This window comes from Camelus ferus, chromosome 20 (genome assembly GCF_009834535.1).
Source record: "Camelus ferus isolate YT-003-E chromosome 20, BCGSAC_Cfer_1.0, whole genome shotgun sequence".
NCBI lineage: Eukaryota > Metazoa > Chordata > Mammalia > Artiodactyla > Camelidae > Camelus > Camelus ferus.
In genome coordinates this window covers 27,860,374-28,339,225 of record NC_045715.1, presented here as the reverse complement: position 1 = coordinate 28,339,225, position 478,852 = coordinate 27,860,374, and the positions used below count along the sequence as shown (strand labels likewise).

Genomic DNA, 478,852 nt, shown 5'->3' with positions numbered 1-478,852 from the left:
CCTAACAGCCACCTAGTCCAGGTGTTCCACTGCATCCTGCTGCCTTCTCGCCCTCAATTAATCCGCAGGGATTTGCGGGGCGAGCTGGGAGGCGCCGGCGGCAGGAGGCTGTCCCTAGCCCTCCTCACTCCCAGGACGTTGCGTCCACGCAGTGTCTGTGGTGTTCTGTAGTTCAGTCGCGGGTCATCTCCTGTGGATGGGCGTCCTTCGCGCACCGCGCCTCATTTGTCTCCGTTTGTGGGTGCTTGGTAGAACGCAGAGGCTAGATTCGAATCCCAGCAGTCTCGCCACCTGTGGGACTTGGGGCACATCACCTGACCTCACTGTACCTCAGTTTCCTCTTGTGAAACTGGGGTGGGATTGATAGCGGGGGGGGTGGGGTGGGGGGAGATGAGCTAATACACGCAAAGGGTTTGTTACTGTGCAGACGTAGAGTAAGAGATCAAGAAACAGCGCCTAATGTTATTTCCTGCGTGGCGAGTGGATGAGTGGAAAACGTTCACAAGCAGTGTCTGGAAACTTGCGCGGCGCCTGTCACGCCGCTCCCATCTGAGTCTGCGGGGCATCCCCACCCCCCAACCTGGGGCACATGGGGCGGGGTCTTCAGACCTCGGTCGCTGCGCCTGGTGAACTGCCAGGAGGAGTCGGGCCCAAACCTTAGCTGAGCGCAGCACCCAGCCCCTTTGTCTCCCCCGCCCCCTCTTCCCCACTTCCTGCCCAGCTTTAAACTCGGGATTGGCGGCGCGGCGCAGACTTTGTAAACACGTCGTGCCTGTGGCTGTGGAGACTGGTTCTGTTTGGACGCCTGGGGGAGGGGCGCGTGCCCCTCCGCGAGGCTGGAGGTGGCGACCCCCCTCCTCTCCAGGACAGAGGCCAGAAGAGGCGAGAGAGAGTGTCTCCGGCTACAGTCGGTGCTCCGGGGGCTCACCTGCCAAGGAGGTAGGCTTGAGGGCTGGAGAAGCTGAGATACATGGTGTCAGCATCTCTTCGTGTGGCTGGACACCCGGACTTGGGGTCAGAGGTGGGTGGGTTAAGGAGGTCACCGCCCCCTCATCATCTCCCTGTTGTCCTTCCAAGATTGGCTCACTTTCTCTCTGAGTTGCACGTGGCTGAAGGGCAGAGAAGCCCCCCAAAGCCTTAAGATTTCTGTATGTCTACACAGTCCCCCTCCAAGCTGACCTGGAAGCCCAGTGACTTCACTAGGCTGTCTGCCATGGTTCTTCTCGTATCTCAGAGATCAGGGTGGGAGGCAGTAGGAGGGCAGAACCAGTGTGGGCAGGGAGCCTTGGGGTCCTCCTGTCAGCCAGGGCCGAGGAGGGAGTCCAAAAGACTGGACTGGAGGAGGGACTTCTCAGTGGTGGTCCCTCTGGTGCTGATGGGTGTACAAATGATGGCCTTAGCCTTTTCTGTGTCTTTTAATGTGTCAACAAGAGGACTAACTGAAGAAATTGGTTGCTGTTACTAAGGGAGCATTAATGTATGCGTTTGCAAACATTGATTGAGAACCTGCTTTATGTCTAGGATTGTATGGGATGCTGAGGGTGCAATGATGTTATTCCTCCACAGAGTTCTGATGTGGGTGATAGAATAACAGAGATAAGGTGCCAAGTTGGGGTGTCTGGAAAGGCTTCAGAGAGAAGAGGACGTTTGAGTTGGGTTCTGGATGATGAATAGTCACCAGGCAGAGAAGTGGTGGGAAGTCTTTGTGGGCACTTACTCATAATACAGAGCTGGAGTGAACCCTGCCTGTGGTGTTGCGCATTGGAATACAATGGGGACCCAGAAGCAGTTCTGCTCTCTTTAACTCATTGTCTAGACAGAAGAAATGGGAATGAACAGGGTGGGTTCAGGGAAAGGCACATTTCTGGGCTGATACCTCAAAACCCAGAAATTCCCAGCTAGGTGCGGCTGGGAGAGTCTACCTGGGGGTGACGTGACAGTTCACACAGTCTTAGGGCACTCACTCCCCATCCCTGGTTGCTAGGACTGTTTTCTCTAACAAATCCTTGCTCTGTGCCCCATACCTCAATTCTCTTTTGGACCTGACATGAGTGAAAAGAACTGGACCTCCCATTGCTTTCCTGCAGCTTCTTTTGCTCTTTCAGTTCCCAGGCTCACTTGAGAGATGGCTGACACAAGAGTTTGTGAATTCACTCAGCACCTGTCTGCTGTGACCGCCCTGTCTGCACAGACTAAAAAACATTGGGGACATAACAGTAAATTAATCAGTAATAAACTCCCCTGGACTTTAGAATTGAAAGCATCTCTGAGAATCCCAGCAAGATCCTAGTCTCTGTCCAGTCCTTGAGACCATGACCTCCGTGGTCCCAAATGCCTTCTCTCCATTTCCTTCCTTCAAGGGTTCAGAATACTGGCTGAGGCTTATCTAGTACTGTCAGTACTCGTCTAAATGTTTTAAGTATAGGGTCTCATTTAATCCTCCTAACAGTCCTGTGAGGTAAGCATTAGGATTATCTCCATTTTGTAGATGAGGAAACTCAGGCACAGAGCTGATACTTTTCCTAAAGAGGACACCAGAAATAAATGGCAGCATTGGGATTTAAACCCAGGTCACTTGACTTGGGAGGCCCTGTTCCTAACCATTAGGCTAGCCTGCCTCCTTGACTGACCACATGGAGTGCACACTTGAGTCAGACTTAGGGGTTTCTGAAAGGGAGTCCGTGGTCTTGTATCTTGGGTGATACAGAGGAGCGCATCTGTTAGCTGAGCACGGGCGCTGGTGCTGTTTACAGGGAGCCCCAGAAGGCCTGCAGCAAGGTTGTGGGGACCACACGGAGCTGGTACCCTTTCCTAATGGCCCTGTGTGTGTATGTGTGTGCGTGTTTTTTCCTGAGTAAGCCTCCCTCACCAGGAGGAACAAACCAAGGTTTGACACAAGAAAGATGCATGGAGGTGGTGTGCCAGAATCTGGGGAGATGGGAAGTCAGGATCCACCTTTTGTTGGGAGTCTTTAAGAAGAGCAGAGACCATCATATTCTAGGTTCTGAGGGGAACAATCCAGCCTGGTAGCTGAGTAAGGAAGATGGTTAGGGGGTGGAAGCAATCTTAAGATGCTCGCTCCTCTTCCCCATAGCTGCTGTATCCCAAAACTGCATCCCAAAGCTGCATCTGCGTATCCAACCCCATCCCTCCAGGCAGCCTGGGACCTTCCCTATGACGCCAGCCAGGCCATAGGGCGGAGGTTCTGTGGATTCCAGCCATTTCCTGAAACTCTAAGTTTCTTACCTGAGCCCTCCAAACAGATCTGGGGAGGCCCTGAGGCTGTCCCTCTCTGCCTGCAGTCAAACTGCCTCTAGTGACTGTCTTTGAGGGAGGGGTTTGTGTTGGGTGGAATGGGTGTTGATGCTGGGAGTTGAGGCTGAGGGTAAGCAGGACGTGAAGGCCAGAACTGTTCAGATCTCCAGGCTACTCCTCCCCGACACACACCCCTCAAAGGGTGGGGTGCGATGGAGGCCTTGGCAGCCCCAGCCCCCTGCCCCAGGCGCCCCACTCTTCGAGAACAGGTTGTTCTCTTGAGAAACCACAAGAGGAAGTTTAGGGAGGGTTGGGGGTGGGGAAAGTTCTGGGGCTCCTGCCAAGTTTCCCTTTCTCTGCTGAGTGGTAGGTGTGTTTATTTTGGTGTGTTTTTCTTGCCCTCAAAGACATTTAAATTTTAAACCCTCTGAGTTTCAAAGAGCTGTCAAGACCTGCCCCATTCCAGTGTGTGCAGTGTGTGGGTGTGTTGGGGGAGTCAGAGACACCCCTGGAAGTGGGACCACAACATGGTACTCATTTGTTGGATTTCGTGTGGGATTCGTGCTGGTTGAGGAAAGGCTGGCTGACTCCATAAAGTCTCTTTTTCTCTGTCTCTCTGCCCTTTCACCTTTCTCTTCCCCAAAGCACTTCCACAGCCCCAAACTCAAGAAAATGTGGTTATAACGGCCACTTAGGAGCTGAATGATGTGGCCAGGAGCTGCCCTAAGTGTTCTACCTGCCTTATCTCATTTAATATTCACCGTAACTCCTGGTAGTAAATGACTCTGCCCCAGTTTACAGATTAAGAAACTGAAGCCCAGAAAGGCTAAGAAACTTGCCTGAGGTTACACAGCTAGTAAGTGGCAGAGCCCAGATTTGAACACTTGTCTGTCTGACTTCAGGGCCTGTGCTCCTGAGGTCTGTTTAACCCCCAAAGCAGGACATCGACTTCCCCAGCATACTAGACCCTGCACAATAGGAGGCTGAGCTCCAGAGAGATTTTAATAATGGTGCTGCTAGTGTGGGGCGGCGGGGCGCTTGGGTATAGACTTGGAAGGGATTCCTTGGAAGTTAATATATTTAAAAAGGATAAGTGAGGGAAGGGAAGATGCAGTGGGTGAAAAGTTGAGGTCAAACTCTGGAAGTTTGAAGCAAAGGGGGAGACGATTTAAGAGGAATATTTTAGATGTGTTCAAACATTTGAAAGGTTGCATTTGGAAGACCTCAGATAGGGGACTGGTCGAGGCAGATTTTCAAAAAGCATAAAGACTATCTAGAAAATTTAATTGCCTAATCCGCTTCTGCAGAAGTGAGTTCCTCGTCTAGAGGAGTCTAGAGTATGTGCTTAGGAGGGGCTCCTGCAACTCTAAGCCCTCAAAGCCCCTTCCACCTCTAAGCCTCCCACCCGATTACATCCACTTCCCCCTTCCGCTGGGTCTCTGTTCCCTGGCTCCCTGACCCGTGGTGTTACCCATCTGTCCACCAGGTGGGGCTGTTGCCCAGCATGTCACTCCAGGGGCAGCTTGATGCGGTAAGGAGCGCCCCCTGGTCCTTCAGCCACCAGCTGGTTTCCTGGGGCCTTTCCCCAACGCCATCTCCAGCTATCTACACACCAGGGCCCAGAGAGCCACATTTGATCCAGCACAGCCCCCATAAAATGCGCTCTCTGGTCTCCTTCAGGCTTAGGCCAGAACATGCAGGCCTCAACTCCTGGGCAGGCTCTCTTCTCCAAGTCAGGGATCCCCTCTCTCCCCTCCTCTTTCCCCTGGCCGACGTTCCTTTGCCCTGGAGGTAGAAGGACCCACGTTCAGGACAGAGGGCAAGACCAGCAGCCCTCACGGGCATGGCCTTTCGTAGCCTTCAAAGGCATGGCACCCATGTCATATCCTCTCCGTTAAGGTCCTCAAAAGCTGCACCTCTGGGAAACTTTTTGCCCTCAGCAGCTTGACCAGTTCTCCCACCCTCCTTCAGTCTCCCCCTGGGAGAGCCACTCCTAAGGAGAGAGAGCCTGGGCCCAGGCGATGTCCCTAGGAAGGCGGGGCAGGAGAGGGTTGCTTGGTGCCTTGTTTGTTGGCCCAGATCTGTTTCCTTAGACCTTTAGAAAGGCCCAGAACCACTGGGGCCCCAGGGACACAGCAGGTGGGGCTGCGCATGTGCTGGGACAGAGAGTGCAGTTATAATCACAAAAGCCCTGTGGCCAGAGAGCGCCATGGAGGCCAGGCCCAGTGAAAGAGGCCACAGCCAGCAGTGTTCCAAGCACTTAGGAACTCCGGTACCCCCACCCGGCCTACAACTGTGTGAGTTAGAACACGCCCGTTTTATAGAAGTGCAAACCAAGGCAGCGAGAGTTAAGCAGCTGGCTTCCATTCACACAGCTGGACAGTGGCTGAGCTGCAAGTCTGACGAGGCCATTTGGCTGTAAAGTTGGCACACGTGACCACTAGCCCACGCTCCCTCCCGTGGAGTGGCTGAGAGAGCCTGGGCTCCGTGCAGAAACCACCCTGTTTGAGTCCTAGCTCGGCTCCTTTCTGGCTGAGTGAAACTCAGTTTCCTGGCCTGTCAAGGAGGCATAACCCTGCCTCCCTGGGTCCTTGTGAGGGTTGATCGTGCTGAAACTCGTTGAATGCTTACAGTCTGCCAAGTGTGGCTTGTGTTCTCACAGCAGCTCTGTGAGGGAGGCACTGTCTTATGCCTTTATGGGCCAGGAAACTGAGGCACAGAGTGATTACACAGAGTAAGGGGCTGAGGCTTCAGGGCCCACCGTCTGCACTAGGCTTGGGAGATAATAAATGCCAAGTGCCAAGCACGTCATGCACCCTTATACGTGGTGCCTCTGTCACTGTATTGTTGTCATAGTCATCTCCAGACCGAGCTCCCTTGGCTGGCATGGGGGCTGTCCCCAAACAAGGCGGCAGCCCTGGTTTCTTTCCTCACCATCCCACCTACGACTTCATCTCATCATTTCTTCTAGAATAAAAATCGGCCCCCAAGTTCTGACCTGTGGTCAGACAGTTGGACAGAACACTTGAAATTGGGACTGGCCCAGAAATTCCCAGTTCTGGCCCCAGCTTCGCCTGCTCCAACTCTCCCTCCCTCCTGTTCTCTCTCTTCCCTCCGGGCTGCGCCTCCTGCCCCCTCCCCCGGCCCCCCCCCCCCCCCCCCCCGAGTTCTGGGAAAGGAAGCGGGAGCAGGGCCTCCGACAGATGCAGACCCTGGGCTCCAACTTGGGCTCTAGCTGGAGGTGTTAGAGGCTGTGGGAGGAGGAGAGGGCTGGTGGAGGAGGGTGGAGGGTGGAGGGTGGGAGGAGGGGGCACAGCTGGCCCCCCAGGCTGCCTGTCCCCAGGGAGGCATCTGTCTGTTCTTCACAGACTCTCTGTCCTAAGCTCCGGTTTATTAAGCTGACTCTGCTGCGTGCTGAGGAATCAGCTCTAATAAGACCCCGGGGAGGATTTCCTCCTCTCTGGCAAGTGGATCTTACAAGCTGTCTTTGAATCATGGAAGGAAGAATGCTTGTCCTCTCAGCGCCGAGCGGGCCCTCTGCAGTCACGGCTGCTTTTTCCTTTCCTTACAGCCCTGTTCCCTTTTCTCTAAGCGGGATCTACTGCAGAACCACAGATTGGAGACTCTTCAGAGGTGGAATCTATTTTCATCACAGTGAGAGGATCTTGGGGTTGTAAACTCTTTAGATGTACCAGGTGGCTGTGCATAGACCAGGGCATAGAACATTCTAGTTTCACCCCAGTCCTCTCTGTTTTTTCTTTCCAGTCAGCTGGTACCTGCTGGTCTTAGGGACAGCCACCATCTTTTCTTAGAATTCTGCCTTTAGGACCAGGCAGAGCTTTTCCTCTCGGGTCCCTTGATCTCCAAGGAAACTGAGTCTTTTTCTGCCCAGGCCCAGCCCCTTGGGTTCTAGTTCAAAACTCTTTACAGCCACTGAACGTGAGCTTGGTGCCTCCTGGGTGGTCCTCAAAAGTCCTGCTTCTCCCCTGCTTCTCCTACCGCAGCTTCTGGGAGTCATTCTGGGTATTCCTTATAGGAATCTATCGTGTGGATTTTTTCCAAACCCTCTTCGCTTCCTGGGCATGTGGCTGTGAAGACATTGGGGGTACTAAGAACATATCTTTGCACAATGTTTCTGTGTGCCAGGGGCTGTTGGAAGTCCGAACAGTATTACATGTACCGTGTGTAAATAAGTGAGGTCATAATCAATATGCATGTTTCTCTACTCATGTCTCATTTATTCCTCACAAGAATCCCCTGAGGTTGCCTTATTTTGCAGATGAGGAAACTGAGGCACAGAGGTTATGTAACTTGCCCAAGGTCATACAGCCAGTCTGTTGAGAGCCTGGCAGGTGAGAATACTCTGTCCAGAGTCAGACTTTTCTTTTTTCCTTTTTTAAAACATTTTTGTATTGAGTTATAGTCATTCTACAATGTTGTGTCAAACTCCAGTGTAGAGCACAATTTTTCAGTTATACATGAACATACGTATATTCATTGTCACATTTCTTTTCGCTGCAGTCAGACTTTTCATGCACACTGTGTGTGCGCGCGTGCGTGCGTATGTACGTGTGCCCCCCCAGCAGGGGGAGTGTGAGGTGACATCAGGTTCCCTGTTGAGATGTCCTGAACACAGCATCAGGACGGGTAGAGCAGGCTGGTAGGCCCCTGAGCTGCCTCTGTGGGTGACGGTGTATCTGTGTGTGATGTGTGTGTCTCTGTGGAGGTGTGGTGGTGTGGATACATGTCCCCCAGGCAAGCCCAGGGCCTCCTCTATCCCTTAGTGCTCTTGGCTAGAGCTGCAGGGTTGTCCCCCAAGCCAAGCAAGGTGGAAGGGAGGGAGCAAGGAGGGCCCCGCCCTGCCCCAGCAGGCAAGTCAGGTGCTGCACCCTCCCCAGGAAGCAGGAGTGGGTGGTGGCAATGTGAGCTCTGCTAGGTGGGGCTGGGGCCCTGACCTTTCTGGGGAGCCTTGATGAATCAACGCAACCACAGCCGCCCTAACTGCGGCAGTGCTGCAAACAAGCTTTTCCTTCGTCCTCCCCCCTCCCCGCCCCATGCTCATTTTCCTCTCCGTTTCTCTCCCCGAGTCTCAGGCTTTGGCAAGGGTGTGGCACCAGAGCAGCGGCTGCGGGCACACCTCTGGCGTTGGTGGTTAATATGGGTCCTAGTGCTGGACCTGCAACCTTCACCTTCAAGATACTCCATCCCAAAATGGGCAGCAACCCCACCTGGGGTGGAGGCCTGGTACCCTGCCCAGAGGACAGGACAGCACGGTGTAGGGCTCATGGGCTCACCCACCTGGTGTATGCCTCCAACAACATCGATAAGTCTCAGAGGTCTTGTCCATTCCTCATTTACAGTAGAGCTACATTTTATACCATGTTGGGTTTAAAGTCAGTGTGAAAACAAAACACACATCAACATTACTTTTAAAGTCCCCTTAAACAGCTCATAAAGCACAGTATGTGTAGTTTGGGCATTGTCTCCCATCTCTAAGAATCTCTAGCATAGCCAGTTTTCACTGGAACAGATGGCCGGGTCTTTGGTTGAACATCGTGCTGAGTTTGGGATAGGAGCCCACATTGTATGAACAATAGGTAGGTTTCTGCAGCTGGCTGGCATCTCCTGCAGTAGATATGACTGAATTTGTGACACTTTAATGTGCACATTTAAGAATTCAGTATGCATGTGCTCGTGGGCTCTTATGGTCTTCCTGGGCTGCGAGAAAGGTTTGAGTGGCAGTGCTGCCGGAATCTGGAGGAAGGAGCAGTTGCTCGTGGATGGATTAACCAGGAATTTCTCCTCAGAGGTGCCATTTGAGAAAATGAAAGAGGAGTGCACTTGATGCAAAAATATTCAGGAGCAATCTTAAATGGTGGTTGCCCTCGTGTCTTGTTACTTTTCTGACTTTCTGAGTTTTTTACTGAAAGCCGTATTATAGAAATAATCATTTTTCAATTCTTATTTCAATGGTGATTCTTAGGCTTATTTATTCTTTATATTATTATTATTTTAAATTTTTTATAATGCAAACTGCATTTATTTATTTATATTTTTATTGCGTTATAGTCAGTATACAATGTTGTGTCCATTTCTGGTATACAGCACAATTTTTCAGTCATTTTATATTATTATTGATGCTAAAATGATTCATGGCTGTTTCTATAATCAGTTATTTCTCTAACAATGATTATTCTTCATATGACCACTTCTTGTTTTTTAAATGGTTTTAAAAACTCCAGCAACACACTGGGGCAGGGAAGTAAAACCTGAGTGCGGGGAGAGGGCTGGGGCATTCCGAAGACCCTGTGTCTGCTTAAACTGACATGTCGGATCTAAGGCAGCAGCTCTCAAACTTTCTGGCCTCAGGACCACATTACACCTTGAAAAATTATTGAGGATCCCAGAGAGCTTTTGTTTTTGAAAATTGTAGCTACTGACGTTTACTTTCTAATAAGAACTATGAAATGAGAAATTTTAAAAAGACTTATTAATTCCTTTAAAGTAACAATAAAAATGTATTGCACGTTAATAGCATCATAATTTTTATAAAATGATAACTGCGTTTTCCAAAACAAAAAATATTAGCAGTGTGGCCTTGTTTTACATTTTTTGCAAATCTCTTTAATGCCTGGCTTCATAGAAGACAGCTGGATTCTCATATCTGCTTCTGCTTCAGTCTGTTGCAATATGTTGTTTTGGTTGATGTGTATAAAGAAAATCAGGCCCCACACTGATATGTGGTTGGGAAGGCAGGACCTTGCAGACTGGTCTAGGGGATGGCTGGCTTAGTGGGACATAGAGCTAGAAACTTTGGGGCAGTGGTGGAGAAGCCAAGCCAACAGTGTTGGGTTGGAGTGTTTGAACTTACATGGCAGGTCATGAGGAGCCATTGAGGGCTTTTGAGCAAAGAAGTGACATGATCAGAACTGATTTCTAGGATGGTAGACAAGAAAGAGTCTACACAGAAGAAAAAGGATGGAAACTAGGGTGATGAAGTAGAAATGGAAACGAGGGGGTGATTTGGCAAAATGTTTTCAAGGTAGCAGCAATAAAACTTGGTAGTTATTTGGGAGGAAGGTGTGAAGAGTCATCTACCTTGTGAAACTGCTCAGCCCTTCCCCTGTTAGGCGCCATGCCTACTTCTAAGATGAAGGATGTTGCCATATGTTGGAGTTTGCTGCTTGTTCGCCTTCTTTCCTACTAGGCTACAGTAGGTGGTTGGTAAATGAATGGAGGAGAACGCAAGGACTACCCCACGATATTTCAGCCTGGGTGAGTTGGTGCCATTAACAGAAATTTGAAGACCAGGAGGAAAAGATGTCCATTATCATTAAGTATCATCAAATAAAGGGTAGGAGGAGATGTCAAGCTATTAATAGAAAATAGTGGGTGGACCTTAAAATATACTTCTTGGCAAGGAAGTACTTTTTCCTAGGTACTAAAGATTTGGGGAGGAATATAAAAAACATCTAGGAGAGATTGCTCTTTATTGTACTTTGTTCTCAGGAACTCAAGTTCAGTTAGGGCAATGTTTTCATTTTAACTCATTTCATACACACGCCTACAAATACACATATACGTGTGTATACATACAACAAACAAGTTTCACTCACTAGATAGTGTTTACCCTTATTCCAGGTGATGTGCTTTTGATATTTTCTTTTTCATCCTGTTGTTTCATATTTTAAAATTGCTGGTCAAGATTAGCTTCATGATTTCATGACCCAGTAAAGCATCCTGACTTGCAAATTGAAAAAATACTAAGTTGATGAGGTATCAGTTAGTTTTTTTAAGGTTCTGTTAGCAACAGAAACAGATTGCCTGATATAAGGCAAAAGGAACTTATCGGAAGAAAGTTAGTAACCCATGGACTTACCAGAAAGGCTGGAAATTTTGGAAATGGGCAGTAACTGACAAAGTGCCTGAGGGCTGGGCAGAAGGACAGACCAGTCACCTCTGTCTGGCCAGGTCTGGTGGCAATGGACCGACCCACCCCTCCAGTTTCCATGGTGCAGATCAGGCAGGCTGGCTCCTGGATTTGCAGCAGCGGAGAGGTAACTTCCCAACAGTGCTGTTGGGAAGGGGGCTGTATGTTCAGTAGCCAAAAAGAATAGTCTACGGAAGGTAACACAATGTAGGCACATGAAAGGACATCTAATGGTGAGCGGTGCCCCAAACGATAGTGGATCTGAGTGGGCGTGTTCTTGCCTGCTGGTGGCCTTGCCATGTGGTAAATTCTCCCTTCAGAAAGCAGTTTGGCTAAAGGTATCAAAATCAAATGCTTCCCAAAAATTCTGACCCTCTGCCTTCATAAGCCCACTTCCCAGGCTCTACCCTAACTTGATTCTAAATGTGCAAAAAATTTTGTCCATGATGATTTTCATCAGAGTGTTATTATGTACAGTGACCACAATTTGGAGCAATTGAAGTGCCTCCCAGTAGAGCATGGTTAAGCAACGTATACTATATCTATTAAATGGAATATAAGGTAGCCATTAGAAATGTCAATTGCAAAAAATTGATATCACCGAAGTTACCTATATATTAGGGAAAAAAAATCAGGATACAAAATTGTACTTGAAGTGTATTTACAACTACACATTTTATACACACACACAGACAAAAGACTGGAAGAAAATACATCAAGATGTTAGCAGCAGTTTTTTTTTTGTGCAGTAGAACTATGGGTGATTTTTTCTTTACTTTTTCCCCCTTTTCTAAATGTTCCAGTTCTGTAATAATGAGAGAAATGCAAAACAAGTCATGAGTTGTGTTTTCATAAGTATATAGAAAAACAGTCTTTTTGTTTTCATAGCATCTCATTGGAGACAGTAGGTGCCAAGTAAAAAGTTGGCGTGAGGAGTACAGTGTGACAGCCCAGAGGAGGGCCTGGTGTGACCTAGGAGGTGACAGCTGCCACTGCGTCAAGCTACCAGCTAAGCCAGGACTATCTGTCTACCCTTCAAGTCCTGCAGCACCAATAAAGCTGAAATATCCCGGCAACTCTGGGGGACAAGTCAGGTTGTCATGGCTGTTGGGGGTGGGTCTGACATGTGATGACTCATTTTCAAGACCCAGCTACCCAGGGATGGGCACAGAGGGGGTCTGAAGTAGTGAGCAGGCATTTCTTTGGAGGGCCTGCTTCCTCCTTGTCCCTTTTAGCCCCTTGGAGCATCAGGAAACGAAGGTGGGGAGAGCAGAGAGCAGGACTGCATCCCACAGTATCTGCCTTCTGCAGCTCAGCAACAGGGAAGGAGGTGGAGTCTGGATTGAGCCCCAAGATAAGGAATATGCAGCAGCTGACAGAGAAGATCAAAATAAACAGCTGTGCCCCCAGGAGGATGAACTCCGCATTCCATTCTCTGACCCCACCCCCAATTCCCACTTCTCCCGAGTGCCTCCCCCCACCCCCACACATGCACACTCAGCATCCCCATCAGAGAGAAGGGCCTCCCCTCAGCCTTGGCTCAGGTCCCTTAGAACCTTCCCACACCCGCCTGCTGCCTTCACTGGAGGCTCCGGGGCCGCTCTCCAGCTGTCTGGAAGGGAGTGAGTGCTCTGGACAGGTGGCCGGAGGCGGATGGAGAGGAGCCTCATCCAGGGCCAGGCTCCACCTGCCAGACCAGGCCACCCTCAGACTCACACGTGGGCTACTCCAGGAAGGCCAGGGACAGAAGAGGGACGGTGGTGGTGGTGGTGGCGAGTCTGGGGAAGCTGAGGCAGGACCTGGGGCAGTGTGGAGCAGATGTGAGGAGGATGTGGAGTGGTCCTGGTGGCCGGGTCTGCAAACATCTGGTTCTCACCGTGGGTGGGCCCAGCCCTCCGGGAGCTCACAGTCCAATAGGGGCGACAGACAGCAGGTACCAGATGTGCCTCCTGAGGTGGTCACTGCTCACCACAGTGCCTAGGGGTGCTCCCCAGCTCCGCAGAACCCCCTGTAAGGCTCCCTGTCTCCTGAGGGTTCAAGTCACTGCCTCAGATGCCCCACGCTACTTTCTAGACGTGCTAACCTGGGATTTAAAATCGAGCAGATAGAAGGGGCAGGTATCTCTCTCCTAGAGCTGGGCTGACCCCTCAGGCCCCTGGGAGTGGTCATTAATACCCTTTTTCTTTTTCTTTTTCATTCTTTTAATTGAAGTGTAGTCAGTTCACAATGTTGCATCAATTTCTGGCTTACAGCATGTTTCAGTCATACATGTACATACATATATTCCTTCTCGCATTCTTTTTCATTATAGGTTGCTATAAGATATTGAATATAGTTCCCTGTGCTCTGCAGTAGAACCTTGTTTATCTATTTTATATGTAGTAGTTAGTATCTGCAAATCTCGAACTCCCAATTTGTCCCTTCCCACTCCCTTTCCCCGTGGTAACCATAAGTTTGTTTTCTGTCTGTGAATCTGTTTCTGTTTTGTAAATAAGTTCATTTGTGTCTTTTTTTTAGATTCCACATATAAGTGATATCATATGAATACCTATCTTCTGTGTCACCCCCATTCCAGTTCCAACCTGAACAGCAAGACTCAGCTAGACGTGGGCACTGAGGGGCTTCAGGGCAGCTCTGGGTCCTACCATGTAGTACTTCCGTGTCCCAAAGATGTAGGACAAAACTCTGGACGTAACTCCTACACTCCTGAATGTGTACGTGGCTTCTGTCCTCACCTACGGAGGATCAAAACCAGGGGGCAGATGGGTCAGGGTTTGCCTTGATGTTCGTCGGGCGCCTTTGCGCTTGGTGGGAGGATTGTTGAAAGAGGAAAGTGGTGGTAAGCTCCCAAGCCCAGGTAGTGGACGGCACCCCCACCCACCCCAGTGCCCACGGAGGGTGTGTGTGGGGGGAGTGTCTCACGACCCTCTCAGTCCCTAATTGCAGGCAACCTGGCAGGGTCCCACATCACTGTACTTAAATGACTCCCCAGGAGTCCCAAGGCCCTCTGACATCTCCACATGTCCAGTGGAATGCTGGGCACCTCCTCCCTTGCAGAGCCACCCCCAGCCAGGAGACTCAGTGAATGCTTGCTCATAGTAGCCAGCACCGACTACGGAATTTGTAGAGCCCCTTGTTGGAAAAGTATTAAGGATTTCAAGATGGTGGCAACAGAGCATTAAACCAAGGGTGGAACCCTTCTGAGCACGGGGCTCCGTGTCCCTGCACAGGTCACATGCCCAGAATGCCAGCCCTGAGGGTCGCTAACATTCATAGAACCCTTGCTGTAATGCCAGACCCTCAGCTCAACCGCACGTGATCTCATCCCTGCCTCTGGGCCACCTCATTATCCCTATTGTGCAGACGAGGAAGTTGAAGGCTTAGACAGCCACATGGCTTGCTGAGGTCACCAGCTCTTAAGGGCTAAGAGTGGGGGACAGAACCCAGTCTGTCGGTCTACAGAGGCCGGGCTCTTAAGCACCCCGGGGCGCTCCAGCCCATGGGGGAGGGTGGTTGCTGGGCAAGGCAGCTGCGTCCTGTCCCCTTCTTCTGTCCTATCAGGGGCAGGAAGGAAGATGAGGCAAGAAACAGCAGCTGACGGTGCAGCAACAATGGCAGTGGTGGTGAGGGTGGCCGACCCTGACAGAAGTGCTGGGTGGAGACGGGGTGAGATGGGCCCCAGGCCGGGGTGAGCTGGAGGCAGCTGATAGACACCACAGCTGGGCCCTCCACCCTCTTGCCCAACGTGGGCATTGCTGAGCCCTTTCCTCTCCTCTCCCCTCATCACCTCCAGCTCTGCCTTTCTCTTCCTCTTTATGGCCAAGGTCTCTTCTCCCCCGCTCTCTCCTTCACCCCCTTTCCAGCCCCCCTCCCCTGGGGAGGTGACTCGGGGCTCTCCTCCAGCTGTATTCTCGATATTCCCACGTTACTCACCGTAGTAGTAACAGCCATGGTTTTGTGAGCACCTACTGTGTGCCAGGCATGCTGCTGGGACCTGACAGATCTAGAAACTTGACTTCCTCCACAAACCCGTAAACAATTATCATGAGCCACAGTTTATAAAGGAAGAAACCAAGGCTCAGAGAGGCCAAGAGATTTGTCCAGGGTTACCCAGCTGCTAAGTGGTCAAGAGGAGATAGGTGCTCAGATCTGAAGCCTACACCTTTTCTGCCTGCCGCCTCCCCCCCGCCCCCATCACTGCTTTCCCCATAGGACGGGGTTGGCCTGAGGAGGTGAGCATGGAAGAGCCTTTTCTCCCAAAGGAGGTGAAGAGTTTGAGAAATAGTCAACTTGAGGGAAGAATACATTGCGTACTGTGAGGGAGGGGGACACTCGTCTCCTTTGCATTCGCTGGGGTGGGTTCCAGAAGGTCTTACCTACCCGCAAGGCCCTCTCTAACACTTGGGAAGGCAGATCTGGTGGGGTGAGGTGACAGGGAACCGAAGGGCCGAGGACACGGATGAGGAGGACATGGATTTCTTTCTGGCACCAAAGAATGGGTTGTGATGGGTGTTGGGAGAGGTTAGACTGCTGTCACAGAGACCCAAAACTCAGACGCCTAAACAAATGGAACTTTCTCACATATGAGTCTGGGTAGGCAGTTGGACCCCTGAACAGGGTTGAGGACCCACATGCCTCCCAAGCTGTTGCTTGTCCGTGCCCCCCAACACTGAAGACAGCACACCACGACATTCCCTGGGTCCATGACCCTGCCAGTGGGAAGGGAGACAAGGGAAGGAGGGGGCACTACCCTTCCTTTGCAGGACTTGACCCCAAAATTACCAGATCACTTATCCCTTTGGCCGAAAGTTGGTCACCTGCCACATTTTGCTGCAAGGGAGTTTGGGGATCATATCTAAGGAGCTTCTAGTACGAAAGGTATGAGGAGGGGAAATGGATGCTGGGGAGCAGTTAGGAACCTTTGCCCCAGAATCTTGATGGGCGAGGCCCCAGAGATCCTGTGTCACATCCATGAGGACGGCCTTTCTCTGTGGAGCCTCTGAGAGAAGGGTTCTCAGCTGGACTTCTCTCTGGGGGAGGCCTGAGGCAGGGGATGCTGGCTCTGCCCTGGACTGCCTCATCTCTGGTCAAAGTAGAGGGTTCGATTCTCCCTGGCCCTGGCCAGAAGCCCCTTGGAGTTCCTCATAGAGTCCTTGTCCAGGAGCCCTGTAGGACCTGCCCCTTTGGGAGGCCTTGCTCTTCTCAGGTGGGGTGAAGAAGGGGCATGTTCCCACCCCTCAGTGATCAGATGTAATCATCTCAAGCATTAGGAGAAGGAGAGTTCCAGGGCCCTCAGGGCCAAGTCTCAGTCTCAGAGACAGAAAGTGCAGAGTTGAGGCAGGAGGTTGAGTTTGTCCAACATGCAGGGAACGGTTTCCCTCTCTGGAGATAGGAGTCTCTAGGTGGCTGGATGCCAACAGGCAGTCTTCTGGGCCCATTGTTCATTCCTTCTTTCATTCATTTGCTCATTCATTCATCCATTCAGTGTCTGTGTGAGCAGGGACCATGGATGCCCCAGGCACTGTGTTCAGTGTGGATGAAAGAGACAAGAACAAGGCAGACCCAACCCCTTACCTTATGGAGCTTATGAGCCCTCAGTTTCCCCTGTCCCCTTTCTGCCTCCTGGTAGAGAACAGACCAGGCCATCGCAGCCATGCTTGTGGCTCAGAGCTCAAAAGGCCCGAATGGAGCCCCTGAGAGCACGTGGCAGGCCCTCACCTGAGTGCTGGGGGCCCGCTGTCCTGGGGCGGCTGGGGCGGGGTGGGTGTGGGTGCCAGTGGGGAGGGGGCGGAACAGGCATTGGAGATAAGGTTTCACTTCCCTCTCACATACCAGGCGTGGAATCTGCTTTTTTCTCAGTTGGCAAGGTTTGTGACTTTTCTTTTGAGCTTAGAGGACATGTCCTCTCACAGCCCCTCATCCACCCTGGCTGTCCCTCCTGGGCTCCGACCCCCGACCCCTCCCTCCTATTACCTGTGGCCCCAGGTCACCAGCTGCATCTCTGGGCTCCAGGAAAGAGAGCGGTGTGGGAGGTGGAAATCTGTGTGGGGACACTTCCTCTGTGGGGCCTCTGGTCTCTGAGGCTCCTCTCTGGGCCCCCGTAGGCCCTGTAGTCCTCAGCGCCAGTCTGGGAAGAGGCAGCTGGCCTATGCCTTCTCCGAGAGCCATGCTGGCTCCCTGCTTCCTCTCACTGCACATCCCAGACCCTCTGTCTCCCTGCTCAGCTTGGCTTCCCTCACCTTATTCCCTGAGGCGTGCCCGGACCCCTCAGTGGCCTCCCAGTGTCACTTCATGCTCTCTTGCTACGGAGTGGGGCCACTGGCATGGAAGAGGGAGGGCTGAGAGCCGCATGAGAAAGTCTGCCTTGCCTTTCATGTCACAGCAAGTGGCCTGAACCCCTCGTCTCTCCCATCCCGTGGCTCTGTGCCCTGGGTGAGTTCTTAACCTCTCTGTGCCTCAGTGTCCTTATCTTTAAGTCGAGAATAATAATAGCACCTGCCTTACAGCGTCATTGGGAAGCTCCGTGTATGTGTGGTGCTCGGAACAGTGCCTGGCACAGAGCACGTGTCCAGCTGCTATTAAATACAGGTGTTTACTGTTATCATGAAAACACTGACAAAAGTTGGAGGCCCCAACACTGGTGTGTAAACCCAGGGATCTAGGCCAAATAAATAAATAAAACCTCAGAGTCACATGCCCCCACCTCTGTGATGGTCAGTAAGAGGGCAGGGGTCCTGTCTCCAGTCCATACTTTTGGCTTTTAGTGTCGGATTTGTACTTAGCAGGTGTTCAGCAGCGGGTGGTGGTGGGGGGGGGAGACCAGCATTCACAGGAACCCAAAGATATGGCTGCCCAATTATTATAACATTGAAATACAGTCTGTTTTTGTTATTCGCAATAGTTATGTTCTTTGAAGTCATTGAAAAGACTGAATTAGTGACTTGTGAGCCACTGTTCCCAACATTTTCATCAACCGATCAATACACTTGTTCTGTGTGTTTCTGTTTAAAGACAGCTTATTTAATATCTCTTGTTGATGCATTCATGTTGAACCCACGGCCAAGGGCACTGGAACTCGTGCCCGAACGAAGCTCAGCTGGCCCCCGTCACAGCCTTCTCGCATTTAGAGTCGTTGGCACGTCGGCACTACACGTAATGGGGGGGTGTTTTCAACAGAAAGGCTGAAAGTGCTGGAAAGGTGGCACTGAACAGACTGAAAAGGACACTTGTTCACAGCACAAGAGCTGTAACAAGAGGGCGGAGCCTCACAGGGTTCCATCTCAGCTGAGAACGTGCCTGTCAGGTGGCTCAAATTTTTCCCAGCTCTATGCATGTCCTCGAATGACCACCAGAGAGGCAGGAGTATTGACTGGGGAGTTACAGACAAATGTTAGCGAGTAGGCAAACTCACAGAGAATCCATGAATAATGAGGATGACTGTACCTCCACGCGGGATGATATAGACGTGATGCCCCCGCCCCAACCTACCCTCCCTTCGACATTCAGCATCTCAGGATGGGCAGCCGGGCCCTCCAGCACCCTGGACCGACTCTTGGGCTGGCGCCCACGCCGCACCACTGCTGACTCTTTTGGGTGGGTGGGTGAGTTTTGCTGCCCTGGCCAGCACTGGAGGAGGGGTGAGGAAGCCTTGCCCCACTGCCCCCCTCTCCCTTTGTCCTACTTCCCGGCTGCACAAGAGGCCTCCCCAGTGAACCAGACCCACACGTGCAACAAGGGAGCGGGGGGTGACATGAGCAGGCAGCCACCTGTGACTCCTCTAAGCCAAGTGCTGCATCAACACCTGGGGAAGACCCCCCGGCGCTTTGGGGGAGCCTGTTTTGACCTGGTCTTTATTTACTTCCCACCCCCCACAAAGGAAGTAAATAAATAGCTCTTTGTGTGTCTGTGTGGATGTGCGCGTGCCAGACTGTGTGCCTGCCGCACACCGTTAGAAACTGTGACCCAGCCCGAGAGGAAGTGGTAACAAAACGATTGTTTGTTTTATTTTCCACTAACCCTCCCATCCCTTCCCCACCTCCACCCTTTTAATATGTGCCCAAAGATGTTCCTTGCCAGCCTGGGATCCAATCATTTCTTCATCCATTTCTTCATTCACTCCTTCTAGTGTGTCCCGGGATACGCTGCTAGATGCTGGCGAGCGTAGAAGAAGTTATAGAGGAAAGTGAGGTGGGGAAGGGGCACTTTGGCCTGTGGGTGTGACTTTCTTCCTTGAAGGGAACAGCGGTTGTGATGTCCGCTCTGCGCTTCTTCCCTGCTCCTGTGGCTGCCTGCCTCCCCCAGGCCTCTGGAAGCGCTCGCCTGGATTAGTGTGTGTTTCTGCAGCATCACTGCTCAAAGACCATCAGAGGCTTCCTTCCCAGGGCCTGTGAAATCAAATCTGAGTTATCATGGTGCTCTGGTTCTCCTGGCATCTGGGCTCAACCCACCTTTCCAGCCCTTTTACCTGCCATCAACCTTTATCACCCTACTCCTGCCAACAAGAGTGCCTGGTTCATCCTGGGGTGTCCTTGCTTTCATCGCTTGGCTCATACTGTCCCCCTTCTCTGAATGCACTCTGTCCTCCTCCCATCCACCCTTGTCTGTCCAGATTTGGCCATTCTTCGAGGCTGGGCTTAAATTCACTTGGCTACTCCCCACATATCCCGCCTCTTGGGGAGCATGTCCTAGTGTCCCAGTGTGGGTGCAGCTTCTCATCTCACTAGACTGAGAGCTCCTTGAGGACCGGGTCTGTGACTTAGCGTCCACTCTTCCATCATTCATTCATTCATTCAACCCATATGAAGGGTGACCGTCTGTGCCTGATGACTTTGGGCTCCACTCCCGGTTTCTCCAACGTATACCCCTCACTGCATGCAGTACCCCCTTAATAAATGCTGGTCCAACAAATGAGGCTGCAAGTATGCAGTCTTGGGGTACAAGCTCTCTGTGCTGTGGGCATTCCGTGGTGACGGAGGGCAGGGAAGGCTGGGTGTGAGGGGAGGGCTTCCAGGAGAGCTGAGCAGTCTCTGGAGTGAACAGGTAGAGTTTAGAGAGCTGGGAGATAGAGGGGAGGGCATGGCAGGAGGCATGATCATCTTGACCAGAGCCAGGGATTCTTGCTCTAGGCCCTCACCCCTCAGGTGTCCAGATCTGGGGAGGGCATTGTGGATGGAGGCTTGAACCATAGCACAGCCATGGACAGGGTCCTTCTGAGGACCTGATCCACATAGTGAAGCAAGAGAGGACAGAGAGACAGCCAAGAATCTCCTGCATGTTGAGTCAGATGCAGACCCAGAGTGGGGCTTGGGAAAGTTGTGCGTTCATTCATTCATTCATTCATTTATTCACTCAGTCTTAATTTTTAAGGTTTTAAAAAATTATAAAATGAATGTTTGCTCAGTGTAGGAAATTTGGACAATATAGAAAAATAGGAAAAGGCCAGAAAAATTGCTCAGAGTTCTTACCACCCAAAGACAGCCCTAGTTTATTTGTGTTTCCTTCCAGCCTTCTATCTTTATTATTTAAATACTTGTCATGCAATAACTTAAACAGCTACTTAAATAATTGACTTTTATATTTACTATTAAGTTAAATTCATTAAATTGAACAGTAAAAGAATGTAATTATGAAAGTAAAACAAACTTTATCACTGTAAAAACACATTATAGACAGGAAGAAAATACAGGTGCAAATTTCGCCCCACCCACCTAGTCCTATGCTGCAGGGAAAACCAGGGCTTAGGGCTGGTATGTGGCCTTCTGAATCTTTTTTTCTGTGCATCTACACTCATAGTTTTATTCTTTTAAAATAAGAGCATAGAATGCTGTTCATAAACAATCTTTTTTATTTTTACAAAGGTAGGGTCACTTTGCATACCCAATGTTGCATGTCCCTTTTTGGACATTTTTTATGCTATGTAAATGTACATAAGTATCTAAAATTATACAAAATGAATCCATACCATTAATGCATTACATATGATACAGCTGTAGACTGCAGTTTACAACGGTTTGAAAAAATGGAGTAGTTTGCCTGAAAACACAGAAAGATCTAATTTGTACATTTTAGAACATGACTGAAATATCCCAGTGACTAATCAAAATGATTTAAAAACCTTAACACTTAATATCTAGTTGAAGTATTTTTAAAAAGGAGGGGGAGATACCTTGTTTTGTTTTGGGAATATGAAAGTGAAGGAAAAGGGCATTATTCTTAAATCTCTCAAGTGAAATGAAAATGGCCTCTCAAGTGCACATTTTAGGCTAAAATATAAAGTGCTAATTATTATTTTCAAAAAATAAAAAATTCCCAGACCTTGACTTCTATCTACATACCATTGCAACAGTTTTTTCTATGTCACTACATAGATTTTTGAATACCTGGGTTAACAGTCCACCCATATTTTACTCAATTGTTGCAGGATTCCCACCGACATTTCTTAAGCTCTGCTAGGCCATGAGACAAACCCTCTGCCCTCTAGAGCTCCCAGGCTGGTTGGGACCCCAACACTTGAGCAGTTTCCACTTAATGTAATAAATGGCAGGAGTGGATTCTGTGCTGCTCGCAGTGGCAGCTTGCAAGGGCTGGGGGCTGGGGGTGCAGTCAAGGAAGGCTTTGTGGAGAGGAGACATTGCTACACTGGGTCTTGAAGGACGAGTGGGAGGACCCAGATGTAGAGGCTTGACAGAGTGGAGGGGCCCCAGTAGTGATGTGACATATTATTGGCCGTCCCCGCCCACCCCCCAAGCTCTGGTGGTTTGTTTCTACTTTCCCTTTGGATGTGACAGATTCTGCAAACAAGGGCTCCAGCTGTTTATCAGGGGCCATCCCAGACCCAGGGGCTCCCACTCCCTGCTGCAGAGGCTGCAGGGCCCTGATTAAGGAAACAGCTGAGGCAAGAGACCCAGGGTGGAGGGCGGGAGAACCGGAAGGAAGGGCGCAGAGCAGAGAGGGTGCAGGGCAGGGGAGAGCCAGGGCGAGGGACAGGAACAAACCGTGCCTCTTTGTGCCTCCAGGGCGGGTCCCTGCCCTCCTCCACCTGGCCAGACGCTGCCCCATCAAGGCCTCCCTTCAGGGGGCACCTCCCTTGTGATTCCATTCATTCATCAAACATTTCCTGATGGCAGTGCTCAGAATTAATTCCTCTCCTTTGCTCGCTTAGCGAGGCAGCCTGTGGTAGTTGAAAGAGTCTGAACTTTGGAATCAGGAATCATAGCAGCAGGAGCTTTTATGATGCTTTTAACTTATGCTGGGCACTGCGATGAGCGTTGGAATCTATTTTCTCACCTCGTACTTCCCAACAGTCAGTGAGGTGGGAATTCTTATCCCCATGTAGTAGAGGAGGAACTGAAGGCCAAAGGGGTTAGTGTCACAGCAGAGCTTCACACCCTTGTCTGAGTCTCAGTTTCCTCATTTATAACAGGAGATGAAAATAGTATCTTTTCCCCAGGGTAGTTGCAAGAACTAAATGAGGTACTGCATATCAAGTACCTGGTACATCCAGTAAATGTTATCTCGTTATCTCCCACCCTCCCCCTTATAGCTTCCACTACTATCATTCCGTATCATCATTCCTTGGGAGGTGCCAGTTTGAGTTTATGTAACAGGGTAGAGTGGTTAAGAACATCCATTCTGGAGCTGGACTACCTGGGTTCAAAATGTAGGCTCAGATCCATGACCTTCCTTGAACAAGTTATTTTAACCTCTTTGAACCTCAGTTTCTTCATCTATAATATGGAAATGATAATGGCACCTTGTGTGTGTATTTGCTACTGATACTAACTAGACTGAAAACTTTCTGAGGGCTAGGTCAATTTCAGGAAGGTATCACCTGAGTTCTCACTGCCTTGATGAGGACGCATGTGGCTGAGAAATCCAGATAATGGTATAACAACAAGGAAGAGTACCCATACATTGGTTAGCACTCTTCTCCCTGGAAGAGAAATACTGGCTTATTGCAGAAACTTTGAAAAATATAAAGAAGAAAATGAAAATGAACCATCATCTCACTACTCAGAAATAATCACTGTTAGTATTTTGGTACATTTCTTTCCAATCTTGTAGACAGCTATTTTCCTATAATTGGGATCATGGGCTGTATTACTGACCACAGGCTCTATTGTATCCCCCACTGACCCAGTTGTATATAAGATGGGCATTTTCAAATGCCATTAAAATTTTTTTTGAAATAAAGTTATTAATGACATTCTGTTTCATTTTGTTTTCCCTCCTTACACTGAGGCAGTTGGTTAATACATTGATACCATTCTGGAGGAAGGCAGCTCTGTCCCATCGCATATTTTCACCAGGGACTTAGGAGGTAACATGGGTGGCATGTGATCAGCTGGCACCTTTGTGTCTTATTCGTCTTGATGTCATGTACATTCCTGGGTCCAGAGCAGTTGTCCATTCATTCATTCCACAAATATTTATTGCGTATCCATTATGTGCCAGGCATTGTTCTGTGTACTTGGGATACATCAGTGAACAAAAAGGCAAAAATTCCTTCCCTTGTATAGTAAGGGGCAAGACTAGTAGGGCAGACAGCAAGCAGTATACACAATAAATAAGCAAAATGGTAAAGCTCATTAAAAGGTGGTAAGCATTATGGACAAAATGAAAATATGGACCTGGGTAAGGAGGATAGTCCTGGAGAGGGGGACATTTTTCCATTTTAAATTGGATGACACTTTAAAAATATCCTCTAAAAAAAGGTGGGGTGTGTGGGTATAGCTCAGTAGTAGAGTGCATCCCTAGGTTCCATCCCCAGTACCTCCATTAAAAATAAATGCTCTAAACCAGATGACCAATGTCAGCCTCACTGAGAAGGAAGCATTTGAACAGTGACTTGAAGGTGAGGAACTGGATTATAATGGGGTTGGGGGGGGGATGTGGTTCCAGCAGAGGGAACAAACAAAGCAAAGATCTTGGAACTACAGCCCCTTCGAGTGTTTGAGGAACAGCAAGACCAGTGTGGCTGCAGTGGAGACTCATTCTCGAATAAATGGCTGGACACTGGGAAGGATAGCCTATAGGCTGGTTGAGAGAGCCAGGAATTAGATCTCAACCGGCTGTAACTAATGGTACAAATGTAATAAAACATAAATTCCAACAAGAACAAAGTTTGCTCTGAAGTTAAAAAGTCCTTTGCAAAGTTACCTCCAGCCCCTCTTGTTTGTAGACTGGGCATGAACTGTAAATAAATTAATACAAGTATAAGGTAAGTGAGAGATGGCTTACATATTATAGGTACGCTGAATTGATTTATTCAGCAGGTATTTAGTGAATGTGTGATATGGGCCCGGACTTGTTCTAGGTGTTGGAGAAGAAGACAAAGCCCCTGCCTTCATGAAGCTTACATTCTAGTGGGTAGGGACTGATGTTCAGCAAACTCAGAGATATAATGTGATGTTGGGTGGTGGTAACTGCTGAAACCAATAGCAGTGAACTGTGGTTCACAAGAGAAAACTGTGGTTTAAGTTGAGTCTAAATTTATTGAGTGATTTGTGTAATGCAGTTACCAGCAAGCATCATTCCATCTGAGGCTGGCTGAACAGAATATTCAGCACTGCGGAGGTTGTGTTCCCTCTGCCTCCGATTGTCAAGCTGGACCTGGAGTGGTGCGTTTACCTTCTAGAAGGACATTGACAAACTCAAACTTGTTCAGGGTAGAATGACTAAGATCATGGGGTTCAAGTTTGGGGGTGCTGTAACACCATCCAGAAAACAGCACCAGGTTCAGTGGGTAGAGGTCCCAGGAAGGTAGATTTCAACTCAGTAGGCTGAGGAATTTTCTGATGGTCAAAATTGACCAGCAATGGGATGGGCTGTGACAGAGGGAGAAAGTCCATTCTCCAAAAGTGTTTAAAAGGAATGTGGGTTCACCTGTCTCAGGAGATAAATGAGGATATGATAAATCTGGTAGAAGCTTGGATTCGATCTGTATGGCTCCTTCTAGCTCCAGGTCATAATGTGCATAAGAAGAAGGAAGGATTTTCTGCGTATAACTTGTAACATAGATAATTCCACACCGGCCGCATCTTATTTCCACAATAGCCAACAACCGCCAGGGGCACAAGTAGAATCCCAACATGCAGAAATCAGGAGTGCTGAGAACTCTTTCACTCATTACTTTGGTGTCCAGATCTGGGCTCCAGAAACTTCAGAGGACTAGAGAAAGTTCAGCAGGAGGGCCATGGGCTGGTCAGCAGACTTTCTCCCTTCTCGCCTAGTTATTTTGATAATTTCAGATAAAGGGAAGTTGCAAGAATTGTACAGAAAATCCTCATATAGTCCACCCAGATTCCCCAAATGTTAACATTTTATCACACTTGCTTTATCATTCTATCTAATATATATATATTTACACACACACACACACACACACACACACACACACACACACTGAAGACATAATGTCCCTTTATTCCTAAATATTTTAGTGTGTATACTTAAAACAAGGTCTTCTCTTACATAACCCCAATGGAATGATAAAAACCAGGAAAGTAGCATTGATACAGGGCTAGTATCTAATCTGCAGGCCTTATTCAAATGTCACAGTAGTCCCAATGATAAGCTTTATAGCCAAAGAAGAAAAAAGTTCCAGTTACAGGTTGTATTCGGTTGTCATGTCTCTGTAAGTTTCATTTAACCTGAAATGGTTCCTTAATTTTTCTTTGTCTTCATGACATCACTGATTTTGATGGACATAGGACTTTTAAACAAAGTCTTTTTGAAAAATGAGCTAAGACCAGGAGAAGGTTTTGACGTGAATCCCCAAGCTTCTTTGGTTTATTCATTGAGAATTATTTCCCTGTTCAAGATGCAACAGTGGTTCCATGTTGCTCACCCCTAAGAATCCACATGCCCGCAGTATTCATTTCCTAGGTCTGACATAACAAAGGACTTCAAACTGAGTGGCTTGAAACAACAGAAATATATTTTCTCACAGTTCTGGAAGCCAGAAGTCCAAAATCAAGGTGTTGGCAGGGCCACACTCTGTAGGAGAGGCTCCTTCCTTATCTCTTCCATCTTCGGGAAACCCCAGCTGTTGCTTGGCTTGGTGATGGACCACTCCAGTCTGCTTCTGTCTCCACATGGGCGTCGTACTTCTCTTCTTATAAGGACACCAATCATATCGGATTTAAGGGCCACCCTGCTGTGATGTGACCTCATCTCAATTACATCTGCAGCAACCCTATTTCCAAATAAGGTCACATTCTGAGGTACCAGGGGTTAGAAACTTCAACATACTGTTTAGAGGGGACACAATTCAACCCATCACCCTCCCCCACCTCATCTTTCCAGCCTAATCCTGCATTTCCTCCTGTGCGGTCCCTCTGCTTCAACCACACTCATCATCCCCAGGGACACTTGCTTTCTCCCAGACTCAGGGCTTCCTTCTGGCCCTCTCTACTCCCCTCTGCCACTGGGGGCTCCTCTTTTTCCTGATGATGACAACTTTCATTTGCCTAGTGCCTATTCTGTGCCATGCAGTGTTCTGAACTCTTTACACATAGCGTTCTTTTAACCCTATCTGGTAGGGACCACCACAAGTCCATTTTACAGATGAGGATATGGAGGTATGGGAAGGTTGACTTGTTCAAGGCTTCACAAGATGATTCTTTGACATTTTCCTGGCTTATTTCCCCCACATTCTTGAGTCTTTGCTGGTTGCTGTACAAGAGGTCTCAGTGCTGGTGAGCGTTCTAGTCAGTGGTCTCCCTCTCTGAGACCCTCCAGGCCTGGGAGTGCTCATCTTCCCCCACTGCCTCAGTTTACACTGATCCTACTGTGTGTCCTCAGTTCTCGGGTGGCAGTGGGGGATGGGATTTTATGTTTACTGTTTCCTCCTTCTCACTGGAGCCTCTGTACCTTAAACCAAGTGTGAGTGTCTCAGAGTGGGGCCCAGTGTATCAAATTGTGCCAAATTGACACTCCTGCAGAGTGTGTCAAAAATGCACAATCCAGGACCCCACGCCAGACCACCTGAATCAGAACCTTTGGTCGGGACACCCAGAGCCTGCCTCTTGAATAAACTTCCCAGTGATTCTTACGAGTTTGAGAATTGCTGTTGAAAGCCCTCATTGGATGCTTATAAAATGATGGATGGACTGGTGGACCCATTGACTGCTTGGATGACCTGCCACTGTGTGTTTCTATGGGGGACAGACCAAGAAGAAAGTTTTAAAGTTTCCCGCCAATTTTAACAGCTCAATTTTTCAGTGCACCTACAACTGCTTTAAAAAGGGACTTTTTTTTTTTTTTTTTTTTTTAATGAAGGTAGTTACTGCCCATAGAGTACCTAAAGAATGCTGTGGAATGTTGTAGAACTGAGAAGGTTCGGGGGTGCTGTATTGCTGCAGGGCTATTTCTACACAAGCTGGCCTCTCTGCAGCGTGTCCCCCTCAGAATCAGATGGGAATCAGCAGGTCCCTGACCCGGTCCCAACCCCCTGAACCCCCCCCACCCCTCGTCCAGAACTCTGAGAGCCTGGGGGTGACAGGAGACAGTTGCTCCACCCCCCAGAGGAGCCCAGCTGTTTCCTAGCTCCTCATTTCAGCCACCTGAACCCATTCACAGTTTTCCTGTCGGTTAACCCGGCCGCGGGGCAGTGTGGGAAGGGGCCCCTCTAGACAGGGTGGGGCTGCGTTTCATTTACTGGTGTCTTTCCTCGGGCCTCAGCTGAACAGGTGCAGGCAGAAGCAGCTGGGTGAAATGAGGACAGCCTTCCTCTCCTTCCCTTTCTCCTCTCCTCCAGCTCCCTCCTCCAACCCAGCAACAGTGAAGCCACATCCCATTTCCTCCCCAACATTCAAAAGCTTTTCTTCCCCACCGCCCCCTCCTCCTCTGCCCTTCATCCACCAAAGGGCAGCACACACCCCCTCTCCTCGGGAAGGACTGCTTTAAACTGGCGGGGGACATGGTTAAGGGAAAGTGGAAAGCCATGTTCGCAAGGCCATTCTCCCTTTCTGTTCTGGTGCTTTCTTTCTTTTCTTTTTCTTTTTTAAATTAAAGAAGGGAAGGTGGAAAGAGGGAAGTGGTGTCTTAGGAAAGGAGGGGAGTGCTGTTTCAGGGACTGGGTCCTCAACTTTACCTGCAGCCTCTAAGGCATTGAAGAAGACCGATTTTGAACTTGGCTAACCTATCCCCTTCAGGGCAGATTGCTGCTCCCTGTCTCCTAAAAGAAGGAGGCTTGTAGTGATGGGGAGTCAGACTCCTATCCACATTCTGGAACAAAGGTACTCAAAGTTGAATGTACGTCCACATCCCCTGGAGGGCTTGTTAAACTGGGATTCTGACTCAGTAGGACTGAGGTGGGGCTGGAGAATTTGCGTTTCTGATTTGTTTCCCGTTAGGTGCTGCTCCTGCTGGGTCAGGGACCACACTTTACAGAACCACTGTCCTAGAGCTCCCCTTAAGATTTCTGACAAGTGGGCTCTGCCTGGCCACTGTTGGGAGAACAGGTCACCCAAGGAAGTTGGGCCCCAGCAGTGGCCTTATCAGTCAGGCTCAAGTCACAACCTTGCCCCCTTGCAGTTCTGCTCGGTTTGGATGGAACTGTGGCTTAAGAGAAGAGAACAGAAGGAAGACCCTCTCTGTCTGCTTGCTCCTCACTCCCATGGTCAGTCCCCTTCCAAGCAATGCGTCCTGCCATCTTGAATCTGTCGTTTCTATAGCTTCTTCTCTGCCAACAGTAGGGAAAGAGATGCCCGTGTTCTCTGAAGCTTACCCCTTCAACTACCTGCTATGGAAAATTAGGCAGCTGTTCAAATCATGAAGTCAACCTCTGTGTGGTGACTTGGGAGTGATCTACCAAGACACACTGTAGAGTGAAACTGCTCAACTATAGGTAGAAAATACTCTTGTTTTTGTAAAAACAACCAACCGTAAAGCTATAAATGAATATATACATAAATATTTACATGCACACAGACCAAAAAAAGTCTGGGAGGACCCTTTCCAGATGGCCAACAGAAGTTAGCTCAAGAAGATGGTAGATTTCACCTTTTATATTCTCTAATCCTGTATTTTAACAAGCCTATCTCACTCTAATTAAAAGCCAGTGAGCCAGTGGTAGAGTGCATGCTTAGCATGCACGAGGTCCTGGGTTCAATCCTCAGTAGCACCATTAAAAGTAAATAAATAAATAAAATAAAATAAAATAAAATAAAATAAAATAAAATAAAATAAAATAAATAAACAAACCTAATTACCTCTCCTCCCACCAAAAGGGGGAAAAAAAAAAGTCAATGAGCTGCAAATAATAGAAAATGTTACAGCCCTGGAAGGCTGTACTGTGAACTGTAGGGAGCAGGAGGTGGGGCTGAGGGGTCTATCACTGCACACGCAGACACACACTGGATGGTGTGAATTTGTTAAAAGGAGGGTTATTATTTCTTTAACTAAAAGGAAATATAGGGCATTAAAGGAAATAGATGCCCCCTCCTTTCCCTGGCAGCCCCTGCTAGCCCCCACCAGCTGCTGCCCGGAGCCCTCTGCTCTCCTCCAGCTGCTTGGCCATCTCATTCCTTCCTGTCACCATCAGATTTCTCCATGGAGTAGCCTTCACTTGCTGCCTCCATTTCTTCAACAGCCATTCTTTTGGTTGTAAAGAAACATTGCATGTTTTTGTTTGCCGATTGCCAGCATTCCAAAAAAGAAAAAAAATTCTGTAGCCTTAAAACAGCATCCACAAACAAGACCCGATCCGGTCCAGTCCTTTCTGCTCCTCACTGCACCGCACTGTCCTTTCATCATTGTAATCTGCACAAATGCTATTTTGTGTCCTGAAATTTTTTTACGTCATCTAATTTTGTAAGCCTGTCTGTGTATGGACATAGCATCATTTCTTCTCTGAATGGTACTGTGGTTGTTTAACCAGGCCCTGATTGTTAGGCCTTTGGGTGGTTTCCAGTTTTTTGCTATTTATTCATTCATGATTTAATCCCCTTCTTTTGGGCCCCACCTCCTGCCTTCTATAAAAACTGCCCTCTTAAAGGTCACTGCTATGGGTCTTCCCTCCAGATCTACTAGCCTCTTCTCAGTCCTTGACTAAGCCCTTGTCCTTACTTTAACTGGACTTGGCCTTGTAAACCACCCTCACCACCACCCACCAGCCCACCCATCAAACTCTTCATGAAATTCCAGCCTTCCTTTACTGGCTTTTGCTTTTTCTTTCTTTCTTTCTTTCTTTAATCTTTGTTTTTTCTTTCAAATACAGCCATTTTTACATTTTCATTGTAAAAATATAAAGCCACTAATAAATGGGCAATATAGAAAATAAATATAGATTTTTATTTTCAATTTCTTAATTGAATTATGAATTAAATGATTTGAAAGAATATGGATGTATATATATGAATATATATGTGTGTCTGTATGTAAATTATAAAGCAGAGGAGTAAAACTAGACCCATAGAATACCTACCCCGCAAGTTAAGAAGTACAGCACCACCAATTCCATGCACGCTTCCTGTGTTCCCCTTTCTGGGTCATCCCTCTAATAAATCCCACTGAGATACCCTGAATTTTGTTTGTTTTATCATTCTCCTAATTAATTTTAATAATTTGTATATTTGAAGGGGTTCTAGCTAGACGAACATATTATCTATTCGGGGGGAGCATATAGCTCAGTGGTAGAGTGTATGCCTAGCATGTACAAGGTCCTGGGTTCAATCCCCAATACCTCCATTAAAGATAAATAAATTTAAAAAAAACCTAATTACCTCCCCACAAGGAAAAAAAACTTTTTTTTAAATTATCTATTTATAATTACATTGTTGTTTCTTTTGAACGCTATACTTTTGTTTTCCTTTGCTTTCTGCTTTATCTGGGAAATCCAATTTAATGTCAACTAGAAGCAGGAACAGCAGGCATCCTTGACTTGTTCCTGAATTTAAAGGAAATGCTTTTAGTGCATTTTCCCACTAATAATAATGCTTGCTGTAGGGTTTTGGTAGATGCTCTTTAACAGTTAAGGAAATTTCTTTTTATTTCTAGTTTGTTGTTAAATTTTATCAAATGTTTTTTCTACATCTATTGAAATGATGTATGGGTGTTTTTCATCTGTAGATGCTATAAATTACATTAAAATTTTTATGTTAAATATTGATGTGCAATTTTTGACTGTTGATTTTCTCTACTGTTTTTCTATTTCATTTTGCTTTTATTTTATTGTTTTTGTTTTTCTGTTTTCTTAGGATTTATTCTGCTACTCTTTGTTTAACTTACTACTATCCTTGGTTTATCAATTTTGAATCCTTTTTTCTTTTCTGACATATGCACTTATGGCTATATATTTCCCCATAAGTGTTGTTTAAGCTCTATCCTGTAAGGTTTTTTTTTTCCCTTATTAGACATACCTATCCTAAAATGCACAGATTTTAAGTCTACCATTTTATGAGTTTTGGCAAATGTAAACACACATTACCATCATCCAAATCAACATATAAGATATTTTCCTAGAAAGCTCTGCCAGGCCCATTTTGGATCAAAATCCCCCTTCACCACCGGAATTAATCAGTGTTAGAATTATACTTGGCTAGAGAGTCATCAAATGGAGGTACACAATATGTTCTCTTTTGTGTCCAGCTTCTTTCACTCAGCATATGTTGTGTATATTACTTAATTTGTTCCTTTGTATTGCTGAGTTTATTCCATTATATGGGAGGCTGTACGCTATTGTTTACCCATTCTCTGTTGATGGACGTTTGGATTGCTTCCAGTTTTTGGCTATTATGAATAAAGCACTGAGGAACATTCTTGTACAAGTTCTTTGTGGACATAAGCCTTCTCTTCTCTTGGGTAGGTACCTACTAGTAGGAAAGCTGGGGCATCCCATAAGTTTGACTATGTAGTATTTTCATTATGATTTAGCTCTAGTTCTTAAAAAATTTCCATTAAGGTATTTTTCTTTGACCTGTAAGTTAACTGAAAGTGTGTGTTTCAGTCTCCACGCATGTGGGACTTCTTGTTGTTGTCGATGATGGTTTCTGACTTAGTTGCATTTTGGTTAGCTAATATGGGCTTTATAACACTCATTTTTTGAAATATTTTGAGACTTGCTTTATGACTTAATATGTAGTAAATTTCTGTGCTTAAAAAGAATATGTATTCGCCAATTCACACACACAGTATGCACATATAAACATTTAACAAGCTTGATACATATATTCACATATATACACATATATAGATAGATACATGCATATAGATATGGATCTCATGCTTGTTAATGGCACTGTTCAAATTTCCCAAATCCTTTCTGATATTTGTCTGTTCAATCTATCAATTACTAAAAAAGATGTATTAAAATCTCCTACCCTGATTGATAAATGGTAGGTTTATTAGTTTTCCTTATAGTTTTGTCAAATTTGGCTTTATATATTTTGAACCTTTGTTATCGGAGATGTACAGATTTATAATTACTGTATATCATTTTGGCAAATGATAAATTGTTATTGTAGCAAATTTTCAAATCATCATGTAATAACTATCTCTTATAATGCTTTTTGCCTTAGCACCTGTTTTATCTCATGTTACTATTTGGCGTCAGCTTCCTTTCAGTTAGTATTTATTTAGTATTTTTTTCCCATCATTTAACGTGCAGCCTCTCCATGTACTATTTTTTTTCTACGAATGCTTGTAATAAGGCTTAGGTTGGAAGTCAGAAGACCTCCTTCAAAAGGGTATAAGAATACTTGCTTTGCACACCCCCCTTTACCAGTATTGTGAGATTCAGATGAGATAAGGTATGTGAAATCACTCTACAAACTGTAAAATATTTTCCAAATTATTGTCATCTAACAAATGAGTGTCCTCAAAAGCTTGCTTAAAGCCATAGTGGTTAAGAGCTTAGTTGGTAACAGAGTCATGCTTTTGCATTTGCAGACACTATTTTATAGGGTGGCTGGATATTGTATGTTTTAAAAGTACAAAATTATCCAGGGCATCGTAAGTGTTCAGTAAATTTTAACTCAATATTTTTATGATTATGATTTTTATGTTACTGTTGCTTTACCTGAATGCTGTCTCCTCAACTTACCACTATATGACTATAGGTAAATTCCTTAACCACTCTAAGCCTCAGCTTCCTCATCTTTGAAGCTCGAATAATGATAACTACTTCATAGTGTTGTTCTGAGAATGATGTAAAATGATGATGAAAAGAGCTTGGTACACTGCCTGGGTACCATGATCTTGATCTTGAGGATCTCTTCTGGTATTAGAATTCTTTTCAATGTTGACATTTTCCTGACATCCTGGATCATCTCTAACCTCTTACCTGAGCTTGAAGCCCTTATTTAAAATGCTAGCGGAGTGGAGGGAGGGTATAGCTCAGTGGTAGAATGTGTGCTTAGTATGCATGAGATCTTGGGTTCAATCCCCTGTACCTCTGTTAATTAATAAAAAAAAAAACCTAATTACTTCCCCCCCAAATAAAATGCTAGCAGAGTATTACCACTTGGATATCTTACTATCAGTTTAAGTCTAAAGCTGAATTCTTCATCCTTTCTCTAAATCATTTCAGCTTCTTGTGCATCAAAATGATGGGCTTTTGTCAAGCCCTACCCTTAAGGAGCTCACCACCTAGTTGGAGACTGACCCTAAAACATCTGCTAAAAGTGCCGTTTTAGTAATTCATACAAAGTGCTTCAGGAGGCTCCACAGAAGATGCGCTCTGTGGGGAGGAGGGCGACCAAGTCAGGGATTGCTTCCCAGACCAGGGGAAGCCCCTTTCCCCATTTCCACCAAATGTACCCCAACCATCATCCGTCATTCTCCCAACACAGCAGACTGTCTTCACTTTCTCACTTCCAAGCAGTGACCCAGAGATCCAGCCTCCTTACTTCTCTTGGTGATACAATGTGCATGTTCTAGAGGTACTCCAGTAGCTTCTTCTGCATCTTACTCTGATTAACTGAGAGAGTGAGGACTATGCTAGGTGTTTTATGGCCAGGTCTGAAGAGGCAACATCATTGTTGCCCACATTCATTGGTCAGACCCAGTAGCTGGCCCCAGCCTAACTGCAAGGGAAGCTGGGAATCGCCGAGGTGATTCCCCTTTTCCCGTGTGCCCAGGAAGAGGAAAAGGGATTGGTGGGCTTCTAACCAGTCTTAGCTATAGCTGCCTCAGACATCTTTGACATAAGCCACTCCTGACTTGTTCTTTTTGCTGTTCTTCTTGTGAAGGCCTGGGCCACGGAGTAAAGGGGAATCACCTCGGTAGTCCCAGGTGTTCAATCCCTGCTTGCTAAGACCCACAATTTTTCCCTGCCATCTTGTTCACTTTAATAATCCTTCCAGCCAAGAAGAAATTATTTTGCCACCTGGACCAATGTTTGGCACATAGTAGGTATACAAGAAGTATTTTTTAATATTTAGCCCAATATTATTATTGGGTTTATATAACCCAGAACACTATCATTTCAACATGTAATCAACATAAAATTCTTTTTTGTTTTTGTTTTTAAAAAAAATTTTAATCGAAGTGTAGTTGATTTGACAATGTTAGTTTCAGGTGTACAGCAAAGTGATTCAGTCATACACATACGTACATTTTTTTTTTCTTTTCAGATTCTTTTCCATTAAAGAAGTATTTTTTAAATACATGGATTCTCTCAGCTCCAGGAGTTGCTTAGAGGTTATTTACAAGGGTGAATTATGCTGAGCACTTGAGTGGGCTGAGAGAGGAACTTCTGAACGCTACTTAATCAGGGATGGGAGGAGCTCCTTTTTGTTTGAGAACTTGTTTATTGGTCACATCTGAACTGCCCCTGAAAGCAAGTGAAAATCACCTTAGTGCTAGAAGCTTTCCAGCACTTCTGCTTCCTCCTATTGAATCAGAAAGGGAAAGTGACAAGGCTGAGCAGAGGCCCCAGGGGACTGGAGCTGGAAGGCAAGAATTTATTGTGGCCTCTTAGTCCTTAGAGAGCCCGCAGAGCATTAACCAAGCTCCGATTCTGATGGGTTCACACTCCAGCTTGGCCATCTCTGTAGCTATGGGACCTTGGGACAAGTTACTTAATCTTTTTGTGCCAGTTCCCTCATCTGTAAAGATAATAATACCAACCTCCTCTGCAGGTTAATATAATAAAAAGTACAGACCTGGGGCTGACCCAGTGTCAGTGCTATGTAATTACGGATGTTGTCAGCATTAGGGTCAGAAAAGAACTGATCACAAGAAATCCTAAAATGATAGGCTGGAAGGGCCCTTAGAGGGGACTGTGTCTAATCCCTGTAGCGTCACGGGGCTGTTCTTGGTGTCCAGTCAGATTCTCATGCTACTTCTGGTTTTCAGCAAACATTGTGGTTCTAAGCTATTTGGTAAAGTAGGTGAAATTTATCTTAGTGGCTTCCCAAGTCTAGGCTGCCCCAGCTCAATCCCTGTCCCCCTTGCCTGTTTTGCCCCCAATCTGCCTTTTCTACCCCAGAACACTCACACTGTTCCCCACCACCCAGATCTTCAGTCTGCCACCCCCTCACCACCCCACCTTAGTTCTGCTGGATCTCTGTCCCAGGATCACATTCAGCTAGTTAATCTGATACAGGATTGCTCTGAAAGTACTAACTGGAGATGGTGCAAAGGTTGCTGCTTCTTAAAACGGTGCGTTATGACCTGGGGCGCTTCTGGAGAAATGCCCCACCCTTTGTGTTCTGGTCTGTGAGAGGGAGAGATGGAGCAGCACTTCCAGCTGGGAAGTTGGAGAGATTTAAGGCTTTCTACCTCTCTTAAAAGAAGACAGGTCCTCTCTAAGCATCCATCGTGTTGGCTGGGGTTGGTGGCAGAGACATGGCAGGGAAACATGGCAGGGACATTTAATCAGTATATTTCTAGAGAGCTAGTCGCTGGAGGTGGTGGGGCAGGATATAAAAATGGGTAAGCTTTGTCCCTGCCTTCAAATAGTGAGGGAAACGCAAGTACTCATTTAATAAGCATACGAAGTAAACTGTCATGTGCTAAAACAGTTACAAATCAGACAAGGATGAGAGATCCATCCAAATTGGAAATTTCAGATTCCGTGGAAAGCCTGATGGCAACCTTAGAACTGGCTCCCAAAGAGGATTTTTAAAAGTATATTTACCAGTACTAGAAAATCTACAAATACTAGAGCACAGAAAGAAAAGAAAATCACCCACAGTCTCACAATTCAAAGCGACCTCTGTTATTTGCAAATACTGGGGTTATAGGTGATTTTTGTTTACTCTACATTTTAAAAAGTTTTCTGTAATTGGTTTTGCAATAAAAAGTATGTATTTATAAAAACAAAATGTGTGAGGGGAGGGTATAGCTCAGTGATAGAGCACATGCTTAGCATGCACAAGTTCCTAGGTTCAATCCCCAGTACCTCCATTAATAAACAAACCTAATTCTGCTCCCCCGCCCTGCAAAAAAAGAAAAAGAAAAAGAAATGTAAAACTCAAAGACAACTCAGTGCTAACATTTCAGTGTTACCCTCCTAGTCATTTTGTAATACATCATTTAAGCATTCCATTCGCAAAGTTATGTATACCTGCTCTTTTCAGCTTCTCAGCGTTTGCCTTGCTGTTTTAAATGGTACATAAATATGACTGGTTGTGGGATGTGATGTATGTAGTCATGTCCTTCCATTGGGCTGTAAGGTTGTTTACAAATTTTTGCTATTTTAACTAACCCTTTGTATGTTCCTGGGCATAAGTACTTTTTAAAATTAATAAACTTAATTTTTTTAGGTTCACAGCAAAACTGAATGGAAAGTACAGAGAGTTCTCATGTAATTCCTTGTGCCCACACATGTCCAACCTCCTCCACTACCAACCCCACCGTTGACATCCCCCACCAGAGGATACATTTGTTTCAGTCAATGAACCTACACTGGCACCTCTTTATTATCCATAGTTTACCATTAGGATTCACTCTTAGTGTTGCATATTCTGTGGGTTTTGATGTGTGTCCACCATTGTAGTATCATACAGAATAGTTTCACTGCTCTAGAAGTCCTCTGTACTCCGTCTGTTCACCTCTTTCTCCCTCCTAAACCCTGGCGACCACTGATCTTTTTACTGTCTCTAGTTTTGCGTTTTCCAAAATGTCATATAGTTTGAATTATACAGTATGTAGCCTTTTGACTTCATAATACGCATCTAAGATCCCTCTGTGTTTTTCTATGGCTTGATAATTCCGTGTGTGTGTGTGTGTGTGTGCGTGTGCTGAATAATATTCCACGTCTGGATGTACTACAGTTTTATTTATCCATCCACCTACTGAAGGACATCTTGATTGCTTCTAAGTTTGGGTGGTTATGAGTAAAGCTGGTGTAAACACCAGTATGTAGACTTTTATGTGGATATAAGTTTTCAGTTCATTTAGGTAAATACTGAACTGTATTGTATGGTAAGAATATGTTTAGTTTTGTAAGAAACCACCAAACTGTCTTCAGTGTGGCTGTACCATTTTGCATTTCCAACATCAATGAATGAGAGTTCCAGTTGCTTCATATCCTCACCAGCATTTGGTGTTGTCAGTGTTCTTGATATCTAATAGGTGTATCGTGGTGTGAAATAATAGGAAAATATATTGGTCCCTGCCCCCAGTTCCTGGCGCAGAGAAAACCCTTGTAATTTCCTAAGTGATAAGAGCACTAGGAGCATCTTTTGTTCTAATATTTGGTCTTTGACCCTGGTTCCCAATGCAGGGCTTCTAAATCTCTTGGAATTTCCTAGGTGATAGGAGAGTCTTTTGTTCTAATAAAACAACTCTGGGTGGGCTCCTGGATGGCCTTGGGATAGGAGTTGGCCACCAGAAAGACCAAGCCATGATTAGAAGCTTGGAATTTTTAGCCCCAGACCCCCATTCTTTAGAAAGGGGAGAGGGGCTGGAAATGGAGTTAATAATTGAGCATGCCTACACGAGGAAGCCTCCAGAAAAATCCCAATAGCATGGGGTTCGGGGGCTTCCAGGAGGGTGAACACATTCACGTACCAGAAGGGTGACACACACCAACTCGCTTGGGATCCTCCCAGACCTCACCCTATGTATCTCTTCATCTGGCTATTCATTTGTATCCTTTATCATATCCTTTAATAAACTGGTAAACTTAAGTAAATGTTTCCCTGAGTTCTGTGAGCTACTCTAGCAAATGAATTGCATTCAAAGGGGGAGGCCTTTGCACAGAAGTTGGAGAGAAGTTGTGGGTAACCTGGAGACCTACTGCTTGCAATTGGCATCTAGGTGTGGAGCAGTCTCATGAGACTGAGCCCTTAATCTGTGGGATCTGATGCTGTCTCCAGATAGATAGTGCCAGAATTGAGTTAAATTGTAGGACACCCAACTAGTGTAGCAGAATTGCTTGGTGTGGGGGAAAAACACACACATCTGGTGTCAGAAATGTTGTGAGTGTGGTAATAGTGTGAGAATAAAGGAGAAAGACATACTCCAGGAGGACTATGAGGTTTTTCCTATACAAGTGGTATCCCATTTTTGTTTTAATTTGCAATTCCCTAATGACATATGACATTGAGCATCTTTTCATACATTTATGTGCCATCTGTATATCTTCTTTGTTGAGATAACTGTTCAGGACTTTTGCCCACTTTTTAATTGAATTGTTAATTTTCATATTGTTGAGTCTTAAGAGTTCTTTGTATACTTTGGATAACAGTCCTTTATCAGATGTATCTTTTGCAAATATTTTATCTCAATCTGTAGCTTGTCTTCTCATTCTGTTGATATTGTCTTTCACAGAGCAGAGGTTTTAATTTTAATGGAGTCCAGCTTATCAACTATTTTTTTCATGGATTATGCCTTTGGTGTTGTATCTACAAAGCCATCACAATACTCAAGGTTATTTAGGTTTTCTCCTATGTTATCTTCTAGGAATTTTATAGTTTTGTGTTTCACATTTAGCTCTGTGATACATTTTGAGTTAATTTTTGTGAAGAGTTTAGGTCCAAGTATAACTTTATTTTTTTGTACATGGATGTCCAATTATACCAGCACCATTTATTGAAAAGAGTATCTTTGCTCCATGGCTTTGCCTTTCCTTCTTTGCCACAGATCAGTTGACTATATTTATGTGAGTCTATTTCTGGGTTCTCTGTTCTGTTCCACTGACCTATTTGTCTATTTTTTTCATTAATACCACACTGTCTTGAAGTTGGGTAGTGTCACTTTTCAGACTTTGTTCTTCTTCAATACTGAGTTGCTATTTGGGGTCTTTTGTCTCACCATAGAAACTTTAGAACTAGTTTGTCAACAGCCATAAAATAAGCTGCTGAGATTTTTATTGGAATTGTGTTGAATATATAGATCAAGTTGGGAAGAACTGACATCTTGATAATATTGAATCTTCATATCCATGAATATGGAATATCTCACTGGCTATTTAGTTCTTTTTTGGTATCTTTCATCAGAGCTCAGATCTCTCATTCAGATCTTGTACTTAAGTATATACCTAATGAAATAAATAAATATTTTATTTTGGGGGGGTGCTAATATAAATGGTAATTTCAAATTCCATTTGTTCATTGCTGGTGTGTAGGAAAGTGATTAACATTGATATATTTACCTTGTACTCTCGCAACCTGGCTATAATCACTTATTAGTTCCAAGGCTTTTTTTATTGTTGTTGTTGATTCAGATTTTCTACGTAGACAACTATATTATCTGTGAACAAATATAGTTTTGTTTCTTCCTTCTCAATATATATACCTTTTCTTTTCTGTTCTTGCTTTATTGAATTAGCTAGGACTTCCGGTACAATGTTTAAAACATTGCCTTGTTCCTGATCTTAGTGGGAAAACTGCAAGTTTCTCACTATTAAATATAATATTAGCTGAGGATTTTTAGTAGATATTCTTTATCAAATTTCCCTCTATTCCTAGTTTCCTGAGAGTTTTTTTTTTAAATCATGAATGAGTTTTGGATTTTATCAAAAAAATTTTTTTACATCTATTGATATCATTGTGATTTTTTCTTCTTTAGCTTGTTGTTATGATGGATGATTTTGATTTTTGAATGTTGAACCAGCCTTACATACCTGGGATAAATCTCACTTGGTAGTGATGTGTAATTTTTTTTTATGTATTTTTAGATTCAATTTGATAATATTTTGTTGAGGATTTCTGCCTCTACATTCATGAGATATTTGGTCTGTGTGTTTTTGTTTTCATTTTTTTTCTTATGTTTTTGTCTGGTTTTGATATTAGGGTAATGCTGGCCTTAAAGAATCCATTAGAACATATTCCTTCTGCATCTGTACTCTGAAAGAGATTGTAGAGAACTGGTATAATTTCTTCATTAAATGTTTGGTAGAATTTGCCAGTGAACCCATCTAGGTGCTGAATGTACTGCAGGGAGAAGGCAAACTTCATGCCTTTGGAGAGCTTACATTCTCACGGGGCAGTCAGACCATAAGCATCTAAACAAATGAAGATACAATATAATGTCTGACAGTGAAAGAATTAAGAAAAATAAAGCAGGGTCTGGGCATAGAGAGTGACTATGCTGGGGCATGTTGGTACCATTTTAATTGGGTTGGTCATGGAGGGTGGTGACATTAAAGCTGAGACTGAATGAGGAGCTGTAGGAAAATCTAGAGCTGTGGTGATTCTCAGTCCTGTCTGGTTGTAAGAATCACCTGGGGGAGTTTAAAAAAAAAATCCCAATGACCAGACCACACTTCAGTCCATTTGAACATGAGCCTCTGGAGATGGAACCCAGGCACCAGGATTTTTTCTTTTGTTTTTTTTCTTTGTTTGTTTTTGGGGGCACCAGCATTTTTTCCCATTCTTTTTGTTACTTTGCGGGTAATCAGGTTTATTTATTTGTTTATTTACTGGAGGTACTGGGGATTAAACCGCTGACCTCATGTATGCCCAGCATGCGCTCTACCACTGAGCTACACCCTCACACCCCTTGGGCACTAGTATTTTTTAAGTTCCCTGGGTGATTCTGATGTGTAGCCGGGGCGGAACCAGTGGTCTAGGGCAACTCTGTCCAACAGAAATGCAATTTAAACCACATAGGGAATTTTAAATATTCTAGTAGCCTCATTTAAGAAGTAAAGAAGAAACAGGTGACCCTAATTTTAATAGCAGTTTAATTTACCTAATATATCTAAAACATTTCATCATGTGACCTATATAAAAATTATTAGTGTGATGTTTTGCATCTTTTGTACTAAGTCTTTGAGATTGGGTGTGTTTTTACATTCAGAAGCACATCTCAGTTCAGACCAACCACATTTCAAGTGCTTGGTAGAAACTTGTGGCCATCGTCTCGGACAGAACAGAGAAAGAGCTTTCTGAGCAAAAGAACTGAGCAAATTCTTGAGTTTGAAGTACAACTAGGAGACATGGGTGGCTGAAGGGGCGTAAAGGAGGGTAGGAGTGGTAATAAATGAGACAAAGAGATAGGCAGGGCCTAGCATTTTGGGTTTTATTCTAAATGTGATGGGAAGCTATTGGACACTTTTAAGGCAAGAAATAGTTTGCTCTAATTTGCTTTTAAAAGAGCCTTTGGCTGCTCTGTTGGAAACAGTCTGCACCGAGGTCAGAGTACAGCAGAGAGGTCCAGATATAAGCTATTACATTAGCAGGAGTGAGAAGTACAGGCAGCTGGGATTCGAGAGGCCATGGGGCAGATGCTGAAAAGCGTTTGGGTTCACAGTAGGTATTCCAAGGCTGAACCCAGCGGAGTTGCTGACGGACTGTATGTGGGACAGGAGAGGAAAAGAACAGTCAAAGATGACTCCAAGAGTTTTGTCCTGAGCAAATGATGGTGGAGCTGGGTTTGGGGTGGGGGTAGAAATAGGTTTGGGTGGGAAATAAAAGTTGAATTTGAGCATAGACTAATCAACATTGAATGTGTCTTCTAAAATCTAGAATGTGTGTGTCGGCAAAGGCCCATGGGGTGTAGAAAAAGTGCAGGACATGTTCAAGCAATGGAGATTCCATAAGGTAAGAATATATGTTGGGGCAGGGACCAGGGTATGGAAAAACAGGAGATAAAACACACTGCAGTAGATTATAGGGGGCCTTGAATGCCAAACTAAGGAATTTGACATTTATTTGATAGGCATGGCCAGTAGCTATTGGAAAAGTTTGAGCCCTAACTAATATGATTGGAACCTAACTTTCTGCTAAGAATTCTATGTTTAATAACATGAAAAATACCCATGAGATAATTTTCACTAAAATTTTAGATATAGGATTAGAACCAAGTTTTTTTGAATCTCACGTATGAAAATAAAAGTCCCATGTATTAAAAAGAAACTGGAAGGAACACTATCAAAATGTTTAATAGAGATGGTTTCAGCAGTTGGTAAGACTATAGATAGGTTGGATTTTTTTTTCTTTTCTTTCTGCTCCTCTTTATTTCCCAATTTTCTTTCATGGAGCATAACCAATTTTATAGCGAGAATAAGTTTAAACTAACAACATAAATGTTTACAGGATTGGAGGAGTATTTTGGACAGAGAATGGAGGCTGGAATCTGGGTTAGGTTCATGGTTGCATCTTCCAGTAGAATGGGAAGAAAAGGATGAACTGGGGCAGGGGCCAGGGGAGGAGGAGACGAATGGAAAATGTACTTTTGGCCCTTGAATCTGATACATAAGGAAGCTTTACCGCAAACAAGCGTGGTGGTTAAGAGGATGCGCTCTGGAACCAGGCTGCTGAACGTGGCCACTTACTTGGGCAAATTACTCCCAGTGCTTTTTTACACTCTGTAAGTGGGAATAATAATTGTACCTATTGCGTAAGGTTGTTCTAGGAAGTAATTGAGCAAATACACATTACCCACTTAGAGCAGTGTTCAGCTCATAGTAGACACTCAGTCTACCAGCTACCATTCTTGTTACTTCCAGGGACCTGGCCTCACATAGTAGACACTCAGTCTACCAGCTACCATTCTTGTTACTTCCAGGGACCTGGCCTCAGTGGAATCGATGCTCAAGAGAGATACAGACTATGTATTGGAGTGGAGCGAATAGACAAAGTCTACTGAAGCATTGTTTCTAACAGCTTAATTTTTTATAAGAATATATTTGTGGGGTATAGTTCAGTGGGCAAGCGTGTGCTTAGCATTCACAAGGTCCTCGGTTCAATCCCCAGTACTGCCATTAAAAAAATAAAAGTAAATTTTAAAAAAGAATATATTTGTGTAGTATACATTTTAAAAAGTTTTTGGTAGTTAAAGTTTTTTTGAAAATAGATTGGGCTGTCTTAGAAATTGTGAGCTCCCATCATTGAAGGAGTTCCCACAAGTGCTGCTTGGACCACTGTGGGGGCTGGTACAGGACTGTGACTAGTTTTCATCAGAAGATGTACTGGGGTTTTTATATAACAAAGTCATTCCATTAGAGGTGCTGTCCTTTATTCAGAGCCCTCTCTCAGGGTTTGGTGTTCAGGTATTCTTTATTTTATGAAATACGATATATATAGACTAGGTTTTTTCCCTGATAACTTTAGTTGGCAACAGTCATACTTTTTGGTCTCCAAAATTCTGGGGGAAATTTTATTGGTCTTTGAAATGTAAATTTCTGGGAACTCAAGTTGTGGGGAAAATGAATAATTTGTTTAGGCTCAATTAGGTTGCCCCTGGGTCCCCTTCTGACCCTGAGAGTCTCTCATTTTAGAGCCCAGGCCGGACCCCTGATCCCAGTGAGTCATTCTGCAAATGTGAGCTTTGAGATGGAGGACTGGGGAGAGACTTGACTGGGTCCACAGAGCACTGCCACTTCAGCTGTCGAGAGTGGAAGTCTTCTGATGGGGAGGCTCTGGGCTGTGCTGTGGGGCCAGGAAGTGTGGTCCAGGTCAGTCCAACAGGATCTCCACCCCAAGGAGCTGATAGTCTGACATCATTCATGTACCAAAGACAGTTTTGTTTTCACAACTTCTTAGAGCCTCAATTTCCTCATATATAAAATGAGAATAAGATTGATAATTAGACTGTCTGACAGCTCCAGAGATGCCTCTCTCCTTCCTTCCTTCACCTCCACCCAGATCTGGAAAGAAAAATGAGACTCTGAGAGGTACACATAGGGTCAAAACAGAATGGATGCCAGTGAGGGGAAGGGTATAGCTCAGTGGTAGAGCGCATGCTTAGCATGCATGAGGTCATGGGTTCGATCCCCAGTACCTCCATTAAATTAAAGAATAATAAATAAATAAGTAAATGAAAACAGACTGGATGGAGCAGAGATGTGCAGTTACCTGAAAGAGACAGAATGGCTTCCAGACCAACGAGGCCTAATTGTCACTGGACCAGAAAATTAACGTATCTACTGAGAAAGGTCCTTCAGCCCTGGATATTTGTAAGAAAAGGCAAGAGGTCGCTGAGGGGAGAGACAGCCTGGCCTCGCCTGATGATTCTCCCTGTTGTGGAAAGAGTCACTACCCTGGGCTGGGCCCCCAACACTGGAACCCTGTTGGCCCCTCCCTTAGCTCACCCCCTTACCCACCAAGCCCCCTCTGATTCCCCTCTGGCTGCCCCTGGGGAAGGGCCTCTGGGGAGAGAGGGTGCTGCTCAGAGAGCCCGGTTCCCTTGTCCTGTCCAGCCAGCAGCTGTGTTTCCCGCCGTCGGTTACTACTTGGTTGTGTGGGGTGTGTCGCTGTCTTGGGGCTCTGGTTACCTGGAGTCGCCCCTCTGGACATGCTGACAGGTCACATTTTGGAGGCTGAGGTGTTAGGCCCAGGCATGGGGTGCCCTCGCTGAGGTTGTGTCACCTGGGTGGCCTTGAAGCTGCCTCCCCAGGCAACACCCCGTACCTTCCCCTCCCTCGTTTCACCAGTTCGGCTCCCAGTGGTCTTGTGATGATGAAATCAGTTAGTGGAGGAGAAAGCACTTTCTAAAGTGGCTAAGCATTATACACATGTAAATGACGACCATCATTTTTATCCTTGTTTTTTTTGGGGGGGGGTGGGTAATTAGGTTTATTTATTATTATTTTTTTTAACGGAGGTACTGGGAATTGAACCCAGGACCTCGTGCATGCTGAGCAAGCACTCTACCACTGAGCTACACCCTCCCCACAACCATCATCTTAAAATGGGATCCTGTGTGTTTAAACTCTGAAAAAGTATAATGTGCCACATGAATTACCCTAATTACTGTTGGGAGCTAAGACCGGTGGGGATTGACAGTTAGGCTCAAGATAAATTGCAGATTGGCACCCCCACCCCCCTGCCCCCTTTTCAGGGTTACATTGATAACAGTGGCAGAGTTCACCCAGAGGAAGAACTAAGGTGGGAACTGAACCGTGCTGTGGTTCAACAGGTGGCTGCCCCTCTGTGACCCCGGCCGGGTCGGGCTGTGTGGAGTGTGACGAGGGCGCTGGGGACCCTCCATCAGGAGCCCTCTGCAGGCAGCCGCTGCGCTTCCAGTTACGGGCAGTGCACCCCTTCACGTGGCTCACCAAACCCTGAGCTCTGGCTGCTGTTTTTCTGGACTAAAGTGAGCCCCAGCACCCCCCAGCCGCTCCCATTAGAGGGGAAGGGACAGGGTTGGCACCGCTCGACCATCTCTTCGGATGATGGACACCCCTGCCAAGGGGCTCATCCGAGTTGGGTGCAGGTAGGCATTGCTCAGCTGGAGTGGCTCAGGTGTACCTTTTCAAGGTGGTGACTTGGATGTGCACTTAAATTTAGAAATCACTTGGTTGAGGAAGGTATTAGAGGCAGGGTGGGGATGGGGAAAGACAGTATCAGATTAGCTGTGCTGAATACTGTTCTCAGGGTTTTACATGCAAAATCTCATTTAATTCTCACTCCCCAAATCCCTGTGGTGGACTTCATTTACAGTTGAGGAAACTGAGGCACAGAAGTCTTAGTCCACTTGTCCCAAGATTGTACAGCTATTAGAATGTGACAGAACCAGGATTTAAACCAGGCAGGAAGTCTAACTGCAGAGTCAGAGCTCTTTTTATTATTAGTCTTTTTTCCGACGCACACCTGAGGCAGAGAGAGACTTGTCAAGGTCATACAGCCGGTACGTGGCGGACTTGGGAGTCACACCCAGGTCAGTCCACCTCCAGAGCTCACACTGGTAACCACTGCTCTATTTTACATCCATGGCTGATATTATGATATTCAATCACAATAAATAATACAGTAACCTATATAATACAGTACAGTATTCTATTATAGTATATTATTCTATTGTAGTGTAATATTTTATTTATAATTTATTTAATGAATCCTCTATTGTTGGACAGTTAGGTGGTTTCCATTTTTTAGAATTTTAAATAAATGCCAAGATTTTTTTTTTTAAGAGAGAGAAATGGTAGGAATGTTGTTTGGTTTACCAGTTTATTTGTTTGTTTGAAAGGATTTAGAGCAGATGGGCTGAGCTATCAGAGGCTGGAAGAGTTGGAGGCTTTGAGTTGACTACTTGAATGGAGAATGAAATTCTGATTAGGAATGGTGCCAGTGTGGAGAGAAGGAAAGAATAGACTCTATGCTTTAGCCCAGGGATTTGGCATTGCCTGCTGAGATAGAACATTTGGAATGCATTTCAGAAATATCTGTCATTCCCACTTTGGATATTTTCATGTTCTCCAGCATTTTCCAGCCCAGCATCTCAGTGACATTGCCCAGACACACGTGGATAGGGCTGGGCAGAGGGTGAGGCCCTTCTCTTCCCCAGATCAGCCAGGTGCAGCCATCCGAAGTCACACCATCTGTCCATCCCATGTCCCTTGCTCCTTCTGCCCCTCTCCAACTCAGCCTCCCTTCCAAGGTACCCCTTTCGGTTTCTGTATCCCAGGTCAGAAGCAGAAGAGGAAGCTTGAGGACGTCATATGTGGCCATGACCATAATGGCCTTCATTTATTGAGTCCTCATCGTGGTACTGAGCACTTTCCCGGCCACAGCTCTCTTATCTTCACAACAGGACCACTGTGAAACCACCATTTGTAGAGGAGGAAAAGGTGGCTTCAAGAGCTTAAGGACTTGCCCAAGGCCATGTAGCCAGGGCTCATCTATGCTCCACAGCCACATCACCACCATAGCTACTTTTCAGCCTTCAAGAAGCACTATAAACAGAGGGCACTCTAGCTCTGGGTGGGGGGAATCTTCAGAATATTGGCAAGAACACATTCAGTAACCTGCATATGTGTACACCAGATGGGCTCACTTGTAGAGTGTTGGAACTGCAAAGGGTCCTGGGAGTCTCTGAAAAGGAAACTACCTTATTTTAAAATTCTGGCAAATGAGGTCCAGAGAGACCCACTCACTTGCCTAAGAGCGAGATGGTGGCCCAACCAGATTAGAACCAGACTCTTCTGATGCCCCCCCTGGAGCTTCTCCAGAGGCGAACAGCTCTCAGCTTTACTCTGCAGGGAGGATTCGGAGCAAAAGCATGAGTCAGAAGGGCAGGTTGAGGGGAAGCAGGAGTAGTTTGGTCCCATTGGGCAACGCTGAGGTGCAGGGGAGCTTTGGAACCACAAGGACCCTCCAACTGTCCACTCTCAAGTCCAGCACACACCCAAATTCCAATTCCACCGTAATGAAAAATACAAGAGGGGGTAATTGCCAGGACGACAATGTGGCCTGGTGATTAAGAGCCTGGGCTCTGACATTAGACAGACCAGGATTCATATCCAGGCAAGGGGCTTCACCTCTCTGAGCCTCAGTTTCTTTCTCCACACAATGGGGGTAATAACTGCATATCCTATGGGGCCACTGTAAGAAAGAAATGAGGTAATGCTTGTAAAGAAACTGGCAAAAGTTTGTGGAAAGAAGAGAAGACTCGAGGTTGCTTGAGTTGGTGGAAAAAAGAACATAAAACTGGTAACCAAATATATGATTTCAACAAAAGGCCAAGTATTTCTTAATTTCATCTGATTCATTATTTCTCACAGGCACTGTCGGGGTTGGGGGGTGCTCATTTCACATTCCCCACGTGGAGGCGGGCTGTGTCAGCGGTGGGAAACGGCTCTGTGACCGCTCTCCGCAGAGGGATGGGTTAGAGTTACTTTGGTTCAGGAATAACACAGGACTGCTTTTACTTCCTGTCTAGAAAGGGATGGGGGAGATAGAGAGGAAGGAGGATTGTTAATATAAACTTGAAATCCAGATTTTTTTCTAAAGTGCATGTCCTCAGCTGTGTGACCTCAAATGAACCTCTCACTGTCTCAATTGTCTCTTAACCACAAGGTCATTGAGATGGCCACATAATAGCCACTTTACATGCAGCATCTTATTTAATCCTTGATACAAGCCTGCGAGATAGATATTACCATCCCATTTTAGATGGAGCAGAAAACTGTGGTTCAGGGGAAGTGAAGTAACTTGTCTAAGGCCACACAGCACACCGCCAGCAAGGGGTAGATCTGTGATTTAAGTCCAGGTCTGACACTAAAGCCCGTGTGCTTTCCAGTCTGTCCAGGGTAGATTCAGATTTTGCTGGATCTAAAGTTTATGCAATTTGGGGAGCCCTCTTTAAGAAAACCAATACAAAATCACAAACCTAAAACGTACAGAAGTGAACTTTTATTTTGATTTTGAAATGAAATCATGACATATTACAAAAAAATTTTAAAGCTGAAAAATATCACAAACATCACAAAATCCAGAAAAATAACAGAATAGTTGTGTTAACCACAGTGATACCCCTCTACCTTCTTCCTAAATCTTTTGGCTGAATCCTCTTTGTATCTTCTTTTAACAATTTCCATAGAGAAAATAAAAAAGATAACCCAGTATTATCTAGCATGGTTGATTTGAAATTTTTTAAATTATTGATCGTTTAGAAAAGTTTATTTTAGCTTCGTAAGTCACTGGTAATGTCCTATAAAATTGGGATAGTTGTCAAATTTGGGAAAACCTCCATCAAAGTTCCTGCCATAGGTAAGCCATAGATTTTAGGGCAATTTATGTTTTCTGGGGTAGGGATTTCTCTAAAATAATCTTTGTATCGATGACCCTTCTTACCTTGTCAGCTCAATGTTGTCTTCATTGATAATTACTATTTTATGTCAAATCAGCAAAAAATTCGAATCTTTTCCAATAGCTTCCCCACTCTTACCGCTTGAGATGGAATGAAGATGGTTTACGTTAATAAAAGACTCATAATTAAAACTCCTTTTCTCATAAATCTATGACCTTTTAAAGGGAATTCATTACAAAATACCGGATGTGAAAACATTTGAAGCATTTGGATGATTTGGCCTAGAAAGGGGAAGGCTGTAGGAAGCAAATAAATAACCACCTTCAAGGATGTGAACCTTAGTGGGTAACAGTCACCAGGGTGCAGCTGAGCCTTTGATCCTGGAGTCTGGGGAGGGGCTCAGGTGGCTGCCCAGTTACCAGGTTCTGCAAGTCACTTTGAGCAGGTGTCCTAAAATGGATACAAAGAGTAATAGAGAAATCTGTGTGAGGATAGCTGAAAAATGCCTTACCATGGACTCCAAGTGTGAACCGTGGTCCAGCAATTGCTGGCAGGGCTGCTGGTTAGAAATGCAGAATCTTAGGCCCCACCTAGAACTGTTGAATCGTAGTCTGGGTAATTCTGTCCTGGGTAGTTCTGTGCAAGTGATTTTCTGAGAAGCCCTGGACCAGAGACTTCAGCAGAAACTGCCAGATGTGCCCCGTCCCAACTTGGCAGCTGGTCTTTCTTTTCCCTTTCTGTGTCCTTCACCTTGGGAAACGGCCTCTCTTCCAGCAGTCATCTACTGTGTTGATTCATTATATCTCTACTTCCCCTCCCACCAGACTGTGAACTAGAGGGCTGAGATGTGTTCCTCTTTAATTTCCAGCCCCTCTTGGTGCCTGGCACACAGGAGCTACCATGTATGGAAGCCTGCCGTGTGCCAAGAGCTCTGCCTCTCTCTCTCTCTTTTTAATTTAACGGAGGTACTGGGCATTGAACCCGGGACCTAGTGCATGCTAAGCATGCGCTCTACCACTGAGCGATTTCCCTCCTCCCAAGAGCTTTGCCCCTCTTACCTCACCCGGCCCTCCCCTCAAGCTCGTAGACTGAAACAAATACCCCCATTTTATACATGAAGAAACTGAGGCTCTGTCGCTTGCCTGGGGTCATGTGGCAGAGCTGGAACTCCAGAGGCGTCCGATTCCGAAGCCCTCAGGAGGGGATCAGGAAATGTCTGTCATGTCCCTTGTTTACTTGATTATTCATTCAAACATTCATTCATGTTCTTCTTTATTCATTGAAGAGACTCAGGGGAAGATGGGGAAGAAAAGCAGTAGAATCTACTTCCTCCTGGTGAACTATTTTGAGAACAGGTGCTGGGTGGCCACCGCCTTCCAGGGCGAGGAGCCCTGCTGCTGAGGTGACCCCCGTGAGTCCGGCCTTGGTGGCTCTGCTGTCCTGGGAGTGGGGACAAGACACTGTTCCACTGCCCTACCCTTTTCAAAATGTCCTCCATGACTCAGCAAAGAAACCATGGGTCTGAAATCAGAGATGAGGCCAAAAAACCCTCAAAAATGTTGTCTTTTCTTGGAGGAATTTCCCTTTCATGTCGCTCATTCCTCAGCCAGGGAATCCAGGAAGCCTTTGGCCTGTGGTCAGCTGTGACCCCCATTCTGGTTTCCTGGGACTCTGCCCTCCCCCCACCCCCGACTCCTCCCCAGGCCTGGGGACAGCGTCAGTTCTTCGGTGATCTCTCGTTGCACAGGGCTTGCTCAGCCCAAGTCTCCTTAGCTTGTCCTTAAATCATTAAATCCAGATCCTGGACCCAGATGATCTGGGCCCCAGTTCTGCCTCTGCCTCCTCCTAGCTGTGTGACTTTGGGCAAGTCACTTCACCTCTTGGTGCTTCAGTTTCCCTCCTCTGAAAAGTGGAGACAACAATGAATTTGAGGATTTACAAAACCAATTCATGTAGAGCATTTAGAACTACGCTTGGCACCCAGTAACTGCTGTATAACTGTTGTTGTTCTTGTTATTAATTATGACGCAGAGATTAATACCTGGAGGAGAGTAGGGTGGAGTCATGCTAACTTCCTCTCTTTTCATGTGTTCTAATCTCACCCCAGAATGTGTGTGAATTCTCAACTATTCATGTTGTAGAGAGCTGAAGGGGTAACTGTGAATGAGGGAAATACATTAATAAATTAAAAAGCCCCGGGCTGCCCTTTGAAAATGAGATTCTTGTAAATGGATAAGAGGCATGACTCAATAGATTGTTGATTTGGGAATAAGCGCATTTCATCCTAGGAGGGGGTTGCTCTCTGAGAATGTCCAACCCTGGGATAGAGAGGTGTGCCTTCTGAGAGGGAGTTTACAGATAGACTGAGAAATTCAGTGTCAAGATACATAGACAACAGGGAAAGGAGAGTCATTTCTGGCTAGACGGGGGCTTCTGGCTCTCAGCCCTAGATGTGTTTCATAATCACCTAGGGATAAACATACAGAACCTAGGCCTTATGCCTAGAGAGTCTGATACCCAGGTCTAGGGGTGGAACAGGGGCATCAGAATCCCTCCCAAGCTCACCAGGTGATCAGGAATGGGGCCAAGTGGTAAATGGAGACAACGCAGTCATTACAGCACATACCATAAACTGGACATGGTATTGCATTTCTCCCCCTCAGAACCACCCCTCCAGGCAGCTAATATGATCCTCATTTTATATGTAAGAACACTGAGAGTCAAGGTCACACAGCAAAGCCCATGTTTTAATCCCCATCTGAGTCTAAAGGCCTAACATATTTTTGCTACATCTCACACTGCAGGAGGCCAGCCTGGAAGACACTTACCAGAAATGGAAATGAAGATCATCTGCTCTGATGTAAACTATAAAATCAATACATAATGGGTCAGAGCAAAGATATGCAAACTGATTTAAAGATACACAGAGGCTTCCAGAGCCAAGGAAGGCTCGACCTTAACCCGTGGCCTCTATTAACATATCTAAAGAAAGAATGCGTCAGTGGGGCTGGGGGGTGCTTGGGCCCATAAGTCTGACACTGTGTGGGATGAGGGAGGGGTCCCGGCCTTGCTGACCTCTGGCAGCATTGAAATCTGGCATCAACCCTTTCCCTTGACTTTCTTCCTTCTCTCCCGACCTCTCTGGATGTTGTTTCCTTCCAAGGCTCCTCTTTCTCCACCTGCCCCTTAAATGTGGGTGGTCTCTGCACTGCGCTCCCCCACATTCAGGTGGCAGCCTCCAGTCCGGGGCTTGGTTGCCTGTGCTGAGGACTTCAGAGATGTGTACACCTGACGTTCGGACTCAAGGCATCAAGGTTAAGGTCGGGGAGAGGGGCGGATGTCTGCAGCCAGGACCAGAATTCACATCCTAGCTGGGCCCTTGGCTGCTGTGGACCTTAGAAGTTACATTATAGTTTTTTTTTTTGTCTCAGTTTCTTTATCTGTGAAATGGGATAGTAATGCCTACCTCAAATGATTGTTGTGAGATTGAAAATAGACTAGGCTTATTTGTGGCAACATGGATGGACCTGGATGGAGATTGTCATATTAAGTGAAGTAAGCCAAAAAGAGAAAGAAAAATACCATATAACGCTTATATGTGGAATCTAAAAAAAAAAAAAAAGGTCACAAATTAACCTATTTACAAAACAGAGACAGACTCACAGACATAGAAAACAAACTTACAGTTACCAGGGGGCAAAGGAGGTGGGGAGAGAGAAATTAGGAGTTCAGGATTTGCAGATACTAACTACTATATATAAAATAAACAACAAGCACCTACTGTATAGCACAGGGAACTATATTCAATATCTTGTAATGGTCTATAATGAAAAAGAATATGAAAAGGAATATATATATGTATAAATGAATCACTATGCTGTACACCAGAAATTAACACGTTGTAAGTTGACTATACTTCAATAATAACATAAAATTATAAAAGAGACTAGCCCCCCCAAGCACACAGTAAGAACCCTATAAATGGCTCTATGTATTATGTTGAGTTGCTGTGGGACCTCACTTGAATGTGGATACTTCAAAAGTAACCTGTGAAATAGAGAATTTTTTCCCCTAAATCTGTTCTCCCACTTAGATTCCTAATGCAAGGAAATAGAAACACCTTCCCTCAAATTGCCAAAGCCAGGATCCCAAGGGTCATCCTGGACTAGCCCCCCCACCCCCCCACCATGGCCACCGAGTTCCAGTGATTCTGTCTCCTGCATTTCTTTTGTTGTCATAAGCTGCCCTTGGAATTTCTCACCCAGTTATTACAAGACCCTCTTAACTGCTCACTCAGCTTCCTCCTCCCCAAGCTCCCAGTGCTTCTGTCCTCAGGTTCTGGTCCAGATTCAACCCTTTAATAGCGCTTCATTGCCTTTGGGGCACAACTCCGATTCTGCTGCTACCAAGAGCCCTCCCAGATCTGCCCTGCCTCCTGTCCAGCCTCTGTTCCAGCCGCTGTCCTGTCTTGCACCCTACCTGCTGGCAGTGCTGAGACACACAGCAGATATTTCAGGTTCTCACACCTCACTAAGCATCACTGTCTTCGCTAGGTGACACACACACACACACATACACAGGCTGGAATGGGTGGTCTCCTCCCAAGGTTTCTGTTTTTCCAATGAGACTCTGAGCCCTCAACTCCTAGTGGGCATCTCTGGGTGCCTGGTATGGGACAGGCTCTCAGTTGGAGGCTCTCCTAATAAAGTATAATATTGCTTGGTGTGGGTCGAGCACAGTTCTGTACACTTTACATCCTCACACCTCCATGGGTCAGCTACGTGTCATTCATCAGTTCTACTGTATTTATTGAACACTTCCCTCTGGCCAAGCCCTGATCCAGGCACTGGGGATGTGGCAGGGAAAGGAGGATGGGAATGCTGGAGGTGGGGGAAGGGATTCCCAATTTATCTAGGAAGGTTGGGAAAGCCTCTCAGAAAAGGTGAAGATTGAGCAGAGGCATGAGAGCAGGGGAAGGGAGCTGTGTGGGAATCTAGGGCAAGAGTGGTCCAGGCAGATGGAAGAGCCAGGACAAAGGGGGATCACTAGCCCCATGTGACAGATGAGGAGACCAAGAGTCTAGGTTAGGTCATCCAAAGTCACAGAGTAAGTGGCAGCGCTGGGTTTCAAGCCCAGTTCTCCTAACTCTTGACACGTGCTGTCAGCTGTTCTTCTACACTGTATTTTGTGGGTCACATTCGATGCCGTGGCTGAGGGCAGGCTGGCTCTGTTCATCATGCGAGACTCTGGATGGAGTTTGGTTTCTCATGTCAGGGGTCAGGGATGGCACGGGCTGATCAGCTGGCTCTGTAGTCAGGTTCACCTGTGGCTGTTTTTCTGTTTTGTCTCTCCGTTTCTTTCTGTGGCCTCTATTGAAGACAATTAGGTTGTGTCTACTCTCCAGGCAGCCTCCAAAAAACATGCTTTTTCCTGCAAAGCTCAGGACCAGACCCCGAATTACGGTGACTTGACCAAAGCAAATTCCCCCTGGCTGGTCCATAGTCAGAGTGGCCTCTGTGGGTTCTGTCTCACCCCGCAGCTTCCTGTAGACTTCAGCAGGAGGAACTGGGGTGAGCATCTTTGCAGAGGTGGTATATGAGCTGAACTTGAAGGACCTGGAGAATTTCAAGAGAGGTGGGGATGGGGTTTTTAGGCAGAAAGAAGTGTGTGAGCTGAGCAGAAGCATCGTGTTGGACTATGCAGTGGCTCTGGAGTATAGGCAGGAGGAGGGGGTGTGTTTTTCGGGAGAGGAGATAAGGTTAGAGGGCAAATTTAGGGTAGATCATGGCAGCCTTTTTGTTTTTAATGGCTGACTTTGCATGTCCATTTCAGATAAGTGGTCTGGATTTTTCCCTGTAGACATAGAGATTTTTAGGTTTTAAGAAGCAAAGGAAGCACGTGTGCATTCCTGAAGTTTTTGAAAGAGTGTTTGGGCAATAGTGGGGAACAGGCTGGAGAGGGTGAATGCAGGTAGAGAGACCAGTGGGAAGAGACTGTTGCAGCAGCACTAGGGTTTGGTGGGAGCGCCTGAGTCTTGAGTGGAGGAGCCAGATTCCAGAGACACTTTGCAAGTGGAGGTCACAGGATGTGGTTATAGGTTCATGTGGAAACTCAGAGCAAGAGGAGCTAAGAAAGAATAATGCCAGCATTTTCAGCTTGGGTGATCCCGTGGATCAGGGCTCACTGACACAGAATGCAAAAAGAGGGAAGGATAGGTTTTGAGTAGCTTGCATTTCGAGGCATCTGTGTGACATCCAGGTAGGGGTGTGGGCTGGGAGTTTGGGATGGAGGTTAGAGCTGGAGAAACATGACAGCTAAGGCTGAAGGAATAGGGGGAGGTCTCAGAGGTGTACGTTCGAGGAGAAAACCCAGGGCCTTAAGCCCTAGGAGATGTTTGTAGTTCTAGAGGCAGGTGGAGGAAGGAGGAGCCGGGGGATGAGTATTTTGATTAAGGCGTCACTGGGACCATTTGACACACCTCAGCACCCGCTGGCAGGCGACCGAGAGCACTTCTCAGGGAGGGTGCTCGGTTGACCTAGTCTGGGTTATCTGCTCAGAGGCACTCAGACCAGGGGTGCTTCCGGTCAGCCTGGGCTTGTTTACATGGCCTTTGTGCGGGCTGCTTTCTTCCTCTGCAAACGACCAGCCTCCCACTGCTGAGCAGAAGCTCGTGAAAGTGGGGATCCTGACTTCTCCCCCATTGCCCTCCAAGGAGCTCAGCTGAGGGCGTTGCACGCTGTAGGGACCAAACACCATCGAAGGGGGCTGATGACCAAGCAGAATGGGTGGCAGCGGTGCCCTTGGTCTGCTGCTTCTCCTTGAGTTCTTTTTTAAGGGGAACATCTCGTTTTATGGAGTGGGTAAAACTTGCTCCCTGAATCTTGAGTTGCTTTGGGCTTGCTTGACCCATCCATTCTGGATCGGATTTTTCCCAGTGAAATACCTACTAAAAGTTGCACTTTGAACATGAGATTGGCGGGGGGCTGGGGGAGGGGAGACTCCTCGCACTTTTCATGCATAACCTTCCTTACATTACTGTAAGCCTCAGAGGCAGACATGACTCCCCTATTTTGCAGATGAGGAATCAGATCATTTCACCCCTGTCACACAAGGAAGTGGTGGAGGTAGGATTCAGGCCCAGGTCTAACTCAGAAGCCCCTATGCGCTCAATCACTCATGCTCAGGCCTCCCTAGGTAAAAGGTGACCATATAATTTATTATCCAAACTTTTAAATGCTTTTTTAAAAGTCTTACTGAGATTATAATTTTCATTTCATAGAATTCAACTATATAAAGTATACACCTCAGTGGTTTTGAGTATATATAGAGAGACTTGTACAATCATCACCATAATCCAATTTTAGAACATTTTCATCACCCCAAAGAAAAAGAAACTCAGCACCCATTAGCATCGCCACCCCAGCTCTAGGCAACCACGAGTCTATTTTCTGCCTGTATAGATTTGCGTATTCTTAACAATTCATATAAATGGAATCATATGATGTGTGGTCTTTGGGTTGGCTTCTTTCACTTACCATAAGGCTTTCAGGGTTCATTCTTCTTGTGGCATGCACCAGTACATCATTCCTTTTATGAATGACTGAATGATATTCCATTGTATGGACAGACCACGTTATAGGAATTATATTTGTTCATATGTTGATAGACATTTGGGTTGCTTCCACTTTTTGGCTATCATTAATAATAATGCTCTGATATTTGTATATAAGTTTTTGTGAAGATACATGTTTTCATTTTTTCTTGGGTATATCCTTAGGAGTAGAATTGCTAAGTTATATGGTAACTGTGTGTTTAACATTTTGAGGAACTGCTGAAGTGTTTTCCAGAGTGGCGGCACCATTTTACATTCCCATCAGCAGCGTACAAGGGCTCCAATTTCTCATCCTCACCAACGTTTGTTATTCCAAACTGAGATACTTTTGAGAGTGAAGGGTGCACCATTAAGAATCATACCAGGACAACCAGTACTAACTGGAACATATTCTACTTAGTTACAAAAGAAATTAAAAGATTCAATTCCTGATTTCAGAGAACTTTCTGGCCACATTATGAGTCAAAGCCCCAAACCCACATACTTGAGTCAATTAAAGAATCAAGTAAAGGTAAATTATTAAGAAGGAAAGCAAAGCAAAGCACATTTTATTTTCCCCCAGGAGATTATATTCTCTTCAAGAGAAAAGAACTATCTTATTTGTCCTTGAATTGTTCCTGGCCCCAGGAGAATTCTGGCATTTGATATGGTGTCAATAAAGATCTGTGGAATAAATGAATGAATGAAAGAATGAATGATACAAACTCTCCTGGAGGGAATGTAAAAAAAAAAAAAAATAGAATGGTCATCTGGCTTGGATTTGTGAGTTTGGAGGAAGCATGGATCTTTTCTAAAAAAAAGTTTTTTTTTGCTCAGTGTTATAACAACACTAATGACTACTTTATTTTATTTTTAATTTATTTAACGGAGGTACAGGGAACTGAACCCAGGACCTCATGCATGCTGAGCATGCGCTATACCACTTGAGCTATGCCCTCCCCCCTCTAATGACAATTTTAAAAGGAAAAAGTAAGTAACCTACAATTTGAAAATCTTAAGCTGGATTTTGCAAGTGTGCAGGGCTGAGGAAAGAAAGGTGGAAGGGAAAAAGGCCTTCCAAGCAGGGGGGTTTTGCCTAGCAGCAAGTCTGGAACCCAGAGTACGTGTCTTTATCCTACAGGAAGTGAATGAAATTTGGTAATAAAAAGATGTGGTACCCCAGGAGTTCCCAATCTTTGGGAGAAAATCCAAGTACAATTTATCACAATCTTTAACTGGCTGTGTGCTCTTGGGCAAGTCGGTTCTCCTCTCTGTGCCCTGTCAATCCTTCTGGCTCTAAATTGCCCTGTATCTTTCAATCCTGCAACCCTGGAAGCTTCCTGGAATTGGTGGGCCAGGAGCTAGGCCTTGAAGGAAGACGCTAGATTTGAAGAAAGGGGCATGATGCCAGGGGTGGGTGATAAGGCCCGTAGTGGGCTGAATGCTCCAGCCGAGATAAAATGGGATTGGGTGCCTTGGCCCTGATGAAGGGGAACTTTAAAAGCCAGGCTAGTTGACTTTTAAATTTGACCTGATAAGCAGGTCCTTGGACTGGAGATGAAAGGAGTGTCTGTGAGAGATTAATCTGATGGCTGGGGGCCACTGATCCTGGATCGATCTGGAAGCAGGGTAAAGACCGAGAGGCTGTCAGAGAAGCTTTTGCAATAGTAACGTAGGCCTAGCCTTTCAAAAGAGGGTGGGAAACTCCTTCAGTCAGTCTTCTGATACACAGTGGCTTCCACGGAGTTTCATTGCCTTTAACCATAAGTAATTTAAAGCATTATTTTTATATTATAACAATTATGACTGTATTATGGACAAGATTCCAAATATATATACATTTCTAAGGCAGAATATTAGATGTGAAATACATTTCAGGCTTGCAGAAGGCAATTTTAGATTATGTGGCCAGATTCCTCAAGAGAGATGAATTGTCTCTGCTGTCAAGGGGGTTTACTTTGGTGGCAAAGTTCTCAAAATTTGCTAAAAGCCTGCTGGAGGAATGGGAAGGGTGGGGTCTAAGTGAGCTTCAGGGAATGGTTTTGTTGGGCCAGTTAACTAATTGGATACAGGGAGCCCAAGAAAGGAAGAAATCCAAGATGGCACCAGGGCTTAAAATCTGAGGACTCTTAAGAAAGGTTGTGCTACTCATGAAAAATGTACAAATTAAGAGAAGGGTGGGAAGATGATGGTCTACCTTGAGAACATTGGGAACGGGTGGCCTTGAGAACAAAGAACTGGCTAGGTTAGTCATGGAGGAACGTGTACCCCTTGGTCTTTCCCAGCCTTTCCTAAGGCCTTCAAAATTCTGTCCCCTGGCTTGGCATGTTTGGTACTTGGCCTAGTTTACTTTCGATATATCACTGCTAAGTAAGATATTCACTGTAGGGTTTTATTAGATGCCCTATATTAGACTAAGGGAGTTTTCCTCTATCCCTAATTTGCCAAGAGATTTTTCTTATTGTAAATGGATATTGAATTTTATCAAAAAGTTTTTTGGCATCTGTTCATGCGATCGTGTTTTTTTTTCCCTTTAATCTTTTAGTGTGATGGATTATATTGACTTTTTCAAAATAATAAAATACCATGCATTTTTGGTATAAAGTCAATAACATATTGCCCTTTTATATATTGCTGCAGTCAGTTTGCTAATATCTTGCTTAGGATTTTGCATTCATGTTCCTAAATGTAATTTTCTTTTTTCATATTGTTCTTGTTTGGTTTTGGAATCAAAGTTACACTAAAAATGAATTGAGAAGTGAATCTTCTTTTTATATTCTCTGAAAGAGTTTGAGATTGAAATTACTTTCTTCTTGAATGTTTGCTAGAACTCTTTGCTTGTTTGCTATTGAAGTCTGTCCCATCATGTGAATGAAAATAGAGAAAGAAACTTTTGTGGGAGGTAAAGTAGCTTAAGCAATAAGAAAAATACACTATCTCACACATCACAAAAAGTCCAGAGGTAGGTGATTCCAAGATTGGTTAATTCAGCAGCTCAACAACATCGGGAAGAGAAATTTGCTCTGCTCTTTCAGCTATCATTCTCAGGTGTTAGTTAGCTCCTTCTCTCAGCATTGCAAGATGGCTGCAGCTGCTCCAGGCATCACAGCAATATGGTTAAGAGTGTGGATTCTATAGCCAAACCTGGTTTCAGATCCCAAAGCTATATGATGTTGGGTCAACTGCTTAACTTCTCTGTCAAAAGGGATAATAATAGTGCTTTACCTCAGAAGTTTAATATTATATGGATTAAATCAATTAGGTTTTTGAAAAAACTCAGACTGGTGCTTGGCGCATAGTGAGCATATTAACATATCTTACTCCATTCTCACATGAGGCAGAAATGAATCTGTTTTCCTCTTGTACTTCATTTATTGAAGCCACTTGGTAGACTTACTTCACAACTTACTGGCCAGAATATGGAACTGCCCTTTCCTAAACCACCTATGGAAGTATCATGATTTGGTTTGGAGTAATTTAGATTTAACCTCTGAGAGCAAGGGAATGTGTGTTGGGGGGTCCATTGAAACAACCATCTGATACTGCAACCAAATCTCGGTTCTGTTTGCAAGGCCGAAGTTGGGGTGGCGATAGTGGAGGCTTTTGAGAGTCACACAAAGGGGGCAAGATAGGAGTTTCCTTCCTTCCTGGTTCTCTGTGGTGTTCCTGGGAATCACCCATTAGATCTGTCCAGCACAGCACAGCACAGTTTGCTTGGTGCTTGTTAACTCGAGCATTGCCTCATCTGGGCTCAGAACCACCCTCTAAGCAGTCTGGGCTCTTGTTAGCCCCTTGAATAGATGGGGAAACAGGCTCCCAGAGTTGAGGTTCTTGCCTGGTCTGTTTTTTCCTCTTCCACGAATTCCCAATTGTCTGTCATTTACCTGCAACCCTCGTAACTGCCACATTCATGTGCCTTCTCTGCTACTGTTTATGCAATAGTTTCAGAATTAACAGTTTTTCATTAAATAAGTATATCTTAAAAGGAAGGTTGATAAAATCCCAGGTTTGAGGTTCTGGTACACAGACACACACAACTTTAAAGTGAGCTCAAAACTGTTAAAAATATTTATTCAGGCTTATCTGGCACCTGACTGTGTCCGAACCCCAGCTCTGATGAGGCAGCACACGCGGCCGGTCTCCACCCAGATGTCCACGGACCTCACATTCCAGAGCGCAGCAGCCCCCTTCCAAGCGCCAGCCTTGTCACTTTGTTGGATAGCTGTTCCAGCTGTCAGGGCCCACTGTGCCCACCCTGTGCAGGAAGGCTGGACGTGCTCGTGACTGATTCCAGACCCCTCCCTCCGTCCCCTGCAGTCTTCAACCGCAGGCCAGGCCGCTGGAGTTGGTGGACAGGTGTCCCCGCTCCCTCACCCCTACCTCAGAAGCTGGCACTCCGGGCACGCACTTTCCATGTGTGGCCCATCACCTCCCAGAGCTCCCTAGCGGGACCGAGCTCCCTTTGCCCACAGTGGTAGCTCACTCAGTGACGCCCTCTTTACTGGCCTCCTTCCTTTCCCGTCTCATTTCCCTACTCTCGAGGGCTTCCTGGAATCCCCCCACCCCCCAGCTATATTACTTCACTTGATTCCTTGTCTCAGAGTCTGCTTCTGGGGAACCCAAACTAAGCCACTGGCCAGCTGTCCGGCGTTGGGCATTACCTAACTTTCCTGTGTCTCCCTGTGCCCGGCTGTCATAGGAGGGGAGTAGCAGCACCTGGACTCACAGGGTGCACTGGTGAAGGCCTCAGTGCCTGGCTAAGAGAAGGTGCTCAGCAAGTGAATCTATTATTATTATTACTACTGCGAATTCTCCGGTGTGCTACCATGGGTGGGTGGCCCATGGCTGGGGCCTACACTTTCTCTGGGTGCCCCCTTCCTGCGTCGGCCTTCTGCTGCCCCGTGTACTCCTGAGCTCCCTCAGTGCCCCTTCTTGTGCCATAGGCTCTCATGGAATTCAGGTGACCTGAAACACCGGCCCGCACCCTCCCCCTGCAGCCAGCCATCCCATCACACACAAACCACCCTGCCGACCTCTGGTGGCTGTTGCAGATGTCCAGGTAGAGAAGTCTTCTGTCTTAATCTCAGGATTCTCTATGATACAGGATTACCATCATCATCTCCTCCAGGCTGGAAGCTCTCAAAATGGAGGCTTCTCATCTCTGACCCAGGATTTGGTGCCAAGAGGTGCCAGTCAGTGTGGACGGTTAATGATCACAGCTCCCTTTATTGAGCACTTACTAGGAGCCTGGCACCGCTGTAGGCGCCTTCCACGTATTAATCCTTGTAGCCACCCTCTGAGGCACGTGCTGTTACTCTCCCCATTTTGTAGATGAGAAGCCAAAGACAGAGAAGTTAAGTAAAACCTGCCCAAGATCGCACAGCTGGCAAATGGCAGAGCCGGGCATCAGCCTGACGCCAGAGCCTTCTGACTTCTCACGATGCTTATCTCGTGCCTAGAATGAAGAAGGCTGGCTTCCTTGCTTCCCAGCTGAGAGCCCAAAGACCAGGTGTCTTTGCCAGGTGTTTTGCTGTAGCACGTTACACATCCACATCTGAGGCTCAGATCTCACCTCACCCTTAGCTGTGGAGCAGGAGCCTCAAAGAATGATTGGGCGGGAAAGCCTCATTTCATTTCTTCAGAATCAGACAGGCCAGCATGAGGGAGCAGAAGCACAGGTGTGACTGTAGAGGCTGTGCTCTAATTTTGTGATAAGGAGAGACCTGACAGGCTCAGGCCAGTACCTGAACTTTCTTTTCACAAACAATATATGTACCAGAGATTGCAAACTGCTCCCCACCCGTCAGATCCAGTCTGTAGAGCACGTGTGTGCCTTGGAGACAAAGGAAATGTATGTGACACTCATTACCACAGTGTAGCAAAAGACTGGGGCTACTGCAGCACCCCCTGGCTTTGTGGGGGGACACATGCTGTGCACTGCACCCAGCCCCACCCCTCCCCACTGGCCCCCTGACTACGAATGAGTTGCCATTTTTCACATGGTTTGTGCTGGTGTTTTTCTTACATCCAGTTTGTCTCATTCATGTGTTCACTGATTCATTCAAAAAAAGATTTTTTGAACACCAACTATGAACCAGGCACCGTTTTGTTTTGGTGGGGTAGCAAGGGAGTGGACAAACTATAAACAGAACATGTAGGTAAAGCATAAAGAGGTAAGTTAGGGGTTAGTGGTAAGCAGAGAAATAAAGCAATGAAAGGGCCCAGAAAGAGTAAGGGTTGGGGTAGGATGGCCGGGAGAGGCCATATGAGGAATATGACTTGAGATAAAGCCAAAGGAAGTGAGGGAGAGGCCATGCGGATATTGAGGGCAAAACATTCCAGGCAGATGGAACAACAAATACAAAGGGAACATATGTGGAGGAGACCCCTGTGGCCAGAGCAGAATGAGTGAGACAATCACAGGAGTGAGTGGAGAGCCACTTAGGGCTGCTGTGTTGAGACTGGACTGCAAGGGGCAAGGGCAGACCAGGGATGCCCATCTGGAGGCTGCTACCCCAACCCAGGCGAGAGGTGATGCCACTTAGACCAGGATGGTAGCAGTGGAGACAGAGAAAAGGCAACGACTGGAGATTTATTTTGGACATAGCATCAACCAGAAATGAGTGATGGGAGACCAGTAAGGACAAGGGAGGATTGAATTTGGACCAGGGAGGTTTCAGAGGACCAGAAGAAAAAAGGGTGGATTCTGGACATATTCTCAAAATAGACCCTCCCTGCTCTGCTGGTGGATGGATGTGGGATTTGAAAGAGTGGGGTCAAGGATGACACCGAGTGTTTCGGCCTGAGCAGTTGGAAGCATGGAGTTGCCATGCGCTGATATGGGGAAGCTGGTAGGAGGAGCAGACTTCTCGGGGGAAAGCTTAGGATCTCCGTTTGGGAGAAGTTGAGTCTAAAGGTGCTTGTTGGACCCCAGTGGGGAGTTGCCGAGAAGGCAGCCTCCCAGGTAAAACAGAACAGAAAACAGGTCAACTCACATGCCAGCTCTAATTTGGTAGCACTGCCCAGAGTGCTCTGTTGACGTTTTTAAGGCCCATCCAGGCTCAGACGGAGTTTCTTGATCAATAAAGAAGCTTGTCTTGGGAGCCGTATAGACAAATAATGGCAAATTCTGGACAGAAGGCATTCCATTGTAGAGAGGGAAGAAAATGTGAAAAAATGTTATTCTATGTATTTTTACCTTATCCTTTAAAATTTCTTAGTATGTTCTATAATGTACATATACTATCTTAAGAGTGGCAGGTTTGAACATAGTTTATAAATTAAGTATTCTATATCTATTGGAAGAGTATGCTCAGTTTTTAATGAGGAATAGATGAACAAAGAGTTTTGAAGATTACTGATCTGAAATATTGTAGTACAGATGCTCAGAATAGTCATTTTGACTGGATTTCTGTCAGCCCAGAAGTGTCTCCTGAATCCTCAAAGAAAAAACAAAATTATGTTCACTTTTTTTTTTTTAATTGAAGTATAGTCAGTTACCATGTGTCAGATTCTGGTGTACAGCAGAAATGTCCCAGTCATGCATATATATACATATATTCGTTTTCATATTCTTTCTCATTAAAGGTTATTATAAGATATTGAATGTAGTTCCCTGTGCTCTACAGAAGAAATTTGTTTTTTATCTATTTTTATATACACCTTGGTTTAATGCTTGATTTGTCCACTATAAAATATGCATTTAGCCACAACATCACTACGTAATAGCTCTTCATCTGATCGGGAGAAAACAATCAGAAAAATCCAAATTGAAGCACACTGTGTATAAACAATTGCCTTTCAAAAATACCAGAGTTAGCAAAAACTTTTTTTTTTTTTTAAAGGGTCAGGAACTGTTCTAGAGTGAAGGAGGTTAAAGAGGTAACAATGCGAACATGATCTTGATTGGATCTTGGGCTGAGAAAGAAAAAAAGCTATGAAAGGATATTACTGGAACAGCCTGGGGAACTTTGTATATAGATTGTGGTATTGTATGAGCGTAAAGTTTCTAATTGGGATTGTTGCATTCTTAGGAGACACAGGCTGAAATATGTAGGGATAAGGAGTCATGATGTCTGTAAGTAGGTCTCAAATAGTTCAACAAAACACACATAGGAATTTAGGTGAAGGGTGTGTTCGTGTTCACTGTTCTCCTGCAGCTTTCCTGAAGGTTTGAAATATTTCAAAGTAAAAAGCTGGGGGGAAATAATATTCGTAGAAGTTTCTCCACTTCCCGGAAAACTAGGCAATCCGGTAACGGCATATCGGACCACTTTTAGTATACTGGATTGTTTCAATGACCAGAACCCTCTCTTCTCCATCCTTTTTGAAGCAAAGAATTTGCCACATCTTCACCACCACCGTAGTAATCCCTGGCAGTTTTTATTTTCCTTGTGCCTCCACATCCACTGTGTTACATTTATTATCATAAATAGTCCACACACATAAAGAAGCTCGTGCCTTTAAGTGCCGCAATCACAACTGAACTTTTTGAAAAATAGCTCACCATATGCCTGCTACTGTCCTGTGTGTTTTAGACTAATGAGTGCATTTCATCCTCACAGTCACTCTTCGGGGAGGTATTACTATCATCCCCATTTTCAGAAAAGGAAGCTAAGACACAGAGAGGTGGTATAGTTTGCCCAAAGTCACACAGCCAGGGAGGGCAGAGTGGCAGAGCGGCATGGCCCCTGGCCCTGCAGGATTCACCTACCTCCACCAACTAAGTTTGCTAGGGCTGCCTTTCCAGGCGGGCTTCTGCTGCTCAAACTTTTGCTTTTCTCTGAGGGGTTCCAGGTGTATGTTTATAGGAGAAAGTGTATTCCTTGGGGGAGGGAGTAACAGTAATAATAACAACAAACTTACTGTCTTTGAATGCAGTGCGCCAAGCACGGGCAAGATGCGTTCTGCTCATTCAGTCCTCAGAACTCCTCTGTGGGGTGAAGGTATTACCATCCTCATTGGACAAAACAGGAACCGACTGAGAGGCTCCAGTGGAGCCACGCTTTGGATGCAAGCAGCCTGACCTCTCAGTCTTTCCCCAGCCCCTACCCAGGCTGCCTTGCCTCTACCAGTCAGCTCAGTGAGTCTGAAGGTAACTGAGCCATAGAATGTAGCCCGTGGGGTGAGGGGTCTCGCCTCTCCTGTTCACCCCCTTAGTTCTCAGATGGGGACCTTTCAGGGATGAAGAGGAAGAGGAGTGGGAGAAGGAAGAAGAGGAGGAAGAAAGCATTGTATCCTTCCTCCCTGGGGCTTTTCATCTGACCGGTGACATTCCATTCCCACCCCTCCTCTAATTTGCCATTTCATTGAGCAACTTTTTCTAAGTGAATGCACCTGGGCAGAGACTCCTCCTCCATATTGGCTCTGGTCAGTGCTTTGTCTTTTTTTTTTTTTTTTTTTCCTTTTCTTTTATGAAAATACAGGGAGAGCCCCTGTTCCTTTGAAGTGGAGGTGACTGAAGTTCCCAAGCAGATCAGCCAACCTTCCCGGAACTCTGCCCTGGCCCTGTGTTGAGTTCACCTGCCTCTTTAGAGGACAGATGGCTTGTAGCTGATCTTGGCCTGGAGGTCCAGGATGACTCTGCTCCAGGCCTGGCAGTCCCAGCCCAGAGTGAGGCAGAGGTATCCCTCAAAACACCCTGCTCGCCAGGAGCCCCCTTCCCTGGGGTGCAGGCTCACCCCCTAGCTTCCAGGACTTGGGCAGTCTCTGTGGGCCCCTTCCTCAGTAACTCAGCAGGCACTCCTGGACCAGCACAAGAGGCAGCAGAATAAAATAGTTAAGAGCATGGACTCTGCAGCCAGACTGCCTGGATTGAATCCGACCTACCACTTACTAGCTTCGTGACCATGGACACATTATTTAGCCACTTGGAGTCACGGTTTCCTTTTTTGTAAAATGGGGGGAAATAATAGTATACTTCTAAGGTTGATGTGAAAGTGAGATGATTTATTACCTATCAGGTACATACAGTGCCTGGAACACAGTGACCCCTGCAGAAAGGGCTGATAATATTGTTGGTGATTGCAGCAGAGTGCTGGGTCCTGCAGGGGAGACAGGCATACAGGACACAGTCCTAAAGGAGACGCAGGACAGCATGAAAAAGGGTATCTTTTCGGAGGAGCTAAATAGACCTTAAGTAAGTTATTTAATTCCCTTGTACTTCAATTTTCCCATATGAAAATAATTCTCAGAGGGTGAGATGGTGGCTTGTAAACACCGTGCCCAGTGCCTGGCACATAGTTGGATCTCAGTACTTGTGGACTGTCTTCCCCTTTCCAGGAACTTATACTCCGGCTAGGGGGAGAGAGCAGGTCCACAACCAGCAGTGGGATCTGCAGGAGCCTGGAGGCTAGTGTTGGTTCCTGTGGCTGGATTAGTCTAGGAAGGCTTACTGGAGGAGGTTGGATCTAAGCTGGACCTGGAAGGGTGAAAAAATAAACTGAGCAGAGAGGATAAATGGGCTGACAAGTGATGGTCGGGGGAATTGAGGAGATGCGGAGGGCAATGAGAGGCCCTGTCACATTTTTAGAGGTCTGCAGAGAAGAGTCTGTTACTCTTTCCTCTTTCCTGTATCATCGTTTAACTGGGGTTTTCTCTGCTATCTAACTTAAATCCCTCTTGCTGTAATTGAAGGCCAGGTCTCTCTAGAAGTGGAAGACTGTGGTTACTTTAGATTAAAGAGCTTTTAGTGTCTTTCTTAAGCACGTTTGTGCCTGACATTGGGATAAAGATCAGGTAAGTTTCTTCAGACAAAAGTGGCAGGAATTCTGAGGGTCAGTTCCCAGTGAAAAGTCTTTGGCCATTAAATGAATGAAACAGGACAGCATCTAATTTGCAAGAACTAGGCCCAGGGTTGCTTACAGCAGGGAAGTGAGTGAAATAAAGAACAAACTGTTAAATCAGTACCATGGGACATACTGGGTGATAATTTGGGAAAAATAAGCCTAGAGCCCCACTTAATATGATACGCTAAATAAATGTAATGATTTACACATTTAAAAAACCCAAACTTTTATAGTATATACTCTTGAAAGTGCAGTTTTTTTTTTCAGATTTTTGGGGCCTCATTACAGAATGAAATGCCCTGAGGCAGGGCCCAGAAATCTGCATTTTCAACAAGCTCCCTTGGTGATAAAAAAAATCGTCTATAAATATTTCCTACATTTTCTTCTAGTATTTCTATAATTTTAGAGTGAGGAAGACATGATTCAAAGACGAAAATCATTAAAGAAACGATTAGAGATAAGGCTACATAAAAATAAAAACCTTCTATTTGTTGGAAAAGAAATCCACCAGGAGCCAAAAATGAAAGGCAAACAATGAGCTAAAATTTTTTTTGCAAAATATATGACAAAAAATATGAAAAAAGGTTCACATCCTTCAAATGTAAGAGCACTCATAAATCAATAGGAAAAAACAAGCATCCCTACAAAAGACTGGGCAAAGGGCGTGAATAGATAATTAATTTACATAAGAAATGTAAGTATGGAATAATAATATGTCAAAATATTGTTACTAATAAATCACTTTTCATCTCACCAGTTTTCTTTCCTTATTAAGAAAGTGTGGCATATATATACACAATGAAGTATTATTTAGCCATAAGAAAGAAGAAAATCTTGCCATTTGCAACAGCATGGATAAACTTTGAGGGCATTATGCTGTGTGAAATAAGTCAGAGAAAGACAAGTATTGTATGATGTCACTTATATGTGGAATCTATAATATAAGAAAACCAAACTTATAAAATGCATAGAGCAGGTTGGTGGTTGTCAAAGGCAGAGGGTGCACAATATGGGAAATGGTGAAGGCGGTCAAAAGGTACAAACTTAGTTATAAGATAGATAAATTTGGGGGTGTGTGATATCCAGCATGGTTACCATAGTTAATGATACTGTGTTGTTTACTTGAAAGCGGCTAAGACTTAAAAGTTTTAAAAACTTCTTAAAAGTTTTCATCACAAGAAAGAAAACTAACTAGATGAGGTGATAAATATTAACTAAACTTATTTTGCAGCAAATACATATATCAAATCATTATGTTGTATACCTTAATATAATTGATATATATCAATTACATCCCAATAAAACTGAAAAAAATTTCTGGTAATTTACTCTCTCATCAAAGATGCACAATCTTCTGACCTGAATAGTCCTACTCAATAATTCTGAAAGTTAAGAAACATCTTGTTTCAGGACAGGTCTGGTTTCTGGTTATGTACTTAACTTCAAAAGCCACTTTTTTTTTAGTCCTTCTGCACCCTAAAAGCCTCTAAATACTTCAGCATCTTTGCCTCTCCATACCTTCATATCTAATCTTTGTAATTTTAAATTCATTGTTCTCTTTAATGAAAGAGTGCAATGCAATGATTAATTAGCTAAAGAAACTTGTTTGTATTTTAGAAGACAAGAGTAAAGGACTTACAAATCAGACAAGGTAAACAGCACACATTCATGCTGACACAGAGCTCTTGAATTTAAAAATTTATACACATTACTAATAAAGCACTTTTCATCTCACTAGTTGGTAGCTTTTGTTTTTAAAATAGGTATCTAATGTTTGTTCATTAGATTGGTTCAGCCTTTCAGCAGGGAAATTTGGTAATAAGAACTGTATCAAAAGCCTTAGAATGTTTCACAACCTCAGATTGAGAAATTCCACTTCTAGAAATTAATTCACTTCTAGAAATAATCATGAGTGTGCACAAAGATACTACCACAAAAATATTTTACAGTATTGTTTCTAATAGGGAAGAACTAGAAAAAACCTCAATTTCCAACAATAGAGATTTGGTAAAATACATTATGGTACACGTACTCAGTGGTATACTATGTAGCCATTAAAAATAATGTAGAATATTTAATGACATGGAAAAAGTGTTAACATTATACTTTTTAGTGAAAAAGCTTACAAAATAGTTTGCACCAATCTCATTTAAAAATGTTTATTCATAGAATAATTTTAGAAAAATAAACACATTTTAAAGGTATATCTGCATGCTGAAATTTCAAGTACTTATTTCCTTTTGTATGGCTTATCTGTATTTTCTAAGTTTTCTACAATGCAGATGAATATTTCCATGATACGAAAATAACAAAAAAAGTATTAAATAAAAAAGTACAATTAATTGAGAAAATGCTTAGTATAGAACTTGCCTCTTCAATAGGATATCTTTTTTTTTTTTTTTTAGTAACTGACTTCATGTCTCCTCTCCTTGGAAGACCCCCAGGAGAGGCAGGGATCCCCCATGGCCTCTTGCCATTTGGAGCATTACTGGAGGCTTGTGTTTGCCTCCTGGTCATGTGGAATCCAGCTTTGGGAAAACTGCAAACTCCCAAAGTTTGAGCGGTAGAAGAAATGGAAATTGGAAGATTTTATAGAGTCTGAGCAAGAAACTCCTCCAGAAAGGATCTAGTTTCTCTGCCCATGTTTTCCTCAAACAGAAACTAAGGCCGACTTCAGGGTTTGTCCAAGGCCACACAGCCAACTTAATGACAAGGTGAGGCCTTGAATCCATGGCCTTTCTGCCCTGTTGTATTTCTGAAATGTGCTGATTTTGACTAGTTCTTCTCACTTTAATATGCACAGGAATCACCGGGGATCTTGTTGAGATGCAGATTTTCATCCAGCTGGTCCGGGATGGGCCTGAAAGTCTGCATTTCTATCCAGCTCTCAGGAGATGCGAACGTTGCTGTTCTGGGGATCAGTTAAAGTAGCAGTGGTGTAGAGCAAAGATTCTGGAGCCGACTGCCAGCTTCCCAATCCTAGCTCTGCCGCAGACTAGGTATTGTTAGTTACTGTGCTTTAGTTTCCTCAACTGCAAAATCGGCGTAAGACCTCATAGCCTTTTCGTGAAGATTTAATAAGTGCTTAGAACAGTCCACTAAGAACTAGCTTTTTTTGTTTTTTAAGAATTAGCTATTTTATTATTATATTTCCTAGAGCAAGGAGAGGGTGAAGCAGAGTTTGACAAATGAATGAATAACCTTTGGAGAAAAGTTCTTCCTGGGCGACTAGTCAGAGAAGCAAAATGGGAGGGCTCGAAGGTGGGGAAGAGGCCCACCTCTAAAGAACTCTCCACTGGGTGGTCAGAAGGACCCGGAGCGCCCGGAAGCCGGCCGGCCCGCGCCCCGCCGACCAATGCGGCCGCCCGGGGGGAGGGGGAGCGCCCGCCAGCCCTTTCCGTCCGGGCGTCGGAGGCCCCGCCCCTTGGAACGTCGCGACGTCCAAGCATTCCACGGTTGCTACTTGGTCGCGAGGGGCGGGGCGCCTGTCAGGGAAGCGGCGCGCTCGGCGGCGGGGGCGGGCTGAGGCTCGGCCGCGCAGTGCCAGCGCCAGCGCCAGCGCCAGCACCAGACCCGCGCCCCGCGCTCTCTGGCCCGCTGTCTGCGTTCTGGCTCGCGAGCCCGCACTCTCGGCCTGCCCGTGCGCTGCCCGAGTATGGAGCTGCTGTGCTGCGAGGGCACCCGACACGCGCCCCGGGCCGGGCCGGACCCGCGGCTGCTGGGGGACCAGCGTGTCCTGCAGAGCTTGCTCCGCTTGGAGGAGCGCTACGTGCCCCGCGCCTCCTACTTCCAATGTGTGCAAAGGGAGATCAAGCCGCACATGCGGAAGATGCTGGCGTACTGGATGCTGGAGGTACCGCCGAGACGGGTCTCCCCTCCCCCGCTACCTCTGTCCCCGGCTCCGGACATCCCGGGGCCGCCCTGTTGGGATATCCTGGTCCCAACAACGATCAGCAAGATGTTTCTGTGGCGCAGATCCCCGGGGCCTGGCCTTTCACTCAGGGACCCTAGCCGGCTGCCTCCGTGGTGTCCCTTTCTTTCACTTCAACAACCCAAACTCTGACTGCCAGTCGTTTGGCACTCTAACTAATCCTCTGTTCGGGTCGGGAAGCTGGACAAGGGCCACCTTCTCCCCTCCGGCTTCTCTCAGCGTCTCCTGCCTCGCTCCCCGGCCCGGTCCTCTCTGGAGAGCGCGCCTGGAAAACCCTGGGCGCTGCTGCCCCCGCCGCAGAGCCGGTTTCTGTGTCTGTCGCGGGGTTCTGGCGGGGAAGGCGGTGGGGGTGGTGCGCGCTGTTCCGGCAGTCAGGGAAATGAAAAGTGCGGGAGGCAGCGGCTGGAGTCTCCTCCCTTCCCTTTGGGTGTGTGCACTGGGTGGCGGTAATGGGGGTAAGGTCCCAGTTCTCTGGCTACCGTGGGTGACTTTTGTGCCCCCCTCACCCTGGGTATGGGGGAGGGCAGTCTCAGTTTGGAATCCTTAAGTAAGAGAGCCTCTGGCATACCCCCAGCCCCCTCGAGGGGGAAGGAGGCAACGCAGAGGAAGTGGAGGGGGGGCTCACCTTGGGGAAGGCGCATCCTGCGTATTAGTCGTTGTCACTGTAAGTAAACCTACCCACCTCCCATTCTTGCTCCCAATTCCACTTCCTTTCAGCGCGCCCCCCTCCCCCTTTAGTGCTGCTGCGTTTCCTATGCCCCTGCCCCAGAAGTGACTGTGCGCCCTCCCCCAGGTGTGTGAGGAGCAGCGCTGTGAGGAGGAAGTCTTCCCCCTGGCCATGAACTACCTGGATCGCTACCTGTCCTGCGTCCCCACCCGAAAGGCGCAGTTGCAGCTCCTGGGTGCGGTCTGCATGCTGCTGGCCTCCAAGCTGCGCGAGACCACGCCCCTGACCATCGAAAAACTGTGCATCTACACCGACCACTCTGTCTCTCCCCGCCAGCTGCGGGTGCGTGCATAGCTCTCCCCACCCCCAACACACACAGCCTCCTCACCTACCAGGAAAAGGAAAGCTAAGACCTCAAGGGCCTTTCTGCTCCTGGGGAGGGTAGCAGAGACCTTTTTTGGGGGTGGGAGGGGCGACAAAATATGGGACAGTGTGGTGTGATGGTCAGGGTAGCCCCCGCCCAGGCTTGGGCTGCCAGCATGAACTAACTCCCCTTCTCCTGACCTCCAGGGGGTGCCACTCCTTCCTGGTCTTTCCCCCAGATAGCAACAAGTCAAACTGCATGTCTGCTCTCACTAGCACTTTGCCTCTGGGTTTACACAGCCACCATGAGTTATTTATTGGCAGCAGCAGGACATGCCTACGCACCCCCACTGGAGTGGGGGAGTGGAATGTGCTTCATGTGGGGGAGGGGGCTGCCTTGGTTGAGTCTTTATCCCAGTGTGGACTTTGTGATCGAAAAGCCTCCCAGATCAGATTAAAGGCAGGCCCTGGTTGCTCTAAGGAAGGGCCAAGAAGTTTCATCCCACCTTCTTTGCTTCCTTTTATATCCCAGAGGAGACAGCTCCTTCCTAACCCTCTGTTCCCTAGCCTCAGTCTGAGGAACTTGAGCAGCTGCTTCAGGCAGGCCTGGTGGAATCATCTCTCCTTTCCCCTTTAGCCAAAGGCCAGGGCTGAGGGACAGACAGGGGGCTGAGCTACAGCTGCTTCCGATGTGATAATGATGCCCTCTCCCCCAGCCCACCCACTCTGACCAAGGTCTTTCATAACCCTGTGGGGAGCTGCTGTCACTCCTGTGGTTTGGGAAGTGGCTCCCTGGGCCTCTTGCTGGGAACTTGGGCTGGGCGCTTCCCCAGGGCAGGGCAGGGGAGTCACCGGCTCTCTTCCCCAACTGAGCCTGGAGAGAAGGTGGGGGAGCTGCCTGGATCTGGAAGAGGTTATTTAGGGTATGCAGATCCTCTCCCTGGGGGGCGTGGAGGGGAGGCCCCAGGGAGAAGGGTGAGCTGGCACCTTCCTCCACCTTGCTCTACAGCAGCCAAGTCTTCTCCTGACCCGGAGAGGAGTCTCTGGGCCCCATCTCCCGGGGAGGAGGGCAGCGTGCAGGCTACTGTGATTGGCTGGCCGGGAAGCCAGGGTACTGGGGCCCCCGAGTGCTGCTTGTCGAGGAACAGGATTCCTCTTCCTGCCAAGTAGCTCTCAGAGATGGGAGTAGGAGGCCAGAGTTGGGAATCTGGGAGGCCCCACAGCTCTTTGTGATGAATCTGGTAGTTTTTGGCAAGTCTGAATGTGGAGCTGGTTTCCAGGGCTAGTGAGCAAGATGTTTTTGGAGGGGTTTGGGCTAGAGGGTAGAAGGGGACTTCCTTTCGGTGAGAAGATTGGGATGGTGTGTGTGTACCTTTATGTGAGGGGAATTTTTCAGAACAGGCAAAAAGTCCTCGTCCCCCACTCCCTGGGTCTGAGCTTGGGGGTGGAGCTCCTAGACTTCCTAGAAGGTCAGAGCTGGACAGGACTTCAGAGAGCTCCAGTCAGTCCAAATCCCTGAGCCACAGAGAAGGTTGGGGCCCAGAGAAGGAGAGGGTCCTGCCTCCGCATCGCACTGAGGCTGATGAGGAGAGCTTGGGTGTTCTAGCTAGCTCAGGTGGCCTCTTAGGTTAGGGATGTGAGGGAAGCTGCTAAAGGTATGTTCTCCACTGAGATTCTCAAGAGTTGGCTGGATAGAGTAAGGTGGCTGCCATCCCTCATGTAGCACCCTTCCTCCCCACAGGGAGAGCCCCACTGCAAGTTGCCTTCCAGGTGTTTCCTTGGAGGCTAGGTGCTTTTCTGCTCACTTTGGAGTTAGGAGTTACACCACTGGGACAAGCACTGGGAATAGAACACTAGCTTCTCTGCCCAACTTCTGGCTCCAGACCAGGGTGTTTTCTGTGGGGCTCTGTGAGAGATTTAAGAGGATGACACCTAGGCGGGGGCCTGGAGCAGGACAGCTGGGACTGGGGGCCTAAAAGAGGTTGGGTCGGGTTGCCATTGTGACCTCAGTAAGGGGTCAAACCCATGAGTTCCTTCCTGAGATAAAACAATGAAGAAATCCTCATGTGTGCAACTCAGAAATGGGGCCCCGGCTGGGAAACCCAGACCAGTGGATTGGGGTGGGGCTCCCAGCCTCCCTCCAGGATCTAGCAGTGGTAGGCTAGGGCAGGTGGTGAGATGGTTTGGTCCATCAGGGATCATTTGGACCCATCCTGTCTTGCTTGGCTTACACTTCTCTTCCTGAGACTGAAACGGTGCTGGGCACTCTGGGTTCCAGCCAGATGGGTGGAGTAGGGTGCTCTATCTCAGGACCCACCCCTGATGTCCCACCAAGGGGATGTGGGTTGGGTTGGGCAACCTCCACTTTGAGGAACCTCAGGGTTGGCTCAGTGGCTGTGTCACAGGAGGCGTGGCCTCATGCTCACCCCAATTTCTTCAAAAGGTGTGGACTTGGCTAGGATGCTGAGTTAGGGGAGAGGCTGGTGGTGATCCCCCTCTGACAAATTCTTGGGATTATGGAGTCTTTCTGCTTAACACCAGAGGAGCCTCAAGTGCATGGTGGTGCTGGTGGTGTCTGCTGCTGCAGTCTTGTCTTTCAGCCCTGGCTGGAGAGGTGCTCAGAGGACATCAGGAGGTGGCCTGGATTATTGGCCTCCAAAAGATAAACCAGCAGGATTAAGAGAGGAATCCACATGAAGCATGTGGTTTTGGTACACAGGAAATAATCAGTAGATGCTCAAAGCAAGTGCCCCCACTGCTTCCTTGCCCTGGACTCCCCATTCCACAGTGCCAGTCCCTCAACTCAAGCAGTATTCCAGTCCTGATCTTCAAGTATGATGGGCTTCCTTCACCGTGAGACTTCGTTTTACTCTCTCCCCTTCCCTTTAGCCACTGACCCCACCCTCTTCCTCAACCTCCAGGACTGGGAGGTGCTGGTCCTGGGGAAGCTCAAGTGGGACCTGGCCGCGGTGATTGCCCATGATTTCCTGGCCCTGATTCTGCACCGGCTCTCTCTGCCCCGTGACCGACAGGCCTTGGTCAAAAAGCATGCCCAGACTTTTCTGGCCCTCTGTGCTACAGGTAAGAATCCTACACACATTTTTGCCAAGCTGGGGAAACCAGACTTGGAAGGGTGAGGGGTAACTAGGAGATTGTGGTTTATACTCTTCTCAAATTTCATTTGTAAAAATTATACCGTCAGCCCCCAGCCTCAATACAGAAAAGCAGCAGAACATAGAGTTGTATGGGATCTCAGAGATACCCCCGCCCCGGTATGCAGGTGTGGACACCAAGTACTTAGAGAGGAATGACTAGCCCAGGGTCTCACAGTGACTAAGTTGGGAGCAGACTCTGTTCTCTTAACCCTAATTTTGTGTCCACACCAGGGTGAGACTCACTCCCTGGTCACTGGCCAAGACCACTTATGGACACCATGACCCCAACCCTGTCTAGGAGAGCCCTCCTTTCCTGCCTCTTGCCCCTGCTGCTGTCTTGCACCACTCACTGCCGGCATTTTCCAGTACATCGCTGCTCTGTTCATACTCCTGGGCACTTTCTGGGGAATAGAAAGTACACGCTGGTTGTTATCCTTGAAATCTTCCTTGCCTCATGGTTCCCTCTTCCTCTTTCCAAGATTACACCTTTGCCATGTACCCGCCATCCATGATCGCTACAGGCAGCATTGGGGCTGCAGTGCAAGGCCTGGGTGCCTGCTCCACATCTGGGGACGAGCTCACGGAGCTGCTGGCAGGGATCACGGGCACTGAAGTGGTGAGTGCTGGGCAGTGGCCTCAGTTCACGAGACAAAGCTATTCCCTGAGCCTCCAGCAGAGGGAGCGGTCCATCCCTAATCCGGTCCCCACTCCTGATTTCAAGTTCCCCGCCCTTAGGGCTTCTGTGGCCTTTTATCTCCTGCCTTGGTCTGGAGAAGAGCATCTTGGGTGGGCTGAAGGTCACCGTCCCTGGGTACCCTTTTCTTACCAAATGGTGTGCAGAAGTGGGGGTGGTAGGGCATTTGGTGTCAGATGCCTGGCTGCTCTCACACCCTCTTGCCACATCCTCTTGCCAGTTTCTGAGAATTGAAGGCTGATTCCTGGGGTTGGGCTGTGGCCTAAACTCCCCAGACTTCCCTGTGTGCTGGGAGGCGTCCTCCTGTACCTGTTGCCAGATGCTATGGGGGGAGGGAAGTGCACCTTCCTCACTGTTCCCCCCCTGTTCCTAGGACTGCCTGCGGGCCTGTCAGGAGCAGATTGAAGCTGCCCTCAGGGAGAGCCTCAGGGAAGCCGCCCAGACCTCCCCCAGCCCCGCGCCCAAAGCCCCCAGGGGCTCCAGCAGCCAGGGGCCCAGCCAGACCAGCACTCCCACAGATGTCACAGCCATCCACCTGTAGCACCAGAGAGGCCCCCTCGAGTGGCCTCCAACAGCAGAGGAGGGGACACTGCCACCCCCCTCCCTGCCAGCAGGAAGGAACCACGCCACATCTGAAGCCCGAGGGGGCTCCTCCTTACTCACCCCTTGTGAGCCGAAGGGGTCAGGTCCTACCTATCCCTCAGTGTGCACTAAGGGGCCCATCCAGCTGCATCTGGTGGCCAGACGACTCCTTCTCCCTGCATCTAACCAGGTCAGCTCCTTCCCATTCTAGCTGGGGATGGGCCAGGCTGAGGCTGACCAGAGATGAAATTGAAGTTGGTAAAGTACCCGTACCAGCAATCGTTTTGGGAGCTCCCTTATCCCTGGGGCTCTCAACTGCCAAAATGCCCTGGTGCCTTGTAAAGGTGTTGCACCTTCTACTTACTACATTTAGATTGGGGTCTTTCTGAAGAACCCTCAGATGTTCCAGATGTGTGTGAGGAGAATCTGGACATCTCTTCTCAAGGCACTTGGAGGCCCCTGCATAATCCGTGCTCACAGCTGCTCCTAGAGGGAGGGGCCCGGCCTCTGTCTGAGGGGCAGGAACCAACCTCCTTGCTTTGCTTTCTGCTCAGCTTCTCCTGTGTGATTGAGGGGAAGGGGGGGAGGGGCACTGCCGAAGGAAGAGGTTGTTTTAATTTATTAATTGCTTTGAGTATAAGAGGGTGTGGTGGGGCCCATTTACCCCAAAAGTGGTGGTGACCCTGGTGGTTGCTGCATCCCTCCCCTCTGCTACTGGCTGGAGGACCTGTGTGGCCGAGGAGCTGCTACAGCCTGCGGTGGGGCCGTGCCCTCCTCTCCCTTTGGTCCTCTGCCTGGTCCTCCAGGGTGGGGGATGAAGCAGGGATGACCTGGAGGTGACTGAGCTCCCTGTCTGGAGAGGGGGGCAGAAGCCCTGTTGACACAGGTCTTTCCTGAGGCCACAGGTCCAGGCTGGTGGCTCAGGACCATCATGCTACCTTAATAAAGATTCTGGAATAAAACTGGCTTTGGCTTCTTGGATTGGGATGGGCAAAAACCTATTTCTAGACTGCATGGAGTAAAGAAGGCAGAAATCAATGGTCTTAAGCAGGGGTTGTCAAGCCTTGTCTATAAAGGGCCAGTAAATACTTTATGCCTTATGGGCCCTTTGGTCTCTGCCCCAGATATAGTCAGTTCTGCATTATAATGTGACGTGCACGTTCCTAAAAATCACTGCACCATGCAAAGTTGCACAATAAAAACCACAGGGCTCATGGGGAAAATGGGGCTTGAGGAACAATACTCAAAATCTTAATGAGTGACACATTTTTTTTAAAAGAAAGAGGATAGCCATTTGTATATATTAAATGGTTAAGAAACACATACTACAATAAATATGGCCCTTCATCTTGAAAAACAAACACCTGAAGTTTGCTTGTGGAAACAAGAGGTCGGAAGGATGTGGAAGGCGGGTTGTAACGCCAGATGTGGGTGTGGCTCCCAACCCACAAGGTGAACGGGTAGCTGGTACTTGTTGGAGGTACCTGCATTTTATATGTTCTCTGGCTTGGCTCAGCTGGGTACAGTCTCCTGCTCTCATCTAGTGTTTCTCAAAGACAAAACTGCATATAAATGTGAAATTTGGGTGGAGGGTATATAGTTCAGTGGTAAAGTGCATGAAGTCCTGGTACCTCCACCAAAAGTAAATAAATAGATAAACCTAATTACCCCCCCAAAATATCCTTTAAATGTGAAATTTGCCTTATGATCAAATTCTTCCCAAACAACAAAGGTTCTAGCCAGATTGTACTCACCTCTGCTGCTGTAGCATCAGAGTGGACACAGAAAACATGTAAACAGTATTTTGTGGGGGTGGGGGCGTGGCTGTGTCCTAATAAAACTTTATGGACACTAAAATCTGAATTTCATGTAATTTTCACCTATCACAAAATACTGTTCAATTTCCCCCCCAACCATTTAAAAATATAAAAATCATTCTTAGCTCACAGGCCATAAGGAAAGGGACATTTGACCCTCATCTGCCAACCCCCGGGCTAAAACTTTCATTAGCTAAGAAACTTAGAAAGGGAACTGGTCTGGTGGTGACCCTGGATCCAGTCATTCCTGGGCCTAACCCTTCAGGCCTCTATCTCCACTTTCCTCTGGGGGCCTTCTCCTAGCTCTTCCATCCACAGCTGAGACTACCTTGAACAACCTCTTGACTGCCGGCATTCTCGCAAAGTAGCCTGTGTCGGGGGAATGCAGAGGAAAGGTCCCGCCTAGAGAAACAAACTTGCAGAATAAGAAGGGCAGGGATCCCATGTAAACCGCTCAAGGATATACTCCTACACAGAACAAGGCAGTAGTGCCCACCTCCAGCTATAGAGGGCAAGCAGAAAGATCTCCATCCATCACATCAAAACACTGAAGTTCAATAAATACCCACCTTTTGTTTTTATCCACATTCCAGTGACCGAGTGACAAAAGCCTGAGAAAAAGTGCCTATTCCAACCCCCAGCTGGGAAGTGGGAGTGCTAGGGTGTGGCATCTCAAGTCAGATCCCAGAACTGAGTAGGGATGCAGGCCCAGAATGGAAGAAGGAGCCAGCCAGACTTGGGCCTCCCTGACAGGTGCTGGGGAGTCAGATGACCGTGACCTCTCACAGCCCTCAACTGGGTCTTCAGCTGGAAAGGCTCAGTGTTACTTTTAGTCACCAACAGGAATCCTGGTGTCCTCCCACACCCACTCCTCAGACAAGGACAAGTGTCACTTCCTCACTCCATGGTGGCAGGAACATCTTCTACATCTCGGGGGACGGCACTCTGAAGCTCACGCCTGATCTCCGGAGACAGCTGGGGATGGGGCTGTAGCCGGAGCAGTTCCAGGAGGGCCTCTTTCTGCTCCGTGGCCAGGTCTGCCTTGTAGCGCTGGACCAAAGTCAGGAGGCACTGGTGCCAAAGCACGGGCAGCTCACGCTTCTCCGTTCGGAAGCCCAGGAAGTGGAAGACCAGGGCGTCCAGCACCCGGTAGGGCAGCGCGTACTTCTTATCCAGCAGCAGCCGCAGGAAGATGCTGTTGGCACCGCTGTACTCCATCTCTGCGATCTTCAGCATGGCTGCGCTGGGGGTGGGGGGGAGACGCTGGAGGAAAATTCTCTGCCTCCTCTTCCAGCCCTCGCACTCTGCTATTCCTAAAGGGGGAGTCTCCTCCATTCTTCTCACCCACTCAGTCTTACACCTGCCGGACTCCAGTTACCAGCCCTATGCTGAGTCACGCCAAATCCCTACCTCTGGTGCAGACTGCTGGTCTCAGTATGTCCAAATGCCCTGAGATCGCCACTCCTGACATACTTTCTTCCCATGTTCCCCATTCATTCACACAACTATTTACTGAGCATCTACCATGTGCCAGGCCCTGGGAGCCTGTTCCCGGAGGACTGACATTGTGGAGTAATGATACACCCACTGGCTTAAATGAGCCACAAATTCAGGCTATGCTTAGGTCCTTCCCTATTCTGTTCCCCCACCACTCCCTCCACCCTCACCAACACTACCTGGAATGCAGCACCGGGATGGAGCATTTGGTGATGATGCTACCTACGATGATGGCTTCCCGGAGGGTACAGGTGCCCGACTCGCACAGCGGGATCAGGATCCCTGAGGAGGGGCAGAGGGACAGTCACTCTGAGCCCAGGGTGAGATAAAGGAGGTACTGTAGGGGCTCCAGCCTCTCTCTTAACCGCCTCCTGGGCTCCCACCTTTAAACCAGGCTCCAGGCTTGAACAGAGCCTTCTTGAGCGCCATGTAGAGGTGGAAGTTGAGTCGTTTGTACTCAGCGATGTCGTCTCGCACCCGGGGGAGCAGCACCAGGTTGTAGAAGCGCTGGGCCATACGTTCCTTTAGGTTAGAGGCGAAAATCCTAGTGTTTTTGCAGGGAAGTGGGGGGAGATCATAGGTTACTTGGTAGTCACCCTTTAAATATCGCTGTGGACAGTACATGCTGGAGACGAAGGGCATGTGGGAATGAGCTGCATGCAACAGCCAGGTCAGATTAGAGAGGAAACAGGAGGGGCTGTGAGACATACCCAAACAGGGTGAAAACACTGTCGTCTCTGGGTGAGCCGGAACTCTCCCAAACAAGACAGGAACACAGCTGTTCACCTTCCTGTCTCCATCAGGGGTCCTCTTTACCCTGCTGTCACCCGTGCACACTAAGGGAGCCACCAACCTCTGAGGCCACCCTGACACCCCAGGGTGGTATCCCCATAGTTGGGAGCCTCTCCCCTAGAAACTCATCAAAGGAGATTTTTAACAGGGTCTTGGCCCCAAAACAGCAAACAAGAAAATGGTGACATGGAGAAGCACAGAACAGAGCTCTGAGGGCAGAGCTGGGATGTAACGGCAAAAGGAAGGAGAGCCCGTACTTCTCACACCCAGCCCTTCCCTGCAGAGCCAAGGCCGCCCTGATCCCCCATCTTCTCTACCTCGTGGCTTGGTACATGGCAGCTGCGGTCCAGGCCTCGGGCTCTGTGACGTAGAGGATTTGCTCCCAGTTGGACAGGGCAGGGATGATCTTAAACGCCTTGGGCAGTTTCCCACTGCGGTACTTGGACAACACCTGGGGATGAGAACAAAACTCATCGTCATTAACACATGCTGCTTGCCAGGTGCCATGTGCCAGTTATTTGTCTGGGTGCCTCTCATACATTAACTCACTCAATCCTCACAACAAGCCTGGAAGGAGATGCTGCCATCAGCCTCATTCTCCAGGGACCAGAGAGACCAGAGTCAGCAGGCAGCACAGCAGGAACCTGAAGCCGTGCACTCTGACCCTGAGCCCACTCTCAGCCACCAGGCCTTGTTTCTACAAGACGTGGGCCCCTACAGCCCCTGTGAGGGTGTCCCATCATGACTCTTACCTCCCGGACCCCTCGGTAGACCTCCAGGACCCGGGGGTCCAGCTGGGGCAGAGGGAAGCCTGACACCTCAGACATGACCGTCTCGACCTCCGTCTGCTTTTCAGTCAGCTTCTCCATGATGATGTCAGCCAGGGTGCGCCTGGGATGAGAGGAGGGAAGACCGCTTAAGTGCCGCACTCACAGTCCAGGACTTTCAGCGCCCCCATGGTCCCCCGTGAGCACCGATAAACCTGCGATCTGGCTGGGATGCCTCAGTCCCCTTCTGGGCCCAACCGCCTACCACAGAGTCTCTGCAGAGCACAGAGGACAGGGGAGTCATTCAGCTCAGGATGAAGCTGACAGCTGTGTGGAGGCTAGGAACCTGGACTCTGAAGTCAGTCCGCCTGGGTTCAAATCCTGGCTTCTCCGCTCCCTGTGTGACCCTGGGCATGCTACTCTGTCTCGCTATGCCTCACTTTCCTCACATGTAAGACAGGAATAACAAACTACCTGCCCTCGTAAAGTTAACATGAGGATTAAATGAGTTAATGTCTGTACGTGACTGCTGGTACAGAGCAACTGTGTAATCACTGCTGCCAACCGCGAACACACCCACCACTGATATGCTGAGGTCTCTCCAATTACAAAGTCCTGCGCTGACCTCTCCAGAGGGCCAGACACAGTTCAGTCATATACCAAGATCACCAGCAGCTGGGAAGGTAAGGGAGAGACTATGGCACCAACTTTCCCCCATTTTAATTCATTAAAATTAATGGAAATAGGAAATCAATGACCTATTTTTCTCAGCCTCCTTAAACAGTATATCAAACACAATCTGATTGTGATGATTCAGAATTATTGTTACATTGGGCCTTGGCGTAATAATGGCATCTTCAGGGGCTACCAAAGTCTATGGAAAGCGGCTCCCGTTTTCAGAGGGCAGGACTTTCCAGATGTTCTCTCACATTGTCTGTGCGACACCTGTGCGAGGTGTGGTTATTCCCCTTGTTCAGACCCGGGAACTGACACTCAGAGAGGTCGGGAACTCACCCAAGGTCCCACAGCTCTCAAGTGGGGGAAAGAGTCAAAGCCTGCTCTTTCAGGGGCTGAAGTTCAGGTACTTCACAGTACGTACGTGCCCCCAGACTAAGTGGCCTCTGACTGCTAATTCAGGTGGGTCTAGTCTGCTCTCTGAGGATGCCAGCTGCCACTCCTCAAGACTGTCAGGAGTCCCTGTTCCTAGGAGCTTTACTCCTTTATTGACAATAAGCTGGAAAACCATTCTGCCAGGTTGTCACAATGAGCAGTCAGAGAGGAGTCACAAACCTGAGTGAGAACCTGAAGGCTCTCTGGTGGGACAAGCACACACTCTATGACATCTACTCCAGCTGCTGGGCATCAGTCTGGGAAAGGGGCTCAATTCTTCATTTTGCCTCTCAAGTTTGCTGCCACAGAACTTAACACTGTCTTTTCACAGTATTATTAGCAATGGCCAATGCACTAACCCCAAACAGCCTGAAGAACCAAAAGCAATGTCATGCTAATATCGCAGGGTCAAGGTGAACTGACTGAGGTACTTTATCCCAGATTCCCTTTCCCTGGGCCAAAACCCATGGGCTCAGGAGTTTGACCACAGGAACTTAAAAGCCTGCATGTTTTGGACCTAGCACTTAACTATAGATGAGAATAAATCAGCGGTTCTAACTCGGGGTGATTTTTGCCTCCCAGGGGACATTTGGCAATGTCTAGAGACACTTTTGGGTGTCACAACTGGGGAGAAGGTCACTGCTGGTATCTAGTGGGTACATGTCAGGGAAGCTGCTAAATACCCTACATTGCACAGGACAGCCTCCACCAGAAAGAATTATTTGGTCCCAAATGCCAGCAGTGCTGAGGCTGGAAAACCCTGCATAAAATGAAGCTCAGAGTATGAAAGGGATCTGGCCAAGGAAATTGAGCTTACCACTAAGAAAACTGAGCATAGCAAGAACAAACGCAACAGGACGGGTCTCCCAGAGACAGAACAAGGACCCGAAGCTGTCTCCCCAGGTAATCCAGGCAGCTCTAAGTCAGGTGGCCAGAGGGGGAGGAGGTATTTTGAGTCTGGGTCATTCTCACTTAGAATGGTCCTTTGAGGATGGGCCACTTTTCTCAAGGCAGACCCCAACGAGAGCCCCACAAATGGCAATGCTCAGGCCCTTCTCAAAGGTAGGGAATCAAAACTCTGCCAGGACATACGCTTCTCTGTGTATGAGGTTGTTCCCTATAAAGTTGCTGCTGGGACCCGCTCTCCCAAATCCCAGGCTGTGCCAGCCTTACCTGGCAGGAGGGTTCTTGTTCATGAATATCTCAATGGCACGCTCATCCTCAGGGTCCACAGCCACCTCTGCATGGTAGTCTGGCCCTGTCATTGTGGCAGCTTTCTCCAGGGTGGGCCACTCCTCATCATCTGATCTATCCTGTGGCACTCCTGGACCTGGAAGAGGGATGATGAAACAGGTGAGCATGGCAAGCAGTGGGTGAGGAATCCAGAGGTTAATTTAACTTTAACCACCACGTATATGGTCCTGGCCTTATACATACTTGTAACAGACAGCAGACGTGTGTGGTGAGACACATGATGCACACGCTATCTGCTGGTCCCCATGAGTGTACAATCTTGCTTGAGAAACAGAATTTATACATATGAACCAATGAGACAGTGATAGTAATAAATAATAATTAACAATTATACTCAGTTATGTGGCACGAACTGTTCTAAACACTGTCTATTATCATCACACCCCCAGGAAGTAGGTACTGCTATACCCAGTTTCAGATGTGGATGCTGAAGAACAGAAAAGTGGTTGCCTAAGGCAGGCTGCCTGGGTCTAGATGTGCATTCTTCTCTCTTCTGCACACGTGGCGGGGCTTGGCTATATGCCAAAATGGTGGAGACAGTTTATACCACAGAAGGGACTCAGAAGGTGATGAGTGCTGCAGATGGTTAGGCTCTGGACAGGCAGTATGGGAACTGGAGGGGTGTGTTCCAGACCCAGGTAACAACACTGGCAAGAGGGCTTGTCTGTTAGGCAGTGGCAAGAAATAAGACTAGATGGGTAGAGGCCAGGGAGTGGAGTTGAGATTTCAATGGACGAACCCATCTGAGTAACTGATTACTGGAAGGCTACAGCTGGCTGAGCACCTGGGAAGGGATGTAATAATCTCAGTGGGGAAATAAAATGTTACCACATGAGCAGGTCATTAGGAAGAGAGGCAGTGTGTCAAAAGCTACATAAGGTTGGGAGGGGTACACAAGCCAGGCATTTTGTCTCTACATGCTAATAACTCCCAAGGATGCGCCTGTAGGTGGATCTCCCTTGGCTCCAGACCCTAACTCCAGCTGCTCCTCTACAAAGGCACTTCAGCCATCACGTGTCATCAACCAAACTCACTCCCTTTCCCTCGCAGGTCTACACTACTCACTGTGTTCCACATCCAAGTAAATGGCACCAACATCCAGCCAACTTTAAGCCAGACCCTGGGCAGCAGGCCTGCCTTGTTCCCTGCCCCTACTCCCAGCACCCAATCAATTACTAAGCCCTAGTTGACTGTACTTCACAGAATTTCTCAAAGCCTTCACAGCCCTGTCGAAGCCCAGGTCAGTATCATCTCTTGCCTGGATTAATTCGACAATCCCCTAACTGTTCTCCGTATTCTCCAACAGTCTCCCACTGTCTTTAGGGCAGCTTTGAATCCTGGGCATGGCCTCCACATCTTTTGTAGATCTGGCTCCTACCTACCTCACCATCATTCATTCAGCAAACACTGAGTGCCTGCTCTACGTGAGGCACTGTTCTAGGCACTGGAGCTATATTAGCTAACAAGAGAAACAAAAACATTTTGCCCTTATAGAGCTTACATTCTAATGGAGGAGACAGACAATAAAGTAATATAATACACATTAGGTTAAAAAAAAAGTGCTATGGAAAAACATATACGGCAGAGTAGAGAAGTTGGGAGTGCGGAGACAGGGTAGGGGTGTTGCATTTAACAGAGTGGTCAGGGTAGGCCTCTCTGAGAAGGGAAGAATGGAGGGAGGAAACCTACAGGCGTATGAGGACAGAAGGTACCACCAGGGCAAAGGCCTTAACTTGCCACGTTTAAGCAACAATGAGGCCTGTATAGCTGGAGTGAAGAGGGCAAAGGGAAAGTGGGAGAAGAGGTCAGACTGGCAACAGGGGCACGGCATATAGGCCTTCGTAGACCACTGTAATCCTCAAGCTGTTGAGTTGAGTGGACTGTAGTGGGTATGGGTTACAAATTAGGGGGCTATTGTAATCATTCAGGTGGGAGAGCACCATGGCCTGAACAGGATGGTGTTCTAAGGTGGTGAGAAGTAGTCTGACTCCAAACATATTTTTAAGATCAAATCAACAGGATTTCCTAATAGATCAGAAGTAGAATGAAGAGGAGGGGAGCCTGAAGTTTCTGTCTTGAGCAAATGGAAGGATATCATGGCAGTAATTGAGAATGAGGCAGAGAGTTGAGGGGAGCAGATCTGGAGCAGGATTTCTGTTCCAGACATATTAAATTTGAGATGTCTATTAGACTTCAAATTGGAGATGCCAAATAGGCAGCTGAAATGTAAGAATTTGGGTTTCATAAAAAAGGTCAGGGCTAGAATATGAACTTAGAAGCAGTTACCACTCATGGTATTTAAACCTTGAAACTGATGACAGCATCAGAGCAGTAAACAGAAAGGAACAGAAGAGGTCAGAGGACTGAACCCTATGGCACTGCACCGTTAAGAGGTTGGGGACAAAAGGAGCCAGCAAAGAATACTAAGGTGAGGAAGTAGTAAAACAGTTAGAAGCCAAGTAAAGATACAGGAGGCTAATGTTCAGCTGTGAACACTGCTCACAGGACAAATGAAAGATGAGCTCTGAGAAATGGATTAAGCAACTTGGAGGCCAAAACTCCCAGCGTGTTAAGAAAAAATTGACCATCTTTTAATTAACCCCTCTCCCTCTTTAGCCCCTAAACACTACTGTTCTTTCTGCTCAGGGCACCCCCCACTTTTCAGGTCTCAGCACAAAGGTCGTGTAATTTGGGAAGCCTGACCCCCAACACTAATGCTATTGTTATCAGAGAAACTGCACTTTCTCACGGAGTGTATTATTCTAATTGTCTATTTGTCTCTCTCTTGGTGTGGATTGAAAGATCCTGAAATCAGGTACCTGTTATCTTGCTTACTTCTTTACCTAAAACATCTGAATTCCTAGCACAGTGGTATGTACGTGGCAGACATACCATCAAGTAATTATAGAACAAAAGGATAAGTGCTAGAACTTATTGACGTTAGCAATCACTTCCTGTTGGCCTAACCTCGGGGCTGCCAGAAAGCGAGTGCCTAAAAGTAGGAGTGGGCGTGGAGGGCTCTGACCACCATAAATCCGCCCCAGGGCTGGGTCTCTCATTCATACCTCTGCAAGGGTGTAATACGTAATGCCCCCTTCTTTTAAAATATTATTTCAAGCTATTCCCCTACCGGACACCTTTCAGCCGTCCACCCCGACTACCCACCCTCTTCCTCGCACCCACCCCCACCACTCACCCAGCCGCGTAGTGCGCTCCCGCTGCGCCGCAGGCCTGTCCCCAGTCCCATGCTCGGCCTCGAGCTCTTCCTGCTGCTGCCGCGCTTGCTGCAAAATCCGTCGGGTCAGCCGCGGCCCAACGTACTCTTCCTCCTCTTCTCCGGTTCCGCGACCGCGCCGCTTTTCCCGGGCCCCTGCCCGAACCGCGTCCCCAGCCAAGATTTGCTCGGCCAAGGGCGCATGCTTTTCCTGGCTCCCGGCCCCGCGGGCCGCCTTGAATTTGGGCATTTTACTTGAAAACGTTGCCGGGAAGTTACACACGTGGGGACGAAAGAAGAGCCCTGAGTGCGCTTGCTCAGTTAACTCCAAGTTCCCAACAGGCCACACGGGGAGCACAACGCCCTCTCGCGTTCGGAGGCCGAAAGTACCACCAGCACCGCCCCACCTCCTAAAAGAGCTCACGGTTCCTGGAGCTGGATTTCAGAATAAACTCATTGCATTTAACTCATGGCTTCTCTAAGTGGTGGCAGTCCGAGCTACGCTTCCCTAGCTTCCTGGATCCAGGCCCAGGGTGCCCACCCAAGTGGGAATTCCCCGAGAAGCGAGTCGGGCAGTGACGTCACTGGAGGCGCCCAGACACGCCCCCTTCCCTCGTGGGCGTGTCGACTGGGCGCTCTGGTTTTACGTTATTTCCGGAGCGCCTCCCTCCACCGAAGCTTGCCTTAAGTAGGTGGCTTCACCTCGTGTGGGCTGCGGGAGAGTACTGCGTTTCAGCACTGCGTTTCAGCTGTTTGCTCTTGCCATCCTCCACCATGGGAGTGACTTGGTAGGACTGCAAGGGATTTGGCGGGACGGGGCATGGGGTCGTGAAGGGTCCTCCGAAGGAAGATCGGGAACAGGGCCCGCCTTCCCCCGGGAGCTGAGCAAGATGTCCTCGGAATGTGTGGGTTGAGAGGGCCACCGTGAGGGCTGCAGAATCTGCGGGACTTTTCCCGCGGAGACATGCCTCCTTCCTGCTGGAAGGCGGCAGGTTAAACGGTTTTATCTTAAGAATCCATCAATGGTCGTGTACTTCCTTCCTTTTTTTCTTGGTACATTTTCCTGCTCGTGAGGCCGTAATATCCCCGGGGTGGAACTTTAGGATCGGAAATAGGATGTCAGAACTGCAGGCAGGGCTGGATAGGTGGGGGATAGGCAACAAAGAGACATTCAGTATCTTTTTTAGGTTTTCACTTGCCCCTCCCTACAGCCGCCAAATGCATTTAGATCAGCTTGTATGTGGTTCTGGTTTGGGTGTTTAAGATCTTGGGTATAGAGGGGGTAAAAATCTATTGGGAATTAGGAGATTGGGATTCCAAGCATATCTCCTCTTCAGGACCTGCTTCCTACTATGTTTAATTACACAGTTGGTTTAGTTTATACGGAGTTATTCCCTCTAATATGTTGTAAGTCAGGGTGGCAGGGAAAGGTATGGGCCAAATGCTCTTGGAAGCATTAGTTCCAAAATGCTAGATTTCAGGGCTTTAAAAAAAACATCGTGAGCATCTTTCCAGTCAGAGAGGGCTAGATGCCAGGATATCTGAAGTCAGTGGCTGCAGGCTTCTCATATAAGAGCCTGTGGGAACCCCTCCTGGTAGCCCAGGTCTCGCACGTTTGTCAGTGACTGCACAGTTGCTCCCTACACTTGACATCATGAGCCTCCTTCAAAGTCCTCTAGTGTAAAGGGGATATGAGGGATGAGAATGAAAAGTTTGCTACGCAGAGGTGTGGAATCCTGGAAGCCCCTGTTCTTTCAATAACAGAAGGCAGACAGAGGGAAAAGGCTCTCTGTTGGGACCTTTCTCAACTTTTCTAGACTCCTAGGGCTTCTGACCGCAGTAGCATCACCTTAGGGATCCTTTTATATTTCAAAATAAGGCATATCAGCATCATCATTGCTCGTTAGTGCTTTTTCTGATGGAGAGTAGTGACAATTTTTAGCAACAGTAGGACTCTTTATATCTTCATTTAGTTGATTATGATTGATCATAAAGTAATGTAGTGTCTCCCAAAATTCACTTACATATGACTGTCTTTATGGTTTTTATGTAGCGACATACCACTTGAATTATTACTTATTAATGTTTTCTTTTAATTCTATTTCTTTTTCTTAAAAAGCATTTTAACAGACAACTATATCCCTTGGGACATAGTCTGGTAGAGTGGTTAAGAGCACAGACATGGAGCCAGCTCATATGGCTTTGAATCTTGACTAAACAACACCAAGCTGTGTGACCTTGTGCGACTTATTCAACCCCCTCTGTACTTCAGTTTTCTCATTTGTAATGAGATAATAATAGTATATCTTATAGGCCTGATGTGAGGATTCAAAGAGTTAATTCACCTAAAAGCCTTTGGACACTGCCCGGCACATGGTTGGTGCTTGGTGATTGTTATCTCCTATTGTAAAGGAGAAGCCAGTTTCACTTACCATAGAAGGAAATCTTGGAAATAACCTTTTGTTTCATTGTTTTGATTAAATTCTGAAACATACTGTTGCCTCTCACTCCCAAAGATTATAAACTTGAGCTTGCCTTATCCTTCATCCTAGGACTGTGCCTTAGGACTTTCTGCATTGATGGAAATGTGCTGTGTTACCACGTCTAGTACCCCAGCCCCCAGGCACATGGGGCTGTCGAGCCCTTGAAATGTGGGTAGTGCAGCTGAGGCGTTGAAATTTTAATATAATTTGTTTTATTCATTTAAGTTTAAATAGCCACACGTAGCTTGTGGCTACTGTGCTGGACAGCTCACGTTCAAATGTTAGGGATCTGGTAAAAACATAACGACCCCAAACTGAAGCTTCCTCCTTGATGTAGTCAGAACTGAAAGGAACACAAAGGAAAGCCCTCTCTCGTTATACGACTTAGTGTTATTGAGTGCTTAGTCTGTGCCACCTAAAATCTCTTGAATGCTGGCACACATGCCACACTCAGGAAATGCTGCGCTGGTGTGAGTGTCCCTGAGTCCGTGTTCCAGTTCTTAGCGGCGCTCTCCGGGACTGTGGGCCTCTATTTCCTCATCTTTAAAATGAAGGGCTCAGGCTAGGTGGTGTCTAAGGTAACTCATGGCTCAGTGAGTGCACTGGTGTCTCTGGATACTGACAGTTTGGTCCTTTCCCTTCCAGTGTGTCCCAGATGCCCGTGGCCGAGGGCAAGAGTGTCCAGCAGACCGTGGAACTCCTCACCCGGAAACTGGAAATGCTTGGAGCAGAGAAGCAAGGAACATTTTGTGTGGACTGTGAGACCTACCACACAGCTGCCTCTACCCTTGGCAGCCAAGGTCAGTGAGAGATGGGTATGTGGGGTGGCTGGAATCTGGTTTGGGGTTGATAGATGTTCCTGTTCATTGAAATCTTTCTGCTCTTGCTGAGGGTGGTATTCTTGGACGTGTGGCAGTTGTGTTTCTGAATTCATTAACTCTTGACTTCATCTCTTAGACTGGGCTTGTGTTGTAGTATTTTTGCACTTTGCACTTTAAAAGCAGTGTTTCTTAGTGTGATGGTGACTGACTAATTAATTGCTTCAGAATCATGTGGGTTACTTGTTAAAGGTGCAGGTTCCTGGCTCTGCTTACCGACTGACTGGTAACCATTTAGCCCCACAGGTGATCTTTATGCACTCTAAGGTTTGAGAAAGACTCCTTTTAGGCTCAGCAGTCTTTGTATATGATTCTTTTGGAGCTTTAGAGGTTTTGGAGCTTTCTGTAGAAAGGCTTCCTGTTTCTCCCACCCAGCCAGTGGCCTTGGCTTCCTCATTAGCATAACCTTGATCAGTGATCAGCTTTTGTTATAAATGTCTTTTGAGGTAAGATGGGCCGTGAGGGGTGGTGGTAGGAAGGTAAAGAGGATCTTTGGATAGGAGTTAGGGAATCTGGGTTCTTTTAGTCTTGGCTCTGCTGTAGCTTGACTGTGGACAGTTCCATGGCACAGTGACCAAAAGCCTAGATCATGGAATCAGATAACTGAGTCCTGGCTCTGCCACAGCTAACTGCAACTTCAGGTGATTCCTGCAACCTATGACTGCTGGTCACTTGCCTGTTTCCCCAGAGAAGCATTCCCTGCACTTCTCTTGCAAACCACATTTGCCAGTTCCCCTTTTAGTTATCTTTCGCCAGTGACAGGCACTGGGAAAGACTGAGGATGGAAGAGAGACCACAGTCTCTCTCCCTCTCCCCCTGCTTTGGGGAGTGTCTCTGGCTGTGGCTTTGTCTCTTCCTTGGTTTGAGCTCCTGTTAAGCAGCCCTTGTTCCTGGCTCTAATAATAGCACATCTTCTCTTTTTCCTTCCAGCCTCAGGGATGGTAGTGGCTCCCCGGGTTGCTAATCTTTTGGTGGTTTTACCATTCCCTTCATTTTTTCAGTTCTTCCACCTCCTGTACTTCCTTCCCTGTATTAAACCCCCTCTACTGAAACTGTGGGCTGTGTTTTGGCACCCTTCCCAATACAGTTCTCTTATCTGCAAAATGAAGATAATCACAGTACTTACCTCCTGGGGTGGTTGTGCTAATTAAATAAGTTAGTACATGCAAAGCACTTAGAACTGAGGTTGTCATAGAACAAATATCAAATAAATGGTAGCTAAGAGCTTTACTGAATTTCATCATCAGTAAAACTACAGTATTTTTCTTTTGCCTTCAATAGGAAGAACACAGGAATCAAAAGAGATAATGGTTATGAAAGCATTTGGAAAACAAAACACCTGTGTGTAGATAAAAGCTGGCATGCTGCTTCTGCGAAATTCCTTGGCCTGGGCTGTTTTCCCAATGGGCCCTTTACTTTCAACAAGTTACAATCTAGTTGGGGAAACAACACCTTTGAGGCAGACAGTGGGGCAGAATGGAAGGAGGTCAGGAGGTCTGGAATGGAATTCCAGTTCTGCTGCTTACCAGCTCTGTGCCTTTAGATCAGAAGTTCTCACACTGACTGGCATTAGCATCACCTGGAGGAAGGAAGGGAGGGTTTGTTAACACACAGATAGGTGGGCCACACCCCTATAGTTTCTGAAGCTGTTGGTGTGGGGTGGATAATTTGCGTTTCTAACAGGTTCCCAGGTGGTGGTGGTGCTGCTGCTGGTCTCAGAGCAAAAACCTTAGTTGACTTTCAAAATATTTTCGTGACAGTAAGAACACCCGCAGACTCACATAGTATGAGTTAAGTCTGTAATCACAGTGAGTCTGCACCAGGACAGAGTGGCAGATCAGCTCTGGGTGTCTTTTTACTGGAGGGTCAAAATGTTTTGAGCTGGATCTAGCAGGTGAAAGGTGTGAATTTGCCGCAGGCGGTCAGGAGAGTGTGGGGAAGGCTGGCACGGAGCCTGCTGTGTTCAGGAAGTGGCAGCACAGATAGAGGCCCTCTCACCCCTCAGTCTTCAGCAGGAGGAGGAACCCACAGAGCCTTGTGATTGTGTGTGCTGGGGGAGGGGCAGCTATCCCGGAGGGAGCAGCTGGGGTGAGGCTCCAGAGAGAAGGTTTACCCCATCCCAAGCGGGCCGGGCCCCCTCACTTGGGCTGCAGCCAGCCAGGGTCATAGCGCTGACACTGCCTGGTGTCTGGCTGACAGGCCTCCCCAGGCTGGCAGTGGGGGCACTGCTGCCTGCAGCTCTTGCCAAAGGTGCCAGGAGGGCCGGGGTGGTGGCACTGGGTCTCATTCCGGGCCAGCTTGCAGGACTTATAGCTGCCTGTGTCTGCAGAGTTTGCAGGGGCCACAGCTGAGAAGAGAAGGTGGTCACGGGAGCACTGGGAGGCTGGGAGGCAGACAGGTGAGGTGTCCACCCAGGCCCTCAGGGGCACTGGAGAGCATCCAGTCTCCTCACTCTCATTGCTCCCCTCTCATCCCTGTCTGAATCCTACCCTCTTCAGATTAGAATCTGAAGTCCAGGACCTATTTTTTCCCATGAAAGTGTTTCCCACTGACTCTTGTCCACTTGGATCCCTTCCTTCCCTGAAGTCTTCCCTTCCTTCCAAAAAACTCCGATCTATCCCAGGCAAGCACTTTTGTTTTATTATCTTTTTAAAACAGTTTTTGCTTATTTTTAGTGAGATTGTCAGTTTCTTGAGTTCAGGGGCTACATCCTCCACTTGTATGCCTCTTAGACGCTAGCGCAGTGCTGGGGATAGTTTAAGTACTTAACAAATATTTGGAATTGCAGCAGTCCGTTAACTCTTGTAGTGAAAGAACTTGCTTTCCTTTTTTTTTTTTTAACCTTCTATTTTCTACTAACCTGAATATATATGGCTTTCCTTCCTTCTTGTAGGAAACCTACAGTAATCAGTGAGAAAACACTCACTTCTCAGAGGCTGGAAGGGGTAAACTGGGATTTGAAACTGGATTTTCTGATTCTAGATCCGAAGTTCTTTCTGCTGTGGCTGTGCTGCTTGCTTTCCAAGTCGGCTAGATGTCATAAAATTCTCCCAGGGCTCCCCACTGCCTTCAGGATGAAGTCTAAGCTTGGGTGTGGAAGACATCACAGCCTGGCTCTGGCCTACCTTTCCACCTCATGCTCACACACTCCCCTTTGCCCCTTCCGTGGGGCTGCATCCTATGTTTTAAAGAGGGCGGAGGCTAAGGAAGGCAGGGATGGACAGAAAGAGAGCAGCTGCTTCATTTGGTACACTCACAAGCCGCTACTTTCATTGTTCTTGTTATGTAATATATGACTGTGCAAAAGACCATATGTAAAGTCTGTGTGAGTTATTAATCAATCATCCATCTGTGAGCCCATCACTCAACTTGATTAAACCATTATCAACACTGTTCAAGTTCCCTGTGTACCCCTCACCTTCTTCTGTCGGGCTGAGTGTGTTTTATTTACCACATGCCGCCTCGCCTGCTCTAAGTCTCCCTCCCTCTCTAGAAAAGGCTGTTGGTGCGGGGGTCCCCCCACCTCCCCCCAGGACTGCTGAGGTAATGCTGGATTGCCGCTTGGCCTCATTTGGTGCATTGGACCCTCTTCCGGGGTTTGCTGACGGAGGTCTTGATGCTGAGAAGGATCTCCGTCCCTTGCAGGTCAGGCCGGGAAGCTGATGTACGTGATGCACAATTCCGAGTACCCTCTGAGCTGCTTCGCCCTCTTTGAGAACGGCCCTTGCCTTATTGCCGACACCAACTTTGATGTGCTCATGGTGAAGCTCAAGGGCTTTTTCCAGAGTGCCAAGGCCAGCAAGATTGAGACCCGGGGCACCCGTTACCAGTATTGTGACTTCCTGGTGAAGGTGGGCACAGTCACAATGGGGCCCAGTGCCCGGGGCATCTCCGTGGAGGTAAGGCCTCGGTGAAATAGGGGCAGATGTGCTGAAGGGTGGCTCTAAAAGATCCCCACCGCCTCTGAGTGCGAACAAATGTTTCTAGCTACCTGGGTCCTGTCTGCAGAGCAGCTGCCCGTCCTCTCCCTGTGTCGCCCTTTACACTTTCTTTAATCAGGTAGGGACTCTCTAGCCCAGGATGGGAACGAGAAGCAAGGTTCACAGCAGGCATAAAGCTTAGGAAGGCTGGCTCAGTAGAGATGAGGAGGGCAGGTAAATTATGATGTGCGGGGACCAGTCACCCATCACAGGACGGACTGGAGCAGACCAGGGCGACTTTTCAGTGCAGTTCACTTTGGGGAGGTGGCGCCTAAATCCTGTGTCCACACCCCTCTCCTTAGTATGCTCTAAGGTAGTCTCAAGTTGTGAAGCAAAGATGTGCCTTTCCTTTCGACATGCTGTCCACTTTCTCTCGTGGTGGAAAGGGGTGTGAGTGATGACTTCATCTTTGAGGTATATATTGAAAATGGCAGAGGGAGTATGGCAATAGCCGGCTCTGGGAGCAGTGAGAGTCTGCAGTCAACCGTGGTCCCAGCACGGTGTGAGATAAAAAAAATAAGTAAGCTACAAGGCCTGCCTTTTGAAAACTTACGATTTAGTAAGAGAGCAGGGCCCCAAAACACAAACTGTGTTTGAACTTTGTCTGTAAGAGATGCCATAAAAGAGGCACGGATTGCTCTGGGAATTCAGGCCAAAGAGCACTGCTGAGTTTGGGAACAATTGTGATGCCTCCTGCAGGAGTAGCATTTAAGGAGGGATTTAAAATGTAGAGACGTGGGGATAGTTAAATTCTGAAAAGCGTCCCAGGTGGAGAAAAGGGCATTAGTGGTAATTACTGCAGTGAAACTCCAGGGACCTCTAGGGCCAAGATTCCCTGACCCTGCTCATTTGTGATACACCTGGCATTTGCCGAGACCACAGGGAACCCCGTTTGTTTATCCTCCACATTTCCAACTTTCTAGTACAAACACACCCTAGCTGTTTCTTTACTTGTTTCTCCTGATTACCAGTAATTTCCCTCACCATCTCTTCAGTGAAAAATCAGGAGAGAAGAATGAGAAAGCCTAGGATGTGTATGCTTTGGCCCCTGTCATGTGGGTTGGGAAATGATCCCTTAGAGTCAGACCTGAGGCTGGATCTACCTTGGAAGTAATGTTTGGTCTTGAGGTGACTGAATGAGCATATGTCTACTTTGCCCTCTACTGACCCTCCCCCAACGCACACACACACCCCCACACTTTCTCCTGCTCTTCATTTTCTCTCTCAGAATTTTCCTGAGCTCTCCATGAATCTTCACCCAGCATAGCTAGAACTATATAGTTCTGACATAATCAAAAGGGGTCTTGATCTGCCTCTGGGTCTTGTGGGTTGCGCTGTGGGTTGGTAAACCCCAAGATGAGAATGTCACCGCCTATAGGGAATGATGCTGGGTGCGTCCAGTCGCTGGTGTTGAGTGGATATTTCCTGTGGAGCGGCACTATGCTGGAAGGTGTGTGTCTTTGGCTCAGGGCTGGGGAAGATGGGAACGGGGGCAAGAGGTGCAAGAGACTCTGATGACCCGTCCTTGCCCTCACTCGCCTTCTCTGTTCTTTCGGTCCCCAGGTGGAGTATGGCCCCTGTGTGGTAGCTAGTGACTGCTGGAACCTCCTGCTCGAGTTCCTGCAGAGTTTTCTCGGCAGCCACACTCCAGGGGCTCCGGCAGTGTTTGGGAATAGGCACGATGCGGTCTACAGTCCAGCAGACACCATGGTCCAGTACATGGAACTCTTCAACAAGATCCGCAAGCAGCAGCAGGTGCCAGTGGCGGGGATTCGTTAGTGACTGGCAGCTGCCCGGCTGAGCTCTGTCGCCAGAGGGACTGCACAGGAGGAGCAGGTGCTGCACCCTCAGGCCCCTGGACCCCAGAGGCCCAGGGCAGCCAGGAAGGATTCCCTCCCTCTCCAGTTAACAGCTTTGGCTCTTGTTCTGGGGCTCCGGACTGTCTCCCCTGACCCTCCCACACAGCCCCCCAACAGCTGTTTTCACCCTTCACCTTGCTGGACTTGGCCTGTCCTCAAGAATGGTAATTATGAAGAGAGAAGTTTGGAACTTTCCTGCTTTAGGGGAAAAGGTAGGCTGGGGGTGTCCCTCCTAACGTCAGCGGGGAAAGCAGGCTGTATCACCGACTGCTGAGAATGTGGCCTAGGCCCACAGTGGGCGGGCTGCGTGTTGTGTTTGGGTTGTGCTGTAATAAAGGCCTTTCCCTCTGCTCAAAGGATGTGGAGAAGGAGGAGGCACAGCTAATGTGACGGCTATGATTTTCTGACTGGTTGGGCTGAAGTGGCTTGTGGGTTGACTTTTCTCGGGTGTTGCCTGAGTCCTTTGAAGTCATCCTCTGGACATCTTTCCATTCTGTTGTGACTTGTACTAAGCCACAGGCTAAGCTTCTGTAACAAGGAACACCTGAAGTACTGAGGCTCTTAGAAGTTTACTTTTCTGTTTTCTAAAAGTATAAAGGTAATCAGATGGTCCAAGGCAGATTTAACTCTACAAGGTCGTCAGGAAGTCGGTTTCCTTCTGTCTCGTTCAGCCACCTCTGGGGTGTTGTCCTTGGGTGAGTCAAAGCCGACTCATCAGTTCCACGTCCACATTCCACCAGGGAAAGAGAGAAAGCAGTTTCTTTTTTTAAGGATATGACCTGGAGTTGCTTGAATCATTCTGGCCACACTTTACTGAAGTGGACTGTGGGACGTAGAGCCTCTTTTTTGGGTGATTGCGTGCCCGGTTACAACCCTGAGGGTTCTGTAACTAAAAGATGAAGGCGACAATGGGTGTGAGGGCACGAGAGCCCAGTCAGTAGCCTCTGCTATACGGAGCTGAATGGATGTGCCTAAGAATGTTCTTGGCTATTATTTTGCAGAGAATAACCTTGAAATTAAGCCATTTGGTCATGAGTTGGATTGGGAAAGGGCTGATGCCAGAGCCACTTTAGCTGGGTTAGTCACACTGGGAAGTCAGTTCCGCACCCCGGGCCTAAGCCTTGGCCTCACATCCTCTCCCGTTCTCCTGCACCAGAGTTTAGGGTTAGACAGTTGACTGTGCGTCATGGTTTCCTGAGCTCTTTCTCCTTGTCTCATCTGAGCCTCCAAGCTGCTCATTGGACCTGCATCGCCTGCCCACCCCACTCCTGCTGCAGAAATGTTCAGTCAGGCTAATGCTGAGGTACAGTCAGAGGTGGTCTTAGGAAACATGTTAATGTACATACTGCAGTGTTGTCCTCAAGGATACTGTCCCCCAGTGAAGGCACCTAAAGAGAAATTGTTTTCTGATCTAATGGCTCAGATCTAAATCTATAACAAGAAGCAGGTAGTTGTCAGGTTTCCCTTTTTAGCTCTGGCTGGCAGTTCAACTTTGTAACTGTGGAACTTGTCATCTGCATTTTTTGTTCTCACTCCTCAACCTCCGCCTACTTTATTTCTTTGTTTTGTTTTTACTTTTTTAATTTGAGGTATGTCATCAATATTATTTATACCCAGTAAAATGCAAAGATTTTTTATGTTTTTGGCCTTCTGACTTATGTTTGCTCTTGTCCAGATTTATCTATTTATTATTTTTCTGTAGGCTGCCTCAAATCTTTTATGAGATGAGACAGCATTTTGAATATAAAGTATTCTGGAAAATATACAGTAAATGTGACTCCAGACTTATGCATTACAAGGAGGGATTCCTAAAAACTAAAAAATAGTAGCCATTGGTAGTTCCTGCTCCTTCCTTCTGTGCTGTGCCTTCCCTCTGTGTCTCCTGTGCTGTCCTGGTTTTCTGTACCCCATTCCCATGCTGCCTCCTACTTGCTTTTCTCAGATCTTGAGTACCAAGTAGCCCCATTTCCCCCATTATGTATTCATGTCTCTGCTCCACTGAGGGACCACCTCCAGACTGACCACTCCTCCCCACCCCCAGGTCTGCCCCATGGTATTCCATAAATTGCTAATTCGGCCCAAAATTCAGGAAAATTGCACAAGTGCTCTTCCTCGAGAAAAACATTGTGTTTAGGTAAGGAACAGAAGTGCTTTATGCCTACATCCACTTACTGACATAGAATAGTATTATTGAAAAAAAATATGTTCTTACATAAAACAAATAGTTTTTATTTTAATAAAAACTTCACCCAGGACTTCCTTAAAGTGAAACAGGTATTACTTTTTCCTATGAATAGGTGGCAGTGAAGAATACCTTGACTGCTAGTACAATTCAGTGCCATTGCCTCAATTTGTCTTAAGGCAGCAACAATTTTACCTTTAGTTACTTTTGTATCATTAGTGCAAATGTCATCACAGTGACAAAGGCAAATAATGTCTTATTACTATGAAACTAGTTTTGATTTCAGGGGGACACCCTCCTCCGCCCATCAAAAAAAAAGTCTGCAGGGACATCAGGGCTCCACAGGACACACTTTGAGAACTACTGGTCTAACACATGCTCACAGCACTGAGAGTCTTTCCCCCCTGGATTGCTGTTTTGGGAGCACCCCTTCAGAAGTCTCAAGTGTCTCCAAAAATCCTTCACTCAAAAAAGCACCAATTATGTGTTAGGCATTTTGTTAGGGAAATAACATCGAGTAAGATACAATCTTTTTTCCAAGAATTTTCTTGAAGGGTTGGGGAGTAATTAAGGAGTTATAGTGTAAGATAAGAATGCCTTAAAGAAAATTCTGTTAAGGTGTTAGACAACAAAGGGGATGCTAAATTTTAGGTTTAACTCTGAGCTCTTGAGCCACATAGCAATTTCTCATCAAACCAATCCATCTCAGGCCTCTCCTTCAATCAAACGTCTTTATAATGTTTAAGTTAGTTACCTTTGGAAATGTTTTTACAGGCTTGGCTCCAGGCATAGTAGTTTCATGCTAGTGGTACACATGCACATGCTCTTCCCCGCTTCCTATTTTATTTGTTGTTCTTTGACTTTTCTTGCTTCTGTATTTCATATTTACAAGTGTGTAGCCTTGAGCCAGTGTAGCTGGTAATGCTTGTTTATTTCTTTTCCTTGCCCTTGTTTTCCAATTTAAGCCTTTTACCTTTTTCGGTCTTGGATTGGGGTTGGGTGATCTAACAGTGTTGGTCTTCTTTGGGGGAACGTCACCCCGCCCCACTGCCTGCCCTGCAAGTTATGTCAGGATAATGCACCCCGAAAGGCTGCTTGGGAAGGAAGCCTTTTCTGAGGCAGAGAAGACTTGTGGAAATAGCCCGCAGTTCGTTGCCTGGGGTCTCCATCCCCACCATCTGTTGAACTTGTTCAGTTTACTGCTGCGAACCAGTTCCTCGGGGGAATTTCCATAAAACAGCAAAATCCCGCCTGGGCCATCAGTGGCAAAAGACATGTGCTCACCCGCCTGGGAGCCAAAAGTAACTTTTGCAAACGTTGCCTCAGGAAACCCCACAGTTCGGAGGCTGCTTCTTTCGGACAGTCAAAAATAAGTCTTTTAACAGAACAAAAAAACAGACTGGATAGTGAGGAAGGTTTTACCCCCTCGGGAGTGGGAAGAGATGTTAAAGGAGCTCCAAAAGGAGTGCGGGGAGCCGTTGTAAAATTCCTTTACTGTTCCGCGGGCTGATGGGCTGGGGAAAAGGGGGCGGAGATGGGCTCGGGTGAGTCTCTGGCCCTTTAAGGAGGAGGGACAGCCGTAAGACTCTGTACCTTTAAGGGTCTCTTTGTCTGGAAACCTCCTTATTTACCATCCTGTGCTTCAACCAAACTTCGACCGGCGATTCACAACGGCCCTCTACGCCGCCGCCCCTTACGCCAGGCTCAAACCGGCCGCGCGTCGGTGGCTGACCCTAAATTTGGCGGCCGCCGGGTGAACCCTCGGAGAGGATGTCTGTGCGGGGTCGCGGCCCAGCGCTGCGCTGTTGGCGCAATGCGGGGCCCGGGGGCGGGGCTCCGGCGGGCGGGCCAATGGGCGGACGGGGGCGGGGCCGTGTTCGGTTGTCTCGCGCCCTGGTGACAGCTCGCGCGTGCTGATGATGGCGGTAAATAGAGGGGGGTCGGAGGAGGGGGTGTAGGAGGTGGGGAGGCAGCAAAGGGGGTAGCTCTAGGGGGTGGGGGGAACGGGGACCGGGGAGGACGCGACGGCCAGGGAGCCCATTCTGAGACTCGGAGGCGGGGACAGGAGTCTCCGGCACACTGGCCCTCCCCTTTAAAGAAGCAAAAGCCTGACACACCGGGTGAGGGGCGACAAAGGCGGCGCGCGCCTCGCGGGCGGGAGGAGCGGCGGCAGGGGGCGGGACCGCGGCGCCGGCGGGCTGGGGGCGCCCGGGGCGGGGGCCGGCGGGAGGCGAGAGCCCGCAGTCCCGGCGCATCGGCCCTTTATTTTGGCGGGGTGGGCGACCACTGGGTTTGGGGTAAAAGCCTTGAGGGGAGAAGGGAAGGAAGGCTTGGGGGCGATTGAGGGGAACGGGTCTGAGAATGAGATGAGGAGGATTAAGGGAAGAAAGGGTTAGAAAGCAGGGAGAGGAGGAGTGAGAAAAAGACAGCCTAGGAGATAGGAAGGAGGCAGAACCCAGGGTGGATGAGAAGGAAGCCGGACAGGGCATGAGGATAGGAAGAGCGAGCCTAGGAGGAGGGCTTCTCAGGTTAGGTGTAAGAGGAGGGGTTTGGAGGGGAAAGCTTGGTAGGGGATGGTAGGAGGGTGAGGGTTGCTGGGGTGAGAGTTGGAAGTGGAAGGCAAGGAGGGGCAGAGCTGGGATAATAGTTGCGAGGAGAGGAGAGAGAGTGATTAAGAGCTAGACGTGACAAGGGTGTGAACTAGTGCAGAGCGAGATGAGCTGCAGGAGCTAGGACCCCCGGTGGGGGGTGGGAACTGCGAGGTTCTGAGAAAGGTATGGGTTAGTGGAGGAGCGATGGGTGTAAATTCTTGAAAGTGAGTGAGCGAGGGTGAGCCAGGTGGAATTAGGTAGAAGTGTGGTGGAAATGGAAGGGTGAAAGAAAATAGAGATGAGAGATGCGTTTGTAGGACAATTCGGGGATCAGAAAAGCTGAAACGAGAAGAAACTGAGGATGTGAGAAGTGATGGAGGTCTGGGACAGGGTAACTGGGGAATTGTGTTAATTGACGAGGTTCGGCAAGATCCAAGGTACAAAACAGCGCGGTGAAGACACAGGGCTAAAAGCGGATGGTGAGGGGAGCAAGGGAGAGATGGGCCCCAGGATTTAAACGATGAGATGAGGAGAGAGCTCGAGGAGACCAGGGTTGAGGGAATGCTGGGGAACCCTGATGGATGTAGAACTGGAGTGGACTGCACTGGGGAGGGAATCAGGTGTACATGTTGTGGAGAGATGCTCCAGAAGGTCTGCATGGGTCAGGGCACAGACCCTGTAGAGAAGGATCAAGTGTAGGGAGCCTTTGGTGCAGAAGAGGAGGAACCATGGTGAGTGAAAAGACACTTAGAGATAGGGGGAAAAACCAGAAAGTAACAGTGAAGGTTGGGGGGTGGAGTGGTACGCAGGAAAGGGATTCTTTGTTAAGAAGAGAAGAGTGTGTTGAAACTGTGAGTCCTTTTGTCCGTAAAAGTAGGAAATTCCAGAAACCTCTTTCTCTCTTCAAAGAATCTTGAATCTGTTTTCACCTTTCATGGCTTTTACATTGACTTTCATGTCCACTTTGAAAAGATGAGACCTCAAGACCCATGTTGATTTGATTTTGTTCTTGTATGAATAATAAAGCATCAGCTGGATGCTGAAATGCTCTGCATTTAACTAGTGTTGTGATAATGGGGAAATGGGTTGTATTTCCAGTGTGGCTGTGTCTGTGGTATGACAGTGTTGTGTTGTAGCAGTGTGGTGCCCCACAAGCTCTGGGCAGAGTACTTCATCAACAGCATTTTCATTTTCAATGGAGAGTGCACTGTTGTTGAGAAAGAAAGATGTAAATCTTTTTGTTTTGTGTAACCAACCAGATTTCTGCCTAATTATTTTTGGTGGCTGGAGAATATAGAGAAGTCATTTCAAAGAAAGGCAAATAGCCAACCAGGGAAGTTTGCGGAGATTTAAATCAGGGTGGTAAGGGCCTTGAGTTCCTGAGCTGCCTTTAGCTTTGTGTGGGACATTTTGTACTGTAGTAGGCAACTCATGCATTTAACAAAATGGAATAAAGAAAGGGAGATTTGTAGAACAGTAGAGGATTTTAGAAGGGGATTTATCTTTTAGGTTAAATATTGAGTTTATGGGTAATTTTTATCATGAAAAACCTCAAAGATGATGCAAGCTAGAGTCTTGGACAGCTCCACTGCTGCTCCTGTTTTGTAGTTGTGAATAAAAAAGATGATATTAATATTTTCTAGAAGAAGCTTTTGATTTTTAAGACATCTTGGGCAATTAAAAGGAAGATATGAAGTTTGGGACAAAATTTATGTTATTCTTACCAAGTGTTTTGTTTTGATGGTTTTTATTGTGAAACTTTCACATTTAGCTAAGAATATGAACAATTATTACTTTGTATTTGATGGTGCCAAAGGACAGCATATAATTTACCTAAGAAAATGCAAACTGTTCTTGAGACTCTTATTTGAGGTTATTTCATTAATATACATTCAGATACACAAAGATGCTTTTTTTCCAAAGTTACATAAATTTTGGATTGCCAGTGTTTTGTGGGTGTTTGTATAAATGGCTAAGATTAGGTTAATGGCATTTGTGATAGTTAGCAAAGATTAGATTTTGATTAGTGGATATCAGAAACATCGGTTATTAATGTATATGAACAATTACAATCTTAAATCTTTCTGGTTTTAGCTGCTGTGTTCATGGATTCTGAATTCTGTTGAGCAGGTGTTCAGAGTGACTAGATTGATTTAGCAGTTTAACGGGATCTTTAAAAATTACTATTTTTGCTGCTAAGTTACAAGAGAATTAGTCCAAAATGTTAACTTTCAAGCTGAAGAGTAACTTTGGTGTGAGGCACCTGTTTCTGTGAGGAATGTGTGCGTATTCCTCTCCTTTCTAGATGTGTTTGGCATTGCTGGTTGGTTGTACTCTGCATGTGGTATTGCATTTTCACAATGTAATTGTTTTATACTTGATATCTATATAAATTATTTTAGACTTATTTGATACTGGTGAGGAAGAAAATATAAACTATAAGATCAACCAAGGGAAAAGGTTTGTTTGGATCTTGTCTTTTGTTTCTGTTTGCTGCCGTAGTGTGATACATTTAAGCTTCATTCTCATTTGTTCATCGAGTGGAATTCTACTCAGTTTATTTTGGTTACAATCTTATTTGCTAAGCAGAAAACTTTGAAGTTTATATATTCAGATTTGAATGACTAGGTGGTACATAATTAAATGTTTTTCTGGTTAATTGTAAATTCTTTGGATGGGAAGAGACCTTGAAAGGACCTCTAGTTTATCCTGCAACTTCAGTCAATATCCCACTTAAATCATTCCAGGTAGATAAAAATTTACCCTATTTTTTTAAATCTTCAGAGGTAATGTGACAACCTTTGTAATATTTTGCCGCATTTAATTATTTTCTTTATAAGAACAGCCTGTCTTGTCTAACCAGCACACACTTAATGCAGTATTTGTATTTGTTTTCTCTTGCCCCATTCTCAATTTTTGAGAAGAAAATAGATTCTTACTGTAGTATTAAAAAGACCCTATTTCTTCATAAACTCAGGAATAGTATTACCCACATATAGTGCTTTTGTGCCAGACACTGTGGTAAGCTCTTTGCAGATCGTAACTCATTTATTCCTCACTGCAGTCATGTGAGGTAGGCACTATTACTGTTCCCATTTTACATGTGATGAAATAGAGGCTCCTTGAGATTAAATGACTCGCCCAAGATTATACTACGACATTCTGCAACTACTTGTTTGATCATTAACAATCTTGTAGTATAGATAAGTGGTTTTGTTTTTTTTTTTCAAGTAGTAACTAAATTATACATTTATTCTTTCTTTTAGTTTACAAGGTAGAATTCTACCAAATGGTGGGGATGGGATTTGAACCTTGGCATTCTGTGGGCAGTCTACTCTGGTATTACCTCTGCTTGACTGTTGTGAAGTGATCCCTCACCATGCTCTTCTCCAGATTATTTTATCCCTTAACTAGTCTTGTTTTCAAATCCTTAAATTAGTCCTTTGGTTCCATTTTTAACCATTTTTCAGTTCCTTTCTAGATGAGGAACCTGGGACAAATACCACAAGGGCTATGTATGTTTCATGCAAAGATTACATCAAGGTTCTTACATGCTTGTATTTTTTTTTGTTACAAAATTGTTTATGAAATAAAACAACCCCAAATCAATAAAATGCCTAATTGCGTTGCAGGTTAATGGTTACTTGTCTCCCCTTTTAGCTAGAAAAAGGCCCTGTACTTTTCCTCAATGGGCAATAATCTCTCACCTCTATGGACTTGTTATATACCATACAAGTTTGCCGTTGTGAGATTGTTGCCCACTGAGGAAAAATGGAACTCGAATTTCAGTGTGGATATCCGTAAGCAAAATCTGTTCAGATTCTTGCTGGTTTTTTCTGTCTTCTCTTTATGCCTACATAAGCAGCATACTAAATACGTTTATAAGTGCTTTAACATGTTAAATAATTGATCCATTCTTCTTTTTTAAGACTATTTTTTTTAGAGCAGTTTTTGGTTTGCAGTAAAATTGAGGGGAGGGTACAGAGATTCCCCGGTCCCCACATATACATAGCTTTCTCCCCTATTATCCACATCCCTCACCAGAGTGGGTCATTTATTACAATTGACCCACTCGTTTCTGTTTTTTGTTTTTTGTTTTTAATGAAGGTAAAAACAAAAGGTCCTGGTGAGGTCCTGGGTTCAATCCTTAGGACTGAACCCAGGACCTCATGCACTCTAAGCACACATTCTACCACTGAGCTCTACCTGCCCTCGTTTTTTAAAAACAACTGATAATTCGCGTTTACTGAGTGCACAGCATGAGCTAAGTATGTGAATTGTTTGAAACTCACAACCCAAGGAGAAAGCTCCTTTGTTATTACTCTATTTTTTGTGATTTTGGATTTTTTTTTTTTTACATTACAATGTTTCAAACTTCATAGAACAGTTGTAAAAATAGTACAAAGAACTTCTATATACCCCGTCTTCAAATTCACGAATATTTTTTATTTTGTCCCATTTGCTTTATCATTTTCTCTCACTTGAGTACTTTTAAACAAGTAAACTTGGAGGGGGAGGGAAGGACATAAGGCCTTAATTAAAAAAAAAAAAGAGGGGAAGAATGTTTTGATTGTATCAGCAAGTGTTTGATTTAAGTCAAGGATGTGAAGCAAAGGAATCTAAAATTAGACCTGGGGTGAATTTTGTGGTTTTATGGTTTGTTGTCTTCAGTGTATTCTGAAAAACATTTTTTTACTTGTGAACCATGAGTTTGTAGGCCCCTCCCTCATCAGCAAAAACTGTCATGGTCTTGCCCCTCTGTTGGGGCCTCCTTAGCACCTGGCATGAGGGGTGATTATTATGTGCAAACGGGAGCCACTGGGCTGTTCAACTCCATGACTGAGACATATTTAGGTGAAATACATATTTTGCCTAAAAATCCTTATGTTGCTTCAAGGAGCTGGAAAAGATCTAAATGTCAAATGTACTGTCTGAGAAGCGTGGCTTGCAATTAATATAAGTAGGTTTGCCTTATAGTAAGGGGATGAATATAAATATCTTTAACATTCTGTTACCTCCTCCCAAAATAAACCTAAATTTGGGCAGTCTTTTTAGTTGTCATGATGTAAGGAGATTTCATTGACCCTGTCCCCACTGCCACCTTCCAGCTCATCCTTGATCTTTGTTCAAATGGTAGCCTGTCCATTTGATTAAAGTGTGACCTGCAGAATGAGGCCTGTCCGATTTCAGTGAAAGGACTATTAGCTGGATTCCAACAAATGTAAAATATAGCACTTGTGAGCTTCTCCCCACTCCCCACCCCCGCATAAGTGATCATCAAAGCTATGAAATATAGCTCCTTATTAAAGCTGATTGTAATAATTAAAAACACTTTGCTTTCATAAGGATGAGAAAATTACAAATTATTTGGAAAGCATTCTTTCTAGCCATGTGTTATTGTTTCTGACACATGAGCAGTTTTTAAAGACTATAATACTATTCCTTGGCCATTTACATGTTAATAGAAGTCTGAAAAGTAAGGCCGTCTTCTGGAATTTTCAGGGTTGTTTTTATTCTATGTCAAGTTGCAAACAGCATTCTGTGACAGGTATTTTCTCTCTTTGTCTTCTATTGAGCTAATTAGTAATTTACACTCTAGTAGCATCCCTTCCAGCCTCGCTGTGTGAAAATGCCTGCTACTCTGTGCCTTCCGTGCAGCCCCGGCTGGCAAATGATCAGGGGCAGATGTTGGTTAGCAAATCAGAAGGATCAGGGATAAAGTGTATTTTTGTGTTGTGTTTTAATAAATGTACAGGCTTTTATATCAGCCTTTCCTCTGCCATGCCGCCTCCCCCCACTCCATTCAAATAGAAATGTTATGACCTCCTGTAATCCAGAGCTACTGCCCTTGATTCAATTTGGGATTGTTTTCTATTCTGTCTCCCACCCCCACCCTCACCCCTACCCCCACCCCCACCCCAAAACTGTGGGATTTAAGGAGGATTAGCAGGGCAGTCTGGCATAGTTGAGAGCCAGGAAGCTGGTCTTCACGGCTCCGGCTCCCTCCCATCCACAGATACAGAGCTTCTTGTCCTTGTCTTTAGAAGCCAGCGGTGCTTCTTGTGCTGGGCAAGTTATGTGAGGGCAGCACTGTGCTAGTGAGTTAGGAGGATACTTTTATATGACACTTGATTCTCACCAAAGGAAAGAGAAGCCCTACCTTTCTGTCAGCTTTTTCAAAATGCAGCCGTGAGTGACCAAAAGACAATTTATAGCTTGGCTTTAGCACTTTGTCACGTTGGTGTTCTGCTCTTTCCGTCTCTGATGTGGGGAAGGTGATATGTAGTGTCTGCCCTGTGTTCACTTGGCAAAGCCGTGTGGGCCTGTTAGTGTTGCAAGAGATTTTGACTTTGAAATAAAGTCTAAGGATCAATTTGTTGTGTGAGGAATATAAATTTAAATTGAGAATTAAAGGAAGGGTAGAGGGGGTTACTGATTTATCCGTTTTGAGGCAAAACCTTTCCAGAATGCTAGATAATTTGTGGTACTTATTTTTACATTTATGGATACTACTTTATCAGGTCAGAATCTCTGTTAGAGTTATTAGAATCTCCCTGACAAAAAGTGTTACCTGGAGTTAGCCACAAAGAAGATCAGTTAAGAAAATGTGTGAATCGCTTAGTTCAACCGTCATAGCTAATAGAATTATAATCATAGACATCTAGCCTTTGACAGTGAATCAGTACTTGTGAACATTTATGTTAGCATTCACTGAGTATGTGGGCTATACTAGTGTTTTGTTTTCATAATCCAGCATGTCTAGACTGTCCCTGTGGTCAGCCCCTGCTAACAGTTACTAATTTTTACCCTCCTTTTTCTGTGTTGTGATACAACCACCTTTATCAGTTGTCTTAATTGTGTTGGAAGTTCAGGGCTAGATACTAATTGCAGTCTTGTGCTTTAACACCTAAAAGAGGTCAAAGGTCAGATTAATAAGCAACATATGAAAAAGTGAACTATCAAAATGGCCTCATCACACAGAGGAGTGTTATGAGTAAGTAAAAATAAGAAAGTGAATGTATGACTATGGAGCTGAATATACTCTTTTAAAAGGAACATTTCTCAATTGTATGCATAGTGTGAAGACCTGATAACAATGCATTTCAAGTAAGAGGTAACTAAGTGTGCTTTAGTGAAGAGACCCAGCTCCTTTGTGGTGGCATCATTGTCCGCTCCATGCTAAAATCCTAAATTGGTTAAACATTATCCGTCTCTCTAGTTATACTGTTAATGTGCTTGTTGAATTTTTTTCTGCATAGGCAGTTCAGCTCAGCCTACAACTAATAATACATACAAACCCTATTTAAGCTATGGATTCAGTAATTCCAGTCATTTAAGTAAATATTACCATTTTTTACCTATTAGATTAAGAGATTAAACAAGTTGATAACCAGTAGTGGATAAGGATGTAGGGAAACTAATTCTCACACACTACTGATGGGAATATGTTTCCTTGGAGGTACATTTGGTAGTGGCTTGTTGGAGTTTAAAATGTGTGTACCCTGTGACCCAGAAATTCTACTTCTAGAAATTTATCCTATAGATATATTTATACACTTGCATGAAAAATATGAGTACAAAGTTTTTCTTTATAGCTTCGTTTACTCTGGCAAAAAAAGAAAATGATGTCTATCAGTTAGGGGCTGGTTAAATAATATATGGTAGGTTCATACAAAGAAATACTATTAAGCTATTAAGGAATGCAATGAATCTATTTGCTGATGTAGAAAGATGTCCATTAAGTTAATTTTTTTAAGTCATGTTATAGGATAATATGTATAAAATATTCTATTTTTGTAAAATGTTAAGGAGTGCTATTTAGGTGAATCTGGAATACTGACGAGTTACAATTTTAGAGCTTTCAACGTATGATGTCCTATGAGTTGCTACTGGATTTGTTTCCCAATATTATCGTGTATATTGGTTAACATTCGGGGTTTGTAAAAAGAGGGGAACAGGTAATTTGGGGGGAAGACATCATTTTCTGTGCCCATGGGATGTGGAAGAGGTATGTCACTGTGTACCGAATGGGTTAATCAGTTTTTGTTAGCAGTGCAGTGTAATGAATGAGCATATTAGGTACAACACCTTCATTGGCAGCCAGCAATCTGCTTGTGAAATATTTCAGAAAACAAAAATCTGGTGAGAAGTGTTCCTAAGCAGTTGAAATATCTTGGGGGTAAAATTACAAAGAACAAATAAAGTAGAAAAAAATCTCTACCAAAAAGAAATTGTTTCACCGCTGAAAGCCATGAGAAAAGATGTATTACCTGTGGGCTAAGATGTGACAATGTAATTTTTTTAGGGCGTTAAAGTGAGTTCTTTTTGTATTTTGAATTTTCCTTTAAGTTCACCATTTAAAGAACTTCAAGATATATTTTATATTTGATGAAAAAATTATAGAATTTTTTAAGAATGGTGAATTTCTTGTTTTATAGTGTATATTCTAATGTAAATTATTTTTCCCTTCCACTTTCAATTAAAATGTATCTTAAAACATGTATCTTTTTGAGGTTTAAAAAAAATAAGCAGAAATAACAAGAAAAGTTTATATTTAAGCATGGCTCTTGGCACTTAAGAGATGTTCAATACATTTTTATTGAATAAATTAATATATGCATGAATGAAAAATATTACTCTGAATTTGGACTTTATACCCTGAATTAGGCAGAGCCTAGCATTGGTGTATAAAGGCCTTTTGTTCAGCCCCACTTCCCATGCCCATTTTCCCCTTCCACCCCACAAGCACCCTCTCTAATGTGTTTGATATATGTCCTTGAATCTGTATGCATCTTTATAAAATATTTAGTAATGTTTTTTATGTATGTATCTTTAATTCTGAAATTGCTCATTATACTGCAGTGGTATAGAATTTGGTTGTAGAATTATCCTTGTAAAAATGCTGTAAATCTTACTCTAGTTTTTACTTTATTGGTCAGCAGTGTTTTAAAAAGATCTATGTGTGTTTTGGGGTGTGCATTTAACTAATTGCTCCTAACTGCAGCCTAGTGTGCATCCATTTCCATAGTGATGGATGCCAAGGCTACCATAAACAGGGCTACCGATTAACAGTCTTGTACATGTCCATTATGGACGCATCTGAGAATTTCTTTGGGATACAGAGTCCAGAGTGGCACTGTGGTATACGTATTGTCAAGGGCTGAGTAGTTGTATCAGTTTACACAACACAGGCATTGCATTCCCAACCTCCCCAACATGTGGTATTGTACACATTTCTAATTTTTGCCATTTAATAATGTCCTAACTGAGATGCCACTTCTTCGGATCTTAGAGAAAGTTGGGCAGCCGTTATTTCGGATTTGCACATGTATCTCACTCCTGTTTGTTTCAAGTCTCAGGAAAGGATGAGTGACTCTGGCTCAGAACGCTCTTTCCTTGTTTCAACAGGTTTGCAGTATTTGTGCTTTCCTTTCCTGAGGAAGCAATACAATTTTTTAAGTGTTTTCATTTCTGACCAAAATATGATGCAATCAGATTGTTCTGTTGACTTTGGTTTAATATCTGCCTGACTTGAGTGGAAAAGGAATTTTAGTTTGTTGACGTGATTGACATAGCCATAAACCATGAACTTTTCCCAGTAATGCCGTAGTATGTTAAAATTTTTTTCCTTTCCTTTTTCTCTTTTTGCTGGTTTTGTGGTTATGTCTTTTGAGTCAGTTTCTATAAGCAAAACATTATTTCCTGCTGTTAATTTTTTTCAAACCAAGCCATGCTCTATGCTAAGATGTAGAGTTTTCCATGTACTTTGTTTTTCCTCTGCCTTGAAAATTACTGTTTTTCTTTGGGTTTTTTTTTCCCTCAGAAATCTTGCTTGGGAAATCACAGTTTTAGATGTGATTTTAAAACATTCTTTTTAACCTTTTCAAGAATCTTTTAAAATTTAATATCTATCAAGTCTAAGTCTGAATATAGCATAAAAAATATAACTACCTGCTTTTCTCCTCCTCAACGTTCTGCCTCTCCAGAGACTTCCATTGTCTACTCTTCCAGCTGTTCATTGGGTATTTAATGCCATTTTTCTGAACAGTAGGCTTAGGCTGCTGTTTTTAAAAATCTGTGTAGGCTTTTCTCTAGACCCAAACAGCTCATCCCGGAATCCACCTTCCTGCGTATTCTAGATATTTTCTTCACCTCTCTGTGAACCTCGTATCTTCTCCCTTCATTGTTTATATATCAATTAAGCAATTCCTCCAGAAGGTTCCTAAGGAAAAGGTGCATAGGATGTAAATATGCATGTATGAAAATGTCTCCATTTTCTCTCAGACTTAATTTATAGTTTGATGCTCTCATACTTGATTTATATCTGGCTCTAAAATTCTAGATTGGAGAATACTTTCTCTAAGTTTAACAGGCATTACTCTATTGATTTCTAGCTTCTATTATTGCTAATGAAAATTCTGGTGGTGTTCCCCCCACCCCCCACCTTGGTTGTTTTAGGACCTTATCTTTGTCCCTGGTGTTCTAAAATTATATGATAATCTGTCTCATTGTGAGCCTTGTTTTATCTGTTGTCCTGGCACACTGAGGGCCTTTTCAGTCTGGAAACATAGATAGCCACCCCACCTCCCCGTCCCCCAGTTCTGGGAGATTCTCTTGAATTCCTAAATTCTAACCAACTGCCTCCTTCTGCCCCCGCCCCTTGTTTTCCTATTTTTTCTCTTGGAATTCTTATTTGTGTTTGGAACTTGCGGACTAATGAGTCCTTTAATTTTACCATCTCTTCTATTTCTTATTTTTTTGTCTCTATTCTGTTTTCTGGGAGGTGTCTTGAACTTCAGACTCTTTTAATTAGTTTTATATTTTCTCTATCATATTTTTAATTTTCAAGAGATTTTTCTCTGTTGCTTTTTAAGTTTTCTATTTTTGTTTCATGGGTGCAGTAACTCTTCTCTGATTATATTAACTACAGTTTAAAAAAAATTTTATGCAATCTCCAGTATCATCTCTGCACCTTAAAGTACCTTTACTTGATCATTTGTTTTGGACTTTCTTTTAGGGAATTTCCTTAAATGTATATTATAGCCTTGGCTGTCTTACTCATATTCCAGAATGAGCCATTGAAAAGCTGAAAGCTGACTTTGCCTGAGTGGGGGGCTTCTAAAAGTTAACTGGTGGTCTTCATTATAAGGTGATTAACCAGGGACCTAACTTTTTGGGTGGAAGGCAGCGCTAGTAGTCAGTACTTGTAGGTGTTTTTCTCCCATCCAGGTTCTTCCCTGGAGAGAATGCTCCAATCACTGGCTTATACAGCTGGCTACAACATTTGGGGAGCTGAGTGGGAAAAGAGCTGGGGTATCTACCTATCAGGACCTCAGCCTTTCCTTAATCCCCATCTTTTTAGACTGGTGGGTCTGCCTCTAGTTGTGCCTGAGTCCAGAGTCTCTTTAGTTTCCAGAGAATAAATTCCCTTCCTTTGACCAGTGACTGTTTGGAGTCAGAGTGGGAATCTTGGATAGACCTCACTGTGTTCTTTATGCAGCTCTGCCTCCTGTCCCCACTTTCGCAACTGTTCTGAGCTTTTCTGATGAGTCCCGGCACAATTCAGTTTGCTCTGGGATTCCCCAGAACACCCTCTTAGTTTTTGCTTTCTTTGCCCTGCTACATCAAATAACTTATCCATCTGCTTTTCAGCTTCCAAAAACTTTGTTGTAGTTGTTTCCTTTCCTAGTCTTTGTCCTTGTGAATCTTAGGTCTTTAATGCCATTTTAGTGGAGTTAGGGAGAGAGCAGAGGCAAATGCAGGTGCTCAATACATCACGTTTCACTGAAGATCCAAGTTTATTTCTCTCATGCCATTTCAACACAAGACTTAATAGGTAGATGACTTACAGCTATTTCAGATTTTTGCTATAGTAACAGAATTGTACAAGACATATATTCATTTGGTATTTGCTACCCTCATGGATTAATGCCTAAGCTATAGCTTGCTATCAGAGAATGACACCTAAATGGCTTTGGGAAGTTTGCAAGTAGAAATTTAGGTCATTAAGTAACTTAAATGTTCTTTTACAGACATGGAAGCTGAGACCCAGAGAGCAGACATGGCTTACCTATGTTCACTCAATCCGTCTAGAACGTCTAGAACTAGAACTGAGTCTCTTCTCCGGTGTCCTTTCATTACCAGTATGGTTCTGTCTTCTCTCATAAAAGTAGCTGGAAATAGGAGCCCTTTACCATGGCTTATGTAACCCACGTGTCCTGTTAATTTAGTGTTGGCCTTAGATTGCAGTCGTGGAATTTTTTTTTAATCGCTTTTCTTCTTATTAAAGATTGGGGTCTAGTTTTATTTGCGTGAGCTTTCAAACTCAAGAAAATTTGTGTCTTCCTCTTTTAAAGATGTCTCTGTTTTAAAGAATTTATATCAAGCATTTGAAAAGTTTCTTTTTTTCTTCCTACTGTTGCCTTCTCAGTGGCCTCCAAAAGTTCTTTGTGGGGGAAGACAGAAACTCTTTCCTGAATATAGTTATAGCAGATAAAATTTATTTAGAACCAATTAGTATTCCTGTTAAAATGTTTAAATAATATGGGAAAGGGAAACAGATGTTGTAAAAATGTCAACAAGTTTCTTTGGAGAAATCCTAGAATGCTTTTTTTACTAATTTTTCAAAACTCAGTTCTCAGTTCTCTTTTTCCAAGACCCCTTCCTGCATTTTACCCTATGACATAAATCTTTTATGTTATTTCCCCTCCCCTCCTATATTTTGTACTTTGTACAGTTCGCCCTAGAACACCACTGAATTCATTATATGTTGACATAGTCACCATTCTTTGGTGATTTTCATTTATATGTAAAATCCTTGGGGACAGAGCCCTGCTTTATGCTTTTGAATACATTCACTTCTACATATTTATGGGGTGCCTTCTTTGAGGCATTGGACTCCTCTGTGGGTGCCAGAAACTTTGGGGTGCACAACAGGTCTCTGACAGATGCCTGATGGTTGATATCTACTCACCATCTCTCCAGTCACCATTACAAGACAATGGAAAGAATGAGCTCTGCTCTTCCTTTGTGTCACATTGCTGACGGTGGGAGCAGCTGGGAGCAGAGTACGGAAAGCCTGTTCTTCGGAAGCTAAGGAGTTGAATGTTCCCCTGTCTGGAAAGTGAACACGTTGAAACAGAAGCCCTCTGAGCTTCCTTACAACCTCCAGATTTCATGGTCATCAGGAGGTGCTCCTAGACACTCTTTAAAACAACTGACCTACAAAGGAAAATGTCTTGTAGGACTGAGTGGAATCCAGTGGAAAGCTTTCCATGACTGAGCTAAGCTGCTGCATACATAATGTGAAGTAACCTAGAACACTTAGAAGGATAGAGCATTGTTTTTGGTTTTTTTTAATTTGTTTTTTCCTCTCCCATTCTCTGAAGGTTAAACAATGCTTTATCATTATTATACTTTGGAAATGTATTAACTTTCACTTTTTCCAATTTTTATTTTTATTGCGAAATATGATATATGTGAAATACATTTTAAAGCATATGCACATTTTAAAGACTAGTAAAACGAATGCTGGGGTGGCCATCTGTAAATGTAGTTCTCTGGGTGATCCTCCCTATGACCCACCCCAGATTCACCACTATCCTGACTGTCATCAAGAAAGTCAGGATTTGCTTCTGTTTATTATATTTTAAATTCTAAACTTGAAAGCAAAAATAGCTCAGTTGAAAGGCCTTCAGTCTTTTTATATGTATATTTTATTTTTTACACAAGGTAATACTAGAAAAACAATAGATACAACGTTATTGATCACTTACCTCATGCCAGTGCCTTTTCTGAACACTTTACACCTTGTAAGTCCCCAGCAATTGTATGAGATAGGTGAGAAAACCGAGGCATGGAACTGGGAACGTGGTCCCACTGGAGTTCTAATCCAGCCAATCTGATTCCTAAACCTGCTCTCTTAACCACTGCCTAATTAGGGTGTTGTCTTATAATTTGAAGCAATTTTATATTTTTAAGACCTGCATCTGTTTCGTATCTTTGAATACTGTAACGAGTGGCCGTTAAGCTCTGCACTGTTTCTGCTGGAGCCGTGCAGCTGGGAAGCTCTGCAGGCTTTAGAGTTTGTTCAGATACGCTGGCTTCTCAGTGCTCGACACAGATACACGGTCTCTCAGTTTCTCTAAACCTAATTATATCTTTAGTATCATCCATTTCAGAGCACTTCTAAAATGTTATTTTATAAATATTAGTTTTTTTATGGGAATTTTCAGGGAAAACCAACAATAGCCCTTATATTTGTAGTGTAATGAATAGTGATATTTAGGTTAGAGTTAACTTACTTTAGTTTTTAAAGGAAGAGTAATAATTATAGGAAGTATTTTTCTAATATAATATTTCAAAATTCTTTTAAAAATATTTCCACATTTGTAAGACAAGTAATTTTTGATACTTGTTTGGATATGATCGCCAAGAGATAGCTTCTTTATACAATAGTTACTGACTCTAGTGAATTAATGTTTTCTTTGCATTGTTTGCTCTGAAAGCAACTAGCTAAAGTAACAAGCCTTTATGTTTAATTTTTTTTTTTTGCTTGTTTTGTTTTGTTTTGTTTTATGAGCGGGTGGCAATTAGGTTTACTTATTTACTTATATTTGGAAGAGGTACTGGGGCTTGAACTTGGGACCTTGTGCATGCTAAGCATGTGCTCTACCACTTGACCTACACCCGGGCCTCCCTAAATTTTAAAATTAGATACTGTTTCTGTAGAAGGAGTGCAGATTTACAGCTCAGTAATTCCTGGAACAAGGCATGTAAAGTGCCTTAGGATATTGCTAACTGCCAGCGAAGTTTTACCATGGCACAGAACTTCACTTATATAAACCTCATGTTCTTTGTCACTGTTAAGCAGTTACTGGCATTGTGCTAATTTAAAGCAATTATCTTGGGCCCCGGTGCTGCTGTTTTCCTGCTGTATAATATTGGACTAGTCATTTAATCACCAATTTGAGTATTCTTCATCTATAAGATGCCGCTGACACCTACCTCTTTGTGAGAATTAACTGAGCAAATATATATGAAAACTCGTCACACAGCATGGTATCCAGTAGAAGTAGAATAAATGTTTATGAATGTTCTCCTTCCATTATAATTGCTTTTCTGTGCTGACAAAATTTTTATGTGGTATTTATAAAATATGCTTGGTAATGACAAAATTAATGTTTTAAAAATGGTTTGAATGAATGCCAGCAGACTGAACTCTACCAATTAGTAATATTTATCATATGTGGGGGTTATAAAAAGCAGGATTATATTTAAGCACAGGGATGAAATAACAACTCCAGTGTATGCTACATGGAAGGACCTTTTGTGGCTGGCATTGCTGCTCTGCAAACTACAACTGATTTGGCATTGCTTTTGTTTGCATATGTCTTTCTTGGATGATTGGGGGAATGCAAGCATATTGTGCTATTGCTTTTAGGTCATTTTATTTTTGGTGAGAAGAAATTCACAATATGGCTAAGGTTGTGTGTCCTTTATTCCTTATTAAGCAGTTAATTAAGACCAGGATGTCATTTAACTAAAATAAAGACCCAGACACCAAACACATTTTAGGATTCTTGAACTCCACCTGATCAGGCTCTTTTATCCTAGCACATCCCCAAACCTCTGGAACAGTCGAATATCAACGTCTCTTCTCACTGGAGGGATGATCTAAAGTCTTTGCTTTCTTTGGTAGCAGGGGAAGAGTAGCTAACCCATGTGCAGCTCTTGTCAGTTTACACTGCACTTACACATTTTCTTGTTTGATCTTCACAGCACCCTTGGGAAGGAGTAGAGCTGATGTTATATCCATTTTCAAATGAGAACATAGGGGTCCCAAGACATTAGTGAGTCGTCCCAGGTCACACTGCTAATAAGTGGTTAACCTCGGGCTTAAACCCAAGCCTTCTGACTGTAAATCTAAGGCTTTTCACTCTTCCATGTTTTCTCATATGCCCCTTACAAATAAAAGACCCAGCTAGTATCTTATTAGATATGAAAGTTAATCAACAAGGCAAGTGGATTCCTAAAACCTTTCTGATTCTGACTGCCACACAGTCCTTTAGGGACTTAACTTCTCTAAGCCTGTTTTCTCATCTCCTTCAGAGCACTGGTTTAAGGATTAAGTGAGAATGCAGGTAAAATGGTAGTATGCTGCCTGGCACATAGCTGATAACTAACAAAGGTTTAGTTCCCTTCCTTTAGCTTTCTAATTTTAGAGCAATTTTCAGGACTTGAGAAGGAGAAAATCCATTCTTGAAAACTTTACTCAACTTTTACTCTACCCAATAGTAATGATACCAATGATGATGATGATGAGAGCCGCTGATGACACTTATAAGCCTTTAATGTGCACCAGACACGCATCTAAGCACCCTTACATATATTGACTCATTCAGTCTTCACAGTAACTATGAAGTAGGTATAATCTTTATTCTCATTTCACAAACACTGAAACTGAGGTACAAACAAGTTCCACAGTTAATAAGTGGCAGAGCTAGGATTCAAACCCAGGTTTCTGCTCTGAAGAAATACTGCACCAAGGACTAACATCAAGGTGACAGCAGCAATGCCCTTTCTTCAAGAGCTCTCTAATATTAATGCTGTCAGGTAAGGAATGTTCAGATGGCTGACCACATAGAATAGGTCCATATTTTAGGTAATCTAAGTTATCTAAAAAAAAAAAAATATATATATATATATATATATATGTTTATATAGTTAAATATAATTTTATATATCTCAAAATATTTTAATATATTACTGTATATTTCATAGTTTTAAAAGTTTAAAAAAACTGCTAAAGAGAATATTAATAAATATAAACCAGATAAAAATTTAACCAAGATCATACCTTTTTCAGCAAGGTCAGTCATGTTGCCCATTCCAAAATACGAACATTTATTATCCTATGTTGTACCTCGTCTGTAACTTCCAGTCCTGGAGGGCAGCAATAGCACTGGGATCTTGACAGCATTCTGCAAGGAACCATCCACCCTAGGGGACTAGACATGAGGGGTGGGGGACCCTATAGAGGGAACATATTTTCACAAAGAAAGTTCCTTCTAAGAGGAATTCTTATGTTAATTATTAGGATGACAAAATAGAGAGTTTTTCATATTGTTCTATGGTGGCATACTGTACTAATCTCAAGCTTATTGAGTCCTGCCTCCTGAATAAAGTGTCAGAAACCTAAAAGATTATTATGCATGTAATTTGTCCAAGTCCTACCTTTGACCAGTGCAATGTTCTTGTGTATAGAATGTGTGCCGTTTACCTAAGTCATGAACCCACCTAACACAAAGAGGTCACTTCCTGGCATCTTTCATTATTATGTATTTCACTTAGGCGAAAAGAATTTTAGCTTTTGAATCTCGATTATTTTTTATTACCATAAATTTGTTTCTGCTTTTCTGACAATTTGGGATTATATGCAAAGACAATGTATAATCTTTAAAATCTAAAACTAATGCAGAAGTGCAATTTTCAGGAAGTAGGTCTTTCATACTTCCATCTATGGGTCAGTCTATTCATAAGTGATAATCTTTGGTTGCTCTTAGCTGAAAAAAATTACATCCTTTTTTCACTCCTTTACCTCAATTTTGAGGGCATGTGGGGGAGTTCACTAAACTGCACTGTAATATACTGAGCCTGTTTTTTAATTTATAAAGTTCATGAAGTTGCCTTTCTCTTGCTGTATATCAGCCCGACCTTACAGATTTATTCTAACCCTGTAGGTAAGAGAGAAGAGGAAACCTAACCAATGGCTGTGGAGTAATATGGAGGAAGATGGGAAAAACTTGTTTAATGGGTAAGAAACAAAACTATAATAAAAAGTTCTTCATGAAAACTCCTCATAATAGTATTACGTATGACCAGTCTATAACAGGTGGCCGAGGTCGGTATACTGTTAGGGAGAGTGATCAGTCACTAGCTTTGTCTTATTGCCATTCTGAGCTTTCACCACTCTCTTCCTTCCTACCCGTGAGAACTTTTCAGTACAGTTAATTAACTAAAGCTAAGAGGGGACACAGCCATATTTGAAGATAAAGATGGGGTGTGGAGACCAGCACCCATACTGAAACTAGTCGAGGGTAGGTCTTGAAGCTTGCTGTGTGTGGAACAGAGTCTGTGTCTGTCATGACCTGTCAAGGGTACTAACCACCCCTTCTTGCTACCAGATACTGCCAGCTGCTGTGCGTTAGGCTCACCCCAGGATCCAGTTCATTTAGGCAAGTGCAGATTGTGTGACAGCTGTTAATCAAATAGAATTCCACAATAAAAGGGGTGACTAAACTTGTGAGATATAAAATTTTTAAATTCCACAAGTCCATACATTCTTATTGTCAGTAATTCAAACATTATAGATAACCAAAACCCCCTACCTGAATCTTAGCCCCCTCCCAGGTACTTAAGTGCATGATATGTCTTTGTGCAATCTTCATCTCTGCCTACTGGTTAAAAACTTGGGCTTAGGAACCAGATTGTTTTTGACTAGCATTGTTAACTTGACATTTGGGCACGTTAATTTCTCTGTGCCCCAATTCTTTGGGTAAAAGTGGGGACAATAAAATGCTGATCTCATAGCAATGTTGAAGATTAATTAGTTAATCCATATAAAAAACTTGGAATAATGCCCAGAATGTGGTGAGTGTTTGGTAAATGTTAGCTATAATTTTCATAGGTATCCCAGTTAGCATTTTTTGTACCAAACTTCCACAGATGAATCTTTTTCTGATACACTGTGGGAGTTAAACCACCTTGGATAAGGTTAACCATGGTGGCAAGGATTTTTAAATTTTTTCATAAACGTTTTCTTTTTGGCTTCCAGCTTCATTTTTCTCAGAGTATGCTCTAGACTATGTGTGAGAATACGGTTATACACTTCCAACTCTTGCTACGTATCTTACGGTGTAAAGGATGCTCACAGGTATATACTAATGAACAACTGTTTTTGGGGCTGTGATGGTTTGTTTCACCTTGCCCACAGAAGAACCTTTGTCAAAACAGGATGCACAATTCTTTTGTTTCTAGATAGCTATGTGACATTTGCTGTTAAGATTCCTTTAATCTATTCTGAAGGACAATTTTTGAGTTTCTTTTTTTCTTGTTTCACAGAATCATAATAGTTTGGAAAATGTCTTTGATACCTTTAACATGACTTTGCACTTTCTTAGGTGCCACCAATTACTTATTTTAAGAAGGAAGGACACTAAAACAGCTGTCTCTTTTTAATATTTCCCTCCTGTATTGTTCTGGGGCTTTATTAGATTCTGATGGGCTATTCTGTCTGCTGTTGACTATTTTAGAAGACAAATATACAAAAACAGAAGTTAACATGTACTGAGTATTATGTGTCAGGCACTGTTTTAAGTGCTTTACTCATTTACTCATCATCACATTTAATCCTGTCATCCGCTTACAAGGCAGATGCTGTTACTGTCTTCATTTTAAAAGCTGAGAAAAGTGAGGCACAGCTTAAATAACTTGCCCAAAGTCACATGGCAAGGGGCAGCTTCAGGATTCAAAACCAGGTCCTCTGCTCCAGAGCCTGTGCTGTTGACCTGTAGGGTGCTGGCCTGGTAATAAACAGAACATTTGCCAAGGTGGATGTGGATTTAAATAAGATAATAAAGCCAGATATCTCTTGAAAAAGTCACCGTAACTCATCTATTTCCACTTGCTTGTGGAAAAGAAAATTTGAAATCATGTATCTTCTTAAGTTTGGGGAAAATAATGATGTAAGATGACGTGAGATTCATAAATAATTATGTTCTTGACCATGCTTAACCATTTTGCTTCATTACAAGCTGTAGTAGATAGAAATCACCTGAATCTAGCTAAGGACCAGTACATGTTTAGAGGTGAATTGATTTGTAGATTACCATTTCGTTGCTATTTGTAGAAATGTGCAGACACAAAGATTGAACTGTGCAGCAGTTTGGAACTGATTGGTAATTGGAAATTGCTCTTTTGTCCTATTAAATAATATTTGAATGACAGTCAGCAGGAAGTTGTACAAGAGAAGTGACAGGAGGAAGGTGACTTATGGGTCTTATAATTAGAATGTCACTTATAAGTGATGGTCTGAAAAGTAAATGTAAATTAACAATCGACATTTATGTAGGAACTGGAAGGAGTTATAGTATGTGGTTTTTGTTCTGAGGTTTGTCTTGTCAGAGAGACACTGGCTTTTCTTCATATAGCAATTCATTTCCTGTTGAAATACTGTGAAGTACAAAGAGTAAACAACATTTAAAGTAACAACAAGTACTGATAAAATGTCTTGGCTTTCCTGTAAAGTCAGACTCTCTCCTCTCTCCATCTTTTTTTGAGCATCCCTTCTGAATGTTCATCAAAGTTGTGGCTCTTAGTGTACATATCTTCTACAACAGTATCTTAAAGGCTTGAGATTCTTTCAGAAGTCAAAACTATTTTCATAACAATACTAAAACATGGTTGATGTGCAACCAACTGAGTACAGAAACAGATAGCAGAATCGAACTGTCTTCCTTATTCCAGACATTAAAAAGATTTGCAAAAATGTAAAATAAGGCCACTCTTTTCACTAGATTTAAAGTGAGAATTACTGCGGTTTGTTTCTACATCAGAACATTACAGTGACCCCAGTGTGGGCCAGAAAGCCACGGTGCTCTTAAAGGAGAAAGGAGGGTTTGGTTTTAAGAAGGAACACCATCCAACCTTGCCAGTGACTCCACTGATATGTCCAAAATTCAGAATGTTCTTTGTGTTGGTTACTCCCAACTTTGGGAGGACCAAAAGGATCTTTCAGTACAGCCTTTTATTTTTCAGTATTAACTGAGCATCTCTCCCCTCACAGAGCTTCCATCCCAGCCTGGGAGTCCTTTGCAGTGGTCACAGCTCCCTCTTCAGGGGAGTCTCAGAGTTCATGGTCGCTACTGTGGATGTTGAGCTCTGTCTGCTGTTTCTCAATGACAAGTACTGAGGATAGAATGGGAATTGCTTGACATTTTGTGATTTATTGATTTTTTAAAAGGGGGGCACCAAATGGTTTGGGATTTTTTCAAATTTTAAATTTTACCTGGAACCCCAATAAAGCAATAAAGGTGGGCCTGTCCGGTTACCCTTACTGTGGTTGTTTTAATCTTGTTTTGTTTTCAAAGTTAGTGCCGCTTTTGTCAAGAAATTTAACTTAAAAAAAATTCATTACCAACTGTTAGATTTATTCTAATTGTTTTTTATTATTTGAAGAAAAATGTCCATATATGTGTGAGATTTTCATTGCCTGGTGAGTTGCTCCCAAGACCCTGTAACTTGTTTAATAGACTTTTACACAGAAAGAGATTACTTGGCTCATTAGATCGAGTCACTTAAAGATGACTGGAAGGTTAACTAATGTGACCATCAGACTCCTACTCAGCGGCTAGATGTCTTTCATATCACTCACCAACTTCAGCCATTTCCAGATGCAGATGATTGGGAACACCATTAGAATATTAATGGAAAAAGAAACTGACATGCAAAATGTAAATGACCGAAAATTGTCTCTAAAGATTATTTTAATCTTTTTAATGTCCAAGAGTTCTGCATCAAACTTGGCCTTCCAACTTAAGGAATTCTCAGTTGTAACAGGAGTGCCTTGAAATAATTGCTTTCCTGCTCCTTCTACTGCTTCTTTTGTTTCTTTTCATCTTCTCTTACAGTTTTTATTTGATCTGCCATTTCACTTAATTTTTCTTTCACAGCTGTCACTGAAGTAAAGATCATCACCATATCAAGGTTTTCTTCTGCCTATAATGCTAATAATTTTTTTTTTTAATGCCTGAAACATTATTATCTTTTAGATTTTCCTGGGAGCATGTTTCCTAGAGGGGAGCTTCATCTCAGTAGTTTTCAATGTATGTAAACCTGAGGGTAGTCTGGACAGTTTTACCACTTTCTCCAGCTTCAGATGTCACAGAATGGTGAAGCTGGGTGGGTTTTCTGATAACACTTAGCAGGACTTTGTCCAGTGACGCACTCTGAAGGAGAATGTGGTATCAGAAGGGTCCATTCATATTTTGGGAGACCAGTTCTTAGGAGGGTTGGACTAATTTACAATCAAGCTGTGAAGGAGTTGGGGTAGATTGTTGGGATTGTGTTGTTCCTTGCCGGAATCTCCCATTGTGGCCCTCGCTGCTACCCATGGATGGCCCAGACATCCTGGTAGTGAGTGGCATTGGCCAGGCAGGCACAGCTGCAGGGTTCCCAGCTGGGAGGTCTGGGGCCCAAAGCCAGGCCAGGAGCAACAGCCTCTCATCAGCCTCCATCCACTCCCTTGGCAAATTTCTGAAAGAACATAACTTCTGAGTCCATGCCTTCTTTACTTTCTGCCTAATTCGTGTGTAACACTCCCTTCTACCTTCTGGCCTTTTGGAGCCCCTCAGACCCGTCTTCCCTAGGAAAGCTTTGTTTACAGGTCCTGAATGACCTTCCTGTTCCTTCCCAGTGTTCTGTAGACTAGTAGCCAGAAGCACACAACTACAAGTGAGTTAGTAAAGCAAATAATATAAGCAGGTTCACATGTAGTTTATGTTAATTTATAATGAAAAATACTGATGCTATTATAACAATAGAGCTATATAGAAATAGCATTAAAAATAAAGTGGCTTCTATTCTGTAGAACAGTATTTCTCAAACTTCTGACATTTGTATACCACTGCATGGTTTTTACCACATTCCGGTAACATCTGTAGAGTTACTTAATATTTTTTCTATAAACCAAGTTACTTTTTTTTTTAACCTAAAACTCTACTTGAACCTCATCCTAAAAAAAAAATACCTATGGATTGATGAATTTTCAGTTTTTTTAGTAAAACATGCTGTAATCATACATGACTACTACATTTAAAGATAGCCTCTGGAGAGTTCCATGTTTGGATGAGACAGAGTAAGCACCCTCTGCCCAGTCTCTCACACTGAATGCAGCTAAAAATCTGGAGGGAACAGCAATTTGAGGACTCTGAAAAGTCAGTAGTAGCCAGCGGATTACGGAAGACCAGGATTTGAAGTGCCACCACGTGTCCCCTGGCCTGCACTGAATGCGGCCCAAACCTGGAAGTGGGCGGCAGCCAGGGAAAGAGAGAGCTGCAGGATAAACCCTCTAGCTTTGTCTTGAGTGGGAAAGGAGACTTCTGACACTCAGAGAAAGAGGGGTTGAAACCCCTTCCTTTAAAAAATGTCCCCCCATTTTCTCAGGCCCCAGGCCCCAGGCCATCCACCTTACGCTGCTGGTGCTGACAGTGATGGCGGCAGCGGTCCCAGATGCCAAAGACTCCTCAGGGAGGGGACCTTCTTCTCTGGTTGGAGAAGCTGCAGTCCTAAAAGGGACTCATCATTGTTTTCTTTCTCTTCTTTGTCTTCCTGCTGTCTAGCCCTCAAAATATGGGATAGAATGCAATAACAAAAGCCCCATCTTTCTGGCTGGAAGACAGAAAAGGGAAGCTCTAAGGAACTGGAAAGTACCTGGTAGGGGAGCTCAGGAAAACAACCCCGAAGAGCTGTTTGCGAACTCATGGTTCACCCCCAGCAGCACGTGCATGGATCTGATCCTCAACAGCATACCAAAAACTGTTAAAATTGAACTATGAGATAAATCACTGTTTGGGTCCTAGACTGGCCACTGGGTAGTACTCATGCCAGGCAGATCCAAATACCTCTACAAAGGCTCTGAGTGTGGAACTGATAGTTAAATCATACCTCACAGAAGGGTTGGTTGGGATTTTTGACCTGAATCCAACCCGGTTGATTGCTCACTAAAACAAGAATCAATAGCAACATTTTCCTTAGAATTTAAATGAGATGCAGGATCTCATAATATTCAAAATGTCCAGGATACAATATAAAATTATTCAACTTAGGAAAAGCCAGCAAAATTCAAGTAGTGTGAAAAAGACAGCTGACAGATGGCAGCACTAAGAGCATACCTCCCCCCTACACATTGATTATGTCCTTCCCTTCGATTTGATTGGCAAGCCTAGGCCACGTGCCCACTGCTGGACTTGTGACCATTGCCAGGGAGTGCCATGCACAAACTAGGTGAGACCTCACTGGCCCCACCCCTGGAGCTAGTGCTGGGGTTCAGCTTCTCCTGAAGCACGTGGCCCTGTGGAGGAAGAGTGGCTACTCAGAGTAAAAGCAAGCAAACAAACAAAAAAAAAACACCTACGTTCAGACTTGATGAAAACATATTTAACTTTGCTCTCAGATTTTATAGGAGTTTTCTATAGGAAGGTACAGAGAGGATTGAAAGGAGATAATCTATCATAGGACTCTATAAATTTCATTAAGCCTTTTGTGTGTTTTCCCTTTGTGTATGATTCTATTTTTATTTTTGAGGCAGATGGGTAAACATGCCTCGAGGCTAACTGTCATTTTAGCACCGAGATAAATAACCAGTTGAAGAATACAGATGTAATGAGCTATACCTTAGCCTTTGTAGCTGAAGATGACACTCACTGGCCAGTAATGCTATCTAGCCAGTGGGTCCCCACCAGCTGCCTTAGCTGGTCCATGATTTGCAGCTGCAGACTGTGTGCCGAGTTTGGCATGGTGTGCACCTGCCATCCTCTCTCCGGAAAGAAATACTCCAGGTGCTCATGGATGGCTCCCTAGGTTTATCTGCTGCTGTGATTTCTCTGAGTCCGCAGTGATTCTGTGTCATTTGAAGTTTTGCTTTAGTGTGTCTTCAAAGTGTTTTTTTTTTTCCTTTTCTGCTTGAGTTATCTCTGTTCAACTCATCACACAGCAGTTACTTAGGAATTTCAGAAAGCATGCTTGAGAGAGAAGCTGCAGGAAATGGTGGAGCTTATTAACATTACAAGTTCTTAAAGCCTTAAGTGTGTCAACTTTTGAGTTGTGCAAACATTTTTCATATGAAAACTGAAAGAAGGTAGTTTTAAATTGTAAACAAACCTGCAGCATTAAAATGGCAGGATTGGATTGTGAGAAACTCAACAGTTGGATTCTACTTGAAGAGTGCAATATTGTGATTTATATTGTCATTCTGATGACCAGGATGTATTTCTCATATATTTTTGCCTTTGTCCACAGTTCCTGGCCCACAGTTCCCCAAACCCTTGGGATTTCTTTGGTGTTGAATGATCAAGGTGTCTTTTGTTATGTTAATGTGGTGACTTTTGGAAAGCACCTAAGGAGGGGGCTGATTGCCAGTGGAGCAGACCTGTGAGTAGAGGGTAGAAACCTTCAGTCTCACCCCCTGACCTGAGGGGTGGGGAGAGGGGCCTGAAGTTGAATCCATTCCCAATGGCCAATGATTTAATCAATCATGCCAATGTGATGAGGCCTTCATAAAAACCCAAAGGGATAGGATTCCGCGAGCTTTCACTTTGGGGGAACCAGAATGCTTCTAGGTGACACTGTGCAGGGCCCCAGGTTCCACAGGTACAGAAGTCCCTTTGTTTGGGACCTCGCCCTGTGTATCTCTTCCCCTGGTTGTTGATTCATATCCTTTAAAATCCTTTGTGATAAATTGGTAATCTAGTGAGTAAACAGGTCTTTCTGAGTTCTTTGAGCCATTCTGGCAAATTAATCGAACCCAAAGAGGGAGTCATTGGGAACCTCTGATTTATAACCAGTTGGTCAGAAGCACAGGCAACAACCTGGCTTGCGATTGCTGTGTGAAGTGGAGGTGGTTTTGTAGGACTGAGCCCTTTACCTGTGGAGTATAATTTTATCTCTGAGTAGATAGTGTTAGAATTGAATTGAATTCTCAGACACTCTGTTACTACCCGAGAATTGTTTATTGGTGTGGGGAAGCCTCCACATGTACACACGTTGAACTGGGTCCAGGAACCTAACTTAAGGTGACTGAGAAGAGACAAGAGTAATATCTATACTTTATCTTTGGAACATTTGACCTACGTGGGTCAAGTAGAAGAAGAATCTCCACAGAGAGCAAGGTAGTCATAGTCTTAAATTTGTTGGCACTGCCAGTTTATGATCTAGAGCAAGTCACAGGGTCACTTTATATACTGACTGTCATTTCTTGAGCTCTGACTATGTGCCAGGCATTGCTGTAAACATTTTACATATGCTAACTCATTTAATTCTCACAGCAGCCCTATGAGATAGAATCTGTTATTGTTCCCATGTTACAAATAAGGAAACTTGGGCCCAGAGAGATTATTTTCCCAAGGCTATGTATAACTAATAAGGACTGAGCTAGAATTCTAACCCAAGCAGCTTGGCTTGGACTTTCAATCACCATGCTATACTGCCTCCCAGTTTATTTGTAAATGACACATTAAAAATATGGACCATTACTATTTTACAGAGATGTAGGAAGCAGAAAATGAAATAATAAAAGTGCTTTTAGTAAGGAAATAGTGCTATGCAAAAGGAAACTATAGCCAAGAGCCCAACACTGGTGTTGGCAATTAATTACCTTCTCTAGGATTATAGTCCTTCGCTAGAGGACTATGACATTTAGAATTATAGATTCATAAGGTTAAAAGTCCCTCCAAGGCTTTGGTCTAAGAGGACTTTATCTAAAACAGTGGTTCCTAGATTTTTTTGTTGTTGTTAATTTCATATATCTATAAAATGCGCATACATACTCCAACCCAAACTGCCATCTGTTATCATCACCGTAGGAGAAAGGACATTTCACACCAAGAACATTGGAGAGATGTAACGAACAACATTTCCCAAGAACAAAACAGATAGGAGTCTTACCCGGCCAGTGAAATTATTGGTCTAAAGAGTAGTTGGGGAATGTATTAACCTGGACTGGTGGGTTTGGATCCTGTTTGGGTTAGAAGAAATTACCTTGGAGTAGAATGAACTCCCAAATGATTGCATCAGTCATATCAGTTGGAAGCATGTTGAGGAATATACCAGTTGAACTGTAGTTTACCTTGCTTCTTAGTAAAGCTTTGAGTGTTTGCTTTGGCAGCCTAACAAGGTGCCCTTACCTCTCCAGGTTCTCTGTGTTTAGTTCTCATTTTCCCTATGAGACTACAAACTCTGAGGTCACAGGTCTCATTTGTGTTGAACAAATGTCTAAATGCTTTTCCTTAAAAAAAAAAAAAGTTTGGGAAAAACCACATAAAATTACCATCTTATCCAGTTATGGTAAAAATGTGGTAAAAAGCAAAATTACCATTTTAACCATTTGTAAGTGTACAATTCAATAGTGTTAAGTATATTCACAATGTTATGAAACAGATCTCCAGAACTTCTTAATCTTGCAGATCTAATACTCTATACCCTTTTCCCCCTCTGTCCAGCCCCTGGTAACTACCATTATACTTTCTGTTTCTGTGAATTTGACTATTTTAGGTACCTCATATAAGTGGAATCACACAGTATTTTTCTTTTTTTGTGACTGCCATATTTCATTTAGCATAGTGTCCTTAAGAGTCATCCATGTTGTAGCATGTGTCAGAATTCTTTCCTTTTTAAGGCTGAATAATATTCCATTGTATGTATACACCAGTTTGTTTATCTGTTCATTCATTGATGGGGATCTCTCTGACGATAAGTGACACTGAGCATCTTTTCATTGCTTGGTAGCCATTTGTATATCATCTCTGGAGAAATGTCTATTCATGTCCTTTGCACACTAGATTTTAAATTAAATTAGGTTACTTGGTTTTTTAAATTAGGTTATTTGATTTTTTTCTTGTTGAGCTATAGGAGTTCTTTATATATTCTGGATATTAACCCCCTTATGAGATGCATGATTTGAAGATATTTTTTCCGATTCTGTAGGTTGCTTTTTCACTCTGTTGATTGTGTCCTTTGATGCACAAAAGTTTTTAGTTTGATGTAGTCTTACTTCTCTATTTTTGCTTTTGTTGCCTGTGTTTTTGGTATAATATCCAAGAAATCATTGCCAAGTCCAGTGACATGAAGATTTTCCTCTATGTTTTCTTCTAGGAATTGTATAGTTACAGGTCTTACAGTTAGGTCTTTAATCCATTTTGAGTTAATTTTTGTATACAGTGTAAGATAAGATTAATTCCTTTGCATGTGGATATCAGTGTGGATATTGGCATTAAGTGTAAAACTTTAGAACTTTTTTTTTAGGAGAAACTACAAGAGAAAATCTTTCTTATCTTGAGATAAGAAAGGATTTCATAAATATAAAATTATAAATGGTATATCACATGATTGCATTAACTATAAATCTTGTCCATAAGAAAAGATACCTTACACAAAAGACAAGCCACAGGCTAAGAGGATTTTTACGACACATCTAACAGCAGAGGCCTTGTGTCCAAAATATATAAAGAACTCCAATCATTTAATAAGGAAAAGACGAACAACCCAATCAAAAAACAGTCAAAGGTTAGTTGAGCTCTTGGAATAGGTGATACCTATTATTTCGTTGCTGCCAGTGTTAGATTTCTCCTGATAGTGCAGTCAAAGCAGTTTAGTTCTTATTGGTTCTGGTAAGTTCTTATGTGAGTGGTAGGTGTAGTGGTAAGTCTATGTTTTGTCAGTTCACAGAGAAAAAAACAAAATGGCCAACAGATATATGAAAAGATGTTCAACCTGAGTCTAGTAATCAGGAAAATGCAAACTAAAACAGTGAGATGCCATTTCATCAGACTGTATAAATCTAAAACTTGAACAGTGATCACTGACACTGGGTGAAGAGCAAGGTTTGGAATCTATAGTGCGGCTCAGCCAGGTGCTAGCAGTGTCACCTTGAGAGGTTTCTTTGTCTTTCTGAGCCTCTTTATTTGTTTAAAGATACTTAAAATGGGGTTAAAAATCATCTCATCAAGTTGTCATGAAGAATAAACAATATGTATTGTTTTAGAGCAGTGCTTGCATGAAGTATGTGTTTAATAATTGTAATTGATTTAATTATTTATGATGCCAGTTAATTATAAAAATAACAAAAAGTATCAAGTCCCACCCAAATTTTGTCCAGATGTGTTCTGCTTGGAGAGATCCTAAATAGAGAGCCACCCTGAGCATGCCAGCCAGCTGGCTTTGCACTCCATGCCCCCCAGTGGCATTGCCTTAGAGAAGTCGTAACTAGGGTCTAGACTTTAAATGTTCAGTTTCTCAGTTGTGAGAACAAGATATATTGAGCAGCTTCTTTGGAACTGGCTTACGCGGTCAAAATAATCAGAGCAAAGATTCACTTACAGTGAGAAATCTAACTGGTAAGCACACCAATACTTGAATTTGCTGGTTACTGTATTCTCTTCCTGAAGGCGAGCTACATGGAAAATCCATTTTGGTTCTCTGTGCAAGGAATCAGTGCCAAGCGAGTCTGCTGAATGGTTATAGTGACGAATGGTATCAGGCCTATATGTGAGATCACCAGGCTCATTTTTTGTATTTACGAATTGGGGGACCTCCCCTCCTCGGCTGTGTGGAAGGAGCACTGCCTAATTATTGCCCTGAGGACGCCCCCTCACATTGCTGGCCTCCGGTCTGTGGTCACGCACAGGCTGACAGTCATTGACAGATGTATTCTTCCTGGCTCTCTGAGGTTATACCTGGCTCACACTGATTGGGCTTGGGGGTCACCAGAACTCCATAGTCACTCAGACCTCAAGATTTTGGTGTTTTTAACAGATGGATTATTGTGTCCACTCAGTTTTCTTCTTCTGAATTTCAATCTCAGAATATAAAACATTATCTGCAGTTTTGGAGACATTTTATATCATTGCCATGTATGATCACAGAGTGAAGATACCTTATTACTTATACCTATTCCATGGCATCGGCACCTTAATGGATCCTGCCCCCCTTTCCATTAAAGTCCAGGTCATATGGGGATCAGTTCTGTGAGACATTTTCTTTACTGGCAGACTCATAAGCTGGCCTCTTAGAATTAGTAATACATAAAATGGTCCCTTAGAGGTCTGTTGATTGGTCTCTTGGAATTTGTAAATCTACTATTTTGCTTCTGCCAATATTAGATGTCTTTTTTTTTCTGATAGTTCCTTTAAAGCAGTTTAGTTCTTATTAATTCTGGTACGTTCTTGTGTGAGTGATAGGTATAGTGATAATATACATGTTTTGATAAATTGACTGTAGCCGAGTTGGGTGGTTTGATGGGGACTTGACCTTTGGCTATTGGCTATTAGTGACCATGACTTAAAAATAACAAGCTGAAGTTTACTGAGATGTCAGACTCAGCACATGTTCAGAAAGGAAAAGTTTAACTTTAGAGTAGTTACTTTTCTAGTTATTCGTATGTGTTCAAAGCTACGCTTAATGAATCACATACATGCCTTGTTTCATTATATCTGAGTGGTAATATGACTTGATGGGTATGGACAACATTCAGCGTAGTTACTACAGGCAGCATGGGAAGGACGCAGGAAAAATGAATTCAATGTTCTCATGTTTCTTAGGGATCTCCCTCCCTGATATCCAATACCCCTAAAGGCTCAAGTTTTCTGCAGGGTCTCAGGCCCTGATTCATACTTTTCTTTCACTCTTTAGTTTCTTCCTTACTGCATTTAGCTATGCAGTGTCCTGTCCCTCAGCATCCTGCTTTCAGCTTCCTGCTATGGTAAACTAATCTGCACTTAATCATTAGCAATTGAATGGCTTTATGTGTTTCCCTTACAAAATTCTATATTTACCTTTAATGAGGATGTCAGTGCCTTGATCCAAATGGTGGGACTCACCGGCAGACCAGAAGGCTGATGGCTTTAAAATAGGGGAAGAGGCAGCCGGGACTTAGGGATTTAAACTACATGAATTTCGTTGCCTGGGTGTGCACAGGCCTTCTGTTCGCTCATGCCAGCTCACTACAGTTGAGTTCCCAGAAGTACTTCTGCTTTATTCTTATACGAGAGATGAGGGTTCATGCACAGTTCACGTCTTTGAAATGCCTTCTATGCCTTATTTGAAAGAAGGCCCCTTTTATATTTTTGCCATGCAGCACACTCTGTTGGACCTGTAAGTATTCAGTGGGCATACCCCCGCTGGAGAGTGTGAGCCAGTTTCAGTTATATGGCCAGCATTTTATGGTGCTCTGGGTTTGTTTTTTTAACATCTTAATAGGACTTTTACTATCCTTGTGCTGTGATGCTATTAAACATGTTTTAAAGACCTAAGAGAAATAGATAATAAATAATAAAACTCTTTAATTTGTTTGGAAGGGTAGTGATTTTTCTCATTTTTAATATAAAAATATCCTCCAATTTCTTGTTTAAGAAATTTCAGAATGAATGCCTTAAAAGATGAAACTGTCTGGGTAAAGTCAAGACCAGACAGTCGGTTACTGTAAGCTGCTCAATTAGCCAGCCCGACCCTAGGCCCGGGGAAAGCAGAAGTAGCTTTTGGGGGATGAGTGACAAGGTGGGCAAGTCAGCCAGTACTTTGTTTAGAGTCAGTCACTGTCACAGTACAGTTCCACGGCCATCTCATTTGAGTCTCCCTCAGAACAACTCTTTTACTGCTCCCTAATTTTACAGACTTGAGAAACCGAGGCTTCTAGTGTACCTCTGATACTTGGAGTGGTATGGAGGGAGGGGTCCTCCATCATCCAGCTTCACATCCCAAAACATACCCACACTCTTACTCTCACATTCCTTCATAGGCACTGGTGAGTACTAAGAAAGAGATTTTGCTGACTAGTAAGCTGGAAGAACATTAGAAACTGTCCATAAAGGAAAGGAAGATCCTGTTGAGAGTTGAAGGAATCTGCCCACAGATTTCCCTTCTATTGACAATTTTCGGTAGTGCCCCCCCCCCCCCCGGGGAAGCAAAGTAGAAATTACCTTGGTACCTTGGCTGATGTGAAATTTCCAGTGATTGACCCTTACCAACTGAGGCTCTGCTCTATAGCCCCTTGCAACAAGCCGAAGAGGTCTGCACTCTGGTGGTAAGCTTGTGGAGAAGGGAGCGGGTTCCTTTTGCACTGATTGGTGCTTCTAGAATATAATCCCTTAGGTTCTCCGTATGCCATAAATACCATTAGACTGCCTGTCCCTAAATCCTTTTTTCTAATAAAGACGTAATAAACCATATATGCTCTGTGCTTATGGTCAGTCATCTTGCTGATGCCTGAATTTTTAAGATTATTGAAATAGTCTCCTCAGTGCTGTATCCTTTTTGAAAATAGATAACACGTGATTTTTTTTCTCCCAAAAGTATAAATGTTGATGACTGAGTTTTTTTCCCATCTTCACGCCCAGTTTGCTACCGCAGGGCATGTGGTGTTACCAGTTTCTTGTTTATCCTCTTAATTGCATGTGAGACAGAAAGAGAGAGAGAGAGAGATTGTGCCTGTGTAGTTTTTTCAGTTTTAATGGCGTATTACATACACCATTCTATGCCTTTTCTTTTTTCATATACGTATTTTGAATTGTACACATAGGCCTGCCTCTTTAAAAAACAAAACAAAAAACTACTGGTGGTTTCAGTTATATGACCAGTTTATAATTTATTTGGCCTGTTCTCAATTAAAGTGCCTGAGTGTTTTCTTTGTAGCCTCCAGTTTTCTCCTTTTGTGTGTATGTAACAAATACCTCTTTGTATTTAGCTTCTTCTTTTTGGAGATTTGTCTTCTTTGCTCTTGAAATAAAGTGCTCATAAGTTGTGTCTCCATTCATGCAAAGTATGATGGACCTCCGTCCCGACAGATGTGCTTTGGTGTATTGTTGGAGAAGGCACAGGAGTAAATATACTGCTGTCATTTTAAGAAACAGGACATCAGAATGATGGGGTTTCCTTTCCTTAGAACAGCTGCTGAAATCACGAATGCTGGCATCTAATCCTGACGATCCATTTGTAAATTCTAGTCAGATTTATTTTCTATTCACAGAAATTGTTCCTTTTTTTCCTTCTGCAGGCAGTTCCTAACGTATATGTGTGTCTTCCATACAAATGGCCATGTGTGGAAAGCCCTCTTCAGCCATGTGGGGAAAGTGGGAGGAGGGAGATTCCCAGTCTCACTGCCTGGGTTGCAGCTGGGAAAGTAGTTCTTGGCATTTCACGTTGAAACTTTGAATTAATTTTCTCAGAATAGTGCATTTGATGGTTAGCTTCCGTTGTGATAGCACTAGTATTCTGGGACGATGGCAAGGCTACGTGACGGGCCAAGTAGGCCCTTTAACTGGGCCGAGTGCTATTCGCAGCATTGCTTCTATGAGAATATGTATTCCAGATTCTCAGCTGGAATACAACCTGTCGGTCAATGTTTGTGAATATTGTACTGGATCTGTGTGGCCCAATTTTGCTTTGCCAGACATCACATGGCCTGGGAGTAACCTTTATCTGACTGGAGTCAGACAGAAATATTTGGATTTTTTAAAACATAATTTTTTACTACTGTTGGCTGTGACTACAGTGAACCTCAGAAAGGTATAGGATGTGCTCCTTGCCACCTGGATGATCAGAGTTAGTGAGGAAGAAGCAGAATTGCAAAAAAAAAAAAAAAAAAAAATTAAGAGACTTTCTTTCCTAATGAAGAAGGTAGTTTCAGAAAGAGAGCATTAGACTAAGCAAGTACATTTCAACAGATGACTAAAGTGACTTTGTGCCCCCAAAAGACAAAGATACTCAGGAAATTTCTGTGGGCCAAATTCTGGTGAAGTTTTTGAAAGAAATTTTGTGGGGCTGCAAAGCTGTCGCCACCTGAGTCTAAAGGGTGTACTTGAGGCCCAGACCCAAGGACTATGCAAGCGATCTGTGACTGACACTGCTTTGACTGGGTGTGTCGTGGCTGGTGGGGAGGTAAAATGACAGATGTCTCACAACTTGTCTAGTTGGTGAATGGTTCATATCTTAAGGTTTTCTTTTGCTATCAGAGAATATATATTGTTTGCTTTCTTTGTCTTTAAAATGTTTTTATGGAACTTTTCAAGCATATACAAAAATAAAGAGAATAGTTCATTAACTCCATGTGCCCATCAATCAGCTTCAACTATTATGAATGTTTTGACAATCTTGTTTCATCTCTCTTCCTGCTACATTTTCCCCCTAGAGTATTTTACAGCAAATTCCATACATCATAATATTTCACCTGTAAATATTTCAGAGATGTCTCTAACATAGAAAGACTGAAAAGATACAGCCACAGTACCACCATCACATCAAGCTGATAATTACTTAGAGTTCCCTAATACTTAGTCTATGTTTAAATTTCTCTAGTTTTGGACCAGAGGTGGTGGAGAGGGAGGCTGGAGGAAGGATTACAAAGGGACAGGAAACTTTGGGGGCTGAGGGACATGTTCTTTATTTTGGTCGTGGTGATTTCACAAGTATATTCCATACGTCAAAAGGTATCTAGTTGTACACCTTAAATATATGTAGTTCATTGTATGTCAATTCTACCTCAGTGAAACTGCTAAAAAATAGAGTGGCATAGGGTAGAGGCAAACAGTATTTTAAAGCATTTTCCCCAGTTACCTCAAAAATATCTTTTATACTTTTTTGTTCAGATCAGGATCTTGGGGGGGTGGAGGGTATAGTTGAGTGGTAGAGTACATGTTAGCATGCACAAGGTCCGGGGTTCCATCCCCAGTACCTCCTTTAAAAAGTGAATGAATGAATGAGTGAATAAATAAATAAACCTAATTACTTCCCCTCCCAAAAAACAAACAAAAGAAAAGAAAAGAAAAGAAAAGAAAAATCAATATCTAAATAAGAACCACACATTGCATTTGGTTGATATGTTTCTAGATTTCTTATAATTGATAGCAGATCCACCCACCCCCACATTTTTCCTTCATGTCATTTGTTTATTAAAGACTCTAGGTCATTGATCCTGTAGCATTTGCCACACTCTGATTTGGTGATTTGGCTAATTGCAGCCTTATGGTAGCATGTTCCTATCTCCTACATTACTTATAACCTGGTGTTAGATCCAAAGACTTTGCTGGACGCGGGTTCAGTTCTCTTAGCAAGCATACTTTATGGATACTGCTGCTGTGAGCCTCTTGTTGCGCTGTATCAGGGAAGCGTGTGATATCTGGTTGTCCTACTTTCAATGTAAAATTGATTAGCAGAGTCCAGTGCTATCAGCCTTAACCATCCATTGTAAAGTTTCCTGTCAGCTTTCACCTAGTAGTTTAAGGAGCTACTGCCTAGATCCATTATTTCATTAGGGATAAATTACTCACTTGTGTGTGTAGGTGTTTCTGTGTAATTTTTAATATATTGAGGTGTAATTTACATACAATAAACTGCACATATTTAAAGGGCACAATTCAAGAAATTTTGACATATATATACACTTTGACATGTATACATTTTTGATGACTGTCTGGCTGCTGTAGAGAACATAACTGTTTGGAGGCATACTGCAGGGACAAACCATGATTTTGGTGGTCAGATATTTGAAGGGTAACCCTGATTCTCTCAGAGGTAGAGAGAGAATTTTTCAATGTGGCAGTGGAGTAGAAGAGGGAACCTTTAGTTTAGACCTTGCTTAACAGTAGCTTGTCAGGGAGATCATACTTAAACAGCACAAGGTTGTAGCAGGTTGGCCCCTTTGATCTGGAAGCAGCACAAATTACTTAGCTCTGAAGCAGACCTGTTGAATCCTTACACAGCCAGCCTGGTTATCCTCCACTCTTGTCTGCCGCTTCTCTGCAGAGTCACAGGTAACATTTCTAAGTGTGAGTGTGTGTGTGAGTGTGTGTGTGTGTGTGTGCGCACAAGCGCACACACTCCCAGTATATTCAGTATTTCTCTGAATTTAATATGCTCAGTCTTCTTTGGCCACTTTGCCCCCAGCCTACTATCCTTCTGGAAAAAGAGATTAGGTTTTAGGCACAAACCTCTTTGGCAAGAGTATTAGATTAATGAATCAAAAAGTCTGATCCCTTGTAGGCCAGCTAGCTTAGCTTTGTTCCACAGATGGCATCTCCTTAACTCCCTGTCCGTCATCTTACAAGTCTTGATCACCAGGAGACTTGGATGAAACCGTGTGTATAGCTCAGTACATGATCATCACTGATACCAAACAGACAAACAAGTGCAAAACACGTTCAGAAGCTTCATCCTGCAAATAGCATTACTAGTAGCATACCGTGATGCAGGTATCAGAATGTGAAAATGGCCTGAGACAGCCTCTGCAATGAAATGGAAAGATTTTATATTCAAAACTATTTGTGGGACTCTGTGAATGTACCAAAAAGTATTGAGTTGTGTGCTTTAAATGAGTGAATTTTTTGGTGTGTCAACTATATCTCAATAAAGTTGTTTTAAAAAAATGTTTGTGGAAATGAAAATACATTAGTGAATAGAAATGCTACTTGACGTTCTAGGGACAGGTGAAATCACTGAGAAGAAAGTTGTGGACAGAACCTTAAGGAGAGTCTGCATTTCAAGGAAGAGACACACACGTGTGAAAACAGAGAAGGTATATTTACAGACGTAGGAAGAAAACCAGAAGAGAACAGTAGCCTAAAATGCAGCCGAGGGTGCATGTTCAATGACAGAGGCAGAACAGATGTGGATGGGGACTGAGAAAAGGCTGATGAACTCAGCTCTAAAGAATTTGCAAAGGCCTTTGAGCAAATAGTTTCTGTGAAATGAAGGTGTTAAGGAGCGAGTTGTGAGGAAGATGGAGCTGCACATTACTCTTGCCAGAAATAAAGTAGGTAGAAGGAGAAAGAGCCTAAAAATAGTGTCAAGGATAGTCTAGAGACAGGGCAAACTTGGGTCTGTTTTTTAGACAGGAGAGACTTGGGTATATTTGCAGCTGGAGGGGAAGGAGGTAAACAAAATGAGCAGAGACCGAAGGTACAGAGGGCTTACACTGGCTCATACTCCAGTTAGACAAGTTGGGATTTGGCGCAGAGCACAGCATTCGTACTGCGATGGTAGTCTTTGTCATCACCCTGCTCGGTAGCAAATCAGGGTTGTGTGCAGGCTGGCTGCCTAGATGAACTCTACTCCTTGTTCACTGAAGAAAGCAGATCCTAACGCCAGTGAGAGAAACTTTATCATGCGGACATAACCTTAAATCTGCTGTAACACGTGATTAGACAGACTCATTCTTGAACATCAGCGCTTGATTTCTGACACCAAATGAGTGATGTCACACATCAAGAGGCTCGGGCACACCCAGCACCTCGGCACATCATCGCCTGTGGCCAAGAGCTGCTGCTTAAGTGGCCTTCTCCCTCTCCAGAAACACATTTTGTTAGAGCTTCTAAACCTGTCTCAGAGAATTCAGCCTCTGCGGGAGTCTCTAACCTACAGGTTGTCCTCACCCACCCATCCCCCTACCCCCACCCACCCCACATTCATGGTAGGGAAGGGGAGAAGGGGAAAGGGCGGCAGCTGTGAGGACCCTGCACCCCTTTAGCCATCTCCCCCTCTACACAGACACCGCCCTTAGCCAAGGATTAACCTCACCCTTAAAAATTCATTTTTAACACGTGTTATTTGTAAAAATGTGTTCGCTGTGTCTTCAAGCACTCTGCAGGTTTTGTGGGCCATGTGACGTAGGGTACATGTAGTAGGTTGGAGGGTTAACATACCCTGCACTGTCGCATATGGCAGTGAGCAGAATCGCAGATGTTGACGATACCACGTAATTAGTATTCTTTTATGTAAATGAAGGCTGTCAGCATGTTACCATAGTGTCTGCTCTCTCTGAAGCTGGAATTTATGCCACTTGGTCTCACCAAGACCAGACAGGATTATTTCACTATCCTTAGTTAAGAACTGAGAAGAAATCAATACAATAAGAGGGAAGAAGTGGAAATCTCCCCCAAGTAGATTTTTCTAAATTTTGCTTATTTTTGTTTTTTTATTTTCCCCCCAGAAATTTTATTTCTGGTGATGCCATTACACATTTAAGATAGGCTAAGAAATTTGCTATTTGAGAATTATTGGAATAGTCCAATTAAAAGGTCATATTTTCAAGTTATAGAGTTTTGAAAGGTTTTGTAGTATTCAGTTGTCTCTCTCATACAGAGACTTTTAAAGTATGGTGTGATAAATCTAGAAGTTTCTCATCAGAACAAAAGGCAAACATTGAAAAGATTTCATTACTTTCTTTTACTATTTGATGATATTAACTATAGTAGAATGCTTTTAAATATTGATTATGGTTTTTAGCTCCAGTTGATTCAGATTTTTAAAATAAAACTATGATACTTAAAGAAGCAAAAGCTAATATTTTGTCAGGTTTGCTTTCCCTGTGTGCAGATTGATCCAGGGTGTGCAGGACATTGACTTACAGTTACTTATCTCCTTAATGATGGAGAACTGTTAGGGCACATCATGTTTGTTCCCAGTTACACTGCAAGTCTGTCTCTTTTGGATACTGAGTGCCTGTCACACTGGATGATATATGTTTTAAGTGGAAATGTTAGGACTTCTGTGACCTGTGGAGATTATGAAGGAAAAGATGTCCATGTCAGAAAAATGTAAAATAGATTTCCTCTGTATGCGTGTGGATGTTAGGCCTTGTTGTTAAATAAAGTGGTCAGAGGGTGTATGAGAGGTGGGTGAAACATGCGGTCTTTCTTGAACTGAGTATACCCAAGATTCTGTTCTCTTTATTCTCTATTTTCTGTGTTGGCTTTTCTGTCACTTTTGAGTGATTTCCATTTCACAATCAGATGTGGTTTTCCCCTAGAGAAGCTAGCCTGCCTAGGTTAAATCAGTGTGGTGAGGTGCAGAGTAGCCCTGTGTTTTCCTGAATGGATTTAGTCTGCCATATGGCAGGTTAGTGAGTTGCTGCGACAGATTTGTAATGGGTAAAGGGCTTGCAGGAAAGGATGTGCGTGATCAGCAGATTTATAGATCAGAAAATGAAATCAGAAGAAAGAATTTCCAGAGTGCCCTTTCCATTTGACAGCTCTCCATGGAGAGGGTATGGAATGGTTTTTTTAGTGTTTTTCTATTTTGGCTTTTGGTTGTTCCAGCATATTTTTTCTGACACACGAGTTGATTTCATAAGGCATCAGTGTTCTGGGTGTTGTGGTGTTGTCCTCCTGTTCACAGAAATACTCTCTCTTTGTAGGATTTGAAGCTGTGCTGTGTTTCATGTGATAAGATCTCAGTAGCAATTAAATTCCTGAAGACACATCAAGGCTCCTGTGGGGCTAAAATGGGGATTTGTCAGGTTTTGAGTTATAAGAGGCTATTCAGACATGATTCAGCAAGTACTGAATCTTTCAAAAGAAAGAAAACAAAAAGAAAGGCTGTAGTGAGCTAAAGACCAGTATGCCCTGATGTATTTAAAAGTCTGTGCTATCTAATACTGCAGCCACTAGTCACATGTGGCTATTTAAATTAAAATTAAATAAAATTAAAAGTTCAGCCCCTCAGTCTCACTAGCCACATTTCAAGTAATCAGTAGGCACATGTGGTAGTTTGTGCAGTATTCAACAATGCAGATAAAAGAATGTTTCCATCATTGCAGGAAGTTCTACTGGACAATGTTGGTCTAAGTGAAAGATCTTGAGAAATAAACTTCTTCTTTTGATTTCTATGAGGAGTTCTTCATCCCTATATAACTTACTGGATTAATACAGCAGTTCTAAGGTTTTAATATACAAATGAATCATCTGTAAAGCTTGTTTAAAATGGAGATTTTAGACCCCTCCCCAGAGTCAGTTTCATCAGGTTTGGGGTCATAACTAGAAACCTGTACATATGACAGGTATCCTGTGGAATTCTGATGCTGGTAGGTGGTTCAGAAACTACATTTTGAAAAATATTAAATTATTGAGAAACTTGAGACTTGCCAATGTCTTGATTTCTTTCCCTTTTCATTCTTTGTGTGTTCTAATTTGGCTGTGCCCTACAAAAATAAACAGAAATGGTTATTTTAGTACCATTCCAGGCTGTGTGGGAAGGTAATTCTGACAGAACACCTTTGACCACTAAGAGTTTAACACCCACAAGTTTTGAAATTATAAAGGTATAAAAAAAAAAAAAAAGAAATACAGCACATGATCTCCTCTGAAGGAAACTATAATCTAGTTAGGAAATGGATAAATGAGTTAAAGGGCACTTGGCAACTAGTCAACAATTAGAAAAATAATATAGTAGAAAGTAAATCCTCAAAATGCTCAAAGGAAAAGCATGATCTGACTTGATTGAAGGTAATCTAGGTTACTTTCCTTTGTATGATTTAAGGGTTTTTTATATGAGGACATGACCTCTGCCATTTGGAATGGGCAGTTTAAAAATGGGAAAGATCTCTAATTTGGTCCTGTGACATATTTGTGAGTAGGTCCAAGCCAAAAAAGGTATCTGGAAAATCAACTAAAGGGACCTCTCAGAGTGCGCTGGATTTAGAACTTCTCTGGGTGATCCCATAGTCATAGAACTGCATTTGCTCACAGAAATGAAAGTGGACAAGAAATGGAGGTGAAGGAAGTTCACTTTATAAGAGGAAATACCTTTAGGTAATTTTAAGTATTGGTATTAGGAAAAAAAAAAAAAAAAACAAGACTCTCAAGGTTCCAAAGAATAAAGTTTTCTTTAAAATAGTTGTATAGCCTCTTCCTTGGAGAAATTGCCTATTAGTCTTCTCCGATGAACAATATTGAAGAAGCAATATGAGAAAGGAAAAAAAATTAAAAAGCTCAGTAGTTCAGTATGTTATCACTGCTTTAAAAAAAATCTTCACATATATCATCTGAAAAGTTTGCTTTTTCCTTTTGTCTCAGTAGTTTAGTTAAATACTGTAATACCAGTAGCCACTTCACCTCTAATCCGTCCTGAGTCAAATCTGTCTAATTCTGTACGTATCTGTTCTTTTAGTAGAGAAGGTGAAAGTTTTCCCATCCTTTCTACAAGGTGTAAATGTTCTTTTCAAAAAGACACATTTTCTTAGTTCCTCAGGGTTGCTATAACAAAAATACCATAGACTGGGTGGCTTATAAAAAACAAACATTAATTTCTCACAGTTCTGGAGGTTAGGGGGTCCAAGACGATTTTACCATATTTCATATCTGATAAGGAATGAACTTCCTAGTTCATAGCCATATGGCTGGCTCTTCACTGTGTCCTCACAAGGTGGAAGGGGTGAGGGAGCTCTTTTATAAGGGCACTAATCCCATTCATGAGGGATCATCCCCTGAGGGTCAAGCCATTCAAGACCTAAGCACCTCCCAAAGACCCCACCTCCTAATACCAACACCTTGGAGGTTAAGATATTAGCATTTGACTGGAGGCACAAACCTTCAGACCTTAGCAGACATATAAACCTGACATCCTTAGCCAGGTTCTTTGGACTCAAGAAAATAAAATACTTTGTACTGAGGAGGACTTTCTCTTTCTTACCTTAACCATATCCTGTTATCTCTGGTTTGAAATACATTGAAACCGACCCGAGCTTGTCTTTTTACTTGAGGGTCTTCATCTCTCCTGCTGGTATGTGAAACACTATCTATGCCTTCTTTCCTTTCCTCTCTCCTGTCCCTTTCTGCATGTAGCCAGGATCTTGTCAGAAGACAGAGAGGCTTTCACTTCCAGAACATCAACAGTTTAGAGATGGTTCAGAATATATAGATTTCTTTCCCCTCGTGGCCAGTTGGGTGCAATGTGAAATAGGGTAATGAGGTTTCTTAAGGAACACAAATCAGCCTTACATAAAAATTAGCTGATATTCAATAATTAAAACAGGCTTAGAAAATGTAAAATTTCACATTGGTGTTAAAGCCTCTCATTTAGTGTTTTATGAGTCTTACTGTTTAAGGAATTTAACTGTGCTTCTGTAATTCCCAGTCTGTGCCAAACATTTTTTTAAACTTCCTTCCAAAAGAGCTAATTTTGAATTAAAAACTAATGAATACTGACTGGTAAATGCCGGATGCAAGCCTTTCTAGGAAACTATTTTGCTGAAAGGTTTCTCTCTCTCTTTTGGGGGGCCCTGTCTTGCCAGGTTGAAAGAGTGGAGACTTCTATAAGACATGGATAGATGCAAACATGTAGGGCGGTTGCGGCTCGCCCAGGACCACTCCATCCTGAACCCTCAGAAGTGGTGCTGCCGGGAGTGCGCCACCACCGAGTCGGTGTGGGCTTGTCTGAAGTGCTCGCACGTGGCCTGCGGCCGCTACATTGAAGATCACGCCCTCAAACACTTCGAAGAGACTGGACACCCGCTAGCCATGGAGGTCCGGGACCTCTACGTGTTCTGCTACCTGTGCAAGGACTACGTGCTCAACGACAACCCGGAGGGGGACCTGAAGCTGCTGAGAAGCTCCCTCTTGGCGGTCAGGGGCCAGAAGCAGGACCCGCCGCTGAGGCGCGGGCGCACGCTGCGGTCCACGGCCTCGGGCGAGGACACGGTCCCGCCGCAGCGCGCCCCTCAGGGACAGCCGCAGATGCTCACGGCTCTGTGGTACCGGCGCCAGCGCCTGCTGGCCAGGACGCTGCGGCTCTGGTTCGAGAAGACCTCGCGAGGCCAGGCCCGGCTGGAGCAGCGGCGGCGGGAGGAGGCGCTGGAGCGCAAGAAGGAGGCGGCGCGGCAGCGGCGGCGCGAGGTGAAGCGGCGGCTGCTGGAGGAGCTGGCCAGCGCCCCTCCGCGCAAGAGCGCGCGCCTGCTGCTGCACGCGCCCCGCGCCGCCGCCCCGCGCGCCACCACCGCGCGCGCGCCCGCCGGGCCCCGCCCCGCGCCGCGCCGCGCGCCCGTCATGGCACCAGGCGTTACGGGCCTGCGCAACCTGGGCAACACCTGCTACATGAACTCCATCCTCCAGGTGCTCAGCCACCTGCGCAAGTTCCGCGAGTGCTTCCTGAACCTCGACCCGTCCAAGACGGAGCAGCTGTTTCCCAGGGCCACCAACGGCAAGGCCCCGCTTGCGGGCAGGCCGGCCAGCAGCTCGGCCACCGAGCTGTCGCCGAGGAGCAATGAGGCCGAGGCCTGCGAGCGCGAGGGCTTCTGCTTGAACGGCGGAGCCTCCCTCAGCAGGAGCTTAGAACTCATCCAGAACAAGGAGCCCAGCTCAAAGCACATCTCGCTCTGCCACGAACTGCACACCCTCTTCCGCGTCATGTGGTCCGGGAAGTGGGCCCTGGTGTCACCCTTCGCCATGCTTCACTCCGTGTGGAGCCTGATCCCCGCCTTCCGCGGCTACGACCAGCAGGATGCGCAGGAGTTTCTCTGCGAGCTGTTGCACAAAGTGCAGCAAGAACTCGAGTCCGAGGGCACTACGCGCCGTATCCTCATCCCCTTCTCCCAGAGGAAACTCACCAAACAGGTCTTAAAGGTGGTGAACACCATATTTCACGGGCAGCTACTCAGCCAGGTGGGTGTGTGCCAGGCCCAACCCCGGCTGCCCACCACACTGGAGCAGGGCTGGTATGGTAGGTAGGGTTCTCGTGAGAGCCTCCCCCAGGTTGTTATCCTGACTCGGGTAGCCAGCATTTGCCGTAACTATGCATAGTTGAGGGCGGCCACTGTACCTTTCATGGTACTGTGCGATGGCCTTGGTGAGCTTGCCTCCTATCTCTTCCCAGGATTTTTTTTTTTCAGGCAGATTTTTAACTTGCCATTATCTCTTCATTTTCAGTGAATGTCTTTAACCTTTAATGGTGATATGGGTAATATAATCTTCCCATTGTTATAATTAAATACCCACTGTTGGCATGCCATTCTTTGATCAGTTTTTAGAAATTGAAGTTTGCCTCTAACCTTGGTTCCATAGTTGTTTGAAAGAGCATTCTTCCTTCCAAGGCATTCTTTACATACAAGGAAGGGAGGTGGCTAGGAGGATGCCAAAGGCCTAAGCAAGCCTTCCTCCTGTTCCCCATTACCTTTCATTTCCTGGATCTTTAGCCATGTAAGGACATGAGTGAAGACTCTGAGATAAGGCTTCGTGAGAATATGTAGAAAGAATTTTTAGAGTTAAAAAGGTGAGCAAATTAAGAGATCCAGGTAGAACCTCTACACAGTGCTACTGAGGTTCTGTATCTTGGTATTTAGGGTTTTCAAAGAATGATGATTAGAACAGGAAGAGAAAGTGTATTTAGGGTTTTGTTTTTCAGCATGTGAAAGGAGTATTTATTGGTAGTTCCTCTACCTTCTTAGGGTCTGTAGAAAGAAGGTGCATCTGGGTAGGTTAGAGAGAAGGAGGAGGGCTAATCACAAGGTATTTTGAAGCTCTTAGGACACAGGGATCAGTGTAGGGATGCTGCAGGAAACAAAGGCAAGAAGAGAGGCAAGTTGGACTGGATGGAAGGAGCAAAGTCTAGAGGAGAAAGGAGTGTGAGGATGAGAGAAGCAGACAGGAATTTGCAAATTGTCCACCTCAGACTGGTGCCTCGAACGACTGCACAGTAACTTCCATCTGTACTACTGCAGCACTGAATGGTAGAGCATGCTTTGGGAAAGGAGAAATGAGAAAGGGGTCGGTAATAATCTTTGTGCTCTGTGGCTTTCCAGTTCCAGCTTGTGTCATAGTTAGAAATACAAACCAGAAATAATACCCTCTAATTCTCTTAAAGTTAATGTTTATTATTTTAAGATTACACTTAAAATTTTTTTTGAAAACTATACACTTACTTTTGGCTGTTATGTGTCTTTTATAAAGCTAGCAAAAATGTATGTGGGAAGCATGGAAGTTATATAACCTATAAACCAATCTTTTCATTCTAGGTCACATGTGTATCATGCAATTACAAATCCAATACCATCGAGCCCTTTTGGGATCTGTCCCTGGAATTCCCTGAACGCTATCACTGCATAGAAAAGGGGTTTGTCCCTTTGAATCAGACAGAGTGCTTGCTCACTGAGATGTTGGCCAAGTTCACAGAGACAGAGGCTCTGGAAGGGAGAATCTACGCTTGTGACCGGTGTAACAGTGAGTGTGGGGGGCGAGGGTGTGTGTGTGTGTGTGTCTAACTGGAGTATCAGTTTAAGCTGTTTCTTTTGTCCCTTTAGTCAAAAGTAACACTAATAATATTGAGCAGTTCTAGAGCATCTTCTAAAGATTTTTTCCTCCCATGTTCCTGAAAACAAGTATATGGACATTATATTTAAAAAACAAAACAAAACCTAGGAGTTGGGCCTCCTTTGATGCTGTGACTGACATAAGTTGTTATCTTGGGAGGCATTTGAAAGTATGGATCCTGAAATGAGGACTCCAAGAATGTGCGTGAGTCCTTAGCTTTGTAGTGTAGAGGGGTCCTGCTTAAATTCATGAATACAGAGTCTGACAGTTTTTATTTAATCTAAATTTAGGTGGTAGAGCCTGTTTGAGAGCTATGGTATCAGAAAAGTGTGCTATTGTTCTGAATTTGTAGATTTAAAGTCTGTCAGAAGTGATGCTAAGGATGGGTACAGTGAGACCAAGAAAGCAAGTCATGTGGTACATTGCTCTGGCAGATTCATAGTTCTTGTCTATGTTTATTTGTTTCTTCACATGCCTGAAAGGTTCACATCTTGGAAGGGGTCATAAGGAAGAATTTCTCTATCATGGCTTTAATTGTAAAGTGGAATTTTTTCCATATGGTTCTATGGGCATCTTATGCAGCCTCCCCTAGCCCTCATCTTGCCACGCTAACACTTAATGCTTTTGCTAACCCAGTGTGTACAGAGGAAATGAGAGCAAATACTTGGAAGCTGATGGGTTTTGGCATATAGAGATTTGGAAACTAAAATTCATGGATTGTGCAGAGATCTGAATTCAGTTTGCAGCAGTATGATAATTTGGACTACAAGTTTTGGGAAAAGCAGTCTTGCAGCCTTTTTAGTATGTTTGCATAAGATTTTTTATAGTAAATTATCAGAAACCTGTTCTCTCTGAAGAATCAATACAAAAATCAAGTCACACCTGATATCATTTTGCCATTTTAAAACAAAAATTGAAATGCTGTACTTCGTTAACTATAGATTCACCTGTCCTGTTCCATACTGAGATATAAAGGCAGTGACTTAAAGTATTTTATTACAGCAGTATCTGTGTGATTCACATAAAGCTTCTCACTTTTAAGGAGCAGAAGGATCTTAACAGCTTTAACTCCATTGTTTTCAGACCTGATAGATTAGTCAAGAAATACTTTTATTTACTTTTGCAAGAAAGGATTGTGTTTTTCTGGTTGCCAGATGTGCCAATTTATCAGTATTTCTCTAGGCAGGTTCAGAAAATAGCAGGGAAACAAAGCTTTGGTGAAGGGACATGATGCATTGATCTGCTGCTTATGAACTTTCCGAACTATCAATCTTCCACCTTTCTGTGTGGCCAGCTTAATCAAATGGAGGCAGAACTGACCAATCTCAATTGAATCAGTAATTTCTTTTTCTTTGTGAATTTCATTTTAGGGAAACAAAGCCAGATTCTACATTGTCTTCATCTTAGCTCACATACTCCCTCTGCTGAGAGTGAAAGTCACTGCCAGGATTCCCAGGCATAGCTGTGATAATTTTCAAAAACCCTGTTGGTGAATAGGAATGCAAAATAAGGCCAGGGCCCTCTTTAAATTCTCTTTCTGCTCATGTTCTCACATAACACGACTGCCAGCCCTAGTAAAAGCTGCAATCTAGCTGCTGCAATCTATTATGAGAAGCACCAGCTCCACATCCTGTTGTCACAGAAAGCTCCGTGATACCTCATCTGGCTGTGATTCACTACCTTTCACAGGTGGTACAGACAGACCTAGAATCAGATGCCAGGCTCTTCAGACACTGAGACCATGGTATCAACAGCTCAAAGACAATTAGCAGGCACCAATGTGGACCATGAACTAATTTTATATTCCCATCCATTCACTGATTTAATTAATATGATAACTGAGCAGTCAGTAAATGGTTCTAGAGAAGGCTTCTGGAAATTAAGGGAACTTTATTTCCATTGTTTATTTGCTATAATTTAGAAATGCATTTCACCCACAATTCAGTAGCTTTAGAAACAAAATTGGAGTCTCGAACACTGGTTCTGCTTTGGACTGGGTGAATTTGGCCGGCCTGTCAGCCTAGTCCTGCATGCCTGGCAGTGTGCTGTTACCAATAAACATGTTTCAGAAAATAGGTATGCCATAAAAATGTAAAGCCAGCAAAGTTTCTTTTCTATATATTTGTACAGGCCACAAGCAAATCATGCAGTGGGGGAAAATCTATTTAAATACTCGATCCTTTAGTAATCCTGTGTCCTCTAACCTTTTTCCTAAGCCTGAAATGTATGCATTAGTCCCAGTTTCACAGGAAAGGAAACTGAGGTTCAGAGTTTTGAATAACCTGTTTAATAGCGTACAACTAGCTGTGAGCAGGAAATAGAGTTAAACAAAAAGCTTTTTAAGTGATATATATGGCGCATTGTGATTTAAATTATAAGCCCAGATGTAAAGGCGTAGAACCCTAACGTATGCATCTACTCTGTGTGCATGTTGTCGCAGTGACTTTCTGTTCTAGTCTGTTAATAAAGGCAGGAGATCAGGTGTGTACCGTCCTAAACCCCTATCAATTTTGGAAGATGCTGATGCAAAAATTGGAAAGTGGATGTATCAGGATTAGGTTTGGTTGTTTGTAAGTCAACTTAAATAACCATGACTTAAAATGAGATGTAATTTTTTTCCCTCTTATATAAAAGAATTCTGAAGGACATTCTGAGTCTGGCTTGGTGGCTGCATGGTCACTGGGGACCCAAGCTCTTTGCATCTTTCAGCTTTACTGTCCTAGTTCAAGGCTTCCATCCTTAAGGTTGCCTCATGGTCCAAGGGGAATTCCAGCAGTTGCAAACAGTGGAAAGGACAAAGGATGCATCTTACAACTGAGTCAGCCTTTAAGCAGCCATCCTAACACTACCAATCAATCATTCCTTTCATTCAGCTGGGGCTTCCAGAGCCACACCATGCAGGCACATGGGGCTGGGAAATGCAGTCTTAAAGAGGGTCACATTGCTGCCCCAAGTAAAATTGAGGTTTAAATACTGAGAAATAAGGAGAATGCATATTGAATGCCAAGTCATTATCTCTGCCATAGCTGGAAAAGAATGAGTCTCCTCACAATCTATGTCTTATACTTTCCCAAACCATATAGGCAAACGACGAAAATCCAATCCAAAACCCCTTGTTCTGAGTGAAGCTAGAAAGCAGTTAATGATCTACAGACTACCTCAGGTTCTCCGGCTGCACCTTAAAAGATTCAGGTGAGCTTGCTCTGGGGCATCCCAGGTGGCTGTGCCCTGTGGGAGTAGCTGTTTCAAAGGCTTTGGCGAGGGCAGATGTCTTCTTTGGTGTTGGGAAAAGAAGCCTGTTCCTAGAGACCTTACGCTTTCCATGGAGCATATGGTTCACACCCAGGGAGGCGAGTTGATGTCAGCCAGGACTGGGCTTCTGCTCTGGTGGCCCTGTTTAATCGGCTAGCCTGCACTGGGTATGTGCGCTTGAAGATTTTCTACTCTCGCGTGGGCTTACATAGAGTCATCTTCTGAATAAAGTCTGAGATAACCTGTGAAAAGAAGGGCAGGAGGTAAATTAAAAAAAAGAGTATTGCCTGAATTGCTTGTTTAGGGATTTCTAGTTTCAGAGAACATCATGGAACATTCACAGGAAATATACATGAACATTGATTACCACTGTCTTACTGATGTGAAAACCAAATCCAGAAGGTTACATTTTCTCAGTTCCCCATTTTACCTACCTCAATCTATGATCACACATGCCGTTTCTTACTAGTAAAAAGTTTATATCCATGTTCTAGGTGGTCTGGCCGTAATCACCGAGAGAAGATTGGGGTCCATGTCGTCTTTGACCAGGTATTAACCATGGAACCTTACTGCTGCAGGGACATGCTCTCCTCTCTTGACAAAGAGACCTTTGCCTATGATCTCTCCGCAGTGGTCATGCATCACGGGAAAGGGTTTGGCTCAGGACACTACACAGCCTATTGCTACAACACAGAGGGAGGTGCGTGCGCTTTACTCTGTGGGGTGGGGGACACGGAAAAGGGTTGGTTTGTCCACATTTCATTCCTTTCCTTTTATTTCATCTATAGGAGGATATTACATTCATTAAAATCCAATGGAAAGAACTATGAAAGATGGATTCCAATTTTGGATATATCACTAAGTAACAACATGAGATTGTTCTAACAGTTGACAGGAAATAACGTAAATTGCCGAGCGTGGTGCCTAGCGCATAATGGTCAATTAATGTTAGAGGTTGTTGTTATTAACACTTCTGCTGCAGAGCTCAGTTGCCTTCTGGGTTTTGCAGAAACAGTATGACCTATCTAACTTCATGGAGTAAAGCCGAGGACACTTACTGAGCACTGACTGTGTTCTTACGACCTCCCTTACCATGGGAGGTGTAGCGATACAAGGGCCCTTCCCAAGGAACTTGCAGTCCTTGTCCCTCAGAGCAGAGCCTCCCAGCTACTGCACTGAGGCAGGTGGGCTGCGGACATGTTTTCAGTTTGTACCCATCTTGAACCCCTCAGACCTTGGTGCAGCCAGAGTAAGCCTGTGAACAAGTAACCTTTTATTCCTTCTAAGTTTCCTTTAGCTCTCCTCTCTATTTAATTTTCCCCTCTCCTCCTCCTTGTCCCATCTCTTAGCCCCCAGTCTTCCATCTTTGTAGAAGGCCCTAATGGGCAGTGAAAAAGCCTGAATGAAATGAGGACAAAAATTTTAGTCACTTGATACTTTAAGCAGTATTGTGTTGGGGTTTGTGCGGTTAAAACCAGTGGTTTCAGGGAAGTCTCCTGGTTTCATCTACTTTTCTCTTCCTTCACCACCACCTATCAAGGGTTGGCTCTATTCAGAACTCCTCAGTTCCTTTCTTCATCTCCTTGTTTGCCTGCTGATTGGAAATATAAGTTGGGTAGTCATTTTCTCTCTTTCATTTGGTTTCCTAGGTTTTTGGGTCCACTGCAATGACTCAAAGCTGAATGTATGCAGTGTCGAGGAAGTGTGCAAAACTCAAGCCTACATCCTTTTTTACACTCAAAGAACAGTTCAGGGCAATGCAAGAATCTCAGAAACCCAACTCCAAGCTCAGGTGCAGTCCAGCAACAACGATGAGGGCAGACCACGGACCTTCCCCTGATGGGAGGCACGTATCAAGGACTGGCTTGCTTTTAAACTACTGGTGTCTGTACGTCTTTCCTCTTACAGGAAATAAGGTTTACTGCAGGAACAGATTACTAGATTTGCCTCATTGGGTCTAGAGCAGAAGGTGCCAGGTGACTATGTCCTATTGTAAAATTTGTAGTCACTTTCTTTTAAATGGGTTTAGAAATTCCCTCCTTTGATAAAAGAAGTCAAAAGGAGTAACTTCTATGAAGACTCATCAGTTGTTTCTGAATATAGAGGGATCTGGGTGGAGGAAAGAGGGAGTAAATTGGTCATATCCAGCCGTGTTTTCTTTCTATTACGTGATTCCCCTGCTAATCAGGACTCCTTGCAGCACCAGAAGAACCCTCCTGATGTGAGCAGCCTTCGACAGAGCACATGAGGCGGGGCCCTGGGCTGGCAGCTTGCTGGATGGGATTGATTCCAAGGCTAGAGGTGAAGTCTAAGGATTTGTTCCTACAAAGGAAGTAGCCCTCAAGGTTGAAAACTCGCAGACTTCCTTTTTTAGGGGAAAGCAGTTGAAGAGTGGAATGAGATGCATGGAGCAAATTTCCCCATGCAGAATGGGAGCTTTTTCATGTGTCATACTCTCCCTGGCTGCTGCCATCAATCATTTCGAATCTTCTGAGACTGGCATGAATATCCCTTCGTCTAAAGGAGTTCATATGGGGAAGCAATAAACTAGTACCTGACGTGTTCTCTGTGGCATGCTGAGCCTCAGGGCACTCCTGGCTACCCAGTTCTGTAGCAAATCCCTGGTTCAGGTCTAGGGCAAGCACATAATTTGATTTAAATTGGTCTTTATGTCAGTTGTCTAAGGCTTTCCCAGAACTCAGCTGGGGGGCAGGGCTGCCGGTAGTCCAGGGCCTATCTAAATGCCTGTCACCCATTCTCGCCCTGGTACAGCATACAGCTTGTCTTAGCCTGCAGCTTATTTCTTGCACCAGGAAGGCTAGAACATCCTTGTTCACAAGGTGTGGGAGCTTTTGCTTTCCTAAGGCTTAGGAATCTGCCTCCCATATGTCTGAACAGTTTATTGCCTATGGCCTTGGCCTGTTTCCTCCCAAATATGCTAACCTCTACTGTTCCTTTACCCATCCACACTCAATCCATTAGAGAAAAAAGCGAGAGTGCCCTGTCCTTAATTGCAGTGCTAGTAAAATATATTTTTTTTTAAATGGGTCAGTTTCTAAGTGGCACGAATTTGCCCAGATGGAAACCTTCTGCCCCATCAGGCACCACTGAATTTTTCCTTCTCAGTCCTTTGCTTAGACTCACCAGTAAAAGTGAATGCAAGCCGTAACTCTGATTGTGGGGGTGCACAGCCCGCCTCAGCCTGTCACTCGGAACGCTCATCTTTTGACTGAGTATATCATACTAATATTTCAATTCAGGTAGAAGTACAGTTGCCACTTGAAGGGAGTAGATGTGAAGGGAGTTTGGGGAGGGGTGGGAAGTTGGGGGAAAGAGAGGCTAAAGAATGAGGGTTGTAGCTTTAGCTGTGTTAAGGAACCACATTTCCCAAGCAAATCTGTAGCATTTGCTGTTGACCTCTTTTGAGATGAACGCTCCCATGGGACCTGCCTGACAGCACTGAGACTTGGAGGAAATCAGACAGAAAATGGCTCACCCTGATAAGGGGAGTGACTATATTTTAAATTAAACTTGCTTTTTCCAACACTGTGAGGTTTCTGTAATGTTTAGCTTTTATTTGGAAGCGATAGCGTATGGCATTTTTTATGCTGTTTGGTTTATATGGTCTACTGCAGGCTTCTTTCTACAAGCTTGGCCCGGGCTCACCCTCACCTGGACACTGTTTTAAAGTGTCACAGCTGCCCGCACGCCAGAGACTCTGATGTGAAGCTATATTCTCTAGATCTGCATTTCTAAGTTGGCATGATTGGTGATGACTTTTTGTGGCAATAGAAAAGTCCATTAATTCAAAAAAATTTTTTTTACAATTTTATACAAAAAAACCCAAGGAGAGTAAAAAAGGAAAGGAAAATATAAATTGTGCCTCATCTTGCATTGAATGCTATATTTGTTATTCTAGAAAAAGAGAACTTACAAATGGAGAAGTACTAATAGAGCATCTACTTCGTCCCTCAGGGTATCCAGGGGGAAATACTTAAGAAAAATAAACATTTAATGGAAAATTAAAAGATCTTCAATTTAATTTTTAAAAATAGTTTTATACCAAGTATTAAGGATTATTAAGCAGACCAAGAGCTTTGTAAAGTAAGTGCTTAACTTAGATGAGCACCCATGTGTCAAATTAATAAAATTGTTTAAAATGAGTTGGAGTAGAAACCAGCATCAGAGTCCTCAATGAGCTGCACACACTTGAAGGTGTCCCTGCAGTCAGACACCTCAGGTACCCAGAGGCAGCAGCACTAGACGCTGTTGAGAAGTTAGTATTTATGGAGATTTTTATTAAAGAAAAGAGTTCCCTGCTGCATAAGCCAATGGCTGTTGTGAGGGAAATGTCCCTTTGCCTTTAATTTATTTACGTATTGGAAGTAGATGAATTTCTTCGTTGCAGCTTACTTTAAGTCAGAACATTCTAAAGAGAAGAGAGAACCAGGTAGAAGTTGACTAGATGCTGCCAAATCAAACCCAAGATCTCCTAACTGAACCTTATGGGCCTGCTTCTCTCCCAGACAAGTAGTTCTAGGAAATCTTTGTAGTTGGCTGGTGTGTTTACTTCCTGCTGTAGCCAGCCAAGACGAATGCACCCTGGCCCTCAAAAAGGATTTTACCTCAATCTAGCTTGACCCTCATGCTTGTGGTTGCCTCTGAGATGAGCATCCATGCTAGTGTTTAAAAAAAAAAAAAAAAAAAAAAAGGAAAAGAAAAAATTAAGGCATGCCCCTCAACAGCCAGGAACTGAAGCTCTTATTAAATGGTAGGCAGACTTCTTGCCTGCTTTGATCCAGTCCCTCTCAGGCTGAGGGGGGCAGTGCCACAATGAAAAAAATTTCCAGATGTCTCTTAAAAGTGTCATGAATAAAATTGGAAACTGTAGAAGTGTTAATGCGTCCTATGGACTCAATAGCAGAGTTTATTTTTGTTTTTAATGGCAAGGCTTCTAGAGCCAGTGATTGTATGAGTTCCCCACTCTTGGCTATGCTTACAGTTCCATCCAAGTGCAAGAACTAATGAGGTGGGTTGGCTGGCCATGGGGCATGGCCCTAGCCAGACCAGCATAAACCTGAGAGAGGTCGACAGTAGTGCAGAATGAAAACTTGGTTGGGTGTGGGGGGTGGGATGTGGGTGGGTAGGGAGGGAAAAATGGAATTTGTTTTACTTACTGATAAAGCTTTGTGAACTAATTTTATACAATTCATAAAATTTGGTGCCTTGTACCCAATTATGGTTTGCATGGGATTTAAAAGATTAAGGGAAAGGATTCTTTCTTGTCATTTCAAGTGGCAAATGGGTCTGTATAGTGTAAAGGACATATATCAGACTTTGTAAAAGCACTTCATATCTCATGTGTGAAAGCAAATTATTCTTACCAGCAAGTTCTGAAATTTTACTGTAATGTCCAAAATCTTTGTATTTGATTATTCAGCAGATGTCTCCTTTTCAAGGCAGACTATATACCCCATTCTTTTTCACCACCCCTTTTATGTTCCAAACATTAACTCAGGCCTTTTTAAATCAGGCTGGGAGGGCTACCCCTTCCTAAACGTATATGTATTCTTGTCTGGGGTTATAGCTTATGAATGGAAGGATTGCTTTTTCTAGCTGGTTGGGAGAGCACAAATGTTGAGAAAAAGGTCTTTTAGTTTTTCTAATACTGAACAACTTATGGTAGAAGTCAAACAAAAATGGTTCCTCCTGAAGTGGTACCTTCCTTAGTTCTGAAGTTCTTTTGCACAAAATTTTAGGAAGCAGTGTAGAACACAATCCCCCATATGTGAACCTTTAGATTGTAAAGCAAACCAGTACACTGTGTAATATGCAGGAGAGAAGGCTCGAAGACTGTGTGCCAGCCCCCCGGCCCTGCTCCCTGGCAGGTGCTGATGGGTACGGTGCTGAGTGGCTGTGGAAGATCAGACCCAGCCTGCTCACCTGCAGAGCTGTAAACACAGCATGTTCCTTTCACTCCCAATGTAAGATTTCCACTGAGCTCGAGACTTCAAAGGATGTTTAAAAAGCTCACCACTTGAAGCACATTTGATAATTGGGTTCCTCAGCCTAATTACTGACCTAATTAGGCGAGGCAGTTATATCTTTGGAATAAAACCTCCCTTGGCCTCTTAGATTTTTACTGGGTAAGCGTGCATCTCAGATTCAGATTCTTTTTTGGAGTTAGCACTAAAGCTGAAAATGACTAAATATGACTGTGAGTTTAGTATCTTCCATGTTTAAATTAACCTTTTTCTTGGTCTACGGCTTTGACTTTTAACCACTGTGTACTCATTCAACCCACATAGTGCTCTAAATACACCATGGTTACTAGAGCACTGAGGCCAATGGTCATTTTTGTGGACTCTTTCCATATTTACTTCTGCTGGCATGTTTCTATTTCAGATCTAACTAGGTAAGAGATGTCATAGTACTGTGTTAACTAGCCTGGGCTAAACCCGAATGAAACAATGTAAAACTGACTTCCTTTGAAGAGAAATGTCATGTGTTGAAACAGTAAAAGCCAGCACTTTAATTTACAGAATCAGTGATTATTCATCAGAATTTTTGAAAACTGTTGATTTGGTAGCTTTATCTGCTAAATTCTTATCACTTTCAGGAATTAAGCCAATGTAAATGAAACTTTACCTTGCCAGTTTTATGGCTTTATATACCAACCAACAGTAACACTATTACTTGAAGCTAAAACATTTGAGTGAAATTTGAATGCTTTTGGAAGCTGCCATGTCTTAATCTTGGCCAGATTTTGATTTTTAGCTTTGAAATTTTTTTTATCAAATAGAACTGTTCACAGTTTTGAGAGCAGGTAGCAGACTTCAAGGATGTAAGTTTCATTCTTATAAAGAATAAGAAGTGCTGGCATTTTGTCTTAGCAGTGGTGTCATGCAGGCTGAAGGGGCTTTTGGGTCTGTCAGGGCTTAAAAGTTTCCTTCTTGGTCCCATTTCAAACCTAAGCCTTGCTTCATATGTGTTACCCTTCCTCATCTTAACAACCCAGTAAGATATAAACCTGTCAGAGCATCTGTTACCCCCATGTAGACCCTTAAAGGATCTTGCCTTCATGTTAAGCCAGACACAGGCCTGAATTCACACAAGCTCAAACTCCCTCCTAACAAATGCTGATAAATGCTCATAGACAATGGTGCTTTTCTTTAACATATAAAAAAGATCTAATTCTCTTAACAGCTTTCTTAATCAGATTTATGCCAGCAGGGTCAAGAAGGACCATTTTATCCTATTTACCTTTGGCAAACAGATAGCTAGACAGTATCTGTCAAATGTTAACAATAGGCTACTGTGGTGCATTTTTACTGATCCTCCTTTCCGTTTCATGTCCTTTAATCCCACACCAGTTCCACGGGAGACTCAGCACACAAAGGCAGTATGTAGTTTTTTAAATGCCTCAAAGCACAAATCAACTAGAAAAAATTGCCAAGGGGAGCCTGTTTCTATGTCCATACCTTTCTAAGCCTACATGATTCTTTCTAGGTCAGTTCCTTACATAATCCATTCCCAAAGAACCCAATTCCTGGACAGTGGCATCACCACAAAAAAATTTAGGGTCAGAAAACATCTATTTCCTTGTGAAGGAAGCAGCTTCCTCAAGCGGTGTTACTTTAATGCCCACTGCCCAGGCTTACCTTGCCTCCACCTGCACATCACTACCCTCAAAGCCCACCGTATTACAGGGACAATGCCTCCCTGGTGCCTGGAAAACCCACCTGGTGCACTAAAATGCTATGCAACACCAAATGGCTTCTTCCCTTAGTACTACTCAAAAATGGAAATTCCTCCAGAATAAGCTTCATCCTATGTTAACATCAACATATGGTGGCTACAGTTTGTTTCTGTTTTTTATTTTTTTTTTAAATGTGAAGCAAACCATTCTGTTACAATCCATATTTGGGGCTTGTTCCTGTATCTTTTTTGAGTCTGAAATATAAATCATCTTTTTATGATTTTTGTAAATCTTGACTTTTTACACCTTGTTTTTGTAAGCCGAAGTTTCTTATTAAAAGAATAAAATGGCTATCTTGGTGTACAGTCTTTATTTCAGATATTTGTTAAAATACCATTAGATTATTCCTCAGGGCAAGAGCAAAGATCATCCCCTGCAAAAACTTAGGAACTATGTACAGAATTTTACAGAACAGAGGACACTTTAGCTGAAGCCTGCCTACTGACCAGTGAAGGGTGTTCTGAGTGGACTCAGCAAAGAAAAGGAAATCAGGCAGGGAAGGAAATCAAACTTCAGCTGTCATCAGGGCAAGTCTTGTGATGGTCACAATTGGAGGCTGTTTTTGGAAGGTTCGAGTACAGCACAGGGGTTCCGTGTGTCTGCAATCAAACAAGTGGCATTAGAAATGTAAAATCACTGGAGGGAAATTGTTAAGAGACTCAAATACCTTGCAACATCTGGAAACACATTTAACTAGAAATAGCCAAGGGTTTTACATCAAGTCTCCTTCCTATTATTTTGTGAATAGTTGATATAAATTATTTCTTCTCGCAGCTTCTAGGACTCCTAACACAGGCAGACAGTGGTTAGTACTTACCTTTATGGCTACACCCCTGGCTGAGGTGCCATTAGGTCAATGTCACTCAAATTCCTGGCCAGCCAGACTCCCGCAGCAAAGAGCCCCAAATTGAGGATTAAGTTCCTGAAAAAAAAGAATGTATTCCATTAACCCTGAGTCACATGTCTTTGGTTAACAACTATACTGGGGGAAAAACCTTCCCAAGGCAAAAAAACTCTGTTTAGAATTTCAGGAGCGTCGATCGTGCAGAGCAGGTTGCTCAAGACCCACATGACTATTCAGCGTTCATTTCTATGTCTAATAAGAGCAGGATCAAATGCAAAGGCCAATTAAGCATTCGTCCAGGGCCTGTTTACCGTTGGCGTCCCCTCTCCGCCCCGGGTTCCGGCGGTCTGGGTAAGATTCTCTAGACAGAACCTGGGGACATAAAAGAGAGCTTTGGCCGCAGGGGAACTCTCCCGGTCAAGGACCTCGGCAAAGCACAACCAGAGCCACTAGGTGGCAAGATGTTGGCGGTATAAAAAATCCTGAGGGGCCAGCCTCGGCGAAGAAGGGAATTTGAGAGGTTGTGTATGTGGGCGCGAAGGACCAAAGAGGGACCGAACTCCAGGGCTTTGGTTACCTCCGGAAGTCATTCCTATCCGTAGCGAAGCGGTAGACGCCCCGAAGCCAATCTCCCACGTTGTCTGGAATTTCTGGAGCTTCATTTGCCGAGGCCGCAGTGTTCACGCTGACACCGCTGGAAGCCATAGCAGAAACTCCGCGCTCCGCGAGGCCTCTCACCACGCACTGTGTCCGCGCCGGCGGATCACGCAACTTCCGGTCTCGCACTTCCGCCGGCTACCAGCCTGCAGAGGGCGCGGTGGCTCGAACCAGGTCCCACCACCAGGAGGGACGGAGCGCCGCCCTGCTCCACCGTCCCCTGGTCGGGTTCCACCTCCGGCTCCCTCCAGGCCTTCGGCTTGCTCACCCGATCACCGTCACACGTGGTCTCTGAGTGATCGCTTCATTGGCTCAGGAGGAGGATGCTGGGGATGTGGCTGCCCAGCCTATGGGGTTGGGTAAGGGCTCATTCAGCAGAGGATGCATAGCTTTGGGGAATGGGGTTCCCCAATAGAGTCTCCATGAAAAGTCAAGAGTCATAGCGCGGGCTGAAAGGAAGCACTCCAACTTTGTCATCCCTCCGCCTCCCCCAGCCATGACCTTGATGGTGTTCAGTCTAGGAATTTTACAGAGGGAGGAGAGCTCTCGCCTTACAGATCACACCCCCTGCCCCCAGCTCCCCCGACCCTCTTTTCTCCGGGCTGCGCCACTAGCAAATGGCGCAATGCTTCCTGGAGGTGTCGCTGTCCCCAGTTTGGAGACTTCTGGAGGTCTCCCAGGGCCCAGGAAGGCGCTGGCCTAAGAAAAACCCTTCGGGTTCCGATTCAGAGGAAGAGGAGCAGGTGGGGCAGGGGGCGTCCTCCTTGGGATTAAGGGGCGTCTCCAGTAAGCCCTGCTCTTGTCCTTTGGGTGCCTCCGCCTGGTCCCCAGCTCGACACTCCTGTCCCGGGCTGAATCCAAGCATTCCCCTCCGGGTTTCCAAACCGGAGCTGGCGGCCGTGGCGAAAAGGGCTGCCCGGGAGATGGTCGCGGCGTTCCGCGAGTCACGTTCCCCGTCTTCAGCTCTGCCGAGCCCCGCCTCCCCTGTTCCAGGCCAGGTCAGAAACGCTCATCTAAGACCTGAGTTTCCTCCTCCCAGACCCCGGTGGGACCGCCGCGAGAAGCCAGTCCCAGTCGGGGACCAGCCTCCTGCCCCGCCCCCGGGCCGTGCGCGCCGCCGCCGCCGCCGCGGCGAGTCCTCTTCCCCCTCCCCTCCTCCGCCCACCAGAGGGCGGCCGCGGCCCCAGCGAGTCCGCGCCGCAGCCCCAACTGCGGCGTAGGGTGGGTTCGGGAGGCCCTTGGAGCGCTCCGGCCAGGGACGCGCGGTGAGAGCTGCGGGCCCCAAGGCTCGGGTCTGGGGGTGCGGTGGGGGGACGGGGCCGCTGCTGGAGGGGCGGGACGGCGTGGGACCGGGGCGAGGGTCCCAGCCCGGGAGAACCCCCTCCGCAGCCCAGCCCAAGCCGCTGCCCTCCTCCCCTTTGCACCTTTTCCTCCCTTACCCGGGGACGCCCTGCCTTCCAGCATCGGGGCCGGGCTCGAGCCGGCATTCGAATAGCGACTCTCAAAGCAGCTGGGGCAGCAGGGGCCGCCCCCCGGCAGGGCATAGCGTCCCCCGCCCAAGGGCCCGGCGCAGTCCTGGCAGCAGAAGTGGTTCTCGTGCCAGCGCCGTCCCTCCGCCTGGGTGCAGCGCCGGGAGAAGATCAGCTGGGAAAGGGAGAGGGGAACGGCTCATTCATTCATTCACTCATTCATTCATCCAGTAACTACGCCTTATACCCAGTTAACGCTGAAGCACGTCTACAGACATTCCCATCTGATCTACTCAACCACTCTCAGAGACAGGGAGGGCTGATTGGCTTAGCAGGATCCCCCAGCTAGCAGGTGGCACAGCCTGAAGAAGTGCGACCCGGGTCTCCTGGATGCCCAGGGTTGTGTGCTGCCTCTTGTGTGGACATTAAGAGAGCTCCTCGCAGGAGCAGGCACAGCACTGTGCAGCCGGCATACTGAGATGAACATCTGTCCAAGAGTCCCTGCTCTGGGGAAATTCTCTCAGTCCAAGAAAATTTGGGAGACTCTGGCTTGCAGTGGGGGAGGGCACAAAGGCAACGGGTCCCACGTCCCCAGAGCTCAAGTCAGAGCAAGGGGAATATGAAGGTCCCAGGCTAGTTCCTAGATCTCTGTACCCCACTGCGTGGTACTGGAAGAGGCGTCCCTTTACATCCCCCCGCGTGGGACCTTGGGCAGACCTCCTCCAACCCCTCCCAGGCCATACCTGGTCACAAGCTGGGCAGCGGGGCCGCAGCAGCTCTGCGTGATGACGGCCACAGTAGAGACGCCCATCGTGGTAGAAGTAGATGAGGTTTATCAGGGTCTGGCCACAGGCCTGGCAGGCAAAGCAAGCCCGGTGCCAGCAGCGCTGCTCTCCTGCCCGTGCTGCGAACACTCCGTACTCCCCTGGCCTCAGCTGCTCCCTGCACTGCTGGGCGAGGGTGTTGGGCTGGTCAGAGGCCGCACCGCACCGCACCGCACCACCCTCCTACCTTCCCTCCTGGCTCTTTCATCACAACCCCAACCTAACTCTTCTCCCCATACCTCTGGCAAGCCCAACTCCACTGCAGGCTCCACCAAGAACCCCTAAACTTGATTTCCATTTTTCCTAAAGTTTGCCAAACTGTCAATCCCCAAACCCTTTTCCCCCTCCAGAGTCCCAGAAGCCAGCCCTTTCTGCAGAAGAGGGCAAAGAGAGGAGGAAAGGAAATACGGGGGGGGGGGGGGCACTACATACCTTTTCACAAATGCATTCTTCAAGCTTGGGAGGTACCAGGCGGGCCACCCCCTGTCCCAGGGCCTCCCGCCTCCGCTGGGCACAGAAGAGCCGCAGCTCAGCCAGCTCCTCCTCCCCAAGGGCCAGGCAGTAGCGCTCCTGCAGAAATAGGTGTCCACTGTGACTGGGAGAGCCCCAACAGGCAAGACTGAAGTTTGACTGGAGAGAGGAGGTTTAGCTGCTGGGTCAACGGAAGGTTGTAAAAACTTGGAGAGGTGCAGGAGATAAGAGCCCAGAAGGACACTGAGAAGGAGAGGGAAAGACTTACTGGACTAAAGTCCACCTCAGTCTCACTCCCACCCACAGGAATGGTCATCATTTAGGTCCTGACAGCCCTACCACACTTAGATCCTGGCTCCCAATGAGCTGTAGCTCAATATCACCTCCCACTGTATTTTTCTTCTTTCTTCCATATTCTCCGGCCTGTCCCCCAATTCAACTGTAAGCCTTTAGGCTGGGCATACATAGGGCCTCAATAAATACTTAACAACCATTCTTTCTACATTTGTACATTCCATTATCGGTTTCAAAAGCTGTTCATGTCCATTTTCTCATTTGCTCTTCACCTATGCATTGTGGTGGGCAGAACCGATGTTGCTGCATCCATTACATAGATCTGACAACTCGGGCTGCGGGTGGGGATGAATTCCCCCAGTTAGGCCTTAAATCCATATCCCCTGACTTCTGGACCAAACTTCTTTCCATAGTAAGTAAACAGAGGGAGGCAAGAGAGAAAAGCTGGGGGTAGAGAGACCCACATCGCTGTCCTGCGGAGGGAGCTGCTGCAGGAGGGTCCGGAGCCCAGGCCAGCTAGGGGCTTGTTTGGTGTCCAGGCCTGGGGACCCCAAACTCAGATTTTCAGGACACTGAGAAAACAAAAGGAGACAAGTGGAGCTAGATTTTTCCTTCCTTACATTTCATTCCTCACCTCTTCATTGCCACCTCTTTTTGAAACTAGAACAACACTTCTAAGCACCCCCCTCCATTTGGAGAAACCCCCTTCAGAATCACAAGGGGATCTTGTGATCCACTCCAGTATTTCTGGTTTGATTGAGGCAGGTTGGGGGGCACCCCCAAAACTGCTTCCCTTTCTATGCTTGAAATTACTCCCCTTCATTCCTTAGGGCAAAGCCTCTAGGTTCTGCTTTGACAACACAGACCCCTAGGAGAGTATTCATGTATTCTTATGAGTAAGTCCAAAGAAGTTGAACACTTATGTCCTAAGGGGGCTGTTGAGGGATTCCTGCAAAGAGAATGGGCTGCAAGAAGCTGGGCACAAAGGCTAATAACTAACTCCCACTTGTTGCAAATGGGAGGAGATCCAAGGATGGAGGGGATGTTGGTTTCAGAGGGAAGGGCAGGACTCCTACCACCAGAGCAGAGGTCTCCTCAGGGTCCTCCGCTGGCATGTGGCCTGGGTGGCTGTCTGAGTTGACTGGCGGTGGATTTGGCTCCAGAAGGGTAAGCCTTTCTCCTTGGTGGGGACAGCCAGAGTTCAGCAGCGACATTGGTGGCAAAGTCTGCACAGAAAACAACAAGATGCCTCCCATTTATCTGGCCACTGCAATGTGCTTAGCAGGCAAAGTGCTTTACAGGCATTATCTCCTTCAGTCTTCCCAACAACCATGTGAATTCGGTGGTATTCTTGTCCTCATTTTACAGATGGCCGAACTGAGGCTTGCTGAGCATAAAGGGTCTGCCCAAGGTCACACAGCTAGTAAATGGCAGAGCCAGATCTTGAGGCCAAGTCTTTCAGCTCCAGGGTTTCTGAAGCTCAAACTCTGGGGTCTCCCAAGATTGGGATGGCAGAGACAGGAGGCCCACGGGGAAGGAGAGGGCATTCGGCCTTTCTGGTGAGCCTTTGGGCAGCCCTTGTTTCCCACCTCCCTGGCCGTAACTCCCACCGTTCCTCACTGTGTTCTCAGCACCCAGTGAGCCTGCTTCCTCACCTCTCCCCGCTCAGGCCCACTTTTCTTGTCGGTTGGGCCAGGTGAAAGGACCACTGCACCAGGAAATCCTTCTTAGCCTCTCCAGCCCATACCAGCTCTCTTTTCCCTGAGCTCCAGAAGTAAGTAGAATGGATGTGCCAAGATTTAGCACCTAATGTTTCTCTTTGCTCCCTGTGTCTCTCCCAGCTTCTCACCTGGTCTATAAGCTCCTCAAGGACAGAGGAAACTCTTGTGCTTCTACCTTCTATCTGTAGTGGCAACTTCATTAGATAATTCTAAGTGCATCTCTTCAGCCCTTCTCTGGGAAAGCTCTACTACGGCCACAGTATCTCGGGGTTGGGAGGTGACTACTGAAGTAGAAATGGGGTGGGCTCTGCCCTCAAGAAGCTAATAGACTACTGGGTAAGACAGAGATAAAACCAGGTAGGATGGGGCCAGGGCTCTGGGCAGAAATACACAGTACCCTAGGAAGAAGAATAACCAGAGCAAAATTTTCTAGAATGTTTACTCTGTGCCAGGGATCATTCCAACATGTTACATAATATAATCCATCCTCACAATAATCCTATGAGGTAGTTTCTATTATCCCATTCTATGGTTGAAACAAACGAAGGTTAATTAACTTCCCCAAGGTCGCATTAGAAAGCTAAGGGAAGCTTTAGATGAGGAGGTTCCTTTTGAGAGCTGGGATGGATTCTGACAGCAGCTGGGCACAGGAGGGCATCATCAAATCTGTGGCCTTTGTAAGACTCAGTTTTGGGGCTGGGAACAGAGTTTGGATAATAACAATTATATTGCTTCCCAGCCCCTAGTCCCCTTCCTGTGCCACCCATTCCTGCTTCCTGGCTCTACACCCATCTGCTTCCTTCCTGTTCTGTCCCTCAGGTCAGGTCAGGTTTCCTGTGGAAGGTAGCCAGGATGGGCTGTTCACACTCAGGGCCAGGAGTAGCCACTTCCCCTAGCAGCACTGCCCCTGGGGCTCCAGGCAGCAAGAGGTGCTTGGGGGAGGGGGCGGGCACAGGAAGGGGAGCATCTGGGGCCCTAGAGGGGACTTGCGACCTCTCTTCCATGTTAGTTCTAGTTTGCATGAAATCGTTCCACAAAGAAGCAAACCTCTGAAATTAGCCCTCACCCCTCACCCTTCATCCCGCCTGGGCAGCATAACTCCACCTCCACTTAGAACCAGAGCCCACCTTACTAACTGGCTAGATTCCTTCCAGAAGTCCCCTCCCCCCCTTAGAAAGGGGACAAGGCTGAAAACCCTCTAGCGCCCGCGTGCAGGTGAAACTGGGCTCAGGAATTCTACGTTCCCAACCCACCCTTTCCCTGAAGGGCAGGGTCTAGGGATTGGGGAGGGGGTGGTGGGGAGTGGTGTAAAGGGATGGGAAAGTTTCCCGGGACAGTGAGAGGAAAAAAGGGTAAAGTGTCTGGTCTGGCCTGGCCAAGCCCCCTCTCGACAGAGCCCGTTTTTTCTTGGGCTTCGCGGGGCCCACCTCCGAGGCGGGTTGCGGTGTGATTCCGTCTGGCCGCTGGGAGTTTAGGGGAGGGGATGGGACTCCGCTGGGATCTCACCCTTGCTGCGCGCCGGTGTCCGGGCTGTTCTGTACAGACCCCGCCGTCGGGCCCCTCACCCAGTCTCCACCCCGAGGCCTCGGCGCCAGCCTCTGCCCGCCCAGCCCTCCCTCTCCCACGCCCCCAGTGGGCCCTGCCCACCTCTCCCGGGCTGGGCTAGTAGAGCCGGACGGCTCGGGGAGGGGCCTTGAGCTGCAGACTGAAGGAAAGCATTTGTAGGATCTCGGGCAGGAAGTGTTCAGGCTCCACTGTCCCCACACCCATAGGCTTAGCGCCGAGACCGCGTCCTTGCGGGCGCGGAGCACACGACCGGAAGCCACCGTTAAGCCGGGTCCTCAAGCACTAGCTGAACAGAACGCCTTTCGGAGCCCGCAGGTCCCTGCAGACCCTCCTTCTGGTCTCCTGGCCGCTCCTCTCTCTGTGTGTCCCCACCTCCATCTAGTTCCCTCCCCCTTGTCCCTCCCCTCTTTCTGGGGTCCCTCGTCCTGCCCTTCTCCCTTGCGTCTCTTCAGGCTTCCCTCCCCACCCATCTTTCGTGTGTCTGCCCACTGCCCCTGGCTCCGGTCTTTTTCTGATCCTGAAAGTAGAAATCTTTGGTCCCACCTCTGGTCCCCTTGGCCCTGCCCGAGTCCCGCCCTCGCCCCAGGCCCCGCCCCGCCCCCGCCAGGCTTGCTCAGCCGCTGGCGCGGAGCGCCCTCTGGCGTCTGCGCATGCTCCCCGCTCCCTACTGCAAAGTCCTCCAAAGGGACTTTCTAGGCTGCGCGCCGGTCGCCCCCGATCGGGTCCGCCCGCCCGCAGCGTCTCGTTGGTGCTGCCGGTGACCTCCGACCCCGCGGCTCCGGGGAGGTGGAGGCCTTAGCTCCGGGCGGGCGGCGGTTGCTACAGCGGGACCCGGGAGCGGGGCCCGGCGCCGCCCGGGCCGCGGGGCGATGTGAGTCGGGGCGCGGCGGGGCGGGGGCGAGGCGGCTCCACCGAGGCCGCACCGCGCCGCGCCGCAGTCTCCGCTCCCTCCCAAGGAAGCCCCGGGCGGACGGGCGGTGGAGCCCCGGGGCTGGGGGCGGGGATCCAGGGACGACGCATGGCCCCAACCTCCTCCATTCCTCCCCGGTATCGAAATTCCCCTGTCAACCCTGCTACCTAAATTTGCCTTTGACCCCCTAGAACCACCCCACCCCCACGTCTCGGACACACCTTCGCGTGTCCTGGAGCCCTCAGAACCCCCTCACTCCTGCGAATTCCCCTGATAGGTCCACAGAACTACCATTCTCTCCTGGATGCCCCCAAATTCTTCCACCGCCCTGAAATTCCTGAGTCTTCATACCCCCTATTCTTGCACCATGCTCAAATCCAAAAAATTTGCCCGGGTCTCTCTCATACATTTTTAGCCCCCAAAACCTCAAACTTCCACCCCCAGTCCACACCTATCTCAGACCAGAGCCCCCTCCTCTGTCCCACCCGATGTAACCTCCCTCACTGGGCTGTCATGGTATATCCTGGTATCTTAGAGAGAAGTGAAGGGGACAGGAAAAGGTGGAATACCCTCCCCCATCTTGCACCCTTTAGTTCTTGGTTTCACCCCCAGACTCCCTGTTGGTGGCTCAAGCCTCAGTATTTACCTAGCTGCCTGTCTTTAGGCTCTGCACACCTTCCTTAGCTTGGTGCCCCCTTCCAGAGAGTAAACCAGATCAAGAGGGTGGAGGTCCTTTTACCTGGGAAGTTGTCCAAGGATGCAGAGCACAAAGGGCCCTGGGAGATGACATTGTTTTACCAGAGCCAGGAGCATGGGATTTCAAGAATCTGCAGGGTCCTAGGTTATCAACTTCTCCATCTAGGACTCACATTACTGAAATTTTGGTTGATTGTTAGCATTTATGTTAAATTTTAGGCCTTTCAGAGCTTGGAGAACAGAGTATCTATCAAGCTTCCAAATGTGAGATTGAAGGAGGTTGTCCTCGAAGAGGAAAATGTTGGTTTTAGTGATGTTCTACATATTTACTTCTAGAGATTATTTCCCTTCAAAACTAAGGCCTTGGGATGAGAGTTGGAGGTGGTGGTATGAGACTCTCCCATACTTAGTAGCAACAAAAAAGACTAGAATAATGGTTTCCTGAATTTTAAGCTAGCACCCTTTCCAATACATCACAATGTCTTTTTGAGAAAGCTCTCTGTAGAATTCAAGTTCTCTGCAAAGGTAAGGTGGCGATCTTAGTATTAGTTGTAACAGGATTCAGATGGGGGCTAGAGGTGACCTAAAATGTCGTGGGCTGCCTCAGACTTCAAACTTACTGATGCTAGGGGAGTCTCTCCTCAGTCTGTGGTCGTGGAATTTGTGTTCTCTTTGCCCTTGATCTGACTTTCTTCATTGGTGTTTCTATATTACTAGGACCTGGAACAGATATCCAGGTGGGATGGACTGACAGCAAGTCAATTTCATTAGCAGTCAGGGGTGAGGATGGAAGGTTTCCACTAACCTGTGGTCTCTGTCTTCTATGCTAGGTGAGCCCCAGGTGTGTCCCAGGGAGATCCAGGTGACTTCTCTGCAGACTGCTTGCCATGATGCCCCACCAAGAACGGCGGGAATAAAGTGGGGGTCGTTCCCCATGCCCCTCCCATGGTCAGCTCCCCGATGGCCTGGGTGAGGTAAGAGCTGTGTATAGGAGCTACTTTTCTGAAGTTTCCCAGTTTAGGAGGAATGGAAGGTACAGGTCAGGATTGTTCAAGCTTTACACATTCAGTGGAAGTTTGAGAAGGACATCTAATCATACCGATTCATTTCTTGCAGCAAATTGCAACTCTGTCACTTCTGGTCTGGATTGGTCCATGCGCTTGCTTGCTCCCTTAGGTCACTGTAGCCTAGTGGTATGCTCTCTGTCCTAGGCACAGGCCCGACTCTTCTGACATCTAACCCAGGTGCCATAATCTAAGAAGGAAAAGCCAGATATTAAAGCTTCTGGTCTCCCCTTTAGACAAAAGGGAGAAAACTCAGTGGGGTTATCTGTTTGTTTCTTTTTTTTTTAATTTTTTTGTTTCTTTTTTTTTAAATTTGTTTTTTTAATGGGGGAGGGTAATTTTAGGTTTGTTTATTTTTTAAAACAGAGTTACTGGGAATTGAACCCAGGACCTTATGCATGTTAGGCTTGCACTCTACCACTGAGCTATACCCTCCCCCAGCATTTTTTTTTTAATGGAAGAAATACCTTCTCAAGATGATAAAAATAGTGCTATGTTTAAACGTTCAATCTTCTGAATGTATCTTTTGACCATAATGTAACATCTCATTTGAAGAGAACATCAAAAAGATAAATTTGAGGTGGATGTTGGAATGGTGGTGAGGAAGGAAAAGAGAGGATTTAGATGATGTGGGAAGAGTGAGGTGGAAAAGGAGGAGCGAGGAGAGAGGTCCAGGCCAAAGTGTCTGGGACGCCCAACTTCCAGTTTCTTTGCTGAATCTGGATGAGGGCCCCCAGCTGGCACCCAACTTCTGATGCAAATCACTTCTGCATCCCTACTTTTATCCTGGCTTTTCCTGCTGCTCAGGCTGCCCTTCCCTATCATTACCTCAGGCTGGATCCTACATACTTCAAGGTCCAGATAAAATGCCTCTGAAAAGCTCTCTCCATTTCCCTCCCATTCATCCCCCCCACTCCGGGTCAGCATTAATCCTTAACATGTCCTAACTTGAATTAATGTTTATCCCGTGTGTGTCTGGCCCTGGATTGAGAGCGTGAATTCCTTAAAGGAGGGACTGTGAGTCTTAGACAGAGTAGGTGATCACAGTGAGGTGGTTCTGCCCGAGTTCCCCAGAGCAGGGCTTTTTAGGCCTGACCTCGATGACCTTCCGTCTCATGTGTTTTTCTCTAGGGTGGGCCGGCTGCTCTGACACCATGGGGAGCTGCTGCAGCTGCCTGAACAGAGACAGTGTCCCAGACAACCACCCCACCAAGTTCAAGGTACCCATAGTCACCTCCTCTTCTTTGTTCCCAGCATGGCCTCCTGGGCTCGGCCAGAGCTGCTGAGTTGTCTCCACCTCCCTAGAGAAGGTGAAGTGACGGGCTGAGGTTGTGGGCTCACTAAGACTTCTCAAGCTCAGGACCTCAGAGGAGGCCTGAGGAAAAGAGGCCCAGGCCACTGCCATTTTTGTGGATCCCGATGTTAACCAAGACTGAAGACATGCTGTACTAGTGTAGCAAAAACTGCTTTTAGGATGTTCACTCCTGTCAGTGTGTCTTTGTAACTTTATAGCCTTTTTGGAGAAAACAAAAGTCTGTGTTTGTGAATTAATATATGTCAAGTATTTAAAACAGTGCTTAACACATGGCAAGCACTATATTAGTGTTTGCTGTTTGCTTTGGGAAGCTAAGGCCAAGCAGGATGGACCTGCGCACCCTCTCCCCCGGCCCTTCCACCTCCCTGTAGGGGGCGCCCCCTCCTCAGTCGGCATCTTGAGGCCCAGGTTTCTCCTGCTCACCAGAAGAGGGAGCCCACAGCGAGGGCCTGCAATTGGTGGAGGCCTAGATATTTGTTCTGCCTTGGGCTAGACTTTCCCAGGTTTGGCCCAGAGAACTTGTTGTGGGTCAGCGGCACTGCTTCATCCGTGTCCCAGTAACCTTGTGGCATTCCCAGGGGCTCACAGACCCAGACACGCACTTGTTGGACTCACTCATTGACCCTTCTGTCCCCTGCCCCACCCCCCCAGGTGACGAATGTGGATGACGAGGGGGTGGAGCTGGGCTCCGGAGTGATGGAGCTGACACAGAGCGAGCTGGTGCTGCACTTGCACCGGCGCGAGGCTGTCCGCTGGCCTTACCTCTGCCTGCGGCGCTACGGCTACGACTCCAACCTCTTCTCTTTCGAGAGCGGCCGCCGGTGTCAGACAGGCCAGGGTGCGTACCAGCTCCTGCCCCGTGCTGTGATGGGGACTTGTGCACCCGGGACAGGTACTGGGATTGGAAGTCTGTTGACGTGGCTGGTGTTGCCCAGAGAAGGGAAGGGTCATGGCCAAGAGCACACGGAACTAAGTGGACTACTAGGACTGTGCTGTTTCTCTTCAGTCACTGCAGCCCCAGCCTGAGTCAGCTTTGTCAAGATGCTAGTTGCACAGCCTGTGGGAAGGAGCCAGTGCTCCCAGGCCAGAGTCTGCCTGGGAAGACTAGAGATTCCTCCTTCCTCCCTCTGTTATTCTACTTTCAAGGGCCCTGGTTGCCCCCTAAGTAGGCACAAACTTTCTTCTGAGCCCCTAAGCCATGTACCCTGGACTCTGTGTGTAGTGAAAGGCCAGGCAGGGCTCTGGCTGCCTTTGGGATGTGTGGCATGGGAATGATAGATTTGGGAAGACCAGGTTCTGGGGTCCTGGTGCACACAGTAACCCTCATGAGGTTAATCTTCATCTCCTATCACCTGTGGGCAGTGGACTGTGATGTGCTCTGCCTTTCCCCCCCTTTCTCCCTGCAGCCAGAGGTCAGGGAGGGGTGGGTTGTTCCATAAAGTCAAGGCTGGAGCCAGCCATGGCTCTTTGAGGGGGCGGCATGGTCTGGGCTTATCTTTGAGGTCCCAGACCTAAGCTCTGTGGAAGAAGTCCCGCACGGGATTGTGTTCACTGCAGTGTGGGCTTGTGACTGCAGTGATGTAATGAGAGCACTTCTCTGATGAGGCCGTGGACACAACAGTGCATCTCTGGGGTTGTGTTGGCTGGGGGAGCCTTCCCCGCTGTGCATCTAACCCTTGGAACTCATGAGGGAGCGGCAGTTAACACTGGCTGAGCAGAGAGAGGGGAGGAAGGGCCTTCCGTGCTCCCAGTGGTGTTTAATCCACACTGGGGATCCCAGGGAGCTCCCTAGGCCCCAGTACAGAGTTCTCCTAAAACTCCAGGCTTTCCCAGCCTTTTCTAAGCTCTTGGCATGTCTTGGTATGAGTTAGAATAGAATGAGGAAAGAACAGTCCTTTCTCTTCCCCTCCCTTTTATCCTTCCCATCCCATTCTGAAGACCTTATAGCTCAGCCTAGTTTATTTGTCTTGTTTAGATACATACACACATATATATCCCAAGTAGTCTCCCCCGAGTCCTGGGCCCCACTGTTACAGAGGGGTGCAGCATTCCAGGCCGGACCCAAAGGGCATCTTTGGATCCCCTGAGTCCTGAGTGCTCAGCCCAGTCCTGCTGTCCCGGGACTATGAGTTGCTGCCTTGGAGTTTGAGAAGCTGTGAGGCTGGCTGCGTGGAGGAGCCGCATTTGTCCTCTAGCAAGTCGGCCCACACTTTCTTCCTTTCTGCACCAGAGTTCAAGCTCCTTGAGGTCAGGAGCCTATACACAGTAGATGGTTGCTCTCTGGCCAGGTGCTGGGCTAAGTATCTAGTGAACAGCAGTGAGCAAGCTTAGAGGCTGATGGGCGTAGAGCTGAGGGCTGGTGCCCTGGAGGAGCTCAGTTTTCTGGGGAGCAAGGGGTGGCAGTGAGAGGAGGAGGGGGACAGCATGTGAGGTGGAGTCATCACCCATCTGACTGGACCTTAAGACGATAGTGATGAATAGTGTGTATTGGAGGCAGGGGCAGAGGCCTGGACCAGCTCCTCCCTTAGCTCTTGGATTTTGGAGGCTGCTGGGGAGAGTGCTCAGGATGAGGGCCTCTGTCGCCCCCTGCAGGCCTGGGACTGGAGTTCAGGGACATTTCCTGAGCTTCGTGTTCCTGTTCAGCCTCTCTGGTCCTTCTCTATAGGACACAGGATCATGGGAGCCTCATTTCTTCCTCTCCTTCAGGGATATTTGCATTCAAGTGCTCCCGGGCCGAGGAGATCTTCAACCTCCTCCAGGATCTGATGCAATGCAACAGCATCAATGTGATGGAAGAGCCGGTCATCATCACCCGCAACAGCCACCCTGCTGAGCTCGACCTCCCTCGGGCCCCCCAGCCTCCCAACGGTGAGGAGACTCCCCTCCTCGGCACCCTTATACTCATGCACACACATGCACAAGCACAGGCCCAGGAAGCACCAGTCTTGGGGCATGAGTCAGGCAGGCAGGTCGGGGGATGGCTGGGTGAGCCAGGCTTCCAGGACCGTCGTCCATCATCAGACAACTCCTGGGGTTGGATAAGTCCTGGCCTTGGCCAATCAGGTAACTCAAGCTGAGGCTGGAGAGTCCAGGGCCTTGTATTGACGGATGGTCGGGGAGCAGACAGGAAGACATTGGGTTTCCATGGAAACAGCAGTCTGGAGCTGTTTCGCTTTCTTCCTTCTGTCTACTGGGTCATACCCAGATACCTTTCCTGATGGCTGGTGCAGGCATCTCTGCCTGTGACCGTGTTCTGGAGAGGTTCCCACAATTTCTGCTCGTTTGTTCACTGAACCCACACTGAACCCTTGCTCTGTGTCCTGCACGCCGTTGGCTGGCTTGTGGGCAGAAGAAATAGAAACAAGGTCCTTGACTTGGAGGAGCTTCCCTGGAGCTCACTGGCAGAGCTGGAGTGAGGTGAAGGGATGGTGCAGTGCCAACACGGTGTGCCTGACGTGCTTCAGATAAGGTTATGATGGGGAAGTGGGGTTCATGCTGAGCTTTGAGGGAAAGGGCAGGGTTTGAAGAACAGATACAAGGTGAAGATAATGGGGGATGGTCAGTTCAGCTGGGCTGACCCCCATGGGGGCCTTGGGAGTGTCTCTCCCCAACTTGGCAGAGTCCCAGGATGCCACACACACGGTAGCAGGTGGTTGCCAGGTGGTTTAAGGCCCCCTCATCGCCTGTGTGCCCAGCTCTAGGCTACACCGTCTCCAGCTTCTCCAATGGCTTCCCTGGCTGCCCGGGGGAGGGCCCACGATTCTCAGCGCCCCGGCGCCCCTCGACAAGCAGCCTGCGACACCCCTCGCTTGGGGAAGAGTCCACCCATGCCCTCATTGCCCCAGACGAGCAAGTGAGTGAGTGGCTACCCCGCATCTTCCCGTGGTCTGGGTGGGGAGCGGGGATCAGGAAATACTGCATCTCCTCCCAGCGAGGATCATGGGAGGGAAGAAGATGATAGAGTCCCTTCATGTCCCAGGAAAGGGGGGCAGCTTCCCTGGAAGGTTTGGGGGACAAAGAAGGGGGGGAAACGCCAGCTCTTTTTCCTGTACTTCTCTTCTCTCATCGTGTCCCCTCCATTCCTCCCTGCCCTCGGACCCTTCTGCCCTCGGACTCTTCCCCGCAGTCCCACACCTATGTCAACACACCGGCCAGCGAGGATGAGCACCGCAGGAGCCGGCAGTGCCTGCAGCACCTGCCTGAGGGCCAGGCGCCCCTCGCCCCGCAGGCCCGGGGTCCCGACCAACGGGACCCACAGGTGTTCCTGCAGCCGGGCCAGGTGAAGTTCGTGTTGGGCCCCACCCCAGCTCGGCGGCACACAGTGAAGTGCCAAGGCCTCTGCCCCAGCCTGCATGACGCCCCCCAGCACAACAATAACAACGAGGGCCCGTCCGAGTGCCCGGCCCAGCCCAAGTGCACCTACGAGAACGTCAGTGGGGGGCTGCGGCCCGGGGCTGGCTGGAGACTGAGCCCAGAGGACCCGGGCTGGAATGGCCTCGCTCACCGCCGGGCCGCCCTGCTGCACTACGAGAACCTGCCCTCGCTGCCGCCCGTGTGGGAGAACCAGGCCCAGCCGCTGGGGGAGGAGGCCGGGGATGATGGAGACTCACGGGACGGGCTCACCCCCTCGTCCAATGGCTTCCCCGAAGGCGAGGAGGACGAGACCCCACTGCAGAAGCCCACCAGCACCCGGGCTGCCCTCCACAGCCACGGCAGCTTCCCTGTGCCGCTGACCCGCCGCCGAGGCTCCCCGAGGGTCTTCAACTTTGATTTCCGCCGGCCTGGCCCTGAGCCCCCGAGGCAGCTCAACTACATCCAGGTGGAGCTGAAGGGCTGGGGTGGAGACCGCCCCAAGGGGTCCCAGAACCCCTCAGTCCCCCGAGCCCCTGTGCCCACCACCCACCCTGCCCGCAGCTCAGACTCCTACGCCGTGATTGACCTCAAAAAGACCGTGGCCATGTCCAACCTGCAGAGGGCTCTGCCCCGGGATGACGGCACCGCCAGGAAAACCCGGCACAACAGCACCGACCTGCCTCTGTAGGGACTTCCTTCCGCCTCGCCCTGCCCAGCCTCTGCCTCCGCTCCTGCCGAAACCAACATGCCCAGGGCTCAGGGTTGCTTCGCAGAAGGGCCTGGAGGTGGGACCAGATGCTTCCCCGCTCTGGCCAGAGTCCCCAAAGATATATATATCAACCACTGAGTCTCCTGGTGTCCGAGCTGGGGACAGATAAAGAGGCGAGAAGGGAGCCACGATGTAAACTGTGAAGGGTCCCGTGATTGCATTTCGCCCCCTCCCGTCACGCCCATTTGTCTCGTCTGTTGTCTGTGTGGTTTTTTTGGTTGAAATTTGGAAACATTTTGTACCTGTTGATTTTATTTATCAGTTTATTTTTCTATTTATTGTTTTAAATGTAATTTAACATATTTATTATTAATATAATTATTTTTAAATTCCAGCTTGGTGGATGATGTCACATTCTTAGGGAGTCTTTTCTGGCATGGTGCTGAGCTGGGAGTAGGGGAGGTCTGACAGAGGTGGGGCTTTGTTCTGGGAAGTGTGGTGTGATTGTAGTGTTTGTGACAAGTCACTACCATTTCTTTTTCCCCTCCAAGAAGCCCTGGCCCAGAACTGAACGTTGCCAGGGATAGTTGCTTGTCAAAGTAAAGTGACAGGACAGCTAGAGTCCTAGATGCAGAAAGGAGATCTGTAAGGAAAATGGCCCTCTTGAGATAAAACCCTGACCCTCTGAGGTTGGCCATGGGTGGGGGGATTTTGGGGGGTGGAGGTTACACCAGATTCACCTTCTCTGGAACCCCTCACTGATCCTCCCTTCTGCCACCAGGTGGGTCCCACGAGTACCACTCTCTTTAAACCCCTTGGCCCAAAGGTGGACCCTGGATCCTCCTTCAGCTCAGCCAGCATGGCTAGCTCAAAACTAAATGTTCAGAAACAGCAAAAAAAAAAAAAAAAAAAAAGGGGGAAATGGTGTAATATGTGACTAAATAATCTGGCTTACAAACTGACTTTTCCAGAGAAGTGCTCCCTGGGAGTAGACTCTTTGGGGCGTCTCTGCCTTATCGCAGGGCTGGGGTCCTACCAGAGCCACCACATCTGCACCTGCTGAAAGCCAGGGGTCTGCTCTGCACAGAGTCGAGTGCCATCCACCCAGGGCTGTGTTTGTAGAAGCTCCCTTTCCCAGTTCTGAGGCTGCTTTGTTCCTCTTTTCTCTTACCAGCCTTCCTGCCTCCAAGACTCCATGTCTATCTCAAACCGCTGAATAGTTCATCTCAAGGAACTCCAGTCTGTGATGAGACACTCAGGGTGCTGGTGAGGAGTGGGACCAGTGCTTGTTTGAGACTTAGGGACAAGCCTTCTTGGCTCTGGTCGTTGTTTGTGCCCCATCTCCCTGCCCTGTGGAATAAGCAGAACTGTCTTCACCAAGGAATATTACACCTGACTCCCTGCCCTCCTGGTGTCCAGAACACCGCTGTCTGGGCCTGAGTTCCGTGTATACCCTCTACCCTGGGTGGGGATTGGACCAACCAGCTTCCAGACCCCTCAACCTTAGGTGTCACTCTCAGGGAAACGGACAAGGAGGACTGGCCACATAGGATGTGAGAGGCCCTTCAACCTGGGGCTCAGCATGCAGCTGGCACCAAACCCTTCTCTCCTTTACCTCCTTTTGATCCCTGGAACTGAGCGATCACCCGCAGCAGGCTAGATTTATGCATGTCTCCCCACGCTGCGGGGAAGTGCTGTCCTCTCTCTGCTGCTCACCCAGGCAGCCTGCTTCTGCTTTCTCCGTGTCCTCCCAAACTCCCCCTATTCTTCCGTTTGGCCTCCACAGTTAGGAGCAGTGGGTTCTCCAAACAGGATCACCAAGATAGGCAGGCATGGCCATGCCAGGACCAGGCCCAGGGACCCTGGCCGTGCTAGTGACTTCCCGCTTACTCGTGGACCCTGATGTGGGGAAGCCAGGAACTTGGCTTGAGTCAGGAGACCAATAGCTTACTCGGCTATTATCTGGGCTCTCTTGAGCATTTGGTTACCCCAAATGGGCCTCATTCAGCCTTTGCACTTGGAAAACGCAGAGCTAGTTGTGAGAAGTAGCCAAGGATATGATGAGACCACTTTGGAAGTAGGCAGACCTGGGCAAGTTGTCTTAATCCAATTGTTCTCCAGGAAAAAACAAAAAACAAACAGGTAGTCACAACTCTTCCGCCCCCAACACTAACCTCAGGCTTATTGCTGCTCCTCTGCTGAACAACTCGAAGGAGCAGTTCATGTATTCAGTATCTTACAATAACCTATAATGGAAAAAAACAACCAAAAAAAGAATATATGTATGTACATAACCAAGTCATTTGGCTGTACACTTGAAGCTAACACAATATTGTAAATTAACTATATTTCAATTTAAAAAAAAAAAGGAGCAGTTCAGCCTTACTCTCAGGGGTCGCCAGAGCCTGGTCAGACCTGGGGGGTTCCCCCAGAGCAAGTTGTAATCCTTCAGGCTGCATATTTGTGGGGCACTGGGTGGGGGTCCAGGATATGTCCCAGGAATTGGCTCCCAACCCAGTGTGGCCGCCAACCTTCCCTGTCCCCTCCCCAGGTCATTGCCTGTAACCCATGAGGTCAACTGCAGGAATTTTCCTCCGTTGGGGAGGGTGGGGTGTGAGTGGATGGCTTTCCTGGCGGGAAGGGGTGGGCAAGAGTGATGCCCAAGGGGGTGACCATGGCTCCTGTGTTTGAGCCTGCCCTGCCAATGTCGGGGTGTGGTGTGCAGATGGAATCCGTTTCCAGCGCCATCATCATCCAACAATCATCACCTATGGGGTGAATGTTTGCTGAGTGCTCAGTTCTCTTCTTTAGAAACAGGCCCTTCCCACCCCCTGGGCTGCCCTCAGGAAAGGACAGGAGCCAGCATCCTGTCCAGGAGTGACATTTCAGGTCAGACTAGGAGGGGCCCTCCCAAGCCCACCCCTGGGTAATAATAATAATAGCACTTTGCAAGGGTATAAACACAGGCGGCTTTCCACAGGGCCTGATGGACCATTTATCTCTCTCGGCTCACTGGGTGGGATTGTTATCACCACAGTGCAGAGGAGGAAGCAGGCCAAGAGGTGAAGGGACTTGCCTCAGGCCATGAAGTTAATTAGTGGCTTGAGCTGGGGCTGCCTGCCAGTCGTGTGTCTTTCTGAGTCACAGCTCCCAACCTGGCCCCAAGGGGCTTTGTTCCCTCGGGTGGGCCTCGGGGATAACATGTTGGGTGCTGCTCCATGTAGAAGTGGGCCGGGTGTCAGCAGGGGCTGCATTCCAGTGTTCCCCCTCAGGAATCCTTCTGAATTCCAAGCCGGGGCCTTGCCTGGTTAATGACAAGGTGAACCTGCTTTCCCCTGGGGTCTGCCCGACGCCCACCCACCAACCCTGTCCCTCTGCTCTTTGGGTGCCTTGGAATGGCTCCCCTCCCATGGGTGGGTGTGCAGGGGGAGGCCTGACCTCGCCTGCCCCCGCCGCCCTCTCCTCCAGGCACCTCTGCCTCCCAGGAGGTGTCAGGTTGGGCCAGAACCTCCCTTCAAGGGGAGTCATACACACAGGTAGAGGGGGTTTTATAATTAGGGTCCCCCCTGGAACTCCAGAAGGCTATGAAAGGCTGAGGTAAGGGTGAAAGGGGCTGTGTGGGCCCCCCAGGGCTCTGTGTTTACGGAATCACAGAGTCCAGGATGGAATCTCATAGATCAACTGAGCTGGGGCCCACCTAGGGATCCTTTTGACAGGATTCCTGGAGAAGCTTCTCAGGTTTCTGCTCACACATGTCCTGGATGGGGAGCTCACTGTCTCACAAGTGCTCCCTCCACTCGAGTCTTTTATGATGTCCCTAATACTGTCCCTTGTTAGGTCCTCATTCTGCTCACGGACCCACACATGACTAAGTCTAGCCTCTCTGCCAAGGGAGCTGAACTTCGAAACTTGGCATCATCACTTACTAACAACCTGACCTCTTCATGCTTCAGTTTCCTCCTCTGTGACACAGGGTTAAGAACAGTCCCTCCACCATGAAATTGTTGTGAGGAGCAAATAAGAGGATGTCTTCCCAGCAGGAGCCGTGGCAGTGAGCCCGTATAAGTGCACAGTAAACAGCAGGTATTTTCACCTGAACATGGTCCTTCCTGCATAACGAGAAAGGTATCCTCCCCTCTGTCCAGCCCTCTGTGCTCTGTGCTCTGTGTTTGACACAGAACTGACCAGGCCTGACCCTCACCTTCCTTCAGCCCAATGCCATCCTTGTTCGAGACATTACACTTCTGCCTGAGTTAGCGTTCACGTGATTGGCCCTTCTTGCTCTTGGGGCCTTAGAGCTGGCCGACACCAGCCAGTAACTTCCACAGTGTTCCTCACCCCTTAGTGGCCACCTGATATTAGAGTTCTTGGTTTGTTAAATCAAATTCCAAGCTGTCCATTCATTTAGCTGACATTTCTTATTGTTTATCTGGGTCTGTCCTGGAGTTTAGAGGCCCCAGCTCTCGCTGTGAACCTGGAGGTGATGGGAGAGCAGAGATGGCGGCGGGGAAGGGGTTTCCCATGGGTCACAAGAGTTTGCTGTGGCATGTGGGGTTCTCAGCCTAGCTCTCCTTTTGCCCGCTCTGCCTGCCCATGTTTGGTAGGAAGCCTTCCGACCACCTGCCTCACTCACCAGCTGAACCCCCCTTTTGGCCTCTCTGGGCTGTTTCTCTGGGAATGCACATTCCTGTCCCAGGGCCCGGTGGATGCCTGTGGAGAGGGGCTGGGGGGAGGTCAGGTGAAGGAGAGCATCACTCGTGCTCCAGGTGTACGCTGTCATTATGCTTATTCTCAAGGGATTATTAATATAATGACTGAGCTAATGAGCAGTGGAGGGGGGGTTGGGGGTCACCTTAACCCCACCCAGTGCCTGCTGATTGACAGGGGTGTTTCCTCAGCTGTCTCTCCTCCTTCCTGTCAGCCCCTTTAGTTGCGGGGGCCTGGTCCCTTGGGGGTCCCATGGCCTCCCTCCATCTTCCCCTCCTGTAGCCTGGCCTGGTTCCCCTCTGGGTGAGAAGATTCTAGAAAGAGTTGGCTGGGACAAAATGTGGGGGTGACGAGATGGGGAACTGAGGACTCTGACTCTGGGAAGAGGAATGTAAAAGCAATGAAACCTCTAATCCTGACTGCGTGTTGCCTGGGCTGGGGAGAGCCGGGCAGTCTGCGGAGGACTTGAGAGGAGATTTGAACAGAGCTGGAAGGAGTGGCTGGAGGGCATCGGGCATTGGGCTGGGTGGGGGTAGGGATGTTTCTAGGTGTTCTTTGAGTTGCCTTGCCTCTCTGGCCCAGACAGGCTTGTGGTGGCCTCTTTCCTTACTAGCTCCTTTCCGCCTGGGATGAAAGGGCCTAAGGAATCTATCAATGTATTGCTATATCAGGGTTGGGGTTGGGTGGGACCATGCACATTCATACAAATATGGTGGCCTTGATTTCCCAAGCCTTCACTGGACACAACGGCGGGTCCAGGCTTCAAAATCTGGGTCATGGGGGCTAAGTCCTGACAAAGTCCCATCTCCCCAAAGCTCACTCTCTAGTTGGAGAAGTGAGGTTCACACAAGACAGGATGATAGAACACATATCTCTGTCATTTGAAAGCTGTGTGACCTCAGGCAGATCACTCAACCTCTCTGAACCTGTTTCCTTATTTATTAAGGGAAACAAATAACATTTACCCGACAATGCCATTGTGTGTTAAATAAGAAAATGCACAGGAAGTGCTCAGTGGGTGCTTGACACAGGCCCAAGCTTCATTCTACTATGGTTGTCATAGCAACAGCCAGATGATGTGGGGAGGCCGGCTGAAAGTGGACCATGGTGGGGAGGAAGGGCAAGTGTGAACCCTAGAAATTAAACTGCGGGCTTGGGGTTTAGGGGAGAGGAGTGGGTGGGGCAGGAACGGGATGGTCAGGGAAGGGGGAGGCAGAGGCGACTACACTTAGTAGGTTGTGGAACAGCCAGCCGCGGGCCTGCATGTGATGGGAGGGGGCTGCTGTGGGGCTCGGATCAGACCAGGTGTGGGCATTCACCTGGCCACTCACTCACTCAACAAATATTTGAGTGCCTGTTATGTGCCAGGCACGGCGATGGGTGGGGACACAGCAGTCATCAGGATGAATAGGATCTGCCCTCATGAACTTACATTCTCCGGAGGGTGAGATGATTAACCAGCTAATTAATTAAATGAACAAGTTAGTTCCGTTTTGAAGCTTGGAAGAAACTGCAGAAGGCGCAATGTGATTGAGTGGCAGGAATGGGCCACAGGCCAGGGAAGACTTTATTGGGGAGGTGACAGTGGAGCAGAGGTTTGAGCGGCACGAAGACTAAGTGAACAGCTAAGGAAAGGAAGGCACAGACAAAGGGAACAGCAAGGGGGAAGGCCCTGTAAGGTTCAGGAAAAGTGACAAGGCCCAAGGAGGCTGGTGCAGCTGGAGGCGGGGAAGGGGAGGGGGCTGGGGAAGAGGACACAGGGGGAGGATCCGGGACACACAGATCCTGTGTGCTGGGGAGGCCACTGGATTAGCTGTTGGAGGCTTGGGAGCAGAGGAGACCTGATCTGAGTTCTAATGGGATGGCTCTGGCTGCTGTGTGGAGATAGGGGGCCAGGAGGTGGGTGGAAAGGGTAGAAGTGGGGAGACTTACAAGGGGGCTGTTGAGGTAATCTAGGGGAGAAATGACAGTGGCTTGGAGCCCATTGGTGGCAGGAGAAAAGGAGAGAGGAAAACAGATGTGGGATATATTCTTGGAGGTAGACCCAAGGGCACTGGCCAGGGAAATGGTGGGGTGGCGAGGGGTAGGAAAGGGACAGGAGGGATTAAGGAGGGCTCTGAGGTTTGGGGCCTGCTCCTTATCCAGGCCCTGCAGGGAGGGATGCCTTTTACTGAATGAGAAAGGAATGTGGGGGGAGGAGGGACAAATTTCAGCAGAGGCCTGAGAGAATGCCCCTTGACACAGTGACCCATCCCTGGAGCCGGAGGTTAAAGAGCAGGGTCCTCTGGGCACTGTGACTCAGAGCTGAGGCTCCACCAGCGCACGGCTGGGCCAGGCCTCGCAGAGGCCCACCTTGCTCCTCCTGTGCCTGCTGGACCTGCGACCGGGGTGACCTGGATGCTGAGCCCCCGTCCCACCCCGGGGACTTCGGGAGGTGAGACGGCAGCGATGCAACTGGGAAGGGGTGCTCCTGTCCAGAGCGGGCTTGGGGGAGCTCAGCACAGAGAGTGTGACCCATATAGGCAGAGAGTGACTGGAGGACAAGCCACTGGCGGCTTGGGCCAGCGCTGAGCAGTGGTGACACCTTCTCCTATAAGGGGACAAAGGTAAGTCCCTCAGAAATCCTCTTGGAGCCTCAAGATCATGGTCTCAGCTTTCTAGAATCTGAGTGGGGTGTGCCCGGACTTGGCAGGAAGCTGGACCAAGTTCAGCCAGATCCCTTCCAGACCCCTGCAGAATCTGGGAAAGGGGATGTTTAGCCAGGAGAGGAATAGGGGTGGCTTTGGTGAGTATCCAGGCCTCTGAGTCCTTTCTCCCCTCCATCACTGCTGGTGCACGAGGACCCCTTGAGGTTTGGGGCCTCCTTTCCTGCTCCAGGCCTTGGTTTGCCTGAACAGGAGCCAAGCCCTCCAGATGCCAGGATGTGGGGGAGAGTTGGGGTGTCTGTCAGTACCTGCCAAGAGGGGTCCCTCCCAAGGCCACCTGTCCCTAGCTCCCTGGCCTGGATCCCTGGCCCCCACCTTGCCCCTAGGTGTCCCACTGGAGGATCCCTGAGCAGAGGGAAAGTCCTGGCAGGCTCTGCACTGGCCCTCACAGGCCCACCTTTCCAGAACCCAAACTAGGTGGGCCGGGATCTGGGCTGGGGCCAGCCCTGGCTCCACGGCCCTGGGACCAAAATCACCTGTCTATCTGAGGCCTGATTAGGGGCCATGGGGTGCGAGAGGTTACAGAGCTTCCTGAACCCATTATCAGTGTTTGGTTTGGGACTTTTGGAGCAGGCCCTGTTCCTGCTCCTTATCTAGCCCCAATGATTAGATCCTCTGGCCTTTGATATGCCTCAGTCTGGGACACAGGACTCCCCTCCCTGCCACCCAATCCCCAAACCCCAGCACTCCCCACCCAAGGAGACCTGGTCTGTGGCCAAGTCCAGCTCCATCCAATTAACACCTCCCTACAGCCTGTCTGCCCTCCCCCGGCCGTGCAGGGTCTCAGGAGGACACAGGGCACAGGAGCACAGGTTCCTGGCCCCTCTGGACCGGCCTGGGGACTTAAAGGATAGACAGGTCAAGAACATTAGGGAGTATCTGGAAGTTTCCAGCCCCTACTGCCAGGTAGGCCATTCTCTGGGGGAGGGGGGGACTGAGGGAGGCGGTGCAGATGCACAAGGTGACCCCATGAACAGGGCAGTTGGGACTGGCCTGAGGTTGATTGTCTTGTGCTAAAGTCAAACCACTAGTCCTCATTTCCACCTTGGGAAATGCAGTCACACAGAGGGGCTTTCCCTGGTTCAGACACTGTGCTGAGAGGGGTCCTGGGCAGCTTACCTCTTGGCAAAGGCTTAGAGGGGACAGAACCAGTGATGAGGGGAAGCCAGGAGGAGGGCAGGGAGGAGGAGGAGGGAGGAAGAGGAGAGCAGAGAACCATGTGGAGGAAGAGGGAGGAGGGGAAAAGGAAGGGGAGGAGAAGGGACGGGATGGAGGCGGAGCGTGGGAGGTCTTCCTGTCGCCCAGCTTGGAAGAAAGCGTGTCGGGACAGGTGGAGACAAACGGCTGTGTCTGTCAGGGAGCAGAAGCTGGTGTGCAGCCCAGGGACATGCAAGCGCATCCCCGCATGTGTATGTGTGTTTTTGAGTATACATCCTGGACAGTGTGAGCGAGGGGCCCTTTCAGCATTTTGCATCACACATGCGCGCACACACACACACACACACACACACAAAGCCCTGCATAGCCATGTTGTCTAAACTCTGCACTCTGATTTATTCTATTCTAGTTAGTAGCATTTTAAAAAGAACCCTCTTCAGGACCTATCAGATTGACTTCACCATCAACTGCTGGGATGAGACCCCTGGTTTGAAAGGCACTTTGCATGAGGGGGTCTGCATGTGGAGAGACCGGGCACAGGGCATCATGTAGGGAGTGGGGGAACTAAAATCACGGTGGGAGGCTCTGAAGTTATCCTCATCTCCTGGCAGCCCCTTGCCCTTTCGTAGGCATCCCACACAAGGACATTTGGGAGACTCTGTGTCTTCTTGTACAAGTGTAGTCACGCACTGGGCTCCCAAACCCCACCCGGCTCGCTTGTACTAAGGGTCTCACACTTTGCCGCCTTGTAGCCTTTCCCCTGAAAGCTCTCCCAGCCTCCCTGGCCCAAGCAATTCAATTCAGACCCTGTCCCAGCCCACACGCCCCAGTATCCTGCCCAAGTCAGAGACCGGGATCAACCTTTGTCCTCAGGGAGCCCCAGTCTAAGGGGAGGCACAGCTCTGTCCCCAGGGAATCCCAGTCTGAGGGAGGAGATATAACACTGCCCTCAGCTGTAGTCAGAGGGGAGGTACCTTAAAGATTCAAGACAATTGGGAAGTCATGTATAAGAGTCCAAGCCAGGCCCTGAGGGAGCTGTTGGAGGTTGGATCCAAGAGCCTATGTGTCCCTGGGGGCCTGAGGCCCAGCATTCTCAAAGACATAGTCTCCCTTGCGGATGTATTTCTATGGAGACATCAGCATGAGGACCCCTCCTCAGAATTTCATGATCTTCTTTGACATGGGTTCCACCAACCTGTGGGTGCCCTTATTTCCGGTGAAAGTCCAGACTGTCCTGAGTGTCACAGGGCAGTCACAGGGGTTCCCTGCAGGGACTAGAGAGGGTGATGTGGAAGTGAGAAGAGAGGGAGGGAGCAGGAGCCCTGATCTCCAGTCCTTGCTCCCGACGGTCAAGCACACGCTCTTCCAGCCTGAGCAGCCCTCTACAGACTAACTCTTTGCTGAGGCCACTGCTTCTGTTGCTGTACAGGACCTGCATTGTCACCAGGGTCCTGGGCTTCCACACGGTGACATCAAATAACTGGCGGTGGCCAGGGCAGGGGTGAGCTGGGAGTCTAGCCTCCTTCCTGCTGAGGGAAGCTGCAGGGCTAAGGCCTCTGGAGAGCCATCCCCAGGGACATTCTCCTCCTGTATCCAGGCAGATCCAGGGCTTGGCCATCACGAACCACGGGTTTGGCCTGAGCCAAATGTGGCAGGAAACCACTTCTAAAGCATCCAGTTTGATGGGATAAAGGGCCTGGCCTCCTCTTCCATCTCTGCAGTGGGGCTGCCACAGGCATGAATGGCTTTTTAAAATGGAGCCTGATTCCAGAACCCACGATTAGTTTCTGTCTCACCAGGCGAGACACCCCTGCTACTTGGAAGCTGCCTCCTCTGCTCTTCAAATGATCGACCATTATGGACAGGAGCTTGTGGCCATCTGGCTAGAAGCCTCACCCTGAGCCAGGGGCTGTGGGGGAACAAGAGGAACAGGAGGCTGGCAAAGAGGAACAGGCCTGAGGGGTCAGCTCAGAAATTGGGGTCTAGTCACCCTGCAGCTGCCTCCTCCAGAGTCTGATGGTGTCTCTGGTCTGCACCAGACAAGATGACACTACCACGGGAGAAGTCACCTTTGGGGGCGAGAACAGCCAACTGTCCACAGGCGAGGTCTCCTGGAGCCCTGTGGTTGCCCGGGTTACTGGAGATCACCTTCCAAGGGTAGGGAGATTCAAATCCCATTTCCCCCACCAAGGGAGGGGGCCTGGGGGGCTTTCTTTTGGAAAAATACAGGGCTTTTCCCAGCCCAGGGCAGACCCGGGGACTGACCTGGGCTTAGAGGGCTAAGAGGGAGAGTCTGCATGAAGGCTGAGGGGGGAGGGATGGCATGACCTCTGACCTCTAATGGCTCCTCCTGCAGGTTGTCTGTAGGGAACCAGGTCACTGACTGGTGCTCCCTGGGCTGCGTGGCTGTCATGGACATAGGCATCTCCCTCATCATTGTCCCTGAGAAGATTCTAGGTCAGCTGACATAGCTTATCAGGGTCTTAGGTAACAGCTGAGGAGAGGGAGGCAACCCCCGGCCCCGGCCCCCCAATCCACTGTCACTGGGAAGTCAAAGGACACTGACCTGAGGGGCTTCTTCCAAGTCCCCTGAGGGTTTGTATGTCATTTACCTGCCAGCTGCTTAATCTCCCTGCCCTGCCCCCTCACCCTCAAAAGCTCCCCCAGCAACAGCCCTTTCCTCATATTTCTGCCCTACTTGCTTGGACTCCGTCTTGGTGCCTTCACTGGGGCATTTATCAGGGCTGGGGAAATACCTGCCGGGCGGGGAAGAGGAGGGTTGGAAGGTTGGAAGACAAGGCGGGGAAGGATTTGAATGCAGGGTGGATTTCTGGATTGTGGGACCAGCTACCTCTGCCCCCGGAGCCCTGGGGGAGCAGATTCTGACCACCCGTCTCCGCCTCCCTCATGATTTCTTCAGTTTGTCACCAACCGCAGCAGTGGCCAGAGCCTGCCCACTGTTACCTGCATCATCAAAGGCAACCACTTCCCCCCTCGGCCCTTAGTACCTCATCCCTGTGATTCTCCCCATCTCCCTCCCCCTTCTCCGTACCTGGCCTTGGGGGAAAGCCCCAGGGGGCCAGGTGGGAAGGGAGCACATTTGTAGCCCATAGAGTTCTGGGACATCAGATTTGCATAAGATCTTAGCTGTAATACCAGGAACCTCTTCCACAAGGGTAATACCAGGTACCACCATTTATCCAGAGCTTTCTGAGATGCAAAATGTGTAGTGGTTGAGGTCCCATCCATCTGCATTGGGATCTTTGTTCTATCACTTCTGAGCTTTGTGACCTTGGGCAAGTCATTTAGCTTCTCTGAGCCTCTATTTCCTTATCTGTAAAATAAAGACAATACAGTGTTTATCTCATAAGCTCCTGGTGAGATTAAATATACTGGTGGATATAAAGCCATTAGAGCAGGGCTAGGCTCAGGTTGAGCACCCTGTAAGTGCTGGTGACTGTTTCTGGTTCAGGTGCAGAGCCAAGGGTCTGTGTATATTCGTTCTTCAAGCTCTCATGATAGTCCTAGAAATGAGTGCCACCATCATTCCCACAAGTGGTCACTCAGCCCCTTCTTAAACCCGAGACTTGGCACTTAAAACGTGTGGGCTGTCCCCATTCCACTGGCCCAAGATGTAGGGCGGACAGTGGGTCCTCTTTAGATTACTCAAACCTCCAAATGTTGTGGGCTGGGCCCCCCTTCTCTCCCAGCCTTCGAACTTGCTCCTAATTAATAAATATACATTTAGTATCTTCTGTTCTCCACTGAGGGGGGCACAAAGATGGGAGGAGACACCACCCTTCTTTCTGAACACCCGTGATTAATTGCTTATGTATGAAATGACAGCTAAAAGTGCAAGATGTGCTCAATGCCATAGAGATCAGTGTTTTTCAAATTACAGCTCATAACTCATTAGAAATCAATTTAGTTGATTGAAACTAGCACTTTAGAAATCAATAGAGTAGAAAAATTAGTGTTCATTACATGTACTATGGATTAGAATTTTCATGGGGGTGAAGCTTTTGTTTTAGTTATATATTGTATGTATGTGTACATAAGGCTATAGTGTAACTTGTATTTTTAGCTGTGGGTTGTGGTAAAAAAAAGTCTCAAGGGCTCAGCTCTGGTGATTAGGCCTCTGTTTCCTTTAGTGGGCCCCTCTACTATACTCCAGCCTCACTGGCCCTATCACTGCATCTTTCCTACCTGAGGTCCTTTACACATGCTATTTTGCCTACCAGAAATATTCTTTTCTCACTCTCTTCACTTGCCTAACTTGTATTCATTGCGCAGAACACAATAATGGATCACATTATCCTGTTCCCTCAACAGATGGGGAAACTGAAGCTCAGAGAGGTTAAGTGATTTGCCCAATGTCACACAGCCAGCTAGAGGTGGGCTGGGGTTTGAACCTAGTCTTCTCTGATTTCAGAGCTCAGATTTTTCCTTAACCCATGAGACTTACTTGCTAACAGCTTCACTCCTTTCCTCCAGGTCAGTGCAGTAATGGTCTCGGGGGGTTCCAGCCCACATACCTGCTCTCAGAGAGCAGCCAGCCCCTATGGCTCCCTGACGACATCTTCCTGAGGGTCTGCTACTCCATCTGTGTTGTGGGCAACAACAAGGTGGGCCTGGCCGCTGCTAGATAGACTGGCTCTGCCTAAGTCCCTGGTCAGAGGCACGCCTTCTGGGAAGCTAGGGAGCCCCCATATTTTCACTCATTCCAGCCAAACTCTGTTTCTCAGGACTGAGCACTGAGAGACCCCAAATGAAGCAGCTATAGGCTCTGCCTTTGGGTTAAATGGAGGGGGGTCAGATCACTTTGACTTTCATGCCCACTCAGTATAGGTCATTGGGTCCCAAATATGTCATTCAAATACCACCCTGATGATTTTTGTATTATCTGCATGTGGCCACTGGTTAGAATCTGCTGATGTGGGGATGCGGGAGAGGCCACGCCAAGTCTCCCTGCCAGCTCTCCGGCTTGGGCAAGGTGCCATTTCTGGAGATGTGGGACAGTAGTTCAAGAGGAGGTTGAGCCGGCAGTGTGGACAGAGCCAGACAGGGAGCCCCCACTAGGCAGGATGACTGACCCTGTGCTCACAGTGTTCCCACCTGTCAAATGGAAATGGCCACCTCTGGGCAGTGCTTTGGTAGGAAGAACAGGCTGGGAGTTTCTGACTAGATTTCACATCTAGGAGACTGCCCCTCCCTGTGGGGCCCAGGGCTGGAGAGGAGGAGGGGAGGGAGAAATCTGACACCTAGTCTCCAGGGTGGCCCCCCCCCCCCCCCCCCGGGCCCTCAGGTAACTGCAGACTCTGACCCTCTGCACAGTGGCCTGCCTGGGAAACTCACTCTTCGGTGACAAGGATTTCAGGCTGCAATCTGCCGCTTCCTGACATTTGTCGGTTAGGAGGGTGTCACGGACACCTATGAAATCATGGCTGTGATGAATCTGATACACATCTGAGCTGAAATCTATTATAATCAGTACACAGCTATGCAGAAAAGACATGTTCATCCTCATTGCCCCTAATGTCATCTCTGCTTCTCTGCTGAGGTCGACAGTGCTATCACGGATGGATGTGCAGTGTCTGCATTGGCCTGGGACTCCCTGAGCAAGGACTGCCTCCCCACTTCACCTTTGGGGGAATCTCTGAGGACAGATGTTCTGTCTCCTTGCTTCTCTTCCTTCTAAAAGACTTTAGAAAACTTTCACTTGAGGCTTAATACACATACATACAGAAAGGTGCATGTATCATGAGTACAGAGCTCACTGACTTCTCACAGACCCACGTGACCGGAACACCATCAGACCTCCCCAAAGGTCCATTTTCTTCTTCAGTCCCTTCCCCCAGCCCTCTGCCCGATTTAAAGAAAAAGATTCTAACTCAGCTGGTATTTATGGAGGGCATGCTATGTGCTAGCACTTTTATAACCATGGTTTTATTGGATTATTACAGCAACCCTGAGGGGCAGACGACTAACCTTGTCTTACAGTCAGGGAAACTCAGGCTCACAAAGGGTAACTTAAGTGTCGGGGTCAAAGGGTCAGCCAGTGGTGGAGATTGATCTTCTAAAGTCAATTCCATATCACATGTCACCATCACATTCTTTAATGCGTGCAGAGAGAGGGGAATGAAGAGTTAGAAGGAAGGCCCAGAGTTCATCAGAAATAAATCTGCATGGACATCTCTGAGGTTATTTGCCCCAAAACATCCCTTACTTCTTCTGGGAGCTTATCCTGTTTACATTCTTCAAGATGCTTCCTGAGATTGCTGCCACGTTCCTACAGGGCTCTGCCAGCTGGCCACACGTGGTTGGTTCAGGGGTGGGTACCTAACCGAAGAGGGGCCAGAGAGCTTTCTTGGGAATTTTGGTTTCATTCTTTCTCTGGAAATGTAAAACTCAGCTGCAGTGGCCAGTTAGGAGAAATCCAGCCTACAGTGAGAGAGAGAGAGAGGAAGTAAGAATGAGAAGCAAAGGTCCTGATGGTGTTTGGATCCCAGACTCCAGTTGATCCCGAGGCTCTGCCCCATCCTTCCCCTTCCTGCAGCTGGGCTGCAGTATGACACACCTTGCCATCCATCCAAAGCATCCCCTTTCAACCTAAGCCAGATAAGAAGCTGTTGTCTGCTAGCAAAGGTACATTAATCAATAGACCAGAGAAAACAACAATCTGGCTATTTATCCATTTATACACAGAGAGATCAGTTTCCAGCTATTTGAGGTATAGATGCATAAAATGGACTTTTCTGGGGAATGGGGATAGGGTAACCTACCTTGTGGGGTTTTGGGGAGGTTGTCTGATTAAACAAATATAAAGTACCCTGCCTGGCACAACTTCAATGATGGGGTATTTTGGTAGGGGAGGAAAAGCCTATTTTAAAACCTTGAACCTAACTCTCCCTTACAGTAGAGTTCTAATTAATAAATGTAGAAGGAATGATGGGAATAGAAAACACCGTTAGGCAAGCATCACAATAATGACTATTGCAGGTAAGAACCAATAACAGATATTCAAATTGGTGGGCAGAAGAATGATGAGACCCGGGATACTTGTGTGGTCTCAAAGTGTCTCCTCAGAAGACACTTATTCATTATCAAGGGAAAGATAGTTGCTGTAGAGTAGAGAAACCTGGTAGACCTCACTGTAACCAAGTTACTAAGGTTGACTCACCAGTAATAAGACCCACCCACATCATGCACCTCCCGAGATCATGCACTGAAAAGGGTATATCACCTCGGTGGCTTCTGCTCCAAAATGCACGCCCTCAATCTCATCATGAGGAAACATCAGAATAACCTAAACTGAGGGACATTCTACAAAAATAACAGATGAGTGCTTTTTTAGAAGTAGCAAGGTCATAAAAGACAAAGAAAAACCAAGGAACTGTCACAGATTAGATTAAGGCATGAAAACGAAATGTAATATGGGAACCCAGATTGGATCCTGAATCAGAAAAAGGACATTAGTGGGGAAACTGGTGAAATTGAAATAAGGTCTATAAATTGGTTAATAGTATTAGATCAGGGTTAATTTCCTGGGTCTGATCAGTGTACTATGGCTATGATGTAAGATGTTAGCATTAGGGGATTCTGGATGAGAGGTATACAGGAACTCTCTGTACTGTGTAACTTTTCTGTAAGTCAAAAATTATATCAAAAGGAAAAAAAAGCATAAATCCTTGAACTTGGAAAAAAAACCCTCAGATCCAGTTTGTCCCCAGTAGGTTTGATTGAATTAATGATGTAAATATAAAACAAAATGTAAGGAAAAAACTATGAAACCAAGTTGATAGCGGACTCTGTACCTAAAATTTATATAGACAGCTGCCAAAGATGTAAGGTTTATAAAATGCCTGTCCCTAGAGATGAGGCGAGGGCTCTTAGCTCTGTGAACTTACCGCAGGGATCAGAATAGACAGAGGAACTCAGACCCCTGGCCCCATCTCACCCACTGCAAGAGATCCCTCTTCTAGTGTTCCTCGAAAAGTGCTCCTTTAGCCTCTGCTTGAATGACTCGGGTGATGAGAACTTCACTACTCTCTTCCTTTGGTTGATGTTCAGTTTGTGCCCAAGCGCTCTGATGGAAATGAGAAATTAGAATCAACCCACATGAATAGGGCTAGGTAATGCTAGCTACCGAGATATTAGAGCACTGTGCAGCCACTGAACGTGGTAAGAACATGGCTTATCTCAATTCTCGGAAGTGTGTACGTAGTAATCTGAAGTAACAAGAGCAGAAGTAGCATTTACAAACTGATTACAGCAATGTCAAAATCTAAGTGTGTACATTAAGAGCCAGAAGATAATTTAGTCCTTTAGAATGGTGCAGAGAGTTGTAGTTTCAAGTTGCCTTGAATTTTTTTCAAGTGGTATATGTATAGAATTCAAAATGAAATTTTGTATCCAGAATTTAAAAAACAGAAACACCTCTATTAACGGACTTGGGAATTGTCATTTCAAGACTGAGAATGGTGGTGTGGAGCACTAGTTTGGGAAGAATCCTAAGGCCATGTCTCAACACCATGGGCAAGAGTGATCTGTTTGATTAGTGATGCCTGCCATGGATGAAGAATTAGCAGTTGCAGTGAGCATGCTAGTAGCTGTCATCTCATTGAGACACGCCCAGCAACCAGTGTCACTTTTATAGTCACTCTGAAAGGTGAATGAGCTGTTTAAGGAGCCATGTGAGGGAAAAAACCTCTTCTTCTGGTGACAAGTGGTGGGATTTAAGGCAAGTCACTGGGATAGAAGATGGTATAAAATAAATACCATAAGGGGAGGAAAAGCAAAGTCCTCCATGAAGGGACCAGTTTGAGAGTGGGTGGGAACAGGAGGGAAGGCTTTGTGGCATTCGTACTGGGTCTTGAAGGATGAGGGGATTTTGCAGGTGGAGATGCTCGGGAAAGGTGTTGCAGGTGGAGGGCCAGCATGGATAAAGGCATGGGGGTTCAAAAACAACAGGCCTCCTTGGGAGCAAGTGAGGAGGTCGTGATGACTGGAGCACAGAGCGTGTATAGGCTAGAAGTAGAAGATGAGCATGGACATGCAGGGAGGGGCCCGACTGAGTGTGTCCTGAAGGCCAGGGTGATGGGTTTGGATTTTATTTATTTGGTCCCAGGGAGGCTTTGATGTGTTTTGAGAGAGGTGGTGCTTAGAAGGAGAGGAGACCAGAGGTGATGAGAAAATGCCTCTTTCCTGGGAGATCATCACTATGAGAGGACCCCAGCCCCTGGATTTTGACACAATCCCTTTGGAGCATGGGGTGGAAATCGGAGCCCTGGTATACTGGGATGAGGGAGATCTAATCAAGCCCCATGGAGAACAATCCCATGGGCTCCATCTATTGCTCAGGATTTCCTGAGCTCTGGGCCAGGTACAGGGAGGGGAGAGCTGCAGTCTCTGCCTTTTAGAAGTTTCTAGTCTATGGAGTGAGGAAATATACCTCTGGAAACAACTGGAAACCGATCCTAGACAGGGTGTGATCCGTCACCAATGGGAGGGCCCCAGCTGGGTGTGCAGTGTTTAGGGGTAGATGACAAATTTGGTGGGGAGCCAGTAGGTCAGGCTTCCTGTCCTTGGTGGGAGGTAGCTCTGGATGACTTCTAAGATTTCCTCAGACTCTGCGCATCCCTGGCTCTAGGAGGAGAAGTCCTGAAGGATGGGCAGAACATGGACACGTAGAAGGAAGAGAAGTGGGCATTCCAGGAAGGGGAGTCTGGTGGATAGTGGTGCAGTCCAGGGAAGACAAGGACTTGGGTTGTATGGGGACACCGAGCTGTCAGGTCAGGCTGGATAGGCAGGGGCTGCTGAGCTCCAGGGCCTGGTAGCCAAACAGGGTGCCCTGGCTCAATGCAGTAGGCCAGGGCTACGCAGAAGGGATGTGATGTGACTGGAATTTGGGGACAGTTAGCCTACAGTCATCAGACTCCTAGTGTCCTTCCAGATAAGGAAAGGGTCCTTGGAGGCCCATGTTGGGGAGTCTGGTTGGACTCATAAGACTTAGGGGACCCCATGGATTCTGCTATATTCATTCTATGAATATAGGATGTGGCATGATTCCAAGGATCCTATGACTTTCTTTTGCCTACTCTTCCAAATCTGCAGATTCTTCCACCCCAGGGAAAGCACTCCCCCCTTACCTTGCCTTCCACCCAAGTCCAACGTGCCCCTGGAGACTTCAGGGAGGAATGCAGGGAGCTGATTTGTCCTTGAGACACAATCAGGCCGGTACCTCTTTCTCTGTGTGCCAGGCCCAGGCAGACTGCTTGTGCCCCCGCCATCCTCCATTACAGGGCTCGGGGAGGCTCTGGGGCTCTGGCTGGGCAGTGGCTGGACAGGCCTGCCAGAATGGAAAGTCTCCACTGGCAGGCCTGGTTTTGGCCTTCTGCCTGGGGCTCAAGGGCCTGACAAATCTCTTTGGAGCCCTGAGTGAGGGGTACAAGGTGGCAGAGAGTGTACTGGCATGGGGACTTTTTTCACTCATCCCAAAATGGAGAGTTCTTCTGTGCCAGGTAAGAGGATGCTGGGCCAGCTCCAGGTTACCTCAGGCAATGAGAAACTTGGAGCAGGGCATCAGGGAGGACCCGAGGGGGAGGGACTGAGGACACAGCAGATCAAGCTTGGGAGCAGGAGAAAGGGCAACAAGGGCCGGGGTAATGGGGGACAGAGGCACTTTAGGAGAACTAAAGACACGGGCAGAGATGCAGTGGGACAGAAGGAGAGAGACGATGAGGAACAGAAGCAGGGGCCTGCATGTCCCCTCTTCCCGTGCCCCTGCCCAGGCCTCCTGCTGTTCCAGACTAGTGCGAGAGGCACAACTAAAAACCAGTGCAGCTTACACTGTGGGTATGTCCTGAGCATTTGCTGAATTAGAATAAAAATTTCTCCAAATTTCTCCTTTTAACCAGGAAAGCATCCAAAGCTTCCCCAAACAGCCCTGATTTCAGCCACTGGCGATCCAGCCCTGCGCTAACAATACCGCCATCATCACCACCATCGGCATCACTCTCAGCACCTCCGTTACTCCATTATCATTACCATTATCTTAGCTACTGACCCCATCATCCCCCAGACACCGCTATCTGCATCCCTCAGGGACTTGGGGATGCTTGCTGGAACGAGGACTTGAATCAGAAACTCTGAGTGAATCACCCATAGACTAGGGATCCTCAATGGTTTTGCTCCTGAAAGGGACATTTGGCAAGGCCTGGAGGCATTTGTGGTTGTCACAACTGGGGAACTGCTGCTGGCATCTGGTGGGTAGAGGCCAGGGATGCGGCTAAACATCCTACAGTGCCCACAAAACAGAGCTTTTTGTTCCCAAATGTCAGAAGTACTTGTCTGCAGATCATATGGCCCTCACTCTACCCTCCTCTGGCCCTCACCCCAAAATGCCCACATCACACCTCTGGTTCCCGGACGAGGAGTGATCTTTGCCGCTCCATCTTACGGAGACTTTGTTCTCTTATCGCTGGCACCTCCTGGCCTCCATGTTTGGATTGAAAAGTCAATAAGATGAAAAGTCCTTTGCAGCCACCGTCGCAAGAGAAAACAGAGAAACAATTGATACGTGGAGCCCAGGGTGCGCCCAGGATGGAGGTCATGCTTGCCGAGGGCAGGGAGGCAGGGCCTGGGCTGGGTCCCGGGGGTATAAAGGAGGAAGGAGTATTACTCGGGCCCTCACTGTGAGTGACGGCACAACTTCGCCGCTGCGGCCAGTTGGGAATCAGCATCATGAAGTGGATGGTGGTGGCTCTGGGCTGCCTCCAGCTCTTGGAGGCAACACTGATCAGGTGAGTCTGGGGCCTGGCTGCTGGGGCAGGAGACTGGAGTTCTGCAAGGGGAGAACTTCCTCTGCTCTGGGATTCCTGCCAGGGGCAGGGGAGGCTCCCTGAGTCAGTGTGGGATAGGACTCAGAGGTGGGAGGAGATACAGCCTCTGTCTTCAGCAAAGCTCCAGTCAAAGGGAGAAGCACCATCCTTTCCCCTACTGATGAGAAAAGATGGACCTGAAACAGAGAGAGTAGGGGTGGCTACCACCCAAGCAGACCCTGGACGGCTGGTACGATTATTATCTGGAGAGGGACATATTTGCTAAAAGTTTCCTTAAGGCCCTCAATTTATTTGGCCAATGCCAAAATCATCAAAGCAGAAACACCCAGTAATGTAAACTCTACACGCTGAGGTGTCGGGGTGGCACGGCTCACAGGACATCAGGAGGGCTCTCGGCCCACCACACTGCCTGCTATTCCATCACTAAAGAGAGGTTTTTGTTTTTGTTTTTGTTTTTGTTTTTTTTGGTGAAGAGATGGCACTTCTCAGAAACTTCTTTAATAGGCCAATTAGTTCACAGTGGTGGCATGAAGCTACTATCAGCCTTCATAGCTCAAGGTGAATGGGTTTAGTAGAGATTTCCGGAGAATGCAGAGTCTTGAGGGAATGGGGAAGAGATGGGGAAGGAAGTGAAAGAAGCAGGAATTCCAGAGCCTGGAGCGAGGCCTGGGTGGGCCCGCAGAGCCCTCTAGGCAGTGGCAGCAGGCAGGACTGGGAGGACGTGGGCAGAAACCGATAATTCACAAGTTCTAGTTCCAGAGCTGATTTGGGCTCCAGCCCACTCAGGCCAATTCCTTCGGTGTCCCAGTGTCCTGAGAGGAGCAGGGATTAGCCCCAGGCCAGACAATTAGCAGCAGGTGCAGAACTAGGACCCTGTCTTCTGAGTCCCTGTCTAGTGCTGTTCCCCTGAGCCCACGCTCTGACATATTCAGCTGGTGCCAGGTGCCTGAGGGCCACCACACAAGAGGACTCTCTTTGGGGTGAATTTTGCCATCTCTAAAACCTTTTTAAAAAATTCACATACCCGGCAAAGGGTGATGTTGGATGTCCCTCTCCCTTTCCTGGGAAAGAGTTCATGGGATACCTGAGAGTGAGGGACCAGGGTGGGATGAAGATCCTTCGGGTGGGCTGGGGACATGCATGGGTGAAAGGAATTGTTTTCTGAATCTCAGAGCAAGTCCTGAGAAGGGTTTTGAAAGAAAGAGAAAGAGAGAGAAAGAGGAAGAGACACAGAGAGAGAAAGAGACAGAGAGAGACAGCCTGAGACAGAAATGCCAAAAGAGGGAGACACACAGACACATACAAGAGACAGAGGGACAGAGTGGCAGGAAGCCTGAGGCATGCAGTTAGAGATGGGTAGAAAGAGACAGAGGGAGAGAAGGAGAGAGAGATTGGGGTATTAGAGATGTAGGAAAGAGGGAGGCCCTGCACTGATCCCAGGCCTTCCGCAGAGTCCCCCTGAAGAAATTTAAGTCCGTCCGCGAGACCATGAAGGAGAAGGGCCTGCTGGAGGAGTTCCTGAGGACCCACAAGTATGACCCCGTCCAGAAGTACCGCTTTAGTGACTTCAGCGTGGTCTCTGAGCCCATGGCCTACATGGATGTGAGTTCTGACCCTCTCTGGGGCTCCCCATCTCCCTGCTGCCAAAGGCTGAAGGCTGGGCCAGGGCTGTGAGCTGCACCCTTCCTCTCTGCACCCTCCCACCCGGCCCCTGGGGCCTGCCCCCCTCTCTCAGACCTGCCAGGCTGACAGACCTTTGCGGCTGCCCCGGGCAGGCATGGACCGGGGGTCTGTGGATTCTGGGCAAGTGTGGAGGGCAGGCTCTGGCTCCCACGTCTGGTGTGGGCTGTGGGGCGGGGCTGGCCACTCTGCTGCTCTGCCTGTGGAAGAGGCTGGGCCTGCCTGTCCCTAGATCCCCCAACCCGGAGCTAACAGCCTGCCCCATGCCCTCTCCCCGCCCCCTACCCCTAGGCTTCCTACTTTGGTGAGATCAGCATCGGGACCCCACCACAGAACTTCCTGGTCCTTTTTGATACTGGCTCCTCCAACCTGTGGGTGCCCTCTGTCTACTGCCAGAGCCAGGCCTGCAGTGAGTGCCGGGCCGGGCAGGGGAGGGTGGCGGGCAGGGCCGGGCACTGACACCCTCTGAGGAAGGGCTGCTCTTCATAAAGACTGCTGTGGGTGCTTCAGTACTGGAAAGGACCAGGGACTTGTCCAGGGCCACTGAGCATGCCCAAGCCAGAGGAAGAAGCTGTCCATGGAGCTGGGCAGCCCCTCTGCCTTCCCTACTCACCAATATATATTCCTTCACCTCCTCCAGCCCAGCCCTGCCCACTCCACTCTGTTCTGGGCTCTTCCATTCCATCCCACTCTGTTCTACAACTTTCTTTCTATTCTACTCCACCCCACTATTTACTAAGTTCTTACCGAGCATCTCCAAGGGACACGGGAGAACAATATAGATGTGGTCCCCCTTCCTAAGGCTGTATTTGGAGACAGGAGATGTTCACTTCCCAAGGCTGCCTTGTTCCCTGCCAAAGCCTTGGGGGTTGAGTCTTGACTACTCTGGCCCAGAAAGTCCCTCGTTGGCCCCACCCTACACTATCTCAGGATCCCGCTGTGGCCAGCTTCTCAACGGCAGGGGTGAGACGAGGGTCAGGGAATGCACCAATGCCCTGGAGGTTCATTCACTCTTTCATCTGGTGAGCAATTTCTCGGCACTCACCGAGTGTCAGGAGATCTGCTAGGGGCCAGGAAGACAGAGATAGAGTCTATGCAAACTGCCCACAGGGAGGTCACCGTCCTAGGGCATCCCAGGGTTCTCTAAGTCAGAGAGGACTTTGGGGTCAAGGCTGGCCAGTTCCTGTGGGCCTACCAGTGCTGGCCACCACCTGACTTGGTAGCTGGGGGTTGCTGAGGCCCCAGGGTGTGAGCATAGGCTGCAAGACAAGTGGGCAGCTCTGCGGGCCTGAAAGTAGGCCAGCCTGACATCCTGAACTTTCCCTCCCTTGCAGCCAGCCACACACGCTTCAACCCTAGCCTGTCCTCCACCTACTCTACCAATGGGCAGGCCTTCTCCCTGCAGTACGGCAGTGGCAGCCTCACCGGCTTCTTTGGCTATGACACTCTGATGGTGAGTGATGTTGGCCGCTCCTGACCCCAGGACGTGGGGAAGGTAGACTGGGGCTGTAAGCTGGATTCTAACCTCACAGGTCTCAGAGTCTGATGGGGAGACTTAGCTGGGGACCCTGAAATATATGGAAAAACACCAGTGCTCTACTGTACAGGCCAGGAAATCAGTACAATAAGGGCTCATCTATTCACACACTGAACCCTCCCTGAGGGCCATCAAGTGCCAGGCACCAAGGACACCACCATGATTGGGACAACCTGGTCCTTTTCTTTAAGGAGCTTAAAGCCTAGGGAAGGAGAAGATTGGGTTGAGGGGTGCTACAGCAGTCAGGGAAGGCTTCTCAGAATAGAATGTGGCTCTGGCAAAGCTACCAAGAAGGGAAGAAGCAGAGGTGTGGGAGGTTTGGAGAAGAGTCTTGCAGGACCTGGGGAGGAGTCTGGGGAGGTGAGTGGAGTTACATTCACCACCTCCCATCCTCTGTGCCTCTTCCAGGTCCATGACATCAAGGTCCCCAACCAGGAGTTCGGCCTGAGTGAAAATGAGCCGGGTACCAATTTCCTCTATGCGACGTTCGATGGTATCATGGGCATGGCCTACCCTGCCCTGTCCACGGATGGGGCCACCACCGCCCTGCAGGGCATGCTGCAGGAGGGCGCCCTCACCTGCCCAGTCTTCAGCTTCTACCTCAGCAGGTAAGGAACTGCCTGGTGGTCCCCCCGCTGCCAGCCCACTCCCCCCACAGTCCTGTTCGGCTGAGGCTCAACACTGGGGTTTGGAGGCCTCCTAGCAGGCATTTGGCAGGGCCTTCCCTCCTGGGCCTCTGACTTCCCCACACCCCCACTCTGCCCCACCCCTGCATCTGTCCCCAGCCTACTCGGACTCCTCTTTGCATTTCTTGGCTAGGACAGAATTGCTCCTTTCTCTGGTTGAACCCTGCTTTGAGTATTGCTGTTGATTCTTTGTACCTCTTGGGTTTGCCTCCTGCCCAGAGCCCCAGTGAGCTCATTTCCTTCTGATCAAATGTTTTCTACCTGGACACTTCTTTTGTGTAGTTATCTATTGCTTCATCTCTTTTGATCTATTGTTCTAGCCAGGCCCTGGAGTCCTCCGGGCTAGGTCCACCATGAACTCCTCACGAGCTGTTACCCTCACCACAAACACAAGCAAACATAGTTATTCATATGGATGGGCTCCGGAGCTGGGTGGTGGGGTTGAGGGTGCGGCCTGAGATGGACTTTCCTTCTTTCCTCTCCAGAATTAGACAACCATCTTCTAGAGACAGTCAGCATCTATTCTCTGGGGCTTAGTCACTTCGATCTGACTTTCAACAGTATTATCCTGGTCCTAGTGTTGTTGACTGATTCTCCACCTCTGTTGACAAGTACTCTGAATTTAGCCTTTAGGCGCTCGGCCCAGTTCCACACCAGATTCACTGCTGCCTAACAGGGGAGGTCCTGCCCTCCCCTGCTCCCGGGCCCTACCTCCCTCCAAATCCAGGAGGAAAATAATAAGCCAGGCCCGAGTCAGGCTCCCGTTGCGTTCCACCAGCAGCATGAAGTGAAAGGGAGAGGAGAAGGCGGTGTGGGGCAGGGCAGGGGCCAGATGTCTAGCAGCTTCCCCAGATGCAACACTTTGTGGAGCAGCAGCATCTAGGAACCTGAGGCACAAGGAATTCTGAAGGGCCCAGCCTGGGAGCTGCAGTCAGAGGTTGGGAGACACTGCCCCGCCCTCAGGGAACCCAGTCTGAGGGGAGACACAGCCCTGTCCTCAGGGAGCCCCAGCCTGAGGGGAGACACAGCCTTGCCCTGAGGGAGTCCCATTCTGGAGCCAGGGCAGGACCTCTGTTTCCCTCTGAGTGTGACTGCTCAAGAGAGAAGTCCTTTTCCACAGCCACTCCCTGATTCACCTTTCACTTTACTTCCTGCAGCCAGCAGAGCTCTCAAGACGGGGGAGCAATTGTCTTTGGGGGTGTGGACAACAGCTTGTACACGGGGCAGATCCACTGGACCCCCGTCACTCAGGAGCTGTACTGGCAGATTGGCATTGAGGAGTGAGTCTGCAGTGGGCCTGGGGACGTGGTCTTCCTCCGAGCAGGCTTTGAGGCACTTCATGCCACATGCACACATCCAGGTACCGCTGGAGGGCCGGGACAGAGGACCCCAGAGGCCTGCACCCTCACAGACTTTTGGCTGGAATTTCAAAGCCCAGCTCAGCCTGGAGAAGACAGGTGGGGTGGGGACAATAAAGGAAGGGGCAGGACTTGGAATCCCAGACATTTCAGACCCTGTAGTCCAACCCGAAGGGCTTAGAGATTAGAAACTGGGGTGTGTTGGCAGGGGGGACTAATTTGCTCCAAGTACTTGCAATGAATCAGTAGTCTTGGTCTTCAGTGTTTCTAGGACTGTCCCTGGAACTTTTTAGAAAGAGATTCAGTGGCCATTTGGTGGCCTTCGACGGACTCTGGTATGAGGCAGGGGGATGGCTGGACTGACCTCTGCATAGTTCTTACCTTTCTGAGGTGCACCTTGATTCTGTTTCTCCCTCAGTGTGGGAAGGCCGAGCCCCCAGATGCTCTGAGCTGGGAGGTCCTAAGGCCACCCATCTCCTCACCATTCAGGTTCCTCATTGGCGATCAGACCTCTGGCTGGTGCTCCCAGGGCTGCCAAGCCATTGTGGACACCGGCACGTCTCTGCTCACCGTGCCCCAGCAGTTCATGAGTGCCCTTCTGCAGGCCACGGGAGCCCAGGAGGACCAGTACAGACAGGTGTGTGTGGTGGAGGAGGGCCCCTTCCCTAGGAGAGGCCAGCCAGGGGGCATTTATGGTTTCTCCTGGGAGCACAGGAATAGCCTGATTCTTGGCCTCCATGTTTCTAGCTACCCCAAGGCACTGGAGGTGGGGGCCTGGGGATGACTGGGGCTGGGGGTTGACTGGTGGCTTGAAGGGGGCAGATGCTTGTGCTAAAGGGATATAAGGAGGTGATTACTAAGCAGAATTTCCTCTGAGCTTCTGCCCCTCAGAGGAAACAGGTTAAATACCTACCAGGCTTTGTGGTAAGAGTGAAATAACTAGAATATGGAGCCAAGCCTGTGAGTGACAAGGGATAATCCTTCAGTCCACATCTCCTTTACCTCCACAGGGCAATGCTCCCTAATTCCTGTCCTGTCCTGAGTCCACCAAAGTGTTTGCCTAATTAATGCATTCCCATTAACTTTGGAGGACTAATGGGCTATGCTTTCTATAGACCTATGCGTTTTATTTATTTTATTTTATTTTTAATTTTAATTTTTAATTGAAGTATAGTCAGTTTACAGTGTTATGTCAATTTCTGGTGTACAGCCTACATATATTTGTTTTCATATTCTTTTTCACAAGTTACTGTAAGATACTGAATATAATTCCCTGTGCTATATAGTATGAACTTGTTGTTTATCAATTTATTTATCTAATATATATATTAGTTAATATCTGCAAATTGTAAACTCCCAATTTATCCCTCTGCATAGATCTATGTGTTTTAAAAGCACACAATCTCTCTTGGGGGAAATTCAGGCAAGAACCATGTTTTGGAGTGGGAAAGATGCTTGGGTCTCCCCAAATCCCACCCTCTGTAAGTGAATCCTCATGTGTAATGCCAGCAGTGTTGGTGTTGCAACCTCCAGTCCAAAAGCAAGCCTGGGGCTCAGGCCTGGGAACAGAGGGGCTGAGGTGATGGGGCTGGCAGGTGCTCTCAGGTCGGAGATGAAGCAACCTGGGCCCCCGTTCCTCTCTGCAGTTTCTTGTGGACTGTAACAACACTCAGAGCCTGCCCACCTTCACCTTCATCATCAGTGGTGTGCAGTTCCCTTTGCCACCCTCCTCCTACATCCTCAATGTAAGTCCTGGCCCCTGCAGGCTGAGCCAGCGGGGACACGAGCAGGGTGGGAGGGAAGGGTGGGGAGCCACAAATGCTCAGTCTCCTTACCTTGCCCCATTTCCTGACTCCTTGCAACATTGATTTATTTTCCCCACTCATTGATTCTAAACCCCATTTTCTGGAACAAGGCTGTGAAATATTATTTACAGTAATGATTATTAGTAATTAGTGGGGAGAGGCACTAGGCTGTTTGTCGAGCGCTTACAAAGGTCAGCCACTGAGTGAAGCCCTTGGCCTACCTTATCCCAATTCCTTCTCACACATTCAATAAGGGAGATACTAATTTCTATTTTACAAGTAAAAACTTGGAGGTTCAGGGGCGTAGGTATAGTTCAGTGGCAGAGCACTTGCTTAGCATTCACGAGGTCCTGGGTTCAATCCCCAGTACCTCCACTAAAATTAAAACAAAACAAACAAAAAACTTGGAGGTTCAGAGAGGTTAAGTAACCGACCCAAGGCAATACAGCTAGTCAGGGTGAAGCTAAGGTTTGAATCCAAGCTGGTCTGTCTCTAAGGCTTTACCACTAGGCTGACCTGCTCCAAATCAGGAGCAGGAGGGAGGCCATGGGCTCTCAGGGAGAGAAGACCCTGCAGAGCTTGCACCCACCCTTTCCAGAAATCCTCCCACCAGCCCTGGCTCTGGGGGCTCCGCTGGCCTGCGAGCCCTCAAGGGCAGACACTCTGGCTCCCCTGTTTCTGCATCTATGCTCCTGGCCTGGGGCTCAGGGCTGAGCAGCGCCCTGTCCATGTGTGAGTGGATGAACAACTATTGCTCTTCTGTGTTGTACAGAATGACGAAGGCTACTGCACCATGGGGGTCGAGGTCACCTACCTGCCCTCCCAGAATGGCCAGCCCCTGTGGATCCTCGGGGACGTCTTCCTCAGATCCTACTACTCCGTCTACGACATAAGCAACAACAGGGTGGGCTTCGCCACTGCCGCCTAGACTCAGGGCCTGGACGCCTGGGCTCCCTCCTCCCTCTCAGCCCCCTGCCCCACGTGGGGCTTTCTCTCTGTGCTTCTGCTCTGCATTCAGCCTTCCTTCTCTGGACTCTGGACTTTCTCTAACAATAAATAGTTCTTCTCCACGTTGGCCAGCCTGTGTTTCTAGAGGGCAGTTGTAGTCTGTAAGGCAGCTCCTGGTCTCAGGGAATGGGGAGAATGAGAGTCAGAGGCAAATGTGCCTGTGCTGGACCATGTTCTCCTTGAGTTGTGAGGTTTCCAGGGGGTCACTGAGATTCTAAGAGAAATGGGGCACAAGGTAGGGCTTAGGGATGGGCTCTGTACCCTCCAGAGTTTGGCGTCTGTTCACAGCTTCTCTCTAGGGAGGGATGACAGTGGGAGCAGTGGCATTGAGGCAGGGTATTCCTTTGTGATGGACAAATTAAAATGCTCTGCTGCTTAATTTACCAAACAGCCTCCAGAGTTACCCCATGCATGTCCACTAACAGTGTAATTAGGGGTCCAGTGCCTCCCAAATCTTAGGCCTCCATCTCTCTATCTGTGATCAAGTTTGCAGAGGAGCTTTCAGAGTAAGGCTGGATGCCAACATGCACCTCTAACAGTCGTGGGTCCCTTAGGGAGGAGAGTGATGCCACCAAAGCCTATTTCCAGGAGGGCTTCAGAAGGTCTTCAGCTGATCGTATTTTCACGCAGATCCCTGTGTCCCAGGGCCTGTCTTTGAAGAAGGGCTACCTCTCAACCATGGACAAGAGGGATAGCTACTTGAATCACATGAAAATCAAGCCCATTTGTTCTAACCAACTGAGCAAGAGGTCTTGTCCCTCTGGACTTCATCCCTGTCCTCCTTAGGACCCACCCAGCAAGACCCAGAAACCTGAGGCAACATGGTGTAGGGAGGTAGGGGGGAGGCAAAATCAGAGAATGACAGCTCAGCACCCTGTAACTTCCAGCAGGGGAAGATGACATGAAAGGTCAGAAAATTTCTGTTCAGCAACATGGTGGGGGGTGGTGGTGGCGTGGGGTGAGGTAACTGCAAGCTCGGAAAGATTAAGCATGGGGAGGGGGGAGGTTATAAATGGAGTGCTCATGATGGGAGGGGAGGCAGGCTCTATATTATAGTCATATTTCACTTTGTCCTTCACCAAGCTGAGCAACCTTGTCCGTATGCTCAAGATCAAGGTCTGGTACCACACTCCAAACCAGGAGGGAAACTGAGGTTTGCACAGAGGGGTTTCTATGGCAACATCACACCATCTGGGACCCTACATCTTTCCTAGACTCCAGGAAAGCCAGCCTGCTGCAGGCCTCTCCCTCGGGTCAGACAAGCCACAGGATGTATTGTAGTGGACCTGTGATTCAGGACATCACTAATTGAGAAGAGAAAGACACGTTACAAAAGGGGCAGAAACGAAGCGGGACAAATTTTCGAAATTAACGCCAAGTTCCTACGGAGGCCTGAGCCCACAGAGCGGGACTACAAATCCCGGCGAGCCTGGCAGAGCCGCAGAGAGGACTACGGTTCCCAGCCGGCGCCGCGGCAGGCCGGCCAGGGGCGGAGCGGGGCGGGGCGCGGCCGCGGTTGTTGCGTGCTGCCCTCTGCCGGGCGCGGCGGGAAGTTGGTAAAGAGTGACAGCAGGAGCCCCGGCGCCCGGCGCGGGGCTCGGTGACAGCGGAGGCGGCGGCCGCGGGTTGGACGTAGAGAGCGGCGGCGGCCCCGACGGCAGAGGGAAGGGCAGACGGGGCGGGCCTCCCTGGTGGCGCGGAGCCGGAGGAGCCCGGGAGGGGGCGGCCAGCCCAGCTCTCGGGCCGGACACCTGAACTTGGGACAAGTTGCCGGAGCCGCGGGGCGCGGGCGGCGGACGGATTGACCTTCAGAGCTAGGTGAGCGGGGCCGGGGGGCAAAGGGTGAGCGGAGGGCCCGGAACCCCCGACCCAGGCTCCCCGGCTCCGATCCCGTGGGTTCGGGAGACAGGTGGGTGGGTGGGGGTATCGGCTGGAAAGGGGAGCGAGACTGTGAGCGCCCGGCTGCCGCCCGCCCCGCTGTCCGTCTAGCCCGGGACGCCCGGCGCGTGGTCGGGGCGGCGCTGCCCGCGGATCCTGGGAGCCCCTCCAGCCCCTCCCTTCAGGCTCGGGCCGGGGGGCGTCTTCTCTGCGACCTTATGTAACCAGGCGGGAGGGGCCGGAGCGGGCATGGGCCTTCCCGGCCGGGGAACTGGGAGTCGAAGAGGCGGGAGGCGTGGGAGTGAACTTGCAAGAAGTTTGAGGGCGTGTGGGCTCTGCGCCCACTTCTCCACCGGACGCGGCTGGGGCGGGTGGCACTGGGGAGGGCGCCGGAGGTAGGGGAGGTGTGCGGGGGCCGAGTCCGGCCGGGCCAGGCCCTGCCTGGATGGTCCGGGGGAGTGGGAGGGCCGGAGCGGCGCCACGCCCCGGAGGCTGGGCTGCGGGGGTTGGTGGTGGAAGTACCATCCCTCCCTCCCTTCCCGTCCCTTCCTCCCTCCTCGGTTTCTCGAAGGAGCCGCCCCTGCCCGCGTACCCCGGTATCCCTGAGCGCAGTCTTTTTACACCCCTTGCATTATTCCACGACTTTAGGGAATCCCAACCCCAGAGCTCACCCAGCGCACGCCCCTCTTTCTGCCTTCCTTGAGCTCCCAGCCATCTGCCCGCCTCCCCCCAACCCCGAGTTACCCCACTCCGTCTCGGTCCCGAATCCCGGAAAACACGCCCCCTTCCCCCATTCCCTGAGTCCGCACGGCTCAAACCCAGGCTGCCCGCCCTCCTCCTCAAGCCAGCGCTCCATCTCTCCCCTCCCGGTACCCCAATCTGGTATTCGGCCGTAGCGAGTGCGCTTGCCTCCTCGAAGGGAGCGGGCTGAGGCCAGCTCGGCCCCACAGCCCCTCGGCCCCCTCCCGCCCGGGGTTCTGGCTTCACGCACGGCTGCCCCGAGCTGCTCTGGGTTGCGCGAGCAGGTTCGCGCCGCAGCCGCCTGGCGCGCCCCGGCCCCGCGCCCGGGGAGAGGAAGGGAGGGAGGAGGGCTCCCGGGGCGGGGCTCGTCTGCGCCAGATCCCGCACTGCCCAGGGCTCCCTTACCTTCTTCGTATTCCCTGCCAGCCCCTCACCGCTGAGTCCTACCCCGATCCCCCTCCACTCCTGCCGTCGTCCTCTAGCTGGCCTGTTCTGGGGGTGGTTCTGAGCGAACAGTTTCTGGACTAAACTTCGCGTTCGCTGGGGAAGTGTCAGTTAATTGCCGCCCGGCCCTCACCCCAGACGCTGAGAGAGGGATGCTTGGTCAAGTAGGGAAGGGGACAAGGCCAGTGCAGCGCGCGCGCGCGCGCTCGCACACACACACACACACACACACACACACACACCCAACACCTACCTTCCCCCCGCCCCCCCCCCCCGACTCTTCTGGGATGTGGGCTCAGGACCCTGCTGTCTGAGATTCTGCCAGCCCAAGACCTGGCACTCTTGGGCAACCGGGAGGGAGGGGAAGGTAGGGGGGGTGGTCTCTGGTGTCCTTCAGGACTTCCAGATGTGAGTGCCCTCAGATCAGAAAGCACTTTTTGGTTCCTTGGCCTGTTCCTTCTGAGGCCCTCTCTGTGCCCAGCCTGGGAGACAGCCCCCAGGCCCTGCCCGCAGGGAGATCACAGACTGGGAGACAGCCAGCAACAGTTAAAGGCTGGCCATAAGAGGCAGTAGAGGGAAAGGGCTGGTTGTCTTGGGAGCCCAGCCTGGTAAGTCTGAGGTGTACTTGTACCATGCCTCAGTTTCCCTAGCCGGGGGGGAAAATAGCAATTCACTTGGCCCCCTTCTTTTTGCCTGCCTCCTGGCTTCTGGGACTGGAGAGCAGAGAACCAGAGAGTGTAAATGACAGGCTGTTTGGGGTGACTCTCTGCTCTGCCTGACTGGGAGGGCAGCCAATGTTGCTTACAGTTTACAAGGTCTGTTACAGCAGCAGTGCTATTTTGCCCTCAACTCAGCTCTGTGTAGTGTAGCCAAATGGGAACCCAGGTCTGCTGGTTCCGGGTCCTTTGGAAGGGGCGCAGGATGAGGGCAGGGGACATCTCCTCAGGTGAGCACTCAGTCCTGGCCTTCCTAGGGCTGGTGGCGGGACAGCTCATAGTCCGAGGTGGGCAGAGGGTGGGCCAGGGCAGGCGGGAACCCGTCCAGGATTCTGGGATGGTGGGGGTACCCAGTGCTCACCCCCATGGCCAATGAGGCCTCTCTTTCAAGTCAGCTGGAAAGCAGGTGGGAGGGGCCTCCCAACCCTCAGGCCTGGCTGCTCTTTGAGGGTCTGACTTCTGGCCCTGATCCCTCCTAGGGCTCTGTTTATGGCAGTAATTGCATCATTAGCCAGAGTTTATAGAGTTACTTAGCACCTGCCCCCACAGGGAGTGGCCCGGCCACCCCCTGGCTTCTGTCTCTTCTTTTTCAAAGTCAACGTGGTTTCTGCCAGCAGCAGGGGTTTCCCCAACCGCAGCTGGCATGAAAGCCAGGTTGGGCCTTTGTCCTAGGGATGGAGGGTAGTCAGCACTTGGGGCCCAGCTTGGGGCTGCCCTGGAGATGACCGTGGAAGTGGAGTTGGCCTCCTCTGATACAGAGGGAGGGAGTTCAGGGTTCCCAGAACTACCAGAAGTGTCTATATCCCAGGATGCAGCAGGCATTTTTGCATATAATGTATGTATCCTCATCTGAAAAGTGGGAGATAAAAATGCACACATGTCGTAGGCTGCTGTGAGGAATCAGGTGCCTGGTACATAGTGAGTCCAGGATGCTCCTGTGTATGTCGGTGTCGGGTGTGTGTAACTGATGGGGGTTTGTGTGTGTGGTTGTGAGATTACAGGTGTCCAGGTACATGTATACAGATGCATTGTGTACATGCATGCCTGTGAGAGAGTAATGATAACCTACTGTTACTAGAATATTTATCTATTCTCTTTATGCTATAATAGAACAATATTGTAATAAAAATTAGTTATAAACAATAGATGACAACATTTATTGTGTATTTACTCTTCAGAATGAGGTAGGAATTATTATTTTCATTATACTGATTCAGAGAAGTTAAGCAGATTGCCTGAAGTCACACAGCCTAGAAGTGGTAGGGATTCTAACCCATGCCCAACTGATGTGAAAATCCATGTTCTCAATCCCTATGGAAGACCACTTCAGGGTTTCCTAGGAGTTTTCTCTTTAAAGGCAGGATGTGGTGGTCCAGGAACCTTCTTTTCCCCATCCAGGGTCTCCTGATCTGAAGCCCCTGCCCCAGAACACATCTGTCTCCTGGCTACTCTTCTGAGCTGCTGACACAGGTGACAAAGGACCCTGGCGAGAGCTCTCCTGACCACCTGGGGAGGGGATGGGTTCAGACGAGGCTTCCTGAGTCTCCTTGGATACCTCAAACATTAACTTACAGTGAGCCCTCAGTAGGTACTTGTTTAACCAGATGTAGAGAAAAGGCTGCAGGGACCATTGGGTGAGAGGAACACAGGAGACCCCACGCTGACAGGCTCTGTTGGCTTTGTCAGGTCCTTGCTTCTCGCAGCCTCCGTTTCCATGTCTGTGAACCTACAGCATCTGTGGGGTCCCCTCCAATGCAAGCCTCTACCGTCTCCAGCAAAGGCACCAAGACGAGAGAAGCTTCAGAAAGGGCTGGATGTGAGGTGCGCAGGGGTGGGGGGCTGCTGAAGTTCACTCAATATAGCCTTCCCTAAAGGCTGGCTCTGTGGAGCAACCAGCCAGGTTTTCTTGGGACACAGCCATAGCCACCATGTACTGAGCACTGGGCCAAGAGTACCCTAGCCAGGGTGTGGTCGAGAGCATGGGCTCCGGAATCCCAGCTCTGCCACTTACTAGCTGTGTGACCCTGGGCAGGCTGCTTAGCAGCACTGTGCCTCTGTGTCCGCACCTAGAAAGCAAGGATTTAGTCGCACCTACCTAACAGTGCTGTAGTGAGTGAGGCTGGGATGTCGGTGCCTGCTGTGTGTAGAGGGCTTCAGACAGTGTCATGCTCAAAAAATGTTAATTATCCTAATTAACTCCTATAACTTCTTTATTTCTCATTTCCAGGTGAGGAGATAGAGGCTTAGAGAGCTCTAGGGGGAGAAATAAAGAGCTATGGGTTACAAACAGGCCTCTCCCATGCGTCTGACATCCTCAAACAAAATGCCTTTCACAAGGCTTTGCAGACTCTGTGGCTACAGTCCCCACCGCTCCCTGTTGTGCCGCACCCAGCCTGGTCTCCACAATTAACAAGACAGCAGACTGGGCAAGGCCTGCAGCATCTCTACCACCCCTGTCCTGCCCTGCCCTGCCCCTTGGGGCTCCTTGGATAGCATCTGGCCTGGCCACTCCTGACCAGAGGCTCTCCCCTGCCCTTGCACTGCCTGCTCCTCCTGCACTCTGCACCAGAGATACGGATCTTCTTGGCCGAGATATCACTGAAGGCAGAGCTAAAATCCCAGCAATAAAGCAGGGTCTGGGACTTACAGTGCCCACAGGAAGTGCTTTACTTGCTCTGGGGTGGTGGGCCTGTGGGTGAGAGCAGAGGACAGCCAAGAAGGGCAGAAACAAGAGGCAGAGTCGTCACCAGTTTTCTTCCCTGTCTCTTAAGTGTGAGCATAAGGAGGAAGAGAAATGAGGTCTGCGCATTCCCACCCTCGTCCAGCTTCCTTGGGGCCAGAGTGCCTCCTTGGCCCTAACCCACACTGCGGAGGTCCTGAAGGAAAATGTGAGGCCATGGGGATTAATCCAGGAATTTCAACAGACCATCCAGAAACCCATGGTCCATATTCCCTCGTCCCAGCCCATGTTCATACTAGTCCCTTCTCCTGGTGCCCCCTCCCCTGCTCCCCTCCCTGTAACCAAATCCTGGGAAAGGCACACCTTCCCAGGAGACCAGGGGACTGCTCCATCGGACTGCAGCTCTGGTTGGATATTACAATGACCTCGGGAGCTCGTGAAGAATGCCATTGCACCTGAGTCTTGGGGGAGGGGCCTAGATATCAATATTTTACAAAAAAATTTCCTGGAATGATTCTGATGCCCTTTCTCTAGGACAGTGGTTTTCACATTTGAGTGGGCATCCAGATCACCTGGAGGATTGTTAAAACAGATTGCTGGGCCCCACCCTCAGGGTTGCTAATTGAGTTGGTCTGGAATCAATAGGTCTACTCTAGGTCTACAAATTCCATAGGTCTGGAATTTGCAGTTATGACCTGTTCTCAGGTGATGCCAATGCTTCTGGTCCTCAGACCACACTTTGAGAACCTATTGCTTTGTGTCTACCCAGGCCAGCGCTTTCTGTTTCCTGGGCCTCTGATTGCTTCAGGCCTCTTAGGCCTGTCTCCTTTTCGAAGCCAGGTCCCCAGGGGTAGGGATCACCCCCAGTCTCTGGTATAGTCAACCCTCCATCCCCCACAATGGCTCTCTGCTCCCACCTCCCGTTAAACTGACCCGTGTCCAGTCTTGGCCCCACCTTCCAGGACAGGCGTTTAGGAAATGCGTATTGCTTCAGGCCGGGTGAGGTGGACAGCACTAGCCCTGAGAGTCATCAGAACACTGGGCAGGATCGGAAGCTCCTGCAAAATTGCTTACAGCCAGAGTAGCATTGCTGGAATCAGGAGCAGGGGGGTGCGGCGAGGGGGTGGGGAGAAAGGGGGAGGGAAGGAGGGAGAGGTGTCCACAGCAGCCCCTCACTTTGCTGAAGTGAGCTGTAGGTAGCCCCAGCGTGTTTTTTCTCCTCCCCCCCGTGGAGGGCATGTGATCACTGTCTGAACTGCATGTTTTTGTTAATAATAAAAATGATAAAACACGCAGCAAGAAACAGTCATTCCCTTCTCCTTTCCTCACCTAGACTGGACACGTGGGGAGGGTGGGTGGGGGTTCACTGTTGGGAGTAGTGACGCCTCTATCATCTTCCTGGGTCTGGAGGGCAGCAGATAGTCCAGTGACCCGGGGGCTCGCACCAGGGCCTGCTGGGGCAGAGTCTTCCTTGGAAGCTGAGGGGGTTGGGGGGAAGCCTGGTGGGAGGTGAGAAGAGATGGTGGCCGGTCCTGCAGCCCTGCCAGCGGTGGTGAGATGAGCTTGGCGTCTGAACCCCTCAGTCTACAGATGAAAGGACCACTCATAGGTCACACTCTGAGCACGGGGGTTGGGCCTGTCTTGTCTGATGCAGTATCCCCAGTGCCCAGAAGGGAGCCTAGTATGTAGTGGGTGCTCAGTGCATCTTTGTGGAGTGAGTGAGCATGAATTGGGCCCCAGTCATGTGTTCAGAAGTGAGGACACACTAATGCTTTACCATGGTGTCTGCTGTGCAGGAGTGTCACCATCTAAGACCCGGGGATTGGTTCACAGGGACTTGGACAAGGAGGAGCTCCTTGCCTCTGCTGAGATGATCCGGGCCCAGCCTCACTCTGGTGTGGGGCTCACAGCCTGTCCCTCCCCCCAGCCCCTGCCCTCCCCCCCAGATCTACCAGCAGGTCTGTGGGGTGGGGCTCCGGTTTGTTTTCTCCTGTTTGCAGAGGGAAGTCACAGCCTGTCCTCCGCCTTGTTTATAATTGGTTTGGGGACAGCACCTGCCTCAGCCCTCTGCTGTCCCTGAGGGGTGCAGAGTGGCCAGGAGGTGACACACTATCCTGTCCCCCCCCCTCCCCTGCCGCCTCTCGTCCCCTCCCTGCTCTGGCCAGGTGTGTTCTCAGCTGCCCCAGCCAGTGAGGCACCAGCCAGCTTTGCTGCAGGCTAACTGGGGCGGTGGGACTGTGGGCCTCTGAGGCTGGCTGGCACTGCCCTTGCGTTGTTGAGAGGAGGGGGACTGAAGCCCAGGGAACTCGAGGGACCTGCTCCAGCGCCCCATGGCCTTGAGCACCGTTGGGGTCAGCAGGCACAGGCTGAGTGCCTCCCAGGTGCCTAGCTCTGTGCCCGCCAAGCAAGGTGGGTGGGAATAAGGACATGGCTCCTCCCCCAAAGCTGACAGCCTGTAGGGAATTTCAGTGACTGCAGAGGACAGAGAAAGACAGAGTAACACAAGATAGTCCAGAACCATGGACCAAATGACTGGTCAGTGTGTTGACGTCTGGCCCTTTGGTCCAAAGAGCATTCCTCTTGGTCCAGAGAGAGTTTTTACAAAAGGGCTCAGGCTGGCGCTGAGACCATGGCTCAGCCCTTCCCACTCTCTGAGCCCCAGAAAGGGCAGCTCTCCTACTCCCTGGGTCCTCTCACCTCTGCAGGCCCAGGAGCCTTCCCTCCTGGATAGGGTCCTTCCTTCCAGGAGGCTGAGGCTGCTGAATGCGAGGTGAGGCCATGGGGAGGCTGCTGGCCCCTGGGCCACCCACCTGTCACTTGGAAGCCCTGGACTGTGGGGGATGTGGTGCTAAATCAGGCTCAACAACTCAGGCCTCTTTGGACCTGCCTGTGGCTTGGAACCCAGGGGAGTGTATCTGCTCCCCACTACCTCGCCTCCAGCACCTCTCTCCTCCCCTCTTTCCCCTACCTTCCCGCATCCCCATCCCCTTAACCCTCCATCTAATTCCATGGCATCTGGAACATCAGCCCTCTCCTGCTCTCTGTCCCCCTTCTCTCCATCTTTATTTGTTTTTCTGCCTCCCTCCTTCTTTTGGTGTCTTTCAAGGGTGTCTGAGACCTGCCTTGCTCCCCCAGTGCCTTCCCAGTGTGGGCCTCCAAGCTCTGTTGTCAGGGACCCAGAGGAATGGCCCGGGACAGGGGGAGGTGGATGTAAGAGAGAGTCCAGCTTCATGCAGCCCCCTGGTCTTGGCCACCAGAGCATGTGGTGGCTGGGATGCCCTGGGGTGGGTGGAAGATGAAAGGGCCGAGGGGTGGCCCAGGCCAGCTGGAGGAGCCTCTCTGCAGACAGCCCTGGGTATCGCTGGCTCCTGCAGACCTGTGACTAACTAGAGGTTCTCATCTGGTTTGTTTGGCCTAATCATCGTGTTTTCAAAACCAGATGTGAGAAGAAAATATCAGAGCCTCTGTTTCAATGTACTGATGTCTCATTCTTTTCTCTCCCCTTTTATTGTGAAATAGAGCACAGTTGCCAAAAAGGGTATAAACCTGTCTGGATAATGTAATAAATAATTATAAACGTGACCACTCAGATGAAAAAACAGAATGTAACCTGAATTCCAAAATCAGCTCATGTGCCCCCACCTTGGTTATAAGCCCCTCCCCGCGAGGCCACCACTGTCCTGGCTTTTAAGATAATCACTTCCTTGCTTTCCTTTATCATATAACCACCTGTACCTGTGTCCTTTAGCAATAGAGTTTAGTTTTGCCTGATTCTGGGTTTAATATGGCTGGAATGACCTTGAACCTGTTCTCTCGTCATGCTGCGAGCTTCGTCCATGTTGTTGTGTGTCGCAGTGCTGAGCTCCCGTTAATTGCTGTGGCGTAGCCACTGTATGAACTTGCCGCCGTATTCATAGCCATCCAGCACACACTGGTGGGCATTTGGGTTGCTTTCCTTTTTTGGCTACTGTGAACAATACTGTAAGAACATCCTGGACTGTGATTCCTAGTGCATTGGTGCATACATCTCTCCAATCTATATAACCCAGGAAGGATCTGCTAGAGCACAGGGTATGCAGTGAATATTTCAGCATTAGTAAGCACTGTGTCAAGTGGTCGCACCAATTTTCTCCTCACTGGCGGCACCCGTGGGTTCCTGTTGCTCCGTATCCTCACAACACTTGGTGTTGATTGGGGGACTCAGTTCTGTCTTGCTGGTGAGCAGGTGACAGTATCTCGTTATGGGGGTAATTTACGTTTCCCTTCTCATCTGTTTTTATGTATATTTGCTCACAGGCATGATATGTCATATGCTGGTATTTATAAGTAGCTTCTGAGAAAAAAAGCTTATTTGGGGGTGCTCAAAATTTTTTTACTCACAGGAGTGTGTGATCAAAATAACTGAAAGACCACTGAAATATTGAATGCCAGGGAGGGGATGGGTTTGTAGGGTGGGGGTGGGGAGGTGGTCTTGGGACAAGATTCCCAAGTGGCAATGCCTCCAGTGGGGCAGCTCTGCCCAGAGGCTGCTGAGCCCACAGGGCACTCCCCGGCACCTTCAGGCCCCCCGCCTGGCACATGTAGGGCCGGAGCCCCCAGCGGATGCCCTTCAGTTTAGAATTGGCAGGCGCCTGGCTTTCAGGTCCTTCTAGGCCAGTAGTTTTCAACTGGGAACAGTTTTGCCTCCCAGCGTACATCTGGCAATGTCCGATGGCATTTTTGTTTGTCACAACTCGGAATGCTACTGGCATCTAGTGGGTAGAGGCCAGGGATCTGCTAATGGTCCTAAAATGCTCAGGACAGCCCCCACAACAAAGAATTGTCCAGCCACAAGTGTCAGTCCTGTTGAGGTTGAGAAACTCTCACCTGGGAAAGGAGCCAGGAACCAGATTTGCCGTGAACTCGCCGCACAGCCTGAGGGAAGTTACTGAGTGCTTTGAACCTCAGCCTTCTCATCTGAAAATGAGAGTAGCCAAGGTTGCTGCCCGCTGCCCTTTGTGGGTTGCTGTCGGGACTAGGGGAGAGGATGGCATCTTTGGGAGCATCCCTGCAAAGGGGCCCGTGGCTGGGGTTTCCAGGGGAAGCAGGGCTTCTGGCACCAGCCTGTCCCTCACCTGTGCTCCCTGTCCATCCACTGAGCTGGAGGCATCAGGTGACTGGCCATGAGCTTGGGCCCTGATTCCTGCTACCCCAGGCCTCAGAAGGCTGTGGGAGAGCCACTCTGAGGGCCCCAGCCTTTTGATGAGGGCTGCAGAAATGAGGGGCTCTCTGGGGAGCCCTGGGGCCCAGGGCAAACCATGCCTGACTTTGTCCTCAGGCGGGTGGGAGTCCAAGGTTGTGTGCAGTGATAAGCGGTGCTTATCCGACTCCTTATCTGAGGCCCATTGCAAGTCTGGGCCGTGAAGGGTGGGAGCCAGAGCTCATCCTTAGGGGCTTTGCACACCCAGGCCAGGCTCCTACTCACTGTTTGTGTCCTTCCAGAGTTTGCTATTCCATGGAGGGCCCAGGACTGGACCAGAGTCCGGCTGAGAGCTCTCCAGGCCTCTCTGAGCTCTTTGCCCTGGGGCTCACCTCATCCTGTGCGTCTCCTCCTCCTCCGGGAGCCCTGGCTGGTCTTCCCTCTGCTACCCTGTCCCTTCCTGAGACACACTCTCATGAAAGGGCCTGGTAAACTCATCCACCCCGGGGTGTAGATGACTAATAACAGCTCAGTGACTGCCAGCCTTTCTTGACAAGCGGAATCTACCTACCAAAGATGGGACTCCCTTAGCCACAAGAAGGAAACACTAGAGAAATGCCGTAGTCTCTTAGGCAGGCTGTTAGAGAAGTGCTTCAGGGCCTGAAGAACCTCTGAAATCGCATGTGTAGCAAGAGCCTTTTCCCACAAGTGGAAAGTGTGTGGTGGCTCCAATCTCCCCAAAGCTTCTCGGGACAATGCTTGGTCTCAGGGTCCATTTCAAGGTGGGCTGTAGTGACACTGTGGATCAGGGTGTCTGCAGGCCCTGGGAGGGCGGAAGGCTGAGGTCACAGGTGTGCGGTCAGTCAGGAAGGTGATGAAGTGTGGGGCTTCTGGCTAAGAGGGCACACGTGTCTCGGGGTGGGCAGGGGGCGCAGGCAGGGAGGATGTGTGGGCTAGGGTTTGGCCCGCATGGGACCTGGTGGGATTTCTGCAAATTCTTGCCCCGCTGTGCCTGTCTATCTTGGTGCAGGGGCAGCATGGCTGGGGGCCCTGTGAGGCCGAGCTGTATGGGTGGGTGGGTGGATGGGGCTGTCAGAGGCTCAGTCTGGGAGCAGGGAGGGCACAGTAGGTGGCCTGGCGCCCTGGGTCCATGAGATGGGAGCTGGGAGACCATCCACGTTGGGGAGAGCTGTGGCTGTGAGAGGCCTCCCGGGCGTGTGGTCCTCTCTCCGCTGTGAGTAATCCTCAGCCACATTTGCAGCTCCCAGGGGATTGTGTAACTTCCTCTCAGGCCAAGGTGCAGGGGGCTGGGTGAGAAACAGCACTGGGGAAAATGAGGAAACTGGGGCCGGCTCTGGGGCAGGGGCACAGCCCTGGGCCCTGGCCCCCGGAGGAGCTGAGCATTCCTGGGGCCCCCTTCCAGGGGGCTGCCTTTGCCCAGGTATGTGGGCATGTGTGTGTGTGTGTGTGTGTGTGTGTGTGTGTGTGTGTGTGTGTGTGTGAGTGTGTGAGTGGGGATGCGGTCCTGCAGGCTGTACTGGCATGGGGGTATCTTTTGAGCAGGGTCAGGGCTGGGGAAGCAGGTAGTGCAGGGGAGGGACTCCTGCCCAGTCTTGGGGGAAGCACGGGCTGGTGGACAGCGTGTAAAGTCAGAGTTGGAGGAGCCAGCCTCTGAGGAGCAGTGCAGCCCAGGGCAGTTAACTAAGTGCTCCCTGCCTCCTCTCCCCTAGGCTTGTATGAGGCTCTGGTGAGGAGGTAATGTGTGTGATGTGCTCAGCCCGGCACCGGCCAGACCACGGTTAATACATGTTGATGTCAGGGGTGGGGAGCAGATCCTGGATGTGAATCTGGCCCCGCCGCTTTTGCAGCTGTGTGATCCTGCTGCCTCAGTTTCTTCTTCTGTAAAACGGAGATGACAGTTACAGTGCCCTCCGTGAGGGTTCATTCTGAGGATTAAAAGACTGAATTTGTGTGGAGTGCTCAGAGCAGCACCTGGCACCCAGTGAGGGGTGCTCTGCACAGGTTAGCACCTTACCTGTACGTGAGCATGTTTGTGTGCAAATGCCACAAAACCACCCAGGTTCACGGTGATTATTTCTGATGATGGGGATTTGAGTGGGGACCGGGGATATTGATAAGAGCTCACATGTCCAGGACTTACTCCATGTCAGACGCTGGGCCCAGTGCTTGACCTGTCCTAGCCCCCTGAACCCTCATGGTCGCCGTCTGAGGTGGGTGCTGTCATCACCCCCATTTCACAGATGGGGACCTGGAGGCACAGAGGGGTCAAGTGACTTAACCGGGCAGTGACATCAGTGAAGGGGACAGCAGTACAGTCTGCCTTAGCCCTGAGGTGGACCCGCAGCCCCCATCCCAGCCCCTTCTCTGGGTTCTGCTGCAGGCGGGTGAGGGGGAGGGAGCAGGGTCTGTTGCGAGGGGTGTGAGGGCCAACCTTGTTGCCCATGGGCCCTGGCCCAGGAGCCCTGTCTTCTCTCTGTGCCATCTCCAGTCACATAGTCAACAAAAACAAAGAATGTCATTAGCAGTGGGGAATGGCTTTTTGGTTGCTGGAATTGGCGTAGGCTTCCTTGGGCCGAGCTTCCTGCCGGTGCGTAGACTTCCTAGAGGAGCCGAAGACCACTCCCCGAGGGGGCAGGGTGCTGCAGTGGTTCTGAATGTGGCTCCAGACTGAGGCAGTCCTGGCTTTGAATTCTGTCTGGGCCATTTACTGTGTGACCTTGGCCTCAGTTTCCTCACATATAAAATTCCTCACAGTCCCTACCTCCTAAGATGATGGTGAGGATGAAATGAGATCTCATAACAAAATGCTTAGCACAGGCCTGGCCAGAGTAAGTGTCTGCCACATGGATGCCTCTATCAGGCACCTGCTACAGACAGGGTCATGTGCCAGGCAGGGAGCTGGGCTATGCAGATATCCTGGGAGCGCCGTTATTGGAACTGTGGATCAGGGCCATTGATTGGACCCCAGTCTGGCCATGAAATCAGTTTAGTGGCTCTCAATGAAAATGAAATGAAAAGGAAGTCATAAATTCAATGAAAAAGAATGATAGAAAACATCCAGTGTGTTGCCAGTTTTGGTAAGTGTTGCTTTGTGAGATTTTTTTTTTTTTGGTTTCATGTTCATGTATCTGTGTACCCACACTCCATGTGTGTTACACTAGGTCAAATAAAATATACTTCTCTGCGAGTCATGGTCAAAATATTTGGGGCCACCACCTTAGGGATCCTCTCCCTCCTGTGCAGTGATGTGTAGTGATTACACCTACTCAGTGTAAGACCCAGCACCACGTGTGGGAGCTGGACTGGGTGGTGGGGCCCCGTTCATAGCAAAGTGGCTGAGTGAGCAGGCCCTGTGGGGGTCAGCAGAGGCAGAGGCAGGGGGAGGTCAGGGAGGGCTTTCTGGGTGATAACACGTGTTGGTGGAGACAGTGAGAGGAGGCAAAGCCTGGGGTGAATGGTTGACTTGGGGTCTGGAGATAGCCACCTTAGGAGGTGGGGGCTTCCTGTCAGCGGAAGGCTGCAGGGCCAGGCCTGGCCAGAGGTAAAGGTGAGGGTCATCTCAGGGCACTAGGTGAGGGCTAGGCACCTGTTCCCTGGCTGGGGTGGGGTGGAGTGGGGTAGAAGAGGACTCAAGTTAACCAATGCTCCCCTCACCCCAAGACTTGCAGGACCTGCCCTGACTGGGTGAGACCCAGGGCTCAGATACTTTCTCTCTTCCCCTGGGCCCCTAGGAGCCTCCTGAGTCTTCTTTTTGCTGTCCCAGCTGGCTCCAGTGGGCCTGGCCTGGGACCTGGCTCAGCCCTGAGCCCTGGTCCAGAAGCCTTTCTATGACTTAGATCCCTGCCCGGGGTAAGTCGAGGCCTCTGTTTCTTCATCTGTAAAGTGGGCATGTGTATTCCTGAGCACCTGGCTCTCTGGGTGATGGTGATGCCATCTTGTGACGTAATGGGGATGAGCTGGCAGTAGGAAGTGTGCCGAGCTCTGGGTGGGTTGCTACTGTTCTCTCTAAGGCTGGGAGGGCTGGAGAAGGTCATGAGGCTATCAGCTGCCTGGGTGGAGAGCCCCCCCACCTCCCCACCCCATGACCTGGGGCCATGGGACAAGGGTGGGGAGAGGCCTGTGACCCATGGTGAGCTGGGGATATCCCCGGCTCTGAGGGGAAGGTGGCCTTTTAGGGGCCTCAGAGGATGACACCCAAATTTGGCCTAGATTTGGGAAGCCCAGCCTCCAGAGCCCCCACCTCCATGGGGTACCCAAGGAGCCTGCCCTTAGAGGCCTGTGATGCTAGGTGGAGGGGGCTGCACCCTGGGACTGATTGGCAGAGGCCAATTTCCAGGAAACCATGGGTGTCTTTGAGCCTGCTGAGCCCAAATCCCGAAAGCTCAGGCATGGATGTGGTATTTAATGACAGGTCACATATATTGAGCACCTACTGTGTACCAGGCACTGTGCTAAGCACTTTTGCATGTTTACGAGTTTATTCTTCACAATAACCTAACACACAGGTCTTTTTATCATCCGGTTTTATAGATGAGGAAACCGAGGCTCAGAAGGGTGAAATCTCTCTCCCTAGCTAGTGAGTGGCAGAGCTGGGCTTGAGGTGATGAGTTCTGGATTCAGGCTGCCATGGTTGAAATCCAGGCAGTAGCACTTGCCAGCTGGGTGACCTTGGACAAGAGCCTGAACCTCTTTGAGCATTTGTTTCTGGCTCTGTGAAATGGGCACAACCACAGCGTCCTCCTCAAAGGGTGGTTGTGGGAATTACCCATGATCATGGAGGTCAAGTGCTTCGCTGCACTTGTGGGAGCTGCTCAGTCATTTCTCCTGCCTGCACCAGTAACCCCCCATGTGACCCTGGGCCCGTTCTCTGGTCTCCCTGGGTCCCAGTCTCCTCAGCTGTGTGACAGAGGCTACTGACCTCTTCCCTGCCCTTCTCAACAGGAGCTGAGGGTCAGATGGGATCAAAACCCTGGGTGGGTCCTGGGGGAAGACTTCATAGAACAGAAACGCCAGGCTCCTTGAACCCCCGAGCTGCCAGGAATTTTTCAGGGCTTGGTGGTAACTGCAGGTTCTGATGTGTTTTGTTTGAGCCTCCTTCAAGCTTTCCTGTTTCCTGCTGGCCCATGCAGGCATTTGAAGTGCTGACCCCAGATCTACTCTGGGGTTTCCCAAGCTGTGTTCTGTGGAGGGATTTGGTGATCAAGCAGATGTGAGAGAGTATTGAGTAAAAAAAAAAAACAGTAAAATGGGTTTCTTTGCTGCGGGATTTCTCAGAGCCTTTGATTCAATAATATTCATTGTGCGCCTCCAATACGTGGTTCTGATATACTCCAAGTTATCTCAAAGGCCTAGTGCTCAAAGCTCCATTTTCCAGATGGAGAAACTGAGACCTGGAGCGAAGCCACAGAGATGATTTTCCTGGATCATGCAGTTATCTCTACCAGAGCTGCGACCAGACCCCAGGGACCCTGACTCCATGCCCAGTGCTCTGTCCAGGACACCTGCCTCTGCCCCTACTTGCTCTGTTCTCCTCAGAGAAGTGTGTGTGGTGTTACTCCCTCCCTGAAGGCTCCTTGGCTTTTTCTGGCCCCTTCCTCTGGCTCCCAGCAGCATCAGAGGGTGTCCTGTTCCCTCTGGATGTTGCTGGAAGATGGGGCTGTGCTGAGGTTATGGGATCCTGGGAGATCTTCCCGGGCTGGTGAGCGACAATAAGGCTTCTCCTGGCTGTGGGGCCGTGAGCAAGTGGATTAGGTTTTCTGAGCCTCAGTCTCCTCAACTGTAGAGTGAAACTCATCACCTCATCTACCATCTGCAGTTACTGAGAGGTTCAACTCTGACACCCTATGAGAAGGTGCTCTATTCATCTTCAATTTGTGTGCAGATTGTGTGTGTGTGAGTCTAGCAACTCCAGTCATTTCTGGGATGATGAAGTAATGAGGGGGGTCCCTGGCCATGGGATCCCCCCAGTTCACCCCCCATGTCTGATGTCTGCCCTTTAGTATATTTCTGGCTCTCTCTGGTCTATGTTCCCCTGGTCACGTAGTAAGTGGGCCAGTCTGGCTGACGCTACGGACCCATTTCACAGGTGAGACGCGGGAAGGGAGCCTGGGGAACGGTTTCCTAGTGTCCTGCGGGGAACTGGTATTAGAGATGGGAAAGAAATTCGATTGTCTCAGGGCCTCAGTACAGCTCTGCCTTGGGCATGGCGGTCTTCTCCAGATTCTGCCCACTCCTTTGATACGACCCCCCTTCGTGTAGCAGAAGAGAGCTTGTGGGCGTGCCCTCATCTCTTTTCACACCGCAGTTGGGATGGAAATATCCCAGGCCCTCTGCTGGCTGTGGGGGGCTCTGAGAGAAAGGCTGAGGGGTGGGCCAGGCTGGCTTGGGAGGTGATGGTGCCTCCCTGGCAGAGTGTCCTCTCCTGGAGGGCTGTTTGCCCAAGTTATTCTTAGCACTGACTCATTATAGAGACTATTTTCAGCCTTGTTTCTAAGTGTTGCCAACATCTGGTGCAGCCAGTACCGAAGGGGGTGGGGAGTGGCAGGGGCGACCCTTTTGGGCACTGCTGGGGCCTGGAGCCTCTGGCAGGAGAACAAGGACAGAGTCTCCTGCCTCCTGCACCTGCCACAACTTGAAGCTGGGCACGCAGTAGGCGTCCTGTTCATGCTTGTGTGATGTTGGCCGGCCCACAACCTCATCCTTCCAGCTCCTGTTGGGTGGGGAGGTGGGGAGGTGGGGTGGATGTTACCATCCAGCCGGAGACAGGAGCTGACTGTGCTCATCAGGTGGACTTTCCCACGTCCATCCCTCAGGGGTTCCAGTTGGCCTCTGAGTGCTGAAGAGGGCCTCGGAGGAGGCAGCAAGCCCCAGGCTAGGCCCCTTGTTACGGCCACCACCGCAGGAGGAGCCAGCAGTCATTATAGAGAAGGCAGGTGCTCAGTGGTGAGGTGCGCAGGCTCCGGGACTAGACTGCCTGGGTGCGTGTCCTGGCTTTGCTGCTTCCTAGCTGTGTGACCTTGGGTGAGTCATCTGTGCCTCAGTTTCCTCACCTGTGAGATGCGGATGGGAGTAGAGTGTCACGAGGATTAAGTAAAACACTAACACACGAAATGCCTGACTAGTAAGTGCCACAGAGTAGGGAGCCGGTCGCGTTGCCTCGATTGCTATTGTTATCATTGCTAGTGAGACGCTCTGTGCGCTGTCCTCTTGCGGTGAGCTGGGGAGGAGGCAACTTGGCTGTTCTCCGAGTGGGGTGAAACTTGGCATGGGGCTCGGAGGGAGTGTTTGCACCCAGGCATTGTGATGATGGCGATTTCTTGGGGCTTCACCGAGGGGTCAGGGGCACACAGGTGGGTTGGAAGGTGGGGTTTTGCCCTTCACCAGTTGGGTGAGTCACGTAACTTTTCTGAACGTGCGTTTCTTTACCTACATGACAAACATGAGACTATGTAGGCCACAGAGTTATAGTGGGAAATAAAGCCTTTGATGTTCATGGAACGTTTTGCCCAGTGCTGGGCACATGGCTAGACCTGAATCCTCGAGACTTGCTTTTCTTATCTTGCTGTGTCCCTTTTCCATGTGGGGGATGCTGTGCCTTGGGAGTCGTGGACAAGAGCTTGGAGGTTTGGTGCTCTGGGCTGGGGGTCCTCACCCTCCCTGAGTTATGTGATCCACGTGTGGTGCTTGCCTCCCCTGGGCTTCTGGAACATGTAATACGGAAAGGCCAGAGAAACTTGTGGCTTTCAGATTCTTTCTCAGAACCCCAGGGGTGTTTTGGGGAAGGTCTGGGAGCATCAGGGAGGCCCCCAGTTGGAGGTCAGGGGGTCTGGCCCTCTCCTCTCCCCACAAAGCTGCTTTATTCTCAGGTTTTACATTTCAAGGTTCCATGTAACTTTTGTCTGAAAACGGGGCTCTACTGTTGAAAGCAGCCAGGGAATTCCCGGATGGCTGACTCCTCAGGCCCCTTGTTGTCTGACATCTGTGCCCTCTGACTCAGCATTGACTCTGGGAGGTGACCTGTGCCATGGGCACCTGGGCATCGATGCTCAGAGGGTGCTGGCACTCCCCACAGGGCGCTGGGGCAGAGAGGGAGCTGCCAGGCTGCTGCTCAGGGGAGAGGTTTGCATGCTTACTGACTGTGGGACGTGGGTGCCCCGAAGACAATACTCAGTCCAGCTGGCAAAATCTCACAGGAAGGAGCGAGGGCTGAGATTGGGCAGAGAGGCCCCTGCCCCAGCACAGGCACGTTCGGATTTGAAATGAAGTGGCACCAGCACAGCATCCTGGGACAGCGGTGCCTCTGATAGGCTGGCAGGTCTTCCCCTCCCCTGCACACTCTCACCCCGACTCTTTTTTCTCACTCCTCCCTCCACCTTCCCGTCCTCTGCTTTGTTTGACCAGTCTTGAGCTACCCCAGCCCTGCGGGCCAGGCTTAGCCTTGCTCATACATTTAACAAAGACACTTCCCCAGCCTGAGCCTCAGTTTGTTCATCGGTAAAATGAGGATGATGGGCTTCCAGTCTCAAAGCCTCTGTTCTCAGGGCAGGTCTCACACACACACACACACACACACACACACACACACACACGCACGCACGCGCACGCAGGGGCCCACAGGTTCCCAGGTGAAGATCGGAGTGCTGCGGTGCTCCGCTGGGGGACTCCAGGATGTGTTGGGCCCAGGACAAGGCTCGAGTGGGAAGATGGGGGCCTGTGGGTGTAAGAGGAAGGCGGGCATCCGACTGTGTCCCCTGGGTGGGGAGCTGCCACCATAACTTCTGTGTGTGACCCTCTGTGAGTGTGGGTGGCAGCCCGCACGGACACATCTTTGTGTCGTTATGACAGGGTGTGAGACAGTCCGTGACTTGCGCCAGCCAGGGAGCAAGGGCAGTTATCTCCTGTTGCCGGGAGCGTCCTGGGCTCCGAGGAAAATGGGAAGTGACTCATGCAAAGGGACCCCTCCCCAACTCCCCATATTGGCCACAACCTGAGGCAGAGGGTGGCCTGGCTGCCTCTCTTTCCCCAACTCCCCAGAGGCCCGTGTCCCCATCCTTCCTTGCCTCAGACTCTGTATCTCACTCGGGATAAGTGGCTGCCTCAACTTGGCAGTCTGACACTCCTCTGGGTGGCATTTGTAGCGGGGGGGGGGGGGGGCATGCCTGCAGCTGTACGAGTCAGTGTGCCTCCAAACCTGGCTCAGGTACTCCCCTGTGCCAGAGGAAGTGGCCTCTAGGCCTAGCCTGGGATGCCGTGGTCAGCACCGAGAAGACCTGCCAGGAGGGCCAAGGTGAGGCTCCACCTGCCCACCGTCTGCCATCTCCGGCCATCCTGGCTGCAGCCACCAGTGACTCATGTCCCTGGGTTCTGAGCCAGCTCCTCTCCTGGGGCACCAGCGCAGGGCCCCAGCAAGCCAAGGAGGGAGGAAGGAGGCCCTGTGTATGGAGAGGGGTCGCAGCAGGCCTCTCTCCTGTTTTTCTCCTGGCCCCTGTGGATTTCACCTTCTCCTTTGCCCAGAGGAAAGGCTGTAGCCCCTGATGACATAATGGGTCCCAGATGCCTAACAAGTGAACAGCCTAGCATGGCCGCTAGAATCAGGAGTCCCTCTTCCCCACTGCCCTCCACCAGGCATGTCCCTATTCCATTGCCCCGGCTCGGTGGGGTCGTGGGTGGTGCCTGGGCCACCTCCCCCCGCCCCATGGGGCTGGGCAGCCTGGGGGGGTGGGGAGGCCCTCTCCCGGGAAATGAATTCCTGGCCTGACCCCAGATGCCGGCCTGCCCAGCTCTGTGCCGGGGTAGCGCTGGGTGCACACACAGCCCCATTGTACGCCCGGGCCCTGTGCCCGCCATGGGCCTGGCACCAGCTCCATCAATAGCAGTGGCTCCGTCAGCCCCTCAACACACCCTGCCAGGGCCTGAGCCACTGGCCCCTGGTGAGCAGGAGGTGGGAGGGCTGGTGATTGGGCTGTGAGTGTGTCCTGAGTGCAGGGCTGGGGACCATGTACATACCTGAAGAGCCAAACACAGACATTTGTTTCTCTCATCACCTGTGCCCCATTCACATGAGGAAACTGAGGCATCAAGAAGCTTCAGTAACTCACCCAAGGGCACACAGCCAGTGAGTGGCAGCACTGGGGTTTGAGCTCAGGCAGCCTTGGTCCAGAGTCTGCTCTGCACCATTTACTGCACCGCGCACCCAACCTCCAGGTCAGGGCTCAGGGAAAGGCAGGGCTCCTTCTCTCCCCAGCCCAACTTTGGGGAGTGAGGCAGGTTCCTCTCTGGAAAGTACATGTCCCTAGGGTGGAAGGGGACCCCGGAACAGTAGTGTCTGGAGTCCCTGTGTGCTTGTGAGAAGTATGGTAGTTAATTTTCAGGGATGCTACTGGTGGCTGGGCAGGCAGAGCAAGTCTCCAGAGTTGGAAGGCGGCTCTGTGCCTCAGTTTCCCTGCCCCACAAGCACTGTATATGCCCTGTGCTTTTAGGAGAGCAGAAGAATACAGAGGTGAGGTGTGGCCAGGGCTGGGACCTGGACCCTTACCCCTTTCCCTGTGTCTAGTAGGCCCACAGGAAGCTCCCCTTCCCCAACCTAGACCAAGGCCTCCTGTTGCTTCTATTCTGAGAGTCCGTCCTGAGCTGCCCCATCTCCTCAGGTTTCCCAGCCTGAAGAGGCCTCTGAGGCCAGGGAGCCAGCCAAGGGGGCAGCCTGGCTCTAGATGGTGAGGGCATCCCGTCTCTGCCGAGCGCCCAGGCCCCTCAGGCCAGGGTGGGGGTGTCCAGAATCAGCTCCTATGGGGCTCAACTTACCCCTCATGAGCCTCGACCCCAAGGGGCTGGGCAGAGCTGAAGCTCCTCCCTCCTCCTCAGCCCAACCTCCTTGTCCCCTGTCCATCCTGGACACAAGGCCTGGCTCCCCTTCGATGCCACCTCAGCCTTCTCAGCAAATGGACAGGGCAGCCTGCAGGGGCCACGATATTGCGAAATGCCAGCACTGGGCCTTGGGGACAGGTGGGGACGAGAGGGAAGAGAGAGGCTGGAAGGGGACACCGAGGCTGGCTCCCTTCTCACCTTGTCCTGGAGCTTGTCTGCTCCGGCTCAGCTTTCTCGGTTTATGCCATTCCCCCCAGACAGCCAACAGCTCTCCATCCAAGCCTGCAGCAGGGCACATCAATCCAGAAGGGTTGTGTTTGAGTGCCCTCTACCTGGGAGGTGCCGAGAAAGAGAAAACCTGGGAACAGGCTTCAGGGAGCTTCTGCTACAGCTGAGAAAACTAGACAGAGTAACTTCTCTGTGCCTCAGTTTCTCATTTGTAAAATGGGTACACTAATATCTCCTATTTCCCAGTATTGTTGAGAAGGGCAAATGAATTAAGACATAATAAAGCCCTTAGAAACAGCTCCTGACAAATGGTAAGTGCTCAGTATAGGTGTACTGGTAGTGCTTGTAGTGGCCATCATCATTCTAGTAGAAGTACAATATATAATACCAGGTAGTCCTGTTTTTCCCAAACTAGATTGTGAGTATCAGTGAGGGCGGGACTGTCTTATTCACCTCTGTATTTTGGGATCAGGCACAGAGCCTGGCTTGGAACAGATAAAGTAATTATTTTCAAATGGTGATCAGAGGAGGGTGAGGTCAGAGTGGGCTGCCTGGAAGAGGTGGCCCTGGAAGCAGGACTTCCAGAGATGAGTGGGCATTAGACAGTCTGTGGGAGGGGGATAGGGTAGGGGGAGCATCTGGAGGCCTGGATTGTGTTGGGGAGAGAGTGAGGAGGTCCCCTTAGCTGACTTGGTTAAAGTAGGGAGATCCTGGATGCTGTGAAGGACCCACTAGGGAGTCTGGACTTTATCTGGTGGACAGTGGGGAGCCATTGGGGAATGACCTTTCTTTGTTGCTCAATCCGTTTTGTTTCTGCTCTCTTGTTCTCTCAGGGCTGTTTTCTTTCTCCACTTCTCCAAAGACAATAAACTCTTCTTTCTGCTCTTCTTTCTTCTCTCTAATCCCTACTCACCCCCATCCCATTGAGCCACACTCTGTTCTGCTCAGCTGTCCTGGCCTGCTTCCCCCACCTGCTTCTGTCTGGCTTCCCCTTCCTCTCCCTGGCCCCTGACCCACCTTCCCTCGGACTGGGGTTGGCTGGACTTGGACTTGAGGGGAGAGGGATACTCGCATGGTGTGACACCATGGTGGGAACCAGTGTGGTGGTGACTGAGCCCAGGGGATACCCTCGGTTCTGACATAGCCTGCTAACCCCTTCAGGGAACAACCATCCCCCAATCATGTGGCTAAGGCTCATTAGGAGAATCTTACTTTGCATTTGTCAACCTGATGAATGGAGAAACAGATTTTCCTAACAGATAAATTAGAGAGTGATGGGCCTTCATTTTCTTGTTATTAAATTTAGCCTAAAAGGATATTGAACCAGATAGGAACCAGACTGTAGAAAACTAGTGTCTCTTCTGTCTCCTTTCAAACATCCATCCATCTATCCATCTAATATATCCATGCATCCATCATATCCATCCATGTACCCATTATATATCCATCCATCCGTCCATCACTTCATGCATTATATCCATTCATTTATCCATTATATCCATGCATGCATCCATCCATGTATCTACCAAATGTTTATTGAGCACCAAATTAGATGCTTTATATTTAATCCTTACAGAAACTCTCCAAGATGGACATTATCCTCATTTTGCACATGAGGATACTGGGATCCTGTGAAGTTAAGTAAGTTGCTGAAGGTCACTCAGCCAGTAAGTGACAGATCTGGGTTTCAACTCTACTTACATCAAAACACATGCTCTTTGTGCTGGATCAGATGGCCTCCCTGGGTGTCCCTAGCGCTCATTTTGAGTATGAAACATAACAGCCATGCTACTGCATGAACGGACAGGCATGCCAAGATTCTAGAATGCTGGAGTTCCATAGTTCTGTCCTAGAAGCAGCCTGGGGGTGGAGAGAATGCTGGGCTTCCAGTCGAATTCGTATTTGCTACTGGTAACCTAATGTTGCCGTCTCCACCCCTGCAACGGAGGCTTCTTCATCATGTAACTTGCAACCCAGGCACGTCCTTGTTTCTTCTCTTCATTTAGCCAGCTCTGCTTCTGGGGGCAGCCCTATCTCCCACAGGTAGGATAGTTCTAGGTACATGCTTGGCCACTGCTTCCAGCCCCACCAGTCTCCCGCAGCCACTGGGCTCTTGTGCGCCTGCCTCTCGGCTTCTCCATAGGATGACTAGCCCTCATCTTACTCTGGCCCTTTTGCTGGCCTTTTGTTAAGCTATGGCATTAGCTGCACAATTCCAGGTCAAAACTGCCTCCTCAGGCCCTATTGGCTGAGAAAAGGATGTGAGTGCAGGTGGTTGACTTGGGAGGTGAGCCCAGGAAGCATTAGTAGTGGAGTAGGTGAGTGAGACATGGAAAGGAAGGAAGCCTGTAAGACGTGTGTCAGGGAGCAGGTCACTGCTGTGGGCAGCTGTGGCTCAGTCTCACTAGGGATCTTTGTAGAAAGTGCATTATCAAGGTTTCTTTTCTTTCTTTCTTCCTTTTTTTAAAGTTGAAGTATAGTCAGTTTACAATGTGGTGTCAATTTCTGGTGTACAGCATAATGTTTCAGTCATGCATATACATGCATATATTCCTTTTCATATTCTTTTTCATTATAAGTTACTACAAGATATTGAATACAGTTCCCTGTAGAACATGCTTTGGAGTTACCCAGCCGTGGGACAGGCTGAGGGAATTGGATATTCCCCTCGGTCTTTGGCTGGGGGGGCCGGGGTGCTACCTCCCTTGGCTCTGGCACATGCAGGTGCTGGCAGTTGGAAGTGCTCAGGTGGGTAGGAGGGACTCACCGAACACAGGCGTGGTGGTCCAGCCAGTCCCTTGGAGCGTGCCTCTTGTCAGGCCCTTTTCCCATAGCTCCCTTCTCTCCATGCCCATGAAGCTGCTACCTGCCAGCTGCCTGGGGCAGACCCTTCCCACTGGGGCCAGTCACCGGTACCAGATTCACTGTGTTCCACAGATACTTAAGGAGCACCTACTACGTGCCAAGTGCCAGGAGAAGAAGAGGAAGCTGTCAGGACCCCTCTGGATGTTCACAGCAGAGGAAGTGGTCCAGTGTGGAGGAGGTCCTCTGCAGGTGCCAGACACGGCAGCCCTTTCCGGCCCATCTGAGGCGAGCAGACTCCTTTGAGCTCTGCGTCCTCTCCAGGGAGGGTGGGGCCAACATTCTAGGCAGCCACAGAGCCGAGCCACCTTCGAGTCCCCTCCCAGCTCTCCCACGCTGAGGCTGTGATTGTAGCGGTTTTTCTGACTTCCTTTTCCTTTCTCTGCTGCCCCTGCCTCTTCCCCTCCTGGGGCCACTAGGCCCATGGCGGCCACGTGGCTCCCTTTTAGTCAGTCGGGAACTGAGCCTTCTAATACCCTCCCTCCGTGTCTCTATGGGGAACAGGATGCAATCTCGGGCTGGGAGAGGAGAGGGTCAGCTTCTTCACCCTTCTTTGTCCCTGGTGAAGGCCCTGCCTGGTGCCTGCTTCCTGCAGAGGGGCCTCCTCCTCCTTGGCTCCTGCTCCCACCCTACAGACTCACACTAGCTCTCTTGCCTTAGGGACCTGGGGAAGGGGCAGAGTTAAGAGAGGGAGGTGGTGTGTAGGTAAGGCCTCCTGGTCTGGGGGCGTGGGGGCAGGGGAGGGCAGGAGACAGGGATGGGGCAGGTGCCGGGCCTGGCGAGTACACACACTACACACGCTCCAAACTCCATACTGGGCCACAGGCAGGCCTGCCAAGTCCCAGTGCCTTTGACTCATCTCTCCGGCCGCCACCCACAGACTTTCCCCTTGATGTTTTCACTTCCAAACCAGGTTTGGTCAGGGCGCGTGTGCCAGGGCGGCGGGGGCAGGAGACTGTCAGCCTGGGCTGGCCAACCTCGTTTCCTTTGACATTCTCCCCCTACTTACCCGTGGCATCTGTTTCCCACCCCTTGGGCAGGGCCGCTGTTGGCAGAGTGAACATCTATCGTGTACCTGCCCCACTTGGATAGAAAGGTGGCTGTACTTATTTGGGGCAGGAGTGTCAGGGTGAAGGCTGGGAGGACACAGGGGATTACCTGCAGTGGGATGGAAGGGGGCGGCTTATGATGAGGCTTTCGGTTTGTTTCAGGTTGGAGCTTAAGCAACTCTGATCCAGGGAGGAGATATAGGCAGCCTCAGGTCAGCTGCCCGAGTCTCACCCCTGTGGGGGAAGCTGGGGAGTCAGGAGGACACGGAGCTATGATGGTAGGAGATCACAAATGGGGAGAACCAAGTGACAGATGTCCCTCCCCAACCTGACACGCACAAAATCCAGGGTGCTCAGTTCCTTTCTCTGCCTGACAAAGGACAAAGTGCTTCTTGTGGTGTTTTAGGACAGGAAAAAGGGTGGGTGAGCTGCTGTGTGCCTCCTGAGAATAAGACCACTGTGGGGTTGATCACATAGCTGTGTGTGTTTTGGTGGGGTGGGGTGGAGATGGGGCAGGTGGAGGCAACTCCCTCACTCCATTGCCTGGGGCGGGACATGGCTGTACCAGGTCATCTCTCATGTGGGGAGAGGTTGGCTTTCCCGGCAGGTCTTCTCTGGCTTCCAGAGGGACGTGGGCTAGAGGTGCCAGCCGGAGCAAACCTGGGCAGGGCAGGAGCGAAGCTGAGTTCTGGGTCTGGGGCCCTGGGTTGAGTGAGGGCTGGGCGAGGAGCCCCTCGGTTTGTGTCCCTACAGACCATTTCCAGGAGCCCAGCCCACGGCAAGGCTGGGCCACAGGGGACCCAGCCGGGTGAGTGCCGGTAGCTGGGGGAGAGAGCCTGCGGTTGTCCGGCAGTCCCTGCCTGCGCCGGCCGCCCTGGCCTACCCCCACCAGGCATGAGTCAGACCGAAAGCAGAAGCTGCCAGACATTGCGCAGGGTGAAGCGAGGCAGAACCAGCAGTGCTATTTTGGAACCTGGTTAATTCCCCCTCCTGTCCCCCAGCTCTCTTCACTCAGGGCTCCCACCCACTCCTGGTCGCCAGCTCTCTGCCTTCCTCAAGGCGACCGTTGGGGTGGGGCTTGATGTCCCTGGCATTTAGGGGGTGGGGGGATGTTGCTTAAAGCTCCTCCCCTTGCCGGACGCCCCCTCCCTGGCCAAGAGGTGCTGGCTTCTCTGGAACCCGCCTTCTGGGCTTCAGGAGGGCAGAGCGCCCCCTCCTGGTGAGAGCTTGCAGGCAGGGGAAGGGATGGTCAGCGGCTTTCGCCACTGCCCCCCCTCCAGCCACTCTCAGGCCAGCTATCCGCCGCCTCTCCCAGGGCTGAGAGTAGACAAGAGGTGGGAGCCTCTCCCGGCAGTGACTCTCAGAAGTTTGGGAGGGATTTCCAGACCCGGAGGGGAGATATTTTGGGGCCAAGGGCCTTTCCAGAACCCGTGACATCACACTCCCTGCAGCAGCCCCCACTGACCGCCTAGTCAATGGTCTTTTCTTGGGCATCCTAGGCCTACTTGAGGCCCCACATTTTAGGGTTTCTTTGGAGGCTGCATGAGCCTAGGGGCCCCTGACAGTCCAGTCCACAGTGGTGAAAGAGGTCCATGGGTGTGTGTTTCTGAGCTGAAGATGAGGATATGTAGGTGAGAATGTTACCCACCTGTGGTCGGGGCATGCGGGTCCCTACTGCTCCTAAAGCTGTGTGTTTTGTGAGAGGGTGGGCTTTGCTGTTGCTCCGTTTGAGTGTGTGCGTGGGAGATGGGCGTAGCCGCTGCCTGCTGTGTGTTGATGTTTCTCAGGGAAGCCCTTAAGTCAGCGCTCCACCCAGCTATTTACCCCCTAGCAACCTGGAGTGGTGGGTTTCATGCACTGGGGTGGGGGGCTGTCAGCAGGCATGTTGCAGGTGACCGATTAGAATGTGGGTCCCTGTTAAGCTCAGGTGAGCAGGACCTGGGTTTTTCATTGCTCAGCTGGATTTGGGGCTTAGGCAGGGGAAGTGGAAGGGCTGAGTAGTGTGGGGGGAAGAGGGGTCTCCTAGGCCCACTGCAGGGGCCCCAGCACCCCCACGCCTCTGTGAACCACATGGCATAGCACACAGACCCAGCCTGGCCTCAGGGTTGTCTGCTCTCTGCTGGAGCCGATCCTGGGTGGGCAAGTCCTGGGGCAGTGTGATGGCAAGTGTGCATGTGTGTGCAATGGTGTGTGTGAAGGAGATGCTATGTGTGTACATGGGTTTGTCTCACATGGCCTGTCTGGGTTGCTTTCCCACTAGGAAGTGAATCAGTTTTCAGGCCATTCCCTTCAGACAGAGACTTTTTCCCCTCCTGCCCGGGGCCAGAGCCCCAGGACCAAGAAAGCATAAGTCCAGAGCTGGCCTGCAGCCCTCTGTTCCCACATCCACCTTGGCTTCTGGGCCTGAGAGTTTGGGCTGTTTCATTACGGGGTTCAGAAGGGCTGAGCCTGTCCCTTAAAGTATCTCTCTCCATCAGGGGCCTGCACCTCCCTGCTCTCCCCTCCTGCTTGTCACCAGTTTTCACACTTGGAACCACCAGGTGATAAAGCCCCCAGCAAGCTGCAAGTAGAGTGACTTTAATAAGCCCACAGATTTCCTCGGATGCCATGCTGAAGTGCAGGTTCTGACTCTGTAGGTCTGGGCTGGGGCCTGAGAGCCTGCATTTCTAACCAGCTCCCAGGGATGTGGTGCCTGTGGATCCCACCTTGAGTAGCAAAGGCTTAGAAGGCCCTCATTCATCTAAACTCCAGCCAGATGGACACTGCTCACCCAGCCAGGGAACGAACACTCATGGGCCACCCCCTAGGTGCCGGGCACCTCTCACACTTCAGCTCCTTTGATCCCCTCACCTACTCTGAGGGAGATGGTGTTACTACCATCCTATTTTGCAGATGGGGAAACTAAGGCTCTGAGAGGTTAAGTACCTATCCTGGGTCACACAGCTGATAAGTGGCAAAGCCAGACTTGAACTCCGGCCTGTCAGGTCAAGAGCCTGTGAGAAATCCACTAAACTCAGCTGTCTTCCAGAGAGCGGACGCAGAAGGATGAGATGCAGTGGAGGGCGATGGGTAAGGGCTTGGACTGCAGCTGTCAGGGGGCAGCAGGGGCAGCCCTGGGTAGGTCTGGGGGCAGTACCTTGAGGGGGAGGAGGGACTGAGTGGGGAATAGTCCTGAAAGAGGCCAGAGCTAAGTGGGGCTGGATACCAGCCCCACCTGCCTAGTCCAGAGCACCCTCTGCTAATGGGCTTATTGCTCCCTGCTTGCTTTGTCAGGCCCCTTTCAGACTGACTCCCCGCTTGGGCATCCAGCAGGCTGCAGTGTCCTGTGTCCTGGACAGGCGGAGGCTGGGTGTGCAGACCCCCACACCAGGCACTTCCGCTCCACTACCTACCAGCGTGTGACCCTGGGCAAGTTGTGAGCCTCTCTGCCTCAGCTGCTCCCTCTGTGAAGTGGGGGAAATTACTACTTCCCCAAGAGTATATGCTTTGAGGATTACGTCAGTAATATGTATCAACTCAGAACTACACCTGCTGCATAGGAATCAGTGCGAGTAGTAACTAGTAAATGAACACCTGCTGGTTTGTACCCGGAGACCACGGGCCACCTTCTGTGAACTGTCATCAAGGCTTATGGGTGTTTTTCTTCTTTCCTTTTCCTCTCCAATCTTCTAGTGTCTTCTTTTATTAGGCAAAGCCTGGATATTTCGGTTATAAAGAGGTTGTTTTCAAAGTACTCAGCGACAGACTAAATTCTTAAAAATGAAGCCAAACGGTAGAAGTTCATGGTAGTGGATGAGCGACAGGGAGGCTGGAGACTGGAGAAGCGAGCGAGGGCGTAGGCGTGGCAGGGAGGAAGCAGAGGAAGACCCCAAGGGCAGGGGCAGGAGCCAGGCGCCGGCGGGCGAGCTGTGGGCCCCAGGCCTGGGGCAGGGAGGGCCGGGTTTGGAGCAAGGCTTTGAGTCGGGAGCCAGAAGCCTCTCCGTGTGCTGGCTGTGTGCTCCTCGGTGCCCCTGGCTGCGTCCTCTCATATAGGGAGTCAGTGAGCCTTCCCTGCCCAAGTGGCCAGCAGAAGGGCTGGGGGGCGCATCTCTCTCTCCTGAAGAGATGGACAAGCGAAGTCTGGGTCCCTACAGCTGATGCAGCTCTGGAGAGGAGTTCCTGGGTGTTGGAAAGCAACGCCCGACTCTCCTGTCCTAGCCCCACAGGCTGGTTCTGCGACCTGGTCCGGGACACATCCGCGCCGCCCAAGCCGTGCACATGCGCAGACAGAGCAGGAAGGGGCCGGCCATGGGTCCCCACCAGCCCCTTCACATGATCAGTCAGGGGTCCAAGGCCCGGAGAGGGGATGGGACATGCCAGAAGTCACAAAGCTGGGTGGTGAGAAAGTCAGATGCAGTTTTTCAATCCCACTCTGCCCTTTCAGAACCGACTCATTCAAGATGGTCCAAACTGTTGGGTCCCAAACCCATGATGGAATCTTGAGCCTTGTCTTCCCTGGTGAGGGGGTGAGGAACATCAGTGACCTATCATCCACCAAAATTTAGTTGATCTTCCCTCAGCAGGAGGATGGGAGCAGGTGGGCTGAGTTGGGCCACGGGGGAGGTCCTGCGGGGGGGTGGGGGGTGGGGCCCTTGGAGGCCCAATCTTGAAACCCTTCCCTCGCTCCTCAGGCCCTTTTTCTATCTCGGGGACCATCTGTGTTGTCCTCCCCTCCCTGCTCCTCCCTCTGCACATACACCTCAGCTGTGGACCAGTGCCAGATCTCTGGTCCATATAATCGCATTTCTGTCTAGCCAGTTTGATATAATTTCCCCCTGAGGCCCTCTCGTGGCCCTTGTTAACCGCCTCAGTGAGATCCAGACATATGGTCCCCTGAGCCCTGGGCATGGATGCATCTTGGCTGTTTAGCAGAAGAGAGTCTACAGGTGGGCGGAGCCTGGCCTGTGTTTTGGGGCATCTGGGAGGGTGGAGAAGTGTGCAGGCCTCTCTGGGACCCTCTGTAGAGTTTATCGAGGGCAGCATGAGGTGCAGGGAGTGAGACAGGGCTGGGAGCTTACAGGGATGATAATCCATCTACATGGGTCTTCCCTGTGGGCCTCTGGTTTCCTCATGAGAATGAAGCTGGTGGGGGTCACACACCTGAGAGAGACCTGGGCTTGCCTACCCACTTCACTGTGTTCTTGCAGTGTGGCCTTGGGCAGGTCCCTTAACCTCTCTGAGTCATGGTTTTCTCATCTGCCAGAAGTTCTGCTTGTCTCGTAAAGTGTTTGTGGGGGACAGATGAGACTTGATATGGGTCATGTTCTTAGTGCAGTTCTTAGAGGGGACCCAGAGTGTTTGCTGAATGAGTGGACAGGTGGCCACTGAGCATGAGATGTGTTGTTGGACGACCAGCCTCCCAGGGCCCCAAGTCTCGTTCTGAGAAGTCTGCTGGCTGGGATGGGGTGGAGATCCTGAGGAAGAAAGCTGACTTCTCTGGGAGCTTCCCTGTAGCTGGGGCGACTCAAGGTGACCAGAAAACAATTGGAGAAGAAAGCAGTGTGGCCACAGGCAGCCCACTCAAGAGGACGGGGTGTCCAGGATGGGGTGCAGGGGAGAAGGGAAACAGAGGGGTTTCAGCCCCTCACCCACCTCCAACCCAGGAGAGAGGCGGCTGCCCACTGCGCAGCAGGGTGAGGGTTTCAGCATCATGTGTGTCTGTGTATGTGAGAGAGAGACAGATAGACAGACAGACAGAGGGTCTACATGTGTGACTGGGCTGAGTCACAAGAGTGGACACCTGCCAGCACCTTTCTGGCTTCTCCCCTCCGTGCTTCCCTCAGCCACATGTCCTCCTGGCCCCATGCTTCAAAGCTCAGTGGCATTTCTCCCACGCCAGGGTCCAACTGATCCCTATGGGACAGGATGGGCGCCTCTCTGGTCTCGGATGGCCTTTGAAGCTGCCCCCCTTGCCGCACAATTGCCTTGCCTTGCCCCGGGCCAGCCAGGAGGCGCCAGCTCCCACCCTTTCCTGTGGGATGTGAGCTGGGACGTGGGGATGATGGGCCTGAGCTGTGGGCCCTGGAGGGGCTGGGAGCAGCAGGCTGGGAGCTCCTGTGGCTGCCCTTCGCCTCCTCTCTCCTTCCTTCCTCTCCTCCCCACCTCCTTCCTGTGTGCAGGCTCCTCTAAAAACAAGCCCCTGGCCATTCTCTCCGAGGCTGCAGCCCTGCAGCCTCCTGCAGGCGCACACTTTCTAGGGCGAGTGTGACTCCCAATTGCTTGTTCTCAATGTTGCAAGCAGCCAGAGGGCCCACTGTTGCCTTTCATGATCCCTAGGGGACCCAGGTCAGCTAATATAACTTAGACCAGCAGGACTAAGTACCTTCAGTGTGCCGGACACTGTGTGAGTGCTCTGCCTACTCATGGTCTCTTTAGAACCCAGAGAGGCGGGCAGCACTCTTCCCCAGCTGCCCCTCCCAAAGTACTGCAGTGAATTTTGTATAATTTTGTATAATACAAGCTTTGGAAAAGACAATCTTTTAAAACGCAAGGCTTTTGGAGAGTAAACAAAGAGGGTGCCCAGTATTGGGAAAAACTGGCCAAGGCCTTTCTGCTTCTGGCTGATCGGTAAAGAGAGACGGAGGCTGGGGTGACCATCGGGCAGTGCAGCCCCTGCCTGGGGCCTTGATACGGTGTGTGGACAGTAAACAGTGACTGAATGGTGAGATCTCCCCTCTGCCATGATTTCAGCCTTGCAGAGGCCTCCACACCCAGCTTCCCTGCTTAGGTCACAACAGCTCTGTGGGACAGGTGGCTCCAGCAGGTATGCCCCACTTGACTGATGGAAAGACAGAGGCTAGGCTCAGACACTGAGTCAGTCCCAAGGGGCTGGGACTCACCCCCAAACATTCTGATGCCAAGTTCCCACAGCATCTTGTGGGCAGGATTGGTGGCTCCTGAGGATCTTATGACACCTCCCCCTCCCCTGGCTTTCTTTGGGTCCAGCCCAACTGATGCCCCCAGGCCCTGCGGGGACCCTGTTGGCCTTGGTAATTTGGAATGGCCTTGTCCTAAGGCGTGGGGATTGTGTGGACATTTCTTGGTCCCTTTCCTAGTTCATCAGGCCTTCCTTTGCCCCCTCCTCTGCCAGAGGGGCTCAGAGAAGACAAAACAAACCCCAGTCCTGGAATCGTCCCCTCTCTTCCCTTCCCAAGGCTGCAGGTTAACCCAGGAGGTCCCGGGGTCCTTCTCCCCTGCCTCTGGGAGCCTCAGCACCTGTCTGGGAGGCCTTCCTTTAGTGGCTGGTTTGATTTCCCCTCCATAGAAACTGGGCAGCTCCCACACAACTGGTAGTTTGTAACAGACTAGATCAGAAGAAAACTTCTTCCGACTACAGAGAACGTGATAAACGGCTTAACCAGGCATCCCGGCCTCTGAGCTTCCACACTTTGTTGTTTCAGCCACCAGACATATTTTTCTTTTTTTTCTTTTTTCTGGGAATACAGGAAATTATCTCTGCCCTTTGAGGAAGGGCAAAGTTTTTTCTGCTTGTGTTTGGGGATTCCAGACCATTCCATCGTCCTGGGCACCCCCTGGCCCTCGGGCTGGATGAAGGAGATCAGCTGCTGGAACCCTTTGATTGTAGAGGGGCTTCTTGAGTGGGAACCTCTAAAATCAAATGTAAAGACCTTGCACCAAGTGCAGGACTGAGGCCACACCCTGAGCCCCAGGGCTAGGGTAGTGGAGCCAGACTGCCAGAGTCCAGCCTTGTCACTCATTAGCTCTGTGACCTTTGGCAAAGGACAGCCTCTCTGTGCCTGTTTCCTCATCAGTAAAGGAGGGGACAGTATTGGTGCTCACACCATGAAGTAATTGTGATAATTAATAGATGCTTTGACCCAGACTGGCACAGACTGAGTACTCCATAAGCATTAGCTACTAGTATAAAATATTTTTCCTGATTAGAAAGATACGTGTTCATTATAGAAAAAGAACATTCCAAAAGGTACAGAGGAAAAAAAATCACTCATGATTATGTCATCCAAAGAAGTCAGTGATGGCTTAGTATATTTCTTCCCAAGAGGTTTTTCTCCACATATTTGTCCATGATGATGATCAGATTTTATAGACAGCTTTGCATCCTGCTTTCTGTCACTTGACATATCTCCGTGTTACTTACTGTAAACATAATTTTCCATCAGGAGGAACACAACATAATTGAACCATCCTATTCTGGACATTGAGATTCTTTTTGATTTTTCTGTCTGTAATGTGAGGGGCATCTTTATGCATAAAAGCCTTTTCTGCATTTGAGATTCCCCCCTCAAGCTAGTGGATATGTATTTTTTAAGGCTTTGATACATTTTGCCAAATTGCTCTTCCAAAGAGGATGTACCACCCTCAGGCAGTTGTGTTGAAGTTGTGTTGGTACCAAAGGCATTTTAAAGTCATAGCCATACTTGGGTAGAGGCGGGGAGGGTAATTTGCTCAACTCTTTCTTTACATTATTTAAGGTCTGCCCTCATTCTTACATAAAATGTTAATGAAAGTATGACACACATACAGAAAAGTGTACAAACTCTGTATGCATTTTCATAAACTCCCATGTCACTAACACTTGCATCAGATTACAGAACATTCCCAGTCCCCTCTCCCCCAGCTGTCCTGTGCCACCTCCCTGTCACTCCCTCAAGGGTTACCAGGATCCTGACTTCTAACACAAAAGATTGTCTTGCCTGTTGTTGAACTGTATATAGATCAATCCCGCTGTGTGCATTTGGCTTCTTTTGTTCACCGTTATGTCTGTGAGAGTCATCTGAGTTGTGTGTAGCAATAGCTGGTTCACTCCCGTTGCTGAGCTGCATTCCAGTGCACGGAGGTACCACAGCTTCTTTATCCATCTTCCTGTTGATGCACATTTGGGTGGTGTCCAGTTTTGGTCACTCTCCATAGTGCTGCTGTGAACATTCTAGTCCATGTCCTCTGGATGGTTTTCTACTGGGCAGATACTTAGGAATGGAGTTGCTGGCTCACGGGGTCTATGTATCTTCTGCTTTCTGCTCCAATTTTTAGAGAATCACCTGGAAAGCAGAAAAAGCCCTAGGGCAGTTCAGCCCCCACAAGCAATTGAAGGGACGTGCCTCACCTAAGCGCTGTTTGGCAGGCACTACATGGAGATCATGGCCCCTCTGAAGGCTCATGTCTGGGGCGGTAGTGGAAACTGGGTCCCTGGGTCCCAGTCCTGCAGTTGCAGCTGGCATGTGGCTTCTGACCCTGGCCTGGGCCGCTGGAGCTACTCATTGTCCTCAGCCAGGGTCCTCGGCTGGCCTAGCAACCATTGCACTGAGCAGGGCAGGTGTGTACAGGAGGACCCCCAACTTTGGACATGATTGTCAGGATTGGGCCCCTCACAAACCCTTAGAAGCTGCCCTATTTTCCTTGTTTTAAAAGAATCCCACAAGTAGCACATCACATCCTGAGTTAAGTGCTTCAGAAGTGGAATGAGAAACTATAAAAATCCCTTTTTACCACTCCCCACTCCACTGCCCCTCTCCGGAGGTAAACACAATGAACAGTTTGGGTGCTAGAGGACCCCATCATCCAGGTCTGTAAACCAGGCTGCCTCATTCAAATTGCTGTCCTGCTCCTTATCAGCTGTGGAATTTTGGGCAAGTGACTTCACCTCTCTGTGCCTCAGTTTCTCCCTGAAAATTTAGGGTGATAATAGTGGTCACTTCCTAGGGTCATTGTGAGGAACAGATGAGTTAATATTTGAAAAGCACCTAGCTCAGCCCTGACTAATGGCAAGCATTCAAGAAGCACCCTGATTCTTCTAGCCTTATCTACACATTTACTCATTTCCTGCCTGAGTGGGCTCTGGCTGTACATTTTATTGTGCAGTTTGATTTTTTCCCACTCAGTGCAGCATCTCTGAGATTTTCTTTCCTGTATCTGAGACTTTCTGTTCTGGGGTCTTATTTCTCCTTGCTCTCCTCCAGGGTCCACTAATTTCTGTCTTTCCCCTCCCTCTGTCCACATCTTCCCTCGGGACAGGTCCTGACCATCCTGTTCATACTAAGGTGTAAATGACTGATGAGGGAGCCCCCAACACAGGCTGGTATGAAACCAGCTCTGGCCCCTGACCACACGGGGCACAGTTTCTGAGGGGAGCCAGGATCCCCCCTTTATCACATGCCTAAGGTCCATTAGGGACACTCGCTGTCTCCTTGAATCCTCACAAGACCCTGTGAGCCAGGTGCTATTATTGGCTCCATTTTACCGAGGAGGAAACCAAGGCACAGAGAGGTTAAGTGGCTTTCCCAGAGTCCCCAGCCAGTATGGACAGAGCGGACACTTCAGCCACCTCTGTTGGACAGTGAAGCTCATTTTGGTCACAACTAAGCTAGAACCCACAGACAGCTTAGGGAATGTAGAGGCAAGTGGGAGGTTCTGGGTGAAACGTGGCAGGAGGCAGCGCGTGGGTTCTGAGGGTGCAGAGTGGGGTGAAACTTAGTTGAAACTTCAGTTCCTGCTATGTTTTCCATGTGATTGGATAGAGGCAGGAATTCTCTGGGGCAACAGACCCCCTGGTCCCCTCTGGAGGAGGGGCCAGGGAGAAGGTTCTTTCTTCAGGGAAACACCTTAGCCCCGGTGTCTGCATTGTAGAGGGCACTCAAGCTCCTGGTGTTACTGAGTACACACGTGGTGGACCCTTTCCAGGTGTGGTGGGTTTGGAGATCAGACAGTGGGGAGGGTCTGGGGCATTTTATATCTCCCCGGTCCCTCCTCTCAGCTCCTCCTGACCAGACTGGGCACTGGGGGAGGCTGTGCGTGGCCCTCAGGCTTTGAGTGAGCAGGTGTGTTTGGTGGCTGGGTGGCGGTGTGAGGTTAGCATGCCCCGGGTCTCTCCTGGACCATACCATCTGCCCTTCTCAGCCCTCAAGTCCTGCCCTTAACCCCACACCCATCCCACCCAGGCCACACTCAGAGCAATGAAGGCTGGGGGCCAAGGGAGGGGACTGGGACTCTGTGAGGGGGGATGACAGCTTTGACAGTGAGGTGAGGGTGGCAGAGCCACTCTCTGTCAGAGGACAGGGCACAGGCTAAGGCTTCTGACACTCTTCGATACACAGACACCTCACTGCTCAGAATTCTCTCCAGTATCCTCTCCCAGGAGGCTCTCCCAGATCCTGGGTGTGTGGTGGGGCAGAGATTCCTGCGTCCATTTTACAAATGAGCAAACTGAGCCAGTGAGAGGCTGAGCGGGGCTGAGCCCAGGTTCTCGCCTGGCCCAGAATGGGTGCTCAGCCCTTTGTCAGAGAAACAAGGGGCTTGTTCTCCCCCAGTCCTCCCCGTGCCGGCTGGCACTGCCAGGCCCAGTGTCTGCACCTCCCCCAGCCCCCGGGGACCAACTGAAGTCAGATTGTTCCTGAGGAGGAGGGGCTCCCAGCACTGTGTGTGTGAGCGGGTAGGGGTGCAGCTGCAAGGGGAGCGGGCTGGGCTGGGGTCAGAGCCCATGAGGTCTGCAGGGATGCAGTTGGAGTTGGGGGCAAAGACAAGCTACCCCTCTGTAGGAGCACAGGACTGGGGTGGAGGCTGCAGCTGGGTCCCTGCTACAGGACAGAAGGGGGAAGGGGGTGTCTACTCCTTTCTCCTTGGGGACAGTCCTGTTGGGAGCTGGGCAGAGAGATTTCTGGGGCTGAAGCAGCCCCTTCACTAATTCCTGGCCTAGCAGGGCAGAGAAGGGAGGAAGGGAGGGGTAAGGGCGGCTGAGTACTCAACCCAACCCTCGAGGTGAATGGTGCCGCCTCATTTTGTTGCTTCTACCAGAGGGAGCCCTGACTTAGGGGTCAGGTGGCTGGGGCTCCATTCCTGGTCCTGGATCAACCAGACATGCAACCTGGGACAAACCAGTTCTGCATGGAGACACGGTGGTCTGCAGACCCCCCACCCCCACCAACCATGGGCTGGCGAGCCAGACTGTGGGATTGGGTCCCAGCACTGTCCCCGCTGCAAGATACTTCACCTCCCTGTGCCTCCTTATCTGTAAAAGGAGAATAATAACCAAAGCTACACAGTGGGGCTGTTTGAGGTTAAAGTGCTTGGAACACTGCCCAGCACACAGTAACTGCTCAAATAGATGCAAATTATTATTATTTCCTTGATCCGGTGTTTCACTGAATATTTGCCAGTGCCTTCCACTCATGCTGACTTAGTCTGATGACTGGCATTAGGCAAGGCATGTCAGCCTGTGCTGCTTTCCTTTGCCATCCCCAGAGGTCTGGGTCTCATCCTGAGGACATTGGGGCACAGCTCTGGCCTCTGGTCTACACTGCAGCTGACCCCGGCAGTCTTGTGTGATCCATCACTCACCCACTCAGCCTGCCAAGGGTAGTGCACTGTGTGAGACACATTATTTCCATTTAACGCTCTCACCAATCTTCTGAAACTCTTTACAGATGAAAAAACTGAAGCTCAGAGAGTTTAAGTGACTTGCACAAGGTCACACAGCAAAGAAGTGGCAGATTCAAGGGATTCAAGCCCTGTTTGAGAGCACTTGCTCAATTACAAAGTCATTCTGCCTCTTGCAGTATCACTGAGATTGGACCCTCCAGCCCCTGCCAGGACCTTTATGGTATCTCTCTCGGGGTCCCTGCACATCTCAGAGATTCTTAGTGCATCCCAGCTGGGAGGGACTTTAAGAAATCACTCAGTCCAACATTTTCATTTTGTGGATGAGGAGACGCAGGCTATAGAGGGGAAGGGATGTGCCCAGGGTCACTCAGTGAGCTAGGAACAGAGTGGGCTCAGCTGCGGGACTCATTCTGTCCTGTCCTTCCCCTTTCCAGACTAGGCCTGGAGGCCTTAGTCCCCTGTTCCCCTGAGATCCATCAAAGATCAGGGCTGATGGGCTGGGTGGTGGTAGGCCCTACCTGGGCCCTGGCAGGATCGGGTGCCCTGAAGTGGCCCTCCATGCGCAGTGTTATAATGACCTGTGGGCTTGCCTTTCTTATTTACTGGACTGTAGACACCACCAGCTCAGGGACTACAGCTGGCTCACTGCTGTGTGGCCAATGCTGGGTCACAAATAGTCGTCATTCCCTGCACACAGAGGCCTGAGGCACAGCAGTGAACCAGACAGACAAAATGCCTGCCCTCAAGGGAGTTTGCATTCCTACTGAGAAAGAGATAAGAGGATGAATGAAATAACTAAGGAAAAATGTGTAATTCTTAAGATGGTAATAAGTGGTATGGAGAAACATAAAAGAGGGAAGGGGCATAGAGTGTGTGTGTGATGAGGAAGCTGGTAGAGGTTTTGCAAATTTTAAATAGGGTTGTCATAGAAGGTCTCTATAAGGAGGTGACATCTGAGCCTTGGAGGTGAAGGAATGAGTCATGATGGTGTCTGGGGGAATGGCACCCCAGGCAGAGGGAAGCGCAGGTGCAGAGGTCCTGGGGTGGGTGCCTGGTGTCTTTGAGGGACTGAGTGTGGCTGGAGCAGGAGGAACAAGGAGAGTAGGAGGTGATGGGGTACAGGGGACCATGAGGTGGGGACAGATCATAGAGGGCTTTTTATGGTAAGGACTTTGTCTTTTAGGCTGAGTGAAATGGGAGCCCTGGAGAGTTCTGAGCTGAGAAAGGGACAGGATCTAACTTGGGTTTTCACAGGATCCCTCTAACTACCAACTTGCAGGTAGAATGTCATGGGGCAAGACAAGATGAGGAGGCCTCTCCAGGAAGTCAGATAAGGCAGGGGCTGGGCCGCACTGGGGGCAGTGAGGTGGTGGCAGAGGATGTATTTGAGGTCAGCTGTGGCAGGACCACCACGTGCCATGAGAGAAAGAGAGGAGTCAAGGTTGACTCCATGCTTTTAGGGCTGACCTACTGCAACAAATGAAGAAGAGGGAGTCTCCATTTCTGGCCCAAGAACCAGGGTACTTGGGTTTAAGTCTTGGCTCTGTCACCTGCTTGCTCAGTGACCTCAGGCAAATCTCTCCCCATCTCCTGTAGAGTGGGTGCTGTCCTCTTTGTCCTGGTCCCTTCCCCAAGACCCTGTGCACTTTGAAGGGGACGTGTGCCTCCAACCTGCCCCCTCCCGCCCGCAGGGAGCCAGCAGCCGCCATGGCGTCGCGCATCGGGCTCCGCATGCAGCTCATGCGGGAGCAGGCGCAGCAGGAGGAGCAGCGGGAGCGCATGAAGCAGCAGGCCGTCATGCATTACATGCAGCAGCAGCAGCAGCAGCAGCAGCAGCAGCAGCAGCAGCAGCTGGGGGGGCCGCCTACCCCTGCCATCAACACCCCCGTCCACTTCCAGTCTCCGCCACCAGTGCCCGGGGAGGTGCTGAAGGTAGGCCTGCTCTGGCCTGTCCCCTCCTGCCCCAGACCCAGGAGCCCCCGCCTTGAGCCCTTTGCCTTCTCCCCGCTCCCAGGTGCAGTCCTACCTGGAGAACCCCACCTCCTACCACCTGCAGCAGTCCCGGGACCAGAAGGTTCGGGAGTACCTGTCGGAGACCTACGGAAACAAGTTTGCCGCCCACATCAGCCCTGCGCAGGGCTCCCCAAAGCCCCTGCCAGCCGCCTCCCCCGGGGTGCGGGCCGGACATGTGTTGTCTTCCTCGGCTGGCAACAGTGCTCCCAACAGCCCCATGGCCATGCTGCACATTGGCTCTAACCCCGAGCGGGAGGTGAGTGAGGACCTGGCCGGTGGCTGCCACCGGCAGAGGTAGGGCCAGGTGCTGTGCTCCTGGGACTCCTAGTCTAATGTTGGAGGCAAGGTACTGCTCTCAGGGACCCCAGTCTGAGGGGAGACACAGCCCCGTCCTCAGGGAGCCCCAGTCTCCCAGAAGAAACATCATCCTTACTTTGGAAAGCTCCGCTGGGGAGAAACAGGAGACTCACGCAGGAAAGCCTAGCACACCTGCAAAGCCATGTCCAGACAGCAGGTATATAAATCCATCTTCCTGGGCAACTTGCCTCCTTGGGAAGAGCCCTGGTCTGGGCCTCGGAGCCTGGGGGACCCAGACAGCTTATCCTCTTTCTGAGTCTGTTTCCTTCCCCCCACCCCCCACCCCGATGAGCAGGTTAGGGGAGGGTGGGCTCCAAAGTCCCTTCGGGTCAGTGGCTGTCCGAGTGTCCCTTTCCCCCTGCCCTTCTCTAGGTGGGTGCCCCTAACACAGACTGTTTTTTCCCTTTCAGTTTGATGTTATCGACAACATTATGTGTCTGGACGATGTCCTGGGCTTCATCAATCCTGAAACTCAGATGCCTAACACGGTACTGCTGGCCAGGGCGGGGTGGGTGTGTCAGAGGGAGGGGCAGAGGCCCTGCATTGGCTGTGAGCCTGGAGAGAACTAGAAATGCGTCCTTGCCTGGGTAGAGCCAGCACCCTGCTGCAGAGATGAGGGTCGCCTCCATCAAATCGTGTGATGAGGGCCCAGGGCCAGGCAGAATTACGAATCCAGGGAAGTGCACCTTAGCCTGTGTGCATGGTGGGGCTTCTGCAGGGAGAGGTAGCTGGGGGAGGCTTCTTGAGTTGGGGTGGGGCCAAGAGGCACTGGTGCTGGGCCTCAGTGGAGGAGAGCAGTGTGGCCACAGGAAGGCCTGGAGCTGATGAGTGCCTTTGGGATCTGGGTACCCCGTCCTCTACCGAGTCCAGAGCCTGTGGCCCTCACTCCCGGGGGCAAGTGATATCCAGTTGGCTTTATCCCCTCCCTCCAGCAGCCTCCTGGAAGTGTTAATGTTCTCTGGGCTTCCCAGGCATAGGTGGGGTGGCAGGTGGGAAGGGGCCAGGCTTGGAATCAAGAGGCCTGATTCTGGCTTTGGCTATGACCTTGGGAAGTCCCTTAACTGCTCTGAGCCCCTGGGGATGATGCCTTTTGCCCACAGAATTGTGGGGAAAGAGGTAAGGCAAGAAACCGAGGACTAGCTCTGCGCAAGGCGGACAGGTATTTACACTTACCAGGTGGGATTGTGGCTGTCCCCGCTTCTTTTTTAGAGATCCCTGAATCTCAGCTGCTTACTCCCGCCCCTTGGCCTGAGCCTATAGCCCTGATCCTGGCCCACTCCCAGACCATTGAAGAAGAGTCCCTGGTCCTTGTGGTGGGGAGTCAGGGAGTAAATCTTCAGTCCCCACTGCCCTTGTGACATTGCCCAGTGGCTCAGCAGAAGCTGGCCAGGGCCAGTGGGCCTGAACCCCGCTGCCAGCAGGGGCATCGAGGGCTGGGAAGGGAGAGATGAGAGGACAAGCGTCTGACCCCTTTAGTGGTTCCTGTGTCCCCTGTAGGACTCTGGGCCTGTGGTTTGCTCTGTGTCTATCTGTGGCAGGAGCTGGGGAGGTCTTTCCAGAGCTCAAACCTGTCCTTGTCAGGCCCCTGTTTAAATCCCATCACAGAACCTCAGGGTCTCTGCAGGTGGAACCTGCACTGCAGGTGCTGGCAGCTCCTCTGCCTGCCGGCATCCAGCTGTGACCTCCACGCTCCGTCCAGCCGCTGCTTCTTGGCTCAGCCCTCCCCCCTGCCTCACCACACCCTCTGGAAACCTTCAGATTAGGTGCCCCTCCTCTGGGCTTCCTGAGGCCCTGGGCGTAATCCACTATCTCCTCTCTTTTTTCCACTGCTTTTCTTTACTGGCTGGTTGTTCCTTGAGGGCAAGGACTGCATCTTACTCAGCTCTGGCCTCTGCAGACTTTCAGGCGGACTTGCTAGGTGAAGAGGCCCAGGCTGAATGCTGAGCTCCCTGGCACTGGCTGCAGATCCCCTAAAGCTGAAACTGCGCCCTACGTGTCCCAGCATAGCCTCCCCCTGCTGTCCCTGGGAATCGCTGTTCCTGGGATGATGAGCCCTGGGGAGAGACCCCTGCAGACTGAGGGCTGCTCACCGGGTCCCTTTTCCCACCTCATCCCGCAGCTGCCCCTGTCCAGCAGCCACCTGAATGTGTACAGTGGAGACCCCCAGGTAACCGCCTCCCTGGTGGGAGTCACCAGCAGCTCCTGCCCGGCTGACCTGACCCAGAAGAGAGAGCTTACAGGTACCACCTCCCCGCCTCCCTGTGCCCCAGCTCCCGTCCCCTCCCTCTCCTCCCCTCCCTCCCAGCTCCTCTCTCCTCTCCTGGCCTCCAGATGCTGAGAGCCGGGCTCTGGCCAAGGAGCGGCAGAAGAAAGACAATCACAACCTCAGTGAGTCTCCCCAGCCCCTTCTCCCCGCCTCTCCCTTCCTCCCTCTCACCCGGCTGGCTCCAAAGCCACTCTGCCCTGTGCCGATTCTAGGAAGGATTCCCCACCCAAGGCCTTAAAATCTTGGCATTGACTGGGTTCAGCACTGCCCTCTTCCCCTTCCAGGAGGGGGTGGGAGAGGCGCTCCAGGGAAGAGATATTCCTGAAATTCCCAGCACTCCAGAGAGAAGGAGTTTATCAGATTGTTTTCTTTAGGGTGGGGCACCTGGGAAGGAGTTCTGGGCAGAGGAGGGGGTCCTCCCTAGGCAGCTGCGCGGTGCTGCAGCCTGACCCCCTTCATTGTGTCTGGACAGTGCCCAGCCCCCTCACCCCAACAGGCCTCCCATTTGGTTGCCGTCACCCATTACTTCCCAGAAGGGTTAAGACGCCCCTCCTTGGGCTGGGCCCTTTGCCCAGGTGAGGTCCCCATCCCTCTAATCACTCCCTCTGGAATGTGTTACCTTTAGTTGAAAGGAGGCGGAGGTTCAACATCAATGATCGCATCAAGGAGCTGGGAATGCTGATCCCCAAGGCCAATGACTTGTGAGTGGGTTTCTTGGAGGAAGGGGAGGGGCGGGCAGCAGTTCACAAGTATTATCTGCACCCAGTGCCTTGCTGGTTGCCAGGGGGAAGGGATGGGAAGAGAATCCCTTGGTCACTGCCTTAAAGGGCTTATCATCTATTTGGGAAAAGAAGATCCCTCCATCGCCCAAATAAAGCTCAAGACAAAGGAGCAAAAGTCCCAGAAATGAGTCTGGGGTCAGGAGGGCTTCCTGGAGGAGGAGTTATGCTGGGAAAGTTTGGTGAGGGCAGGGAACTGGTGCAGAGGTGGTCCAGGGACAGGAGTAATGAGAGTCGAAGACAAGTGTGGGTTTTGGTGGCAAGAATGGAAGGCCTGGGGAAGGAGGCTGCTCCAAATTGCTTGGTTCCTGGGATTATGGTTCCATAGATGTCTGGGAGGGTCTGTTCTGTACAGACAGAAATCAGCCTCTTCCATAAATAGGGATTGGCCTGGTCTGGGGTTTGGGGCAAAGTTGGGACAGGCAGCATAGGCTTCTAAAGCCAAGGCAGGGTTTTATTTCCACCCACCAAGCTCCTCTGAGCACGCCCCTCTGACTGCCTGGCTGCAGGGACGTGCGCTGGAACAAGGGCACCATCCTCAAGGCCTCTGTTGATTACATCCGGAGGATGCAGAAGGACCTGCAGAAGTCCCGAGAGCTGGAGAACCACTCTCGGCGCCTGGAAATGACCAACAAGCAGCTCTGGCTCCGTATCCAGGTCTGGCCCCTGCACTTGGGCTTCTTGGGTAGCCCTGACTCGTCCCAGTGCTCGCACTTCTGAAGTTGAAGCCATGGGGATGATGCCCATGAGGAGGGATGATGTATCAGTCAGGAATGGTATAGTTTGGGAACAAACCCTCCCCAGCAACTTTAAGCAATAACTATCAGCCAGAGGTTCTGTTCGGTGAGACCCTCATTCTGGGATCCAGGCACACCTAGGGCTGGCTCTTAAAGCCATGTGTCACTCTTAGTGTGACACTTGTCCTTCTCACAGTTGCTGGATCAATGCAAGTACATGCGGACACCTAACCTCAAGGGGGCAGGAAAGTGCAGGCCCACCCCTGTGGGAGGCAGAGAGCCGGAACTATTTGGTGGGCAGTGCTAAGAATCACCGCAGGGGGCAGGTAAAAGCACTGAGGCTTGGGAGAGTCAATCCTACCACCTAGAGCCTCCTAGTCCTGGCTCTGCGTTGAAGGCTTCTTGTCCTCTTTGGACCTGAGGTAGGTCATCTATACGAAGGGCGATTGGACTGCAGCTTTAAATTTTTTCTATTTCTTATGGTAGATAATACCATTTACATTACAATCCAGCACACATAACCACAGTCAAAGTGAAAAATCAAAGTTTCATGAAAGAACCCTCATCCTTAATAGATGCAATGCATTCTGATAATTTCTATGCTAGTCTAGTCTAGGCAAGTCTATTTCAATTTAAAAAAAAAAATTAGAAAGAGAGCTGGTTCGGACTCACTGTAGTGGTTTCACAACCCACTAATGAGTTGCGACTTGTAATTTGAAAAAACACCAGTCTAGACTCTACAGCTGCCCTGCGCTTCTTCCCAGCCGAGATATTCTGTGGTCTTGGGTGCCACGAGGGGAGGGGCAAGGGCTGAAGCCGGGCTCAGGGGGCTGCCAGTGCCCATGGGTGTGTGCCTCCAGCGCTCCGTCTGCCCCACCTGCAGGAGCTGGAGATGCAGGCTCGCGTGCACGGCCTCCCGACCACCTCCCCGTCGGGCATGAACATGGCGGAGCTGGCCCAGCAGGTGGTGAAGCAGGAGCTGCCCAGCGAGGAGGGTCCTGGGGAGGCCCTGCTGTTGGGGGCCGAGATCCCCGACCCCGAGCCACTGCCGGCTCTGCCCCACCAGGCCCAGCTGCCCCCACCAGCTCAGCCACCCCAGCCACCGTCCCCCTTCCACCAACTGGACTTCAGCCACAGCCTGAGCTTTGGGGGCGGGGGCAGCGAAGGGCCCCCAGGCTACCCTGAACCTCTGGGGCCAGAGCACGGCTCCCCATTCCCGAACCTGTCCAAGAAGGATCTGGACCTCGTGCTCCTGGATGACTCACTGCTACCCCTGGCCTCCGACCCCCTCTTCTCCACCATGTCCCCCGAGGCCTCCAAGGCCAGCAGCCGCAGGAGCAGCTTCAGCATGGAGGAGGGTGATGTGCTGTGACCTGGGCAGCGGGGGCAGGCCTGGGGGCTGGGAGGGCTAGGGCCACCTCCCTCCCAGCATTCAGGCTGCACTTGTGTGTGAAGTAGCCACCTGCCCCGCCTCACTCCTCCCTGTCAGACCCCTGTTTGGACTGAGTGCCTGCTTGGCAGCCTGTGGGGTCAGAAGCCCCCCACCCAGGGGCAGCCCTCTTGATGGGGCTGGGCATGAATAAGCCTTTAACCTGGCTCCTGGAGGTGAAATCACAAGAGCAAGGGAGGGGACAGGGTACACTGGAGGCCAGAAGTCCTGTCTTCTGAGCCTGGTTCCCCCCACCAGTGAAGGACACATTGGAACAGAGGGTTCAGAAGTTCCTTCTCAGAGGTAGTGACTGGTCCAGGGGGTGCCCAGGCCTGCCTTTCTGGGACTCTGATGGCAACAAGCCCGTCCTCCAGCCTGGCACTCCCTGCCCCTCATGCAGGTGGGGCACCCCCACCCCCTTTGGTGCTAACAGCTCTCCACCAGGTGGTGTGAGGGCGGGGGTGGCCAGAAGAGGGGGCGCTGGGCTCAAGTTAGAGCGTGGGGTCACTGCTGGAAGAGCAGTTCCCCTCCAGGCTCCCCACTTTGTGCCTTTAGTAAACACTGTGCTTTGTACCTGCCTGTCCTGTCTCTTTGGAGGGGGTCTGGAGCTGACAAGAGACAGGGGAGGATTCAACCCAGTGGGCTTCTTTCTGGATTCAAAATTCAAATGCCCCCGATGGAGGTCAGGGTCAGGGGATACAGACCGGAGGGACTGAGTCCATCACCCTGTTGCCCCCAACTCCCAGCCATACTGGAGATCTAGCTGCTTAGGGGGCTTGGGTGTTGCTGGGGGCACTGTCCCTCCTCGTGGCCACAAGGTGGCGCTGCAGCTACACTGGTCACAACTCCAGCTGTGGCCTGAGCCAGCTGAGCCAGGTGATGTGGGAGACCCGGTTGCTTGTAAACCAGGTCTACTATTCTTGGCTGCTGTCTGGGGGCACTGTTGGACCAGGACACCCCTGGCCCTGAATGGGGCTGCATGTTTCTCCTGTTCCCCACCCCCAGTTCTAGTGGTAACCTCTCCAGGTTCTTTCCCCCTCCAGCGGAGGGTCAGCCTGCTCTGTGGAGGCAAGGCCAGCCCTCTGCTCTCTGACTTTGTGACTCTAGCAAGACAGGCTCCCTAGGAAGTGAGGGGGTGTGTCCTTCTATGGGTCTGGGGAAAGAGGGAGCCACGTGAACTAGTTTGGGAGGAGACAGGAGCACAGGATGCTGGGTGGAGTCAAGCACGTGGGTTCTACTCCTGGCTCTGGTGCTGTCTTGGCAGATCCTTTCCTCTCTCTGGGCTAAAGTCCGCCACCCCCTAATAGTTCCCAGAAGCCTCGGCTCTAAGATCCTGGGGTTTTATGGTCTCACCCAGCATAGGGAAATGGGCTTGGGGCAGAGAGAGGTGAAGAGGGAGTTTCCTGAGCCCTGGGAGTCTGGAGGGGAGTGTGGAGAGGGTCTCTGGGGGCTTTGTCTAGTTCTCCCTCTACCTCCCACAGTCTCTTTAGGCAAAGACCAAAGCGGCTTCCTCCTGACAGGGCCCTGAGAGGCCAAAGGGGTCTAATTAAAAGAGAAAAAATTCCAGGATGAAGATGGCTGAGAGGGCAATTTCCTCCTTGTAGAATGGGAGATCAAATCAATGTTGGAGCAATTAACACATAAGGGAGAGAAGGAAAGGGGGCCAGGCGTGTGGGTGATTGTGGCTTGGATGGGGATTAATCTCAAGGTCAGATGGAACGGTGGATGACCTTAGGGAGTTGGAGCCAGCCCAGGGGCTGGCTGGCACCTCCTTCCAGTTCCAGGCCCCACCCCACTGCCAGGACCTGCCCAAGGCCTGGGAGCCCCCTTCTCAGCCCCTCCTGGGACAGGACCTGGAGTCTGGCTGGGAGATACCTGGTGAGGGAGGGGTGGGGGTGTTGGAATCCCAAGGCCAGTAGTTCAGGTGATTGAGGACTCTCTTACCCCCATTTGTTATTCCCCTTCACCCTGGGGACTGACTCAGTGGAGTGGCAGAGCTGCCCACCTGTTCCCTCAAGCAGCCCCTCAAGACCATGGTATCACCCCCCTCCACCTGCCTGCTGGCTTCCTGCCGAATGGATTCCTTCAGTCTGGCTACCACCTGCACCTTGGGAAGCAGGGTCTGGACCGCCTACTGGGCAGCACTGAGGGTGTGAGTGGGGGTTCTGCCCACAAGAGGGCGCCACAGGGCCAGGAGCAGGCAGCTGCCCGCCCATCTGGTGGCAGCCAGGGAAATCTCAGCTTAATTATGCATTCCAAGCTGTATGCCTGGGGGCCCTGCAGTCCTAAGAGTTCAGTTAAGGCAGGCACAAGTGTTGCCTCCAGAATTCCAACAAGCCGCCAAAAAGCATTCGTGTATCTGAGACTGGCCTTCATGACCCTTAGTTTGGGGTTGGAAGGGAATTGGCTGACAGCTCCTGACTAGTGGCTATGAACATCTCTGATTAAATAAGAAGAGGATGTAGTCTTTGTCCATGCCCTTCATTTGGTAGACAACACTTTTCCAGATGTCGGGTCCATGAGGGGGAAATTATTTGTAAAAAGGTGGAGTGGGTGAGGGATCGTGTGAAAGCAGAAATGGACCTGTTTAACTGAGGAAGCCTCTTATACTGGGAGTTGGAGCCGAGGTCCGCAAAGTAAGACAGAGACTCTCATCAGGACGTACACACAGGAAGGTGGCTTTCCACCCTGCATTCTGCAGAGCCTCTCCTTCTGGTCGTTTGGACAGAAGGCCAAGAGTGGACTCCGGGCCCTGCTGAGGATGGCACTGGCTCTCGGCTCCTTTAGTGCCTACCTCCTCAGTGTTAGGAGGTCCTGGCCGTCCAGCGGTGTCTCCACCAAGGCCTGCTCCACTGTCTGTAGAACAGGGCTGTCTGGGAAGCTGGAAGTGGGGTGAAGCCTGGGGGTGGAGGGAGGGGAGGAGTAGGTTTCCATCCTTCCTTTAAATCAGAGATTCTTCACTGTTTGGAGCCAGTGGCTTGGATGAAAGTCTGATACACACTGGACCTTCCCCTCCCCTCCACACAGTCTCCTAAAAAACGAACCCCAAATTTAACCCTCTTGCTCCCAGCTCATGCCTCTTTCCCCATCGCAGAGCCCGTGCCCCTCCAAGCCACCTGGTATGTCGGCTGGAGCAGCTAGAAAGGGCCCTTTCAATTTGCCTCCTGCCCCTCACCTCCCGAGATCTTCGCCTCTGGGGGTCCAGCCCCCATCCCCCTCTCAGGCTCCTCCAGTCTCATCTTTTTTCTTTGCTCTCTCTTTTCCGAGGGGGGCAGTGGAATTTATACAATATTTAAGCAGCCAGAGCTGAGTCCGGGAAGATATTATTAATGTAAAAGGGACGGGCTGCAAATGCTTTTGGACCTGGTTACAATTAGAGGGTGATTTTTCTAAAGGTCAATGAATTCAGATAATATCCACAGGGGGGAGAGAAATTTAATACCTTTTTAGTGAATTAATTAATTATAATATTATATCGGCTTGGGGTTCTTTTCCAGAGTGATTAAGGGAGCGATCCGTCTTCTGTGAGGCCAGGGAGCGGCGCCTGCCGCCAGTGAGGACCCTGTCTCGGGGCTCAGGATGGGGCCCTTCCCTCTCCTCTCACCCTGGTGGTGGCTGGAGAGGCTGCCTGCCCGGCAGCAGGGGAGGCAGGATGGACCCCGTCCAGGTGAGGGCAGGTGCAGTGACTGGCAGTGACTTCTCCCTCAGCCTGCGTCCGCAGGCCCGCCCCCCTCCGGCTGCCTTGTCACTGAGCCTCTCACCATGGCTCGAGAAGCTGTGGTGTGGCTTATGGCCTCCTCTTTACACTTGGAGAAACCGAGGCCCATGGGGGTGGCAGAGCTGGCTGGAAATAATGAGGAGGCTCCTCCCACCTCCCACACCAGGTCTTCTGGAAAATCTCCAGTGGCCTGTGAAGTTCCTCTTTCAGAAAGAGGCTCTTTAAGGGCAAAGCATGTGCCCAGGCTCTGCCTGCAAAATGAAAATGCCCCAGGAGTGCTGATAAGTCAAGTTGCTGTGAAGCCTGGAGAGGAAATAGCTAAGATTTCTGACCCCGGAGGGACCTGAAAGCGACCGAGGAGAGGCGTTTCTCACTTGTGTGTTCATTCATCCATGTATTCAATCACTCAGTCACTCAGCAAACATTCGTGGCTACCTGCTCTTGCACCATCGCAGACAGACTGAAATAGCCCTTCTCCAGGCCCCACCCACCACATCTTGCGCCCCAGGTGCTCACCTAAGTGATGGAGGGTGGGCTGGGGAGACCTCCATGGTCCTTTTTCATCCAGACGGCAGACCTCATCTCCACCTGAGGGCAGGAAGACTGGCTGGGAAATGGTAGTCATTCAATCACTCAGCAAATCCCAAGCACCTACTTAGAGCTGGCCTTGGGCTGGGTGCCTGGGATGCTTGGGTGGATAAGGGACAGTACCTACTCACTAGGAGACAGTCCCCAGGCAAGTGGAGGCAGGGAGACAGACACATGAACAGCCATGATTCAGAGAGGGATTTGCAGGAAGACAGAGGTGATATTAAACTGGATCATGAGGGAGCAAGGAGAGGGAGGGAGCATTCAGGTACGGGGCACACAGTGTGTGGAGGCCAGATGACTGGGGGCGCCTGCGGATGGCAGTGCTGGTGAGACTGCCGGATGAGGCTGGTGGGCCCAGGCATTGAGCAGAACTATTCCACGAGGCGCAGGTTCTGGGGCCAGGAAGGCAGGGAGCAGCAAAACCAAATGGGCATGTGCTGAAACGTAGCTCTGACAGGGCTTGCTGTGGGGGAGATAGTCTCTGCCTCAGTTTCCCCTCCTGGAATGGGGGTTGCCATCTCTACCTCCCAAGGTCGTTGTGGGAATTAAAAGAACAGCCAAAGGGAAGTGCCAGGCACAGCATCTCACTCCAGGTGTGGCTCCAGATACTTCCAGATGGCCCTTGAGGGGTGGCTGGGTCAGGCCCCTGCCCCTGACTGTGTCCTCAGTTCCTTTTTCCTCCCAAGGGGGTGCCAGCAGAGGCCCTAGTCTGGGGGCCTCTTTGGGGCAGGAGGGGACCAGCGTTTCCCTCCCCTCCTCGCTGGGCCTCCGTGCCTCGTCCCTCTCCTCCCTCTCCGCAGCCCCTTGGCCCTGGCTGCCCCCGCCCCTCCCCCATCCTCTCCTCCCTTTCCGTGTGCGGCGGGCAGGGAGGGCCTTCCCATTGTACTATCTTTGGGCCCTAAATTAAAATTGATGACATCTTGAAATGAGCAGTGAGGGTAATTTTGCTTCTGAGCCGGGATGCTAATGAGGCTCCTTAATGGCGCGAACGCCGAGCTGACGGGTCGTGTGTCACGCGCCGCGGCGAGGGGGGTAATGGCCGCGGTAAGTGCCGGTAATTACAGCCTGTCTCTCTGTATTTTGGCAGCCCTGGTGGGAGAGCGGGGGCTCAATCACCGCCGGCGGGGGCACCCCCACCCACCGCGGGGCTGACAGCCAGAGATACCCGCCTCACCTGCCAGGCCCGCATCTCCGGCCCCACCGAAACCAGGGGCCTGGGGCACAGCGCCCCCACGAGGCACACAGAGTGTGCAACAGACGCACACCGCCACACGCGTGTTACACCCACAGCCCTGGCACACACCTGCAGTGTGCACAGCACTTACACACCTGTGTGCTCACTCATTATGCCCCCCGCACCCTGTGAGCACACACAGCTCCAGGACACACCCTCATTGCACGCACGAGCGTGGGCACACAAACACATCCTCAAATAGCACCCCTGCGCTGAGCGCCTTCTGTGCTCTCATGTGGTCCCTCTAATCCTCCCAACTCTCTTGTGAACTAGGTATGATTATTCCCATTTTGTGATGCAGAAACTGAGCCTTGGGAGATGAAGCAACTTGTCCAAGCTCACACAGCTGGACAGAGGCAGAGGCAGGGGTGGAAGTCAGGTCTGTCTTACTTTGCAGTCTTGGCAGCCACGTTTCCTTGTCTGTGTGCTGGCATGTCTCTCAGTGTGCAGACACACGCATGCCTGCATCATCACACACAGGTCGCGTATCTCCTCTGTGCACCCAAACACACCTTCCAATGCACTGCTGACACACAGGTGCACGGGATCGTGTAGCGTGAACACACAGATACACACACAGGTGTACATACTTGGATCACGTAATGTTCACACTCCACATGCACACAGGGTGCCAGTCAGGCAGCTGCTCCAGGTTCTGGCATCTTGATTTCTAAAGAAGGGGAAATAAGTCCTGCTCCACTTCCCTCCTGGGTACTTAACTGTTGTTAAGGCAGAGTGACAGCTACACAAAGGACTGTGATGTGCCCTCCTACCACCCCTCTGCAGAAATACACACCGGGTGCACACATAGACATTGTACACTTGTGTACATGCTCTGGACACGTTGTGTCTAAGCTCCCCATGCATGCAAGATGCAGCCTTGAGACACATCTCTGCATGCACACGATCCACATGCAATGAACACACATGCGCAGCCCAGGCACAGAGCCCCAAGTGTGTATAGAAGTGAAACTGGAAACTCCACAAAGCCCATTGGTACTTGTCATGTGTGTATCCTGCCCATCCCCCTGGCAAATGTTTATCAACATGATTACAGTAGAAGGTAAAAGCATGGACTTTGGTATTTGACTTCCTTGGTTCTTGGCCTGGGTCCATCGCTTTACTTGCTGTGTGACCTTGAGCAAGTTACTTAACCTCTCTGTGTCTCATTTTCCTTCTCTGTAAAATGGGATAGGGATGTTGTGAGGGTTAAATGAGTTAACAGATGTAAAGCACTTAGTGCCTGGCACTTGGTGAGCTCCCAATAAACGTGGGGGCAAGGTGTATGTCTGCGACAAAGGATGCACATCAAGATGTGACAAGGCCTGAGGAGCTGGGCAGTGGAAGGCAGAAGGCGGAGTGCCCACTTCAGGCTGGAGTGGTCAGGGAGAGCTTCCTGGAGAAAGAGGGCTTTGGGCTGGGCCTTGAGAAGAACTGGGGCCACTGTTTATTGACCACCTACTCTGTGCTGGACCCTGAACTAAACACTGGGTATGCATTAATCCCCTGAGTCCTCTCTGACCCCCAGGAGGTGGGGACTGTCATAGTCGCATTACTGATGAGGAGAAAAAAAGCATGGAGAGACTTGGTAACTTGTCCAAGGACAGGAAGGGCTTAGATGAGAGGAGAGGAGGCTCGGGAATTCCAGGGTGGAGAGCAGCATGTGTCAAAAATAGAGCAACAGATGGGAAAACACCCCATGGGGCTTTCCCTGATACACTGTAACAGTTTCCAGATAATGAGAAGGGGTGAGCATCTGGAGGGGCATTCTGACCTAATTGCTGTGTCTCTCATGGTGACACTAGGGACCTGGTGGGGGTGGGAGTGGCTGGCCCTGCCCCTAAATGCTGGAGTATCTTCACCTCCCCCTACCTCCCACAAGGACCAGTTAGGAAAGGAGTGGGTCATCCTGAGCATCTCAGCCCTGGAGACCAGGCCTGGCTCTCTAGAGAGGGACCAGAAGAGGACTCAGGAGGGCAAGAAGGGTGGGAGGAGGTAGCGAGGTGCAGGGAGCAAATCTTTGGCTCCCCGGAAGCCAGCATGGCTGCACCTCAGGGGCTGATTCCCCGGACTCCACAATAAGGATAAATGCTCACCAGGGAACCCAAGGCTCTCCTCAAACAGGCCACAATATCCCTTTTGGCTTCACGTCCATTAAAGCATCCCAGGGCTTGACAAGCTGGTCCACTCACCGTACTCCAAGAGATCAGAGATGTATTTTTCAGTGTTGGCACAAGCTGTTCCCACCTGCGGTGCATTTTTCAACACCCAGCCAACAGAAGGGCCCCATCCTCCACCGGCTCTGGGTTCAAGCCCTCTGGGGCCCCTCCGCCCGGGATATGTATCTCAAGTCCTTTGGCCAGTGGCAGAGCATGAATACGGAACTGCGCCTCATCTGGGTGGGTAGTTATTTGGGTGGTTGGCCTAAAGCCCTGTCCCCTGCCCTCTGCAGGTTCCTCTCTGTCACCTACTCCCAATCCCTTGGGTCACCTGCCCCCTCCACACCCAGCAGCCTTTACACCGGACACCGAGTTGCCTTAACCCCTTTCCCTAAGTCACAGTGTGCCCAGCCACACTCACCACAAGTAGCCCTGACCCTCCTCCTCCCACACGGCCCTTCTCTAGAACGTAGCGCTCTCCTGTCAACCTGGAGAAGGAGCGTGGCTGGGCAGGAGGAGCGGGGCTGTGGGCTTCTGAAGCCCCCCAGTCGTGGGTTAGCACCCCAACTCCTCCCCTTCCTGGCGGTAGGAATTTGGGGAAGTCCTCCACTCACAACTCTGTGCTTTTGTTTTTCTTCTTCTGCCAGGGGAGGGGGTGCTGACAATCCAACTCCTCCGAGGCTGAGGATGCTCTGGGATTGGTGTGCCCAGCAGCTGGCTGATGGCAGGCAGGGGAGGGGGTGTCCACTGTGGGGTCATGTCATTTATTGTCCAAATCAGGACGCTTTAAGAGTGGAAGAGGGCCCTGCGAATAATTACATCAGGGCAATAGGCGAAAAAGAGGGCTGTCCTGGGAGAAGCAGGACATGCAGGGTTGAGCCCCTTCCTGCCCACACCTCTGGTGGGATGGGCTGGAGCGTCTGTGTGACCCCCATGGCCAGGAGGTCTGGCTACCTCGGGGCCCTCAGGAGCCAGCACGGGCTGGGGCTGGGGAGGCATATAGAAAAGGACACAGCTGGGAGCAAAAGCCTGGGAGGGGGAGGCGCCTTCCCAGAGGCTAGGGAGGTGGATCTATTGAGAGCACTCCCAAGGCTAGACAGGGGAAAGGAAACCTGAGAGGTGGGAAAGAAGGAAAGGGGACCCCAAATCCCAAGATGCTCTCCTGGAGGTACAAGCAGCCTCCATTACAGAAAACAGTGACTGCCGCCCTTACAAAGCACAGAACAAGCACCTGCAGTCTAGCACCGGGCACTGTATCCTATGTTGTAATAACCCATAAGGGAGAAAAATCTGGAAAAGAATAGAGATATATATGTGTGTAACTGAATCACTTTGCTGTACACCTGAAAGTAACACAACACTGTAAATCAACTATACTGTAACAAAAATAAATAAATTTTTAAAAAAGCACTGGCTTTGCAAGGCAGACGTGCCTCTGAGCACTCTTCATGCATTGGCTCATCTAATCCTCACAGCAGGCCTTGGGGGTTGGGAGGTGGTACTATTATTCTTCCCATTTTATAGAGGAGAAAGCTGAGGCACAGAGAGGGTGAGAGTAACGCACCCAATGCCACACAATTTAGGAAGAGTGGGGATCTGAACCCAGCAGCCCGTCCCTGTTCCCTGAGGCCCTGCTCCCTGCTTACAGAGAACTTAAGCTGCGTTGCTGGAGGCAGCTGGCCTCATGGGGAGGGGCAAGTCACCTTCCACTCCAGGTCCCATTTTTGAACTTCGTGAGGCCTGGGAAATTCTGCAGGAGGCAGCAGGACTGGTAGAAAGTAGCTTGGCTTTGGAGTCAGACCTGGGTTTGAATCTGACCCCATCACTCATTAGCCATGTTAACTTCCTGGGTGCGTTTCTCACTCTTGTGGAAGCTCTGTCTCCCTGCCTGGAAAATACCTGTTCTGTTGGGTGTCAGAGGCTCTAGACGCTAAGCTGTGGAAGGCGACCGGCGCGAGGTGGGTATTTCATGAGTGCTGGCTCCCTGTCCTCTCACTCTCCAAGCTTGGCCTGCCCTGGGCTCCCCTCACCCCAAGGGGGCCGGAACTCTGGGTTCCAGAGCCCACGATTCCTTCCTGATTTGGGCCAGGGGTTGTGAAGGAGGAAGGGCTGCAGGCTCCTGAATCTGAGATGCTCAGAATGGTAGAACTTGTTGTTATTTATATTATTACCACAGAAGGGCACCGACTTCAGGCCAAGGCAGCGTGAACCCCTCCAGCTGCCCCTCTGTGATCAGGACCGGCTCAGACGCTGGGCTGGGGTTGGGGGGCTCCTCTTACCTTGGGCCCCTCAGGTGCCTTAGCTGGTAGGTTCTAGAAAAGGGAAGGAGGAGAGGGGAGGCTGCTTCCTAATGAATGATTAGTGTCTTCTGAGTGGCTAATCATGTGGTTCCGTGTAATTAAGAAGCTAATTAGTGCTGTGTCAATTAAGGTTTAATTAGTCCCTTATTTGGAGAAGCCTGAAAGACCCTCATGCTGGAAGCTTCTGGAATGGAAGGTGGGTGGGGATGGGGAGGTGGCTGCAAGGAGAGACATCGCGTGTTGCAGAGGGAGCCCCTCTTCCTCTTGTACCCCCTGCAGCTCTGGGATCAGTGATTTATTGACCCCTGGCCCCACCCCTACTGGCTCTGGTCATGGAGATTTGGGGGGGTCCATGAGGCTCTGCCCTATCACCAGGATTTTCTCACCCCCACCAGAGTGATGACGCCCCTGCACAGCTCCTGTGGAAGGGGGCCTTAAGGTACCGCACCCTATTCTCCACAGCTGCTTAAGTGGGTAACTTCAACTGCGCCCCCTTGAGGAAGATAAGGAAACTGGGACCACGAGAGGTTAAGACACTTGCTCAAGGTCACAGCCAGTTAAGTGGCAGACATGGGATTCAATCCCAGGACTGCCAGGTTCTTTCTTCTTGCTTTTCTCTCCTCTGCCCCATACATGGGCACCCCACCTCTCCTTGTTACTCAGCCTTGACCTGGCCTGGTGGCTGGGTGCAGAACCACCCTGGTTCCCTCGCTGCAGACAGGAGGCGGCAGGTAGAGTGTGGTGTGCTGGACATAGGGGCCCCGTCTGCTTGGCTGTCCACAATGAAGGGACTTGGCATGACAATCATCTTTGGAGCTGTTTCCCTGAGGTTCTCCTGTCCCCTGCCACCCTGTCCCACTCTTTTCCAGAAGGGCTCCATCTCCTAATGCAGGACAGCTTCATTTTCTGTTGGGGTCCAGAGCTGCTCACGGTTTCGAAGAGAAACCACTCTCCTCCCAGTGCGCAGAATCCCCCTGCCCTGTTGAAAAATCTGAATAGATTTATTGAGGTATAATTTGCAAACAAGAAAGTTTGCTAATTTTCAACGTACAACGCAACGGTTTTTAGTACATTTAGAGTTGTCTGGACATCACCACAATCCAGTTTGAGATCATTTGCATCACTTCCAATCAGAATCCTGTACCCACTCGCCGTCACCCACTAATCCGCCCTACCTGCCCTGAACCAGCCCCCTGGCCCCACCTCCCACCTCCTTTCTCTATTCCTCACCTTTCTCCTCTTGATTCTGTCATGAGCACCTGGTTTCAAGGTGAATGTCTTTGCTGAATGAATGTCTTTGCTGAATGATTCCCCAATGCTTACAGGATGAAGACCACACTCCTTGGTGGTGCTTCAAGGATTATTGCACTCCCAGCCCTTCTTTCCTTCTTTCCTTCCTACTTCCTCCACAGGATGTGGGCAGGATGGCTTTTCTGGGCAAGTGAGGTCATGCAGTCTGCTCCCTCCCCTATGCCTGGGTGAAGACACTCAGTACCATCACTCTGGGGCCCAGAGTCGCCATTTCATTTCTCTTCTTTCTTTTTTAATGGAGGTGCTGGGGATTGAAACCAGGACCTTGTGCATGCTAATCACGTGCTCTGCCACTGAGCTATACCCTCCACACCCCCCATCATTTCATTTCAACAATCTTTTCTAAGGCTTTTCTGGAAGCCAGGCCCTGGGCTAGGTCTAGAGACAGGGAGATAAGACAAATTCACACCCACAGGCAGCCTGTAGTTTAGTTGGAGAAGAGACAAGTGAACAGGGCTTTAGAAAACAAAGTGGTGAGGGCTTGGGGCTCCTGGGGACACAGGACAGGCCCCTGGTGCTACCTCCTGGGCTGGTGCTTGTGGTGGTGATGGACAGCAGCCTCTGTCCCCTCCCCTCCACCCCCTAGTAGCAGGAGTAGCAGGAAGAACCAACGGCAGGGAAGCAGAGCGATCTGGCTTGAGGAGGGGAGGAAATGAAAGAGAACGAAGATAATTGTTCCCGTTTGACAACTTTTTCTAATTAGGGACCAATTATATCCTCAGGTACCTAATAGGGTTCCTGGTAGCTTCTCTAATTTGCTAGGTAATTACTGGCCAGTAATTTTACAGGATGAAATTTGGGGAAGAAATATGTTATTACAATATTTTGGTCTTCTCTGTGCTGGAGGCTTTGCCCAGAAAACAAGCTAAGTGATCTGAGCTCTCTCTTCTGCCTCTAAACCCCATCCCTCGCTTTCCCCTGGCGGCCTGGCCCTCCTCATGCTGTCCACTGGTCTGTATCCTCTTCCTGGTGCCCGAGCTCCAGGAGCTGGCAGTCCCGTTGGAAATCATCAGCCAACATCACAGGGATATGGGGTCATCTATATTTTTGCCTCTGTAGCATCCAGCCAGCTTTTGGTGACATAGAATTACTGTGTCAGGAAGGGGACTCCTTTGAAATTTGAATTGCCTTGGCACCTTTGTTGAAGATAAATTGATCATGTATGCATGTGTCTATTTTGGGACATTCTATTCCGTTCCACTGATCTTTCTGCCAGTTCCATCAGTCTGTCTGTCCCAGTGACTGCAGACTTGTACATCAGATAGTGTAAATTCTCCAAGTTGTTCTTTTTCAAAGTTGTTTTGGCTATTCTCCGTCATTTTCCTCTATATATGAATTTTAGAATCAACTTGTCAACTTCCATGTAAAAACCTGCTGGAATTTTGATTGGGCTTCCACTGAATCTAAGGATCAGTTTTGGGGAGAATCACTATTTTAACAATATTGGGTTTTCTGATTCATGTACACAGTAGATCTTTCCATTTCTTTTAGTTCTCTCAGCAATGTATTTTAATTTTTCAGTGTCTTGAACATTTTTTGGTCAGATTTATATAAGTATTTCATAGTTTTCAATGATATATGTTTATATATAAAAGTGTTTTTCTGGTAATTTTGGACTGACTAGAGCTTTATCAATTGTACTGATTTTTCTTAAGGAATCAGCTTTTGTTTTCATCCATTTTCTCTATGTTTTTTTTTTTTTTTTGTAGTTCATTGCTTTCTGCTCTAATTTTTATTATTTCCTTCCTTCTGCTTATTTTGGGTTTCACTTGCTTTTCTTTTTCTAATTTCCTTAGGTGGGATTTCTGATATTGATTTGAAATCCTTCTTCTTTTCTAATAAAGGCAAGTAGTGGTATAAATTGCCCTCTAAGTCCTGTGCTAGCTGCATCCTACAAATGTTGACATGTGTTTTCATTTTCGTGCAGTTCAGAATCTTTCCCGGAGTGTGGTGGTGGTGACATTGGGAAACCACGGGAGGACCTCCTCCCTCCTGACCCCGGGCGGGCGGGCGTCCAGGCCCGGGACTGTGGGCCGTGCTTCCTGCCCATGCAGCCCCACGGCTGATGCTCTGCCTTTGGCAGCGAGCCTGTCAGCCCAGGCTGGATCAGGAGGGGCAGCAGCTCAGACTCCCAGAACTGACAGGTGCCTGGCTGAAAGGATGGACTGTGAGGAACTTTCAGAGGCTGAGGGCTCATTGTAAGACAGCTGGGAACGTGCAGACGCAGACGGGTGGTCACTCAGGGACTCCGCGCTTTCAGAACCAGAATGTGCCAGCAGCCTGTATGAAGGTGGCAGCCTTTGCTCTTCCCAAGGGAGAGGATCTGATGGGGCCAGTGGCCGTTGTGTCTGTCATTTACCTGTTTGTCTTCAGATCCAGTCCCTGCCTTTCCTCTGCTCTGCGTCACAGGGACAATGAGCCTTGCAGCCTGCGTTTCTCGGGCTCCTACCTCAGCCAGTTTCCATCTGAGTTCAGCTGGTGGAGGCTGCTGGAGGGTGGTGGTAGGACAGAAGTTAGGGAGAGTCCAGGGTGTCTGTTTCCCTCTCTCTTTGACTGGGGTGGCCCCTCCAGAAACAGCTGTGTCCCCTCTGTGGCTCCTCCTCCGCAAGACAGCCTTATTTCGTGGGTGCAGCTTCAGCGAGGCAGCCCCTGGTGTGGGTCAGCTCCTTCCACATGGCCCTGACTTCTGGAAACCATCAACATCCCTAACATCATCTCCTCCTGTTTTCCCTCCATCCCTTCCCAGCCTGGCTAATCTCCGGGGCTCCTCACCACCCCCATTGGCTTCTCAGTTTTTCCACCCCCCACTAAACCCATTCCCTGTACGAACCACCCCCACCCCAACTCCCGCAAGGACACAAAATTTGGAATACTCTGAATTTTCATAACTGGTCCCAACTCATAGAGCCATCATCCAAAATGGAGTGATCCTTCGGCTAGAGTTTTGGGACAAGACCACAAGAGATGGCTGGCTTCTTTCATGGCTCAGCCATCCATCCCTGGTCCAACCAGGCATGAGCAAGTTCAGGGCTGCCACATACAGTCCGCCTTCAAGGGGGACCATTCACACGGAGTCAGTGTGAACAGTGGCCCCTAGGGGTTTTCAATGGGAAGCACTTCTCTGGGCAATCAGGCTGGTTTCACTCAATGTACCAGCAAGATGCAGAGCAAGTTTTAGTAGCAAGAGCCACCTAAAGGGGCCCTGTCTCCTTAGGAGGTGAGGTGTGTCTTAAGCATCTCTTTTTCTTTTGTCTTCTCAGCAACCTTTCTCTCCTTCTAAAACAATATCCTGGTTTTGGGAAACTGCTCCTCTTCCCCTCCATGTGGTTCTAATGAGGCTCTCAATTACCAAAGCCCCCTCCCAACAGGAGTAAACAGATGACCCAGGCCAATCAATCATTGTATCCAATGCTCCTGGCAACAGAGATCCATCTAGAGGATGGACGTGCGATCCCAGAGAGCCATCCTGAGTCCTCTCCTGGGATTGCAAAGTCCTTTTTCCCACTGGGGTTGCTGGCACCGCTGATTCCTATCCACCTTGCTCTCCCCCTATCCACCAGTGGGGAGGAGATCTGTCTGTAACAGGAGGCACTGAGGCCAACATACAGGGAGTTACAGAGCTGAGACTGAAGAAAGGAGAGGGAGAGAATCCTGGTAGCACTGGGTCCCCAGCTCCCACTGATTGCTGAAGATCTTTCTTTAGTTTTTCAAATACCAGAATGTTCCTTCCAGCTATGTGAGCCAATAAATTCCTTTTTTTTGTTTAAGTTGGTTTGCATAGGGTTTCTGTCACTAGTATGGCAGTCACAGAGCTCTCTGGATTCCTGGCCAGGAAAGTGAGGCTTTGGGGCACACTCTCCATTCCTCTCACAAAGCAACAAATGTCACGAGAAGGGAAATAGATCAGTCAGTATCTTTTCTTTTTTCTTTTCCTTTTTTTTTTTTAAGATTCCACATATAAGTGAGAACATACAGTTTTTGTCTTTGACTTACTTTACTTAGCATAATGCCTTTAAGTTCACAAATGGTAGGACTTCCTTTTTCATGGCTGGATAATATTCCATTATATATACCACAACTTCCTCATCCATTCATCCATCTATGGACACTTATGTTGTTTCCATGTCTTGGCTATTGTAAATAGTGCTCCTATGAACATGGGGGTGCATGTGTCTTTTAAAGTTAGTGTTTTCATTTACTTTGGATATAGTCCCAGAAGTAGAATTGCTGGATCATATGGTAGTTCTGTTTTTAATTTTTTGAGGATCCTCCATACTGTTTTTCTTACTGGCTGCTCCAGTTTACAATCCCACCAACAATGCACAAGGGTTCCCTTTTTTCCACACTCATGCCATCATTTGTTATAGCTTGTCTTATAGATGGTGGCCATTCTAACAGGCGTGAGGTGATATCTCGTTGTGGTTTTAATTTGCATTTCCTGAATGACTAGTGATGTTGAGCATTGTTTCATGCACCTGTTGGCCCACCTGGAAAAATGTCTCTTCTGGTCCTTTGCCCATTTTAAAATTGAGTTATTTATTTCTTTGCTATTGAGTTGTATGAGTTCTTCATAGTTTGGGAATATTAACCTCTTAGCAGATATACGGTTTGCAAATATTTCTCTCCCATTCCACTGGTTGTCTTTTCACTTTGTTGATGGTTTCCTTTGCTGTGCGGAGGCTTTTGGTTTGATGTCGTCCCACTTGTGTATTTTTGATTTTGTAGCTTGTGCTTCAGGTGTCATATCCAAAAAGTCATTGCCAACACCCACGTCAAGGAGCTTTATTCTTATGTTTTCTTCTAGGAGTTTCATAGTTTCAGCTCTCACAGTTAAATCTTTAATCCCTTTTGAGTTAACTTTTGTGAGTGATGTAAGACAGAGGTCCAGTTTCATTCTTTTATATGGAAACATTCAATGATCCCAGTACCATTTATTAAAGAGACTATCTTTTCTTGAGTTTTCTTGGCTCCTTGTCAGATATAATTTGACCATAAATACTTGGGTGATTCCAACCACAGAGGTGCTGAGCACTTGAGTGGGCCTGGCATGTTATAGAAACTTGATAAAAATTTCTAACAACAGCTGAATGAAGATTAAACAGACTATGGAGCCTGGTTCATAGTAAATATGGTGGCCAGTTTCCAAGATGTGTGAGACTCCAAGGCCAGGTCATAACAGACATTGTGGCTCCCATCTGGTTCTCTTGGGAGCACTCATTGTGGGGAAGTCAGCAGCCAATGGTATGAGGACACTCAGACAGCCCTCTGGAGAGGTGTGCCCTCAAGGGGACATTAACTGAAGCCCCTGTTAATGGCCAGCACAGACTTGCAGCTGTGTGAGGGAGCCACTTGGAAGTGAAGCCTCCAGTCCCACCAAGCTTGCAGATGACTGTAGCTCTGGCCGACACCTTGACTCCAGCCTCACAGAAGACCCTGAAGCAGACCCACCCAGCTCAGCCACGTCCTAATCCCTGACCCACAGAAACTGTGCAAAAGAATAAACCTTCATTGTGGTTTTAAGTTGTTGATGTGGGTCTACTTGTTACATAGCAGTAGGTAACAAATACAGTACTTACTCACTCAGTATGAATCCCTTCTTCTTTCTGGCAAGACCCGTCTCTTCTGCACTACCCTCTCCACCACGTGAATCTCACTTCCCAGAAATGCTGCCAGCGAAGTCTTAGGATGCGTGGATCTGCTGTCTTGTATAAAGACTCTGTGCCATCCAAAGGAGAGAAGAATTCAGAGTGAGGCTTGTCCTCAGAGGCATCAAAATCCCATGTCCTCTTCAGGATACAAGTTGTCACACAGGGTGGTGTAAAAGGAAATATGACAAGCCAGGCACTGAGAGAGCTGGGTGCTTATCCAGCCAGGGTGCTAACCGGACTTGGGATCTTGGCTAAGTCACTGAGCCTCAGCATTTCCTTATGTAAAACGAAGGGACAGGACTGGATAACCCCCTTGCTTCTTCCCATTCTTATGTGTGACTTAGGAATATATCTACATCTACATCTGTATGCACATCATCTACATCTGCACCATCATCTACATCTGCATTTACATCTACATCATCTACATCTATATCTATCTAATCTTTTCTTAAAGTGCAACATTTACACACAAATTGCACACATCATAACTGTACAGCTCAGTGAATTTTTACATGCTGAACACATTCATCTAAGCTGCACTCAAATAAGATATAGAACTTTACCAGCCCCCTGGGAAACTGCACACCTCCTCCCAGGCCTACCTCTTAAGATAACAAAGAGAAAGTGTAATGGGAAAGAGTAATTGACTTGGATCAGGTTGGTCTGTCTGCCAGTCACTGCACACCCATTACAGGTGACTGGGCCCACCTGTCTCTTCAGGCCTTACTGGTGAAGAGCTCTCTAGCTCTCTGTCTGTTGGCATCTCCACCCCTTTTACTCCTTCCTTCAGCAGCTCAGTCAAGTGGCATGTGCCAGAATATTGACACTCCTTTGGGAAAAGCCCTCAACCCATGATTGTGGGTTTGGTGTATAAATACTTCAGCTCCCTCGAAGGCAGGATTGAGTGCCAGCTGCTCACAGTGGGAACCCATTTGATAACACCCTTTATTAGCTGCCTTCCCTCCCCATCTCACTCCCCACTCTCCTACTGATGTTTCCTGGAATCCCCTCCTAAACAAACGTACTTGCACTCAAAGCCTAGTTTACAGCCTGCTTCTGGGGAAGTCAACGTGTGACCCGGTCTAGACAAAGATTTAAGTAGACCTGCTAGCAACTTCTTGAAATGCTTTTCCCCTCTCTGGTGAAAGATTTAGGAGAAGAATGTCTGTCTGTCTGTCTCTCTCTCTCTCTTTTTTTTTTTGTTCTGTGTGGATGCTGTGTGATCTTGATGCCTGGAGCTGTGGTAGCCATTTTGTGACAAGGAGGGAAGACATGGACCACATGCTGAGGATGACAGAGCAAAAGGATGAAATCCAGGCTCCTTGACAGTATCTTTGAGTTTCCAGTTTGCTTGAGATCACCTACCTATGCAATTTTTGTTAAGGAGATAATGCACATCCTTACAGATTAAGCCATCTTTATCTGGGTTTTCTGCTGCTTGCAGCCAAACTCATCAATTACTGGTACAGGCCTTGTCCCAGAGGCGTTACCATCAGAATGGACACTCCCCTCTCCCATATTGAAGCTCCCAGTCAGTGGCACCAGAGAAGGGCTAAAAGACAGGCTTGGGGTGGACTGGGGTGGGTGGAGGGTGGCCACAGACTTGAACTCCACAGGTGACTGAGGACGTGGAGCTGAGGATCTAGGGTGCCAGAAGCAAAAGGGACATATGGGCAGCAGGTAGCTGAGGTCCCAAGGACGGGGGGTGGGAAGGGCAAGAGCCCATTAATCTGGCCAGGGTGAGCGTTGTTATTGTTATTATTATGAAGCATCTCAAGGCTCACACTCATCCTGGCCTGGCCAGGCCCCATTAATGGCCCCATAAATCCCAGCCATAAAGAGTAATGGGGGGAGACAAATGAGATAATTAGGAATAAATCTCACCGAGGTCTCTATTCAGCAGCGTCCCCGGAACGGGCCAATCTTCCGAGCCATTAGCCGGGCCCCTAATTAATGCCGAGCTGCCCGGTGCTGTGGATGCTCCAGGCACGGGAGGGCCCCAGCGCCGAGGAGGGGCAATGCCGCTCCTGCAGCCCAGGCGGGTGACCTTGGCACGAGCCCAGGGACGCGTGCCCACAGCCTGCCTGCCTCGAGTTTCTGCCTCCAGGGCCTTGGGGATGCTTTGTCTGCGCTGTCCTGATCCATCTGCCTTGTGGTCTCTCTGCCTCCTTTCCTCCATCTTGCTCCATCTCCCGTTTACCTTCAATCTCTGTTTCTCTCTTATCAGACGGTCCCTGCGTCATTGAGCCATGGAAGGTCTGACTTAGCAGGAACTGTGGGGGGCCACCTGTAACCACCCTCCTGCATCTGTCCTCCCTGCCACCAGTCAACACCAGGGCAGGGACCCCATTGACACCCCCTACCCAGAACAGTCCTGAGAACAGCCCCCCTCCCCCACCGCTGCAGTGCACGCCCCTTAGGTGGTTCTCAGAGCGTCTCTCGCCTGGGGCTGGGAGCTCTCTCCTTGTTACCCTGTCTGCCTCTAGGGCTTACCTCTGCCTGCAGGAGCCTGAGACGGAGCCTCACTCTCCTCCCAGCCTTCGGATATTTGAAGGCCTTAGTCCTCGACTTCCCTTCCTCAGCCAGATGCCCTGAACGGCATTAGACAACTTGTGTTTTCCAGCCAGGACTCCCCCACCCAGGCACCTCCTCTGGGCGCACCCATAGTGACTTCTGTTGTTTAACCTGCCAGCCTCAGCCCTCCTTTTGGTCATAGCACCTCTACTTCTTTGGGAAATTTGACCACATGGTTCTGGAGGTGGTCAGCCATGTCACCCACCCTCTCTGGCCACAGAGGCCTTGCCCAATGTAGCCCTCTGTCCCCTGACACGGTGACTAGCCCAGGGGTGGGTCTTAGCACTTCTCCTGGGCCCCCTGAGGTGGCAAAACTGAGAAATGCCAGGCAGACGCAGCAAGTGAACACCTCTCTTTCCCACCTCTGAGCCCCGCTTCCTGTCTGCACTAGGAGGGAACGAGGCTGTGACCCAGAGCTGGCAGGAACTGAGGGCTGTAGAGCGTCAGGGAAAGGTAGGAGAGCCAGGCAAGGGGCAGGGAAGGCTGGGAGGGGCTTTTCTCTGGAGGAGGTGGAAGGAGAGGGGAGAGCCGGGGCAATGGGGGGGGGGCCGTGGCCACAGGCACCATCCCAAGCTTATCTGCTTGCCATCCTAGGAAAGTTGGAATGCGACAAAGAGCATGAATATGGAGGGGACAAGGGGCCAGGCCTGTGATCTCTGTCCCCACTGCTGCTCCCACATGTGCCCTGAGGCTCCTGTCCCTGCTTTTCCCCCGCGCCTCCTTGCACGGGCCAGTCCTGAAAGGACCACACTCCTTCCCACTGCTCAGCAACAGGCAGTGTCTGCAGCGACTATCCTGAGAGCCGTGGGGAGCAGCCCTGACTCCCCACCACCGCCTCATCTTCCCACGGGAGCTGGCAAAGGCCCAGGGCATGGGGTGGCTTAAAGGTGTTCCCCTCCTGGCCCAGGAGCCATGGGGTGTCAAGGTCTGACTCCAAGTTGGCCCAGCTCTGGGTAGGAGCACAGGGAATGCCAATTAAATGTGCCAGAGAACAGGGAGAAGCTGGTGGAGGCTACGGAGGCAGAGGGGTGGGCCGACCACCCCTTCCCTCACAAGCCAACCCCTGGCTCAGCGGCTTGCTCTTGGGTTTGGCACACAGGACCACCCAGCAGTCCAAACAGTCCTGGCCAGGGACAACTCAGGCCTGGCCTCGCCACCTTGTCCTCTCACAAACGTGGTAATGCCTGTCTAGGGTTAGACACCCCAGGGCCTGGGGGTGGCCCTCAGGAAGTCTCCCGGGACCGGGGGGGTGGGGGTGGGGAGTGCTGGTCTGCTGCTCCACCAATGAAAGGAAACCAGGCTACTTCCCTGGACGTGGTGGCAGCCATTAGATTTCCACTAGGCTCATTGCTGTTCCCTCGTACACGTGAGGAAACTGAGGCCCGGAGAGTGACAGCGACTCCTCCCCAGCCCCACGGCAAAACCTGGCTCAGACCAGCTGGTTAGAAAGCAGAGATGGGGAGCCAGCAGGGACGGGCCATGGTGTGGAGGAGAAGGGTCCAGAGCCAGGGCTTGCCTGAGAAGGGTCTGTGGGCAGAGCTAGGGGGTGGGTGGCCTCTCAGGTAATTGCCATCTGCTTCTCAGCAGAGGTGAGGGCCACCTGGGCAAGGACATGGGAGGTGGGGAAGGCAGGGCAGGCGTGGGAAGAGGGGGAGCAGACACAGGGATCAGGCTGAGCGGGGTGGCTGTGTGGGAGGCTCTGAAAGGTGCAGTGTGTGAGCGCCTGTGTGTGTATGCCTGGTGTGTGTGTGTGTGTGTGTGTGAGACTTTGTGGAATGTACGTGAGCGCGTGGCTGTAAGGAGAGTGTGTGAGTTTGTGTGTGTGTGCTGGTGGAGGCTGGCTGAATCCCGCCCCCGTCTCGCCCCGACCCAGCTCAGCCTCTCGGGTTTCAGCCACTGTCCTGCAGCAGGAAATCACTATTTGGACTGCAGAGGTGCCTCTTCCTGCTGGGCCCCCGCGGAGGGGAGAGGCCGGGGAGGGGGCCTTCCTGCCCACCTGGACCGATCTCGAGTTGGTCAGGAGCACCCCCCACCACAGTCCTCCCAGCCGCCCTAATGTCTCTCGGACACTAGCCTTGGAGGACCTGGGTTGAGTGGGGACTGAGCGGAAGCCCTCCTACCATCGTCTGTCCCTCTGTGGACAAAAAGCCACAGCAGTGAGAGAAATGGATGCTCCCTGTGGCCACGGGAGCTGCCTGGCACCCCTGCTCAGAGGTCAAAGTCACAAAGGCATGTGCCCTGAGGCCCAACAATCCCACCTTCAGGAATATTCCATAGATACAGCTTGTTGGTACAAAAGGACTTGCTCATGCAATCTTGCTTATAACAGAGAAATTAATGGAAGGGATTAAGCAGGAGCCAGGCAGCGGGAGCGTGGCTCACCCTTCAGGGAGGCTCCAGGCTGCTCTTCGGCGTGCTGATTGGGAAGATGCCCAAGACACGAATGGTCAAGTGATAAACATGGTGCAAGGTGCATTCTGACGTTTTTGTAAAAAAAAGAAAAAGAAAATGACACGTATAAATGCTTATATATGCACGGATTTAGACTTTTGAAAACTTTGTACTGTGGGCATGCAATAACTAAGCAAAAGAAAAAAAAAACTGAGATAAATAAATGAATGTTGAGGGGCCAAGGAAGTGGGGCTTCTCTCCTAGTTTTGATTTTGACTTTGTGATTCTGGGGAGGTCACTTCCCCTGTGTCCTGAGTTTCCTATGTGGTCCAAGAGGTCAGAAAAACTTGTGTTGGCAAAGTGAGGCCTGTGAATATGTGTATGAGTCGGAGGGGGCGACAGGGGAGTCCTTCTCACCACCTCTTGTCACCTCCTCCTGTCACCCTGCAACGCACTCCCAAGGCCGTGGGCTGCTCCATCCTGTGGCATTCCTTAAGAGAGTTCAGGTTTCCTCTGGCCCTTTTTCTGAGCTGCTCCTTCCTTCCAGAATCCCTCCAGGCCACTCCACCCTTTATTCCTAGAAGCAGAGCCCACCAACTTCCCAAGAGGTCCCCACTTTTCAGGGCCTTCTTCAACCATGTCCTCCCCTCAGGATAATCCAGGTCCAACCATGAGACATCCTCTCACTCACCCTGGACCCCTCCTGGCTTTCTCCAGGTCCAGGACGTGGTGGGGAGGGGCTCAGTGCAGACAGCCCTCCCCACCCTCAGCCTCCGTGCTCAGGTCTGCCCCTCCCCAGTGCACCAAGTGTGCTGGACACATGGCCTCTGAGGCTCCACCAGTCTTGAGAGTTTTCTTCTATCTCAGGCGCTCTGGCAATCAGGGGACAACTGAGGCTGGGCCACGTGACCCCAACTCAGGCTAAACTCTCCTCCCAGTACAGCCCAGGGTAGCCCCCTCCACAAGCACTGCTCTACCACCGATATAGGCGTCACCCTATGCCTTGGAGCCATCACGGCCTGGAGAAGCTGGAGTCAGCAGGAGATTAATTAATCAAAACCCGAACACATCTGTTGTTAATTAATTCAATGCCAAGGCTTAACTCTTCCCTTTCTGGGCTGCTCCATCCCTCTGGCAGGAAGAGGGAAGTAACAGTGGGAAGTGGGTACCCCTCTTCCTTCTTTCCCTTAGTGGGGAATATGAACAAGGGAGGGGGCCCCAGAGGCCAGGGAAGCTCCACTCATTTGGGGGCTTTGTAGGGGGTTGTGGGGAATGTTTGCTTTTGAGAGTCGTAGTCCATGGCCATCACTCATGAGTCCTAAGGAAATCTGAGATGGACAAACATCTTTATTTACAGCAACAAATAGAACAGACCCTCCCTCCATTCCCTCCCTCCCCCTTTCCAGTCTTTTCTATACTGGTTCCCCTCCCACCCACCCAGGCCCAAGTCCAGCCTTGCCCTCTCAGGTCACTGTTTGGGTGAGGCCCCCACAAGATCCCAGGAGAGGAGATGAGGGAGGGGCTTGGCTGAGGTTGGGTGGGGTGTCTCTTTTCACATTTTGCTGTCCTCTAAGCTGGGGGGGGCATGCAGGGGAGGCAGGCACAGGGCAGTGAGAGGTAGAAAAGCGCACAGCCCCGGCGTCCCAGCCCCCCCACGTCCCTGCCCGATCCCCCTACTTTCACAGTGTTCAGCAGCCCTGGCAGTTAATTCAGGAGCGGTCCCCCCACCCCCAGGTCCTAGGTGCTGTTGTCCTGGGAAACCAGTGAGGTGGACAGGCAGCCCCCTTCACCGGGCTGGGGTTCCAAGAGGGCGCTGGGTGGGTGGGAGAGGCCCAGGGGGAGGGGCAGGCCAGCCGTGTGCGACAGCCAGGGATGCTGCTGGAGCCCGCGGGTCAGGAGGAGAAGCAGAGCCCGCAGCACTCCATGCAGATCTCCAGGCAGTCTGCTGATTCGCAGCAGGCGTCCAGGATGCCGCAGTCCAGGTCACAGGGCAGGTCGCAGTCGGCGCACTCGCCAGAGCCGCAGCAGCAGCAGCAGAGGCATGAGTCCTCGGAGCTGCACGAACCGCATGTGGCGCAGTCCAGGACGATGTTGCACAGGGTCAGGAACTCGCAGAACAGGCAGGACAGGATGCAGTGCACGCAGCAGTCTGCGGGCGAGACGGCCAGGGGCCGGGGACCAGCCACAGTGGAGTCACTGAGTGCGGGAATTATGCTCATACAACACGTCCCACCCCGCTCCGTGAAAGGGGGAACCCACCTTCCAGGTGACAAGCCCGAGGCACAGAGAGTTAACGTGGAGCAAGGGTCTGAGCCCAGGTGGTCTGGATCCCAGTCCCGGTGTTAATGACCCTCAGGCATGTATTTAACGAACCCATAGAGTTCCAGGCACCATTGTTCTAAGTGTTGCATGTACATTCAACTCATTTAAACTTGCAATAACTCCTCAAGGTGGGGCTATATTAGCCTCTCTCCGTAGATGAAGAAACTGAGGCTCAAGAGAAGTCACTTCAAAATCTATCCAGAATCCTACTCCTGCTCATCTCTCCCTGTCGACAGTGTAGGCTGTGGCCACACTGGCTGCTCCTGGCCTCGTAGGCACTGCTCCCCTTCCCCCTATGCTCTAGTCACTCTGGCCCCTCCTTCCTTGCCCAGATATCTCCTCTTGGGGAACTTCCCTGAACTCCCTCTTTAATATTGCAAGCTGCCCGCCCCACCCAGCAGCCCCATCCCCTCACCCTGGCCTGCTCTGCCTCTCTTCCTAGGACTTACCACCCTCCAGCACTTACACAGCTCTCTCCATGTACTGAGGTGTAAGCACCACGAGGGTGGGCATCTGTGTCTGTTACAGTCCCTAGAATAGTGCCTGGCACATCACTGGTCCTGAGTAGATACACGGAAAGCCAGCTAACCCATGATCCTGCCGTGGGCACCGAGCTGGTAAGTGGTGGAGCAGGCTCCGCAGCCCGTGCTCTCAACAGCTCAGCATGCTGTCAGGATGCTGAGTTGGCACCCCTCCCCGGGACCAGGCCACGGGCAGTGTCCAGGGCCCCTGACCAGGTGGGCCCCTGGCACAAGGCTGCTGGTCCTGTGAGAATCTCACCCTGCCATGGAGGGTCTGACGCCCCCACCCACTTTCCTCTGTACAGGGAGTAGGGGCTTGTGCATCTGGAACCCCTGCCATCTGTCTGCAAACTGGATAAGGGAGTTCTTTCCAAATGCAAATCTGATGAGGTCACCACCTTGTTTAAAACCCTTCAAGGCTTCCTATTGTCCTCCAGATGAAGTCTAGATCCACTGTATAGTTTATAAGCCACTCCCACCGTTCCTGCCCCAGCTCCTGTCTGGTTGGAGTCTCACCTCCTGCCATTCCTCACCTTGACCTTCATAATCTAGCCACACTAGCCTGTTCTCATCTCTGTGCTAATGCCCCCTGACTAGATTCTCCTACTGGTCTTTTAAGACTTGCTCAGACACCTCTGGAGCCTTCTCAGACTCCCCGCCCAAGCTTTCTGGGCTGGTGTGGGTGTTACCCTGTGTCCACAGCATCCCCGTGTGTGGCACTGTCACTTACCATTCATCAAGGCACAGGGTGATTACCTGTTTGCCTCTCTCATTAGAGATTTACGAGGCCATGGACTGGGTACCCAGTACACAGCACAGTGCCTGGCTCACAGCAGATGCCCAGCACACTTTAAAAGCATGAATACCCCCTACATAAATAAGACTTGGGCAGAATCTGCTCCATGGGGTGGGAAGGTTATGTACGCGTTATGTGCAAATGGGCACACCGAATCCTGTTTGGAGAGGACCAGGCCAGGGTCCCCCAGCATGGACTGAAATTACTTAAAAGTTCCGGGGTGAAGGTCAAGTACCTCTGGGTTATAGGCAGCCGTCACCCACACTGAACTGACACCTGGTAGGACAGGGGAGCTGGCTGCCCAGGGGAGCTGGCTGTCCAGGGGAGCTGGCTGTCCAGGGTGGCCCTGCAGAGGTCCTCCATGTGGCGAGAACAATGGCTGATGTATCTGGGTGCCCTGACCTCCCACTAAACCTTGTGGCCCCCACCCAGCCCCCAATTAAGGAGCTGATGGAGCATCATTTTATTCTGCTCAGGGTTCTGCTCTTGCTAAACAGATGGCACAGTCTTCAAGGAAAATTCCTGTTTCCAGAAATGGGGTGACTTAAGCTGAATCAGCCCAGATGGCTCCAAGGATGAGAAGGGGCTGGCCTTGAGAACTCAGTTATCCCTCACTTTACCCGACAAGTGTCATCAGCAAGGTTCTCCAATTTAAGAGTCTTGCATCAGACTCCCTGGAGGGCTTGCTAAAACCCAGACTCCTGGGCCTCATCCAGAGGTTCAGATCTGGCGGATCCGTGTGGGGCTGAGATGCCGCACTTCTAACCTGGTAAAGATGCTGCTGGTCCGTGCATCAGACTTTGAGGAACCCAGCTTTGGAGGCTTCTCCCAGGGAGAGGCGGGAGGGGGTGCTCACCTTCCTGTGCCTGGAGAGGGATCTGGGAGGCAGCAGATTTGGTGCTGCCCTTGCTCTTCCTGCTGCCCTGGCTGCCGAGAGATGGGTGTGTCTGCAGCTTCCGGTGGGCCTTGGGGCCACCCAGGGCACCGTTTCCCGTCCTCCTGGTTCCGCCCAGCTCCGAGGGGTGTCCAGAGCCATTCGCCACTAGTGGGGTGCAGCTCAAGGGGTTCCCCTGAGGCTGGCCTAGAGGGATGATGAGAAAAGGCAATGGAGGAAGTGTGTGTGTGTGGTGGGGGGCGCACAGCCTCCTAATGTTCTGCTCTAATCCTGTTCGCTTCGTTCCCAGAGCCACCACAGGTCACCTGGCTGATCTGTTTTCTCCAGATGGGGAAACCGAGGCCCAGAGAGCAGAACTGACTTGCCCAGAGGAACACCACGAAAGAGCAGCTGAGTCGAGCCTGGCTCCTGACCCCCCAGCCAGGCCTCATTCCAGAAAAGACAGAGCTGCAAGGCAAGGGGAGAGGCTCAGAGGCCTGCACCCCACCTTCCTACCCAGCGTGAACTCCACTCTCCTGCTCTTGGGGTCCTAGGATCTCGGCAAAAGTGGTGGTAGTCGGGGTGGAAGGACAGCAGGGAAGTAGTTAACCATCACCTTGGCCCCTGCTCAGCCCCCAGCTGTTTTTGCCCTTCGTACACTGGGTGATTTATTGGAAACATCTGTTTGGGGATGAATGCCCTGGCCCTGGAATCCAGGGGCTCCTCACAGCAGCCCCCCTGTCTCCTGTTCCTTCTGCCCCTAGCCCCTGCCTCCCATCTGGCCTCTGTGGGGTGGCGGCAGAGTTTGCTGAGGGGCCCTTGGGGTCTGGGCGAGAAGGGAGAGAAGAAAGGAAGAGGGAGGGCAGCAGGGAGGCCCCAAAGCTGGGAATTCTGGGTCCCCATCCCGGGCTGAGGGACCAAAATTTGGCTTTATCAGTGGGGTTCGGGGAAGCTGGACACAGAGATCCCCCCAAAACACCCAGTTCCTTCCCTCACCTCTTTCAGTCTGCCCACCTGGATGGCATGGTTCTGCTCTCAAGGGTTGAGGGCAGTGGTCTGTGTGTGTGTTGGGGGAGGAGACTGAGAGGGCATCGTGAGAGCTTGGGGACCCCTTGGTTGCTCAGGGCCCGTGACTCCTGGGTGGGACCCTCTGGCCCTGAGGACCTTCGGTAAACATGTAAACATGGGGCATGTCCACTTCTCAGGCACTGGGGTCTGGATCCCCAGCTCTCTCCAGACCAGGCCTCTGGGTTTAGACTGTGGCAGGAGGGGATGTCTGGGGGGCCCTGGAGGCTGAGGAGGGTGGAAGGGGGCTTCGGTGCTTCCCTTGACCGAGGGGCCTGGGCCTTCTAGCAATGGCAGCAGCACAGCACTGGGCACTCGCTGCACGCTGGCCACGGTTCTGAACACTTGCCAAGGGAATTATTCTCAGCATCTCCTAGGGCAGTATCCTCCTTTTACAGATGAGGGAATTGAGTCCCAGAGAAGTACAGTAACTTGTCCAAGGTCACACAGCTAAGGACCAGAGGTGGGATTAGCCTGGAGGCTAAGAGCTGGGGCTCTGAGGGCAGAGAGGCAAGGAGGCTGGCAGAGATTGGGAGACCAGGGACTGAGGAATAAGCGGCTACTATCACAACCATCACTACACTTACAACTAGCAGCTGACACGTTTTGAGCTGTAACGAGGTGCCAGACACAGTGCTGAGAACTGTATGTGTAGAAATTTCCTTAAACATAAAATAGAGCCACTATTACTAGTCCATTACACAAATGAAAAAGCTGAGGCTCAGCGGTTATAAAACTTGGCAAAGTTTCCACAGCTAGGCAGTGGAGCGGGGAGAGGATGGAGACTGGGAGAAAGGAGCTGAGGACAAGCTGGGGAGGCAGGGAGAGGATGGGAGACAGGACTCTGGGGAGGCTCCATGCTGGGAGCCTTTGGCCCAGAGCTGTGGCTGGTGCCTGCATCTGTGTAAACAGGGGTAAGGACATGGGAAGTGGCCAGGCCTGAATCATCCTGCCCCCACCTCCTGGCCCCACGGTGGGTGACTGGGCTGAGTCCTTGGCCAGCTTTGGTGCCCCCTGCCCTGTTGCCTAAACACGGGCACAGTGACCAGAGGGCGGGAGTGTGTGGTGAGCTGAGGGCCCCAGGAGATTCGTCCAGACACAGAGCTCGCCTGTGGCCACGGCCATGGGGGTGGCCGTGGGGGCTGAGTCACAGAGCAAACACTCAGGGTGCAGAGACACAGGAGTGTCTGTCCAACTCCATCCAGGCCCCCTCCTCTGTGGCCCCGGCGCTCACCTCTTTCTCTCAGTTCTGCTGGTGGGTGTGTCTGGAGGAGGCTGAGGGCAAAGTGCTTGCAGGATTTAGTAACCCTGACTTCCAGGGAGTCCAACTTAGCCCCAGATGCCCTGGCTGAAGGCGGCTCCCCACTTGGCCATGCCAGCTGAGCAGCAGGCATAGGAAAGGGCCCTGGGCCAGGAGACCTGTGCTCCCCAGTTTGTGTCCAGGGCAAGCGGGTCTTTTGCCTGTTTCCTCACCTGTAACACAGGTTTGGCAAGAGCCATCCCGTTGCCTGACGGCCGCTGGTTTGGAGAGCACGTGAGATCATTCAGGGAAAGAAAACTGGGAAGTGCCAATGTGTCCATAGATTCTGTGCATCTTACTAGTGATTAGAAAATAATTCTGGCAGCTTCATCCCCTGCTTCTGAGGGTGACGGTGGCAAACTTCCCCCCTCCAGGACCTCCTTGGAGACATTAAGCCAAACCTGGGAAGAGCTGAGTTTCCCTCCTTTCCACCCAGAGCAGCTGAGGGTGTCTCTCCTGCCAGTTTTCCCGTGACACCCTGACGGCTGGGGCGGCCTCGGGCTCCAGCTCCCTGTTCTGGGCCGACTCCCTTCTAGAGGTGAGGGGCACCTCCTCTATAAACCTCACACTCTCTTGTCCTGAACCGTATTGCCTGGAGCCTGTCCACGCTATTTTGAACTAATTTTATATGAATCATTTTGTGTGGCGGTCTTCTTCCTAGACAGCAAGGACAGCGGCAGCGTCACACACCTTTCCACTGCCCTCACGTCAAGGTCCCACGGGCACCCACGACATTTTGGCCAGCCCATCTGGATTGCATTCTCTAGTGCAACCCCTACATGTTGCCACCCCGATTCCCTGGTCCCCCAGGACTCACGTGTCACAGCTTCTGTGGGGACATCGAGGTCAGTGCTGTCCAGGCCCAGGGGGGCCCCAGAGCCATTGCCTTGGGGCATGTTGGGTGCCGCCTCCTCCAGGGAGCCCTCCTCTAGCGCTGCCTCCACAGGGTGAGCAGATCCTGTCACTACCTCCAGCCCAGGCAGGAGGGATGGGGTCTGGGCTAGGGAGAAAGCAGACAACCAAGGGACATTTTCCTGGTGCCCTCCTGTTTGCCTGGCCCCGGTCCCTTCCCATAGCCCAGAATGCCGTGAGCCCTCATTCTTGGTCACTGTACCAGTTACCCAGCCCTTACCATATCTGGCAATAGTGCCAGACTCCAAAATAGAAAGTTCTCAAACCACAGCCCATGAGTGAGCAAGGGCGTGTGTGCATGCATGTGTGTGCGCACACTGGCAGGGAGAGGGGCCAGAGATGTGCAGTGTAAAGGAAAGTGGGGGGAGGAGGCAGAAACACAGCTGAGGAGAGAACAGACAGACGGTCAGCGATGGAGAGACAGGGACAGGCGTCAAGAGTGACATGGAGAGAGAAAGAATCAAAGGGATAGTGAAAGGTAGAAGCAAAAAGAGTGCATCAGAATGCAGGAGACTGGGCGGAAGGAGAGAGCCCCAGAAACCCAGTGACAGACAGCCCGGGACAGGCGGGAGGCTCAGCACTTGAGTGAAAATCAGTGACAGAGAGAAAGATAAAGACGGGTCAGAGGCAGAGGCGATGGAGAGGAAGTGGGATACAGACAGAGCGAGAGGGAGACAGACAGAGAGAAACTGGGTCAGAGAGAGAGTCAGAGAAGCCTGGGGCGAGGCAGAGGGGCTATGGGCAGGAAGAGAGACAGGGAGATGGCCCAAGAGGGCTGGGAAGAGGCAGACGGCAGCCACATGTAATTACAGTGAGTAGCTTGGCCCCTCCGTGCAGGGTGGGCGGAAGGCAGAAATGGAGCCACCTTCAAACCCACAGTTCCTGAGGTGGTAAGACCAGGGCCGCCTGGGCCCAGGGGAAGAAAGTTCTGGGGGCTGGGGCTGGGAGGTGGGCAGGGAGGCAGAAAGGAAATCGGGTGCGGGAAGGCCTGAGGGTAGACAGGGTGGGTGATGCCTGGGGTCACGGGGCCAGGACCCAGGCTAAGCCATGACAGCCCCCAGGTTGTGCAGTTGGAAGGATCAGGGCCTCAGGAGGGTGCCCCTCCCCCATGCCATGTTGGGAGCAGGGGAGACAGAAATGAGAGACTCAGAGGCCAATGGGCTGGGGAGAGGAGAGCGACACAAGGAGATGGAGAAAAAGATGAAGAGAAAGGGTGATGAAACCCAAGAAGTAAGAAATTAGCACCCACCTGTACATACCACACACAGAGATGGAGACACACCCACAGGGACAGAGATGGAGAGACAAAGGCTAGTCTTGGGAATAGAAGAGGAACCAATCACAGTGCACAGAGGGCCTTACATAGGGTGCCCTTCTCTGGCTGGCTCCAAATGAGAGGGGCTGGGGGAGAAGGGGGAGGGAGGTCATTAGAGGGATCCGTTCAGGTTGGGCATGCAGGTCTGGGGGGTGGGAGCATCCTGAGGGGAGGGGACGATCCAGGGGCTCAGAGACCCGAGTGGTCCTTGTTTCAAAGACCCTGGCCTCGCATGGCCTCGCATGGCCCGGGGGCCCCACGTGGGTCACAGGGAGAACAACAGGCATGCTCACACCTGCCCAAGGAAACCACAGGCCCTGCCTGCAGCTGGGAGCTGGGGCTGGGAGGCAGGAGGGGCTGAGGCTCCTGCCACCCCTGGTGCCCACCAGCTCCATCCATTCCTTGGGCCTGTTGAGAGCCCCCCTTACCCCCTGGGTTATGAAAGGTCAAGTGGCTTTTCGAAGATCACAGGGCTAGGGTGAGGGGGAGCAGACCCCCAAGGGGGAGCCAGGCTGCCTGCTCCATGGCGCCTCTGTCAGCATGAAGAGGGAGGCTTACAGCTTGAGTCTGAATTCCCAGGGAAGGAGGGGGCTGCCCAGCTCCAGCCTCTGGCCCCAGAGTCCTCCTACCAGGGCCCCCGAAGCTGAAGCCAGAGTGCTGACCCTTCCAGGAGGTGTAAAGACAAAGGCCTGAGTGAGGAGCTGGAAGACCCAAGGCCTGGTTTTTACCAGATACCAGCTTGGGTGAGTTACCGGAACTTGGGTCACCTTGCATGGGAAGGGGGTTCACAATGCTTGTCCCTCAGGGTTTCAAAGAGTAAATGAAACACTCAGCAGTGCTGGCCTGCAGGGGCCATTCCCGCACCCCTCCACCCACCCATCCCCCTCCCTGCCCTCCCTCCTCTCCCTTCCTTCCTTCCTTCCTTTCCTCCTTCCTTCCTGTGCTGTTTGGTGTAACTGGCCACGACGCACCTCCCAATACGTCAAGCACTGGGTGGACCAAAATGAGAAAGACCAGGTCACTGCCTCAGGAGTTGGGGGTGGGGGGCAGTGACATGCACCGAGCAGCAAGAGTTACAGCAGAGGCATCTAAGAACTGCGGAAGCACAGAAGATGGGCACTTATCCCAGGGGGGTGTGTGTGTGTGTGTGTGTGTGTCTAGGAGGCTTCTTGGAGAAGACAATGCCCACACTGGGTCTTGAATAATCAGTCAGCCAAGAAGGAGGACAGGATATTTCGAGAACAGCCGCAGAAGCCAAGACCCCAGTGAGAACAGCAGCGGCGTGAACGGCGGGAAACCTAGAATGATAGCCGGGGCGTGGTGGGCCTTGGAGTCACTTCCCAGGCTTCCTCCTGAGGTCACCAGGGCACACAGAGGTGACACCGTCAGTTCTGTAGTGGAAAAGAGCCAGGATTTGGGATCTCTTGGCCCTCAGGGTTGGAGACAAAGGAAGGTGAGAAAGAGGGGTGAGGGAGACTGGTCCCCACCTCTGCCCTCCTTCCCTCCACGTCGCCACTTTCTGGGCAGTCTCTCCTAATAGTCACTACATGGCTGGTGACCTTGAATCTGGTGGGAACAGGAAATTACAGAGAGCACAGACTAAGTTCTGAGGAGGCCCCTCCTGCAGGAAACGTGCCATTCTGGGGTGAGCATCAGACCTTGGAAGGAAACCAGGGAGGAAAGAAAGTCTAGTCCAGTCATCTTGACCTGGAAACACAGAGGAACAGACCTTCTGGAGCCAAGAGGGCAGCAGAGGAGACCCAGCAGACGCTTGGAGAAGCAATATGGAGGGCTCAGAGACATGCAAGTAGACTGGGAAGGAACAAGAAGTGGCAGGAAGACCTGCCGCAAATGACATGCTGCCCAGGTGCCCTGAAGCCAAGATGCTGGACCAAGAAACAGCTCTCGCTGGGAGCACATGGAGCAGAAAAGCCAGACAAGAGGAAGAGCCCATGTGCTCAACATCAAGAGACCCAAAGAACCCAGTTTTCCTTCTTGTGACCAGAAGAACCCCCATCCAGCCACAGAGGGGAGGGCATCTCTGCGGAGAAACTCCCGGATGGCGGGGAGGCCAGCCAAGGCCAAGGGCCATTGTGTGGACAAGCAATTCAAGTTGTGCACGAAAGCATCTGTCCCGGGGGACGGGGGTGGGGCTGGAGTCCCTGGTTGGGGTCTTGCCCTCCCCGGAGGTGACATCTGCTCACCCAGCAGCACACCTACTCCATCTGACCCGAGAGCCACCTTTTTCTAATGTGCATCATGCTGGTGGCATCTCTGAGCAGAAGGCCCAGTCCTGCACCTCTCTCAAGGGTCCCCATCTCCAAAGGGGAAACACAGAAAGGCAAGAGCCCCTCTGCCTCGACACATTTTCACCCCTACCACAGGAGAAGGTTCTGGTCAATGCTCTGAGTTCTGGAAAGATAGCTCCAGAAGAGGGTGGAAGAGTCACGTTTAAATCCATAAGCCTGAGAGGGAAGTAAGAGATTCAAACTTCAGCCGGATCCTGTGTGCTCCCTCTGCCTGCTGCTCCTGGACCGAGAAGGAGTTGGGGGAACCTCTTCTAGGTGGGACAGATTCACTCCAAGCCTAGAATGTGCCCTTAGGGCCCTGGGCCCTGAGCTCCATCCCTGGTCCCTCTAGCCCAGCTCTCTCCTCCTCCTTGGAGCTCAGGCCATCTCTGCAGAGAGACAGCCAGGATATGATCTGCTCAGAGAGTAGTGACTGGAATCCTGCATTCCAATCTCTCCTTGGCCTGGTATTCAAGGCTTCATTCTCCATTTTCAACCTAATCAATGGACAAGGATCCTGTGTTCCTGGCCAATCAACCTCTCCGTGGCCCCAGGATACCAATGGGCCTTCTGCCTGATCCAACTGAGTTTATATTGTTTCTATTGACCAGAAGGTCCTACCCTTCCCCTCTCCCCAAATCTAACTCCTCCTTCATGACCCAGCTGGACCTTCACCTCCAGGAAGCCTTCCCTGATCCTCAAGCCAACAGTGCCTCCTCTGAGTGGCCCACTTATAAAGAACTTAGTGCCCAGGGTTTCCTGTTGTAAATACTAACTAGGGAGTGAAGTCCAGATCCTCAACTAGACTGCAGGCCTCCCCAGCTCACTCCCTGGGGTGGGGTCAGGATCCACCTCTGCACACCCAGTGGGCACTCAGCAAATGTCTGCTGGTGAGGACTGGGTTCTGCAGTTTGAATCGCCCCCGATCAGCGGAAGGAGAGAGATTGAGAAGTCGGGGATTAGGGGTGGCACCTGGCACCAAGAAGGCAAAATTGTAGACTAGCTTGATACTCACGTGTGACACATGGGTCACAGTCTCAGGCCACCAGGCTGAGGACTGGAGAGAGCCTGAGCTGACCAGTTAGGCTGGGTCCGGTCGATTTTATTTTAAGTCTGAAGGCTCCAATTCCCCAAGAAATTCAATTTAGAAAATTTAGAACCAAAAGCAGGAATTTGACGATCCAGCGCTGAACAGAAATCTGCTGTGCATTAGGAAGCCAGGCTACTGGGGCTCTTGGGAGTGGGTGGGGAGGAGGCCACTGGGGGAGCCAAGGGTGTGGGGGCTTGGCCACCTGCCCCAACCAGAGCTGTCCTGAGTCCCCTTGCACCCTGTCTGCATCTTGGGCGGCTGAGGGAGGGGCTGACTTGCTCCCTGGCTGTCCTGCCAGCAGGGCCCCTGGGGGGCAGCGCCATGGCCTTGCTGTTCTGTCAGTGCTCAGCAGGGCGCGTGGGGGATTCTGGTCTCAGCCTCAGGCGTCTGTGGGGTTTTGGCTGGGTCTCCTGCGGTTTGGGCTTCCTGGGCAGCAGGCTCATTCTCCCAAGGCAGCAGAGCCAGGCCTTCTCATGTTATGAAAGCCACATTGTCTGGCCCAGCCCAGGCTGGGAAGGGGGCTCAATGGGGCACTGGGGGGGCCTCAAGTTACAGCCTAGGGCTTAACCCTCCCAATGGCCCACCCTGGCCCTTGTCCCTGCCCCAGCACATTCAGCCCCTCCTTTCCCTGCTGGGGCTCAGAATGGGTCACACAAGGGAGAGAATCTTGGAAGGAGGTAGTGGAGGAGAGAGCAGAGAAAATGGATAAGCCGAGAAAGAAAGCACGGGAGAGTGGGAGGGTGGGAGAGAAGCAGGAGGCCAGGAGCGGGAGAGAAAAAGTTCCCAGACACAGCAGAGCCTTCCCCGGCCCATGCCCTAGCTCTTTCTCAGGCTGCAGGAGCCCAGTTCTTGGAGGAGTTTATTCCCCAGAAGTCCCTGCTCCAGGGCCCCCACAGAGAGGGGGAATCTGAGGGCTGGCGGGATGTACAGCAGACATATTAGCCTCATGTATGTGCTGGTCCCTGGCCAGACACCTCCCACTCGTCCTCACTCTGCTTTAGGAGACACCCGCCCCCATAGCCCTGGGTGTCCAGAGTGCCAGCGTCCACACCGGGTAGACTTGGGGGCTTGAGACTGGCCTCTCTGAACAGGCAGACCAGCCTCTATGGGCGGATGTGGATACTGAGGCCAGAAAGGGGAAGGAACTTGTCCAAGACCATGCAGGGAGTTAGTGTCAGAGGTCCAGGACCAGACCTCCATTATTCAGAGACTCAAAGAGGGGAGAAGCAGGTAATGGGGGTGGGCAAGAGGAAGGTAGGAGATTAGATTCACCTAGAGCTGGGATTAAAGGCATGAAATCTGGGCCTATACTCCCGCACACCACCCTCCTGCCCCTGAACAAATCCCACATGTACCTGACTTCTCCCAGACCCTATGTTCCGCTGTGGGCCTCAGCCTACATTTGGACCTGAGAGCCACAGTCCCAGGACTCTCCAATCCCTCCAGACGCCATCAGGGAGTCACCAACCCTCCCGGGGTTGGGAGGCTCCTGCAGGAATCCCAGGGAGGTTACAGACCCTGTGAGGGGCATTTCATCCGGGTCGTGGGCACTTGGTTGGAGTGAGTGCGTGAGAAAGAGTAAGAGAGGGAGTGTGTGTGTGTGTGTGTGTGTGTGTCTGTGTGTGTGTCTGTGTCTGTGTCTGTGTCTGTGTGCTTGCAGGGTAGGAGTGGCGGGGACTGGCCAGGCTCGGGTAGGGAGGAAGGCGAGCGAGACGAGATGGCAAAGAGGGGAGGGGCCGGGTCCTGCAGACGCTTGCAGCGGACAAAAGTTTTCGGGAAGCGCTAGGCTCTGGTTGGGTTGGGGGAAGGGAAGGAGAGAAAGATTCAGACACCCCCACCCCCACCTGAGGCCCCCATAAATATTTACACACTGGGCAGAAACGGTTGGGACACAAATCCCAGACGGACAGACAGACACTGCGGTGTGTGTGTGTCTGGTGTTGGGAGTAGGGGGAACTTGGGCCAACTTGGCATGGCCGCGGCCTCCGTTCGGGCCCTGCCCCCATTGCCCCAGCCCTCCACTCTCCTTGGATTCGGTCCCCATATCCAGACTCCTTGCCCTCACCTCCACCCAAGCTCCCCCGAACCATCTCCCCACGTCTCAGGGAGGAGGGGGGAGAATTACCACCCCACAACCCCAGCCGCCTACCCCGCTCCAGTCCAGCCTCGCTCTCCATCCCTGGTCCTACCTGGGTCCGGGGCTGCGCTGGGGGCTCCATGGGGCGCATCGCAGTGAGGGGGTCGCTGGCCACTCACCGGGGACATCGGCCCGGGACCTGCGGGAAACAGGGCTCAGCGGGCTGGGCGGACGGTCCCCGCGAGCGTGCGGGGGGAAAGGGGGCCGGGCAGGGGGCGATCCGGCAGCAGCCACGCGCCTCCCCGCCGCGCGCCTCCCTCTTTCCAGCTTGTTCCGGGCCTGACTTACTCTTGCAAGCTGAGCGCTTCTCTCTCGCCCTGCGGGGATCACCACGCGGGGCCTGCCATGCGTGCCGGCCACGGGCGCCCCAGCCCAGGAGCCACTAGGCTCCTCCGCGCTCGCCCCGCGCCCCTCCCCTCTCACTCGCTCCTTTCTCCCATTTCAGCGCCAGCACGCGCCGCTCGGCCCCTTCCTTCTGCCTTCTCTCCCTGCAGCCCCCTCGCTCCTCCCCTGCTCGCCTCTCCCCTCCCCTTTTCCCCGGCCCACCCTCTCCCCGCCCCCTCCTCGCCTTTCCAAGCGCCCCCCCACCACGTCCCTTCCCCCTCGCCGGGCTAGGCGCTGCCTGGGCCGGACACGTCTGTCTGTGGGGCGCCGCTGCCGAAGCCCCGACAGGAAGCCGGCTCCAAGCTTTTCCTCACCGTTCTCAGAGCTGGGCCCTAGTCTCCCCAAATCTCCGCCCCCCTCCCAGGCTCAGAGCCCCGGGGGGCTGCAGAGCGGGCCACAGCGTTTCCCTTCGCCGGTCCTACACTCTACAGAAGTTTTCGTAAAAGCAAGAGAACGCGAGAGGGAAAGCACGGTGACCACAACCACCTCGAGCCAATTGCCTGGATACTTGTGCCCCCAAATCTCGTTGTCCCAAAAATGGGAGTGATCACGTTTCTCAGGCACCGTCTGCCCACCCCCTCGGTCTTCGCCTGGGGTCCTACGCTCTGGCACGGACCTGGCGCCAGAAGTTGTCTCTTCGGGAAATCCGGTTAGTGACTATCTAGCCTCCCGCGTCCTAGAGAAGCCCTGAGCATCCCTAATGCCCCGACCCCTACTAGCTGTGCGTGGGAATTTGGGTCAGAAACCTAACTTTGCAGGCAGAGAGGTTCTCTAGTTCAGCCCTTCTTTTGGCTCCAGACTGGAATCCTAGGCCTTCCAACTTGCGGGTGCGCCGGAAAGGGGAGAGAGGGAGCCCCTCCAGGCGGGGGCAGCTGGGCGACACATTTGGAATTGTGAGCTGGATCCCTTCTCAGGGCCGGGGGTAGGAAGGAGCCACGCACTGGGAACGGGGGGAATTCAAGGACCCTCAGCGTCGCCCAGGGACCGGGTCCTGGAGGACAGGGGAGGGCTTGGAGCCTTTGGCCCGCTGTGTCGGGGTGGGCGGGCCCGTGCGATGATCCTCAGGTGGGACTGCCCGCTGGGGTGACAGCCTGTCGGCTACGCTTGACCGAGGACGCCTCGGAGCCGAGTCTGGGCTCCCCACCACGAAGGCCCGTGAGCAATTAGAGAGGCGGAGGCGCCAGGCCAGTTCTCCCGGTTCGCCTTCCAGCCCGGGCTTGAAGCCGGAGCTGGGATGCCGGGGCCGAGCTAGGGACTCGAGGCCTCTCCTTAATGTCCCCCAGCCCCCGCAGTCACTACTCACAGCACTCGTAGGTCCTCGCGGCGCCGTCGTGGCCAGGACCGCCGTGGTCCCCAAGGCTCTCGTCACCCGAGGCCGAGTCCCCTCGAGAAGCCCACGTGGCTGCTGGCGGAAGAGGGGGCCCCGGGCCGGGAGGTGGGAGTCCCGCTCCCGGGGCCGGGCTGCCTGCTGCGGGGCCTGGCCTGGCGTCCCGGGAGCCAGCCCAGATCAGGCTAATTTCTGGAAGCTCCGGGGAGCGGGGCGGTCTCCCCCTTCCTGGTAAGGGCTGAGTCACTGGGACGCACCCGCCGGGCTTGGCGACAGCAGCATTCTCACCGGCTTACCTGGGCCTGCGGGCTTGGCCTCATCTGCGTCCAAGGGTGGAAGTGGGAGGACGTAAAGGGGGATGGACATTATCTCCAGGGCAGCCCCACGGTCTCTTTCTGTCTTCTCCTGCACGTGGGGCCTCCTCCCCAACCACAGATCCTAGCACCGCACCACTACCCACCCTGCTTCTCAGTCTCTATCCAGGGCCTCTAAACTCTGGATCAGCTCAGTCTCCTAGCCTTACAGTTCCAAGTCGCTTGCTTGGGATTAAAAATCCTCTGAATCTGACCCAGTACTAACTAATATGCCTGTTGGAAATGTAAAATATGCTTTAAATTTAATCCCAGATTCTGGTTATACAGGTGTGCTCAGTTTGTGAAAATTCAGCAAGCTGATCATTTAAAGTACAAGCACATTTTTAATGACTGACTATTACACTTGAATTAAAAGTTTAAAAAAAATCAACACATTGAAATTAACATTCCAGGACAGAGCACAGTAACAGTGTGATGGCCAGGTAGTGGGCCTTGGCATGGGACTCCAGTTCAGATTCCAACTGTGCCATCTACATGTTTCCTTCGGGAAGTCCCTTTACCTCTTTGAGCCCACAGAAGAGATGATCACTGGGGCCCTCAATGTAGAACCTAATAGTTTCACTGTTATCCAGGACCAGGACTAGTGAGGTAACACTTACCTAATGCCAAATTGAGGAAGGTGCCAAGAAAAAACATTTTAGTTCAATATTAAAAAATAAAAAATAAAAATAAACCAAATCAGCAAATTACAGCCCTGCCAGCCAGCTACCTATTTGTATAAATAAAGTTTTATTGGAACCAGGGCAGGATTAGGGTGAATTGAGTGAGATAGGATCATACAAGTTCAGGGTTAGGGCCTGTCTTTATTTAAAATTTTGGCATTTTGTTCATTATGGATTTTTTGCATTAATTTTAATTTTTAGATATATTGCAAGAAAATATGGTTTATCTTAGTTACCGAGTTTTCTGATGCTCCCTAAAGTTTTGCATCTGAGCCAAGTGCCTCACTTACTCTCGGCCTTACACACCTCACCCTGTTCCTGGCCTATTACTGTCTCCTGAAAGACCTGGCTAGGACCCCAGAGTAAATGAGTGGAGGCTGAAGATGCTTCCACCCCCCACCAAACACAACACCAAGTGGGCTCTGCATTCAAGCCCAGGCCTAGCTTTCCTGGGGCCCACAGATCAGTTCAGAGACAAAAGCAAAGTCCTTACAATGGCCTTCACCCTCCATTACCTGGGCTCTACTGGCCTTCGCCTTAATCTCCCCTCACTCATTTCCTTCCAGCCTGGCTGCTTCCTCAGTTTGTTTTTTCAGCTTGCCTCGTGTGCTTGCCTCAGGGCCTTTGCACTTGCTACTCCTTCTGCCCAGAATGTGCTTCCCCTAGATAGTCACGTGGCCCCCTTCCTTGTTTCCTGTGCTTATGTCCCCTTCTCAGAGAGGCCATCCCAGACCCCTCACTCTCTGTCTCCTCTCACCACTTTTATTCCTCATATATCTTTTTGCCACTTTTCCTGTTATGTATTTGCTTGTTGATCAATAGAATTAAAGCTCCAGGAAAGAGGGGACTTCGCTTTGTCTGCTAGTGTGTTTCCTAGAACTGGGTCTGACACAGAAAGCTCAGTCAATATTTCCAGTTTCACAAATGGGAAAACAAGAGGCCAGAGAGGGGAAGGGGCTAGTGCAAGTCACGTAGTGAGTTAGTGGCAAAAGCTTACTAAATCCCAGATTTTCAGACTCTCAATTCAGTGCTCTTTCCTGCCTCCTGGGGCTTATCCTCACCACCCCCTCCATCACTCCCACAGCCCTCCAGACACCTAAGGGTGACAGTGAACCTGCGCAGCTCTCCCATCCAGTCCCTGCCACACAATGCAATTACAGGCCCTGGCTGGGCTCCAGCCCTTGGTGTCCACCCCTCCCCGGTGTCCAGCAGGCATGCACAGCTCTTCCCAGCTTCCTGTCTGTGGCACAGGGCCAGTCGGTGGCTGGGCTGAGTTCCCCATCTGGACCACAGCTGCAGTCTCCGTGCCCTGGAGAATGGAAGATGGGACGCTGTGGCACAACCTCTCTGCAGAGGGCTGTGTAGATGGGGGTGTGTTTGTGTGTAGTGGGGGGAAGGCTGCAGACAGGAACGGAACAGAACACCCTGATAGGAACTCCCTCCCTGATGAGCAGAGTAGGGGGAATGGGGCTCTGATCCTCCCTTCCTGAAGGAAATGGCATGTAACGGCGGGAGGGGAGCTCTGGGCCCCAAGCCTGATTCTAGTCTCTTTTCTATTCTTGGTGATGGTGAGGAAAGTGGTGTTACGTTCAGTACGCATGAGTTGGGTGTGTTCTATCTGCCAGCCCCTTGCTAGATATTTCTAGATTTGTTGATTCTGTGAATACCCACACAATCCAGATAGCTATTATCCCCATTTTACAGATGAGGAACTGAGGCACAGTGAGGCAAAGTGACTTGCCCATGGCCACACAACTAGCAGCTCATCGAGCGGGGACTTGTACTGCATTTTCTGAAGCCCAGGGCCATGCTCATTCCAATTCCTGACTCGGCCTTTAGCACCGAGAGAGAGAACTGTGGTCTTCTTCTGAACGTGTCCCTCACCTCCAAGCTGGCTGTCGGAGATGGAGACATGGTCCTTGGCGTCCCTCTGTCTCGCTGGTAATTAACATCGTAGAAAGAGTGGGGCTTGGTTTGGTGTCATGGAGACCCAATTTACATCCTGGCTCAGTCACTGCTACCTAGCTCTGCGATTTGGGGCGAGTCATTTGAACTCTCTGAGCTTCCAATTCTGTTGTGTAAATCCAGGGGGATAAGTTCTCACATCACAACTAGGGAGAAATTAAGTGAGCACCTGGTACAACATCGTAGGCTCTCGGTCAATGTTAACTCTCTTGCCCAGCACTGCCCTCCCCAACCCTCACCCAGCAGCAAGCAAGGGGAGTGTCACAAGGCATGTCCGTAGTCTCAAACCCTTACCTGGTGCTCATTATGTGACAGGCACAATTCACAGCCTTGACAACCAGTTTAGTAGACACAACATTAAGTATCAGTTAATATTAAATACCAGTATCTCCCCCATTTCACAGGTGAGGAAATGGAAGCACAGAGAGGTTAAGCAATTTGCTTAAGCCCCACAGCCTTCCCTTCAGCACCATCTTCCCTGGGAGGAGGGAGGAGGCTCAGGTCAGCCCTGAACCTCCACTCTTGTGTAGCTCCTCTTCTCCTCGTGGTAAGTTAATTAACTCTGAACTGTTAATCATGTATAAATGCCCTCATGCACTGGCCTCCAAGCTTTTTTAAAAAAGTAGTTCAACCTATAACAATTATAAGTAAACCTGTTAAAATTTTCTGGACAGTGTCAGCATTTGTACTTTTTTTAAAAAGGAGACAATTTTTTAGAGCAGATTTAGGTTCACAGCAAAACTGAGTGGAAAGTGTAGAGAGTTCCCACACACCCCTGCCCCCACCCCCTGCACAGCCTCCACTATCTGTAGCCCCCGCCAGAGTGGTGCGTTTGTTACAATGGATGGATCTACATTTGTCACATCATTATCACTGAAAGCCCATAGTTAACATTAGGGTTCATTCTTGGTATTGCACATTCGGTGGGTTTTGACAAGCATCTAATGACACGTATCTACCACTATAGTATCATGCGGAGTATTTTCACTGCCCTAAAAATCCTCTGTGCTCCACCAATTCATCCTTCCCTCCCCTCAGCCATGACAACCCCTGATCCTTCTTACTGTCTCCAGAGTTTTACCTTTTCCAGAATGTCGTATAGCTGGAATCATACAGTATGTAGCCTTTTCAGATTGGCTTCTTTCACTTAATAATATATACTTCATGTTCCTCCAGGTCTTTTCATGGCTTGATAGCCCATTTCTTTTTACCACTGAATAATGTTCCATTGTCTAAATGTACCAGAGTTTATTTATCCAGTTTTTTTTTAAACTGAAGGACATCTTGTTTGTGTCCAAGTTTTGGCAGTTATGAATAAACTACTGTAAACATTTGTGTACAGGTTTTTGTGTGGATATAAGTTTTCAGCTCATTTGGATAAATACCTAGGAGTGTGATTTTTGGAGCACATGGTAAGAGTATGTTTAATTTTCTGAGAAACCTCCAAACTTTCTTCTGAAGAGGCTGTGCCATTATGCATTTCCACCAGTAGTGGTTGAGAGTTCCTATTGCTCCCCATCCTTACCAGCATTTGATGTTGTCAGTGTTTTGGACTCTTCCCATTCTGATAGGTGTGTGGTGGTATCTCATCGCCGCTTTAATTTGCATTTCCCTAATGACATGAAGCTGAACATCTTTTCATATGCTTGTTTGCATCTGTCTGTCATCTTCAGTGAGGTGGCTCTTCAGGTCTTTTGCCTGTTTTTGAATCTGGTGGTTCATTTTCTTATTGTTGAATTTTAAGAGTTTTTGTATATTTTGGATTACAGTCCTTTATCAGATACGTCTTTTGCAAATATTTTCTCCCAGTTTGTGGCTTGTCTGCTCATTCTCTTGAAAGTGTCTTTTGCAGGGCAGAAGTTTTTAACTTTACATCCAGCTTATCAATTATTTCTTTCATGGATCATTCCTTTGGTATTGTATCTAAAAATTATTGCCAAACCCCAGGTCAGCTAGTTTTCTTTGTTATCTTCCAGGGGGTTGGTAGTTTTGTGTTTACAGGCCTATGATCCATTTTGGTTAGTTTTTATGAAAACTGTCTAGATTTTTTTTTTTTTTGCATGTGGATGTCCAGTTGTTCCAGCATCATTTGTTGAAAAGAGTGTCTTTGCTCCATTGTGATGCCTTTGTTCCTTCATCGAAGATCAGTGGACTGTATTTATGTGAGTATTTCTGGGCTCTCTATTCCATTCCACTTATCTGTTTGTCTGTTCTTTTGCCAACACCACACTGTCTTGATTACTGCCGATTTATAGTAAGTCTCAATGTTGGATAGGGTCAGTTCTCTGACTTTGTTTTTCTTCAATAATATGTTGACTATTCTGGGTCTTTTGCCCCTCTATTTTTTAACAGCTTTATAAAGACATAATTCATATATGATATAATTTACCCATTTAAGGTGCATAATTTAATGGTTTTTGCTATATTACATTTTCCATTGTTTTAAATTGTGGTAAAATCTTTATAACATAAAATTTTCCATTTTAATGATTTTAAGCGTACAATTCAGTGGCATTAATTACTTTCAAAATATTGTGCAACCATCACCACTATCTATTTCCAACACTATTTCATCACTCCAAATGAATTTTACAACTATTAAGCAGTAACTCTCTAGTTTCTTATGGCGGCCGTGACGAAGTACGAAAAACTAGGTGGCTTAAAACAAGAGCAATTTATTGTGTCACAGTTCTGGAACCTAGGAGTCTGAAATCAAGGTGTCATCAGAGCCATGCTCTCTCTGACAGCTCTCAGGGAGAATCCTTGCTGGCAATCCTTGGGTGTTCCTTGGCCTGTAGATCCATCACTCCAGTCACACAGCTGTCTTCTCGCTGTTTCTTCACATCACTGTTCCTCTGTGTCTGCCTGTCTCTGTGTCCAAAGGACACCAGTCATGTTGGATTAGGACCACTTCTAAAATGACCTTATCTTAACCTGGTTAAATTTGTAAAATACTCTATTCCCAAATAACATCACATTCTGAGGTACTGGGGTTTAGGACTTCAGTGTATCTTTTTGGGGGGACACAATTCAATCCATAATACTCCCCATTCCTCCCTCCCCCCAGCCCCTTGCAACCTGTAGTCTACTTTCTGTCTCTATGAATTTGCTTATTCTAGATATTTCATATAAGTGCTCTAGAATATTTGTCCTTTTGTTTATTTCACTTAGTACAGTGTTTCCAGGTTTCATCCATGTTGCAGCATGTATCAGAACTTCATTCCTCTTTATGGTTGAATAATATTCCATTGTATGGATATGTCACATTTTTTAACCCATTCATGTGTTGATGGACTTTTGGGTTGTTTTCATCTTTTGGCTGCTATGAATAATCCTACACTGAACATTGGTGTACAAGTATCTGTTCAAGCTCTGCTTCCTCCAAAGTATTTTGCCTCTGTCACTTTAAAAAAAACGCACATTAATCCTCATATGTACCACTTACTTATGAATTATATATCTGTGCTATTATGTTGCTATATATGTACATAATAAATATGCTTCAAAGTGAAAACATGAAACAGAGTAAATATGAACAAATCCAACATAAACAGAGGTAAATAGAAATGAGTGTTTCTTCTTAAATCCCACTTTGGAGACCATGATGTACTGCTCTTCCTGAAGGGATAGATGTGATTGGCAGATGGCCTTGCCTTAGCGTACTGGTTGCAGCTTTTTCTGGATTCCATATTTCTTTGACAAGTTAGTGAAAGCTATGGGCACTCTCAAAAAACTTTCCTCAAATAAGCATGGCGTTTCCAATACAAGTTTGGAAGATTCCTAGACTCCCAGAAAGCCTCATTTAAGATTATTTGCCTTAATCTGAAGGACTGCTTCAGAGGTAGAATTTCAGGCATCTGCATAGAGGACATTTGGAGGTGGGAAGAGAGAATTTTGTTCACTTCTGTGGCCCTGTTTCCAAGTCTATGTGTTTTTTTAAATTAATTAATTAATTAAAAAATTTGGGGTGGTGTAGTTAGGTTTGTTTATTTGTTTGTTTATTTTTTTAACAGAGGTACTGGGGCTTGAACCCAGGACCTCCCTTGTGCATGCTAAGCACACACTCTACCACTGAGCTGTACGCTCCCCCCACCCAAGTCTATGGGTTTTTGAGGACAATCTGACATTGTTGAAGATAAACAAAGCAAAATAGATGGAGGGTGGAATTGCATCAGATATTCAAAAAGTGCTTCTGAATAGCTAAGAGCATAAAACAGAACTCACCTGTTCCTCCCATTCACAGACCCTAACTGGAGCTTGGGAAAGGTAATTTGTAGGCTTCCTGCTGAACACAGGAGGGAGGGAACAAAGCTGAGCCAACAGACTCGCCACCCACCCCCTCCGAAATAGATCCATGTGGACCGCTGCATCTTCTGTCTCCCCTCACCTGAGTACGACCTCCTTGAGGACAGAGTGCTGTTTGTCCGCCACACTTTCTCCAGCACCTGGAACCAGCCGCCTGCCTGAGTCAGTGCTCAGTTAGACTCTTCTCCCTGACCAGGCTGTCCTCCCACGGACAGAGAGAGTGAGTGTTCTCCACTCTCAACATTCAAAGTAACCAAGGTCCAGAGAGTCATGACTTGCCCAAAGAGACCCAGCTGCCAAGACATGCCCATCTGACAAGTCCCAGGAAGGCTGTGGGCCAGGACAGGGCTGAGTCGGCGGCTGCCAGCACCCCACTCCCCGCTGCGCCTCCCCGTCTGGCTGCCCCGAGCAAGCCATGAGCCTCACTGTGGATGTCACTTTCTTGTCTGCATGTGCTGCTGGAGCTGACGCCAAGAAGGGCTGACTCAAGCCGTGACCTCCTCAGGGCCGGTAACTTCCTCCTGCCCCAGGAAATAGGGCATCCTGGCGTCTCTGCCAACAGGGCCATGCTAGAGGTCAGGTAGTCTGGTCAATTGAGGCAGGCGGGCGGGAAGAGCCCTGAGCGGGACCCTGCGAGGGCCCCTCCCTCCTCTGTTCCCTAGGGTGGAGAGCTCCACCGCAGAGTCTCTGCTATACTTATGGTGACCATATTTCCCAAACCAAAAATTGGTACCCATGGTTAGACACATATGACTGTCCTTATGAAGAAAATGGGAGAGAGTGTTAGAAACAGGGTCTATCTCAGGGTTTCTCACTCTTGACGCTCTTGATATTTGGGGACTGGATAACTCTTGTTATGGGACTGTCCTGGGCATTGTGGGAAGTTTAGCAACATCCCTGGCTTCTACCTACTAGATGCCAAGTTGTCACAACTGACAGTCTCCAGACATGGCCAAATGTCCTGGGGAGAAGGGGGTAGGGAGGAGGGTGGTGGTGGTAGCAGAAGCACTCCAGTTGAAAAGCACTGGCCTATTCCCAAAACTCAGGGTGTATCTCCACACTGGACATGCACAGTGAGGCCAGGAAATGGTGCCCAGTCTGGCAGTAATATATTTCCTGCCCCTGAAGGACAGAGGTAGAACCCCGGCCCTAGTCTGAAGGAAGAGACAGATTCTGACCTTGAGAAACTTCCGGGTTAATGGGGGAGATTGGACAGCCCCTAGAGAAGCAGGAAAACACAGTTGTTAACAGTGTGGACTTTGGAGCTAGAATCCAGGATTCAAATCCTGGCTCCACCATTTACAGGGCAGGTTACCTCTTTGTGCCTCAGTTTGCTTCTCTGTAAGATGGGGATAATGATGGCACTGGTCTTGTAGGGTTCTGTTACATTATTTATGTATTATTTATTTGTTTCTCTGATTGACTTTATCTTTTAGAAAAGTTTTAGATTTACAGAAAAATTGAGATGCCAGTACAGAGTTCCTGAGTATCTCACAGCCAGTTTTCTCTGCGATTAACATTTGTTATAATTAATGAACCAATATTGATACATTATTAACTGAAGCTCATAGTTTATTCAGATTTCCTTAGTTTTCCCCTAAGGTCCTTTTTCTGTTCCAGGATCCCATCCAGGACATCTCATTACATTTAGTTGTCATGGCTCCTGAGGCTCCTTTTGGCTGTGACAATTTCTTGACTTTACTTGTTTTTGATGAACTTGACAGTTTTGAGGAGTACTAGTCAGGTATATTGTAGGACGCCCTTTATTGGAATTTGATTTTTTCTCATGATTGGACTGGGATTATGGATTTGCAGTGGGGAGGTCCCAGGGGGAAAGTGTTGTCCTCATCTCATATCATCCTATCTACGGGACTTGTGACAGCGGATGCGGACCTGCATCACTTGGCTGAGGTGGTGTTTGTCAGGTTTCTCTCCTGTGAAGTTACCGCCCTCTTTCCTGACTGTGCTCTTGGGAAGGAAGTGACTGTGTACAGTCCACACCTAAGGAGTGGGGAGCCTCCTAAGGAATTTGTGAAGTTCAGAAATGCATATTCCTTAGAAAAGTCCCTGGCAGATGGTCACCCTTCCTAGTGATTTGCTATTGTGATGACAATGGGGAGACCCTCTGAAGAGGAAACTGGACAGTCCCCACAGAGAAAACGCATTCAAGACAACTTGTAAAAGAATAGACTGTGTCAGGCAGAATAATGACTACCTCCCTCCAAAGATGTCCCAGGAATTTATGAATACGTTGCCTTACGTGGCAGAAGGGACTTTGCAGTTGTGATAAAGGGTATGGGTCTCGAGATGGGACGATTATTGTGAATTATCCAGGTGGGCCAATCTGATCACATAAATCCTTAAAAGTGGAGCAACTTTCCCTGCTGAAGGTACAGAGGGAAGATACTCAACATCAGTGGCTTTAAACATTGACGGCTGAGGGTCGGAGGGGTGGCAGCATGACTGACCGTTGCCAGCTTTGAAGACTGAGGGAGGGGCCCCGGGCCCCAGGGAGGCACCCAGCCCTGCCAACGCCTTGAGTGTAGCCCCACAGACCCACGTTGGACCTCCCATCTACAGAACCGTAAGGTAATAAGTTTGCAGTGTTTAAAGCCGCTGACGTGGTGGTAACTGGTTAAGGCAGTGATAGGAAAGTAACACACGTACTGACAAGCGTGGGGCTAGAAGTGGAAAGACAGTCCTCAAGCAGAAATTACCACTTACTGACTGCGAATGAATCAGCCTCCCAGCCCTCGTGCCCTGCAGACTCAGTTCTTCCGAACGGTAACAACCACCACCAAGGACACTCCTGCTGATGCTGCCGTTTCTCGAGAGCCAGCCTCGCACCAGGCCCTCCACTGGGGCTTTTAAAACACCGTGTCATTTCATCTTCATACCACACCATCCTGTCTCTGAATTTATAGCACAGACAGAGGGAAAGACTTCTGCCCGTCTGCCCTCCTGGGTCAGCGCCCTGCTAATTATTACCTCTCTACAAGTTGGAGGTGGCTCTTCAGCAAGCCAAAGTCCCTTTAAATCCCAAGAATCAGTTAGAGGAGGTATGTTTGCTATCTTAGAGGCCTCGGTTCAAGACTCCCTGGAAACTGTCCTTGTAGATTATCAGACATTGCCAGAGCATCTAGAATATCCTGCAACCATTCATTCATTCATTCATTCAGTAAACATCCATTAAACACCAACTATTGTTCCTCTGCCCTCAAGAAGCTCCAACTCTACGGAGGATTGGGGCTTGAACTGGCATAACCACAACCTGTGTGGAGTAGGACTGTGGCCTTCAGGAGGCATGTCATGCGTGTGTAACTGGAGAGGAGGCACCAGGATGTGGGAATCCAGGAAGGCTGCAAGGAGGTGGCACATTTAATTTGATTCTTGAGGAATAGGTAGGCTTCACTAAGCAGAGATGATGCCAGTGGCCTTCCAGGTAGGACAAAGAGCACCAGTTAAGGCACAGAGGTAGAGAAGTGGAGGCGCAGGGGTTAGATCCTTCTGGGAAGCCTTTTCCAGGAGGATGGGAGAGGGAGCAAAGTCAGCGGAGGAGACGGGGAAAGTGGTTTGAGAGCTAGCAGGAGAGACAAGGAGGAAAAACCAAGCCCACCTGTAACATTTGTAGGGCCTGGTAAAAGCAAAGGGCTCCCAGCCCCCAGCCTGCCCTCTCCCCCTTCCTCTTCACCCTCTCAGCTTGTCCTGCAGAGTGCACGCACTCTGCAATGCACGCACATTCCAGCCATGCACCCGAGCTCTGCCCACGCCCTCTATCTGCCAACGGGCTGCCCCAGATCGTGCCTCAGGCCCTGGGGCACAAACACCAGTCCTGCTTCACCCTTAAGAGGACAAACCAAGGGAGGAAGCCCTTGCAGGTGCTGGACGGGGGCCTCAGGCTGTCTGGGCACAGATGCCCAAATATTGGGTCCCTGGAGCATGGCCTAGAAGACAAGTCACGTGCTACAAGAAGGCATGTTTCGTTGGCCCCAAGAGCTCCTTGTTCTGTCAGGGACTCTGGGTGAACAGGTCTACAGGTTGTTTGGAGAGAATCATGGAGGCCTGAAGAAGAGGTTTCCTCCACTGTCACGTTCTCCAGGGAGGCTGAGTGGAACAAGGATTAAGAAGAGGCCACGGCATTAGAAGGTGGCCCCGGGCTTTGCGAGAGAGCGGAGTCTGAGCAGGGCAGGGTGTGCAGAGATGTGGGGTGAGTGTGAGGTAAGGGATGGGAGGCAGGGAGCACAGAGCCCTCTTTCAAGAAATTTGGCAGTGAAAGGAAATAAAGCCCAAGGAAGGGAGCACAAGGCGGAGGGAGAGAGAGGGAATGTCTGTGTGTGTTTGTGTTTAGAAGGCTGTAGACAGGAATATGTTTTAGTCTGAGGGAAAAGAGTCTCTGGAAAGACAGAGGGGCTGAGAAATCAGGAGGAAAAAAAAAAAAGGAATGAAGAGAAAAATATGCCCCCAAAGTATCTTTTTATCATTAGCCAGGGGGTATGATGGCCTTAAAAAGGGAAAGGAAGGATTCCTCCTTCTCTGAGCGAAGGTGGGAGGAGAGTGGGAGCTGGAGGGAGTCCTAGCTGGGTGATCGGGACTGTCCCTGAAATAACCCATATTTATTGAACACCCGCTCACTGTGGAAACCCGGGCGCTGTTTTAGGTGCTCTGCCTGTAAAACCTTAGCCGTGTCTTACAACAGTCCTCAGGGGCAGTACTGTTATTGTTCCCTCCATTTGACAGTAATAGAAATGGAGGCACAGAGAGGACTAGTAGCTGGCCCTAAGTAACACAGCTAGCTAGCAGTGCTCTTAGACGTAGGCAAAGGGGCCTCGGACCGGGAACCCACACTTCAGAAGGCTCTGCCTGTCACAGCCACACACAAAAACAAGTTTACCAACAGAATGGGACTTTAGCTCCTGGCCATGATGAAGTGGCAGGGGCTAGGTTTACTCTCCTGCCTTAAAAAGCTAGGACTCCAGAGGAAATATATGAGACAATGATTTTCAGACTTTGGACAAAGGCATCGTGGGACTGATCCCTGAGAAGGAAACAAATGAGGTGAGCCCTGTAATTACCCCAGCTCCCCGCCCAAGGCGGTTTCCAGGCTTCAATGCAGGGAGGAGGGAATCCAAACAGAGCTTGGATGTCTTGCTGATTGAGAAGACAGATTTAGAAAGGTGCTAGAAATTCACAGGGCAGAGTCCCAGGGAGGGGGAGCCGAACATATATCCAGAGACTGGCAGAGGTGTCTCCTTGAGCCTGGCTGAGCACTGATTTGCACAAACATGAAAGGAAAGGCTGGGGAAAGACCCACCGAAGGCAGAGCAACGCCTGGAGAACACACGGGGCAAGGATTAGTTTGCGTCCCCATCAGGCAGAGTGGAAAGCCCTTGTAATACATGGGGCATTGCGTACAGTCCTCAAAGGGGGATCGCCTTAGCAGAGGTCTAAATTAACCTTCGACTGACAGCTACTCTGTATCTATCCTAAAAATCTTAAAAGCAAGCCTCAAAAGTATACATCTTACTCCAAGTATGTTAGCTATGTACCAGAGCAAAGTCTGACACTACTTAAAGGAATGCAACAAACTCTTACACCAAACCATAGAAAATTCACAATGTCCAGCCTCTAATCAAACTACAGACCCATGTCCCTCACAAACATAGATGTAAAAATTCTAAACAAATTTTTAGCAAATCAAATCCAACAATATATAAAAAGGATAATACATCGTGACCAAGTGGGGTTATCTCAGGAATGCCAAGTTGGTTTAATGTTTGAAAACCAGTCAATTTAATTCACCATATTAACAAACTAAAAAAGGAAAACCATGTGATCATTTCAATAGATGTAAAAAAACTGTTTGACAAAATCCAACATCCATTCCTGATAAAAACTTTCAGAAAACTAAGAATAGAAGGAAAGTTCCTCAATCTGATAAAGAGCAACAAGCAACCACAACAGGCATGTAAAGACGTAGAAAAGTATGACCCACAGTCAGGAGAAAAATCAGTCAGTAGGGAGAGATTTAGAAATGAAGACACGAAGGGATCAGCAGAGAAAGACATTGAAAGAGATAATATAAATGTGCGTCACTCATATGCCTCATATATCTGAGAAGGTAGAGAAACATATGAACATGACGGGGAGATAAATAGAAGAGTATAAAAAAACCCAAGAGGGAGGGTATAGCTCAGTGGTAGAGCACGTGCTCAGCATGCATGACGTCCTGGGTTCAATCCCCGGTACCTCCACTAAAAACAATAAATAAATAAACCTAGTTATCTCCCTGTCCCCCCCCAAATCCAAATGGGATGTCCAGAAATGAAAGATATGATATCTTATATAAAAAATACACTGGATATAATTATCAACAGGTTGGACACTGTAGAAGAAATGAGCAGCGAGTTTGCAGATATAGCACTGAAAAAACAAAACATTCAAAATGAAGCCCAGAGAGAAAATTTAAGAGGGGAAAAAACATAAATAGAACATCAGTGACATTTGAGATACTATCAAGTTATCTAACATATGAATCATTGGAGACCCAGATTGGGGCAAACAAAAAAATCTGTTGGAAGGAATCAGGGTAAAAAAATTTCCAGATTTGATGAAAATTGAAAACAACAGATTCAAGAGGCTCAACGAACCCAAGCGGAAGAGGACAGGAGGACGACCACAGAAGGACACAACGTAATCAGACGGCTGAAAACCAGGGACAAAGGGGGAACTGTAGGAGCATCTAGAGAAAAAGGAACACAGCTCATACAGAGGAACAAAGAAAAAAAGTGACAGCATATTTCTCGTGGGAAACTCTGCAGGCGGCAAGACAACGGAGAGACATCCTTAAAGTAATACAAGAGAAAAAAAAATAAGAAACCATCGACCTAGAATTCTATACTTAGTGAAACAAAGCGACATACTACGTACCGGCTAGACCCTTTGCCTACTGGACACCGCTAATGCCCGGCCAGAGATGGCCAGTGTTCTCGAGGAGTTAGAGACAGGCTAGCACTCAGCTGAGTTCGTTCTCTTTGATGGTACCAAAAGGACTGAAAAGGAGTTCAAAAGGCAAAGTTACTTTTTGCCATACAATCATCTCTGGGACACCAGTAATACAGCCCCAACTGTCTGGGAAACACTATTCTGGGCCAGACTCCAAGAGGGTGCTAATCTGAGTGGTCAAGCCAAACTCCCAGCACTCCCCATCACCACTGCGCCAACCTTATGTGCTGGTGCACTGTCTCCAAAGTCAGCCCCCAACAGCCTCTCCCATTCCTGTGCCACGTTGCTCTTCCTACCAGGAGACACAGGCTCTCGCCCCTTCCCTTGACTCTAGGCTGGCCTTGGGGCTGACCTGGAGCAAGAGAACTCACCAGAAATGAAGCTGTGCCAGTTCCAGCCTAGAAACTGACTGCTTCCACCTGGACTCCTTGGGGCCCTGGGCTGCCGTGCAAGAAGTCCATCTAGCTGGAACTGGTGCCCACTGCTTCCCAGCCCCTCCAGCTGAACTGCCAGCTGAGCGCAGCCAAATGGTGACCCCACCACCATCACAAGGACCACCGGTACTGTCCAGCTGAGCCCCCAGAATCATAAGAAATAGGAAACAGCTGTTGTTTTAAGTCACCAAACTTTGGAGCAGTTTTTACACAGTAACAGACAACTGATCATGTGCCAAGCACTGCCGACAGCCTTACGCATGTTATTCATCTAATCCTCACAACATCCCTGGGAGAATGTTACCTTCAGCTCCATTTTACAGATGGGAAAGCCCAGGCTCAGAAGGGCGACATCACCTTGCCCACGGACTCAGAGCTAGAAAGTGCTAGAGCATGGATTGGACCTAAGTCTGTCTGACTCCGAGACGGGCAGGGCAAGGGGAGGGCTGGGAGAACAGAGGAGAACCCATGTTCCACAACAGGAGGGAGAGAGAGGTGTCGCCCAATTTGCTCCCGTCAAGAACTGTCCCGGACTGTCTGGGCACCAGGCAAGTGCATATCCATCTGAGGAGGGCAAGATGAAATGGGAGATCAGGTTCTGCATCGCGGGTTAACCCCAGGGGAGACGGGTTCCATGGCCAAGAGCTCTTTGACCCAGGCAGACTCCAGCCCCCGACCCCTCCAGGCACCACCAGACTTCACATGGTCCCAACTGGATATTATCTCTGGAAAGGTCTCCTGGTTTGTCTAGCTCACCAGTCCGGGGACCCATGTGGCCAAGCTTCCTGCTACCCGGTGCCCATGCTGTGATGGTTACCAGGCTGCCCACGTGGGGCATCTCCCTGGCACAGAGCTCCCTCCTGCCTGTGTCCTGGCATCCTGCCCAATAGTCTTCTCATGTCACCAGCTAAACCTGAAATTCCCCACCCCACTGGATGCCGGATGCTTTGATGGATGAGAGGGGACCTTAATGACACTAATATGTCCTTGGGCACGTAGAGCCAGCTCTAGGATTCAGAGCTGGGTGGCCCTGGGTCCCTCCAGGCATCTGCTTGCATGAACTTACCAGCAGGCAGGTGGCATTCCTTGGAGGCCGGGAGGAGAAGGGAGGTTTCTGGTGAAGTTGCCTGAGACAGAGGGAGAGATGAGAGGGATGATGTGAAATCAACAGAGAGGGCTATGAATTCTCGCTCCCAACCTCCGGTCCACTGTTCGACTCTAGACATGTCAGAGAGCTGAAAGCCACATTTCTCAAAACTTGCTGGCAATAGGGATCCAATAAGTGCGAATGAGTTTCAGCCTGATGTGGACGCACTGGGTGGTATCTGGAAGCAGCAGTGAGCGCCCTTTGTGGCCGCTTTTGCTCACGGGGAAGGTGGAGGAAATGTGCTTTTTCTGCTGTGGCATCCCAGGGCCATTCTGTAGCTTCCTGGCTGTTGAGAGGCCAGTTTGGCAGCAGCAAGAGCAGCTTCCTGATCCTTGGCCAGCAGCCATGGGGTGTGATCTTGAACTCTGAGCTCCCATGGGGCCTCAGAGGAGTAGCCTACTGATGGGTCCTGGGTGGCCACCTCCTCTTTTGGGAGATGCTGTTCTCCCGGCCTGGGCAGTGCCACGCCCACCTCTCTGCCACCTCCTCCTGGGTGCTTGTCTTCCCTCTTCTTGTTACCTTTCCTCTCTCTTTAAATTCTCTTCCCCAAGAGAGCTGTCACTTATCTGCAGATTCAAAGGCAGCCCCCCCCCACCCCCGGACTTGCAGGAGGATGGCCAGAGAATCCAGAGGTTGACAGCCTAGCCTCAGAGCTGTCACTCATCCCCTGAGCCCTGGAGAACCCGCCCTTTCTTTTGTGGGCCTCAGTTTTCTAACCTGTAAAATGATAGAGTTGCAATGAAAGTTCCCTCCCAGCTTGAACCAATAATGATTCATTCCACAAACATGTAATTGAGGGTTTGCTGTCTGACAGGTACTGGTTTAGGCGCTGAGGCAACAAGACAGATGAGGCCTCCTGTCCATGTAGACCTTGCGTTCTAGAAGGCAGGCTGATGAATCAGTCTGGAAGTAGAACACAGACAGCTACCTGCCTTGGTTGGAAGAATCAAGCTATCCCAGCCTTGTGAAGAAAAGCGGCGGTGTCCTCGCTCCCTGCGCACCACTCCCACCCTGCACCCCACCTCCTCCACCCCGCCCCCCAACCCACCACCTGTCCCCACCCACCTCCACCTGGCCGCCCCCAGCCACTCCCCAGGCACCACCACTTTCAATTCTTTTAAATGCTTCCTTTTGAATTTTAGCATCTGTAGAAAAGAGACTTGCATCACTACTTTTTGATGTTTCAGTTTTAGATGCCAGTTACGTTCTCACTCTATAAGATGTGGATTACGTTCTCTTTTATCCACCCTGCCCCTTATCACCTTCCCCCAGGCCGCCTTCCTGTCTCCTCGTTCTCTGATGTGGTTTCATCATCTGCTTGGTTAGATGGGGGACTCAATGTCTTCATTTTTATGATGAAGTGTTATTTATAGCTAAACCATGTAGTATATTATTTTTTTTCAACATTTTGTTCTCTCTGGAGCAAACTGCCCTTTTTCATTTGCTTCGTTTTCCTCGTACTAGATCCACTCTCCAAATCTTCACTAGTAGTGTAGATCTCATCCCAATACGTCCAAGTTTTAGGCATTCTATGCATCTCAGCTTCTTGAAGAAATCAGAGCCCTTTGACTTCTCCAGTCCAACCTGGTGGCTCCACTCCTGGCAGGGGGTCCTCACCCCTCTCTTATGTTGATCTTCGACTTCCTTTTTCTTGTTTGCTGGGGGGAACACATCCTCTCCCCTCCCACTGTGAGAAACGGTGAATGGAAGTTACAGTTGTGGGAGATTTTGCTCGTCTTGACATGTTTTTACCCTTTAAACACTTAATTCTTAGTTTAACAGGGTATGGAATTTTAGGTTGGGAAAAAAAATATTCTCTTAAAACGTCAAAGGCTATACTTCATCATTCTCTGCAACAGTGTGTTTAACAACCAGAGCTGTTTGGAGTCTTGATCCTTTCCTGTGATTTAGCTGTCTTTTTAGAAGTTTGTAGCACCTTTTTGTCTCCAGTGTTCTGAAATTCCATGATGCCATGCTATGCTTTGGTGAGGGGACATTTTTATACACTCTTTGGCCCATTCAGTTTGGAAACTCATGTCCATCAATTCTGAGAAATTCTCTTGTGATACTTTTTTCAGGGATTTTCTCTTCTCTGTTTTTTTCTTTCTCTTTCTAGTTCTCCTGTTATTTAGTTGTTGGTCTTCCAGAAATTGTCCTCTAGTTTCATCGTCTTCTGTTTTCCTTCTTTTTTTTGTTTGTTAGTTTGCTACTGTTTGGGAAGATCATTTTTAACTTCCAGTCTTTCTATTTAATTTTCAATCCTGTTAGATTTTTAGTTTCTAAGATCTCATTTTGTTCTCTGAGTGTTCATTTTTGTAGCATCTTATTCTTGTTTCACGGATGCAGTTATCATATTTCTCTGAGGATAAATAATTAAAAAAAATTTCTTTCTGTCTGCATAATAGTGTCTTTCAAATTGCTTTCATCTATCTGTTTCCAGCTCTGTTTTTCATATTAGATGCTTTTCTCATATGTCTGTGAATCGTTGGGTTTCTATTGGAGAATGGAACTCTAAATGCTTTGTGCCTTTGCTGCCTCTGGCCTTTAGAAACCCTACAGCTAATCCCCCTGTAGTGGTCCTGCCTCTGCGGCATCAGTTTCCCCCCGCCCAAAGACCCTCTGTTTTACCCACGCCAGAGTATGTGATGGTACAGGGAGGGGAAGGGACCTGGAGGACTAACTGCTCCTTAAACTGACTTTCAATTGGTTTGCTTGGTTGTTTTTTTTTAATAGACTTACTTTTTAGAGAAGTTTTAGGTTCATAGCAAAATTGGGTGGAAAGTGTAGAGAGTTCTCATACACCCTCTGCTCCCCTCCCCGCCATCCACATCTTCACCTGAAGGGTCTGTTTGTTACAGTTGATGAACCTACATTGTCCCCTCGTTGTCACCTGAAGTCCATAGTTTACATTAGGCTTCAGCCTTGGTGTTATACACTCTGTGGGTCTGGACAAAGGTATAAAGACAAGTACCCACCATAGAGTCTTACACCAAATATTTTCACTGCCCTAAAAATCCCCTGTGCTCCACTGATGTATCCCTTCCTCCTCCCGACCACTGGCAACCACTACCTTTTTACTTTTTAAAATTCTCCCTTATCCCTACTTGCAAGCTGTGCCAAGCAGCCTTAAGCCCGGGCGGGGAGTGGGGGTGGCTGTGATGTAGGGTGTCTCAGCTGCCCTCACTGCTGGCTCAGGGCTCGGATTTCTCCGCCTGTCCTCTCTCCAGCTTCCAAGAGTTGTTACTGTTGTCCTCTCCCTTGTTCTATTTGTTTCTATGAGTCTGTACCTTCAAAAAAAAAAAAAAAAAAAAGTCCCTCTGCTGTGGTGCAGCAGGGCTTCGGGAGGGCCTGGAGGGGAATGCATGGACATTCTGCTGTCACCTCAAATTCACCTTGACCCTGACCACCCCCCTCATCTCCTTCTGCAGAATCAGCTCCTCCTCTGTGTGTTCTGATAACTAAGGTTTAAAGCACAGGGGCTTCTTTGCGCCTTTGCTTCCCTAGCCTCCTGCTTGTGGAGCCAGGCTCTCCTCTGTCTTCCTCTGGTGCCCCGCCTGCTTCCTTTCCTCTCCGCGCACAGCCAGCGCCTCCCGAGATCCGCTTCTCACACCCAGGCCTGAACGAATGGCCTGTTAAGGATCTTCAAGCCTCCCCACTTCACTTCTAACCTACAAAGTGTCTGCGAATCAACCAACAAACCAACTTGCCCTGGTCATGTTATTCACGGCTCAAAAATATTTTGTCTAGAGTGAAAAGTCCAAATTTCTGAGGTAGGCAGGCAAGTTTCCACAGTGACTCCAGTCAGCATCTCCCGGCCAAATTCTCCTGTCACGACTGCTGGGCCTGGGCCGGGCCTTCTGAACGCACTGGCCCCTTCCCGACTCTGTTCCCTCCGCCCCGTGCACCTCTCAAGACTCAGTCCTACGCTGTCTCTGATGCAAAGCTTCCAAGTTACCCCTGGGAAGTCGCCCGCACCGTCCCCTGGGTTTCCAGTGGCAAATCCAATGTTGTGCGGCCGTTTTGAGGTTTACATATCTGTCTCTCTTAGAGCTTCTTTGAGGGGAGGAACTGTGATTTATCCATCTCGTACGTTCAGGGCTTCACTCAGTGTCTTGTGTGCATTAAGTTCTCAATAAATGTTGACTCTACATTTACGCTTCATTTTTTGTCTGTGTCTCTTCTTTTCTAGGCTGCTGCCTTCATTGTCACCGTATTAATACCACTTTTATAGGAAGATGGTTTTAATAATTAAATTCCTTGCAAGTGTCATTAGAAGGACCTTCTTTGTGTCAATGATTGGTCACAGCCAAAGGGAAAAGGGTCTGTTCTTTTGCATGTTGCTTTAGCTTGAGTATCATCTTGCTCCTTTACCCATCAGTGTTCCTTCCCCCACTGTTCCGTAAGCCCCCTGAGGGCAGGGTCTGCCCCAAGCTCTTCCTTTCAGCCTCCCCCTGGTGCCCAGCACCAGCCTGGGTAGAGAGCAGGAGCTCAGGGAATGTTTGTAGAGGGACCGTGTGTGCTCTGAGGTCCAGGAAGACCATGGGCCAGTCTGGGGTGACCCTCTGGTGTGGAAGCAAAATCAGGAAGCCCAGCTGGGCCGAGGTCAGGCCTGGGGGGAGGCGGTGGTGAAGGCGTGATGGCGAGGACCAGCGTGGACTGTGGGAGAAGCCCACACAGCCAAGTATTCTCTGGGAAGCAGGAAGAAGAGGAAGATGAGGAGGGAGGTGAGTTGGGGGAGGAGAGATGTGTGTGAACAGAGTGGCGGTTGGGTGGGGGTGGCTGGTTCAACAGGGGAGGGGTTCGGGGTGGGAGGGCCTCCAGGATCAAGGCCTCAGGGCAGCATCTCCACTCCAGGGGCTGACCCCCCCCCCCCATTCCCTCTGCCTCCTGTTCTCCTGGGTCTGCGTGCATGTCAGAGCTGCCTTCATCTCCATTGCTGCTGAGACTGCCCTCCTCCCCGCTGTGTCATCAGGTCCAGACCCAGGCCTCTGCCCCTGGATGGGGTCCCCTCCTTCCCCACTCCCCGTGTGAGTCCCATGATTGTTTCCAGCCTCCCGCTCCCAGAGGGGGCCGCACCCCTCCTCCTGAGCCGCTGGGGCTGGAGTCCTGGGGGAGATAATGCAGAAGGAGCTGTGAGAACCGCCTAGTCTGGTGGAGGAGGGAGGACCGCTCATACACACTCGTGGGAGCATCAGCCTGAACCTCTGTTGCCCTTTCCCTACCTCCTTAAATATATATCAAAACCCACAAAATCATTATAGCCCAGAAAACTATAGAAAACCCCTTTCTTGACACTCCGTGGCAGTGTTTCCTCTCCTGCACCTCTGGGGTCCTCTTCCTTTGTGACTAAACTCAATGAGAGAGAGATGACACACCTGCCTCTGCTTCTACTCCACACACTGACTCCTTCGTGCGTCTCTCTTCTGCTCTTACTCTCCTCGGAAACCGCTCTGTCCGAGGGTGCAGAGACCACCTATGGCCAAGCCCGTGGTGGTGATGGCGGTGGTGGGGGTCTCCCAGACCTTGTCTTCTGCGAGCCCGGTCCCTGCAGAGCCTCCCCCGCCCCCGCCTTGGCCTGAGGACTGTGCTCTCTCCCGGTTCTCCTCCTCCTTGCCCCTCAACCATCTCTGCCTTCCTTCACAGCCACGCCTCTTGCCTCATGATCAGATGTGGGCCCAGCTGGGCTTCACCAAGGTCCACCTCCCCAGCCCCCGTGCAGGGGGCCAGCTTGCTGGGCTGCTGCTCCCTGCAAGCCCAGTCTAACACCCCACCTCTTCCCTGGCCCTCTCTTAGGCCCAGATGGGCTGAAAGGATGAGATTTCCTCCTCTGGCCCAAGATACACACCTTGGAATCATTCTTCTTTTGTTTTTAAATGAAATATTCCAGCCACACCATGGTACAAGGAATCATGGAATGAACCCCTGTGTTCCCACCACCCAGCTCAAGAATTAACCCTGACTGACATACTGAAGCCCCTCAAGAACCTCCCTTCCCCAAAGAGACAGCCACCGTCCTGAATGTGTTATTTATCATTCCTGCAAATTCTTTAAATGTTTGCCACATAAATGACAGCAGTCTGTGTATCTTTCTTCCATTTTTCCCTCCCTCAGAGGTACCCTGCTGACACAAGTAGCTCATGCCGATTCTTTTCTGTGCAGTCGAATGCTCCATGGTGAAAATGGACCACACTGGACGTCCCCCCTCCTGGGAAGAGACATTTCAGATACACCGGCTGAGGTCACTTGGGACCTCTTTTCTCTCATGCAGCTGCCTGTCCCATCTTCCACTCTGCTAGTCAAAAAGTCTCCCCATATCACCCGCCAGAGCAGCCTTCCTGTTTAGGACTCACATGTCACCGCAGTAGCCACCTGACCGGCCCATGTGGGCCTAACCCACTCGCCCACAGCTACTTCCTGCCCATATCTGATGTCCGTCCGTTTCTCCCTGCTCTGCACCATCTTCTGGTGCTGCCTCCAGTCCCCAACTTGGACCCGCAGCTTGCCTTCAGACCCCCCACAGTCTGGTTCCCGCCTTTCCGGGATCACCTCCCAGCACTGCAGCCTCTATGGTCTGGCTGTCCCCAGATGTCCTAACCTGTCTCACCCCTGCCTTCTCTCAGTTGTTGCCTCCCCCCAACCCCCCACCCCCACCCCCGCCTTGCCAAGCTCTGCTGCTGAGTTTTATCTTTCCCCTCAAGGCTCCTCCTGTCACTCATCTGCTCCAAGAAGCCTGCTCTCAGAACACCTCTGAAGGCCACAGCCTGTGGTCATGGAACTGCTGATTTCACCCCTGCCAAGCTACTTCTGTGTTTATTTAAGTGCAAGACCGCCCCCCTCTGATGTAAACTCCTCAGGGATGTAGGGCGAGTCTGAATCTTCAGCGGCAGCACTAGCAGCGCCTACACTTCCCAGGTATCAGCAGGTGTAGGCCCGGGCACATGTTTCATAGCCACTACTCCACTTAATTCTTCCCTCAGTCTTCCAAGGAGTCAGGGATTCTCATCACCACTTTGGAGATCAGGAAACCACCCTGCAATTCACTTGCCCGAGGCCCAGCCCTGCCCAGAGGATGCAAATGTGGGTTGGCAATGACAGTGGTGGCCTGGCTGCTGTCAGGCCACTGGCCCCCTTGCCCTGGCCTCTCCCTCCTCACTCAGCTCTTTGTTTTCTGCCACATTAACCTTCCCAAAGCTCCATCTAGGCTCCTCTACAAGCCTAGAACATCTCTCCTCTTCCCTCTTCCTACTCGAGTTTCCCCTTCCCAGCTGCAGCCTCCCTTCCAGGGAGTCCTCCAGGACCACATGAGTCCCCCTGACCCCTCTGGTAATTGGCATCCAAGACTGCATTTTATTAAGAGCTATAATGTACTGTGGGCCTAGTATGCACTAGACACATTTTTATATGCTGTATTAATAATCTTTTCCACAAGCCAGTGATGATCACCCCACCCCAGTCTATAGATGAGGAAACTGAAGCCCAGAGAGGCCAAGAAGTTTTCCCAAGGCCACAGAGCTAGCAAGTAGCAGAGGCAGGATCTGAATCCCTGCAGGGCCCAAGTAGTCTCCCTTGTGGGACTCGGCATTCAGCTGGACTCCATCGGTTTTCCAGCCAGGGACGCAGCTCTCCGAGAGCAGAGTCCTGTGCTATCTGGTGTCCATCCACCCCCGTCCCTGGGCTTGACTCCCTCCTGAGCCTAGGCAGCACCTGATGTAGGCAGCCTGGTTCCAGGTCTGAGAGCAAGTGTGGCCCTGACCCGTAGCAGGGGTAGAAGCCTTCGACTCAGGGCCAGAAGCTCCAGAATGCTCGCCCCTTCTGTCCCACCCCTGTTCATTTGGCCCATCTTCCAAAGGTGGCCAGTGCCCCCTCCCCACACCCTGTCCCTGGCCCCTCCTGGGTAGCACAGAGGCCCTTTCAGCCTTGGCTGCCACCGTGACCGCCCTCTTGGGAGGGGCTATTTTTCTAAACTTTTGAACCTGAGGTGGAAGCAGACCGCAGGTGTGGAGGGGACCTGGGCCTGTGTGATGGGATGTCACAGTGACTACTGCATGGCATGTGTCCCTGCTCTGGGTGGCCACAGGGTCATTGAAGGCTTTCAAGATGGAAGGGACCTCTTGGTGTAAACATATCTGATCAGCAGCACGTGTGTGTTCCCGTGTGTCCACGCACGCACTCAGGTGTATGCGTGTGTATGTGTCTGCGTGGTCCTTGTGAATCCACCCCACCCCACCCAGGGGCCTCCTTACCTTCACTGCTCTGACTCCTTATTCCAATAGAAGCCCCTGCTTCCAGTTATTATTTTTATGGGGCATTTCAGCCTTCTTTCTCTGGTTCCCTCTGTCCTCAGTGCTTATTCCAAGGCCCTCATTCTGCCTAGACAAGAATGGCAGCTGGAAAACTCTGAAGCCAGGCCTGATTCCTGGCTCTGAGGCACTCTGTACCTCAGTTTCCCCTTTGGGAGACTCCAAGAAGGGGTGAGGGGAAAGCCAAAGTGAATAGTGTCGCTAGAAAGCTGAGACTAAGCCACCAAGCTGCCCCTTCCCTTCCCCCACTGCAAACACAGATTCCTGATTCTTAACACTTCATCCATTAGCCTCTGACCCCTGAGTTTCTGTTTCCTCATCTGTAAAATGGGGATAGTTACAGTAGCTAATGCAGAGCTGTTGTGAGAATTACATGAAGTATAAAGCTTCTAGAATAGCTTGTGTTACGTGGTAAGGGCGCACTCCACGTTAGTAATTACTATTACCATTAACAATCTTTACTGGGCCCTTTGCGGTGCCAGGGTACTAGATCCAGAGACGCCTTCTCTCTAGCTCTCTCTAATCTCTCTTGCCTTCTCCTGACTGTTCAGGGTGCCCCATAGGTCGGTCACAAGTTGGAGGGGGCTGGAAGTCCTCAAACAGCAGAAGGAACCCTTTTCCTGCCCTTGGCTAGAGACTGCTCTCTGGGACATGGGGTTGTAGAGCTGCTGTTGTCCCAGGAACCTGAGTGCCCTCTCCCCACAGTCCCACCTCCCCTCTTCCCCTGGAGGGCAAGTTTGCCCAAAGAGGAGCAAGTCCACTTTGTCTAGAGCGCCCTCTGCTGGCCATTGGCAAAGGCCTTGGGCAAGGGGGACAAGTTAAAGGTTAGGGGAAAGACCTGACCAAGAGGGGAAGGGGTCTTCTACCCAATGCAGAGCCCAGAGTGCTACCTTCTTGCCCTCAAAATGTCCAGCTTGGGGTATCCTTTTCTTTCTTTTTTCTTGCTGGCCTGAGAACAGTTTCCAAAAATAGCTTCTCTTCCCCGTAAGTGCAGAAATACTCAGACCAGGACAAGTGGACAACCTGCTCCCAATAGCTGCACGTAACAGTAGGAAAGAGAAGCTAGACAACATGTAGAACTTCCTGACAGCAAAACATGATTGGGGTGGGTTGGGGGAGTTGGTTCTTATTTAGAAGAAAGGAATGATGTAATGATGGGTGTGTGTGGGGTGCTGTCCTATGTGGGATCTGTCAGATCAGTAAGGAAAGTAATTATTGCATCTATAAGCCCAATGCACTCAGAAGATGGAGCTCCGCAGCATCCTTTTGTTTCTTAAATTGTAAGACTTTCTCCTTTACCAATACCTAGGACAGATCTTTATGCCATAACCAAATGCACTGACCAGACATTTGTCACATCCCTGTGGGGAGGAATAAAAGAACTCCAGTAGAAGCAAGATAAACTGAAGTTAGACCACTGGAAGGACTGTCCTGAGTGAGGCTGGGTGTAGTCTTGTTCCTTTAGAGTCTCTAGCATGGGAAGGCTGCTCCTAGGGCCAGATGTAGAACAACTTGCATGGGTAGGGTAGGGAGCTGGGAATTTGGCAGACAACACCTCTGGATTCTCTAGAAGGTTGCTGGGTCCTGAGGGGCAGATGGGGAGGGGAAGTGGCTGCAGTGAAACTAAGGGTAATTGCTTTATTGCATTGTAGAGAATGTTGTTGTCCACACAGATGACTTGAAGCTATTTCTACTGTACAGAACCACTGCAGCCTCTCCGGAGGGTGAGGAGGAGCAGACTACAATATTAGCAGTGCTTCCTCTTTATTATAAAGTCTGGTGGGTGAGCAGGCGTGCGGAGGGCACGGACTCTGAGACCGCATGCTGAGCTCCCCTGGCCTGACCTCGCTGGGCCCCTCCTGAGATGTGCTAAGGAGGGACAGGGGCTTCACCTCAGGCGCCACACCAATGCCCAGAGGATTAGGGCGGGGGGGGGGGGTGGTGGACACAGAGAGAAAGTGGAGAGAGAGACAGGACACAGATGACAGTTGAAAGGAGTCTGTAGGGCTCACAGGCTTGAGACCCAGAAGTCAGCGGAGGTGCCATATGAAATGCGCACTCCTGCTGCTGCTTCCTGCTCTACCTCCCCGACCCAAGCTTGGCTTTCCAAAAGTTCCAGCAGTTTGGGGGGAGGGCGACTGATTCCAGTTCTGCCACTTTCTCAACACCTTCCGCTCTTCCTCTGTACTCCCCCTAAGTACACACACTTCTATCTGGGCCCTGTCCTGGAGAAGGGTGTCTACAAGCTGACCATGGTGTTGGGAAGAGGGGACTGGTGGATACTCCGTGACAGGCACCGGCAGCAGGTATGGAGTCAAAATTTGATATGAGCTGGTGTGGCAGGATGAGGGGGGGCCTTACCTTTAATAACCTGGGCCTCTTCCTCCCTCCCTTCTCTCCTCCAGCTATCTGGGGTCCCCTAGACATGGGCTAGAATAACCCCTTCTCCGACCCAAGCCCACCAGTGCTGACACTGCTCCCAGGGGTAGCCATGCATCCAACAGCCCTGCCACAACCATCTCAATGCCACTTCCACATGTGCATGCACGCGTGTGTACACACACACTCACACCTATCCAGGTAGCCCCCATGAAGACATGGGTGATGGGCCCAGAGGGCACCTGGGCAGGTGGGCAGATGTCTCCAGGGGTGGTGGCCCTGCAGCAGGAATCCTTTCCAGGCCTGGAGGAAATCTACCCCCACTGAAATTGCCCAGCCAGGAACTTGCATTTCAAATCCATGAAGGAACTGGGGCAAGGAGTTGCGACTTTGGGAGAAAACAGAATGTTGGAGAGAACTGGTTTGAAAGAAAATACCAGAGAACGCCAAGAGTGGAAGAGGGGGGGACCAGGAGTTGCAGAGGAACCGGAAGGCTGTGGAAGGCTGTGAATGTGGAGGCTGCCAGGGCACAAGACCACTCACCACTTGCAGGACGCCCCCTATAGGGCGCCTCCTGCCAACTCCCTCCGCAGCCCAGGACAATCTTTGCGCTGTCACGCCCCTGCCCTCCCTCACCTCAGCGACACACGCAGGGCCCGGTGAGTAGAGGACGTTTAATATTTCTGTGCTGGTCAAACAGAACACAGGTGGGGAGTACATAGGGAAGGGGGCAGAGGGCCCCCTGCCTCTCGAGAGGGGTGGCTTGTGAAGGGGTGTATGCAGGGATTTCTTGGGAAATAGTCCAAGGAATCTTCTCAGCAAAGGGGCCTGGCCTGGGGTGTCATCAGCATCTAACACACCCAGTCCTTGGCCCTAAGTTGGGGTCCCCCATAGGGGGTCTGTGGAGAGTCTCACTTTTTTTCCAGCTCTTTGGCTGGAATCCACATTCCCAGTGTGATGGGGACTTGGTCCTGGAGAGGGGTCTGGAGAGTCCCCAGGGAGCAGCCCAGGGTTGGGAAGAGGGCTCCCACACCCACTGCCCAAGGGGATGAGGGCTGCCCACCTCCTCCCCTCTGCCCTCTTTCCTTCCCCCAGGCCCAGCAAGACCAGAGGGAAGGTGAGCAGGGTCCTCAGGGTGGGGTGGAGGGAGGGTGGAGAGAGAGGGTCTTGGCCACCAACAGACACTGTAAACTTTGGTTTAAAACAATAACTTAAGTGGAGGGAGGGCTTCCAGCCTGGGGCCAGGGTGGGGAGGAGCGGGAGGAGCTGGGGGTGTGGGAGGCGACAAAGGAAAAAGCCAACGAAAAGTTTTGGTTTTTGCTTCCGGCATAAGAAAGGTCTTTGGTCATCCGTGTAACTGGGGGACAGGGAAGGGGTGCCGAGGGTGGGGTGGGGGGAAGACGCCACGGGGGACCTGAGGGCTGGGATGGGAGAGACCTGCTGGGTCCCAGCCGCCACTGTATTCACCCCGCCAGCCCCTCAAGCCTGGTTTTAGTCCCCACTTTCTATGACGGAGGCAGGGTCTTGGCACCATCTCTGGCCCCAACTCCAGCCTCCAGGGTCACTCGGCTGCCTTCAGCAGCTCCACCTCCATAAGTCCACCTGGCACAGGCCTCTCTTGGGAGAGGTGGGCACCAGGGCCCCTCCTACGGTTCCTGCCGTGGGGGACAGCATCCAGCAAATGGGGGTGGAGGCCCAGTTCAGCCTGGGGGGAGGGGCTGGAGCTGGACGCCTAGGTCCACGGCCTCCCCGGGGCACACGACTTGTCCCATGCCAGCTGTGGCTTTCGAATGGGCCCAGCTTCAGGGGCAGGTTTCTTTTGGAGCTGCTCTAAGACCCAGGCCAGGGCAGGGGTAGGAGTGGAGCTGGAGTTATTTTTTCACAGTATGGGCAAGAAGATGGAAGGGAGCACAAATTAGGGAAGTGGGGGTCTCTGGCCAGAAAACACTGCCAAAGCCAGGTGCAGGAGGGGGCCCTGGGTTTGAGAGGTGGCTTAGCCCCGCCTGCGGGTCTCCATGGCGCTGAGGGGCCCTGTGGGGAGAGCTGGTGGGGGAGGAGGGCCCTGCGGCTGCTGGTGGTTGCGGGAGGCAGGCGGGATTCGGATGTAGGGGAAGGTCTGAGGAGGGGTCTGGGCCCTCCGTGTCCTCTGCCGGTCCCAGACCAGGGGTTCTGTGTCCCCTCGCAGGCGGGCCCTTCTCTGCCCCCCTGAGGGTCGTAGGTCAGTCAGGTCACCTTGGGAGTTGCTGGCCCAGCACCCCCATCTGAGTCCCGGAAGTGCCTTGAGGTTCGGGCGGGGCGTGGAGTGGGGGTAGGTGGGGCCTGGGTTGGGGAGGGAGGGGTCTCACCCCTGCCCTGCCTGCCCCTAGAGGCCCTTAGGACAGTTCCTCTCCCGGCAGCTCCTCCTCCAGGTCCCTGTCTTCTGGAGGCCCTGTGGTGCTGGGGTTGGGGGGCCCCAAGAGAGGGCCTGGCCGCCTGTCTTCCTCCGCCTCGGCCGGCTCCTCTTTCACCTGCACCTGGTGGCTGTGACAGAAGGGAGGATGTGGGCACCCTGGGGCCTTCCCCTGACGCCCCCACCCCATCCAGAACCTGGGAACACGAAGCGGGGTGTCCAGAGCTTGCCTCTAAAGGGCCCCATTATCTCTGAGCCACTGGGGCCTGGCATCTCAGGTCTGGTCTCCCCAAAGGCTTTCTTCTAAGGAAGGGAGATGTGGGGATGGACAGAGAGAGGAAGGGAGACAGAGGATGGAGGAGGGAGAGGAAGGAGGGAAATAAAAAGAAGGGGGAGGAGGAGGATATGGGAGAAGGGAGAGAGGGGACCAAGGAGGAGAGAGGCCACTTGTCCTGGGAAGAGAGCTGTCCAGGAGGTGATGAGACAGGGATCCCAGCTGTGGGGGGAGAAGATTCTTCCTCCCTGATGTCTGGGGGCTCTGGGGTGGGGTGGGGCCCTGCCGCGGCTCACCTGTACTGGGGTGGGGAGAGACGAGGAGGGCTGCTGCTGCCGTTGCTGGGCAGGGGCTCCACGGGCGCGCCCACGTCGTCGTGGCTGAGGGGCAGGAGGCTGCTGGTGGAGCCGGGGTTCAGCATGCCGGGGCTGTTGAGGAGGGGGAAGCTGCTCTCGGCCAGGGCAGCCTGCAGGGCACGAAGTTGGGGCCTCAGCGGGCTCCACCCAGTCAAGTCCTGTCCCTTCCCCACCCACCGAGAGCCTCCTGCAAGCATGGGTGCTGGCGGGTCTAGAGCGTCCCTCCTAAGGCCAGAGTGTTGACCCTGACCTGCCTCCCAGCTTTCCTGGAAACCTGGCCCGACTTATTTCCTCCCCAGGAGACAGAGGACCCACAGATGGACAAGCCAGGGAAGGGGGTGTCATTGGTTACTTCAGCCTCCCTGCTCTGTGTCCCGCCTCTGCCAGGGAGGGTTGGGGAAGGTCCCTCCTCCAGGGCAGAGTGCTGAATAGAAAGTGAGGGGCGGGGGGCCGAGGGCAGCGAGTGGGCACTGGGCGGGCCAAGTCCACTACCTGATAGCTGGCGTTAAGTGCTCCATAACTGAGTCCCGAGATCATGTTCTTCACCAGCGTGGGGCTCCTGAACAGGAGAAAGGCAGTGTTTCGTTCATTCATTCGCTTACTCCTCACTCAGGCCTTGACCCTGAAGGCTGGCTCCATGCCAGGGACTGCCTGTTCATTATCTTGGGAGGCTAGAATCGGCTGTGCCCCGTCTTATCCAGTCCTCCCGCTGACCGACAGCCCCCTTCCCAGGTGAGCTGCTGAGGCTCCCAGGGGCTCAGAGCTAATGAGTGGGAACCAGATCCCTCCAGGAGTCTGTCCTCACATCAGGCTGCCAGCAATTTTTCTCTCCACTCTAGATTTCCCAATGTTTGGCAAGGTCCAAGTGACAGCCTCCATAGTCCCACATCTCACCATCCACTTTCTCACCATCCTGAACTTGGGGACAGCTAATAAGCCCAGTGCTCAGCCTGTCCTCACATGCTCCAAACCAAAGGCTATTCTGCACACAAAAGCGATCAGGAGTTGGGGCAGGAAAAGCAATGTTTCAAGGCTGTCCTTCCACAGTGACTAACCCCAGTTAAGAGAGCATCTCAGAGAGGTTAAGGAACTGGCCTCAGGTCACACAGCTTGTGAGAAGTAGAGATGTCATTTGAACCCAGGTACTCTGAGTTGACAATGGGACATGAAGACACCAAGCATGTAACTGGCATGTGAGGGCATTGGGAGGGAGATGGCTTTCCTTCCCTTTCTAGGTCCTAACCCTACCCCAGCCCCCACAGCTACTGAGGGTAAGAGACACTCTTGTCTGGGGAGAAGAAACCTGTGAGGGGAGCAGGCACCCACAGATACCCATCTAACTTGCCTCAGACCTCTCTCTCCCTCCTCACAGGCCTCTGGCCCAAGATGCATAGGCAATCGAATGGCCCGTGTTGGGTGTCAGGGTGGGGAGGTGGCCAGTGCTGGAAAGGAAGTCGAAAGAGGAGGCTCCTGTTTCCACTGAAAATGACGGTAGAGGTCAGAGACTCAGCTCTGCCCGGAATCTGCTGTGTGACCACTCTCCAGCCCCTTGCCCTCTCTGGGCCTCCTCTCCCTGTAAAATGAAGAGGTGGGGCCTGGGGATTTCACAGGTTGGCTCACCCTGTGACAAGATAGGAGAGAGTGGCTCTGGGGACAACAGCCCACTCACCAGCAGCCACACTGGTGGCCATCTGTTTACACCCCATCTCTGGCCATGGCTACTCTGGGCCTCTCTTTCTGATGCCAGGTCCCCCCCAGCTCCTTCCCTCAGTCAGTGGCAAGTGCAGAACAAGACAGAAATGTCCTCTTCCTAATCATCTGTCACGTATAGATTCCATGCTCTCCTGGGCTCCTCTGCCCACTTTCTCCCTGCTCCACCCCTACAATGGGAAGGGTCTGGGGTGCAAAGGTGCCCAGGAGATGCATGGGGGGTGACCTCACCCATGCGGTCATGGGAGTGCGCCTGGTCTGGGCCCACATACCCCGTCATCTTTGGCGGCCTCCGCTTCTGGTACTCCCGCTCGTCCACTGTCCACACAGCGCCCTTGACGTTCTCCACGCGCACGAAGCACTTGTGTAGGCTGAGGTTGTGTCGCACCGCGTTCTGGGGGCGCAGTGACAAGGAGCAGGTGCTCAGAGGCAACCCCTCCCCCGTTCAGGTGAGTACAGATAGGAGGGTCCTCGTGTGCCACCTTGTCCCACCTTCCCCAGCCCGGCAACAAGCGGGGGGGGGGGGACCGGCAAGAGGAGACGCATGAGGGGCAGAGGGAAGGCCCCTCTCCGCCCTTGGAGCCAGAGGCTCCCAGCATCGTCACCACTCGTTATATTATGTGCTCCCTTCTCCCTGCCACATTTTGGAAAACTCTGTCTACACACTGAAAGATACCGAGTTAGCAACAGTCTGTTCTCCCATCACGGTTAATTGGACGTGTGGGGCTGTTACTCAGGGCTTCTGACTGGCACGATTGCACACTCAGGCCCTGGCACCTCAGGGAGACTGGGACACTTTATCTTGGGGGCATGCAGAGTTTCCATCAAGCCTTTAAAAGTTTTGGGAATAACTCAGGAAGCCTCACCGCAACCTTCCTTGACCCCCCTGGAGTGTGGGAGCCTTGATTCTGGGCTGTGGCTGGGAAGAGACAGCTTATTGAGAGCATGAGGTATACAGTAGAAGCCTAATACATACTTGTTAAGGTAAGTAAGCTGGGAGAAAGGAGAGCATGGGTTTAGTGGCTGTACAGCAGGAGGAGGAAGGAAAAGAGGGAAAGTCACCTTGTCAGTCCCACCTCCTCCCGGCAGGATAACTTCAGGAATTGAGGTCATCTGGTTTGTAGGACACTTGGGTGAGGGTGGGGGTGCTCGGCCCAGTTCCCCCTGGGAGTCTGGGCTGGGGCCCTAATGCACCCCCCCCACCCGCTCCTGTCCCTGCGTTCTCCTCTCTCAGCTTCACCACGCCTCCCCACAGCTGTCCCTGTGTCCCTGTTACCTGTCCCCCCTTAGCCGCCCCCACCTCGTCTCCATCCTTGTCTCCTCTTTACATTTCTAAACGGGGAAGAAAGCAGGCTGGGCAGGCAGCCCGTGCCCCTGGAGATCCCCTCTCTCTCTCTCCCTTCCAACTCTTGCCACTTGCAACTGGCCCGATTTCATTACCAATTTTAATTTGCCTCTAATTAAATCCTGTGTATTTTTCCGACTCGCTTGCTAATCCACGAGGGAGGCGGGCGGCTGGAGTGGAATCTCTTGGAGCGATAATTACAAAGGGCCTAATCACGCCGGGGCTCCTGCCTCGGAATAAATTTGCCCGCATTACGGGGCTCCGATCCTCCGCTTTGCAAATGAGAATGACCCCAATTTCCGAGGATGGCCTCACTGGGGCTTTTTTCCCTCATTTCGAAGCCTGATTCGTGATGAGAGACTAATTCGTTACGCTGAAACATTAACGGCAATTTAAGGGGTCTGGCGGGGGCTGCGTAAACAAAAGGACGGGCCCACAACATGGGCCCTGGGAAGGGACGAACACAGGGGGAGGGCTGGCGAGGACCATCAGCTTGGCAGATGGCAGCTCTGTCCCCAGATGAACGGCAGCTGGCCTGGCCCACGCCAGCTCACGATCCTTCTGCCCTGGTCTGAAGTGGACAGCATCCCAGGGTAGGGGCCAGAGAAAGTCAAGGAGGAAGGAGGGAAGGAAGTGGAAATAGTTGAGGAGAAAGGGCAGATAAATGGGTCAGAAGTGGGAGTGGAAAGGAAACTGAGTTGGGCATAGACCGGGTGCGTTTCCCAAGTGACATGAATGGAAGCTTGGAGGCAAAAATCCTGAAGGTCAGAGTGGACCACAAGCTGAGATGGATTCTGCTGTGCCACAGGGAGGGCACAGGAAGTGCCCTAAGTGGCAGAAGTAGCGGCAAAGCACAGCAAATGGGAAGGTCGTTCACTCAGCTGGCTTCTTGCTGGGACATAGACTAGGTGAGGGGAGATGGAGGTGAAGACCTGGGAGGGAGACACAGCACTCAGATGACCAAGGCTGGGCCACCAGTCAAAGGTGGTATGAAGGCCAAGGAGGCTGGGCAATGGGAGGGGTGGCTTTATGATGGTCATCAAGGGGTTTAAGAAAGTCACCTACACCAGCTCTTCCTGATCTCATGAAAGGAGAGAAGTAGAAACTGCAGAGAGTGATGCAGTTAAAAGAAAAGGAAAAGAGGGTAGGTGGGTAAGAAGCACTCTGTCCCTAAGGAGGAGATTGCCTTATGGAAGTGGGGCTCTATATCAACTCCCCTAAGGGCAGAGAATTAATATACAGGGTTAAAGCAAACGTTACGTGACAATCACAATGATCCTTAATGTTTGTAGAGGGCCCTAACATTTACAAAACCTGGTATCCAAACTGGCCTGCAGGTTGGAGACTGGACGAGGTGGCTCCTACTGGCTAAGAGAGAGGGCCAGACTGTAGCTGGCAGGAAATGACATCACTCATAGCCAATCAGAGCAGCTGTCCCAGCCTCCCAGCCTCTTTCCCAAGCTTTGGGAATTGGGCCTGGGGATATGGAAGGTCATGGAGCACTCTTCCTGTTGTACTCAGCACACTCTGGAGGCAGAAAAGTCTGGACCCTGTGCAGACCCCCACCTTGTCCCAGGCACTGGTGGGGAGGGGGGCCCAGTGACACTGGTTGAAACCTGGTGGGACAGGGGAGGAAGGCTGCTTAACTGCAGCTTCTGTGCTGGCCAGCAGGGGGACTCAAGAGCCAGGGATCCAATTCAGGCTCTGGGATGGGGAGGCTAACCCTGGTGTCCATCTTTTCCCACAGGGTGCTGACGCTCCCTTCTCCTTCCCCTTGCCCCTTCCCAACTTAGAAATCGCCTTCCCACCCTCCTGCACAGACCCTAATATTCTCACCCATCAAATAGACGGACATATGTTGGCCATAAAAAAATAAATGGCTTAGCATCCCAGCCCACATCTCTGTGTCTCATTTTTCTAGGGTCCCTCCCTTGCCTGCTTCTGGTCCCCCAGGAAAACTTATGGCTGAAGGTGTTGAAATGACTAATTGGATGGAGACAGCTATCTTCCTGTCACTGATGGCAGGGCTGGGAAGAGTGTTTCTGTGTTCCCGGCCCCACTGTCTAGTCCAGGGTCTCGGTCCATCCATGTGTCTAGGCCTGCACACCACGCACCCACCCAGGGCTTCAGAGTGAGCACCTTTAGCCAAGGAATCCAAATCCTTGGGGTCTCCTGTGAATGTAACCCAGGCCTCCCTACCGTAGGCTCAGGCTCTACCGACTCCTAGAGGCCCTACTTCAGGGGGCTGTGGTCTTTGGGGCCCACGGGGTTATATTCCAGAGAAGTGGAGGTGGAGATAGAAACGCCATTTCTGCAGAAATGGAGATCTCTCCAAGGGGACTAACTGTCAGGCAGCCTTGGTCTCAAAGGGATGTGGAGGTGTCCAATGCTGCCTGGGGCCCTGGCGACGAGGAAGGGGCGCATCTCACCTTCCAGGTGGCCGTGTTTCTCCGGAAATAGGCGAACATCCTGGTGAACCAGTTGTAGATCTCATTCAGGGTCAGCTGCCTGTCGGGGGTTTCCAGGATGGCCTGTGGGCAAGGAGGAAGCGTGGGGACCCTCAGTCTGGGCCTCCAAGGGTCACAGGCCTGAGGGACAAGACTGTGTGTGTGTGTGTGTGTGTGTGTGTGTGTGTGTAAGACAGAAACAGAGACAGACTACGAGTAACCATAAGTCTATCAGAAAAGAGCCTTATGGGAGTGTGTGTACATGGAAATGAGAGAATAGACGACACAGGGGGTGTAAGTAGCAAAAAATAGTGTGTGTGTGCCTCCAGAGACATGTCCCCATGACCAGCAGGCTGGCTCAGGCGAGGCCTGTCTGAGGGGCCGTCTGGCTGAGAAGGAAGGAAAGTGCAGGTGTGAGCGGGAGAGGTCAAACGTGACATGGAAAGCTATGCCCTCTGGCCCCAGGATCCTCCCCGAGGCGGGGCCCCTGAGGGAGGGGTGCAGCTGGTGTGCCACCCCCAGCCCACTCCGTCTACCTTCCACACTCACCTGGCGGATAAGGGAGGCGTAGGTGAAGGGGGGCCGGACATCAGCGTTCTTGTAGAACTCGTGATTCTGGGCCAGCTCTGCGGGAGACAGGCAGAGGATGAGGTAGCCAGAAGGGGGTACCCAGCCTAGGGAAGGGTGCCCCTCCCTGCGCCCTTACCTGAGGAGATGGGGGAGCAGAACTTGTCACTGCTCCTCCGGCGGGCAGGGCCCCCGCTGTGCAGGGAGGCAGAGCCCAGGCCAGGGGGCCGTAGGGGAGTGACAGGGGCGGCGGCCGAGGTTGGGGGGTGCACAAGACCATCTGGGAATGAGTCGGCTGCGGAGACGGTCACCTTGGAGAATGAGGAGGAGCCGGGGACTGGGTTCAGCTGTGAGCAATGGGGAGGATGCTGAGACCAGCGCCGAAGGGTGGGGGTCTGGGGGGTTGTCTGGGAAGGCCGCAGGGAGGGGAGTCACTCACTGGCTGGCTGAAGGGCTTGGGCTCGGAGGGCCGCATGTGCAGGTGGGCCATCATGGCCTGCAGCCGCTCGCTCTCCTTGGCGAGCTGTGAGGAGGCAGGAGGTGAGCAGGGGCTGTGTCTGGGGGGCATCTGGGTCCTTTTCCTTCTCCACATCTTGAGCCCTTATCCCCACCACCACTCGCCCCCGCCCCTGGGATCCTGGCTCCCTCTGTACCCTGCTCCTGGAAGGCCTCCGCTCTTGCCTGACCCTCTGGCCCTCACACCTGCAGGCCTCACTGAGGGCTGCCTGCTCCATGACACCCTCCCCACTTCTCCAGACTGGGTGTCCCCAGCCACAAGTCCAGCACACTGTCAGGGGGCCCTCTTCCCAGCAGCACACTCCTTTCCTCCCCATCAAGGGCAAAGGCTGTGGCTGAACAACACCCAAGTTCAGTGGCACTTGTGTGTGAGTGTCCTCACGCACTGAATGGAGACGCAGGAAGGGATGAACGAATCATTCACCCCTATTCATAAATTCAATAGATCTTTCACAGCTACCTTCTCATGCAGGGCGCTCTGCTAGGTACCAGAGGGAAGGGGGTAAATACTGTCTGACTGCCTGATGGACGGACTGTCCTGAGCGGCCTCCTGAGTACCGTGTGTGGTAGAGCGCAGACTCTGGAGCCAGACTGCCTAGGTTCTAATCCCAGCTCTGCTACCCACTGGCTGAGTGACCAGAGGCGAGTTACTTCACCTCTCTGTGCCTCTGTTTACTGTATCTGCAAAGTGGGCGTAATAATAGTGCCCCCAAGATCAGGTTTAGAGGATTCCTTGAGTTACAGAGGGAAAGTATGTAGTATAGCACGAAGTAAGTGCTCAATATGTCAGTTATTCATATTAGTTTTGTTGTTTTTATCAGTATGAGTCTCTTCGAGACCTCCCAGCAGAGATGCCCCCAGTCCTGGTTTCCCCCTCAGAATCCAGCTGCCCGCACCTCACAACCATGGTAATTAGGACCTAGGAAGCATAAGATGAGCCTTCCATGAGGCCCCCAAACCCCTCCTGGAAAGCCAGTGCCATGGGCGGGGCAGGGGCAGGAGCCCCCCAGGTCCCTCCCCCGCAGCTGGGGCCACACCTGGATCTCCAGCTGCTGCACCACCTGCATCTGCACGCGGCACTGGGCCGTGCTCCGGTCGTCCAGGGCGTGCTCTGTGTTGAGGTGTCTTCCAGGAGAGGAGGGGTGGAGAAGAGAAAGTTGGTTCTCCCGCTGTCACCACCCTCCCACCCCATCCTCTAATCCCGCCCACGGCCTGGAAGGCAGACAGACCAAGAGATACAAAGAAGGGAAAGGGAAGGAAAAAAAAACACACACACACATAACACGGGACAAGGGAGGAAGCTGCCTTCTCGTCAGCCTCCTTTGATGTCTTTGCTAAAATCCCAGCTACAGAGAGATCTAATTGCAGATGAACTAATTAAGTAAACCTCTGACGAAGCGTGAAAACAATTTGTTTGACCCTGATGCTGCAAGGGTCTGGGAGACAGCGGAGTTAATCAGTCAGTGACAGAGCCTGGCACGGCTGTGGCAGCTGGCCGCCTGCTGCCAGCCGCCTGTCCGCCAGGCCCGAAGGCCGTCACTAGGCCATCACTCTCCAGGCTGAATCTGGGGGAAGCTGGGGAGGGCGGTGGGGGGAGTCCTCTCCTTCTCCCCGCCCTCCCAACCTGGCTCTGGCAGCCTGGGGATGGGATGAGGAGGCTGCTGGCCCAGACACAGACTGGGGAGTGGGGAGGAATGATTAAGGAGTTGATGGGGAATGAATGGAACTAGGGGAAGAAATGGAACTAGGCCCCCCATGGGGTGAGGACAGCAGGGCAGCTGGTGGCTGATGGCCCAAGAAGGGGCAAGCTAGGTGCTAGGCTCAGGGCTGAGGGGCCCTGCAGAAAGGCTGCTGTCAGGGGAGGTGGGCTGGGAGGCAAAAAAGGGTGGGGGTGACACCTACTTGATAAACTGGCCCAGGTCTTCACACAGGGTCTCACAGCCTGGCCACTTGCACTCTCCGTGTCCGTAGAGGGGGTGGGAGCCTGGCGTCTCCTCGTGGGAGGAGCTGGGAGGGCAGGAGGGAGATGGCGGTCAGGGACCCTGAAGACCCCAGCAGCCCTGGGGCCAGGCCAGCCCCAGCTCTCCTGCTGGTGATGTTTTTGTCCCTGATACGGGTTCCCCAGAGGCTGAGCACAGTTTTGTGTGTCTTGGGAGAGGTAAACTTCCAGGTCCCTGAGCTCTGCTCCTCCCTCCCAGCCTTCAGGGTCAAGGCCAGGCCCTGGGCAGGTCTGTAGCACCTCCTCCTGGCCGGAGCCCCATACCTGTCTCTCCGAGGTGTGAGCACAGTGGGCTGTCCATTGGGCAGGGTGTGGTGGGAGAGGGGGGGTGAGACTTTGGGGGGGGCGGCAAACGAGGTAGCAGTGGTGGCCGCGCCAGTGAGGTCCAGCCCCTCCTGCTTGACGCTGTCCTCGGCGGGCTGCCCAGGGGCACCCTCGCCCTTCCACAGCTGGGGCAGGTCCGTCGGGCACACAGCTGCTGCCGGAGGGAGAGAGAGGGGAGGCTGGCCGGGCCCCAGGAACGCGTGGGGGCCCCCCACCTCACTCCTGGGAGCAGAGGCTTCCAGTGAAGGCTGTGGGACTGGGGCTGGGTGGGGGGCGGGCACTCACCTTGCGGGAGGGTCTGGAGGGGCCCGGAGGCTTGGTTGGGCTGCAGGCTGACCAGCCCCTGTCTCTGCAGGTTGAGCAGGTGCTGCTGCTGCAACTGTTGCATCTGTAGGAGCTGCTGCTGGAAGGCCAGCTGCTTGTTCCCCAGTGCCTGGTGGGGGGCCCGAGGGGGCAGGCAGAGAGGGGTGCCATCAGCCTCAGGAGTGCCATCTGGCCCCCACCCTGCGGCCACCCCCTCCCAGGGCCTGTCGGCCCCCGGAGCTGTCGTTGTGGCGTCCGCAGCTGCAGCCTCTCTGCTCCCAGCCCAGCTTCCATAGGGCTGCATGCCTCCTCGCAGTAAACACGCATGCACGCACACACGCACACACGCACGCGCGCAAACACACACAGCCAGACCCAGACACGCAGCACGACGCCCTCCCTGCTCCCGCCTCCCTCCTTCCGCTGCTTCAGCTCCCGCACCGCAGCTGTGCTCGCCTTGGGGAGGGGGGGCGGGAGGAGGCTCTCATCACAATGATGGATGAGCCTGTCAGACTCCGGGGGCCACTCTCGCCTGGCGGGCACCCTTCCCACATGCCTGGGGTGCCCCCCTTCCGCTCTGAGGAGGGGGCCTTCTCCCCTCCAGCTCCTCTCCTCTCCTGCTTCTTAGATACAGAGAATCAAGGAGTCTGATGGGACTTTAACAGATCAGCACCAGCAGGTCATCAGGACCCAGGCTAGGGAACAGTCGCCGCCCTCCACACTTCTCACTCTGCTCTAGATGGCTGTCTCCTGCTCTGGCCCCGGGTCCCCCCACCCACCCCCGCGAGTACTTCACACAGGCACTGACTGACAAGTCAGCCTGTCAGCAAGTCTTTTCTGAGCCCCAGGAGCCAAGCATGTCCTGGGGGCTTGGGAGGCAGGGATGGCTCTCCCCTGCCCTGGAGGTGGGGTCGGGGGCCTGGCTATTCAGTAAACCTGGCCTAGATGCAGAGAATACAGCAAATACAAGACCTTTGAAGGGGAGGCTGAGGGACAGAGGGAATGACTGGGCGTCAGCAGGGCAGCCTTCCGGAAAGAGGCAACTCAGAACTTGGCTGTGGTTTGGCCAGCAGGAGGGAAACGCGTGTCTAGGACCTGGGGTCGGCGGCACTGCAGGGCCTGGTATGGAAGCTCAGCAGGCACTGTGGCCCAGGTGGGGCAGTGGGTGTAGGCTGGGGAGTTCCCTGGAGAAGCAGGGCAGGATATTCTAGGGAGTGGCAGAAGTTAGGGCAGGGCTGAAGCGGGGCAGGGGGTTGCTGAGGGATTGAGGTTCTCAGGACCAGACTGGAGGGCTGAGGTGCTGGGTCACTAAGAGGCAGGAAGAGGGCAGGACAACATGGCAGCAGTCATGAGCGAGGGCCATCTGACACGCACACACACCTACACAGCCCTGCTCAGACAACACAGGGCTCAGCCCTTCTCTCCTAATGCAGTAACACAAGGCATGGAGAGAGGACTGAACACGGCCGAGGGGAGATGGAGAAATATGGGCCTCTATCTCCTCACCCCCCTGATCCCCTCCCCCAGCCTTTCCTGATTTTTCCAATATCCCGACAAGGCCATTCTCTCCTGATCACTTTGGGACTCCCAGCCTTCGACCAGGAGAGGACTGGGGCTGCAGGTGAGGGACTGGGGTCCTTTGAGGGGCACATCTGGCCCTGCCTGAGCCCCTTACCTCTTTGGGTTGCTGCTTCCCAGCCTGCTGTTGGGTGAGGAGTTGTAAGTGGAGTTGCTCTTGTTGCTTCTTGTAATATTCCTGCAGCTGGGGGTAGACAGCAGGGTGGGAGTGAGTTAGCAGAGGCCCCCAAAGCCAGGCCAGCCCTCTCATGACTGGGCTGCCACAAAACAGATGGGCCAGCAGGGAGACGTCTGCTCGCCCCAGTCTGCTCTGAGAGGGTCCCTGAGCAGAGCCTGGACGGAGAGGGAATGGAGAAGGGAGAAGGGAGCTTCATCCACAGCTCCGAGCCCTCCCTCTCCCTTGGTGGGTCAGGACAATGCCAGGATGTTCCAGTAGCCTGCTCTTCCCTATGGGTGGGGCCAGCACACTGTGAGGGAGTATGGGGGGTCAGGGGGGTCTGCTGTGGAGAGGCTGGACCTCTGACCTCTCCCCAGCTGTCCTGGAGGAACGCAGATCAGTTCGGCCTAAGCAGTCTCTCTGGTTTCTGCCGCGGCTTTGGCCCTTCGTGATGTTGGTGGTAACCAGGGTGGGAGTGGGGAGGCCAGTGCCTGGAACACCCCGCCCTCCTCTCCCTGCCTTTCCAGCTGCCCTGGGGCCAGACTCACCTGCTGGAGCATGAGCGCTTGCTGCTGCTGGAGCAAGGCCTGCAGCTGTGGGGGCGACAGGATCTGCTGCATCTGTTGAGGGGTGAGCATCTGCGGCGACATCATGGCCACCGACACGGGCACCTGTGGGATCCGGCCCCGTTAGCCCGCTCACCTCTACCCAACCCGGGGAGGGCCAGCACCCGAGGCCCCGCCCATAGCATGGTGGAGCAGCTCCGGAGTGAGCCTGCCTGTGTTCACATTCTGGCTCTGCCACCTGCCAGCTGCGTGTCTCTGGGCAAGAGACTCACCTCCCCTATTCTTGGTTTTCTTGTCTCTGAGATGGACATAGGGATAGTGCCTGCCTCTTAGGGTCATCATGATGGCTAATGAGTTAATATTTAGAACAGAGCCTGCAGACAGCAAGTGCTCCTAAGGGTTGGCTACTATAGGGTACGCTATCTTCTGTGCAGGAAAACTGACACTGGTCGGTAGAATCCATGCTTTGGAGGGTTTCTCCCTCAGTGATGGGGAAGGGCAGCACCTAGCCATTCTCGACTCCTGCTCAGTCTGTTCTAAGAAGCTGGGCCTGGCCGAGAGGGCAGTCTGCAGCCCTGGGAAGGTGTCAACATTGGGCCCACATGGAGCGAGGACCTGGACTTTGGCCCAGCTCACACACACGTCACATACTCCAGCACATCTGTCTAGGTGGCACACACAGTGGCCCAGAGTTGACATCCAGAAGCATTGTCAGTGTCATCCCATGTGGTACGAAGGTGTGATCTGGTCCAGGTGGGGCAGAAAGAACACCGTGTGGGGATGCAGAGACAGGTCGCTACTCCTAGCCCTGCACTGAACTTGCTGTGTGACCTCCAGCAAGTCACCTGCTGTCTCTGGGGTGTCAGTTTTCTCAACCATAAAACAGGGATTGGACTACAAGAGACAACTCCTTCCGGCCAGAACATGCAGGCTTCTCAAAGTAGGGCAGCTTTCTGCCCCTTGTCCTGGGTTAGGCCTCTACAAGAGGCCCAGAGAATCGAGCTACAGGCAAAAGGTTCAGAGAAAAACAGTATCATTCTTTTCCCAGTTCCCATCTCCCCTGAAACCCCCAGGCTTGTGCAGTCACAGCCAGGGAAGGCCAAGCTTCAACGCTGTCTTGTTGCCCTGTTTTAGAAGGACGGGTGTCCTGACGGGGGCAATCTTCAAGTCACACTTGCACAAGACTCTACTCTAAGCTCCCGTGTCACTCCCAAGCCCAAGCCAGGTGCCCACACGGCAGGCGCTCACTAGGTGTGTGCTCCCCTGAGCTGAGTTACTTTCTCCAACAGTTCAGCCTTAGGGTGGGGAGAGAGGGGTCCTGGTAGCCCAGTCAGGGAGTGGGTATCCTGCAGACTTGTCCTGGTCAGGACGGGACAGGCCCCTTTCGCTCCTGGCCCCTTTCATCTTCCCTAGCCCCACAGTAGGGCAGGAGGGGAGGAGCTGGTTCAGTTCAGGATCCCTGGCGGGGGCAGGACTCGGCCTTAAGCCACCAGTGAGGGAAGGCCCATGCAGACAGGCAATGGGGGAAGTACAGTGGATCCAGTGACATCAGGGAAATCTCACTGCCCCCACTCCTTCTTGCCCCAGCCCTGGGCTCCCCTCCTTTTTCCGAGCCATCTCTGTGCAAACATCCCTGGAAGGGGCAACTGGCTTTTTAGCCACGGCCACACCATGTGAATAAAGGCTCTGAGGGGCCTCTAACGAGGAGCCTTAAGGGGCAGGGTTGGGATTCACACCCAGGTCTGTGTGCTTCGTGGTTCCCGGTGTTCCCATGTCCCATATGGTCTGCCCCACCCCAGAGAAGGTCCTGAGAAGGGTTAGGAGAGTGTGTGGAGATGGAACCATCCTGCGAACTGAACGGGTCAGTGAGGCTGGAGATCCCAAAAGCCAGCCCCTCTTCTTACAACTGTCTCCCAGGGAGACTCGGGGAAGCCAGGCTGCAGGGCTGTTCCGGTCCCCTCTCAGAGGGGCTTGGGGTGGGGGGCAGACAAGGGCCCAGATCCACCCTCTTTGCAGAACCAGCCCATGTCCTTTGCTGGGTGTCCCCGAGGCAGCTGGGTAGCTGCTTACCTGTCCATTTTTCCCCCCTACCCTGGGGGCAACCAACATGGTGGTGCTGAACTCAGTTCTTGCCCAATATCGACTGTTCTTTGAAATCACCAAGCCTCACTTTCTGCATCTGCTAACTGGGGGGTCTGGAACGCCTGCCCTCCCTACCTCACAGGGCTACTCAAGAGGACGTTGCTGGCGGCTGATTATGTGCCAGGCACTAGGCTAAGCCCTTTGTGCATATACTCTCCCTGAATCTTCACAGCAACCCTGGGAGGAAGGGACCATCATCGCCACCATTTTACAGATGAGAAAACTGAGGCCTGGAGGGACAGTGGGAGAAAGGGTACGTGAAAGTGGCTTGTACGCCATGAAATTCTACACAAATATAAAGAAAATTACTTTTTAAAACCTGGGTTTTCCTTTTCCCTTCTTTCCCTCCCTTCCTCCACGAGTGCACGTTCGGCATGCCAGAGCCCCAGGGGCATTACGAGGCAAGGACCACTTCAGACACAAGCTCTGGGCCTCCCATCTTCATTGCTGTGATAACTAGAACTAGAGGAGACAGATCTGCCCCCAGCAGGGAAGACTGAGTCCAGACACCCCGGAGATCTTTCCAGGCACCAGGTGTGTGAGTCACTGCAAGTGGCCTGCAGGAAAGGATGTGGCATTTCCTTCCTTGGGGCTTTCCTACTTGGAGGCAGGGGAATGGAAGAGATGACCTTGGAAGGCTTCCCTGGCCCCTGCCATTCCTGCCAACTGGCCGAGCAGCTGGATGGAGAGGCGGCTGCAGAAATCTGGACACATTACCTTGTGTGTACTTGTCTTGAAGATGGCCCAGGCGGGTTGAGAAAGGTCACTGAGATGGCCGCTGCCTGCTGATCTCCCGAGCTGGCTGAGCCTGTCTCCTCCCCTCACGCCCCTTGAGGGTTCTGGGAACTGATCTGGAGCTCCCCTGGTGTCCCCACTGACCCTTCACCAGACTAGGATGTGTCAGGATGGGCACCGTCAGCTAGTCAGCTCAGCAAGGCCCGTGAGTCACCATCGGGAGGGCAGCCAGGGCAGCAAAATGCTTACAAAAGCCTGGCAGTGTGAGCCCTGGGCGGAGTGCCGACAGCAGCCTCCAGCCTCTCCCTCAGGGGCCCTGCTCAGGCCTGGAGCCCTCCACCATGAACATAGTATGCTGGACTGGGAGGAACAGGGATGGTACCTGAACTGGAGGAAGCTTATTTGGAAGCTGAGTGTTGGGATGGATGCAATTTGGTGAGAGAATCAAGGCCCTAACCTCAACCTCTTAAGTATGGGGTCTAGGGTCTTTGGGAGAGTGGGGAGAGTAGGCCAGACCTTAGTTTAGGTTAAAACTTCCTTGCAAATGACCAGAAGGTAGTCCTCGGACCTGGCTGGAGCTATAGCAAGAAAGATCGTGGTGAGACACCAAGAAGAACTTCTAGAAACAGCAAGGAAGTTGAGAAGATGAGACAAAAGCCGGGCACAGCTAAGGGGCCTGCTCTAGCCACCCTTCTGCCCAAACTCCCAGCTACCTGTGCTTCCTTCTGTGAGTGGCCTCTCCCTGCCTGGGGCCCAGGCCCTGGCACAAACCAGGCAATCTCTAGGCTGGAGCTGGAGACCTAATCTGGTTTTGGAAACTCTTCTGAAGCTGGCTGTAAGAAGAGAGGCTAGTGAACATGGCTGGGAGGTGAGTGGGCAGGAATCTTGCCTTGAGTTGGGGAGTACAGCAGTGTCCTGTGGGGACCGCTGGGAAAGGTGCTGCCATTGATCTGTACTCATTTCATTTGAGCTCCAAATCAACAAAATGCACGCTTCCTTATCCCCCACCCTCACCCCTGCCAGTCTTGAGCTCACAGGAGAGGTATTTCTAAGCCCTATACCCTACTGGGAGACAGAAGCCCCACTTCTAGGAGACTGTGAACTTGAGGGTGGGGATGAGACGCAAGTAAGGTATCCAGGGTTGGAGGAGGAAAAGGATCACCAGTTGGGGTTCCAGGTTCCTGGAGGAGTTCAGACACGACCCCAAGAAGCCCCAGCTCCCTGAGCCCAGAGAACCATCAGGCTAGGTCTCTGTACTGGGGACTGCTGTTCGCTACTACTGGCCGCGTCATGGCGCAGGCACGAAAGTGTGAATTCTGGAGCTAGTTGTTTGGGTTTAAATCCTGGCTCTGCCCCTTGTTAGCTGTGTGACTTTGGACAAGTTTCTTAACCTCTCTGGGCCTGAGTTGCCTCATTGGCAAAATGCGGCTAATAACAGCATCTATTCCCGAGGATGGTGAGGATAAAATGAGACATTTGTAAAGTACCTAGTGCCTGCCCCATGGTAAGCACTCTGCAAACGTCAGTTGTCAGTTTCAGAAGGACTGTTTGTCGACTGATCTCTCTCATTTTGTGGGGTGGCCTCCTAAGGCAGATTCCACAGCCTCCCTCCTTCCTCAGTTATTTCAGATCCTACCCTCATATCCAGCTGCAAAGCCCCTGATGCCTGATCTCAGTCCCTCTACCACCAAGCTCCTTCCCCCATACTTGGGTCAGCAGACCCGCTCTGGGTTGGGGAACATGCCTACTGTTCCCTAGACTAGCCCTCTCTGTTCTTGGAAGTGGGTACCACCCTGGGCCAAGGGTGGGAAAAACTCCCAACAGTAGCTCAAGGATCACTTCAGACCCAGGAAGTATTTGGGGACGGGGTGGGGGTTCCTAATTCAGAGACCCAGTCCTGACACCACGTGGGTGTGAGACCCTTCTATACTCTTCCAATTCAAGAACTTTCTCTTCTTCCCATTGGTGGCTTTCTGGATTCTGCCCTCCCCTCCTCCACCCAGGCCACTCCTCCCCTTTGCCCGACTCCTCCCCTTTGAGGCCTGCCTCATTAGGCTGGAGACTTTTAAAGAAGGCCACTGCTTCTTCAACTTCTTCAAAGCACTTTCTTGCAGAACGTAGGCTTGTTTTGCATAAAACCCAGAGATGCCCTCTGAGCCTCAGAGCACTGGACTCTGTCCTAGGACAAAACTCAGACCCGGGTCCTTCTCCGGGCGCCCTGCGCCCCACCCCCGCCCCGCTCCTTACTTCCCCCAGTCCCTCAGCACCCCATCCCCCAGGCTCCAGAGCTTCGCGCCCGGATCGCGCTCACTCTTCCTCCCTTAGATAAACTTCCTTTCAAAGCCTCGCTTAATCCTCTCCCCAATTCCAAGCCTCCCTCTCCTGCTGCGGGGAGGGTGGGGGAGAGCGAGGAAGCTCGGCTGCGGGCCGAGGGGGAGGGGAGGGGCTGCCCGTGGAGTTGTGACCCACCCCGACTCAGACTGCAATTCTCCCAAGTTCTTTGTGACACAAAAGGTAAACAGAAGGCCTGGCTCGCCCCCGTCCCCCACCCTCTCCTCCCCTCCCCCAGCCAGCCAGATGGGCCTGCGCGCTGGGGGGAAGGGAGTGGGGGAAAAAAGGGCAGATTGTGCAAAGGAAAACAAAAGAGACAGAGAGACATCAAGAGACAGGAAACGCGGGGAGACATACTTGGTGGGTGAGAGACGAAGAGGCGGGGATGTGGTGGCCTCAGCAAGGGCGAGAGCCTGGGAGGGGAGCAGAGAGGGACGGGCCTAGTGACCCACAGGGACTGAGAAACTGACAACTCAGAAGTGCCCGGGAGAGACCCTGAGGGCAGAGCCAGAGAAGAGGAAGCCGGCAGAGAAATGAGGGACTAAGGGCTGAGTCAGACTCAAACTCTGAGCAACAGACGCTGAGGCTCAGCGGAGAAAGGCCCAGCGGTCAGGTGCAGGCAGAGGCGGTGTTTCCCCACCACGTCCCACTGGAAAGCTGCTCCCTCCCTGGCACTGGGGATGGGCCAGAGCAATTCTCCAGCCCGTCCTTCCCCTCCCTCAGTGCCAAGCCCACCCTCCCGCCCCGGCCCCAGCCCCAGCCCCAGCCCAGCCCAGCCCCAGGGGCGTCCTCCTCACCTGCACAGCAGAGGCCGACTGCTTGCTCTCATTATTCCCTGGGGAGCTCAGGCCCGAGGCTTGCTGCAGCAGGAACTGCCGGGCCACCTGGAGAGCCTGCAAGACAGGGGGAGTCAGTGCACCCAAAAAGGGGAGGTCAGGGTCGAAGGAAGGTCTTGGGGGTGAGTGAGAGGGTCACAGGGTCCACCTGCACTACGGGATAAGGATAAAGGTAGGAGTCACGGGAACAGTCAGGCTTCAGGGATCAGAGCCTACAGAGAGTCACTCTGGGACCTGGTGAAGTTTTGTTGGGACTCAATGGGGCAGCAGACGGAAGGGTCAGTGGTCAAGCAAGGACCACTGGTGAAAGGACAGCAGCGGACTCAGGGTATTAACAGGTACTATTTCTTGAGCATCTACTGTGTGTCAGGCACTTTATAGGCAAGATCTCATCTAATCCTCTCCCAGAGCGTGTGAGGCAGGGATTATCAGTTCCATTTTGCAGATGAGGAAACTGAGTCTCCAAGAAGTAACATGCCTAAACTCACACAGCTAGGAGGTGTTACTTGGCCAGTAAGCCTGGCTCCAAGGCCATCTGCCTCACTAGGTGGTCTGTCTGGGGGCTAAGAGAGTGCACTCACTTGGAGTCAGAGCACACGGGGGGGGGGGGGGGGGGTAGTTGATGAGGGTGGAGTCTAAGGGTCTGAGCACTACATGGCTTTCTGAGCCTGGGGGAGTCTGGGCATGTGGCCTTATGGCACTGGTGGAGTTTGATTAAGTCCTGAAGGGTGTGTCACACCGCCCATAGTGGTCAGGGCTTGAAGGCCATGGTGGCTTAGACTGCACTCTGAGCTGGTATGGTCATGGGAATGGGAAGTGTATGGAGTTTGCAGAAGTACCTCCGGCCAGTTAGTGGGCATGGGAGGTGGGCAGATGGGCAGTGAGAGGTTGAGTAGGTCAAGTGGGAGGAGGCCTAGAAAGTTCTCTGTTAAGTTAGCCAAGCCCTCCATCCTCCCCGCTCCAGGCCAGGGAGGGGGCTCAGAGGCAGGGGATGTGGGGACCTGTCCCGAATTTACAACCCAGGAGCACAAAACCTGTCTGCCTCCAGGTTCCTCAAGGACCCCGTTGGGGGCCAGAGCAGCTGTGTCCAGGCCTCTGACAGGGGGCTCTGGCATCAGGGGGACCGAGTTTGAGTCCCAGCTGTGCCACAGCGAACAGCAGTGTGGCCTTGGGCAAAGTTATTCCCCCTCTCTGTGCTTCAGGCTTCTGATCTGCAAAACTGGGCCACTCCCCACCTCCAGAATGCTAGCGGGGTTAAAGGACCAATGCTTGGCATTTAGTTGGCATTCGAAAAGTGTCTGCTCCCTTCCCTTCTCGTGAATCCTTCACCTCCTCTGGCCTCTCCCCAGCGCACCTATTAAATGAAACGTGCTACCTGCAACTCCCACTATCCCACCTCGAGCACCGGCAAGGTGGACCTGTGAGGTGGGACACGGATGCACTCCCACACCCCGCCACTCAGCAAACACTGCCGGGCCTGCTGTGTACCAAGCATATATACACATCCCCTTCACAGCTCTTTCATTGAATAGCTGAGCTTCCCTGAGGCTTAAGTCTAGTTTACCTTAGGATGGTAGTACCTAAATACACTCGCTGTGTCTATGGGACCGCGTCCCAGGCAGACCTGGGGTCCAGACCAGCATACTCCTCACCAGCCCCCGATCCTAGGCCTCCCTCACCCGCCTCTTCCCAGGGACCTCACACCCTGCCTGTGTTTCTTCAAGATTCACATCAGAAAGTAGAAATCTGACCTTCTGAGTCAAAGGCCCTAAGAGGCTGTGGGAGGGGGTGCAGGGTGAGGAGAGGGAGGTGGCCAGGTGGTCATTTGGAACGGGCCTCTGCCTCTATGGGCCTCACTTTTAGGGAAACCCCTCTGGGTCTAATGACACAGGTTGGACAGATGCTCTTTGTCCTCTGAAGGTAGAGGTAAGGGACAGGGGTCAGAGGGCGAGGTGGGGGAAGAGGATGGCTTACAGGGGCTGGCCAGCCCAGGCAATCCACAGGGGACACTGGTTAGGGTAGGGAGAGGAAGCACCCTGGATCCCTAGCAGGGAGAAGGGAGACACCGGGGAGGGTTTTCCAGGGGACAGTGGGGGAGCCCCATGCAGTCTCCTGGTGAGGGGAGTGGCCTGGGGGAACTGTTACTTTGTGGTCCCCTGGAGCATGAAATGTACAAGATTTATAGGAAAAAATGACAGGGCCTTGCAGTCTCACTCCTGTGAGACCTCCCAGTGACAGGCCCTTGCCACCCCGCCTCTCACTTTCCTGCCCATTAGACCAGATGACAGGGCACCAGGTGAGACCCTAGGCCTGGTCAGGCGGTCCCCTCCTCTGACCTCCCGCCTTCCTGCTTCCTATGTGCCAGGGACCCTGCTAGGTGCTGGAGATGCAGAGAAACAACGTGGCCCTGCCCCAGGGGCTCAGGGCCTGGTGCCGTGGGGATGTCTGTCAGAGACTGAGGCAGAGGTGAACACTGGCACCAGAGCCCAGATGAGGGACGACACTGACTGGAGGCCAGAAGGTCGGGCTCACCGGGTGGACGAGAACGACGAAGGGTGTTTCAGGCACAATGATCCCCACACCACAGACGACAGAAATGGCTGGGGAGTCTGGGGAACTTGAAACCATTTCCAAGGGCAGAAAATCAAGTTGGGTTTAGGGCAAGTACCTGGAGAGGCTGGAGGAGCCCTAAGTCAAATCCTCCAGGCACTGCATTCATTCCTTCTTCACTCACTTGGATCACTCACATTCACAGCAGCCAGCCACGTACTGGCGCTGTGCTTGGAGAAGACGGGGAGGTGACAGTGGGCAATGCACACTCTTTTCATATAATTTTCTTGCAGCCCAGCCTTGACCCAATTTGGGACTCGGTGCTACCTAGAGATCACCCTGTAGGTGCCCAGGGGTGGGGGTGATAGGCAGACTCTGGGTTTGGGGTCCAGATACCTCTGAGTCCCGGCCCCATTCCACCCCACTGAGGGGCCATTGCAATCTCATGCACAGCCTGGTGAGGCCTAGGAATGCGCCTTCCCCTAACTGGACTCTTGGGTGTTTTCAGCTGTCTGGATGTGAAAAGGAGGTGCAGTTGGTTGAAAAGTGGGGAGATCAGAAAAAGAATCTCCAAAAGAAAAGTGGGCTCAGTTTCCCTTCCCTGAGGGCTAGAGATACCCAGATACAGCCTTGAGTGGTACGAGGCGTTTAGAGTCCCACCTGGGAGACGGCATCATGGGAAACCTGGGGGTAGGGAGGGGGCTCAGGGCAGAATGGGAAATGGGGAGCCATTTGGCCTTTTAAACCTCATTTTCCTCCTCCCTCCATCCATCAAACTGAAAACCAAATGCCCAGCTCTGTGGGATCGGGAGTAAGGTCTAGCTTTTCTCTCAACAAGGCAGTACTGGTCCATTCAGTGCCTGGACCCTGGTCAAAGGGATCTGGATCCAAATCCTGGCTCCACCAAATACTGAGTGACCTTGTGTAAGTCACTTCACAGCTCTGAGCCTCAGTTTCTTCCTCTGTAAAATGGGAATAACCCTGCAGTCAGCTCACAGATTTGCTGTGAAGAATACACGGGACAATGTACGTGTACTCAGCACAGTGCTGGCTGAGTACAGGGGGTCAGGCACAGGGGGTCCTGGATAGACATTAGCTACTGTGATTGTGATTATTAATCTCTCACCTTCCCAGGCAGCTCCCAGTCATTTGTCCAGTGCCACCCAGTAGGACTTGTTAACCAATCTCTCTTCCATCTACACCCACCCCCATTCTCCCTCAAGCCTAAGAACTCAGTCTCACTAATGAAGCCTCACTCTCCTCCCCCCACCGCCCATTCAGAAGTCATTAGCAGGATCTCCACAATTAGGAACAAATGGCTTATAACGGATGGCATCCAGGGAGGGCAGCTGGGATGGAGGGGAGTGAAGCTAGCGCTTTGAGGGCAACAGGGAGCCGCTGTGAAAAGAAAAACAAGTCTTGGGGCAGAAGGATCTCTCATCTTCGGGGTGAGACCACACTCTCATTTCTGTCTTGGAGAATTCTGGGGAGGAGGCACCCTCTCCGTGGCGGCCAGGTGCGGGGCGTTTACTGGAGGATTCCCAGTCTATGCTGGGGCCCCAGCCTTACTCCGTGAGTGTTTGGGAAGGTGGGAATGTGATGTTCAGGGAGACAAGCTTGAAGGGCTGAACTTTTGAGAACAGAGGAGCAGAATCACACAGATCGCAGACGTGGTGAACTGGGGTACTGGAGGGCATCTAGTTTAGTGTTTTCCAAATTGCTGGTCATGATCCAATGGTGGGTCAAAATATCAACTTAGAAGGTTAAAAAAAAAAAAGGAAAAATACACACAGGCACACACATACGTGAAAAATATCAGAATTATTAAGTAAGCATAAGCATTGTTTCATGCAAATCTGTGTGCTGGGGCCCCAAGTAAAAGGGATTTCTTACTGTAGACTCAAGCAAAAAGGTTTGTGAAACACTGATCTAGCTCACTTTACAGATCAAGAAACAGAGATACGGAGAGGGGCAGGGACGTGCCCAAAGTCACACAGTGGCAGAAGCAGAACCTGAATCCCCGGGCCTGACCCAGGGCTCTGCACAGGGAAGAGGAGCGGCTGGGAGCTGGGTAAGCAGGATGGAGGACCCCCAGCAAATTCCAGCTTAATTCAGACTGTGGTGAAGGGCAGCCAACATAAATCAAACCCAAACTTCTTTTGTGTGAATCTAGCTAATTTTGGCAAAACTGGGATCGCAACTGTCTTGATAATTAATTTCAGCTGGGGGCTGGCTAGACTTAGAGGAAGGGACACTAGGAGGGTGTTTTGGGGGCTGGCCCATCCCAAACCCGAAAAGCACTCCCAGGAAGGCCCATCACCTGCCCCCCAGAAGATGACTTTTGATTCATTTATCTAGAATTCAGTCGGTATCCATGGAGCTCCACAGGGCACTTGCACTGTCCTAGACACTGGGGACACGCTGTATTGGCTTTAACGGGGCTCACATTGTAGGGAGATGAGACAGATGCTAAGACAGAGAGAGAAGCAAGCTGGGAGCCGGTGGTAAGCGTTCTATAGCTGATGGCTGGCTGGGTACTTAGGCTGTGTGGCCAGGGAAGTCCTCTCCTAGGACACATTTAGGATGCGGGGCCACTCTTTCAGGAGAAGGTATTCATGATGGAGGAAGGAGCTGGTGCCAGAGCCCGGAGGTGGGTATAAGCTTGGTGCATTATGAACCAAAAAGGCCAGTGTGGCCAAGCTGAGTGGCCTGAGAGGAAGTCCTAGAGGTGACCAGCGGCCAGACTACAGGGACAGTCGCTTTTTATTGCATTCTACATTTGGGGAAGAAAGGCTGGAGGCTTTTAAGCAGGAAGTGATACAATCTCTGAGGGTAGATACCTAACCCACTGCTAGTAAATAGTAGGTGCTTAATAAGTACTCATTGACTTGAATTAAACAGGAAACATCGCTCCATCTACCCCTTGAAATACAGGTCCTCTGGGACCAGAGGGAAGGGGTGCAGGGAGAAGGGTCAGAGGTCAGTGGCCCCAACCACTGAGGGTACTGACCTGGGGGGATCCAGGTTCTCCACCAGCAAGGCTTTGTCCTCCAGCAAAGAGACATAAAAATGAAATTACACAGAGAAGGTGGGGCAAGGAGGATGGGGGAGAGACCATAAAACCCCCGAAGTGATTCTACACCTTTTTCCCTTGGAAAAAAAAAAAAAAGCTTTTTGGAAAAGGCTGTAAATTTTTTTTACACCAACCTCGTAAAAATGACATCGGCGCATTCTCAAATTAGAACCATTAAAATGAAAACCAGCAACACACAGATACAGACGGGCCCACGTGGGTGGGAGGCGCACAGCCTGGCTGCACAGCCCGGTTTCAGGACCCCTTCCCCGCCAAGCATCTTGAAAATGCGTCCTGTCCACAAAAGAGAATTAACAAATGAACCCAACAGTGCTGAAAAGGGCAAGGCCCTCCTGAAAGGCTCCTTCCTCCCTCCCTGCACGCCTCCAGCGGTGCTGATGTAGCCTCAGGTTCTCCAGCCCCTTTGGGGCCAAAACCAGCTCCACCAGTAGGCATAGCAGTGGCATCTGGGAAGGAGCTGAAATAGTGCGGGGAGGGGGGCCTGCACTACCCCGTGGGTCCCCTTCCTCGCTGCTTACCACACTGCTTGGAAACACTCCTCCCTGATGCATCCTGGTAACTGGAGTTCTCGGGGAAGGGGGTCTATTCCCAGGTCTGGGTTCAGAGCCACCATCAACCCAGCCACTGCCCTCACAGTAGTCTCTTCCGCAAGGGGTTGTAAATGTGGGATTTAGAGTGGGGGCTGGGTGGGGCATGCAGTTCCCTCCCCACAGGCTCCCACTGGGGCTCCTAAGAATGAAGGCACTCTCAGGAGAAAACCTAGCTCCCCCACTAAGGGGTGGTCTTGGGGTGTGACCCACCCCACTTCAATCCTTACCCCTCAGAAGAGGAAACATTCACCCTCACTTCCCCAAATTCTCCCTTCTGTCCCCAAACTCCTATCAGTAAGGACAAGAACTCTGGTATAAAAAGAGAGTGAGAGAGGGGATGTCAGAATTCCCCATCAAAAGGGAAGCCCAGGGGTAGAATGGGCTGACTCCCTCCAGAGACCCTGGGCCCCTCCTCTACCTTTCTCTCCTCTCTTAGGGAAACTTCCTTTTTTGTTAGACTAGGAGGCAGACACACAAAACAAGATGTCTTTGGCTTAGTAACCCAGGAGGGGTACAAGAAGGGGGATAGGTGCCCTCCCCTGACAAATCCACTCACAACCCTGCCCTGGTCCCTGCCCTACCCAGCCCCGCCTCTCACCCACCCTCTAGTCCCAGACAGAGGAGGGAGCGGGGAGTTTCTAACGCTACCCCACAGCTGTTGGAGAGTCAGGGACTTAACGGAGGTGAAGTTTCTAAGTCTGCCCTCTGAGGAGTTCGGGGCCCCAACTCTCCCTCCAGGCCAACACCTCCTGGGGAGGGGCTCATTCGACAAAAACAAAAGGAGAGTCTGGAAGGTGTGGGACCAGAGATGAAAGAGCAGAATGTGGGGCAGGAGGGTGGGAGTCTCAGAGACTGAAGAAATGCGCTCCAGACATGAAGACGAAAGACAACTGTTGACAGCGTGTGTGCAGTGGAGGGGGTGTCTGTGCTAATTCCCCTCTGAAGACCTCCCCCATCTCCTTGGCTGGGGCCGAGGAGAGCCAGATGGGGGAGGAAAACAAAAATCTCTTCCATTCTTCCTTTCCCCCATCGCCCAACTCCCCGACACTCCCCGACACCCCCCCATCTCTATGGAGCAGGGTGATTAAAAGCCCATCAATTGCAGAGCCCCCCAACCACTTTGAACCTCCTCACAGGATGTGAACAGGGCGGGATTTGGCCCTGGTTGCCATGGCAACTGTGGTGGGAGTTCCCAGACGCTAGGCAACCCTCCCGTGACCCTCGCTGACCTGTCACCCCCGCAACCTGAGGACAATAGGAGTGCAGGCTCTGGAGGCCCAGGACGCCTTTCAGCCCAGCCGCCAGCAGCTCTGCCCGCCCCCACCCCGCCTGGCCCAGTCCTCCTGGCCCCAAGTCCAGCGAGCATTCAGCCTGGTCCCCAAGACCTCCCTAGGCCCTCCGCCTCACCTCCCCAAAGCCGGCACACGCCTCTCCCAGCCCTGGCTGCCCCCGGCCAGGGAGCGCAAAGGGTACTTGTGGAGTCCCTGGGGAAGGCCCTTCACACTAGGAACATTTTCATACGGTGAAATCAGATCAGGTTAAAATGCAAGGACAACCTTCCAAGAAAAGAGTGATCATAAAGGAGAAATACGGGGAGGTGCTGAGGAAGGGGACTTTTTTTGGTGAAAGAAGGGAGGGGATTGACGGGCGGCTGGCAGTCCTGCTGGGTCTGGAGCATTCTTTAACAGCAGCTAGAGATCACCAACTCCAGCTGGCCAGCAGGGTGTATGTTTGCCTTGTGAATGTTACGTTCCAGGGCCCTCAGCAGCCCCCATACTTCTTCTCAGGATAGATTCTCCATGAGGCGGGAGACCAGGTGAGGTGGTACTGCATTGTCACTACCAAAAGCGGGGCTGGAAGGAGGGAGCGGGAAGCTGGGACCTTGACTGCTAAAACAGGGCAGCCAGACAGGGACCCTCCTCTAGTCAGACTGGGCCTGGCAGCTGGCCGTCCACCCACCCCTGCCTCTGTTTAAACAAGCTCCCGGACTGCTGTTGCGTGGAAACAGGCGCCTGCTCTTGTTCCAAAGTGACGTGGCTGCCCTCTTCAGCACTGTTTGTTTCAGCCTAAAGTCCTGTCACCAGCCTGACTTCTGACTCGCCCCGTTCCTCTCTCTCTCTCCTCTGTCAACTCATTACTCCCAAAGGCCAAGACTGCATTTCCAGGGCTTGTTTATCCAGAGCAGAGGGGCAGGGACCAACAGACCGACAGATGGACAGAGGAAGAGGGGCTTCAAGAGCCATGTGGACACAAGGAGGTGGGACCAGGGCAGCGCCCCGCAGACCCACTCCCTCTCTCTGCCTCTGTAGTGGCCTCTAGGGCTGCAGGCAGTGCGGCTTCCGGTGGTTTGTTTTAAGAGCACTTTGGGGTTGGGAGGCAGTGCTCTCAGTCACTCCCAGCAGTCATTTATTTAGCACCTACTAGGTGCCAGGCCTTGCTCCCTCCGGTTCCCTTGGGGACTGTGAGTGTGGTGGGAGCTGAGCCCTGGACTAGGAGTCTGGACACCTATGGTCTAGCTGTAGCCTTTCCTGGGTCACCTGGACAAGTCAGTGCCACCTCTGGCTGCCCCTCATCTGCAACATGGGACTACTGATACCCATCTCCCAGGGACAGTGAGGTGATTAAGTGACACAGCCTACGTGGATGACCCAAAGCACCTAACAGAGGTGAGGTATTTATTTGTCCTCGAAGTACTTCCTGGTTGGGGCTGAGAGGGAGGAGGCGCCCCTTGGGCCAGGCTCTCTTTCCTCTAGTCTCTCTACCCCACAGAGTCAGAGACATTTTTTTCTTGGGGTGGGGGGGTGGGGTGGTTCCAGAAAGTGTTACCCTGAAGCTTCCCTTAAAGCCTCACTCATATGCTGGAGATTGAAGGATGGCCCACAGACTGTTTCCTTTTAATTGAACATTTTGTAATTTTAATTTTGCAGGGTTCTTTTCATAGTATGGAGCCAAGAAGACCTTTTTAAAGTCTCAAATATTTTCCTTGGCCCCGGGTACTACGCCCATCGTGAGCCCAAATGGATAAAACAGCCCTCCCTCTGCCTGCCTCCAAGTCTCCACCCCAGTTTATTTGTGAAACAGATACAGGATTTTCCAGGACTTTGGGATATTCACCAAAACAAACAGGGATAACTGAAACGTGGAATAGAGATGGTAAAACACAGCTTGAGTGCAATTCAGAACAGAGATACCTGATCGGTACAGACGGTTCTGTCTCTCCCCACCCATCTCCCCACTTACCTGATATCTGTATCCACTTTTCCCTTTAAATAATTTTTTAAAAGAAACTTTCCAGTTTCAGGATTCCTCCCCAGCCCTCCCCCCACATTCAAAATTTTTCATAGCTGTCTACCTAGAGGTGCAGGAAGGGAAGAGTTTTCACCCATAAAAAAATGGGAGCCCTTGGAGATTTCTGGTGAGGTGTGTTTTGTTGTTATTTTGATAAAGGGTAGGGGTTCTGCCCGTTGAGCTTCTGTCCACAGTATATGGCACATACTCTGTGGGTCTCTTCCCCCTGAGAACCTGCTTAGGAGGGTTTGGAAGATGCCAGCAAACTCCTAAGGACCATCTCCCTGGGGAAAGGAGACAGACCCTTTCTGCTCAAGCTTCCAGTGTTTGCAAGAGGAAGTGATTTTTTAAAGTTCTCAGTTCTGTTCACATCCATACTGACCCGTCATTGTGTATAGGGATTTCATACCCAAACTGTATCTGACCCTAACAACCCCTGTACTTCAGGTGCCAAGAGACCAAGGATTGGCCTCAGGGAAGCCCAGTCCTGGCCAAGGTTGACTGCTGATAAGAGGCAGGCTGGGGCTTCACCTGGGTTTGTTCAGTTCCTGAGTTAGTGTTGGCTGACCAGCTCAGTGCAGAGTGCAGGTGCCGGGCTTCTGATGGTGCTGCTTTCAGTCTGACCTGTAGCTGTGAGAGTGGTGGGAAAGCGTCCCTTAGCAGCTATGGAGTGAGGGGAGGAGCCCCAGGGTAAACCTGGGAGAGAGCATGAGGGCAGCATGAGCACACACATAGGTGCACACGAGGCAGGGGTGGGGCACGGGCGGGGAGGTACACGCAGGACCCAACTTTTCTGCATTCTCAGCAGAGCCCCCAAGGGGCAGTACCACCAGCAGTGATTCGAGGAGCAGAGTCAAATAAGACAAGGAGCATCACAAGGCCAGGGCAGGCTGGGCCGGTTCTCCTGAACTTGTCAAGCATGATTCTGTCTTTTTCCCAGGTGGGGCGGGGACCTGGGGCCCCTGCTCTGTCATAACCCAACTAGGCTCCCCACCCTAAGGCCTCTAGATCCTCAGAAAGGCTCATCTTAAGCTCCTGAACTCTGCAGTTTAGGGTGGGAATGATGGAGGGGAGAGAGGGAGTGGGGCACAGACAGGGGTTCCCAATCTGAGCCCTAAAAATGGAGGCCTGCCTCTGCCTACTGCTCTTGGCCTTTCCCCAGCTGCATTGACTCCGGTGCCTGGAAGTTTAATCTCTTCACAGCTTGGATCAGGGGCCCAGGCAGAGGTGGAGGTGGGGAATGTTTTACAATACAAATAAAGTGAAGAAACCACTGTGTGCACAGTCCCCCTCCCCCAAAGAGCACACACCTAGAGCAGGGTCTCCCTCCCCCAGCCCTGTTTGTTAACTTCGCCAGTGTGCAGACGGGAGAGCCCAGGTGCCCAGCCACCCAAGACACACACCCTCAAGCCTGCTGCCTGGGCGTCCGTCTGCCCTTGTGGGCATTTCTGAGACTCTTCTAAGCTCCGCAATCTCAGGGCCCCCCAGCCCCATTTCTCTTTCTGGGGGTGCTGCTCTCCGCACTGCCTTAAGGCGACCATTAGAATGGGAGGGCACAGAGGGGCTCCCATGTTAAAGTGAAGCGCTCGGCAGGGAGCAGTGGCCCCCAGGTGGCCAGGATGTAGTGGGAAGAGGCCTGGCGCCCCCTCTCCCCATCCTGGGGGGCTGGGGAGGGGCGCCAGCTCCTACCTGTTGCTGCTGAAAGTGCAGCAGCTCCGCAGGGCTCATCTCGCCGTTGCTGTCTGCGCTGGCCGCCGCGTCCCTGCCGTCCCTGCCCGCACCGCCTCCGGCAGTGCCCGCAGCCCCAGCCCCGCCACCGCCGCTGCTGCCGCCGCCATCAGCCTGCCCAGAGAGGCTGCCCACACCGTTCTGACCAGACGGAGCCGACCTGATTGTCTCCGAGGCGGATTCCACCATCATGTCGCTCTATCGGGACCTGGAGGAGGAGGAGAGACACGGGGGAGGGGCTGAGACTCGAGGCTGGACGGGCAGGGCAGGTTCCAACCCAGGCAGCAAGCCCCCAAACAACACAAGCACTACCACCTAACACCCCTCCTCAAGTCCTGGGGTGTCTTCTCCTCCCTCTCAACTTCCTGGAGACAGATCCTGAGACCCCTGTTGGGGTGCAGCCCCTCCTAATGTCACTCTCCCCACAGGCCCAGGCAAGGGGCAGCTCCAGAAAGAGGCTGAGGCCACCCCATGGCCCTCCTCCCCAACATTTCCTCGATTTCCAGACTTCCAGATCTCAGCAGGAAAGGGGAGGAAGCAAGCCACATCCACCGACACCCCACACACTAGGGTCCTAAACCTGTCCAGGCCTCTCGGCATAGGGGAGAGGAGAGAAGGACCAGGTGAGGGTCTTGTAAGGACTTAAAAGCGGATGAGCTACTCACTGGGGACCATCATATTGCCATTCCCCCCAACACCTGTAATGGTCTTTGTATTTATTCCCTTGTAGACGGAGAGTTCCCTCAGGGCAGGGCCTCCTTCCTGGCGACACAGCAAAAACAGCTGCCATGTGCCCGCCATGTGCCCAGCACCTAGTTGGAGCCAGACCCTCAGCTGGGCCTAGAGCCATGCTAGGAAGGCAGCCAATGGTCCCACTTCTCTGACCTTCCATTTTAAAGCCCTTAGCCTAGCACCTGGCCCAAAGCAGACACTCAGTAACATTTATTGTCTCTGTAGGCACCAAGATCCCTTCATACGAGAATTGTGGGACATAGTTATCGTCCTGATTTTACAGACGGGAGACTGAGGGTCAGAGAGTTAGAGGGTTTACCCAGGTCAGAGTCAAGACCTGAATCCTGTATCTTCCTCCACCTCCCCCAATGGCTTCCCAAGGAGTGGCTGAGACATCCTCAGGAAGAAAGAGGCTATGCCTGGGATGGCTGTGGTTTGTAAGAAGAAGGCGGCCTGAACTTCCTTCTCCAACTGACAGAGGTTGCACTATCTCAGGGGCCTGTGCACATAGACTGTGATGCAGATGGGGGACTTCAGTATGCTGAGCTGTTCTCACAGTCTGGGGTCTCTACTTATCCCCAAAGCCACAACTCCTTGAGAGGAACATAGATTTCAGCCAAACAGGACATGGTTGGTATCCGCCACTGATCTTTGATATGTCTTAAACTCCCTAAACCTCAGTATCTTTGTTTGTAGAAATAATTAATTGCAGCCTCTCAGAGTCTTGTGAGGAGTAAATAAAATAGCACACACAAAGCACCTAGCAGAGTAAGTGCCAATAATGACCATTCCCTTCTCCACCTGCCCTGTATGTAAGGGTGAAGACCCTAGGCTCAGAGAGGTCAGACCTGGTCTGGGTCACACAGCGATCAGAAGGTGGAAGCCAGCCAGGGTTCTTTCCTCCTTTGATTCCCTTTTGGCCTCGGCAGACCCCACAACCACATGGTGTCTCTGACTCAATAAATAGGTGGAGGAGGGCCTTAATAGGTAGTAGATTAGAAGAACTGCTGGAAGAGATTGGATTATTTCTTTAGTTCCTTTTCCAAGGTAGCAGCTCCCAATTTCTCTTTCATTCTGGAAGAGCTCTTTCTCCTTGCTCTACTGGGCCACTTGCTCTGATTTTGTCCCTGCTATTAGCAGAACAGGGAGGACAGTGAGGGTATCAAGGCAGGGAAGGGGGTTGGGGGACAGAGCACGGCTAAGGGCCCCTGGGGAGCCCATCAGTTTACACGGGTGCCACACTACACTGCTCTTATGACTCTAGGTGTCTCCGTCCTAGTGGTTCTGTGTGGCCTCCTGCTGGCGCATCCCATGTTTGTGCATTTCTCTGTGTGTTCCTAAGGGCTTGTCCCTCCCCTGCCCCCAGCTGCTGCTCCCAATCCTGGGTTCTGAAAGGAGCTGGGCCAGGGGCAAAGGCAAGGTTGGAGGTGACGGTTCGGAAGAGATTGAGTACTTGGGTCTCAGGCCTTAATGGCCATATCAGCCCGAGGGCCAGTGGCTGCCAAATGATGGATGGGGTGGGCACCATCCTCCACCAGCCAGAGCACAGGGCTCCAGCCCCCTCCCCACAACCACCCACCCCAATCCCTCCCAGCAGCCTACAGAGCATCTTCCCTCATTCTGGCCTGGGCTCCAGCTACATGAGGTGGGTGGGGAGACAGCAGAGACGGCTCTGCTCTCCCTCTGCCCGACACTGGCCCTGCTGGGGGTGGAGAGCAGCTGCCTCCCTGATTCCAAGGGGAGCTTCCCAGAGATCTGAGAACTCCTGGGCCTCAGGGGACAAAGACCAGAGCCTCAGGGGTGTGTGCGCACAGGAGAAAGGAGAAAGAATCAAGCAGTTTCTTCCCTGGAGTAAGGAGAATGCTCCCTCCACCCCTTTCAAACACACACACCATAAAGTTGATCAGACAGCAAGTTTGAAAAAAGGGAGAAAAAAAGGAAGAAGGATGCAAACAGAGGTATCCTTTTCTTTTCTTTTTATTGGGGGGGGGTGTTTTACAGAGCGACACCCAGTGAACAACATAATTGCCACAACGTGGCAGTAATAATAGCTATTCAAGGGCCGATCATTCATATTAAACAGGGTGAAGCAAGCCTCTCATTTGCATGCTTGAGATTACATGCATTTGAAAAGTCATTTCCGAAGGGTGTATGAATGGCATTAATTCCCATGTGGCTCGCTGCTCTGCCCCCTCCCGGGGCCTTCACCTCCTCCCCTGTTCCTGCCCGCCCACCAACACCCATCCAAACCTGCCAGGCATCTCCACACCCTCACCTCTGCCCTGAGACACCTGCCTTCCCTAGGATGAGCACACTGGCAGCCTCACACCTCCTGCTCAGCTCTCCACCAGGTGTTGCAATAGCACTGGGGTGTTCCCTGCACCGTGCTGAGCAGACTATGGGTGCCTAGGGCCCAGCCAGCTAGGGATGGGGCGGGGTAGGGTGCTGGAGGCAGGCTTTGATATCAGTGCCCTGCACCCACAAGGGTGTGGGGTCTCAGGGAGAAAGCCAGTGTCTGTTGGAACCTGGACTCTGGCTAGGGAAGGCAGGGGCCTGGGTGTTGGGGCCTAGGCTCAGCCACAACCAGCTGTGGATGCTTTGCCTTCCTGCTTCTCTGGGCTTCAATTTCCCCATCTGTACATAGAGTGGTGGTCTTGAAGATCTCTTCTGACTTGGAAGCTCCAGGAGCAAAACTCCCTTGTCACATGAAGCCAGTGTTCTAGTGGCTGGTGGGAGCCACTGAGGGTCCATTTGAGTCACAGCTGTCATCCCTTTCCCAAAGGGATATGCAGACCTCAAATTTCCCAATGCAGACCAGGGCGGCCTGCTCTGGTACTAGGGGGAATCCTCCAAGAGCCCCCTCCCCATTCACTCCTGCCCTTCCGCCTCTCTCCGGATACTCCTGCCTTCCCAATCTCCACTCGTCCCTTAGTCACCCATCTCCTCAGCAAAGAGCTGCTGAAGGCCTGCAGAAGAGGAAAGACGCTCTGGGAATTAGACCATCTGTTTCCCAGGGCCAGCTGTGTGGCCCTGGGCAAGTCACTGGATTGCTTTCTTCCTTCATTCGGACCGGTAAGGAGAGGAAATCAGGTCTTTCTAGGATTCACTAAAATTCTCATTCCCTTCCCAGCCTTCCCTGAATCCTCTCCTATCACGAGTTGGGGGCAGGAGAGAGCGACGGATTTCTGTCTGGGGCGCTGGTCCTGCCCTGAGGCAGGTCCTGGGCTTCCCTCTCTCTGGGTTCCCTTGGGAAGCCAGGGCATCTCCGAGCCTTCTGCCAGGCCCCGACGCTCCCGCAGACGCCGCCGCCGTCGGAAGGAAGGAAGGAAGCAAGGTCAAAGCCACAGCCGCGTCTTCCGCTCTGGGGGAGTCTGCGGGCCGCCAGGGACTCCCACTTCCCCTGAGGATCCTGGCCCTTCGAAGATCGCGGGTGCGCAACGAGTGCCGCCTCGGAACGCGCCGGGTCCGCCTCTGAACCCTCCCTGGCCGGAAGTGACGAGTTCCACCTACCCTGGGGCCAAAGGGAGGACCCAAGGGCTAGGGTGCTTTCGGGGAGGGAAAAAGGGACGGGAAGCCCCACACGCGGAGAAACCTTTTGTGCCTTTTCCGAGGGCCCATATGGTATACGCAGTATTAATTACCATAGTTTTTTAATTAACAACCGCTTAATCTGAGCCCTAACATTTGCCACGACACCCCGCGCTTCGCCGCGAACCCGCGCCGTCCGCCCTGCCAACTCATCAATTAATTTTTATTGACGTTTTCTTCCCCAAACAGGCACAATACCAGGGTTTTCCAATTAACACCTCCGCGATCTCTAATTAGTGCAATTAACAGACTGATGGATGCCCGGAGTTTACCCGCGAGGGAGGGAGGGAAGGAAGGAAGGGGCGGGGCAGCCCCCAGCGCGCTCTCGCTCCGGGCGCGCGCCCTCCAGGGCGCACACGTGCCTGCGCGCAGCTGGAGACGGGGCGCACCTCCAGCTCTTAGGAGAGCTCGGCGAGTGGGGGCGTGATCACAGGTAACCTGTACCCAGAGCTATGGTGGTGGTTTGAGCTGAAATAGGAGACACAGTTTTCAGCCCTTTGGAAACCTAGAATCTAGTCAAGGCACTAGCTGAAAGCCTAAGACAAGAAGTTGGGAAACTGGCCTCCAGCCCCAGCTCTATCACCAACTTGCTGTGTCCCTTGGGCCAAGTTGTTCTCCCCTTTCTCTTCTGTATAATGGGAGAAACTGGGCTAGATGTAGCCATATGTATACCCCTATTAACTTCCAAGAAAGACTGGGAAGCAGACTGCAATAAAAGACCGATAAAGCTACTTAAAACATAACATCATGGGGTAGTAGGAAGGGAGAAAAAATGGGCCAGAGGATCTCAAACTTGAGTGTATCAAAATCATTTTGGAGGGCTTGTTAAAACACAGATTGCTGGGCCCCAAGCCCACAGTTTCTGATTTAATAGGTCTGGAGTAGGCGTGAGAATTCATTTCTAAAAAGTTCGGAGGTGATGCTGATGCTAGCTGTCCAAGGCAACAGGTCTCCAATGATGAGCACTAGCTTCAGTTATAAGCTTCCCGGTCGCCAAAACGAGATGATCCATCTCCAAGACCCTTCATTCAATCAATGTGGATTTAGTGCCTGATCGAGCCAAGCACTGAGAACCCATCTGCAGGAAACTGAAATTCAATCCTGGCCTTCTACATGCTTATAAGACTCAAACCAGTGCAGGTGTCTTGGATGCTTTGAGGGCAACTGGTTAATAATGGAGGTCCTATTCCCCCTCCCTTTTTTTTCTCTTGGTTAAATCTGGTATCTCTTTTTGAAAGTTCAGCCACTAGTGGAAGTCATTCTTCTCTCTCCTTTGATGCTGGTCAGGAGAATATTTTACCAGCAACGATCCTTCATTCACTGGTTCAACAAATATTTAAGAACCTACCCATGTGCCAGGCTGTGTGTGTGCAGATCTGAACAGAACAGAGCACAGGCCCTGCTCTCTGAGCTAATGTTCCCAGGATTTGAGGCAGATGATAAGTAAGGACACAAATACATAAGATCTAACAAAATAAATTCTATCAAATGTGAGTACAGGGAAAAAACAGGGGGATCTAATTTACATAGGGTGGGGCAGGGAAGGCTTCTTTTTAAGGAAATGGCATTTATACTTAGAAATGAAGAATGGGTGGGTGTCAGTCAGGCAAAGTTTACAGTGAATACAGAGGGAACAGCATATGCAAAGACCCTTATTTTTCAAGAGAAGTTGCTGGTTTCAGACTTTTCCGGAGCAAAAAGTCTTTGAAAGGGACACATTTCTAGACACTATAAGAATACACACCAGTGGGTACCACACAGAACAGAGCATGAGGATGTCTTCTATCTCCCTCTTTCTGTTCCTTTCTTTCTAGCTGTCCTGCTATCAGATCTTACTTGTGTCAAGGGACAGAAAGCAGAGGGCTTTTCAGAGCAATAAGCTCTGGCATTACAGGTAACTGAACAAAACTTCTCAATCTGCCATCCCAAGGCCCAGGAACACCCTTTCCTATTCAGCTCAGGCCCCAAAGGCCCCCTGTTTTCAGGCCACCAGGTTAGGGGAGGGCTCAGACAGCAGCCACTTTTGGCCTCAGCTTTTCCTAACCAACTGCTCTTTTGCCATCCTGACTACTGACCCTTCTCTGGTCACTTGGGTACCTCTACAATTAGAGCATGAGCAGTGAGGTCACCAGCCTGAGCCTTAGTTTCCTTATTTGTCATATGAAGCTCATACTAATAAACCTTCCTTTCAGTATGGCTGTGGTATCAAATAAAATACATTCATGAAGGAAGGCACTCAGGGAAGAGTATTTACTACAATTACTAGAACCCAGCAGGTCCAGAGCCCACCCCTTTATCCCAGCCCTATGGTTTGGCACTTGAGGAAAGTGAAGCAGAACCCAAGGGTTAGGATGTCTCTATATCTCCAAACTGATTCCCAAACCAGAACAGGCTTACATGAGTCCCATGACTACTTGGCTCTCTGATCAGCCCAGCAGTCTCTCCTCCAGCAGATGGGGCTCTCCGAGGCCCAGAAAAAGCTCAATTCCTCTCCAAGCCCTTGCCCTCCCTGTACCTTGGGGCTCTCCCTTGTGGGGGTCAGAGGCTGGCACCGTCAGTTTTCCTCCCTGTTCCCACTTCAGCCCGAGAGTCTCCCTAAATGACACACTAGGAACTATCTGGTCCACCTTTAGAAACCATTCAAAGTCTCTTCTTAGCATAGACCGTCCAGGCCCAGGAGCTGGTGGAAGCGGCAGGGTGAGGACACGCCTCTCTAAGAGGGGGCGACAGCCTCTGATTTGGAAGGTGAGGCAAACACCATCGTGGCTTGTCTGCTCCAGGTCCTCTCCCAAGCTTCAAATTACTTTACTTTCTAATCATAAAAGTAAGACATCTTGGTAGAAACCTGAAGAAAATAAACAAATAGTAACTGTAAGTCTACTACCCAGGTTATTCCCTTTTGGAACCCACTCCTCGCCTCATCCACGTTCACTCTCTTTGGGCATATTAACATTTAAAACGTGAAACTGGGTTCATAATCTGTACATGGTTTGAATTTTCCTGTTTTCCCACTCACCATTTACTATCATAACCATTTCCACATGACATCAAATATTTTAAAGAGCAGTTTTTAGTGACCACAGAGTTGCTTGAATGGGTTGTATGTCCCAGAATTTACTTAGCAAACCCACTTAGAGTTGGACACCCAGATTGTTACCTATTTTTCCACTATGACACTGCAATAAACACCCTTATGCGAACAGAATACTCTCCAATTCTATTTGATCAGGATACATGTTTTAAGTGGAATTGCATATTTTTAAGGCTCTTGATACATTTATTCTCTAGCGGACATCCATAAACTCTGTACCAATTTTGCTCTGCCTTCAGCAATGCACCCCTGTCCCAGAGGTCTCACAAGCCCTTTTTTTTAGTGATCATCCTCCATTCTCCACAGCTCCTTCTCCAGAAGATTCTCAGATCCTGCAGAAGGCATTCAGAACCCAACAATACTGACTCCGTCAAACCTGGGAGCGTAGCTGGGTGATGGGCCTCTGCTGTGCACAGCTGGTCCTGGCATCTGGGCACACACAGGGGAATAAAACACAGCCCTTGCTTTTGGGGGTGAGGGGAGGCTTACTGTTTGGTGGAGAAAGAGAGACACATTGGCAAACACAAGCATTAAAAAATGCCCATACCTAGGCTCTACCCTGGTTCAATTCATTTAAACTCTCTGGGGAGTGGACACAGGCATAGATAATTTTAAAAGCTTTCCCAAGTATTCTAAACTTCAAGAACAGCCAGGATTGAGAACCTCTGCCCTACACAACACACACAACTTTAGAAATATTATGTTAAGTAGATACTGGGGGAGGGACTACAGGTTCCTGGGGGCTAAGGGGTAGGGGTCTGGGAAGGCTTCCTATAGGAGGTGACTTCTGAGCTCATGTCTTAAGGAAGTGAAGCCTGGGCACACAATCTATGAATATATTTTAACAACAACCATTCCACTCACAGAGCCCTTGAAAGTCTTTTCCCATACACTGTCACACATATCTCACTCTGACAGATGAAGGAACCACACTTCGAAGATGCTCAGTGATGTGACTAGGTCACCTGGCTGCTGGGAGTTTGACCCAGACGGAACCCCTACAGCATTTCTGACTCCCAAACCAGTGCTCTCCATGCCCCTCCCCCAATTTCACCTCAGAGATGGCAAAGCTGGGGGGCAGTGGAGGTCATTCTGGAATCTCCCTGGAATCCAAACCTTTCCTCACCACCACCCTTTACACTGGCTCTGGCCCCCAAATGCTCCCACCAGGCCCTAGCAAGGTGGGCCTCCCTCAAGACTCCTTCTAAGTACCATGACCAAAAGGAAGAATTAACAATAAGAAAAAGAAAAAAGAAATAGAACCAAAGATCCCACTCCATCTCATTAAGAAAGTAAACATAAGAGCCATCTAAGTGTCTAATTAAGCTTCTAATTAGTCCCTGCTTGTTACTAATGCAAATTAGATTACTCCGCTTAACTACAGCATGTCCACAACACCCTTGTTAATTGCGGCCTTTTGAAATTAAATTACTCCCTAATTAGCATATCAAAGCCATTGATTCGGAGCTGGGAAAGATGAGGGCAAGAGGAGCCGAATGCCAAGTTTGGTTAATCAGAGATAGCTAATTAAATAGTGCCGTCTTTCGTGGGGGGCCTGCTGGTTAAGGGGTGAGGTACTCACCCAGGGCCTGAGTGGCCATCTGGAGCCTGGTTCTGGTAGTGCCCTTAGCACCAGGGGCTCCCATGGGCACAGGAGGGGCTCTGGCCAGCCTGGGACAGACCAGTGTCTGGCCCTCTCTGGGCCCCTCAATGCTCTGCCTAGCCGGCCTCTGACATGCCCTGGCCCCTCTCTTTGTCTCCCCTGATGATATCTAGGGGTGGCACTCACAGGGATCTTGGGTACCAACTCACGGGCATCCAAAAAACACATCCATATTCAAATGTGCAAGATTCAACATCCTCCCACAGCTCTCCCTGTTCCAGGATGACTTTCAGAAAGGTGACTTCTGCCCAGTGCTTCTCTAGTGCCCACCTGTGGTTCTACTCTTGGAAGAAAGTCTCCCCTCCCCCAACAAAAAGTATGTAAGTTTGGGGGGGCAGGTAAGAGGGTGATGACTTCCATACAGGGGCTCACCTGGGCAGAGGTGGGCTGGTTTCAGCTTAGAACAAACCCCTCAAGACACAAGAGCCTGTAATTCCCTCCGTGATAGAAAGAAGGGGGAAAAAAATCCACTGACATCAGTTCTTAAACAGCTGTGTGAGAATTAGATATGTGCCAGAGTGCCCTTACAGAGACTGAGCTCTCCTACAGACCCTGCAGAGTCTGCAGACACCTGCCTCTCTGAGCTCCTCCTAGAATACCGAGGACAGGCAACATCTCTATGACAAAATTGCTAATCAAAATGCCCTCAGGGGCTAGATGGGTCCCCAAGGAGGCCAAATGAGAAGTGGAGGATGCTCAATCCCAGTCTATCTTTACCACACAGAAATGTAGGCTCAGAGTTTGGACAGGGTTTGGGTTTATCAAAAGAAGCCAAGTGGGGATATTTATGTGAAATTCACCACTGTAATAAACTTTGTGTGGGCCGACAAAACACATAAGAGGTGAGGTTAGTCCATTTGTGACTTCAGCCCTTATGGCTAGCATTCCAGAGAAGCAGGTACCAGTCAGCTGTGTGACCCTGGACAAGTTACATCACCTCTCTGGGCCTCTCAAACAAGAACAAGGAGGTATGTGAAATGGCAAAGCACAGTTCCTCCAGGGTCTGGTCCCATCTAGTTATACTCTGTGTCTGCCATAATCCCTTCCCAGACTGGGATGTCTTCTAGAACCTTCTTCCATCTTCCATGCAGAAAGCAGAGTCTGGGCTTTCAGGTGTCCTTGGAAATTCTGAGGGCTCATTCCTACAAATGCCTGACCTGGCTGTTGGGCAGTTAGAAGGTGCACACCTGTGCCCTCTGCCCCTACATTTAAACAGATTACCCTGTAGGGGAGCAAGCAGATCCTAAATGCCTCTTCTAAAAAAGACAGAACTTTCACAAGAACAAAATCCTAATGACTGATAGGTCCCTAGCCTGGCCCTTCAGTGTCCCCCTCCCCCATCTAGGGTGTGGGGGGAAGCAGGGGGTGGGGGGGATACTCTGTCCCCAGCCTTCCCCTAGTCCCCAGTACTCCTCTCCAAGTTTCTCACCAGCAGCCCCTGCAGCACACATGCACACAACATCAGGGTCAGGGCCAAACTCCTGAAGGGTGAGGTTTTACAGATTTAAGGAGAGATCAAACAGGGCCTGGGGAGAGGAAACCCTCCCCATCCACCTCAGGCTCAGAAGGGTGAATCCCAGGTAGTGCCCAATCCATGGGTATCCATACAAGCCAAACTGGGCTAAAGGGTCCATAGCTGTGGTTTTATTTTAGAAAATAAGTGGAATTTAAAGCAAGGTAGAAAAAGAGAAATGGGGAGAGGTGAGGCTGTCCTGGTATGAGGGGGAGGGACGGAACGGTGCTGCACAAGGGCCAGACTGCAGCCTGCCTCGCTGAGCTCTCTCTCCCAACGAGATTCAATTAATTGATAACAAGAGGCATCAAATTAATTTCTGGAGGATGTGAGATTCTGATGAAGGGAAATCTCGTCGATGGGGATCGGGTGGGAAGGGGCGGGCAGCGCCCCCTTTAATCAGGCTCCGTGACCTAACTGGGGAGGAGGAGACTTGCCTGGGCCGCACGGTCGCCTGCCCTGCGCTCCACAGCGCCCCACAGCGCCCCTTTCGGGCAGGACCCGCGGAAGCAGTGGGCTTCGGAGGGGTGGAACAAAGGGGGCCAGTCTCTTCTCATCCAACGCCCAATCCTCCAACCCCACAACCAGCAGTTGTGGGAAGGCGGGGAGTGGGGAGTGGGGGTACGGCGGTGGAGGGGAGTGTGGGTCTCCCTCACCGACTGTACAGTTAGGAAAACCGAGGCCCAGAGAGAAGACCGTCAGGCCTAAGATCTGAGAGAGAATAAGTAAGCTGGTAGCAGTGCGCTTACACGTGCCCCTCGTGCCCCTCATGCCCCTCACAGGTGAGTCCCAGACTAGCAAAGTCATCCCCAAGCTCAAGGAGGTCAGCAAACAGCGTGGGAGACCCTCCCTGTGGCTAAAAGACGGGCCACCCGCCCCCTCTTCCAGAGTTCCTTGAACCCCCAGTTCCCCCAGCATCTTCTCAGCACTCCTGGCGGTGGTGGTGAGGGCCGCACACATCTGGTGCGTGCGTCCTGGAGCTCTGGTCTCAGAGATCAAGGAGCTTCCTGCACCTCGCAGCACTGATGCGCTCGAGGAGGCTCAGGGAAACACTGGCTGGGCTGGCAACCCAGAGCGAGTGCGCTCAGCAGGGGCGGGAGGGGCGGGAGACCCGGGAGCCACGGCTCTCCTGGAAACCCGGGAGCCTTCCTAAAGGAAGGATTCTCCCAAATGGACCAACTGTACACCCTCAACACACCCACTCTGGCGAGCGCCCTGGCTCCCACAGAGATGCGGAACCCTCAAGAAGCTTTGCAGCCCAAGCCGCCACTTCCTCAGCCTCCTGCAAACCCTGACCTTCCCATCTCTCCCCCAAATTCTCCCCATCCGGGTGCCCTTTTCATCTAGGATGGAATACACATCTGCCCAAAGAACCCCCTGAAGGAGAGAAAGGAGGAAGTATATGCTACCCTCGTTTGGACTAGCTTCTTTCAGCCTGGGTCTCCTGAAGTGTGGGCTCCAGAGCCAGGGACCCAAATCAGAGGGAGCCCACCAGGCAGGAGAAACAAGAACAGAAGCCCCTTCACTGACCTACTGGCCAGTGTCCCTTCACACAGCTCAGCCCTCCTGAAGGCTCTCCCAGGCCAGCACCAGCATCCTGTACCGGCTGGGGAGTATTAGGACCAGAGCCTGCCTCCAGTCACCAGCACCTATGGGAATGATCGGCACTGGGGTACTTGCTCCATTTCTGATTTTCCAAGTTGCAAGAGAGCCACCTCTTATTAAACCTCTACCTAGACTCAGGCAGGCCACTGCACACAGGGATCACTCGACAATGCTGTGGAATGGAGAGGAGTCGCGCCTCCATTCCCTGACCCACCCTGCCCTCCAGTCACCATGATCTGTCCCTCCTTTACTGGTGGTGGGAATTCTGGGTAACTTCCACCCACTGACCCTGCCTACCTTGAACGTGAAATGCAGAGGGTCACTATTCCACACAATCCACTTTGTTACTGTCTGAGGAAAACCCACCATCTGCATGGGACCCCAGGTCAGGTGCCATCAGAAACTCCTAGTGAAAGAGAAAACACCATTTCCCCCTGTCCTACACCACCAACGACCCCACGCACCCTCAGATCACAGCTCCAGAGGCTCCAGCTGGGCAGAGTCTGGGGCCCAGAGGGAGGTAGGCAGAGCTGCTGGGATTTGAGGAACAAGTTGTATGGCTGTGGCCAGGGCTCAGGGGAAGAAAGACGCAGGGCTGCACTGGAGCAAGGGACAGCCAGGCAGACCCTGAGAGGGGGAGTCCTGGGATAAGGATCAAGAGAAGGAAGGGCACTGGCCTGGCCCAGGCGTGGATGGCTCCTTCGAGGCACCAGAAGCTTCGACTCTATGGCCTGCACCCTGTGGCCTTGTCCAAGAGGCACCTTTTGTGCTGGGAGCTCTTAATTTCCAGCCAGGCAGGCATGCCCCAAGGCACAGGGCCTGCCAGGCAGCATCCCACAAGGCCACTGCATCAGCAAGCCTCGGGATTTGGAGTAAAGAGGGTTCCCGCAGTGATCCTGGCATGGTGGATCTGGCCGTGGGCAAAGGTGTGCATTTCTACGGAGAATCCGGGAAGATGATGCTGAAAGAGGCCGCAACTTCACACTCAAAGTAAGTTTCTTTTTGCTTCTTCAAGATGATCTATCCAAGGGTAGGTCCCAAATTGATCTGAGACTAGCTGCCAAACTTGTCTTCCACAGGCTGTGTCAGCCAGGGTTCTAAACCATAGACATTTCCCTTTTAGGAGAGAGGTGGTGCCAAACACTTTTCCTCCCATTTTTGTCTCCATGAGCACTTTATGATGCTCCTGGATGGAGGATGACTGGACCTTTTAGGGGCATATGCAAGTGGGAAATGCCAAATTTTCACCCCAGACCCTCTTTAAAAGGAAAGACAGGAAGAGGAACCACAGCTTTCTCATTGGAGGGCTGAGGGGAGACCTTGGCCTGAGCTTCTGAAGGAGGGAGGAAGAAAGGCAGGCCCTCCCATCCCCTCCTTTCTTGCTTCCCCAGAGCAGAGGCTCAAGCCCTACTGGTTATGCTGGGAGTTCTAGGAGTCCCATACTTTAGCCTCAGCTCTACCACTAACTGTATAACCTCAAACAAGTTGCTTCTTTTCCTAACCCCTAAAACAGAGGTTAATACTCAAGCATTTCCAGTATTCAGTCCAGCATGTGGCCTGGCAGTGCTAGGAATCTTGTAATAAAAGTCACCCCTCGGTCAGTACTACCGTGTGCCAGGCCCTGTGCTAGGGTACTTACATCTGCTCTTGCATCCCACTCCCCCAAACAGGCTCTAACAGCTACTATTGACCTACTTTACACATAAGAAAATTGAGGTTCAAAGAGCTTAACTAAGGTCCCCAGAGTCCCATCACTACTGACAAGTTCTAAAGCCTTTTCCCCTGTGACCCAAGTTCTGCCCTGGGAGGCCTGACTTCCTTGCCTTGGGTTCCAGAGTACTGGAACCAAGGTGGAGGAAGCCATTTCAGCCATTGGAGCCTCAGAATCTTATCAAAAACAGTGCCTGCCCTGCCTTGGTCTGGGAAGCTGGAAGAATTGTAAGATCTGAAGGGAAACTGTGTGGAGCTCCCTGGATGGAAGAAATTACTACTTTGCAGTTTGGGTTATTAGAAACGTAAAGATATTGTGCCTGCCTGGGATGGGCATGGAGGGGCTTGCATTTCAGCTGGAGAGATGGGAAAACCACCAAGGCAGTGGGGCAGTGGAAGGGTTAGGACGCAGGGAAGGAGGGTGCAGCTACACCAGGTGTGGCAGATCAGGGAAGCCGTCTAGGGGAGATGACCCTTCTCTCCCCTTGCACCTCACACCCCTCCTCTGAAACAGACACCCTGCTCCCACCCTCCTCTCTCTGATGTGGTATGTTATCTGTCTCTCCTACCTTGACAATGTGCAGACCCCCAGCCTTCACTGCTTGGGCACTCCAGTGCCCAGCCTGGGACCTGCCCAGACAGAGCAGGGGCTCAGCAAACATTTGGGGAATTAGTGGATTAAACGATCCCCCCCCACCCTCCCTGCTTTCCTGCCCCTAAGGAAGAGATGTGTTTGGAGTAGGGGCCCAGCAGGATATGCACATTCCTGGCAAGAAGGGACCTACCTGCCAGCAGCCAAAAATAAAGTTTCTGGCCAAAGGCAGAGGAAAGGGGGTGGGGGTGGGGTGTCTAGGTGTGACAAAGGCAGCTACACAGAAAGGGACAGGGGAGCAGGTCCTTTTGGAAGTTGGGCCCAACCTGCCCCCTCCCCACATTCCCCAGCACTGGTGTCAGGCCTTTCTCTCCCCAGGGCTCAGGGGCTCCCCAACTCCAACAACTCTGAAACGTGCCAGGAAGTGAGAGGACAGAAAACCCCACCCAGGGCCCAGCCCTCAGTGCCAGGAGAGAAGGTTCCCATGGTCTCCCCCAGTTTAGTGCCACGACTGGGATCAGGGTAAGGTAGTAGGCAGGGATCCAGGAGGAGATTCAGATCTTACAGGGGTCCTGAGGGGGTAGGGGAGGGAGAACTCCCTCAGTGCCACTTCCTCCAATGCCACTTTGCCTCCACTGATGAGAGTGAGAGTGACACCAGATGGGAAGCCCCATGAGACACAGCCCTGCTTTTGAGAGGCTGAGATCTAAGGGTGGCAGAGAGAGCAAGCTGTCCAGGTGCCCTCAGCACAGTCCCAGGGCCCTCCCTCCAGCCTTCTAGGTGACAAAGAGCCCCAGAACCCAGGCAAGACATAGTTTCTCAAGTTAAAACAAAAACAAAAAACAAGCCTGCAGATTTCCTCTCCCCTGCGGAGGTTTTCTGCCAGGTTGGGCAGAGATTGTCTGGGGCAGGAGCTGTCTGAGGTGGATGGTTCCCCTTTGGGCAGCTGGGGCCCACCCAAGTACTCATCCCTGCACCCACCCACTGGCTCACCAGCAGGGTCAGGGGCTTGAAATGCTCAGCGCTGGCAGCGTTCAGTTCTGGTTCTCAGAAAGAGAGATTCTGGGTTAAAATTCTCCGTGTTGAGATCTCCATAACCCACTGTGTTCTGAAGTGGGGCTGGTCAGACCCTCCTGCGGCTAGAGGCCGTACAGACAATCCTGCTGCTCCTTTCTGGGTGGGGAAGGGGGGGGGGCACCCAGGCAAGCCTCCAGCTCCAACCCTAGCTGCCTCTCAAACTGCACCCTGTTGGCCCTCAATCCCATAGCTAACACAGTTCACTCTGGGACAATCCAAATACGTGCTTTAAAACAGGGGACGAAGATGCTGAAGTTCAAGTGAAAACCCGCATTGGCCAAAATGCTCCTGGGCTTCCTCAGCAACCACCGGGATGACAGTTTCAGACTCAGGTTTCCTCCTTAAGGCAACCTGTCTCCAACCCCTGCTCCAGGCTCCGAGGTCAACCAGCAGGGAGACCTTGGCTGGAATGGGAGAACTGCGGTGATCTCCAGACGCCTTAAACACAGGGGAGGAGTGAGTGAAGAAATCAGACAGGTGGGCAGGAGAGGCCGGTGGTCTAAAGGGATGAGCCGGGTGTTCTATGGGCTCAGGGTTTCCATGTTCCCATATTCTCTACTCCCAAACTAAAGAGTCGGTTAGGATGTGATGCGTTCATGAGGTCGTCCCAGTTGGAGAAAAGGAATTCGCAGACGTTAGGGCCTTTGATTCAGAATCCGCGTCCCGCGAAATCACACGGTCTTTTGCCGGGGAGGCCGGGACCCCTGGTCGCTCCAGACACCCCGCATTCTAGCGCCACGGCTCTAGATGGGCTCAGCCCAAGTTAGTCAGTTTGGCGTTGATGGGGAACGCGAGGCTGGAGTGGCGCCGGGGTGACCACCGCTCAAAGAGAGGTGTCTGCGGGGGGCTGTCCAGGGGAAACGCCACAGTTCTCAGTCTGGGGGAGGGGAACCTGCTTGGTCACTCCGGGACACCCTTCCCAGGCGGCCTCTGAACCTTGCTGCCGCTCTCTCTTCTCCCCTACATGGTGAGGCGGGGGATCTCCCCAAATGGGGTGAATAAAGATATCGGCTGGGTCAGCCCTCCACCCTCCAGCAGCCGCGCACAAAACCACAAGGGGCCATTTCCAGACGCTCTCAAGTCCCCAAGAAGTTTTTCGCTGTATCTCCGAGCTGACCGATGGAAGGGGGAAAGGGGTTTACTGGCCCCGGAACCTCCGAGGTGCTACCTCGGCAAAAGGAATCCCCTTCTCACCCGAGGCGACGCGGTGGGTAGAACCGCGGTCCACTCCCCAATCTGCCTCCGACGCGTCTTAGGGAGTCATCGACCGACTGGGTTTGGGGGAGCCCGCTTCACCACTTCCCTCCCTGGCTCAAGAAAGTCCGGGCTGGGAAGTACTCTTTGTCTGACTCGGGGCGGGGGAGGGGGTCGCGCCCCCAGACACCCCATTCCTCGCGGCCAGGCCGGGAGGGGGCGGGGCCCAGATTCTTGGGGGGGGGAGGGTGGGCCTCCAGGAGCCTTTCCAGCACCCCCACTCCGGCGGACCTCCGCTGCTCCCCCGGCAGCCGCCGCGCCGTAGCCCCCACCTGTTCCCCCGGCAGCTCCGGGTCGCGGGGGCCCGGGCCGGGGGCAGGGTGTCGCGGCTGCGCAGGGTCAGGGCGTCGCAGCCGGCCCCGGCTGGAACAAAGTGCGTCGGCCTGGGCCCGGCTCCTCCCGGCGCCCGGCGCGTCTCCGGCGGGCAGTTTGCAAACACAAAGTGAGCCAGTGAGCGGGCGAGAGAGTGCGCGAGCGAGGGAGTTGGTCTGGTCGCCGGCCCAGCCCCCACCCGCGTCCCCGGGCTCGGCCCGCCACCTACCTGTCCCGCCCGGCCGCTCCGTGCGGGCTCCGGCCCGTCAGCCCGCGCGGGGCATGGGGCTCGCTCGGGTCGCCTCCCGGGCCCGCCGCCGCCCGCTGGGGCTGCCCCTCCGCGCCGCCCGGCGCCGCGCAGCTCCCGGGCGTCCTCCCTCCGCGCCGCGCCGGCCGGCCGCCGCGCGCCCTAGCCCCGCTGGGGCATCGCACTTTGGGGGCAGCTCGGCTCGCTCTGGCTGTGCTCCTCCTTCCCGATCCTCCCGCGACGCTTGTTCACTCGCTCCGGCGCCGGGGCTCCGGGACCCCGGCGTCCCCGCCCCCGGCCCAGCCCTGGTTCCGGCCCGGGCTCCTCCCCGCCGCGCCGCCGCCGTCTGCGCCGCACCCTCCTCGCGGGCTGGGGGCTCCGTCCCGGCCGCCGGCCGCACTGTCCGATCGGCAGGGGCGGCCGGCTCCGGACTCCGAGGGGCTGCGACTGAGCCCCGGCAGCGAGTGGCTGCGAGCGGGCGGCACGCGGGCGGGGCGGGAGGGGGCGGGGGAGGAGGGGAGGAGGGGGAAGGAGGGAGCGCGCGGAGAGCGAGGGAGGAGGGAGCGAGCGAGCGGCGGAGGGAGGGGAGACCAACTTCTAGTGCTACCATAATTCGCCTAAAGCAGGTGCAGCAAGTTTCACCCTGCCGGGCAGCCAGCCTTAGGCGAGAGGAGACCACGTGGACCAAACTTAAGGGGAAGAAAAGTGGGGATCTAGGGAGAAGGCGTAGGGCTGCGGACCTGTAAGAAGAGGGGAGATGGTGAGAACCCAGGAATTCACCCTGGCCTCGCGAATCCCAAGGCGCCCTTTGCAAACCCCAGTCTTTCTCTGAAGCCTGGAGGTACAGCCAAACCCTGCTCCCACACGGTTCATTGGTTCCCGGCGGGCTGCGCCCGGGGCGGGGAGTGGCCGAGGGGCCCAGAGTCCAGAGCCGGTGCCCTTTCTCGCCTCCCTCCTGTGCCCTGCTGCATGGGGCTGGAGGTGGGCTTTTGAATCGGGGGTTGGGGAGGTGGGGAGGCTCCTTCTGGGCTTTGTGAACTGTCACCCTTGGCGCGCGCCGCCTCCCTCTCCGGAAGGGGACTTTCCCCTAAAGTGCTCTGCGAACCAGTGAAGAAGGGGCCCAAAGCCGGATCCACGCGGGTAAAGCGAAGTGCAAAGTAGAGGCAATTATCAAGACAAATTAGATTGTAAACAAAACTCAACGTCTTTTGTCTGAGGGCTGGGAGGGTAGGGGGAGGGACCGGAGGGATTGTGGTGGTGGCAGTGGTGTGTATTTGGATTGGGACCGGGAAGTCCGGATGAGGAAAGGCTCCGGATCCAAGTGGGAGGGCTGTACTGGTAGCAGACGCCCCACATAGAGACCCGTGGAAACCTGAATAAATCTTCCCTCCCTTTTCCACCCCGCAAACATCTCTAGTCTGGCTCTTGGTGTTGCGGTGGGAAGAGGTGAGGGGCACCTCAGGAATTATCAAGGAGTGTCCATGACCAAGGAACGACCCTGCTCTGGGTGAGGGCAGGAAGGCAATGGCTCTAGAAGTCTCTCCTGGCCCAAATCACCCGAGGCAGGTGGAGACTGGCAGTCGCAGGATGCTCCTGAGGAAACGTGAGCTGTGGGTGCTTCAGGGATCAGAGCTTAGGGTATGCCAAGAATATCTCCTAGGATGTCTTAGAAGAGAAGGCCTTTCCAATGGGATTTGGAAGAAAAGGAGAGGAGGCCGCCTCTTGGGTTCTCCATCACTTATTCCATCCCTTCTCTCTGGGTGCAAATAGCCAGAAGCAGCTGTAATGTCAGTGCTACCTGTCCAGGTCCAGATCCTGTGTATTTCCCCTATAGAGGGCAGGTGTGACAGGCATGCTTAGGTTCTGCTGGAGCCTTTCAGTTATCTAGATGTGAAATTGTTGGGGGGAGGACTCTCAGTGCCATTTATGTGGATACCACAATGTTCTTTCCAGTGTAGCAATAGCAGAAGCAATGAGAATAAAATAACCACAGTGCTGCCACAGGCCAGGCATAGGACTTATTTCATCTTCACCACAACCCTATCAGGTAGATAGTACTATAATCTCCATTTTACAGAGGAGGAAACTGAGGCACAGAAAAGTTAAGTTACCTGCCCTGGCTTACATGGCTGGTAAATATGAAGGAGGCTCTAACCAGAGCCACTTCAGTCAGGACAGGGCAGAAGTTCATGGAGGCCTTTAAAGCAGCACTGCCTGCTTATGAGTTACCTGAGGAGTACAGTTTGGGAGAGAGCAAGCCTTCGGTAGTGTGATCCGATTTCTCTTCTATGAAGAGTCAGCTCTGATGGGAGTCAGAGTGTGTGGTCAGGCCTGGAGCTGGCAGGTCCTTGTGTGTAAGCCCACTGGGCCATGCCCATGACCCTCGGTCGCCTTCTCATCCTTCCTGCAGAGGGTTCGGGTGGGGTGGGCACTAGGGACTTTCAATACAAAAGAAGGAGTAAGGTGACCTCCAATGGGCATCTCAGCTCTTTTCTGGCTGGCTCTCATGCCCCCTGCCTCTGTCCCCTCACCTTCCTGCAGCAGCCCTCCAGCCCTCACACGTGGGCTCACTGGCCCAAAGGGATTTTCCTGGGAAGTGCTTTGGCTTTCATTTCAGTTCACCCTCATCTCCAAGCCAGCTTAGTTCCCAGCACCTTGTGAGTCACATCAGGAGGCTCACAGGGGCAAAAGAGCCTGTCTGGTCCTCACCTTGAGGGCATTTTAATGAGGAAATAAGGCCTCATCAAAGAAAGGTACAGAACACACACCCTGAAATCAGAGCAGCCAGTCCAAAGCCCTTCCTCCTGCTGCAAGAACTTCAGGAGAAGGTTTGAAAGAGTAGCCCTTGGCTCCTGAGCCAGAGTGACAGGGAACAGGCAGGAGGGTCCTCTTTCTGTCCTTGTTCCTTCAAAGGGTCCAGGGCCAGAGGCTGTGGTGTGGCAAGAACCAGGGCCCATGGCCTGGCGCTACTTGAGAGGCTGTGGTTAAGAGCACAGGGGCTGGAGTGAGGCAGCCTAGAGTAGAACTTCTGTGTCTGTCACTTACCAGCTGTGTGGTCCAGGCAAGTTACAGGATGGGGCCTCAGTTTCCCCATCCATGACACTGGGAGAATACCTCCTAGCAGGGTTGGGAGGGTAGCATGGAAAAGCCTGGGCAAAGCATCTAGCTCCATGACCTGTTCATCAAGTACTTTCCATAAACACTAATTTTCCATTTCGTGAGCCCCAGTTTCCTTACCTAAAAATGAGAATACTGACCCGACAAAACAGCAAATCATACATAGAATGGCAATTGATGCTTATTAAGGGCCTGCTGTGTGCCAGGCACTTGATTCACATGCTGCATCACCCCCGGTGTGGTGGCTTTTCTCATTTTTCAGTGAGGCACTCAAGCTCAGAGAGGTCAGGCAATTTGCCCCAGGTCACACAGCTAGGAGATGGTGCAGCAGGGACTTAGCCCCAGGTCCTTCTTGCTCTGAAGAGATGCTCTTTCCCAGGGTCAGCTGCCTCTCCCTGTGGTGGGGATGAAGTGGACTAGTGGGCAAGCTTGTTCTTAGTACCAGGCCTAGCAGTTGAGGTGGGGTGGGGTTGTATCCAGAAACACTGGTTCCCTTATTCCCACAGTCCCAACACATCTAGACCCAGATATTTATGTTTCCATTCATCTGCTTGAATCTTACTTCTTTTACCCACTCAAAACCATTTTCTTTTAAGTTATTAAGGAACAAAACTTTACCAGCATGATGTAGCGGTTCAACGCCAAAGTGTATAGAAATGCAGCCATATGTGTGTTCAGCAAAAGGCATACACCAGAATGGTCCTAGCAGCACCATTCACAGTAACTGTCAACAGTGGAATAGGTGAATGCATCATAGTATTCTCATACATGGGTTAGTACCTGGTAATGCGAATGGACAAGCTGTTGCCACACACAGCAACAGGAAGAAGTCTCACAAACAGAACATTGGGCATAAAAGCCAGTCACAAGAGACAAATTTCATGTATTTGAAATTCAAAAATCGGTCATACTAATTGAGGTGTTAGAACTCAGGAGAATGGCTACTCTAGACTGGGTAGTGACTAGGAAGAGGCACGAGGGAGTTCGTGGGGGACTGGAAATGTTCTGTTTTTTGAATTTGGGATTTGTTTCCATGGGTGTGCTCACTTTGTGAAAACTAAGCTGGTGTACACTTAATGATTTGTGCATCTTTCTTTGTGTTTAAAAAAAAAGAAACCCCAAACCCCTGTAAATTGTTGCTGATATAGTGGAGGTCCTCCCACATCCCTCCCTCCCTTTCTCCATCCTTCCCTTGCCGGAGGTAGCCAGTTTCCAGAAGCTGGGAGGTAGCCTTCCCAAGTAACTTTTATGTTGCTTTTAATCATTTAGTGTGGCTTGGGTGTCTTAAAATTTTAAATAAAAAGTATCTTCCTGCTCCTTGCTTTTACTATTTGTTGGTGGTTATTTACTAAATTTCATGTTGCCAAGATTAGTTCAGGTTTGCTATGTGCATCTCTAGGTCATTAATTGAAAAGACTGCTGGAGAGTGATCCACCACATCAGTGTGCCCCTGTTTCTTTACCCAGCCTCCCAATGATAGGCAGTTGGGATGCTTCCGACGTTTGGCTCTTGTAGTCACACTGCAGTGGGCTTCCTTCTGAGCAGCATCCTCCCCACCCCCAGGGCTGCCTTCTTTTCTCTCCTCCTTTGCCTCCCGCTCAGTCAAGTTGACCCCCTTTCCTGCTGTTCCTCTACTCTGGAATCTTCTCTCCTCCCCATCTCCCAGCTGCTCCTCCCCACCCTGCTTCCCAATCTTTCTAACTCTGAAAGACCCAGGATCTGTGCTGGGTGGAGGCGGGGGAGGGGTGGAAGCGGGTAGCCTTTTCCTTTGCCACAAAGGCCCCTGTTCCCCAAGATAAATGACGATTTAAACAAAGAAATATTTCATTAAGGGTTGATATCTTAATGAACTGTGCCAGGAACCTTCAAGGCACTCTCCAGACTCTCCCCTTTTTAAGGGGGGGTTCCTACCCTTGGTAGGGGAGGCTTATCAGTTTACCATATTGCCCTGAGTAGAGGACCATGCAATGTGGGGAGCTGTCCTAGAGGGCTGTGGAGCAGGGGAGGGCACCCAGGCCTGGGGTGGGGTCAGATTGCCCCTCTTTGTGCCAGGCTGCCAGGTAATGGGTCCTCAGAGATGTATACAGTTCTCCCTGCTGTCACTTTTGGGACTCAGAGACTCAGGCCTTGTCCACGGGGTGATGGGCACTGGACTCCACACTGATTGGTGGAAAATCATTCATTAAAGATCAGGAAATGAACAATAACCTGACAAGCAGTGGACAATTTTACATCAATTAGAACACAGCATCTTTGGGTGAAATGAGACCCCTTCTGTAGAGGGATTTCAGATGCTTGGATTCTGTCATTTTCTAGCCTGAAATCCTAAAGCACGAGGGCTAAATCTCAGTTTCTTCAACTGTAGAAGAGGGAGAAAGACAAGGGTCTGGCAGAGACGTGGTGAGTGAGTATAACTCATGTAGGATTCTCAGCTTAGGCATCTGAGAGATTGGAGCCACCATCATGATTTCTTGATTACCCCAGCGCCCTTCCTGTTGTGGGCTAACTTCTATTTCGTAAGCATCAAGTAACTTTAAACATATTGTATTGTTTGTTAACTGTTTAACCATTTATGCCTCATCTCTCTAACTAGATAATAAACTAAGGTCAGGGGCTATGATTTTAGCCATTTGGGGATTTCCTCTTGCACCCGGCACAGTGCGTTTTGCATAGTTGATGGACAATAAATACATGTTGATTTGATTTGATTATGATTTGATACTTAGTTAAAAAAAAAAAAAAGGCCTGACACCTCAGGGCAAGCGGGGGAACTTGTAGAACCTACTCGGTAACTGTGTCTTCAGTGACCTGAGAGAAGGGGTTGGGGGTCAGGGTGGGGACTTGGATAGAAAAGGGAACAAGGGAGCACTCTTACTCCCTTGGGCCATCCCCTCCTCCCAGAGGTCTGCGTTCTCATCACTCCTCCCTGTGCCCTTTCATGCTTGCCCACTGCGGCTGCCTTCAGAGCTCTGTGATCAGCGAGGGAAGCATTCCTTCCCCATGGAAACTGGAAGGCCTGGGATTTGGGGTCTCAGTCACGGGCACTGGAGGGTGAGGTGGGATGTGAAGGAGGAAAGTCAAAGGTGGCCTCACACTGGAAATAGCTACCACCTCTTGAGCATCTACTGTATACCAGGCACTTTTCATATGTAGCTCTGACCCCCACGGTAGCCCTAATGTTTGATTATTTAATTTACTTTTGAAGAGAAGGCAGTGCCCTCAGATAGCAGAGCCAATAGATGCAGGGTGGATCTAAGGGGAGAGGAGAAGAGAGATTGTGCGTGGTGTCTGTCGGGCCCATGGAGTGGGGATCACACACCCTCCTGGGCTTTTTCACACCGGTCTCAGTCACATTCCATGTCTGGCCTGGACTCCGGGGCCCACTTCCTTCCCAGTTCCTCCGCACCCCATCTTCTTTCTAGCTTTCTCTCTTCCAGCTCCGTCTGCTCTTGACCCCTGACTCTCTAGCCCCCAACACCTCTCTTGTGGCTGTTGGGCAGTAGGAAGTCCCCGGAGCCAGGCATCTGAAGGCTGGAATGAGACTAGACCTTGATTAGAGAAGAATCAACTATGCACCAGTCACTGTGTTAATAAGCACTCTTCACATGTGACTTCATTTCACTTCCCACCAGCCCTCTGAGGTGATGTACTAGATGCTGTCAGTGTCCTGTGTGTATGCCCTCACCCTGACCACTTCTTACACCCCTAAGGCTTCCAGTCATCTACCTATCTTTACCTGAGGGCTCCCTCTGGGCATTGGACCCTGCTTTGCCACTCTGTAGGAGGCCAGAGCACCATCCAGAAGAGCCCTTCACTCATGATGGATGGGAATTGGTGTATAAATATCCCCACTCCCTCACTCCTCTGATAGGATAACTGAAATGTGTGTTTTACGTGTTCTTCCAGGGTTTTCCCAGCAGGACTGGGCCCATCTAAGCATCTGGCTTGATAACTCAATTTATTACCTTCCTTCTTTTCCTTATCTTACACTCCTACTTCTATACCTCCTAAATCAATCATCTGTACTGGAATAGATGTCTCAGCGCCTGCTTCTGGGGAAACCCAGCCTAAGTCAGGTGGAATTCTTCTTATCCTTATTTTACAGATGACAAGACCAAAGCTCCAAAAGGTTGAAACTCACACACAATTCCACAATTATGTAAGCACAGTGCCTGTATTCACACCCTGGCTTGTAACACACCAGGATGTCCAATTCATCACTCTGCTGTATGGCTTTTTGAGGGCCCTTCCCCCTACGCCCAAAGTCTGGTTCAAGGCCATTCCCCTTGGTTTCCTGCCTGGAGAGGTAAGTGATGAGGAGCAGTGTCGGTTGGACATATGCTGACTGGAAGCAGGGAGTGTTTCCAGGTCACTCAGCCCTCCCTGCCTCCCTGTGGGTCCCTGGCCAGTCATCAGAGCTAGTTCCTGGATCACAGACAGAAAGAGAAGCGATGAACACCTACAGGGCTAGACATAGGATGAATGGAAAAAAGTGAAAGTTACTTGGAATACTGGAAAAGGAGAGGACAGAGCCAGGAGTACAAGGAAAGGGTGGACTCAGGGCTGAGGAATCTTTCCAAGCCTTTGCATTCTACACGAGCCTGTGACCAGATTTCCCTGCATGCAGCCATCCCTATAAAAGAGGAGGAGGTGGGTGAGAGCTGGAAAAGGATTTCTTGATAGTTTGCTCAGCCTCAGACTCTGGAAAGTCCCTTGCTGGGAACCTCAGGCCCAGGGGAGAGATTGGCCTGTATCTTCTGTGAGTGTGGAGGTGGGCATTGCCCCCAGCAGGGGAGGGCAGGGATGACTCCCAAAGACAAAAGTTACTTGGAGTGAACATCTTACAATTTTCTATTTGCTTGGTTTTCACAATACCTTTTTCTTCACTGAGGTTCTGTGAGAAGCAGACTCTGACACAAGGATTGGGGGAGTGGGAAAGTGGAGGTGGGGGCAGGAGGCCAACACGAGGAATGTTATCATGCACTGAGAGCAAGGGGCGCCCCCCAAAGATGTATGAGACATGCCTCAAGTTGTCCATACAATGGGGCAAGGAAGCTGGGGTATTTATCCACCAACTCCCTTTTTGCCATTGGTGGAGGGCTTCTTCCGGGCACGTGAACTCTCCAGCACTTCCGGCTTGCCCTGAGCCAGAGCCAAGGGTGTTTCCACAGCCAGAAAAAACCCTCAGGCAAAGAGCAGGTGTTGGCAGTAAGCAGCCTTCTCAGTTTGGAGGTAAGTGCTGAGATACATGGGCAGAATGCCAACGCCTGCCACACTCTGCCCTCTTGTTCTCCTCCTTGACTACTTTCCATGTGCTTTTGCAGATTTCTGTTATCTCCCACTGTCCCCTGTTAAATGCTTGATGTTCTCGAGGCTTCAGCCTTGAGCCTCCTTGGCTTTCCTCAAGCTACATGTCCTCTTGAACAATCCCATGTACCCTCAAGGGTTGCATACATCTGTGGGTTGGTGACTTCAAGCACTGTCACTATTTTGGACCCACTCCCATGTTTGTTGGGATGGAGACCCAACATGTCCCAGACCCAAATTATCATCTGTATCCAAAGACATGCTCCACCAATGCGTTTTCTCCCCAGTGGTGGCATTACAGTCCACCTAGTCCCTCTAGAAACTAGGAATCACCCCTTGATTCTCCCTATCCCTTCTTTTTCACATATAATCGGTCACCAAGTCCTGTGGATGTGGCTTCCAAAATATTTCTCAGAATCATTCCCTCCTCTCCATCCCCACTCCTACTGCCATTGCCTGGACCCTCATCATGTTCTACCTGGGGTATTCCAGCAGCCTCTGAGCTGACTCCCACTTCCAACCTGATCCTCTCCCTGTACCTCCAGTTGGTCCATCCTCCAAAGTGGTCAGAGTTCAATCAAAAGTGTCAATGTGAACTTGTCATGCCTTGTTCAAGACCCATTCCCACAGGGTATTTTAAGCATCTTGGTCTGGTGCACAAGGTATCCTTTCTTGAATCTTTGATTTCATCCCTGGCCACTCCCAGCTCTGCCACTTGGGTCTTGTGTCATGTGCTGTGCTCTTTCCTCTCATGTTGTGCCCTCTGCTTGGAATACTTTTTCTACCAGTTGCTTTCACTGATGACTCTAAGACCCAACTTACCTGACACCTCCTCTCAGAAGTTTTCTTTGAATGCCCCTAGCTGGATTAGACACTCTTCTTTTGGTGCAAGCATCAGAAAACTCATTGCAAATGGGCTTAAATAACAATAGGAATTGATTGACTTGCGTAAGTGATACAGCAAGAGGTAGGTCTTGCTGCAGGTGATGTGTGATCCAAGGTCTAAAAAAAAAATGATGCCATTGGGTTCTCTGCATTAGTAACTCTGCCTTTCCCTTGCAGGGGGCGGGTGGGTGCAGGGGCCTTCATTCTCTGAGTCATGGAGGGAGTCCCATGGCTTCATACTCATATCCTGCCCAGATCAGTCCAATGAATTGTCCAGGCAAATGCTGGCTTGTGGTACCTGTCTAAGGAGTTACTTGCTCCTCTCCAAACCAGTCAAAAGTCCAGGGGCTTAGAGGGCTCTTCTTCAGCAATTGGCGAACTATGGCCAACTTGTGTCTGTAATGGCAGAGTTCAGGAGGGGAGGCAGAGACCAGCAAACTTTTTCTGGAAAGGGACAGACAGTAAATATTTTAGGCTTTGTGGGCTGAAGCAAAATCAAGGATATTATGTAGCAAACTATATAATAAGAGAAAAAATTAATTTCCACAAAATTTTTATTGATGGAATTACAATAATAATTGAGTACAATTTTTTTTTTTTTAAATAAAAGGTCTGCTAATGAGAAGAATGGGTTTTTGGTTTAGCTAGAGAGAAATCAGGCTTCAGACAACAATGCCCAGGACACAGACGAGTCTGCCCCTCACCTTACGCCTCCAGCCTCTAGGCCTGGTCTCATCTCTGTCCCTCATGAGCAGATTGGGTCCTGAAGTCCAGGGTGAGGTTTAAACCTTGATTTCAGGATGACCCCTGGGTGGGAGCAGGCTGTGGGCAACCCTTTGCAAGAGCATCTCAGCTCTTCTCCAGAGCTGACCTGGCCTCAGGGAGGGCTGCTCAAGGTCCAGGGAGGGTCTGGGGGTGTGCAGAGGCAGCGGGAAGTGAGGCTGGTTGCTGGAGACCTTTCCAGGCTGATGATATATAGATACAATGTGGGTGTGCGCCAGTACAGACAAACACCCACACGCTCACACACTCCCTGGACTCATGCACAGATTTACACACTCCCATAGACAGATGGTCACACCCACGCCCATCTTCACTGCCGGGGGTGGGGGGATAACAGCTCAGTGGTAGAGCACATGCTTTGCATGCACGAGGTCCTGTTTCAATCCCAGTACCTCCATTAAAAACAAACAAACAAACAAAACAAAACAAAAAAAGAAAATAATCTTCACTACCAGGATGTCACACGCACACACACACACTCTCTTATTTACCTACTCCCAAGCTCACACATGTTCACATACACGAGTATTAGCTTCCTAGAGCTGCTGTAACAAAGTACCACACCCTGGATGGCTAAAAACAAAAGAACTTGAGTTCTGTCTCACAGTTTTGGAGGCTAGAAGTCCAAAACCAAGGTTCCGCCTGAGAACCTTCTTGTAAGGGGGGACCCTTTCTTGCTTCTTGCTAACTTCTGACAGCCCCGGCTGTTCCTTGGCTTGTAGGTGTATCACACCAATCTCTGCCTCCATCTTCACGTGGACAGGTGTCTCTGTGTCTCTCTGGTGTCTTCACACCGACATCTTCTTATCAGGACACTAGTCATTGTGTTAGGGGCCACCCTACTCCAGGATGACCTCATCTGAACTGATTACATCTGCAACGACCCTATTTCCAAGTAAGATCCAGTCCCGAGGTGCTGGGGGTGAGGACACCATTCAACCCATAAAGACATCTTATGGCCATAAAAATCTCACATGTACGTATCACAGTCTCACAGTGACACACAGATGTACGCACTCCCAAAGTCACACAGACATGTTCACACATTCTTAGAGTCACAAAATCACACATACCACATATGCCACCAGGATCACACATGCCCATGTAGACACTCACAGACACACTCTCCTTCAGTCCCCTAGTCTTACACATGGCCCCCCACACCCCTCACCGTCATTCCTTCACACGCCCGCATGCCCCCTCGGCCACACTCAGAGGCCACCCCGCCGGGGTCATGCTCCAAGACCCGGCACATTCGCGGCCTCACACTTGGCTCCATACCTCTCACATCCTCTCCCACCCACACAGTCTCTCCCCTTCTGACTCCTCCTCCATCCAGCACACCAGATTTCCAAGCAGCCTTCAGGGTGGGGAGGTAGCAGGCCTCCTCCGGGCCACCCTGCCCCACCCCAGCCAGGGCACCAGGCGGGGACCCCTTTGCTGGCTGGAATCAGGCGGCACCCTGCAACAAGCTTTCTCCATTGCAGGCTCCCACGCCTCCTTCTCGGGGGCAGACAGACAGACAGACAGACCATGCACACACACCCTCCCGCTCACCCCCGCGCCCCTCCGGCAGCCCCACAGCAGCAGTCTGTTCCTCATTATGGGCCAATGCGCCTGTTTACTCACCCAGCTGGAGATGGTTAGAGAGTGATAAATAATGAAAGAGAAAACAGGCTTTTCCCCTCTGCGGCTTCTATTTATGTAACATGTGTCACAGCTCACTCACAGACTTTGTTTCGGAGCTGGTTGCAGGAAATAGTTTATTTTTTCCGGACGGTGGCTTGGGGGGGCGGGGTGGGGGGCCAGGGTTTGGGTTTCTGGTCTCACAGCCCATGGGAGTTTCGGGATCTGGTTCCCAGAGTCCTCCTTACCCCGGTGCCTCCCCTCCCTGCCTCCCCCCAGATGGCTCAGGGGCTGACATCGTGGCTCAAGGCTGCCTTAGAACCAGGTTTTCTGACTCCACTGATTTGGAAGGAGCTGGGGTGATTGGGGAGCCCCTCCCAGCTGCCTGTGAAACCCCTCAAGCCAGTGGGCTTGTTTTAAGAGACTTGTGGCTTGAGGCTAGGACTCCTTGAGGGGGTGGATGGGATAGGAGGCTTCCTAGGTAGCCTGCACCTGCTGGGGAGAGGGTGCAAAAGGATGCCTTCTATGAAACCTGAATAACAGAGCCAAACTGTGCGTCCACTTAGCAGTTTGGTGTTCATGGTCTCTCTGAGGCTTCCTTAATTTTCAGGTGTTGCTTTCTAGGTGAGGAAATTGAGGAACAGGGACCTGGTGGGACTTGCCACTGTCTGCGCAGCTGGTTGTGAAGGCCAGGACTTCAAACTCACCCATCCCACCATCCCTCTGTTTTCCCAGGGCACCTCCCTCGGAAGAGTTCTGGTCAACTGAACACTAAGGCAGGTGGGAGTAGTTACAAGGGTCTGGGGCCTTGGAGTGTGGGGGGACGTCAGCTGTCAGAGATCTGAGAGTGCCCCTCCTCGTCCCTCCCCCAACACTAAGACAGGCATCCTTTGGGGGGTTGCTCCAGGGACGGAAGAAGCAGCAGAAAGTGACTCTGCTCCCCAACTCCCAGTGCAGGGAAGGTCTTGGGAAGCTTGAAGGCAACCTCTCCCCACTGAACCTGTCTTTCTGAAGGCCAGGGCAGGGAGCCCATGCCTTGTCTGATGTGGAGCCTGAGTGGGGTCCCGGGCCACCTACTGGGGAAACCCAGAGGTACCAACCTCTGAAGGATGCAGTCTACTGTGGAAGATGGATTGGGCAGCCCCAGTTCCCGCAGACTGTGTGTGTGTGTGTGTGTGTGTGTACACAAGTAACATGGCATCAGTCCTGTCTGGTGGCCTCAGGGATTCATTCGGGGACTGTTCCACTGGGATATCCTAGCTGGTGGGAGAAGCAGCCACATTCCCGAGATAAAGACTTTTAAACACTGCCTGACCAGAATAAGAACAAATAGTGAGGACTCAGTGCAAAAGAGAAAGAGCATCAAGGAGCTGGGTTCCGAGTTCAATGGGCCTCAGGATCACAAAGGAGTTGATCAAATGCTGATGCCCAGGTTGGCCCCTGGGGTGTTAATTCAGCAGGTGGAGAGCGTCCAGGAATCCGCATGGCTGACAAGTTCCTGGGACTTCTGAGACTAGCGGTTTCCCAAAGACACGGAGACAGCAGCACCCTAAGGGTGGGCCCTGCCCCCAAGGACGGGAAGGAAGCATTGTGCTTAGGTCAAGAAAGTCTGACTTGCCCAAAAGAGCAGGAATGAATTGGTCAGAAGAATGATAAAACTAGTCAGAAGGGAGGGAGAGAGGAAGGAGGAGAGGAAATGAGAGTTTACCAACACCAATTAGGTGCCAAGCACAGTTCTATGGCATTTGGATCTATCTGCTTCAACTTTGTGGCATACATACCCATCTCTGTAACCTAAAACACCATCAACATTTTATTCTTACTACCATATAATGCTCATAGAGACACAACCAAGCTTTTTGGTCAGCCAGCGGTTTGCACGTCTTTGAGCACTTACTACGCTCCAGGCACTGCTTTAATTTATATGTGTGGCTTTATTTTTCCTGCTCCACAACACTGACAAGCAATAATATTCCCATTTTACTGAGGAGAACATCAAGGCTCGGAAACTTGTGTCAGGCCACCCCAGGCAAATCCTGGTAGCAGGAGGAGCCAGGGCTCTCTTTACTGCTCCCGGGAGGACTTTTGTTGAGGAGATGGAGTAACTTCATCTAGAACCTGCTTTGCCGCCCTCTCTCCAAGATTCCCTCCCACCCCTCTGAGGAGTGGAGAGGCTGGATGGGGAGGTGACCTCTTTGCTATTCATGTAGCCCCTTGTCTTTGGGACCCTATGGACTCTCATGAAGCCCACCCAGCTTGCATCCTGGTCTCAGAGCTCTTTGCCTGCAGGCAAATGCCCAGGACAGGAAGCTGAGCATCTGGGGTCTCTGGAGCACTTGTGGCCCTGAGGGGGTCCCAGGAGAGAAGGGCCATGTGAGGAAGGCTTAAGGAGCACCCTTGCCTAGGTTTCCAGGGGCCCCCTGCATCCCTGTCCCCTTGGCAGTATGGGTGTGTCACAGCTGGAGAGTGGGAGTGGAAGTGGGGGGCAGGGGAGGGGCAGGCCAGAGCGTGGCCCTGGGCATTTGTTCAGGCTGCGGGCTGAACTTGATTTCAAACATAGGGACTCACAGCAGTTTCATGGGGGTCCTGCCCAGACGCCCCCACAAACATTCACCTGTACACACTCATGTTCTCAGGTGATTCTGCTGCATGTGGAGTCCCCTGTCATGAAGACCCAGACAAAGCTCTGGCCTCTAATGGCCCCTGTGAACGGTGACATGAGTAGTAAAAATCATCCTAACCCCCATATGCTCTGCACCCCTAGTCTCTAGACTTCCTTGATCCAGCAAGGAAGCTTTTATTATAACCACCCCTGTCCTTAGAGATGAGAAAATTGGGGCTCAAAAAAGCCAAGCAACTGGCCCGAGGACACACAGCCAATATGTGGCAGAGCCTGATTGGGATTCGGACACTTCATCCCTGTCTCCAGGCTGCCATTCCTGTTCCTCTCCCAGCACCCAGCACCCAGCACCTGGTATGTGTCAGGAAGCCCACTGATTCATGCACGTAAGTGGAGTTTTTTTCATATAAACTCAGCACAGGCCCAAGCCGCCCCTATCTCCCAACCCACCCTGAACTGGGATCTTGCAGGAGACTCAGAAAATTGCAGACCCTCTGCTTCCTCCACAGCCAGAGCTAGCACAGCTGAATTCCCTGGGCTCCAGCCTCAGTTTCCCTCTGTCTCTCAGGCCCACACACCTGGGCAAGGCTCTCCCTGCACTGGGGAGACTGACAACCCTGGCTGGGCTCCTGTCTGAAGTCTGGCCCTCACTCTGGAAACCTCTGGGGTCCAGCCACCTCCATCCTCCCCTCTTCCTCAGAAACACCAGGCCTGGCACTGCCCACCTGCAGCCCCCTCTCCCCACGGCCCCCTGGGAGCCCAGGCTTTGCTTGAGGGCAGCGAGTGAAGCCGGCTGTAACAGAGAAACCTCAGGCTCCTCTTTAGAAGTCCCTGGAGGAGGCAGATCTGAGGAAAGGCTGCTGAGAAGGCGCCTGCAGCAATGTCAGCTTGAGAACAACCTGGCTGACAGGATGCTGAGCGGGGATTAAGGTCGGGATCAGGGAAGCCGGGGAATGAAGGCAAGTTCCCTGCTCCCCTTGCTGCTCTGCTGCCACCGCAGCTGCCTCTGCTGCTGGGTTTGTCTTCTTGTTTGTTCTCGCTCTGGGAAAGTGGGCGGAGAGGGAAGTGGGCAGGGGTGAGGCAGGGAGGTGGGGGGAAGGACAGGGGAGAGGTGGAGATGGGCACGCAGGGGATGGAAGGGGATGGGTCTCCTCTGGTCCTCAGGACTCAGTTAAGGGCGGGGCAGAGGCATGGTGGTCCTGGCCTGGGACCTGTCCCCACTGATTGTCCCCAGTTGGCCATGAGAGGGCCAGCCTGCTGCCCTGTTAACACTCTTCCACATGCAGAGCCTGTCCTGAGTGTTAGTGGCAGGTCCAGTGAGGACAAAATTGTTCCTACTCTGTGAAAGCCTCCCAGGCCAACATGGCAGATGCACTACATCTTCCACAAAGGGGTAAGTCTGTTTCCACCTGCCCACAAATGTAAGATCTCTGTTCTGTGGAAAGGCCTTCACCCTGACTTGCCTCATCATTGAAATGTCACAAGAGCCCAGCCAAACGAGCTGAGTTCAGATCAGCCAGTGCAACAAAATTCTAGTGAAACCTCAGACCCCTTTTGCTGTTACTGGTGGAGTGGTTAAGAGTATTGCTTCTAGTCTTGGACAGCATAGGTTGGAACTCCGGCTCTGCCTCTGATTCGCTGTACAACCTTGGGGAAGTTGGCTAACCTCTCTATGCCTCAGTGAGAGAAAATGGTAAGGCTGTTAAGAAGATGAAGGGAATAAACACATGAACAGTGCTTGGAGCAGGGCCTGCCACAGGGGATGTGTGCAATGAGGGTAGTTGCATTTTTTTAGAATTTATTTTCTTGGGAGGAATAATTAGGTTTATTTATTTATTTATTTAAATGACGGTACTGGGGATTGAACCCAGAACCTCATGCATGCTAAGCATACACTCTACCACTGAGCTATACTCTCCCTGCTCTGCCTTTAAATTGCATTTACTATGGGCGGGCAGAAGGAAGGAATTATAGGAGAAATCCAAAGTTAATCACCCAAAAGCCTCCTGGAGGAATGGAGTGTGGAATTTGATTTTGGAGACTGAGGCTTGGCAGAGAGTAAATGGAAATATGAATTGGGGGTGGAAGACAGAGCCCCTGTTTGCCTGTGAGTGTGGGGCTGAGAGGCGCAGGGATTTAAGGAGGTGTCTGATGAGAGGTAGAAAGGCATCATTTTCTGGGAGCCCCATTCCCCGCCAGTCTTTCTCCAAAGTTCCTGCTCTAACTAGGGGTGACACAACTATTCTTTCCCAGTACTGCCAAGGGCAAGCCAGCGGTGCAAAGACCATGAAAAAATGCCATTGGTCATCATGACCTTCCCAGGATGGGATGTAGTCTAGAAATCCCAGCCATATACAGACACTTTCAGTTGCACCTGGGTTCTCTGGACCTGGGGAGGGACAAGAGAGCAGAGAAACATGCAGAGATGACAAACTTGACAGTCCCTGGGGTTGGGTTCCAGCTCTACCACTGACCAACTGTGTGACTTGGAGCAAGTCAGTTAGCCTCCCTGGGCTCTTGTTGCCTGGTCTGTGACATGGGATAAAGATTCACAGAAGAACCAGGGAGGGCTTTTCCTGGCCTTGGCGGCTGCAACTGCAAAGTCCTGGTCCCCTGGCCCATGCTGCAGCCCCTCTTGGGGATCCTCAGCCCCTCATCCCATCTCTGGGCACCCTGGCCGCCGGCTGCAGGCAGGAAAGGGCCTGGGATGAGAGTGAGAACCTGGGATGGATACTGGTAATTGAGGAAAGGGTCTGCTGAGTTTGAGCTCTGGCGGGAAGAACCTGGCCAGGGGCCTGGTCTCCGCAGGTGTGGCAGGGGAGCTGCTGGCTGGGGATTTTCTCTCTAGGGGACTGGTTTCTGGAAAGTTAATTTCCAAAACTCCATTAAAAAATTGTCAATAAAATTCATGTATATTTATTGTAGAAAATTTGGAAAATACAGAAAAGCATAAAAAAGGAGATGAAATTCAGCCATAATCCCACCAATCAGAAATAACCGCGGTAAGATTTTACCTTAACTTCGTTTTTCCAAAGTATACAGTCACACACACATTCACACACTCAGAAGCATGCACTCATGGACATTTACACATCTATTCCCATTTGTATACTTACACACATATTCACATTCACACATTTACACACGTATGTGTAACTATTACAGCATAACACACTTTGTACCTACATCTCAAAAAGTTTAGACACAGCTTCTTGGAATCATGAATCCATTACAGTTTTGTAAAACTGGTTTCTTCATTAAACAAAATATCAAGAACCTTTCCACCGTCATTAAATAGTTTACTCCAACATCATTTTGGGGGGGGGGTGGTTGTGGGTAATTAGGTTTATTTATTTATTTTTTTTAAACGGAGGTACTGGGGATTGAACCCAGGACCTCATGCATGCTAGGCACACACCCTACCACTGAGCTCTACCCTCCCCACCTCCAGCATCATTTAAATGACTGCACAGTGCTCTGTCTTTTGAGTGTATTGTAAGGTGCATACTTTTATCAATTCACAAGTTTTGGTCACCCAGAATGTTTCTAGAGTTTTCTTTTTTTTAACAATCATGTATTTTTTTAAATTGCAGTATTGTCAGTTCATAATATTGTGTCCATTTCTGGTGTATGGCATAATGTTTCAGTCATACATACACATGCATATATTCCTTTTCATATTCTTTTTCATTACAGATTACTACAAGCTATTGAATAGAGTTTAAGCCAAACATCACTGTAGAGAAATCTTTGAGGGGGTGGCTAACCTTACAACTGTTGATTTGTCTGTCTACCCCTGGCCCAAGTGTGAGACTTTCTAGGGCCAGCTCTGAATACAATTCATGAACTAGGCTCCTGGTTCCCCGGAGACATCCAGTAATTATTGAATTGCTTTGCGTTTCTGGAGCTTGTGTTCTGGACTGAGGAACTGGGATGGTGGACTGATCAAGAGGGATCCCACCTTCCTGGTTGGAACACTCAGGGGTCCCCAGTGATCTGTGCTAGGCCTACCAGCGTCAAGGATATAAAAACGTTTCCAAGCCCAGAGCCACTGGCCAGCCTGGAGGCTCTCGGAACCGCCTCCCTTTACCTCTCATCTTCCTGGGCAAACCTAACGTTGCCTCCCCCTGCCAAGACCCTCCCTCTTCGCACCCCCCCACCTCTGACTCATTTAAGTTCTTTTGTTGTGTCTTCAAGCTGAAGGCCTAGCCCGACAGAGCCCTTTCATCTGCTCATTACTGCTGGAGTACTGTTGTGGCAGCTCTCCGGGCTCCCCAGGAAGCAGCCCCCTCTCTGGCCCCCAGTTCTGACAGCGCAGCCCCCTGGGCCCCTGGGAAGGACCCACAGGGCACACCTCGGCCCTGCCCCTGCTCTGCCTGTCAGCCCCCAGGGCACCAAGAAGCCTTTGTCTCTTCCTCCCGGGGGCTCTGGGCAGATACCGACATTCTTCCTAATACAGATTTGTAGAATCATGGATTTTGGAGCTAGGACCCAGCTCCCATTTTTCAGTGGGTCCTTAAAATGAATGCTAATTGAGAGAGAAAAATCAAGAGGGAAAACCTACTCATTTAATTTCCCTCCTCAAGCATCCATGCCCCCAACCTCCTGCAATCTTTTTTTTCTTTTCTCTTTTTACCCCTCTCCCTTCTTCTTCCATTTTCTCCCTCTTCCCCCTTTCCCTCTTTCTCTCTTCTCTCTTTCAGCTCCGACACACTCTCCCACCCTCCTGTCCTCATTTCCCCTCCTCTCCCCTTCTTTTTTAAGTTTTTTTTCTTTTAACTTTCAAGGTCATTCCGGACTCCTGACGCAGCCAGTCCCTTGGTGAGACGTGAGCGCCATTGGCGTCCGTGGCCTCTGTTTCCGTGGCAACCCAGTAACCATTAATTTTCAATTAAAGGAGACAAAAAGCTCGATGACAGCTCCAGGTCTGCTGAAGATGTCAAGAATCTGTATTAATATACAGCAAGAGAGCATAATTGTGTGTCCATCTTCCAGAGCAGCGAAAAATGGAGGGATAATTACCAGCTCGAAAGCCACTCTGTAATTTAGTTCTTACTGTCACCACAGCCCTACACATTAGCATAAATTAAAAGCAGAGTTTATTGTTATCAAAGTGCATTGATATCTCCAGACCCGCTTTCTTCCTTTTAACTGTTTGTCGTGGATGAGTGACTCTCCAACTCTCGCGGGGTCTCCCTGGGGTAGGGAGAAGTTCCAGTGCAGGGGCTGCTGAGGTACTGATGCTGGATCTGGAAGGTCTTGGTCATTTTCACCATCCTCCCTTCGGGTGAATGGGGACAAGGGTCAGGGCATTGCCCCTCTGAAGAGGTCTGGGGATGGTGGTGGTGGGGAACTTGGGTATTAATTCATCTTTGATGTGTGAGTGTTTCGTTTTGCCCAAAGGCCCTCTTTCTGGAGGGGGCTCCTGCCCATCTCCGGGTCCCCCTTCAGTGTCTAGTACAACGTAGGGCAGGGGATGGATGCTCAAAGCCACTGTGAAAACAAAGTGAGTGTCTGAGGGGGTCTCCTCTCCTGGGGTGGATGTCAGTGGGCACCTTCCCCTGCTTCTCCAATTCAGGGTGTGAATTTCTCAGCCCAGAGTGGAGATGCTCCTGGCTCTGGCCCAATTCCCAGTGTGGCCCCTCTGGAGCCCGTCCCCTTGCCTCTTGACCCTCCATCACCATGCCCTCCCCTCCCCTGGGTCCTGCCTCCCTGTAGACTCACCTCCGGGTAGTTACAGTGCCTAGAAGTGTCTCGCTGCCAGGGTGCCAGTGACAACCACAGAAATCATGAATTTCCGTGAATGGGGGATGCGGGTTTTCTTGTATTCTATCCAGAGAGAGCTGTCCTTCAGAGGGGAATTTAGTGTAATTACCCTTAAGGGAGCGATCCTTATACAGTCAGTCACAACACTGACCTCCTGGCTGAGATCTGACAGCAAAATTATAGGCTGTGTACTCAACAGAAGGGGCATCCTTATTTTGGGGGGGGAGTTCGGGGGGAGGCGGGAAGGAAGGAGGAGGAGGGGAAGGAGATGCAGAGGCTTTGAAAAGAAAAGTGCTGGCTTCCAGCTGCCAGGCGAGCCGAGCCCGTTCTCCTCAGTGAGGCTTCTGTGAGGCTGAGATTCCCCCTGCACTTCTGCTGGTTCTGAGGAGGGGTGGAGGTGGGCACTCTGGCCCTTTAAATCTTTGAGCCCCTGTCTGTGATCTTAGCTAAAGTTAATCTTATTATAGGTTAGGGTCTGGAGGGTACTAGGAATTATTTGATAAACTACACAGGTGTGTTTTCCCAAACATATCTATCTGTTCCTTGGTCTCTCTCCCAGTGCCTGAAATCCCACCATTCCTTCTATCTTTGAGTGGCTACATCCCAGACCCTGTTAAACTGCCCCTGGGTTATTTACCTGGCAGGACTAACATGCTAATCTGTGACCATTCCAAATTTAGCATGGATTTATCTGTCACACGGCAGAACCCTAAGGACACAGGTCAGGCAAGTCTTCAAAAGGCAGTGGAGAAAGTCTGCTGTGTGGGCAGATCTCCAAGGACTGTGGAGCTCGGGAAGGAATGGAAATAGATCCCCAAATCTCACAGCTGGGAGAGATCCCAAAACCACTGGACCCAAACTCCTCCCAATGCAGGCGTCCCTTCTGCTCCACCTCTCTCCAAAACTTAGCTGTCTCTGCTCATGCACTCCTACCAGCAAGAGCTCACCAATTCTAAAGAGGTCCATTCTGCACTAAAGAGCATTGATTACTGGAAAATTCCTCCTGAAAATCTGTTTCCTACCTTGCCTTTGGAGCCCAAGAATAAATCTAAACTTTCTCCAGTGAGACCGCTTTTTAGCTACATGAAGACAACGCTCAGCTGTCCAACATCTTCTCCTTCAATTTTGGGACCCAGTTAATCCATCACCTTCCAGCTGACCCTTCCATAGAAGAGCCAGAAAGGAATCTGAAAGGATGAGGGAGGACCTGAAACACCAAGGCAACGTTTACTGAGCATCCACTATGTTCCAGGCACAGACACCACCACACCTCCTTTCATCCTATCCAGTGAGGGGAGGAGATATTATTCCCATTTTACTGTAGAGCAAAAAAAGACCCAGAAAGCTGTAAATCACTTGCCGCAGGTGCCCTGGTGGCTGAGAGGCAGAGCCGGGATTGGAACCCAGACTCCTGATCCCAGCCGAGGCTTTCCTTGAGAATCCAGCTGCCATTGCCCCCAGGCCCGTCAAGCACCATCAACTCTGTCATTGCTCTGCCTGTCTCTCTACCTCCAAGCAGGCTCCAGGGATGCCTTCTCTCCTCTCTCCTTGGCAGGGAGAAGGAATTCCAGGGGAAACCCAGCTCAAGTCTTGCTTCCTCCCTGAAAGCTCCCCTGCCCTCAGTAACTGCTTCAATGACAACATTAGCAATTATTTACGACCACAGGACCACGCTTCAGCGTTTGTGCTATGTGGTTAAAGTAGAGTGTTTCATTCAATTCTCTGGGCATTTTCTCTGACTGAGAGTTCCGCCTGGACCTGTCTCCCCTCTGAGATCTGCGTCTCTTTCAAGACCACCTTCTCAGGGTTGCCAAACCTAACCATCCTTTCCCAGTTCCTTGTTCCCTGCTGTTTCTTCCTACAGCTCCTATCACCTTCTAAGCTGGCAGAGAATTTGCTCATTATGCTCATTGTCTATTTCCCTCCACTCTAGCCTCCAAAAGGGCAGGGACTTTGCTTATTTTGTTTACTGTTGTATCCCAAGCACTTAGAACAGCGCATAGTATAAAGCAGGTTCTGGATGCATCTTTGTCAAGTGGGGGGAGGAATACTTAAAACCCAGGTGTAAATAGCATCAGAATATTGCCTGTCATCTTATAATCAGTTCATAAATGTTAACTACAACTAGTACTATTATTATTATAATATGAATTAAATGGATTTGATGACTCAAAAATATTTGTCATTCAAGTAAATTACTATATTGTGTTAAATTAAAGTGATATCTTAAAAAAAAAAACCCTTGCATGTCAGTTTCACAACAGAGAGGAACTAGGGCTCTAGTTTGGGGTTAGGTGGCTTGTCCCAGGTCACAAGCCTGGCGATACCCAGATTCAAGCTCTCGTTTATTTGGGGCTGCTGAGTATAGGACTCTAAGCCAGGCCTGTTCTGAATTTTGAGTTGGGAGGGGGAGTGGGGCAGCTGGCTTCCTGGGGGATTTCTGCCTGCATGCCCATCCGCAGGTCCTTCTGGGTCCCCCTGCCCTCCTTCCTCTTCCTGCAGCTCTTTTCAGCAGCCCCCTCCCTACTCCCAGCCAGGGAGGGGCCTGCAGGTGCAGTACGGCTGGCTGGCTTCCCCTGAGGACTGGTCCCTGCCTGGGCTGGATCCACACCCAGGGGCCCTGGGTGCCCCTGGGAGGCCCCCACCCTGGTCTCTGAGTGGCTCCTCTCCCTTGGATGTGAATGCGGGCCCCAGAGTGGCCACACAGAACATACATCTTAAACAAACACTTCTCCTTGCTGTTTATCTCCCTGGCCTTTAAACAAACTCTTTCAAAGGTTTCTGCTGATAGGAGAGATTTACTGAAAACCATTCCTTGCTTAAAAGCTCTGGGTTTATGCTTCCCGGGGTGGGGGTAGCGGGGCTGTGGAGCCTGGGGTTTCTCTGCCTCTGGACCACATGTTTATGCTCCAGGCCTTGATAGAGGAGCAACAGAGACTAATCTTTATGGAAAAGAAAATAGGAAAAGCAGGAAAGGGGAGGGGTGGAGACTGGGGGAGAAGTTTGGTTCTTGTCTTTGACTCCAGGAGGCTTTGGCAGGTCTGGGGAGACAGCGCCCACCACCCTGCAGCCCGTGGGGGCGGGGTACAGCAGCCAGGCAGGGTGGGGCTCCCTTGAACTTTGGACGGAAGGCCCTTGGGCGGGTGAGCCTCTTCTGGGGCCCTCATCCTTGGACAGAAGCCAGAATGGGCCTCTCCTGGTTGGAGGGGGCAAGGACTGGGATGGCAGGGCAGCCGTCACAGGACGATATTTACTTCTGTTTTCCACCAACATTTAGGCCAGGACCAGAGTCATCGTTAACATTGGCTTCAGCATGTCTGTCGGCCTGGTGCTGTTCCACATCGCTTATGTATTAGCTCATTTACTACAACAGCCCCAGAAGTAGATTCTGTAATTATCCTAGTTTTGCAGATGGGGAAACCAAGACACAGAGAAATGACAGAGCCACACCCCCTGAGGTTTTGGTGTAACTGGGATGCAGTCTCAGCATCATACTCTAAAGTGTATCTCGAATGGGGAGCTGTAGAGATGGATGTTCTTCTTGCCCCTTCCTCGCCCTCCCAATAATAGTATTTTATCAGTTCTAATGTGCACCCATCTCTGACGTCTGAGATGTGTCCCACAATCCCTTGACAGCAGTATCTCTTTCTTAGCAGAATGTATACTAACAGCGCACCTTGCAATCTTAGGTTTGGGAAAGTGTAGTAATAGAGAACTAATCTCTAGCACCCGTGGGCCGTGGGCTGGGTGGTTTGCATACATGATTTCATTTGCTCCACCTCCCAAAACTGTGAAATAGATCTCAATTCTATTCTGATTTCTCTGATGAGAAAACTGAAGCACCAGGAACTTACAAACTTGCCTAAGACCAAATTCAAATTGTGGATTTGAATCCCCAATTAAAGGGCCTAATATTTATTCCTGACCCTTGAAGGGTGTGAATATATACTTTTATACAGTCTTTTATTAGTAATATATTTTGTATACATATAATTCTAATTATTATATTATATATACCTTTCAAGCTGTCTTCACTTTTATTTTGTCTATTGAGGAAGAAAGATGGATTGAGTGGCCTTTTTTTGTAAGTTACACACACTTCTCAACCTGTGAATGTGAGAGACCCACAGGAGGTTTTATTGTTTTTGTTTTTAAAGCTACCTGGGCTTTTGTAGATAGGAGCTGCTCCTAAGAGGAGAATGGGGCCAGGGCAGTGGGCCAGGGCAGAGGCCCCGGGCAGGGGTGGATGTCATTGCAAAGACTCCGCTGACTTCCGGCTGTGCTTTGTTTGAGAAGTGAACGGCTGTTGTGGCAGGTGGGGAAGGGAATGGAAGGCAGGTAGGAATTTCCACTCCTTCCTGGCCTTTGCTCAGGCGGAAGCCGCTGCCCCTACTCTGTGTTTACACTTGACAAGCCACACCCCTCAGGATGGCACAGACTGACACCCCTTTCCTCAAGCCCTGCTCCAGGCCACATACCTATCCCCCACACCCTGAAAGCACTTTTCAGCACCTGGCCCCTGAGCTGGGCCCAAGCTTCCAGGGGAGGAAGAGGGAGAGTGTGAGGAGGAGTCTAGGAGTGGGGTGAGGTAATGGGGGGGAGAGGGGGGGAGTCCAGGCTAGGATGGGTGATAGAATGCCTGGCACTTGTCACCTTTCTTTTTGTATTATTTTTATATCATGACAACCTAGTTTCTAAAACCCAAATCTTTCCTCCCGCCTAGCAACTCTTGCTCTGAGATACTTCATTCACACAGAGGTAAACAGGACTGATAACAGCTTCTAAAGCCACCCTTTCAAGAGGGAGGTGCATTTTGGCCATGGCCTCTTTGTTTGTCCATTCATTTCTTTGATTTACTCAACAATTTCCTTGGGCGTTTCTGGGGACCCTGCATCCCATCTGAAAGGCTGGCCTGGGCCATCTCTGAGCTGTTTGGTGGGCTGCTGCCCAAGCTTTGGCTTTGCCGGGAATGACACCCCTACCTTCTTATACAACATCCAAGTACACTGGTAGCAACCCATGCTCTCTTTTTCACAATTCAATGAAAGGAAATTTAATTCATCCTCATGAAAAAAAAAAAGATTGGGGATTTTGCCTTAAATGCAAAGGGTGGTGCTTTTTTTTTTTCCCCTAAATTGAAGTATAGTTAATTTATAATATGTTTTAGTTTCTGGTGTACAGCAAAGTGATTCATTTATACATATATATTTTTTCATATTCTTTTCCATTATGATTTATTACAGGATATTGAGTATAGTTCCCTGTGCTATACAAAAAGGGTGGTGCTTTAATAGCGCATTTTCAAGTATTAACTGATCAGTTTGTTCTGGTTTGGCCACGGGGCTGAGCTCCTCAGGGCAGCTGGGCAGGAGCCCATCCAAGACATCAGACTTTGGATGGAATTTCCAAACCGGGCCACTGCCAGTCAGGGCTCTGGGTTTGTTTCTCTCTTCGTCCTTCTCAGCAGGGAAAGAGCTGACTGTGAGCTATTAGGAGAAGACTGAGCTCAGAGCTGGAAAGGACCCAAAGGATCCTCTAGTTTAGGAATTTACAGAGACTAGAGTGGCTTAAAAGTAGTACAGCCTTTTAATAAACTTAATTTACACTGAAACCCAACACAAAACAATTAGGAGTTGTAGCTCTAGTTGAAGTCGTGGGGCTGGACCCTGCATGCTCCGCCAATTACCCTTTGAGTGGTCCAAAGCTCCCCTGGAGAACTCCAAAGCTTAAAGAACACGTATAGAATCCATGGAGCTAGTTCAGTGACCCAAATTATAGACAAGAAAACTGAGTCTGAGCATGTCGGGGAAGATGGTAGCCCTTAGGTCCTCCACCCTCCATGGTTGGCTTTGGGTTCATGCTCATTCCCTAGACTCATGATGTGTCCTCCTTTCCAGCTTGACATGCAAAATCCTACACACCCTCAGGCTTAGCCCAAATGCCACCTCCTTATGGAATGGTCCCCAATTCTCTCATCCAGTTCTGGCCCCACACCCACGCCCATTGGTGTTCCCGGAGCTGACTGCTTTTGCGCCTCTCTTAGGAGCAACTTCCCTCGCATGTGTGCTCATATGAAGCAGGTCTTTTCTCCCTCACCAGATGGTGGGGCTCTCTGAGGTCAGGGGTGTCTTTTTTATCTCAAGCATCCAGCCTGTGAGTAGATGTGCCATCACAGAGAAGCTGTTGACCTGTTTTCTGGGGTGAAGGTGAGAGGTTTTGCCCATGGTCTGCCTACTAGACAGATCTAGTTCTCATCAACTCAGCTAGGAGGGCACTGAGTTTGATTAGACATTTACTTGGAGGCCTGAAGTATGTCTGGAGGGGGTGGGAGGTGAGGAGGGGACAAAGCCTTTAGAGCTTGGAGGAGGGTCCTTAATGCCTTGAACTGGCTCCTCCCCCAAACCCTCCAAAGATAGAAGCAGAAAGGGGGGTAGGGGAAGAGAAGCCAGGGCCTCTACAACTCCCACCATCAGAGATTTTCTTCTTTTCTGGCATTTTAAGAGCTCAGACTCAAACCCTTTAAGGGCTTTTGAAACAATTAGATTTGCAAGTGCCCAGTGCTCAGTCTAATTGCTTAAAAGCCACTTCAGGCTCCAACTGACCCAGAGTAAAGCTTGGAGAGTGGACAGGGGGAGGGGAGACCCGAGACACTCTGTCGCCCTGTTTCCCAGGCCTTTCTTGGTGACCAAGGTCTGGACCAGGGTTGACACCAAAAAGGGATCTTCGATTGTGCCCATTTGCCAGAGCCACTGGAATTTCCATGTCCCTTCCCCAGCCCTTGCCTCTAGGACTTCTCATGTAAATCCCAGCATCCTTCGGGGTGGTCAGGGCAGGTGTGTCCACAACCAATTTTCAAAGTTAAGGAGGTCCAGAAGTGTCAGAACACAAGACTTGAGATACCTGACTCAAAGGTGATGCTGTTCCTCTGGGATCTTCTGCTGTTGGGGCATGAGGAGATTTTGCAATCTCTAAGTCAGTTCCACTTCTCCATGCTTTCCTGATTACTCTTCCCCCAAATTCTAGTTTCTGTACAAAATTCTCTCTGGCTCAAGATCCTACAATATTCCATATCAGATGGGGTCAAATGTTCCTCACAGCCTTTGAGCAACCCCATAATTTGGCCCCAGTTCACCTTGGTTCCAGGCCACCCCTGTGCTTTTTCACAGACTGTGTTCTTGCCCTCCACTCTTCCACTACCCAGTGCAGACATCTATTTATGTGCCTGGCATAAGGCTCAGCAGTGGGGACACTGGGATGAGTAAGTCATGGGTCCTGCTTTCAGAGTGACATGTTCTAGGTGGAACATAGACATAAACAGATGAGTCTCTTTGCCAAAAATTTGTTGAGCATCTGCTATGTGCCAGACACTGCTCTAGGTGCTAGGGACACTCAGGCCAACCAAACAGATAAAGTTCCCACTTTCATGGAGTTTATGTGATAGGAGAAACAGGCAGTGACATATAAGCAAAGAGATATGTAATCTGCCACATGGAGATGAGTGAGTGAAGGGAAGCAAGGCAGGCGGAAGAGAAGGCTCTCAGAGGTGGGGACATTTGAGCTGAAACCTGAGTGGAGGGAGGGAACAGCTTATGCTAAGGTCCTGAGTAAGGGCTGCCTGTGTGTTCAAGGAGGAGCAAGAGGCCAGTGCAACTGGAGAAGACTGTGTGAGGGAAAGAGATGAAGACGAGTCAGAGGGAACAGGGGCCAGATTATGATGGGGACTGTAGACTCAGCAAGAGCTTTGGATTTCAGAATGAGATGGGTCAACTGGGGATATTGAGCAGGGAGTGATACGAGCAAATACATGTTTTAAAAGGCTCACTTTGGCTGCTGTTGGAGGACAGTCTGGAGGGGCAAGAGTAGAAGTAGGGAAGCTATTTAGGAAGCGATTGCAATAGTCCAGCAAGAGATGGTGATGGTTGGGGTATTGGGAAGAGATCATTATAATACAGTATAGATGCTCCGTTTTGAGAGCACCAGTCAGGAACCCTTGAGGGACCAGGAGGCAGTGGGCTGGACTGCTGACAAGAAAGGATTGCTAGAGGTTTGATCACAGAGCTGAATCTTAAATGAGGAGGAATCGGTCCAGACAGGAGATGGGAGGTGGGCCAAAGGGGACAACAAGTGCTGAGGTGCCTGCTTCACGGGCTGTGGGGAGCTGGGAGCAAGTAGACAGGCCAGAGCATCACTTAGAGGCAGGGAATGGTGTAGCCTGGGGCTGGAGAGGGTGGGGGGCCGGACACCAAGGGTGGGAGCCTAGTTGAATTGAAGAGTTTGGGTAGCAGGAAGTCACAAAGGGTGTCAAGCCTGACCGCTTCCCTGTCCAATTTGTGTTGGACAAAGATCACTCTGGATGTGGAGAAGGGGAGGGGCAGGACTAGGGTCTGGGAGGCCAGTTAGGAGGCTGACCTGGTGACAGATGGGAGTGGCCTGGACCACAGGAGCCTTGACTGGAAAGTTGCCAGGATGTCTAGTCAATGGCTGATTGGTTAAAAGGGTGCAGAAAACAGAAGAATGAAAAGTGGTCCCTGTTCAGCATCCATGCCCTTAGACTGGATATGAGGCCCCCATACTTAGGCCCTCCTCACAGAGCAAGGGGTCTCCAGAGCCCACTGGCAGCCACCCTCCTTCCAGATCACTCCCCAGACACCCAGGATCTCTAAATTCATGTGTACATGGCCTGTGCAGGCTGATGCCGCCTCCACCGGTCCACCCTGCAGGGTAAAACTTCCTGGGCTACAGGCTGAGGCGGGTAGAGTGGGATGTACCCAGAGCTTGGGCCTGCAGACTGGGGTGTCCATGTGATGCCCTCAAAGCCTTTCACAGCTGAGGGTGAACTTGGGGATGGGAAGGGTGGGGAGGCTGGCTGTGACGGGAGCTGGGGGAGCACGGAGGCCGTGTCTCCCTGCACGGCCTGGTGCAGAGCTCCGAGAAGCCTGAGCACTCAATTTTGAACCTGGCCTTCCAGATCTTTGGAAGGTCTATGTGTCAGCCTAGGAGAATAGAACATATTTTATTTAACAGTTTGTTAACTTGATTTATAACTTTTAAATATTTAGACATATGGAATGTGGGCCTCCATTTGTACTTTTGCCCAGTCCAGGAGGGGTGAATGGAAAACTCCCCAGGGCCAGGATTATGTCTTATTTGCCTTGGTCCCCCTCCCTCCTCCACCCCACATCCCTGGGCCCCTGGGCCTTGGTAATTTCCACCAAACTGGAAAGAGAGTCAGATCCCAGCCTGATAGAGAGAAATGTGGACTTGCCGTGGCCCCAGCGGGGAATGGTTGGTCAGATGACTGCAGGGGCCTTTGGATGGTGTGGCCTGGGCAGGGGTTGGGAGGACACAGATGGGGGCCCAGGGGGTCAGGAGCAGGGACCCCAGGCACAGACTGTCCCATTCAAAACCCACCTCTGCTATTCAGGATTGTGTGGCACTTGTAGGACAGGATAATGATAATAATCCCTAATTACCCTGACCTTGCAGGGTATGGGGGAAGATGCAGTGAGTGTCTGACATGTAGTTAGTGCTAGAAAACATTTGTTATTACTATCACATAAAGTGGTCCCTTGGAGGGAACTTTTAAGCCAAGCTAAGGGGCAGCTCCTGGTAAATCAAGGAAGGAGTCAAAGTTGGTTTTGTTGCCCGATCTTTCTCTTCCCACTTTCAAAGTTCCCCATGGAGGTCCCTCAGTGATCAGGCTGTCCCTCCCCCCTCTAGGGAACCCCTCTCCCCTACCTCCCGCCCAAAGCTGTCTGCTGTTTGGTTAACTCCTGTTCTGTCTCCGCTGTCTGCAGCCTGTCATCCCCCAGATGCCTGGCCAAGCAATTCACTTGCAAATCCTCAAGGTTCCTGCTCGCAGGAAGATGTCAGTGGGCGAGAATGGGCCCAGCACTGTGCTGAGGTGAGGGCCCTGAACACACCAGCTCATTCAATCCTTTAACAGAATCCACTGAACTCTGTTCCAGATGCTGTGATCTGTATTTTGCACAGGAGGAGACTGGGACAGAGAGAGGTTAAGTGACTTGCCCAGGATTTCTCAGCGGAGAAGTTAAGAGCCAGGGCCAGGACCCAGGAATGAGTGGCTGAAGCTCTCTTTCCCAGGAGGAATCCAGCCTTGTTCCCAGCTCCTGTGACACTCCTGCCGAATAGAGTGTAGACCTGCTGGAGACAAGGCCCTGTCCCAATGGAGACACTTTGATGGGAGGATTGCAGGCACTTAGCAGGCTGAAGATCTGGTTTGTCGGGGAGAGGAAGTTCTTTTGTTTTCCTTTAGATTATAGTTGAGGACCTTCCAGGCAAAAAACAAGCAAACAAAACAACCCCCTCTTTTCAAGGGATGAGGGCTATGGGTGAGTCTCGTAGGGGAGGTACTTTGTGTGAGATTCTCAGACAGAGGTTTTTTGGAGCAGTATGGTTTCCAGTTGGAGGGGATTCTATAGGGACAAGGAGCTGCCCCTTCCCTACCACAGCCTGAGTGACCTGGGCTCCTTGGAAAGCTGCCCGACTTGGGGAGCAGAAGCCCTGGAAGTTACTTGCTGGTTGAGTGGAAGCAGAGACATTTGATTCTAGTCCCTGCCCTCTAGAGCTTACAGTCTCCTAGGAAGCCGGACAGACTGCGGGAGCTTCAGGTGGAAAAAGCAGCAGCCTGGGAATGCCTTCTGGCCGTGATGCGAACCAACTGTGTGACCCTGGGCAAGTCACTCGCTCTCTCTGATCTAGGTTTCCCATCCATAAAATGAGAAAGTTAGGGCTGATCACTGGGTTAAACCTTGTTTTTCCTTTTCACAATGGGACCTGGAGTTCTAATGACCTCCCACACAGGAGTCTGCCAGGGACAGCAGAGCTGCTTGGCTTCTGAGAGAGAAGGAACCCATGCTCTCTGTCTTCCTCCTCGTCTTTTGAGATAATTGCTAAGGGCAGCTCTAAGTGTCTCTGATGGTAAGGCCTGAACCACATTGAGAAAGCTCAGGAATGAGCTTCCTGGAGGAAGTCAGGGTGGACTTGAAGGCTAGAAGGATTCTGATGCGTGGAGGCATGGGGAGGGCATACCAGGCAGGAGGCAGGACGTGAGAAAGATGCAGAGACGGGGAAGGGCAAGGTCGACACTGGTGCAGAGCCCACCTGGCTGGAATGGAGGAGACTTACAGGAAGGGAGGGGAGAGGAGCCTAAGAAAGGCGTCCCAGGCGGCATCCATGGGAACCTCACATCAAGGGGTAAAGATTATTTCTGCCTCAACTGGGAATACATGTCCAGACTCCTTCCTACAGAAGGGTGCGCCCTGCTGTGAGGGGAGGGCAAGAACCAGCATCCAGGAAATAGTAATAATAATGGCATCTACTTCAGAGGGTTGTTTGGAGGGTGAAATGGGTTAGAATATCAGAAGCCCCAGAATGGTGTCCGGCACAAGAGGAATGTTGCGTAAGTCTTTGTGAAGTATATTCAGATCAGAGAGGACCCTGAGCCACCAAAGTTGTGCATCCTTTCCTGCCTCTGGCCTAGCATTAGTAGTGATGGAATTAGGATTTTGCCAGCTTCTATGATCATCCATGATGGTGATTCTGAGATGTTTGTGTGTGTGAGGGGGGTGCAGCTACAGGTGTCTTTCCAGTCACTCCCTGACACTGACACACACACACACACACACACACACACACACACTCCCTCCCTCATTCCTCTTTCTGTTGCTAGTTTGTTCCTGGCCATCCCACGCTCCAGAGCCCCTGATTTCCTTCCCATCCCCTGCTCCAAGCCCACACCTCGCTCCCAGCCTCCTCCTTCCCCTCTCCCTGCACACCCCCCCTGCCCTGCCCTCCCACTCACCATAAATCTGTTACTCTGGAGTGTGTGTCTGTTGGGGGGCGGGGGGGCAGCTGTGGTGGAAAGGCAGCAAACCAAACCAACCCCAGCTAATGAAAACGGCGATAAATCTCTGTCCATCAGGTTTGTTGTGAGCACAAACATTGCCAAACAAGGGCCCAGATGGCCTGCAGGCCCTCCTCCCCACGGTCTGCAGAGCTTTAAATGGAAATGGTTGCTTTATATATCTATTTACTAGTTGGAAAGGATGGAGGATGATTGAGTCCAGGGGTGCTTGGCCATGAAACAGGAGGTGGGCCAGGTGGGAGCCCTCTGCACCCCACACCTGAGCAGGACTCCACTGGCTAGTCCCCACCCTCCCCCACCCCTGCTCCTGGAGAGAGCTGGGGTAAACCCTGTCTGAGGCAGGCCAGTTGTGGGGAGGGGAAAGGAAGAGGTTGCCTCAACCTGCTCCCACCCCTAGACCACCCCCCACCCCCAACCTTCCTCAGGCAGCCAGAACCAGCTCCTCTCTGTTATTTCCAAAGTTCTCCACCCCCTGTCCAGAACTTTCCTTCCTTTCCATCCAGTCAGTTTGAAGCCTACCCTATCTTTCAAGCCCAAGCCAAGCCCCACCTCCTCCAGGAAGTCGCCACACTCCTAGTCCTCCCGGACCTCTCCAGCCTCCATTCCTATAGCATTGCACACTGGGAGCCCAGCGTGGTCACTACCAGAGATGGACAGGTCTGGGTGCACAGCCAGGCTTTACCACTAAGCAGAGGGGCCTGGGGCAAGTTAACGTATCAGCCTCAGTTTCTTACTCTGTAAAATAGATATAATCATGGAATGGTTGTGAGGAGTAAACGAAATGAGTGTAGAATGTGCTTATAAAGTGAGGGGCACCGTCTAAGCGCTCCAAGTCAGCACTCATTACTAGTACCACCCAGTCAAGACTTTTCACAGAGACGTTACATGTACGTTTGCATGTATGAGAGTGTGCGTGTGGTGTATGCATGTGTGTATGTCCTAGTGTGGGTCCCTGAGAACAGACTCTGAGTCAAAACTTAAGTGCAAGTCGTTTATTTGGAAGGTGGTCCCTGGAAGCTAGTGTGGGGGAGGAGGGGAGGGAGACAAGCCAATGAAGGATGCTTAACAAGCAAGTGACACCATGAGCAATGGGGGCTTGCTAACTGTGAGGATACCTCACAGAATTGTCCCACCGAGGGCTGTGGCAGCCAGGGTATTTATCCACCCACTCTGCCCCTCATTAATTAAATGTCCTTGGGGCTGGAAATCCCTGGCACTTCCTAGCTGCCCTGTGGGCTGAGTAAACCTCCCGTGGGCCCTGCAAAGGAGAAACTGCGCAGGTGAGAAGCAGAAAGGGCAATTCCAGGTTCACTGTCCCTTTGCCATCATAGCTGCAGAGGAACTAACTAAGAGGCAGGACAAGGGGATGCAGTGTGAGGCACCGATGGCATCCTCTGATGAGTTCTTCACTTTGCTATCCCCACAGCTTCCAGCATGGCATTTTGCACACAGTAGGCACACCATAATTATTTGTAGACCAAAAGGAGGTTTGGGTTAAGAGCTGGGAAACCCATGCTCTCCCCACTGCTCAGTTTTTAACTCTGTGATGCCGAGCAAGACACATGACCACCCTGGGCACCATCTGCTCCTTCTGTAATGTTGGCACCTGGCCACCTTCTCTGCTTAGCCTATAGTCCTGTTGTAATGAGTTGGAATGGTCTTTGGGGGCTGCTCAGAACAGGTAAGGTGTTGCTTGTGATGATGTCTGTGGCGGGGGGGCAGGTAATCCCCCAATCCAGGCATCATCCAAGTTAGAGGTGCCTGGTAACACATTATTCACACACATTTCTATGGTCAAAACCTCTGGCCCTTTTGGGACATCGTCTGCCTCTTCCTATCCCATGATAATTCCAGAGGTAAACAATTAAGAAAGAAAAGGCCAAAGAGTTTTGAATTGCTGACTCCTCTGAGGAAAAAAAAAAATCCCAAAGGGATCCAAGGGGATCTGAAGGGATGCTCGGTGGTTCGGTCACCAGGGAGGTTTACTAATGGCTGGTGAACATAGAAATCATTTAGGACAGAAATTCTTCACTTAGGGGGTCTTGGAGTCCCTAAGATGCCCATGGATAAGTCTTAGGAGTCCCTAAATCTCTTGGAAATACTTGTAAAATTGAGTTTGTGTGTAAATGTGTACACATGAACTGCTCTAAGTTGATGATCTGGAGCTTCCAGCCAATTCTCAAAGAAGTCTGTGACCCAAGAAAAGTAGGTTTGCTCTGCCCCAGATCTCCCATGCCAAAGGGGAGGATACTGAAACCAAGAGATGGGATGTGAATTGTTGGGTGACACACAAGGAGCCGCATGAAACCCAAGGGCAGCTTTGTGGATCAAAGTCTGTACAACCAGAAGTGTGGGTCTGGCTCCCCAGGAGGCTGTACAAGATCCTGGTCCAGCCTCTCCTTGCTCCTGGGGAAACAACTCAAAGGCATGATGTAGTAACTTCCCTGGGGATGAGGGTGGGTGCTGAGGTCTGTTTCCATGGAAAACAGAACAAGAGAAAACCAACCAAAAATGGAAAGAAAAGGAATTCCTTATTACTAAGAAGCCTGGGCATATTGGCGGGCCTCAGTTTCCAGATGTGGAAATGGAAATGACAGTGCTTACATCTTTAAGTTGAAGCGAAGATTAAAGGAGACCAAGAGAGCAGAAATGGCTTACAAAAAGGCAAGGGGTACACAAATGCTAGTAACACTCATTACAGCAGAGGTCTGGTGAGTACCCGTTTTGCTGCTGGGGGGAAACTGTATACCATCTGGATGACCTAATTCTGGACAACTATGAAATTCTCCTGCAGGTCCTTGCAGCTGGATGTCAGAACAAGAGCCTTGGTTTCAGAGTGAAACTTGAATCTGCACCCCAGCTCCACCTCCTGTGAATATGTGTGATCTTGGTCTTAACCTCTCTGGGCCTCAGATTATCCATCTTCAAAGTGGGGACATACACTTACCTGATGGGGACATTATGAGGATATGATGAGTCAGTGCAAATGAAAATACTTGCAACAGTGACTGGCACATAATAAGTACTCAATGAACATTATTTTGTTCCTGTTCTTTGACAGGTGCCAACTTTGGATAGTTTCTCTGTTCACTAAGAAGTCTCTGTCCAACCCCCCCCCCCCCCACTTCCCCTTCTCCACCCAAATGTAAATTCTGCAGCATAAGGACATGCCTGTCTTGCTTACAATTGTATTCCCCAAGCCTGGCAAACAGTGTGCAACAGATACTTGTTAAATGAATGAGTGGAAGTACCAAAGCAGCTTTTTAAGGATGAGAAGTAACTCTGACAATGTGAGAACACTCATCAGTCTGGACAAGCCCCAAGAGGGACCAGGAGCTGTGCCAAAAGCCCTATTAGGAATCAAGAGAGTTGGCTTCCGGTCCCAGGTCTGCCACTTAACTGCTGAGCCACCTCCATCAAGTGGCTGGCCCTCTCTGGGCCTCTGTGTTCTTCCTCCAAAGCGTGGAAGCCCTGAGATTCCAGGGCTTCCCCCTGAAAGGCTGGCCTCCAAGGAGCTCGGACCAGCTGGAGAGTGTGGGATTGTGGGATTTGGGGATAATTCAGCCACTTAATTAATGACAAGGAAGGAGAAGTGGAGAGGATGGTGGGGGCGGGATCAGGGGGAGCAATCCTGGAAGAAAAGTCCACCCGAAGCGGCAGCAGCTGCGGGTGGGCGTATGTTTGGGGCGGCCACGCTGGGCTAAAGCACCGGGTGGCTGTGCGCGCCCGGGAGCGTGTCTCCGAAGCGTGTCTCCTCCGAGGCGTGTGCGCCCCGGGCTCGGCCTGCCCCTCCTTTCCTTGAGCGCCTCGCCAGTTCCCGCCGCCACTGACTTTCTGACTTCTTAACTTGTCAGCAAATCCCAGAGTTAAAAATGCACACGCACCCCGGCCAGCCGCCAGCAGGGCCGTCTGGCCGCGGCTCCAGATGTGGGGCCACCGCGCGGGCCGCCCGCCCCGCCGCGCAGACTAAACAATCAGCCTTGGCCGTGAGCGCAGCGCAATTCCAGATGCCGCGTCCCTCGCGCCGCGCGCTAATTGGGCCGCGGGCGCGAGGCTCTGTCAGCGCGGGCCAGGCCCTGTCGGGGGCGGCCTTGGCCCTGGGCCGGTCGGCTGAACTACTTATGGCGGGGGCGGGGTGGGGAGCCGGAGAATGGCAGGGGGGTGAAGAGAGAGAGAGACTGAGAGACAGACACACAGACATCAAGAGGGCCAACTCAAAGAGAGACAAAGAGAGAGAGCTATATTCAGATTTAGAAGAAAGAGACAGAAGAGACGGAGAGAGATACACACACAGGGACATGGAGAGACAGAGAAACAAGGCAGGGCCGACTGACACGACGGTAGAATCAAGAGAGGCTCAAAGATACCGACGGCAGGAGAACCCAGCCCATGAGACGTACATGTTTACCGCCGTGTTGCTGCACGGTGTCCACCCCTCTTGTTTTACAAAAACTCCTTCTTACATTCTCACTTTTTATAATTCTTCCTAGACCCCGGCGAAGCTGGGGACTGGGCCCCGCCTCATGGCAGCCTAATCCTGGCGGCGAGGAGGAGCCTGGGGGACTGCGCGGAGGAAGAGCCCTCGCCCCCGAAGGAAACTGAGCTATCGTAGGTTCACCCCCAAGTTCTGGCTGGGAGACTGGGATGCTGAGGGCAAGTGCGGGAGAGGGATCTGCGGAAGTTTGCCTGGAGGGGGATGCCCGGAATGACTCCTGCAGTGCCCCTCCTCCACTAGGCAGCCACTCCGGCGGCACCCTCCTTTCCCTGGCGCCCCGGGGCCTCTTTGGGCCCCAGAGACGGGGGATGGCAGGTTAAGCCGAGGCCCAGGGCAGGGAAGCCCACCGGGGACCACCCGGGGGAGCCCCCCCAGCCTCGGGTTCCGCCCCCGCCGGGAGGCCCGGGCGCCCCGGGGGTGAGCGCGGAGGGCAGTGCGGCGGCCCGGCAGCTCTTGGCGGCCCCTCTCTGACAATCTTTCCTTTGTTTGTTTTCTTAAATCTGGGAGGCCCGAATTCCTGCCGGATTCCGTAGGTTTCACTCAGGAAGGAGGCGCCCCCACCCCCACCCCCTCTCACGTCGGGCCCGGCTGCCGAGGGAATGGCAGGTTCTTCCCGGAGGCCCGCGGCGCGCAGCCCCGCGGCCCCGGGCAGGGTGAACGGGCGCCGGGCGCGGCGGAGAGTCCCGGGCGCCCTGCCCGCGCGCGCCACCACGCAGTCCCGCCGCAGGGCCACCAGCGGCCTCTGCCGAGAACTTAAAAAAAAAAAAAAATCAAACCAGGAAAGTTTATAAAGATACAAAGAGCAGGCCTCCCCGCCTCCTCCCCCGCCCGCCCCCGCCTCATTCCACACCTCTCTACCTCTCACACTACCCCTCCCCACGCTTTTTTTATTTTGGTCTCCAAACTTGAGCCTCATTAATTTCCAAAAAAAATTTCCCCCAATAAAAGGCAAACATGGAAAGAAAAACAAACTATTAGAAAATAGAGGAGGGAGGAAATGTTATTTAAAAGGTTAGCAGACCGCATCATTTTCCAATGATATTATATACTCCCAGCAGTATCCAAAATATATATGGGCTCTGGTCCAAGAATGTAAAAAAAAAGAAAAAGAAAAAAAAAAAACCCTTGAAAAAAACCCTCACTTAGACACAACATCTGGACCTGGGAGCGAACAAACCCCCCATTTATCACACTTAATCCTCCAATGAAGCAATCGACAGTTGACTTCTGTTTTGCTAATTTAGCTGCTTTCAAGCGCCGGCCCAGTCCAGACCGGGAATTAAGTGTCACTTGTGGAGGGCCTGCCCTGCCCCCGCCGGTCTTCGCTCCCTCCCGAGCCAGGCGGCCCTCGGATAGGGGGAAAAGACCATTAAAGAAGAAAGAAACTTTTTATGAATTCCCTTTACCTCCGCCCACTCGGGTCACTGAAGACCTTCACCCTGACCTTCCTCTGCCCTGCGGCCAGCACCCTGTCACCCACTTCCTTGGTGACACTCCCCCACCGACCAGCTGCCTCCCCCATCAGACTCCGTATCAATGGCTGCAGCTGGCACCAATGCCAGCAGCTCCAGGAGGTCACCTAGCTCACCGGCTGCTCCTTGGGTTGACTGGGTGCTGCCAGCCTCGTGCCTGGCAGCTTAGCCCTCAGGCAGGGAGAGCACAGCAGAGGGAGGGCCCTGGAGCATGGGCAGCAGGGAGCCTCCATTGCTCCTAGAAGTGGATGGGAGGCTGGAGGCCGTGGGCCAGCGGCGCTAGAGACAATGGGATCTTGTGAGGGCACAAGCAGGAGAGAGAATGAATCAGGGAGAGTGTATCATTTGAGAATTAGTCAATGAATCCCTGGGACCCTGGCCCAGTGGGGCCGATGCCAGAGGCCTGGCTGGCCCAGAGTGCGGGCTTCCCTCCTCAGTGACCTTCCCCCCAACCCCCCAGAGGCCTCCATGGATGGATCTCTCTCCTCACTTCTCTCTTAGTCTCCAGGGCTCCACTCCTAGACTTTGGAGACCAAGGTACAGCCATTTGTCATTCTCCTCCCCTACTGCTAGGGACGGCTATACCAGGGAGCAGTGAAGGTTGCAGGCTTAGTGTACTGTCCTCAGGGACCTGCAAACAGAAGAGGCTGCAGAATGTGCCCCAATGCAGCCTACCCACTCCTCTTTACCTAGATGCAGCCCACACTGGCCCCCAGCTCTGAGTCCTGGCAGAGTCCCCGGGAACAGCCTGCACTCCTAAAAGAAGTCCTAAGCACGTTGAATCCCAGTTCTCTGCAGGCTCTTGTGGTGGCCTGGGGCAGGGGGGCCTCCAGCTTCTTGGGGAGAGACCGTCAGTTCCGGCCCTAGTCCAGATGCAGTCCCAAACCTCCTGACCCTGGGCCCACAGAAGCACCCTCCATCAGGACTGCATTCTTTCCAGCAGGCATTTACGAGCACCTACTGTAGGCCAGGCAGTGTGCTAGAGTCAGGGTCTGGAGATGGGGAGGATCTTGTCCCTGGGGGCTTAAGCCTCTACTGGGCCCTATTTTCTGTTCTTATGGGGATATTACCCAGCTGTCCTCATTCAAAAGGCAGTCACTGAGCACCTGCTGTGTGCCAGGCACTGTTTTAAGCCCTGGGGATCTGGAGATGATGGAAGATCATTTCTGTCCTTAAACTTGCCAGGGAGACAGACATGCCGGCAATGAATTCTAAGACAAGGAAGGCAGTAAGGGCCCAAGTGAGGCATTTATGAAAGCTTTTGTGCCCAGTGGAGGGACTGACTTACCCTGGCTGGGGTGGAAGGAGGGTGTGAGGGACCCCAGGGTGGTGGTGTGGGGGCTCACTGGTGAAGAGCAGGAGGTCTGAAGCCAGCCAGTACGGTTCAGCTTCCTGCTCTGGTACATCAGCTGTGGAATCTAGGACGTCTTAGCCTCTTTGAGCCTTGGTTTCATCATCTGAAAAGTGGGACTCATGATAGTAACTGCTTTGTGAGGATCCAATGGGATAATACAGGGCAAGCAGCTGGCATAGGGTGAGCTCTGAATGAATGTCTGCTTTAGTTGTCTTTGTTTCAAAGTACATGGATGGACTACCTCGTAGCTTCCCTGCCACCCTCCCCTGCACCTTGCTCCCCAACCGCAGGATCTGGTGCAGTGCTGGGGACACAGAGTAAATAGAAAACCTGTCAATTCTTGGCTCTAGTGACACTAGGTGGACAATGCTGTGTGCACTGGGTGGTGGGCCTGGATGTGTCATTGCCTTCCTCTGGTAACCAGCCACGGACTGTGTGCGCAGTGATGGTTGTTCTTGCTCTCACATCTCTGGCAGCCACCCAGAGCAAGATGATCTGAAGCCCCTTTCCCTGATCAGCAGCCAGTCAAGAAATGTTCTCTGGCTTGGAGTCACTATTCTGTGACTCTGGTTTGAGTTGATACCTGACTTGCTGTGTGTCCTTGGGTAAGACATGTCCTTTCTCTGGGCTTTAGATTCCTCATAGACAGAATGAGTAGATGCTCTCCAAGCTCTGCTGCAGCCTTGCAGTTTATATCTCCTTCTCCTTTGAGCTGGGGGAGCCTCGTCTTCCTTTCTGGAGCCTGGTCCTCCAAGGATATGGTTTCTACTCTCCTATTTCCCACCTGCCTCTTGACTTTTCTCAGTGGTCCCCCCTCTTTATCTCCCTTCTTGCTCCCCTTGGCTCTCCTCTTCTTTTTCTCTTTCCTCGTCTTCCTCTGCCACAGTCCCAGGGCCTAGAGAGTGTGTGGATGAACTGACTTCTTCTCCAGACTTCCCCCTCCCACCTCTACCCAACATCTTGATTCCCAAACAGATGTGGGCCTGGGGAGCCATGCCCCTCCACCTGTCCTCCTGGCTGGGAGTCTGTCCCTTATGGCCTTAGTGGCACCCTGACCCTTGACCTCTGACTTCTGAGAGAGTGGGAGAATGGCATCCTAGCTGGACCAAGAGAATGCCTAATATGGGTCTTCTGTCCCCAGAGACTGGCAGGCTCTGTATTCCCACGCTGCCCTCCCCCTAGAATCCCATGCTCGGGGGAGGGGACAGAAAAGGAAGCCTTTTCTAAGTCTAGCTGACTGTCAGCCCCCAATCCACCACCACCTCCATGATGCCATCTCCCACCTCTGAGCCTGGGAGAAGCCCTTCCTTCACAGAGGCCCGTGTGCCTGGCATTTATGATTGTCTCTGAAGAACCGCTTATTATTGTCAGGAACCATTTCTTGAGAGCCTACTATGTGCCAGGTTCCGTGCTACGAGCCAAGAGGAGGTGTTTGTGTGGGGTCGGAGGGAGCGGGGTAGGACAAAGGCTGGGGGGCGTCCCCAGGAGGTGTGCTGCTGCCAAGCGTAGGCTCGTGGGCAGAGGGTTTGGCAATGCCTGTGCGTGGGCCTGGTTGGAGTGGCACCTGAGATGGAGCCAGGTCCTGGAGGCAGGTAAACAGGATGCTGTGTGCTGGGTGTGGTGGAGGAGGAGGAGGACATGGTGCAGGGGGGTTGGGGGAGGCCACAATAGGCTATTGTGTGCTCTGGAGCCACTGTCACTCCTGGACTCTGGGCTTCCCCTTCCTCTCCATCACTCTCTCACTGGACTGTACAGATATCACGATCTATGGAAGATGAATTCAGAGTCATCTGCTTTTGTCCCCCTCTGCTCTTACCTAGACCACAATGGACCCAGGTGGTGTGGTACATGATGTATGGCCTAGGCCTTGTGTTTTTTGTTTTGGTTTTTTTCCCCCTAGCCAAAGAGGGAACAAGGAGGGGACATCTGGTCACTGGAAGGTAGTTGACATGAGATCTAGCCAAGTCTCGTGACTGAGCTCTGGTCTCAGCTATGCCACTGGTTAGCCACATCTGTCCTTGGGAAAGTCATATAACTGCCCTCGACCTCAGTTTACTCATCTGTAAAACCGGTTAAGGGTGACCCTCACCCTGTCTACCTCACAGCATGGTGTGGTGTTGTGACAGACACTGGACTGTCAGGGGCCATGCACGGGGCAGAGCTGACTGCTTTTGCCTCTATTGTTACTCTGCTGCAAGACTTTGCAGGCCTGCTTCTGCCTGACAAAGCCCCCCTTCTAGGGGTAGGAGCAGGGAGAATTGATGACTGCCCATGTGGGATTATTGAGAGACTTAAGAACAGGAATCAGGATCAAATTCTCAGGTTATTCAGCCAGTCAGTCTTCATTCACTCATCATTCATTCAGTTAACATTTTTTGGAGCTTCCTCTCTATACCAAGCACTTTGAAACCCTGGGCCTTCAGAGATAAACAACGTATGTCTTCTGCTCTCAGGGAACACCCAGTCAGATGGGAGGGGCTTAAAACACACAGAATTAATGTAAAATAATACCAGCTAATATTTGTTGAGCACTTACTACACGCCAGGAACGGTTTACACACTTCACATGCATTAGTTCATATAATTATTCTCATTCTGAAGATGAGACAATTGAAGCCCAGGGAAGGCAAGCAACTTGCCCAAAGTCACACAGCTAGTAAGTAACAGAGCCAGCGTTTGATTCCAGGCACCCTGTTTAGAGCCTGGGCTCTTAGCCAGTATGTTGTACACACAGCATACATGAATCTACACAAACAAGGGCAAAAGAAGAGTGAGGAGAAGATTGGGTTGAGCCTCTGAAGGAAGAAAAAAGGAGAGGAAAGATTGACTACTGTCCAGCTTCCAGTAGGGCAGGACAAGGTGAAACAGACTTGACTTGCAGTTGGAAAGACTTGCAATGTCTTGGGAACGGGGTCTTTCTTGTTCTCTCCCATATCTTGGCTATGTTGTTTGGTGTGTGAGAACCTCTTTCTCCCCCTTACCAGGAGTAGGGGAGGAGAGGGAGGTCAGGGCTTCTTGTCTGCTGGAGGACAGGGAGAGGTGGGTAGAAGAGCATAGCAACAATTTCATGCTCACATAAAAAAGAGCATCTGTCACTCCCAACACCCTATGTCTGCAAAATCCTAGGGGAGGACTACTATTGGCCTAGCTTAGGTCATGTGCCCACCTCTTAAGCAAATGAGAAAATGGTGTGCAATGATTGGCTAGGCTGGACGCATGTGCCCTCCCTGAGGCGGGAAGAGTGGGGAGGAGATTATGATTGGCAGCCGCATAGAATGGCGCAGAATGGGGGAGCTGCTAGCTGTTCTGTGAAGCAAAGTGGTTCTAGCACCACAGTAGATAAGGCTGCCCAGCAGACACAAACAAGTACCCCCACCCCCACCCCCGTATAGCAGACAGAGGGAGGAAAGGAAGAAACTTGATACGTGTTCTTGGAGCTTCAAATTTTAGCCTAAGATTTTGGGGGGAAAGTTTTGAATGACATTTTAAAACATTATTTTTATTTATAACTCACATAGCTAGGATATGGAGTAAAATTTTAAGTTCATGTAGACATCTAAGATAAAACAGAAGCTATCAAAAAAAATGGGGGGCTTGTTGCAGGCTGTTTTCCTTAACCTACCCCTTTCCCACTCCTCTTATATTTTGTCAAACTTCTCTGATGTTAAGGAGGGAGGTGCGATGGAGATGGGGAGGGAAATTTGAGATGCACTAGGAATGGAAATGACATGGATTTTGGAGCCAGAGAGATGTGGCTTAAAATCTTGCTCGGCCCTTTTCTAGCAGTGGGCTCTCAGTGAGCCTGTTTTCTCCCCTGTAAAATGGGTACATCGATGCCTGCTTGGAGAAGGACGGTGACTAGGAGTAGATGACCTCATACGTAAACACCCAGCCCAGTGTCTGGCTCCAAGGAAGACACTTTGTAAATGTCAGCTCTCACTTCCATCCTTCCTGTGTCGGCAGGCTCCTCCGCCAGCTCTGGAAATCCAGGGCTCAGGGAGCAGGGAGGGGTCCCCACTCCAGGCTGCCAGCTAAACCCCTGCTGCTCCTGGCAGAAGCCTTATGGCTTTCTGCTCTCGGGAGCTATAACCATAGATGTGAGTGTGGTGATAACTTTGCCACTTGGTAGATACTGAAGAGACAATTAATCCTTTGCTAGTATAGACACAACATCATCCTCCGAGGGAGGATTCACTGACCCACGCTCCCAAAGCTCCTTGTACTAACCGCTTCTGGTTCATATTACTGGGCCCTGCAGTGATGCGTTTCCCTGTTTCTATGTCTTTTGTTGTCACCAATTTGTGAAGTCTTGGAGACAGACAAGTTTTCTCCACCCCTGTATCTCCAGGGCTCAACACGGAAGTTGGCATGGAGTAGGGGCCCAGTGACTGTTCGGTGACTTAATGAAGGAATCCACGGATGGACCTGCTGCCTTGGGTTGCTTTTTGTCCAAGGACTGAGTCACCACCACTGTTTACTGTGTAATTAAAATGTATCAGGCATTTTCTAGAGCTCTTTCATTGTTCTTTCATATAATCCTTAAAACAACCCCATGTCATAGGGTCTATAATTTGCCCCCATTTTAAAGATGAGGGTTAGTAACTTGCCCAAGGTCACCTAGCCAGTTAGTAGTGGCATTGGAATGCAAATCCATTTCTGTCAGATGTAAAGATAGAGGAATGAATCTCTATGCGCTTCTGTCTTTGGTCCCAGGTTTTACTGAGGTGTCCAGAGAAGAGGGCTGTGGTACAGAGAAAACCCCAGGAATGAAGCTCTAGAGAGAGAATGGGTTGGTGATCAGAGAGGCCACTGGGTTTGGCTGGGGGAGGGGAGGGGAGGAGGGAGCTCTTGGGGGCTGGAGGTCACGGGGAAGTTCAAGGGGACTGGGGTCTGGGGAGATGGAGGAGGTGGCCAAGTGCTGCGGGAGGAGGTGTCAGGGCAGGGTCTCCTGAACTGGCTGGGGCTCAGAGTCAGCCCTTTCAGGTTGTTTTCTAGCAGGATTGGGGGGTGTTTAATATTAATAGTAATGACTGTGGCGGGAAGATAATAGGCCTCAGTCAGATTAGAAGGGGGTAAGCGCTTATCTCTGGCTGCTGAAGACACATGTCTTTCACCTGCTCCTTTAATATCCCCCCTCTTTCATTCCACCGCCCACCCCTCCCACCAGCCTAGAACAAAAGGGGTATTATGGGCCGGGGTGTTTTCAGGCTGCAGCCAAGGAGACCTCCCCTTCCCCCTCCGCTCCCCACCCCATACACCCCTCCCCAGTTTGAATGAGGCTTGTTCCTCCCGTAAGAGATTAGCTCCGTTTGACAAGGCAGTGAACTTTGGGAGGGGTGAGTGAGGGTCTCCTCCGGGAGCCTCCAAAGTGCAGCCCTAATGATTGCTGATGAAGGGAGACCCTGAGAGACAGCCCCAAAGACAGACAGACAGACAGACAGACACAGAGCAGGAAAGGCATTGAGGGAGCGTTTATTCTGAGACACAGGAGTACATGCGCACACGCATACACACACACACATACACACTTTAGGATGTTGGGGAAAGGGAGGAGAGATGGGGAGGAGAGACAGAGAGAGAGAGAGAGAGACAGACACACAGACATCCACAAAGAACAAAGAGGTAGAGAAATGCACACATACACACTTGTCATCAGACAGACTGACCCAGAGAGGGACAAAGGCAGAAAGACAGACTAGGAACAGAAGACGTAAAGATGGAGACATCGAAGAGATAAACAAGGATGAGAAGAAAGGAAATGGAGGGAGAAAAGGGAAGAAGAGGTGAAATTGGCAAGAAGCAGGGGAAATGGAGACTTAGAAGGAGAATTGCAAGGGGGCTGCTGGGGCCTTGACCTTCCCTGGGGCTGACTCTGCTCACCCCAGCCTTGGGCTCCTTGTGGAGTCTGGAGTGGGTGTTTTTATAGCTTGGAAGGACTAGGGGTGGTGATGGAGCAGGGGCAGGGGGAGATGCGGAGGAGAAAGGGAATGAGAGACACACTGGGAAAGCTGGCCTAGAGACAGAGGTAGTGAGTGAGTTGGAAAAGTAATGGACAGAAAGTGCCAGTAGTGGACAGAGAGAACTCTGAAATGTGAATGTCCTTGATAAGGTGGCTCCCAGACTCTAGTGGACTTGAGAAGGTGCAGAGGTGACCGGTTGAGGGACATGGCGCTGAGGAGGCTTCTTTTGGGGTCAGTTAGGAAAAGGATCCATCCCTTCTGCTGGTGGAAAGATGGAGAGAGGAAAACCAAGGGCCACGTCCACCACTGTTGAGACTCCCAGCCCTGCTCCATGTCGGAGAGGTCTGATCACATCATCATGAGGCAGCCGGGGCCGTTGGACCACAGTAGTCCTGGGTCCAAATCGCTGCTCAGCCACTACCTGTCCTCAGGCTAAGAATACATCTTCGCCTCCGTCTCCCCATCTACAGGATGGGAAAAACAACAGCATCTCCCTCAACGGCGGTGGCAAGGCTCTGATTAGGACAAGGTCATTAGCAGTGAGACAGAGAAAAGACTAACATCTATTGGCTACTTCCTGTTTGCAGGCCTTGTTCTAAAGCATCTTTCGAATATTATCTCCTTTAAATCTCAGAACAGCCCTTCCAAGATCTAACTGGAGAACACTAAATCACCAACCATCGAAGATGGAGCCATGATTTGGTGCTAGACAGCTGTTCACCACTGCCTCCCACACTGGTTGCCATCCTCATTAAGAGACACCCAGTCCCAGTCCCCACGGTCCAGAAGGAGCTCCATGGCCTTTTTCAGGAGGAGAAGCTGATTTTTATATATCCAAAGGGGCTTGTGGTTCTTGCTGGTGGAAGAGCAGGCGAGGCAGAAGTATGCTGGTAAGAGGTTCCACAGCAGGCTCTCCAAGAGGGAAAAAAGTGCTCACTAATTTCCATGGTGTAAATACTCCCACCATGGCCGGCTCCAAGCCACCAGAGTGACCTTCACTGGATGGGAATCACGAAGAGATGCCTGCAATCGGCTTTGGAAGCCTGAGTGAACTGAGTTAGTGGGGCCCAAGTTGCTTGTGCAGAGAGAAAGTGACCTCAGTGTACCCCTTTTTTAACCCCTGCGAGCTTCCTGCCTCACTCAGGAGAGAAGGGTCACCTGGTACCCACACTTCAGTGCCAATGCCAGGGATTGAACAGAAGGGTTCAAACCAACAGTAGATGCTGTGGAATTTGTAGAAGTTTGGAAGTGAGTAGGGAGTGTAGGGGGCTGGCTGTGGGGGGCATCTGCTTTGTGTATCCCTCTGTCCTCTGTGGCTGGAACTCCTAGAGTTCAGGACCACCTCTTCTTTCCCCATCCTTGGTCACTCCCTGCACCCTTCCCCTACCGAGTGCCCAAACACCCTCCTAGGTGCTATGAACTAGTGTGCAGTTAGCAACAGTGCTGGGGGCAGGGTGGCACCAAAGATCTTTGTTCCCCTTCTCTGGGCCCCCCAGTGCCTTCTGTGAAATCAAACACTCCCCTCATCGCCCACTTGGACACCTGACTCCCTCCTGGGGCCCACTCAGGGCACAAGCCGTTTCCTGTCTGGGTCTTGGTAACCCCCTGAAATCCCGGCCTCCCTCCCCCGATCCCTTCCAAATGCTTATTAAGCCGTTTGCAAATCCAGGGCTGAACTGAGCGGCGTGAGTTTAATAAAGCAGAAGACAGATGCCATCCATCAAGGGGGCCAGGGTGGGGGGCCGTGAGCTGATGGACTCACACCCTCTGGCTGCTTCTAGGTCAGCCAGCCATACGAACGTACCCTCTCCTTGCCCACGCTGGCCGTGGTCCCCATCAGGACCACTTCCTGGCTGCATGTGGCTACTTTTTAGGTCACATGCCTGCAATAGATCTTGTCGGGGGGACCATGGCTCCATGTGGACAGAGGAAGAGCCTGGGAATCGAGAGAGAGCGGGCAGCCTGACCCCCGCATTCCGCATGGCTATCTGTAACAGGCAGGGTCCAGACTGGGGTACAAAATTAAGCAAGGGCCCAAAACCTCAGTAGTCAAGATAAATAATATTTTAATGTAATATTTTAAAAAATCAAAAGCAATACCAAAAAAAATCTACAATAAACAAAATAGCATAATTTACAATAAAGACTGTCAGTCTTACTGATTGCCTTGTACCCTCAGTCTTCAATGCAATGCATTGTGGCACCGACAGCAGACACCTCAGACTCACACCTCAAATTCTGGGGGTTCAAAAGCAAATTCCTGGTCTGTCCTCAAACCGGCTTCTTAAAGATTCTTCCCACTTCCAGAAAGGCAGCTCTGTCCTTTGAAGTGACTCAGGCCAAAAAACACTGGAGTCGTATTTGACAGCTCTCTGTCTCTTGTATCTCACACCCAACTTTTAGGAAATCGGGTTGGCTGTAATTTCAAGATACATCCAGAATTCAATGACTTTGTGCCATCTCCACTTCTGGGCTTCTGATCCCATGTCACCCTTCTGCTCAGAATCCCCCCATGGCTCCCACTGTACTAGGAGTAAAAGCTAGGCCCTTACAATAGCCTATGTGATCTGCCCCCCTCCCTGCTCTGACTTGCTTCCTATTATTTATTCTCTCCCTTGCTCCCTGTACTCTGGAATCACATTAGCCGGCCAAGCACACTCCTGCCTCAGGGCCTTTGCACTTGCTGTTCCTCTACCTGGAATGCTCATATCCCAGATGTCTGCCTAGCCCCTTTCCTCATCTATTCAGGGATCTGTTCAAATATCACCTTACTGCTATATCTAAAAGAGCATACCACTGCCCTCTCCTTGCCTTTTTTTTTTTTTTGAAGGCAGAGTTTTTCTCTAAGTCCCCATTGTGACCAGTGACTGGCAGTAGAGACACAGTTAATGCTGTCTGCCAGCCCCACCTTTGACAGAAGTCTCTCCATTGAAAGTATTTCCTCCTGTGTGTCTGCCAGTCTCTGATCCTCATCTTGTTCTATATCCTACAAAAGGCACCTCCTCCAGGAAGCCTGGCTCCTGGCCAAGGATGTCTGGACCTGAGTCAGAACTATGATGTTACATGAAGGGCTCTGAACAGGGATGGGAGCCCTGGGATTCAGCCCTGCTCTGGGTCAGACTCTGTGCATCCTTGGGCAAGTCACTTCTCTCTGGACCTCTGTTCCTCCTTTAGAAGAGTTTGGACTAGATTCTTTCTAGCTCTGACCTTTGAAGATTTTAAAGTGTTTTCTGAGACCCTAATGTGGTCTCTGGAGTCAGTCTGTCTGGGCTCAAATATTGCTACCACCACTTCTTGGATGGGCCAGTTAGATGTTCCAGGCCTCTTTTGTTGTATCTGTAAAATGGGGACAATTATGGTCCCCCCTCCACAGGATTGTTGTGAAAATTAAATGAGAAGATGAATGTATTCATGTGCAATGACTCTGAAGGCACCTAAAACACTGCGTAAATGTTAGCTGGTTTCATGACCATTAGTAGTAGAGTAATTGTGGAGAATTCTAGAGTCTTATAGCTGTTTTTTTGTATTTTACCAAATACATATAATTATAAAGAGCAACAGTAACAAGCCTTTTATCCCCAGGACATAAAATGGCTGACAAGGGGCTGAGGGAAGCCTGCTCTCAGCGTCTTGCCCCTGGGCCATCCTGGCTTCTCTCATCCCAAACAAACTGTCGGTGGCCTACACCTTCCTCCAAGGGGCTCCCACCCTTCTCCCCTGCTCCCCGGCCTCCTTCCTCCCGCAGCCCAGTCTTCCCCACCCATGTGCCCCGAGCCCGGCTCCGCATCCCACGAGGACCCAGGCTGGGCTGCAGCCCTCCTTTCACACCCAGATGCAGGAGCCGGCGCGGGAGCCCTGCCTGGGGCTGGGCTGGGGGCCAGCTCGACATCTGGCATCGATTACCAACGGTGGCTGTGGAGTGGACTCCTCTGCCTGCCACTCACCTATCTGCCGGGGTGACAGAGGAGATGGGAAAAAGGTTTTCACAGCTGGAATAAATTGAGGGGAAGTGGAGGGGGAGGGTCGAAAAGAGACAAAAAACAACATTGAACTCAAGATGGAAGAAAGACAGTGTTAGAGGAGGTAATGAAGAAAATGTGTTTGTGTGTGTGTGCACACACGGGTGTGTGTGTGTGTGTCTATGCGCACGTGGGTGTGTGTGTGGGGACAAGTCAGCCAGGGTATTTTATTTAGTGTTATTTAGTATTTTATTTATTCAGGGGGTGGGGTGCAGTCCACTTCTACCCCTATTTGTGGTCTCCCAGTAATATGAGGAAAGGGGATGTTGAGAAGGGGGACCAGAGAGGAAGAGGGGGGGGAGAGGGCAGGACAAGCGCAGACCAGGAGGTACCTACCGAGGGGGCGAGAAAGGGAACAGCAGAAAAATACGGCCCTCAGAAGAGAAGGAAAAAGGCGAGGGGCCTCAACCGTCACCCACCACCTGGGCCCCAGAAACCGTGTTCCTCCGTGTGTGGGTGACAACTGGGGGGCTCCCCCGTTCCCCCACCTACTGACCCCACATGGCTCCCCCCTCCCTCCCCCCCTCCCTCCCAGCCACCCCCACCTCTGAGGCCAGGCCACAGGAATCCCTCCCTCCTTCATCTGCTCCCCATTGACATGATGGCACTGTCAACTGCCCGCTCCTTACTCACCAGGATCTTCCCCTGGACTAGCCAGCCAGGGCCAGAGTGTCCCCACCTGCCACTAGGCCCTGTCTGCACAGAACTGTTCTGTAACAACCTCGTCGGAAGGCAGTGGAGGGGGCCCCTCGGAGGCCGTCCAAGTGTGTGTGAGGGGCTGGGGGCCGGTGGCCCACCACGAGCAGCCCACTTGAGGTGGCTAACGCCCCTTCATAATATTATCCCTGTTGAGTCCATAAAAGCCCCCTCTAGCGTTACAGCATTTGAGAGACTATTAAGTTTTAAGGCCTCAGACCTCCAGGGAGGAGGCACGTTGACACGGGTGTTTTGTGGGCTCTGGGTTTCTGTGGCAGTCAGGAGACTGACTGGGGCTGAGGAGGTGGGCACAGGCCTTAGACAGTGGTGGGCAGGGGAAGAGGAGAGGGTTGGAGGCCAGCACAGGGTCCGATCTTTCTGCCTCTCTCTGTGCCTGGTCAGTGGCTCTCAAATGGCTGGGGTGGGTAAGCTGGGAGAAGATAGGGCCTACTTCCCATGAGATGAGGAGAGTTGAGGAGCCTCAACCAAAGACACTTTGTCTCCCATCATCCATCATCTGCGGGGCCAGCTTGTGGCCCCTCAGACACTCACTCTGGCCTCCTTTCCTGACATCTCCTGTGGGAGGTTGGGGCTGCTGTGCCTCCCTCAGGCTTTGCTGTCTCCCTCCTCTGGATGCTGGGCGTTGGCACCCTCCCCAGTGGTCCTAGGCCTCTGCACCCTCAGGCCAGCCCCGGAGGCAGTCCGGCCAGGCGGAGAGGCCCTGCCCGGGAGCAGAAAATCTGTTTGACTTCAGGTCCTGCCACTTCTGAGCCCAGTGTCCTTGGTGCTGTTCTTTGGGCCTCACCTTTCATACCCATTACCATAGCAGGGTGACTAGATCATTCCTGAATGTGCACAAATTTGAGTCTAATTTCATTGCTTTGTGAGAGAAGGAGTTAACAGTAGATTCAAGGGAACGCCTACTACGCACTAGGCATTTCATGTATGTCCTCTCATGACGGGCACCCTCTGCTGTGGCAATTATTTGTTCCCCCTTTGCCAGTGAGGACACCAAGGTACAGGGAGATGACCGGATCTAGGGCCCGTGGCCCTGCACTAGTCAAGCCATCGCATGGCCCCGACCACCTGTTAATCCATTAGGCGCTAGTGTTGTGCAGGAGGACTCAGGATAGAGATGGTGGAAATAGGGCGGCCCTGGTTCTCTAATTGTTCTCAATACCTATGGACACATTCTCTTGGCAGCACTGAGCCTCACTTTTCTCCTCTGCACACTGGGAGTGAGTGCTAATGAGACGAACAGCGCCCACTTCATCGGCTGCTGGGGAGGAGTGATGGAGAACAGGTACTGGAGCCCTGCGGAGGGTTCCATGCTGGTTAGTTACCCATGTCATTGTCACTGCCATCCTCACAGGTTGAAGAGCCCCCCCTCAGCCAGCTCTGGAGGAAAACCACCCAGAGAGAGTCCACGTAGGGGAGTCAGCTCCGTGCAGTCTGGAGGCGAAAGGAGGCCAGCTAACCCTGTCACCAACTCCCCACCTGCCTCTCTTTTCCTAAAGCCTGCAATTTGGAGATAATAGTCATAATAACACCACACATCGGTAGAGCACTCTCCTTAGCATTTCAATTCAATTCTGCAAATATTTACTGTGCGCTGACCGTGTGAGGAGCCTTCACATCGATTACCTTCTTCTAATTGGCAGACCCCTGCCCTCAGCCCTGGTGCACACGTGCATCCACACACAAACCCATGTCTGCATGCATGCACACGCACACACGCCACACACTTGCATGCTGACGTGAGCACAGGCACATATGTGCACACGCACTTACACTCAGGGCGGCTGCTTGTGCTCTCCCACCTCTCTCAGCCTTCATACATGTTTTCCTCTTAATTTAGTGTGGTCACCTTAAACTCTAAGACTCTCAGCAGGCTGCCCCCCTCCTAAGTCACCCTGTAGAGGATGGTTCGGCAGAGGATGGGTCACAGGGAGGCACTGAGCTGGGCGATTAGCACATGGGCTTGGGACTCAGCTGGCCCCAGTTCAGATCCCTACTCTGCTACTTAGCAGTTCTGTGTCTCTGGACAATTTGCTTAATCTTTTGTGCCTCAGCTTCCTCATCTGTAAGATGGGGATGATGACAGTAGCCACCTCGTAGGGTCATTGGGGTGTTAGCAGGACAGCACACCTAGCCAGTCTGCCACAGGTGGTGGCAATGATGATATGATAACAGATGTGTAGGCTGGGGTTCTTTCCAGACTATTACTCACAGTACTGGGATGAACATTCTAGTACAAGTCTTTGTGGACATAGATTCTCATTTTCCTTTGGATATAGCCCTAGGAGTAGAATTGCGAGGCCAGAGGATAGGTGTGTCTCCAACTTTAGCAGAAACTACCAAACAATTTTCTGAAGTGGTTTTACGATCTTACACACCATCTGCAAGGTTGGAGAGTTTCAGTTGTTCCCCATCCTTGCCAATATTTGGTAGGATAAGTCTTTTTCACTATAGCCATTTAGGGTGAGGAGGTGTCTCATTGTTGGAAGGTCCATTTTCAAGTCCAGTTTTCCTCTCTCCTGCTCTGCTCTCTCTGTCTCTGGGGGCCGCTCCCCAAGACTGCTTTTACCAGCTCCTGTATCAGCTGCCTGCTGGCCAGGTTCAGCCAATAGGAGGCACTGGCAGGAGACTGGAGGATGGGAGGAAATTCTAGAGTATTTTTATCCCCTCTTGTGTCTCCATCCACATCTCCGTGGCGCCAGCTCTGGCCTTCAGACCCACCATGGTTGCAGCTCCTGCTGCAATGACCCCCATCCCTGGGTTCCCAAAACACCACATTCTTCTTTTGTCTCTCTAGCCTAGTGGCGTCCACCAGTTTCCTTCACTGATGACTCTGGCTTCTCAGCTCTTCTTTCACCTGTGGAACCATTTCTTTTCTTTTCTTTCTATTGAAATATCATTGAGTTACAATCTTACATTCCAGGTATACAACATAGTATGTGTAACCACTTCTTGCCTCTGGGAATTTGAATTTGCTGTTCCTTCCACTTAGAATGCTTTTCCCCCAGATATCTGTGTGGCTCTGCAAGAGTTTGTTCAAATATCACTTTCTCAATAATGCTTCCCTCCCATCACAATCCACCTTAAAATTAACCTCCCAGCACTCACTATCCCTCTGTCTTGCTCAATTTTTCTCTATAACATTATCACCTTCCTTTGTACTTTTCTTTATCCATTTTACTTATCTCTATTCTAATTGCTTTTCTCCCTATATCAGAATGTGAGGTCCATGAGGGCATGATTTTCTGTCCATTTGGTCTTCTGCTGTATCCCCAGTGACCAGGATAGAGTAGGCAACCAAACACCTGTTGAGTGAATAAATGTGGGCAGAGAAAGCAGGAAGTCCCTAAATTCTGAACTGGCACACTGGAATCAGAATCCACAGGGCATCTTTAAATGCGGTCACTGGAGCTCAGAGGGTGATAGAATCCCAGCTGAAAGGCGGAGGAGGTGCTACATCTCTCTGCCCCCATTTTCCTCCTATGCCAGGCCATGCCCCTGAAAGAGACAGGCCAAGCAAGTTGAGAGCTCTGCCTTGGCCCCTACATGGAGGCCTGGGGGGCTGCTTCTGAATTCAGCTGTCAAAGGACACATTTGGACTTGGGCTTGGGACCCAAGGATCCCAGTTTAATCTCAGCTCCATCTCTTCCCAGCTGGCTGAGCTACATCACTTCTTGGAGTCTCCTGTCTTTGTTATCTGAAAAATGGGACAACAACATCTCCTTCAGAGGACTGTTGGGAAGATGGAAGTGGTTAAGTGTTGCTCAGGAACTTGCAATGGCTGTTGCCTAGCAGCTGAGGCAGACTGGATCATGGTCCCAGTTCTTCACTCTGGGTGATGGGATTCCATAGCCACACCCTTTGTGACTCTACTTTCCCACCAGTGAGAGTGGGCTTGGTCATGTGACTTGCTTTGGCCAATGGCATGTCGGTGGATATGGCCAGGGCATCAGATTAAAAATGTGCTGTGAGGTTTGGTCTCTGGAGTGCCTGTGATTGCCATGCTGGTCCAAGGAGAATATGAAGTCGTCTTGAGCCCCACCTGCAGTCCATGAGTGAGAGAAACAGACTTGTTGCTGTAAACTGTGAGTGTTCATGTCATCTGCTGGACAGCATTACTGCAGTGATGCTGTACTAATACAGCCTCAAGGTCATCTGCAAGTCGGTCTCCATTCTCCTTCCTCTCCAGCCCCATTTCCAATAACTCAGGTCCAGCCAAACCAGTCCATCCAACATCCCATGAAACTTAGCATTCCCACTTGCCTCGCTTAATGTTTTATTTTCCACTTCTTCTTCCTCTTTCCTGAGGAAAAGTTTTTCCCCCTTCATTATTACTGGTCCTTCCCAGCCATACCTATCCTTCAAAAGACAACTGAAGGACTGCCTCCCTTCAGAAGCATTCCTTTACTTCCCACCCCCAGCCCACCTCAGCACAACCACCCTCTGCTGAGCTCCTGCAACCTTGCCAGTCCATGCCCTTCATGGGATGCTGAGCACACCCTGACCCTCATCACCATTGGCTTAATCCTTCCAAATCAATAGGGACATCATCATCAGTCTGCGCCTTAGGAGTTTTCTGTTAAGCATGGAATTGTGCTTGGGAAATGCCTGTTGAATGAATGAAGCAATGAAAGAAGAAATGAATCAGCATTAGCCCTTGTGCAGAACACCCCACTTCCTTGAAATTGTGATTTGTGAGTCCACCTTCAAGTCCAATCTAGGAGTTAAAATTGGGATGGAGATAAAGGCAATGAGCATCAACCACCCAGCAAGAGAGAGAGGCTATACCTGCCCCAAGTGGTCAAGGGGAAGAGAAGGGTGGGAAACTAACTCCACTCTAATCCCTCCCCTGTTTCTACCCCATTCCTTCTCCTGTCTCTGTCGCTACCTCGCTAAATGGCTATACTACTTCCTATTCCTAGACTAAGCCATCAACCACACAGCTGGGATCTAGATTGTTTTATCTTGGTTTTGATCTTAGTATGGGTGCCCAGTGCTTTGCATCTGCGGCTCAATCAATGTTTAATGTCTGAAGGAATGAATGACAGGCTCTTTTAACATTTGATTGGAAAATGATTTTATATTTGGCAGTTGGGGGTCCAGTCTCCCTGAGTTTAGAAATATTTAAAAACTCCAACACCAGCTATTTTGGGTTTGGGGTACTGATGGCAGACAACCCATCCTTTGAAAAGTTAAGGGGCCAATGGGCAGATCTCTGCTGTTTGAAGGGGTCTTCCAAGACCAGGGGCCATCCATCAGAAAGTCCCTCTCCAGAAATATCCCCCTTCCTCATAGTCCACCTCATGACAAAATCTTGGGCTTAAAAAGCCCCTCACTTTTAAAACTCCTCTGAGATTGATCAGCTTGCTCAAGGCCAAGGTCCCAGAGTGGGGCAGGTGGCAGAGTAGGAGCCCCAGTGCAGGTCTAGAGAAGGGTAATCAAAGGGCATAGGTTTCAGGACAAACATTCCTTATTCTGCACTTTTATCTCAGACTCTGGGTTAGAAAGAGGCCCAGATAAGGAAGGGTGGACTATCTTGAGCCTCCCTGCAGATTCCAGGCCTGGGTCCACACGCCCTCATGGCGCAGGGAAGGAGTAGGTGTGGATGTAACCTTAGGAGGGAGAGACCAGCTTGAGGGCATGGCTGTGAATGCCCTGTAGTGGGGGGATGGGGAGAAGGGAGTCCTAAACAGGAGTCCAGGAGAGGAGTGGTGGGGCGATGGGGCCCAAGAAAGAGTCTTGGCATCACTGTGCTTCCAGCCCACTCTGCAGGCCACCCAGGACACAGACCAGGGGTCCAGGATTAAGCCTTCTGTGCAGGATGCAACCAGGCAGGAATAAAGGAGGAGGAAGTGAGTGTTGAATTAAGGATCATAACTCCCAGGGACTGACCTGAGTGCTCTGTGGGGCCCACCTGAGCCCCACATCTTCAGGATTTATGCAGTTGCTATGCCTCCTTTGAGCCCTGCCACTTAACTCAAGTCATGGGATTATTTATTCCTGCTCATGTCAGCTGAGAGGGCTGAAGCCAACTCCAGCTCACCCAGAGCCCACAGGGAACAAGTGGGGAGGGGAGACAGGGCAAGAGTGCAATGCAGACAGAAAAACACACAGGCCAGAATGGCCCAGAATCCTACCCCCACTTCAGCCACACTGCAAGCCCACAAGCCCCAAGCTAGACCCCTGCGCCCGGTCTTTTGGCTCTCAGGGAATTGTGGAGGTTATTTTAAGGTTGTTTCCATGTTCTTATCTCCCTGCCCCCATCCAACAAACAGACAGAAAAACAAACAGGCCAGGGCCTGGGCTGTTCTCACGGAGAGGCAGATCTCCCTTCTCCTTCCCCCACCCCTAGACTCTTCCCCACCAAATTCCTCCATGAAGGGCCCCTATGCTTACATTTCACCAAAGGGGAGAACCTTGTTGTCCATTCTGAAAAGCTGTTTCCCCCCATTGCTTTTCCTCCTCTATTTTCCAGGAATGCACTGGCAGGGTCTCGGGTAGGATGGTATGGGGCACTTGCTGGCCAGGTGAACCCCAGAGCATCCTGGCTGTTTGGGTCAGATATCCCAAGTGGACTGTTTAATTTTGCTGCAGGGTAACTTGGGGCCCCTGTATGAGATCCTCCCAGAAACACTAAGTTCCAGTCTCTGCAGGGAAGGAAACATGACAAAAGTAGAAAGAGCTAAAGCAGGATATTCAGGGTCCAGAAGAGGAGGGGTCTTCTGTGTGGGCCAGGCCCAGCTGAGGGTGGGGGGCTTGCAGAAACAGAACTGTAAGACTGATTTAGTCGACAAATGTCTATGACTCAGTGGTTACCACAGGCCGGGCACTATTCTAGGCTCTGCAGAATACAGGGGAACCTGACAGACTGGTCTGGGCCTCATGGAGCTTAAATTCTAGTTAGGGGCAACAGAGAAGGCTGGGAGGTGTGGTTGGAGCAGGGTGAGGAGGGCCGAGGGAGATGAGACTGAGATGGAGAGGTAGGGCCCGGGGCTCTTACCAGTTCAGATTGTATTCTAACCAAAACGGGAAGGGCAGGGGAGAGGACCCTGGAGTTCACAATCTTGTAGAGGGAGGAAGGGAACACCTGCCCTATAGGTACCACAAGAGGTCTCCTATAAGCTGGGGTTCCATGAGGGATGCAGTGTCCCAGTGGAAGGTGGAGGTAGGGGCTCTTCCTGTCAGTCTCAATCAAGGGGCTCAAAGGCAGCCTGTAGGCTGGTCAGGCTTCCCCACTCCCCTCTTCTCTGTTCACTGACTCCCCTTTCCCGCTCCTGGCCTCCTCACTCCCCACATTCTTTCCACACTCCCCATCTGGCCTTCTGGGTGCCAGGCAGCATCTGATTCCCCATCTGACTCTGGTCGGGGCCTCAGGGGTTCTGGATCTGGGCTTTGGGCCCTGAGGTCAGCCATACAACAAAGGCAGCCCAGGGCACAATCAGGACATGACCCCAAGCCTTCTGGGTCAGCTGGAGCCCTGGTCTGTGGAGAGGAGCCCTATCCCCCATCTGGCACCCCTGCACCTCTGCCTAGTCCCACCCCCAGCTCAGGCCACAGCTCCTCTTTTATCCCCAGTGCAGGCTGGACATTCTCAGGATAGAGATTTGAGCTGAAAGAGAGACCAGAGACCCATCAGACTATCAGTCAATCCATCAATCAATTAACCAGACTGGTCAGGGACAAAGCTCCAATTGAGAGGTTCACTAATTGGGAGAATTTGTGGATGTCTAATCAAAATGGAAATTCTTTCTTGCTCTGAGAGGTTAAAGTGTCCTACAGGTCACCATTTAGTGGCCTTTGTGTTTTCCAGAGAAAAAGGGGCAGGAGGCAGGGTCTCCTAGCTTGATCACCTAGGTGGGGCTAGCCTCATCGTAACTCTGCCTTCTTCCTCATCCATAACTTTTCTTCCAGCCCAAATGGTGGAGGGAAGGAGAGATGCAGTTCACCTGCTAGGCCTTAAAAGTTGGTGGCTTGGGTTCAGCCCAGTGTCTGGAGAACCCGGGAGCCTTGCAGACGGTAAGGGAAGTTCCACCCTGCGTGCCTCTGCAACTCCATCCCTTCTAGAGCCGGAGGGGACAGTGAGGTATCGCAGTTTCCTGGGGCCCAGGAAGCCCCAACTGTGGCCACCGTCTGAAGGCAGAGCAGGCACCCAAGTGTCCTGGGGCTGCACCAGAGCCTTTCTTGGACCCACACCAGAATAGACTCCTCCACTGTCCGGCAAAGTTGGCAGCAACCCTATCAAAGCGCTCCGCAAAAGCCTGGAGGGGCTTCTATCCCGTCGCTCGCGCTTGAGTCCACCCAGAGGCCTGCTCACCCTGGCCTGGGTCGCATCGCCAGTCCCTCTTCCTCCTCCCTACAAGCTCTTCTGTCCTCTCCTCCCCTCCCCTCCCTCTTTGCGGAAGCGTCTGTCCGCGGTTTTCCGACCGTCCTGTTCCTCCACGAGTGACTAATCCCACAGGTTGAGCAACTAGCCGAGTCTGGCGCCCCAGAGACGGCGAGTCCTTCCCCCTCCACGCGGTGCAGTGCCCCAGCCTTGAACTTCGCCGGCCCGGCGCCGACCACGGTCGCTCACGCTGTCCAGCCCGGCTTTGCACCTCAAGTCCCCTCTCCCTACCCCTCTGACACTGCCCAAGGACGCACAGCTGGGCCTTGCTGGTCCTCCAGGACGCGGGGCGCCACGTGGCGATCGGGAACCCCCAAACGACCCGTGTTAGGAAGGGGGGCGTCTCCTCTCGCCGAGACTTGGGTAGGGAGACAGTGGGGAGAGAGGCGTCCTGCCAAGTCCAGGACCGTGAAACACCTGCCCTCTCTGCCTTCCAACCTCAGCGTCTTTGCAAAATTCTCGGAGGTCGGGATTTGTTTGTGGAACGAGGTTTGCACCACGTTCCGAGGTGAGAGTGCGCGGAGGCACTGGCCCGAGAACCCGTGGCTGTGCGCGCGCGCACACACACAGACACACAGACACACACACACATCCCCCAGGCCACTCTTAACTCTTGGCGATCTCACTTTTCTCTCCCCCATGGGACTCCTAATTTTGAACCTCTTCGCAGCGCTTTCCCCTGTACGACACCGTTCCCCCACCTCTTCCGCTGTCAGCACCTACTGCTTTCTTTGTCTGTCTGTCTGTCTGTCTGTCACCGTCTCTCTCCCTCACTCGGGGTGTTTATTTAATTGTTTTCTTGAGCTGCGCGGCAGGCTCTCCTGCCGTCAAACTCTGCCATCCCCACTCTGCCTGTGTAATTTAAAGCTATAGTTAAATTATGACTTCTCCGGACCTGTTGTGGCACCTACGCCTGAGCCTAATTAAATGATCACATCCATTCTGAAGGCAGCTCTCTTCTCCCCTCCAACGTTAATTACAACATAAGAGGCTTTAATGGCCTGCCTCACCTCCAGCTCCTGGAAAGAAAGGTCAGGCGATTAATTTTCATCATTAATCTTTTCCCAATGTGGACACTGTGCTGTCACCGGAGCCTATTAAACCCCCTTTGTCCCCCCTTCCAGCCTTCCTCGACCCTCACCCCCTCCTCCCTGATTGACTGCAGAGAAGGAAAATATTTAAGAATCACTTTGTCTCTCTGGCTTTTTTTTTTTTTTTTTTTTCCTTTCCTGGAGTCAGCTTCTCCTTGGGGGTCTTGAGGGTGGGATACAACGGGGAGGGCACCGAGTTCGTTACCCTGCAGCTTCAGACTGTACCTCTGAAGGCCCTTCATGTCTAAAATGAGTCCAGGAGTCAGGCTGGGGAGCAGGGAGGCTGGGTCTTGCGACATTCCATCGCTCCTGGGGGTGGGTGGGAGGGAGGGCCAGGGCCTGCTATCCTTGTGTGGAGGGAGACGAGAGCACAGGGCGGCCACTGGGCCATCCTCCACTTGGGTCCTCACAATAAAAAACAATAAGGAATATGTTGACACCTAGAGTTTTATAGATGATTTGGGATTTTATTCTGTGATCTAGATTTCTTTCTCATCAGCTCTCCCTGTTCCTTTTCTCCTTCCTCCCTCACCCTGCAGCTTCAGCCTTGTTAAATGGGAGACAATCTAGATTTCTGCAGTTGCAGAGGGCTGAGCAGTGGCCACCCACTCTAGGGAAGCCAATTCTGGACCCATCTCTCAGGAACTGGGTGTCCGCCAGCCTTAATAGTGGGCCTGGGCTCTGAGTTGAGGAGGAGTGAGTAGGGAGGGGCAGCGGAGTGGGCCAGCAGATAGGAAAGGGATGAAGGGGCATGTAGGGGCAGAGGAACTGAGGTGGCCCTGAGGGTGTGCTTCCCCAGCACCCCGAATTCCAACAGCAGGCCAAAAAGAGGGAGAAGGAGGGTGAATAAGTTCTCTGCAGACAGCTTTTATTCCAATCCCAGAATTCATTTGACTTAAAATTCTAATCCAGAAGAGAGTCCCTGGGAAGTGGAGGGGGTGAGGCTGGGCCAGGCAGGAACCCAAGAGGTGCAGGTGTAAGAGTTTATAGCCTGGCTGTCTGTTACTGCTCTCTGGGGGACCCAGCTCTGTCCCATGAGGGAAGGTACAAGGGGCTGGGCCAGAGGGATGATTAGAAAGTGATAAGACAGGAGGAGTGAGGTTGGCATGGAGGGGCCTGTGCACCTGAATTCATGAGCCCAGACAGGCAATACTCCTCCCCCCCTGTCATAGTCAGAGCCTGGCACACACATGCCATGCCTGGCTCCCTGCAATGCTCCCAGGCACTTTCACACCATCTGTCCAAGGAGAACAAGCTATACACACTCTCCATATCTGATGACATTCAAGAATCCTCTGGGGTGGCCCTGCTTGGAACTTAGACCCATCACCTCAACAAAGGCTGAATTAGCCATCCCTCAAACCCCAGAAACCCAGGGCTGCAGTGATTTCTAGAACTTATGTCCCCCAAGATAGAAAGATGCTAAGGGTGTAGGGGAGTTGTGGAGGGGTGGACATGGAACCTGAAACTCCCCAGCAAGGAGGAAGGGGCAGCTTGGGCCCAGCATTCATTGACCCTAATGATAGAGTTAGGAGAGGCCCTTTCAGGAATCCAGCCAAGCTTGTGCAAGGCTTTCCAGTTCTGGACTGGGGCAAGCAGGAGGTGGGGAATCCAGTTTGCAAAAGGGACTTACTTGGAAGACCCCACCAGTGATCAAAATTGTCTGGTGTCCAGCAAGACCATTTGAGTCCAAATCACTGGCTTTTAGAAAGAAGAAACTTCTAGGAAACTCAAGAGGAGTTGGCCAGGACCCAGGAGGCGTAGATTCCTCCTTCTATCTATGAAAGTGGCCCCTCTCCGCTCCACCTCCCCAAACCTGGCTCCTCCTGGCATCAGCCACAAGATGGGCATCTGCATCTTGCTGTGGACCCTGGAGCAAATCTCCCCACCCTGAGTCAGCCCCTCCCCTGACACTCCCCCCACCAGCTCCACCCCAAGGACATTGGGGACATCACGTCCACAGAGCCCTGCACAGCCGGATAATAATAATTAATAACCATTAGGAACAATAAGGAATACCAGTGCCCAGTCAGCCCAATGTGCAGCCTCGGCTTTTTTCTTTCTTCCTTTTTTTTTTTTTTTTCACTTTAATGAAAACAATGATTTGACTTTGAAGAAAGTGACTTTTTTAAAGTGAAAGCTGGATCGAGTTCTCATCCACCCCCCTCCCCCCTTGATGTCCCCCTTCCCTTCCCAGCTCCTCCTCCCATCTTGCCCCCCCATTTTTCTCTCTCCCTTTTTTCTTTTTCTTTTAATACTCTGCGTTCTATCATGCAAATCCCCTTTCAAATTATGAGAGTATTAGAGCCATCAACGGTAATGTCACCGCCACAAAATGAGAGTGGGGACTTAAGCACCTAACGAACAATGAAATGTGCGAGCCCTGGGACAGGACAATTAAGAACTGGGCTTAGCCAGCCAGGGAAATTTATTGCTATCAAATCCATATTTCTATTTTCCCCCTGAACAGTAACCTATTTGAATATGATTAAAGGGTTTCATTACGGCAGAGAGAAAGGCCTGTGTCCCGCGGTTCCCCGTGAGCTCACAAACACAGGCTTGGAGCCGGGGTGCCCCTGTGAGGAGATGGGTAGGCGGTAGTGGGGGTAGGGAAGACGGTTAAGGACCCGGGGGTTCAGAAATTGAACATCAGGGGGCAGGCTCCCTGTAGAGATGGGACTGGCGGAGGAATTGTTTGGCTGGAAAGGAGGTCTAAGGGTCTCTGGTCCTCTGACTCTTTGCAGAAGGTTCTGGAGGGTTCACGAGCAGATGGGGAAACCAAGGCACTAAGAGGTTGAGCAACTTAGTGACAGTAACTCAAATTAATGAGAGTGGGAGATCCAGGATTGGATCTAAAGCCAGTGCTAGCCTCCCTCTGCTCCCTCCCTCTCTCCCCATATCCTCCTTCCTTCCCCTCCTCCCTCTTTGCCCTCCTCCCCCTTCCCTCTATTTTTCCTTCGCACATTGCCCCCCCTCTGCCCCAGTGATAAATGCTATAAAGATACACAAGAAATGCAAGCAGCCATACTGGCCAGGAGACATTTACAGTCCATCCGGGTGAGGAGGTAAGACCAGTCAGAGGAAGCCAAAAGCAGCTGGAGACAGTGGACAGCTGAATGTTAAGATGAGCGGTGCTGATGCAAGTCCTGAAGGGGTTCAGGGTGGGTTCAGAGGGGCTGGTGTGGGCTGGAGTAGCTACAAATGGCTCTGTTCTAACACAAACAGATGGCAAAGAATTTTTCTCCCCTAGAAGTCTGCACATTATCACTCTGCTCCATGGCAGAACCTTAATAAGATCCGGCCGTCATTTCTCCCTGCTTTCTCAGCTGCACCTAAACCAGGGATGATCCGAATAATAACACCAATAATAACCACATCACTCCTGTGCATTGTGTATCAGTTTAGTTGTAAAGAGCTTTCACACATCCCTCCGCTCATTAAATCCTTAAAACAACCCTTTAAAGAGGGGCAGGGCCGAGGAGTGAGATCTCGAGAGGTTAAATAACTTGTCCAAAGTCAGACAGGTAATAAACAATAGAGCTGGAATTTGAACCTGGGATAGCCTGATTCTAACATCCATGTTCTCATACATGTGATTTCTGGCAGGAGTGCAGCCATGCACACACACTGGTTCAGCAAGCTGCTCCCCACCCCTGACTGGTGGCAGCTTTCTTCTTGCTGGAATCCCTGAAGGAAAGGATAGTGGCCTAGCTAGACAGATCAGCTGTATCAGCCCTGGCAGTGAGAGGGTGATGGATGTCGTGGGAGATCACCCTCACGGGTGGTGCACACTCACACCAGCAAATGGGGAATCATAGCAGATGAAAAAGAATTCAGTGCTGTATCGTGTGGTCCTGAGCTGGGAGAAAGCCGAATTCATGCAGGGCACTCTTCTCCAGAGTGTGGACCTTGAGATGTGGGATATGCAGGCAGAGCCCCGGCCTTTCCAGATGGGCCCTGGACATGAGGGGGCGGCCTCGGAGGAAGCAGCTGGTGGGCTTTGAGGATCTGAGAACGGACAGGCTGAGTGGAGTGATGAGGGTGGAGGGCAGGGTTTAAGTTCCAAGGCTGGATGTGTTCCTCAGCTCCTCTGGCCTTTCTGGTTCCCAGTCTCAGTCCTCTGACACTTCCCTTCTCTCCTCTGGGACACCCCATGTCTCATACCTGGGGCTTCCAGAGACTGCAGCCTTGCACCCTGGGAAGCTGGATAAAGTGGCATTACTAACACTTGGATCTGCCCGGTGCCATCAGGGGCCCTCTCTCTGCCAATATATGCTGGTCTGGTGCACCTGAAACTTGGGCGTCACCAGGGCAGGTGGTGTGGCATGTAGGGGGGTGGCCAAAGGTGGAAGGAAATCCCATCTGGTACCCAGCAGCACCATCCTGAGGTCTCCTTCTCTGTCCATTTTGTAAAAATTTCCTTTATCCGCACCCACCCCCCAAAATATTTGCCATTTCTGTCCCTCCCTATTTCCTGCCCATCCTTCCTTCCCTAAAATCATCGAATCTCAATATTCAGTCTTGGCCTCTATTCATCGACCCACCCAAGGGTGTTGGTTAAAATAGTAAGTCCATATACTGACCCATTAGGATCGATGCTGGTCATAGCAATGAAGCAGGATGCTGGGCTGGGTGTTAAAGTTTAGCTGCTGAATCTTGGGGAGGGCCAGCAAATCCCAGGGCAGTGGCTAGGATGATGGGGAGATGGGTGTTCAATGGGCTACAGGCAATAACTATTTACTAACTGGTATGGAAATGTTAGCAATCAATACAGGCACAATGATGTATACACCACTCCACTATCAGCATTACGTCCAACCATCCGAGCATCCATCCATCCACCATTGCACCTCAGCCCCACCCGCTAGTATGCTCTCAACAGGTGGGGGAGGGAGCACCTATGAAGTAGGAGATGAGCTTCCTTCTCTCTAGCAGCTTATAATTCAGTTGGAGAGCCAGGAGACACCCACTTGATTGTTCAGCAACAGGCTCAAGAGGTGTCTCAGGGCAGCCTGGGGTGGGTTGCCCAGCGCCTGGTACGTCTAAACGGTTCAGAGCAGATGAAGATCATGTGTGTAGAAGAGAGGCCAGGGAGGCAGCCACAGCATGACAAGCCTTTGAGCTGGAGCTTTGGGCAAATGAGGATCAACCTCTCGGCTTCTCCTTGGCTCAGCCTCTGGGGGGGGTGTCACATGCTCCCTTCTCCCTCTTCAATGTCCATGTCTGAGTACTGGTTTGCTGTGGACCAGCCCACACTGTCTCCAAAACTAGATAGTGGGGACCTGATGATGCTGCCTGTTCCCACCCTGGCCTCCCTCCGCAGCAGGCACATTACCTTCCGCAAGGAAGGAGCCAGACTGTGGTTGGGTTCCCAGCTCGCCCTTCTCTGCCTTTTCTCCCTCTCTCTTTCCATCCTGGGGTTGTCAGTTTAATGGACAGGTGTTTAATTCCAGCCTGTCAGGTGCCTGGAAATGCCAGCGTCGCTGCACATCAGTTTGTGGAGCTTGCTCTCAAAAGAACAGTGAGAAGCTGAACTCTGCTATTTGCAGCTCAGCCCTCTCTCTTTGTCTCCATCTCATCAGGCAAATGTGGTTGCACCTTCCTCACTGATGTTTTCCTCCTGGGCAGTGGGGCTCAGAGAGCCTGGCAAAGGAGGTGAAAAGCTTCTCCAAGTGCTTCCAAAGAAGATCAGGTTTCCGAGTGCTAGGTGTCATCAATTATGTCCCTGGCATGTGCTGGGCCTGCTTTTTAACTATTAAAATCATGTAATAGCTAAAGCACACTGCATCTGCTGCCCCAGGGCAGAAAGGCAGCTGTCAGGTTCTTCAGCATAAGCAGCTTCTCTCTTCTGTACCAGCCTTTCTCAGGCACCAGCCAGGAATGGCATTCTCACCTCCAGCCTGGGAACTACATGGAGGCAGCCTTAGGGATCTGCCCAGAGAACTCCAAAGCTTGGAAAATGGGGGTCAGAGCATGGTCTGGGGTTCACTGTGTCATGCTACCCCCAGCAGGACTTGCCACCCAGCTCTTCTATCAGTCTTTGGTAAAGTCTCAGGGCTGGGGGCTGAGGACAGACCAGAGGTCAGAGAGGAGGACCCATCTTTGGGGGTTAGGGATGAAACCTGAGGAATTGGGACAGAAGTGGGGGATTCCAGGGCATATCAACTACAGCCAGAGGTCAGAGCTGGACAGCCCAGTTCAGGCAGCGAAAGCACTTGAGTGGCATCTCAGAGGGCTGTTGGGCTCACCCTGGCACACAGCTTCCCCTCTTCCTTTCCTGCCCACCCATGCCCACTTCCCTCCTTGCTTATCTATTTCTTTCTGCTTTGACACCTCCTACCTGTCCCCCCACAAGACCTCCACCCACCCACGTACCCCAATGAGGCATCACGGTTCCTAACGAAACGGAACCACTGCCAGATGAAATATATTACTATTAAATACTTAATTCTTCTAGTGAGCAGAGAGCAGGCAGTATGAATACGATTATTAAAGAAAATTACTTTGGCTGATCAGATATTTCTGCATACTAATTTCTGACCCTTCTTCCCTCACTCTCACTCCTCGTCCCTAGGAGACCAGGACAGATAAAATTCCATCACAAATAGCTGATTACCGAGGCTTGCATTAAAAAAATCACATTTTCCCCCGTCTCTCTCTCTCTTTCCTGTGCCTTCTCTATGCTGATGTCCTTGCTGGAGAAAAGGTGTCCCTGGGCACCAGCAACCACTGGATGACATCTGGGGAGACCCTATTCCCTCCTTCTCTTCCTCTCTCTCCACACTTTTCTCCAATATCAGCAGCTCCACTATTTCAACCAGTTTCCTAAATGGGCAGAAGACCCTTTAGGCGCAAGGGTCCCTGCTCTAGTATACATCTCATCTCAGCCTCATGCTCTGGTATTCTGTACTTAAGAACATGGTGGGGCACCTCACCAACAAAGATGGCTGATTTTGCACTGAGTGGAGACACCCAGCTCTTAGACTGGAACCGGAAGTGTGATAAGAAGTCCTGCCCTAAAGAGAAGGGACTTCCTAACTTCAGAGTTTTCTGATTGGCTGAGCTCTCTAGACCTCTGTAAATGTCTGGGGGAATTCATTCATTCACCACTAAAGTCAGCAAACTTTCATGTGTGTATAAAAGTGTATATGTATCTCCAATGTCTAACTTAAAATTACACTAGAACTTTCTATGCCTTGGTTTTCTCATCTGCAAAATGGGGATAAAAGCAGTACCTACTTCATGTGATTGTTGTGAGGAGTGAAGAGTTAATACACAAAAGGCACTTAGAATACTGTCTGGCACTTAATAAGCACCATATAAGGGTTAGCCATCATTACTATTATGGTTACTATGATTACTATTGATGTATATATAATTAAAAAAATGTACTCCCCACCTGCTCATGAATGACTCCTCCCATAACTCCCACACCAGAAGGAGCTTCTCCTGGCTTCTTTCCTAGATTCTCACTTGGGTTCACTTAACTAGGTTCTCAGTGCCTCCCGACCCCCTTCATGATGACCCCTCAACCATACACTGAGCTCCAGCCTCAGTTCAGGCTACTGGCACCCAAGCAATCAACAGGGTTCTGGCACTCAGGGGCAGTGAGGGGAGTGTGCCAAAAATAACACCCATTCCCCACAATCCCATAAACCTTCAATTTACCTGCTTTTATAAAAAAAGATGCTTCCTTAGGTGTCACCCATGGAAGATATAATTACAGCCTGGGAATGTTAATTCCCTTGCTCCTGATACGTGGATCACTGCTCCGCAGGGCTCCTGTCCTCCTCAGAGCATTGGGAGGGTGATGGACAGGCAGCCAGGAGGGAGTCAGGGTAGGAGGCAATGCCAGACCTGGAGGCCTGCGGGGATATGAGGATGTGCTCTTAAACCAGACCACCCTGGTGGGACCAGTGGAGCTGGATAAGGCATGGAGGGGGTGCCCTCTTATATCTGGTTACCCTCAGAAACCCCTTGGGGCTGGGGCTGGAGGGGGAGAACACCAAGGACAGAGGCCCTGCCAGCCTCGCGGGGAAGTGGGAACCCTGAGTCCTGAAGTCTCCCTGGTCTACCCCCTTTCCCCACCCCCACTTCCCATCCCTGTCCCTCTTCAGTCTATTCTCAGCACAGCAGCCAGAGGGATCCTTGTAAAACCTAAGAAAGAGTTCCCCATCTCACTCAGCATCATCACAGTGGCCTCAAGGTCCTACCCACCCCTACCCCGCTGTATTTTCCTCCTCAGCCCTCAGCAGCACCTATTATTGTCTATATTTTACTTCTTTGGGTTTTTTTTTTTTTTTTTAGTGTATATCCCAGACTAAGATATAAATTCCACGAGGACAAGGGTCTTTATCTATTTTGTTCACTGTTTCATTCCCAGGGCTCAGAAGAGTGCCAGGCATATAGTAGGTGCTCCCTAAGAGTTTGTGAATGAAGGTGACTCTTCAGGAAGGAATTCCAAGCAGAGGGAAGAGTGAGGGCAAAGACAAAGGCAGGGCAGAGCCGCATGCATTTGGCAAACTTGAGTGGTCCTGAATGCTTGGTGTACAGGATGTTCCCAGAAAAGGGAAAGAGATGAGAACAAGGCCAGCGTGGCATCTGTCCATGGAGAGGGAAAAGAGGAGGGTGGGGACATAAGTAGGTCTGTGTCTCTGGAAGATCCTGGGGGCGGGTGGAGAGTGGATTAGAGCTGGGTGACACTGGAGGCGGGAAGACCATAAGAATGCTGCTTAGATAGGCAGGAGGAGAGGATGATGTCCTGGTCCAAAGCAGGGGTGGTGTGGATGGAGGTGAATTCCTAAGAAAGACGTAGGGATCTGGGGAGAGAAGCAAGATGGCAGGCCTCCTTCCCCTTCTCCAAAATCGGTCTTCCTGGTCCCTAACCCTAGCCAGGCTGTCCCCAGCTCCGTCCCTGGGAGACCCATCCCTTGTCTCTGGCCTCTATCTAAATTCTGCTTGTCCTTCAAAGCTCAACCCAGTCCCTGCCCCAGACTCCTTCTCCATCTCACTGATGTTCTCTGAGTGACTGGTGTTCCTCATTGTCACACTTGTCATTGCCTGTCCCCAGTGACATGGACACAATTCATGAGGGCTTTCCTTGTAAATTTCTTGAGGGTAGGGACTGTGGCATTTCTACTGTGAGCCTGACAGAATACCCAGTGATTTGGAGCCTGGGACTTTTGCCTCTGGCTGATTTGGGTTTAAATACTGAGTCTCCCACTTAGTAGCTAATTGAATTTAGGTAAGTTACTTCCCCATCTGTAAAATGGGAATAAAAATACTATCACTGTGCAGGATAGTTCTGAGGATGAACTGAGTTAAAGCATGTAAGAGATTAGCACGACGTAGAGTACCTTTACGCACTCCCACAGCACCTGCACATCTCCTGCGTTGCATGCCACACAACTGCAAATACTTAGCCACATGCATCATGATGATCGCTAATACTCTGTCTTCCCCACTGGACTGTAAGCACCTTGAGGGCAGGAACCAGCAGAGCCCAGCACAATCCCTTGACATAGTCATGGAGTTACTAAATTTGTGCGGAATGAGTGGCTTGTTACAATATTAAACACTTAATGCATTGAATTCAACTGAAACTAAGATGCCAAAGAAAAGAGACTCCTGATCAAGCCAAACGAAGCTTGGTTCTTCCCAGGAATTGCAGTGTCCCGTGGGAGCTCAGACAGAGTGGACTTCCCTGGAAGGGGCTGTTTCATCACACCCTTTCCTAGAAGGGAGAAGCAGACGTCCAAGCCTTGACCCCAGGCTAGGGCAGGGTGGGTGCAGCCTGCAGAGTGACCTGACTGAGTCTGGAGGGAGCTGGCTGCCTGGCCCCGGCCTCAACTCTGAATGGAAGATTCTGGGATCGGAGGTAGGGGTGGGGCTTAGCCTCCTGGACCCTCTGGGGAGCTGGCAGGCCCCAGCCACTGAGGAGGACCAGTCCCAAAGCTGTATATACACAGGGCCAGGAATGTTTATTTTTCCTTATTGACTTTCTCCAAATAAACCCCTGGCCAGCAGAAAGGGGCTCCCAGTAGCAGCTGTTTACTCAGTGTTTGTGATAAAGAGGCTTCTCCATAGCAACAGGTGGCAACGTGCAGCTCTCCCAGAACATGGCAGGGCCTTGCAATGCGGCTGTGTTTACTCATAGGGGAAGAAAAAGAGGCAGAGGAAGACAGGGAGGAAGGAAGGAAGGAAGGGAGGAAGTCAGACCAGGAGACTGGGAGCTGGGAAGTGAACAGAGAGGACACCAGGGCAGAAGCCCGAGAGGAGTGTGGAAGGTTTCCGTCCTCAGCGAGGCTTCCACTGAGAGTTCCCAGTGGGCCTGGAGGAGGGAAGGCTGTCAAGCGATGTGCAGGGAAGTGTGCGCCCCGCTGGGTGTGGGGGAGCTGTGAACACGGCACCACACACAGGAGACACCATCGTGGGCTGATGTGGCCTGGTCAGGGTGTGAGTCTCAGTACCTGTGTACTGAAGTTGCCCCGTGTGTGTACACGTGTGTCATCCCGCCCTGGGAAGGGAGGGTGGATTGGTGTCCTAGGGCTGCCATATTCCCGCAGACGTGGCGACTTAGAACAGCAAGGGTTTATCCTCGCACAGTTCAGGAGACCAGAAGTCTGAGATCACAGCTGAGGCGGGTTTGGTTCTGTCTGGAGGCTCAGGGGGACGGTGTGTTCCTCACTGCTCTCCTAGCTTCTGGGAACTGCCAGCCATCCTTGGTGTCCTGTGGTTGTGACAGCATCACTCCTGTCTCTGCTCCCATCGTCACCTGGTGTTCTCCCCATGTGTCTCTGTGTCTGAGGCTACGTGTCCCTCTTCTTATCATGACACCAATCATTTGATTTAGGGCCCATCCTGATCCAGTGTGACCTCATCTCATCTTGACTAATCTGCAAAGACTCTGTTTTCAAATAGAACTATATTCACAGGTACTGGGGGTTTGGACTTGGCACATATACTTAGGGGAACACAATTGTACCCATGGTGGGGTGGGGGCACAAGGACAGGGATGGCTGTCAGTAAAGCTTGGGTGATAAACCCACACACAGGACTCTTAGAAAGCAGGATGCTCCTTCACTCCCTCACATTCCTTCTGCACAAGGGAGGGGTGGACCCGGGGAAGAGGGAAGCCTGCTGTCTCATCTGGGTGAAGTCCTCAGGTGGAGGGGAGAGGGGAGGATGTGGCATCCAGAGTGATGCTGGTGTCCACGTCCCCATCCTAGGTGTGTGACCTTGGACAGGTTACTTCTTCCGCCAGGGCCTCCATCTCCTCATCTGTCCAGTAACACCCACTTCACAGCTCTGGCCCACAGCAGGCACTACTCAAAGTCAGGGCCACTTTTGTTATTATCACAGGCCTCAGTTTTCCATCAGGAGCGCACGGAAACCCACTCGGGATTGCCTGCTGGGATGGTGTCCACTCCTGCAGAAAACAACCTCTGCTGCAAAAGTTGGCACAGTGACCCCAGGGGACATGATTCGATGTGGGGACACCCTGCTGGAGTCTGTCCCAGGGACCCGGCTTGGGTGAGGGCATCTGCAGGGATCTTCCAGAGAGACCCGGGGCGCGCCACCTCAGCACACCTGCGCCGCCCTCCACTCCCCGAGTCTGTGCGGGGAACTCAGGCCAGCAACCATCCCACAGCTGAGGTGTGTGAAGGCGGTTGGTAACTGACTTGAAAGCACACACAGGTGCACTCACACCCCTCACAGAGACGTGTGCGCACCTCAGACACATCCATACACACCTCACACATACACACGCACACCCCTCCCAGACTTCCTCCCACCATCTTCAGCCACGTGGAACCATCTCCAATCCCATGGGTTTGGAGAGTCTACACAACACGTGGAAATCCACGTCTGTTTGTTCACACACGTCTTTCTCGAACACCTACTATGCTCCAGGCCCCGTTCTAGTCACTGGGGAAACAGCAGAGACCAAACATGGAGCTTCTGTTCCCCAGGCGGGAGATGACAGTAAGAAAAATGAATAAAGGACTTATTTCACGTATGAGAAGGAATCGAGGGCTATGGAGAAAAACGAAGGCGGAAAAGGAGCGTGAGGACAATCTGAAACGTGTCCTCTACTGCCGCCCACCTCCCCAGTGCCAGGATGGGAGCCAGAGCCCCACGTGCCCCAGGTCCGTGCTCTGCCCTTGGGGTAGTGGCCTGGGGTCAGAGGCCAGTCAGATACGCATGGCCTGGTGGCTCCGGCCTGGCTCCCAGGTGGCCTGTCACCGTCCCCACAGCCGGCATCCCCGCGGGGGGCCGCCCTCCCCAGCACGGCTGCTCTCTAACCACCGCGTGTCATCCTCCTTGTTACTATTCTCATCCTCATTACAGGAACTGTCCTCACGCTCAAACACAACAACCACGCAGCCCCCGTGGGGAGACGGCATTTTCCTGGAGCTGCCGGAGAGAACAGTCAGAGCCGCTCGGGGAGGAAGAGTTGATGCCTCCTGGAGTTTCTTGCTGGTGGGGGGGGTGGGGTACAGCCCCTTCTGGATGTCAACTTTTTCTCTCCTCTCTGTCCTCCTGCCTCCTATTAGCATCCTCACCCATGAGCACGCAGCTCATTGTTTACTGCAGGCTCGTCCCTGCTGCCAGCTCAGCCCCCAGGACCTCGGAGCCCCGCCCTGCCCTTTGCCTCCTTTGCCTTTGCAGCCGGGCACCTGCAGCAGTGCTAGGTACACAGTAGGTGTTCTATAGATGCAGGGAAAGAGAGGAACAAAAATAAAGGCAGGGTTTGGTTGGGGAGAAGCAGGGCCTGTTGCCTTAGACCCCTGGGTGGGGCAACAGGCACAGGGAGGATGACAAGCAAGGAGGGAGCTTCCCCTTTGCTGCCTCCAAGGATCCGTGCTCTTCCAGAATCATAGTCCTTGAAGTTCTATTGTCACAGTGGTTCCTTTGTGCTGAACATGACTGCCTCCTTCTAGGGTTCTCATTTACAAGGCAAATGTCCTCCCCGTGAAAATTAATGTGTTTTGTGACCCAAGTGTGATGTCGAATGACCTTGGGTAAGTCTTGGAACTTTCCTGGGCCTCGGTGTCCTGATCTGTAAAATGGGGCCACTTCTCACTCCTACCTCAGAATTGTTGTGACAATTAAATGAGTGACTCTTTAGAAAGCACTTAGCATGGCAGCTGGCACGCAGGGACTGCTGGCCAGCCTAGGCGTGGCCAAAGAGACTGGAGCAAGAGAGATTTAGAACTTCAGGCAGCTGGGTGGGCTCAGGCCCCCAGGAACAGCACTGGGAAGACAAGGAACAGGACCTGTGTTTCAGGTCCTGATTTGGGAGAGGGGCGCTTTGGTGTGGGGAGAAGAAGGGAAGTGAGGAACAGGGGACGAGCAGGTTGACTTCCAGCCGCCAGCCATGAGCACAAGGGAGACAGCTAGAGAATAGAGCCCTCAGAAAGTTTCCAGCACATTCCTGCTAAAATTATCCTCTTCTTGCATACGAAACTCTATATTTAAACCAGCGGCCTGTCAGAGCCGCTGTGCCGCTGGTGCATGCCAGCGGGTTTGGGGCCCAGCGCCGATGCAGGGGAGCGGGCGGCAGCCCAGGCAGGGACAAGGCACCCAGTGCGGGGGGTGAGGCCACCGCCCGCCCACGGCTGCTTGTGCAGAGTCACACAGAGGTGCATAAGTGTGCAGTGCACGCCTGTTACTCCCGAGCAGTGTGCCGGGCCTCCGGCCTCTTGTCCTGGCCTCAGGGGGCAGACTTCAGCAGGACAGACAGACAGATACAGTCACAGATACAGGCATATGCAGAAGGGATGGGGGCAGACAAGTAGAAAGAAAGCAGTGAGCGAGAAGAGGAGGAGGAAGGAGCCAGTGAGCCACGGTGGGAGGTGCAGAGCTCCAGAGACAGCTTGACATCTGGGCGGCACATCCTAGTCCAGGGGGTGATGAGAGGGGGGTCTCAGCCTCCTGTGACCACCAAGCCCCCCACTCGGAGGATAAGGGGACCCCAGCCGCTCCTTTTTTCCCGCAGCCGCCCAGCTTTCTCCAGGGAGAGCGCTGGCTGATAAGAAGCCGGTTTTACCTGAGGCCTGGAACATTAACTTTGACACTGAAAAGGGGATATTTTATTACCCAGGAATATTTCTGCATCTCTTCAGAGATCTTCTCGCTCAACCCCCACCCCCAGCAGCAAGCCTCTTCACACAATTAAAACCAACTCTCCAGTTAACCCTACTGATCCGGTCTGCACCAGGCCCCACAGAGGCGGTTTTACATGAGGGTAAGTATCTCCTTTATCCTGTGAGGCTGACCCCTCACCCCTTGTGTGTGGGTGTATGTGTGTGCATGTGCGTGTACGTGCACATGCCCAGGGCAGGTGTGGTGACCCCTGAGGCCCTCCCACCAGGCCCTTCCTGCAGCCCCCGTCTCCTCCGATTACAGAGCTTCCAGGGGACCCTGAGAACAATCTGTCCACTGAGTCTCTGAGAAGGGCTGTGACTAGCCCAGGGTCCAGCAGGGACTGATCTGAGCCTGACCCCTGGTTCCATATTTTTTCCATATATCCTCTGCCTTCTGCTGAGCTAAGTCCCTGTCATTCTTTGTGTGTGTCTGACTCAGACGTATGTCACCTCCTCTGTGAGATCCAGCTCTGGTTTTCCAGGTAGGGTGGTCCAATGGTCCAGTTTTCCTGAGACTGTCCTGGTTTTAGCAGAGAATGTTCCTCATCCAAGCCAGGATGGTTGGTCACCCGTTTTCCAGGTCAAAAATGACTCCTCCTCTTTCTGGGCTCCCAGAATATTCAAGGATAATAGCTCACATTTATTGACCCACTCAACCATTGTCCTAAGCACTCCACGTGGATTCACCCATTTTACCTTCATAATAGCCCTCTGAGATAGATACTAGTATTCCTATTTCACAGATGGAAAAAGCAAGGCACAGAGAGGTAAAAAGGCAAGTCCAGCTGAGGAGGGCAGAGCCAGGATTTAAACACGCACACCTTGGCCCCAGAGTCAGGGCTCTTGGCCACGAGGCTATCCAGCCCTCTCTCGGAGGGCTCCCCTTGTGGCTGGTGTATAAGGCCTCCTTGCTCAGCCAAACTCTGGGCAGAGGAAAGCCCAAGTCTCCTCGACCCCAGGGTCCTGCACAGCGCCAAGCACATCAAACGCCCTAAGGGAATTTAGCTGACTGAGTCCACGCATGCCTGGCCTGCCGTCCCTCCACTGGGGCTAATTCTTTTTCTTTGTCCCACGCCCTGAGCTTCTGGCCTTCCGAGCCATCTTCCCTGCTCCTCTTTGGTGTCTTTCTGGCTCCCGAGCCCTCTATTCCAGAGTTTTGAAAGAAACTACTTTCCCATGAGCCAGCAAAGGCCAGAAGAACTCCATGCACACGTTCTGAGAGGTTCCAGACTCAGTCTTTGGCCTGAGGCCACTACAGACCCACCTCTGCACGGCTGCAGGATGGGAGCACCCAGACTCCAGAAGCTGGGCCCTGTCGGGGGCCTCTGGCTTCAGGGGCCTCTGCTCCAGCACCCGGCTCCCGAGCGCTATAATCCCCTCCGAGGGGTACGGGTGCTGCGACTCTTGCGGTTTACTCTGTTTCCAGAAACCCTTAGTGAAATTACAGCTTTAATTAAATACAGCTGGCTGTACGTTATACTCCATATAATTATCGTGTTATTATTATTATCACTTAGACAAAAGTTCAAACAAAGTTTATTGTAAATACTGTTTGACAGAAACAACTAAAGGAGCTGAGGGCTATCGGCCACCTGAATGACAGAAGGGTGGTCGCTGCTACTCTGGAGGCAAAGGAGAGAAGGTGCCTCTTGGGGGATGCAGGTGTGCACGAGGGCAAAGAGGAAGGGAGAGCCCTGGGCCGGGGTCAGGCCAAGGAGCCATGTGGCCCGGGCAAGTCCCTGTCCTGTCTCTAGGCCTCCGTTCCCTCCTCTGGCATGGAGAAGTTTCACTTAACCTACAACTGTTCACTGAGACCTTCTATGTGTCAGGCACTGTTCTAGGCCCTGGAGCACGGTGGATAACCAGGCAAACAAAACCCTACCCTCATGGAGCTTACATTCCAGTGGGAGGGAGGGAGACAGTACATGAATGCATAAATAAATGTGTGCTCTAACAGCAGGCAACAAGGAGTAACCTGAGGAAAAATAAAGCAGGGAAGTGGAGAGAAAGGGTTAGGAAGGATTAGAGGGCTGCTATTTCAAGAAGATCCTCCCGTAAGGGGTGACCTTTGATCAGGGACCTGCATAAAGTGAGGGAGTGAGCTGTGAGAAAATAAGGGGGAACACTCCCAGCAGAGGGAACAGCACTAGCAAAGGCCCTGAGGCAGGAGCCAAGTTGGTGTGTTCAAGGAATGACCAGGAGGCCAGTCCTTGGAGCAGAGGAAAGGAAGAAAAAGTGATGTGAGGGGGAGGGTACATAGCTCAGTGGTGGAGCAAATGCTTAGCATGCACGAGGTCCTGGGTTCAATCCCCAGTAGCTCCATTAAAAAAAAAAAAGTAATGGGAGATGAGGTCAGAGGGAGAGGAGGGCACAGAGCATGTAAGGCTAGCAGGCCTTAGAGGGGAATTCAGATTTTATTCAAATGTGACACAAAGCCATGGTGGGGTGAAGGGAAGGCAAGTGACAACATGATTTGATTAGGATTTGATTCAAATGAGGATCACACAGGTTCCTTCCAACTAAGACTCAACCTGACTCCAAGGTCCATTCTTGTGAAACAAACCACCCCAAAACTTAGTTGCTTAGAATGAAGATTTCTTTTTATCTGTCAAAGTTCTGTGGGCTAACTGGGTTCAGCTGAGTGGCTCTTGCTTGGGGTCTCTGTGGGGTTTAATCAGGTGGAGGCAGAGACTGGGGTCATCTGAATCCTGGGTTGGGGGGGATGTCCAGGCTGTCTTCTTCACTCATGTGTCTGTCATCTCAGCTGGGTGTTTGGCCAAGCATGTCTTTTTTTCAGAGGGGTGGGGAGGTAATTAGGTATGTATGTATGTATGCATGTATGTATGGGTGTATTTTAACTTCGGCACTGGGGATTGAACCCAGGACCTCACGCATGGTAAGCATGCACTCTACCACTGAGCACCCTTCCCCTGAAGCACCTCTTTTTTTCGTTCCTTGTGGCTGCTCCACAAGCTTCCTCCCAGCATGGGGGGCGAAGAGGGTTTGACTTCTTACACAGTGGTTGAAAGTGAACCTGTCAGGAGGCCCAGGTACAAAAGCTTTTTCTGACCTAGCTTTGAAGTTGCTTTTGCCACATTCTATGGTTACCCTGGGCTGCCCCAGATTTAATACAAGAGGATGAAAGTGGAGAAGCACCGTTAATTGAGACGCCATCTTTAGAGACGAAAGGTACCATAGTTTCCCACTAGAAAAGCCACAGAAATTATAATAGCTACTGTTCATTGAGTGCTTTCTATGAACCAGGCACTGTTCTGGTATTCAGGTTTTACCTCATTTTATCTCTATATCAACCCTAAGAGGTTGGTACTATTGTTAACCTCATGTTACAGATGGGGAAACTGAGGCACAGAAAGGTTAAGCATCTTACCCAAGGTCACATAGCTAGTGAGTAGGGAGCTGGGATTGAACCCAGGCTGTCTGGCTCCAGAGTCTTTGCTTCCCCAGACTCAAGCTCCCTTGGCAGTCTAGAGAGAGACACTTCAAAACAGCTGGAGACAGAGGGACCATCACCAATCTCCCTGGCTTCCCTCACCCAGGGCATGGCAAGCATCTGACTGCACTGGTTTGCTGAAATGCACAGCACAAAAGGACCTTTTCCATGTGTGGAAGGAGAGGGCTCTCTGAGCCTGCTTCCTGAATACCTCTGTGGCTCTGGCAACTGGTACATAACATCAGACCCACAGCATTCTTGAACCAGAAGGAATCTTCAATAGTTAGCCTAAATTGTATGGTATAGACATGGGAACTCAGGCCCAGAGAGAAGCAGGGACTTGCTTGAGATCATCGCAGTTACTCTGCAACCCATCGGTGATATTCGTAGCCCAGATTTCACCCCATGACCATACTCAGGGCCCTTCCTGGGGGCTGGGCAGGGTGGAAAGTACACATATGCGGCAGCACTGGAGTAGAAGCCCAGTATCTCTCTGCTCCAAACATGGCCGTGTTGTGTGCATGGCCTTGTGTGTGACTAGTGTCAGAGAGCCAAGCTGGAGGGGGCCGAGGGCTCTGATAGAGCGGATGGCACGACGTACCAGAAATCAGGGGAACCTAGCCTTGTGACCTAGAGCACCTCCATTCAATCCCTCTGAGTCCCAGGGTGAACTGTCTCCCAGCCCCAGCCACAAGGGGTGCTGTGGTGCCCAGTGATTCTCATTCAGGCCTGGGGTCTCTGCAGATGGGCTGGTAGGAGCAGGCGGTAAAATGGGTTATGGGTCTGGCATTTCAGAATCCTCAGGCTTCTAAGGATGGGGGCAGACTGTTCCTGGCAGCCAGGCCTCTGCCATGGGCCTGCTGTTTGTCCTCCTTACCGGGAGACGCCCAGCCCATCACCTGGCTTGGAGCGCGGAGCAGGTTGCTAACTTCTGCTGACACTGGCAGGGGCAGCCGCTCCCAGCCTGATACCTCATGGCAGCCACACTTGCACAAATCTTTAATTGTTTAGTTTAAAGAATTGTGTTTTGACCGCGAGGGGATTTTGGCTGGAGCTCAAGAAGTGATAATGATATTTCGCTGCCAAGACGTCTCCTTGGCGCTCTGTGTGTTAATGTGCACTTCCAAGACGCTCCAATTAACTGCATCAGCTCTCGGGGAGAGAAAGGGAGAGGGAGAGGAGGCAGGCAGGAGAGAGAAGGGAAGGAGAAGGCTGGCAATGGAGAAGGCAGACAGCCCCCCACCATCTTTTTATTAGCAAACAAATGGGGGTGGGTGGGTGACAAAGTTCTTGAAGACAAGTTTCAAGTGAAGTGGTGTCTCATGCTTTGGAGGAGTGATACTGGATAAGACCAGGAGGGCCCCGAAGTCAGATGCCCCAGCCCAAGTAGAGGCTCCCCTGGCCTGGAGTTCCCAGGGGTGGGCCTGCTTCAGGGGCCCCCACCTCGGTCTCCTGCCTTCACATTTCCTTCGTGCTGGCCCCTGTCTACATGTCTTCCGTCTCCCCATTACTCAGAGAGAGAAGACAGAGATGATACAGACCTTGACTTTGATCCTAATGTGGACCCCAGCCTCCAACTATTCTAGCCTCCTCCCTCCTGCTACCCCCAGCCTCACTTGCCCTTCCGACCACCGTTTCTGCTGTTCCTTACACTGAACATGCTGGGTGCGCTTACACCGCAGAGATTGTGCATTTGCTGTTCTCTCTGCTTAGAATGCTCTTCACCAAGGTACCTGCTTGGCTTGCTTTCCTACCTCCTTGAGGCTTTGACACAAATGTCACCTTCTCAGTGAGGCCATTTAAAAACCTGCATAACGTGCCCATCACTCCCTGTCCCCCTTCCCAGCTTTGTCTCTATCGCTTTCACCACCACCTAACACACAATTTCTATACTTATTATCTACCTTCCCTACTGGCATGTAACCTCTGAGAGGGCAGAGTTTTGGGTTTTGCTACATATTCCCAGCAAGTAGAACAGTACCTGGCACATGGGAGTTGTTCAATTAATATTCATGGGTTGATAATGGCATGAATGGACTCTGTGTTTACTACTATGCCTTGTCCCGATACGGTTCCGTATTCGGAATCCTAACTCCAACTCTATGTCCATCCCTCCATCCGGCTAGGCCAGCCAATACACTAACCCTCCCCCCAGAAATATTTCTTGACCCTCAAACTCTCACTCTTACTCTCTGACCCCTAATTCAACTGCAGCCCTAGCCTTGCCCTTCACCTCTGCTCTTACCCTTGCCCTCACCAATCAAATCTGGACCCTTCCCCCATCCAGTCTGCTCCTTCTTAATTAAATGTCCTCAGCCCTTCCTGGAGGCCTCTGGCTCCCCTGTGCTTTGAGACCCAGTCCACCGTGGGCCTTGAAGTAGGACCTCCCACTGGAAACCCCAACTGGGCCACACCTCTCCAGGTGGCCCCCTTGCATGCTCATGTGTTAGAAGGGCCATGGAGAAGGATGCTGGGCAGGCAGCAATGCCTTCCGGGCTGCCTCTGGTCTGGAAGAGCTGTGGGAGGTTCCTCCTGGGTTTCTTCACTTTCACAGGGTGAGAAGAGGAGGAGGCGGACTCCTTGGTCTCTCCATCTCTGTTCCCAACTCAAGCACCCAAATGACTTTTCCACGTGCTGAGGTGTGAGCTCACATCAGCCTCCCCCATCCCCTCTCACACACATACACTCTGCTCACGCTCAGAAGCATCCAGAATTACAAACACAGGCTAAAGCTGCATTGTATGTGAAAGCAAAGGCTAGCTCTAAAGCAACATCTGCCCTCCCCTCCCTTCCTGCCCCACCCAGCCAAAGTGGAGGGAAGGGGTCAGCTGGCCAGAGATGGGGGCCTAGAGGCTGCCCATCCAGAAGAACGGGTGAGGGCTGAGGGCTGGTCAGAATCCTCCACCCCCCTCCCCTCCCTCTTGCCACCCCCCTTCCCTCCCTCTTCCCCTCGCCCCTCCTCCTTTCACTGCCTTCCCCCGTCTTCCCTCTTCCCGTCCCCATCAGGCCTCCGAGGGAGGGTCAGCTCTGCCGGCTCAAGTTACCAGAAGTTGAAGACAGGAAGATTTAGCGAGGGAGCCGGGACCAGCACAGTGTGCTGTTTGTCCGCCTTTGAAACCAGAGGCTGAGCGGCGGGGGTGGGGAGCGGGCGGGAGGCCGCGGACACTCGGGTGAATTATCGCTCCGCTCGGGTTCTGACTTCCAAGGCTCCGGCCGCCCTCCCCGGCCCCAGCTCCTGTTTCTCCAGGTGCTGGGGTGTTTTCCTACGTGTTAATTTGCCCCAGTTGACGCGCCCATTCTTGGCCCCGGCCCCCCAAGGGGAGACCAGCTTGCCCTGGGGTGGGTCAGGGAGCACTGAGGGGCGGAGAGAGCCGGGAGGTGCGGCCGAGTCTTGCCCTGGGCTGAGAGGGACCAGAGACAGGGTGGGAGGTGCGTATTTGGGGAGGGTGGATGTCAGCTCATAGCCGCTCCAATGCCCTCTCCACACTCGACACCCCCTCCCCACAGCCCCAGGGAAGTCCCTATGGGGCCTGCGCACTCACAGCGACCCCTACTGGCCCCTCAGCCCTCTCCAGCCACCTCCTCCAGGAAGCTCTCAAGGGCTTCCCCTCAAAAGAGCTCCTGTAGAGAATGTCTGTGAGGTACTTTTGGCTTCCCAGACATCCTGCCACTCTGTCTTCACTAAGATATCATGAGGTCAGTCTAGGTCCTACGTTTATACTTTAAGAGATGACATTTTAGAGACAGGGAAATGGAGGCTCTGAGAGGCTAAGTGACTAGCCCAAGGCCACACAGCTACTGAGAAACACGGTCAGGATTTGAACGGAGCTTTTTCTGAGACTAGTGTCCATAACATTCCCCCTCATTCATGTGAGAGGAGGGTGTCTGAAAAAGGAAGGAGAGAGGCGCACAGAGGGGGTTGGGGTGGGATGATAAACCCACCCTGGGGTGGGGGAGAGGCCTAGCAGCAGGAGAAACTCTCAGGGATGTCAGGGACCAGCCAGACCTCATCCTTTGATCCCTGGTGTTCCTCTACCAGGCTGGGCTGGGATCAGGGTCTGAAGCTAGGGCAAGAGTCTGCTGACCCTCAGGGTGGCCTGTGTGGGGGGTGCTCACACTTCCTACTATCCTGACCCTACAGGCCTGGGGCCCAGGCAGGGGGCGAGAATTCCTATCAGGCTTGGGAGCAGGAGGCTGGGGATTAGAGAGGAGCTGTTTCTGCTGCAAAAAGCTGGCAGTACAAAGGGTCTCCTGGTGACAGGGCCCCTCCCCACTTCCCTTCCCAGGCTGAGCTGAATTGGGGGGGGGGCACTTCTCCTGACTGTTGTCCCTCTTGGGCCCTGCTCTCCTTTCTCAGAGCCCCTCCTCATCTGACAGGCAGTGGAGTCCAGGCCTCCCCCAGCCCAGGCTTCTCCCCCCTGATGTCTGCTACACTCTCCTGCCCCTCTCCTTCCTGGCTGCAGAGCCCCTCTCCCCTTGCCTTCTCTCCCAAAGATGAACAGAACCACCTCCATCCCACCAGCCCCTCCTCTTCTCTTCTTGGCTCCATCGAACCCTTTGCCTATCAGGTGGGCTGTGGGGGGACTATGGGCAGGTAGGTCAAGGAGTGGGGAATGGTCCCCTCCCTGCCCTTCCCAAGGAGAAGTCAAGGAGGCAGAGGCATTCAGAATTGCGGTACTCAGACCTCCTCATCCTCTTTGGCCATCTTTCCCTTTCCCCCTCCTTTCACATGCCCCTCTGATGCCAGAACTCTGTTCCTACTGCTCCTTACCAAGATCAAATGCCATATCCCCCACACCATCACCTTGACCTTACCCTCCCAGAATTTCTAACTCTTAGAGTCCTGATTTCTTACTTCCTACTCCTGGTGGAACCCCAGGGCTGAAGGGCAAGATGAGTGTCAGTGGGGGAGGTGAGCATGGTACAGAGAGGGAGGACTTAAAAACCTTCTCACGGCCTCACCACTAACCTGGGATAGCTGAAGTAAATTGGACTGCCCCGGAATTGAATCCAGCTTTACCACTCACTAGCATGGTCTCGGGCAAATGATTTAGCCTCTTTGGCTGGTGTCTTTTCATTTGGAAAAGAGCAAATCTTTTCTTAATTTGCACTTTGGAGTTGGTTGTGAGGACTAGCTGTGCCTGGCACATAGTAAGTGCTTTAGAAATGATGCTGTATTCCAGTCTTTCTGGTGAGTGAGTGTCTGTGGTGGGGAGGGGGGCCTGGGGGGAGGATGTGCCTAGGGAGTGCAGAAGGGGGAGAGAGGCTGGTTGGCCAGATGCCAGGCAGCCTAGAGCAGGCTCAAAGAAACCCCTAGTGCAAGTCTGGCAAGAGTAAAGGATGGATCAGGATGGCCACTAAACAGTAACTACAGCATCTTTACTGAGTCCCTGTGGTTGCCTTGGCCATTTACGCATGATGGAGGAGAAAGATGGATTCATTTATGGCGTTAGTGCAGAATTTTTGAACACCTTTTACGTGCCAAGGCTGATGCTGGACCAACCATGCTGAAGAGATGGCCACATTTCCTACCCTTATGGTGCTTACACTTTAGTGGAGTGACACAGACAAAAAGGATGTCAATGGACACATAAAACATGCAAAAGAATTGCAAGAAAATTAACCGGGGGCTAAGATGGGTGGTCAACCAAAGGCGTGGCACAGAGGCTGAACCTGCAGGATGAGAAGGGCCTAAGGAAGAGCACAGCAGGCAGAAGGACAAACGGTGCAGGGAAGAGAGCAGGGAAAGAAGGGAGGGAGGAAGAGTTACGGGGGAAGAGGAGAGGGAAAGACCATGCTATGTACATAGGATGCTGTTGGCCATGGTGAGGTGTTGAGATTTCCTTGTAAGGGGTCATTGGAAAGAGAAGGGGGACACCATCTGATTAATGCTCCAAGGTTGTCCCTGCTGCTCTGAGAGGAAGGATTGGGCTAGGATAAGAGTGGGAGCAGGGGGACAATGAGGCTTAGCAGAGGTCAAGCTGGACAGGAGATGGACTGGCCTCGGGTGGTAGCAGTGAAAGTGATGACAAAGGATGGATTTGACCCAGTAGGACTGGTGGATGGATAGGAGAGGAGGGGGCAGAGCGAGAAGGGAGAAATTAAAGAGGACAGCTGAGCTTTGGGCTGACTGTTTTGGCGGATGTGTGCACCATTTCCTGAGAGGGAAAGCTTGAGGGAGGAGGTGCGGGGAGGAACACCAGAACTCTGTTTTGGTTTTATTACATCTCAGATGTCCGTGAGAATGGGAGGTGAACAGTTGGGGAAATGCATTGCGAGGGAAAGTTAGGGCTGGAGATAAAATTTCAGAGCCTTCAGCAACAGAGAGTCTCTACATCCACGGTCCTGGGGAGACCACCTGGAAAAGTGCACATAGAAGAGAAGATGAGTCCAGCTTAGGTGAAGAGGAAGCCCACCATTTAAAGAGAGGCCAGCAGCTCCAAGTGGGGAGTGGCCCAGCCTGTGAAGTGGGATGGGAGATTCAGGAGAGGAGAAGGTTTCAAAGGGGAAGGTACCCTCATCATGTCAAGTGCTGCTGAGAAGTGGAGGAGTTAAGGACAGAAACAATACTGTGGGTCTTGGCTACATGACAGTGGTTTTGGCAGAGTTTTCAGCGAGAACAGGAGCGGTGCTGTGGGTACAAGTGTGACAGCAGGCAGGAAAGTTCACTGTAGCTGCAGCTGTTGGGAAGACCTCCTGGGGGGGAGGATCCCTGAAAGAAGAAAGCAGAGGGTGGGAGGTTGAGTCGTGTTTCTTCCCCTTCCTTAAACTTTGCTACATGCACCCTCTCCTCCTGCTTTCTCCACATCTCCAAATCCTGCATCAATAACCATTTCAGTGTGGCAGAAACTGTTCATAGTTGACCCCAATATCCATTCTATCCTCTTCCTTAGTAATAGAACCACCAACTCTTTTATTGAATATATTCCCACTCAGAATAAGGACTGTATTTCCCAGTCTCTTCTGCAGCTCAGCATGGCCATGAGACAGGGTTCTGGCTCTAATATGTCAATGAAAATGTGTGGGGCTTTCAGGAAATCTGAAATGGAAGAATAATCCTTCTTTGAGGTTCCTTTTTGCTGCCCACTGGAATGAAGGTGTGATGGCTGGAATTTGAGCAGCCCTCTTGAATCATGAGGTAGAAACTATATACTGAGGAAGACAGAGCAATAGAATAGAAGGAGCCTAGATCTCTAATGACTCTGTGAACACATCCACCTAACTCTGAGCTTCCTATATATGGGATTTCTGTATGTGTGACAGAAATAAACTTTAATCTTTCACAGGCAACTCTTATCTTGGATTTTCTGACACTTGCAAAAAAAAACTAATCCTAACTGATACACTAGCAAAGCAGGGATTGCCTGGGAGAAGAGGGAACAGGTGATTACAGTACCCTCTCACTTGAACTTTGGGAAATGTATGGCCTGGACAGTAGAGAGTGGGGTTGAGACCTCTGACCTAAGCTCCTCAGACACTGGTTCTCGGGAGGGCTTAGGAGGGGTTTGGGAGCCTGCCCTGGAGATTGATGACCAAAAGGTTTGCTCAGCCAGGACTCTAAGGAGGGCACCCAATATGCTGATAATCCTGCTTAATCCTCACCCCCAGCCCAGTCTGCTTTTTACCCTTCTCTGCTCTGCTCTGCTCTGTGCCAGGGAGGCTGAGCCCTCTGGCTCCCTGCTGGCTTCAGCCAGTCGGAGTAGCCAGCAGGGGTTTGAGGAGGAGAAACTCCGCCCCATGTCTCTAGTGTGGCTGCATCTTTCCAAGACTGCAGCTCCTACAGGGCAGCCCCTCTGCCAGGGCTCCAGCCTCCACTGGACTCACATGCACTTTTGCTCCTGGACCCCTCAGGCCTAGGGTAGTAATGGTCTCCCTTGTTGCTAGTCTCCGGTGCCTCAACATCCCTAGTTCCTCCCCTTAACTCTGGAAAGATCCCTTTCTTTAAGTCTCTGCATTTGAAGCAGCAGAGGGGTGGGGTGGGTAGTGAATCTGGTTTCCTGTTGGGACCCTACCTGATACAGCACCATCTGCCCAGCCACAAAGAAACCCCAGGGCAGGGGCAGGCCCAAGAAACAAGAGAGAGATGATCTGGCCATCTGGCAGAAACACACAGGACAAACTAGGGGCAGAAAGGTAGAAACAGAGAGAGATTTAAAAGGTAGACAGTGGTAGATAGAGATGGAGCAGCCAGAAACAGATGAAGAGAAAGACGGCCTGGAGGAAGGGACAGAAGGACAGATGAGGCTATCTGAGGCAGGGAAGGACAGAAAGACACCAAAGAAAGGACTGATATTGAGAGGGAAAAACGACAAAGGATGAGACAGATGCTCAAGCAGACAGAGATCGGAAATGGGGCAGAGAGAGAAAGGGGAATACAAGCCAGAGGTTTAGTGACATTAGGGTCCCTGGGGGCAGCAACATAGAAAGGAGAAGACAAATCCCTCAGTACACTTACTTAATTCAAAGATCCCAGTCCTAAACCAAAGCTCTGCCTGCACTACCCGCCCTGCCTCATCCTTGCCTCTGGACCCTTCCTGTCTCGCCACACAGTCCGGAGTATGGTGTGGTTGGGTCTCCTTGTGACCCTCTGCTGAGGGCAGAGCCTTCTTCAGTCCAACCAGGTGTATCAGCAGGGTCCCACTCTGGGGCCTCAGGAGCACTGAATGCAGGGAATCAACTGGGATGCAAAAGCCAGATGTTGAGTGGGAAGTTGTCAGCCCTGGGCCTGGAAAGGAAGAGGAGGTGGTGGTTCCCTAAGTCGGTGAGTGCCACAGACTGGGTTTTCAGTGGGGGAACTCGGCCACTGCCAAAACCGTTCAGCAGGGAGGACACTGGGGGAACAAACACCCCCACTTCTTTCTTTCCTCCTCTGACCTTCTGCTAGTGCCTCCACTGGCTGAACCCAAAGAAAGCAGGAAGACAGACAGCTGAGTGATGCAGCCCAGAAGGGTCAGCCTCTGGGCACAGAGAAAGGGGAAGGTTGAGGGTGGATGCGGAGGGGCAAATGGGGACACTGAGCACAACTAGATCCCCTCTGCCTAGGGTGGGGACAGAAGGGGCCAGCTCTCTGTGTTGGAAGCTACATGGTCTGTATTTCTCTTAACCTAAGTTTTCTCATCTGTAAACCCAGGGTAAGGATAATGTCCACTTCTTAGGACTGTATGAGGGGCAGTAAGCCGTGACTGCATCTGTGAAAATGCCTGGCTCGGCGACCGCCACACTGTAGCACATGGCATGGTGGGTGGGGGCAGCTTTTCCCTCTCTGAGGCCGGGCACTCCCACAGAGGGAGTTCTGGTGACCACTCGAAGGAGAGACCCCATTCACAGGCTGGCAGTGAACAGAGGTTCAAGACACAGAGCAGAAGCAGAAACCAGGGCAAGCTAGAGCAATCAAGAACAGCTTCTAGAGGGGGTGATTGGGACTGAGTTTTGTTTTATTATTTTTAAACTTTTACTCCAGATATTTCAAACATACATTAAAGTAGACAGAATAGTATAAAGAGACCCCCTGGATCCCATCGCTCAACCTCAGCAACAAGCAATTCATGGGCAATCTTGTCCCATCTCTCCCTTTATTACTTTGAGGCAAATCACAGACACATCATTTCAGCCATATAGATTTCATATGTATCTAAAAAAGGTATGGACTCTCTAAAAAATAACTTTAGTACCAATGTCACATAAAACATTAAAATTATGCCATTAACCCCAGTAGCAACAAATATACCTAGCACCCAGATCCAGGTTTCCAGTCCCTTCTCCAATAAAAGGAACAAGGCTTCTCAGAGAAAAAAAAAAAACTGACTCTAGGACTGGGGCAAGAAAGATACAAGATGAACTTGGAGTGTCTAATGGTGCCAGAAAGCATGGGAGTGCTTAGAACAAAACAAAAGCAAAACCAAAAATCCCACACTGATAGAGTATGTCAAAGGGACCCAGGAGCCAAGGGAAATAGCTTTCAATGGCCAAAGTTGGAACAAATTGAGCAACAAAATAAATATAGTAGCATTGGATTATTACCCAAAGTATAAAATAAATATCCCTGAGTCCATGCTGATAGAAATAATTGAATAAATAAACAAATGGAGAAGGAGTTACACTTTTTCAATTCCTTATCACATCAGAGTGACTTTTTTCTTTTTATGTCCATCTTTCTTTCTAACCAGCATTTTCTTACAGATTAGGACTTGTGGTTATCTTTGATCATGCCTGTCCCTGAGAAGGATCTCCAGATCCACTTGTCAAATGGACAAAAGGTCACGGAACCCACTCAACTCCAACCTACCCTCTCTGGTAGGGGAAGAGGTACCCTTGTCTCAGTCCTTCAAGGTCCAAACAAAATGAGCTCAAAGGTGCCAGCCACACCTCCAAATTCCATTGTGGCTTCACCAAGCCTGGCCTGGGCAGACTCTCTGAAGTTTACTGTATGCCAATCTCTCCCAGATCTTGTGTCACAGATGGCTTCACAGATGGCCCTCAACTCATTTGGGGAGCTCTTAATTTCCCTGAAAGATGAGGCAGTCACTCCACTTCTTAATTCTTGTGGTGGACTCTGGGAAGCAGGGTATTAGGACTTAGGTCAGTCAGAGGCACAGGGAAGGAAGGGGAATCCTTCATACACCTGTAGGCCCAAAACCCATGTCCACGCTTCCCAGAGCTGGGAGGAGGATGGACTCTCACCTGAACATAACACACTTCCACGCTTGAGCAGGAAGCAAGGCTGAAGGTAGGAAATTCAGAGGGCTGAGATGAGCTCTCAGGGGAGGGGAGCCCTCTGGGCATTCTGGGTTCTAGCTTTCTCTTATATACCCCCATGCTAGAGTCTTCTGCTGCAGGAGCCCCCAGAATCCACCAGACACTGTTTTCCCATTTTCTCTTTCAGGGCTCCCCCTCTCCCCAGTTTTCCCAAAGATGCCCCCAACACAATGGACTTCTCAAGGACTGCCACCAAAATCTCTCCCCACCCCAAGAAGCTGTCCTCCCACCTGAGGTTCCTTCCTCCTTCTCCCTTTGATATCAGCCAACTTGATGGTATTTCAGCTCAGAGATTGAAGAGAAATTTACACACTAACTCTGAATTCAATTAGATTGCAAGTAGGACCTATATTTGTACAGTAATGTAGCTGGAATCCTAGGGTTGGATTGATTTCTGAGCAAACAAGCAAAGAGCATTCAGGAATTTCTTTGGCACCACGATTGGAAAGGGGACCTCCAGCCTATGCTGAGACATTTGTAGTGACAGGAGGCTCAGTGCCTCACAAGGCTGCCCATTCTGCTGCAAAATAACCCTGAACCACCAGAAATATTTTCCTTGTTTTGAACCACAACTGAGACTCCTGTTTTTGGTGTGTGTGTGTGTGTGTGAGAGAGAGAGAGAGAGAGAGAGAGTGTGTGTTTGGATGTGCATGGAGGAAGCACTACTAAGCACAACCAGTTTTCTTGGGGAAAGAAGTTATGTTGTTGTTATGCAGAGTTTCATAACCTGATTTCCTTTACCTGCCTGAGTTGCTGGTTTCAATGTGGCATCACATAAGTTTATCTATGCAGATATTCCTCGGTCCTGGGGCTGAGGGGCCTAGGGTCTGAAAAAGGGGAGGTGATGAGATGAGGAAGGTTGAGAATAGGAGGGAGGAGGAACGTCTGAGGAAAGGAGGTAGCCTGCACAAAGGCAAGTGTGGGCAGGAGGAGGAGGCTGGGCTGGTATGATAACTTGGGGTTGGCAAAAGAAAGAAGGAAATCCAGAGGTCTTCCATTCACAAAAATCTTCAGAAAAAGGGCTGTCCTCACTGGCAACCTTGGGCAAGAGAGCTAATCTCTCAGAGCCTCAGTGTTTTCATCTGGAAAGTGGGTATAATATTAATACCCATATCCTAGACTTGTGGAAATTAGACGAGACAAATTGAGCAATAGTGCCTGGCATATACTAAGTGTCAATACAATATGGAATATATTATATATAATACAATATTATATTACAAATAATACACTATTTACTCTTTTTTGAGCCCCAATTCTCCTTCCAGCTTCAGAATCTGGGCTCCCTTTCAGCATCTGTTTAAGAAATCCGTTCTTCCCACGTGTGTGGTTCTGCTCCCTGCTGCAGACAGCAGCCATCACTGGGTGGGGCAGGCAGAGGCTTCCCTGTTGATTACTCAGGGTTTCCAGGGCCCTTGCAGAGCCTCCCTGCTCCTCCTCCTCCTCTCCAGGCGGCTCCCAGATCCTGAGGGACAGGCAGTGTGTATGTTTGGAGAGGGAGGGAGTCTTCCCCCAGTTATTATACCCAAAGTCAGCATCCCAGAGCTAGGCCCTTGGGCTCTCTGTGCTCGCTGCATTGGGCATCAGCACTAAGCGCCTCCTCTTCCGAGCCCTATGGGGGTCCTGATGGCTGGGCAGTCAGGCAATCTATGTGCTAGCCTGGGCTCTTACACAAACTTGCTGGGTGACTTTGGGTAAGTCCTTCCCCTCGCTGAGCCTGAGTTTGCTCCTGTGATTAAAAAAGGAGAAAAGAATGCCGATTCCATGATTTGATGATGTAAGTTTTTCAGATGGGAAAAGGGAAGGGAAAGTAAAGGAAACCAGGGCTTTTACCCAGGAGAGTCCAGTGACTGGTTTTCAAGGCAAAGCGTTTGGGAGGTGGGATTATCTGAATAACTCCCCAATCACCCAGGTCACTGCAGGAATGGAGACCTAGTTTGACCAACTCCCAGACTCACAGAACACATCCCTCTGCTTTTCTTCTCTGGTTCCAGCCGGGCCTCTTCCAGGGGCTTTAACCCTGTTTACAGAAATGGGAATTTGCATGATGAAAATAACCCCAGCCGGACTGCGATTTTACTGAGCTTGGCACAGGGCTCGGAAAAAGCGGCTGCATAGCCAATTACTGGAATTTTTAAACACAAATAATATTTTATGGGATCAGTGGGCTGGCGCGGGGCCGCCGCACCCGGCGAGGCTCCTCCGCCCACAAACAAGCTCCGATTGTGCCGCGGGCGAGCGCGCCAGTCGCAGGGTGGGAGGTGGGGTGGGGGTACCCGGGTGGGCCGGGGTCCCGGCGCAGGCAGGTGCAGCGTGGGGCTCTGCCGCCCGGGCGCCGGCGGGCGGGGAACGTCGGCGAGGCCCTGGCCGTGTTGGGAGGGAGCGCCGGGCGCCCGGCTCACCTGCAGCGCCGCGCCTGGAAGCGTTTAGCACGAAAGGGCGCGCCCAGCGCGATGCTCCCCCGCCCGGCGGCCGCCCGCTGGGCCTGGCCCGGGCCCCGCGCCCTTGGCATGGCCGTGGCCGCCTCGCCGCCTCCGGAAGGCCGGCTTCCCGGAACGGCCCGAGGGCGGCGGGGAATCCGCGCCGAGGCCCTGGAGCCACCCCTCGCCTTCCCAATCCAGCCCAAGCCGCGCTGGCGCGCTGGAGGCCGACGCCGGAGCCGCGGGCTGCACCCAGGAGGCCAATGTCGGTCCAGGACACAGCCCAGGGGACTGAGATCTCCCCGTTGTCCCTCCAGAAGTCCCCATTCCCTTGCACCCCGAGCCCGCCGGGCCTGGCCGAGGACCCCGGGACACTAGCCATCCGGGCAGCCGCGCATTCCCCTGCCCGGGGCTTGTCCTCCGCGGTCCGCCCGTCTTCCCCAGCGGAGCGCCCAGTCCCAGCACGTACAGGGTTAAACAGGAGCAGGTGTGTCGCCAGATGCCGCTCACCACCCCTCTCCCCCGCAGCCCTGTCGGCCTCCTCCTCCTCCGCCCACCCGCTCAGAACCAAACAGTCCCAAATAAAAGTGCTATTGTTGCCTTTCCCCACCCCCGTCGTTGCCCCGCCACCTGGAGCGGAGCCCGGTCCCCTCTTCACCTGCCCCGGGGCCGGCCGGGGGGAGGGGAAGTGGGGCCTCCGAGCGGGGACTTCCGCTCCTCCCTGGCCCTCAGCATCCCCTCCCCCAGTGCCCCCGGCACTGACCCCTGGGCCAGCGGTGGGGGCCCTGCCGTGGAGAGTAGAGGGCTCCTTTCTGGTCTGAGAACTGGGTTCTGGCCTCCCCTCGCTCCTCTCTCTAGCCCCTCAACCTCACTGGTTAGACCAGCCGCAGGGTGTGCAAAACTGGAGAACAGTAGGCCCCTTCGAGGCCACCAGGGCAGTGCCAGCCTCTCTTGGCAATTGGCAGCTGGTATTTTTAAACATTTGTGTGTCAAGTCAGGGACAGCGGGGTAAGAGTGATGATTCCCTTTTCACAGACCAAGAAACAGAGGTAGGTAGAGGTGAAGTGTCTAGCCCCAAGTCAGGAGGCTGGGTAATGTCAGGGCTTTGCTCAGAACTGTCTGTGGGCTCCCCTGGCACTGCCAGGCCTCGGGCACTCATTTGATGGACAAAAAAATGGGGGACCCCAGAGACCGGCAGCCTGCCACCACCTTGGACTCACTGTAGGACCTTGGACTCGTTACCCTTCCTCAGGTTTCCTCATTCTTAAATCGATGAGGGTGGACTAGCGTGATTCCTGAATTCTCTTGAATCCAAGGGGCTGGCTGACCCCCGGAAGTCTGGGGGCTGTGGTGGGACCCCACGAGTGATCGAGGCAGCCATGGTCTGTTCAGAGGGAAGAAAATGTTTCCCCTCTCGCTCCCCGTCTCCGCCAGCCTCCCCCGCCCTGCCTCCATCCCTCCTGCCGGCCCCAGGGAGGCTGAACTACGAGGTTAAATAAATATCTGACGGTGACTCAAGGAAACTAGTCAAGACTGTTGCCGGGAGAAGAAACCCAGACCTCTGTGAAGATCCGCCCCCGAGCCCGAGCAGCCCCCCGCTCCGCCCCTGATGCCTTCAGAGCCCTGGCCCCCTCGGGCCTCGCCCAAGTGCCCCAGGATAGACAACCTCCTCTCCCCGACCTGCTCCAGCTTTGTGAGTTGGCACCACTGGGGCTGGGGGCGTGTGCGCAGGGTTACCGTATTTCCTCTCCTTGCGCCCTCGGTTTTGAGCGCAGGTATTTAACTTCTCCAGCTCACGGGAGAGTCCTCTCCATTCTGTGAAAAGTTGGGAGGCTGGATGGAGATTTTGCTTTTGTTCTCTTAATCTCACTCCTGACCTGCCGACCTGCCAATCCTGTTTCCTATTTCCACGTGAACGTCTAGCGGGCACCTCAAACTCATCTTGTCCAGCTTTGCCATTCTGATCCTTCACCCAGACCTGCTCCTTTCAGTCTTCTCCATCTCCAAAAAGGGCAACTTCAGTTGCTCCGGAAGAAAATCTTGGAATTATTCTTAATCCTCTCTCTTTCTGTCATCATTCATCCAAATACCTTAGCGAATCTGGTTTACTTTGCCTTCAGAATATGTCCAGAATCCTCACTACTTCCCCACTTGCCCCATTCTCTAACCCACCATCTTCTCTTGCCTGGAATATCACAACACCTCTTAACTTGTCAGTCTGTGTCCCTTGTACCCCTCAGTCTGTTCTCAGCAGAGCAGCCAGGGTTATCTTTTGAAAACCAAAGTCAGATCATGTCCCTCTTCTGCTCAAAAATCTAATAGCTGCACATCTCGCTCAGAGAAAAGGGTCCTTCCAAGACCCCGGATGATCTGATCACCACTCTGCCCTTTTTGTCCCCTCCTCTCCCCTTCATTATACTCCAGTCACACTGGCCTCTTAACTGTTCTACAGGCAGGACAGCACATTTCTGCCTCAGGGCCTTTGCACTTGCAATTCCCTCTGCCTGGAATAATCTTTTCTCAGATTCCTACAGTGCTTTCTCACTCACTTTGTTGAGGCTCTCCCTACCCCCTCATCAATACACACAGGCTCCTGTCTATCTGTCCTATCTCAGCAGCTTGTATCACCATCTAACATGCTACATATTCACCTGCTAATTTGTTTGTCTATCTCCTCCCACTAGATTGTAGATGCTATGAGGGCAGAGGCTTAAAAAAAAAAAAAAAGCCTCAGCCTGAGAACAGGGCTTCATACATAGTGGACACTCAGTAAATATTTGTTGAATGAATGAGTCAGTGAAGGAATGACCTGGTCACCTTCCTTTCCTGGGCCTTACTTTCCTCACTTGTACAAGTGAGTTGGATCCAATGAAAGTCCCCTCAGCTTTGAGAGTCCCCTGGCTCCTCTTAAACCTTACCTGACCAACATCCAGTCCTAGTCCTTCTGCAACTCTCCTGATGGAGGGGGGGGGTGGCTGGGAGTATAGGCTGGGTTTTGTGGGAGGGGAGATCTGAAGCTAGGCTTGCTTGGAGAAAGCTGGTCAGTAGGAGATGGAAGATGAGCGCCACCCCCCCACCCCCATCGAAGGCCCTGCCCTCTTCCTCTCACTCCCATGGACCACTCTATCCTCTGACCAGAAGGCTTTTGGTCACCTGGAGAAGCTGAGCCTGGGGATGCCAGGTGTATAAAATAACCACCTGAAGTGTGGAGGGCTGGCAGTTTAGAGGGGCTGAAGGTAGGCTGAGGAGAGTTCTGAAGGATCTTCAGAAATATGGAATTGTCACCTTTCCTGATACTTGAGGGGTCAGAAGAGGTAAGAGGGGAAGGGTATGCTCATCAGTCATGCATTTGTTCAGGCCAAATATGCTTAAAATGCCCATGCACAAGGGTCCCCAGGGCATAGGCACTGCCATAGAGGGGAGAAGGGAGCAGTACCCAAGATGAGTCTTTGATGGCTGAGCTGAGCTTTTAATAGGCCCTGGGAGTCCAAGATGAATAAGACTCAGTTCCCTCTCTGGGGAAGCTCAGACTAGTATCTAATAGCTTTTTTTTTTTTTTTTAACAATGATTGGTGTGTTACAATTAGGCAACTGATTTGGGAGCAGACAGAGGGAAGATCTCAACTCTTTCCATGGTGAGAGGTGATGAGGGGATGTCAAAGGAGGCCTCCTGGAGGAGGTGACATACCTGAGCAAGACTTGAAAAATACAGAAAAGAGGATATGGCTTTTGGCGATCCAGAAGGTGAGAGTGAGGGGTAGAAAGTAGAATCAAGGTATCAGAGAACTCTGTGCTGGTGTTGACCAGCACCAGGCAGAGGAGGCTTACCCTAGGGAGGTGGCACCCTATCCAGAGGGCCCATTCATTCATTCATTCATTCAAGAAGCATCCCTGAAGGTCCTCCATATGTCTAGGCTGGGGCAAAGCTCTGGAGGAGGCAGGGGACATGCAGAGTGAGACCTGGGCTAGTGGTCAGGAGACTTGGGCCATAAACAGCTCTGGTCCAGTTTGGCTGTGTGACCCTGGAACCTCTCTGAGCTTTAGTTCTCCCAACTGTAGAGGCAACAGATAATTCCACCTGCACTGCAGGACTCACGGATTATGCTGAGGATCAAATGAGACAATCTCACCATGTGCAGTTCAAAGTGTATGACAGAGGGACAGGAAACAACACAAAGCAAGATCTGAGTCCTTCAGGAGCTTGGAGCATGGTCTTTGTAGCTTAGAGGCCCCTCTCTTGGTCTCCCAACTTTCTATTTCAATTCAGGTCTTGGGGCCCCCTGGGACTGGCTGACTCCCTCCCTAGTTTCACACTTGAGTTGGCTTCCTTCGAGACCCCAGACATCCAAATGAATGCTCCCCCTTGTGGCACTTCATGGAATAACAGATTTCTGAGCAAGAAGAGGTTGGGGCGGAGTTGACCACAATAAGGGAGGAGAAAGAGCCCAGAAGAGGAAGAACTTGAAGATCTGGGAAAGGAACAGGGCAAATTGGCGAAAGAAGTGAATCTTGAAACAGAATGTTAGACTAGAAGGGACTTGGGACCTCCTTCCACACCCCATTTTACAGATGAGGAAACTGAGATTCAGGGAAATGAAAGTTAGAGGCAGGACCATGACTCAGGTGTCCATACACTCATATGCTGGATTCATTCCATTACACCAATGCAATGAAGAGTGAACATTGCAAATTCCCTCTACATCTGGCAGATATCCCCCAGAGGGCCTCTGACTTATGTAGCAGTCTCTCCCAGGGCAAAGATTGCCTAATGCTAAAGACTCTGCTGTTGGAGTGGCTGGTATAAAGTCAGAGTTAATGTATTCTGGATCCAGAGATAAGAAATAGACAATTCACCTGGATTTTTCTCTTTTTACTGCAGTATAGGTGCAGGGATGAGGATGGGAACACAACTAAATCCAAAACTAAATGACCAACTCAACGAGAGGGGTGTGTGTGTGGCAGCTGTAAGAACAGAGTGCTTTATCTAAAAAAATTTAACCTACATCTTCTAATTTAGTTCTTGCTGCTATTATTAGCCCACTTTAGAGATGAGAACAATGAGTCACCAAAGCATCAAAGTGACTTGCCAAGGTCCAGAAGAACATTAGGGAAGGACCAATGTGGTGCATACAGAAGGCACTGATAGATGCCATCTCATGCCTGTGAGATTGCCTTGTTTTATGGAGCTGATTTCAGGAAGAACTCTTCCCAACCTGTGGTCCTCTCCTACCACTGAGATTTCTGCTGCCTTCCTTGGATCCTGGCAGCCTGGAGGGGCCTCTGGCTTTGTGTTTAAGATAAGGGATGAGGTGGTGGGTGGGCAGAAAAAAATGCAGCAGCAGAAGAGGGGCTGCCTGCCTGCATTGAGCTGAGGGGCTTTTAAATACCCTCATTTGAGTCACTGGCTGGTTGAAGGGAGGCCTGGATTTCTGATCATCTCGGGGATTGGAAAGCAAAGGTGGGCTCAAGAGCCACTATAAAAATGTACTAGGAGCCAGGAGAAGGCCGTGTTGCCCTGGCCCATTGCTGCATCAGTAGGGTGCTCAGTGGTTGGAGAAAACCCTGGGACCAGGGGTGGAGCACAGTGTAGAGCAGTGGTTGGGAATGGAGGCTGCCTGGGTTCACATCCCAACTTCCTCACTTACCAAATCTGTGGCCCCAGCTTCACTTCTCTGTGGCCCAGTTTTTCTATCAGTAAAATGGAGAATAATAGTTCCTACCCAAAGACTGTTGGAAGCATTAAATGAATGAACCATGTGGAGTATTTAGGAAAATGTCTGGCATGTAGTAAGTACTCAATAAATGTAATCTATTATTAGATTATTATTATCTGAGTTAGAATATCATCACCTGTGCAGTGAAGGAGGTTGAGTTGGATGGGTGATTTCCAGTTATAATTTTCCACAGCTCTTTTCCCTGAGGGCATGTATTTACGGGGTTGATTCACAGGACCAGAGCATCCCAAGATCCCTGGACCTGTTATTCTGTGCTTTGGGGGTTATCTGCTGAGTCTGGATGGTGTAATGTCCAGGGGAGTACCATGCTGGATGACTGGAGACCATGATCCCAAACCTGGCAGCTTAAGCTTTGGTACCCAGAGGGCATCCTGAGGTGAGTCCCAGGGAACTGAAGTTCCTGGATGTCCTGCATCCAGCCTGTCCCTGAGGGGTGGGCTTGGAGGGAGGAGGAAAGAGAGGCCTTCGTGGGAGAAGGCAGGCAGGGAAAGTTCCTTGCCCATCGTGTTTACTGAACTGCACTGAATTATGACTAAATGCCAAGATCTGGCTTCAGGCAATTGCCTAAATCATTTAGGGGTTGACAGAGGAGGGAGGGAGGGGACATGGGGAGCTTGGGGGAGAATGTTCTTGTAATTCTTCAGTCTGAGGTACATTAAGGAGCCATAAGCCATGTCGAGAGCTTGAATTACATTAGAGAGATTATCCTGTTACAGTTCATAATCCTGGATAATATACCGTCTTGGAGCACACCTGCCCATGATAAATCTCACCCCATAATGGCCTGACCCTGGGGACCCAGGGAGGCTGGGGCAGCTGGCAGGGGCTAGCAGCATGGACACAGCCTTGGCAGAGGCCCCAGTGAGACCTCTTGACTCATCTTTGTGCCCCCCGATTCCTTTCTTGGCCCAGATACAGCTGGGGGCACCAAACTTCTCCATCTCCATTCAAGGCGCTTGGCTCCCTAGCCCCCTTCTCGCCTTAACCGCCACCCCATGAGCCCATGTCTTGCCCTGGTGGGACAGACCCTTGGCATCCCTGTTTCCAGGCTCTCCTCTCCCTGAATGCCTTCTCCCTAATCTCTCCAAACCCAGGCGGATTTCATGGTCCCTGAAGACCCCTCAGAGGACATACACTGACACCCTCTTTAGCTCCTTCCCTTGTGAAGGGGTGTGTCACCTGCCATCTACGTGTTTCTGAGTACCTGTCTCCCCAGCTAGAGTACAAGTACCGTGAAATCAGGAACCGTGACTTCTGCCACGGCACTTAGCACAGAGAGGCGAGGTAACTTGTCCAAGGTCACTCAACTAGTTATTGGCAGAATCAGGGTTCGACCCCCACTGGCCTGGCTCCACAGTCTGTGCTTTTGGCCACTCGGGAACACTGTCTCTCTGACCTGAGAGCTCTGTCCTGTGCCACGCATGGGCCTGGCCCCACTTTCCGTGAGCCATCACATCCTTACTAGATTCTATTTGCCTTCTGCTGGGGACCCTCATGAGCCAAAGGGATGACTCTCTGGTGGTGGATCTTAGGGTGGGATGGCACCTGAGTCTCCTAGATTCACCCCCAGACTTTTAAGTGGCCCACTCCCTGTGTGCCCTCATTAACTCCCCCATTAGTCTGGCAGCCCTATCCCAGACCTACACCTTCTCTTCCCCTGGTCATTGCTTGGCCCCCTGCTCCTGGCAGGCTTGGTGGTATCTGGGTGCCTGCCCTGGCTCTCTCTGTATGACACCTCAAGCTCCATCAGCCTCAGATTCTGCTTTACTCCTCCCACCTTCTTTCCCCAAACACATATTTCATGGGTACCTCTACCTGGGGGCATGTGGAGTGGAGGGTACATTTCTGGGTCTCCTGGGGCTGGCTGTGCTACTGGGGGTTCAGCTAACATAAGTCACTCTGGGTCTTGAAGCCACAGCTATCCTTTATCAAGTGCTCACCAAGTGCCAAGCATCAGGTTCATGCTTTTTGCCTGCATCATCTCATGGACTCCCATGCGATAGGCACTACAGAATTTCTATTTCACAGATGAGAAAGTTGAGGCTTAGAGTGGTTAAAAACTGTCACAGGTCAGCACCTAGTAAAGGGCAGAGCTGGAGTTCAAACCCACGCCTGCAAGTCCCAGAGCACATGCCCTTAACCCTCAATGCCACACTGTCCCCTGACGGTGAGTGTCAGATGCCCTGGGCTGCCTCCCCAGCTCTGTCTCCACGCAGGCTCACCCTTCTCCATCCCTTCTCACCACTGCTAGCATCTCTAGCACCCTCCTCCCTACCTTTCTCTTGCCAAGTTCCAGAACTCCCCTGCATTCCAAGTCACTCAGTGCGCCAAGGATTCATTCCCCCTCTGTGCACCTCCGCATCATTCATCCAGAGACAGAGCCACACCTGTGTGACCATCCACCCGTCCACTCACTCCCGTCATTCATTTGTGGAATCCTGGAATGTCAGGGCTCGAAGGGGCTTTGGAGATTATCTGGTCCAGTGGCTTTTAAACCAGCATGCATTTTTCACAGAAAGGCTTTGGTGGAGGTTCTATAGAGGAATCAGATCAGTGAGGGTTGGGGGTGGTATTGGGAGGATGGGGGTGGTATCCAGGGTCCAGCCTTCTCACCCCACCCCCTGCTCTGTACTCCCAGAGTGCAGTTGGCCCCGGAGCTGTGTCCAGACACCCAGTCCACGAGAACCTGTTGCCTTCAGTCACAAACTAAGGGTTTACCATTACAGCAACTCATTCTCCCCAACCTCTGAGCTGCACAGACCTGGGTCCTAACCTCAAGCTCCCCACCTCTACTTACAGAGCTGCCTGACCTTGGGCAAATAAATCGAGTAAGCTTTATACCCTGCATCTGTTTCCTTTTCTAGAAAATGGGAATAGTAACAGGACCTACATGTTACTGTGTAACAAACCACCCCAAAACTTAGTGGCTTAAAACAGCCCATGTCTTGTCTCTCCTAGTGTAGGGGCCAGCTGGGCTCAGCTTGACGGTTCTTCTGCTGGTCTTTCTCGCAGCTGCAGCTCGGAGCCCCAGCCGCCATCAACTGGAGGACAGTTCCAACTGCTGGGATGGCCAGGCTTCTTGCTCTCCGTGGACTCCCAGGCTCTCGCCTCTCCACCCGAGCTCTCCAGCTGCACAACCAGACTTCTGATACAGCAGCTTAGAGTTCTCCTAAGCACAAAAGTGGAAGATGCCAGGCCTTCTTAAGACCAAGGCCCAGAAGTGGAATGGCCTTATTTCTGCTGCATCCAATTGGTTACATTCAAGGGGAAAAGAAATAAACTCCACTTCTTAGTGGGGGAATGACAAAGAATTCACATTCATCTTTAATCCACCACTGACTGTGTGACCTTGAGCAAGAAAATTACTTAACCTTTCTGATTCCCCATCTGTGTTCTCATCTGTGAAGAATAAATACATGAAATCCATAGAAATTCACGGAAAGTACTTAGAATAGTGCCTGGCACATAGTGAGTCCTCACTCCATGTTAGCTGGAGCTATTTTTATTTCTAACCCATATGCCTAGCCCTGTGCTACGTAACTGGTGACGGGGGAGGGTTACAAGAGTCATGGCAAAACAGTTTATACTCCTGATAATAAATAATCTAGTTCATGAGATAAAATTAACACACGCAGAGATCAAAGTACTAATTCAAGGCATTGTGTAATTAAGGAGCCCATGAGAGGTTACAGATAACATACTTGAGGAAGCTGGAGAACAAGGAGATTGGACGCGGGGGTTGGGTGGCCAGTGAAGGCTTCAAGGAGGAAAGGGGCTGCCCGCCTGAGAGTGGGTGGTCTCACGGTTCAGCACAGTCTCAGCCCAGCTCTCTATTTTCACGTCTTAGCTCTGCCACTTTCTGGCTGTGCCTCTGTGACCTCGGTAGGTGCTTAGCCTCTCTTTGCATCGGTTTCCTTCCTGTAACATGTGTCCATCTCCTAGGGCTCAGGTGAGGAGTAACTGATTTATTTCCTATAAAGGGCAGCAGGGTAGCAGCATTGGACACGTGGTAGGTGCTCAGCAGATTGTAGTTAATCTCATCATCCCTTAAGAGAGGAGACTTCGGCTAGGTGAAGAGGAGGAACCAAGGTCTCCGGGTGGATGGAAACGGTGTGTAAAGCAGGATGGTGCACCTGTCATGCTCAGGGATGGAGAGAGGTGGCCTGGCACAGGCGGAGATGTTTGAGGGGCGGGTGGCAAGAGCTAAGGTGGAGAGGAATGCGGAGCATAGGCTGTAGGAGGCTTCAAGCCCAGCTGGAGGAGTTCAGCCTTCCAGCTTTCTAACAAGGGAGGGGTGCCATCTGGGCTATGTGTGAGGGAGACCCTGGCAGTGGCGTGCAGGTGGATTAAAGACAGAGGGAGGCTTAGGAGACCATTGCCACAATTTAGGCATGAAATGGGCCTGCCCTGAACTTTGGTGGAGGCAGGGGGAAGGGGAGGGACTGGCTACCCGGAGAGGGAGTCATTTCGGTTCTGGGGGAGCCCCTACCTCCTGCCCATTCGATGGCCACGCCTGGCTGCTGGCTTCTGCCTTGGTTTCCTCCTTCTGGGGCCAGGCTTGAAGGCTGCACTCAGGAAGCGGGAAGCACAGAGCCAGCTCCACCCTCAGAGAAAGGGGACCCCGTCTGGTCTTACAATGTGGACCTGGACCCAAAGGAGCAATTCTGGAAGGGGCTGTGGCCCAGACCAGGCCTGCAGGCCCAGACTGGGAGCGTGTACCCATTACTGGCTGTGTGTCTGTGTGTGTTTGTGTGTGTGTGGGACTGTATGTGTAGGAGAGTGTGTATTTGTTGTCTGTGTGTGTGAGAGTGTGTGTATTTGTTGTGTGTGTCTGTGTGTGAGAGAGAGACTGTGAGTGTGTTACAAAGCGGGAAGACGGGGGACCATATGTCTATTTTCTCTGGGAAACAGATGTCTCCTCAAGTGGGTGAGAGAGTCAGTAAGGGAAAGAGAGAAGTGGGGTTAGAGGATCAGCTCCACATTAGCAAATAAACTGTCCCATGCACCGGGCCTGTGCGTGTCAGTTTTTCTGATTTTTTGGATATTTTCCTCTCTTTCTCTCTCTCTTTCTCAATCTTTCTCTTCCAGTGTTTTTTTCTTTCTCTCTTTCCCAAGCTCGCATACCCGTGCTGAGCCACAGGTGGTAGTCCTGTGGCTGGTGGCTCTGACGGTGAGGAGGAGCCCTCCTGGGCTCAGGCCTCTCCTGCATTCAGGGCCCGACACGAGGGGGTGGGGGAACCAACCAGCTCACTCTCCCCATCTTGCCTCTGCTCAACTTGCCTTGTGTCTACACCCTTCCCTCTGCTTCTCCCCCAGCAAACACTTAATGAGCACACACGGTGCTGCAGGCACTGGTCCAGGCCCAGGGGCTTGGGGGCAAGCCGAATCTGGGCTCCTCCCCACCCAGCACCCTTGCTCTGGGAGAGTGGGATGGGAAGGGAGCATCTTTGGCTTAATATCCAGGCATCACGTGCCAGAAGGGAAGCCCCCTCCCTGGTTTGCCCTGGAGCTTTGTGGTTTTGTGCCTGCTCTTCTGTCTCCCTTTCTGGTGAGAAGTGCAGAGAAATTGGAGCCAGAGAGACCTGGGTTCAAACACCTCTTTCCAGCTGTGGGATCTGCAGCAAGATGCAGCTTCACCTCTCTGGTTTCTGTATTTCCTTGTCCAGATTGTGACGTTTATTGTTGAGTCGTTGGGAGAATGAAACAAGAAAATGAACCAAAGTGCCTAACAAAGCCATTTTCTCTCTTTTCCGTCTTGTTTCTTTTTCTTATTCCTTTTCTTTCATTTCTTTAAGAAAAATCGAATGAACCTTCAACATGCTGGGACTGTGGGAGAAGGGGAGGGGTCGGAGTCCTGGTGTCCACTCTCCCGGAAACAAGTCTCCAGCTAGAGCCTGGCAGCCCAGCCCCGGTCTCCGCTCCGTCATGTCCCATCTTCATCCTTCGGGAAGTGGGGAGCCCTGAAGGTGATACCTGCGCTTTCCAACAGGATCTGGCTGTGCCAAGTGATGGGGAGGAGGAAGTGGGGCAGCGGGGGCCGGGCACCACCAAAGCTCTCCCACCGCAGTCACTCCTCTTCTTCAACTTCCCTCCTCCCTCCCTGCGACACTCTCTCTCTCCCTCCCTCTCTTCTCCTCTCGCTCTATTCCTCTCTCCCCTTCGGCTCCCCCTGCGGCTTGCCAGCTGCCAGCAGATGACATCTCCTTTCATGTTTGGGGCTGAGCGAGGCTTTGAATGTTCGTTTGATTCCGTTAAGATAATAGCTGGTTCACTGTCAGATGCAGACTGATCAGTTAAAACCTTAATCACTGCCTGTCTCCTCACACGGCACTTATTTTTTAAGAGATTAATCCCCTCAGCCCTGCTGAAGCTCACATTCCCCCTGGAAAAAAAAGGAAGGTTTGTGCTACCCTTGTTTTTATTATTGTTATTATTGCCACCCTCGTTACTCTGCGTGTGAACTCCCTCCCTCTGTTCTTTCAGCTGTTCCTTTCTTTCTTTCTTCCCCCTTTGGGTTCCCAGTCTTCCCCCAGCTCACTTGTGTTCTCTGTCATGCACACACACGATCAGCTGTGGCTCTCCAGACAGAGTGTGAGCCCGATAGTCCTGTGCACACCCTCCCTGCCACCATGCACACACCTGGATGCTGTGCACTCACAGCATGGGAACAGGACACAGTCCAGGCACACACAGAGCAGGGCTGCTGGAGGATGCAGCCCTGTGCCACGGGCTGATCTTTGCAGTCAAACGGGGGAGAGGGTATAGCCCAGTGATAGAGCATGTGTTTAGCATATACGAGGTTCTGGGTTTAATCCCCAGTACCTCCATTAAAAATAAATTAATTAATAAACCTAATTACCTCCTCCTTCAAAAACAAAACAAAACAAAAGGTGGTTCTGAAGTCCAACAGACCTGCCCCATTCCTCCCTCAGGCATTCACATGCTGTGTGATTTTGGAGAGGAGCCTCCGTTTCCTCATCTGTAAAATGGGCACAAGAACACTCACTGTGGGGAGGCTGTGAGCATTGAATACAAGGAAACGCATAGGGTGCCCACAGCAGAGCCTTAGGCACAGGGCAAGGGTGCAGTGTTATTCCTGCTTCTTGTTCCTACCTCCCAGATTCTATGGAAATATCTTTCCTAGAGGTTGCCCAGTCCCTTCCTGAAGATAATACGTCCTCTGTAGGCCTTTTTGTGGATACTCCTCATGTGATCACCTTTCTCAACCAACAAGCCTTACCCAGGATCCAGGAAGGAGAGTCTGCTTGAGGCTGACCCATAAAGGGAAGGCTTACAGTTGAATCTAGAATTTGACAGAGGAGAGTAACCCAGAGACCATTCAGTCCAACCCCTCAAAGTATAGGAAGAGGCCGAGGCTCTGAGAGGGGGTGACTGGCCCTGGGTCTCACAGTGCGTTATAGCAGGGCTGGGGCTAGAATTCAGCCCTGGCTTTGCACTACCCCACCCAAGGAGAAACAGTCAGTAAACAACCAACCAACACATACTTAGCACGTACTATGGGCCCAGCCCTAGGCCATTGGAGAGAACAACCAGGCTGAGCCAAACCGGTGGCACTAGGTTGGCTTAGACCCTTTCCTGCTCTGGCTGGTGCTGCAGACACAGGAAGTCCTTCTAGAGGAGGTGGCATGGATTTGGGATGGCAGGACGCCCAGGCAGGGAGATAGAAACAAGCACCTGAGGGCCACTGGGGACCCCAGCCAGGTCCAGCCTGGCTCCTAGGCTTAATGAGGTGCTCTTACAGAGGTCAGGAGCTGTGCGTGTCGCCCATCACCTTGGAGGTCACAAAACAAAGCATCGATGGTGAAATTGCAGCTGCAGAGATTGGCACTTTCTGACCCTGAGGCTTGGGAACAAGGGACCAGAGAGGCCTGGCATCCCCATCATTGGTGCCATTCTGTCCTTCCTTCATAGTAAGGCATTAGGAGTTTGGGGTCTGGAGCTAGACTGCCTGGGTTTGAATTGCTTGCTAGCTGGATACCTTGGTCAGTTTCCTTTTCTAAACCAGAAATAATGATAGCATTTAGCACTTAGTGGCTGGTACAGAGAAAGTGCTACCTAAGTGTTAGTCATGACTGTTCAGTAAAGATGTACTGCACATTTAAATGTTCCAGGCCCTGCCCCAGGTGCTAGGGATGCAGAGTTGAACAGGACGTGGTTCTGCTGCCAGGATGAGCTCAGTCTAACGGGGAGGCAGACAAGTCAACCCGAAGTTGTGGTCCTGGGTATGGCACACGGGGCCCAATCTCAGGGATGCAGGGCAGCTTCCTGGAAGAAGTGGATCATGAGCTCTACATAGGTTAGACTTTGTTTTTCCCATTGCTATATCCCCAGTGCCTAAAAGGGGGCCTGGCACAAAGTCAATCTTTGCTGGATGGACCAGTGAGGAGCCAGCTGAGCTCCATCCTAAAGGAGGAGCAGGACGACAGCCCTCCCCTCCCTGGGTATCAGTCTTCCCTGTGAAAAGAGGGCTTGGACTATTTGGAGCCCGAGGGCCCTTCTGGCTATCCTAGGGATCCATGCCAACTGACAGGGGTGGGCTGAGGATGGGATAAAATGAGGATGGAGGTATAGGAGGGGGATGGGAAGGATGAGGAGGATAGGGTAGGGTTTCATGCTAAGTGACAGAGGCCCCGATGGGGGATGGGGAAGTAGAGGTGAAGGTGGGTTCTGTTCCTGCTTAGAGTTGGGGGCTAGAAAGGGTTGAGGGGCCTGAAACATCCTCCTCAGTTGCCCACTCCAGCAGGAGGCAGCCCGGGGTTAATGGCATGACATCCCTGCGGCAGTCGGCCCGATGGGTTTCTGATGCCTTTTCTAATTTGGTGAGCACTGAAGATTAGAAGGCAGGGAGAAGAGAGTTTTCCTCTCTAAGGTTATTATCCTGCCAACTCCCCGGACGCCCAAGGGAGGGAGTCAGCGTGTTCCAGGAGAAAAGGAAGCAGGGCCTGGCATTCTGGATCGAGTGCCCCTGGGGAGCGGGGAGGGAGCCAAGGCTGGTGCAAATAAAATTGATGCTATTAATGGATCTGGTGCTGGTTGAAATGGGAACAGCAGCCGTCTCAGCAGCAGCAGAACGGGTGGGAGGAGGGAAGTGGGCTTCCTGGAAGTAGAACTCACAAATGCTGAAAGTCTTTGCCTTGAAGGGACCCCAGATTTGCCTTTTCCTGAAAAAAGAGGGGCATCCTCACCATGAAGGTCACATGGGCCTTCTCCCCCAACCCCACCCCTCCTAGACCCTTGGTCTGGGCTGAGGCCACTCCCAGCTTCTCCTGGAAAGGCCAATGCCTCCAGGGTGCAGGTCACAGGACCTGGATCTAGAGAATTCCATCACACATTTGGCCCTGCTCCCACTAGGTGAAGGGAAGGCAGACTGGGGGACTTGGCTATTCTGGAGCCAGAAAGAGGCCCAGGACAGCCCTCCTGGTCAGAAAGAGCCTGGTCAGTCTCTGATGACAAAAGTCCCACCATTAGTGCATCCCAGGTGGACTGAGGCTGAGGGTTGTTGTGGAAGGGCACCAGCCTAGAGGCCAGGAATGCTGAGTTCCGTTTCCCCCCTGACCCACTGACTAGCTGGGTGACCTCACCCTGGGCACCACCTCTCTTTGGACTTCACTTTCCCCAATATGCTGAGGATCTGAAGTCAATGTTTTCCCGGGTCCTGCTGGAGGCTGTGGCCTGTGTTGAAGTGTGCCTGACTCTGAGGTCACACATCAGCTCCTCTGGGAGCCTGTCTACCCAGTCACAGCCAGGACTGAGCTAGAGGACAGGACAGAGGAGATGGGGGTCGGAGCAGCATGTGGCTGCTACAGAAGAAGCCTTGGGAAGGCAGATGGGAGGGAAGCACAGTCCACGCTGCACACTGGGCTGCCTGCCAGCCCCTGGGTGAGGGGCGTTCCATGAGGGTCCAGGTAGTGGTGGCCTTGTGAGGTGCCTTTTCCAGACCAGTGGGGTACCCAATTATTAGATACCCCAAGTGAATCATTTTAAACACCCCTACATGTAACACAATTACTGTCATAATAAATGATAAATAACAAATAATAATGGCCAAAAAAACCCCAGTGAAAATGTTATTTTACTAAACCTTGTCTAATCATACCAATCAATATGTAATAAATAAAATGAGTATTACACTACAGAAAAGACAAAAATAATTGATTAATACTTTAAAAATTATATTAATGGCTTTTGGGGGGAGGGGAAGAAACACATAAAGTAGAAATCCCCAAAAAGTGAAGTCTGCAAGTTGCAAGGATGATTTGCATGGAGAATGGCGGGATGGAGCCTGTGACTTTGTCTTTGCAATCACTGCATGTCATGGTTTATTTTTGAATCCGCCGTTTAAACGCAGGGATGTACAGAACTGCAGGTGTTGAGACACGCACTGTGACTGAAGCCTGCACTAATGACTCTGAATTGTTACAAACTTATTCTCAGAGTGAAGAGTGTAGCGAGTTCTGTGTGTTCCAGGCTGACTGTATCCAGGAGAGTTCTTCAAATGAACTATCATGTACAATCTTTATGAAAGACTAAGTAACAGAGAGCCTCACATTTGAAGCTCATGTCTATATTATTAAAACTCAAAAGTAACCACAGTAATTGCTTAGAACTTAGCAGAGCAGAAGGGATTTTTTTTTTCCCCAAGGGAGGGATATTTTATCACAGACACAGAATTGCTGGTGCATGGTGATAAGAAAAAAGCAGATTGACTTCTAATCAATTTTATTATTGTTTTAAAATTCTCTGCAGACAATGAATATTTTCTTTGACTGCACCTGAGGCAGATTGCTCCCTCTGCCCCCTAACCCTAGTTCTCCATGTTCCAGAAACCTTGGCTCCAAACCCTTCCCAATCCAGACAAGTTAAGAAAATAGAGGCAAATAGCAATACATGTTAACCATTGTCGTTGTTGTTATTTAAAAAAAATAAAGAACCTAGCAAGTTTCTACTAGTACTTGTATCATGGTCTAAGAATTATGTTTAGTACTTCACATCCACTAGCTCATTTGATGCTCACAGTCATCTTGGGAGGTAGGTTTTATTAAGCCCATTTTATAGATAAGGCAACTGAGGCTGGGGGTGGGGTTGCATACATTCAGTTTACATAGCTGGTAAGCATTAGAGATGAATTTGAACTGCAAAGCTCATGCTCTCAACTTCTATACAATGGACAGAAAAAGTCGTGCAAGGATTAAATGAAATAGTGCAATAAGTGATTAGCATATAGTCTAATTCATAATGATAATAGTAATAATAATAAATGATAGAATCCTTCTGAAATATAACAACAGTGCTTGCATATTCCTGGCACAAAAGAGGGAGCTAAGAAGAATGACAATACAAGAGTTTACTTGATGACACATCCAATGAGCAGAGCCAGCAATTGCAGATACTCAGAGGAGAGGGGACATTTTGAAAGGCCAAGGGGTCAGAGAAGACTTCCTGGAGGAGGCTGCTATTCATTTTGGCTTTTAAACAGGCTGCCCTCAGGAGCATCACCTGCCCTGCTCCTACTCCTTCATCCAGGTAAAATATGCTTTGTCTTGGTGACTGATCAGGGTGGAGAACCTAGTGTGGCCCCAGGCCCAAACCTCTTCCTTCTCTCTGAAGACTCAGCCTTGCGCTTAAGGCCACCCCTGTCTCCCAGGTGGAGTCGTGCTTCCTCCACCACTCCTGCCTCTGCATTGTGCTAATTGGCAATCATGGAAGAATCCCTTCCCCCAGCCCCACCCCCTACACAGACAGAAGGGCTTTATTTCTATTTTATTTAACTAACACTTATTGAGCCCTCACTGGGTGCCAGGTCTGTTCTAAATACTTTTAAACATTAGCTGTTCAATCCTCATCATAAGCCTAGGAGGTGGTTACTACTATTACCTTCATTTTACAGATGGGAAAACTGAGGCACAGATATTCACTTAGTAAATGGCAGCTGAGATTCAAACCCAGGCAGTCTGACTGCCAACTCTGTGTGTTTAACCACCGAGCTAAGCTTTGAGAGCAGGAGGGGTTCTCTAGTCTTCTCTGCAGCCCCTACCAACCTGGGCCTCGGGTCTTTCTCCTACAGCGTCAGGTGACGCGGAAATTTTTCTTTGAATGAATTGAACTGAGCTCACTTCTCTGACATGTGGCTTCCTTACCATGGGGGTCTAACTGGAACCAGTGACTCTCAACTGAGGATGGTTTGTTCCCCTTGTCCTTGGGGACACTTGACAATCTCTGGGGGCATGTGTGGTTATCACAGCTGGAAGAGGATGTGTGTGTGCTATCAGCAACTGGTGGGTAGAGGCCAGGGATGCTGCTAAACACCCTGAAATGCACAGACCAGCCCCTTGGTCTCCGTTTTCTCATCGCTAAAGCAGGACTTAATAATACTGACTTCACAGGCTTTGGTCAAGGCCAGCCAAGATAATGGTCAGGACGGTCATTGCTATTGCGACTATGATGTGGTGGGAAATGTGGGACTTGGGGTGAATCATGCAGTCCCAAGCCTGCCTGCTCCTGCTCCCTCCCTGAGGAGGTACCCTTTGTGTTGGTGGGGGAAGGGGGCAGATCTTCTCGCTCCTCCCCACTCCACCCTCTCAGGGAAAGGGAGGGAGGAATGAGGAGTCCCACTAGAGTCCCAGACCTGCATGTCTCCATGTCTCCGGGAACAGTAGGCAGAAGAGCCGTGGGTTGGGGAAATGCTCAGGGGCCAGCGGAGGCTCAGCGCCAGCAAACCCTGGTCTGTCCCATTGGGGTGTGGAAGCCACTTCCCTAGACAGTAGCAATTATCGCAATCAAACTTTTGACATCAATTGGGCACAGGGCCAAGGGCTACCGCGGCTGCGCGGGTGCCTCGGCTTTGCATATCCTAATGTGGACTGACAGACGCTGACCCCCGGGGGCACTGGCCTTGCCAGCTCTCAGCTGTTTCTGTGGCACCAATTTTAAGAGCCAAATTACTGCCAGGGCCTGCCCATTTGCAGCATAGAACAGCATCCCAAAGGCAGAAAGGCTTGCACCTCCAGGGGCCCTGGAATCTGCAGCGCAGGGCACATAGGGTTGGCTGGAATCGCCCTTCCCAGGAGGGCACGCAGCGGGCTGAGTGCACTGGGTCCTGCAGAAAGCATCCACCAGGTCCCGCTACCCCACTCAGGGAACCCACAGTGCACTGCCAAAGAGGTGCTCGGCCTCACTCTGTGTGCCCTACACTGAGACTAGACGACTCACTCTTTGTCCCCTATCCCCAGGGAGAGGAGAGCAGGAGGCTCTTTTAGAAAGTAGAGCTCCCCTAAAAGGAAGCTGGGGGTGGGGAGCAGGTAGTAAGCAGGGTTTTGCTGGGCAGGCAGGAGTGCCAGCCATGCACCTAGGGACTCGGCTACAAACAGCAGAGGCCAGAAACCCAGCCTTCATGGTGGAGGTATGAGGATGGCCTGGGCCTGAGTTCATGTCTTGGTATGGGGCCATCAGGGACCCATGGAACTTTAGTTTCCTGACTTGTAAAGATCTTCTAGTTTTAGGACAAAATCCCCAAAGCAGGAGTTCCATCCTGATAAGGACATAGGTAACTCCGGGTTAGGATTCGAACGTCAGGCATTGAGATAACCAGGGCAACACGCTTTCTCCGGGCTTACATTTGACTTCATCTTCCTCCCCCTTATAGGGTGCAAATTTCTGGACAACCCAGTTCATCCTCTGACCCTTGCACAGTTCCAGACATCCTGGGAGGCTGCTGGGTAGTGAAGGAGAAATGAATCCAGTTCTGGGCTGTTCTTTCAAGTTCCCAGCTTTCACAAAGGGCAAGCCCTCTATCCACCAGCACCTCTCAGACTCTCCAAGGCTGGGTACCCTCTGCATCTGAGACGCATGGTGGCATCAGGAGGCTCTGAAGTGGCATGGTACTAGGCTCTGTGAGAGGGGGTACTCGGGGTCTAACATGTCTCCTCTTTGCCCCTAGACTCTCCCTGAACTCTATGCCAGCCAGCTGTCTGGCCTGCCTGAAAGTCAAGGTCTGAGGTGGGAGGGAAGCCCTCAGGAGCAGGTAGACTCGCCATCTGTGCCCAGCGGCCTCTTTGCCACTTGGGTAGAAGGCGGATCACCTTACAAGAGCATTTTCCCAGACGAAGAATTTTCCTAATGTGTGTGCCTCTTAGTGCATGCGCGCACGCGGGGAGACACACACACACACACACACACACACACACACACACTCCCCAGCACACTCTTTGAACTTCCCACTCGAGCCTCGGTTCTACCAGCCCAATCTCTTAGACGCACCTCCGTCCTATTTTACGATCTTGAGAAAAATGAACCCTTTCCGGAAAACTGAGCATTCCTCCCTCCCCTAAAGGTGTTTGGACCTCCCCAGTGTTCAAACAGAAAAACAGAGATTTAGCAGGGGCAGGGGATCCCAGAAGGGCGGGAAGTGAGGCTGGGACTCTGGGGGCCATGAAACTGACGCGCCGCTGATGGAAGAACTCCAACTCTGCATTTAGAGGGCACCTCCTGCGTGCTCGTGCAGGGTTCTGTCCCCGGGCTGCCCATCCTCTGCCCAGGCATGAGACAGAGTAGTGCCAGGGTAACTGCCCTACTTTTGAGACGTGGCCTGGGGACTCCACTGAAGTCCCAGCGGCGCTCCGGGCCTGTACCCTCGAGGCTGAAAGCGCAGTTTCCGCGCGGATATCCGGAAAGGATCTCCTGGCTGCGTCTCTCCTGAGTCCGGCTCAAGCCCGGCGGCCCCGGGATCGGGATTCTAGGCCTCCAACTTGGAGACGCCAGAGTCATTGGCGCGAGAACATCAGGGTTTCGCCCGAGGTCAGGGCAGCCGGGGCGTGGCGGCGTCCCCTCAGGCTCTCGCCGCCACGTGCGCGTTCCGTCCGGCCTCCGGGCGGTCGCATTAGTCACCGTCCCCGCCTCGTGTGGCGCCGGGCCCAGGCTGCCGAGGCAGACGCCGGGCTTGGGTGCCAAGCGGAAGGGGGTGAGATCCCGTCGTGAGCCGGGCGGAGAGGAGCCCGCGACCCTGGGCCGGGTGGGACACCCCGGCCACTGCGCGCCGCTCCGCGGCCGCCCCCAACGTCGGGCGACTTTACACCCAGGGCCTGGCGATTCCCCGGGCCTCGGGAGGGTGGGCGACGCCCCTGACAAGGACCTGGAGTGTTCATCTGTATATCGAGTCAGCAAGTGCATCGGCTTTAAAAGGCCAAGCGGGGTTCCTGGGGATTAACGATCAGACACAGGGAGCCCTGTTCTCTCACTCTCCGCCCTCTTTCCCACCCCAGGAACAAGAAAAAGAAAAATCTGTTGGAAATGCACTTTTTCCCCCTGCCACACCCCCCCTTCTCCTTCTGCTTTCACGACTTAAAAGAAAAATAAAATACATTCCAGGAACCAGGACGGCTGCGGAGCAAACTCAAACCAGAAAATGCTTAAAGATGTTTTAATGACTTAAACACAGGGCCGGTTTGTGTCTAAAAGTTTCCACATTAAAAAAAAAAAAAGCAAATTCAATATTAAATATCCTTCCACCGCCTCCTGGGCCCCTCCACTGGCCCCTCCGCCGCCCCTCCTGGTTCCCCTCGCCTTCTGGGGGCTCCACCTCCCCGTTTCCCTCTGCACCTCTGCTTTCAGCTGTGGGCTATTAGCACCCGGTGTGAACAGAGACCAGGCCCCTCCATAAAGTTTATATTCACATTCCAAAAAACGAAAAAACAAGGAAAAGAGAGAAAAACAACACCCTAGGTACAGGCCCAAATGCTCCTGTGAGCAGAGGCCTTCCCCTCCCCTCAAGCTCAGGGCCAGAGGAACTGTTAACTAGCAGCTGACAGATTTTTACAGCACGAATTAGACCCTCATTTGGCCTAGGATTAGCCCCAATCTTCCATCTCATTACTGCTCTGCCTTGTTGGAGCCCCCTTGGAGTTGGGGAGTTGCAGATAGGTCTTTGGGGTCCTGGCCAGAAGTCTGACTCTCAGAGCTAGGATGGGATGGGGGAGGAGACAGGGCGGACACAGGTAATTGGTGAGACTTGGGATTCCTGGATAGGGTTGGGGGTGGCTAGCTGGAGGGTAGGTATGCGTTTCTTTTTAAATTTAATTTTAAAAATGTGTTTTTATTGAAGTATGGTTGATTTACAATGTTGTGTTTGCATGATTTCCTTAATGTGTTTGTCAGGTGGAATGAACTGGACACCTGCCTCATGATGGAGATAAGTTGCGTGGTGGTAAAGCAGGTGCTGGCTTAGAGACTGATCTTCTCATTCCAAGGGATCATAAACTTTGGGAATAACAATAATGATTGTAATATTTACTGAGCACTTACTATATTCCAGGCTCTCTATGGAGCCCTTTTGTATTTAATCCTCAAATTAAACCCTTGGTGTGGGCACTATTGTTATTATCCCCATTTTACAGATGGGGATGCTGAGGCTTAGTGAGCATAGAAAATTTACCCAAGGACCCAGTCAGTAAGTAGGAGAGCCAGGATTCAAACTCAGGACTGAACAAATCTAGAGCACTAAGCCTTCAAGTCAAACTGCCTCTAATGCCAAGACCACAGTGGGTGCCTACTACTATATATATGTCTGTCTCTAAGCTCTTGGTCTGGATTTCACCTATGAATTGAATTTCAAGCCTGAATTCCTGCTGGTATAGTTCTGAGCATCTCCTGTTACCTAGTGAGAGACAAAGAGCAGCTTTCACCCTCTCATTCCGGATCCACCTCCTGGATGCAAGAACTGTTGGGATAGGATCCCGGCTTCTCTCCTACTCTTCCTGGACCAGATGAAGCACTTTACAGGGTGTAATTTCTCATTAAGGCAGTTGGGCATTTGCCAAGGGGCTTGGGGAGAGAGAGGGGCATTCGTGTCAATAGAATGGAGAGGGGCTGAAGGAGCTGGAGCCCTGGGCAGCTGCCCAGATGTTTGGCCTCTGGGAGCTTGACTGCAGAGGCAACTCCAGCTGTTTCTGCCCTCTTCTCCTTGCAAAGGTCAGCACAGGGTGGGGAGAGGGGAGGGTGCTGGAGCAGTTGTCTGGACACAAAGCACACGGTGATGCTTTAGTCTTCTCAGCACCAGTGCTCCTCGTGGGACAGGCTGCTTCATGGACACAACTTGCTATTCAAGGGTCAGCCCAGAGCAGGAAGATGTCTAGGAATTCTGGAGCCATTCAAAATCCCTTTTTTTTTTTTAAGTGGAAATTTTGAAGTATATGTAATACTTTGACTCTATGTGCCCTTTACAAAGTTAAATCACTGTCAGGTTAGGAATGTAAAAATGCTTTATGTATAACTTGGTTTGCTCAGAAAAGTCTTCATTTGGGTGTATTTAGAAATACGAGGCCAGAGAAAGGAAAGTTGAAATTTGAGGGAAAACTTCCAACGCCCTGACTTGGGGTGAGAAAACAAATATAAGTTTCTTTATAAATGATGTTTGTTTCCTCGTGTGGTGAAGCACAGGTGTGGTTCTGGAGGTTGGGTGTCAGAAGCCACCCCCCATTTCAGAAAGGAGCCACCTGAGGAACTGGGCAGGGACAAGGAGAAACAGACAGAGAACTGCCAAGGGCAGGCAGAGCTGGGGAGGCCAGAGCTGAGTTTTCCCAGGGATTTTAGAGGAGGAGGAGCTTGGCTCTGGGCCAGGAGAAGGCCACTGTCCTTGTGGCAAAGTCACCCCATTCCCAGCTGAGACTGAAGTTTCAATGTCTTCCTATTCTATGAGTCTACCCTACAACTTTTACTTTTTCTCTAGTCTTTTTTTCCCCCATCTAGTCTTCTTTGTCACCCTCTGATTTCTAGTCTTTTCCTCCTGGAGCAGAGAGTCTCCCTGAAGTTTTCTGAAAGCCCCCAAACTCAATTCTTTCCAACCAACATTTTTATTAGGATTTTCAGGGATAGAAATGAGAATCAGATCCAGACTTTTGCCCTTGGATGCCAGATACAGGCTGCATCCGAAGGGGATAATTTCTATTGACTGGGTACTTTCTATGGGACAAGTACTGTATAAAGTGATGGATGTATTATATTAACACAGTTAATCTCAAGAGGTAAGTCTCACTAAATCCATTTTACAGATGGGGAAACTGAGGCACAGGTTAAGTAACTTGCTCAAAATTAACCAGTATTTGAACCCAGGCAGTCTGGGCCCCAGGTCTGTGCCCTTAACCATTCTAGTATTCCAAGGCCAAGGGTGTTCCCAGGATGCTTGACGAGCACTGAGGAGAGCACTGTTCCTGTACTTGGGCATCTAGAAAGGCCCTTTTAAGGAGATGACCCCTCGGTGGCTGCAGAGGCACAGGAAATTGGAAAGAGCATCCTAGGCAGAAAGGATGGCAGAGAGAGACATCACAGTATAAACTCCAGTACCTCATGCCAGAGGATCAAAGTTTTTTTGAATTTCTAGAACATAAATAGAATGTGACTTCAGAGCAGGCAGGAGAGCATGCTGGGGAGACAGGTAGGAGGAGGTCCAGGCTGCGGCGAGCTTGTACCATGCTTGGAGCTGAAGCTATCTTCTGTAGAGGATGAACAGTCATCCGAGGGTTTATGCCAGGGAGTGATGCAAGAAATTGTGCATTCTTGATAGAATTTTCTGGGGGAGGGAACACAGTAGAGAAATGACTGGATAGTGGGGAGACTAGAGGCGTGAACATCAATGGGGAGTTGAAGAGAGAATCTGAATAGGCTACCTGACATGGGAAATGGAGAAATGACTCGAATTATAGGAAAAATGATTTTTTCCTTTCATTTACTATTTATAGTCAGCCTTATCCCATTAGAGATTTTCAACTAGACCTCTGACTTCCTAAATTCTTCCCAGCATGTTTCCTTATTTTCCCCCTACTAATTGCTCATCCCTGGGTAACATGACCCAGTTCACATTACTTAGTTTCTTCTCTGAAAACTGGCCTATTTATTATAGCGAGGTGACCATGCAAGCTGCTTCCTGAGTTCCAGCTCTATTCCACCTGTTACATAACTGTTAACAGCAATCCATTTCACTCTGCAAAGTGTCCTGCTTTGAACTATGATTTAACTGGTCACCCTAGTTAAAGTACATACATGAAAAACAGTCACAACAAAGCTTTGAATCTAGATGGCATGAAATTATGTCCTAGTACATTAAAATGATCTTACTTGCTTCAGTGATAACTGAGAAGTAGGCAGGGTAGAGGTTATTACCACTCCTTTTTTTTTCTCCTTCCCTTCCTTCCTTTTTTTTTCTTTCTCTCCTTTCTTTGTTGTTAATACACAGAGAAAAGGAGGTTCCTTATTATCTTATAGAGGCCAATTCCCTCACTTGGGTACCCACCTGACCCCTGGAGTTTCCTCAGTCTTCAAACCCCTGGTTCTTATCCATCTTTCTTATTTCAGACACAGGGAAACCGAGGCCCAGAGAGGAGAAGTTGACTTGTCCGAGGTCAAAGGTTGAGTGAGTGACAGAGTTAGGTCCTGAACCCAGGTTTCCTGACTCCTAGTTCAAAGCTCCCTCCACTTCCGTCCTTGCCTCCTCAAGTCTCATCAAAGGTGGCATGCCAGTCTTCCCCTTGGTCCTAGAGAGCACCCTCCCAGGCCCTCCCCTCACCATGGTTGCCCCTGCACCCCTGTCCAGCATCAGATTGGAGTGGGAAGAGGGATGTCTTTTATCCATGCATACAGATCTGAAGATGGAAAAAGTTTAAGTTTCACAGCCCTAGAGAAAGAAAGACTCAGAGAGTGAATGCTG

At 50.5% G+C, this 478,852-nt stretch overlaps 11 protein-coding genes and 1 long non-coding RNA gene across 34 annotated transcripts; 7 read left to right on the top strand and 5 right to left on the bottom strand.

The window, feature by feature from the left end:
- The first annotated feature begins 707 nt into the window (after positions 1 to 707).
- CCND3 (cyclin D3) lies at positions 708 to 77,786 on the top strand. 2 transcript variants are annotated; one of them, XM_032463068.1, is made up of 5 exons: positions 708 to 939; positions 72,157 to 72,372; positions 75,315 to 75,474; positions 76,028 to 76,164; positions 76,616 to 77,786. In XM_032463068.1, exons 2-5 carry the CDS (start codon positions 72,202 to 72,204, stop codon positions 76,781 to 76,783), a joined length of 636 nt encoding a protein of 211 aa, XP_032318959.1. In that variant the 5' UTR covers positions 708 to 939; positions 72,157 to 72,201; the 3' UTR covers positions 76,784 to 77,786. The 2 variants fall into 2 exon arrangements, with proteins under 2 accessions (XP_032318959.1, XP_032318958.1); XM_032463067.1 differs by lacking the exon at positions 708 to 939 and adding an exon at positions 70,909 to 71,285.
- A 289-nt stretch (positions 77,787 to 78,075) lies between these two features.
- BYSL (bystin like) lies at positions 78,076 to 87,826 on the bottom strand. Its single transcript, XM_006190644.3, has 7 exons — positions 87,258 to 87,826; positions 83,981 to 84,137; positions 81,683 to 81,821; positions 81,248 to 81,381; positions 80,522 to 80,682; positions 80,318 to 80,420; positions 78,076 to 79,884 (listed from the first exon to the last, which is right to left on the bottom strand). Exons 1-7 carry the CDS (start codon positions 87,523 to 87,525, stop codon positions 79,539 to 79,541), a joined length of 1,308 nt encoding a protein of 435 aa, XP_006190706.1. The 5' UTR covers positions 87,526 to 87,826; the 3' UTR covers positions 78,076 to 79,538.
- Positions 87,827 to 87,933: 107 nt separating this feature from the next.
- Positions 87,934 to 122,363, top strand: MED20 (mediator complex subunit 20). Of its 3 annotated transcripts, XR_004313590.1 has the most exons (6): positions 87,934 to 88,063; positions 90,404 to 90,558; positions 94,282 to 94,535; positions 96,180 to 96,687; positions 118,990 to 119,063; positions 122,094 to 122,363. XR_004313590.1 is itself a non-coding variant. In XM_032463064.1 (5 exons), exons 1-4 carry the CDS (start codon positions 88,050 to 88,052, stop codon positions 96,028 to 96,030), a joined length of 459 nt encoding a protein of 152 aa, XP_032318955.1. In that variant the 5' UTR covers positions 87,934 to 88,049; the 3' UTR covers positions 96,031 to 96,066; positions 96,180 to 96,313. The 3 variants fall into 3 exon arrangements, 2 of the variants coding, with proteins under 2 accessions (XP_032318955.1, XP_006190705.1); XM_032463064.1 differs by lacking the exons at positions 118,990 to 119,063; positions 122,094 to 122,363 and adding an exon at positions 95,995 to 96,066 and having other exon boundaries at positions 96,180 to 96,313; XM_006190643.3 differs by lacking the exons at positions 118,990 to 119,063; positions 122,094 to 122,363 and having other exon boundaries at positions 96,180 to 96,860.
- Positions 96,647 to 154,064, top strand: USP49 (ubiquitin specific peptidase 49). 2 transcript variants are annotated; one of them, XM_032463053.1, is made up of 7 exons: positions 96,647 to 96,687; positions 118,990 to 119,063; positions 143,079 to 144,444; positions 145,794 to 145,998; positions 149,172 to 149,280; positions 149,835 to 150,040; positions 150,990 to 154,064. In XM_032463053.1, exons 3-7 carry the CDS (start codon positions 143,107 to 143,109, stop codon positions 151,178 to 151,180), a joined length of 2,049 nt encoding a protein of 682 aa, XP_032318944.1. In that variant the 5' UTR covers positions 96,647 to 96,687; positions 118,990 to 119,063; positions 143,079 to 143,106; the 3' UTR covers positions 151,181 to 154,064. The 2 variants fall into 2 exon arrangements, with proteins under 2 accessions (XP_032318944.1, XP_032318943.1); XM_032463052.1 differs by lacking the exon at positions 96,647 to 96,687 and adding an exon at positions 103,951 to 103,995.
- On the bottom strand, positions 146,074 to 158,704 carry TOMM6 (translocase of outer mitochondrial membrane 6). 2 transcript variants are annotated; one of them, XM_032463066.1, is made up of 3 exons: positions 158,521 to 158,688; positions 157,917 to 158,021; positions 146,074 to 149,582 (listed from the first exon to the last, which is right to left on the bottom strand). In XM_032463066.1, exons 1-2 carry the CDS (start codon positions 158,646 to 158,648, stop codon positions 157,925 to 157,927), a joined length of 225 nt encoding a protein of 74 aa, XP_032318957.1. In that variant the 5' UTR covers positions 158,649 to 158,688; the 3' UTR covers positions 146,074 to 149,582; positions 157,917 to 157,924. The 2 variants fall into 2 exon arrangements, with proteins under 2 accessions (XP_032318957.1, XP_014419837.1); XM_014564351.2 differs by lacking the exon at positions 146,074 to 149,582 and adding an exon at positions 157,391 to 157,698 and having other exon boundaries at positions 158,521 to 158,704.
- A 473-nt stretch (positions 158,705 to 159,177) lies between these two features.
- PRICKLE4 (prickle planar cell polarity protein 4) lies at positions 159,178 to 165,322 on the bottom strand. Of its 5 annotated transcripts, none has more exons than XM_032463061.1 (7): positions 165,027 to 165,322; positions 162,735 to 162,884; positions 162,123 to 162,230; positions 161,326 to 161,463; positions 160,813 to 161,019; positions 160,040 to 160,244; positions 159,178 to 159,584 (listed from the first exon to the last, which is right to left on the bottom strand). In XM_032463061.1, the coding sequence occupies exons 2-7, from the start codon at positions 162,870 to 162,872 to the stop codon at positions 159,211 to 159,213; spliced, it is 1,170 nt and encodes a 389-aa protein (XP_032318952.1). In that variant the 5' UTR covers positions 162,873 to 162,884; positions 165,027 to 165,322; the 3' UTR covers positions 159,178 to 159,210. The 5 variants fall into 5 exon arrangements, with proteins under 5 accessions (XP_032318952.1, XP_032318950.1, XP_032318953.1 ...); XM_032463059.1 differs by lacking the exon at positions 165,027 to 165,322 and adding an exon at positions 164,886 to 164,996; XM_032463062.1 differs by lacking the exon at positions 165,027 to 165,322 and adding an exon at positions 164,886 to 164,996 and having other exon boundaries at positions 160,813 to 161,016.
- On the top strand, positions 159,594 to 174,370 carry FRS3 (fibroblast growth factor receptor substrate 3). 4 transcript variants are annotated; one of them, XM_032463055.1, is made up of 7 exons: positions 159,594 to 159,865; positions 167,382 to 167,525; positions 168,747 to 168,835; positions 169,582 to 169,822; positions 171,637 to 171,798; positions 172,626 to 172,783; positions 173,057 to 174,370. In XM_032463055.1, exons 3-7 carry the CDS (start codon positions 168,770 to 168,772, stop codon positions 173,969 to 173,971), a joined length of 1,542 nt encoding a protein of 513 aa, XP_032318946.1. In that variant the 5' UTR covers positions 159,594 to 159,865; positions 167,382 to 167,525; positions 168,747 to 168,769; the 3' UTR covers positions 173,972 to 174,370. The 4 variants fall into 4 exon arrangements, with proteins under 4 accessions (XP_032318946.1, XP_032318945.1, XP_032318949.1 ...); XM_032463054.1 differs by lacking the exon at positions 159,594 to 159,865 and adding an exon at positions 165,655 to 165,816; XM_032463058.1 differs by lacking the exon at positions 159,594 to 159,865 and adding an exon at positions 165,658 to 165,816 and having other exon boundaries at positions 169,582 to 169,768; positions 173,057 to 174,367.
- A 6,506-nt stretch (positions 174,371 to 180,876) lies between these two features.
- PGC (progastricsin) lies at positions 180,877 to 202,538 on the top strand. 3 transcript variants are annotated; one of them, XM_032463051.1, is made up of 10 exons: positions 180,877 to 181,133; positions 193,479 to 194,363; positions 195,854 to 196,004; positions 196,374 to 196,491; positions 197,417 to 197,535; positions 198,028 to 198,227; positions 199,463 to 199,585; positions 200,153 to 200,300; positions 201,310 to 201,408; positions 202,241 to 202,538. In XM_032463051.1, the coding sequence occupies exons 2-10, from the start codon at positions 194,305 to 194,307 to the stop codon at positions 202,394 to 202,396; spliced, it is 1,173 nt and encodes a 390-aa protein (XP_032318942.1). In that variant the 5' UTR covers positions 180,877 to 181,133; positions 193,479 to 194,304; the 3' UTR covers positions 202,397 to 202,538. The 3 variants fall into 3 exon arrangements, with proteins under 3 accessions (XP_032318942.1, XP_032318941.1, XP_006190704.1); XM_032463050.1 differs by having other exon boundaries at positions 180,877 to 181,305; XM_006190642.3 differs by lacking the exon at positions 180,877 to 181,133 and having other exon boundaries at positions 193,196 to 194,363.
- Positions 202,539 to 204,010: 1,472 nt separating this feature from the next.
- TFEB (transcription factor EB) lies at positions 204,011 to 249,684 on the top strand. Its single transcript, XM_032463049.1, has 9 exons — positions 204,011 to 204,294; positions 243,222 to 243,462; positions 243,545 to 243,799; positions 244,311 to 244,388; positions 246,020 to 246,140; positions 246,232 to 246,288; positions 246,792 to 246,867; positions 247,455 to 247,602; positions 248,566 to 249,684. Exons 2-9 carry the CDS (start codon positions 243,238 to 243,240, stop codon positions 249,052 to 249,054), a joined length of 1,449 nt encoding a protein of 482 aa, XP_032318940.1. The 5' UTR covers positions 204,011 to 204,294; positions 243,222 to 243,237; the 3' UTR covers positions 249,055 to 249,684.
- Positions 249,685 to 272,551: 22,867 nt separating this feature from the next.
- Positions 272,552 to 287,592, bottom strand: MDFI (MyoD family inhibitor). 2 transcript variants are annotated; one of them, XM_032463048.1, is made up of 5 exons: positions 287,348 to 287,592; positions 285,713 to 285,799; positions 278,736 to 278,918; positions 275,536 to 275,760; positions 272,552 to 273,189 (listed from the first exon to the last, which is right to left on the bottom strand). In XM_032463048.1, the coding sequence occupies exons 2-5, from the start codon at positions 285,786 to 285,788 to the stop codon at positions 272,933 to 272,935; spliced, it is 741 nt and encodes a 246-aa protein (XP_032318939.1). In that variant the 5' UTR covers positions 285,789 to 285,799; positions 287,348 to 287,592; the 3' UTR covers positions 272,552 to 272,932. The 2 variants fall into 2 exon arrangements, with proteins under 2 accessions (XP_032318939.1, XP_032318938.1); XM_032463047.1 differs by lacking the exon at positions 287,348 to 287,592 and adding an exon at positions 285,949 to 286,158.
- A 27,002-nt stretch (positions 287,593 to 314,594) lies between these two features.
- FOXP4 (forkhead box P4) lies at positions 314,595 to 363,511 on the bottom strand. Of its 7 annotated transcripts, none has more exons than XM_032463042.1 (18): positions 363,131 to 363,511; positions 345,726 to 345,972; positions 344,568 to 344,666; positions 334,476 to 334,571; positions 328,453 to 328,575; positions 327,845 to 327,931; positions 326,152 to 326,299; positions 325,807 to 326,020; positions 325,446 to 325,550; positions 324,581 to 324,668; positions 323,467 to 323,550; positions 323,167 to 323,338; positions 323,010 to 323,086; positions 322,443 to 322,544; positions 318,941 to 319,062; positions 317,451 to 317,517; positions 316,899 to 317,068; positions 314,595 to 316,459 (listed from the first exon to the last, which is right to left on the bottom strand). In XM_032463042.1, the coding sequence occupies exons 2-18, from the start codon at positions 345,954 to 345,956 to the stop codon at positions 316,312 to 316,314; spliced, it is 2,133 nt and encodes a 710-aa protein (XP_032318933.1). In that variant the 5' UTR covers positions 345,957 to 345,972; positions 363,131 to 363,511; the 3' UTR covers positions 314,595 to 316,311. The 7 variants fall into 7 exon arrangements, with proteins under 7 accessions (XP_032318933.1, XP_032318934.1, XP_032318931.1 ...); XM_032463043.1 differs by having other exon boundaries at positions 325,807 to 326,017; XM_032463040.1 differs by having other exon boundaries at positions 323,167 to 323,374; positions 363,131 to 363,510.
- A 72,698-nt stretch (positions 363,512 to 436,209) lies between these two features.
- On the top strand, positions 436,210 to 462,560 carry LOC116658279. Of its 2 annotated transcripts, none has more exons than XR_004313587.1 (3): positions 436,210 to 436,878; positions 459,353 to 459,514; positions 462,151 to 462,560. It is a non-coding gene; the product is annotated as an uncharacterized LOC116658279 (long non-coding RNA). The 2 variants fall into 2 exon arrangements; XR_004313586.1 differs by lacking the exon at positions 436,210 to 436,878 and adding an exon at positions 454,941 to 455,096.
- The last annotated feature ends 16,292 nt before the right edge of the window (positions 462,561 to 478,852 follow it).

Bases quoted from the DNA above. Each gene is read 5' to 3' on its own strand.
- FRS3 (XM_032463055.1), top strand. From the start codon at position 168,770: ATGGGGAGCTGCTGCAGCTGCCTGAACAGAGACAGTGTCCCAGACAAC. The intron at 169,823-171,636 runs GTACTGGGATTG...CCTCTCCTTCAG, and splicing joins GACTTGTGCACCCGGGACAG to GGATATTTGCATTCAAGTGC. The intron at 171,799-172,625 runs GTGAGGAGACTC...CTGTGTGCCCAG, and splicing joins GGCCCCCCAGCCTCCCAACG to CTCTAGGCTACACCGTCTCC.
- PGC (XM_032463051.1), top strand. From the start codon at position 194,305: ATGAAGTGGATGGTGGTGGCTCTGGGCTGCCTCCAGCTCTTGGAGGCA. The intron at 194,364-195,853 runs GTGAGTCTGGGG...GGCCTTCCGCAG, and splicing joins TTGGAGGCAACACTGATCAG to AGTCCCCCTGAAGAAATTTA. The intron at 196,492-197,416 runs GTGAGTGCCGGG...CCTCCCTTGCAG, and splicing joins CTGCCAGAGCCAGGCCTGCA to CCAGCCACACACGCTTCAAC.
- MED20 (XM_006190643.3), top strand. The intron at 90,559-94,281 runs GTCAGTGAGAGA...CGTCCCTTGCAG, and splicing joins CTCTACCCTTGGCAGCCAAG to GTCAGGCCGGGAAGCTGATG. The intron at 94,536-96,179 runs GTAAGGCCTCGG...TTCGGTCCCCAG, and splicing joins CCCGGGGCATCTCCGTGGAG to GTGGAGTATGGCCCCTGTGT.
- PRICKLE4 (XM_032463061.1), bottom strand. From the start codon at position 162,872: ATGTCGCTGCTGAACTCTGGCTGTCCCCACCAAGGAGAAAGGCTTACC. The intron at 161,020-161,325 runs GTATGTAGTGCC...ACCCTCGCCCAG, and splicing joins AAGAATGCATTTGTGAAAAG to CAGTGCAGGGAGCAGCTGAG. The intron at 159,585-160,039 runs GTAAGGGAGGAA...GGCCTGGAACAG, and splicing joins GGAAGGCAGGGCGTCCCCGG to GGGAGGCGGGGCTCGGCAGA.
- TFEB (XM_032463049.1), top strand. From the start codon at position 243,238: ATGGCGTCGCGCATCGGGCTCCGCATGCAGCTCATGCGGGAGCAGGCG. The intron at 244,389-246,019 runs GTACTGCTGGCC...CTCATCCCGCAG, and splicing joins AAACTCAGATGCCTAACACG to CTGCCCCTGTCCAGCAGCCA. The intron at 246,141-246,231 runs GTACCACCTCCC...CCTGGCCTCCAG, and splicing joins CCAGAAGAGAGAGCTTACAG to ATGCTGAGAGCCGGGCTCTG.
- TOMM6 (XM_014564351.2), bottom strand. From the start codon at position 158,648: ATGGCTTCCAGCGGTGTCAGCGTGAACACTGCGGCCTCGGCAAATGAA. The intron at 158,022-158,520 runs GTAACCAAAGCC...CTTTTTTTTCAG, and splicing joins GATAGGAATGACTTCCGGAG to GAACTTAATCCTCAATTTGG.
- BYSL (XM_006190644.3), bottom strand. From the start codon at position 87,525: ATGCCCAAATTCAAGGCGGCCCGCGGGGCCGGGAGCCAGGAAAAGCAT. The intron at 84,138-87,257 runs GTGAGTGGTGGG...TCCCTCTTCCAG, and splicing joins GGAGCGCACTACGCGGCTGG to GTCCAGGAGTGCCACAGGAT. The intron at 79,885-80,317 runs GTAGTGTTGGTG...CCCCACCCCCAG, and splicing joins ATCCCGGTGCTGCATTCCAG to CGCAGCCATGCTGAAGATCG.
- CCND3 (XM_032463067.1), top strand. From the start codon at position 71,088: ATGGAGCTGCTGTGCTGCGAGGGCACCCGACACGCGCCCCGGGCCGGG. The intron at 72,373-75,314 runs GTGCGTGCATAG...CTCAACCTCCAG, and splicing joins TCTCTCCCCGCCAGCTGCGG to GACTGGGAGGTGCTGGTCCT. The intron at 76,165-76,615 runs GTGAGTGCTGGG...CCCTGTTCCTAG, and splicing joins GGATCACGGGCACTGAAGTG to GACTGCCTGCGGGCCTGTCA.
- MDFI (XM_032463048.1), bottom strand. From the start codon at position 285,788: ATGTCCCCGGTGAGTGGCCAGCGACCCCCTCACTGCGATGCGCCCCAT. The intron at 275,761-278,735 runs GTGAGTCCTGGG...TCATCCCTCTAG, and splicing joins CCCCACAGAAGCTGTGACAC to GCCAGCCTCAGGGGAACCCC. The intron at 273,190-275,535 runs GTGAGCACCCCC...TCTCGCCCGCAG, and splicing joins CCCTCTCCAGGCACAGGAAG to ACTGCTGCGTGCACTGCATC.
- FOXP4 (XM_032463040.1), bottom strand. From the start codon at position 345,956: ATGATGGTGGAATCCGCCTCGGAGACAATCAGGTCGGCTCCGTCTGGT. The intron at 327,932-328,452 runs GTGAGTCTGGCC...GTCTACCCCCAG, and splicing joins AAGCGCTCATGCTCCAGCAG to CTGCAGGAATATTACAAGAA. The intron at 326,300-327,844 runs GTAAGGGGCTCA...GCCCCCCACCAG, and splicing joins GGAAGCAGCAACCCAAAGAG to GCACTGGGGAACAAGCAGCT.
- USP49 (XM_032463053.1), top strand. From the start codon at position 143,107: ATGGATAGATGCAAACATGTAGGGCGGTTGCGGCTCGCCCAGGACCAC. The intron at 144,445-145,793 runs GTGGGTGTGTGC...TTTTCATTCTAG, and splicing joins ACGGGCAGCTACTCAGCCAG to GTCACATGTGTATCATGCAA. The intron at 145,999-149,171 runs GTGAGTGTGGGG...CAAACCATATAG, and splicing joins CGCTTGTGACCGGTGTAACA to GCAAACGACGAAAATCCAAT.